General features: G+C 36.4%; 5 protein-coding genes across 12 annotated transcripts; 3 read left to right on the forward strand and 2 right to left on the reverse strand.

Moving 5' to 3' along the window:
- Positions 1-110,130: 110,130 nt before the first annotated feature.
- runx2a (RUNX family transcription factor 2a) lies at positions 110,131-203,634 on the reverse strand. Of its 2 annotated transcripts, XM_088935065.1 has the most exons (7): positions 203,577-203,634; positions 164,101-164,363; positions 159,942-160,098; positions 141,941-142,045; positions 120,468-120,638; positions 117,589-117,750; positions 110,131-111,042 (listed from the first exon to the last, which is right to left on the reverse strand). In XM_088935065.1, exons 1-7 carry the CDS (start codon positions 203,632-203,634, stop codon positions 110,549-110,551), a joined length of 1,410 nt encoding a protein of 469 aa, XP_088791191.1. In that variant the 3' UTR covers positions 110,131-110,548. The 2 variants fall into 2 exon arrangements, with proteins under 2 accessions (XP_088791191.1, XP_088791199.1); XM_088935073.1 differs by lacking the exon at positions 120,468-120,638.
- Positions 164,271-398,956, forward strand: supt3h (SPT3 homolog, SAGA and STAGA complex component). Of its 5 annotated transcripts, XM_088935094.1 has the most exons (13): positions 167,173-167,216; positions 168,493-168,528; positions 180,288-180,391; positions 277,045-277,129; positions 313,098-313,184; positions 314,310-314,403; positions 322,325-322,461; positions 350,632-350,707; positions 352,956-353,068; positions 353,659-353,769; positions 356,348-356,536; positions 362,767-362,877; positions 398,480-398,956. In XM_088935094.1, the coding sequence occupies exons 2-13, from the start codon at positions 168,502-168,504 to the stop codon at positions 398,519-398,521; spliced, it is 1,176 nt and encodes a 391-aa protein (XP_088791220.1). In that variant the 5' UTR covers positions 167,173-167,216; positions 168,493-168,501; the 3' UTR covers positions 398,522-398,956. The 5 variants fall into 5 exon arrangements, with proteins under 5 accessions (XP_088791236.1, XP_088791211.1, XP_088791228.1 ...); XM_088935110.1 differs by lacking the exons at positions 167,173-167,216; positions 168,493-168,528 and adding an exon at positions 164,271-164,402; XM_088935085.1 differs by lacking the exons at positions 167,173-167,216; positions 168,493-168,528 and adding an exon at positions 165,493-165,551.
- An 81,696-nt stretch (positions 398,957-480,652) lies between these two features.
- On the reverse strand, positions 480,653-499,387 carry cdc5l (cell division cycle 5 like). Its single transcript, XM_088931853.1, has 16 exons — positions 499,171-499,387; positions 498,320-498,423; positions 495,647-495,808; positions 494,716-494,843; positions 494,525-494,624; positions 492,670-492,888; positions 492,358-492,502; positions 492,046-492,234; positions 491,551-491,699; positions 490,838-491,000; positions 490,353-490,517; positions 489,222-489,302; positions 488,481-488,723; positions 487,695-487,892; positions 482,606-482,818; positions 480,653-481,151 (listed from the first exon to the last, which is right to left on the reverse strand). The coding sequence occupies exons 1-16, from the start codon at positions 499,213-499,215 to the stop codon at positions 481,044-481,046; spliced, it is 2,412 nt and encodes an 803-aa protein (XP_088787979.1). The 5' UTR covers positions 499,216-499,387; the 3' UTR covers positions 480,653-481,043.
- A 2,889-nt stretch (positions 499,388-502,276) lies between these two features.
- LOC148839460 (uncharacterized) lies at positions 502,277-514,821 on the forward strand. Of its 3 annotated transcripts, XM_088926920.1 has the most exons (6): positions 502,324-502,522; positions 502,793-502,865; positions 503,608-503,719; positions 505,882-506,001; positions 506,544-506,759; positions 508,695-512,634. In XM_088926920.1, the coding sequence occupies exons 3-6, from the start codon at positions 503,680-503,682 to the stop codon at positions 508,862-508,864; spliced, it is 546 nt and encodes a 181-aa protein (XP_088783046.1). In that variant the 5' UTR covers positions 502,324-502,522; positions 502,793-502,865; positions 503,608-503,679; the 3' UTR covers positions 508,865-512,634. The 3 variants fall into 3 exon arrangements, with proteins under 3 accessions (XP_088783027.1, XP_088783036.1, XP_088783046.1); XM_088926901.1 differs by lacking the exons at positions 502,793-502,865; positions 508,695-512,634 and adding an exon at positions 513,317-514,821 and having other exon boundaries at positions 502,277-502,522; XM_088926910.1 differs by lacking the exon at positions 502,793-502,865 and having other exon boundaries at positions 502,277-502,522.
- A 26,494-nt stretch (positions 514,822-541,315) lies between these two features.
- On the forward strand, positions 541,316-567,549 carry opn8a (opsin 8, group member a). The gene is made up of 4 exons (XM_088909394.1): positions 541,316-541,403; positions 560,370-560,663; positions 561,968-562,299; positions 567,217-567,549. The coding sequence occupies exons 1-4, from the start codon at positions 541,316-541,318 to the stop codon at positions 567,547-567,549; spliced, it is 1,047 nt and encodes a 348-aa protein (XP_088765520.1).
- Positions 567,550-576,716: the final 9,167 nt, after the last annotated feature.

Below are 576,716 nucleotides of genomic sequence, written 5' to 3' on the forward strand. Positions count from 1 at the left end.
CAATGTGACTTGCAATATCGAGAGAGACGTTGGTGCAACTTCATTTTGTCCTTGAGGGCAGCTTTGACCCAATCCAAAGTAAAGTTGGCAGGCTCGAAGCTGGAATTCCAGCACTGGCTCAAGGCTGGAATAAACTGTTTGCCAGTGTTGGGTCAGAGTTGGCCAAGTGAACTGAATTCCATTGGGCTAACATCTCTCCACGGCCTTGGGTAAATACTGAGCCAAGTATGTATGGTATCAGGAAAAAGGGAAAGTAATCTTTAAACAGCCTAGAGAAGTGGCTCTTATCCGTGGTTCTGGTTTCTTCTGGTTTTCATTTCACTTGGGCTCTTATTTACCTAATTGTAAACTCAACATTTTCCAGCTGTTTTAAGAGCTGGAAAAGGTCTAATTAAGCACTGTATTAGTTCTACCAAGTGTACAGCAGGGAGCTCAGATGCTGCAAACAGAATGCATAGGGGTAACCCAAGACCAGGGCAGAGTCACGAACAGAATTAGATCGAGTTCTAGTATTATGAAACATATGGCAAATGTGAAGAACATAATAGCGCTGAATGCCTTTAGCCTAGAAAAAGTTAGAATTTAATCAAGACATTCATAATCCTATCGGGGACTGGCCCAAACAAACTGTTTTATCTCAAAATGCAAGGGAAGATCATAAGTGGAAATTAAGTGCTTGTACAGCAGATTAAGGGTTCAGTTTGGAAGGTAATTCTTGTACACATGGGATTGCTGTTTTAGGCACCAGTCTACCAGATTTCAGAAGCTTAGTAGGGTGGTGTCCTGTCAGTTATAACATGGCTACAGTTTACTTTAGTAGGCACTCTTTTAGAACTATAGGTGTGCAACTCCATTGCCTGAGAACACGAATTCAGCAGAATACTAGATCTTTTTAAATCCCAATTAAATAAATACTGTTGAAAAGTGTTAGACTGGGCCAAATAACCAACTGGTTAGCTCGATTAGATCATTAAGTGTAGTGATGGAAGGACAAACCATACTGTACAGTAGGTGCGGTAGTCCTGAAGGACTGGAACTGTGCACCATTGGACTAGACTTTTCATTCTGTATATCTGTGTAGAGTACATTGAACATCCCTCACCCGTATTTAAAACTGGAGGGATGCTAATTAGAGTGCCCTGGCTAAATTTCAAAACAGGCTCCCTCAGTCTAACTTAAATTTCCCCTTCTAATTTAATTGACTAATTCATCCTTTTTTGATATTATGTGTTGTGTGGTGAGCTGTGGGCTCACAAACTGTTGGCAAGGGCTGTTCCATAGGTTCTGAATTTACTGAAGTGAGTCCCCTCTTGTAATGTGCCTTGGGATCCTTTGGAATGAAAAGAACTATACATATGAAATGTAATACAGACCAAGCGGCCTCATGTTGTATGTTACTGCTTAGGAAGCTATGATGGCACTACTTTAATCCAAGCCATTAGCAGGCCTGGATCAAATGAAAACTTTTATTCGCCAGCCAATTGTAAATTAAAAGCCCACTATCTGATGATGGGTTTCCTTTGTGCAGTTAGAAATCCACAAAAACAGCATCGAGTATAAGCCTTGAAATTTTTGACTGGCAGATAGTTTGGAGTTTAGATTTACTCTGTGTTAGAGATTCTAAGTTGATAGTATCTGTAGAGCTATGAAGTATTTGAGAGGTGTACGCAGTATTCTCGACTTCTCTTTCTCAGAACTCTTGAAAATGAGAGAATTATTATTGGTAATTTTAAATGATCCATTTTCGCCAAGTGATTATTTAAACTTTCAATTTTAAATCTGTGATGACTCCTGAAGTAAAATGGCATAATCCCAGTTAATTTGAATTTTTTAAAATAATATTCAAAAACTACAAAACTTCAGTCTATAGAGTATAAAGTGAAAATGAACATATATAGAATTATTTCATATATATCTATATATATATTGAATATTAAGAGCTGATACAACTTAAGGCATCGTTTGTCTTGACTACGATATTGTGATATTTCATAACATGCTTATAATATTGTGAATCCTTATTACCTTCTCTCTTTATGTAATGTGTATTTGATACAGTGATTAATTATTTTCATTTCACATTTATTTCTTATTATTTCTCTACACTTGGGTTATTCCAGTCTTTACAAAAGGCATACATGTATTATGATTGGGCTACCTTGTAAACCTTCTAGGCAAGAAAAGTTTTGCATGTTTCAAATTGTCTTTCTCCAGTGCCCCAGACCTTTTCAAATGGCTCTAATGTACATAGTGCTGTGGTACTGCTGTCCACCAAATCCATGATGATGGTTTTATAAGCTGTTTACAATAATCAATGGCAAAATCCTTAGAAACAAGTGTATGTAATTATTTTAATTTAGTAGCTGCAAGACTGACTTCATCCTCCCTGGTTGAGACCTGCTTTTCCCTTGCTGTCGACTGCTGCATTTGAAGTTAAAAACAAATCAGATCTCAAAAATAAGGAATACAAATTTCGGTTTCATTAAAACTTGCCTCTTGAGGACCACTGTATTCCTTTTTGCCAATTTGTAATACTTTTAATGGCATTATGGCTATTTTATATATAAAGGTATTACAAAAAATAGTATGCAAAGGAACAAGTAATAGGTTTATTCCATGCTGAGAAGAGAAGAAAGAAACACGATGTTTCAGCTGTGGAACCTTCTTCGGGTGTAAAAATAGTATCACAACATTTTTTGCTCGGTTTTACAAAGTATTTGTAAACTTACTCAATATCCTGTGGAAAGAAACAGCTTTCTAGCTGTATAATACAGAAGAATGGGTGAATGTCTTCTTTAACAGTAAAACTTTTTCAGCAGTGACAATTCTTCTGGCCTTGAAACACAAAGCCATCTCCCTGCTTACATCAGACCTTTAGCTTCTAAAGAAAGTCACAGCCTTTGACATACAGTAATTTAACAGTGCCTACGTAACCAGAGATCAAAGCTATCCTTACTTTCTTTCTTGAAAAAGAAAAATCTATTTTGGGTCATTTGATCTCCTATTTGAAAACTGCTTTTCTAGCATCTTGCTGAAACACTAAAGGATCTCTCTGTGTATGATTTATCCCTCGGCGACTTATAGTTATTGAATGATTTTGCTGCCAGAAATAACAGCTTAAAAAAATAATTTGAAACTGCTATTCTTTTCCACATGGGTATGTGAACACAGAACGTATGTGAAGTATGGAGTTGTGCCTTGCCAACTTTTAATTAGTGTCAAAACATTACCACCCCCTGTCCTTGGATTCCTCCTCTAAATCTTACTCCTTCAAAGCTGTGTAATATATAATGACGCATTAATGTCAAACATGTCTCATAACAGACTCTGACACAATTTTCTAAACTACTCTTACAAAAACCAGTAAATCTGTGTGCATTCAGTCCAATCCATTGTGATGCAGACAGTAAATAAAAGCTGATTATCAGTCTTTGATCCTGTATCTCCCAGATTCCTCATCTCCCTGTTATTATTATTATTATTATTATTTATCACTGGGTATTTTAAGTAGCTTGTATAGAACATGATGTAAAGGCTACTAGCTGAGTTAACGAGCTGCTTAATGTCAGGTTTACTAGCTCTGCATCACCAAATGCACTGTGGAACTGTCCACTGTGCAATGTGAAAGAACAGCAGGACAGGTCAGTTTTTTCACTGTTACATTTTATGGAGTTTTGCCACTTAAATCTGGCACTTAAAGTTTTTTTCACTGTACATTTACATGCTACAAACACAAACCTTCTGCAACACTTATGTCAATATCTGGCACGATGTAGTGGACAAGTCTAAATTTACAGACACAGGTCTAACACTGTGTGTGTTTCATTAGGTGTCGCAGTTATTTTATCACAGTCTCGTTATCTCTTGGCTTTATGTTATTATGGCATGGATCTGTCCATATCACTTAGGGATACTGCAGAACCATCCATCTATCCATTGACAGAAAGTTCTTTAGTCATTGCGATGGTCACACTAACCCAGAGCTTATACTGGAAGAATCGGACACAAGATAGGACTACAGACTATTGGAGGTGTAAGGAAACTGGAGCACCCAGAAAAAAACTGAGAACTTTCAGACAACGTGCAAGCTTCACACACAAAGCACGTCAAACACTACTGTACTGCCTATTAGCATATTACAGAACCACATTCTCGATTTATCTTTTTGCAACCTTTGTCTTTGTAGGGCGGTGATTGAGTGCAGTCGAGTCGGTATCGTTCCCCCATCACTATCCATAAAGTTTTCATGGCAGGATACAGAAGTAGATTGCCAGGCCTTTCTATCTTTCGATAGTGCGAGTGTTGTTGCCGTTGTCACAGATATGTGACCCTCAGAGCCCCATACTGCTGCTGCCCAGTTAGGGTTATTAGAGAACCTTGCACCCAATGTGGGACACAAGCCCACTACCCTGAGATTATGAGTCTCGTGCTCTACTAACTGAGCTAGTCAGGGCATCTTTGTTGGGTAGAGAATCATAAAGTTGTAAATTATGACACTATACTGTATATATAGTTCTGATATGCATACCAAATATGTACTGTATATACTGCTTCACCAAAATATTACCTCTACAACAGTGCATCTCCAGAGGCAATTACAGGTGTGACACATTATGGCATATTTCAGGAAAATATTAACATACAGTACTGTATGTCCATGAAGATACTGTATGACCACACTGTTATCACAACTGTAGTTTGTCTCTGTGAGTCAGTGCCTTCTTTCACCCTGAATAGACTATCTTGTTTTTTTTAATCCACTTACCTGTGTAGCTCTACTCACAAATGGTATAACCCAGGTCTGCTTTTGCCTGCATTAATGCACCAGAGGCAAGTGCACGGACACTTGTGACTCTTGTGTATTCCTTCGCATAAAACATCAGATTGTGGAAAAGGTCTGGTCTGCCAGTGCTTTACAGTATTCAGGAATAACTCTATGTTCCCCACTTTATGTTTTAAAATGAGTAATTCCACAAGACAAATGAGGGTTCAATAACTTTAAAAGAGATAGAAGAGATACCATTGTCAAATAAATACAGTTAGAGATAAATATTTATTGAACTAATAATTAGTCAATCACTTTGCTGTAAATGAAACTAAATATTTATATAAATGTGATTTGTCTTGGAAGTTATAAAAAGAGCTTGGTACATGAACCAGCTGTTTTAGATATTTAAAATGAAATTAATGAAGAAAACCCAATGTCAACATAAATGACCTTTTCAATTACCCTCAAATAAAATACAGGTGTAGCTCACATGTTTAAATAAATAGTCTACCTAACATAAGTGCCCGTAATAATGGCTGTCATAGAAGTATTTCTCAGCAGCTGTTTTGTATTTGACAAAGAAACCCATGTTAAAACACATAACACACTGTCCAGCAGTCCTTTTTATTTCCCTACGGTGTCTGGCCTGTGGATAAAAAAAAATATTTCAAGAAACTCATGTTCGTGTTCATCTATGATTCATACCAGGGGAGGACTAATATACAGAAAAAAATTGTTCATCGTACTTTGTGAGAAATCCTCCATGAAGAAACTGAATAACCAAGGTCAAAGAGTAAATAGGGAGTTAGTGAAATGTACCATATTAGACAACACATCAGGATCTATGTGGTTATTAACATAGGTTGTGATCTGTCCATTTATTTCTCAATGAAAGTCTAAACAAGTAAACTAAACAACATCACCCATCACTTAAAAACTGGAATTTGGATTGGACTGCCCTGTTTTCTGGAGGTTTTTTTTGGCAGTTCTGTTTCATTTACATTTGTGGGTTCATTCAATACCTTAAAAGGGATAAGAAAAGATCAATGATTAAAAAGAAGTATATAGCAAAAGAAAACCGCTATGATGCTCAGGAAAATAAGAATGCAAATTTAAGAATTCTCCAGTCAGATCTGATTATACAGAAAACACACCTAAAGCCAAAAATGCCAAGCAGCTAGATTTCAAAGTACTGTATATGCATTTCAATGCTTTTTTTTCTCACATTTGAAGCGTAGGCAAAAGTTGGCTCCTTCTTCATCCATGCAATCTGCGTCTACAAGAAAAAAATCACACACCACTCTGAATTTAATTAAAGTATTATTTATTTAGGACATTACAAATAAGAGAAAGTGGCAATCCAGCTTGTCAAAGCATATTGGTGAACCACAACATGTTAATGACCACTCAGGAGTGCAATCAAAAGAGCAGTTGTGGTTGTTTTCGTTTCTCCAGTGTAAAATTGGCAAATCGTGGTTCGCATCTGTTGGTTAAGCAAGTGCAGGCGATGGATGAGGAAAAAAAATTAACATGGCAGGATTTTGGATGTCAAAGGAAAATAAGAAAAATGAAGATGAACAGCAATTCACAAAAAAGGTTTGGGAAATTTCAAACTGAATTACTATCTTTGAGTGAATAGGAGGCAATTAGTACAGTAGGTATTTACTCTGCTCTTTAATCATTATCTGTGTAAGCAGCTGGATGTTTCAGCAACAATGAAAAGTGAAGTGGTAAGTCTGTACTTTACTGAGTATAAAATTGTGGGCTCTGAGGCACGTTATGGATCGCAACAGTGGCTATGATTCATGCGGTGTTAAAAGTACAAGTTTGTCTGAGCGAAATATATACTTTATTCTTAAGTCCAAGAAATATGGGATTTTATGATGAAATGCATTTTGGCAGAGGAATAGGCTAACATCACAGCCATGAATATTAAATGGAACTGGGAAAAATCTCTGCCTGTCAAAAAAAGTGGGGTGCTTCTGTCAAGATAGCTAACTAGGGGAAAAAAAGCAATTTGGAGAGGCAGATTTATTGGCTTAATTCACTTAATTTTACCTGTTCTTATTATTATAAAATTAAAACTAATCAGTATATAAATAAATGGTTAGTCAAACACCTGTCCTTTTACACATATGTTTTTAACTATGATATGCAGTGAATTTTGTAAGACTGGTCATTAATTGTTTTTCTAACTCACCTTCTGATAACAGGGCACCAAGCAGAATGTAACATAGGTAATATATATAATAAAGATAAATGCATACTAAAAATAATAAATGCCTTTCATCTGGGTTAATGTGTTTGCACAAAGAAGCTGAGCCAACATTATACTCTTCTAGTTACTGATAGACTCTTAACACAACAAAGGGAGGTTAATAATAATAATAATAATAATTTCAATAATTGCTTACACTTATATAGTGCTTTTCTGGACACTCTACTCAAAGCGCTTTACAGGTAATGGGGACTCCCCTCCACCACCACAAATGTGCAGCATCCACCTGGATGATGCGACAGCAGCCATAGTGCACCAGAAAGCTCACCACACATCAGCTATTAGTGGGGAGGAGAGCAGAGTAACGAAGCAAATTCATGGATGGGGATTATTAGGAGGCCGTGATTGGTAAGGGCCAATGGGAAATTTGGCCAGGACGCCGGGGTTACACCCCTACTCTTTTCGAGAAACGCCCTGGGATTTTTAAGGACCACTGAGAGTCAGGACCTCAGTTTTACATCTCATCCGAAGGATGGCGCCTGTTTACAGTAAAGTGTTCCCGTCACTATACTGGGGCATTAGGACCCACATAGACCATAGGGTGAGCGCCCCCTGCTGGCCCCACTAACACCTCTTCCAGCAGCAACCTTAGTTTTTCCCAGGAGGTCTCCCATCGAGGTACTGACCAGGCTCACACCTGCTTAGTTTCAGTGGGTTGCCAGTTGTGAGTTGCAGGGTGATATGGCTATGATATGGCAGGTTAAGAGTGATTCTACTGAGAAGTATCACTACACAGACAGTCAGGCATTGTTGTGGCCTCATAGGAGCATAAAGAAATACTGGCACAAACTATAAAATCAATACAGTGCCTAAAAAACTCTACGACTGCTTGATCTTTTTTCATGCCTTATTCTGTCTGTGTCTCAGAATTTCATGTATTTAAATAAGGAATTTTTTCCTCTTATCTACATACCATACTCCACTGTTTAAAGGGGAAAAGTGTTTTTACTGGGGAAAAAAAATAAACATTAAAAATACAAAACTGAAATATCATAACTGGATAGCTCTCCACCACCTGAGTTAACTCTTGGTGAAGCACCTTTGCCAGTAATTACGGCTGTGAGTCTGTTTTGACAGGGCTCTACTTACTTTGCACACCTACATTTTGTAATACTTGACCATTCATCTTTACAAAACCACTCAAGCTTTGTCAGTTTCTTTGGGGTGCGCTGTCATGCCACAGATTTTCATTTGGATTTAGGTCAGGGTTCTAACTGGGCCCCTCAAGGACATTTACCTCTTTGTTCTTTTGCCACACCATTTAGCTTGGGCTGTGAGCTTCAGGTCAATTAGAAAACTGAACTTCTGGCCTCGTTTGAGCTTCTTTCAGAAGGTAGTGGATTTTCCTCCATGCCTTTTCTGTACTTTGCTCCATTCATTTTCCCTTCTTTCCTGACGTATGAATTCCAACTCCTACCAAGGAGAAGACATCCCTGTTGCATCCTAGTGCCACCACCATGATTCACAGTAGGGGTGGCGTGTTTTGTTGCTTTACATTTAGGCCAAAACGTTCTGTTTTACAGGAAGTGCTAAATTTAGCTAGATTCAGTTAATTTGGTGTGTGATTTTGAAGGTGATCCGTTACACATGAGCTAATTTAGGATTGCTATTACTACAGGGGTGAACACTTGTATGACCAAACTATTTAAGTTTTTTTATTTTCAATCAATTTTTGAAACATTTCGAGGAACGTTTTTTCCTGAGGAGGTTGTAGGATAGGATGTGTAGATAAATGTATTTTACTTCCAGGCTAAAAAGCAACAAAAGGTGAAAATTTTGAAAGGGGGTTTAGAATTTCTGTATAAGCTGTATAAGCACAACTACAATATTTACAAAAATAATGATAAATGTGTTAGCCCGAATGTGTTAAATTCAGCATCTTAGTCAGCCAACTAATTTAAAATCTCAAAGACGTGGTTCCCTCTTTATTCCTAAAACCCCACCAGCTGGTAGTGCCCCCCTTGGCAGACTACATATACTTTCAATGTAAATGAGCACTTACATTGTAAATGAACACTTACATTGTAAATGAAATGTTCAATTCCAAGCCAAGCCATTCGTTAAACAGCACTTGTCTGGATATGGCCTGAGACACAAAGCATGTCAGTCAATATAACAGTGAAAAAAAGGAATTCCCCTGTCCTTAAGTCTAACCTGACCACTACCCAGCCAAGCTGAAGCAAATTCACACTGGCAGCTGAAATGACAGCATTTAATGTTTTCAGCGTGGCACGGATAGACGAGGGGATTCTATAAAGCGAACGCTGGTGTTCCGTGAACATTAAAAGACATAAACTCAGCCTTTACCATCCTGCCATGGTGCTGTGTTATATACTGTAATTAGGTTTGACATCAGTGCGAAGCTGCCAGAAATCTTCAGTGTAATTTCCACAGTTAGCAGGAAGTCTCAATCAAGCCTGGAAACACTTAGAAAGAAAAAGGAGAGAAATGAGAAGTCAGAAGGAAACTGAATGGTGACAGTCACCCTGATTAGACATACTATCAAATGAATGTCACTGGAACATATAAAAGGGTCTGTTCCGTTTGTTGCACAGTTTGAGTGGCGTGTGGTGAAACTTTATGGGGATTACCAGTCTGGCTGGTCCACTTCTGTGGTTTGAATGAAAACTGACAACACAACACCATTTGTAAGTATCATTCACAGAGACCGCTTTGCTGCATATTTATTATAAATATATGGCAAAAGACAGGACCCCAAGGAAATGTCTGTTCACTAGACTGGAGACTATTGTTCATTCTAATCATGCAAGCAATTCAGCAGAACAAATAAATCTCCCTGTTTTAACATGATCCTGGACCGTTATATTTAAATAAACAATCAAAGTTACACCCTTTTTGTCACTTGATTGTATTTGTAAACCTACACTAAAAGAAAAACCATAAGAGGGAGGAATTAAACAGTAGTTTGTTCCTTTTATGACAGTAAGGAGAGAGAAAAGTTGAAAAAACACCTTCGCCGTGATGTAAATTGACTCTGAATTCAGTTAATCTTTATTTTAAAAGGAGGAAATTGCAGCAACAGACACCTTTTATTATATTAAGGTAGAGATTTATTGCCCTAATATCACACACATACAAGTGATTATGTACTGTATCTCTTTAACAATGTGTATGAACAATTACTCCTAATTAAACTAAAAATATAATTATTTATGTTAAAAATGAATAAAACCAAAGCATTGAGTACTAAAAAGAATTTCCCAGGTATGCCTTCCCTGTGCAGCCCTGACAGGCTTCTGTCCACTGATTTATGAACCTGAATCAGCCGTTTCAAGGCTTTCTTGTCTTATCCTGTACTCTTGTTGGAGGCTTTTACTAGGCCATGTTATGTGAACCTTCAAAGCACATTTCTAAAGGGGCCAAGTCCCCTTTGGAATGAATTAAACAAAATTAATTCTGATTTTTTTTTCAGAAAGTGTAGACTTCTTACATTGTGTGAAGCTGGCTTCTGTGACTAGTTATTCATTAGAATGGAGTATTACCATTGGCACAATGTTATAATTACATTAGTTGGCCTTTTAGCCTTTTGGGTACACCTCATAAATCATTCAGCTGCCACTCCTCCTATCAAAAAAAAATAAACTGGGGAGGTGGAGCTGGTTTAGTTGCACTGCTTATCCAAAGATACAAGAAACTTTCTTCCCTTCCACTCATCGGTTTTTGATCATGTACTGTATGTGTTGATGTTTGAAGTAATTTGTTAAATGGTCCAGAACTGGGTATAGAAAACCATTGCCCAAGACATTGTTCCACTATTACTATTGCAAAAGTAATAGTAAATTAATCTGTGAAAAATAACTAAATTAGAAGAGAACTTAGAAAACAATAGCATCTTGGTAGATAGCAACATGGCTTTAGGAAGGGAAGGTCTTGTTTACTTAACTAATTTTTCAAACAAGCCACAGGGACATTCAATGACATTATATAAAAGTATATGACATGGTATATTTGCACTTCCATAAAACCTTTGATAAGATCCCCCAAAAAAAGATTGTTTCTCAGAATTAAAAGCCACAGTAATCTAAATTCAAAGTGTAAAGTATGCACAATGATCAAGAACTGGTTAACGAGGTGAAACAGCTCATCGCCTTAAGGGGCACAACATTCAACAGCCTTTCAATGCCTTTAACATTTCTGTATCTATATCTAAGATTTTGATTATCACACAATTACAAAATCGCTAAATATATAGATGATAGAAAAAACAGCAAGGAATGTTCACAGCATCATGGAGTGTCCAGACATATTGCAAATCAAGTTTGACATTAGATAAATGCGATGTAATCCATACTGGTACTGTACTAAGGATATACGTATTACATCAGTGACTAGTAGGGGTGCTGAGCTCACTATGGTGCAGTTCAGCCAGGTGACACCCGGGGCAGTGGCGTAATAGATAATGCACCCGAGTTTGGATCAGACGATTGTAGGTCTGACTCCTGCCTGGCTCATGATGCTTTTAAACCTGTCATGCTCCTCAGTAAGAGATGTCCCTTATGCAAATGAACTGTAGCTGAAAGCTATAGAAAAACACATTGGGTAAATTGCAACTAACCTTCGACATTAGCGCAAGGCTGAGGACTAGTTAACATGATACTATCAGGAGATCATCTGCAGCTCTGAGCTCAAATGCAAATGTGTGGATCAAAACTGGAGTGCAGCTGAACTTGTGCTCAGTATGGTGCTGAGAGCTCAGCATTGTTGTTGTTCTAATTAGTCTGATCAGTGTATTAGAATTTTATTTTGTCTGTCTCTTGTTTGTATATCCCTGAATGTCCCTGACTGTTTAATGCTATAATTTTTTATAATATAGTTTTTAAGAACGACATATGTGCTAATACTGTATATACTATATGACGAACAAGTAACAGTTTATTCAATGCTGAAAAGAAAAGAGAACAGACACAATGTTTCAGCATGGAATAAACCTTTACTTATTCCTTTGCAGCCTACGCATACTAAGAATATACATATAACATTGGTGATACTGAGCAATAGAAAGCTATACATGAAACTTAGTCTAAATTCTTCTACTGTACTTCATATCCACTTCAAGACACTGTGAGGAAGAAATAAATAAGTAAATGGAAGGCTTATATAGCAAAACCAGGTATTACAAAAATAAGACCTCATTATTTGATCACCTCACCAAAAAAGGATATCGTACCCTTAATGACAGTCCAAAGCAAAACAACAAAACAGGTTCTGGTACTAAAGGACAGGTTAAGAGAGATAAATCTTTCCAGTCTAAAATCAAAGGGGCAGAAGGGTAAAAGCACACTCGATAGTGATTTGCATTATGAATACGTGGTGTCATGGTCCTTATGGCTCTTGGGGTTTTAAGTGTGAAGCATAGGAAAAGTTACCACAAGGATAGCTGGCTTGTGGCAGGCAAGCGTTCAAAGGGATGCTGCTTTTTTGAACAACACAGAATTCACCAAGCATTAGATTGTTCACCCATTAATAGGGAACACGAACTGCATTTAGACTGTCATGAGACAAGTTAGTTTTATCCTGCTGATAATGTGTTGCTGCAATGGTAATCCAGCTCAGTACAAAAGCAACCGCAGGTTCAGACATTTGGTGTTTGTGCTTGGCTCGGAAAATGAAGAGAAACTACCATCTGTGGGAATATAACTGAATGTCGCAAAGTCAATTCAAAATCCCCTCTAAAGAAGATTGATACTTTATTCAAGCGAGTTAAATTTATAAGAGGTATAGATAAAGGGTCTAACCAGAGAACTGTTTTCTACTTATAACAGAGAATAGGAAAGACTTCTTAACACAAAGAGTAAACAAGCTTCCCTGTTCCAAACTCTGACCTCTTTCAAGAAATTACTGAATGATGCCTAGTGGTGGCAAGTTAATTCTCATCCAAGAACAAAGCATGCATGTGCTCTCATACCACCTTTTATATAACTTTGCAGCTTTTAGTTAGGCTGAAGTTCAAGTTCAAGTTTATTTGTCATTCCAGCCATATACAAGTATACAGAGGAGCGAGACATCGTTCTCCAGGTCTACGGTGTGAATACAGACAAGACATTGACAAGACAATGCTATAGACAATGTAGACATAGACATTTCTGACAGGGTACAGAGTACATAAAGTGCAATGTATATAGTGCAATTTACTTTAAAGGATTGTGCAAAGAATTGTGCAAAGAATACATCAGACAGTATGACTGACATTAGGCAGAAAGGAACTAAGTTACCAGATTTGGAGTAGGTGCAGTAGGTACCAGGGTGTTGAGGACAGCCTGACAGCCTGTGGAAAAAAGCTGTTATGGAATCTGGTGGAGCTGGCCTGTATACTGCGATACCTTTTACCAGATGGTAGGAGGGCAAAGAGGTTGCAGGAGGGGTGGGAGGGATCGTCCACAATACTGGAGGCTTTGTGTGTGCAGCGTTTGTGGCAGATGTCCTGAATGGATGGAAGGAAGGCTCCAATGATGTTTCCTGCCATATTGACAATTCGTTGCAGGGACCTGCGGTCTGAGACCTTACAATTCCCAAACCAAACAATGATGCAGTTTGTCAAGATGCTCTCGATGGTACCTCTATAGAATGTGGATAGTATTGGGGGGGGGGGGGAAGGTTTGCCCTTCTCAGTTGTGGCAGGAAGTGGAGACGTTGTTGTGCTTTTTTAGCTAGGGAGGTGATGTTGATAGTCCAAGTGAGGTCATCTGTGATATGCACACCAAGAAACTTAGTACTTCTAGCTGTCTCCACAGGGGAGCCGTTGATGCGCAGTGGGGAGTTATCAGCGCAGGGCCTCCTGAAGTCAATTATCATCTTTTTTGTCTTATCTACATTCAGAGACAGATTGTTGTTTAAGCACCAGTCCTCTAGTTGCTCCACCTCCTCTCTGTATGGTGTCTCATCGTTGTTACTGATGAGGCCCACCACTGTCGTGTCATCAGCAAACATGATGATGTCATTTGCACTGTGCTTAGCAGTGCAGTCATCAGTCATCAGCTTGAGCAGGAGTGGGCTGAGTACACAGCCCTGGGGGGTTCCAATGTTCAGTATGGTGAATATACTGTATCTTTGTACTATGTGCATGTTTTTGTCTACACGCTATGAATGAAAAAGAAACATCGACCTTACATCATAAATTAGGCTCTTTCTTACAAGAATTCCAGTCAGGGAGGGGTTCTTTTCAGAAGAGCTCTATTGATTACAGACGGAGATCCAGGCTACTGTTTTGACCCTGGTTGCTATTATTCATGAAGAATATGAAAACGTATTGACATACAGTATAGGCTTTCCTTAGTTGGAAGATGATAGCCACATTCCTGAGTAATAATTGCTCTTTCAGAAAAATTTTTTTTTCAACTTTACGATTTTATTTATTTCTTGGGAGAGAGCTCCCACTTTCTTTTTGATGTTTTCGGGCATTAGGTTACTCTATTCATTCTTAAGTTTGGAGGATATATCGCACTAACCTTTTTTTCAGGACTAGTTCAGGACTTCTTTAAAAATAAGTTTTCTGACGTCTTGTCAGTGTCAGTCACGAAGAAATGATGGTTTGATTGCATTGGTTACGGCAGACATAAAGCAGCCTTAAACCCATTAGAGCTTACTATTTTACAGACAGCTTAACGAAAGGGATTGTGCTGAAAACTATCCAGAGAAACTTGCTATAAAGAGAGTGTTTCCAGCCTGTAGAAAATGAGGCAGACATAAAGGCAGGAAGGTAATGGGTTTGTATTTGTGGTAGGCTTAGCTCAGTCTAATTGCTTTTTGCAACAAGCAAAATAGATGCAGTGCTGCTGTTTTCTCCTTGGAAACCATAGTTTCCTAAAGGCTGGAAAAGTGACAAATCACAGCCTGCCCCCTAGTAAAACAGTGGTAGGTTATTTTTTTCAATTTCTTTCTACTGCATCCATTTGTATTATATATTTCATTTTGTGGCTTGTATTGTTAAAACATTTCAAAGTCTAAAATAAGAGTTAATCAAACTTGGGAACAGAATTGCATCTTGATATTGTCTCGTTAGGGTTTTCTGTTTTCTAGAATGGAAAAGCCCTCGATAGTCTTATGTCCCATAGATGATCAACCACAAACCTCTGTGTCTCATGCCCCAGCAACTAAAATGAAACTTAACATAATGAAGTAATACATTAACAAAGCTTAATTGCAGAATACCATCAAAGTACAGTAATTTGTGAATTTTAGGTTGGCTGAAAGTTGTGGTCATCACTAGACTTTTTATAATTAATCAGCAAATAATAAAATGATCGCTTTACCTGTATATACAGTAGCTAATTTCAATCAGAGTGTAATGTGGATGGCATGTTAGTTAATTTAACTCCTACTTTATTTCCTGTTTGGGGTTCCTGTCAGTGTGAAGTGTGCATTGTCTCTCTTGACTTTATCAGGTGCTCTGGTTTTATGCTAGTTAAATCTGATTGTCTACTATAATTGGTCTCTTCCTGAGTGTTTGCTTCATGATGATTTCCTACTTGGGGATCCCAATGGAATCTGTAAGGACTGAGTTACAGAGAAGTACAAACAAATAAGCCTGATTGGCTGAATAAACTTTCATTTGTACCCTTTCTGTGGAATCAGATTTCAGCTTTCAGAATGAAGTACAGGATATATTGGTTAGATTGTCATGATCCACTTGTTAGTTTCCCAGGACCCTGGCTATAACTAATTCCTAGTTATAACACTCATGTTTGCCCTTCAAAATTATTGTTTGAGCCTTTTGCAAGCAATGGGGAAGTCACAACCGAAAAATGAAACTCATTAATAGAATATGAAGTAAAAGCAAAAAAACCTCAGAATGACAATGAGTGAGAGGAGGCCATTCAACTATTAAGCACTTCTGGTCCTCTTTTTTCCCACATTCTTCAAAATGTGAAAATCTGGAGTGGCCTCTATCTAATCAAAAATCCAACCAAGGAAGGGGAAAACAAACATGAGAACCACAAAGACAAGAAACCATTGGCTGCTATTGAACCAGGACCCCAGATAACAGTACCCCTGTCCAACGACTTTGCATCCAATGTTATTCACAAAGAGTGTAGAAATTCCCCACTGATGATAAAGGGAGCCTCAGTAAAATATGGGTATATCAAAGTCATGAGTGAACATACAACAAAAACAAACACAATTGTAACAGTTTTGATATTTGGGGGTACACAAAAAAACTAATACTTTTAGAAGAACTGAAACATACAAATCCCTCTACCATTCCTGGCATGTCTAATATTGCTTTCAGACATTAAAAAAAGAAAAAGACCAGTATTTAAGTATGTCACTTAAGATACAGAGATACTGTGAGAGTATTCTCCAGTCTTCAGACTGAGCTGTTTTGAGAATCTGTGGATGCTATATATTTAAGGACTCAAAATAAAAAGGCTGCTTTGGTTTATAATTAGCAACAACGGAGATGGGGTATATTATGGTAAGCTCAGTATTATTGCAAATAATAATCCTTTACAGCTCCCTGTGACTTTAATATAATTTTTTTAAGGGCCTCAATTTTACTTACTACTTTTTAATATATCAGTTATTTTTTTAAGTTGACACATTAAGAAGAGTAAAACAAAAAACATACGCTAACTAAATTCCCCAAAGACACATTGAGTTTCGCACTGCACATGGGAAACTACTTTTTCTATCCCAGTAAGGCAAAGACACAGGCGAGAAATAATTTTAGTCACTCACCAATTGAAAAGAGAAACAAAATGTTAAAATATATTGTTCAAAGCCTACAACTTAAGTCAATACTGAAATTATACAACGCATTGGTATGATCTCTTTAAAATGTTGTGCATGTTGGTTTTTTCCTGACATGTTAAAGACATTGCAACTCTGGAGTCAATTCAAATAAGGATAACAAATTGAACTGACAGGTTAAAGAACTGAAATGTTTTTTACTTAAATAGAAGATATAACTCCTCTTACTTGTAACATTTCTATGTTCTGATGTCCTTCTGATTCATCCTCCAGGTCTCACAATATACAATTGCAGACGTGTACAGCAGTAGCATAGTGTTTCAGCCCATTACATGGTGCTCTTGTACAATGTCATTTTACAGACACAATGAAAGCTTAAGTTATTTTTGTTATCTTCCGCCTGGCAGCTGTGCTATGGGCTGAACCAGATGTGTTTCATCAGTCGGTAATGTCAGCACTTCCCAGCACGCCCCTCTAGCCTGGTTGCGGTGTTTGTCTATCCGTCTATCTGTCTGTCCCAGTCTAGTTTGCTCTCTTTCAGATCCCTGACAGCCTAGGATGGATTCCTGTCAGCCTGGGGTGCTCTCTAGGGTTTTCGTCAGCCTACATCTCTCTTATCCCCTGTGGTTTGTACTTCCCTATGTCTGCCAAGCTCGGAACTTGGATGGATCATTTGATTTTGAACTCTAGATATTGCCTCTCAGTGGTTCTTTGGCTGGCTGTGGTGCTGTGTATGTCTGTGTGTGGCTAGATGGCCTGCCTATCGCATTGCCTGTTCTGTCTGTCTGTCCCGCTCTAAGACTCTGGAAATTTGGCCCTCGCCAGTACAACCACCCCCCCCCATCAGGCTGCTGGCCTGCTATTCTTTCTGCTTGTTTAGTCTGTCCTCGGTCTCTATTTCAGTCTCCGCTGGCACAGGCCTGATCCTCGGCCCCCATCAGGGCTGGTGGGCCAGGTGGTTATGTGTTCAGACGTGTGTGATTCAGATCTGCCACCAGTACTGCTGCTGAACCTGCTGACAGACACAATGACTGCATCAGTGACAGGACAGTGAGGCTCCATGCTGCTGGCCTTAGAGCAAGGAGACCTGTCAGAGGCCCTGTGCTCACACCTCCTAGATGCCACACCTGGACTGGCTTGGGCCAAACAGAGGCTGTAAAGGACTCATTAGCAGTGGCAACAGGTCCTCTTTACAGATGAGCCACTCTTCAGCCTGTTCCATGCAGACGGGAGGGCGAGTGTGGAGGAGGAGGTGTTGCGTTTCTTTTTTCCATCAGTATATTACCAAGCAAACCTGTGCGTACAGTATGAGCACTAATTAAGGTAATTTAGCCGTCAGTGTATTTACTGTATACACTTCTTCTGTGGAGGGAATTTATCTACATGTCATCATTTTTAAAATTTAGCACAGCTTTTAGAATAAAGATACTGCCTGTTCATCATCACTGATCTGATACAGCATGACAATTTCATACAAAACATCTGAATTCAACCTCATAAGATTATGATGACCTCACTTTTTATGTCTTTGCTCAACAGTAGTTTAGATAACCACTAAAGTGTTTGATTAAGTTTGAGAATCAACAGACGGAATGGTCAATTCAAATATTTACATTAAAAGTACTTATTTATGTTTTAATTGATCATCCTGCATTTTGATTACAATACATTTCCAGTGTACAACACACAAACACCCACATATCTGTACTGCATGGCACAGAATGTCACCTTCACACAAAAACTTACCAGGCAACCTGGTTTGTACAAAGCAAAACCCCTCATCCATTACTGGTTTGGAATTTGGTTCATGACTTCATGCTGACTTTAATCTCAGAACAACGGGTTGACTAATGTTCATAGTTAATTACCTCAACAAATGACACATTCTTACAAACATTCCCAGGTGTATATCCATACAATACAAATACCATTTTTAAAGCTCATTAACACCTTAGAAAACATGTAAAATTAATAAGTAAGTTTTTATACTTTTCCACTAAATTCATTTTCCAGTATGAAGGGCCTTTCCATTCTGAGCTGACAGCTGACAACGGCAATATTGCCATCTGCTGGATTGCCCGAAATGGAACTTATTACAGTAATGATTTTGAGACTTAATAATAATTTTAAAAATACACTTCAATACACTCAAAAATACTGTAACTAACAAATAAGTATAAAGCAGTACAATTACAAGCAAAATTCCCTCATTCGTGTCAGCCACCTTTTGTTTTTCTAAAGTCAATGCAAAGTGTCTGCCAGAAATATAGCAGAGGTCTTGGTTTGTTGACTCTATCCAAGTTAGAGAGACCCCTACCATTTCAATCACAATGCAATTGTCAGTCCTTAAATGCAAAAATGCTGCTTTCAGAACCAATAAGGAAATGTATGTTTATCATTCTATTATTTGACTCTGGGTTAAATGTTTTTCCAGATCAGTAAATACCTTAGGTCCTACATCAGGTTGAACTTTTCTTTAAATGGCTTTATTTCCTAAAAGAGATGCTAGCAAAAGCAAGCACACACAAATACCTACATGATTACCCAAGAGATATGAATGAGCCTATTTAGCAGGGTCTTACTTAGAAATGTGGTCATTAGGCATGTTATTTGGTACCTATTTGCTCTCCTGCAATATGGCTTAAACACTGTTCATATTTCAGAGTTCTCTGTCCACCTGTAATCACTTAGGTCTTGCTCTGCACAACAGCACTTTAATCACAGTCTTCCTAATTCACTTTGTCACTTTTAGTTGTATAAGTAAAAGGAAATTGCTGAAATCAATCTTTTTCTCGTCTGCATGGGGCTGGTGTGTCACTAACTGCTTTTATCTTCCAACAGCCACTAAATCTAATTGTGTATGGTAACGGATTAACCTCTGGGGTCAACAGTAGCATTAATACAGTGTTCAAAGAGAACTATGCACTTGAATTTTGTCAGGATATGCTAGGATCTGTTTTCAAAGCTTAGAGTGGTGCCTCAGATTCCCTAGTTGTATGCTGGCACATAGTGTGTCCTCATTAATTCATATATCAAACAGGTATGCTCATTGATAACTCGCAGGCTAGCTTTGTTGCCATGCTGTCTCTCACATCTAGGATCACAAATGATTATTCTCCTCTGCAGTTGTATTTAACAACCATCTTTCACTATTAACTAAAAAGGCATGAGTGTGATTTGCTGAGCATATATATATTCTCTGTAAGAGTAAATGGTTCAGGCTCTGCCATGCAGAAATGTCTTGCCAAGCTTCACTAAAGACTCATTAAAGCAGGCACCTGGATCATGAATGGAGAACCTGCAAATCTGCGTGACTGTATTACATTGTCACAAGAGAACAATACATGTCTTTATGAAATCGACATTATGTGCAAAAACATATGGTGTTGCACTATATCCCACATCCTTATGATCCCTGAATTATTTCTTTTGGCAGTCCATGACTTTTTTGGACTATGTTAATACACGTCAGTTTTTTTGAAAGACTGAGATATTTCTTAAAGTTCTAAGATCAGCATTTAAAATATTTAATAAAGATATTCTGTTGTGATACTGTGGGGTAACATCTGGTAACAATGACAATACATTAACAAATGGTTGGGAGTTTATGCAGCCATGCTGTCAGCCTAATGTGAGTCTTATAAATAATATTTGGAATTAAACCTCAGAAATACAAAGAATTTTTATTGGTAGATTTTTATCTTTAATATAGTATGGTACAGTGAGCCTTGGGTAAATTGTCAGACTAGGCTTACATCTCTTTGCTTGAAGTTAGAGAAGCTGCTTACAAAAACATAAATGGAAATTTTTATTGTAGACGAGTTGAATTTAAGTGCTCTTTCGACTAAAGTAAAAGTAGTTTGAGGGCCTCTTGTGATAAAAATAATCTCCTAACCTTTAAAATATCCAGTTAAATGAGAAATTATGTCATTGAAGCATTTATTAATACTATACCAAAAAAGGAACAGTAGAATGCACATAATGTACATAGAAAAGTAGTGGTTTATTTTGCAAGTATGCAATATGTAACATGTGACCCACATGTGGAACGTACTGTCAAAACACCTTTCTACCACCTAAGAAATATTGCCAGATTACGTTTTATGCTGTTGCTAACTGTTGCTGAAAAGCTGGTTTCTTCTTTTGTCGCATTGACTACTGAAATGCTCTACCTGCTGGGGTATCTAAATACAGTATGTCCTGAACTCGTCTTCCAGAATCCTGACCAGGTCTAGTGCAAGTGATCACATTACTCCTGTCCTGCAGTCATTGCACTGGCTTCCTGTCGACATCAAAATCTTCATGGCCACTTATAAGGCTCTACATGGCTTATCAACTCGGTACCTGTGTGAGCTGCTACTCCTCATCTCGCAGCCTTCATTCCTCAAATTCTGTTCTCCTATCTGTCCCCATAGTCCATCTACACTCTGGGCAGGAGGCCTTCTCCTGCTATGCCCAAAGCTCTGAAACTTAATCCCCAAGGATATCAAAGAGTCACCTTCCCTGAGCTGTTTCAAATCAAGATTCATTGTTTTAGAAGGGCTTTTACTTAACTGGTTCTGTGTGCCCCTTTGCTCCTATTGTATTCTGTGTGTCACGCCCTCTGCAGCCAGAGGGCGCTCCTTCTCTGTCCTGTCCCTGGTTTCCAGTCTGCTGTCCTTCCGGTCCCTTTCTTTCCCTTGGGCTATATATTTCCGGGTCTTGCACTCTGTCCTCGCTCAGCATTGACGTTCGGATGTCCTGAGACCCGCCTAGCACCAGGGCGCCCCACGTCCGCTCCCTGAGGGCATATGTTTCTATACGGCATTCCTGAACTCTTTACACTAATGAGCCCGGGCCTTTTTCCCGTCTCGCCGCTACGCAGATGGGTCTTTTTCCGCTCTCCTGCTCCCCACGGTTAGTCCCTTTGGACGTCCGTGACAGAATGCTGAGCCACTTACTGACCCTGCGAGCGGCGCTTTTTGTCTTGCCGCAGTTTTTTCTTGTTCTCTGGGCTGTTTTTTTTTTTTCAGTTCCTCTATTCTAATCACTCCGATCTTCCGTGCCTGTGAGCGGGTCCTGCACCTGGCTTTCCTCGGGTAGATCACTCCGATATCAGTGATTGAATGTTGAGCTGGCTTTCCTATTCTTATTACTGGATATCACTCCGAGCTTCTGTGTCTGGAGCGGGTTTTCGTGCCTGGCTCTTCCTGGTCTTGCTCTCTCTGATATCAGTGATAGAATGGTAAGCTTTCTGCCGTTCCTCCATTCTTTTCGCTGGATATCACTCCGGGCATCTGTGTCTGTGAGCGGACTTCGGTCTGGCTTTCCTCAGGTTGTCCACTCCGATATCGGCATTAGAATGTGAACGTGCCCATTGCCCAGTCTGCGGTATTTTTCCCCGGGGTTTTTGTAGTTTTTTTTTCTTGTTTTTTGCCTTTTGTTTTGATTTTTTTTCTTCCTGCTTTCCCCTCCTTTTTGGTCCCCCCTGCTCTGTGTCTTTTTTGGTTCCTATCTGTTTTGTGTGGTTTGTCTCCCTGGTCTTTCCTAGGTTTTTGTCTGTTGTGTTTGTGCTTGTATACTTTTTTGTTTTAAGTCTCCAGAGCTCTACTCGACCCCCCCTTCCTCCACCCAATAAAGGTTTTTACCCCGGAGGAGGGGGTAGCTCTCAGCCGTGGACTCCCGGAGGTTTCCTTTCAGTTAAATGAGGTTTTTCCTCCCCCCAGTGCTGGGCAGCTCATTTAATTGTATGGGCGTCAGGAGCCGCCCATGAAGGGGGGGGTACTGTCACGCCCTCTGCAGCCAGAGGGCGCTCCTTCTCTGTCCTGTCCCTGGTTTCCAGTCTGCTGTCCTTCCGGTCCCTCTCTTTCCCTTGGGCTATATATTTCCGGGTCTTGCACTCTGTCCTCGCTCAGCATTGACGTTCGGATGTCCTGAGACCCGCCTAGCACCAGGGCGCCCCACGTCCGCTCCCTGAGGGCATAGGTTTCTATACGGCATTCCTGAACTCTTTGCACTAATGAGCCCGGGCCTTTTTCCCGTTTCGCCGCTACGCAGATGGGTCTTTTTCCACTCTCCTGCTCCTCACGGTTAGTCCCTTTTGGACGTCCTTGACACTGTGCCCACCTTTTACTACCTACTCTCATTTTTATATTCATTGAGTATACTGTATTTCATGTATTTTTCATTTGTTTCTTGTTGCACTGTAAAGTGCTATGTGACGCTACTTTTAAAGGCGTCTGTATAAAAATAGAGTTTATCTATTGTTTATTATGTAAAAAGTTCTATTGCTTCATAAAGGAATTTAAAAGTTGTTGATTCATGGGAAAGACCAAATCACTGACCTCACTCAGAGCTGTTAGAACAAATTTGAACGTACTGTACATGCTCACTTTCGTTCATGTTAAGGCTTAGTGTAATGTTGTTCTTTAATGCCAATTTGTCCTTTTCCTTATAAACATCTTTGCTTTGCATCATTATGGATTGTGACTGGATCATTGCTAAGCTTACTGCAGTCAATACACAGAGATGGACTTTTCACCCTCTCACCCTCTCACTTGACCTTCTATAAATGTGTGTCCTGCAGGGCCAGGCACCCAGGCTGCAACCCTCATGACCACTGTCTTAAATGTTTAGGTCCTGAATATGTACACAGCACATTGTAGCATAGCTTATTGTGTGTGTTTGTATGGACTTCACCACTTCAGTGCTGCAGTAGAGGATTTTGAGGTTGTACAGTACATTGCCAGTGTTTCATTAACGTGTCATCCACATCAGCCCTTTCCTCCTCAGCTGATTATGGGACCCCACTCCCCAGACACTGTGCCACTCAATTTTCATGGTCCTATAACTTAGCACCCCTGGTGCTTAGATGCAAGATGGCAGGTTTGGCCTTTTAGCAGAAAGCTGTGAGGAACGTCCTACCCCTGCTCAGACACCAGACCAATTTGAGGAAAGACAATTGGTCATGGGATGCTTTGAAAACTAGGAAGGTGAGGCCTCCAAGAGGTAAAAAAGGAGAGAACTGAAAGAGAGAACAAAGAATCCCATGTAGGAAAATGGCCAATTAAAAATGAAAGTTTTCATTTTGAGAGATTGATTTTAGAGGCAGCTAAGCAACTTAGTTGTCCGACTATGGTTAAGAGAAGGAAAGAAGAAGTGAATTTGATGTTCAGAGGAGAGCTAAGGCTTTCAGTGATTTGCTTTTATTTTCTCACATTGCAAGTAAAAAGCTTGGGTTTTGCACCACATGGTTGTGCTTGTGTCTGTTTTCCCTAGACTTACAGTGCCTTGCGAAAGTATTCGGCCCCCTTGAACTTTTCAACCTTTTGCCACATTTCAGGCTTCAAACATAAAGATATAAATTTTTTATTTTATGTGAAGAATCACCAACAAGTGGGACACAATTGTGAAGTGGAACGAAATCTATTGGATTTTTGAAACTTTTTTAACTAATAAAAAAATGAAAAGTGGGGCGTGCAAAATTATTCGGCCCCTTTACTTTCAGTGCAGCAAACTCACTCCAGAAGTTCAGCGAGGATCTCTGAATGATCCAATGTTGTCCTAAATGACTGATGGTGATAAATAGAATCCACCTGTGTGTAATCAAGTCTCTGTATAAATGCACCTGCTCTGTGATAGTCTCAAGGTTCTGTTGAAAGCGCAGAGAGCATCATGAAGACCAAGGAACACACCAGGCAGGTCCGTAATACTGTTGTGGAGAAGTTTAAAGCCGGATTTGGATACAAAAAGATTTCCCAAGCTTCAAACATCCCAAGGAGCACTGTGCAAGCGATCATCTTGAAATGGAAGGAGTATCAGACCACTGCAAATCTACCAAGACCTGGCCGTCCCTCTAAACTTTCAGCTCAGACAAGGAGAAGACTGATCAGAGATGCAGCCAAGAGGCCCATGATCACTCTGGATGAACTGCAGAGAACTACAGCTGAGGTGGGAGAGTCTGTCCATAGGACAACAATCAGTCTTACACTGCACAAATCTGGCCTTTATAGAAGAGTGGCAAGAAGAAAGCCATTTCTCAAAGATATCCATAAAAAGTCTCGTCTAAAGTTTGCCACAAGCCACCTGGGAGACACCCCAAACATGTGGAAGAAGGTGCTCTGGTCAGATGAAACCAAAATCGAACTTTTTGGCCACAATGCAAAACGATATGTTTGGCGTAAAAGCAACACAGCTCATCACCTCAACACACCATCCCCACTGTCAAACATGGTGGTGGCAGCATCATGGTTTGGGCCTGCTTTTCTTCAGCAGGGACAGGGAAGATGGTTAAAATTGAGGGGAAGATGGATGCAGCCAAATACAGGACCATTCTGGATGAAAACCTGTTGGAGTCTGCAAAAGACCTGAAACTGGGACGGAGATTTATCTTCCAACAAGACAATGATCCCAAACATACAGCAAAATCTACAAAGGAATGGTTCACAAATAAACGTATCCAGGTGTTTGAATGGCCAAGTCAAAGTCCAGACCTGAATCCAATCGAGAATCTGTGGAAAGAGCTGAAAACTGCTGTTCACAAACGCTCTCCATCCAACGTCACTGAGCTCGAGCTGTTTTGCAAGGATGAATGGGCAAGAATTTCAGTCTCTCGATGTGCAAAACTGATAGAGACATACCCCAAGCGACTTGCAGCTGTAATCGCAGCAAAAGGTGGCTCTACAAAGTATTAATGCAAGGGGGCCGAATAATTTTGCACGCCCCACTTTTCATTTTTTTATTAGTTAAAAAAGTTTCAAAAATCCAATAGATTTCGTTCCACTTCACAATTGTGTCCCACTTGTTGGTGATTCTTCACATAAAATAAAAAATTTATATCTTTATGTTTGAAGCCTGAAATGTGGCAAAAGGTTGAAAAGTTCAAGGGGGCCGAATACTTTCGCAAGGCACTGTATCTATAAAAAGATAGCTTGCTAAGACACTCCGTCCCCTAGATGTGAAACAACCTATTGTATAAATATATTAGTTAAGGGGGTTGACTTAGACCCTGTCACCATTAAAGCTGGTAAAATATATATATATATAGTTGGAGTAGAAATTTTGTAAATATGTTGAGAAACCTTTAAAGATCATGGTGCACCGACAACTTTCTGCTTAAAATTCTTGAGTTCAGAACTATTTTTACTTGGCATAGGGCCCTACATAGCCAAGAGCCATATGCCACAAGTAATTTCACAAATCTGTAATCAGTAGTATGTCAATCAGCACAGAAGAGAGAAAAACAAAAAACTCCTTAAGAAGAAAATAAGTCTTGGGTCTCAAAGCCTGATGGTTTACCTCCTTTCCTTATTTCAAACTTTATTGATATCAGTAAATATCAGTCACCTGATCTTAAAGCATATGATTTGTACTTCAGGGGAGAGACCTATTCCAAGTTAAGGCACAGATCACCAATTGAATACTGCAATTTGACAAGAAGTTATCACTCAATATTCTTTAATATGTTTAAATAATTTTACTATAGACCTGAGTGTAGAGGAGAAAATACTGGATCTGTTGTAGAAGAACATATTGCATTTCCAGTATTCAACGACAATTTAAATATGAATTAAATGTACCATTAAATATTACAACCATATGCAGAGCTGAGATGAAAAAAGTCTTGCTTTTATTTCATTTGACCATTAAAGCAAATGGAGTTTAACTTTTTTATAATAATTGGTTTCTGTCTCTGTCACCTCAGTCTTCACTGGCACCACACCATCCATAGGCATTGATGCCTCTGCAGCATTTTGTGAACTGTGCTTTATCATCATCACCACTCTTCTTTGAGGTTAAACTTTGATCCATAATACATCCTCATCCTCTCATTTATATATCTGTAGGACACATTTTAATAAGTGCGCTTTTAATCCCGGTATCATTAAGCTTCCCAAAAATGTCACAAATGACCAAATTCTTGTGTGTGATTGAGTGTTAATATGTGCCACTCATATTCCCAGTTAGCCAAACAAGGTTCTTTTAGAAATTTAGGACCTCAGCTCTATTTCAGAAATCACATGCCACTGCATGAACCTTCTCACATTCATTACTGTAAATCAGTCTGCACTCTGCCCTTTGGAACCTCCCTTTTTCTACTACTTATAATGACCATCTCATCCAAACCACTGCTCATCAACAAAATCATGTGTTACAGACTTGTTGTCATGGATGTTGGAAGGGACGAACCGTGGAGAGGTAGGAGAGTGGAAAAAGACCCTATGTGTAGTGGCGGGATGGGGGTTAGCCCGGGCTCAGCAGTTCAGGAGTTTTATAGAAACCAATGCCCTTAGGCAGCGGACGTGGGGCGATCTGGTGCTAGGTGGGTCTCAGGACATCCAAACGTCAATGCTGAGCCCAGTGGAATGAGTGACCCGGAAATATATAGCCCCAGAGAGAGAGACACCAGAAGGACAGCAAAGGAGAGGAAGCTAGGGACAGGACAGAGTGGGAGCGCCCTCTGGCTGCAGAGGGTGTGACACTTGTTGTTGCTGGTTCTTTATTTATTGAGGAATCACAGTTGAGTCATGAAATCCCCTGGGCACTAGCTTGCTGAAGTTCATCGAGCTGACATCAGATCTGACCTTATCCACTTTAATCACACTCACCATTTTCTGCAATTAAGAATTCTGCATTGGTGTTTCTCGTTTGTTCTCCTTTTCACACTTTCAATACCACTCCATATGTTCAATTTGCTAATCATATCAACATTTAGATTCAGTGTTTAGGTTTTATAAGCTAACAGTTCTGCATAAGCATTATAAGGTCACTATCTATTTTTTGGGGAGTTCCAACATCCTTGTCCACAATAAAGGATGCCAATTGGACAGTCTTTTCCTTACAGACAGGTTGTCATTTTCCTAAACCAGGCATCATGCATATACAGTAGCTGAATGAACTGAATCATTCCTCTTCTCTGTCTTAATTAGGGTTTACCTGAACTACCGAATGTACTAGATTGTTTGAGATGGAACGAAATCTAAAATCAGTGTGTTTTTCAGTACGTTTCAAAATAAACTTTCAGCAAACTACAAATACTTCAGGGTTGCCAACTTGCAGTTTTAATATCATTTATTGAATTTATGATATAATGAGTCTCTAGACATTGAAAATAAAATGAATGCACTAAATGAGTAGTTCATTCACGTGTCCACTAAGGATGAAGTCAACAACATGCCTCAGAAGGACAACTTGAATAATATTAGGACATAAGAGGTATTAGGAGGACATAAGAGGACATAAGTGCATTTGGAACTAAAAACACTCAACATTAATACTGTAAATCTTCAGAGACCAAAAGTAATCTACCAAGCGTACTTGTGGAAGCAATAAATATTAATTCATACTTCTGTTAATAATGAAAATATGTTATTCATTGACAAGGCATTGACAGAACTGATCAAGACAAAAGTGGTAGCCCTGGAATGTAGTATTGCTAATGTAAAAGCTATCCATAAAAAGGGTGATAAAACTGAACTAAGTAATCAGAGCCCAAAACGTCTGACTTCTGTTACATGCAAGGTAATGGAAATATTAATTAGAATTAAACAAGAGAATCAATAAGTTTCTAGGCTATAGTCAGCTATGGTTTAGAAACGATACGTCTTGGTTAGCTAAGTTGGTAGAGTTGTTTGAACAAGCAACAACAATTATTTAAACTGGCAACTTTAGCAATAAGCAAGAAAATCTTTAAAAAATTTTAACTTGACAAAACCATTTGACAGCTTTGCTCCTAGTGAGCAACTGAACTGAACCATTTAAACAGGTAAGTAGACAAAATACTTTGTAAGTAAATGATTGTTGAGGCACAGTGTTGAAATAAAATGGAAATCACAAAACATACTTACATATTTTTTTCTGGTAGCCTCATAATGCAGCCAAAACATTGCGGATATTGTACTGAAGCATAAATAATTGTTAATTTTCATGGATTAGTTTTTCCTAACAGGGGACAGGGTTCACCAGATTGTCAAACTGCAAATTATCAGTGGAGGAGAGAACAAGTTTATGGAAGTGAAATGGTTTTTGTGTAACTGCGGTTTCCAGCAAACAAACAAACATAGACAGCAGCCATATTTTCTCTGGGAGTTGTACTTTTTAAATTTAAAGAAAGGCAGAAATACCTGGAGGGGAAAAAGGGAACTGAAAAAATTCTGATTATTTATCCATGGTAAAACCTGTTTTTTTATGTATTTATTGCTCGGAAAGACTTGCTGGAATGACTGTGGAGGACTATTTAATGGTGTATTCTAGAACTTACAGTAAGTGGAGCACAACCAGAATTGATTGGAACAAAATGAATATCCAAAATAACAACATTACTGTTTTTTTATTTTTTTGACGTCTTAAAGGATTTCTTCCTGGTGATAAATAAATAAACAAGTATATGAGGAACACTTTGTGAAAACTATCCCTGGCTCTGGGGTGAAAGAGAAACCCAATGCAGATTGAGCTCAATGAAAAGTTTTATCTGATTGATACTTGGCAAATGCTACTAATTCAAGACAAGCCTTTCATAAACTTGCCTGACTCCAATTTGAGTATTATTTCATCCAGCAAAGAGTAATGATTGTATCTTGAATGAATAGTGTGGTCTGTTTCAAAGTAAACATACCACTCATGTAAAAATCCAGCAGACTGTAGGTGTTCTGTTGTGGAAATCACAGACTAGGGAGTAATATTCTCCCAGAGACAGAAAACCTATAACACAACCATTAGCCAACTGAAAACAGCAAAGCTCAGAGAACATGCAGTGAAGTACTATATACAAATACAGTACTTCACTGCAAATACAGTCTCCAAATGCAGTAAGTATCCACAGAGCACTGTTTTCAACATGTCTTTTTCTTTTCTGAGAGATATTTGTTCTTGGCCACATATTCTTTTTATCTTCTAAAATAGCATCACTAATAAAAATATTGAACCTACAACATTGTATAATCGTGGCAGGTCTCCCTCCCAACAGGGGGCTTGTGAGGCCTGAGCACATGGGAATCACGATAGACAACAAATTGTGTGTAAATAAAGGAGATTTTATTTAACAGAAACATTCTGTTTATACAAAGACTTTCTCAAAAGTAACCTAACACCCACTAACTCCATGAGTCTTTTTGTATACCAACCTAGTCTGAATTAACCCCATGTATGAACATGGCTTATACTGTAGCCCTTCACCAATTATCTAAGAAAATCAATGCACCAGATGTGAACCAATAAACAAACAACAGAAGCCTTAACAACCTCTAGTGGCAGGTCAACTGAAACAACTATCTTCATTACCAACATCTTCATGCTGGTCTGCCACAAATATTAACATTGCAAAGGAGATTTCAAGATGGCTGGTAGTACAAATCTGGTGAAAAAACAACATTTGGAAATGCTACACCACTTAAGGATTCATAGACACCTACAATATCTATATAATATTGATTAATTCCACACCTTGGAACTGGACTGTTGGTGCTGTTACTCTGACAACTCCCCCATCTCCAGTCCCTGCGGGTGTTCCCCCACATGTTCTTCTCCTATAAAAATGGGAGTTCAGTTGCATCTCATGTGCTGGCGAATGCTACACCCCTGAATACACTCAGTGTGATTAGCACTTTCCTCTAGGAATTAAGGACAATACTGTAAATCTCTGGTTATGCTGCCACCATCCTTAGGAAAAAGGAGATCAGTTTAGTAGAATTGTCCCAGCATATGACTGCATGTGACTGAGGTGATGGCATGGAGGAGGAGAGAAAGACAGATGAACTTCTGTCTTGAAGGTTTGTGGTGTTAAGAGCTTGACTGTAAAAGCAATTTGCACCCTCCAATGTGCCGCTGTGAGCCAGGACAGCAAGCTTCCTCCACTCATTGGTACTTTTGGATTAGAAGCTGCATTGTTGTTTTTTTAAGCATAAAGCCAGTCTGAGCAAATGAATTCATGCAGGAGAAATACAACAGCTGTTCAGATCATTTTGATATAGAACGTTTGTAAAGCTCAGGTGCCTGCTTACATCTGAGCGATATTTTACACACTATGGTGACGGTGGGCACACCAACGACAACAAATTCCTGTTTTGGCCTGTCAAGGCCTAAGAGTCAGACCCAAAGCCAGGGATATTTAGTGGTACATAATGAAGCTATGCAGTTCTAAACTAGGCACTACTTCACTGGGCACGGCCCCTAGGAGGCCACTAGGACCAAACCTGAACTCTCTGCATGCATAAATTGTTAGTTATAAGAGGATAGACCAGTAAAACAGCTAACTATGAGTGAGGAAGAAGAGGCTTAGTGTGTGCTGCTAGATCTGAAGTACTGGATGATTACCTATACATAATGGCAGTCATTGACTGCCACTTTGGCATCACAGAGACAACTCTGATGGTGCTAGAGCAACTTGAGTGCCATTTCTGGCTTCTGAACCAAAGGCTTAGGGTTTTTGCAGCAAACCTCTGCTAGCACCTACACATGGCCAAATCCCAGTTCCAGGCAAAGGAGCTCCTAAAGGGAGGCAGGTATCTGGAGCACTAAGCAAGCAGGTCTGTGCTGTGGGTATAGGGGTGGCTGAAGCCTCAGGTGGAAAATATTGGGGGAGCAAGTAAGGGGTGAACACTTCACCTGATAGAACTGCAACAGGGAATGTGGGGACCCATTGTTACTGATAACTGGGCTGTCACCAGCAAACCCAGAGGACTGTCAATGAGTAACCTGGACCTGATGTGAACCGAAGCTGTGAGATGGTAGGGGGGGAAGGACAAGCATCGGTGGCTGGGTGGATGAGGACAAGATAAGGAAAAGAGCCGACCAGGCAGGAACTGCAAGAGAAAAAGGATGGACATGGAGAGGGGTAGTTGTACTGGAGGGGTCATGTCGACAGAAAGATATCATGGCATTCCTGACAAGCAGATTGTTTTCCATGGAGTGTGGAGGGATGGAGACCAAAAAGAGCTGCTTTATGGAGATGAAGCAAGAAAAGTTGTTTCCACAGGGTCCACTGTCCAGTCTCAGATAACTAGTGAATGGAAGTTGCAGGTGGAGGACCATGATAACTGGTAACAAATATTAACACATATATAATTGAGACTAGGAAGAGATGATAGGGAAGATTACATTATCAGGAAACATGGTTAGGAAGAAATTAAGGGGAAATCAAATTTATGGCGGAAATCCATGAATTGGGCTGGACAACTGCGGCATGACTGATGGATGGAAGCAACTTCAATTTTATGTAGGTCAAAGAAGTGAGTGATGCAGTGCAAAGTAGTGCAAGGTAGGTCGTTCTTCTTGTTTAGCTGAACACATCCTAAAAACACAAGAAACAAGCAGTGGGTGAGTTTAGGGGTTGGCATCATCTTAAACTTTCATTTAACACTTCATAAATAACAACCACAATATTTTCAAAATATTTTCTCCAAAGTGAGATCAGTGACATCTGCTCACTTTCAGCACAAAAAGGCAACCACTAGGATTCACGGTATATACAGTACTGTATATACTTTTAGTATAGAAAAATTCTATAAGTCGCATTAGGAGAAAATGATACACCCATACCTCTCTTTAAATGTTCTTTTTATGAAATTTCGCAACTATAAGGCTGTAGAATTGCTCCCCTCATTTCGAAAAATGAAGCCAACTTCAAAACTATGAAGAAGCAGTACAGAGAAAAAATGTAAAACCTCTGCCAAATGTAGAGAGTGAAGGTGTCATACAACTCGTTTCATATTGAGTGTTCGAATCACATTCCACTAGTTTGGGTGAGAGCTAGCACAGAGCCTACGGAATGGCAAGAGAGACATATGTAATAGCTCTTCCATTGTCTGCTATTGTGTAAGCCCTTTTTGTGTTAGACAATTTGTGGTTTAGACTTTATCATGGAACCTAAAGGTATTAAGAAAATGAAAATTGTGAGTGTGTGCAATTGCACAAAAAGCAAATAATCATACTTATGTGTGATTAATGCTGTCTAACTAGATAACAAGTGTTTGTTTTATTACTAAAAATACAAACCACAGCATGAATGCTAGTTATAATTGTTTCTTTTGTAATGTTTTGATGAAAAAAAAATCTGGAAAAAAAATTGGGGTCTGGAACAGATTGTAATTTTTCTCCATAAAAAAATAATGGAAATAGGGTTTTCTATTTACAAATTTTCACAATATGAACAGGTTTCTGGGAATGAATTGCAGTAGTAAAAAGAGGTGCAGGAGTATTTTAAATGGTTTCTACCCTTTGACAGCAAGTGAAATGTATGTCTAATGTACTATTTGGCTAGGTACCCTTTTGAAATACTTACTATAACTGTTGCACTCTCCATTGCATGTCAGTCAAAAGCTGTGTCTTTGTATACTGTACATGGGAGAATATTACTTTAATTCTCAAAGATAAAAAAGGAATTTTAATCTGTGGATTGAATGAAATAGTGCGAGAGTGTGAGTACAGCCATAAAATAAAGTGCATTGAGGTTACTTAATGAACTCATAAAATACCACAAGTTTGGCTTGGCATTGTAATTGAATATAAAATACTCTCCTAAGAGTGAAGCTGGTGTTAAACACACACACACTTTACCCTTAGAAAAGATCTGCAACTGTCACCATGTAGGGGCATGAATATCCTTCCATCCCCCATCGGCTGTAAGTACCTATTGGCAAAGATGTTAAAATAACATGAATTATGAGTGACTGACATGTGTGAATTACTGTTTGAAATTTACATAGCATACTGTAGCTGCACTCTTGAGCTTTATTTAGGATATATATCAAAAACCAAACTAAAATAACTGACGAAAAATAGCAAAGAAAATGGTCTTACAAGATCTTTTGTGTGTTGTATTGTTTTAAAACTGAGAAGCTGAAATTGTTTTTGGAACAGTCACCAACCTGCTCCAAGAAATCCTCATGCAGGGACAGCATTGAAGATAATTCATTTTCCTGAAAGAGCAACCATAATGTCCAATGATAATCCAATGCAATCCATGCACCATTGACATGGAACCAAATTCCAATTTCCACAAACTCTGCTGCAGTATTTGTAATGAAAAATTGAAAGGCATCAAATTCACCGGGACCTTTATTTGAAATTATTTAGCATTAAAATGTTTTATTTTATTTAACATGAGACAGGAATTGTTTTAAAGAATTTCATAAGAAAGAACTATAACATGAATGGCTTCTCAATTAATCTAATTGACGGTCCATGTGGATCGCATACTATAATTTCAAGAAAAAAGCAAGGAAATTGACATTGACAACATGGTTGTTAGCTTACGCACCTTATAGATTTTAGACTCTCCAACATCTGTTTGTGTTAAATAGGACCCTATGTTCTCCACATAAAGTGATCCTCCCATTAATTATCATTTGTGTCCTCTGTTTCGTGTTTCACTGTTGTTTCAGAAATAATTATCAATAACTTTGGAAATTTTGCCTACATGAATTAGGTCCCCCTGAGTGTTCTCTGTTCAGGGTTAAAATGTTTTAGTTCTTTTAGCCTGCTATTGTAGGACAATTCCCTGGGCCTGGGAATGTAACTGATTGTTCTTCCCTTCTTCATAGATAGCTTCTTCTTCGAAGTCAGTGTTTCTCATTTGTTGTCATAGTTGTGCTATGTTTTTGTTACCTGCATGTAACACTTTGCTCACTGTCATCTGTCAGGTGTAAGACAGCCTCATATTTTGCTCAAATCTTTTTGATCTTCCTTTGCAGCTTCTGCACTCTTTGCTAATCCTCTGATTTTGCTATCATCTGTGAATGTAATAAGTTTACTAACTGTCCGAATCTAGATCATTCATATGTATTAAGAAAAGCAGTGGTCCTAATACAGAATCCTGTAATGCTCTGCTACAGTAAGTACAGTACATCACGGCAATATGGGCCTTCACTCTTAATCTGTACCCTTTGTAATAAAGACCCTTTTTCCTCTCATTCCATAACATTCCTACAAGGGGTGGGGGTCCGAAAGCATACTGTGCAGTGCTGCCATTACCTAGATCAATTTCCTCACATTGATGACAACTCTTCAATAAGGTGTCTGCATATTTCGGATGGGAAGTGTGTAGCAGGTTTCATAGTTTATTCTCTTTTTTAGCATTGCCTATGGGTAACTATGCAGTATTTATATTGTTCAATGTTTCATTTGTTTTGATTATGCATTTGAAATAAAATGAAGACCACAAATGTCTACAAATAATTGTAGACGTGTAGCAGCAAGGCATATTATTACAATTAGAATTAAGTGTTATGACGAGGGAGCTTTGGCTTTTATATAATTGCATAATGGGGGTCCAGAGAGGTGGGGAGTCTGCACTTAATGTGGCCCATGACTAGCCTTTCGAGGCACTTCATGATAATTGGTGTGAGTGCCACGGAGCAATTGAGACAGGACACAGTAGTCTTCTTCGGCACTGGTATAATCATGGTGGTCTTGAAACATACAGGGATGACTGCCTGGCACAGGGAAATATTAAAAATGTCTGTAAAAACATCAGCTAACTGTGCTGCACATTCCTTGAGCACGCGACCAGGTATATTGTCAGGTCCAGCAGCCTTACGTGGGTTAACTTTTGCTAGTGTGTTCATTACATCAGCTGATATAAGGAAGCACCTGATAATTGGGAGGAGGTATGGTCTTTCTAGCAGCCACTGTATTTAGTGTTTCAAATCGTGCATAGAAGTAAATTCAGCGCATCCGGAAGTGAGGCATCTCTGTCACTGGCGCATGGAGTAGTCCTGTAGTCAGTTCAATCTGTAATAAGTTCAATCTGACTTTAGATTTAGCTAAAGAAATATCATTGCATTATTGTCTGTTAACACAGCATGGAGATGGATGACATTTGTCTTCAATGTTTTGTTTTTGTTTTTCGATATCTGTGCTTCCATTCTGGCTCTTTGTAAAGAACAAATTTTGACACAAAATGTCAGCAACATCAGAATGTAATCAATGACTTTTTAAGTAATAGTTTTTAAAGCTGTAGGAGCATTCAATAAAGGCAAGCAACTGTTCATTAAATCACGGTGACTTTGCCTTTGAAAATATATGGTCTGCTTTCTTTTTTCCCATAGGCTTTCTGGCACACTCAGTCTATCACTTCTTTTAGCAATCCAAAGTGCTTGTCAAAAATAAAATGAAATCAAATGTGACATAGAATTTTTAATCAGATGCTAGTTTTCCACATATGATTTATCCATATAATGTTCATTAAAAGGGAGAATAATATTTCTGCAATATTATCCCTGTTAAGAGATGGAGATCAGATTGGCAGAGCTGTAAGAGAAACATGACCCACTCAGTGCAGACTGTAAGCTCTGGGCTTCATATAGCCTCTTGGGTTTTAATTACTGAAGTTCCTGTGAAGGAAGCTTTTTTCACCAAGTCACTCACTTCCAACACATTTCTTTCACTTGAAATTCAAACCATCTGCATTTAGGTCTGCGATCTTTATACTGAGGAGCCTGTCAAACTTACACTTGGCTCCCGTTTGACTATTTAAGTAAGATTGTACCATTTAGAATGCTAAAATGTCAAGGCTTTAATATAACTGGGGCTTTTCAAGTTACCAGCACCCCACACATCATGACTGGTGTCATACCTAAGGACCATAACAATACAAAAATAAATGTTTTGTTTAAGAAAAAATATGTTATAATATAGGCTGAATTTCATATTTTGATATTATTATTATATTAATATGAATTTAATATTTTGAGGAACATGAAAAAATCTTAATAAATAATTAACTAAAAACACATTCAAAGAAAACAGAGTAAAAAGATCTAAGAAAGTCAGAGGCATAGGTCAACACAAGGGAGGTTCAATTTATTGTGATGATAACTGAATATTACATGAAGCACTGCAGAGGCAAACATTGCACAACCCGGTACCTTTGCTGACTGTGTTTTGTTTGATGGAACCAATACAAAAGGAAACAGCTATATAGAAATACAGCTCTACTTTTCCTAGCACTATCATGTTGCTTGTAATGTTTCTAGTAAAGAAATAAAACAAATATTACTAAAAAGCCAACAACAACAGAAAAGGAAGACTGGAAAAAATACTGACCGGCTGGTCAAGTATTAGTTCAAACATACTGTATAGGGTGTCTTTTATGATCTTTGTTTCTATTTTCTTCATTGTTTTAATGAAGCACCACAGAATACACACCCGAATTCCAGAACAATAGCAAATATTAAATATAACAGGAATATAGAGAATCAGAAAATCTATGAGATAAATTTTTCCCATTTCTCTTTCATCTGGTAATGCAAAATCAGCCACCCCACTGGTAATAACCAACAAGTTTTAATAAAAAGATCACATAGTGGCTAATTCCACACTAAAAAGTAGAAAGAACTTCACCTGATGAAGGCTCCACAGGCAAAATTTAGTTTTTTCTTTCTAACTTTCAGCATTAAACGCTACTTGTTCCTTTGCAGTTCATACACTGACGCTGCCCCTTGCTTGAACCTCTTATAAAAAGATTCTTTGTTCATGTCACTAGCTATGTTTTCAATCAATCTTAATTAAATTGTTATAAATATTTAGATTTGTCCTTTAGTGTTACAGAAATACGTAATTTGTGCATAATTTCCAACTAAAATGAGCCATAAAGGATTTATCTTTTCAATTTAATATGAGCTTTTTAAAATACATTTCTATATCCAAATATCACTTATTAAAACCTTAATATTGTATTTATGATGTGGCCACAGAGCATATGATTCCATCCTTTTCAGAAAGGAACAGATCTCTTTTTCAAATTATGGCGTTCAAGCAAAATTCTTAGTAAACATACAAGTATGGAGCAGTAAAGCCACATCTAAAGAGTATCCAGGTATGGTTGTCATGAGCACAGTCATGGCAAGTGACTCTTAATGGGCTAAATAAAGTGTACAATGGATAATATATCCTTGGAATTGACAATTTAATCTTGAGGTTTTGAAGGGCAACATTTTTTATATAACTAAATTGCGAATTTACCTCTTAACAGAAGAAAGGAACATGAGGTTAATGGGTATCTTCCTCAGGTACCAAGTGTTCCCAGTGCAGTCATCCTTTTTAGGATGTTTCTGAGACTAGCCAGGTAATAGCCATGCAGAGACCTCAGTCAACAAATAATCCTTCTAACAAACAGTATAAATTCAAGTAGACCAAGTAACAGCACAGAAAAGACAAAAACAATATCTACTTGGCACTGTCATTTGCCCACCTGAGAACAGCAACAGAAAGCAACCAAGAATCCATTGTTATCCATAAGTAAATAATGAAGCTGGTAATTGGATTAGCTGTATGAAAATTCAAGTGATTTACTGTTGGTGTTAAAGTGAAAAATTACTGAGAAATCAGTGTGCGTGTGTTAATAGCAATAATGTAAAGGTGTAATGATGAGGGTTTTTTTCATTTTTCAAATATTCATGTAATTAAAACTTAGCTACCAAGGTTGAACAAATAAAAGTACCTACACTAAACATAATATTTAATGTACCTAAATTTGAAGGTGAGGTCTTTGGGTGTTAAATAGTGTACAACTGCAAAGATTTAAAAAGACTGGAATTTGTTCTAATCTATGTTGCTCCTGGAGAGGTCAATACAAGGTCACTCAGCATGTGATATGATTTAGAGGGCATGCATATGCTGTTTGGAAATAAAGCTGCTTAGAAGTGCTAAGTGGATGAAGGGCAAGAGTTGTAAGAATCTTTGTTATCTACCAGTCCAGAAGTTGTTAATAGAAAAAACATAAACATATATTGAACATACAGGAAAATCTTTTATTTTTTAAGCAAAATTAAGTTTACACCATGAAACTTCTATTGGATGCATCATGCTTTACTACCAATATGGACAAATAACATCAAGTTTTCTCTTTTCTCCTTCTCACAACTTCATACTTTGAGGCGGTTCTCATTTTTTGCTGGCTTCAAGCTGGCATTGTTTATTCAGTACTCAGATTGGCAATGAAAAGAAGACATTATAAATCCCTCTCCCAGCATTCATGAACCTCCCTTGAAAAGGCAGAAATAGTTTTTTTATTATTCAGTTAAACTTGTAACTGAGCACCAGCTGGCTCAACGAGTACAAATACCCCTTAGCCAATCAAGATAATGCAATGGAAGATATTTGCCAGAGGCTGCCTGGAAATTATATCAATTGCCGAATAAATGGTTCGAACCTCTGGGAGGGTTTTAAGTTTAGCCTCCTATTAGGCCATTTTTCTACCGATTTCTAACATGCCTTCACATAACAGATGGGCACGTAAGTTCCCATGCAAAATCAAAAACATTGCTTTGTTTTGTTTTTTATTATACAGAATTTTCTTTCAATCACGTTATACACAACTATTTTTTTAAGGAAAGGGATATTTATTGAATCTTAAATGTATATTGATGTTTTCAGGTTGTAATGTATATCGACAATCGTGAACCAAGATTTGGGACAAGCACACTAACAAGCCTTGCTAAAGCCCCTGCATTGTTCATTAGCCCCAGGAAAAAAAAAAGAAAATTATAAACAGATGACATTTAAACATTTAAAAAATTGTATTTTTGTTCCTTTATACTATAAGTATTATATATCAACTGAAAAGACACAAAAAGTTGGTCCCTGAAAGATATTCATTTAATACAAAGAGTTAAATTAATGTATCTCTTCCTTTAGTTGTAGGAGAGTTTTATAATAATAATAATAATCCTTACACTTACTGTATATATGCAGTACTTACAGTTTTCTGGACACGCCACTCAAGTGCTTTTTCTTTTTTGAACAGCACTTGAACTAGCAAAATGCAACCCAACTATATTTCTTTTCATAAGCACAATTTCTGTAAGTAATGGCGACCAAGTGCAATTGAAGATATTTTTGTCTCAAACATAAATGTATTTTGGCTGCAGTCCAATTCACCAGCAAAAGATGCCTTTTATGCATAACAGCTTTAGAATCTTCATTGAATAAGTGCTTAGTAGCAGAATTTCACCAGTTCCTTCTGAAAGCATGTTATCCATGCTAAAAGTGCTCTATCACAGTTTTTATCTGAAACCACCAGACTAGTTCAAATTAAAAGAACAGGGGTGCAGAACAGGGGGTAAAATTGATTATAAGAAATGTGAAGAATGATGATAACATGGTATTTCCCCAATGGTAGTAAATTATATTACAGGTAATATATAGCCCAGTCCCCTCTCAAATGCCTTCTCCTCCACAGACTGTGCTGTTGTTTTTGGACTAATATGGGTTTTTATTTAATTTATGGTAATTTCTGAATAGTTGTATCCATTTATGCACCCCTATATGCTTTTAGGTATTTCTGAAATAACACTCTCTCACACCATTGGGAGAGTCTTAATATCACTTATATAATTTATATCATGTGGGACCTTGAAATCAATACCTCAGCTTTGTGAACCATGGAAACTCTACAAACTCTCATCATATCCAAACAAACAATAAAATGTATCCTAAAATATGTATTTATATTTATAATAAGATTTCAGCATTGTAACTAAAGTCTTTTCTGGCTTTCAGTATAAGATCTTGAAGAGCCAAAGTCTTTAATCAACAGTGCATATAGAACAATGTGTATTAGTGCCCATCCTACAAAACACTTTACTATGCGCCCAACCAAGGAACCCAGAGGCGCATTGTGAATCCCATCCTCACTTAGCAGATGTTCTAGCCTTTTCCCATTTTGGCAACTGAGAAATATCTCAACTACAAACTGCGTGAGCTAATATCATACTGTATTACATCTTGTTAATGTCCAGTATGAAAAATGTAATAGATATTTTGATTGTATCTAAGCCATTTACTAAATTGGTGGCATACTTTCAGCTGGTTCACAAGATGTCAAATATCTAAAGGCCTTCTGGAGTTCTAGTTTCACATTCAATATGGTTCAGTTCACTTAGAGAACAGGAAATGAATTACATGATAAACTCATAACAAAGAGTTTTCTAGTATAATGCATTACGTAGCAATGTTCAGGGGAAGAAACTAATTGGGAGAGGAGACAAAAGCACTTTTCAATATATGGATTAACAGAAAAAATTGACATGGAACTTGATAAAGCACATGCAGTAATAGTCAAACATGTTATATGTGTTTTCTATCAGAGAATGAAGGAGAAAGGGTATAGCTAGAAGATGTGAGTGATGCAGACTCAGAGCAAAAAAAAGGCATCAAATGTATTTCATCACAAGGTAAAGCTCTGAAAGGTTGAAAATGGGGTGGAGGAGCGGGTCTGAAAAAGATGTTCTAAAGGAGGCAGAGGAAGTAGGACAAGGTTAAAATGTTTGACTTCACCCTGAACTTCTGTTCAAAAACTCCCTTTCAGTTCTAATTAACTAACGCAAATTACTGCAACAAGGTAACAACATTTCTAAGGATAGTGTATTTAAAGATTATTTGACGTAACTCATCTGGTTGAGAAAATGGCAATCTGACCTCAAAAGTGATCAAAGGAACCCCTTAACACTAGTGCAGAGCTCTTCAGTTACAATGCCTATGATCAATCAGGTTGGTTCTGATATACTGTACATGAGGTAAGCTTTGGAGGAATGCCTGCCTAGGGTTTTATTGGCAAAGACTGGGATTCCATGATGAGCTGATGGAAGGAGTAACCTGAAAGCCATAGGCAGCTATAGTTGAGATCAGCTTTTGGTTAGCCTGACATAGGCAGTGTATGAACCAGTAGTGAGTAATCACTTTTTGATACTTGTTGATATACATATAGAATGGCTGACTGAGAAAAATGACTGGAGTAATAAGAATAAAAAGTTGCATATGGTTAATGGATTCCAGATAAAGTCTCCAAGAAATTTCTTTAAGGGCAAGTAGGAGACTGGAATGCTGGTATGGAGTCAATGGCCAACACCACACTCATGAGTGTTGATGGTAGGGTTGGGGAAAGGGGAGATAACCCATTGCCTCCACTTCCTGTGGCATAACAGGGGCAGCAAGAACTGTGAAAAAGGAGATGGAAGCAGTGCACTAAGGCCTACTGGGTGGAGTGAGCATCAACAACCTGGAGAGCTCCTACAGGAACTGTGAGAAAAGAAGGATTGGGAAAGAGGAAGAAATGAAACACTGTGTTTACTGTGAGAGTGAAGAAGTGAAGATCAAAGAGCTGCTTGTTTGGGGTGTAGTGAAAAGTAACGCTAAGTATGAGAAAGATGTACAAAAGAATGATCAGGAAGCAAGATGTTGATGCACAGGAAGGCAGAAGTGGGTGAGATTAAAGTTATGCCTCCTCTGAAATGTCTGTATAAAATGTCTATTCAACATCCATGTGTTTCCGTGTGTTGTGCTACCATCTGAAGAGATGTCTCACACTGTTGTTGTCTGCTAACACAAAGTATTTAATTGAACGCTAATTATAATAATTACCACTATGCTTTGGCAGCAATTTGTACAATAGTCATACTGTAGTTTATATCAAAATAAATCCTGAAAATCAAATCATTACAATTACAATCAATTAAATTGATTTTTATATTTTGTAATAAAAATCATTTGAAATGCCATTATGTTCCATTATATAATTAAAAATATGCTTATCACATGTATTAATATCACATGTACGGTGTTAGTAAAATTCACATCCCTGGATTACGTCTATTCTAATTGGAATAAACTATTTGCAAACAATTTGTATTACAGCAAAAAATATATGAAAGTGAAAAAGATGAGGATCACACATCAACAGTGAAAAGCAAATGTGAATACACTAGGAGTGGAAACACAGCTTTTATGAACTTAAGGAACATAACAAATGGAAATATAATGTATGTACATAAACTAGATTTCGATCATTCACCAGTGAGGAGTACTGGAGTAGTGAAGCCGTCCAAATTAATTCAGCTCCTTAAATAGAAAACTAGAGATTACAAAGTAGAATGTATTTTCTAAGCAGAGGTCTTAGAAGAAAACATGAAGAATTAAAAGGATAACAGCAGTAGAGTAACATATAGGCCTATTTTAAAAACAATAAAATGTAGTAGTCAACTTTACTATGAATAATAATAATAGTTACCTATTAGTATTAGCTACCTACTTGAACTACATCATAATATTCTTCATCCAATTATTTTCAAGAAATACATTTTACACTACACTGAACATTAACTGTTGAGTAATGTAGAATATAACTGCTACAAATGCACAGAATTATTATTGGGAACACAATCCTTTTATGAACAGGTACACTGATATTCTATTGAATAAATGTCACATATACAAATTTATTATGCTGAAAAACATTTGCCATCAACAAGGGGTCACTGGCTGGCAAAAATCTATTGCCACCATGGGAAGACTTGTGTTTAATGGGACACAAGTCTGGTGAGTAAGGCATCTGTCAGTCATATGTCACATGAAAGTTGTTACAGGAGCAGTAAATGGAATATTGTGAGGTCCTAGGATCAGTTTAGTTATTTGAAACCAGGTTGCCATCCATCTCTACAATACTTACTGTGATACTCCTGCCCAGACCCTTGAACCTCCCCATGGAGAGATCTTGTGTATATAACAGCATATTTTGGGGCATTTCCACACTACACTCATTGTTGTTTTCAGAGAGGTCTATTCAACACCTTTATCATTAAATATGACTTGTTTGTGAATCCATCTCCTTCTGTTGTGGCAATAAAGAATGGCTGTTTAGCTGACACCTCAAAGTTGAACTGTCGATGCATGAATTGTTGCAACACAGTTTTTCTGATTCAGTGAAGCAGACACTGCACAACTGATCACAGAGATGGAGCATGATGATGTGTTGATCTTGGTGAGGTGTCTGACTTGTGGTGTCTGAGATCATGGTCTGTTAATAATGGACTGGCTGTTTCATGTTTTACTTGATCATGTGCACCTGCCTCCAATCCAGCCCCTCCTTAAAAGCCAGACGCTCACTCTGTTCTGGGCTCTGCATTGGAAGACGGACACCCGGAGGCCCGCCAATCACCAAGTCGCCCTACGCCCGCGGCTTGAGGGCATAGGCCTCCTATCAGCTCCTACCCTGACCCAGCTGAGTCTGGGGCACAGAGCGTCTGGTCTCGTTATCCCCATTTTTATTCCCCCTCCCTGCACCGGATCCAGTTTTTAACTTTCTCTCGTTGTCGTGTTTTCTGGATTTCACGGTTTTTGGATGATTGGACTTCGCCCCGGTTTTCCCCCCTGGACTCCCTCGGACTTGTTCGCCTGGACCACGCCCCCCCAAGCACCAGTGCACCATCGTCACGCTCCCCAATTCATCAACCTGCCCTGTTCCTCGCCATCTCCTCCCCATGTTTGTTGCACTCCCTTCCGGATTCTATAGTCTGCATAGGGTCCTGAAAAAACCTTCGTAACAAGCACAGTATTTGAACATGCCAGTTAGGCTGATAGCCTACACTTAGATCTTCAAATCTATTTGCTCTTTTTGAGTCGTATGAGTGAAAAGAAACAAAAGACCTTCATAGTTTTTAATAACAAGTTTATGCATGCAGCATTATGTTGTTAGGTGATTTGCCGTTGGGACTAAAATCTAAGAAACCATTTAATCCAAGGCATAGGATTCAACAATGAAGTCAGTAATTTCTTCAATTTAGTATTTTATAAAAGCACCTGGCAATAATGTAAATGGTTTACAATAATGTGTTCACTTCATTATTTAATTATATTTGATTACATTTGGTGAAGCAAAAGAACTCGAATGCAGCCTTCTTCAAGATACTGTAGTGATTTGTGATTATAGTGACTAAACCTTTACATGAAAAAACACTTTAGCATGCTATTTCTTCAAAATATGTCTTGAACTGTGTTGAAGTAGGTGAGCAGATCAATATAATAAGAACACAGGATCACAGATTTCAGGAAGGAGAATCTTTATTCTAGCATTCAACATTTTCTTTGTAGACAGTATTAACTTGATATGATTGGAATTACAATTAATTATGATTATGATTGGAATTACGATTGGAAAATACAAATGAACTCTCTTTAAACAACTGTTTAGGTATTACACTCTGCATAATATAATCTGTAGATATATGTAGACTCTGCATAATATATATATGATATATATAGAGAGAAATGCAGGTTTATGAGTTTATGTGCTTGTGTCCAAGGTGTGGTTAGAGCAAAGATTTAATATGAGCTTCCAGTGCTCTTTCAAGATCTGAATCTACATCTCCACATCGAGCATCAAACCTGCTGAGCCAAAAGACCACTCAGGTGGCTCAAGAGTTACAGTAGGAGTGACATTCAAACATTTTTGAAAATGACTTTTTTATCTGCAACCAACACATGTACCAAATTAGCCCTGTATAGGAGAATTATTGGGGTGAAGTCAAAATAAACCCCTCAGTATATGGGTCCCCCTTTTGACATGAAAGGTCAATTTCTCCTCTCTAGTTTCAAAAGATTGGAGAGAGGCCTAAGCCAGAATGAATACAATTTTATTGTAATTTTAAAAATGAATTCTTCACAGAAAATATTAAACTAATTACATATAGTGTTGCCTAAAGGAGGGGTTTTTACATATAGAGCAGGACAGGTGTTCATCAAGTCAACCTCAAGACTCTGCAAACAGTGCCCCCTGGCTGTTGTCTTGTCTTTTTTCTTCTTTTCTCTTCTTTGCACAGGTGGGCTTATACTGTATACCTCAAATGATGTTAACCTAGTTCATAAATAAGCAAAATAAAAAAGTCAAACAAACACAAATCTACTATAACTTTCTTTTGGAAGTGCAATGGAGGCCTCCAAAGTTTTCCTTGTTTTCCGTGAGGTAAAGGGTAATACACAGAAAACATTCAGCAGTAACACACCTCATTACGCTTAAGGTCCAAGAGCTCTCTTATGACTGCAGGCAAATGGTCTTTGAGCTCCTCAGGTAGAGGTGTGACTGTCTAGTGTCCATTTTAAGAAATTCAAGGCTACTCATATAGTGGCAATCCTATTCTTTATGATATAAATGTTTCTTGGCACTACAGGTTGTGTTCTGGAATAGCCGTATCAAATTCCAGGCAGCAAACCAGTTGAATATTTGTGATTCTAACTCACACTAACGGAAACCAAAGGGTTTGAAGGGCCTAAAAGGACTGCTACGTGGCCCCTATAAAGTGGCAGAACATTCTAACAACATGCATAACATGTCTAGTCAGTGCAATGTCTGCCAGCAGATGATTTAAAAAATACTAATTACAGGAGTGTGAATAATTATCACCCTTGTTTTTTCTGAATTTAAATTAATTATGACTAATATGACTTTGCTGTGGCTGGCGTGATGGTGTATTGGTTATCATTGCTGCCTCAAAGCACTGGGGGCCTGGGTTAAATTCCGGACCTGGGGTGCTTACTGTGTGGCAGTGGTATGTGTGCATGAGTTTCCTCCAGATGCTCTGGTTTCCTCCCAAAGTTCAAAAATATACTGGTAGGTATATTAGCTTTGGAGAAAATTTGTTCTGGTTTGAGTGTGTTTGTGTCTGTGTGTGCCTGTCACGATCGTCATCCCTCCTCTTTCGTATTTTAGTTTATTACGTGCACCAGTTGCCCTTTTCCAGTTACTTCCAGATTATACCGTCTGCATACAGTAGGGTCCTAAACTATGCACTTCACGGGAGCCTGGACTGGCACCTGTGACAGTGCCCTGTGATGGACTGGCTTCTGCAACAGTGCATGGGCTTATGCTGCACTTTTCACAAGCTTCAAGTCTAATATCTTGGACCGTGACAGAGAGCCAGCTCAGTAATAGGCTTTTTCAAAACATTTATGTCGAGCGTTACAGCTCTGTAAAGATTCAATTTCTCTAGTATAGAGAAAGAGGTGCACCTGAGCTGGGGACTTGTGGCGTGGTTCTGGCACAAACGCATGAACCTTTAATATAGTCCTCTCAATTAAAGTAGCGGGTGTTAATTATGAGAGATATTCACATAGCTGTCAGGGGAAAAAAGAGATAGAGAGCTAGTTATCTTGTCTCTGGGGCCCTCTAGTGGCAACTAGCAGACTTGGGGGGGGGGGGGGGCTTTTTCTCTGCTATGTCACACTTCCTGTCCAGTGTGTATCCACGTCTTGCACCTGGTGCATGCTGGGATAGGCTCCGACTCCCCTCCAACCTTGAATTGGATGAAGTGGTCAGAAAATGGATGGAAAGATGACTTTACTGTGCGCAGTGGCATTAATTAAGTGGTACTGTATTAAGACTGTATACTAGTTTTATACTGTTCAAGCTAGAAAGATTATCCAACTTGTACATTTTTCTGTAATATGATGTTTACCATTCGTATTTCATCACAGACGTGTTTCCCTTTTGTTGTGTCATATTAGGTATTGAAATGGAAAGTCTGGAAAGGTTAGTGCCAAAATAAAGTAACAACTTATATCTCTGTTAGTAGAGTACTCTGTATTATTCATAATTATCTTTGTCTTTATCATGCTCCTTGTATGTAAAAACAGCCTAGCATGTGAAATCTGTTTTGAAAATCCTATGTCTATGTGAAGTAGTATACTGTGCAAATAGAAAAGAAAATGGCTTATAATGAGTAACTTCAAATTTGGCATTCAAAAGTCAACGATATTGACAAACGATAATGTGGGGCTGAGCAAAAGATTCCAGTTGGAACCTGTATCAGAGTTTAGAAAGATTCATGTAAGAAGTACAGTATAATAAAATGCAACACTGTCTTCCTTTAGATTTGGTAGAATCATTCAATGTGTTTAATGGACTTCTAATGAGGTATTCTAGTTTGTTCCAGACTAGATCATGAGTCAACTTCACAAGTACAGTAATTGCTTTTGTTCTCTTGTTGGCTTCTTGGTTTAAAAGAGTCTAACACTGCACTCTATTTCTCTACTATTATATTCTGCTAGAGACTGATGCAGCTGGGTTCCAGAAAAGCAGGAGTCATACCCTACTGTGCTTTGTAGGCCTGTGGTTTGTAAACATTTCAAATATTTGTTAGGGTGCTTTTTCTGTTTTCTTTCCATGATTTATATCTATAACCATCTTTAAAATCTAAGAAAAAAAATGAAAAACTATATAAATACTTTAGTTATATGAATAGCTTTTCAGTGCAATGTTCCATAGAGGAAACACACAGTGGCATCGGTTTTGCTGAGTTTCATATTTTCTTTAAATTATCTATGATTCTATCTGCAAGCACACCATTTGCAGTGACATTTTCGATTAAGGCTTGTGTACTATACTTTCTGTTCATTTTTATATTTGATAGAAAATGAAAACTGAGCAATAAAAAAGTTAGCTGTTGTCAAATCTTGCATTAATTAACAGAACCACATGTTTCACACACTGTTTTTTGGCTTATTTTTGCAAATGCTTCAAGTGGAAAACTTTGGAGTTTGTGTGTACTGGACTCAACAGCTATCAACAAGGTTAAAAGCCAAACAATCAGAAAGCTACCAGACATGTTTAAAATATTTTTTCAGGATTTGGACAATTATAGTTGTTCATTGAGCCCACTTACTGATGCAGATCAAAACTGAGATGCTGTAACATCAGACCGACTCACAAAGAGACTATTTCATGATGAAATATCTATTCAGGAATGAAGACACCCTCAGCATGTGAATACAGATCTTATTGAAATTGTGTATTATATTTAATTAGTAGAAAAGTAATCAGCCATTCTTTAACTGATTAAATACTTTTAAGAAACAGTCATCAGCTAATTCAAAACATTATTGACGAATTCAATGTATCTGTACATTAGCTGTTGTACAGAAATTTGCAAAATAATGTAGTATTATCAAAGCTATTATTCTTACTATTATTATTTACAATTATTTACAAGAACTGTGTCCCTGCACCCAGACAGATTTTAACCATGCAAACTAGGCAGAGTATAAGGGGAAATTGTTTCATATACAGTATAAATAAATGATGATACTTATCTGTAACCAAAAAGGAACCTTTCTCTGTATATGAAATAGTGCATCAAAATCTAAAATTGGTTTATTGTGTCTAGTGGATACTATGAAAAGGAAATATAGTACATGTTCTTAAAACTATAAGACAACATTCCCTTTTGTTAATCTTAAAATGTGTCTCTTCAGTTCAGAGATTACTTGGGTGATTTCTGTAGTCTGGTCTGCCAAAGTGGCACCCCACTCACAGTAACGTTTGTTTGCTTAAAGGTCTCTTCTTTCCCCTGTGGGGGGTCTTATTTATACTTTGTTGGGGCCTACTTTTTTATTCTACTATTTCCAAAATGGGAGAGTTGCCTTACTGCTCCCAAGAATTGTTTGGTCATTTTTTAAACTTGCCTAGCCCTAGTGACTGCCTCAGTTGCTAAGATAAGGCACAGATGTGGTTCTCTAATCAGTCTGACTCCCACACTTCAAATAATTCACATTGTCTTGCCTAAAAAGTAAGATATGCAATGAAGTGCAGTTAATCTCTTGATACAGCATCACACACAATAGCAACACCAAACTTAGGTATCAATTGGAAAAGCATATCTTAGTGCTTTACACTAAAAGCAAGTTGTATTTGTAAAATAAATGTTATTTTATTAATTTATAGTTCTGCAGAGTGTTAAGAGTTCTATGATTTTATTGCATATGATATTTCAAAAAAGGAGATGAAAAGCGATCGAAAACAATGGTGATCATGCCTTGACCAAGGGCTACCAATGGTTTCTGGATTGTTTAATAAGATAGAATTTAATAATTTAGCTTAATTTCTAAGATAAATAGTCGGAAAAGGCAGATATGTAACTTGAACTTACATTATAAAAGGCTTATACAATGCTTGACAGTGAAAAAGCCTTATACACTAATCAAGCAGGAGTTCCAGTATAGTTTGTTATTAGCATCAACAATGTACTCAAAGCCACCAGTTGTGTATTCATCTGTTACATATTTTTTGCTTTTATGCATGCAGCTTACTTTAGATGAGAGGTTGTACTTGAACTTGAACTTTATTGCCATATGTAACCCGTACATGTACTGGTACAATGGAATTCTTACTTACAGAAAGTCTCTCGATTGTTAAAAAAAAGTGTAAAACACTAAGTGCAGACAGTGCATCAAGGCGATAAACAAACAAACAGTAGACAATATACAAATAAACAAGTAAACAGGTCGAATGTAAACAATGCAGACATGTAAACAATGACTTGAATAAATAAAATTACAATGAGGTAACATAACATAACATCATAGCATAGCATAACATAACATAACATCACATCATAAGGCAGATGGTATAGGTGTGGTCCGAGGGGCATGTCCAAATGTATTCGCCAATCGCACTGCTTGTGGGTAGAAGCTATTGAAGAATCTGGTGGTACAGTAAGTGTCCGTATGCTCTTGTATCTCCTGCCTGAGGGCAGTGGGGTGAAGAGCTCATGCCCGGGGTGGTGACTGTCCTCCGTGATGGCCAGAATTCTACCATGGCAGAATTCTATCCTCATAGAGCTGTTTAATCTCTGTGAGACCACAGCTGATGATCTTCTGGGCCACATTCACCATTCTCTGCAGTGCCTTTCTCTCGAGAGAAGAGGTGTTGCCGTACCACATGGTGATCCCGTTGGTGAGGACATTCTCGATGGAGCAGCGGTAGAAGTTCACCAACACAGGTACTGGCATCCCCCATCGCTTGAGGCACCTCAGGAAATAGAGGCGCTGCTGAACCTTCTTCAAGATAATGTCTGTGTTCACAGTCCATGGTACGATTTCATCCCTGTAAGTGGACTCGTCATCATCGCTGATCAGGCCTATTATAGTGGTGTCATCCGCAGATGTAATGATGCAGTTGTTGCTGTGTCTTGCTTTGCAGTCGTGAGTGAATAGGGAGTACAATCTTGGACTCAGACAGCAGCCTTGTGTCAGTGCTCAGGGTGAGTGGTTTTGATGTTTAATTACCTATCCGCACCACCTGTGGTCTCTCGATTAGGATGTCCAGCAGCCAGTTGCAGACAGAATTGCACAGTCCTAATCCCTTGAGCTTTGTCACCAGTTGACTGGGTATGACTGAATTGAATGCTGAACTGTAGTCCACAAACAGCATTCTCACATATGAGTTCTTAGTGTCCAGGTGTTCCAAGGCTGTATGCAGAGCTAGGGAGACAGCATCTTCCACTGATCTGTTGTTTTGGCAGGCGAACTTCAAGGGGTGATGGAGGAGTTGATGTGTGACAACACCAGCTTCCCCAGGCATTTCATCCAACACAGTTGTTAATGCTACTGGGCGGTAAATGTTCAGGCATGTCACTTTTGCCTTTTTGGGGAGTGGAACAATGGTGGTTTTTTTTAAGCAGGTGGTTATAATGGACTCTGACAGGAAGGAGTTAAAGATGTCTGTAAACACTGTGGTCAGCTGGGATGCACATATCCTGAGGACGCTGGATGGTATCCCATCAGGACCTGCAGCCTTACAGATTTTCACCCTACTCAGAGTTTTCTGCACATCCTTTTCTGAGTTTCAGAACAAGCTCACCTTGTTCACCTGGGGCATTCTCAGCAGTGTTCGTGTTCAGAGCATCAAAGCGGGCATAGAAAGGGTTTAGCCCATCAGGCAGTGATGTGTTGTTCATGATTTAGCTATCTTAAATTATTTATTTAAATTAAATTATTAAAAACCAGATTACAACAACAGTAAACTGTAAAAGACCAACGAATACAAAGCCAAACAACTCATTGTCATTCATTTCTCCTCATTAGTATAATTTCTGTCTCCCTGTATTAAAAAGTACAGATTTCAGAGAATTCATTTTTAGCTTAAAGTAATGTAGCAAGTAATGTGGCAAAATTTCTTTCAATGATTGCCTTTTAACTCTGGGCCTGCATAAAGTGACTTAATTTGTTGTTTTCAAACTATGATACTGGACTAAATGTTAAAAATTGTGCTGTGTTAAAACTAACAACAAAATCAAGTTTCATCTCCAGCTTCATCTACTGATAACTGCCAAAATGGCCATGACATTTGCTCTTCCATTATTATTTTTACTTAGAGGAGTGAATATCAAAATAACCACTCAAGTTGTTATTAAAAGGAATATGAGCTTTAACGTTTAGCCAATGTAACTGTACCAAGATTTGCAACACAAATCTATTTGCATCAGCCCATTCGTACAGCCCTTATTCAGTGAGCTCGACAGCTTGTTCATATGGCCTGGTGTCACACATTCAGCCAAGCAAGATTAAGCCAAAGAAACTATTACACTTATTTCACACAGGACATGTCTGCACAACTGAAATATAATTCTATTATACCAGTCTCAAAAATGAAAGAATTTGTAAGGAAATCCTTGCTTTACCTTTTCAGGAGGTGGAAACTTGAAATACATGTTCCAACTCTTACAAGCAATTTCCATAAACAGAATTCTTTCTAATCCTTACGAAGATATCAGTGACATTGACAAGTTTCCCTGTATTTGTGCCAGAATCAGTAATAATGAATGACTAAGAATTTAAGATTTAAGGCTTAGATTAACCATTTGTCTGTCTTCTGGTTCAGAAGGTTTCTCCACAGGGTGTAATTTTTTTCAGGAAAAATATGCTTTTTCAGGTTTAGCTGAAGGAGCCTGCAACAAGTGAATTTTTACAAGTGACAGCTGAAGGGATAACATATGAACCCCACCCATCATTTGTAAAAACACATCAGAATTTGGGACTGTTGCAAAAAAAAAAAACTACCATCGAGTACTGGGTTTGGTATGATCTGGAAAGACATGAGATTATGTACTTTGTATATTTGTAATGCCAATTATTTGTAAAAACAAATGAGTTCTGGCATGTGTCCTTTTGTCATGTGAAAAGATGATGTCACATTCCTACATAGACACAAAACTATGCTTACTGTATGTACTGTATCTGTGGACATGTTTGGAGAAAATTCCCAGAGAGCCCCACATGTCAACCAAAAATGTCACAGCAGTGATACATTCCTATAATTGATTTTGGAAATTAGAATTGAAGAGGGAATCAAGAAGTTTTTTTTTCAGTCCAATATGGCCAATTTGACTCAAATTATTGTACCACTTTGTGATGATGTCCTACACCACAGTATCAGCATGGCTTCAGACTAACATCAGCACATCTGTTGATTACAAAGTGCACATGCTCAGGATCTTTCACTGGAAATGTTCCCTGCTACTTTGTACTTGCTCTGATCTGATTAAATGTAGCAGTCTTGAAACAGGAGATTGAATCCAATTGCAGGTTCAGCTGTTGAGTAGGCTGTATGCAGGCAGGTGAAAGTGAGACCAAAATACAGTCCAAAATCTGGGTTCCAAGCTGAGGAAACTCAGAAACTCAGCTGTAGCTAAGTGAGCGAGGGTTCAAGTTGTGCAATCACAGAGTGAAAGTACTGATGGTGATGCATAAGAGAAGTCTGATGTGAAGGTAGCCAAGTAGAAACACAAGACAGTCCAGAGCATAGTCAAACAAGTCAGGTCAAACATGAGAAAGCAAATTTGAAGCACGGGGAGAAATTCAGAGACACAGTCAAAACCAACAAGTCACAGGGTAGAGAAAACTAAACAGAGAAGACAGAGCTACAGTATGTGAAGCCAGAACAAGAGAATTACTTTTAAGACTTGAGTGGAGAGCTCAGTCGCTGTCCCGCTGTTTACCAATTCCATCAGAGAACAAGGTAAGTAGACGGTAACTGAACACATGTGGAATAGATCTTCATCCCGATCTAGTTGTCACAGTAACCAATGAGTTAACAGGCCAAGTGGATGCTTCTGGTACTTTGGTTGCACAAACCGTTGTTTCTGTTAGAGCGGGATGAACACACATTTGGTATAAAGAAGGTGCTATTCCAATTACCAACTTGCAAAACTGACTTATCATAATGACAAATTAAGTCCATTAGAAATAAATCAGTCAACAAACTAAAGAACAGTTGCACATATGTAAACAGGTATGGTGGACTGCACTATCTTTCTGTTCCCATTACAGCCTTGCTAACAACTTCTGTTATCTGGAAGTCAAAAGATGCCATTTCTGATGTACCCAGCAACAACTTAATGTTTCAATAACCTTCAGTGCTACTTCAGTTCTCCTTGAAAACTACTTAAAAAATGAAAATTCTTATTCCTTCACAGAATGTAAACTCTTCCCCATCTTCTCATCCCTTCTGAAAGTCTGTTCCTCCTTCTCCTATCTCTTTCTCAGCTGATGACGTTGCTTCCTTCTTCTCCAAAGTGACAACCACACGTTCTTCACCACTATCTCCATCCTCACCCTACACTACCCATTCTCTCCACAGTTCTCCACAGACCATCCCTCTTTCTCTACCTCCTGCTCCTTGTTTAAATCCCTTCTTGTTTCTCTGCCATTACTATATGCCCTGTCCAGCTTGTTCAGAATTACATGGTCTATTTTCTAGCTTATTTCTCATATGCCATTAACATATGACATTAACCTGTCCATTTTTAGTTGCACTCATGCATTTCAGAACAATTGTTCTTGCCTACCACTGTCTTATTCACTTTGCTTTGACATCTTAGTCAGTCTAAATACAGTCCCACATCTCTCCCTATACCCTCTCCCAACCTCTCTACACCACTAGGCTGTCTGGTCTTTCTCTCTGCACCCTCATCTTCAGATCCCACACATTGTGATCTCTGTACCACAGAGCAGGAATGCAATTCCAATTCTATCAGTGATATCACAAGTGTTTAGTCAATGACCACCTTTAACTATCTCCTCTGTTTAGAAAGCATATGTGATATCTCTCACTCTGCCATAAACGTTCATAAAAAATGATACTGCATTCTGCTTAATGGCATTCCTTCTACTGTAATCAATTATTCATTATCTTATGTGATTTACCTCTCAGTGGACCTCTCATTTTCTCTCTGCTTCGCACTGCATTGCACTTTAGCATGTGCCTATGTCACAGTATTGTTTTCTCATTTGTATTTTTACTTATTTTTTAATTTGTGTCCTGTGTTTTATTTTTTTATTTAGTAAAATTGTGTTTTTTGTAACTCAACCTGCATAGTGTAACTCAACCTGCGGAGAAAGACAGCACGGCAGCGCCTGTTCTTTCTCCGCAGGCTAAAGAAGTTCGGCATGCCATCACATATCTAGGCCAACTTCTACAGGTGCACTATTGAGAGCATCCTGACTGGTTGCATCACTGCCTGGTATGGGAGCTGCTCCGCACAGGATCGCAAAGTATTGCAGAGGGTGGAGAAGTCAGCGCAGCTTATAACCAGCTGTGAGCTACCAAGCATCCAAGAGATCTACTCAGCTAGATGTCTGAAGAAGGCCAGGTCCATTCTCAAGGACCCCAGTCATCCCAGTCACAAACTGTTTTCCCTCCTACCGTCCGGTAAATGGTACCAAAGCATTCGGTCCAAGTCCAACAGACTACGGAACAGCTTCTACCTCCAGGCAATAAGACTGCTAAATAGCCAACCTGTAGCTCCTTAGCAAATCACCTGTAATGGCTACATGGACACACAATTCTCACTATATTCAGCATAACTGCACTACATGTATATATTGCATACACCATGGTCATATAACAGCTCTACTCACATTTTACTCACATTTTTATGAAATTGAGTTTTATTCAATTTCAAAAATGTAACCTGAATTTTGTGATTTTTGTGTTTTTGTGATTTTTGTGATTCTTGTAATTTTTGTGAGCTCGCAGAAAAAGACATTTCATTGCCAGCAACTACTGCTGCACGCCATATTGTTGTGCATTTGATAAATAAACTTTGATTTGATTTTGATAAGGGTTTGTGCTGAGCAAAGCAATAAAAAGAAAAATAAAGAATGATCTCAATTCTCTAGAAAAGGTTTCTACTTTCATAATACTCTTCAATATAGCAAGAGAACATTTTACTGTACATACTGTATTTGTTAACAGTCATGTTATTCTTTTCACACATTTTCTCTCCTAAAATTCATTTGCAGTTGTTTCATTTTGTTCTTGCAGTATATAATGTACACGTTTTAAAGCTTGAGTATAAAAAAAATAGTCTGAAAACTTTATTCTGCTAAGCTGGTGGGGGCACACAAGGATTTGTATCATTAAAAACATTGAACATATTTTTCATGTGCTTTCATGTTTAGAATTAGTTACTTGTCTGGTTTTAATTTTTATTTTTTCAAATAAAAATCCATGGTTCTAATTGAGTTTTTATTATTTGAGCTAAAATATTTTTACAGGCCAATCACTGTTTGGCGTTTCAATTTGAGCATTCAGTGAATATTTAAAATATTAGATGGTAGAAACTATGGTTCACAGTGAATCAACAGAAGTTTAGAAGAATAGAAGTTGGCTAGGTTGTATTGTCTTTCAGTATGATGAGCAACACATAATTAATTACTAGAGATGTTTTTCTGTCTTCTGTAAGTATGGTGAGACGTTTATGTCTCTCCATATTTATTTAAATATTATTTAATTAAAAAATAAAGTTGCCTTTTGAAAAAATATAAATTACCTAGCTACAATTTAAGTCTCAATTTTCAGTTATTATAATCCGCTCAAGATTTAGAACTCGCTATATCTGTCACATTCATTTATTTTAGTAATCCATATTATAAATTATCAAATGCTTCCAAGAACTCTAAGCCATTTTATTTTCCATTTGTAAACCATCAAATCTGTCACACGTGTCATAAATTTAATAATTGTCATGAGGTGCATAAACACAGCACATCAGACTAAATCAAAATCAGACTCCATCAGCCCAAAATTGCTCTACCCTTTGAAATAGGCCTCACAGCTTATTTATAATTTTAATATTAATTCCAAAGTAAACAACGTTTGTATGGCACTACAGACTTATATGTCACATTTCCAAAAAAAAAAACTCGGACTGTATCATATGATGGCAGCACACATAGCTAATCCATCAGTTCTCAATTAACGCTCTATCAACAGAGCTTATACAACTGTTTTCATGCAAAAAAAAAATGCATTTAAGTTAACTACGGTTGGCTTCACTCAAGACAAAATTTCTGCCCAAATTTTTGAAATGTTATTGCCTGAAGCAAACTCGTGGAAAAGGCATGTTTCTGTATGGGTCTTTGGCACTGCTCTCAGTCCTGTCCCTGCTTTAAATTAAACAGCATGTGGATTGGGTTTAGCACTATCATGAAAATGAAATTGCCACTTTAGAAAAAGTCAAGTCGTAGCTGGAAGTGAAAACTGCAGGTCAGAGCCCTATGAAATATCCCAGCCAGACAAGGTGGTTGTAAAATTGTAGTCAGCTTTAAGAGATCTACCTATTGTGGTGGAGTTGAAAACAGCAAAAACTTTGAATTTCTACGGTGAAATTGCTTCATAAACAATTCAAGCTTGTAAAGGGAAAATGGTTCAGTTATACTTATGAACAAATGCTGTTTAATTTATTTGTAAATACAAACTCATTAATACCATTAACCTTATGGTTCAATGTGGTTTCTATTCACAGGAATGCAAGTACCAATTATCTTAGATCTGCCGGGAGTATATAGCATAATTTCAAGGCATGCATAAAAGTATAGAATTTTTAGTTGTGTATGTTTGGTGCTTGACTGAAGTCTCTATGTAGATTAGGATACAGGATGCCAGAGGTATGACTACACCTGTAAATGTGTCTGTATAGTTACAGACAAACACAATGGCAATTTGTATCATATATGAATCAATTTTTCTCAATAGTTTATAACTTTTATGTACAGTATATCTTTTACTGACTCCCTGTTTGGTCAGTATGCAAGCCTATGGATGAATTGCTTCTTGTAACCACTTTATTACCAAACCAGGTACTGAAACTTTACTCTCAAATATAGAATATTCTTCTCAGCAATCTGTAACCTTCTTCTCTGGCATTCAAGTTGCAGAATAACCTGCAGTTCTACATCCACTGCAAAGTCTTACAATCTTATCACATTAACTGGTTTAATCCCAACCGCATTTAACTTATTATGCACCCCCACTTGGGAAATCCCAGTCACAGTCAGCTAGTTACTTATCGGATCAAACTCAAGACACAGTGTCTTTGCCTCAGAACTTAGCCTACACTTAAAGTGCTTTACCTGTTGAGCCACTAGGAATCCCGCATCAAGCCATTTCTTGAAGGATCCCATGAAAATGAAATTTGTCAGACTCTTAGTTATCTCCTAGTCAGTAGGAGATACTCCATTCCACCAATAGATGTTGACCCTCCTGTCAAGATCAATGGACTTGCAAAGTGTTAAATGACTCTACAAGTGCACGTGTCAAAGTAGCAAATCATCTTGTTCTATTTTCTTCTAAGTGGATATGGGAGTCTTAGAACAAATGGCAAATCCCAAACTGGATGGGTATATCATAAAAAACAATAGCAATTCTAATTTAAAACAAAAAAATAAAATTCTTTACCCACTCTTAATATCTTGATCAAATTTAGTCAGATAATTTCTAATTTATTTTGTGTTATAGGATTTTAGTTTTGTATTCTACGTGTTTCAATTCTTGGCATATCTGTGCCGTTATGAACACTTTCTTGAATACAAAAGACATTTTTAGAAAGTAAAAACAAAGCAAAACAATAAATAGTCCTGTAAAAAGTCTTACAAATTTTGTCTTCTCTTGCTTTTGATTAAAATTGGGGTGGAGTGATGGCTCTGTGGCTAAGGATCTGTACCTGTGGCTGGAAGGTTACCAGTTCAAATTCCATGGCTGCTAGAGGTACCCCAGCTGCTCCAGGGGTGCTGTACAATGGCTAACACTGTGCTCTGACCCCTAGCTTCTCTCCCTGTCTGTGTGTCTCATGAAGAGCAAGCCAAGGTATGCAAAAAGGCCCATTCCTAATGCACGAAATTGTATAATGGCTAATAAAGTGATCTAAACAAATGTTTTCACTATGTTCAATTTTTTTTTGCTTTTTTTCTGTTGTTACAGTAGGTTATAATAAACACCTTATACTGAATTAGGTTCATCTACCATCACCAGTAGGAAGCTTTGTGAAAATAATAAATTTTAGTTTCATTAATTACAGAACATCTCTCCCATGGTGGTGATTAGAATAACATTGATTTACCATTGTTATACATAGAACAGTCTTCCCAAAGCATTGTGATATATCCTGGGCTATAAATCACATAAAGTGTGGAAACAAAATTGTTGATCTCATCCAATGAGTTTTAGGAATAATAATAGCAAACATGAGGATTGCATAATATATCTGAGAATGTTCAAACCGTCCACATACTCAACAATGCTGTAGGTTTTCTATTCTCACCATTACAGATAAAAAAAGTCACAAGACAGTGGGCTCTGTTTTTCTTACAGCAGTGACCAATAACCAAACTTCACATTGCCCTCTGAGTCAATACTCCAATATCAATATCTAAACCTGAGAGGTCATAGCCCATGACAGAAGCATATTGAGGAAGAATGTGTCAGACTGACCCCAGGACTTTAAAACCCAAAGATCTCAGATGAAACATGCAAAGATGGAACGCTGAAGACATTTCATCATGACCAGACAGCTTAGTACATGAACCATGTAAAAGAGTGTACAGGCCCCATACTGTTGTTTCTTTTCAGTCGCCTTTGTGTTGATGGTAGACAATCATTCTTGTCTGTGAATGAACTACTCAAGTACATTACAATGCATTATGACACACAATAAAGCTATTAACATAATTTCAATAGTTTTATTCAGCAGTTTGGTTAGATCCTAATAAATGAGAGACAGAAAAAATACAGTATGCAGAGTATAGATATCTATTAGCGTAGCTTGCCTGATTGAGGGAATTGACAATCTCGCTCTCCAGGGGCCAAACCTCCTCTCTGTACTGTGAAGATTCAGCCAAGAAGTTGCTGCAGGGGATCTAGATGGAGTGGAGGGGTACAAGAGAGATTCACTACAGGAAGTCCTGGGTGCGAGACTTATTTACTCAGGCGAGAGGAAGTGTACAAGATTAGGATCTACCCTTGCTCCCAAATTTCTATTACAACTTTGTAATTATTCCATTTATCAATATAAGATTCCTATTTTAATTATCAACATAGGATTCTTCTTATTTATTTTTTTAATAATCTAAACATTAGCAGCATTAGGTGAGTCAAGCAAAGGCACTCTACCACCTAATCTAAATACCTGACAACGTTTTAGGATATTTATTGAATTCATCAGGGGAAAGAGTATGAAAATGAGACTGAGGCAAGGAAGACATGAAGCCGTTGATTGTATTGGAGCTGAAATGGGAAGATAGAGATAGTAGGTTAGAAGTACTAATAGACAGTCATGTAATGAGTTACAGAGATGTTTTTGCTGCTATTGAGTCATCTGGATGTCACTGGTTAAAGGCTGACTACCCTCCTACCTGGGAAAAACCACTTCAAGGAGTTGTGCACACAGGTTACCTCTCCCTAGCTTTATGTAAAGCCATTTAATCAAAGGAAAACAACACAATGATTTCAAGTGTTCAAAATGCATCTTTTGTAAATAGAAAATTACTGTTCTCTGTTACTATTACTGACCAAGTTTGTGGTTAATAATGTTTTTCTGACTATGCTTGGTTTGTGGTTCAAAGATGCAGTGTGTGTGATTAGAGTGAGCTGACTTTCTGACAATTCATATGTGTGCATTTACATTGCGCTGTTTACCTCCTGGAGGTATTTTCTCAGAACCCAAAACTGTTTCTATGTAACAGTTTGTATGTAGGTATTAAAAACTTTATCATACAGTAGACTAAATTGCTTTATAGAGTAGGTGATTCAAAGAGACCTTTCTTTTTATAACTGCAGTTTTTCTAATATTGTTCTCTCTATTTGATAGGCCAGGTGTGATGGTAAAACAAAAAATATATACTGAGAGGCATTAAAAATGCAATGAATGCGATCAATGTTACTAAGTATTGTATTTTCAATTCCTGTCCTTATATTTTAAAACAAAAACTTCATAACAGAAAATATACAGAATATACTGTACTGTACTGTATACAGCAACCTCCCTTCCTACTTATCAGATCAATAATAATGGTGAACATTTTCCTATATTTCACAAGCCCATATTATGTTTTTGCAGGCTAAAGCAATGTAGTGAAATAATAATGATACTGACATTTCATTAAATTAAGATAATCAGTGACCAAGATCACTCAGCACTGATTGCTTATTATAAAGGATTCATAAATGTACCAGGCTTGTTAATTAACTTTTGTACAAGCTAGATAACAAGATGATGGCGTACAGCTACATATTGAATCTACAGTAATACTGAAATATGGCAAAAAGTCACTAGTGGTATCCTATGCGTGGGTTCTACTCATGTCAATGTTAACACATCCAAAATAATTTAAATACAGCATGAAGATAGGTATTATTGCCAAGGGTCTTATCATCTGCACAGCAAGAATTGCTCAATATCTTGCATAGGAGCAGTGGTTAGAGAAAGAAGAAACTCTTATTGAATAAATTTCAAAAAAAATTTCAAAAGTATGCTGTATTCCTCCAGTTTGATATTATATTGTAGTTGCAATGTTACAGCAGAAATTACTTAGTCATCATTTCCTGATTGATTTTAAATCCAAAGAGTGTGAATTATAATATTCTTATAATATATAATAATATTGAACAATAATAATATTAGGCATTGTATTTTGGGAATATATACAGTACATACAGTAGTTCAGGTGGGTAGCTGCGTCAGCATGTGTAGGCTGCAAAGGAAAAAGTAATAGGTTTATTCCATGCTGAAAAAAAGAAGAAAGAAAACACAACCTTCTTCAGCCTTCTTCAGGTGTGAGAGAGACAAGGCAGTAGGCAAAGGTAATGTAGTGGGAGAATAAAGGCTGGGAGGGAGGAGGGGTTAGAGGCGGGAGCAGGGGACAGAAAGAGAGGACAATCAAGATGTGTGAAGTCAGAATAGGTGTCGAGAGGTGTGAAACGAAACTTCCAATGAATGGAGAAAATTTAGTAGAATAGTAGTCTGTCGTTAAGAGAAGGGGGAAGGTGTGATCCTAGCTGCAGGATAAGTTTGGTTTCGATAGTCTTTCTGATGTATAAGTTCAGAAAACCATCTTTGAGAACACAGACGGAGAGATTAGAGTGGTCATGGCCGTCAGAGGTGAAATGAGAAACAATGGGCTTGGAGAGATCTTTAATCTTCACAGCCCTGACGTGTTCTCTGAAGCGGTCTCCAAGTCTCCTTCCTGTTTCTCCAATGTAGAGAGAAACTGGGCATTTACTGCAACAGATACAGTAAATAAGGTTGCTGGCGGCACCGACGCAGTCATCAATATATCGCTTGTAGAGGTCAGGGACATAGCCAGTGTAGGAAGCGTTCTTCTACCCAGCCAACAAAGATATTGGCATAGCTGGGTCCTGTTCTGGTGCCCATGGCAACTCCACTCACCTGTTGGTAAAAAAGATTATTGAAGGAGAATGCATTCAGTGTGAGAACCAATTCTGCAAGGCGTACCAGGGTGTGGGTGGGTGGATCAAGCACTGTGCGTTTGTCCAGCGTGTGCTTGAGGGCTGTAAGGCTGTCATTAAGGGGAATGACGGTGTAAAGAGATGTGATGTCCATGGTAAAAATGTAGCATTCGGTGCCCTGAAATTGGAAATCATTAAGAAGTTGGAGCACGTGGTTGGTGTCTTTGATGTATGAGGGAAGACCTTCAACCAGCGGTCTCATGAGGCTGTCGAGAAAGGCTGAGATGTAAGTGGTGGGACAGTTACATGCTGATACGATGGGGCGTCCAGGGGTGTCCGGTTTGTGGATTTGGGGAGGAGGTAAAATTGAGATACCTGCAGATGTTCAATGATGAGCCGGTTCGCCTCCTGGGGGAGCTCATTACTGCTGATAAGAAGGGAAATGGTGGATACCACTTCCTTTTGGTAGTCAGTGGTAGGGTCCTGTTGGAGAGGGAGGTAGGCAGAAGTGTCAGTTAGTTATCTAGAGGCTTCAGAGATGTATAGATCCTTACGCCACACCACAACAGCGCCTCCTTTGTCCGCTGGTTTGATGACGATATCATCCCTGTTGCGGAGAGACTGGAGTGCCTGATTTTCTCCTTGGGTGAGGTTGGACCTGTGTTTACTGGGTATAGAGAGTGCCTTGGGAGTTGATTGGTGCATTGGTTAATGAAATAATTGACTGGTGGAAAACGGCCAGAGGAGGGAGTCCAACAGCTCTGTTTGGGATTAATGTTGTTAATGACATCAATAACCGGGTTGTTATCAGCTGCCTGTGAAGAGGAATCGTCAGCAAAATGTGCTCTGAGACGGATCCTACGGTAAAAGCGGTTAAGGTCTGGGGGATGTCCAGCTTCCTGGGAACTGGTACAAAACTGAGGCCTTTGCTGAGGAGGGATCGCTCATCCTGTGAAAGGGAAAGGTCAGAAGGTACAGTATAGTGACAACAAGGTTAGGACTGGTGAAGGTGTTTGGGGGTGTTGATGGTTTTCTTCTGTAGAAGATGACTGAGTTTTTTGTCCTTCTCTGTAGTGAGAAACTGGTAGAGTTTAGAGTTGAGAGATCTAATGAGGTTAGTTATAAAGGGAAGATGATGTGGAGCTGTCAGCCATAGAAATTCCTTAGCCTCTTTGATGTTGTTGCTGGAAAGGATAATCTGTTTTTTGAGGGAGGTACAGTACATACAGTACTACAGTACAAACTGCAGGTTTTTTTATAATGGTCCTTGAGTATTCTATAACACTTTAAATGAGAAAATACATTTTCAAGAAACTACTATAAGGAATAATTCCATTTTGAAAGAACATTTATTTTCGAAAAAATAAATACCAAATAATTTCTGGATAAATATTCTTAAATTACACTTTTTAACCAATATAAAAATACTCTGTTCATAGTTGACAAAAAGATCAGTTTACATTTTCTATTTTTTTTGTATGGACATTTTCCTTTTCAAATAAAATTATTGGATGTTGTGGGATATCATGTAACAAACAATAATTTCATATTTACACTGAATATACACTGCTGTGCAGAAGTCTTCGATGTTACCTGGATTTACAGTACAATATGTGTGCATTTATCAACAATTAAGCTACACAATCCACAGTGTTTTCTACCATTATAATAACTTTGACTAATATTGTTTTCTACACATCTATAAAAACAAAAGGCTACTTTTTGGACTACAGAATACAAAACCATTTAGAATTAATGGTTACCTTAAAACACAGGAGCTTAACTTTTAATAGAAGGTCACCACTACATTTGTTTTTTATGTAAAGAAGAGAACAAACTAAGTAAAAATTAGCAGAACAATACAAATTGTCTAGTATTTTTTCACAGGAATGTATAGTACAGTATCTTCAAATTAACAGCTTCAGACATCTTATTTTGAAGCTAACTGGTAAGAGAATGCTGTGTTCCTGTATTTTCTGCATTTACTGTATTTAATAATGTGATTGTGCACTATTAGAACCCTAAGTTTGGTGATGTTATGATGTTGCCATGGATTCCTCAAGGAAGATTATTGAACAGTAGCGCACAGGAGACGCTATTAATTTAATTTGGGATCAGTACCAGGACTAAATTACAACACATAGTATTAACATACAAAAAATGAGCCACAATTCCCATTTTTAAAATGAACCCATAATTACTTGCTGGCATTTCCAAAATAATGAGTTTATTTTGAAATACAAAACATTTTGCAAAACGTTAATTTAGCTCTGTGGCTGGTTTCATCAGATTTAAGGTTTTATAAATAGAAGAACATTCAAAATGTGTTAATTATGTTAAAATTTAAATATGTCAAAATTTTGGGGTTATTTAATTTTCTTTTACAATTAATCCGATTGGCTACCCCTGTTTATGTCTGAAAGTTACTGTTCCTGTATTTAACAACAGTTAGAGTATGTGGTATACCATATGTCATGCAACAACTTAGAGATAGTTTTCACTTTATTAGGCAAATAGACCTGGGAAGAAAACACGTGAAACAGACATAATACAGACGCTGTGTAATCATCAGCACAGTCTAAAACAGAGATATAGTGCAAAACCTGTAATAAAGAAAAATAGCATTGCAGGGGGCAACCAAAAAATACACACCACTGCACAGTCCAGTGGGTTCTTATGTGACTTTGACACCCTGGTAAAGGATTTCATACAAACAAACCTCCATACTCGATCTTGAGCCATCATATTGCAGGATTCAACAGCAGAGATTTGCCATGCAGCCAGTTCACATAGTAGCTAGTTGGTAGGTTGTACCATGTGTCTTTTCATCTGATGCCAAAGATACTTATTTGAGTTGAGGTTTGGGTGATACACTGCTTAGTCAAATTGAAGTACTTTTCCTGTCCAGAGACAGTCCAAGATCTTTGTTTGATGAGGTCTGGTTTTGTCTTCTGCAAAGATCCTCCTTACTGACGATCATTTTTTTCCCCCATACAGTATAGTTTTATTCCAATTGTTTTACTGTAGCAGTCAAGTATTTATCCCTCTGAGCCTACAATTTAGTTTAATTAATTAATCAATTATTATGAGCAGCACATTATTGACCCCATTTTATTTTATAATCCTAAAGTCCTTCAGTAGAAAGTGCTATAAACATTCACATATCATATGCCATATGCCATAAACATATGCATTCTTATGTTAAGCTTTTAACATAATACTTTTAGTCAGTCTTCAAGGTCAATTTAAATAACCAAAGTCTGGTCTGATTATTTTATCTGTTTTATCATCCAGGGCTGCATTGCTAAGTATTCACACCTTAAAATGTATCTGATGTAACATGAAAACAGATCATGCTACTCTGGGTAGTTTCCTAACACCATAAAAATGGTCTCATTTTACACCACATGGCAAATGGCAGATTACTGAATCTGCAGCATTCATTGAATTGGCACTAAAATTTAAGTTTATATTTTCCCCACAGCTTCTAATAGACAGTTTTGATACAATTCTGAAAAATGTTTCTAATCATCAGATTAGATTATAGTGTAAATATACAGTAGAACTGTTTTTAACTGTTTTTATCCATTTAAGAGGAAACTAGTACCTACGGTTACTGGAGGGTACTGTGTGTTTGTCTGTTTATTATGATGAACAACAGTACTTGTGTTTGTTCTGACCCACAAATTTACTATTTAAACACTGCTGCCTTGTGTGAGATTGATATTCAAAGCAACATTTGTGAACATTTATGTACCTCCTATCTTCTGTATAAATGTTAATCCTTACATCCATAGTAAGGTTAGTATTTAACCATAAATCATTAACCAAAAGTACTGTCAGAATTAATCAATCTGTGACTATGGACAGAGTTATTGTCCTTATGAATACTGTGTAATTACTAAAGGAAATGACCACTGACTGAGACACTAGGAGAGTAAAATAACAAATATTAATGTGTTAGTTTTGGCAGTTTGTTTTATACCAATATTTAAGGAAAAGGGCATGTGTAATGTAAAACTTGAATATTTGATTCAGACTTAATACCTTAAATATCTAGGATATTTAACTTTAAATACCTAAGGGGCACTTATGCTTTCAAAGCACACAGTACCTTTTCTGGCTGTTTTGCAAATTTACTCTTAAGAATTGGTCTTCAATATTTTGAGTTACATTTTACAAATAGTAAACGTTTTGTTTGTCTAAAGGCTATGAACAGTTACAATTATCATTTATATGATTTTTCATATGTTGTGAAAGGTATTGGTATGGTATAAGGAGTTTTAATTCACAGATTACAAAGCTAAAACCACTTAGCTTGGCTTTTGACTCCCCTTGCTGTTGCTGTACAATACAAAACATTTTTCATACCTAAGAGACATTATTCACAATATGTATCAACATATAAATGTGGCAGGACATGAGAGGGAATCGAGCAAGAGCTGAGGAAATGTTACATAACTACAGGTTTTCAGAAGCTGTGGACCTATACTACATGTATACACAGTATATTAGATTGGAAAACAGAAAAACTCATATACCCACTGTCATCTCTATTGTACTCACAGTAGAGATGAGAGTGAGGAGCTGCTTCAGTGCAATCTCCAAAGGAACAAATAGTGGTTAAATCCACAATAAAAAGTAAAAAATACAACATTTCATCTGTAGAGCCTTCTTCAAGTGAGGGACAGTAATTGAGTAATTGTTCCCAAAGAAAAGGTAGTGGGTAGTGCACCAAAAAGAGCCCTGAGTTGCTTAAACTTCATATTGAGTAGAATATCCATCTACTGGATATTCTTTAGTATCCATCAGTAGAGATTGAGTATCCATCTCTTTACACCGTCATTCCCCATAATGACGGCCTTACAGCCCTCAAGCACACGCTGGACAAACGCACAGTGCTTGATCCACCCACCCACACCCTGGTACGCCTTGCAGAATTGGTTCTCACAGTGAACACATTCTCCTTCAATAATCTTTTTTACCAACAGGTGAGTGGAGTTGCCATGGGCACCAGAATGGGACCCAGCTATGCCAATATCTTTGTTGGCTGGGTAGAAGAATGCTTCTTCGCTTCCTACACTGGCTATGTCCCTGACCTCTACAAGCGATATATTGATGACTGTGTCGGTGCCGCCACATGCTCCAATGATCAGCTTGAGTGCTTCCTGCACCATTTCACCAACTTCCACCCGTCCCTCAAATATACGGTTAACATATCTTCCACTACTCTTCCGTTTCTAGACATCAACTTCTCCATCAACTACCCCCGACTCTCCACTTCTGTTTATTACAAACCCAAACATACTAAAAACTCTTTTTCACAGTTCCTTTGGCTACGACGACTATGCAGGGATGACATCGACTTCGAGAACCAAGCCCTCAAAATGTACTCCTTTTTCATCAACAGATGATACCCCAGCAGTGTTATTGACAGGGCCCTTGCCCGAGCCAAAAACACCCCTCGGACCATCAACCCAATCAGGAACTCCCGCCGTAACAACCGCATTCCTTTGGTGCTTCCCTACCACCCTAACACACTTCCTATCCCCAGGACTATTAACGACAACTTTTCCATCCTACAGGATGATCCCTCCATTGGGGCCCTCTTTTCTGACCGCCCCATCATCTCATATCGCCGATCACCTAATCTGCGCAACCTTCTTGTTCACAGCTCCCTTGACCGCCCTCAGCAACCATCCACACCAGGTACTTTCCCTTGCAACAGAGCTCGCTGTATCACCTGCAAGTACACATCCAACACCACACTCATTCAAGGCCCCTCAGGACAATTCCGGATCACCCAGATGGCATCTTGTACCTCCAGCAACCTTATTTACTGTATCTCTTGCAGTGAATGCCCAGTTTCTCTCTACATTGGAGAAACAGGAAGGAGACTTGGAGACCGCTTCAGAGAACACGTCAGGGCTGTGAAGATTAAAGATCTCTCCAAGCCCATTGTTTCTCATTTCACCTCTGATGGCCACGACCACTCTAATCTCTCCATCTGTGTTCTCAAAGAAGGTTTTCCGAACTCATACATCAGAAAGACTACCGAAACCAAACTTATCCTGCAGCTAGGATCACACCTTCCCCCTTCTCTTAACGACAGACTACTATTCTACTAAATTTTCTCCATTCATTGGAAGTTTCATTTCACACCTCTCGACACCTATTCTGACTTCACACATCTTGATTGGCCTCTCTTTCTGTCCCCTGCTCCCACCTCTAACCCCTCCTCCCTCCCAGCCTTTATTCTCCCACTACATTACCTTTGCCTACTGCCTTGTCTCTCTCACACCTGAAGAAGGCTCCACGGCCGAAACGTTGTTTTTTCTTCTTTTTTTCAGCATGGAATAAACCTATTACTTGTTCCTTTGCAGCCTACGCATGCTGAAGCAGCTACCCACCTGAACTACATATTGAGTAGAATATCAATTAGAGTACATATATTAAATATTACTGTAGAATATAATTTGATTTTTTCCTTCTTGGTTTTAATATTTACTGAAGCAAATAAAAGTTTTGAAAATATATCTAATGACCCTTAATTACCTTTAATTATAACCATAACAATGTCTGAAATAACATATTTCAGAGCTCTACAAGAGCACACATGGTATCTTTTTGGCTTTGCAAGTTTATTAATCAAATAAAAGACCCTTTGTATTCAAGTAGACTGCATTATTAAGTTTAAAACCCTCCTTGCTTGCTAGGTTCTTTTAGCATTCTGAAAGTCTTACACATATTTGTAATAAATTTAATTGTAGCATTATTGCTACCTCTGTAGATTAAAGATAAGACCATAAGAACATTTACAAATGAGGGGAGGCCATTCAGCTCCTAAAGTTCAATTGGTTGCCGGTAGCTGTACGATCTATGAGCTTTTTCTACTTTTTAATAATTAGCATAAATCTGAAAGGATCCCACAGAGCCAGCATCAACCAAGTGTTTAAGGACCTTGATCCAGACTCTCACGATCATCTTTGTGAAGAAGCATCTCCTATTTTCTGACCTGAGTGCTCCTAATCTTAACTTTTGCTTGTGCCTTAAAGTATTTAGGTTGCTACAGACCATGATGAAGTTCTGTGAATTGCCATAGCCAATAATAATAATACCAATAAAAACAATAATAATACCAATTATAATGTGCAGCACCCACCTGGATGAAGAGACGGCAGCCAAAGAGAACCAGTACACTCATCACACACCAGCAATCAGTGGGGAGGAGAACAGAGTAATGAAGCGAATTCATAGTTGGGATTTTTAAGAGGCCATGATTGGTAACGGCCAGGGAGTAGATTTGGCCAGGACACAGGGGAAAAACAACTACTCTTTTTGAAAAACAACCTGGGATTTTTAATTACGATGGGGAGTCAGGACCTTGGTTTTGCATCTCAGTTCAAAGATGGTGTCCACATCACTATACTAGGGCATTAGGACTCATACAGACCGCAGGGTGAGTACTTCATATTGGTCCAACTAACATCTTCCAGCAGCAACATTAGTTTTCCCAGGAGGTCTCCCATCCAGGCTCACACCTGCTGTGATTCAGTGAGTCGCCAGTTGTGAGTTGCAGGGTGATATAGCTGCTGGCTAGTGGTGAAGTATGGTGCTTGAACAGGAAGGGGAATGGCTTACTGGACCAGTTCTGACAGGAAATGTAAGTTGCTGGAGCGATTGCCTGGCAAGATATTCTTCTCATACAGATGAGAGAGCTCAGAATCCAGACATCACAGAGTAAAGCATAATAAAGCATGAAACACTGTTTTATGATAGCTGCGGGTAGACAGGCAGCATGAGGGGAGTAGTGTATTACAGAAAAAAAGAGATGAGAGAGTGTTTAAAAATCTCAAGAACAAGAGTGTAGGGAGGAATTTGAGAGACTTAAACTGCTATTGAATTGAAAGAGAGAGCTGGGGGCTATGGAGTCAAATTGAAAATTCCCACGCCTAGTAAAGAGAAAGTAGACTATGAGAAAGAGTTTGTGCTGTGTAATGAATCATGAGGAATATTTGGTTCATAAACTAAGAGAAGAGAAAAGAAAAAAGAAAAACCCTAAAGAAGATAGGAATCCAATCAGTTTTCCTCTTAATGAGGTTAACAAGAGAGCTACGATGCCAAGTGGGGTTAAGTCATACAGTACAACCTATGACGATCTAAGGCCATGAAAATGAAACAAAAGTTACATTGCTATTGTGAGTCACTTCAAGTAAGATCATAATACTGGGGCCTACTTATGTAAGATTCTGAATAGTTGAATCAGGGCCTTGTGTAATCCCCTCCATTCTACACTGAAAAGATTCAGTTATTCTCAGTATGATGCTCACTTTAGATGAGGAATAAGTTTGACGGTTCTCTTTTGTACTGTCTCTATATTAGCACTATTTTTCCTGTAGTGTGATGATCAAACATGAACGCAATATTCCAAGTAAGGTCTAACTATGTGTTAAATATCTTCTGACTTCCCTTGATTTAAATTCTATATATGCAAAGATATATTCAAGCATTTTTTTAGCCATTCCTATTTCATCCTCACACTGTGCTATTAAAGAAACCATTGAGTAAATATAAAAAAGATTCTCCATCCATCCCTTTTCTAACTGCTTCGTCCATCTCAGGGGCACAAGCCGGGGGATACACCTTGGATGGGAAGCCAGTCCATCACTGGGCAGACACAGACACGTACATTCACACCAGGGCAAATTAACCTATCATTATATTTTTGGACTGTGGGAGGAAACTGGAGCACCTAGAGAAAACCCACACAAATACAGGAACATTCTGTATAAATTAAATCTATGCACATAGCACCCCAGGTCCAGAACTGCAGTCAGGGCCCCAGAGCTGCAAGGCAGCAATGCTGACCACCACAGTGCTGCCAAAAAAACCTCTCATATATTACTGTTATATTGATGTTGCTATTTCACACCACCCATTTAATAGTCTAAATACAGGTCTGTGCTTCTTGTATGTAATATGTTGCACTTATCCACATAAAATGTCATTTCACAACTGCCCACCCAATCCTGGATTTTGTACTCCTGTATTGCTTGTGCTGCTGCTAGATCACTTGCAGATCTAAATCTTAAAAGTTCACAAGTTTGACCAGAGTCTAGATCATTGATCTAGATTATAAAGCAGCAGTCTTAAAATTCTGCCTGTCTGATACAAGCCTTAGTGAACTCCCCTCGTCAGTGCCCACTATTTTCTGATTTTTAAAACAATTCTTTATCTACATGCACCTTGGATACCCATATTTGTATGTTTAGTGATCATGGTTTCTTATGGGAAAGCTTTCGAAAATGTATCTACTGAAATGGGTACTTCCTTGAAGACCTATAAATAACATATTTCATTTAGATACTCTTTTGTACTACTAATGAAAAAGTAAACACTTTTTACTTTAAGGGGATTAAAGTAAAAGTGGGATTTTACAGCCAAGTGTCAGCACTGTTCCATTGCTTTCTTGTGCAAATATGCTGTCCATCTTAATAGTCTCTTTTAACTTTAAATATAATTGATAAAAGTATAATATTTGTGTCCAGGCACACATCCTGCCATCAGAATCAATTGAAATATCTTAGTGATTCTATCTTCTTGCCTACTTGAGTTCTAAGACTATGTTATGGAAGGTTATGCACTAAAAACATATTAATCTTAACAATATTAATTCACCAGGAAGTCTGAAAATGCATGGACTATACCACTGATACCATTAAATAAAGTACAACAGGAGATGATGTACAGTGGGACAAGAGCGAGAAAAGTACTTTTAATGCTTCATATTTCAAATCCTTTCATTGCTGATAAAATTGCAACTGTGAACAGTACCTTCTCCTCTAAAAATGTATAGTATGAATTAGTCAAGGCAGTCAAATCATTCAGGCTTTGTGGAAGGTGTCTCCACTTTTCATTGGGAAGGTTCTACATCTGTGAAGAACGTCAGTGCTGGCTGTGAAATCAGACAAGAGACTTTTTCTATTAAACAAGCTGGTTTCAATCACCACAGAATCTCTTTCTTCCAATTATCACACAGACATGAAGTGCAGTCCTCAAAATTTAAGCAGCAGCTTTTTGCTGCCAATGCTGTACAACTCAGTGGAACATTTGTTCTCTATTTCACCCCCAAAATTGTGTTTCCTGCCAAAAAATATGCTTCCATAAGCACTGGAATAATGTCTACATTTTTTGTACATTTGCATTTGCCAAAATCATTTTTGACAGTAAAATATAATATATAGTTTCATTGTAGTATGTAGTGCTATTGTTTTAGTGCAAAAAATACTGTATTTTGGCTTTTTGTAACATTCAGGAGATATATTGCTCAAAGAAATACTTCAGTACTTGAAATAGAATATTTTCTGTTTGTTCTGAATGATCAATATATTTATTATATTTTTCAGGTAACCAATGGTCTCTCCCTAGGTGTACTGCTTTTAAACTGGAATGTCATCACACTGATAGTGTCAGACAGCTTCGTCATTTTTGTTTGAAGTCTGAAGGCTGAAGAGGTGATGATAATATTGTCATGGATTCAAATACAGTCACCCAGACATTACAGTGAAGAACAAGAAACACTGATTCTATTCTCCCCTTGCCTTTCTGCACCTTTTGTTGTTACCAGCCCTATGAATGGTACCATACATTTCCTGCATATTGATTTAAGTGTTCTCAATCCTGCAAACTAAGTAATCTTGTCATTCTAATTCTGAACCTCGCCCACACTTTTGATAATAATAACTGCGGGAGAAACTAGGAAATTTAAATGGATCCTGTTGAGTGAAGGTCAATCAGATAAAATTACATAATGCACAAAATACATAATGAGAACTGGTTTAGTAAAACAAAAATGTAGCATAAGGAGAAGTGCAAAGATTTTGGCACACAGAGTTCAATGAGTTCCAGGCACCTTGTTTCCCTTAACCCTGAGTATCTACAGTACTGTATGTGCAAGCAGTGGGAACTCTGAAACAGCAACTGTTGTCATTTGCAAGTGAAATGAGCATTACAACATTAAACAGATGAAGTCAACTTAGTAACCACAACATTACTGAATAATTACAGGAGCAAGTATGCTTTGCTTGAATATCCAGCAGTTTGGCAATATTATTATGCATGTAATATTTAATCAAGCCTAGTGCTGCACAACAATGTGCTGATGCACAGGTGATTTTGTCAGGCCCTAAATATTGTTATTCTTGGCTCTGACAATGAACAGAGTTTTGGCTCTCTCCCTCATTTTCCCTCTTGGTTATAACAGGTCTTCTTTTTTCTTCTTCTTCATTTTACACCCAAGCAGAATGTAGGCATGATGTTTTGCACATCTGTTCCATTGCTTTCTAGTGCAAATATGCTGTTCATCTTAATAGTCCTGAATTTACTTTTTCCTGTTAAAGTTTTCAAGAATGGTGGATGGTGATCATCTTAAGCATGTTGTCTATAAGAACAAGTGGAAACTACTGTACATTTAGCCAGCAGCCATATCACCCTGCAACTCACAACTGGCAACCCACTGAAACTAAGCAGGTGTGAGCCTGGTCAGTACCTGGATGGGAGACCTCCTGGGAAAAACTAAGGTTGCTGCTGGAAGAGGTGCTAGTGGGGCCAGCAGGGGGCGCTCACCCTGCAGTCCATGTGTGTCCTAATGCCTAGTGACGGGGACACTATACTGTAAACAGGTGCTGTCCTTCAGATGAGATGTAAAACCGAGGTCCTGACTCTCTGTGGTCATTAGAAGTCCCAGGGCGTTTCTCGAAAAGAGTAGGGGTATAACCCTGGTGTACCAATCATGGTCTCCTAATAATCCCCATCTATCAATTGGCTTCATTACTCTGCTCTCCTCCCCACTGAGAGCTGGTTCTGCCGCACTATGGCTGCTGTCGCATCATCCAGGTGGATGCTGTACATTGGTGGTGGTGGAGGGGAGTCCCCATTACCTGTAAAGTGCTTTGAGCAGAGTGTCCAGAAAAGTGCTATATAAGTGTAAGCAATTATTATTGAAATACACTTAACACCGAACATGAGGCCTTTTTTTGCAAAGGGTTGTGTTTATATGGATCAAGCTTGTAGAAACCTCTTTCAAGAAATGGCTGCTTGCGATTTAGCTACTAAGTGTCTCATGGGCCAGATGAATACATTTTTCATTTGTATTTAATATACTGTACTGTAATGTAATTTTCCCAATAACCTGAATTTATTTCACTATTCAAAGTATTTTTTATGCCCAGCAGGACGGAGACATTCATAACAACCCTTAACCCTTCTCTTTTTTTATCTGAGATGGTTCTTGCTTATTGTCATCTTATTTTGCTTTTGGTTATCTTTCCAGATGTGTCACTGGAAAGATAATGACAGGACCTTATTTTGAGTGGTAATGAGTACTTCACTAAATTCTGGAAACATTGCAGTCTTGGCCTTGATGTGAACCCCCTCTTATGGTTTCAGAATTACTAACAAAAGTATATACCGTGCATAAAATGTGACATTTGTTTCACAACCTCTTCAAGTTACTAAGGGAGTCAAAGTTTTGTCCTAGGCTCTACCTTTTTCAATACCAGTATATTAGCAATATTGCTCAGTTAATTGGCATCTCTTGTACAGTACCTGGGATTAACTTCAGGTGCTAGCCTATCATCAGATCTCAACCCAAATAAGAGAGTGTAAGATGTGTTGGTCGAATGTGTATGTCAACATCAACCATCAGATAACAGTCCTGGCAGTGAGTTTGCATATTGAATATTTTTGTGTTTCAAGTGTAATTCTTACAGTCAATCCCACACAAAATTGGATGGTCAACACATCAAGTATTGATAATTTGTAGCTTTACCTACAAAGTCCTCATTACAACTTAAATTTTTCCTGTATGTTTCGCTAAAATATAGGACTGGATTTGATACTGTACATGTAACATCACAGCTGTTGAGCTGTATGGTTTGCAAAGGTTCTGCTTTACCTGAAGATGTAAAAGGATACAGACCTTTCTGTCAACACAATCACACATTTGAATAATTTAATGTTGTTTCATCATTTGTATTATTATGAGTAGAAAAATAACATTTCTGGCCAAAGCCATTCATGTATCAGAACAAAGGGCATGTAGACTAAGTCTTTATTTTTTCTGCTTGGAGATTATGTTGTCCTTTTTCACAAAGAGAAGCCCAACCACAAAGCCCAGTCAGCACCAGGTGGAGGGTGGATATTATTCTCACTGGTAATACTGCAAGCTATTCTACAAACTCATAGGCACACACAGGGGCTGTCGCTGCTGGGCAAGGATAATCTGAAGGGCTCAAGCTCACCCAGCTTCAGCAGTGCTTGGGCAATCATATGTTGCTGCTTGGTGAATCTTCATTATAGCCCAGTGTTACAAGCTAGAGAAAGTGCACTTTGTTTTAAATGAAAACCAGTTCTGCAGTGCTCTTTAATTGTAGGTTTCACAAATATCAAAGTCTTGTTATGTCTCTCTCCAAGAGCCTAGCTGCATAGCATCTTTGCCTTTTCCCAGCTACCTCATACACACCTGCTGATGGAAGCATACAGTATGTTTTTATAGAGAGGAACACAGCTGTCAGATATCAACGACCATAACCATGGACAGCTGCATCCTCTTGGTAATTAGCTGACTGCATGTTATGAAAGTACACAGGTTTGCAAGTTGTGGATTATAGAGCTATACCTGTATTTTGAGCCAACACTGGAATTGCAAACAAGACTGAAGATGCAATAATCCACAATCTTAAATGTATTCTCCATTATTCCAACAGGGAAGGTATAGTCAGTCCAGACAAAATGGCCGCATTGTCCAGTCAACATTCCCAAGAAAACGCTGGCGAATGAGCAGCTGCTGTTGCCCTCAATCATCTGATCAGTCTGAGAAATGGGACTGGTCATGTGATCTTTTAAAAAGCAGGAAACTAAGGTTTCCTGGGTTGGTCAGTCAGTCAGTGCAGGCAGCCAAGTGAGTGTGAGAAAATCCAAAATTTCAGAGGGTTGATGTTTTGTGTGAGGGTTTGGAAGGCAGGACTGACCAAGGACTTGGAACTCAAGAACTGAGGAGAAACTGTGAATATTTTACTTTAGTGTGACTGTGCGACTCCAAAGCTTTATTTATGTTTAAGTTGGTAAGCAGCTAGTTGCCCGGTTCAGCGAGGACCTCAAGGAGCTAAGCCTTTTTTAGTTAATTTTTTGGGGGGTTTTGATGGTGATTGTGTAATCCCCAGTTATAAATAAAGAGCACTGGGACTGCAAACAACAATGAAGATGCAAAATTCCACATTTGACTTGTGTTTGGGGTGTGTCTTTTGGCCAGGGACCTGCCTAAATGATTGTTCTGTATTTATTAATAATAAAATCATGAATGAGCAAAAAAATGGCAGCTAATATGGTGGTAATAACACAGTGGGGATCAGATATGCTCTAAAACATTATCTGCTCATACTAGAAACGATAAGAAGTTCCTCCTTAAACAGAATACATTTTCTTTGAACTGATCCATTAAATGGAAATGGGAGGGAAATTGTGTTTCCCAACATGATTTAGAGGCTGCAGAAGATGTGTTTCCTAGCTTAGCAGAGTCTATTGAGAAGGCTTGAACAGAGAGGACTACTTGAACAAGTGGACCTGATATAAGTACAGTATTCACATTTCTTAAAGGCACTGACAAATCAACCCAGTGTCTTCAGAATCAACAGTGAAACACAAACCAGAGGACACAAGTAAAAACCACCTGTATTTAAAACCAAGACCAAGAGGCACTTCTTTATACAAAAGGGTTGATGGTGTAGGGAACAAGGTATCCAGTTACATTTTGGCTTCTTTCAGGAAACCTTTTAAGTGGGATGAGATTCTTGCTTCAATTAGTTACTAACCACCAAATGGACTAGATGGACAAAATGGCCTCGCATTTGTAACCTTTTTTATGACTGACTTTTGACATTGGTAGGTGACATTATAGTGCTGTTGTGGTTCTTACTGTTGTCATATAAAACTTAATACATTCTGAGCTGTCCAGAGACTTTTAAATGTTTTTGCACTGGGTATTTAGTGTATAATTCTGTACTGATATTTTTACTACGAGTGTATAGCAAACCCCTTTCAATCTTCTTTTGGCAAATCCCAGTATGTCTACTTTACATTTCCTTTGCCTTTAAGCAAATTTGGTAGACATTGTAACTTTTAATTTTGTAGCTCTTGTTAACAGGCATCCCAAAGTGTTTGTAAAATAGAGAAAGAAAAGAAAATTAAGCTTAAATTCCTGATTTAAATATCTTCTTTTTATTTTCATGTGGATTTGATATTTCGGACAGTTTGTTTTATATTATGTAAATGATCAGCAGTGAGGTAGCTAGGTGGTACAGCATCTGCATGCCACAGAAACAGCTATGCTTTCCTCATTCTGCTTATCATCACAATGATGGTCAAATTTAAAGCACTGGACCCTGATGGGTAAAAAAAAAACATTTCCATTATGAGTTTTGTGATAGTAACTCCATAATAAAGTGGATCATCATAACACTGTACAGACCTTACAAATTCTGTTGTTTAACTTAGAGGTTTTGTGCTTCTCTGACATCAAGCCCCTGTCTCCTTTCTTCTGAATTCAAATTTCACTTTCCAAATTTGAGAGTGAAAATTTTTGAAAACGTGAGCAAAATTACAAAATCTTAAAACACCTTCAAGCCATGATATTTATTTATTTTTTAGTGATTCTGGAAGTCCTTAAATGCATTAGGGTTAAGAGAAACCTAAAGTCTAACATGAAGGTTGCACATGTCTTTTAGCCTCTGACTTGTTCTGGCATCCTAAAGCCTTGTCGTCCAAATGTATTTTAAGGCTCTGACCACGATGTGGAAAATAGTATGTGCAAGGATATGTAAAATCCCTTCCTCATCACAGCTCTATCACATTACAGATTTCATGGCAGAGCTCAGAGATTGCTGAAGTCGGCATATGATTTATGCCTTCTAGGCCTCGGTGCCAACACCCAGGCAGGATGAAAGCGGTCTGAGGAGTTCCTGCTTGTCAGTTTTTCCTTTCCCTTAGGGGGAAGATGCTGCAGCAGGACAGCCCCTGCAACTCTGGGGATGATTAAGCAAAACCTCTATTTAGATACAGACATCTCTGCTGAAATCTCAACGTGCTGTGCTGCTGTGGCTCTCCGGTTTATCACCCTCTTTGAACAATTTTCCCTTTTTTTCCTGCTACTTTTCCAAAGCCTGTTCTGTTCTTTTCACCTTATGGGGTGAGGTTTAGAACGTGACATACATGTACAACAGAAGCATGTTTTGAAACACAGCTTGCTTAAAAACTCTTAAAAACTTGCCAGGGCTAGCTGAATACACACACCATCTGTTCTTAAGGCTGAAGTATTAAGGTTTAGGCTAGGATCAGTGTTAAGTGTAGAAAGAGTAACAATTTGGATTATGGTTAGTTTAGATATCGATAGCTTTATAGAAAAAAAAATAAGTCAGAAAAGGTGAATCTGAACCAAATTTTTTATTGTTGCTCCATAGGAAATAGTAATAAAATGCAAATTTGGGTTGGATTGGAATGCTTGTTTCTTGCTTTGCTCTTCAGAATCGGTGCGTTTTAGGTGTTGAGATAAACATCAGGCTTTTATAAACGAATAGTTTTTTTTCTAATACAAAACATATCACCTTTAATGAAAAAATGGGCAGAAAAACACAAACACACAACTCATTAAAAGAATAAAAGTGATGGTATATAAAGATGATTCCAACTATTAAGATCCTGTGCAATACCTTATTCACGGTCAAATGTCAGGGGAAGTACTAATAATTTCATGAAACGTGTTTGTAGCGCTGCCATCTTGCTTCTTTCAGATATCAGTAATCCAAAGCATTAACAATGTGCCAGCTGTTAAATTTTAAACAGAGGAAAAGAGATGGAATATGTCGCAAAGACAGTCCCAGTGCCACAGCAGTAACACAATGAGCTCTTACAAAAATCACACATCACATCATACTTTCCAAAGAGAAAAATAAAAAAAAGTCTTGTTTTCCGTGAAACAAGATATTCGTAAACAATCTCACATTTCATAAAAGCAAATATAGAATGTCATTTTAAATCTGTTTCGAAGCCTTTCATTGTTTTTCTTTCTCTGTGGTATTTGATTCCAAATATATGTGTCTGTGAAACTTTAAAAGAATCTCTCCAAATCTATTTTTGTCCATAGCACCTTGGCATGATACTGCACGTAATATATTTTCGACTCCGGACACGGTCCTGGAAAGTCCCATTCTTTTGGGTTTTGGAGGATCTTCAACCAGTTGAAAAATAACATTTTAATTTTTACAAATCAAGTTAATAATAGGGTAGAATGACAGTGAATTCTGTTGGAATTAAATCAAGACTCCACAAACAGCTTCGGAGACCGCTGATTAAGTGTGAGCTGCTGTCCTCAAATTAGACTTTTTATCATAATTTTAATTAATTTTACTCACAGACTCTAGAAGTATATTAAAGGAACCCTGACCAATATTTTTTTTCTGCGCCGTTATTGAAGTGATGTCCGCATACTTTATGTATATGCGCGCGGGTTTATTACGGCAATGCTCCTGGAGTTCTGATGAGCTTTCAGCACAGGAACGGACCTGATGTTGTTGAATCAGCAAGAAATTAAGTGAGAAATTTATTATTAATTAATTCATTATTAAATTTTGATTAACTGACTCAGCTTAAAGAGCTAGGATTGTATAGTGCCACTTATTGAACACTTGCTACTGGTTAACTTAGTCTACATTTACGTTTTAATTTTAAGCAGGGCCACTTTAAAGTTTAATGCAAATTTGTGTCCGTATTTTGTGTTCTCTTCGCATGCGTTAACTGCTATCGAGTGTGACCAAATTGAAGGTATTTTCTTTAATTAACTTTTATCCTCCTTAAGTTACGAATCTGTCAATTAAACAATTAAATGGTTTGCTATTACCAATTTTAGGACTGTTTTAGGGGCGACATTAAATACCATTTGTGTTCCCAGCTGCAGTTGGAAAACAGCGCTTTTGTCATGCTTGATTATATAATTATACAACATATATTATATAAAATGTAATTGTTTGATATACTGTACAGTATAGCCAGCAGTCTAAAGATGGTCAGGTCCTGTTATTTTCAGCTCCGTCCTTATTTGCATAAACGTATTGCATTAGTTTTGTTTTTGTTATTTTGAAGAAGAAGGAAGACTTGACCGATTTCAAGTCAATTGCTTTGTCAAATTTCTAGACAATAAAGCAGCGATTTTTTTATGAAATAAGGTCAATTATTTCAGGCAGGCAGAATCCACGATACCAAATCCACCTCACTGGCCACCTACTGTACTCTGTAGAAGACGTGTACTTTCCTAAGTTTCGCAAGAGGGCGCCATATCACAGTCATGAACTACGGCGGGGCTGTGTGGCTCAAACATTATTCTCTAAATCACAAATAGCAAAAAGATTATTATTTTAAGGGTATTTTATGCCCCAATGTAGTCAAAGTTTGGTTTCTCAGTTGCTGGCAGGTGTCTTGCTGCTGTTTCATGTTTTCCATAAAGGATGCTGGACAGTGTGGCTTTCATGGTTACTGCATTTAACCTAAGGCTGTTCATAGTTCCAGTGTGACAGTGGAGATTTGTGATGTGGTCCAACGTCAACAGTCCAGACTGAAAAATGTGAATAATTTCTGATCCACATCAAGCTAGCTCAGGGTTTTCTCTGGGGCTGACCCTTATTAAAAACAAATGTCTGTTGCATCAATTAGGGTATTTTTGACTTTGCCTGTAATAGACATTTCCAGAAACGTAATGCATTGTTGGCATTGTATTGCAGTATTCAATAATAGAGCTGTCTATATTTTTCATGTAATACACATATGAAATTGCCTTTATTCCACTATTCAAAAACAATATAATACAAAATTAAGTTAAAGCTGGATGGTAGTGTAATCTTTGGAGTTACAGTAGCTGTGAATAGTGAAGAGCCCATTCTGTAGATTCTTAAATCCTTCAAACCAGTGAAGGTACAGAGTAAAGATCAGTAGTGAGGCAGGACAGCAAAAGAAGAAATCTGAATTTCGTAAAAGGTAACACATAACTAGGATTTGAAAAAAGTCAAAACCAATCTAATACTGAAGAAGAAGGTCATGGCAATAAAGAATAGACCACTGACAAGTATTCGTTTGATAATTATTTGATAATGATTTGACCCAAACATAGAACTGTGATGTATTTAAGTAAATTGAAGTCTTCTTTTTCCTTTTGTACTTACTGTATAGTAAGATAATTTCTTAGTTTGTCCATTACACATCTACAACTTAAGTTTGCATTACCATAAAATGCCAGCAGCCATATCACCCTGCAACTCACAACTGGCAACCCACTGAAACTAAGAATGCGTGAGCCTGGTTAATACCTGGATGGGAGACCTCCTGGGAAAAACTATGGTTGCTGCTGGAAGAGGTGTTAGTAGGGCCAGCAGGGGGGCGCTCACCCTGCAATCCATGTGGGTCCTAATGCCCCAGTATAGTGCAAAACAGCCCGCAGCTATATCACCCTGCAGCTCACAACTGATAACCCACTGCAGCTAAGCAGGTGTGAGTCTGGCTAGTACCTGCTGTTATTGGGGCCAGTATGGGGCGCTCACCCTGCAGTCTGTGTAGGTCCTAATGCCCCAGTACAGTGACGGGGACACTATACTGTAAAGAGGTGTCATCCTTCGGATGAGACGTAAAACCGAGGTCCTGACTCTCTGTGGTCATTAAAAATTCCCGGGTGTTTCTCTAAAAGAGTAGGGGTGGGACCCTGGCATCCTGGCCAAATTTTCCACTGGCCTCTATCACTCATGGCCTCCAGATAATCCCCCTCTCTGAACTGGCTTGATCACTCTGTTCTCCACACTGATAGCTGGTGTCTGATGAACATACTGGCACACTATAGCTGCCGTCGCATCATCCAGGTGGATGCTGCACATTGGCGGTGGTGGAGTGGAGTCCCCACTACCTGTAAAGTGCTTTAAGTGGAGTGTCCAGAAAAGTCCATTGTGTAAGGAATTAGTATTATTGTTGTTATTATTGTAAATTAAACAGAAGTGTAGAAATGCAGCAAACTATTTTTTTCCTTAAACGTAAGCATTTTCCTTGGAAATAGGGAAGTGGAATTAAATTTAAAGTTTTAAACATATCAAATCTCTCCCACTTCCACTGTCCTGCGTATGAATGTCATGAGTCCAGTGGACCCAATCACCCATCTTCTCTCTCGCCTGTCCCTCCATTCCATCAGCGTCCTCATATCAGCTCCCTGACTTTACAAAACCAGTTGTCAGCTTGGTCCTTACAGTATAATCAGGTTCTCTCATCCAGGTGATACTTTTTTCAGATTAGACAAACAAATAAAAATTTGGTTGCAGGCATTTAGTTAAACTATGATATAACAAGATCTGTGGATTTTGCATGCATTCTTAGTACCACTACAGTACTTGGAGTTGTTACATTTCAATTGCGGCATATTGGTGTAATTAGAGAGTGTGAGCATTATTGGTGGTTCATTACTCATTAGATCCTGCGGTACTGCAGCGTACAAGCCTCCTCTTTATGTTGGTTTCCTGGTGGTTGCAGTCTGAGTGAGATTCAAACTACTGCTGCTAGAAAAAAGACTTGCGTGCGTGTGTGTTTATTTTCAAGTAATAACTCCGTATAAACGGGTCCCAAAACATTTCCATCTCCAGCTGATTTCTTATATTATGAATAAATGGAAACACCTGTTCTGGAAAAAAAGGACACGCGGGTGACCTCTTTTAGCAGTTTTGGACCAGGGTCTGCTCAGAATTGAATTACTTTAACACACATTTTTATGACTTTTAATCACTGACTTTATACTCAAAGAAATACTTTCACTCATATTATAACAGGGCATCAATAACACAGCAAGGAAAGGAGCCAGACAGTTATGTGGGATGACATGTAAAATTTAAATTCTTTCTGATTTCATCCATGGTCTTTTCTCCACCCTGAATGATAGAAGCGAATGATCTATATTTATGCACTTGTTATGGTAGGTATATCACTTAAAATAAGTAGTTGGATTTAAAATTTAACATTTCTTTACTATTATTTTCAGTTAGTTTTAACAGAATGTGAATAACATATTAATGATATTCCCTTGTATTAATGAATAACTTGTAATTAAAAAGTTTTAGATTTAGATACTGTGTAAATGTTTTATAATGCAGAATGTTTTGGTATTCGTTTGATTCTGAATGTATTAGTTTGATTCTGAAACCAAGAAACACAGATCCATGTAGATGGCTTTTTCTGAGCAATAGTTTGTAGCTGTAGTTTGGAGACCTCAACTTCATAGATGATGTATGCCCGACAAATGGTTTTGTGATATTAGATACATAATATAGTCCTTTCTAAAATGCTTGCTTAAGATCTTTGGAATATTTTGTCTTTCTCATTAATATCTTAATTATAATCAATTTTCTTTTTAGAGATTCCATGAAGAAATAAAAGACCGTTTAGGTTGCTTTCTTTAACACTTTTTATCAGGTGAATAAGTTTAAAATAACATTGTATTCAATACTGCATTGCTACACACCCTGAAAAATGCTACAATATGTTTACCCACAAGCTAAAATAGCTGAGAAATATGACCCATTGAAATTCCTTTTGATCAGTCCTAATAGTGATCATAAAAGTAATATTGAAATTTTAAAGATTTTTTTCAAGACACAGAACATAAAGTATTAAGAAAACTTAAAATGTACAAAATGTCAAAACATGTTAACAGTTCACGCCAAACATTGTCATACCAGATACTGTCAATGTATATTTCGTAATCATTTTTGTTATATTTAATTAATGGATTGTTAACATGCATGGTAATGCTAAGGTAATTCCTGGTAATAAGGTGCAGTTTATGACTTTCTGTAATTTGTGCTGACAAAGTTAAAAAACACGTCAGACAACTACAGCATGAACAGATTATTTTATGTCTGAATGACCAATCACTACAATACAAATGCACATTCTATGTAATGTACTTGATATAAAATCGAAAAGGAGAGTTTTCCTAGTTGGGGTGAGCATAGATTGACTGTGCTTTTCTGTTCATATTAAATCAGTATGTACACTACAGGAAGCTTGAGCATGCTTTTATAAATAGACCTCTAACAAAACCTACTCAAATAAATGTTGCCAAAAAAGCTGCACTGTTTGACAGAAGTCTAATAATACTTATACAGACTTAGCCAGAAACATTTGTTTGCTGTAAAATTACTTTTGGCTAAAGCTAGAGCTGGTTGTAACCTTGTATGCAATTACAGTAGTTGACTCTGTTATGTAGAGTAATACAGGAACTGCTGGCCTCAGGTGCTTGTGATTAATGCCGATTAATGCTATTGTACATTTAGATAGAGCATTTAAGGAGCATTCAATATCTTACAGATACATGCTATGAGAAGAGTGTCCAGTCTTGGTCAGAGGGCCAGTGTGTCCTCAAGTTTTCATTCTATCTTAGCTGTTAATGGGCTAAACCAGCTTATATCTGCCCAGACGTGGACACCTCTATTATAGGGTATATCTAAAGATTAAACCCCCTGCCCTGTGATTTACAGTATAAGGCAGCAAGAGGCAATTTGGAACAAATCTTAGTAAGAAAACTCAAAGGGCTGACCTATGCCTGGCCTTGAGGTCAAGGCTAATAGAATCATCCCCTTCCCTTACTACAAGTAGATGGACTGAGCCCAGAAATATTGCAAATCAAAGAGAAGTGAGGGATGTGAGCCAATGAATGCTGGGATAGGTAAGCAATAACCTGTATGTATAAGTAATCACATGAGACCTGTCTTCTGTCTTCAAATATGTGTATAAAACTGAGTATGAAAATACAGTCGAATTTTAAATTAAAGTATTGCTATTATATTAATAAACTTTATCTGTGGTATCCGGTCCAGGGTGCATCCCACTTTGGGCCTATTGTTTGCTGGGATAGGGTCTGGTTCCCCCATGACTCTGAATTGGATGACGTAGCTAGAAAATGGATTGATGGATAAATATTATACAGTATACAGAGGAAAACCCTGTTCCTTTGAGCTCCTGTGGAGGACTGGATTACCACGATTTTAGAGCCAGGACACGGAAAAAGGCATGGACTACAGCAAGTGGTAGGGCTTGGAGAAACTCCTTTTGTCACGATCGTAAACCCTCGTCTTAAGTGCGCTCCGGCCCTTTCGTATTTTAATTGATTATGTGCACCAGCCAGGTGCTCTTGCTATTCCTGGCACAGCATTGGGAGATGGACTCCCAGAAGCCCGCCTACCAGCGGGTGCAGGAGAGACCCAACGGCATAGGCTTCATTACGGCGTCCTGACCATCTGAGTCTGGGGCTCGGAGCGCCTGGCCTTGTTATCCTGGTTTTATTCCCTGACCCTGTTCCGGATCCCGTTCCGGATTTTAACTGTGTTTGTCTTGTCTTGGATGGGTCACCCGGTTTTGGACTTTGGAATCCATTTGGACTGTCGGGATCTGTTTGCCCTTGCCATGCCCCCCAAGCACCAGATCACCATTGCCACGCCTCCCTGTCTGTCTGCCCGTCCTAACCTGCTGTGCCTTCCCCTAATGTCCTTCTCCACTTACTTCCGGATTATACCGTCTTCATAGGGTCCTGAACTACGCTTCGTGGGAACCTGGACCGGCTCACTTTACACCTTTATTGTGCAAATCCATCCCCACCGTCCACGTGCAAAGATTGAAAAGGACAGTCACCTTTTAAGAACATTTTGTAATATAGTGGAGATTGCATGGTTTGGTTAGAGTGTGTACTGAATGTAAGATGTCTATTGTGAAATCAAGTTGATTTTGCTTTAAAAAATACAGGTACTGTAGTTCCTTTTTAAAGCAACCATTTCAAAGTACTTTCTTATACTTAAAAAATGTCTATCACAACAGAATAAAATAAAATTGCAAAGCTGCATATGAAAACAAAGTAAACAGTTCATAAAACAAGAGCAAACAAGTTGTTCTCAAAAATTAAGTTTTCAGGAAATTTAGAAACAAAATCTGACTGTGTCCCTGACTTTTTTCATAAAGGTCTTCAACAGTTTACAGACATCACATCAGAAGACTCTGTCACATACAGAGCATAAATGAACAGTGAGTTAATGTAGTAAATCAGAATCATGTTAGTGAATCTCGTGGAAGGGAGTAAATACAGTAGATAACATACAGTATCAGCTAGATACTGTGGCATATATTACATATATAGAATATAGGAACAAGTAATAGGTTTATTCCATACTGAAAAAAAGAAGAAAGAAAACACAACTTTTCGGCTGTGGAGCCTTCTACGTTGTGTTTTCTTTCTTCTTTTTTTCAGCATGGAATAAACCTATTACTTGTGCCTGACGCAGCTACCCACCTGAACATATATAGAATATACAGTACTGTATGTAATATCCTTACAATATTCCACACTTTAGGTTTAAAGTCAACATTATTGATGTCTTTTCAGGACTTTAAATACTTGAATATGGTCCCATTGTAGTCTTCTCTGTTCAGCACTTAAAAAAGGCTCAATCATTTCACACTGTTGGCGTGGGACATTATTTTAAAACCAGAAATATATGACATTTTCTTCTTTGAACTGATTCCAGAGCAGCAAAGTTTTTTTTGTATGTTGACAAAATTTAAGTTTGCCTTTTTAATCACTGCTCCACATTATCTAGAAGATGCAAATGACGTGTCAACATAACAACTATTATTCAATAAATGATTTAGTTTCCCATATAACATTTACATACCGTATAACATATAACATGTAGTTTTCCACTAGCATCAGCCCAATCTGAATATTAAACCCTCATCTGTACCTTGTGTTTCCTGTCCATTTACCAATTTTTCAATCTACGTACATTAATTAACTTTTATTAAAAGTTAAGAAGGTACTTTTTCTACATCCATGTGGACTATCCTTAGAATCTGGCAATAGTTCTAATTGTTGCCTCCATAATCTTGCATGTAACAGATGTAAGACTTATTGATTGGTTCATAATTACGTGGTTCTAGTTTTTCACCTTTTTCTCACTGTTTTGTTTCTGCTTTATGAATGATAGCTACATTTGCAATTTTCTACTCAATGTGCAGTACCTCTGTCTTCTAATGAAGTTGTATATGTACTGTATAGGAAGACTGTATGAAAACCTGCTCCTCTCAATGAAGGTCTGCGTTAACGATTTGGGTGAAAATATTTAGTCCTATTATTTATTTTCTCCCAGATCCTTATGTAATAATCCTCTGGTGGAACTAAATGTAGATGGGTTGATTTGGATGGAGACATCCAGAAACCAAAACAAGCTTGAGTCTATGCTCTCTTTTTCAAGACAAGATTGTTTTTTTTAAATGTCCCAAGTATCTTCTAAATCAGAATTTTAGACAAGTACTGTCGTAATGAACATGTTTTCCTTGGAATTAAGCTGAAAATTGGGAACAGGAAGCATTCACAGTATAACGTGTATATAACAAACGTAGGAAGGAAAAAAATTCTTAGAAAACAGTGACTGAGCATGATTCTAGTTTCTAATATTATGTTGTTCATGTTTAGCACAGGATAATATGGGTCTATAATGAAGATTAAAGTATAATGAAGCTTTGGAAAGTTAGTGAATATGCAATAAAAATTTAACCTTATTAATTTACTTATTTAATTTGCTTGCAGTTGTGGTCAAGTAGTTAAGGCAATGAAATCCATTGGGGTTTCCCCGCGCAGGTTCATATCCTGTCGACTAGGCAGAGCATTACCCCCAGTACCCCCAAATGGTGCTTTTTTTTTTTCGCCAGCAGCCATATCACCCTGCAACTCACAACTAGCAACCCACTGAAGCTAAGCAGGTGTGAGCCTGGTCAGTACCTGGATGGGAGACCTCCTGGGAAAAACTAAGGTTGCTGCTGCAAGAGGTGTTAGTTGGTCCAGCAGGGGGTGCACACACTGTTGTCTTGGCTCCTAATGCCCCCGTATAATGACGGGGACACTATACTGTAAAAAGATGCTGTCCTTCGGATGAGACGTCCTGACTCTCTGTGGTCATTAAAAATCCCAGTGTGTTTCTCGAAAAGAGTAGGGGTATAACCCCAGCATCCTAGCCAAATTTCCAATTGGCCCTTACCAATCATGACCTCCTAATAATCCCAAACTATGGATTGGCTTCATTACTCTGCTCTCCTCCCCTGCTGATAGCTGATGTGTGGTGAGCTTTCTGGTGCACTATGGCTGCCGTCACATCATCCAGGTGGATGCTGCACATTGGTGGTGGTGGAGGGGACTCCCCATTACCTGTAATGTGCTTTGAGTGGAGTGTCCAGAAAAGCACTATATAAGTGTAAGCAATTATTATTATAATAGTAGTAGTCTTTAAAATTTAATTCTGATTCAAGGGTAGAAAGGGTGTTTTTTTTCCACACACCACATTTAATAACTCCTACTCCAATGGGACTTTTTCTGAATCAACAGTGAAATATAAACCAGAGGATGCATGTGTACAAACTGTGGGGAAGGGCATTTATAACTGAGAACAAGAGGCACTTCTACAAGTTTCTTTGCAATTATTTACAGTCATGCTGTTGAAGAGGAAACTTTCTTCACAAAATGCCTAGGAAAACCAATTGAGCTAGATGGGTAGTCAGACGGCCCCCTATTTGTAACTATTAATTATTCTTAGGTCCCCTATTTTTGTTTTTGGTTTGTTTAAATTAGCTGTGTTTACAGCTCATGAATCTATACAGTACCAGAATCTCAGTCCACATTTAATCCCTCAAAAGAATTCAGGAAATATAGATGTATAACATTTTTACTATCTCCTAGGTAATAATGTGTTGTTATAGTGTCTGTTAATAAGTAGTTTAGTATTTTGAAAAAAATGATCAAATATGTTTTGACATAATATGAGTCCACCCACTCACATAAATCACACACATTTAAAAACAGTTCTGTGTAGATATTACTGCCTTCAAAGTCAATATTATTACTGGTGCTTATTTCTGATTATTGTCTCCAGTTTCCTTCCACATAAATTCAAAGAGCTCAAGATACAGTAATTAGTAAAATTAGTGTCATATTAGTCCTAGGCTCTTGAAACATTTAAATGAATGTCACATTATTTCATTCATTTTCAGCAACTGCTTAGGCCAGTACAGGGTCTCATGGAAGTTGGAGCCTAACCTGGCAGACAGTTGGCACAAGACCAATCCCATCCATCACAGAGCACGTACAGTACTGTACACACACAGACATATCCACTCACACACCCATGGAGGTGTCGTGTAAAATTAACCAATTAACCTAGACAGCATGACTTCTGAGAGATTTTAGCACTTGGAAAAAACCCACTCATCCATTCAAGCTCCACCAGGCCTCAGGAGATTAGACAGCAGCACTAACTTCCACGGGACCACTCGAAATGCCACATATTGATGTTAAAGAATGGCAAAAATGAAAAGACCAATAATAATTTTGCATTTTAATACAATGAAAGAAAAAATATTAAACTACTAATACAGGAAAAGATGCACATACAGATGTGAACATACAGAGGGTACTTTACAGTAAATAATCATCTAATTCTTGTCTTGGAGGGCCTGTGTGTCTGTGGCTTTTCATTCAACTCAGCCCTTAACAAATTAAATGATCTGGTTACTGGCTTAACTGGACCAATTTAGTACATTCTCCCAGCTCTTCATTGTGCTGCTGCTTCAAAGAGACCTTGAAAGATCACAGACACACCAGGTATCCAGGACCATGATTGAACACCTTGGGTGTAAATCGATAACACAAGCTGTCAGAAGTCTGGACAATATTAGGTGTTTGACTCTATGTCTTGCATGACAATATGAGATTCTAGTTATTTCCTCAATACAGAGATCTGTGTAACACTTCAGTCACTCCCAATTTAAAAGAAAAGTGAAAAATTAAGAAAATGTATTTTGTATTATCTTTAGAAGAAAAGTGAATATTACTTGATTATCCAATAACATGAAAGTAGGGAGTAGTCTTTTAATGCTAAAGCTGGAAAACCTTATTTTATCAAATAAGATCTAAGAATCAAAGTAATAAATGCAAAGGTACACTTGGATTTTGCCATCTATACAGTACCTCATTGTCTCTCAATATATTTGAACAGATTTTGTTTATTGTGTAAAAAAGTGAAAACCCATCTGTACACCAGTATACTCATATAAAGATAACTTTGGTATGAGTTGTTAGAAAAAGAAAAAAGGAAATGCAGTGCATAGGAAAATGATGTAATTCAATAAAAGGCGCAAGGAAAACCTATGAAAACTCTCTTAAATTCTTAGGAAGATCTCTGCTCTGAAGACAGGATACATATGTGAAAGTTCATAACCAAAGAATTAATTTTGAGGCCTTCAAGAACATCATCATTAAGCTTTTAAAAACAAATGTTTAAAAGGGGAGTTCTTTTACTCTCAGTTCCCTCTAGCTCAGCTCTTGAGTGATTACATACTTACTCATTCGGTACTTGAATGACCGGTATGAATCAGCAGTTAAAATGTGGGTTGACAGCTCGTTCTTTACTCCCACTGACCTTCTCATTACTGAAGTGTATCGTAAATTCATTTTCCAAATACGTCAACTGGTTTTGATCTCCGGTATGCTTGTAGAAGTTTCTTTTGCTATTGTGTCCTGAGAAAGAGATCAGGTTTCCCAAATTGTCTCTGCAAGTGTAACCTGCATCTATCAAACCATGGATGACTCACTCCTTTTTGTGGTGATTATCTTTTTTTGTGGGTTAAAATCACTTTAATAACTTTCTAATAAATATTTTGAGAATTTTTTTCTTATACTGATAAAATCTGAAAACCACCACCTGTTCTAATTGTATTGCTCTGTCAGTGGCCAACACACCCTCCTCCCATCCAGTTTGTAACACACATCTAAACCAACAGAACTGAGTTCTTTTAGTAGTGCATGATATTCAAGTCTGTAAGATAACAAATCCCTTCATACAACAGGAACACAACTGGTTCTGTTCTGGAACCTCTCACAGGTAATTTAATGTGTAACAATTCAACCAGTCTCAGGACTGGTTTCGAGGCCTAAAAAGGAAAATACTAAAAGGTAATAATCAACACTGAATTGTGAAATAAGGTTTATGAAAGGGCTTTAAAATATTTTTCATCTATCTGACACATGGGCTTTATAAAAATGTAGTTTAATAAGTTTGCGGCAATCTATTGTTTACAGTTTAATATAATGCATTAACATAAATATTTCAGGTTTATTAAGTTCATGTTTTACAACTCTTAAGCCATACTCTAAGAAAGTAAGTTCAACAAGTTATGTGTCTGACTTTCCCCATTTTATTAGAGACCTCTTACGATCATGACCTTTTTTTATGAACTCGCCATTATGCAAATGCATCTATTTTCGGACATCCCTTTTAACAAGTTGCAAACTAAAGATAGCTTGAGTAATTATGTGTCACTTCCCACTTCAGTCTAAAACTGGACAATAATGTACTGATGGATGGGGGAGGTGATACATATTCAGAAATGTCTTACAGACAAAAATAAAAATGTGCATTTCTGCAAATTTTAAAACCCTTATCGTATCATTTACAGATGTATATGTAAGTACACACGGATACTGTCCTTTTTGTGGCTGCAAAATCTTAATTCATGCAACCCAGTGTTACGGACAGGGTCTGCAGTCCGTGTCAGGTTTTGTAGTACACCCTATGCAATGCGGTAAGAGCTGGTGGAAACAGGAGGCGTGGTATGAGAATACAAACAGGGGTTTAATGGTGCACAAAATAACAGTGACAGTCCATGAGACAGTGAGTGGGGGAGACAAAGAATGGCGTCCAAATCCGAGCAGGTCCAAAGGAGGGTCAGGGAACAGTCCAAGAGTTCATTAGCAAAAGATCCATCCATAGACTTGACAAGGTTAAAATCCCCGGGAATGGGGAAAACACGAACAGCCAACCAACATGGAGATCCTGGGATAACGGGGCGAGGTCCTCCAGATTCCGGGCTCAGAACATGGAAGGTGTCGGGGATGAGGCCTATGCCCTCAGGAGACGGACATCCTGGTGCTAGGCAGGCCTCGCGACATCCGTACCCTAATGTTGAGCCCTGAGCCCTGGAGGAGCTAAGAAAAAAGGCACATCTGGAACACATATAAATGATCACAGGGAACTATTGACAGGAGTAAAATGGAGCGCCCTCTAGGGGAGGGATGTCAACCGTAACACCCAGTAGGCAGGTTTATGGGTCATCCTGTACAGAAGTCATCCCTCAGCTAACCCTTCCAATCTGATGATCGTTTTGTTGGATTATGGCATACAGTTAGAGATACATCTGAGATGATCTAAGGTGCTTCTTTTCAGTGTAATAATACCACAGTAGCACTGCTGGTGTCTAGTAATGGTGGATAATAATAACAATAATTCCTTTATTGATACTCCACTCAAAGCACCACAGGTAGTGGGGACTCCCTTCCACCACCACCACTAATGTTTACCATAGCATTGGTGCACCAGTACACTGACCACACATCACCTATCAGTGGGGAAAAGATGAGAGTAATGAAGCCAATTCATTCATTCATATTAAGAAGCCATGACTGGTAAAGGCTAGGGGGAAATTTGTCCAGGACACTGGGGTTAACACCCCTACTCTTTTCAAAAAACACCCTGGGATTTGACCACAGAGGGTCAGAATTTTAGTTTTACATCTCATCTGAAGGATGGCGCCGTTTTTACCATATAGTACCCCATCTCTATACTGGGGCATTAGGACCCACACAGACCACAGAGTAAGCGCCCCATACTAGTCCCAATAACACCTCTTCCATAATCACCCTTGATTTTTCCAGGGGGGTCTGCCATGGCTTACATCTTTGGTGGGTGAGTTGCAGGGTGGACTCTCACTGCAATGGCAACTTCATTCTGCCAAAGACTTTCCAACAGCATGTTTCCTGTTGTTCACAAAGACATGACATTGCTGCACTGTGATTAGAACCAGTGAAACTTGTTGCCTTATACTGTATATACATATGCCAACATAATCTTTACATGTGCAATACAAAAAAAATGCATAATTTCCTGCATAATTTGATACCACAAATGAGTGAAAATTGTAACATTTTCTGAAGACATATTAAGTCTATCTTAATATCACAGTCATATAGGTTATTTAGTTAGATATGGATGATTGATGACACATACCTGTACTGTGGGTATGATGTGTTCCAGTATTTACAGTATATAGACATTAAGCAGTTCAGGTGGGTAGCTGCGTCAGCATGCGTAGGCTGCAAAGGAACAAGTAATAGGTTTATTCCATGCTGAAAAAAAGAAGAAAGAAAACACAAAGGTTCTGCATTTATAACTTTATGGTTGTAGGTTAAAATTCCAACATACCTGAAGAAGGCTCCAAAGCCGAAACATTGTGTTTTCTTTCTGCTTTTTTTCAGCATGGAACAAACCTATTACTTGTTCCTATATAGACACTAATACACACACAATAAATGTAGTGTTGTATACTGATTGAGGGGCTCTTACTGTATATGAGTGGAGATATAGTATATGAGTATATATGAGTGGTATATAGTATGACACAAGTAAGAATGCTTTCATCTGTCTTGGATTTCACTTTCTTGTGAACCTGTATCATGGTCTCTCACAGTGGAGGAGAATTGGGCTCTAATACCTGGCATGAACATTTTGCATTGGTTAGCAGGCAACCTGTCTTAACATATAGTGCCTAATTGATACTTTGATTATAACACATACATATAAAGAGAGGGTGGCACAGTGGTTAGCATTGCTGCTAACTTATAGGTGTGAGCCTGGCCAATACCTGGATGGGAGACCTCCTGGGAAAACCTAAGGTTACTGCTTCTGTTAGTGGGACCAGTAGGGGGCGCTCACCCTACTGTCTGTGTGGGTCCTAATGCCCCAGTATAGCGAAGGGATACTTCACTGTAAAAAGGCACCATCCTTTGGGTGAGACGTAAAATCGAGGTCCTGACTCTCTATGGTCAATAAAAATCCCAGGGTGTTTCTCGAAAAGAGTAGGGGTGGTACCCTGGCATTCTGGCCAAATTTCCCCTTGACCTTTTCCAATCATGACCTCCTAATAATCCACATCTATGAATTGACTTGATCACTCTAATCTCCTACCCTGCTGATGGCAGGTGTGTGGTGAGCGTACTGGTGCGCTATGGCTGCTATCACTCATTCAGGTGGGGCTACACATTGGTGGTGGTGGAGGGGAGACCCCATTACCTGTAATGCTCTTTGAGTGTCCAGAAAAGCTGTATATAAGTGTAAGCAATTATGATAATAATTATAGATCTGGTTCCCCTGTGAATGTGTATTGGAATAAAGCAATGGATGTACAAAGAGATTCATTTACTTACATATAACAGCTTTTATCTTTGCAAACAAGTACTGCCAAAGAAACAATGACAGTATTACAGCAAAAGGACAGTTGTGTGGTGCAGTAGTTAAGGTTTTGCATTTATAACTTTAAGGTTGTAGGTTGAAATTCCAAGAAAGACACAGCTGTTGTCTGTGAGCAAGGTAATATAAGAAACAATTAGAACATAAACTGTTCCACTTGTACAATATTGTGTGATACACTGTAAATGGATACAAATGTAAGATGCTTTAATATATCACGAGCCAAATAACTACATGTGTCCATATAACATGAAAGAGGAATCTGATAAGATACGTTTGTATTATTTATGGAACAACTCTCAGGCAATTGCATTTACCAGAAGATTACTTTCAAATCTTGGTGGTGAATAACCTAATTTTTGACTGAAGATCAAATTCAACTTTATTATTATTTCAAGTCCTTGACTATATCTTATTTCTTTAGATCATACAGCACAAAGAGAACAGTGAACATCACTTGAAATTAGTGATAGTGCCAACTGTAGGGCAGCTGCAGTAAATGAATAAAGAAGCCACAATATTCTGGTTTAAATTCATCATTCAGCCACAAAGTTCTGAATCTGTGGCCGAGCTGGAATTGTAGAGCAAGATGTGCTGGCTCCTCTTCAATGGTTATTACACAAAGCAAGGGCCACCTCAAGTTTTGAGAAGGACCCCCATTCCTGCCTCTGCCCAGGTTGGTTGTAATGGACAAAAAAAAAGAAAGAATTGGGTGAGAATTTGAGCTCCATTCCAATGTGGCTCATGTTAAAAAAATTAATGATTAACCTCAACTATACTGAAAAGAAATCAACTTCCCAGGTCCGCCAATGTATGGAAGTACTTGGGGGGACTGTCAGCTTGATCTGAGCCTGTATTACATGAGGTCTCCCATATTCCTTTGAGGTCAGGCCTTTTCAGACCACAGCTCAGCTCCCTGCCAACATGCTGTAAGTGTTTAGTGACTGCAGAGCTGCTGCCTGCACTCTCCTCGGAGCTTCACACTTCATTTGTCCAGATCCCTCCGAGCAGCAGCAAATATTTCACCAGGAATGGCTGCTGGGACTCGGCAATAAATCAGGAACTGGAGCCCTCGGCGAAAACACTCAGTCTACCGGGGAGCACCAAGGGCTCTGTTTTCAAATCGGAGTCGGTGGCAAATGAGCGGCTGTATTTTTCTATCCTAAACCCGTAAAGGGAGTCTGAAGATTGTCCTTGGCTGTGTGCCAGGAGTGGATGGTACAATACAGAATGCAGCCAGTTGTGAAACACTTGAAAAGGGCTTAAGTATGAAAAATGGCCATCTCGAAGAGTTTTCAGTGAAACCCTAGACCGTTCTCATATTTCTGAAATGATTCTGGAAATGATGCGTAAATCAGTGTTCCTAAAAGAAACAGTGAAAGGTGGACGAAAAATATACAGGCTTCTTGTTAGGTAGCGCATGAAAGCCTGGGCCCCGGCTTATTATAGATGCGTTAAAGAGCTAGCTGGGGTCAGGTAAACAGTTTGGTTTGGACCTGGCTGTATTAAGGTGCTGCTAGGATTGATGGCCATGCACGACTCACACTCCCTGTGGTATGTTTATTTATGCTTTACAGATGGAGTTATGAGGAACTTGTTGACAAGATTGTCAGGCTTTTTGAGTCTAGAGACTGGATTCTGTTTCAAAGAAGGTCTTGTTACCTGAGTTACCTTTCATGTTCTACACAGTATAAGGCATATGAGCCAACCAGTTCTAAGCACAAATAATAAAAACAGCTCTACAGCGAGGGGTAATATTGGTTTGTCCATTTGTAAAGAATTTCTGTAATCAGCTTCTTTTCAATTTTCTTCATAAAGCATATTTATATAGCAAATGAGAGTTATGACAGGGAGAGTAAGATCATCCTCTGGCAAAAACAACTTTCATTTGAAAACTAATATTGAAAAGCCTAATCTATTTCATCACTAAGAATACCAGGAACGTGATGAGCATACTGTACAGTAAGTGTTTACAGGAGATGGCAAAAACTGAGAATGTTCTAGCTAAATTTACATACACAATGATGAAAAACATTGCAGTTTAATTCAGCTGCATACTATTTTAAGGTGTAATGCATTCAGTTAGCTTATAAACCATTGTCTGTCAGTGCCTGAGTTTTAATCAATGAAGACACATTTATAAATGTTGTTATTTAACTTAATGAGGTGATTGAATACATTTATGAAAACAAGAAGGTGTCTCTGCAAACCAGTACATTGAATTATTAAAAAAGTATTATTGTATGCTTAAGTTATCATATGTTATATTCCTTGTCTAACTTATATTAAGGTCAGTATTTTACAGATACATTTCATCAACTGTAGTGCTTCAGCCATGTATCATATACTGTATTCTGTGAGCTCTCTGAAATAATGTTGTTTTGGGACCATTGCCTGTCCATTAACAGACCGCCTCAGGTGTCTTCATTCTGAGGTTTGTCAGAGAAATGAGAACAAAAACTCAACTTTTTGAGTTTTTTCAAAAATGCAATTTTTCCCAAAATCAACAAATAATTTGCTATTGAAGATGGTTACACCAATTAAATATTGTTAATAATTAAATCAGAAGGAGGTTAAGAACTAACATTTATCAAATATTTCATTAAGAATACATAGTAAGAAATCTCTTTAGAGAAAAGTAGCAAAGTTCTTGCAATCTGATTTCAGGACTAAAAATCCTTGGCCATTGTTTTGTCTCAGAGTTTAATTCATTTACATATCATTTTACAATTCAAAACAGAGAAATATTCCAGAGCAACAGAAGTTTCCAGTTTTACAACATTTCCGGTCCAGTATTCCTGGTTTATAAGTAATGTTCACAGCAGCAAAGAAGAGTTAGTCTGGAGACATACTTCTTGTATCACTCAAACTGGGTGCTTTCTTTTTACTCTTAACCAAATCATCATACAGTATGTTTGAATAAACCAACTAATATATTTATATTAAATGTATTAAGAGAAAAAAAATAAAGGGCAAGAGAAAGCATGTATCGCTAGCTTAACAAAAAATAATCAAATGTATTGTACCACTACTGCTTCAACTGCTGAAAATAAAATAAAAAATGAAATCAAATTAAATTAAATCAAAATTAAAAGCCCAGACAAAGACAAGGTTTGTTGTATAATCCTATAATGGGATGAGACCAAAGGAAAGGTTCCTTTTGAGAGAAGGCTGTGTAGTCTATCTCCTTCCAAATAACGTTCTGGCTAATTGATTAATCCCATCCTATTGCTTCCTGATATAAATCAGGGCGTCAGCTTCAACAGCATGTCTGAGTAGCACGTTTTGGACTTGATCACAAATGAAAATGATAGGAAGTGCTGTGTAGAGATGGAGGCGCCATTTCTAATAGCACATCTGTCCAGGAATTCTCCACCAGGGCTTTATTCATATTGATGTTTGCCTTTGTAAAAGGCAGTTTTCTTTTGGATGTGGAACTTAAAGAAATATATTGCAAGGTCTCTCAGGAAGGGGCTGTGCTTTGGTAATGGGTTTAAGATGTAGAGTAGCTTACTTGTTGTTGTGTAATGAATGAACACTTTCTTTAAAAAGTAATCGTTTTCCGGTGCTCATCGTATCTGATGTATCACATAAAACACTTCCATACTACCCCTGTTTTTTATTAAAGTGGAAGTGACTTCATGCTGAACCTTTATGTTGCTTTCCTATTGTGAAACAATGTCTAGAACAATGAATTCTAACTATTTAATCTACTCCTATCTAAATGAAATGTTATTTAAATGTAGACATGTCATAAATGATTTCAGAATTGCTTGCTTTTGGAAGTACTTATTTTATGCTCGTACGAGTACACCTATTTTTCAGAAACTGCAACATCACTGTTGTATTGGATGAACAGATAATTAATTCATACTGTGACACACCTAGGGGCTTGGGATGCTTAATGTGATCTTTTAAAAGGAGGTCTTAGGAAAACAAACAAAAAAGTCAGCATACAGAGGTCATTATAAAGGTACAAAAACAGTGCTTCTGTTATTTACAGCATGAGAAAGTACTGAAAATTACAACAAACCAAAAGCCTATACTCATTTTTGAGTTACTTGCTAACTTTTTTTGTTTCCACATGTTACACTTCAGGCAGCTAAGCTGGCTTCCACAGTAAGGTTTCTCTTTGAGGCTCTTCTCAAAACCAAGACTCTCTCTGAAAATTAACACAAACCTCTTCCAAAATAAAATCTCACAGGTTTACTGGTTCCTGGTCAGTTGCTTTATTTTCCCACTGCTGAGATCACATAACAGAAGATCTGCCCTCTGCCTCTAGATAGCAGATCAAACCGATCTTGGAAGGCTCTGCTTCTTTTTTCAATTGGTCAGATGACTGAGCACTCTGGGTTAAAGTCCTTTTACAATACCTATAATTCACTGATACAGTAGGAATCTTTTTGGGCTGCTTGCACTTTAATATAATGCAGGTCGATTTGAGCAAGCTAAAGGAAATACACTTGTGTGTTTTAGATGGATGTGTTGGCTTAAAAAATATGATAAAAGTAACAGGAAAATGAGTACATGAGTAAAATTAAAATATCTTAAAAAGAATTATTTTATCTGCTTTTATCAGCCAACTCATCCCCACTCTCTTTTTTTTCACATCCTCAACAAATAAGCATAAAATCATGACTTTCTCCAGCCTCTCCCAGAAATACATCAGATAGAAAATGTCTATGGACAGGTCTAGATTCTTTATGATGTCTTGAAATAATGTAAAACAGGCAGCAGCTCCTTGATTGGGGTTTGCAGTGAACACTATTAGTGAGGGAAAAAAATGTCAGTAGCACAAAATAGCTCTATTGAGTGGTTTCCTGCCCAGAATGATCCAAACCAAACGTTGATCCAAGCTGAACTTTTGGATGTTTACATTCCTCATTGATATTGCTGTAATAAGGCTTTGGTTCAAATCCGAGTGACCAGGTTGCAATACGCCAGTGGACTGTAGCATTAATAAGCCTGCTTTTTCCTACAAATCAGCTTTCATTAATCATTACCTGACATCTAAAGAAAGCCTTATACATTTTTCAGGCTTACTATGGAAAAACATTTTTTCATGTACTTGTGCAAAGGAAATCTCCAAAAAACAGACATGTGGCACACGCAATTGAGTTAAGCCCACACAGTGAATGAAAAGAGATACATTTATGCTGCACATTATTTCACTGAAGGGCCGCACAGTTGTGCATTTGTTATCATTTCTACCTTGCAGCACTGGGGCCATGGGTTCAATTCCTGGGTGCTATCTGCATGGAATTTGATTGTTCTCCCTGTGTTTGTGTGGGTTTCCTCTGGGTGCCCTAGTCCAGAGAAATACTTGTGTTTTAATTAGCTTTTGGGAAATTTGGCCCTGGTGTGAGTGTGAGCATGTTTGTATCTATGTGTGCCCTGTGATGGACTGCCACCCTATTAACGGTGTATCCTGCCTTGCTTCCATTGCTTGCTGGGATAGGCTCTGTCTCACTCAGAACCCTTTTCCATGAAAGTTGGATAAACTGGTCAGCAAATAGATGGATAGATGGATTATTCCATTGAAGAGGGCAATCTAGCAAACACATAACATCAACAAAATCTCATCAACCAGAATTTGCAAGAAGAAGCATGTTTTATCAAAGTCTATTTGGAATGATCTCCTCTTATAAGCATTCTTATGTGAAGCCAATGCATAGCTCATCCTGGCTGCTTCAGGTATTAACTTTTTGTCTATCTTTAACAGTACAGTAATATCTATATTTTCAATTTTTCCATTGACAAGTCAATGAAACCCGTGACTGTTTTAACTCTCTAGTTTCTCCAAAGCATAGCTTAATTTGTCACTAGGACTTTATTTGTTTCTTATTTATAATCATAGAGAAATAAATTATATTCATGCTTGTATATATCTATTGTGATTTAGTAGAGTTTTACAGTACTTATTCAGCAAGTGCTTTATAAATCCTGTACAGAAATATAATACCACTCTGGCAAACTATTCAGTCACACCTTGACAAAGCTGTCATTGTCAGACCTCTGTGTGTTCACTGCAATGATGATGGTATTAAAAATAAAAACTACAAAACTGAAATTGAGATTTTATGAAGGGCCCCAAAATCTTATATTAAGAAGGTACAGTAAAAAAGAAGTGTGATCCACAGAGGTAAAATTTATTCTAACTTTTGGTCTCACTGTCTGTTTATATTTTGGGAGTATTGCTAAGGATAAAAATCATCTTGGCTTCTCACTTTTCTCTCCCCTGCCCTGAGCGTAAAGGCACATACTGTACCTGCAGGATCAGAGACAACTTCTTCTTGCAAACTGTCCGATTATTGAATTCTACTTCTACCACTGATTCACACTGCTTGTGCTGAGTATATGTACGGTGAGTGGTATTTAACTTGCTGTGGGTGTGTGTTTAAGATGGTGTTTCCTTAATATCTTTGCATTGGAGCAATGATTTTAAGATATTTGTGCATATGATAAATAAACTGAACTCTGAACTCTATATTTTGTGCAATTCCTGCTGTTCCATCTTTAGGCAGCATAAAAGGTATCACAATGGGTTTTTTTTTTCAAATACAAGGATGAAGAGATACAGAAAAGAGACTCCACTCATACTTTAATAGTGATTCTCTGTAAAAGTGCCCTTTCTTATTATGTTTAGAATAAAGGTAGGAAAACTTATGTACTGTATTGTGTTTTTTTACCTTGTCCCTAGCTGATCCTAGCGCATTTACAGTAGTACAAACCACCATGACAGTGAGGTAGCTCTGTGGAGCTTTAGAGGTGCTGCAGACCAGCCAGCTGAATCACCTGACTAGATTTATCACTGGATTTGTTTGCTTGCCTGTTCATACTATACAGCCTTGGAGCGCTGGAAAAGTCTAGAGAGAAGGTGGCTTGAATCCTAAAGTGGGATGAGCTGCACATGTGGCACTCCTTATAAGAGAAAGAAGGCCCTTAACGTCATACTTTAATCCTTAGAGAAACGTGTTATCTCTTTGCAGTCAAGCTTTGCTGATGTGCCAAGCAAGAGCTCAATTAGGGAGTGTCTCATAAAGTCTAGGCCTTTCACCATAACATTCTAGGCCTCTTCTATAATTACATATCATTACACTTGAGTGCTAACTGTTCTGCCCAGTGACTTTAATTATCTTTTATTCATTTTTATTTACCTTGGCTACATTGCAATAAACACTGACACAAATGTACAGAGAAAAAAAATGGAATAGAAGAAGCTAATTAATGCAATAGATGCCCAGGCACGCCCTGCAGGCCTGTGGGGATTTCTGGTTTAATGTAATCTGAAATCTCTGGGTACAAGATCAGGTTCAACACTATTGATGAATCACCCAATCTATAACTACATTTCTGATAAGAAAAACCTTCAACTCTCACCTTTCTTCCCATACACAAGGAGAAAACAATCACTGTACCCAACTGAGTTGTAAAAACATCCTATCATATTAGCATCCAGAATATGGTCTGGGAATGTATTTCTTGCATAGATAATTCCCTATAAAAACTACTTTCCTTTACCAGTTGAAAATCAGTTGCAGGTGTAAAATGTTATGGCCATTGCTTAAATTAGTTAAGACGGCCAAATGGGGTAAATTTTAATTAAACTGAATAGATTTAAATTCAGGTTTTGGCATTGAGTCACTTTAGAGTATAAGTGTCCTTTCATAAATACAAGCCAATGTACTTTGGTTGTTTTGAATTATCCTAAGAACACTGGCAGTTAGAAAAAAAAAATATTGGAATGACTGTAGACCAGATTCCAATCTGTAATACTGTACCTAAGAGTAAAAAGTGGTACAAATTCACTATGTGTTTCATAATTGTATAAAGCATTGACTTTCAAAACTCAACTCATGTTAATATTTGTGTCAATGCAATTTAATATAACCCATTTGTGATCGGTATCAGAAATCTGGCTGCGAGAGTTAGCCTGGGGCAGCTGCATGAGCTGTAATTCCAAACCAAGGCATCAAGCTTCTACGCATAGATCCCTGGGCACTATGAAATACCATTACCAGCAGTATCACTTAGTTCACTCATACCAGCATCGAGATGAAAGCTGTCATTGTGCTACATAAAACTTGCTTAGACTCCTAGGAATGCACCAAGACAGAATTTATTTTGGAGGGTTCAATTTGTAACATTCAAAGAGCAGAAATATCAAAGATTAATTTGTATATTTTGTTTTATTTGTGCTTAGTAATTAAAACTGTTTATATATATTTGAATAATGAAGACTAATTTCTAGGTAATAGAATTGACTGTGTTGACATGTATTGTATTGACCCAGGGCCCAGCGCCATGATGTAATTATAAATATAAAATAGAAAGTAAAGTATTCAGCCGCCTTGAGTACTGAGGCCCTGAGGTTTGTATTTTCTTCCCTTGCTTGTGTTGGTTTCCTCTGGGTGCTCCAGTTTCCCCCTCAAAACAAATACTCTTGGTTAATTGGCTTCTGGTAAAATTGGCCCTAGGTGTGAGTTTGTGTGTTTGTGCGCAGTGATGGACTGGCATCCTTTACAGGATGTATCCCACTCTATTCCCGTTGCTTGCTGGAATAGGCCCTGGTTCCATTATTATTATTGAGATAAATAATTAATATTATACAATTGAGATTTTTTAAAGTTATGAAGTACCTCACACTTACTGGACAGATTATTGTTTATTTTCTTTTTGTACTTCTTTATTTTATTGATTTCAATGACACCTTTGTCTAAGGCAAGTATGATGAGGTAAATACAATCACCTTAATACACAATTGAAAATGAGATATACAGTTACTGTATAATAGGAGTAGTAGGATGTATAAAAAAATAAATTGTTTTAGTAACAGTAGACAGATTCAAATAATAATAAACCTGATTCAAACATTCAAAATCTTCAGAAGCAAAAGTGGAACAAGAACCAGAGGAAACAAGTGGAAATTACAGTTTAAAGCTGAGAACAAAAACACTTTTTACACAAAAGCTTGTGAGAGTCTGGAAGAAGCTATTCTGCCATGTTGCTGAATTTGATAACCTGGCTTCTTTCAGGAAACACCTGGATTATGTTTTAGAATCATGCAGCTATGACAAAACCAAATGGGTCCAAATAATACCAGAAAACAAGAAACTAACATTATAGATCCAATGTTTTTTTTTTAGTTTTAAGGTTTTAAATATTTTTATATAATAAGTGCAGGCCACAGTAACTGAGACTAAAATATCATTTTACTTTTAATTGTTTGGCACCAGATTTAGTCTCGAGGGCCTTTCTAATTCTATGATGGTTATTCTTTCACATATGGAATTATGTTGTTAGTCATTTTCATGAATTTAAATTCTTGCTTAAAGTATCTACTGTAGCTATCCAGAAACAAGAGACAAGGCCTAATATCAGTAAAGACAAGATTGAATGTATACATGGAAAAGTACACTTCAGTGATATTAAAAATAACAATGACTTGCAAAAAAAAACAATAGGTTTCTGAACTAGGTATTAATAGTAGCATTATTTAACCTTTTCCTTGATTTGATTACCTGACGTTCTTCTGTTTGATTAGAGTGTATATAAAAAGAACACTCAGTACGTGGCACCTTCTGTGTTCTGATTACATTATGTCTATATTGAATACGCACAGCATTTAGTGCCAAGAGTTTGTAGAAAGATCATTTTTGAATGTCATGAATGTAAAAATGATGATGGTATTTTATATGGATTGGCCCAACTTTAAAGAAAACAGCACATAAAAGAGAAGGTAGATACAGACAGCTACTGTGGCATGTGTCAAACCACCAGCTAAAAAACCTGTTGCAAAGCTTTAATATTGAATGATTTAGAAGAACATCACAGATTATTGCATTGCATTATTGCCAGCAGCCATATCACTCTGCAACTCACAACCTCCAACCCACTGAAGCTAAGATGGTGTGAGCCTGGTCAGTACCTGGATGGGAGACCTCTTGGGAAAAACTACGGTTGCTGCTGGGAGAGGTGTTAGTGGGGCCAGCAGGGGGCGCTCACCCTGCGGTCCATGTGGGTCCTAATGCCCCAGTATAGTGACGGGGACACTATAGTGTAAACAGGCGCCGTCCTTCGGATGAGATGTAAAACCGAGGTCCTGACTCTCTGTGGTCATTAAAAATCCCAGGGAGTTTCTCAAAAAGAGTTGGGGTGTAACCCCGGCGTCCTGGCCAAATTTCCCATTGGCTCTTACCAATCATGGCCTCCTAATAATCCCCATCTATGAATTGACTTCATTACTCTGCTTTCCTTCCCCACTGATAGCTGATGTGTGGTGAGCGTTCTGGCGCACTACGGCTGCCGTCGCATCATCCAGGTGGTGGAGGGGAGTCCCCATTACCTGTAAAGTGCTTTGAGTGGAGTGTCCAGAAAAGCACTATATAAGTGTAAGCAATTATTGTTATTTAACTCAGCACTCAAACCAGTAAAAGTAGAATGCTAGATGATAGACATTGTTCATATATGAATACATCATGGAAAATTTTGACTAATTCTGTGTTTGAAATGGAAAGCCAACTGACAAGCAAACAGAAACTAGAAGGAGATACCACACATTTGAACATTAATCAGAAAGGGCAGTTCTGAAATAGGCCAACCATTGATAACAATTCTCTGTTTTAAAGTCCTTTCTTCAATACAGGATCAACACGCTTTGACATTACTAACATAGTTATGATCCCTTATATCAGTCCTAGTGATCCACTGCATTATGATATGCCAAAATATTTAAAACTAATCAATGAACTCACTGTATGGCATATTCTTTAAATTTCCTTAAAAATCTTTCTTTTTTAAGTGCATTGAAATATTTTCATTAGCTTACAATATGTTGTTATATTTGCAGTAATGTACTTTTAATTCTGAAGATAAAGACAAAATTCCAGGTATTACTGTATATATTATACCAAAGGCTTATAACACAATGAACAAAAAAGAAACTAAAAGTAGATCTATTGTTTTACAAACACTGATTTTATTATATAGTTCACATTTCTTAGGAAGCACCTGTTCGGTAGATATTTATAACATGGGCTGCTTAAATAGCAGTCTTTTTCAGCCCAAAATAGAAAAGATATTTTTGAATCCATATGGCCCATTACAATTTCCTATAAAGGAACCATACAATTTTATATTCAGACATCATTATCGTAAAACTTTAGTAGCTGTTTGAAATAAATATTAGCTAATGAAGTTATTAAAGTAGGATATAAAACACTTAATCTGAGGAAGTAATGCTTACAACAGCAGGAATTCACAACGAAATGAAAAAAGGCACTTACACACTCACTGAAGCCATTGCATCTTAACAAAAAAAGCAACTTTTATTCTCAAAAACAAACATGTTACAATCATGAGAAAATACCAGACAATCTCACTAGCTGTTATTAGTCCCTTATGATGTGGAAAAAAAAACTTGTTCACAATCAATGGAGTCTGTAGAAAAAACATAAAACACTGCATCTGTACAGTATGTGCTTGGAAAGCAAATGATTGACAACAATAAAAAAGCTTAGTTTTATACATGCTACAAAATACGTACTCTTTATTTTTTGCAGTTGTATGCCAGAAGGTTAAGCATTACTAAAGAACAAGCCCAAACAGGAAAAATGTAATTAAAAGTATTACGTAAAAGTATGTTTGCTGAGTAATACGTACGTGCATATATATAAATTTGAATACAGTATAACAATGGAAAGTTAGAGTTGCTGTTATTCGTTTACAGTTTTGTAAACATTTTGTAAACAATGCTCAGCCCTTCTCACAGCCAAAAGAAACGTTAAATGGTGAAATCTGAGATGGTTGTAAAAACGCAAAGCTGAGTTCAAGGTTTCATAGAGCCCAGAATAAATACCCTACTGTGTTCGAAGGGTCTTTCTGCATGTAAACACTTAGGCAGTCTTACTGTGTCAGGGATTAATATGTGTCCTGTTCATGCAAGACTAGCTGGTTTCTTTTGTGCTTGTTTATGACTTTCATTTTTATATTGGTATTGAAGCAGCACAGAGAAAGTATGCCTGAGGACATATTTTCTTACTCTTCAGAAATATTTACTGACAGTATAAAATAAATGAACATTTTGCCCAAAACTGAATGCCTCCCTAGAGCTTTTACTGAAACATTATTAATGATCTGACCCATTCATCAGTTGAATTGAAAAACTCTGGGGCATTGTGTGAATGGATGTTGGGAGACCAGTAGGTAGCACTCTTAATTATTGGCTACAAACAAACCATTTCCATAGTATGATCATAAGAAGCATTGCACAGTAGGTTTCCATCTTTCTATTGACATTTAGTATAACATTTTTTGGAGTGACAGAAAAAACACTAAATGCTTTACTTGTTATTGATTAGATTATTAATATGATTATTCTGGGCAGATTCTAACCAACTCCTTCGGTGATTCCCATTGCCAGACTATTTTTAAATATGTTCTGCTAAATGAAAGGCATAAATGTAATAAAATCAAGGGTGGTGTTTTAAAGCACAATGAGACCCTTAAAAGCTGTGAATGGTTCTATATACATTTAAAATGAATTGGTTGGTTTCTTAGGGATATCATAGACATTTCATAGAGGTCCTGCTTAAGGACTGCTTACTCATATGTATTGCTAATAATGACATTAGCTGATAGTTATCAGTTACCAAAACCTTGAATCACAATAGTTTGCAGTATGACGTGTTATTTTTCATCTGAGCCACTTGTTCCAAAAATTAATCAGGCTGTTGATTAAAACACAAAAACAGAACTGAAGTGCTTCACTGTACAAACATACAAAAGAATTCTTACATTGGTTTCCCAGGTTGCTGCCTGCAGCCTTATTAAATTACATTATACAGAACTTTTAAAAAATTACTTTTTATATGTATACAAAAACATATTAATATCTTCAAAAGCCCTTCTCAGCAACAATAATTAAAAAAAAAATAATGATTACAAATATAGTACCTTTTTTTCTTAAATAGGTAACAGTTCACCTTGGCAGTATTCTTTTCATTAGACGTGTAACCAGACACTTGGTTTTAAGTGCTGATGAAAATGAATACCAAAAATCATGAATGGTACACTTCTACCTATCACATCAAATAAATAAATTTAAAATACATTATGAAATAGCAATTACTCGTGTAAAATAGGCCAGGCCACGATGCAATGCTGAAATGGAACATAACTGTCATCCAATATGATTATTTTTTGGTATGACAAAGCAAAATGCTTCTTAAAATGGCTTGGGGTGGTTGTGGAAATTTTGCAATAAATAATACATTATATATTTAACATTTTTTTTATTTTATACACACTTATGGATTGCCATCAAAACCAGACCCAAAGCATTTTCAATAAAATTATAAATGTACCCGTTATTCAGAATTAAAGCCAATAGGCAAACAAGTTTAGGTCTCAATAAACTGTGATAAGGTCAGTGGGTAAAAGAACTGAAGAAAAACAGGCCAGCACACAATTCATAAACACAATAGACTGTATCTGGATTCCATTGCTTGTAAACCTATGTAAATCATCAAGTGTATTTCAATGCCTGTAGTTTTAACAGTTGCCATTTCGTGTTTTTGTGCACGAAGTCAAAGTTGTATTAGTTAGGTAGCTAATATGATTAGCGAGGTAAAATGAATACCCATAATGCTGTTCTTATCTCACATCCCAAAATGGAAGGGTGTTCATTCAGAAACATATACTGTATGACTGTATCACTGGTCAGCCCTAGCTATGTCACACTGACGTGCCCCAGGAAGAGTGGAATAGCTGTCTGTGGCCTGTAACTTTAATCTATATGTGCAAATAAACTACATGTAAAGTTGCAAAGCAGTTCCGTCTTCTCTAGGGTTATGAATGGATGAAGAGCCAACTAATATTCATATCCATAATTCACTGCATGTTCTTCTCTTATTTTCCACCCTAACCTGGAATGGTGCGCCTTCTAATAGCTACACTGTAGTTTGCCTAATTTAATTTATGTATAGAATTATATGTGAGTTATCATCAAACCTTTCTGTAATTTGATTAGTTTTCCACACATACAATTGAATGTAAATGAATCAAAAGTGGATATCAGTATAAGCATAATGATAGTATAAGCATAATCATGGTTCAGCCACAATACAAAATTTGGAATGCATAACTGATAATAGAGACAGAATAATTAAAAATCAAGTGCAGCTCACACAGAAATAAATTGTACCCAAGATCTTGTTTAATGGGTAATGTAAACATTCATTACTGGATGTCATCAATATACCGTATAACACTTGTAAGATTAAAAAGAAATTGAGGGGATATTAAAATATAGGCCAATTCGGTAAGGGTTAGGTAAGGAGAAGTTTCTTTGAAGTCCCAATTAAAATTGACAACTGCAGGGCTTTGAGGACCACTCGATAGGTCCACAGAAACAAGCACAAAAAGAAAACATAATTTTTTTTACTATAAAAGGATCGCAGCATTTACACAAGTAGTGAAGCTTTTTTCAGCACAGCCTGCGATTCTGACTTTCAGAATTGATCATGCTTACAATTATGCTCTCATACATAATTATCACAGTTATTTGATAATTATCAGTGTATAATTAAAATGTTTAAACTGAAGATGTATTTACATCTGATTATTTTCTCACCTGTATGGTTGCATTTACCCTTGTAGTTAGTTTTTTAACTTTTTTTTTATTCCTATCAGATTGGGAACTGCCAATTATTTGTTTCGTGTCTTGGCTCATAACTAGTGACATGACGCTGACACTTGTGATTGTAACGATAACCTGCACTTGGGTTACTGCCTTTACCAGTTACCAGTAAAAACAAATCTGCAGACTCCCTAAGTTTCACACGGTAAACATGTCTACACTGCCTGATTGTACAGTCAGAGAAAGGGTTAAGGCCACAGTGATACTCTACTGTAATTCTTAAGTACAAATTCAAATGTTTCTCTCATAGAAATAATATGCATAATCATGATTCAAAGCCAATGTTTTTGGTTTAGAGATTAGACAACAGTTAGGACCAGGGATGAAACTTTATCACAGTACAATTTGTGAGACCTGTTTCAGTGCTACTGTAAATTTACCCTCCCTTTCTGTTATTTTACAGCAATCCAGATTTTAACCAAAGTTCATATGAGTGGAGAGACAAAATTAAATGTTTACTCAGATATCTTCAGGCTTTTATTTTAGAAATTTTACCTTGAAGTACTGGCCTTCTTTCCTAATTCTTTCTACTAACACTTAATTAAAAAATACACATTGGACAGAAAAAATGATTCATTTCTTTGGGTTCTCAAATATATTTTTACATTACCTAAAAAATAAGTTTTTAAATTAAAGATGCTTCAAAATATTATTCAAACTTCCAAATCTTAATTACCAAATAGATACTATGGCATCTGTAAGACATAGCCTTTCTTTCAGCTTTTTACAATTTAAATTAAGAGACAAATAAAGAACACACACACAAGGGAAATGTATAACTGGTACCATTAAAAGTAACTGAATTTCTGTTAAATATATATAAAAAAGCAAAGACTGGCATTCAGTGCTAAATTTGCAGCATCAAAATTTAGTTAGTATAAAAAAACAAAATGCTCAACTAAACAGCCTTGAAAAAAAAATAACACAATCTATATACCGGTATTGTACAAAACCAATGCAAAGCATGAGGAAGCTCTTTTTTCATGACCTATTTAAATCAGTAATGTCCACTGTTTTGACACAGATTTTGCAGTGGAATGACAAAAATATTTGGATAATGTCTTATTCTTCCAAAAATTGTTATCCTCTTCACTTCATCCTTATTGCTTTGAGAACGCTGAGAAATCTAGTACCATTTTGGATAAATATTAAAAGGTCTGTGTACCATGTTTATTCCACTTTTAGGTTCAATTAGAAATGTAAAAAATCCTTCCTGAATAAAGGATATAATATTCCTGTGACGATTTGTGCTTTATAACCATAGATTTAAATTAAGACACTCATATTAACTGCTCTTGATTGGAGTCTTACTGTTTTTCTAAAAAGGCCCCGTGTTGATTCTTTAAAAAGTCCCGGTGTTTCAATATGGCCGCCACACTGACTCGTCCATTCTTCCGCTTGAGTTTAGCACAGTGGGTGAGCTGCTGTGACTTCCATCAGCATCAACCCCATCATTTTGATTTGGAAGGTTGGGGTTGATTAGAGAGCTGCCAGTGGAAGCACTAGTGCAAGGTGGGAGCATCCTGGAAGGTGAGCGATCTCCCCCTGGCACCATGGAGAATTGGTAGGACCCAGAGGATGCTCCATAGTAGAGATAGGGTGTGCTGCTGGTCTGGAAGGGTCCACTTTGGTTCTGGGTAGAGCCAGGGTAAGGCGGAGGCAGGTAGGTGTGGTAGTGGGTGGTTGTGGACATGCCCAGTGACATGCCTGACGTGACCGGTGTGGGCGTGTAGGTGAATGTGGCGGGGTAGTGCATTCTGGGACTGGAAAATCGGCTCTCGGTGAGGGAGGAGAGGCCAGCGAACTGGCGCTCAAACTGTCGAGGGTCTGAAAATGGGCTCAGATCTGAAGCACCTGCTGGGAGCAAATGGAATAAAAATCAGTGCAGTTCAATAGGTGCTACTCTATACAAGAAAAAGTACTGGAGTAAGCTGTTAGACTTCCATTTTTTAAATAATAAGGTGATGGGAGAAATTGAGGATTTCTTCAAAAGAATGTTTTGGGTGTCAAAGTTGGCACAGAAACATACATAATTTATTGGTCTTCTTTTTAAAATTTAACTATTGTTTAAACCATGAAGAACAAATGGTCTAAATTTTAGAATGTAACATTTAGAGAAAGTGATGCTGAGGCATACTGTACAGTATGTATACAAAAATGGCATTTTCACTTTGTCTGTTGCTGTATAACCCCAGACACATTATTTCTAGACAAGCATCTAATTAATTTCTTAATACTTTGTGGAGCATTTCAATTTTTAATATAAGTAGAGGTTTAGGTTAATTCCTTATGTGGACTTAAGTTAATTCTTTATGTGTCTAGAAGGGAGACTTTGAGTTACAGGCGATTAAAATCCATTTAGCTGAGTCATGTTCATCATGCTGTGACTACCTGTTTGATTTCTATTATAGTCTCCCTGCATCATTCTCCCAGATTGATGAGGGATCTATAACTAATATTGATTGATGACAGAATATGTCAGATTATTCCTTCTTATTGAAAATACTATTAATAAAAAATGACATCTCACTTTTCCATGAAGAAGCATTATGAAAGTAGTCATTTAAAGTTGCAAATCCATCACACAAAGGGTTATAATTCACTTGCATACAGTAGGTACCATAGCCTAAAATGAAAACTGATATGGAACTACCAAAGAGTACAGTTTTAAAACCTGCTACAATAGGTCAACATTATTGAAGTAACGACTTGAATTGCACTTTGGGTACAAAACCAACTGCAAATAAAGATATATACTCTTCACAGATACAGTTTATACCATTTTCACTATATTTTCAAAGCCTTGTTGACAAACCACTCTTCTTATAGGAGATATTTGTCATATGAGTGACTGAACGAAGCACAAACAGCAGCACTGAATCTTACAAGATGTGTCACAGAAAGTTGCAAAACAGGTTAGAAAACACATATGAAAGGCCTTTTGATCTTTATTAGAGTGATCCAGTAAGGTGTTATAATACTGCAGGCACTGATTCTGAATGAAAAAAGACTTTAAGAAACATCAAAAGAATATAAAAGCAAGCACAAACATACAATACTATGGAACAGGATGGTATGCTAGTCTTTAACTAAGAAGAGAACCCCAGTTTAAGAGAAGAAGATAACCCCTGTCTTTGAATGCAGAGACACTTGTTACCATGATGAACATGCAAATAAAGATCATTTTAAAAGTGAGTAGAAAAATGAAAAGAAGCCAGTTTGTACCAGTTTCATTCGTCTTCCTCATCAACTTTGCATTTCCATCTTAATTGTAAGCTCAAAATACTACTTTTCAAAAGTACAGTTTAAGATATAAAATTACAATATTTGCAGCAGTATCATTCAAGTTCTCAACTCCCATATCTGGAAGGACTTAAGAATCAATATTGCATTGATTAAGCTTCTTTTTTTTTAAGTGGCTCTTTGAAACCAGATATGTAACAGGACGAGATCCAAGTATCAAGGCGCGGTATCTTTAAAAGAGGCCACACAAGTGGCCCTGTGATCACATGATTCTCCTGTCACATCTCCGAACTAGCTCCAATCAGCGTGTGTGGATGTGTGTGCGTCTGTACACACACTGACAAAAGTTGGGATAAATCGGGAGTGCACATATGGAAACGCTTTTAGGAAAAACAATTTCCATGAAATGCATAATGAGCCAAGTGCACCCTCAGATGTGGTTGCGTGCCTCCGTTTAGCCAAAGAAAAAGGGCAGATCTGCTCTTTCAGCCCTTCTGTTGGTTTTCTAAAAATTAAAAACCACTAATAGGTTGTGGCTACCAAAACACTGAAAAAAAGCCTCCCTTCCTAAAAACAGTGGCCTTGAATGGAGTTTTCTAATCATAAATCACAAGGCGTCTTCCCTGTCACAATGTCTGCTTTCCAGAGGCAGAGTGTTATGTTTGAAGTGCTGCAAAAGTCAGATCAACGTTTGTTCAATAACATGTGTGGTGAATTAGAAATGTTCACTTTTCTGAATTATCAGATCTTTGCCATTCAAAAAGAGGAAACAGTCGTCAAGGAATGGGCAGCTATCTTTGAAAAGGAACAGGGCAACTTGTCTTTAGCTCAAATTCAGCTTTTAATAGTAAGCACCAGAGGATTTTCTTTCTGCTTGTCAGAATCTTCTTCCCTGCAAAGCAGGAGAAGAATTGTGCAGATAACACCACGTGCATTCACTTTTGTAAGACAAAGGCTATTATGGCACATGTTTTTCACATTATTTAATTAACACTGCCCTTACTGAAAATACTATTTAACATTTTGAATACTGTTTTCAATGAATGAACAGAAAAATAATAAAATGGCCTTCCTAAACCACAATATATGATATGTCAGCTACACTTACTTATAGAGTCCTTGTAGTTAAAGTGGAGGTATAAGGCTGTAAGGAAGATTTTCCATATGCTCTGTTCTACAGTATAAGAGACTCTACTCTACCTACTCCCATTCCCCTGCTCCACACAGTACATGTTTAGTTAAACTAAGCTTTAGTTTAACAGTCAAAACAGATTATCAGTTGTGTTATGAATGCTTTTCATCTATAGTCCCAATTTACTATTGAGTGAAAATTCAGTCAGTAAAATCTGGTAAAAGTCAGTTTTCAATGAAAGTTAATCACAGAATTAATAAATTGGGCTAATTACTGAAACTGGAAATTGCTTGTGTTACAGCCGGTCAAAGGAGGTTGTGAAAGCTGTTTGTGTTGGCAGAATTAATAAGCGTGGTGATTGATAATGCCTGTTGACTCATGTGCAATTAGCTGCTAATTCCACTTAACAGGGAATAATAAAAACTACAGAGCAGACCTCTGGAGCTTTTCAGTTAGTCAGCAGCTGGAGAGCTGTTCACTCAAGTGCTTAATTCGGATACTGTTGTATTATCTCATGTTAATCACATTTGCTAAGCTTAATCACATTTATCAGCAGTTCTCGCTACTACAAAACAATCTTTCCAATAGAATTCTCATGGTAGTATAGCAGGAATGGTGGATGTCAATGTGCAACCTCATTTCTTTCTAATGTATAGTGCCCTTTGGATTTGGCACTGTTAACATTTTTGCTGCCTGTTGTGCTGAGCACTGTTAACTGCAGTGCTCCCCAGTGCCTCATCAGTCATCTTCCAACAGCCAGCAACTTGTGTGCAATCAGGAAGCAGGAAGTACAAATGACAACACACACACAAAAAGATAAGAAAAAAATAATGCTGCCTAAGCATCGGTTGCCACTTTACCAAATGGGCTTGAAGAAACGTGTCTGCTCTACTCTATCAAGTATGGTCTTTGCTGGCCTTGGAGAGCAACAGCCCACCAGGTTTTATCACCCTTAATCATCACTTAATTAGTATTCATGATGCACATATATTTTAATGAATTCAGCAAATAATTGGTCCAATTAATTCAAGAGTGTACAAGTTTAGTCCAGACATGCTGTGAGGTATTCAGGTTTTATTTCTAAGGATCCTGAAATTAGTTCATTAGACAGATCAGTACATTAGACTTAATTAAGTGTTAAGTTGTTCCACTGATATTCAAGGTCAATCTATAAATGCTGCAATATTCCGTGCCAGTACAATCCATCTCTTAAATTGAGGGAGTTGCAAAAAAAACTGCAGTATTGCCACCAGAATTACCAAAAAGATTTATTTCCCTATGGAAAAAGATATGGATTTGCCAACAAATTCTCATGAATGCTGACTATGAAAACTCCATAAAGTCTAGCATTTTCCTCCACTAAAATCAGGAATAAGAACGAAAACCATAAAAAGTGTGCCTGTGATTAATATATGTAATATTACACAACTGTAAATTTCACTGAACTGACACAAGCAAAGGACAGCATGATTTTTGGCCTAGCAGGCTAAGGAAAATTATAACATAAATACAAATTTACAATTTTAATAAAGTATCTTTGTGTTGCAGAAAAATGATGGAAATCTTACTTTCTTGATTTCTGTAGCTTAAATCTGTGCTCAGCTGATTGGGTAATGTAAAATGTTAAAAGACGCAACTTCCAACACTTCACACCAGTTAATCACTGAAATTTATTTTAATGAAAACTCTATAACATTATAACATAAAAGTCTATATATAAATATTAAGTATTCAAAATTCTGAAAGCATTTACTATTAAAACTTAGAAAACACAACCCCAGACTTTATTGTACTTGATCATTATTGTACTTGATGAAGCTGAATTTGGTGATGACATTGCTTGCAAACAAATTCTCATGAGTATTTTTCTGAAATACTCATGAACCTTGCTGCTTCATTTACAGTTTGTTGGGCATTGCTGATGAGTTTGTCCCTGTTCTTGAGCATTCACTTGAAGAACTCCAATAGCAAATGTAAATACAGTTACAGTACATTTACACTTTAAGTTTTGCACTTTAAATTTAGTGGGAGAGAGGAAAAGGTAGAAGAAGCTAGGTATCACATAGATGAATTAATCAATAAAGATGACAGCTGTGATAAAGTACTGGCATGAAAAAGGACTGGGAAGTCTGCAGAGTAAGGAGCTGCCATACAGGATACAGTATGGTGAATTCCAGCTGAAGGTTTCTGAAGGTACTGAATGTATTTTGTGTATTTCCAATGATAGGATGAACATCAGGACCGAGAGGCATGTGTGTCTTTATGAAAAGAACAAAGCTCCTCTTTTTAAAGATGAAAGAGGGCACAAATCTAAACTAATCAAATTAAATGATGCAGTTGGCTGGGGTTCAAAGTGCCATTGAACCAGAGTAGTGAGAGTAATCTAGATTTCAGCATTGGCTCTAGGCTTAGTGGAAGGAAAAAAATAGAAAATCCTTAGGAAAATCACCTGGCAGTTTGTCAAACAGGTGCATGGAGGAAAATTTGCAGGCTTTAAAAATGTAAAAGAATGGTCATGTAGAGGAACACATATTACTCTACATATGCATTAAAGTAATATGGAGTTAAAACCATTGCATGCAGAGTCCTCAAATTACCTTGAGTAATGTCTCTCAACTGTCGCTTCCAATAATGGAAATCAGACACTCGCTTGGTCCTCAACAGCCCTGTTATTACCCATTTCCATGAAACTTCCTCAGAAGCTCAAAGCAATTGTAATATACTGTAAAACTGCAGGAGCAACAGTCTCTTTCCACAAAGCCTGCACTACAGACAACTGTTCTGAAAAACATATTTTATGAGCCACTCTAGATTTAAAGAATTGTAGATTTATATAGATTCTATACCACCTTCAAAAAGTGCTTGTAAAAGAGGGATAACAATTAATTTAACTCACTGTTGACAGAAGCTAATGATAAAAAAATCCTAAATAATGGATAAGTAAAACATCTGACATAGAAAATAATGTTTTCAGAAAATGTTACTGTAGTCTGAAAACTGGATTTTGTTCCATTATGATCTGTAGCAGTAGTTAATGTATTTACCAAACCTGTGTATGGTTTGTGACCACCTGACCAATGGTGGTCATATTATTAACAATTCAACATGTGAACATATGACATAATGAATGAGCAGCCTTTTTAGAATCTTTGCCAGTTTTGAAATGGCAAGTTGTTGGGTTTTTTTGTAAGAGGAAAACAAGCGTTTGGAATGCTTCTTCAGAGATTTAGCATACTGAATGTTCAGGTAAGGCACTCATTTATTCCAACTGGCAACACAAAACACTCTATGCCAGAGTACGTCACTTCTCTTACTTGATATGTCACAAGTCCCAGCATAAGTAATCAGCACCTTTTTGTTTTTTTTTCTTTACTCTTCACAGTGTAACTTGACAATTGAAATTGACAAGGTGCCTCATAATTGATGTATTACTTCAATTACATTAATTTGCACAAACAATACAACTAATGCCTAGTTCAAATTTTCACTAGGCAAATCTACATTATTAAATTACGTTAAGACTTAACATGGCAGACTTTCAATTTTAAATGGTAAACGGCAAAGTAATAAAAGTACAAAAATTAGGGTTTTTTATATAATACTATTATATTGCCATATTCACCTCTTAATAATTAAGCACTGGTACTCGATCCAATAGCCAAGAAATTAATGTCAGTTTTAACATATCTAATAGTGTCCCGGAATGTCAGAAGCAGGTGGTAAACCCTAGAGGCAAAAAATGAGTGAGCTATGGGTGAAAGGAGGGAAAACAATACTGAGAAATGTGCTCACTTTATTCAAATGAGATTGAAATAGCACGTACAGCAAACAGTCACACCTCCCCCAAACACACCAAGAAAGACACACCTTAGCCCATGGTGTTCCTCATCTGAAGTGGTCAATCCTCCTGATGTTCCAAAAAAATGTTTGATTTAGATTAAATATAGTAACCCCCTTAGCTGTCAGTCCTCCGCAGCTCAGAACTGCTGGCACATCCGTACTTGCAGGAGGGAACGGTTGCTCACCTGAGAGGCGTCTTGGCACATCGCTGATAGCAGGAAGCCCTGTGGCTCGGGTGGAGGAGAGAGGGGTTGTGGAGTGGATGGAGGGTGATGTCATTTGGCTCAGATAGGGAGTATACGGTTGGTCGTAGGACCAAGGAGGAGAAGACTGGGACTGCCTGGGGTCTGTCAAGACAAATGAACACAGAGGCCATGAAGTCTTTGCATCACCATTTCTCAGTTTACTTTTTTAGATGTGCATAGCTTTCTGGACCTGTTAAAAATCCGTCCCATAATTTCTGGAAAAAAGCAACCAGCACTGCTCTGAAATGAAACAGACATGTTTCAAAGATTTTTACTCTTTAAAAGTAAAAACTCCTTTTTTTTAGGAGGGTCATGATTGCAGTTTACAATTATTAGCTGTAAAGTGGATCAATACAATTCACATTTCTAGTAAGGAAAACAAATATTTTTTCCTCCAAAAGGGCTGGTGTACTGTCTTGGGCGCAGTCACATCTTGTGTCTGAATGCTTCTACTGTAGGTTGCAGTGACCCTTACCAGAAATGAGCAGATTTCTAAAAAAAGAATGGAATAAATTTCACCTTTCCAACGACAATTAGAATGCAGTCATAGGTAAGAGCAGCCAATATCCAGTTGTGGTGAACAGATTTGTTTTTTATTTAACTGATGTGTTATGAAATGTTTCTATCAAAAGACCAAGGACTTCCTGTGAACTGAAAACACCCTTTTTAGCATTAATTTAGCAATAAAATAGTAAGTAGTGGTTGTCTGTAAAAATATAGTGGCACACATTGCCCTGTGTATTTAACGTTACTGTGGTCATTTTCTTGATGTATGTGGAGATACAGTATATGGCCTTGAGGCTGTTGCGTGTCTGGGGTTGACCGCAGGTGCTAGAGAAACAGCCCTGCTTCTTCTATCCATTCATTATCAGATAGCCACTTTTTATTGCTAATGTTTATGACAGCCCAGCACCTATCCTTGAAGCAGAGGATATAAGCCAAGACTAAACCCTGGATGGGATAGTCCACTGGACGACACACACACAATAAATTAACATAGCCAACTTTGGAAACTAGGAGGGAACAGAAGTAGAGAAAAACCCACAAGAGAACAGAATGAGAGGTTGTGAACTGCTCACAGAAGGCTGTCCAGCCTGGAATCAAATCCATCATCCAAGAGCTGTACAGCAGCAATGTTAAGTGCCTTGTTACTGAATAGTGCATCTTGAAAATGACTGCACTGGACTATAATTTACTTTTACAGCAGTAGAAGCAAGTGTAAGATCTACAGTTTAACACCAAGGTTTTTTAATCTTGCAAATTTGTTCATTAATGCTTCTGTACATATTCAACTGACAAATATACATACTGTACAGTATAAATCATGAAAAACAAACTATGACTGGAAGCCTGAGTTTCTTCAAAGTTTTTACAATAAGTGTTGTCACTTATTAAAAGGTGTATTCCATCAGGGTGAAAACTAATACTGAAAAGAGGGTTTGACAGTGGAATATGATATTACTGAACTCTACAGCACATACAGTAAAGCAATTAGCCCACCCAACAAAAACCAACATTACATAACAAAACAAATCAGGTTATTCTAATAAGAAAATCCTCCTTTAGCAAACAATTCTACTTGGGTGTGTGACTGTGGGTGTAATGCAAAACAGTGCTTTCAGTAACAAAGCTTTATAGATCAGTCTTGTGTAAGGGTTCTCTGTGCTGAGATCAGCTTAAATCACATTGCATGGGTGTGTGTAGTGTGATATGCAAATGCAGCATTTAAACAAGTTTACAGAAATGTGCATCTTCCCGTTTTGCATGGTAAATGCTTCTCATAAACAAAGTGTGGAAACAAAACAGATTGAATTTCTATGGGAGTCTGCCATACTATCAGTCACATTTCTTTTTAAACAGATATGATATACAGTACTTATCTGCTTTCACTGTAGCTGCATAGAGCTGATTCTGATTGTGTAGTTTTGTTTTCCATAGATTTGGATTTTCTATTTGGATTAGAAATACCTCTCAACATGAACATTTTTGTCTCCTGTAAAAACATTGCAGCTTGGCTACATATTTATAAAGAAAGCAGTACTGCCACTAGAATAGGCTATGCCCACTAATTGGAGGAAAGGCTCCATTTGACCTGTTTCACTTAAAATAGGTTATAATATCATACATCCTAAACATCTGCCTGCTACACGATGCATATCTTATCATCCTTGCAAAATGAATACCATCAACCTGCACTTCATGTCATGCTCACAGTGTAACCAACAAAAAAAGACATGCACAAACAGATAATCTTTTTCAGAAAAAGTGTTTCTTCAGATCAGGTATATTTCCGAAAGAAGTAGAAATTGTTGGTTTTCTGGGATGCTTTGAGAAGCATCTGGAGATGCCTCTGGGATCAATTAGTAACTAAATAAGCAAGATGGATGCAATATCTGATAAATGAATAAAGATAAAGTTAATGTTCCCAATAACCCCTGTTAAGGAATTAGACTTTCTTGTCTATAAGCACCAATGGGGGGCTACAGTACAGGATGACTGAACTGTTGAAGGTACTTACTCCAAGAATGCAGTTGATTTCTATTATCCAGACATCTCATGCTAGAGCTTAGGTTGTGACACTAGTGAACTGAGACTGTTTTTGTGACAGATGTGGTGTGGGTTTATTGGCAACCCACACCAACTCACTGCTGTCACAGGTGAAGCTGACCTTAGCCAGGGATCTCTCAGCTCCCAGCAACCCCTGCGAGGTACAGGGAACCATGAACTCTACTTCATGGGCTATGTGATTGTAGTGCCTGTTTGGTTCTCCAGGAGAGTGGAACTGGGCAGGCTTTAAGGTTCTCTTCCCATTCCCTTACCTGAGATCTGCGTTTGACCCTGTGGATTAAAGGAGGCTGGTGCAGGATTGAGGGATGGCCGGGGGTTCTGTGTGGGGACTCTCATTGTGGACTGACGAAGGCGTTCTAGCTCGCTCAGTCGTTCTGAAAATAAACCAGGCTTCGGTGGGTCTTCCAGTTTTTGTCTGTGTCCTGCAACCATAGAGAAAGATTTTCCTTCAACTAAAGCTGCCTTCAAAAATATGGATTCACCGCACAAGAACTGTGAGGAATAATGCTTTGTTGAAAATCCCATTTGAGATTTTGTAGTGATAAACCTAACGGATTACAAAGTAAAGTGGAAACATCCATAATATTTTTGTGATTGCAGCAGGGGTTGTTTTTCATTCCAATAAAGATTTTAGTTAGTTGATGTTTTGAAAACATTTCCCCTTTTTTCTGCACTTGCTGTACAGTATGTATTTGTAAAATCATAACACAAGGACTGCAGAAGAGGATAAAGACTAGGGGATCATCAAATTGACCTTTTCTCTTGGAGTCTTTCTTGAAAATCTCAGTTGAATCAGCCAAATAGTTTACATTAGCAAAAAAAAAAGATTTTTAAAGGAGTCTCCTGGCAATACAGTGCTGAATTTGTCTACAATGCATTCACAGTCCTTCTCTACTTATAAAATTCTGCCAACTATGCACGGTAGAAACTGTCAAGAGGAAAAAAATGTGCCCTCTTGTGGCTGACAATGTCACGGCAAGAAAAGAAAAATAAAAAATGTCAGAATTTCTTCAAATGTTATTGGGTTTTTTAAATCCCCCTGAAAAAAGTTAATTCTACTTATCGCTGCTTAAATCTACAGGATATTTTTTTAAACATGAAACCACAGGATTACAACAAATGTGTGTGTCAGTATTACAACCCGAAGCTTGCAGTATTGCTCTGGCCATGCATACAGCTAACTACACACTTAGAAAACAAACTCCACCTCTGCTAGACTAAAGAGATATTTTAGTCTGGAACAATTTCAGGCATTGAGCCCTCCACTGATATAAGACATCCCTGGTTCACACAACTTGCAAAGGCAGCTCATCACAAGTAAACAGACCTAGTCACGCAACACCCACCCCCTTCTTCACTCCTCTAGTCATTCTGCAACAATCCCTGGGTGAATCTATCATTAGAATAAGAGGCAGTGCAAACAGTGACAGTGCAGTAAATAATAAAAAGAGGGCTACAGGTGCAGATACTGTGTGCTGGCAAAGTTTTGTGTCAATATAGCCAAAGAATAGTAAAGGCATATTCCTGTTCAGCTTTTTCTAAAGAGTGGGCCTGTCTGGCTCCCCTGAATGGTTGTAAAGTAAATATCAAACAGAAGAAAGAGAAACTCCTGCTGAACCTGGCTCAGCTCCAGCTGGCATGGGATGCTTGCTACCTCCAATCTTGCAAAACCTGATTGCATTAAGGAGCTAAGCTGAAAAAATGTAAAATGTAAAAGGAAAAGACTTAAAGGTGCACACGTACTGTATATCACGCGCCTTGTGAGTACTCGTTTACTGTTTAAAGTATGTATAAAGAATGAGTATACATGCATTTAGGAATTGTTCGCATATGTACCGGTACTGCAATCCCATACTGTGTCAAAAGACTCCAGACGTTAGCGAGTCAGTCCTCTTGTGTGGATATGTGCCTTTGTTTAATCTGATTTAATTTAATTTACTCAGGTAGTTCTCTGGAATCTGGAAATTAACAGAACAATTGGCTCTAATGGTTTCAAAAACAGGTCATGTTAGGTTATGTGAAGATGTCCTCAAAGTCTATGCAGCAAGTACAGTGATTTACATACATACAAGGATGTTCTGAACATAATAGTCCAGAAAGTGGGTGGCCACATACAAAGTGTTCGGCTATTTTTATGTTTTGACGACAAAAATATTAAAAGGACGTATTCGATGTATTGCGCGAAGGCTTAATTGTATGGAAGTTAATCGTTTTATGTTAACCACACAAGCCTTTCAGACTACTTTAATTACTACTGCTATAATGCAGAATTGTGGTTTTCTATTTCCAAAAACTTTTCAATATTGACAAAATGGGGAAAATGTGGGGGAGAAAAGTGTCATTTATCTTCAATTGTTCTCAATAAAGTCTTTAACATTAGAACTTAGATTACAACCAGATACTTCATGCAGGTTTTGAGAGAAGCAGATTTACATAGTTCACATAATTCATATCTTACATGATTAAACAAGAATAATGAGATTTTTTTTATGCTGAAAAACAGGAAGCAAGACCTGGCACATGTTCCCACAGGGAACACTAGTTGTTTTACATACTGATGCCTGATTTCCCTTGGGAAAAATAAAATACATATATATGTATAAATGAGAACAGACCTAAAACAGAAATATTGTAGAGACATAAAGAGTAGTATAAACAAGTAGGACAACTTTACGTAAACAACAGTAAACACAGTCAGAACCTCTTTTGAAGCTTTCTGCGTTTCCTTTATGACTCCACATAAAGACCAGATAGTTTCTGAAAACTATTAGGAGGCAAAAAAAGTTCACAAGGTTCATCTCTCATTTTGAAATTGAATCTTGCTTGTCACCTTGAAACATCCATGAATATATCCAGGGAAGGGGTGAGAAAAACTTTGAAAATTACCATGTCAGCTTAAACCATTACAAACTCAAAATTTATTTTTTTTATTTTAAAAGGAGCACTACGGCAGTGTTACCTTTTTAATGTACCCTTATAATATACTGATGAATCTATGCTCACTTTTCATTTAAAAAATGGACCTGACATTATATATAACATGTAGGAGACAGTCTGCCAGGAGAAGCCTGTACACCTGAGTCTAGAGACATTAGGCCTTGTCAGGTTGCATGGGTGCTACATACAGTATACAACCCAGGTGGCATGAAGGTGTTGCTTATAAAAACTGCAGCTTTTTCCTAGGTGGCAGGGATATTTGGTATCCGGCTCTTGCCAGAAACAGTCCTCACATCATCTTTCTCTACCCCCATTCTCACTCAGAAGTTCTATATAAGAGAGTCGAAGTATGACATTGTTGACTTGTCAATCAATTGTTGAAGTAGGAGATTTTCCAAAGTGACTTTCATCACCAGTCCGCCTCTGTTTGATCACCTCTCAATGGTATTACTGTAGGTTATTTTCTCTTCTTCACATTAAACCAAGGGGTGCTGTGTAAATGAATCGTCATGGCAACTTATTAAAACCAAGCCCTACATCTTCTTGCAGATCAAGGTCTTACTGGCTAAAGTTGGTAGAAGTTGGTCCTACCACATTTACTATGTTAAACTCACCCTACCTCTATTGCTAGAAAGCAAACATAAGTGGAAGCAGCCAGGCTAGTAAGTCTGCAATGGGTAATAGCCCCATCAGACACATTTTCATTTTTGGATTGCTGATTGCATGAGCAACAGACTTCATGCTACATTATGACTGGATTGAAATAGATTTAAAAAAGATGAAAAGGTGATTCTTCTGCTATTTTCTTTATTCATAATTTGTGGGACTGTGGAAGCAAATCTAACCAATTTAGGTGGTTCCTAACCAAAGTTAACCATGATTCCGTAATTGCAAAATTTAGATTTAATTTTACAGACACATTAAATCCCCTGCAAGTACTGGATATCTACCAATCGTTCAAGCAGGTTCCTGTACTCTGAGCAGATATACTGTATTTTTAAACGGAAACAATTAATTTCATGAAATGTTGCTCAAAAAGAGGCTGTTTAAGGATCGGTGTTTTGTATGTTACAGTAGCTATGCCCTTTCTAAGGAAGAAATAGTTTACAGTATTTAATATCCATCCATTTTATAACCGCATCTTCCAATTCAGGGTCGCAGGGGAGCCAAAGCTTGTTCTGGCAAGTAATGGGCACAAAGCAGGGTACACCCTGGATGGGACATCAGTCCACCACAGGGCAGAGAGATACAAACACAGACACACACATACTGTACTCACACCAGGGCCAATTTTCCCAGAAGCAAATTTACCTCCTGTACCTGTATGTTTTTGGACTAACAAGTACTCATTTAGTTATTATGGACCTTCTAGAATAAATATCATTAGAGGTAAATGGTAACTAAAATATATGAGGACAAAATAACATATCCAAAACATACCAATTATTAATTACAGTTAACAGTCTGTAAAATGCACAATAAACACAAGAAAAACTGGATTTCTTCAGGGATTCATGGTAACGGATTCATGATTAAGAAAACAGGTTGGTTTCTTTGGTGAGGCTTTATTATTAGTGAGAATTTAACTTCTCAGTGCCCATATATTGGTGCTTGCAGTCTCCTGCTGTTTCATCACAGATATGACAGAAAGTTATACAGTATGCTTGCTATAGATAAAGATGTAGAATTTACAACAAAAGGAAAGTTTTGTTACAATGCACCAGTGAGACCCCATCTACAATACTGTGTACAATGTTGGTGACCACATTTCCAGAACAGACAGTGATGTTCCGGAATCTGTCTACAGAAGACAGACTAGATACTGTACATTCTTGGGCTTAACGTAATGTCTTTCTCCAACAATCAACACTGAAACACAAACCAGAAGATAATGTGGAAACTAGAGTGTATTTATGACAGAGAACAGGAAACTCTTTTCTACACAGAGGATTGTGAGAGTTTGGAACAAGCTGCCCACCAAGCTGTTAATACCCTCTAATACTCTGGTTTCTTTCAACAAATGGCTGGATGAAATCCTGTGATTTCTTAGCTACAAGCAATAAAATGAGATCGATGCTCCAAACAGCCTCTTCTCATTTGCAGCCCTATGTTCTTAAATATTGTTTAACAACTTGAACTGTAGGATGTAATCAGTCGTTCAATCATTCACAATGCATTAGTCATGTAAGACCAACCCCAAGCTATCCTGTTCTGGTCTGGAAAAAAGTGGATAGCCATTACATTACAGTATAACCCTGAACTTAAAGCGATATTTTTTTTCACTTACTGTATGTTATGAGCTAACTGTGTTATACTGAAAGTTAAGTTAAAATTGACCTAATTTGAAACCCTTTTTTCTTTTTAATATGAGTACACAATGACTAAAATACACAAACTATTAAAAGTGCATATTCCCCGAAATTTTTTTAATCCTACTGAATTTTCTGTAATCTAGTTCATGTAATGTACTGTTACTTACATTTTATATGTCCCTTATGAAACAGTCAATACACTTTATGTTGCTGGAACTGATGATAGTGTTTTCTCAATACAAAATTCTTAATACTGGTCAGAGACAATGAAGCTGTGTAATATCAGTCTGATGTTCTAACTACATCATCACTTCATTAATGCTTTCAACTACATGTACCCTTTTCAGTTGTATTACTACTGCCTTACAGGAATCACCACCACCACCACTTGCTTCATGTCCATTGTTTGTTTTTTCACTTTTCACTGAGATCGCAATTTCTTATTCGCTCACATAAAGCACAGCCAGAGTTCTCACATCTGCCTCAACCCACAATATTTACTCTTTTCATCGTTCCGCATATCATGCCTTCTGTATTTCAAAGGACTGGGAATAAACTGGATTTTGATTTTGCCATTCTTAAGTCTTTCAATACTCTTAAATTGCATATTTTATTCACCGGTCAATAGCTCTGCTAACATACTAATGAACTTACTAATGCTGTACTGGTCAGCTCTGAGTATAATCTAGTAGGTATTCCTATCCCTGTGACTTTTCTTTTCAATTCAGAGTGGCACTATCGTTCACAAACATTTCTGAAGCATCAGATATTTGACATGTACAAGGACAGGCATGGCAACAAGACATTATCTCTCTGTATTCCTGTTGTGTCAACTAAAAACTGTGTTGAGTTAGAAACTGCTTCTGTGTAAAGTGCCACCATTCAATAGAGGAGTTCAAAGAAACCCCTGACAAAGCCAGAGAACACAGAATAAAGACTGTAGCCTCACTATTGCAATTAAATAAAATCTATCCCTCTTAGGGCACATAAACAGTATATCCAAAACTGAGGTGAGTGGCCTAGAAATGATGTATTTTTTAACTGGATCAAGTTGCTGACAAAATCATTTTTCTGTTTTTAGAAAAAAAAGGAGAAGCGAAGCAGGTTCTTCCTGATTACCTCTCCTATAAATTTGAAATAACACCGTCTCTTAACATAGTATTCAGATACAGTCAGATACAAACTTGTATCCAAATGGGACTGAATAAGGGTGAACAACTGTATTGGAATTTATATGGAGAAACCAGGGCAAACATAAAGGGACCAGGAACAATAGTGCCATAAATCTAGGTAATTCCATTATTTATGAAGGAAAGTCCCTAAATTCCCAGCTTCCAGAAGCAACATAGAAAAAGTGCAACAATTTAACGCACATAGTAAATGGTCATTTGAAGGGTGGGAGAGAAGCTACTGTAGGTGCCAATAAATGTTATTCTCACTTGCTAGTTAAAAAACTTTAAGGGCTAAGTTTATAAACCAGTGAAAAAAGCAAACATCATCTTTCATTAACATGAATTCTCCTTAAGGAAAAGTATTTTATCTGGAAAATTGGTTACTCACTTCAAACAAAGTCAACCACATTTCAGTGGTTGCAGTGTAAGACCAGAGTATTAAGCTTGTGGACTTATAAATGACAGAACACAACATTTTCATTGTATGTGGAGGGGAACTGTGGAATTGATAATAGCAATTAAAGGAATTTAAAAAACACACAAATTTGAACTAAAATCAATAAAGTCAAAAGTTGATTGTTTTACTTACCCATTGCTAAATCAATCAATCATTCTCATAGAGAAATCACCTGTGTAACAGGTTAAGTTTTCAACACAAACGCTAGAGATACCAGAAACAAAAGGAATGGGAAGTTAAAAAAAAATGCCAGGGAAAAAGCTGTCCCTCTCAGTAGTTCAAAACCTCACCCTCTCATCCACTCTCACAAAAGCTGTCCCTCTCAGTAGTTCAAAACCTCACCCTCTCATCCACTCTCACTTTCTCTTACTTGCTTTTTCTTTCTGTCTTTTATTCCGTAATTCTAATGCACTTGGAGGGCTGACGTTTTACTAAGGAAACAATGGATTGTTTCATCCAGCAGTTCAGAGCTGGCAGTATGTGAAAAAAAAAGGGTCAAGGCTAGACGCCCAACCAGCATAGGGGTCTGAAGAAGCCGAGAGTGACGGAACAAGCCAGGCAGCCATGGATTGGTGCCAGGAATATGTGTGGTCCATGCGTTCCAGGCTGCAGGAAGTAAACCAGGCCAAGAAAGGGCACACACGCTACAAGAGCTTTATAAACTGATTGGTTGTCTGCAGACTTCAGACATACTCTGGGATCACAATGGACATGTTAAAACACTTCCCAGGGACTTGTGAATCTCTGTTAGTTGCAGTACAGAAAAAAAAAATAAAACAAAAATAAATAAACACTTGATTTATTGTTTGATGTAGGAAGACCACATTTTTTCTAGTCTTTCATTTCTTCATTTCGATTCACTCTTTATATCCCCTCATTGATTTTATTTGAAAGGGGGTCCTGGCAGCATAACAAAAACAGTCTTTTAATAGTGCTGGCACCTTTCAGTGAAATCGAATAAGAAACTCGTCTGACTGCTTTAGGATTAGCCTATGTATTTTCTATCATTCTTTTCCCATGCTGGTGTTTAAGCAAGCTTTATTTGCTCTGCTCCTTTGTAAGTTGACTCATAAAAGATGCTGTATCTTAGCCAAATTGTCTAATCTGTAGAGGACTAAAAAAACGGTCTTAAACAGACTGCTTTATTGGCCTGTTCGTGTATTTTGATGTTCTACCTCAACATTAAAAGTGCACACTGTACATGAATCCCAAAGCTGCATAATCGATCAATATTAAAATTGTGAGTAATCGTCATCAAATAGGGAATTAAACAAAGCCCCAACACACCCCCTAACTGCAAAATTCCACTAGTGACTTGATGACAGCTTTCTGTGGGCTTCATCAATCTATCTATTGGAAAGTTGCCATGAACTTTTTGACAAGAAGCTTGAATTGGCAGGTGGTTTGGAGTTTTTTTCATTTAAACCAGGTCTTAATCAATACTAACTAAAAAATTGTCAAAAGCTAAAGAGGGTTTGACTTACAGTAGATAACCTCAGCCAGAAATCAATGGGTTTCATTCAAAGTTTTCTGCTGAGGCAGGAAGAGCTCAATTAATCTCCAATGCAAACAACTTTAATACGACACTCCCTAATATTGTCTCCCAACATCAACAACCCAGCATATTCTGTTATTTAAGCCTATTTGGAAATGCAATCAATTTTACAATTGGGGGATATCAGATCAAAAAGAATCCCGTGCATGGAGCATACATCTGTGAAAACACTTTCTGAAGAACTATATTTTATTTTATGTGAAACTTGTGCAGTAGTTTCACTAGAATTGAGGTTAAACTGGCTTTGATGCTTTGACACAGCAGCAATTCTACATGATTCATGGGTCCCAGTTAATGAGGTAAGGTCATACTAGATCTAGATAAACCATAAGTATTTTAGGTACTTCACATGGCATGGCTTAATCATCCTGATACAACAATATACTCAATTGCTATTCATGGCATATTGTATGTCTAATTGACATGATTATCTAATTTGAGAATTTTGGCACCTAAGGTAGTATATGGTGAAAGGTGTGGTGTCTGCACATCCAAGCTGTATTATTGAAGGATCGCCAAAATGAAACTGACAGAAAGTAAAAATACAATACGAATTGTAAGGAAGAGAGTTTGGTATCTGAGAGAAAGAGGTGGATATGTATAGGAAAACAAGCACAGTGATGTCATTTACAACACTCTCTAAATTGACAAACATTGAGGTGAGGCTTTAAAGACTGTCTGGCTACTGCACTCAAGAATCTTTACAGGAATCATGTAATAGACAATACAAGTTTTCCAGCCCACCACACAGCTTATAAAATACCCTAAAGTATGTGCTTGTAAAATAAGATAATTGTCCTAATTAAAAAGAGACAGCAGGCTGTTAGATATTGCATGCAGAGTTATGCAGCATTTTAATGTTTATACATTTTTTATGTTAGATTAAGCATTTGCTGTTTATAAATATGTTTATTTACCATCAGGAGATAGACACTTGATCCCTGATAACCAGCAAGTATTAGATCAGTGCTGGTGCAACTAAAACATCATTTTGAATTGTTGAATTAACATGAAACAATAGGATAATAGGCTTTCAGTGTGACAAAAAAATGGCAGTACATGTTTTTGAACAATACAGGCCAATTTGCCCTGTCAGTCCAAGAGTTGCCATCAATTAATTAAGATCACTTTATTGGCCATAAACAATTTCTTGTATTAGGAATTTGTCTTTTCACATAACCCCAACTTGCTCTCCATGAGACACACAGACAGGAAGAGTAGCTTAGAGTGAGAGCGCAGGGTCATCCATTTATACAGCGCCCCTGGAGCAGTTGGGGTTAAGGGCCTTGCTCAGGGGCCCAACAGAGTAGGATTCCACTTCTGGCCACGGGATACAAACCAGCAACCTTCCAGCCACGGGCACTGGGCCTTAGACACAGTGCCACCCCTTGTAAGTCACTCTTTCTTAACTGACAATATCAAATTTAGTATAATTAACTTGAAAGACCACTAGAAAAACGTTTATACTGTTTGTTATTTTCTTCTTTTTACTTTGCCTCCACATCTTTCCCTTAAAAATTACTTTCTGATACAGATAATGTACTGTCCTGACATGGACATTTGCCTCATTTGAACCCCACTGACATTCTTACTGCCATGAGGCTGTGTGTTGCAGTATACAGAGTGCAAGGCAAAATGTTCCTTAATAATATTGTCTTTTCTTTGATTACTTTTTTTTAAGTATGGAAGTAACTTTCCATAATTGAAGTTAAGGTATTTTTTTATAATTTGAAGTAGCGAATCGCTACATTGGTGCCTTATTGCAAAAAATCTATTCTGTTATAAAACAAATGCAGACTGCTTTTGTTTTAGCTTAAATATCACAATGTGGATTGGTGCAACAAAATCAGATTCAAGATGGTGTTAGTTGTCCTTATTCTTCTGCAAAAACACACAACAACCATGCATCTTCATCCTTATCAGGGCTCATCAGCCATACGTTGGCCAATGAAATGGAATTGATATGATTTTCATAAGAAACACTCTTCACTTGTTCTCCTTGCTTTAAAAACACTATACTCCTGAAGGGCATTTCGTGAAATTCAGATTATATTTACTGCCATTTGTATATGTACAGTAAACATACTTCACAAAGACATCATCAGAAAGTGCAATCTTTTCTCCACACCAAGTGGACTGCAGCTTGAATGTGGTTGTCAATATGGATGTCCATCAGTCTGAGCATGTGCTGCCCTAGTGCACAGGAATCTCATCATGTCCCAGATCACTGTAATAACAGCGCTATTTCCAGAGTACATCAAGACTGTAGAACAATGGACATTCAAGTGAATACGCTTTCAAATCTAAACTGAACACAAATAAATCTCTTCAAACGACATCCCTCTCCATATTTCCTAAAAGAGACAGGTAAACCTAAACTCTGTAATTAATATGAGTAATTGTGTTTTAAAGAAATATATAGCAATATATTTGTGATAATTAAAGGCTATGGTCCTGTCTGATCAGGGTTCCCTTTTCACAGCTGGCACAACTCTGTACCTGTTTCACCTGCTTATACAACACCATCATAGCCCTGTCATCACCAGCTAACCTAATTCACATTCATCTTGTCATGTACTGTAAAAAAAACCTCAGGGGCTTTCTAATTTTCTGTAATCTTCTTTTGTTAAGTAAGAAGCCAAAAAGGAGCTTGTTGTGTTCCATTCTTCCAGCAGGGAAAGAAAGCATTTATGCTTGGGGAATCAACATTCAACTCACTAACATATAAAGTCTTTTAAAACCAAGCAGTCCTAACTTGAATTAAAAAACAACAAAATCTCCACCAGAAAAAAATACTCATAACACTCAGTACTTCCAATGACTGCTGCAGACTAAAACCTGGGGAGGATTCAGGCTGATTTTGTTCACAGATGCCTTGAAAAAATCAAATTGTCTAAAATATCTTTTTAAAAAATACTTCTATCAATATCCCAGGCCTTACACTAATTTGCTTTAAAAAAACATTTAAAAATGTTTAATTGCATCGATGTCACAGTAAAGCTTTAAAGATCAGAAGTACTTTAATGTTTTGCAATTCTTGAAGACGTTAAGGAAAGTGACTTTGGAAAAACAGCTAAATAATTACAAAAACATCTAGTTCATTTGTTTCACTGTTTACCATTACAGTTGTAATTACCTTTTTAAATAAACAAAAATTGTATTGACCAGTCAACCAATATTAAAGTAGCAATTGGTCTTTACTGCTAGGATCCTTGCACAAACAGGGAAACATGCACTAGTTTGTAATTTTTCACATGCTTAGTGCCTACAGCAGACTTAGCATCGACTAGAGGACTGAACACAAATTCTGATAACAGCACAGCTGCCCAGCAAGACAGAAAAGTTCTGGTGGCATGTCAAGAGAAGAATACCCAAGTCTATCCACCCAGGTGTCACTTGGTGAATACCATCGCTTGTTGGGACCAATTACCCTAAGCTAATGAATTTACAGTAAGCTAAAGTAATTACAAATTTGAGCTTTACACTCACTTACAGGACAACACTTCACTAGTATTACAGGACTCAACCTGTGTTAAGAGGCAGTATCTTCACTATTTAAGCCACTACGGAGCTACATTTATAATTTTCATAACAATACATACAAAAATATGTACTTTTTAATGTAACCTTTTTAAGTCTGTATATCTATGTTCAGCTATAAAATTACAGCTAGTTTGCGAAACGTATTTTAAAACAAACATCATACATTGATATTTCCTTCAAACTAATATGTAAAGACTCAAATTAACTTATAAAGTTGCCTCCCAAACTGTTTCTTTCCTCTGCTTGCACAATAACATATGTGGCATAACAATGTGCTCAACTTAGTTTATATACATGTAATGTAATGACAAAGAACTGCCTATAAATGTCTATTGGTTTAAATTACCCCTCCCACACTATTAGTCAAAATTACTTTTAATAACCACCATTAAGTCTCCTCCAAGCCAGCCCTCAACCTAATGACATCAATAACAAATACAAATATTTTGAAGTCTGGCGTTGTGTGCAGTGGCGTACCGCAGAAAAAGCCAAAAGCTGTCATCTCATTAAGCACAATGGAAATACCACAGAAGCCAAACGCTTGATCATAATAAAACAGTGGCGAGTGAAACCTGCGAGGCCTGTCTTTGAACACCACTTTTAAACATGCAAATTAGCCACGAGCTGCAAGTGCATTTGGTCTTCAACAGCGCAGGCTACAATATTTCATCCCTCACTGGTCTCCAGATCATGGTCATAAAGGAGTGCATTATATTCCAAACATGCTAATAAAATCTTGTTTCTCATGTATCTCGGTTCTTTTAATTTCTGGATTGAAGGCCCACTTTTGCAAAACAGCACGTGCTCGAGGAAAACAAAAGCCAACAAAACTTAAATGTAGCTCAGTTTGATTGTTTTTACATGTATTCTTTAAATATCCCTTCAAGCTTCGTTGAGCTTAACTACAACGCACAGTACAGTCATTGCATTTCTGCTACAATGTTAACAAACTAGTCCTTACAACCAGATATTTTATCTCCCCTTTAAAATTCAGAATGTTTACAATTGTAAAGTGGAATTTAATTAGTAAATACTGTATGCTGTGGTTATCAAAGATATTTTGCAAATAAAAATCTTCTAGCAACATATATTCATTGAAGTTTATAGTTAAAAGGCAAGTTCAAGATTATAAAAATAAAATACCCAAATAATAATTAAAGGTAGGATTAAAAAAAAACTCAGTACACAATTTCAGTATCCCTTAGACCTATTAGGAATGATGACTAAGCAGACTGTGTTTTTCAAAAATCAAAGCACATTTAAAAACATCTCAGTGCAGTTCCTCTTATGTGTTTTGGTCTAATCAGAGTAAGATAATAATGTTGGAGGAAGGGACATCTTTTTGTATTGATTCGATTTCATTAATTGAGGAGCTGACAAACTTTCTGCTGTGAGAAGCAGTACTTGGCAGGTTTGGTCTACCTGTCAAGGTGAACAAATAAAGAAATTTTATTCCAAAACAGCAGGTGGAAGAAATGTACTTCCCAACATACAGGAGTTCAAACAAGTGTTTTCCCAGAGGTTATAGAAATCTGAGTCAAACTGGCAGACACAGGGCACTGTGGCTTCAACAAGGATTCAGTCCACCACAGGTCACACGTACACTGTGACAACACAACACAAAATATAGCCCACCCTGGAATTGGGTCCAGGACATTGGAAAAATACAGCGTCTGCAAAAATATTTTCAAGGTATGCCCAAAGATGCCCTGTTTTATAGAATTACAAAACTGAAAACTTGATTGCACAAAATTACTTTGACAAGACACACAGTTAGTTGAATTGCCCCTGTGTCCAATAACAGTGGTTCAAAATAAAAACACCTGTCTCTGTAAAGTGCAATGCATTGTACATTATCTATTTAAACAATGACCAAAATACAGGAGGGTACTCTGTCCAAAGAAATCTTGTATACATAGAATGCCTGATAGAATAATTCATTCAGGTTAAGCAGCATTACAAAACCTTAAAATATGACATTATTACTAATTTATTTTCATGTATACATTTAATTTCCATGCAGATATTATTTATAAATCAGTGAAATAGTGTGCTATGTTTTGGCACATGCAGTGCAGAAAAAAACCACTTCTAGTTTGGTAGTGTGTCCTGTCTTTTTAAGAAGGACAGTACTGTGCTCAATTCTTTTTCTGCCTTCAGATTTCCTCTTTCTTTTTCCTCTTTGGTGAGAGAAAAAATGTCTTTGGGCCTCCTAATTGCTTGCACACTTTCAATGTGAAACTGAAGTATAGCTGCATACAGAACCCTGCTTTGTAAATGAAGGCCCTTCAAGACAAATACATGGTGTAGCACATTGGTACAAGGAATCCACACTGCTGAGCCACTGATGCTAACCTAGGAGGAATCCTTCAGCTTTGCTCACGCCTTTGACCCAAAACTGTAAAATCCGAGCCATTCAGGTACTTTAGTCTGTCTTTAGTACACCTAAAACAATTTACTTCCTTCTCCAAGTCAACATACTGTATACCATATATATATATTTACGTGCAGTGTTTTTTGTATTTGTTTTTGTTCATATAAAAATACATACAGCAAAAATTGTCATTTAAAGTATTCTGTTTTGGGCAGTGTGCGGTGAAATATTCAAGTCCTTAAAACTGTCCTTTTCAGCCTTCAGAACAAACTTGACTCTGGCTCCCTGTGCGTGCTCCTTGTTCCGGAACAAAAACTGCATAAACAGGCAGCCGTGTCTTACATCAGACTAACAGGAGGTTGCACAACACAGATGCCTCTCCATGTGTCATTTCCTGTTTGGCCACCTGCCTGGCTTCTACCAGCCCAACTCAACAACTAAGAAAACTGGCGTCTGAGCTGCTGTCATGAGGGACTTAAGTGGAGGTGTTAAAAAAATCCAGGGCAGCTATTTTCCAACCTGGTATTCTGCAACTAAGAAAAGAAAACATGGCTGAAGAAAGCTCTATAGTTTGGGGACCCATTGCAGACCAGATTTCCCTATTTCATGTACTTACTCATAAGAAGATGATAGATTCTTATAATTACCATTAGTTTATAGAGGAGGCACAGCCGTGTAGCAATTAGCACTGCTGCTAAACTATTCTTGGATTCCATGTTTGATTCTAGTCTGCGTGCCTTCTGTGTGGTGCCATAAGACAGCTGCCTAGGTTAATTAACATCTGTACCTTTTCCCCACATATGTGCGCAAGTGAATGTATGTGTTTGTGCCCTGCAATGAACTGGACCCCTGTCCCATCCTGCCTTGCAGCACTGTCTGCCAGTATAGCCAGCTCGCTGCAACTTTGTACTGGGCTGCATGTTATTCAAAATGGATAGATGGATAAATGTCGATAGCGGTGTTCATCCCAAAGCACTTCACACTCAGGAGGAGACCAACTTCATCTGGCAGCCATTAAGAGCTAGCAGCCCATGACACAACAAATTTGATGGAGAAGGGAAAAGTGTTTCACCAATTGTAATAAGAAGTAAAATTAGGGATGTCAACTGTGTAAATCCAGAATGGAAATTAGCCGGGACAGCGGGGTAAACACTTCTTTACAATCAGTGCCATAGGATCTTTCATGACCTTTAATGGCCAAGTAGATGGGACCTTGGTTTAATGGCTCATTCAGAAGATGGTACTTCCTAAAGCACTGCAGAAGAAAGAGTAAAAGATACTTCTACACCAACGGCACTTACAGCAGCACACTGCTGCAGCAATGATAAGTACTCTCCACTAGTAGTGAATAGTTAGGGTTGCTTTTCCTCTAATAAATCTATTAATTCCAATTTAGTCAATCTACTGTAGATTTGGCTCCATCATGCATTTTCTGATTAGGGGTACCTATAATGGTGATAAAGGTTCCTTTAGGTTCCATTAAAAGACCTACATGTATATGTGCTATCATCAAATTTGCATTTAATTTTGCTCTTATTAACACTGACTTCATAACAGGTTATTATGTACCTATAATTTAAATGTAATTACACATAATAACATCCATACATCTATTTCCAAACTGTTTTATCCAATATAGGATGCAGAAGAGTCACAACCTATCCCAGCAAGCAATGTGTGCAAGGCAGGATACATTCTGTAGGAATGCAAATCTATCACAGGGCACACATACAGGCAAACACAAAAACACATACTGTACACACCCTCGGAGGCCAATTTTCCAAGAAAACAAGTTAACCGGCCAGAGAAACCAGAGCACCCACAGGAAAACCATGTGAACACAGGGTGAACATACAAACTCCACACAGATAACACCCTAGGTCCGGAACTAAACCCAGGCCCCAGCACTGTGAAACAACAATCCCAACCACTGTGAAACTTTGCCGCCCACACATTAACAATTTCTTCAATTTATGTAGTGTTTTTTATCCAGAAGCACAACGTGCGGAAGTGGAGCACACACCTGTGTGACACAACACGTCATAACATATTATTTCCTACCAAATTCATACCCATTGTACATAAGGGAAACACATTCTCATGATCCTATCAATGACATTTTCCTATTAATGTCTTTGTTGTGTACCTCTTATCGTTAGGTGTTGCCAGCAGTGCCCTACTGTTTTTCTGTTTTCAGAAGGTCCTAGAAACATTAATAGCTCCCATATTGCACTCACAACAGCTCTGGACAATGTAAATACCTATTAATTAGAAAGGGGTCCCATTCTCTAGACACACACATTGGTGATGCATAGTTTAACATCTGGAACACAGTCTTGTTCCAGGTTCAAAATTTCCTGTTGCTCATGATTCTGATGTTGTGACAGTCTGCTGTATCCAATCATTTTCAGGAAGTAAATAATCCAAATGGCATTTTTTTTGTTTCATTCCACAAATGAAAACATAAAAGAGTGTTACAATCTAATCTCAGTATTGAGAGCAGCATTCGAGCAATGTAAAACCGACTATTTTTACATTAGTGATCTCTACAAATGCATATATACCAAAAATAACGCTTTACTTGTTTAATTGTAAACCATTCTAATTTGCCCTGGAAAAGTTTTTTCTGCTTTGGTAATAACTTTTTAACAACAACACTGACAATGGGTGTTTACAGGGTTTGCATGTTTTTGTAATATATTTTTAAGTATACTAATCCTCACAGGTTTCAATGTATTTATACTGCATATGATAAGTGTTCAGTAGTTCTTCTAATAGTGTTGAGTTTATTTATCACAGCAGTCCAACTGAGCTAAGCACAAGAGAAAAATCCATTCAGCACGATCAGAGGAATTTTTAGAATTATGATCCATGGAAACAAATTCCTATTATACGGTCATTGACAAATGGCATGAAGGAAATGGCCTACAAAAACTAAATTTAGACCCCCCAGGTATGCAGAACCTAGGAAGAAGCAATTAACTTACCTAAGTTTTAAGATGAACTGGTGCAATGCATGGTTTTCTTTATAAGTATAATACAACTATAACATCAGCCATGTGAGATGATTTGTGTCCGTGTAGGCTTTCAGAAGTCAGTCACTGTACACGTTTTGGAGGAAACAAGTATAATGGCTTTTAAAAACTGCCCAGATGATACAAGTTATTAATCTAGACTAGGCTAGTGTACTACCTGCCCTTCTACTCATTTGCAGGGTTTGGCCTCAGACAACTTGATAATTATTTGATAGCTTCATATGTTTTATAATTAGGGAACTAAATTTACCAGAGCTACAGCTGTGGACAGAAATTGAAAAGGCCCGATTTGAATACCCCTGGCGAGGACATACACAGTAACTTGTGGTTTCTTGAGGCACTGCTGTTGAGAAACATTATTTTCATCATTTGGCCATGTGCCATGTTTCTCAAATGGTGACACTGGATCTTAATGGTATTTCTTTTTAATGAGCCAGTAAAAGCAGAGACCACACTACACACTTAAACGTGTGAAGAGTTAAAAAGTGTTGGTTTTACAAGAGTTCTATGGGGCAGGCACTCAAAGTTAGAGCAGACAGATAAAAGGAGTCCTGGTACAAAAATAGGAGTGGGTTACAGTTGTTTTGGAATATGATGACACATTCATGAGGAGTCTCCACCTCGTTTCCGCTTTTCAGTCGGCACAGGCAGAGAATGTTTTGTTGTTTTTTTTCCAAATTGTTTGGCTTTTTTCCCCTCTCCATGTTTACGCTGCTCAATAATCTAGCGTTTGGAAGTCATCTGCCGCCATCCTTTTAAAAGAAGGTTTAAAAACAAGGCAGATGAATAAGAAGTGAGTGAGATCAAAGACAGGCACATCAATGATGCCACGGGGTACTTTTAATCTGGTAATGAATGATGATCATGTGCTGTTATGAAGTGGCTCCAACTGCCAGTGCCAGATGTGTTTATTGAGAAAAGAAAAAGTTGTTTGTGATGTGATAGCATTGATTTTAGAGCCAAAATGGAAAGACAAAAATATTTTTTATGAATAAAAAGCATCTGGGAACAGCTGCGCACCAGACTGGTTGGCATTGATGGACATCATAAACTTTTTTATATATATGTATGCATGCCCCATTAAAATGATCTGATGCTAGCTTTACTGCCCTGTATAACTTTAGAACAGAAATCCACAGGTCATTTTTTGTAAAGGCATTTACAGTACTTATTGCTTCTGTGAAGGGAAAAAAACAAATAACACTTATATTAAACACGATTCTCAAGAATGCCTGTTTGTTTTGATATGCCTATTTCTACAAAGGTTTAACAAACACCATGGCATAGTCACAAAGACATAACTGTAGCATCTCTCCCATACAGTATGTACTTCAACTTATTGTTCAAAAACACTTTCAGTTTCTTGAAAAGCACTTCTAAAAAAATTGTCCAGACCTCTTTCCAATCATACCCAACCGATCTATTGAAATTAACTTCTAGTTGAGGTTTTCTTAAATCTAATCTATGTGCTTCACTCCTAATTAATCTAGGAGTTAAGTAGCTCAGTTAAATTCTAATTGTGACAAGACAAAAGGGTGAATATAAAAGGATATCACACTTAAATACTTTAGTGTTTTGTGTTACCTCTCCTGGCTGAGGAAATAACAGCCCTGGCTGTAAGGACAGGACTGCTAAACCCCCCCTCACATGAGAGAAGTTAACCAGGGAGGCTGCTGCTAGGGTGAAGATAAGGTAGAGGGAGCAGTGTTCACAAAGCCATGCACAGCAAGCGAATATACGTAAGAGAACAGAAGTACTCGATTACCGTTTGACCTCTTCCCAAACTGTTTAGCATATCCACATTTAATATCTCATCCTTCATTTCATACTGTATAATATTCCATGAATTTCTAATATTATTTGGAATACTTCTCACGCAGCCCAGTAAAGGAGCACACCTCCTCTTTACTTCAACACTACCATTTATCAAAGATGGGCTGAATACATCACCCATACATACAAATCATTAAAGATTCTGTTTATCCCCAATATTTGTTTTACTCCACAATTAGACATTAGAAATTAAAGTCTTATTCTTTCTTCACTCCAAAGTAAAAAAAAAACACATCAACAAATTAGTACAGGGCTAAAACCATGAACTGAAACCTCTGAAATTTAGAATATTCAATACAATTTTGGTCAGTGTGTTACAAATAAAACAAAATTACACAATTGCTGATTTGGAATCAAAACAGACAAACGCAAACATACTGACAGACTCAATAACTGAATTATTTTAGCCTTAAGTAAATAAGACTGTAAATTCAAGACTTGATTCAACTATTACAAATCCTGTAGGCACTGACAAAGTCAACACAAAAAACATCTTCAGATTCAACAGTGAAATACAAACCATAACATCCAAGTGAAAACTATGGGGAAGGACATTTACTTTACTACAGGGTTTATGGGAGACTAGAGCAAATTATGCAGCCGTGTTCTTGAAGCTATTAACCTTGCTTCTCTCAAGAAATGGCTGAATCAGATCCTTGGATAAATTAGTTCCTAACAACCAAACAAGGTAGAGGAGCTGAATGACCTCTTCTCTTTTGTAACCTTTATTATTTTCTTATTCTGTTGACAGTAGTTCCTTTTGTATTTTTATTTCTGTTCTGAAATACATTTGAGTGTGACTTCATAAAACACAAATCTTAAATCACATTAACTAAAATGAACCTGTTGCTGTGCTGTCAACCTGTTCTTAGCTTATCATTTGAAACGTATGATCATACAATAACACTTTGCTATGGTACAGCCAATATCTTTTTGACATACAGTACATAAAAGCTATGAAGATCCATATATTTCCAACTTCATGTCCCCTTATCAAGAATCTGAACCCTCACAAAAACTCATCTGCTCCTCCTGTGTTCATGTGCAGTGGCAATTCAGTTTTGTAAAACAGCCATAAAAATCTGGGAGTGGTGGCTATAGTCAGCTGTATACAAGGCCCAAGTACACCATCTGCAGATGATATCTTCTGACGTTCTTTCTTTCTGTGGTACACCAGTTTGGGTTGGATAATTTTCTCCAGAGTATGACGTTTGTTTTTTAATTGGACCAATTTACAGCTCAAAAATATTTTATGAGCTTTTAGAACAGCAGGCTTTCACAGTGCAAGAAAATGAACTGTGAAGTCCTTTTTCACTTCACACAAAAAACAGTCTTGCCATATTTCTAAATAGACCATTAAGATAGTGTTAATAATTTCTTTCTAACACAACACTTCCTGTATTCTGAAGTCAAACTCTTAAAGATAACAATACATTTCATTAATGCATAGGAACAAAAAGCTATCCTATAATCAAAAACAGAGCAATGATGAATGCATTTTAACTCAATGTGAAATTTGTTCAAATTGTTCTAACTACAAATAAACTTAAACTACGGTCCACTTAAAATCCAAACCTTGACACACCTGCCAATTTCAAATGAATAATCCAATATTGAATAAGAGAAAGAAGCAACCAGCCATCCAGTATTGCATTTGCAATTGCATTCTGTGGTTAAAATGAAATTGAGCTTAATCTGGGCCTTATTTTCCAAAACTAGGCCTATGTAAAATGAATATTATGTTTCTTCTTTCTATATCTATGTTATCTTATGCCAAATTTTGACCCATAAACATTTTTACAATTACTTTCAGAAAAACAAGATGAAAGCAAATATTCCTCTGGAAGAAAAAGCATTGAAATTCACTGTTTTGGGAACCTATCATTTAAGAGATTATTGTTTCAGTTTTCAAATATAAAAATAAAAGTATGTTTATTCCAGATTTTTAAAAAAAGGCTCTCGGTAACAATTTAGCAAAAATTCACACAAGGAACAAATTGGTGAGGTCCAGAGTCCTTTCAGCATTATTTTCAAAGGTGGTTTTTAACTCTAAAAACGGGAGAGATTCGAAAAACACTACAGTAAAAGTTTGGAGAAAGTTGGCTATTGTATGCTTTCAGTTTTCTCTGTCATCTCCGTCTGCAGCCCTGGTGCAAAGAAAGGAAGACCCGCCGGGAGGTGGGCACATCTCAGCACGTGTGGAAGAGGCCACGGCGGTAAATATTTTTTTAAGCCAACCAGCTTAAAAATGCCTGTTTATGTTTGCCCCTTGCTCTGCACAGTGTCACAAGACACAGGCAGCTTTGTGTTTTGTTTTCTATTTTTATTAATGCAGTAGAAAAGACCCCCTGAATCTAGCCACGTCTTGCAGCTAGATTAGATACAAGGCACTCTGCCAGCAGTGCTGTAGATGCTAATACACTCCAGCCTGAACTACAGCCAGCATACCACATTGACCTTGCTAATTATTATTGTACAATGCAATGATAAATACTGGGGTACTCACTTCTTGGTTCCCGCGGGCCATCGACAGTGACCTTTATGGCTCTGTGGTAAGTTGCCACTTGGGGTGGGTTTGTGAATACTGTGATTGTCAAAGTGAAGCTCTTGCCTGCAAAACACAAAAAAGTTAAAGCCCCATTACTGTAGTGTACAATGTGCTGCATTCAGCACTCTTAGCTCATTTGCATTTTCTTCTGCTGGTGATGATGATGGCAGTGGGTTTTCTGTCAAAAAAAAATGTATTAAAAAGACCAAAGAACAATAGACAATAAAAAAAAATCCATAGCATTTCTGTAACAATGGCTTCTATATAGTTAATATTTCATTATACCACCTAAAATATTCTCTGTTATACTTCTGGTATTGAATGAATCTGGTTTAACCCGTACTGTTGTGCTTTCTTCCATGTGCTAAATTAAGCATTACATACAGGATCTTAATCACCCTGACAGTTAGGTTTTTGATCAAAGATGATTTTTGCACTAGATTAAAGGCCCAAACTCATTCCAAGAAGCTTTTGGCTTGCAAGAGTGGGTGACCTGCTCTCTGTGAGAAATGTGAACTTCCTTTCCTTCCTCTGTTCTGTGAATTAATCACACAGTAAAGGGAAGCTCTATTGCCTGCTGTGTGAAACATTTATAATAATAAGTCACAATAAGAGATTTCCTATTTTACTCCAGGGAGCACATGGGCTTATCCCTGGAACTGCAGTAGATTATCTCCTTTCCAATGTTTAATAATCTTCAAGTCAACACTTGATTTTGGTGTTTGTTTTGCACAGTGGTTGATTACTGTGAATCTACCCTATACTTGTATTGGTTAATAAAAACTGATTGCTATTAAGAGTCTTATTTTTTATTTCAGCAAATTGGAGAAAATGTGTATTTTCAGCAAATTGGAGAAAATACCATAAACAGTATTACATATCAAATTATTCACTCTACAGAACATGAGTAAATATTCAATTAAAATGAGTCAATCTGCACTACAGATGACCTTACACAGGAAACCAGGGGTGTACAGATAGCGAAAGCAAGCACTTGTGTTTTAAAACTTGGCTTCTCCAGCTTCTTACCTACTCCTTGAGAGATAAATGACTTTTGTGCAATCATGCTGAGTAGAGAATCCTGCCCAGTACACCAGTTATTTTCATAAGGAAGATTTACAAACAAGATGAAGTCATTCCGGTGGCACAGTGGTGCAGTGGTTAGCATTGCTGCCTCACAGCACTAAGGCCTACTAAGGATTCAGTTCCTAGGGCACTGTCTGTGTTCCCTCTATGTTTGTGAGGACTTCCTCCAGGCGCTCTGTTCCTCCCACAACACAAAAACATACTGACAGGTTAAATAGCTGCTGTAAAACTGCTTCCCGGTGTGAATCTGTACGTGTTTTTGTCTTTGTGATCCCTGTGATGGACTGGCATCCCAGCCCCGGTGTGTCCATCCTTGCACCCATGCTTTGCCGGGTTAGACTTCAGCTCCACCCTGCAACCCTGTACTGGATAAGTGGATTAGTAAAAATGGATGGATGACATCACTCAGTCCATTTAGCTGGTAAGGCTGATAGAAGCTAAGTGATCTGGGGATTTCATCTAGCTACAAAGTAGCTGGATAAGCTTTTTCCAGACACCCACCTATCGTATGTATACAGTACATACAATAAGTGCTTATTATCCTAAGTTCTAAGTACACATCCCAATAGTTTCCACCTGTGTCCTTTGGTTTGTGAATCTATTGTTTGAATACAGTATGTAAAGTACGTTGAACTGACCTGGTCATTGAGAATTTTTAATACTTGAATTAATACTCTCCCAGTAGTTTTCTCTGTTCAGGACTAAAGAACAGCTCTTTTAAGCTGTCAGAAAAGGACACATCCCCATAGTTTCCACCTGTTTATGTTAACAAATGTATCTGGTTGCTGTTGTCTGGACTGATTCCAGATCACCACTATATTTTTTGTGTAACAAGGAGCCCAAAATTGTATGCAACATTTTAAATGAGGTCTTAGTAGCGCATTTTAACATAACATTCCATAATTTGAGTTCTGCCTTTTCATCTATATACAGTACTGTATCTTTTTGTTCTGTGAAACTTTTTTTCTATTTCTTTCACACATTGTCTAAAGGGGTAAAATGAAGTTTTAACATGAATACCTAAAACTTTTCATCGATTAATAAACTTTATGACTGAGACTTTCATCCAAAGTGATTTACATTTGTACAAATTTATACAGCTGGGAATTTTACTGAAGTATTTGAAGAAAAGGACCTTTCTTTAGAGTACATCATGTGTCCCACCTGTGATTCTGACCCATAGCTTTCTTGTTACAAGTTTAAAGCCCCTAAACAATGCTCAGGCTCATGTTTCCCATCTTACATCTAAGTTAAAAATACAGAACTGCCAGATTTATATGACTAAAAATAAATGAACATGAATACTAAAGTGCATTTCTTAAAAGTAAATCATTTGCAGCTCTGGTAACTACCTGGATTTCAATGTTTTTAATTAAAATATGGACCTTTTATATTAAAATACATATATACAGTATATAATTTGAATCCTGGTATCAAAGAACTGCAGGGGAATCTGATTTTAATTCTAACCGGGCCTTTATTTACTCAACAGCTGGTTTAATCTTCCAAGATTAATCTTTACTTGATGATTGAAAACACTCTTTTAACCTGAAGAACCGTAGTTCTCAGGTTACGTAAAAGTGGGCCTTGCTTTGGTTGTTTGTTCACTTCTGGCATTTTTGTTTGTTCAAAGTGAATAAATAAAAACAAATCCAGAAAGAAAAAGAATTAGGAAAGAACAGAAAAGAATGGCTGCCAAGGAATAGGGTTGGAGTCAATCGTTCTTGACAATCCTTACTTTTCCAACAACAATTGGATTAACACTTTTAAACATCCGCTGCTTATTCAAATTTAACTCTAAGTGAACAGGACAGGAACAATACAATCTGAGAATGTTACACAATTCTTCTAAATCACATAATACTTGATTTCAGATTTAGTCCAGTTCATACATTTTCCTTTGACATAAAGACATAAAGATTACATAAACGAGAATGAATTACACAAGATATTTAAGTGTTATTCCTGTGCTGTTCACCTGGAATTCATTGTGGATTTGTGGCAATTTGTTTTAAAAAGTTACCCAAAATATACTGTCAAATTATTTAAAAAGCAATTCATTTCTTTTTAAAAACTAAATGAATGTTAGTCACGTTAATTAACTATAAGACAATATACAAATCTTTAAATAGAAACAGAAAATTGAAACAAAATACTCAACCAATACCCTTAATTGATTGTGAACTCACAACGTACATGGGTGAAAGAGTAAGGATCTTAAACACCAAATGCTGTATGCTGATGCTCTGCTAGAGAATATGCACACTACTGTTATACTTTCAGGAAGTGCACATATATAGATTGTTCTGTTTGCTTTCTAAAACAAAAGGAAGTGTTTAGTTTGGCATTTCATGAGACTTTGGCTGGTATTGCTTAGAAAGATAAAATGCTGCTTGAGATAGAGAATATGATTTTTTCTCTGGCAGTACATGGGATTGCAGAGTTGCTTTGTGAAGCAGCAGACTCATCAACAAATGTAATCAGTAAAGTATGCAACAGTTAGTCATGTCAGATACTAAAAGCTGCAATATGTTATTGAGACAGGAAAAGGTGGGCGTAACGCTTGTGATTCAGTAAAACAGTCAGCAATCCACATCTGAGCCAGTGTGTCAGAATGAACTACTCAGAACTTTCTTTGCTTGTGCTGGTGAAGGCATCTTTTTCATCTGTTTGCTTCTCTTACACATACAGTGCAGTATAATCATAAATATGCTGCCGTATAAGAGAGCTCTAAGGAAAGCTGATGTCTCAGCTTTCTATAAGTCCTTAATCTTTTCCAATGAAGCTGTCTTGCATTTGTTGGATGTCTTTATACTTCTCCCTTAATCAGTCCTGCTTTGGCCTTTTCATCCCATCTCTTAGACTTTTTTCCTGTGACTCTTTCATTCAGTGGTCATCAGGAAAATCCACATACATTGCCACTGAGATTACTATTTTCTCTGGTGCAGCACTTAAGCAGGACCACAAGCACATTTACAGAAAATTGTGGGAAAAGTAATCTGTAACTCTCATGCACATTTCAGTGCTGCAAAATATCTCAAATTCCTTTCACATTCCTTCAATGGAAGTTTTATAGGTCTCTGTATTTACAACACATTTACAACCTAATTGTCATCCTATTTCTTGTTCAAGCTTTCTATTTTAAACTTCAAAGGCTTTGTTAAGTCTTTGGACTGCTCTTATTAACTCTCAGATTTGTCCAAGCACCAACTGCCGTAAGTGCTGTGGGCATGAAAAGGGGGTCTTTACTTTCTCTTACTACATCCTGTGGAAAACTGTCAGCTAAAAGTAAAACGATTAGAAGGGTAATCAGTCCACAGCGTACCCAAATGAAAAACTGTGCACAAAAGTTTCTTTCTAATTACATACATCATATATAGTGCTATGTATAAATATCTTATAATAACATGGAAAAGCCTTCAGATTTACCCTGATATGAGAAAGCTTTGTATCTGATATATGTGTATACTGTATGTACTGTAACTGAGGTGAGAAAGAAAACCTTACTTCCAAATTAAGTGGTGAGATTGTCAGAGCACAATGGAGGCTGAAGCGGTTAATTAGTGTTGTTATATCTTTATTTTTCTTCCATTTCTCTTTTGGCTTTTTTGTAAAAAAACAGCAGGTAATTATATTCCACAGCTCTACCTCCCAACATGTAATATCATTTCCGTAACACACTTCTTAATCTTCTGGTATCTTGTTTGTTGTTTCCCTCAGACCTCGTGTCACAGCCCTTGCCATCAGATATAAGAAACACAAGAGCTCCACACAATCAGGCTGTGTGCTCTTTACTGACAGCTCTAAAGAGATATCAAAAGGTGCTGAACAGCCATCTTCTGCCTGTAATGTGCTGTCTCTTTTACAGGGAAAAACTTTAGCTGCCTGTTAATAATGCCTAGTATGAGTGGTAAACACACAAAATGCCCATGCTGCATAAACATGGCAAACATTTCCTGGCTGACCAAAAACATGACATTTTTGAAAGGCCACACTTCAAAAGTTTAAAGGAGTTATATTTCATTAGATATTTGGGTGGGTAGCTGTGTTAGCAACTACTTTTTCTATTGCAGTCATTCTTATTAAATACCTTCAGTCAAACAGCTGAATCTGCTTTGCAGGTACACTAAAACAATTATTAACAGCAAGGTAAAGAAGGTAGAAAAAGGGCTAAGTATGTTTTTGGTGCATTTATTCAAACCTGTTTATTATCAGCTGAGAAGTAAACAATAAAAACAAAGCACAAACCATACTTGTGTGAAGTGCCCTGGGCATACCATTCCTGTGTTAGTGGAGCCATATTTTTATTAGCTTTTGTCTGGCTTCCATTAGGTATTTACTAACTACAGCAATGTAAATGAACTGGGCAAAGATTCAATGGACCAACAACACAGACTGGCAGAAAACACAGCAAGAGCTTTCCTCGTTCAAGTGCAGAATTGTGAGCTTCTGAAATGGCAAGGTTTCAGTGTTTATACAACCTTATGTAAAACATTATCGCTATACTGATTCAGCTGTCTTGTAAGAATGGTTGTAAGTCTTGAGGCTGACAGATAGGAGTATGTTTTATCATACATTAATTCAGTAGCAAAGCAAAAACACAACAAGCGAGGAAGTAATACAACATAAGGTGTGATTAATACACAAATATGGTGTGACTCACAAGGGGGTGTGATCTGCCATCTATGTGCAGTTTTATATGTTCTCCCCATATTTGCATGGCTTTCCTGCAGCTGCTCAGTGCAAAAAAATACTGGTAGGTTAGTTGGATTCAGTAAAAAGTTTCTTTGGCATGAGTGTGTTTGTCTGTGTTTGTGTTTGTCTACACTGCAGCAGACTGGAGGCTCATATAGGATGTACCCTGCCTTTTACCCATTGCTTGCTGGGATAGGCTCCGGATCCCCAGTGACCCTGAATTGGAAGAAGCAATTAGAAAATGGATGGTTGCAAACTCAAAAGTTTAGGCTATATCTAAATTATCACATGTTTAAGGTTCTCTATATACTGTACACCACAGAATTTATTTTGGCTATGTACCTTGTTGTTTTTACAACAGACTTTGCATCACATTTCATTGATGGTAATAGGTGCATTTATTCAAGAGCTGCATACTGTACAATGAAATTACTAAGGTACTGTAGCTGTAGGTGGCTGAGGTACTGAGGAGTTTAAGCAGTAGAAATTGAAAGCGAAAGAAAAGCCGAATTAATTTTGACTGATGAAACCTTTGTGGGGAGAAATACAATTGTCTTATAGTGCTATTCTTGCAAGACATTTCAGAGTGCCTTCTAAAATTAAAAATGAGACAAAGCTCATGACCAAAATACATTCCGCTTACACTTAAAGCACAATCAAAAAGTAAGCATGCACATTTGTTTAGAAGCATATCTTATCTCTGTATACGTAATATTGACGCATTTCGAAAGGCAGAGAGCACCATGAGCAGGGAGGCCTACAGCTGAAGGTTTTAGCTCAGGTTTACAAAAGCCAATACCTTCTATAGAAAACAACAATCTACAAATCTTCATTTTCACATCCTTGGAAAAGACTTTAAAAATATGCAGTATGAAACATCCAATGATAAAAATGCCATATTCTAGTAAGTGAATAATAAGAAGTAAATTTGAAATTTGATGATGATGAAAATAACAATTCATCAAGTCATTTTCTAACTGTTAAAACCAATTCTAGGTCGCAGGGCAGTTGGAACCTATTCCCGCAGGTTACAGGCGCAAGGTGGGATGTCCATTGCAGGACAAACACATAGTCACAAACACAAACATGTACACACTGACACTAGGGCCAATTTTTCCAGAAGATGATTAACCAACCAGTATGTCTTTTGACTGTCCAAGGAAACCCACATGAACACGGAAAACACGGAGAGATACAAACTTCAGGCAATTAGGACACCGGGTGAAGAAGAAGAATTCCTTGCGTTCACATAGTATGTTTCATCCCAAATGGTCATGTTTCATCCCAAAATGGTTTACAAATACATGTGGAATCCCCCTCATCCAGCCTGGTTTTGTGGCACCAACCAGGGAGACTAGCAGCAAATCGCAAAGCCAAGTGAGAAAGCCACTACAGAAAGTTACTTTAGTACAGGCCAAAAGAGCTGTTTTAATTTTAATTTATGGCCTAACATGACTGTATTCCCATTCATTACTGTGTGAAATCAATTAATTAAATGATTTTGCCAGCAATGAAAAGGATGCATAAGTTTGTGTGTTATTATGGGAAAGTGAAAATGATGCTTGCTTATAGCACAAGAGTACAATCAATGGTAAAGGACCCAAAACAAAGCCCTGGAGAGCACTCAGTATCCAGTCCAGCTTTCTATTTTTGGAAGGAGACATACTGAAAGCAGTCATATAGACAGCAAGCATGGCGCTCTATAGCCTTTCCAGAGTTACCAGGATGAGTTTAAAAAATGTCCTAAGATGTCATGACTTGTTGTATCAAAGCCTGTACAGGCACATTTATCAAACCAACAATATCTTTCAATTTGGTCATAAACATTGTGGTCAATAAGTGTTTTTTTTTTAAATACATTGTCCAGAAATGTAAAAATGGAAATAGGTCTATAGCTTGTAGACATATAAATTATGTAATATATATAATTAGATATTAAATACATAATATTTATATACAGTAGGAGCTCATTTTACTCATGTTTTAAGAATGGTCTTAACAAGTTTATCTACAGTACACGTGCCTGCTGTTAAGGTGACATTCAGTATATTAGTCTAAACAGAACCGATGAAGTTCATGTGCTGCTACTTTAAAGTGACCAGGTAAACCTTGAGGCACATAAGTGCTCTAAATATGACATTTTATATACCACAAATACTGATGATAAATTCAAAACCATTGACTGATAATGAGACTGAAGAGAACAATAGTTTTGGTTTCTTGCATAAGTCTCTAATATTTAGTGTGTTATAAGTGCATTTCTTTGGGTATTTCCAAATGCAAAAGATTTTATCTGAACCTTTTCGAAGGTAATTTGCTCAGTATTTTTCGCTATGAACACTCTATTGTCAGAATGTTGTAATTTTAGATAAAATACTAATTTAAATGCTATGTTGAGTGTAAAAACTTTCACTTCTAATTTTCTTTTAACTTTCAGTTCATTTGAGGAGAAGGCTTAGTCATTGGTTCTGTTTAGACTAATTAAGAGATTGGAGAGGATGTTAAATTGGTGTCATCAGTAATTATCTGGTTGAACTTGTTAAGCATTGAGCTGGAATGAAAACCTACAGTACCAGAACTGGACTTCCCTGTGTCGTCTACAGCAAATGGCCTTAAGTTTTGATCCTGCCTCCCTAGCGTTTTCATACATGAAATGTGACATACAGTATGGGGTCCTTGTCTTGCCTGGATTTTCTTAATAAGACCATACAGTAAATAGTATATTATGATTTTGACTACATCTCTAACTTTTACCTTTAATAAAATACTCATGAACATTGTCAAAAAATAAAACTCTATCTTCTAGACGATTTTAATGTCTCTGCTACTCAGTTTCTTATTTGCATCCAAAATATTACAGGATTTTGTCCGTGAATCATGCAGGGTTTGTTTGTGGTATTGGTGAAGGTATTAGACTTGTGAGACACAGGCATCAGCAGATAATGCCTCAAAATTTGTCTTTTGACAGCTGTAGATCCTCATCATACAGTATGATGTCACAATCCATCTCTAACAGGTCTTCACAGGTTTTTTGCAGTTTAATTGGGATTAACAGCAAACTAGGATTTTTAACAGTAATACGAACAGAAAGAACAAGCAGGACACAGATTATACAGTAGGTTGCTGCTCAACAAGATCAGAAGGAGATGTGGACAACACCAAGTGAGTTTTAATGAGTTCACGTTGGTGCATTTAGCAGGCTGCTGCTGCTTCCTCGCTCTGTAATTGTGCAATATACTGTAAAAGCCCATCCTCCAGATCTCAGTGAGTCTGGAAGACAAGTCTGGACTACACTCCCCACTCCTTCCTGCCTCTGGCATCAGACTGCAGAGCCTCTGATCCTTTCCCAAGCCTGCCTGCTTCAAAGGCCCAGGGCCGGTTTCTTCCGTCAAGATCATAAGTGGTGGGAGGGGGGGAGGCTATGAGAGGTGGGGGTCACAACTGTTTGGACATAATTACACTCCATCAAAAGAAGCTTTATTCATCTTCCATGCGTGAAAAGCCTGCAAGCGTTTAAGTCTGCTTTTTTATATATCTTTATACATATAAAAATGCAGTTTGGGAAACCTGCCAACAAGAAAAGGCAAAATTGTAAAACTGTGAACACACCCTTTGCATTGCAGCTTCGAAGGGGGGAAATGGGCGGACTTCAGTTTGTAAAATGATTTTTTCGATATTCAATGGATTATTTATTTTGAAATATTTTTGTTTTTCTGTTTGTGAGGGTCATCATTAAAATGACTTGGGGTTTCAAGCCGCAGCCTGAGTTCTATTAGCCGAAGGGCAGGCTTCCCATTGTTAACACTGATTGAGTCAACAGAAGCTTCTGCTGGACCAGGCCTATAAAAAGGCTGTAGCTGAGCAACTCTAGTCTGGTCAACGGTCTGCTCATTTGTTCCAGTCTAACACAGTTAAATGAAACACTAACCTTAAGACAGAAGTGATACCTAAAGCAGTGGTTGTAATGATTAAGGACGCAGTCTAATTTCATTATAACTCAGTGCTGTAATGTGTATGAGACATACCTTTCTGACTAATTTGCACTTATGAGGCCTTATTCCAGTTCTTGCTTTGTGTTGTGAAGAGTTAGTTCAGCTTCATACCACAGAAATTACATTAGCCTTAAAAAAATAAAATCTTGAAATAAAAAAAAAACATTGGCTTATTCCAAGGAATGCCTTAACTGAATTATTTAGAATGCACACTGGCAGCATCATGACCAAAGTAAAAGCTGTTGAAATGACTAAATTGACTTCCATCTCAGACATTTTTGTAATATTACCATATTTTCATTGTGTACTTACTGGAAATAAAGTGTAAAACTTAAGTGAAAGAAACAGAATTTGGTGCTAGCTCATGAAGATTAAATTAAGCTAAAGGGTAGTTGAAAAACAATCATTCCAAGTGATTTAAGGCTGTTCAATGTGGACAGCCTTAAATAAACATTTATTTAAAATGAACATGTGCATCTACATAAACAAAAGGGATACTGCAGTGCCAGTGATAAGATACAGCTGTATTCCTAGTTCCCTAAGTTTTGATAAAGAATTAACAGACTTCTTCATAGGTCATGACAATCTTTATATTCCCTTGCTGAGTTATGAGTTAAAAATACAGTACCTGGGATTATTTATTCTAAAAGAAAACTAACCATAATATTGATAGATCATTCTAACATGGACACATCTTAAAATACTGTTCGATTAACCTACACAATAATAATTAAACAAATGCAGCTATACATAATTATATTTTAGTTAATCTATGCCTGCTCTTTTTCACATTAATGTGAAATGTCATACTACTGCTGTAAAAAGGAAACCTTTCAAATTACATAGCAAGGATGGAACAATTCCATTTTGACCTTTTAATTATGTAATTTGTCCAATGATATAATGAAAGCACGAACACCCAGTTTCCTTCCAGGCCCTTCATTGTTTCTGTTAATGTTTTCCTGCAAATTTGATTTCACATGTATTTTAATTCTTCATAAATTGATATTTGAGTGGCCTATAAAACCTCATTGTCATTAACTGTCCAGGAAAAAGAAAAAGACCATACACTTGATACCATTTTTTTAAACATCTAGAAAATGATCAGTTACATTTTATGTTTATAAAAATGTGGAGCTCAAACAGGTACCAATCGTATTTTTTCACATTTCTGTTTGTTACATGAAGCAAATGTTTTGATTATGTTATATACAGTACATAGCATACACTATTCCATTCTGTGTGTTTTCATTTCAGAAAAGAAGTGGACAAGAGGTAGCCACTGGGTTAGATTGTATTTTCTGTCTTTTTAAAATTATTGTTGAGAGTGGATCAGACTAAGTACTACAATCAGACATTGTTGCAGCAGATTCCACTACAGCTTTTCATAGAGACTTGAAAGCACACCTGCTCTTTGTCTGAACACTCCCTCATACATGCTCTTCAGTAAACAATAAGTAAACAACATTAACCTAGGTTTCTAGATAGTGATCTTCAGTATGTCAACACAAAGTATTGGTTTCACTAATGCCCATTCAAACAATTATATCTCCTCATCCTGATTTCTCAGTACATGAAAGCTATGTAGATCATTTTATTGTATTTTAGATTTAGTCTGTTTTGGATTTAAGCCTATTCAGGTCATGATTACAAATTAATGCATATCTGTTCTTTGTTATTAGCTTCCTTCTCTCAGCCAGGATAAGTGTTTTACTAGCTAATGTGTTCAGTCCAGTATCTAAAATGTAGTGGATTTATACAAACGGAGGATGCGTTTGTTTGTCTGTCAGCAGGTAAAGAAGTTGCATGAGGCTTACAATGTATTATTATACAGTATTATACAGTTTCCGAGCTGCCTTATAAAATACCTGAAAACTGTATTTGTAGTTCTGGAATATACACAGGCCCTTGCTTTGCATACTTTATGAAGCGATACAGTGTCATTGAACTGGCATTACTGGCAAACCACAGAACATCAGGGGTATTACACGTTTTCATTTCATTTTCATTTCTTAATTAAATTTTTTCCAATTTTCTTACATGCAGGTTGATAGAATTTTCATTAATGTTTTGCCAAAGAACTTCTCGACATAGTGCATCATGAATTGACTTTGTCCCCCCCCCCCCCAACACACACACGGTCTTACTTGCATTGACTGGCTAAGTAACAATGTAAGATAAATATATCAATATCAATGAAATTAAAAACAATTTCCACAATAGTGGGCAAAAGAAAGTGCCCAAGGAAGAAATCGGAAAATGAGAATGATAGAAATGACTGATTTATATATGCATGTTGTAGATATAGTGTATGCTGTTTATATCATGTTAATAAATATCCTTTCAGCATATTAAACCAGAAAGGATCTGATAAAGAAACTAGTCACTAGAAACACATAATTATTGGAAATTCCCTGCTTACAGGAATGTTACATTAATAATAAAGTATCAGAAATTCCACATGACTGGACAACATCTAATTTAATAACTTTTTTCCGCTGAATTCACAATGTCTTACATATGCTTGCATAAAGCTTTTGCTTTGTCTACCCAAGAAAGCACACACATAAAAATGGTTTGAACAAAGGATATTGAACACAAATCCAATGACTAGTGCAGGACTTAACAAAGCGCTCAACAACATTGCTTGTTTAATCCTTATTCGCTTTTATGGTAGCATTGCGGTCACACACAAAGAAAACAGGAGAACTGATATATAGCACTGTTTAAATAAATGCCTCTTTCTTCAAATGCAGCAGAGGAGTGACATCCTCTCCAGTAAAAGCATATGCCCTCTCATGCCTTATCTAGCATGTGGTTCGTTATGGAGACAACAATAGAAAAAGAGAGGTGAGAAATGAGTTACGCTGTGTGAGAGCTTTTATGTTCAGTGGTCAGTGGATGAGTTTATATACTCTCCCAGTGACACAAATCTCCCTTTCTTGTGAAAAGTAAGAATAATCCTATTTCTGCTTAAATTAAAATGCTAGTTTAAAATCAGTCTGTTTTAAGAAGCTAGATGTGAACGAAATTAGGTGAGAGCTTAGCTTTGTCAGAGCAGAAGTGGAGTGAGAGTAACTGTGCAAAACAACCTGGCCTAAAGAGGCGTTTCTCTGAGCCTTTCTCTTTAGGCTTTTTATAATGGCAATACACAAAGGCAATAAAATATACAATGTACTTGATGGTAAAACATACCAAAACATGTGTCTCTTTGTTTCAGCCAAGAAGCTAAGAGAGGAATGGTTGGGAGGGGGGAAAGATGGACCAGAGACTCTAAGGCAGGGCACCAAATGTCAGCACTGGAAGAACAGCACTCCAATGCTGTACACAAGATATACTGAGAGTTTGAAGAGAAGAGCATTTTTAAAACAGATGAATCTATTTTGAGTTCCACAGAGTGAATCACACAAAGGCAATAAAAAATAAGATGTAAATTATGGTAAAACATACCTTTAAATTCATTGTCTTTTTAATATCCTAGGCATTTGGTGTTTAATGTAAAAAGATCATCACAGCAAACACAAGAAAGGTTACAACAAGCAGAAGCCACTTGGCCCATCTAATTTGCCTTGTTGCTAGTAGCTAATTGACACAAGTATCTCATTCGAGTGGTCCTTAAAAGAAGCCAGGGTACCAGCTTCAACAAGATGGATGAGTAGCTTGTTCCATACTCCCACAACCCTTTGTGTAAAAAAAACGTCCTTATGTTTTTTTTTTAAATGTACTTCCATGAAGTTTTTTTTCACTTGTTTTCCTTGTTAATGTTAAGTGTTGATTCTGAAAATGACTTTTTCAATGCCTTGAAGATTTCACTGTTCAAGACTAAAAATGTTCAGTTCATTTAGACTGTCGGTGTAGGACATTCCTTAAACATGGTAATGTATTTGGTCATTCTTCTCTGGACTGATTCCAGAGATGCAATATATGTTTTATACTGTGGTGACCAAAAGATCCTCTGAATTTTCTTCACAACATATTTTGGTGTAGAGTTTAATTTAGTCCAAAACAAACGCTCAAAAAAAAATCATTCAGAATGTATGCCACTGTGAAAATTACAGGTCCTATCTTAGAGTTCCCACAGGAAATCACTGCTATTGTTCCTGATACATAAATGTTGCAATTGCAATACTTCAGGCTCCTGACTGTGGGAAACTGTCAGTTTAATGAGTGGATCACTGAGAATCTTATAATTTTAGCAGTGTTTGTAAACATGTTTGTGCACTCAGATGAAAACTGCCGTAGCATTGGATACAAATTATGCAGTCTAAATTTCACTTCTCAAAATTTACAGTGGTAAAGGGAAAAATACTATTTAAAAAGAACACTGTAATTATGAAATACTGTAGGTCCAAAGAAATGTTTCTTCCTTTTCTTCAGCAGCTTTAAATAAGAAGTCTGTTATGACTATAGTTATATACCATGCATGCAATGATCTAAATATTTTAAGCTGAATATTTGTTTGATTACAAATCCTTTATTTATAATTTTAACTTTTAAAATGTTATAATTATGGGTTATTAAGTTTTATGCCTATGTTTTCATCTTTTTAGAAATTTGTCATCGTGTAGTAAAAGAAATATTAGAAATTATACGGGAATACAAATAGTATACATACATGTATACATTATAAATGTATAATCTTCTGCATTATTTTAAAAAGAAGACGTACATTATTCATATACGTTATTCTTTTATATTAGTAAATAGACTATTAACATAACTTTCAGCAATGCAATATAACACGTTATACAATATATTTTCAATGCTACATTCCCAACACTCAGCAGCTACTCCATTGACTTTGATAGATGTTCCAGAATTTTTTGAATCTTTGAACAAGCTGTAAGCATTTGTGTTGAGAATTCTTCGCTGCAATTTTTGAGGCAAGCGATTTTTCTTTTATTTAAGTCAAAGGTCAAGGGCTGAAGCATTTGAATGGTTCACTCACAGCTATGGTTTCCTGGCCACAGACATAATTTCAATTGGATTTAAGTAACGGCCATTCCGACACTTTGATTCTTATTCGCTTTAGAAATTAAGCTCTTGACTTGGCCGTATTCTTGAAATCATAGTTCAGCTAAAATATGAAGCCATTGTACGTCTGAGAAAACCACAAATAGTATGTGTCATTTCAGTCAGTAGTACGTCTTGTTATGCTTGGCCTGTATTGAGCTGTTCTTTTATGGACTAAACTACCAAATTTTTCCAAGTCATTCTTTACATCCTTTACCATCATTCTGATTTCACAACTTCTCAAAGAATCAGTCTTCCTGTTTTTGCAGATATTTTATTTAATCTCTCTGGTTTTGTTGTCTGTCTTGGTTGTACTTTTCAGTTTAAAAGGCTATGCTGAATACAGCTGTTTCTCAATAGCTTCCTTCACTTAGGTTTCTTGACTGACATGTCTCAATTCAGAGAGGGTTAAACAGTTAATTGCGTGTTAAATTAAGTACTGCTATGTCTATCATCTCCCAGTTGCATGCAATTCAAAGCAAGAGAAAGTATTTTAAATTGCCCTATGTTAACAAGGAGTATTAAACTTCAATCTGATTTCATGAGGCTTTCAAATCCTAACAAAAGTTAATGGATCATAACAGTCATCTATGAGAATTGGGAGGAGAGCTTTACTAATTAAATATTTGTGTAATGTCAGTAGCAGACAGAGGAATAATCTGTTACAAACATTTTGTTTTCGTAGTTAAAAGGCATGCACTAATCTGCCAGCAACATCAAAAAATGTTTAAATTGTATCATGCTTTTTAATTTTAAGATTTGTGCAAAGTAATACAGTAGCCTATTTTAGATGGAATCTTTTTGGCATTTACTTGAACTGTACGATAGTTTACCACTACTTACAGTATGTGGAAATTCATACGTTTGTTTCAATGTTTTAGTAGCAGTTTCTAGACCTAATGTAGACCATATTAACATTCATTATTTGCCTATGCAATATCAGTTTTTGTACTGCACTCAAAGAATATAATTGCAGTGTTTCTTTGTTATCTTGCTGCATTGTTCTTCAAAAGCAATGTGAAATTGTGTATGTGACCTTCTATAAAACCTATCTATTCCTATCTATTCCTTATCTGGCAGGAATAGATCTTATCTGGCAAACAAACTCACAACCAAAAAAACACTTTAAGGTGAAAAACAAAAGGATGCCAGGCATCCCATCTGCCAGTGACTAATGAAAATCTAACAGAAATTAAATTTGATATGATCAAATGCATAGGTCTGTAAAAAATAAACTTGGGATTAGGGGTAGCAGGGTGCATGTGTGCCTTTGAATTGTAGCATATCTCACAAAAACATTTACTCGTTCTCTACTGAGTATTGAGGGATAAAGGAGGTCTATGTGCAACAGCTCAAATTTAAAATAACTCTTGCAGTCTGTCTCTTATATTTAGCTATATTAGAATTATAATGACAGGCCTCAGAGTCCAAGTTGCTTGAAATATGCTGGCTTCGTCTTGGGCTAGTAACACAGGAAAGAAGTCGATAGCACTGTTTAACCAAGCACATGGTACGGATTGTTTGATACAGACTGGAGAAAGTAATTTTTCATACCATTATGTACAAGCAAATACATTTGCACTGTTTGTGTTTGTTTTTTTTTACATTATATTACTTCCACAGTCGGTGATTCACTGCTCCGTGAAGTTTGTGCACAGTATCCCAACTAACTTTCCCAAGAAAAAAAACATCTGATTGAAAGGCATTCCTAAGCTGTTGAGGTAGAAATTCAAAGGAAAAGCAGAGCACAAGCAAGCTCTATGGGCAAAGGAGGCCTACAGTACATCATGTCCCCTTTATCATTTCTCCTCACCTGGGAAATTATTTCCGGATGTAATTATTTCTGGACTGTGAAACCATCAAGGCATTTGCCCAGATCTTAATCTGAGTGGAAGTAACTACTTCAATTCAACTATCTTGCTTTACAATTGCTGCCAGTCTAAAATAATGCTTTTTCAGAATGACTGTTAAGTTTTGGTATGGCTGGTAAGACAGGGAGATGACAATTTAAGGGGAGTTCTGCATAATTCCCTTTGTGAATGTATTTTAGACTGTTAGATTCACCTTTCAATGGGAAGTAACAAGCTACAAACGTGATAAGGGGAAGACCTTTAAATTACATTTAGTTGATGCATCTGAGGAAATGCCATTAAGAAAATCTTCCTATGTGAGTTACTAACAATTACTTATAGCTTGGACAGGCCTTTTATAAGAAGCTTTTTAGTTTTGTAATACTCTGTTGACAATGAACCTTTTTATTTATTTTAAAATGGGACAATAGACTTGATTTAAAGATAAAAACCTTGCAGAAGGTAAGAGTGGTACAAAGACCAGACAGTAGTGAGAGTCCAGGCTCAGCCACTCAGAAATGACAGTCTGGAGTTCCCAGAGGGAGCTCTGAGTTTGGAATAGGACTTTTAGGGAATTAGAAAACTTATAATTAGCTGAGATTTTCTCAGCTAGCAGAAATACAGTGACCCCTTTTGTGGGATAGAGTAGCATCCTTTGGTTGCTGTTTTCTATTCTAAAGTTATTTTTACATTTTGACCATAAATCTCTGTTTCTCAAGGATTGTCCAGGAGTCAGCTTTGCATGGATCCTTGTTACCAGCTGTTTCAGGATTAAGACAACACGTGATGCTGTGCATAATGAAAGACAATAAACTTATCAAAGGATGAGGCCAAAATATGAGTAGTAGTAAATTCAAACACTTAGGAACAGACAATCAGAGGAAGATAACTCTCCAAATCTGCAAATGCTCAGATTTAATATACACTACATCTCTTTGGGACTAAAAGAAAAAGAATAACTTGGAATTACCAAAATGTTATATAAAACTTGCTGGAATTCCTAAAATACAGTCTGTCTGCAGCCTGGCAGTTCTCTTTAATACAGCAAACCCCCATGTCTCATTCTACTTCCCTTTATGTTGTTTTTGGTTGGCCTACTCTGATTCCTATTCACTCAATTTTTTTTTTGCTGTTTCACGTATTGATGCATGCCGATCCATTCTGTCTCTTCTTTTCCGGTCAATGATTGCATTATGAAGTGTTACTGGTATCATCAGAGTCTTTCATTTAAGTGGCAGTTTGGATATAGTGTGTAAGCGTAAAGAGAAAGGGAGATAAAAATAGGAAGGAAAAACAAACAAACACAATAAAACATCAACATACCTCTTCCACTCCTGCCCACAAACCTCAGGTCATTAAATCTTGCCACCTGGTTCTTCATGACAGCAGAAGCATTTCTCAGTTCTGCTGAGTAGTTCTCATCATTTCCTGCCATCACTGTGACAACTGTCCCATCAGGTACCTCCCCTAGTGCAACCACCTGTCAAGAATGGACCCATAGACATACATAACCATTACCTTTTCAAGCTACGACATGTGCTATACAGTACCACAGTGGACAATGGTAAACATGGCTCACCAAATTATACGATACAAACATTCATAATACACTCAGTGATGATAAACAGTGTTGTGAAGCACACATTTTCTCAAAAATATCTTCAATGTATTCATACCTTAGGTAAAGGTCGGGTTCATATTTCATATCCATAAAACAATTAAATTTCACTGTGCCACACTTTGAGTTAATCTTCCCACTGCAACTAGTAAGCAATGGCCGCATTACTTCTGTGTTAAAACTCATTACACACTGGTTTGTCTTCCTAAAGCCCTTGCTTATTGTTTGCTAACTGAAGCACTTCAGTTGCCTTAAATTTTTGTCTTCACTAGCTCCACCACTGGTACAAGTAGGTAGTGTCCCTAATGCTCACCCATTAGTGACATTGCCTGCAAAAGCAAGGGTTATGTAAAATAATTACTTCATGTTTTTCTTTCAAGTTTGAAACCACAGCCCTGGACAACTAAACCCACCAAAACCTGGGGATACTTGACAAACAGTATAGCGTCACTTAGATACAAAGATATAAACTCTGGATTCAGACTAATGCTGTCTGAAACGTATGACCCAACCGGTGCTCCAAATGAACACTTTTAATGTCTGATCCACAAAGGAGCCCCATTGATCACTTATGTTAAATACAAAAAATCATAATTGATAAATAAAACAAATGTAATTAGTTTTACAGTTGATTAAAAATAGAAATTTCTCATTTTAATTATATTTTTAATTTCTTTTTTCTATTTTTATTGTCAAGAAAATAACACCATAGGCAGGGTATGCAGAAATCATCAAATTGTCTGATAGGCATAGTGTGTCTGCTGGTTCTTCTTTTAGTGGGACTGTAACCATATCATTTTTGCAATGTTACTAGAAGCAGGATATGTGGCATTAACAATGTCAGGGCAAGGTTTTATCCAAAGTCCTATTATTGATTGCCGAAAGTCTAACATACTTTGATTCAAGCTTGTAAAATCCAAGAATCCTAGTTCATTACTACAGTATATATTTACTTATGTTACAAGAACTATATTTTTATTTAATTAACCTAGGGATTATTTGATAGCTAAAAGCAGCTTCCACTTTAAAAAGAAACTGAGAATGTATATTGGGTAATGTACAGTAAATGTAGAAAAATGATTATGTAATCCTACCAAAAAAAGTAATCTTCAGTTAGAAGGCTCCACCATTGGTCTTGTAAATATGATGTGCAATATCCTTTGTGTTCTAATTTTAGAAGATGAAGTAACACTCATGTTTTTTAACAGAAGAGATGTTTAGGATGGGATATGGCACATCGAATAACTGTAAAATGCAGGGATAACTTGTGGAAAGCAGGAACACACCATCAGCGATGCATAAATAAAATAGATTTTAAACATTTAAATAAATTACAACAAATAGTGTTGTATAGACAACTGTTTGGAGAAACGATTTTAATGAAATATTACCTTACACTTTAGTCAGATTTAGCGAGACGTGATAAAAATTAGGAGGAATGATCATTTCTTTCACAGAAATGCTCAGAAATGCATTTAGAAAATCTATACAGTTCTTTAACCATTTCAGGTTAAAGCACTTCACAATGTTTATCTTCCAGATTTCAAATATTTGTAATACCCTAGGACTCATTTTAGAGTCAATATTATAAACTATTTTACAATGTTTGAATTTTTCCATAAAACTCTTCTCCTATAAAGAAAATACAATGAAATTATATTTTATATGGCAGGCACAAACATAAAACTTGTCACAAATGACAAATTATTAATTTACAAATAAGACCATATAAGTATGTATGCATTCATCATAGCCGTTTTTATTTCGTAAATTTATTTTTTATTAATATCTATACAAACCTGACACAACTATGAACTATGTTACAGTTTTATGGCATTGCTTGACTTCTACAGCAAACAAAAAAACATAATATTTTGCCACTTCACCAACGTTTTTCCAAGTTTAGAAAATCTATTGCACACACCCCAAAGTAGAACTTTAGTAGAAAAAAAATCTTAACACGTTCATGTTAACAGGTATTCAAAAAATAAGTCCCTCTTTATTGTTTTGTGACAACTCTATAAAATTGAATTTATTGGTAAATAGCGATTAATGGAAGATAAGTATAGTCTTGACAAAACAATAACTTTAAACTGGTAGAATTGCCTGCTGCAGTTTAACGTGCCATACAAATGCATGACATCCTTGTGTGGATGCCATGCCTTGTACATTGAACTGATAGTCAGTTTTTATAATTTGAAGGGTACAATGTTTGTGCAGTAGATGTATCTTAAAATTAACAGTAAACAATAAACTGTTTTGTAGCATTTTCAGGATAATTTGATTACATTTAAAAGCTGTCTTTCAATTGTCGCTCTTCGACAAGCCTGATACGGACTGTATGCTACAACTTTGAAAATGTGTATTAGCTTTCTTGGTTTCATCGTAGAGTCCTATCAGTTTTGTGTGCTTTTCTATTGCTTCTAAAAATCCATTTGCTGAAATCATAACAGTTGATCGTTACAGTGAGCAGTAAGAATATATCAATCATGAACAATATATTATCCGTATTTGCCAAAAGCATTTTTCCAACAGACAATACAATACAGACAATACATACTGTAAATGACACTTAAATAAATATATATATCCACAAAATGATAAAATCCCGAACAAAGTAAAAGTTTTGAATAGCATAAGATAAGTGGTGCAGTTAGACGTTAGTCCTTTTACCGGTCCATTCCATAGGAATAATCTTCCTGCTGAGTAATTTGCCGTCTTCACAACCTCAAAACCCCCCCAGCCACATTACAGCGCATCACTCCAAACCAGTGAACCAGCATTTAGCATTATTTTATTTTATCAGCATTTAACTTACGACTCCGGAAGCTGTGTTTCAGTTTCCAACATTGACAAGTTAGCCTTATGTACACGATCCGCAGTAGCAGAACTGGCCTGAACAGAAGCCGTTGGGTTCAGTTCATTAATTACACCAATATATACGTCTATATACTGTATCTATACCAGTAGCGAGTATCTTGAAAAAGTGATATTTAATCATGTAATAAATATGTCACCCTGTGATCATTCTATCAGATTAAAAAATCGTTCGAGCTTTTATCAAGTTGTACTTGAGTATCCGTCTACTTTAAAACTTTAAAAAGTGAATTAACCATAAGCAATAAGTACAATAAGTAATGCAAAACCCTAACACAGGCTTTCTACCATTGTCACGGAGGTAACTATTACTATTGCGTAAACGAGCCATTGTGCCCAATACACTTCTTTCAACCTACAGTAAATGCAGTTACGGAACTGCTCATTTTTTGAGCAAAGGAGACCTTTAAAAACATAGAACCATGGCTGTAAACTTAGTAAAGAGGTGAATAAATTATTAAAGGTACATACGATTAATGCTAAAAATAGCTTCTGTATCTCAAATTTCAGCTGTCTGCAACACTAAAGTAGATTAACCTTGTGCAACGACATTTCTGTTTTGTGTAGTATTCCTATACAAACATTAAAGTTTATTGTTTATCTTGTCTACCGCAGCGCAACAAATGTGGTGAGTTGGGCTACAAACTATAGGTGATAGAAATGCTAGCTGAAAAAAACCATGTTAACATAGTAGATTCTTAGTTTAGCAGATTCTTAATCTCCAAAGAAATTGCAATTCACTGAAATATGACTACATATTTTTTTAAAAAGCCGTCGGCATGATTTGTGATCAAAGTAGCACCCGTTTTATACAGAACAAACCATACCCAGTTATGCGGTTTTAAAGAGAAAATACACGTCTTATTTGTCACTTGCCAGTGGCACTAGATTTATCGCTTTGATATTCTTGCATGTAACTTAAACTACAAGTAGAATGAAATAACAACTGAGGCAAAAACATATGAGGCTACATAGACATTGTCTTACCTTGAATGCTACAGGTAAGGTTTTGTTACACCTCCAATGTGACGGCAGGACAGAGCAAAGGAAATTCGGGCTGTCAGTCCGGACTAATTCCGCAGGGTGATCAGCGATGATTTCGACCATGGTGCGGTTATCATGTGGCCGAAGTCTAGGCACAGCTGGAGCCGCCTCTTGCTGTCCTGTCGCTGTGCTCACATCGCTCATTTTCCCGGTGACCGGTTGTAGGCTGTTGGACGGGGGACTGAACCTCCGGCTGGTGCTGGGATCTACAGGAATGCGCATCACAACACCCAATATTAGCAAAGGTAAGGCGGCTGAAAAATGGTTCTAAAAAGTGACTGTGTTACAAAACTTCTAGCAACAGGAGGCTACACGGGTCTTTGAGATAATACAAAATCTCTTTCCGGATCTGCCCTCAGCATTAAAAAACGCGAAAAGAAAAACTTTGTCAGAGGCTATGTGGTCCTGAAACGCAACACGCAGACAATGTTCTCCCGGGTAGATGTACAGGGAAGAGCGAATGGAATACTGCAGTCAGTCCCAAAAGCAAACTCAGAAACGCTTTAAAAGTTCTCTTCAGTTTAGAATGGATTTCGCCTATTTTAACTTGTATTTTCCCTTCGCAGAGCTTAAATAGTACGTTATACATATAGCAAGAAGTCAGCCTTTGTCTTTCTCGTGGACGTTTTTAAAAAAATGACAAAGATTTCAGCCTCTGCGAATTTAAACGCTTCCTCATCCAAAAAAGAAATCCGCCTGCGGAGTTATTAACGTCTGGTGCGTGTAAAACTGCTGAAGCAATCCATTCAAATTTCTTAAAAGAAAAAGAAAAAAAAACCCTGAAAGTCTTTATGAAGTCAATATGGACAAACCGAATCCCACACACCAAGTGCTTCATAAAAAATCTTAATAAATTAATATGCGAACTGCCAGAAGAAAATCATAAACAGTTGTTAAAACCAACGTGCTCTCAAAATGCGCGATATTGTTCCTTAAAAAAGACACCAACGATTGTATTGTCAAAAAATACGTTTTTTAAACTGTTGTTTTTTTTCATGGATCATTATAAATTCAGCATCTTGTAGTCACCCTGTTCTTTGAAAGTTATCCCCGATATAATGTCCTGGTCTCAATGATTTTTTTAGTATAGGGTTAAAAGGTTCGTTGATCCCAAAAAAGTTGCGGTCGATAGGATGAAGGAGCCGAAAAAAGCCAGTTTTTTGTCCCAAAATGTGGTTTGTCTTTGGAGGCAGGGATTTCTAATGCTCAGGTTTTTGTGGTTTATATATACAGTACTAGGCGATCATTATGCTGATGAGACTCAAGCACGTGGTGTCTGAAGCCAGTCATCACACTGCATTCAAAATAAATAACTGAATACTTCTGTCTGTCCTGAAATGAAGACTTTTAAAATCTCTGTTCAGCTCACTCACGTCAACAGCAGCGCAAATCCTGTACGTATGCTCGATTTCTTTGTCACGTTTAAAGTAATGAAAAAAACACTCACCAGTAATCTGTTAATGTAAAAAAAAAATCACAATCCTATCGTTTAAATGCATTTCCTTGAATGAATGAAAAGTAATAAACGTCCCCCCATCCGATTATTAAGATGTAGTTGGGGAAAAATTCCATTTAAAAATGTACATACCCAGTCATAAAAAGGGAAACAAACTCGGTTTTATGAAAACTTAAAGAATCCTCTCCTCAGAGATCTTAAGTCTATGTTTGAAAGTGTACATGTTTCAAGTAAAAGCGCTTCCACTTTCTGTAGCTCGGTCTTTCCGTGCGCGTTATGTTTGACTTAAAGGGAGTGACATACTGTAGTGTAGTGAACCAGGAAAAAATAGCTGACTGCAATCACTGTGAACTGCGTTATTTTTATCATTACTATTTAGACTCGTGAAATAGCACAGGCACAGAACGAATCGGTACCATCTGAGAAAAGAAAATACCGACTTTGTACAAATTCTTTGCTCCAAAATGTCTTCCTTGTTACTAGAACTAACAGAAACTTAAAACGAACAAACTGGCAGTTCGAGCAGCAATGACTCACTTCCCCTTGACTAGTCTGACTCAAGGCTTAGATGAGAAAAAGACATTCAAGGAAGTTTTTTTTTCGAAAGCTCGGTCGCAGGGGAGAGCTGTAGTACAAGAACAGCGTTATTATATCAGAAATGACCATAACTGAACAACTTAGTATGGTGCGTTTATTTCGTTGATAAGTATTGTGGTGAAAATTCCGTCGTTTCCAGAATATATTTTACCTTACCTTTGTAATTGGCAAAATACTGGAGTGTAGCAGCTAAAGAGCTAAGACTAAGTGATACTTTATCTCGAGAGCAATTCACAATTGTACAAAAACGTGACTCGTTATGCTTTTCTTCTTCGAAAGTATACGTTTTGTAACAAAAATAGGCATGTTGCTTATTGAGCCACTGATTAAAAATTAAACCATTTCCCTATATTTATGTATCCTGATTTTATTTCAAATGTTGTTATCAAGCATTATGTTTTAAATTATACATTGGTCATTTTCCCATAGAGACAAATATCATTTTATCTACCATAGTTATTATTTTTATAATCTTATTAAAGTATCTTAACAACAGAGCTCATCAGCAGAACTAGTGATTTTAACACCTGCTGTGATCCAAACACATGTAAAAACCATCTATCTGTCTGGACTTTACAGACGGCGCCTGGGGCACTAAGTTTGGTCATATTTAATTAATGCTATTTTGAATTTGTGGTTACTGGCCGTTCAAACAGTCTAACGTAACCTTAGACAAGACAGACCTTTAGATAACCCTACTACAATCGCTAGAGATCAACAAGGCGGCACATATATTAGGCATTTTGCTGCACAATACTACAAGAACTACAAGTCCGCAAGTACTGTGCGAAAAGTCAGCGGACGTCTCGGGATATTGCGTATATTTTCTGGCGACGGAAAGATCCAACTTTGTTGTAGTTTCAGGCAGTAAGCAAACGATTATGTAACAGATGCGAACTACAACACCCAGAACACGTTAGAAAGGTGACTCAATGACGTCAATGGCAAGTTCTTGTGTTCTGTATGGCAGGACTTATGCACGAGGTCGGAACTGAAGTAAATAAAGGTAAGTAACCTGCAAGGTAAAGTTACATTTCAAGGAAGCGGACTTCCAGCAGTTGAAAGTAACAGTTGTTTATCGTCTAGACTAGAGCTAGAACAGCTTAACGAAGAAATAAAGCCAAAGACAAAAACAGTGCATTAATAAAATGTTTGCTTTTATGGGTTAAACCAGCAGACAGAAGAGAGGTAGTGCATCAACTTATTTAGTGCTTATGATAAATAGTTGATGCACAGAGTGAAAATAATTTTCACCAGGCTCTTTTATTTTTCCCTGATAGGGTTGAATTCCTTTAATCTGTTTTAGTCTCAATACCGGCGTTCAGTGAGTGTTTGTGCAGTTTACCAGAAAATGTAACCTTCCCTGTCAGATTGATTTCAGCGACACAGATAAAACACAACACGTTTTTTATAGAAAGTATCATGACACAATATAAATGAAGTGTTCAATGTAATCTTGTTATACCCTTTATTGCAGGTATTTAAAATGCTCGGCTTTATGTCAGTTCTGTACGTTTTGCTACATTTCATATTAACAAATAGCACGTGCTTCAAAATCTTAAGGGGTGCTCACTGCCGGATAAAATGAAAACATTATCCCCGCCACCATTAAGCTGTGTTTTCTAGGAGATATTAGCTGCGTGGTTTGTTTCGAGTTAGCATAATTGTAACTAGTTCAGAGTGCACTACCTCAGTGGTCCTTACCTCAGACATTCCAGCAATTTCATACGTGCCAAATTGTATTTTTAAGTTACAATTGGTGTTCATGAAAGACAATGCGATGTGCTTTTATTTAGATAGAAACAACATTCATTTATTGTGGAATTTAATGTTCGCATCAAATCCGGAGGAAACGCAACGTGGCATATGTAGTTGTTTAACAAGCAAAGGCAATTGTACTTTCTCATAATTAAGCTGAAATGTTTATAATTTGTGCATACCTTTATGCTTTTTACAGATAATTCAATAGGAAATGGAAAATATATTTTTGTAGTAGATCAGGTGGGTAGGTGCGTCAGCATGCGTAGGCTGCAAAGGAACAAGTAATAGGTTTATTCCATGTTGAAAAGAGAAGAAAGAAAACACAAAGTTTCAGCCATGGAGCCTTCTTCAGGTGTGAGAAAGACGGCAGTAAGCAAAGGTAATCTAGCATAGCACAACTAAAGCTCGGAGAGAGGAGGAGCAGGGGACAGACAGAGTGGCCAATCAGGTAGTGTGAAGTGAGTTCTGTTGTAACATTGAAATGTTTACTATAGTCCTCTACAATGTTTTTTTTTGTTTAGGTGGGTACAATGCATATGGACATATACACAAAATATGTAAGTTCTGTGGTATTTTGTTACTGGGTATTTAAGTCTAAAGCATTGAGTCACTATTTCATATACTGTCACGGGCATTAAAGAGTCATTAGGTGGTGTACATCCAACATTCCTCCATTTTTTCTTTCCTTGTCAACTCCATCTCATGCAATAACATGTAAGACTGTAATGACATGTCATTACAGTCTTACAGAGTTTATGCCATTTGACAGCTCCTTTCTGTGATAGGAATACCAACAAATTATTCACCCAGGCTCGTTGTAATAACCGAGCCCTATCCACATTTATTCAAATGTGTCAAAACATACTCAGAGCGATGTATTACCAATTGAGCCAATATATGTGTGGATGTTATTGAGATGGTTGTCTTTTCTTTTTCTGCTAGAGGGCTATTTTATTGATTACATTATTTTCTTCCATAATTTTAATATTATGTATTACAGTTATAGAAGTATAAGAAAATTAGGGATAGTTGTGTGTTTGATTGAGAGTCTAAATCTGGAAGTATCAAAACAGTGTGAAGATGATACTTTTAGTGCAAGATGTTTCCTTTTGCTTTTAATGAATATGACTTTAGTTGTGAAATATACTTTGCTATAGTATCTTGCAGTACCATTCCACGCCCTAAAAATACATCAGGAGTATACACAGTAGACATAGCTAATCAACTTTCCATTAAAGAGTCCAAATAACACAAATGGCACAAGATATATTTGGATTATTAAATTAACAAAATGATCCAACAATAAATATCCTAGTGTGAATGTCTGTGAGCACTGGGATTGTGTAAAATTATGTAAGTACAGTCTGAAAACTTTAGGGAAGGTGGATCTTAGAAAGCAACTCTTTAAACACCAAAGACTTCTGTTAGATATTTCCTGTAACTGTTTATCAGTCTTTCTCATCTTTTATGTTTTTTTTCCAATTATTACTGACAGAACTGCTTCATGTTGGTGGCATTTCATGGTTTTCTTGGAGGAATAGCTCTCTTCAGGTCCTTTCATAACATTTCAGTAGGAATTAGGTCTGGATAGATAGATACTTTATTGATCCCATGAGGGAAATTGCAGAAATATTGCCTTGACCAATCCAAAATGTGGAATTTGCTCTTCAGCCTTCCTGATGTAGATTTGCTTGTGTGTTGAGTATCATTGTTTTGCTGTGTGACCGGCTTTCAGCTCATCTTCAGCTGACGAATAGGTAGCCTGACATTCTCCTCCAGAATTTGCCGATACAACTCCAATTTCACGGTTCTTGTCAATGATGACAAGCTGTCCAGGTTCTGAGGCTGTGTACCAAACCGTGATACTCCCACTACCGTGCTTAATGGTTGGGATGACGTTTTTCTGTTAGAAGGCAGTATTTGGCTTTTGTCACACAAAATGTGTCTTATTTTTGCCAAAAAAATCTCTAGTCTTGTGGATTGTCAGGGTGCGCTTTGGCGAACTTGAGACAGGCAGTAATGTTTTATTAGAGAGAAATTGTTTCTTCTGGGTTATGAAAACATTCAGTTCTTTTCTGATAAGTGAAACATGGACACTTTCATTAGCTGCAGTGAGAGACACCTGCAGATCTTTTGTTTGTGATTGCTGGGTGATTTAATTAATTTCCTTTGGGCAGCTTGGCAGGATGACTGTTTCTAGGTAGAGTTGCAATGGTCTTAGATATTTTCCCTTTGTTAACTGTCTCTTTTAGTGGTTGGATGGAGCCAAAGATGTTTAGAAATGTTCCTGGGACCTACTCCAGACTTATGAGTATATAAGTATTGTTGAGGTCCTCTGAAATCTCTTTTGTTCTTGGCATGACATGTTTTCAATAACCTCTATGGTAAAGACCAAGCTCACAAAGTGTCTGACTCTTATGTAGGATAGGGCTACCCAAACGCAGTCCTTGTTTACTTGTTATCCAACGATTTAATTACCTGATTCTAAATACCACGTTAATTGTGCTAAGTAAACTAGGAGTTCCCTTGTTTCACACACTTAATTATTATTCATTTTTGCTACTTCATACTCGGATAACATTGAATAGGTAAATATTACTCTTTCAGCTGTTTAAGAAAACACCAGTTTTGATTAAGCAAGAGTATATATATAGTATATATAAAACAAACGTTTTTTTTTCACACTGTATATTTTAATTTAAGAGTGAACAGTGTAAGATGAACATTTAAGTTCAAAGCCTATATCTCAAAATTGATATAATTTATATTAAGGTGTATATTTTATTTGTAGAGACTTTCTCTGTTTTAATTTGTGTCATCTTTTTTTAAAATTTAAGTTTAAATGGGAATGTTCACAAGAGTCTTGTGAAAGGCTCTTATCACGAGAGTCTGAATGACAATCCTAATTTATTTTGAGGGTAAAAAAGCAAACTATGAGTGAGGCACACTGATTAGTGATTGTACAAAGCAAGACATATCAAGATAACAGTTGAACTGTTCTAAAAATGATCACTTAACTTTTCAAGATTTAATCATTATTAAACGCAGGATTTTAATTTTGCCTTGTTTGAATGCTTTAGAAATTTTTAAGGTTGAACAACATTTTGCTTTATTTGTCCTATAATTAGTTCAATATTTACTGAAGATGAGCAGCAAATAGATTGTAACTATGAAGTGATAACTGACCATGGAGTTGAGATATTTAAAAAAAAAACATAGATAAAATTATCTCACATCTGCAACCAACTTAAATTTACAGTACATGTTTGGATTGTTTGCTGGTGAGAAACAAAAAGAAGCTTTGCTTGGGAATTTAGTTACAGACTACTTCCTCTGTTAAACAGCATTTTCAGCAAGGAGTTTCCCCATCAGGACACGCTGGTTTAATCTGTATGGCCAGACTGAAAAAAATTCCACATCACTGTCTGAATTTAGACTGAGTCAGAAAGAAATATATTGAGAGCTTTCCAGGGGGCTAGACATTAAGACAAAATGTCTGATCAAGAGAGATTTCTGGATTTGTTTAGTGAATTGTGAGATGCATTTAATCAACTTTAAAATTGTATTAAATTGTGGATTTTCAAAGCAATGTTACATTAATTTGCTTTTTCCCAGAATGTTTTTGTTTATGGAATGTATTTTATGTTCATATAAACAAGAAAATCACACTCGTGCTTTGCAATTGAATTAACGAAGAATTCTGTATTGTGATTTAAGAAATCCAACAAGTTAATTTACTTGAACCAATTAACATGTAAAGTTGATGGTAAAATGCATGCACAAACAATGGAAGATGTTGATCTCCAGCTTGTGGTTTTATATGATGGTTAGATTTAAAAAAATAAACATGTCAGTTAACCATGTGTCTGGAGGTATTGCAATTGTATCTTAAAAAGCAAATTATCTTTTTGTTGGCATATCAATAAAAAAGACTGACTTTTTTTCTGCCAAATCTAATAAAGCAACATGCAATCGATGAGGAAAACCTGAATGGGGTTAAGGACAGTTAGGCATAGCAGTTTGGGTTATCCTGTGGTGGTGAATATAAATCTTCAAGCACATCATTGTTTTTCCATTGATTTAATTTATATATGCTCCTTATACTTGCGTGTCTAATTTAAATTATTAGTGAATCTCAGAAGAAAGTCTAAGAATGGATTTAGTATTTGACAGGATGCATAGGCCTTTAGGTTTATGATGGTGCATTAGTAAAAGATTACTGACATTTTGCAAACAGTGATTAAAATCCTAGACACTTACAAAAAGATAGTTTGGAAAACATTATGAAAAGTCAGAATAATAGAAATGAGATTTAATGTATCGTATTTGCTGTTTTAAATATGAGCACTGCCATTGAGGAGACAAAACAAGGTAATCTTGTGCAAAAGGTCTTTGCTTTGGTCATGCTAAATACCTTCCCCCATCATTGTTTCGAGAAGATAAAGATTTGTTTGACATGTTTCATCCAGTATTAAAGACGATAAAAGGATAGAAGGGTCATTTTAATATGCGTTTCCTCTGTTTCATTTTAAAGCACCCTGCCTCCTTTCTCTTTTGTTTGTGTTCCGAAGCAATTCGTCAACATTTCTGACTGCAGGAAAAAAAAGATTTTGCATGATTTCATATCATATGCAAAGAACAAGGTGGGGAAATGAAGTGTGAGCCATGCGCCATGCTTGACCTGAGGATGTGGAATTGAAACAAAATTTCTACAAGGCAATGACTCGTATTTGCCACTTCATTATAGGAATGAAAAAGAAGGGAGATTGGGTTACATGTCATTTTGTGCCTCTCTGAACACCAGTATGTTTTTGATTTCCTTAAAAATTCTGAAGATCGACTGTAAAATTATGGGGCTGATAGATTGGAATAATTGTAATTAACACTGTAAATAAATCCATATTGAAACAGCATGTCACATCGCTGTAAAAACTGTGGCTTTTTATGTGTGTGGAGCTAGAATGAAATGTTTTCCATATTAAGAATGTTTATCTCAGTTGTTAATTTTTTTTTATTTTGTGTAATTTCCAGAGCACTAGAGATTCTGTATCTATCCTGGAAGGTTCTTTGTCTGCTCAATGTGAAAGGCCTTCATTTGAGCATATGTTGACCTTTTTAATATTTCCATATAGTTTTAAGTCACAAGGAATGCAGACTTTTTAAAATATAGTTTAAGATTAGATAAACAAACATGCTAAGTGGTTCAACTCCTGCTTCCTAGGTTTCTTGGCCAAGACTAAATTTGTAAAATTGACTAGGCGTCTGTAGAAAGAAAAAAAATCAGAAGTAAGGCAACATAAAAGTCAATTTAATTATAGAAAAACTGCAATAAATGGAAAGAGCTGCCTTATTCTGCACATTCAAGCAAAGTACTGTATTAAACCTTTGCATGTTGAAGTAATCTGGAGCCATTCTGCACATCTGAATTCATTTTACCAAGTATGGCGACCATCTGCATTGCAATTCAAAGCAAAACTGCAGCACGTTAACCCATGGGGGAAGATTACAGTAGGATTTGAATTTTATGTTAACTGTATTTATTGGAGAAAATTGACTGGAGAGTGCTTCTGCTTTTGAAACCCTTTTTTTTGTTTTGTTTAATGTCCGGAAGAAAGGAAATAGAACGTTCACATGGCTCTACTTTGATCTATTAAAGAAGTTAATTATTAAACCATCAAAAAAAATGTGGGCTGGGGAAGTAATTATTGAAAAGAGCCTTCTGAATTATTGTCTCCTCATTTCAAGAAAAATTGCTGGGCACCTGTGTGATTTGATAGATAGTTTGGTTTGCTCTATCAAGATAGTGGTTTAAGTATTAGGTAAAAGTGAGCCTGCTGCTGGGAAACAGGTAGCACTGTTTACACGTGACCAGCAGGGGATGGAAATGTCAATAGATTATATTTTCAACTGTAAATTTTTCTACATTGCTCAAAGAATGTGTAAAATTTGAATGTCTCTCGGTATAAATGACAGCGTACATGTCCTCACTGTTAAAACAAGTTGTTTACATGAAACACCTTACTTGGACAGTTAGAAAAACCTGAGAAGCACTAAACAAAGATATAATTGAAACCAAAAGTATTTTTAAGTTATCGGGTAGCCTTTTGTACTCCCAGATAAACTGATGGGGTCAAAAAATACCATATTTTGGGAAGTTTTATTTCTAGCAAGTTCATGTGAGGGAAACTGATTTTTAGTTATTCACCTGTAATGCTTTTGTGTCTCAACAAGAGATAGAAATAAGAAAATGGCATTATTCTAAGATCAAATGATGGTTCTTATCTTATTAGCTTTAAAGAAGTAGCTTATGTTGTCTTCTTTTTTGTCATCTATTGTCCTACTTGTTTTCATATAGAGTATACAGTATGTAAATATATTTCAGATACTGTACATGTGAGGTCAAAGCCTCTGCTTTTGTGCTAAAAGCCTTCAACAATATTTTACTTCCTCATCACAGATCACTTTTGTGAGAGCTGAAAAGATATTCTGTGAAAGAATAATTTATTATGGTATATAGTAGTCAGAGCTGAAAAAGAAAAAAAATTAGCATAGAACACATAAAATATATTATCCCTGTGAGAAGTAAAGCCGTTTGAAGGTTATCAATGAAGTGCAGTTTTATGGTAACCATTCAAATGCAGACACATGGAATGAAAACACATGTCATGGCTCTCAAAGTAATTTGGATCAATAGTTGAAACGTAGGATCCGGTAGGCTTCATTAAAAATACTCAATAAAAGGTAGGCATAAAAAACAAAAGACAAAACCGAAACTTTCATTAATATGCAATACAATGAAAAATAGCTAAAATTGCCAAGTTAAAATAAAAGCACCTACATTTTTAGAAATAATAGTAATAATAATACCTTAAATTGGCAAAACAAATAAAATAGAACTTAAGATTGAAATGCTTCCGAGATGCTAACTTTACAGTTCTTTAATAAAAGAGGTTCAAAAGAGAGTTTATTTTTCTGGTTTCCTCTTATATATTGATCTAACACTTGGTAATTCGATAATTCTTCCCATTTAGAACTCTGAATGTAGTAAAATCAGAATCAGACCTGTGGCAACATTATTATTTGTATAATAAACTGTGACATACCAAAAAAAAAACAACAATAAAAACTATCCAGACAAAATCTCATTTACAGTTACTGGGCTGGATATTTGATCAGGTGTGCATGTTTTGTTTTATAGTAAAAAACATTTTGAAGTAATTATACTTTATAGGGTGATACAATTTGGTTGAATTGCAATGTTTTAAATAACTTCTATTTAATAGCAGTTAGGCATACATAGTATAAAGATTTACAGAAAGCATTTTAATTTGAAAAATTAAATTGAATTTACTTCTCTCTTATCCAATACTTAACAATGTCAGTGGCACGCAGCCACATAAAAGCACATATGATTTTCTGAAAAACTGGTTTCCAGTGCTATACATTTCTTAATTTTTGTGATACTTAGTATTCCATATTTACTAAATAGCAAAATAAAGCACGAGATTCATTAAACTGATTTGAAATTAAATAGAGTTAATGTAAATAATGAAGAGTAATTTCAGGACTGACCAGGCAGCATATATGTGATATAGAGTGTCTGGCAAAAGTATTGAGACCCTTCCTATGATGTTTCCATCCATCTACATTCTAACTGCCTCTTCTAATTCAAAGTTGCGCTTGGAGAGCAACGAGCACAAGGCAGGGTACACCTAGGACGGCACACCAGTCCATCGCAGGGAAGAAACACAGACACACTTACACCTAGGGCCAGTTTTCACAGAAGCCTAACAGTATGTTTCTGGACTGTGGGAGGAAACCCACACAAACACAGGGAGGACATACAAACTCCACACAGATAGCACTCCAGACCTGGAATTGAACCAACTATAGCATCACCATATCACCCCTGTTGTGTCTTATTTTGTGAAATTACAAAATTATATAGACAGATTTTAAGAACTTTAAATTGTATTCAAAACCTGAATGCTCTATCTGCACAATCTGAAGATTTCTAAGGGTAAGAGAAGTAAATGTCAGCATAATCTAAAGCAAAAAAAAGCAACAAATGTGTTGATTGCTTAAATATTCAGAACTGTGAACTTAATATTTGGTGGAAGCACCTTTAGCACCAAGCAGGTTATTTTAGGTCAGTCTCTACGAACTTTGTACACAGGCTTGGCAAAATTTTTGTTCATTCTTCTTGGCAGATTTGCTCAAACTCTCTCAGGTTGCTTGAGAATAATCTGTGGACAGCAGTTTTTGAGTCTTTCCAAAGATTCGCAATAGGGTTCAAGTTAGGACTTTGAAAGGTCACTCAAGCACATTTACTTCTTTAGGTACCTACTTTCTTAGTGTACCTTTGCATTTGTGCTTTGGATCGTTATCCTACTGAAGGTGATTTTTTGTCACAACATTAAGTTTCCTCAAGTATTTGCCTGTATGTTTCTTAATCCTAACAAGTTTTCAGTTCCCTGCTGTGGAGAAGCACGCACATATCATGATTATCCCACAGCTTTGCTTGACAAGTTGAGGTGGTGTTGACTAGGATATGTGCTGTGTTGGGTTTGCACCGAAAGTTAAATGTGGCATTTAGACCAAAACATTCCACGTTTATCTGTCCATAGCACACTTTTAGCAGGATCATTCAGGTGCCAAACTTCATGCTATACAGACTAGTTTTGTGAAGTACTCTGGAAGGTATTGACTGATGGCAGATTTTCTCTCTTCTCAGCCATTGAACGCTATAGCTCTATGAAAGTTGTCTTTGGCCTCACAGTGATATCCCTCACCATTTCCCTCCTTGCCCAGCTGCTCAGTTTGGAGGAGCAGCCTGATCTAGACAGTGTCTGGGTACGTTTTCAACTACTTGATGATTGAGTAGACTGTACTCATAGGGATGTTCAGAGACTTAAATAGTTTTTTGTACCCTTCTCCTGATCTGTGATTTTCTCTTTTTGACTTTGTGTCTGACTTTGTCACAGCAAAGGGTTTTTTCTTTGATATTATGTTTTTTCTTGTATTTTTTTTTCTTTCAATGTATAGCATGTAGTAGCTTGTGTATACAACATTGTTACTTCAGTGTCATAACTGCAAGCTTTAAAGCAACACAATCTGGAAACTGTGAAAGGGTCTGAATACTTTTGTAAGTCATGGTACATTCATGTTAATAACATATACTTTTAAGAATTTCTGAGAATAAAATAAGACAGAAGTAAAAATAGAATAACCCTGGGCAGGACCACTTTTATGCACTTACATTCATTGTTAGAGACTCTTACTTATTATGACTTAAGCAATTTTCAAATGCTTCCCAAATGTCTAGAGAAATTAGAGTTAGTCAGGTATTTCAAAGAAAGGACTGTGTGCTTTCTCTTCTGGTAAAGTAATAACCTGAGGTGCAACTGAGGAGAAGTTACTGACTTCTCTGTTTGGCGAGAACTGTATAACTGTTTTCCCTGAGCTGCAGTGGTGGTGGTAAGATACTGTACTGTGGTCTTCTCAGGCAATGAAGATTTTAAGATCAAATAACATTTACTCCTGTGACAACTGAATTATGGAGTTTAAAATATTCATTCATTAAAGTAAAATGAAACATTTTCTAAAAAATCCAATGTGTAAAAACTGAAATCTAAAAATATTGGGCATCTCTCAATTTATGCTTTTTAAAAAAAGGCTAATTTTGTAATTTGTGATTTGATGTACTTTTCACTGTTGAATCTTTAATTAGGCAATTATTGATCTTATATAATTGTGATTGGTCTGAGTAACCTGTATTGAAAAAGATTAGTATGCTGTTACTGTTACTGCGGCAAGAAAGAATATTTTTCTGGTTCACTGATACACTATAATATAGTAATTGTATGATGCACATTCAATACTATTATTTTTCATCATTCATGTCAATTTTTTTTTATTTACCTGCCAAAAACAAAACAAAACCTAGGAGAACTACAAAAGTAGTAACTAAAAGTAGCTATTGATAGCTAAAAGCCACCTAGCACATGGCAAAGGAACAGATGGAAAAGATAATTTCTGAGTTCTCTGTGTACCAGGAGACACTGCGTTTAGTTGTTCTTCTGCTCTTTAACTGTTGGTTGGAATAACCTGAATAAGTCTTGATGTTTGCCAGAGCCCCAAAAGCTATATTTATAGATATACTTTTAAATAGATTTTTCTCACAATTAAGAAATATATTTTATCAATACAGAAAGAAAGTAAATCGGTTTGTCTAAGAACATTTAAACTTTTCATACAACATTGTGCTTCTTGATCTCCAAAGTAGAAAGGCTCAATAAATACTTAAGATAATGTTTAATATGTTCTTGTATTTTCCAGTGTAAGTTTAAAGTAAAAGTAAAGATGCAGATCCCATTATACAAAAGATAATTTTGATCTATAAATTTTAATACTCGGAGTATTGTCGTCTGAATGTAGACCCAGTCAGTGGTCGTGACTAATAATATATCTTGAATGAGGATTTGAGGCAAGTAAAGGAGAATTAAATGCTTTGAGTACAGTAATTATTACAGGAGTTTATTACTTTATTACATACTGTACATTTATAAAGTTCATAAAATGTTAAAAAGGCAAAACCAAATGAGGAATCTGACAGTCTTTTACTTCAACAAGTCATTTAGATTAGCCTGTTTTTAAATTATGGAAGGCTGTGTTTGTAAGCTATCATTTCTCAGAATTTATTGAGACATTTTGGTAAGATTACTTAGTGAATAGGAAAGTGATGATTTCCAATGTACTTGTCATAGAAGAAAATACCTGTGTTACATTTGGTCAAAAAAAGATAATAACTTTCTATTTGCAGTACTATAGTTTTTAGATAGTTTCTATTCATTTCCTTTATTAATACTTAGTGTTTTTGTTACACTTGATTTTCTTTTTTCTAGTAAGGGGTTGCAGAAATATGCCAGCTGGCGTCATTAGGAACGAGGAATTTACAGACTTGTACATATTAATTTGCTGAAATTTAAGAATTGTTTGAGTGTTACAACAGCAAATTCGTTGATCACACTTTGGGGAAAAAAAAAGGTTTCCTCCTCGAGTATGAAAGCTTGCTCTTTTAAACATCCAATACTGCTTACAGTTTTCCACTAAGTCAAGGTACGTAATCTTCAACATGTAAATATATCATTGTATAAAACAACTGAACGTAGTGTATGACTGAATGCACATCTGATAGAAGTCTGAATCGGACTTATGTCTCCTTACACTCATTACTTTAGGTAAGCCAATAAATTAATGACCATTCATTCTGTTTCTTCACTGCACTGGCCCTAAGATAGAAGCTTTCATTATCAACAAGTTAATTTCAATTTAGCTTATTTATTTCATCATGCATATATTCTGCTTTGCTAGGATATCCTAAATGTTGGTTTATAATCATATTATGTCAACATTCTAATAAGTCATAAGAATTATGGGAAAGCTGAATAATAAACCAGAACGGTCCGCTTTCACAGTACAATCTTCATATGCAGAAAATAAGTGGCTTATTACTGTACATATCTTTTTATTTTGGAAGGAGACTTTCTCTTTCTCTTAGGGGCCTGAATATTAAATACCTAGAGACCTGATCAGAAAAAAATCCAATACAATTTCATCCTCAAATTAAAAAAGAATCACTCCAAATCAATATCAAGAGACTATGGAGATTAAAAAAGCCATGTATTGTTTCAGGGCTGCATTCATTTCACAAGTGAACTGGGTGGATTGATGGAAATTTTGTAATTCTGTCTCTATTTTTGGGATAGAGATGAAAGGCAGATCCCAGCATTGTGTGCCAAGAGTGAGCAAAAGAGACTTGATGCAGTGGTTTACCTAAATAACAAGTTCAGTAAGCATTGGAAAAAAATGCTCCTTATTTTTCTTTGGGAACAAGTAGTTCACAAATCTCAGATTTTGCAAGGAAATGTTGGAAATTGCCTTCTTCACAACTAAAAAGTTATTTTCCCTGCTCTTTTATTGGTCTTGTACGTACTAGTACAAGTATAATTTTACATGTACAGAAAAGAGAAGTTGTAAATAGTTTTCATTATAAGGTATATAGTTTATTGTTAAACCTTAGTGCAATATAGAATACACCACCTTCTTGGTCTTCTATCACTGACACTTGATAAATTCTGAAGTGGTAGATCATTTTTCCGGTGTGATCTGTTTTTGGTATCATTCATCATTTCAAGAAACGCTGCATGTGAAAACCACATTTTCCTTGTGAAGTGGTTCTCCTAATTACGGTTGTTTAGATAGATGCACTTCTTTCCAGTTGAGCCACATTTGATCATTGCAACTTTTCTAACAGATGAGCAGCAGTGCACCCAGCCCCATGTCAGGCAGTGCTTCTTCAAATGCCGGAAGAGGATCTGGAAAATCGACCAGCTTTGTTCCCGAATTGCAAAGCATGATGTAAGTAACAGTTTTAATGCTTATGTTTTCTGTGAAGGATTTAAGAATTAAAAACCTTAAAAAACACTGACATTTTTCTGACGCCTGATGCTACCGATGCGGCAGGAGTCAAGGACAGGAAAATCTCCTGGATTTCTCCACTCGGCTATTGCTCGTTAGTGTTTACGCTCGTGTCAGCAGCGATTGTCAGTGATCAGATGTGCAAAGCTGGTGGTCTTCTTTCCAACAGGAGGCAACATTCTGGCCACATCAGAAGGGAAAAGTTCACACACAATCCCACGTGCCATATGCTGTCAGTATATTTAAAACTCACTGCTGGTTCAAAGATATGAAACCACTGATCTGAATTCTGGGCCGTGTGTTGAGCCAGTGGGAGAGCAAACACCAGGCTTTATGAATGAAAGCTGTATAAAACTGTTGTGCCTTTTCATTCTACAGTGCAACCCTTAAGGCGTTTTGGTGCTCTGTGCACAAATCAGTGGCGGAACCATTTAAGCACAGACATAACCCTCTGTAGAACATTTTTTTCAAATGAGTTATGGGCAATAGAGATTTTTGTTTATTTTAGTCTCTTGCCACACGCTGGATAACAAAAAAACCAGAATGACTTGGTTTTATGCAATTATGAAAACTTAAACCTCACTTGTTGGCGTACGCTGAAAAACCAGGTTCAACCATGTAAATTTATCACAGCTGCAATTATTTAGGGAATTTCGATTTGATCAATAGCTTGTAAGGAACAGATATAGTTCCGTTTCTATTCACCATATTTGTGTACAGGAAAATTTAAGTCCTTAGCAATGAATGATCTCATCTAAGATCAAATCTGATACTGTGAAAGACAGTTTTGATATATTTAGAAACAGATTGATACGGAGGTGTTTAAATTTGCCATCCTTGCCCGCTATAAAGTATCTTAGGCATAGTATACTATATCCTATAATACATGCCTATAGTATTCATTCATAGTGATCGGCGTGGTACTGTGTATGTTTATGATCGGCATGTTGAACTCTTGAAGGGTTGAAGGGTAGAAAATATTTTGGCTGGCCTTTCAGTTTAAAGCTGTATCTTACACCTGTGAGTCAGATAATATAAAATGCCAGGCCTGTGAATGTGCAGTGACTGTGTTTTCAACATGAGCTGATATAGTCCACTGCAGTTACATCATCTTGTAAGGGAAAAAAACGTGGTGTCTGTAAATGTCAGCATTGCTTCTGGAAACCCAGACAGTGACTTACAGCAATCTGCTATATTGCATTGTCAAGCAATTTTCAAGCAGCACCGCTTGCCTTGATTAATTACACACTTCTCTATGGAAAAGAAAGTAGTAACAAAATAACTTCACCATTTCCAGCATATGTATTGTAAAATTCTAAAAAAACATTTAGCTTTATATTATTGAGGTAATCTTAAAAATATTTTTTTGAGCAAATCCTGTTATATTTTAATGGTAACCTGTTACAAAAACCCATGATGCACAAATGTTTTTCTTGCACAACATGATTAATTTGAGCTGTATGCTTTTTTAAAGAAGGGATTATGTAATTTGTTGCTGCCCAAACACTTTTGCTACAAAGTTACAGATTTTCCTTTGCTGAAGAGAAAACTGCATAAACTTAAGACTCTGGCTAGGACTCAGTTTCATAGTCCTATATTTTGCAAGGCACTTAATTATAGCTTTATGTTAGGAACGTTTTGATGGAGTCTAAGAGCAGTCCAATTTAAAAGATTAGTTTCCACCCTTGGCAAGCTACATCTAGTTCAAAATGATGATACAAAGAAATCATATTCCTTACTTCATCCAAAAGGCTCTTAGCATCTCTGAGACTCCAAATCTACTAAGGATTTGATCTAAGCACATAATTATTGTTTTTCATTAACTTGTTCGTGACATCAGTAGTGACAGGAATGGCGCCTTTATCTATTTGTGCCAAGGTAGCAGTAATTGGAATAAAGACCTGGCAAAACCATTTCCTAGCAAATGGCTAACATCTGATATCAATGATACGGACAGTACAGCTACAGCTTGGTTATGAAAGAGACAAGAATGGGGGTGACAACAATTAAAGTACAGCAGATACCCGTTTCTTTGAAAAATACAAATGCAACAGTAAAATTGGTAGAACGCATGCTATTGATGAATTCCACTTTTTTGCATGACAGATCTGACTGGGAACTGAAGGAAAATGTAAAAATAATTTCCTCTCTTTTCTTACTGCCATGACTGTCTGCCGCCTTCTGCCTTCATGGAGGTCCCTAATTGAGATCACTTGTACTTATAAATGGCAGGAAGTTCTGTGGCTCATGGGAGGAAAAAATAGAACAGTAATATATGCCTAAAATGAAAAAGGCTACTGTTTGACTTCAAAAAAGTTGCCAAGAGTTTTTTTTCATGCACTTCATTCCTATTGTTTATCAATTTTGGCAAATGTTACCTGTTGTCACAGTAGGACACCTATATCTTCAGACTTTTATGAAGATATGATTCTGTAGAATATATTCATAGAAGCGCTCAACAAAATGGTCCTCAGGGTTTCACACTGAATCCTTTGTGTGCTAATTATTCTGCATTTTAACTGTGAGTGCAGTAATGTAGACAAGGTTGGTTTTTTAAAGCCTTGATTCAGCATCATTACTCCTAGTGTTGAGCAAAGAAGATGATCTGCAGCTCTAGGATATTTATAAAGACTTTTTGCACTCCTGTATCACTGAATCTGACAGCATTAATACAATCTCAGAATCTAGATTATAAAATGTATGTGAATAATTCCCTAATCCTTTAAACACACAGCATTTTTCAGAAGACACATACCCTGGTTGTTGTGCAAAGAGGTTACATCTCAATAGTCATTTTCATATGAGCAGATAGTATCAAAAAAGCAATAGGTTGATCTCCCTTTTTATTTTTTTTTATCTGACACAAAATATTACGGAAACAGAATTTTACAGAGCTTTTTCCTAATAGACCAGGCTCTGAACATTATCCTTTTTTTAATCTGTTTACACACCTAGAGGGCTGTGCGGCACCAGTACAGAACGTCTTAGGTGGTAGTGTGTGGCAAAACTAAAAAATGGAGGTGGAATTTCTGCAAAGGTATATCTGTCTATGGCAAACTGACTGCAGTTCTGTATCATATTTGTAGTTCGCCCGCTCCTGACTCTGAAGATTAATTAAGGAAAACTGAGACAAAAGCTATTCAAGTACAGAGAAGGGTTATTGATTGCCAGTGTCATCTTCGGAGTGAAATCATCGAAAAGTTGGCAGGCTTCTGCAGGCCACACACAATCGCACATGGCAAAAAAAACACAGTGAAGTGTAACTGGTGTGTGACAGCCAGGGTCGGTTTTCAATCTGAAAACATCTACAAAGGCTGGTCATTTAATACAGTGTACATTTACAAATGCAGAGGAAAAAAAAAGAGAGCAGCTTTTGAATGTGTTCCCAAAACTCCTGATATGTAATATTCAAGTATGCACTGAAAAGTGCTTATGTTGGAAGGAGGTCTCGGCAGAAACACTCCACTCCACACACAAGGTGCTAAAGATAATACAGACACTTTGACACGTCCAACATTCCACTTTACACTTTTCCTTCCTCAGTGTATTTGACTAGCCTACATCCTTTTTCAAAACTGCTTGTCCAACTGAAAAATATTTATAGTACATCTGTCAGACAAGCGGCTCTCTTGTAGAGAAGACCGTATGGGAGTTATTTATGATGTGAGTTAAACTAATATCAGATTTATTGAGGCAGAAATTTGCCAGTTTCATTTTTTATATGTTAGATAGTTTTATAGCTGATACTATATGTGTAGTATAACCTCAGCAGGCAGGTACCACATAACTCATGAGAAGGTTACAAAATTCTTTGTTTCTACTGTATAAACCCTTTGCATGGTTTGAATAAAATTTATTGGGGTGAAAAATATCAAACCTCAAACGCATTATTTCTTGCACTAAATGTCAGTACATATGCACAAGTTAATTAGAGTTTGCACAAAATAGGATAGTCAGTGGAATTTACAGTATTCTGTATATTTGTTGCATTATTGGGCAATAGAGCCTTCTGAATTCCCAGTTTATTGAGCTTGAATCGTAACTATGATGTATTTTTCTCAAACTTGTGTACCTCCTGTATTAGATAATAGCACTGAACAATATAAAGCACGTGTCAGTTTCACCATTTCTTGAGCCTACAAGCAGGTGCTTATGGAGAGTTCAGTTTTTCATTAGTTTGTCGTCAGTATATTATTGGTTCAGATATGAGTTAGCTGTCGGAAGAGTAGAGCCATTCTACAGATCTAATGTGGAGAGACCTAAATGGTACAGTTCGGTGAAGAGACAGTAGAAGGAAATTGAGTCAGAACAGCAGAAATCTAAAGTAATCTAGGCTCTTAAAGATTGTACAGTACATGTGTAATCACAAGGAATGGAAAAAAAAACTGTTTTAAAAAGGGCTGTTTTTATCTTTCATTTCATCCAATCCAGGAAAAATCCTGCAACATTTAAAAAAATATTTTTTTATCATTTTACATGGCCTTATTATAATAGTAGTGAAGTGGGATCATTCATTGGCATTTAACTCCCTGCAGTTTAGACTGATCTAACTAAACAGCAGCCTTTATTACAATGGTGGAATTTCAAGAGTAATTATTGCAACTTCGAAAACTGATGTGGTAAACTGACTTATTTTTATTTTCTCATTTTGATTGTAGGTATGTTCACTCTTTTGGAAATACAATAATAATTAGTATTTCTAATCAGTCACATTCACATTGGTAATATTGTCACATTAGTGTGTCAATATTTTTTTTTTCAAAAGTGTATTCTGGAAATGAAATTAGTGGTCTCTTATAATTAAATTAACTGATTCCCATTATTAAAATACATAATTATTTCTTTTTTTCCAGCATGCAGTTTTTGGCACAAAAGTTATTTTTTAATATGAGCTTTGGCAATATTTATTTGTGGCTGGCTGTTAATGCTATGGAATGAGTATGTCCAGGCATAGCTCACACAAGCATGTTTGTGGGTAAAAATTAACCACATTTCTTTTTTTTTTCTTTTTTGTACCTCTCCTCCAAGAAATACATGTTAAATCCAAGGCCTTTGTGGAATTTAAGTCATTCAAAGCATGCTTTACACTTAAAGAATTCAAGCCACAATTACATGAATAATCAAACCTTTCAGCAAATGATTCAGTATTAATCCTTTTCATGTTAAGATTTACTTATTAATATGGACTTGCTTTTTACTTTTTGGCTTAAAAGCCCCAGCGGTGCATATATTTCTCATACAGAAAACAAACATAATTAAAGGGATTGTTTTGATTCACATGGGTCTTTTATGTTTTTGGCACCAAGAATGTAAATCCTGCCTATGTATCAAAAGCTTTATCAAATAAATACCCCTACAAGGAAAAACACTTAACATTTTCTGTATATACACGCCACAAATTTAAAAACCTTCATTGAAAAACATTTCAGATTCTCTTATTTTAAATCTAATCAGTGTCAATCTGAGTCTGCAACATCAGATTTTCTTCTGTAATATCCTCAGGCTTCTTATACAATTTGTCTTTCATACATTCAGTGACGTGACCATTTTCTTGAAAGCAAATGTTTGGGAGATGGCTATCTGCATATAACATTTTTTAAATAAAATGGTTTTATTCTTGAAACAATTAAGATGTGTTTAAAGAGACAATGAAACTTCACCCTCAGTTTTTCAGCATAAATTCATTTATTAGTGCTCTGTGCATGTAACTATGTGACTTAACATTTCTCTGCAAAGTGAGATAAGCCCTTTGGCAGTTTTTATTAAGTCGGCAAGCTTGTTGAGTACACATGGTGGAAACAGGTTTGTTCTACATTACATATAATACATATAATACATATTACATATTATATATATTCAATATAATATTCTATATTATATTAAAATAAAGTTGTACTTAGGAGTTCACAAATAATTCACTTATTCACTAATATCACAAAAATCACACATTTTCACTTATGTCAATAAATGTGTTTTGTGCTCCTCTGTGAATGTGCTGCAGAATAATCAGAAATGAATAATTGATTTTAGCTGTAGAGCCCTTAATGAAATGAAGTGAAATCAGTGTAGTTTGTTTTTGTTGTGCTTTATAAATATTTAAAACATATTAGGAGTTTGGTATACATTAAAAAATGTTTATGGTATGCTTTTAACTTTGATCCTTTTGTATCATCTTTAAAATGCCTCATTTGTGTACTTCATTTTTAATTTCTGCTGCATGATGTTTAAATGTTAAATATCAGTAATATTGTGCAGTAATATTTACCATACCTATTTAGTGTTAAGACTTGGAACTTCATTTCTTTGGCTTTTTTCCATCGAATGATATGCAACCAAAAGACAAAGTCATATGCCGAGAGCAGTTTTATCACCTCTGTTTTAGTCTATATGTTATGATGTCTGCTTTCTGCATTACATAGTTCTTTCTTCTCTTTGTATTAAAGGAAGTACAGTCTGAGTCTGAGTGATTTTAATACTGTGTGAGGAAAACAACTTGACAGCTAAAGGTGAAAAGTGCTATGTCTGCTTCAGAATAGAGTATGTGTACTGTGCAATATGTTTGAGAAACCAGTTATAAGCTGGGGATTTTGGCAGTAATAAGTACGGTCTTTTGATCTTCCAAAAGCTGTGGTCATTAATTTGATTTGTTTATTTCTGTGGACCTCCCATAAATCAAGTACATGCCCATCAATGCTTTCAACAATCAGCAGAATGCTTCAGCAAACTAGGCCTCCAATCTGTGTGTGACAAAGGATCTTACAGCACAATCTTTATTTTTTTGAAAATGACATGGTTTCTAAGCCTGTGTGAAGTATACAGAGGTGTAGAATGAAATGTGATGAATGCAAGGCATTTTTACTCATGGGTGTTATTAGCTCAACTTTTTGCAGAAGAAGGCTACTCTATATCAGAGTTCTTCACCTTCAAAGAGCAGTGGGTTAATGTTCTGGACTCCAGACTAGAGGGTTGTGGGTTCAAATCCAAGATAATGCTATTGCTGTACCCCTTCACTGAAGGTACTTCACTGAAATGGCTCCAGTTAAAACCCCACTGTATAAATGGGAGCTCTCCAGTTCGATGCAAACAAATTTGTTCTCGGTTGACTTGACTGGTTAAAAAAAAGGATTAAATCAAAATAAGGTATTTGAGGTTAAATTAAAAAATGGTGGTGAAAAAGCACGATTTATAGTTTTTAATCCTGTGCAAAGAAAGTCTTAAGGTTCTCAGTTGTATTTGGTAAAAATCACCTTGCTGTTACAGTAGTTGTGCTTCATTTACCTACACTTGCAGCCCGATATTCAGCAAGGACTTTTACCAGCTGCTTTGGTTTCTTAAGCTTATAGATCTGTAAATGTTTGTAAAGTAACCAAACATGTTTTTGTATATCCAGCCTTCTTACATTAAACTGTATTGGCTTCTTACTTAAATTAAACTCTTATTAAAAGCCTTGATAATGGCCTTTTTACTTCTAGAAATGAGAATTTTCAGTGGAAAAAAATTAAAATGTTGAAAAGACCGTAAAAGAGAACTGAAAGTAAAACAGCAAGGTGCTAAAACATTCTAAAAAGTAACTATAGATATTCCATATAAAATGCAAATGTATTCTCAAAAGCACAATCTTTTCAAACCTTCAGACTCTATTCTTGGGAAATTCTGCACAACCAAAATTCATGTCACCTTAGTTGACAAAAACCAACATGAACAGGTGGTTGTACTGTTCTATCTTTGTGTTTGATATGAGGAGCCCTATAAATCACAGTATACAAAAGGCAGAGTAGTCAGCGGTAGTGAAAATAAATTGATAAGTGAAAGTTATTCACAACGATGATCTAACTCAGTCAGAGGACCAGCAGTGATGTGTGCTTTTGTATATTTTTGCAAAGTGATTATAAATTCTTAGAGTAGTGGTAGTGATGGAAGGGCTGATGTAAGTTTCCCATCACTTGGCATTAGAGTATCTGGTTTTCCTTTGTTTGAAGGGAATGCCAAAAAACTCTCAGTAAATAGCCTTCTGCTTCAGTTCAGCTTTATTTAGACACCTACTCATTCACAGACACTTCATGTTCCACGCAATGGATATGAGCTGTATTACAAAGCAGATGACAGTGCTGGGATGTAGAATATGTATTTGTCTGCCTTCTTTTAATACAGATGACATGCAATTGGTCCAAAGCATGATATAAATGTAGTTAATTCAAAGAACTAATTTATTTTTTTTACACTGGAAACAGTCCTGTGACTGCCGAGGGAATGTTTTACTATAACGGACCTTTTTTCTCAGTTTTGGCATTGGGAAAACTCTGGTTTCAAATCCCTTTCTTAAAACTGTTAGTCATATTTTTATGATTAAAAGTAAAAGCTAGTAAGAAATCAGCATATATCAGAAGTACTGATCTGTCATTCCTTACATATACTGTAAATTGAAGTTTTTTTAATATTTTTTTCTCTCTCCAGCAAAGATATTTCTTTAAGATTTCATTGGTATTTCATATGTCATTAGGAAAAAAAAGTTTTTTTTCTTTACATATTAAATAAACAGTATTAAATTTCAAACCTGTTGACACATAACTAAATGCATTAAGCATTTTTAAAACCAAGCCAGACTATCGCTTAAATATAGCACAGATATATTTGCTTTTGTGGTCTGCGAGTAGTGTGACCAGTTGTGCTAATAGGGGCCTGACAGGATGTACAGTAGGGTAGAGCCAGCTCTTCCATTTTAGAGTAATAGTTATATATACCTTTATTTAATGCAGGACAGAGAAATTTATACATCTTCAGGTAGCCTGTTCTAGTTTCATTTCAGGCTTAAGTAAGGGTGCCCGGTAGATAATGATGATAAGTCCACGTTGGGTACCACAGTGTTGAACATGTTGATGTCTGAAGACGCAGAATAAGGCAGGTGCTGGGGCAAATTCAACAGTAACATCTTTCTCGTTGTTAAATTGATGGCACTTGTGGAGCTCAATTTCTGCATTAACTGTGCAGAGTATACAGTAGGTTGGCCATAGCAGCAACTTGTTTTCAATGGGAAGGGTGCAATGTAAGGAAATCACGCCATTCAATGTGTGTGGTGAACCCATGCACTATGTGACTGTCTCTTCGGTAAGAGTGTTCTTGACAATATTCCCAAAGCAACAAGTTTTATAGAAATATCGAGTTTGAGCATTGAAAGTATGAAGAGTCCTGCAAAAAACCCAGTCTTTGTTCATTGCCAGACCTTCTTGAGGTCCTTCTTTTATTAAACAGCATTCTCTGTCACAGTTGTCTTTGCTTATTTCATAGTATCCTGCCAGATGTTTTCATAATGTGAACAGTCTTGAGTGATGTTCATACATGGGCTGTTTGATTTTCCCACTGTTTTGGCACTGTGACCCCAGAACTTCTGTAAATTTCATTAATTTTATGGAAATATGCTGCAGAAATTAGTATTTTGAGCTGGTGTTAGGATGCTTCTGGCATACTAGTGTTTAGTCTGTGTATGCTTTATCGTGCACCTGGCAGCATTGTCATGGAGGCTTCTGTTAACACATTGGCATTCCTTACATAGAGGTATTGGGGATACATTTTTATTGTAGTGTACTTTGTTTACAAACCACATCTTTCCTTTTTTTAATTTGTTTGGTACATTTTTAAAGATTTGATACCCTAAAATAGTTGTTTTTTGTGTCCACTGATTTATGTTTTCATTTTTTAGATTGTGTATGTGCCTTGTGCGGTTTATTTTGCTCCCTGAACCTCAGCCTGAATTAACCGTGACTATGCAAAATGTCTCAAGCAGTGCTTTGGCAGTATAGTTACTCTCAGATGAAGTGACAAGTGTGACGGAAATTTCCCTGTCACCCAACAAGCATATGAAACATCCTGGATAGTGCATGAAAATTAAAGCCTGTATTCAATATAAATCTAATGTACAGAACTTCCTTCCTTCCACGCTGCATTTTTTTTAACTTAAATTCATTTTTTTTTAAATTCTTCTTTAGTTGGTGTATATACTTGAGGTTAAATATCAAGAAATATTGGAATAAGATTATTCTGTTTTTAATCAACATGCATGGTCTTTTTAAAACAATTTTATATTAGTTCATTTCATCGCTCACTCCTGAAAAATACTTGTTTCAGCTTCTGGTGTTAATTTTTGGCAACTCTCTTCTCCTTTCCTGTAGAATTTAAGTCTAATCCTCTAACTCATCCTTTGACGCTACGTGCTGTAACAGTGAACAGCAGACCTGTTCTTGTAAAATTGTCTTTTTTTAGTTTAGAAAATGAAATGAAAGAAAAAGCACCTTTCAGTTCTCCAAAACATCACGTTTAGTAAGACACACAGGCTGTTTACAGATAAGGGTGAACACATAACATTCGATGAAAGCAACCTATTTTGACACTGGCGCTTTCACTTTAAGGGTTTAAAAATAATAATTATACAAATGAAAAACACACAAAGTGTAGTTACGTAAATGCAACTAAATATAATGTCAATTCTAGGTGTAAATGAATTATTAAAGTTTCTGTGGTTGGGAAAGAAGAAGAAACATACATTTGCATAACACTTAATGCTCATGACATCACATTTGCTAAACTCATTAAGAGTAATTATCAGAGTTCAATACTTGCAGAGGAATTTGCTATGTCTTGATTCCATGCCCCTTGGGTATGTTTTGCTTCTGAGTAATTTCAGCTACTGTCTTTATGGCCTAGACTTTTTTTTTTTTATTTTAAGGGCCCCCTGATTGTTTTTTGGAGAGTTCAGTTAGGACAAGTCACATTGGAAACAAACAGGAATAATGATCTGGCTCATGGACTTTCTGGTTAACCAAACTGTAATTTGGGGACTGAAAAGAGCCTCTCAGCGCTATCGAGTATTTGTTTACCAGAGATTTGAACTGAAACATTTTTTGCTGAGACTGCATGGCCCATAGCATACCCCAGTTAACCCTTACAAGCTCTTTTAATGCTTTAATGCTTCAAGGAACTGTTTTAGCATAGGCTTGAAAGTGACTAATTAGTGTTTTTGTGTTTGTTTTGACAAGACCCCCCTCTTCTTTTTCAGGTCTAAAATACAGAATAGTTTTATTCATGTTATAATTCTTTTTTTAATATTAATCTCTTAGTTACTCAATAAATCTTGTTCTGGATCACAGGATCTACTCAGTCACTGAATCATTAATTCAAGCTTATTTGGCTGCACAAAGGAAGCTGATGCTCTGATGTCTTAGAGTTAAAATGTTGACTATATGTTTGGAATTCAATTTTAAAATGCTATGTGGAAAACTTCATGTTATACCAAAGTGGGTGAATGAAAATCTTAAAAATATGTTGAATGTGTAAGTTTGTGTGGAACACTTTTCAAACAATAATACAAGATGTGTCTTAACAGGAAAACATAGTGTCGGCAGATAAAGCTGCTTAAGATTTAGCATAATTATATGCCTTTATAGTCCGAAACTACACTTTCTCTGATGTAACACGGAAACAGTGAAGCAAAGCAATAAAGTTTGCGTAATTGGGATTGGATGCTGAGTGTCTGATCTGATTAAAAGTAATAGAATTACCGTTTTGTAAAAGTTCTTAAGCTTTCACAAAAACCTTTTTTGCCGGTCAGTATAGGTATATGTGATAGACAAAAACCAGTGTGGCATAATTATTGAGGAACAGTCTGTTTAATGATTAATGAAAATTTAAATCATTTAAATTTGAGAGATTGTAATAGTTTAAAATAAAGTTAAGAAAATCAGATTAGTTACAAAATCGGTTATACATTCAACTACAGGGTATACTGTATTTGCAGCAATGCTTTCATTAATGTATTTAGACATTGCATGACTTGTGTGTATTACTAGCATGTATACTAGAACTGATCTTTCTGAAAGTTGTAAAAGTGGTGAAACTAAGCTGATTTTATATTTAAAGGAAAAATGTTGTTTTATCAGTAGAAATGGTTTTATAATGAACCATTCTGTAGCATCCTTTCTCAGTCCCTGTGCAAGATTAGATGTTACAGAAGAATGTAAATTATTTCTTTAAATTATTTTTTAACATATATTATTTCTGTAAAGTGATGTGACTTGTGTTGTTGTTTGTAGTATCAAATAATCCTAGAATGATCATAACTGATCAACAACTATTTTACTTTGATAAATATTAAATTAACATTAACAGGGAATTTGATATGAAAGCCCCTTCATTCCCTTAGAAGTCTTTATTATTTTGAATTCTAAGATGCAGTTTAAAGAGAAGTGACATTTATTCATAAGGATTTTTGTTTTTTATTTGTTGCCGTCTGATATTAAAGAGTTAAGAAAAGCCATGAATGTTGCAGGCTTTGTTAACGTCTGTTCTTGTATGCAGCATTTGTCAGCAAAATGATAGCTACATGTGCTTAAAAACCAGTAGTCAAAAACAAAGCCTTTATTGTCTGTTTTGTTTTTGTCTACGTTGTTTTTCACCCATTAAAGTTCAGCAGTTTATGAAGCTTTGTACAAACTTAGAAATAACGACTGGTGAATCATTGCCTTCACTTTGTTTTAACAAAAGCTTTTTAAGAGTCTTTCCTGGGTTTAGAAAACCTTACCATAATGAGAAAAGATTTAGCAGATAGTACCCATTTCCTTGGGGATGACCGCGTTATTAATTCAGAATCAGTTATTCAGTGTTTTCAAAGTTTTTGAATTGCAATGAACGGCTGTCCTATTTCCGTGAGAATGATTCAGAATCAATTCCAGTTAAAAACAATGAGAGATCTGAAAGTCTTTTATTCGCACTTTAAAGACTCCACATTGAAATGAGATGCTGATTGCTAAACAGTAACTATAGCACCTTCATGCGTCCTGTGAGTCAACACCATTGTTTGTCAAGAAGAACAAAGCCTTTGAAGACAGATATTTAGTTTAGTATTTTTGTTTTGGAATTGGAATTATGCCTTTTTAATACAGCAAATCCCAGAAGAAAGAACTAAAATGCATGTCAGCATGTCTCTGCTTTCCCATGACTTTCTTCAGAAAACAATACAAAGCTACTACCCCCTAAAATAAGGATTTACTTGAGTTTAAAAAAAAAAACTCGACAAGTCTCAAGCTTCCGTTATAAAGTTTTAATTTTTTCCAGCTAACCTTTATTTAAAAACTGAAAAAGCTTGATAACAACCATAGATTTATTTATTTTTTGTTGTTTTGCATTAATTGTTCTCAGGTATTGGGACTTGTGCTGTCTACCACACTTAACGAGCATTTTGATGTGCCACAGACAGATTACATACCAGAGGGTAACACCTAACTCTTTATGCTATTGTACAGTGAAATACTTAACACTCAACCAACACAAAGGTACCAAGGTTATTTATTACAAATGCTTAACATTCTTTTGGTTGTAACTTTCTTCGACATTGACAGAGTGGTGCAAAGTTAGCATATCCCAACAATTCTACAAACTAAAGGTAGGATAGGGGTGCTGCTGTGGTTTTCTCCTGCATCCCAAATTATGCTATTGTCACTATAATGTTGTTAGAGCTAAGTGAGTAGCACAGAAGGAATTCTGTCTACTGGAGGAGCAGCTTTATGACTCTGGGTGATAACAAGACACAAAGATTACTCACTCTGCATTCCCCCGAAGACATTTAATGAGAACAGACAAAATATACCAATCCACTTCAAAGCTTAAGCCTCATAGTAATGCCAGTACACACTCTTGCTCTCTTTCTTACCTATTTTATTTCACCCTTTTTTGTCTTGAAAGCTTTTGTATTTATGAGCTTCACACAGGTGCTGGTCTCTGATTCAGCACTGTGTAATGACGAAGAAATGTTATCACGTCTGTTACTTGCCTTTTGTTTAAAGCAAAGTGTAAAAGAATAGTATATAACCGCCTACACACTACCAGATGGATGCTGCCTGCATTACTCTGGTGCTCTGGGGGTTCTCATGTGTTGCACGTATATGTGGCTTAGTAGTGCAAACTGATCTGCTGTGCACACACTCATCAGTGTGGTCAAATTACTTTGAAAGGGTTACATGAAGTTTTGTCTTTAATGCCTGCTCATTCTCTAAGGTGAGCATTTGATATGTTGTATTGTAGTCCCTTATCTTGCAAATTCTATGCTTTGTGATTCATACTGTTTTTTCATTAAGGCTAGATAATCACATTCAGAGGACCAGAATAGGAGGTGATTCAAATGCCTTTTTACACTCTCCTTTGCTTGGTTTCTTGCACCGACTGCAGCGCTCATGCTTTTGTTTTTTGTACGTGCGTAAACCCAGTTATGGGGAAAAGATCACTAGGTGATGCTTCGTGTGCAGAGTATAGCACACGAGAATGAACTCATCATGCTTCACGGTGCACTTTAGTCTATAGCCCTTCTAGAAGAAAACAAGTTGTTGAGGCTTTTTCAATGGCTGTACTGTATGTAACGTTAATGGGAAAATAGAACACTTGATGTAACATGACAATTTAACTGTTGTTCAAGTGGAAGAAGTAGTGTTTTCATGTTTGGGTTTTAATGACTTTAAGTGTTCCCTTGGTAATGAAAACGTAAGTTGCAGTGCTGTAGTTTTCTGCCCATAATGTGCCACAAATTGTAGAAGATCGATATTTCTTATAAATATTAGTGAAGGGACTCATATATTTATGTATGTGAGTGTGTTTCTGATATGATTTAACCTTTGCCCGAGAGTTTATGTTACGCTATAACAAAATAATCACTGTGTTCAGTTTAATTAGATGTTTGGTGTGTTGGCAAAGTGTGCTGTGTGCTAAAATTATACACTTGGATTCTTGAAAACTGACCCATAGCTGTAAAACAGAATTTTCCAATGTCCTGCAAAGACTGCACTTGCTGTTTTCTTTTTGAAGGGCTTCGCTTTAGTAAGTAAGACAGACACACTGTTCTTTACATTTCCCTGGTGGTACAGTATCTGGGCAAGATTTTTGCGCTGATCCAGATTCACTGCTATTTTGATCATTTAAGAGACATTGTGTTGAAAGATCACTTTTGTTAATTTTGTTAAATATACTTTTTGGCACTGATAAGTGTGCCAGTAGCAAAAATAGCTCTCTTTGTGATTTTTTTTTACCTTATTTATTAATAAGAATTTAATTTATAATTAATATAGTATTCACTTGAAATATAAGAGTAACAGACATAATGGTGAGTATATGTAAATGTATTTGAAAAAGCACTATACATGCTGGGGAGAGAAAAAATATTTATCAAGAGCCAAGTGGCATTAAGGATTGCTCAGAGAAATTAAATTGAACTTTTAGAGCATTTTGTTCTGGAGGAAACTTCTTTCTTCACTCATCCAAAAGTTTCAAATGTTATGAATATTTTCACAGAAGCAGTGTTTTAGGAAATTCATTTTTTGGAGTCTGAAAAGGTTAACAATAGACTCATCTGAGTAGGGAACTGCCATTGGAGCTGTATTTAACAGATTGCAGTCATCTTACTGGTACAGTAAATTCTTTAACCTGGAATTGTGTTCCTTTAACCACAATTTCTTAATACTTGTCAAAATCTGAAATCGAACTGTGTCTGCATGCGTTTCACATCTTTAAAGAAGGAAGAATTCATCCTTGCACTGTTAAAATGATGTTCTGAAATGATTTGCACGTGCTCTGTAAATTAAATGTGTGTGTATAAAGGCGCTCACATATGTATATAAAAAGCATGTTTCAAATGTGTATCTGATAAATGTCCCATTTGATATACTGTATAAAACCCCATCTCAGCATGCACAATTTGGTTTAAAAATACAGAACTTTATTTTGCCTTCTTCTTACCTGATGACACAAGAATAATTCTTATGAATAAAACCATTTCATATGCTAGTTGTACCATTTTTATACACTCGTTACTGAACTGTAACTGGAAAGACCTTTGGACCTTATATTGACAAATTGTAGTGCAGTAAACAGGCATTGTTGGGAGCAATAGACTCTTCTCATTCCTTATTTTTTTTTCTTATAACCCTTGTGTATATCATATTATAAATATTTTAAAGTAATGCCTCAGTCTAAGAATATTCAACATTCCTGAAAAGGTTAAATCAATAAGGGAAAAAGATTTGGCTCTTTTCCTATGCTGCACCAGAACAGGTAGTGCCTTGTTTAGGGTACCCCTCAGTTTCTGGATCAGTTCATTATGGTAGAATCAAAACAGCTAACAGGAGTCATAGCCCTTGCACTTCCACATAAAATATTTCTTCTAGAAAATGCTATTAGCCTGCAGAGCTTCACGCTAGAATTTCCTGAGATCCAAAACGTGACTAGGAGAGATTTTTGACAACCTATTCTCAGTATAACCACTGGTGGTTGTATGACTTTCTTCCAGATTTTGTTTCAATAAGACCTGTTTGTTGCCTTCCAAAAGAAACAGCAAAAGAAAATAAAAAATGAACAAGGTAGGTTACTGTACTAAGATGTTGTAGTACAGGTTAAAATATATGTGCTTATTCTAACATACTCAAACCGTTTAAAATCTTTTCAGAAGTAAGTCATACATATCATTTTTTATACTTAGACTGGGGGTGGATTCATTTTTCAACAGTAGAGCTTCTTATGCAATGTTATGAAATAATTATGTGAAAGCCTGTTAGACAAAGAAGACTTCATTGTGTCTTAAATAAGCTTCATTCTTTCATGTCTGGAACAAAAGATTGTAAAATTTCAAAGGTATGGGATATTATATCCTTAGGTTGACTGTTTTAGTTTTTCTTACACTGTTTTAATATTTTCATTTCACTTGTGTGGGGATCTTGAAATGACTGAAAAAATAGTATAAAAACTATGTCAATACCAATTTTTGCTTGGCATTTTCAGAGCAGTGATATGTAAAGAGAGAGGGAAAGGAAAGATTTTTAGTTTATGTATTTTCTTTTTTCTGTGATAAGTTATTGAAATGGATACCAAAAGCAAATACACAGCAAGGATTACTGGTCCCTGCTTTTCTTTTACTGCGTTCGGTGTTTAATTAAGAAGGAAAGTGGTTTAGACTCTACAGCCTGTTGAAACTGAAGACAAAACATTAATTTACAGATAGATTGTATGCTGCCCTTATTATGCTGTGATTGCTTGATGTATCCTTTACGTGAAGTGGAGAGCAAATAAACTGTGGTTAGACTGATACACGTGTCTGCATATGTAAAATGAAAGCAGTCATCACAATACAAATGAGCTTGGATGGGTTTTAAACTGAAGAACAGCAGGCTTTGACTTAAGCAAGCTCCCTCCAGGAACAGCAGTTGGCAGTTAGCCTTTAATCATCATAATTTATTATTAATTGTTTATGTTGCTCAGTGATTTCTTTATTTTTTTTCAATAACATTTTTCTTTGAAAAGTCTGAATCACAAAAACATCATTTCAACAACTTTTTCTGGTAGTATCTTTATAATATCGATATTCAAGATTTTCTTTTAAAAAAACTCCAAAAGATTTATCACAATTACTCCTATTAAATAATCCGGAAAGTTTCCAGCAGTCTTTGTCTGAGTGACAGAAGCAGTACATGTTTCTCTGCAATGGCAAGATGAGAGTTCCTGCCGTTTTACTATAGTAGCGGTGTGCCTTTGTCTTAAACTTTTTCATGAATTCCTTATTTGCAATGTTTTGTATACTTTTGCAGGGTATACTGTAGGTTCATAGTAAATTAATAATCAGCGACTTTTAGATTTTTAGAAATATACAGGTACCTGATTTTAATTTTAATGGCCCCCAAAAATGATTCTTCAATGATTTTCTTTTTATTCCAGATTGAAGGGAATATGCTAGGAGACAGTTATATTTTAAAATTGTTGGTGTATTCAGTGTTGTCTAATCTATAATAATTAAATTTCATTAACAAAAAAGTTTCTAAAACATAGTATACATTTATCTGTAAAAAATGATATTATTGTTTTGCAATATGGGGTATAGTATAACTTTAATTCACTAATGTTCATTATGGTTACAGTTTTCTATTTGACCGTCGTGTTTTTTTTTTCTTGTAGACGCAAATAAATGTAGCAAAAGCAGTTGTTTGGCCTAGCTTTGAACAGTGTTTGATAATCCTGAAGCACTTTGTAATAAGTACAAAATCTAAATATATAATAAAGTTGGTAAATAAAATTAAGTTGATTAAAATGACAATTTTGACATGCTTTGGAATTCAAGGTGGTCAAGAACTTTTCTTCTTATAGGTTTTGTGATGAAGACAGACCCAGAGAAATGTACTCTGCACTCAAGGAATGTTGGAAAAATGCATTTGAATGGCAACATAGACTGTCGCTGAAGAAAAATTGCAAATGTTTCCATTATATAAAATTACTGTATTTCTTTTCCATGTTTTTACCTACGTGTCCTAAAGTGGCATAATTAAATAAATTTGCCATGAGCACCCCAGAATATTTTTGATAGCAGCTGATTTTTGGTCTAGAAATAAATTGTATTTAGAATTTTTGAGTCCTCATAAATATTTTTTAGATAATATTGCAGTTATATAAAATTATGTTTTGTACTAAAAGATGGGCAATATGAAGTTGATTATAATTAAAGCTGATGGTGGCATTGTTCAGTGTACGCTTAAAAGACATCTGTTGCAGTGTTTAAATGCTATACAATAAAAAAAAATGCAAGTTTATGCAAGTTTTATGTTGTGGTATTGCAGAGTCCAGCATAATGTTTTTAATCTTTAAACAAACAACACCACAAACATGTAAGTTGTGTTTTTAGGACGATGTTGAGTATGGTATATGGTGTGTACGTATATATAATATATGGTTATAATATACAGTGTATGGTATTTGTCTTTTAGCATTGACATAAGCAGGAGTAAGGAGTTTTATGATCTGCAAAGGATGTTCTTAGATAGGAACAGCTATTTACATTTAAGAAATTTAAAAGACAGCTGCAAACATTTAACTGTGTGCATGTATGTACTTATTAAATTTACATTGTGCATTTTCAACAATACAAAGATCAGCAGAGTTGACAAAGAATTGCTACACCAATTGTATTAAGAGTAACGATAATAAAGTGAATGTAAAATATAGTGGTTCAGGCAGCTTAACATTAAAAAAAACATTCTTTGTATAGTACAATTTGCACAGGCAGTCTTTAACTTAAAGCACGTTTAAGGGCTGTCTACACGGTAGCTGTTACAGTTATGAGATTTCATCTGAATTTCAGATTACCTATTGATTACTGTCGTTCCTTGTTGGGGTTGTGCGATGGAAAGAGGGGTGTCTGGTTTTCTTTTAAGATGTCTACTCATGACTGAAGATGAAGACCTGTGGTCAGAACTAAGTCATGGTTTTATGCAATGGAGTCTTTCTTCGAAGTATGTATTGGGTTACTAGCAAATGATTTTTGGTTTTCTACTAATTTTCCTAAAAGCTTCCAAATTTGCCCAATAATCCAAGTTGCTTTAATCATTTTTTTCCATATGTGCATGTTCTGTTTTTGTCTTCATCCCTAAATGATATCGCTGACTTGGCTTAATTGTTAATAGGTGATTATAATAGCAAGAAAAAAATTAACGTTTGCCGTCTAGTGGCAAAACCAGCTTGAGAAAAATGTATGTGATCGGCTGTATCGGCTACATTTCAGACGATGAATGCCACACATGGTGAAGATTATTATGAGTCCTCTGCTGCCAATATGTGAAGTTATAAAAATTTATCCAGGCAATTGCTTTTCTTGATGTTAAAGCCAAGTTAAATTGAATACGATTTAGTGTTTGTCCACACAAGCTAAAATGGACTCTTGTCTTGTTGATATACAGTAAACTGCTGGAGAGAAGACTTGATGGATATATTTAAAAAAATTTAAAACTTAAGGTTTTTGGTAATAATGGATTTTCAGTATTGCATTAAGTGTAAGAGGAAAAAAGGTGACGTGCTTGCCTTTTGGAAATAATAGTTTGTGGAATCAGCTTTTCAGCATACACTATAAAAACCGCCTTAGTGGGAGAACACAGATGAGGATTATGTATTTTAGACTAAGAATGAGCAAGTTACAGCAGGTGTGCACACAAATTTAAAATGACCTAAGTTAATTTAGGTAATTAAAATATCCATGAGTTAAGCTCTTTGTATTGTCTAGAGGTTGCATGTTTAATGTTACAATACAGCATTGCTCCAGTAACTGCTGCTGCCTACCAACAAAGCCAAGTAAAGATGCTATGAGCCTTAAAAAATTCAGTTCTGAACTTCCTTTGTTTTCTTTGGCTGAACAGGAATTTGGTGAACTTGGGTTTTGTGATGTACTTCACACTTCTTTCCCCCTTGTTTCATTAACCTTTAACCTTACTGTTAATAATGGAGACTGAAACTTTGCATTTCTTGTTCTTATTAAACCTTAGGAGCGTAGGTCACATTTCTCTTACTCCTTGCTTTTGTTTTCCCAAGTAAAGTTGTGATAGCAAATTAAATGAATTAACCCACAGTATTCAGAGATTTAGACCACCACAGTTATAAATTAAAAGCACATGGACCTCAGAGCTCTTGAACATGTTTGTAATTGATTAGCAATGGTTAAAAATACCGGAGAGACCTTGAATAACATCTGTACTGCCCTTTTGTTAATACAGTGTAATCTCAATTCCCAAAGGCTAAAATTGACCTCACAAGACTCATCTTTTCTGTTCTGTGCAAATTGTTTACCTTCACCAGAACTTTTTCTTCTGTTTTTCCGCCAGTATAAAATGCAGTTACTTTTTTGTTTTTTGTTGTATTATTTTTATAGTGAAATTGATTTGCCAGTAGGGATTTGTCCTTATAGCATAATGGGATTGTAAATGTAAAGCACGTATGAAATTGTCCGCACTGAGTCCTTCTGAATGGCAAAATGTTTTAAGTTCTTACTGTGCTCTTTTAAAACACTAAATAAAATGCAGCTTTTTATTAACCCAGAAAGAAAAATATTTGAATTGTACATGAATACCTTTTTAACTGAAGGAAAAAATGAAAATTATGTGATCAAAGAAGCAGTCTTAGCAAGCCCAGTGATTGGAGTTTATCCTTAGTTTTGGTACTGTTGTACCAGATTTCTCCAAAGAGTCTACAGTCTTTGAAGAGCATTTTGCAAAACTTTGTACATGTTATTATGAATTCAAAGTTTTGTAATTAAAGAAAGCTCTTTCTGTTCTTCGGTGATACTGACTGCTTAATAAAATGCTTCCGCTATCCTTTTTTACATTCCAGCAAAGGAGGAGAGTGGTGAGCCTTTATTTTTATTAATTGGATTAAATCGGAACTCGTTGCCTTTGAGTTTTGTTAACTGAAAACATTTGCTAAAGTAATTTTTGTCTGAATCTATTCTTATATATCAGTATTTTATCATTTGCATTTCGGGTTGTAGTAGTTACATTTGCATTACGGTTGCATTTTTATATATCTCTCAAAGCAATATAAGGAATCTATATTACTTTATGTACAATTTATTTTGACATCATTGAATTATAATAGTAGGTTACACCATGTTAAAAAATATGTTCTCAGTCCTTGCCTTTAACTTTTATTTTACGCCTACTAGAAGATCTTTCTTCTGGGCACCTAGTGAGATTTTGTGAATTGTTGCCCTTGGAACTACAATAGCTACTTTTTTGCCACTTGACCAGTATGGGCTATTACATAGTCTGCATTTTTACTTATTGATTGCAATTAAAGCTACATACAAGTCATTGTATGTTCTTTGATTCTAATATAATGTTGTAAGTTATTCCTCTTCAATTGGCTGTTTGGGTACATTTGTTTTTTTTTTTGTTTTGTATTAATCTTAAATCAGTGCCCGATGACAAAACTAACCAGCAAAGTCTAGCCAATTAAAAAGTGTGAAGGAGGTGGGGAAAGGATGTTTTAACCACAGAGACTTGCTTACAGCTTATACTTAATTTCCTGGCTGTACAGTCTGTGACTATAGAAATGTAAAACTTTTATATATTTAACATGATGGACGTCATTGAAAAAATACTGTAAGTGCAAAACTGCGGTTCGGGCTTTGCTGCTTTGTATTTTGTTTTTCAAAGAAGAACTGATGCAGAAATCCTAGCCTTTTAGAATTACTTTGAATGGTTTTAGAAGGTTTTTGATTTTTATGTGATGCAAAATGTCATGCTTACAATGTAATATTACAGGTGTCTCAATATGAAGGATTACTCAACCTTACTCATCAAATGTACTAATTTAGTGTATGAGGTTTGGAATAGTTACTTTGATTGACGTTGTTTCAGTCTTGTTCAGGTTTCTTTAAATGTAAAATTGAGGCAATTAATATTTAGAACATAGATGATCATTGCATTTTCACAGCTGTGTACTGTACAACATAAAATTACATATTGTAATTATACAGTACATTGTTCAACACCAGAACAGATATTAGCTTTTGACACTTAGTAAAACGGTATGCAATTTATGAACGTTTTTCCCATAAATTTAACGCATAGTTAACTATTTTCTCTTTGATTTTAGTAAGTGCTGGTGAGAAATGTATATTTTTTACTTCTATTGCTTCTTTCCTAGTCTTATTTATAAAAGCGGCAACCAAATACAGTTGGTTATACTTTTGTAACAGGCTCCCTGTTTTTAAAAGTGCAATGCAATGTGCGTGAAAGATGTTGCTAGGTTAAATATTTAGGTAATTTCCTTCACATAGTAGAAACTGTGTAAGTGGTCAGATAGAAGAGTGACACAGCTGCTATGAGTTGGTCAGAGCAATACCTCTTAGACTGTACCGGGGTCTAACCACATGCCCACAAATCCAACTTAAAATATCAAACAATTCCTGCATTCCTTTTATACAGAAATATTCAACATCTTGTTTTAATGTTAGTCTGTAAATTGCTGTAGAGTGGATGTTTATACTTGTTCGAAATCTCGCTATTGCATATTTTTCATCATTCCATGAATGTAGTTCTAAGTTGTACAAACACGTCAGCTTTTGAGTATGTTTGCAAACATATACATGATAAACTTGACATTTTTTTTTTGAAGTAGCTTTTATTTTAATGCACCACATTATTTAAAGATGTGATCAAAGCTCTGTAATTTAAACTTGCTACAGGTCTGAGTTATTTCCCTGCCTTGCAGTTAGGCTGTCATGAATGACCAGAAAAATTGAAACATTTCACAATTAAAACAAAAACATTGGAAGGAGACTTACCCCAGAAAAAGTTTTGCTGACATGGTGTTACCGAGCTGAATAGACTATTGGATGCCATAGCCCCTCTTGATTATTTTCTGAAAGATTCTTGTCCTATTGTGGTTTCAATGACCCTCGAAGTCCTAAACTGAAAACACAGACTGTATCAGAGAAAATCAGCCTTTATCCACAAGACGCAGGTATGCCGTTTGCTGTCAACAGTTTGTATAGCCACAAATAACAGGCAGCATGCAAAAAAAGAATAAGAAAAGTAAGAACAAATATTTGATGGAGCAGCATTTACTGCATAGGCTGTGTGGTTAGAGTACTTACTGACTTGGTCGGTCTCTGTGACTGGAAGTGACCTGCGGAGATTAACCATTTACACACCGGGGGCTTCTTTCTGCCGTCCTGGAGAAAATTTGCACCGCACTTGTGGTTCTGTGGTTGTTTGTGAGGCGAATGAAGCATTCACACAATCCAAAAAGGCATAAGCTTTAAAACTCTCTTTTTTTCCTTCATGTGCTGTTACTGGAGAGGCTGGGTCATGTGGTTGTGACATCAGAGCACAAAGTTAAGTGGGACAGCCTACCGTTGTGGCTGTTCTTTTTTTGACAAAAGGCCCGTGGTACAGCTCTTCCTGACATCCAGAGGGATGCAACTTTTTTTAATTTACATGAGTCATGAGGATTTGGAGGGAGTACAAATGCTAAAAATTCTCAATCCCATTCGCAGATGAAGCATATGGGTAGCAGGGCTTGAAAGTGCTCTCTTGCAGTGTAGCCTTCCACTGTTATCATATCATTGGAAGAGTGGCTGGCACCGGTGCTGTGTAAAATTCTGAACAACAGTGATGATTTACAGTAAATTACATCTCTGGACTGCACCGCAATCTGGGGTCTGCTTCGTATTTGCTGGGTGGATGGTTTCCTTCTGTGTTCTCTTCTCTCTCTCTTTTTCTCCCCCAGCTCACTCTCTCTGCTTCTGTTATTCATTGCAGAGCGCTTCACTTTGTGTGCTGATTGCCGGCTGCTTGCTGCCTGAGTGGTGTGCTCTGTGCTGTAATTGGCTCTTGCCGAAGTGACAGCCTGGGGATTCCTGTATGCAACCTTAAATCATGTCTGTCTAGCAAACTACCTTCAGGAAGGGCTGGCAGTGTTGAATAATGAAAATTAAGAGCCGTGATTCATCAGTCTGTTTCACATGCCACAAAGAGACTCTTATTTGGCAGCACATTAGTAGGTCTGTGATCACTGACTTTAGATGTTTGTGTAAGCAGGTAAAAAAAATGCAGGTATTAGGACACCGTAGAAGGTATTGCAGCTTGTTTTTATCCCTTCTGTTTATTGTGCTTTATGACTTCGGTTTTTGCTTTTACTTGCCAAAAGTGCTTAAATTGTTTTTAGACTTGAAACAAAATGCACCACTATGTTAACCCTTTCAGGACAGGTTTGTAAGTTCAGTCACAATTAAGTTTTGAGGTATGCAGCCTCTGGAATTATATTTTATGTACTGTAGTGCGGTGTGGTATGTACTGTACTGTACTTACTCTTTTTTCATGTTCATGGTTAACAGAAAAGGGTTGTTGTTAAGATCATATACAGTATTCCTGCTTGATTACTCATTCTTCAAAAGTCAATATAAATAAATAACATTTAAAACCTGTTAAGTATTTTACAGTGTTTATAGTTCAGCTTGTTTTAGATTTTTTTTATTAGTAATAGCAGTGATTCCATTTCAAGCCCCATCTTGTGCACACAATATAATGCAAACCATTGCAGAGCACGTTAAGAAAGCCTAAGCCCTTACCACAAAACCTTCCAATAATTATAGTTTAATTTTGTATGGTTTAGACTTTTCATTGAAGGCTCAACTGAATATAAACGCCCCTCATCAGTAGTTTAGAACCCAGATTTTGGGTGTCGTCAATTATATCTGATAAGTGAATCCATATGTGTACGATGATATAGTTCAATGAGTACAGCAGTGTAATAGATACATTTAGATCTATATTTTATATACAGTATATATTCTATATCTTCCTATCTACTGTATCTTTAGAAATATGGATCTATATTTGTAAGTCTAGATCTACTTATACAGTATGGATCTGAAGTACTTTATGGGTTTTGTATGGTATTCTCTATACACGTGAGAATAAATAACTTAAAAGAATCTTGCACCTAATGCACTTCACAACTGGGTAAGACCTTTTTTTCTAGACCCTTTAACGGTTTATAGTTTTTTCAGTATTGTTCTGCCCCAGTTTCACAAGGTTATTGATGCCCTTTAGAATAAAATAATGTTGGCTATTTTTGACATTGTGTTCATAACTGAAGTACACACCTCTGAGAGCTTCATTGAACCAAACAGGTGAAAATCCAATAGTGCAAAATCATTGCTATAATAGCAGGTCATTCTGCAATGTATCTATTTGCCTGTATGTGCACTGAGGGCTACAGTGCAGTGCACTGAGGAGCTCAGTTTTGAACTGATTGTTAATCTGTGTATATACAGTAGTAACAATTCATGTCTTATGTAGCAAAGAATGGATGATGAATTATGTCTTGAAAAGCAGATATTCAAGTTGGTTTAAGGAATAAAAGTTTGCATTATAAAATATTTTAAGACTGGGAATTGTGACTTATAGAGTGTGACTCTAAATTGTCTGTAGTGATTTACATTCATAATGCACTTACACCTTTTTGTGTAATTCTCAGCAAAATGACTCTCTAGTCCTTTCTGAAAGGTTCCCAGAGAACGTGGTTGACCACCTGTTCTGAGTTCATGTGGTTTGTTTTTACCTACAGGCTGCCTGAATAATTAGCAGGGTAAACCATGGATGGTTGACTATAAAGCAGCAATTGAGCAGGTATATAGCTTGCTTCCAAATGTATTTCTACCCTTAAGATTAAATTAAATTTGTCTTTCTAAATATCACTTGGAGCTGACTTACTACCAGTTTTATATTAAAATAATACAATATAAGTGTATGTTGTCAGATATTCATGGCTATACAACATTTGAAAATCATGATTTAACATAATTTCAGGTGATTTGTTCATAATCCCAAACTGCACTCAAAATAAAGCTAATATTTTTTTTTTGTCATCAGCTATTTTTGTGACAGAGCAAGTATGTATGTGCAAGTGGGCTCCTGCTTGAGTTTAAAGTTTATTTCAAAGACCATGAATAACAATATTAACAATCACTGATGACCAAGGATTCTCATTAGCCTTTAAATCTTGATTCATCAAAAAAAAGGCCATGATCCAATTGAGTCTGATTGCTGTTAATGTTTTGTTTTGCCTATTGAAGTGGAATCTTGATGTGTAGGGTCTTGAGCAAGAAGCAAACAGGTCAAGGAGTATTGGATTTTCAGTGAGTATTTACTGCTCACTGTGCACAATTGAGAAGATGCGTTGTTGTGGATTATTAATTTTTCTTTGCTTCTGAAAACTGTAGCACCGTAAATGACACAACAAAGCACTATATACTGTTTTCATTTATATATGTATTTATGAGATACTATAATATATACATGTATACACACTAGACATCTTATCACAGATGTTAATCTCAAAGATGTATGCAATCTCAACTGATTAAAGAGCAAACACATGGAATGCACATTAAATTTAACCAAGTGATTTGTAATCTGTGAAAAAATGCTTTTCATTTGATCACAAAATTTCACAAAAGTCATTTGTTGACATACAGTTGGAGAGTTTCCATGTATGATTGTTTTACGTGAAGTAAAAATGTGTGTGCACATTTGGTAGAAACATTTAAGAGAATTAGGTTTTTGGCAAAAAAACTCAGTTTAGAGATGAGTGGTAAAAACAGACAGTTCAATCCCATTTCCACATCGAAACCTAGACTTCATATGAAAATGTCAATAAATTTGTTTTCTGACAATCATGTCATCATGAATAAAAGGTGTCTGGCACAAATCTGCTAGATTACCCAGTTTTCTGCCATTATGATGTGTAGTACCTAGGTTGGACTACTAATTTTTACTAAACCAATATATCGAATACTAACTTTAAATTTCTAAAACTACTAAACCACTGATTTTACTACTACAACAATTTGTAACTACTAAATTTAATTGGAATTTAGAATTAATACTATTCAGTATAAATCACAGATTGCCCTATAAATTTTGAAACCATGTTTTATGGGTCTTTTCATTTTTTTAATTAAACAACTAGGTATGAGGCATTACAAATATTGGCTTTGTTGGCTTTGTTAAATATGGAGATTTACGCAGGTTAATACTGTCGTCAAAATATTTTTTCAGAAACAAAATATCACCCACTGATTTTGCTGTGAAATTCGCTTTTGCAAATTGTCTCTGTGCAGTGAAGTTGGATTTCCTGGTCTTCTGGGGGGAAAAAAAAGAGAAGTCTATGTACTGTATAGGTAATTTGCATATCAGTCTCTGCTTTTGCCTTTATTTGCATGACATCAGATTAGCAATGGATTTTTTGAATAAAATAATCTGTGCCAATGGAAACGTGGACAAACAGTGGGGTCTTTTTTTCTTTCAGGTCACACAAAATGCCTTGCGTAAAATTAGACCACACAATAAAAGTCCTCCGGAATGTATTGAATTTGCAGTATATTGTTTTAAGTATACATATGTGTATCTTCCTACATGGTACTTTTGTTGGAGAAAATCTCACTCCTGCCATCAGCATCAGCAACCTTCCTTATACAATGCCCGAGGAAGAGCTCATCAAGACGGTGCCAATGAAAACACAGACAACAGGGCCATTTTTCAGTGTTGTAATCCTCAGCAGCCTTTCTCAACCTCTTCTGTTCCTGATTTGCTGCATCATCCTGTCTTCTTGTGATACTCATTTTTGTTGTTACTTGTTTCTGCTCCTTAAGGTAGTTTTTACTTTTGAATGCTTATTCTGAAAAAAAAGCCTGTGGAGTTAGAAAAATTAGTATTCATACCTTTAATAAAATTGGTTATGAGAAAGCCTAACCCTCCCGTTGTGTTTTCTGAAAACTTAAGAAGATATAAAATTGTCAAGAAGTGTAGTTGAAGAAATAGTGTCTCAGATATAAATTACTCTATACCATTGTTGGGAAGTGCCACTGCTGGAGTCTGTGACTTTGTATGGGCACATAAACATCAATGAATCAAACTTTTTTATATGTAAAAATGTGCATTTAAATAGGAAACTTTGTATAATTAATCTATTCTCCACTTTTTTGTGTGTTATAAAAGCACGAATGAAGACAGATTCAGGAAATTTCTTGAAGTCTTACAGAAGTCAGCATGAATTCCCAATAGGAAACAAGTGGCTGAAACGTGGTGGTAAAGTTGTGGCATGTATAATCACACAGAACATACTGTTATAAGTATGTAATTATTTTTCATGCTTCATGGATAAGTGAGCTTTGATGTTAGTAGCTGTGAACTTCGATGCTTTTGAGACTTTTTTCTTCACATTTTATGTGGATAAAAGTGCTACAGATTAATAGTGAGTATAGCAAATATTTTCTTTATGTTTTAAAACTACAGCTGAAAAAACAGCTCTATGAAAACTGACTTTATAATGCTGAGGGAGTAGGATAGCATGAAAGAATTACTTAGAATTTTAATATATAACTCCTGTTTCTTAAAATGATGCATTAACATTTAGGATTTATATTTCCATGTAAGGAATGACTTCAATATTTCATATTCATTCATATGCATTACACAAATGTTTGTAATTATTATATATTGATTTAATTTACTTTTATTTGTTTGCAAGCAAATCTGGGTTTGTTGATCTGGCTAATTTTATTTTTTGAAAGCACATTTCTTGAACACTCCTTTTTGTAACAAAACAGGAAATGGAGACAATTCTTATTTTTAAGCAAAATGGAGAAAATGCAGATGTTTTCATTTGACATAGTTTCAGAGCACCGCAGAATACTTGCTGTAAAAATAAAATGAGAGACCTTTCACAGTTTCCTTAAGTTTTTTTCCCATTTTTGTCTTATTTTGAAAGAGATGGATATAAAAATCACGGAAAACTCAGCTCAAATGACAGTGGAGGATGTGGCCAGTCTAAAACAGGAAACTTCACACCCACAATGCAATGCTCAGTTAACTACCACTTAATAAACTGTATTGTAAACATGCAACTGAAAAAACAAACAGCAGAAAGTGCATTTGCTCCATATGTTAGATAATGTACTCTATATAGACATATATTTACATATGCACAATTTACATATACATTCGACCTACTTTGTTGCCAAGGCCATGCTGGTAGGTGATTTTAGTTTGTCTTGGAAAAACAATCTTAAACAATTTTAACATGCATGTCTAATTAAAGAGGGAACCCCTTTCCTAAAATGTCTGGATTTCCACTTCTGTTATTGCTGATCCCATGTCCTTTTGTTGTATTACCAAGATTACCAAGAAAAGATCTTTTTCTCTTACTGTTGGCTCCTGGAGAGATTCTAATTTTTTTCTTACTTTTATCCCCTGAAAAAAATGAGTCTAAACTATTTTATCTACAGTGGTGGTCAATAAGCTTTAAATTGTAATAATGTGGATACTATTTTTTTCCTGTAAGAGAAAAGCAGAAGCATTGTTCTTAGTATTTTGTTGTCTTCTTTCAGTTTGCAGTTTCTAAAAAAATAGCTCTTTATAACTATGGTTCTAATGTGTTCTGGGGTAATGCTAGTGGTGATATTAATAAGAACATGTAAACTAATACTAAAAAATATAATAAAGATCTTTTCACCTTTCCATAAGAAACCCCAGCCAGAAAAGAGAGGTTTTTCTATGAAATGTGACTTTTAGTTTTTCTGCATGGACTAGATTATTATAAATGTTCATGGATACACAATTCGCAGCCGTGAGTAAAAAAAAATATCTCTTAAGAATCTTAAAACTAAGACACCAGATATCTTTGAGGTCTGTTAATACGGTGGCATGAGAGAAAGAAGAGTTGTCTTATTTCTGAGATCGGTACTTCGGGCTTATCGACGAGCTCGCTCTTTTCTCCGTGGTGGAAAAAGAGTCCCCAAGTGCAGCTTCAGTGGGACTGCAGCCAGTGTCAAGAGCTTGTCAATGAGCGCGGTGGTCCAGAAAAAAAAAGCCTTGGAGTCTGACAGGTGAGACAGAAGCGCACCCTTGCCATTGGTTGGGCCTGTGGTTTGAGAAAGTGCGCCCTGCCAATTATACATGAGGCTCGGACCACACAGACATTAAAAAATAAAGAGGTTTAAGTCGTTATTACTGGCTTTTAAAAAATGCAATTTAATACCTAGTAAGGGTGAACTGATTTCTAATCGGCTTTAACAGTAGAGTCCAGTAAAATTATATTTCAGAACAAGGTAAGACTGGTTTCATATTCACCCAAAAATACAGGACATCGCTGATGTGCAGTGCAGTGTCAGACCAAACTTTGTTTTAATTTAATTAAATTTTTAATTTGAAGATTGTTTGTGCGTGCTGGTGTGAACGATCTGTTTATCACAGAATTGTATTGTGGCTTGAATAAAAAATCACACCTCACAATGTAACCATGTAGGTCAACACTAGTTTAAAATGTCAACCGCAAATTAAATGCATCTCAGAAAGCCGGTTTACGATTTCACTGCATGATGAGTGAAGTGGTCTTAAGCAAGGGCCAGGTGAGCCTGCATTGCAAATGTACTGCATCTGGATTTGCCAGGGGTGCTCAGACACACACGTACAGAAGCTGGCAAAACATTTTGATTCATGATTCAGTGTAAAAAATACGAATTAGAATAATAGAACTATTTTCTCGAAGTTTTTAGATTTTTATATATGCAGTGTTCTGCTGAGAAAAACATTAAAATTTGATAACAAAACACTTGTAACTCATAGCTTTTTAAAAACAGCTGCATAACCTCTAATGTCTGGCAGGTTTTTTTAAAAGCTTTCTTTCTGCAGAAAAGATAATTGTATTCATAAAGCTAGTCATAATGTCAGTTTATACTGTGACTTTTTTGAAGTTAGGGAATTTTCTTGCCTCTCCTAAATGTGTAACACGTCTACTGTACTTGTAATGAGCTTCTTTGGCTGCTTCATGTAGATGTACATAGGTTTTTGTAAATACTTTTTAAAATTAAACTGGGTATATTATGAAGAGAAACTTAATATGAGTGCAGCTGAGAGGAAGCTGATGTTGTAGGTGTACAGATTGTTTTCTATGGCATAATTTTAATGAAAATAAATCAGTAGTTTTCCTGTTACAATCATGCAGTAAATCTACATCTTTTGTTTCTTTTCTTTTCTTTTTTCCCCCTCAGGAGTGACTTCCAGTTCCTTTCTTGTGGGGTTGAAACAGACTTTGCAGCTTATTTTGGAAATGCAGTTTTTGAGGAAAAATAATACCAATCTTTTAAAGAACAAGGGAAATATCTCATACTATGTGGCATCCTTACAACCTAAACAGAAATTAAAAATAGCTCTTAAAAGCTGAGATTACAACAAATTGCAAAATTGGGCTAGTGGGATTGTTGGATATAACTACAATGACATTATTTTGTTAAAGAAGATATTTTGGTTTGGTGGCTGACCATTGAAAATTAAAGTGATTTCTTTTTTCCTTCCTTTTAATCAAGGATCACGTCCAGTGTAAACAAGCCTCTACCTACACTGAAGTTCAAACACCAGGGGCTATGAGACTCGGGCGATGATTTTCAAGGTTTGGGTTGGGAGTTTGTTTAATTTGCTACTTAGAAACTTAGAAAAAAAGCCACCTATGCGAATCTGTTTGCTCTACATATAATTCTGTGTTCGGCCGCCCCACATTATTTCAATGTGTGGCTTTGGCCAGCGATTAAAAGACTCTTAGGTTTCTCCAAACAGTTTTCTTGTATTTTAACACCCACCCTTGGGTTGATTTCGGTAATGTAGAAACCCTGTGTTGGCAAAGGTGAAGACAAGTTGAGCTGTAGGTATGATTTTGATTAGATACTTGAACATGCATCATGTCATAAACTTGTTGAATATATCCACAGTCTTCTTGATCTGATACCTTGTCGCACATGTATACTCAATAGCTTGATTATGCCTGGTGTTTTGGCCAATGCTAGCTGGTTTTCTTGCGGCAGTGCATATTTTCAAATAGCAATTAACGCCGAACAGCCTGTCATTGTGGCAACAGTTATCACAAGCTGGACCAAAATGCCTCTGGTCAGAAGTCTTCAGAGTTCAAAATGATTATTTAAAAATGAAAATCAGTTTCATAAGTGGTGAGATCAGCCTGAATTAATATGTGTAATGTTAAGTGGTGAAAAAATCACCAACAATCATTTAATTTCACCAGTTTAAGTACAGATATAATAGCATAAAAAAAATTCCACTTTCTCAGCTGTTGAAATTGACAGTCATCAAACTGAGTGACCCAAAGTAACTCTTCCTCAAATAGCGTATGGAAGATAAGAACACTAGCTGCCTCTATAATTTCTTTCTTAATCACAGCCAGAAGGGCCAGAAGGGATTAAATAAGTAATTACAACCTGAGCATACTTGCGCACAGTCTCGCCTTTATTGCGCCTGTTAATGTAGTATATTCTTTAAAGAATACAAAAGCTTTGAAGAGAGCTAACAGTTCTCTTGAAAAACAAGCCATTAAAAACTGAGATCAACATTTTGCTGTTAACAATGGAATAACAACTGAGACTTTGTCAGCCTGAGTTTGTGGTTTTCATGGATGGCTTTTATGTCGGTTCGTTGGCACACTTACATGACTTGACAATAGGCTTTGGGTCACTTGTCTTTCAGAAATTGGTTATACAATAAGGCTTTTGGGGAGCAAAATATGAAACTTTAACATTGTTTAAAGCTTTTTTTGTATTTCGTTTCAGTGTCTAATTTTAGAATATGTGTATAGCATATATGGACAAAACAGCTCTCTTGCACTATTAAAGTACAATGGGTTTTCTGTTATTTTCTTCTCCTCTCAAAGAACTTGCATCATGCCATGGTCCTAATTTAAAACCTCAGAAATACTCTTTAGCTCATTTTAGAGTTGCTCAGTTCAAGTGGCGTTTAGTCATCGCACTTTTAGAACATTGTGTTGGACTTTACAAATACAGGCATTTCAAGCCATTCTTGTAACACTATTATTTCTCATTTATGCATGTGTCAAATCTGTAAAAAGATAATGTATTTGTTCTTTTTTGTCTTTTTTAAAATACTGTAGAATAAAATAGTTTAAGATTCAGTCAGTAAAAGGGTGGCAACCAAATAAATCTGAACTCTTACCATCAACAACAATGTAATTTTTTTTAGTTTGGAGCAGCAAGTTCTTTTTCATATTTAAAGTGTAGCCCATGAAAGTCATGCAATAGGAGGTTTGTGGTAATAATGCATTCTGTTGAGGCAGTGGGAGCATTTAAAAACAGTTTCTGTCTAGTATGTTAAACATGCTTAAACCCAAAGAGCATTGGAACGTTGTCAGTGAGACTGTTTTTAAAACTATAGCCATGAATTGGCTTGTCAGCTAAAATATAATGGCTTTAAGTGGGCTGAAATTACTACTTTCCTAGGAAACTCCGTGTCTAAGATCTGTGACTTGATCAGAATGGCGACCTGTCAAGCCATCATGGATTTGGTTAACATAGGAGATATTTGCTTTCCTGTTCCTTTGTTGCTGGAAACATTATGATTTCATTCCTTGTCTGATTATTGATTTAGTATGGGGGGAAGTAAAAAGTCAGTTTAGGTTTAATGCACAAATTAAAAAAAAAATCCCCTTTCATTTAGCATAAAAAATACTGTGCAGTCATACATGGAGTGTTACAATGCCATTTTACAATATAAATCAGAGCACTGTGAATCATTTAAGCAAGGAAAGACCAAATTAAATGATAAAGTAGTCTAGTTGCTTAAAACAGATTTTTTGGACATTGAAGAAAGCAAAAATTCAGTAAGATGGAGACAGCAGCTCACACAAGGGCATTGATTTGGTTTGATTAGGAATCATTTTTCATAAAGATCTTTGTTTTAGTCTATTTAGAAGTTAATGTAACAGATTTCTTTTTCTGGTTTCTGGCAAAGGTCAGAAAATTGTTCGATCTCAAAATCCAGAATAGCGTAATGTCATCATGAGACATACTGTGTGCGGTTCCACATCCTCTTGTCAGGAAGACGATTAAATCGAGGTTTAAAAGAAATTAAGCATGGGAGCAAGTAGTATGGTCTTTGATTCCTGTACATGTGCAATCTGGCATTGTCTGTTACATTAAAGTTTGAAAATAAAATCTTCTGTTGACAGATGGTGTGATAATAGTTGTCCGGAGGTTGCTTTCATTGTTGATCATTTAATAGTTTTAAAAATGCATCTGCAAAATGGATGGAGAAATGTATGTTTAGGTGGTTTGTAAATTTTATTCTGTAATAGCTGTGGAAAATGCTAAATTTTAGTATGCAAGTCACACAGCTAAAGCTGACAAAATCTTGTATTTGAAGTTTTAATGTGTTGCCCCTCTGATCTTTTCTCAGCTTAGTTGTGGTTGTGGACATTATCAAAATAAAAAGGCATGATGTAAATTACATCAAACTGTAAAATGTTTAAGAAAGGAATACCGTATTTATTTCTGTTTTAAATTAATTCAATCATTGGTGTATATAATTAAATACATTTTATAAGACTATGGTTATAGGCCTTAGTCATTGAGTCACAAAGTTTTCCAGTCAGTGGGCAGGATATGGACAACAGTTGCTAAAGGAAGGTTCTGATGGGAATGCAGTATTATTGCTTAATATTTCTTTAAAATCCTATTTTCATAAAAAACAACTATTTTTTGAGGGCTCAGAGAAAGGAAAACCTGTGCATTTAAGTTAGAGACAGAAATTTAAAAGGCTTCTATACAAAAGGATTGTTTTTGTCTTAAGGATAAGAACATAGGCAGTCACTGCTTTCATGTGTAATTATGATTGTCTCCAACAAAGGCACACATATAAAACACAAAACATTGCTATAATTATGAATATTTAGACTAAAATGATTGAACTCTGCATTGGTTTGCCATTGCAGAAAATCTGATCTAATGCAAAATGTGAATTTTCTGACTTTGGGTTAATAAGATAATCTGATGTAAGGATTGTGAAGGATCTGATGAAGACATGATGCAATAATTTCCCACAAACTTAGGAACACTCAGCACCTAGGGGAGAAAGGGTACTACTGTACTTACTGTGATATCTTAATCAACCGAATTGTGCAGTTTGAGCCAGCTACAGTACTCAGACAGTGAAGTGCTGTGAGGCTGAAATAAAGTGGATTATAGTGAGTGCCACAGCAGTCTCACAGAAACATGTTCTAGCTGGCATGTTATATTGTAGAAGGGTGTCAATATTGGGCACCCTGCTGGGGAATAAGTTTGACATAGAATAGATTGTAACTACTTAAAATGTGTGTACCCAATGTGATGTGTAACATTTTTTAGACAAACTTTTGTTAATAAAACAAATATTAGAAAGGTAAACTCACAATGAGCTAATTTAGTAAAACTACAGTGGAGTCTCACTAACAGCAGTAACATTTTTTTAAGGCTGATTAGTGTTAACCTTTTCCTCTCAGCCCCATGTCACTACTTTGCTTTGGCTTTGATCCCTTTGTCCCATATTTATCTTTTTTTAAACCTATAATAAGGACTTTTTATAAACCACACTTACATGGTTTATTTCTTGAAATGTTTATTTTGCTGTGAAATATTTAATTTTAATTTTGAAACCATGCTTATTTCTAAGGCATGTGGAGTATTTTTCAAACAGGTCATAGTTTAAGCAGTATTGTACTATTTCGCCACAATATTGTTTGTTTCTCTACTGGCAAAAATAGATCATAAAGTCATTGAAACTGAGTATTTAAAGGTTTTATGGCAAATCAACGAGAGCCGAAACGAAGTCAGTTTTTTTCTACTGCTGTATTATAATAAAATTTAGTGTACTTTTTTCCCCAAAGTGTAAACAGGGCCAAAACACGTTCAGTTTTAAAACATACTTAGTTTAAGAACATGTTGTCTTTCCAAGTATTTCTGCTAAGAATTGTGGAGAAGTCTGTGACAAAGTAAATTTGTTCTAGTTGCATGCGCTGTCAAAATAAAAGGATGCTTAAAAAGAAAGTATGTACTGTAGCTTGATTTTTGTAAGCACTGGTTCAGAATACATATCTGTAAAAGTAAGCTATCACTACCTAGTTTACCAGTGTAGACAATGTTTAATGAGACATAAAACACTTAGACACTTACACTTGGACAAATCTGGGACATGAGCTCAATAAGATAACAGTTTCTTGGCACAAAGTAGGCCAGAGAATTTTGTATTGTGCCAAAGATTCATTCCATTAAACATTGTCCTTACCTTGACTCACAATAAATAATATAATGCAAGAAAAACATAAATTTTAAACATAAATAATAGGATAACATTTAAAACAGAGTTTGAAGTTTAATAATCTAATTTTCTTTCATGTGTGAACTTTACAAATGCTGCATAAACTTCCAGGACATGGTAGCACCTGTAAAACAAATTCAAGTTTTTCTGTTGTTTAAATTTTAAATTTTAATTTTTGTAATAAAAATTACACTCTCATGTTACTGTGACTACAGTAAAAAGGTGACTTTTTGAAGTGTGACTACAGTAAAAAGGATTGGATGATTTGCTCGGTCATATGAAAGCTCAGTATTAAGCTCCACAAATTACAGAAGTTACAACACAGGGCATTGCTACACTGTAGCAAACTAGACAGTCACAAGGATGGGTGTGTCCGTTTGATTAATTCAGTTAAGCTATTCCATTCAAATGTTTAAATGTTGGATAATAAATGCAGCATTTTTAATTTTCACATTTAAATAAATCATTTGTTTATTGTTGTGGTACTGATGCATATCTGTGACTAGTTAGGTCCTGTATGTACTTACTTGCCTTTCATTTGACGTATGTTAGTTTTTCCTAATTGTTTCTTACTAAACGACATTTTTTAAAAACTTTTTAAACTTTGACATGCGTATGTCACAACAGAAGTTGACAAGAGAATCATTGGTCTTTGAGTGCCAGGCATTCTGTGATGTAGTGATAGGCTGAAGACTGCAAATGAGAGACGTTAAGCTGGCTCCTACAGAATAGTTATTTCTGTCTTGTTTTAATTTTTAGTAGCTGTTCAATTTACCTTGTCACCACATGCTTTGTGCAACTTTCCTAGCCCACAAATAAAGCAGTATGGTGTTCACTACAACACCTTTTATGGAGTAAGTGATATTTTTACTAGTTTATGTACTGTTTTATCTTAATTTTGATGGTTACCTTTCATGCTTTTCACTTGTTAAAATATGCAACGCACAGCTGAGTTTAGAGCTCAAATTCCTTGTATAACCCTTACTTGTAATATCTCTATTAATATAAATTACACATTCATCAAACATATTACATTAGCTGAATTGTCAGAATCATGTAATCGCCTTAAAAATATGAATATCTGTGATACAAAGACACAATAATCTTCTGCTATGGGGTGTTAGAAGTGTGAGCTTGTAGTGAAACACAGAAATTTCTCTTATTTCTCCTAACTGCTCAGATTTGTGTTGACAGGGAGGACCCAGGTGCTGATAGGCCCTGAAAATATTTCACTTGTGTTATTGACTATGCAGTGAATGATAGTGAATGGAAAACAGAATTACAGGTTACATTCAATAGGAAGCCAGTGCTGCATTTGGTATAACTTTTTTTTTTGCTCAGAACCACAAGACACTATGGCTCCATTGCTTGTCAGATGTTGTGTAGCTTGACAGATTAGGTAATAAAGTCAAACTCACAATTTTATATTGCATTGCTTTATCCTTTGATGAAAGAGAGAATTGTTGGAGAGTGGTTTAATGGAAACGATCTTTCATGAACTGAGAAAAATATATATGAAGCTCAGTATTGTTTCATTGCCTATGGTGATTCATCGTGAGGCAGAGTATAGAGTGTTGCTATAAAGCATTGCACCTGTAAGGATACACATGTATAACAGGCAGTAAACTTATTATAGCCTGGCAATAACAAACTGTAAGTTGTCTATCATGAAAATGCTCAAAGCATCAGTCTCTGTTTTGTTTTATGTATACAAGAGACAGACACATTAATATGGATATGCTTAGACAGCACTTCATGTATAAGGTGTGGGTGGATGAAGGTATCAGCTCTGTTAAAGCAGAATTTTTTCATCTTAGTGCCAAAGTTCTTAAATTCCTGAGGAGGCAGTGTGGGTTAAAATCTAGTTTGCATCCTTTTTTCAGGCAAAGAATATAGATATTCTTTTGAGAAAAGAAATGTGTGCAGTGTGTGCTGTAAAAATAAATATCATTAAAGAAATTTATTGCATGGTCCTGAGCACACAAGCCCAATTATTTCTGAAATTGAATAGTTTATTATTGTGTTTTTGCTGAAAGCCTGCTTTAAGTTATATAATCGAAGTTGCCCAGTTCAATGTCTTTTGCCAAACTGAATTCTTTCTGTTTCATATATTTTTTTCTAAAATGTGTTGACTAGCTTACATCTCGAAATCATCTTCATATGCATAAAAACATAATTACATATGATTTTAATAATAATAATAATGACAATAACTACTTACGCTTTCTGGACACTCCATTCAAAGTGCTTTATAGGTAATGGGGATCCCCTCCACCACCACCAATGTGCAGCATCCACCTGGATGATGCAAAGGCAGACGTAGTGCACCAGAACGCTCACCACACACCAGCTATCAGCAGGGGAAGGAGAACAGAGTAATGAAGCCAATTCATAGATACATGCCTAATTGATAATACATACCTAAAACCTTTAATTTGTTACATTTTTCTTGAAGCATGAATGACACATAGTACTTTATAGTACTCAGGAGAATTAAAGCTTTGCAACTCATAAATTGTTTGGTATAAAGAAAGAAAAAAATACATCCCTTCAAAATGTAAAATTGTATGTATTAGCTTATTAATCTAATTTTCAATTTAACCTGCTGCAGCATTTATTTAACTAGTCTAAGAAACAAAAATTGCATTTTATCTTTGTTCATATATACTGTATATATTATGGATATATTAATAGCTAAAAATATGTATTTCAAATTATACAAATACTATTGCTGTTATGGTATGTATTAAGTGATTTTATTACTGACAAGAATGTTATGTGTAAGGTTTCACCTTTGGGATACTACGAAAACAAAATCCGGTCGGATTGACCGGAAGAAGAGACTGAAGAGAAGAGAAAGTTTTATGAGTGACAGTCCTTTAGCACAATGATGTTATAATTTATTTTATAGCAATAGAAGTTTGGACTTTTTGAGCTTTGTAAGCACCATTTCAGAAGCCTTTTTTCTAGAATTTCTGGAGCACATCTTGTTATATGTGACCACCGATCCACTCTAATATTATTTGCTAAATGTACTTAGTATTGTAATTCAGGTATTACATCTGCAGTTTGTTGTAAAAAATAGGAATAATTTTATATTTTGAAAAAACAAACTTTTGTTTACAATGGCAAGCGAAGAGGTGTGAGGAGAGATTCAGGTCCTTTAGTCCTCTCTCAAAGCTCCCTGTATACCTTTATACTACACATCAATATTTTAGCAGCATAATTATGGGTCCATTTGCCATATTCCACATCAAACAGTCTTTTATTTTTGTTTATTTATTTTTCTTATAGTTAGTTTCATGCATTTTAACACTCTTGTACAATTTCCAGTGCAGTTTCCTGTGCTGTGAACAAAAGCCTCTAACTTCTGTAAATTGGTAAAATTTTAATACACTTTGTGACACATTAGTGTGTGGTTTGTTGAAAGAAAAATAAATAATGCCAAAGATAAGAAAAGCCTTCCTTTCCTAGACTTCTATTTATTATTCTTTAATACATCTATTTATATGTTATTACAATATTTACACATGTCCCTGGTGTTTGCAAGAGGGAGCTATTTTTATCTTCACAGCCAGTGTGTTGTGTCTCTTAGAAAACCCATTAATGGCATTTACAGACTCAAGGGCCGGTATAGTACATTACGCGGTGCATGTTTCCACAGTTTGAGCAAGAGCTCTTTATGTTACAACTGCCCCAGCAAGATGAAATTTATTAGTGCAGACATTTGAATCTTTATTAATCAGTGAGATTGTATACATAAAAACTCAATTAAACAAGGAACAGTATCCTTAGAAACTAAGAGGTACTGCAGAATTATTTTATTTGCTGTAAACTGAAGTGTTTTATTTTAGTTGCCTTATCTTTACTTTACTGGGAGACTTGGTACAAGAGTGCTACTGTATTTTGATAGCCTTTATTGACGTTTCTCTAGAGAGGAGAACACCAAAGATGTGGGGAATAATCTTGTCGAAAGTCTGCTGTTGTTTTTTCCAATCTGCATGTCCTAGTATCACCGATGTGTTTGGCATAAGGTTGATTATGGTAGTACAGTTCAAAAGAGCATAATATCTGCAGTCCACTGCCTTTTCTCAATGAAAGTGTTCATGCTTTTGCAGGAAGAAATTTTGGGTGAGAGACACTAAACATTTTCTCCAGGTTTCAGTGTGAATTTTGAACCTGTAATGTAGATAGTGGACAACTTTGTCAAGTTTTGTTATTCATTATAGTATTTGTTAAATTAGCTAATAAATGGTATTCTCTAAAAACCTCTGACATTAACAGCTTATTTGTGCATGTTCTAAGGTGACAAAGAAAATATTTCTTTCTCATCTTTTGAGTTGCAATTTAATTTTGCAATTCACTGAACTCACAGTAATAATTTGTTGCTAAAAAGGTGTTGATTTGCTCTTAACACTTTAATTCCTGTTGTAGGTTATAAAAGACATGGGCTCTTCTGATCTGAATTTTGAAATGGATGTTGTTACTTTTTACAGATTTAAAAAACAGAAAATCTAGAGAGCTCTTTTACATACCGATTTAGTGTCATACCAATAGACTACATTAACATGCTGGTAAATAAGGAATTAAAGGAGGCTTTAAATAAAAGGAACCATTAAGCTGTTCAATTTAATTAAAAAGTATGTAGCAAGTAAGGGGATGTTTTCTCAACTATTCATAAAAGTTTATATTCAGTACAAATTTATCTCTAAAACAGTTAACCTGGAAAAAGTTTTTTTTGCAGTGTTGTTTTTCCTGGGTGTTTCTCACTGATGAATTGGATGAAATCATTTTGGTTACTGTGCATAGTCTGGAGTGGAAATTAGAACACTGTGAGGTTCAGGCTATTTATTTAGCATACATAATTTATTTAATATTTCCTTGCATACTTGATGAAAACTGATACTTTACCTGTGGAACTGCTGAACTGTTAATTTTTCAATAAATAATCTGCAATTTCTCTGAGCTTCTCTGCCGCTTATGATGGACTGAATTCTCTCTTTGTAAGGTGTTAATAGTGGCACTTTATAAGCTCCCACCAGTTACTTTCCTGCTTTTAGAAAATGTTCATGATCTGTGTTTTTTCTTAAAAAGTAAGCCTATCAATTCTCTGTCAGGCTTGTTTTTATGCCAGGAATATATTTGTAACACATAGATAATCAACAGCAGAGAAGATTCAGCAAGTTTTAATAATTACTGTGTTGCTACAGTACATCCCTCTATTTTAAATACTTTTTTAGTGTGACAATAAAATGAATGGTAATACTTAAAAGATATCTTAAAATCAGTAGCCTGTAATTAGCACTTGGCATAAATAGGATGGGTGAATTTCACCCTACAGTATGTTACTTTGTTTTTAATTTAGGAAATACAGTTCTTATTCAGAATGATGTAGTGGATCCATCTATGCATACAGTACTTCAGGTATATGATGGTGTACATTTAGGTGTCATTTAGAATATTGTGTACAATTGTACACCATATTATAGAAAAGATATTACTGCTCTAGAGTCCATCTGGAGAAGAGCAACTGAATAAATTTAATCATTTAAGGTAAAATCCTATACTCATAGGCTGGAAGGAACTGAACCTTTTTAGTCTTAAACAGCAAAAACTATAAGGGGACCTGATACAAGTATTCTGAATCCTCAAAGGAACTGGCAGAGTCAGTCCAATGGACATCTTCAAACTAAACAGTGAAACACACCACACAATCCAGATGACGCCAGTGGAAACTATGTAGAAGTACATTTAAAACGGAGAACAGCAGGCACTTCTTTACCTAAGGGGTTCTGGGAATAAGGAACAGACACTTTGTTGAAGTGCATACCCTGGGTGAGCCACTAACTGATACTAACCAATTAACTTCTAACTACCAGACTAGATAGTTACATAGAGCTAGATGAGTAGATGGCCTGCTCCTGTTTGTATCCTTTTTTAGGTTCTTTACCATTTTTGGATGGTGGTTGTTTTTTGATCTCTCATGGTAACCTTATATAGGTTGTAAAGTGTTATATGATGTTCATCATGACCAGGGGCTCACCAAAGAATTACTGCATCACCCAGTAGGAAGGTGTGGTAGTATTATGATTGATTTAATATATATATATAATGTATGCCTCTACCGTGTAGGAAATCCAGATCTTTTTAGCTTGGTAATATTTGTATTTTGTATTTTTTTTCTGTCCTTTATCAATGTGTTTGTGCATGTATTGGTAGTTTGTTACTGTTTTATGCTGTCATCCTACAGATTTTTTTTTAAAGTCTTAAAGCTGTTAAACTCCAAATTGTAAGGGCTGTTTTAGTTTCACAAGCCTGGGGATATCCTGCCCATATAATTACAGGTTCAGCCTACAAATATGTAGACGTGATTATTAGCAATAGTATGAATAATTGCACCAGCCGGCTGGTCTGTGGTCAGGCACTGTCTAGTAACTGGATGCGGAAATGTTGAAACAAAACATCACAGGAGGTACTCCAAGGTGTTTCTCACAGTGAAAGTCAAATTTTATTTCAGGGTGAAAAACATCTTTCTTTAACTTGTATATAGACACCTATTTCTGCAGCTAGCAGCTTTTGAATATGGGTTACTGTACTGGTGGTAGTGGCAATAGAATTTGAACTCTCATCACGTGTCGATTAAAAAGTAATGAGCTTTTAGAATGAATGTTTTCGCTGGCCCCAGTCACATTTTCTGTATCTTTTACCTTCAACTAACATTGCTGCTATCACAGATACTTTATCCTGCTTCTTCGTTGATTTTGAGGCTGATGTGCCATTAGGAGATAGACACTATGAAAGTATCCCTGTTATTTTCTGCTTGGTAGTTTTAAATTTTCCCACGTTTGTGCTTTCTGTTTATTTTATTTTACTTTCATTAGCATGAATCTTTGTGCTTTTTGAGTTTTACCATGCTTTCATCATAGATTACTGCACTTAGCTTTGTTTTTACTAGGTTATTATATAGTAAACTTGTATAGTTCTAATTTATGGCTAAAGTTTGGATTATGTATTGTTTACCCTATCTTCTGGGATAGAGGAAAACAACATTGTGGGTGACTATTCATAATAACATTATAAAGGAAAACTAAATTGTTTTGTAATAAAAAGTCAATTTTCTGTTGTTTTATGTTTATATGTTTTGCCCCTGCTCAAGCTTGGTAACAGCAAGCACTGGAAAATATTGAAACTTGCTTTAATTGAGAAAGGCACAGCCTGCAGTTACATATGATTCCTTCTAATCAAATGATGTTTTTGTTACAGTTTGTTACAGAAGAGAGGAAGATCCTAATTGCTTTCCATTTTAATAGCAATACTTACAGCATACAGTCAACAAACCCATTTTGAAGTCTGATGAATAGAAAAATGTTTAACGAAGCAACAGTTTAAAAATAAACAACCTCCCACAACACAATCAAGACCAAGCCTACTTCCCTAAAAAACAGAATTGCTAATGAACATGTGGTAAGTAACAAAGAAAACATAAGCATACACACATACAACGTACAGACCTCCTTCAGACAAACAATATATGTAATAACATAAAGGTTTTTTTTTTAATTAAAGATCGGCTGCCATGTCACTGTGAAGATTAAATACATTATCAGGGTTACCTACAGAGATGTGTATTTTTAAAATGATATTCATAAAACCGATGAGAAGTCTGAATAACCAATGTGTACATTTGCTGCAGAAGATAATGCTGCAGTTAAGGAGTGAGAAGAGGCCTGGAGCAAGATGCATGGCTGTGAATGTTTTGTACTGTTTCAGCTATATAGCTTAGCTGTGCTAAAGAGTTCAGTAACTGAACTATATTACATATTATCTGTGTGGGAATTATGTGTTGCTTTACAACTATTAACTGATGTTCTAGGTAAATTTGTTAACATACAGTCCATGATTAAATAGCTGGCCAGCTTGTTTCAAAGTCACAACTGTCTGAGCACCAAAGTGTCTCCTGTTTCCATATCATTTTCACTTGCATTCCACTTGTTGTGTTTCATTTGTTGTGATGCTGAAGAGGTCTATCGTATTGACTTTATCATTACCTTCCAGAATTTTAAATATTTTTAGAAATGTTTTTCATAATCTGATGTACAACCACAACACTGTATTCTAAGTGAAGTCGTGCTAAAGCATAGTAAATGTTAACATCTCTTGATTTAAATTCTACAGTTATAACTATATGCTTACATTTGGTATATTATTTAATTGCTTCCCTTGTCTGAAAGACCTCCTTAGAGATTCAATTAACAGCGGCCCAAAATAGTTGAATACATCACTGTTTGCTGCAAAAACACTTGTCCATTTTTTATCAAAGCACCTGCTTTTTATCTTAGAGGCTGCAGTTTGCATCAAGTGAACAGAAGCCTCATGCAGACATTCCTGGTGAACTGAATGGAAGCATGACGTATATGAACTAATAGTACTGGACTTTGCATGGTAAAAGTTCAAAAAGTATCAGCAGTGAAAATAGAAATGTACAAATGTTTCTTAAACCATTACTTCATTATAGTAGTTTGTGAAGTCATGTTTCTTTGGCACATTGCTACTTTCTCTTTTATATTGATGGTTCATAATTTCATCTTAGACTAGGGTTCAAAGGCTGTGAATGTAGGAAAAAGCAATATCATAACAGCAGATAAATATGTTGGGAAACCTGATAAAATATCAAAGTACAGTAATCTGATTTATTTTCTGTATTGTATATTTTTGTATTATTTTATGTACGTGCTTGTACCTTAGTGAACAATACAGATTCGTATGTGATGTATACTCCTGTATGAACCTCATTTTAAAGACGGATAGTAATATTGATTTGTCCAGTCTTTTCGGGTTTTCTGTATGTTAATATGGGAATTTATGAGGTTTGGGGGTCCATGAATAGGATTTCTCGAATGAACATCGTCATATCTTGGTTCTTGTTGAAGCCATTGCATGTAGATATTTTGAGTTACACAAATGGCACTCACTAATTTGATACCAAGGCCTCTGTTTTCATGTGGTGACATTCTGAAGGACCACACTCAGATATAATTCAGGTCTTTCTCCCTCCTTTCAGCAGAGTCTGGCAATGCTTGTAGGTTTTGGCAGGTCTCACAGTGTTTTAAGAAGCCCAGTGTTCTGGCAGACCCAGCTAATGCAATGGGCCAAAAGAATTTGCTTGCTGTTAATGAAAGCCAATAGTGTCCTTCAAAATGTTGAATGACTCTAAAATACCAGGTAGAAGATTAAATGGATAGGACACCAAAAGTATCACTCTAGTAACTTGGAAATCTATGTTTTTATACCTTGTAAAGTTAGGTGTCTACACCAGTTAAAGAAATACATGTATTATCAATGTGCTGTTTTACAAAAGAAAATATGTTTTGTTTACTTGTTGTAAATGTGAAAAGTACATTATTACTTATCCATAATGATGTCTTCTCTAGTTTGAAAGAACATTGACAATTTTTGCTGTGGCATTTTCCCCCTTTTTCTTGTCAAATCTGTGTTTTGAATAAACTGTAATTACAGCAACATTTCCCATCGATAAATAAGAACTATTTCTTTCTGAATTCACCTCAACATTACTTCTAAATTAATGAACATTGTAATTTGTCTTCTGAGATGCATCTTTATTTTGCTTATTGGAAAAACAATGTTTGCATGTATTTTTTAATTCAAATAAATTTAGTTTTTTATAGAAAAAGCAATTTTCAAATAGTTTTTTTTTTTGCACGTAAAGAGAACTCTTAATTCTTAATTTACTACCAGCAGTGCTTGATTAAATTTCAACTCCTTGTGTTTATATGCTTTTATTTGGTATCTGGCAGAGAGAGAGGTGCGTTTGAATACCACAGCTTGGTTTAAATATTGTATAGTGTTAACCACAAAGGAAGAAAAGAAAAAAAAAATCACCCAAAGGCTTAGAATTCATTTGCGCTTATAGAACGTTATATAAGATGTTTTTCTTATCACATGTCCTTTCTCATATTTGGTCAGAAGCCTAACACACACACTGGTGAGGATCATTGATTGAGGTTAGCCAGCTGTGGGATGTCTTTTGGTTCTTATGGTTTCCCCAAGAGAAAGGGCAACCAAACAGGTTTCATACAAACAGAAGGACAACCTTCAGTGAAATCAGGAAACAAATAGGGACCATCATATAAACCAAGATGATGATGATATGCAAAGGTTACAGTTGTAATAATAAGTGGCTTATGAATGGCCCTCTATGAGACTGTGGTTAGTAATAGGATTTTTGGCTAACTACCAGCTCTGTACCTACAGATTACTCAAATATTTACCTTGTTCAAAAAAAGTGTGGTGCTGTATTGGGATTGGAATAATTTAAGATGTTTTAGTGGATGTGGCATAGTGCCAGTTGTGGAGTTCTTGTGCCTAATACTTCAAATCTGGTGGTCCATTAAAAAGAATAAAGAATAGAACCTTAGGGATTGTTTTAAAGCATTGGCAGTAGAAAAACTCATAACTCAAATGTCTGTATACTTTCCAATAAAATGAAATTAATCGCATAAGAAACTGTTTAAGTTGAAAGAGAGCAGTAGTACAGGGGCAGCGAGAAATACTGTAATGATAGTTTTAATATGAAGTGATTTAAATTCAGATGATTTACAAGCATACATCCATCGATGTCAGTTATACCCATACCCGCAGAGAATGCATAGAGGTGGCACCTAACAGGGAAGCCTGTTGCTCTGTACCGAATGGATGAAAATGTTCAAACAGTCTCTATGACTCTCTATAACAATCGTAGGTATTTCTGTAAACTGCCTGAGTTTCTATAAAATCTCTGAAGAACCCTAAAGCATTGTGACATTGTTTTGTGAAAACGGTGTACATATTTACACTACAGAACAAAGGATGTCTGTCAGATAAGTGATTCTGTTCAAAGGTATTTCTATACTAACCACATCTGCCAATGTCAATTAAACAACTCAGTTTATATCAAATAGATTTTTAATCACAGCTAGGTTTTTTGGTACACTCGTTTGAATGTCAGGTAGGAGGGCTGTCTTAAGTATTTCAGCATGCAGTGTTTGTGGCACAGTCAGAAGATCTCTTCTGTGGCACTAGCTTGGGGAAAGTTGGTCCATGTTTAGTTTAAAATAGGTATAAATACTTTAAAATTCAAAAAGTGCTGGAAGACGTTTCTGAAATAAAAGGCAATTTAATTATTTTCTTTTGTCATTATAGTCTATATTCAATTTTGTGCACTGTGATTCTCAAGAGGCTATGGCATAAACAGCATTGTTTATTCTTCATAGAATCACTAGTGCAGTATATTTGCAACCCTAAATACACAGTTGTCTTTTATAATACTTTATGATTTCACACTTTATGATATACAAAATGGATTAAAGAAAATGCCCAGCAAATCGTAAATAAGCTGTAGAACTGGAGTGTGTGTTCCATAATAAATCAGTTCAGGGTACTTGCAAGTCAGATATGTTAGTTTCTCTCAGCAGTTCCTTTCTTCTTCTAATTATTGTAATCACATTGTATATTGCTCTTGCCCAGCCACTACATGGCGTTTCCAAAATTTGAACAATCCTATATTTTCTGACGTTCTTTTTAGTGTTTTTATGTTTATAATAAGATCAGTTTCTTTTTAAGACATAATTCAGTGCTCTTAAGGCGTGTATGCAAATCAAGAGGCCAGTTAGGCTTGGAAACTAGATTTGCTCAATAAATCCACTTACCAAAGAGGCCAGAGATTTTAGCCTGTATGTGAATCCCACTTTCACAAACAGGCACAGAACTATGAATGAGAAGTTAAAACTCATGTCTGCCGTGATTATTACTGTTAAAGTTTCAAAAGTAGGAGAAATGTATACAGCTTTTAATGAACTAAGTCTGGTAATATTTATTTGCAGTATTGTACAAGAGGCTAAATGAAGGATGTGGTCAGAAGGATAAAACGTGCAAGTTGTTTTGAATAGGTTTCATCAATGTAACTAAATAACTTAATGAGCAGTTTTGTGCTTTGTAACTATGTAATTACCTGTGTCATTGATAACATTATTTTTCATAGGAAACCTTCTCATTCCCAAGTGAACTTAACCTCTGCCCCAGTGTCAAAATTAAAATGTTTTTTTTTGCTGCTTTGGTCTGTATAAAATTAAAGGAAGGAGCTTGAAGGAAACGGTACATTTAGTTTTCACTGATCAGCCGAAAATTGGTTTTTGGGCTTTTCAACAACAACAACAGTTGTTATTAACATTTATAAACAATGTGTAAAAGCCTGTTTTTTTATGCCACTTGATTGCATCCGTGTACCAAAAGAAAGCAATAAAATCTAGCTTGCATTACTTTCTGGTAACAAAAAGTTATCTTAAATGATTTGTCTTAATGACCTATATGCATATGAAAATTATTTAATTTTCTGTATTTTTGATTGATTTTTTTGTTGTTATCCTATGTAATCTGAAATCAGAATTGATCTGAAAATGATGTGCATTTAACATAATGTAATTTCAGTGATCCTTAGAAATTTATTTTGCTTCAGTGGTTGAACTTATAAATTATAAATTAATATTCTCAACACATTGAGGCAGGCTCTTCTGTTTAGGTCTGTCATTTAACATATTAATGAGCCGAATATTATTGGAAATAATTGGAACGTTTTGGTGTTAAAATAAATCTGCAATGAGGTGATAAGAAATAATAAGAAAGTGTAAAAACTTGTTTTTATGCAGTAGTGGTAAGATAAACTTTTTAAATTTTTTTTTATTCTTTAATAGAGAATATTCTTCAGTTGTACAAATGTGTTTAATGAAGGACATGTTAGAGTTTGTAATTGAATAACTTGCTTGAGTTACACTGATAGCTCTTAACATGGCTATCCAACATATATATTTACCATACTAAAAATAGGTTCTCATCAACCAAGATCAGCCAACACAGACCTGCCTGACCATGTGTGAGACATAAAACAGCCACAAGGGTATTTTTTCTATCTTTTTTATAGACCCTGAGGTTAATTTGGAAGTTGCAGTATATTAATACATCGTGTTCATATCCAAACACCATTGCAGATTGTGACTTAATGTGTGTCTCTTTATTCCTTAATGTCTAGTGAATTGACCATCTCTAAAAATAATGTGGGGTGTTTTGTGGGATTAATTTGTAATTATATCTCCAGTTGTACTAAAATGAATAGAAAAGTAAAATTCACATTTCTTGAATTAATATTATAATAATAATTTGGGGGAACACATATTATTGAAAAATATACAGAAATACATAAAAAGAAGCAAAAAGTATTATTTTATCATATTATTATTATTAAATAAAGATTGTTGTGATTTCAGGTGTATTACTCTGTCTTATTCGTATGCTGAATAAATCGGAGACTAAAATCAAAATGCATTTATTCTAATGATTGCTGTTTCCCTGAAGACTATGCATTAAGCTAATGTTAGGCATATATTTACAAAGAGAGTCAATAACTGTCTCTTGAAATCCATATTGCAGGTTTCTCCTGATAAGTATAATCAGTGTTGTTTAGCCTGAGTATAATTTCTGTTTGCTATAATGGTTACTTAAAGTATTGTGTACAAAAAATTACCTACAAACTTAATATCAGTAGCTTTAAGGCAAGAAGCGCATGGAAGTTTCACTTCAGGTAGAGGCCATGGCTCACTGCTTCATGGTTTACGCTTGGCTTTACTGATGACCCTCTTGGCATTTAAGAACTTTTCAGGATATTGTTAAAATCTTTCAAAAGGTTAAATTATGCTGTGAATTCACGCTTCCTATAAATATATTTAGTTTAATTTAATTTAAAAAAACTTCATTTAATCGAAGTATGATGCAATGCAATTGGATAGCTGAGACAGTAATTTTTAAAACGTGCTATTTTTATGCTTGCTGTTTGAACAGTTTAAGAGCACACAAATACAGATTCCATGAGTGTTTTTTTATTCAGAGATGATGAAGGGTGACCTCAGAGGTCTAAATCTGGTTCCCTTCATGCAGTCCCTATATTTGTTACTACCAGGTACCCAGAGAGACCTGATGGTGACAAGACAAACAACACAGTTAATATACTGTACATACTAGCTGGAAAAAAACAGCAAGCAATTCAGAAATGAAGGTTTGAGTTGTGCTCACAACCGTTTGAAATGGGCCATTATTTCATCAATCCGGGAAAAGAAATTTGCACTATAAAGAAGACTTCTGTTTTGTATAAATTTAAAGGTACTGTGAAAATACACCCTGCATATAACTGGTAGATATCAATGTCAAACTAGTGGAAATGATGCAAATCTTCCCTTTTTCTGTTTTTCTGTATGTCTTTGAGTACACATCAGTTAAGTCTTAAAAATATATTTTTAAATACATTTCTAATACATTCTCATCTGACTCTCACAATATTCAAAAAGCTTTTCATGTAAATGTTTCAACAGCTTTCAAAGCAAAGTTTCTGAAACTTTTTTTTTCCCCCCGTATAACAGTTCTGTTCATTAGATTGGTATCCAGAAATCTATTACAGGCTTAATTTGAAAAACAATATCCTCATACTGATCGACTATATCTACTAATCATGTTTATTTTGCTAAAATGTCACAAATTCTACTTTCTATTTTCATTAATTTTCGTTTTTAATTATAACTATTTTACAGTGAAAAACTATACATTTGTTTAGCATGTTTACTGTTATTTTCCTTTACAAAACTTTAATAGATCTGTGACTTCATTTGTTTCTTGCTTGCATTGCTGTGCTGTATATTCAATTCAACAGAAAATTCTTCTCAGAAACATTTGGTACTTCTAGAACATCTCACTGAGTCAAAGTAAGTGTAAACATATGGCAATACATGCTCTGTAGAGGTTAAATAATATAGTTGTTTTAACATTTCACTAGCTTAGAGTGAATTAAAATTTTATTTTTTGTAGAGGAAGTTTTGAGGGAGACAGAATATGTACTTTCCTTGCAGAAAAAGTGTTAGAAATTCTGGATTTCTGCCCTCACAACTCAAAAGGCAGACCTTGTAGTGTTGAAAAGTCAAGAAATGGCAAGTTTTCAAAACAGAATTATTTATATGTGTCTAGTGAAAATGTTGGTTTATTTCCTTTAATATTTCCTTTTTTGCTGTTTGGCCTGTGTGTGGTCAAGGAGTGAAGTTCCTGCCATTGTAGGGTAAAGAGATCTCTAAATGCAGTTTAATACAGTGCAGCACTTGGGTGGTCAATGCTTAGTGCAGTAACTGTGAGGAGTACTTTCCCATTCATAGAAAGGTTTAATACGTACAGTAAAATTACTTCCTGAAGTTAGTTATTCTCATTAGATTTTTTTAGATAAACATTTTAATACAAGTTAGCAGGCCCCTTTAAAAGCTTGTTTTAAATATTGATATCGTTTCTGGAAAAGACTGAACTTAATCCCAATCTTTGTGTCTTACCACACGGCTATTCTTTTCTTCATTTGCATTATTTTGTCTCAGGTCTAATTGTACAAATGCGCTGTGGATTGTTACAGTGCAATGTGTGCGCGAATCATAGTGTGCCTTAGATTAATAAAATATTGAAAGGATTTAGGAAATCAAGGCTGAAATAGGTAATTAAGTCATAATAATTTGACTTTCTCAGTTGCATTTAATTAAAAGTAATGAATCAGGGAATAAATTACATGAAGTGGGTGGCTTTTCAACTATTCAACTTTCTGCATGTAGTTGGTTTTTTTTTCCAGAGAATGGTTTCTAATGTGGCTAACAGTAAAAATGGCACTTAACATTCAGAAGGGGAGCGCTCTTGAAGTATTTGTGAATTCCACATAATGACTTATGATCGACTAGGAATTTAACCAAATTCACCGTAAACAACTATACCAGCCTTGACCGTAAAAAAAAACATGCAGAATTTCTCCAGCCAGGAGGACAAACTTATGCTAAATGATACTGGTTTGTGGCCTAAGGGGCCTTTTTTAAAGGTTTAACTGTTTAAATAAGTTTCCACTCTTAGGTTTATATCAACTGAACTTTAATACCGAAGGAGTAAAAAAAATGCTCACAATTAAACAATGTTTTTGCTTACTTTGTCTGTGACAAAGGAACGCCTTTCATAAATCTTCATTATTCACAATCGTCTTAAACATTTATAACAATTGTCTTGAATATGTAACATTTGTAGAATTTATTGTAAAGATGTGCAGCTCTTTGTAACACATTGAAAGGTAGGTTTAGGTCCTTTAGAGGAACATAACTTTGATTCAGACGTCTGAATTGACAGCTGATGTCATCAGACACCTTGATCTGTCTATTGCTGTTCATTAGGGAGTGCTGGATTTGTAATGCTAGTGTGTAGTATGCTCCTTAAATAAGCATAGACAGCGAATGGGTAAAATCATAATGTTGAAAATATTAAAAGCTAAGCATATTATTCTTGTTAATTCAGTAAATGCTATTGTAATCATAACAGTCAGGCACCATGACATAATTTTCCCAGTAGGACAACTTACAGTTATAACAGATGACCTGTCTGAAGACAGTGGTCGGTGCACCATGTCAGCAGTAATTCTAAAATAAACTCAGTCTGGTTTCGAATGTTTGAATGTCTGTCTCTATCAGTGTTAAGGAAAGTGAGGAATTGTGAGACTACTCCTGTACGTATGGAATATAGTTTCATACGCTGCTGTATGCACACTGAAAACATGTTTCATTTAACTTCAAAGTGGCTGAATGTAAATAATGACTGAAGTGGCATGGTCTTTGGCTAGGGCAAATTCAGAGTTACTTTCTATGATCAACAAAGTCTTGTAAAAGTATTCAGACCTTTGCACAATTATCACATTTTGTTGCTTTAAACCTTGCAGTCATGATACATATATAGGTGTTATATGTACAACCTGTTCCACTGTTTTAAGCTAAAAATAAAAATGAAAAAGTAAATAGAATGGGAAAGAAAAAAGAAAAGGACATCTTTTGCTGTGGAAAGCCCAAATTAATTTGGGTGCTTTTTCAACTTTGTCATTATACTTACACTGGTGCATAGTATAATGAAAAGTGTTTCTCATTAGTCTCTCAAGTGCAGTATATATATAGAACTGCAGAAAATACAATAGACAAAAAGTACAATAACAATAACAGTGTAAACAACAGTATGGTACCAGTGCGACGGTACTCATATCTGTTAAATACTGTGCAAAAGTACACAAACAGAGCAAAACAGTGCAAAATAATACGACGATTATCAAGCAGTCATTATCTAGTCAGATAGTCAGATTATCAAGTTTGACTTACATTCAGTTGTCTGAGGTATGGTGTATGTAGTGGTGTAGTAGTACAGTCGTTGTGGGTACAGGAAGAAGTGAGGAGAGATCATAGTTTGGTGGGTGAGAGTGGGAGGGTCACCAGCTGGTCAGTATGCTCTACACCGTACATCTGTAGAAGCTGGTGAGGAACCATGGATGCAGGCGTATTTTCTTCAGCCTTCTCAGGAAGAACAGCCGCTGTTGTGTCTTCTTGATGGGACTGTTGAGTGCCCATGTGAGGTCCTCAGAGATGTGAACACCTAGGAATTTAAAGTTGTTCACCATCTCCATTTATTTGAATAGCCGATGCCTATGTGCAGTAAATGTGTTGCTCAGAATTTCAAAATAAAAACACCTGTACCTGGAGGGTCCTTGGTCAGGTAGTGAATTTTAATCAATGGGATTAAAATTCTCAACCCTGAAGACGAAGGAAATTTCAAAATAAGCACTCATCACGAGAAAGAGTACAAAAATAACAAAGTGTCCCAATATCCCTGTAACACAGTCTACTCAAACATAAAGAAATTGAAGGTGTAGCGTACCACACAGACAAATCAGACCGTCCCGCCAGATTGAGCAGTAGATTTCAGTGGCTGAGATGGGAGAAAATGTGTTGTGCGTGAACAATATCTTAAGCTTGTGTGACAGAGTGGGGAAACTCATCTCAGATTGATATTGCAAATGGTATAAACATGATTGTGGTCAGATGAGACCAAATTTACTCCAAAAAAGTTGCAATGCAAAGTGTTGCGTCTGGCACAAACTCAACGCAGTGCACCAGCCATTAAACAGTCAAGCTTGGTGGTGGGGGCATCATGTGCTTTTGGGATACTTCTTCTCAGCTGGAAAGCTTGTTAGGATTGCAGGGACACAGCAAACAGTAGAGAAAAACCTATTTCAATTTGTTGAAGACTTGCAACTGTGATGAAAATTCATCTTTCTGGAAATCAACAATTCAAAGCAGAAGACCAAAGTTACACTGGAATGGCTTGAGAATAAGAAAGTGGATGTTCTTGTGTAGCCTGGTCAAAGTTCTGACTTGAATCCTGTGGAAAAAAAAATGAACACTGCTGTTTATGAGCCATCACCAAGCACTTGTCCAAATTTGCCAAGCGGAATGGGCAAAAATTTCACCAAGCGGGTTAGTGTGACTATATTTGCTGCCAAAGGTGCTTCAACTTTCAAATATTGAGTTCACTGACCTGAACATTCATCCAATCAAAATGTTTATTTTTTTCTCTTACGTTTTTGCTGACATTTACTCTATCTTACCCTTAGAAGTCTTCAGTTTGAGCAATAAAATATTATTGCTCAATTATATATTTTTAATCAAATATTAAAAAATGTCCTGTATGCATAATTTTGTATTTCCACATAGCTGCACAGTATAGGAAGGCTCTGAATACTTTGGCAAGGCACAGTATGTGAACAAAAATAATTGTAATATACTTATAACACGTTCTGCCACCTCTTCAATGATGTACTATAGGAGGTACAAATCTAATTTGTTTACTTGAATTTATTTTAAATACTACAGAATTCTGGCATGCAATTAAATTTTGATTCAGTTCAAAATCAAAGTCCATCGAAAAGTAATGTGTGATTTTGGAAAGGCACATGTATGTGACATGGTAAATATTTTAGTGAGACTTTTAATATTTCACTTCATTTGAGGTGTCTCCACAGGGATATTCGGCTATTTGTTCATTTGAAGGGGCATTACTGTTTGGACTTTTAATCACATAGTGTGTCATGAGAATGACTAAAACCCCATGGTGACTCTGCAACTGGTCAGTTGTTTGAGAAAGAAGAGCACAATTTAGTTTACCTGTTTGTGTCTCATTTTGTCCTTTTAGTTTCTGTTAGCTGATTATGAAGGAAATAAAATCTTAGATGTGTTAACTTCAAAGTTCAAAATATAATCTCTCTTAATATTATAATAAGTAAGGACATTAAAATAAAAAAAATAAATGCAGTGCAATTTTCTGAAGGTTCTGTTTGATACAAACTTAATGTTATAATGAGCTTTAACAGAGTACTGTAGGTAAATGTTCAGCAATCCGGTTAGGTTCATTTCTCCCTGACAATATAATTCGAAGTCTCAGGTCAAAATAAAATTTGGTTAAATGCCGCAGACAGTGCTTCATCTTGAAAACTGTAGTATGTAATGGCTGTAAACAGCAATCACCAAGCCCTGTATGTAACTGTTTGTTTCTTAACACATGCATAATAAGTTTGTATGCTTTTATCCTTTTGATTATCTGTTGTAAAACACTTTAAAATAAGTACTGTCTCTTTTCTTTCTTTGTGACGGCATATTCGGCGGTGATTCAAACAGTGTATTCTGAGCAAACACCCTAGGCCTTATTCAGCATCCCTGGTTTTCATTAAAACTAAGCTGAAATGATTTGTTGTGCAGTTGTGTGGCTGATACTATAGTCTTTTTTTAATTCAAATTCACTACAAGAGAAGAGCACTGCTTTCAATGCAATATACTAGCATTCATCAAGGAACTGTGCTGAAATCATGCTGTATTTCTATTTGACTTGGAAAACACATAAAGGAGCCAAGATAAAAAATCATGTACTTACCATATTAATATTTTAAGACTTAGCAGAAGTTCATTAACATTGCGCAAGTATGGAGTGGTATTTAATTACCTTTGGAGCCAAGACAGAGGCTTTCAGATTGCATTTAAATAAAATGAAAACCTCATGGAGTCCTCATTGGAAAAATATACATGAGCATTAGGTACTTCCTCCTTGAACAGCGTTTACTGCTTTAACCCAGTTAGGCATGGGATCAACACATTTTTGAAATACAGCCTCATGTTGTTTTTTCTATAGCTATGTGAGTGTTTCATTCAGGGTGGCCATATTAATGGAATGTAATTCATGTTAATTGCAGCTGCTGGTCGAGGTGTTCCTGTACGAGTTCTCTAGCATTCACTTCTCTGCTCTGAGGCACCAGTGAAGCCTGTTGAAAATACCCTTTTTTCAATTTTGGGTTCAATATATCTTTGGTTAATCAAGATTGCATGCAAGTTATAAAACATAGAATCACCTTATTTTTGTTTAAACAAATTTCAGTTTGCTCCTGACAGAAACCTCATACAGTATCAGCACAGGTGAACATCTTACATGAATCAGTCAGAAGGTGCAGTCAATCTGTGCACTACTTTCCACGCTGCAAGCCTACAGATCTACCAGCATGACAACACCATTCTCAGCAAGAGAAGTAAATGCTGACGGGCCATGAGCCAGGCACAGCAGTTACTACACTGCAAAATCCAGGCCAATTGAATACTCACCTGATACCAGCAGCACTCAGGTGGGTAGCTGCGTAACACAGGTGTTTTCTCTCTTCTCTTTTCAGCATGGAATAAGCCTATTACTTGTTCCTTTAGGTACTTAGCCTTGGAATCGAGGTTTATTTTCGGAGAGGTGGATAATGCTGGTTTGAAGTCATTGTTTCAACAGTATGCCAGACAGCCATTTGAAACCTCATATCGCTACACAAAAGCACATCCATGTGCGCCAAGGAGCAAGTCAGAAAATCAATGCAAATCACACAGTTTTGCAGAATTGGAAGAGCTGGGAGAAGCCTAGGGACAGCTGTCTGCAATACAGTCTAACTGCGGTTGCTGCCGAGGACATTTCCTATCAAGTAATCTTAAATGGATCGCAATGAAAAAAATAATCTTGTGCCTGTCAACAGCAGTTGTACCAATGACAGTGGTTTGGTGTGTGTGCTGCCTCTGTGAGTGTGTTAGTCACAGCATTGACCATATCGTAAGATGCATGTTATGTAAGGAAAAAAATCCAAATTTTCAGTTATGCTTTATTTCATGGTTAATGTACGGTCATGGTTGCTTTTGCAACACAAAATCTTCAAATCATCAACTGAGTGAGACACTATGCATCTCATACCTGGATTCTATACTGTATTGTCAGGTAATGTTGTCCTGGTACTGTATTATTAATCTGTGTTGTTTTGCAGATTGTCCACAGTGTCTGTACTTTTCTGTCAGCATTTGGAGATATACTGTATTCCAGTGAAACACTGATGCCCTGTAATGTGATTAGACTATGGAGTGTTATTCTTTTGGCATAATTGCCCACCTCCTTTTGGAGCTTGGCCAGTTCTTCTGTCAGTTTGTGATCCCCATCACAGCTCCTCATTTGTTATCTACAGGTGGTTTTAAGTGGCCTTTGTCCTGCCTGATTGTGGGGACAAAGTAGGAGAACTCTTAATTTACTTAACTCCTACTTCCATTAACCGCTGCACATGTGTTTTCAAGTATATGTGATGACTAGCTGCTCCACTCAGAGATTCTGGCTAGACTTTCAGTTGATGAAAAGGAACAGGATCACTGTAAACTCCTAAAGTCATTGGATAATCTTAGTAATAGGACCCAGGCTGGGGAACCATTACAGTGTTGAGAAATCCATGCATTTCAAGCTAGTTTTGTGGGCCTTGCGGTTTCTATGATCATCCGTAGGGCATCTTTATAACTTTCAGGAGATTGTGATAGTCACTAAAATCTGATGTGATTTCCATCTTTTTCCAGTTGTTAATTGTTCTCTGTTCACTTTCATTGCTTGGTCTTTCCTTATTGACTGAGGATACTCTATATTTATATAGACACTCTGTGTACTATGCTGTAATAACCTGAGGCACAGAGTTGTGTGTTATGAGTGTTTTAAAAAGATTGTGAGAAATTGATTTTGCAGAATCATACCTGAAGTCTTCTCTAAGTGTTTAACTGTGCTTCATGTGAAAAGTGTAATGCCGAACATGATGTGACTGTCCAGTCACTTGGTTGCGTAGTTTGCCTGGCTTTGTGTAATTGCAAACTGCTAGAGGTATAATCACTAGACTTGTCTGTTGTTCATGGCTAGGATATCTTGTCTATTAAGCAAACTGGTTCGCTGTAAGGGTGGCCTCTCTTCCTCTTTTATCTTTGAGTGATTGTTTCCCTGAATTAATGAAGTACATCATAGTAAATCTTTGTGTTTTCATTCTTTGTAAAAACCATCAGCTGCTTCACTATTTCTGCAGTTGTGTAGCTTTCATCTCCAAATTCCTAGATTACTCCATGTTGTGAAATTTGTTAAACTCCTTTTTCAGTACCACTTGAAATACTTTCGGTTTTCATGCTCATTAACTCTAAACTGAGTTGTTTTTAACCTGTGCCTAAATACAAAACATTTAAATAATCGTGAATTACAAATGACAAAACCAGGTCTTGCTGTTGTTTTTATTTTTTTTATCAGATACTTCTGATATATACCTGAAAGAAAGCTATACAGAAGAACTGTGTTTTGAAATTCTCGATTGCCAGCTGAATCAAAATTTTAATTTAGTCTGAGCTTTACTCTGAGTACAAAGGAACAAGTTCCTCACTTAAATATAATTGATTTATATCATATTAAATGCATTTCAATTACACAGAATACTGTTATCCTTCAAAATAAAAAATACAAAGTACTGCTCATTGTTTTATATACCATCTGTATGTATCGACATATACAGAGTAAATATGATGCTGTGCAAAATTCGGTTATTTTGAATTGTTAATACTGAGCAAGCAAGAGTGGTGTTTTTAACAGTATCCCCAGACAATGCAGTCCAGTTGTCCTGCAGCACTTTCACACCTGTCGCCCTTCTGCATGTGCGTCTGCATTTGGCTCCTTGTGTGAAGCATGAGCTCAGGCTGTGTGAGATAACGCTGCAGCAGGTGTGGCTACAGATGCTGTAGTGTGGATGACAGATTAAGGCTCTGGACTCTTGGCTGGAGGGCTGTGGCTTCAAATCCCAGGTGGCGACACTGCAGGTGGACATGTGATGACACATGACTTTACCTCAGTTGTCCCAGCAAATCCCAACTGTCCCAAAACATGGATGGAAAAAGAAAAAGTCACTTTGGATCAAAAGTATCAGCCAAGTACTATAATAATAAGACAAATGCATGGAAAAGGCTACTGTATATATGTGATTTTAAAAGTGGTTTATTTTTAAATAATTAATCAAGATCACTCTCTCCTGAGGAAAAATGGTTATTAATACTATATTGTTCTAATATTAGTATGTATTGTTTGGGTTGGGTCTGTCTTTACCAGGATTCATTGCTTTTTTAATGATTTTTTAAAAAGGGGGGGATGTTTAATTTGACTGAAAGCCATTCCGTATAGTTTTAAAACTAAGGAGGGTCATATATATACATTTTTGACATGCATTACATTTTTGTTGCCAATTTCCATATCCTTTTAAAAGTGCTGAAGCGTGCATTTGCTATTTATGTTTGCAGTATACAGAGTACACTTTTACTATTTGTGGTTTCAAAAATTGGAAACAACCAAACATCGTTGCTATGGTCTAAAAAATAAATGTCAAACAGCTGTGCTGTGCTCTTGTATTTTTAGATTTGCTGCTCGGCATAAAGAGACAGTATTTTGTCTACTCAAACTCAGTGCAGCACTTAAGTACCATTCAGAAAATGTAACACTATTTTGTGAAACTACATTTTTCTGCTACATTATTAATATCTAATGGCATAAAGTAGAGAATTGTTTGTAACATCTGTTCTTATGCTTTAGTGTGCTGGATATTATCATTTGAATATCTGCACATCAACCCACAAGAACTTCCTTTCAAAATATTTATAAATAAAAATGTTCAATCCAGTGGCCCACCTTTGACAACAGAACAGATCTTTGAAGTTCTAACATTTGTCATGTACTACAAATGTGCAAAAAATAGAATTCAAAATTTTGATTTGTTCGTCCCTCAAATTTAGATGTTATTGGCACACGCCTCCATTTAACCTTATGTCCATCTTCAGCTACACAGTACATCAAGTGATGACAACAAAAAAAAAGTAATGTAATGTAATGAACATGCTGAAAATTCTGCTGATGTCCTCATGAGATAATCTTCAGTTTGCTTAAAATCTATCTTATACCATTAGTTGAGTTACCTATCAGTGTATATGCAAACACAAAATTAATTATTCTCTTTTAATGTAATGCCTGTATTTTCCATGTCCACAAAATTACAACAAAAGAGAAAATGTTGTTTCAAAGATATCAGGATATGCTGCATAAGAATCTGTTCTTTCCTGAAGTGTGCATGACCTCCAGTTACTCTTGGCTATCAAACAGATGATTGAGAGATTGAGAGGGTTAATCAGTCCAGTTTTTGCATTAGCCCATATTATCTTGGGTTGGAGGATGAAATTGGGATTTCCCTTTGTGTGTGCTGATAGGTGTACTGTACTGTATATGTTTTCATTAAAGGAAAAATGATTAATAAAAAACATATTACATTATGTGAATTCGGTCTTTGCATAATTCAATAACAAAATAATTTACCTCCTGCACAACCTATACAAAAGTGGGAGTATGTGTAATAGAATTTAAAATTGTTTTAATAATGTAACATTATAATAACATTTATACTGTTCGTGGGTGGTTTGCATAGTAAATGGAGTAAGACAGATACTTTTGTCTTTTTCTGTGTAGAATCTAAACATACTGTATATTATGACATATATGGGCTACCCATTTCTAAAATGCCAAGATGTTTAGGTATAGTCAGATGTAACGGATCTCTCAAGCTGAAACATGATAGAACTAGTGAAGCACATTTGAAGGGGTGCTTCTTCCAGCACTTTTTTGAAGGACTGGATAAGTATAAGTTGTATAAATGTGTTTTACATTTTCTTCAGCTAAAGATGAAATGATTTTTCATGTGACTTTAGACTCCACCTAATATGATCACAGGAGTAACCAGATGTTTGTTAATGTAATTTTAGAAGGGGGTGGGAAGCAGTCATGGAATTGTCTCAAAATGAAGGGAACCTTCAGATAAATATAGGGTAAATGGAGGGGGCAGGAGGGGGGGGGGTTCTCCATGTTGAAATTGGCTTGCACATAAAGAAAATGAAGCAGGATTCACTACACTGAGAAATAAAACCATTCTGTGAGAGCTATTAATCCTGGGTTTAAGAGACGTACGTTGCATGTCCTATATGAAAAACAGAATGACATGAGTTTTTTTATTTCTATTCGTTGTCCTAGTTCTTTTCTAGCTAGTGTATGTAACTGTTGCTATGCCTGCAACTTGGAGACATTTCATAGTGACCTGCATGTCTGGCTTCTTTGTATTTAACGGAAGAGCGAGGGTTTCTCTGGGGTATATTTAAAATGATGTGTCATGGCAGACATTACTGTCAGTCTAGTGACACCAGCAATTGACACAGCAGATTAACCTAGCTCAAACAAATGAATAAGTGGACATAATCATTTAAAGCAAAGTAATGTTTTACTACCATAAGCAGAATATAAAAAGAAACTTAGAAGATGTACATTATATTTTTTTAGAATTCAAAGAGTTGTTGTTGCCCGTTAACTCGAGCAAAATGAAAACAGTGGCAGGAAATGTATTATTATTTTTATTGTTTTGTGTTAATAGCACATGCCAGATGTAGCTGTAAACTGCACAATTATTTAAAATTTATATTTATTCTGGCTGTTCTGGGGGTGGAATTTAAAAGGTGTTTTTGTAGAGGAATTAGTATTTTTATCACAGTTTAGATTGCATCTGCAGCCATTATAGTACAGCGTTGTTGACAATTGAATCTAAGCAGGAAAGCTTTTTAATTTTAAATACATCTACGTATACATCTACATCTACATTGATTTTTATATACATTTTAGTGTTGATTTAAAACATTTGATCGTAAGTAGAGAAAAATAGAGATGCAGTTATTGCTTTGTAAAATATAAAGACAGTGATTCTGTTTAAACTCACAATCAAGTGTAATTACAGTAGATGTTCTGCCTAGTTCTTTGTATTCACATCCCGTTGTGCTCCAACTGGTAGGGTTGTAATGTGGTCTAGTGTTGTCTGAAGCTTTTCTCCAACTACCAGCTACATTGTAGCTGTGACCTAAAGCAGAGACTTTCGTCAGAGAAGAAGATGGCTTGGAAGCTGAACACATTGTACTCCTGCACTGCACAAATTTAAGACACATTAAAACGTACACTTTCTACTATTGTCTATAAATTATATATCACTAGGTGGCTTTTTCAGATGTCTTTTTAATGAAAACGGCAGGTTCTGCATACGAAAGACCAAGGGGTTTCTCAGAGAGAGAACAATGCGTGCACCACAGGTTGTTCCATGCCCTCATTGTGATACCTGTTTGAGGCTTACATACTCTGCTTGCATCATTGATGTCTCACTAATAGGATACAGTCCCACTAATAGCAGACAAGTTCCACTAATGGTATACTCCTCCATGTGGTGTGGGTTGAGTATTTTAACAAATAATACATGATCTGATATTGGGGATAAAATTCCATACAGTACTTTTCCCAACATGCAATTCAGGAACATATAAAATAAGAAGAGAAGAGAAACCAAAGAGAAATCAAAAAGAAATCTACACGGGGAGCGAAGACCAAGAGAGAACTAAAGGGAAAACCAAAACCAAATGATCAGGTAACGACAAGGGTATACCTAAATGCTAGAAGTATTAGCAACAAATTAAATGAGATAAATGTATTATATTAACTGGCAATAATGTTATTGGGATGACCAAAATGTGGCTGACTGAAAATATGTATTATGAATGTAATATTAGTGGATAGACACTGTTACGGAGAGACAAAAGATTGAAGAGTATTCAGGTTTAGGAAATAAAACAAGTGGAATCAAGAGTCTCAGATTTTATATGGCTCAGACTAATTAAAAATCACAGAGGTTTAGTGTGTAGAGGTATCCTGTAGACCAGCAAATGCAAATGTTAATTATAATTCAACTTTGTATAAATAAATTAAGAAATAATGTACAAATATTTTCCCTCCATAGACTGGCACAGACCTATAGGAATATTACAGCACAAACTGAAATGGTACACATGGTTAATGACTGTTTTCTTGTCCAGTTTGTCAGTGTTCCTACTAGAGAAAATGGTTGTATAGATTTTGTTTTTAAAAAATAGAAAGGAAAACAAAACAGAGATGAGAGATCAACTTGGAAACTGTAATCATAATGTGGTGTACTTTGGCGTATACAGGTTGAGTCCAAAACAAAAGTTTATAATTTCCAAAAAGTTGTCTTTGCACGAAATATATGGAAGATAAAAATTAAAGTATCACCTATATGGGTATAATATAGGGAATAGTCAATATGGGTTTAGAAAAGGTCTTCCGTGTCAGAGTTCTTAGAACTAGCAACAACAGTAATGTACAGTATATACAGAGCATTTGATATAGTGTAGATTTTCACTAGTCTATTAATAATGTTTTTCATATAAGATTAATTGTCAATTTAAAGAATTTTAAGTGTTTCTATAAAGAACTGGTTAATAAATAGAATAAAGAATACTAATACTAGGTTGAAGCAATTAATGAAGTACCAAAATGATGGTATATCAAATCTTAGATTCTTAGAAATTCTAGATGCTCTTAGATTTTTGTATATCAAATATTCAGGTGAAACCAAAATTTGGAATAGCAAACACTGTAGAACCAGCCAATGAAGTGCAAATACTTTGACATATAGTTAAAAGTGCAGAATTTAAATCAAGGTATGTTATTTTAAAAAATTCTTTATTGCACTTATAAGGCCTCAGTTAGAATATTGTGCACAATTTTGGTCACCACATTATAGAAAACATATTACTGCTCTTGAATCTGTCCCAATAAGATCAATCACATATATTCCGGGGCTTAAGGGAATGTCTTACACTGACAAACTGAAGGAACTGAACCCATTTAGTCTTGAACAGGGAAGATTACGAGCGAACTTGATATACTGTAAATATTCAAAGGCGTTGACAAAGCCAACATGTACTTTTCTGAATAAGCAGTGAAACATGAACTAGAGTACACAAGTGGAAACAACGTGAAAGTACCACATAAAACCAAGAACAGGAGGCACTCCTTAAAATTTTAAGCTGTTTTCATTTTGTTATTCACTATTAAGAAAAAATAGCTAGCCTTTAGAACAGTCTTTAGCATTTTGGCAGGAATTAGTCTCCACAACTGAGGCTAGCATTTCAGTGTGACAATAAATATGTGGTTAATTCCCGAACCATTGGTGTTTGATTAGTTAGTAGCAGAGTATATAAATTTATTGCCTGCTAATGTGTTAGTAGATCTCAGTTCCTCCAGGGCAAGTGCTGGAAGAGATCATGCCATCATTGTCTAATTACATATTTTCTTCACTTTTCATGTCTTGTCTTGACATGAAGGAACTGAGTTTTGCCAGCTTTTCTTCATGTGTGTTGAACTACATAAATTTTCTCAGACTTCAAAGCAATTTTTCCAATTTCAGTTTTCAATTCCAGCTTGTTCCTATCAAATTTATGAGCAAAATATATTGGCCTTGCATAGATGTTTTGCAGAATATTTTCATCAGTCATTAAAAGAGTGATTATCTTTGTCAGTTGTATTTGAGCAGTAGTCTTGGATACAGTATATTATGTTATAAACAGTAGTGCAAACAGTGTGTTTAGTGTTTCATAATTATTGTAGTTGTTAATAATTATTAGTGGCTTTCTTAATTTTTTAGGTAAATGTACTGTGATTATTCTTTTCATTCAAGGTTTAAGTCAATTCCATCCCATTTTCTCAGTGTCTTTTTCATGGTTGTTTCTGCATGAAGGGTGTGGTATGCAAGTTTGTGGTTTGCCCTTTGACCCCTTAGAGAAACACAATTTAAATAAAAAATGGTTTGGCCTGTTCCCTGTACCATCACAGGCTATTAAATTATGTGATACCACTTCAGGGATGTGGGCAATTATAATCACCCAAGTCAGTTGTGTTTTTTCAGTTGTCATTATTCTGGAGGGGATCAAAGTTCACACCAGGGCTGCCTGCCATACCACTACCAGTGGAAGAGGGATGCCATCTTGAAATTGCAGATATTACCTATGTAAAAACAGCTGCTTTGTGATACTGAAGCAGCTGAAGTAAAATACCTTGTATTATCCAGATCTGCACAACTTATACTTTGTCATTGTGATTTAGAGAAATGAGATTGCTTCTTGATAACTGAAATTGACCATTCCTTGAAGAACCTTGATTTATTGTTATAGTTAAAATTACGCACTTATCTCTTTCAAAGAAATATATAGTGTGCACTCAGGGCAGAAAAAAGGATATCTGTCTTCATCTGTTAGATAATTGTTTTAATTTAGGGTATGGCATTTGTGAATGAATTGTACTGAACCCACTTTTTGAGTACAGTGAATACAGTACATTATTTCTTTTAAAGAAACTTGCACTCTGAATTGCTTCATCATGTAATTTAGTTTCCTCACTGACCAACACATGCCTGTCCAATGCAGTTGGCTGGGTAATGAGAAGCTTGCAGCAATATGCTGGATGTGTGATGTGTTGGTGGTTACAGCGAGGGCAACTGCAGGATCTTCACGCATACTGATTGGAATGAGTCATGGAAGTCAGTCATTGAGGGCTGCAAACATATGGAATCACTCAAGAGGTACAGAAGCAGAAGCTCGTAGGTTAAAACATTAATGGTTGTATTGTCAACGAGGGGAAAGAGGGAGCAGGGTGTCAGTTTTCTGTTGCCGGAGCTTGGTTATGATTTTTATGTGCTGAGTACTATAATTTAGAATGAGATTTTGTAATATTTGCCACCTGACAAAGATTTATTTCCCCAACAGCAGTTGTATTATGTTAAAGGTTTTTGCCATTGTTCTGTAGAGAACTGCAAAACGATATGTTCCAAACCTCTTAAAAAAAAATTACCTAGATTTCTTCAGGAGAAACCTTGTATCAACTTTGTCTTCATAAGCAGATATAGCACAAACAGCAAAGTGGGAAATTTGCAGAGAAATCATTCTTAATGGTGCTATGGCCTAGTGACTATTACCATGCACTGCCTTTAGCAGTTTCTATTCAGTACTGAAGAACTGTGGAGTAGCAGTCTATGACACAGAACATAAAAATACATTCAGCTCCACATGCAGATTGTTTCACTAACGCCTGGAAAAGATGCTTGCTTCCAGATGCTTTCTGACGGTTTAAGTTAATTGAATATGTAGGTACTAAATATGTGGACATCAAGATGCAATAAAATATACATTTAAATAATGTACTGTATTAAAATGATTTAAAGAAAATTGGATTTCACAGAATGCATGCAGTATATATTAATCTTTTGCAACTGAAATCCAGTTATTGGTAAATAAAACTTTTACTCACTGACTTGTCAGCAGTTCATACGAAATAATGAACACAGTAGATAGCTGGTATGAAAGCAAAGCTGCTTAAATATTTCTCAAAGACTTCAAACCACCTTCAGATTGAGAAGGCACTGATGGCTTCGTATTCGCTTTACCCCCAACAACCTTGTAATGAGCAAGAAGAGGAACTGAGCTGTAGTTCTTAGTTCCTTAGTTCTTTGACAGGCGTTTGGTCTCATTTAGTGATGGTCTCTAAGGAATCGTTTGGGTTATGTTCAACCTGAGTTTGTAGTTACACAAACCAATTATTTGCTGAGTTTACATTTAACTTTTTCTCTGTGTATTAAGTCCATGGGGAGGTGATTTAGAGACCCGAAAAATCTGCAACACTACAGCCCCTTGGTTAGGCTTCCTATGACTTATATCAACAAAACTGCAATAAACACATTACATGTCTATTTCCCTAAAGTAGTTGAAAAGTTTATTTTATATTTAATCTTTATTTTTGTAGAAAAAGTGGAAACTCCCAGGGCTCTTGAGGTAGTCACTCTGAGTACAGGTGAACTCTGTAACCCAGAGGTTACATGTTTGAACCTGGGTCATGTTACTGTCTAAATGGGACTGGGATTCTCCAAGCACTGGACCACAACTGGTAGAGCACTGGGTAAGGCTGGGATGAGGACACCCTGCTCCTTCAGTTGGCACCAGGTACTACTGAGCTTGTCTACTCACAGGAGGAATGGCTGAATGAAACATGGTTGGAGATATCAATTGCATGGGTAAAAGAAAATGAGAAAAGATATACACAAACAGTTATTTAATACAAGTGAAAGTGCCCATTCACTTTGTGAAAAAAGCCAACTTTCCAACTTTGTGGAAAAACACACCCTTCTCTGAAGTTTGGTTTATTGATAGCTACAGTATTCATTTGATAGCCTTTTATTACTAGTGAATCACATGCAAAATCACATTTCACTGCAGCTTGCTCTCTTTCTCCTTGTGGTTTACTTGCACTGTTGCAGAAGGGGATGCACAAGGTTTTGTTAGTTAAAATACTATATCCAAATAATAAAGGATGCTTCTCAACATGAGTGAATTGAAATTGCCTCATCTCATTTTGTTGTAAGTGTGCACCAGGTGCTTGCAGTCTGTGGCTTAGGATGTGGCTTTCTACAAGCCTGTTGGTTCCAGACAAGGGGAAGCAAGTTGAGTATGCAAAACAAGAGAGTCGTTCTCAGCCTTTCTCAGCTATGGTGTAAGCTCACGTCTGTTCCAGTCACATGGTTTGCTTTTGGTTGCGTTTTCGTGACAAAGCAGCGACAACTTTTTCTGTGGAGCTGTGGTTAACTAAAGATGACCCATGCTGATTTTTTTTAACATAGATAAAGAGGTGTTTGATATTCATTTTTAGAACACTGAATGTCACATGAAAACTTAACTTGCATGCTAAACATGTGTATTAAGATTGAACTTAAAATATTACTTAAATGTTTCTGTAATTATTTTCATTGTGACAGTAGGATATCACTGAAAACTCTTCACCATAGTGAAGAAAAAGGTTAATAATTGAAGACTGTTTATAGTTGTAAGTTGAAAAATCCAGGCTTATTGTCTTTGTGTGTCAGGCACAACTTAACAGAAACATTTCTAGGTGTATAACTTTGAAATTTTGTAGTTCTTCAAATTATTCATCCTAGCTCTTCATAAAAACATTTATTTCTAATATCGATTCATAAAATCACTTGTTCTCAATCTTAGCTAAATGTATTTTGAAATAATACATAGCGTAAAACTAAAACTTGGTATCCCAAAAATAGTATATCCTAATATGCACAGTATACTGGTTTGAATATAATTATAACTTTACTGACATTAATCAAAATAATAACAATGTCCTAAAATGACTAAAAATAAGCACATACATTTCGTCAGTCAACAAAGCAGTATAAAAAATATCACTTGTTAGTTATATTTACAGCTTGAGGCTTATTCCTAGAAAATCACAGCAAACAATGAAAAACCTTTTTACAAGCACTGTGGTATTCATTACTGAAACCTTGTGCTGACATTTCTAGTAACGGTATTTCTAGGATGGTAGCATTGTATCATTTAAGAATTCAGTTAAAGATTCTTGATTCATCAGATGTTTTTAATGATATAGTAAGAGAAAGTTATAAGTTCCTTTTTCTGTCTGTACTAGTTTTATAGGAAGCAGGTTTAAAGAGACTTTTTGTATTTACTTCATGGAATAAGTTAAAAACATGAGTGCAAGACTCAGGCTTATTGCATTTAATGATTGTTAACTATGGCTCCGCTCCACCCTTAACTTCTAATCATGCATAATTGTATGTGTAATCAATTTGCCTTCTGTTAAAGATATGAAAATTGAATTTAATTTACAATGCTGTCTGACGCAATGCATTCTATACTGGCTTTTGCTTTATCAACAAAATTAAACCAGAGGTTTATTTTTTAGATAGTAAAATACCAAAGAGTACAATGCTATTCAAACGTCTGTTTCACATTATAGTGAGTACTGGCATTTTTGTTATTCAGATGGTCTCAAAATACAAGGATTAGCAAAAATTGTAGGAGCTGGAAAGGAAATGAATAAAGTTCCAAAAGTTTAAAGACTGGACAAACACTCCTTAGATGTTATTTAATGGTGACAGGTACAGAATATTCTATACAGTGTAAGAAGCAAAAGTATACATGATAGATTAGGTGGGCAACACTGTACTTGAAGAGGCTATCAATGAAAAAAGATTTAATAATGTTGATACCACTTTTGGAGATGTAATTAAAAGGCACACAATGTTCGATGTATAGCTGAAAGTGTAGAATTTAAATAAAGGAATATGATGTCAAAATTGCTCAGTTCTATAGTAATACCTCACTTTTAATACTAAGTACAATTTTGGTCACCACATTATAATATAATTATTTATATTGGAATATTTCCAGTGAAGAGGCCACCAGATAAATTCTGGGACTATGAAGTGTTTTACTTTCCCTAATGAGTCTTTTTTATTCCAACAGTGAACAGGGAACCTGGTTCAAGCATTTGAGAATCGTTTGTGAGATTAACAAAGTCAGTGCATTGACCTTTTTCTGAGCAAAACAAAAATAAAATATGAACCAAAGACAATGAAACAAACAGTGCTATATAGGTATAGATTGTATTTTTCTTTTTTGATTATCTATTACTCTTGAGGCACAATTCACTGTAACATCACCAGGATAACTTGTAAAGTACCAGTAGGTTAAATCAGGACTTCAAATGCAACAAATCACATCCAAGAACTATTACGAACCATGTATGGTATTACCAAATATGAGGTATTCTAGTACTACTTACTGTATTTTGAAAACAATTCTGCAGCTTTGTGATCTGTAAATTATGTTGCCTCACATACAGAATCCCATGTAATGGGATGTCTCTTCTGAAAGCATCACAGCAGCCCCTGATTGTTAAAAAATTGAGTTGATCTCTTAAGTCCATGTTCCATCTCTATGCAGGAGTCCCTCATCCCCAAGTCTAAATAAGTGGTTTCCAACCCTGTTACTCTAAACCCCTGTGCTTGCTGGTGTTTGTTCCAATTTAGCTATTGATCACTGTTTCTCACTGATGACTTTAATTGACCTCCTTGATTGGTTTAAAAAAAAACCCTGTGTTTTTTTCCAGCAGCTTCAGCATACAGAAAGTTTTCGATTCTCTCGTGAACTTCTTGATAGCAATTGCAAATGTCATTTAGCTTTTTAGAAACGAAAGCAAATTTAAACATGTGCCTCAAAGAGAAAAGGAATGGACAGGAATAAAAACAAGAAGTCACAGATGGTTCTCTAGGACCAACTGTATTTAAAGTAATGTTTTTTTCAACTTGAGTAGCTCTCTTTAGATCTCATTCTCATCAGGGGAATATTTTATTTTAGTTTTTCAACCTTTTTCAGCAACATTCTGCAAACACGTATATCTGTTGCAAACTTGTCTTTTCTGGTGTTAACTTTTTTTATTAATTTTGCCTCATCAAAATTCATTTTAACAGAGCTTTTTCTTTGCTCTCTGTCCTGTGTCTTTTGTGTATCTGGAATGTCCTTTCAAATCACAGTACATCATTTGAAAATGGGAACCATGACATTACTGATTCACCATTACGAAGGCTCGTGCTATAAGGGGGTAGCACTGTACTCCAAAAGAACATTGGCATTAACAGAAAAGAAGACCAACAATCCTAAAAATGTGTTTAATAGTTTAATTTAATACTAGTTTATGATGATAGACTCGATTCTTATTTCACTACAGGTGAAAAGCAAAATATTCACTTTGATCCAACAGATGTGCATTTTCATAGCTTACATACTATAGTTCTTTGATGTGGCCATATTAATGAATCAGACACTGATATTTCTAAAAAAGCCAGATCAGTTCTGACCTAGGTAGTCTTTGATTTTAGCACGCTTAAAAAGTTTTCTGCATTTAAAAATCTGCAGAGCCTTTGTGTTTTGCAGGAAAGGTGCAGCTGTAGTTTTCAGCTACGGAATCTTCACTAACGTTTTCACATACGTTTTGTTATAAGAATGTAGTGCCTTAATTAGGTTAGAAACATTATTAATGGATTTTTTAACTTGCTAAATATCATAACATATTTAAATATGTTAAATCTTCATTAATGTATTACTGGTCGTGTACTTATAACATAACCTCACTGCTCTTTCGTTTTTTCTAGGCAATATTAGTACATTGAAACAATCAAATTGGTATTTGTAGAGAGGCTCCTCATTATCTGAAGGAAGCAGAATTCTTACAGTAGTTCACATTAGACACACCGTTAGGAAACCATTATTCCTCTAAAATAATGTTTGCACCTGTTAAATATGAAATGTAAAATGGAAATGTAAGCATTATTCTTATAAATATTGTTAGGAAAAAAATATTCTGATATTTATAATCTCAAGAAAAAGGTATCACTGCTTTATCAAATTATTACCCACTTCAGAACATGGAAGAAATTATGGACCAACTGCCATAAATCAGAAAAGTTGTCTGCATGTAATAGTGTAATAGATATGGACGTAATCTGTTCACATTCATGTGTTTGTATAAATGTGCTGTATATAGAAATATATATTGTGATGTGTGTATATATACAGTGCCTCACTAGCAAGTTAGTTTTTCAGATATTTTAAACGAACATAGAGTTAAATTCTCACCACCAGCTAACATAGTACCAGTAATTTGTTTGGATTTCTCTGTTCTAAAGGATACATGGGGTGCTTGGTGCTGCATAGCTCAACTTCATAAGAAGAAGTATTTTACAAATACTGCATATGCATGTACTATAATTTTACATAGGTTTCATAAATTATCTTCCCGAAATGTGAATTCATAGAACTTTGTTGACAAAGAATTCAGTGTTCTGTGAACTTCCCTTAAACACTTTCCAAAATTTAAAAGACCTTCATGGTTAGATCAGTTTACCATTTGTAATGTGAACTTTGTATATGATAATGCATGAACTTTGTAAATAATGCATTTACAAACCAGAGCAAATCATATTACACAGAAAAATCAAACTCTCAAACGTAGTTTTTTTTTCATTCATAGTAAAAAGATATATTACATACTTTGCTGACATTGATGGCCAGTTTTTCAGCTATTTTTCATCAGGTCCTTTTAAAAATATTCCCTTTTTCCTTTGTTTTTTTTAAGATGTATTGGTGTGTGGTGTGTCTCATTATATTTTCACACACATCTTGTGATCCTGTCTAAAGATTCTTACTTACGTCATTTGTACATCATACTCTTAAAACAATATTTTCCAGTAAGTCAACTAATCCCTCTAGATAATGCACATCAAAGTAAAAACAAGCCCTGAAGATGTAATAATTAGTAGTGCTTAAGTTTGCTATAGTAGGTAATAAATACAGAAGCAGATTGTGAAGTTCATAACTGATTAATAAGAGCTTTGTACTTTGATCTTTTTAAAAGAAATTATATATTTTTCCCTTTACATATGTAGTGCCTTATTAAAATGAGCAGTGTTAGAATTAAACAAACTGAACAAATCAGGTATCATGCAGAGCTGAGTCTGTATTTAGACATTTATAACACTGGAAAACAGTATAATAATAATATAATATTATTCCTTACACTTATGAATAGTTTTGCACTTTTCTGGACACTCCACACAAAGCGCTTTATAGGTAATAGGGACTCCCCTCCACCATCAATAATATGCAGCCCCACCTACTGTAAATAATGCAACGGCAGCCATAGTGCACCAGTATGCTCACCATACATCAGCTGTCTGTGGGGAGGAGAACAGAGGGATGAAGCTACTGTAATTATCAGGATTATCAGGAGACCATGATTGGTAAAGGCCAATGGGGTAACGCCGGGGTAACACTCCTACTCTTTTTGAGAATTTTGGGATTGTTAATGACTACAGAGAATCAGAACCTGGATATTACCTTTCATCCAAAGGATGGAGCGTCACTATACTGGGACATTAGGACCTTAGTTTTTCCCAGGAGGTTTCCCATCCAGGTACTGCCCAGGCTCACACCTGCCTAGCCTCAGTGGATTGTCAGTTGTGAGTTACATGTAGTTTACCTCTGAATTGTTCCCTTTTCTGACTAATGAGATATACTGTAGGTATAGCTAGTCATATAGAATGGGATATATAACTCATGCAAAGCAGCTTTCCATTCTGTTTATATGATGTAGGAGGGAGGAGGGAATACAATAGATTAAAAAGTGGTGTGTTGAAGATGAGACCTCCAACATAAACCTATCATTCAGTATGTGAAAAGAAGGTTCAGTCATCCTATCTCCTCTCATTCAGGTCTGCTGTACCTCTTGGTCAGTTTACTGTGTCAAAATCAAAAATAGTACTTACAAAGCTCATTTTGGCAGACATCTTAATGATTTTATAAACTTGTCAGTTTTTCTCTAGCCCTTCTATTCTGGATAGAGAGATTCAGTTTTGTTTTTGTAACTTGTCAATATTTGTTTTTATCCCGCAGTTTATTAGGCATTTCCGTTCACATGAGGGAAAAACAGGAATTATACAAGTGTACCAAAATCTGGAGAATTTGATGGAACAACGCAAAACTATTAGCAGTATAAAGCACATGAAAAACTTTAGTGTAATTTTGAAATATGTTGTAGGTGGTATGCATCAGTTTTGAGTTTTTTGCAAAATGTAAGACTCATAAAAGTGATTCAGTTTACTGCAGAAATGAATGTAAAGCTAAAAAATATGCTTTACATTCAGTTACTCTACATTTATGCAGCACTCCATATATACTTGTACTATACTTATTCTTCACAAATTTAGAATGACCAATTAATGTTATTATACCTGTGCAATATGTGATAGCCAGTTATGAGTTGTTTCACATCTTGTCTCATAGCTATGAACCCTGCAGCTGCACACAGGGGAGAGTGACAAAGTGTAGTGTAGACTCCCCTGACCTACCCTTATTTTTGGCCATTCATTTTTTAACACATCACATTAAGCAAGATGGTGGTTCAGCAGTGATTGGAGGAGTAGCATGTCCTTCATCAGCAGCACCACGTGTGTGCAGTTGCCAGGGACACACAGGTTACTGTGTAACTAAGAGCCAAAAGAATCCCCTGGGTCGTTGACCCTGCCCTACCCGCAATTGATGGGTTTAACCTGAAAGTATCTCTTTTGCTGTAGCCTAGTGCCCATTAAAGTAGAACTGAACCAGAACTTGGTCAAACGCTTTTAGCAGTTGAGCTGTTTGGGAGGCTTGTCCACTCATGAAGTGCACCACCACAATACTTTGCAGCAGGTGAAAATAGGCTTCACCAAAGTATTAACAAGTCTTCTGTTTTGCAGGTGCTCTACAGTAGAGTCTTGACATTTGCAAGGGTTTGGTGAAGAGAACTCTCTTGGAAGGCCATATTCACATATAACCAAGTCCATCCCTATGCCGTTGCATAATGTACTACAGTAAATAGTATGCATGGTTCAAAGACTTAAGTAACTCTCCCTTGTTTGATAATCAAAGTACTGATGCATTGGCTTTAGGTTATTTAAAATAATACTGATCAACTAAAACAAATAGCAATAATCACAAACATATATTAATTAGTTAAAATTAACAGTATGAATCCCTCGTCTGCGTCCACCGGCTGCACTCTCTCCTTCTTCCTCTGATATTAGCACTCCCCACTGTAATGAATTGGGCAATAAAACTGACAGAGAGCCAGTACAGTTGTCTTCAGCCTGTCATTCCACATGCTGCAGACTCAAACCGGGAGTGTATGTTACATTACAAGAACAAGACCGTATTGAGATGCGGATGCTGGGGAGTGGGTGCTTAGGCCCGGGGCAGGGAGAGGCTAGATTCATCTCACAATCCTGGTCTGCTATACTAGTAATGTGTAAGTTGTGCTTAACAACCTTTAGCTCAGTTTCATTCTGCTCTTCTTTTCTTACATCCAAGATCCCATCAGCTAGACCTGATTGCAAATAGGCAAATTTGCAAATGTTACACTTGCAGGTGACAAGACCCTACTATATATGGTCCCAAAACAAGCAGGCGCTCCTTCGGAATTTGAGGTCTGTTCTGAATTCCTGTGTCTTTTCTACAGTATGTACTATGGCTACAATTAGTTTGTTTCTGTCTAATTTAGAAATGCTTAGTTGGAGTTACTCTGTTGTGTATCTTTTCTAGGAAGAGGAAGTAAATCTTGTTATTCATGTGTTCACACCTCTTCATATGGGTTGAACTCCTTGCCAAGGTTAAATTTGTGACCAGAAGATAGTGTTCTCCTGGGTGAGAGGATTTAGTTTAGGGTCTGTAGGGTTAGTTAGAGGTTTACACTATACTAGTTTCCCCTTTGGGCACCGTGTTTTTCGTACTCTGACACCTTAATCTAAAGTTAGTTTAGACTGCAATAATAAAAGTCTAGGGCAGTGTAAAGAGGTTCAAGTAGAGAGCTGTGTCATTGTGCAGTCTGAAAAGCAACACGTTTTGATTCCACACCTAAAAGTGGAAATAAAGAAAAGCGGTATGTTTCAAACCAATGCAATGTCCCAGTGCATTAAAAATCAAATTTAAAAACAACATGAAAAGGCTGTCACTCAGAGCACAGCCTGAACTCCATAACCCAGATGACTGTGCCAGAATTCTCCAAGCAGCAGGGTGCAGCTGACAGAGCATCACTGAGATTGGGTATTGGTTTACCAGAGTCCTCTTGAGAAAACAGGGACTTCTTCAACTTGCTAGTTGCCTATAGGCTTGTGGCAGCATCAGCTTGAGACGTGCTGCTCCTCTGATCAGTCGGAAACCTTAGAGCTTGATACATGTCAAATGATGAACGGTTCTGCAGGTGGGAATATTGGAAGAGAGTGTCTCAATGTCTTGATCCCTCCTGACTTGTTACACACATCATTGCCAGTGAGCTGAGTCTTTAAAACAACTGGGATTCCAAATTGAAAAATAATTAATCACATTTTAAAAAAGAAAAATCAAATATCAAAATTATCACATGTAATGGGGTGTAGTAATTCACACCACACAACAGTACCAAACATGGATTTGAGAATCATTACATATAAGAAGAGACCATTCATCCCATCTAGATGACTTGGTACCGTGGTTATTAGTTAGTTGATCTTAGGAGTTCATCCAGTCTAGAAAGAAGTCAGGGTATTGGCTTAAACAGTGATGTGTCGTCAAAAAGTGATAGAATATAGTAAAATAGTAGTAACAGTGTTTTATTATAGGAAACATCATGGGTAGTTTGGTTTGAAATAAAAAAACACTTTAATCCTATAGCTAAGAAGAACTAATTCATTAAAATAAAGATATTTTCTGGGTTAAGAGGGCTGTTTTAGGAAGAGAACTTTATTATGAGAAAAAAATAAAATGCAAAAGGAAAAAAAAGAAAAGTGAAATCCCAGGAACTGGGCGTCTAAACCACTCTTGAAAATGTTTTACAAACAGAAGCTGTGGTTTATTTTAAACGCTGTTTGTGCGTATTTTCAAAATTACCAATACTAACCATTTCCTGTTATTCAAGGAATGGTATCTTTATTGCTTTGTGACTGAAGACAGTGTAATCCATTTAAATTTCTTAGTGTTCCTGATGTCTAACCTTTACAGAGTGTAGACTTTTTGGAAATATTTACAATCAAATTGTATGTTGGGTCTTATGCACTACTGCACTATCTGATAGTAGTGGTATTTTATTCTCGACACAGTGGTCTAATAGGTTTGGAATAGGAAAGATGCATGGTAATTGTGTCATTTAGTGTGGTCTCTTATTGGTTTAATAATGCTGTTTTATAGGCTTGGAATTTACGATACAATCTTTAGCAAGCCAAATTTTTCTGGGTTTGTTAACCATTTTTTTTCTTCAAAAGACCCCTGTTCACATTATTTGCTATTGGCTTTAAATTCACGTATAATTCACAGTTAATGCAGTTAATGTACTGCCTAATGGGCAATGATAAAACAGTCGGCTTTAAGTAATACTTAATAGTAAGTAATAGCTTTGTTTGTCCCAGATGCAGTTACCTCCTATCCAGCCGTTCAGAGCTTAGAGAGAAGAACATGAGAAAGGCTGCAAACAAGACGAGGTCATTCAGCCCATCTAGCCCATTTGGTGATTAGTACTGTAGCTAATTGGTGTGAGGATCTCGTCCAGCCATTTGTTGAATGAAATCAGGGTATTGGCTTGAAGAACATGGCTCCATAACTTGTTCCACACTCCCACAACTATTTGGGTAAATAAGCGCCTCTTAAACTTAGTTTTAAATCCACTTCCAAAAAGGTTCCAATTGTGTCATCTGGTTTGTGTTTCTTGTAAGCAGTGAAAGAGAAGTGTGTTAGCAATTTGATTTAAATCTGATGATAATGTCGCTCTTACAGACTCCCTGACATCATTACTCTTATTCCAAAGCCTGGTTGGGATTATTGCGTCCTTGGGAATATTTTAACATGCTTGGCAAATTGAGAGCTTTGATAGTTGACAAGTAAACAGACTCATGTGTTGGTTATTAATTAGTTGTCAGCAACCAAACCCATTTAAAAACATTAAAATAATTCCCAAGAAATCAAGATTTAGGCAGTTAAGGCTTGTGACTTTATTATGTGTTAATCAGCTGTACCATTACAAAGAGAAAATTACTGGTCTTTTAAATACATACAGTATCTATATTCCATTATTTCCTTCTTTTCGAATTCAGTTGTTTCAAAAGAACCTACTGTACATCTGCATCTAGGTTCTCTGAGAAACAATTCTCACAAAATTAGTAGTTTGTGAGAAGTGTTTTTTCATAATGTAAACCTTTCTTGTACATACAGTATATTACAAAACAGTGAAATAGGACATGGTTTTTATTAGTCTCTATGCTGCCGTTAATAAAGCCATTATACTGCAAGGTTATCTTTTCAGTTTAGCTTCATGTTCCATGTTCTCTCTCTCCTCTACTAAATCTCTTTTTGTTAATGTTTAATTCAGGCCCATTTCACTTCATTGTGTTGAACTGAATTTTAAGAAATTAGCACATTGTGGTTTACCTTTCCTTTAAACGTCCTTTAAACACATTTAAATGTTTTACAAGTCCCTTGTAATTCACAAGTGTAATTAATCATTACTGTGTATTTAATTATTGCTGTTACTGGAATTACTATTGATGATGCTAATAATCAGTTATGATCACATTAAACAGCCCACAAGGTGAGATATCCTCTTTATGTAGGGTTGTGTGCCCCAGCACCCCCTTTCCTCCACGCACACAGTAACTTTGATAAACTGCATGTCAGGAAAATCACAATGTAAGCAAGCTGGCTTCTTTACAAATCATAGTGAAATTTATTGGAACTTACTATAGTTTGCCCTTAGACTACTGAAGGCGTGTTTCACATCACAAAATTAACCAAGCACTGCAAGACACATCTATACATTGCCTCAACCCGAAGGATAAATGGTCTGTGAAACTTTTGCAGAAAGCTCAATCAGTTTCCCAGTGTGAAACACATGTGCTCCTCCTGTGCTCCCATCCGTTCGCAAAGCTAACAGAGCCGGATGGATAAACCTCTACATCTTCTGGGGGATTCCATATATCCCTTCTGCAAGGTTCGAGTGTTTGATTTCTGTTTCTCTAAAAATATGATGAGATTTAACGCGATTAAGAAGAAAAATATATATGAATAACCATCTACTTATCCGTATTGTATTTGGTTGCCAAAGAAACACTTGCAATTTAAAGGTAACACATGTTTATAGTAAAGTAATCTTCAAGGGATTTGGGTGAGTTGAATAGCTGTAGGTGGTGGAAAATCGGTGAACATCTAGCTTTCTTCTGACTGGTGAGACACCGCATCATATTTTGTTGACATAAAGGCTTTAGCTTTTCCACAGCATTATGGACTCTCAGACTGTTTCTGGAGGGTCTAGTGTTCACTTTTTTCAACCTGACCTCTTGGTTACATAGCTGGTCTAAATATTTTATTAACTATAAGTTTCAATATAGTACTTGGCACCAGATCCCTAGGTGTTTTATAGGTGACTACCTTTAAAAAAGCATGTGTTGTGAGTAATGCACTTTAAAAGACCTTGAAAACTCCTGTATATGTCTAAGAGAATATTTGGCTATTTGCTTCATTGACTTTTCAGGCTTCAGACATACGATGTTAGAAATTGAAATCGAGACCTCTGCTCTACATGTTCATGAGACAACAAGTGAGTGCAGTGTGAAGCAAACCTACAGTAATAGCAAGATTGTCATACAGTACTTTAACTGTAGAAACAGTGTAACTTTTCTGTTCATGTTGAAGTTTCCCCACACCGAAAGCTTTTATATACAGTGATAATGCTGTTATAAATTGTTAAGATGAAATAAAAAAACAACAACAACAAACAAGCACATTTTAAGGTGTTAATTCAAATATACTCCATAGAATTAAGTCTCAGACTTTTTTTGCATTTATTTACATTTTGCAACTTTTCCTTTAATCCAATATGCTTTTTCCTGATGTGATTCTTCCCTTGTTTTGCTTCATTTCTAAGCACCATGTCAAAGAGAGTAATTTGTCATTTGACATTTGTTCTATTCAAAATTAAATTCCCGTTCATTTTCTTATCTACTCAATTTATATTAAATAACGACTGATAAAGCATTTCTCTGTGTAGAACATGTCTATTCCTAAAAGGGTATATGTCTATATACCCTTTTAGGACTTTTGTATTATGGTTTTCTAAATTGTAACGTATATTTTTCATTTACCAAATCTTCTGCAGAAGGCTTTTCAGCTCTTTAATTTGCACGTGATGTGTTTAGAATAGTCATCCATCATTTTGTGTGTTTTCCAGCATCTTACAAAATAAAGCAAATACACATCACAAAGAAAACTTATTGAAAGAACAAGCTCTGGTAAGTAATTAAAATTCCATGTTAATAAGGAGTTTTGCATGTGTTTTTTAAGTCTACTAGATCTTACTCACCTGTTTACTGTAAAACAGGTGTATTTACTTTGGAGTTTCAATTCATACACACTACTGTTTTCCCATAATGAGTCAGTTTCACCATATCCGGGTTGAAATGTGAATTCAAAGTGTATTCAAATAAGCTATGTTCTCTAATGGGGCATGTTCTGTCATCTGAACAAAATGTCTTTCCAAATTTAAATACTTCCAGAATGTATTATTTCTGATTTGCTAATCAGAATGTACAATTCTAAAAGTACAATTGACAAGAAAAGAAGGATTAAAACATGTTGCACAGGCATATTAGCAATGAAATAGTGGAACAGATCATAGTACAGATATAGAGAGAATACAACAGAATACAAGCTGAATTGCAAACCTGGTTGAAATGTATGTCTTTTACATTTTGAATCATCATTGTAACCAAAAGGGCGAACGTTAATTTAGCAATTTAAATTTATAAATCAAATTTATCATTTAACACACTTAAGAGTCATCCGTCATATCATAAAAAAGCATATCCTATAATAATGATATTAACTATCACATATTAATATATTCATTCACACTTGTGTTCTAATATGAAATTGATTTTGTTCTGCTCTGTTGATGGATGTCTTAAGAACTCAAGAAGTAAGCCACCAGTATCAAATATAATCACAAGTGTCATTATTTAAGACTAGTTTGTAAGAATGTAGGATGATAAGCAATATGAATTGAATTTGAATTGTGCACTTGGGTATAGGTCTTTTAGCCAAACATGATTTACAACTTCACCTCATAAAGTACTGTATATTCACAGTCTGGTGGGAAAGCAGAACTTTTAAAATAGGAGACATTTTCACTTTCACTTGCCAGAGAATGAAGACTGAGCAATCACCAGATACAGTCATGTTAACAAGATGAAAAAATATTAGATACCACAAGAGTGTGGGAGACCCAGCCTGTAAAGTTAATAATTAATCTCTGTGATTCATATAAAAGTGAAACAACAGAAATGAGAGCCTTAAGAAAGGACATGAGCTAAACTGCAGATAGATAAAATAAAGGAGATAAGCAAAGAAGATGAACATTAAGAAATATATGAACTATAATGTGCAGAAAAGGCAGAAATATGGATAAAACAATGCTCTTATAAAGATGATTTACAGTATAAGTTTGGTTCAGTGTTTGATCTGAGAATATTGAATTGTGCCAAAACATTGTATGGATAGCTGCCAAATACTAGCTACCAAACTAGCTAGACTGGCCAAATGACAACCCTTTTGCTTCCAATTAAGCATGCTCTTACAAAAGTAATGTACATATAGAGTATATATACATGTACTGTAAGCTATATATACAGAAGCTGCAGTAGTGTGAGATTTAAAATGTCTGCAGTTGTGAGTCTTCCCATGATAGATTGAGAAATTTTGTTATTCTTCTTAGAGCTGATCTGCGAAGGAATATAAAAATATCACCAGTTTGAAGCCAAAGGCATATAGGAATTTTTATCAACAGGGTAAGCTCCTGAAAAAGTTAAAACATTCCTCCAAGAAGATGAAGCATGCTGAAATACATCCAGAAACACTTAATCATGGAAAGAAGATCAAGGAAATAATTAGCATATGTTGCTCTCAGCCTGAGAATACATTTGAAAAATAATCTTCCATATGACTTTTGTAAAGGCATTCAGCTCGGTGCACAGGGTACTGCAGCACTTATCATTGCAAAGCATCCATTAAGATACCATGTATCAAAAGTTAATTAATAATGCTTGGATTTAATTTGCTTAGTAGCTTTTACTGGTTAGCCCCAGGCTGTGTTCGAACTGGAAATATTGAATGAATATTTTTATATTTCATAATATCCATAAATATGAATTTCATAGTTCATAAATATCCCTCCATCTATTTTCTAATTACTTTATTTAATACCAGCTCGAGGATGAGCAAGAGCCCAACCTGGCCTGCAACAGGCCCAAGGCATGGTACACCCTGTATGGGACAGCAGTCGATCGCAGGGCACATACTAGCACCAAGGGCCAATTTTCCCACCAGCATGTGTTTTTGGACTGTGGGAGGTAACAGGAACACCTGGAGGAAACCCACATGAACACACTGAGAACATACAAACTTAACGCAGATAGAATCCCAGGTGTGGGATTGAACCCAGGGCCCCAGTACTTTGAGGCACAAATCCTAACCACTAAGTAACCGTGCTATCCTAATAAATAACCGGCTGTGCAAATGTATTTCAAGAATTACAATTAGTAGTTGTTAAATTGCTCTGAGATGTCAGTATAACACCATGAAACACTAATGCTACATTCTGCATTGACAGTGAGAAAAAATAGTTCTACAGAAATGTGGAAGTTTGAGCACAGTGATGTGAATTATTCTCAAAACGTGTATTCCACATACAGTACAGTATATGAGCTAATGCTGTGATCCTACTTCCCTTTTGAGGTACTATTTCAGCCAGTCTGCTAGCATCCATCCAACTGTGTTTGAGGCTGGAGTATTATAAATGAAATGCAGCAGTCACCTTTCCCTCAGTGTAAAATTGTTGTCTTGATCACCAGAGCCCATTTCACTTAGCGAAGAAGAACCTGTGGTTGTTCAGTCTCTTTTTTCATATTGTAATGAAAAGAAACTCTGTAGCCCTAAACCCGCTCTGTATAAATCCTTGCTTCTGCAACTTCTTTGCTAGGAATTCTTTGCTATATCTGCTATATCTCTGTAAGTGTTTATAGTCCTGTTATTCTAATGCTGGCTGCAAAAGGCACATAAACCTAATCTTTGATTTAAATTAAAAAAAGTGAAAAGCTGTTTATGCAGTAAAATGCATTCACTTCTCAGTCTGCAGATTTACATGGCGAATGTTAAATTCAGCTTGAATGAAAATTGGAGAAAAGTCTTTTTAAATGACTTTTTTCTTCAAAAGAATGGTGTAAATAAAAGGTGTGTGATTCCTGTGATTGTCTGTAATCACATTTTTCTCACACCAAGTTAGAAAATCAAATGTACTGGAATGAAAAATGGTGTTTTAAGACAGTGTGGTGCAATATTTGGAAATGTGATTAATGGTCCATAAGCATTTTGTTTCTAACGTCTTTTGGTTGCATATATCACATAGTGTAAGATACCTACTGTATATGTACCTGTACATTTAAATTTCCATAACACAGAGACATTCTGTGCATACAGTACTTAAAATAAACAAAAACCAGGAGTTGTACATCAGAATTTTTATGTAACAAACACATTGTCTTTATTTTGCATTCCTTTTATTAAAGCTATCACGGCCTATTGATTCAAACAATGGATTACGTGGTGGGGTTGAGATATATCTAAATAGGAGAAGTTAAATATTTAAGGTTTTGCCATTTACTAGAACTGTTCATTGCGTGTTGATATTCTTGGAACTGTAACACATATGATAGTAGAATAAAATATTTACAACAGTCTTTTGTGGCATTGAAAAAATATATCTAACTCGTACGTGCAAAATATGGGCTAGAGCTTTGCCTTTTTTCAATATAAATGTCAAGCAATGCCAAGGAGTAATGTAAAACATACCAAAGTGGCATCACATTTAATATCCGGATAGCACTTCTCTAGACATCTGTGAAGTATTTGTAATATTAGGTTTTCATTAATATATGAGTAGAAAGTCATTAACAACATTTTTGGTTAATGTTTACAGTGTTCTGTATTGGAAACAAATAAATCAGTCCTGCCTGGTTATTACATCAAGTGTATGTTGAGAAAAGTTTAAATTCACAAAAACAGTTAACTGTGCAAACAAATTTTGTGTACTATTGTTCTATGTGAATTATCCTAAGTTTCTATGTAAAAAGAAACCCCCAAAAAATCAGAATACCTGTAGTGACTTGGCCAACTTTCAGCAGACTTGAATCAAATGTCCTCCAAAGGGTTTATTAACTATAATGAGGTCTTCTGGCACCTTTTAAAGTCTGATGTCACTGAAGAGTGCACACAGCATAAAGTATCCTATTGTAGAGGAATGGGTAGTACATTGAAGGTGGTCTTTCCTTGACCTTAACTTGTCAGTAGGTGTTTGTTGTTTTTCACAACGAGCAACCCATTCAGCTTACTTCTCACTTGATTACTGCCTGCAAGGTGACGTTTGTTAAATTAAATACCAAGAGCTGCATGGGAAGCCCTTCATGGCATTTTCCTATTGCAGCCAAGTGAATTCCCTTGTGTAAAATGCCCTAGAACGTTGTGCTGCAGTTTGCTAATCCTACCTGCTTCTTTAGTTTATTTGGTGCCAGATACAGAACACTGCTCTTCACAGTAGCCTTCTCTTACGTCTGCCAGTAGAATAAATAGGTCCAGTGTTTTGTTAGACCCTAGCTGGCATTTGCTAGTGTAGGTTTAGAGTTGGCAAAGTGGGTGAGTCAGTTTGGTCAGGGCAACAGTGGTGTTAAATTCAGATCCTGTCAGCTTGCAACATTTGATGATAAAATAGGTCACAACTTCCACGACAATCACCCCCAACTGGCCCCATGAACTCCTACAATTAAAACGAAGCAGTAATAAGTAGAGACTGCACATTAGAAGGAATATGATGCTTTTAGTGATTTATTGCAATTATCTGAGTATTCAGGCATGTACTATGCCTAAATTGCAGTGTGTAATTTTTTAAAACATACTTTTAAAAATGTGTTTTTTAACATACACTACCAGTCAAAAGTGAGTACACTTGCTGGAAACTACAGTAGGTTTATTTAATAATTGACAATAATGCTAATAAATACATTTATTAGCATTCCTTTGCTTGTTGTCCCTGGCAGTTGTGCTGTTTAGTGTAGAGGTATGAAGCCAGACCAAATAATTATATAATACTAATGAGCACTGGATTATATCCAGTATTGCAAAACACATACGAAATCTGTATGTACAGGTGCTCCCATAAAGGAAAGGTGGAAAAAAATACATTCTTATAATTCTTATAATTCACCTGTTTTCCGGAATTGCAAGGTTTTAGAATCATTGATGAAAAATGTGTGCAGTTCTGGAACAGACTGAATGTCTTTTTTATGTTTGAAGATTCCACTCATTGGTACAGAATGAATTAAATGATATCCCATACTGTTGTTATAATTTGTTATCCACTCCAACTTATAAAATCAGTGTAGTTATTATTATTGTTGACAATGCTAGACTTTTATTGCAAAAGCCTAATTTATAATTGAAAATGTTCCTAGGTAGTTCACACCTCAGATAACTTGTTTTTTGTATTTTAAAAATGCTAGCTTATTGTATTCAGTATTTAGTAGTACAGTATGCACCAATGAAGTATTCTTTAGCTGAATTAATCGAGAACAGCCCAAAAAAAGTTGCAGCATATAGTGAACCGCATTGTATCAAGGTTTTGATGACAATGTCTTTAAGCTGCCTGAGAGACGGTCCTTTAGAATTTAGAAAAAAAACTGTTGTAAGGCTGGATTTTTTGGCATTTGTGAGCTGTGGTTACAAAATATTTTTCTGCTGTCTTTACAATGAGAATTTACAGCAATGGCTTGAGTTATTGTCCTTTCCCAAATCTATTCATCCACCATCACCGCTGCCATTGAGGGGATTCGTTGTCCGTAGTCTTCACATCCTGCACTATCCACAGGTATTCTCGGCTGACTGTGACTTGACCAGAACTGAATTTTTGTGGTCTAATTTTTGTGGGGTGTCCAAAGTCTAGTCCTCAAGGGCCTTAATGCTTCTAGCTTTTATTTTATCCCGGCTTCTGAACTTAAATGCTTAATTTAACTAATTATTGACTTAATCTGTCAAAAATTACCAAACTTCTTAGGTCACTTGACCTGAGAGGGATGGACTTTGGGATTCTGTGCTTGGAAATGAAGAAGCTACTGGAACTTTGTTAATTATAAAGAGGGATTCATGTTCCTTTAAACCTAATTGTTTAGTGATTTTAGTGATTTCAAATTGAGTCCAGTTTGTTCTTTTTACTGTTATTAACCTATGTCACCCATAAATCATGCTAGATGTGAATCAAAAATCCTGGAAAAGAAAAAAAGATTGCATCACCAGATCCTGTCCTTGCCTGGGAAAGGCTACCAAGAGCAGAATTTACTTCTGAATTGGTTAAAAAATCTTTTTTTTGTGTGCTTAGTTTGACTTAAACTTGTAGTTTGACAGCAGTTCAGCCCTCCAGTACACCACACATCCAAACACAAATGCAGTTAAGTATTTGTAGGCTTAATACTTCAGTTTTAAACGTAGCGTTGAAAATCAGACGGAAGATGTGGGACTATATAGCTATTTCTGTGGTACAAATATATTAAACTGGCAGATATAACTGTCACATAGTTATGTCATCTAATTCTGTCCATTTCTGGGGAGTGGTGGTGGGAAGGTTGGGTTGGCAGTAGTTTGTAGATTTCCATCACTCTGGATTCAGTTATGACAGTCAAACTGGGAGAATATGCTCAGTCTACATGTAAGAGCAGTCAATACAGTACAGTATATCACTACAATGCTGTGTGTGAGATGGAATTTGGTGTTAATTAAAGTTATATTTTTTAAAATCATGCAGTAATTAACATCACCATACAATAAGTAGAGCTAAATACTATTATTTTCCTTTTATAAACTGTTGCTAAACTCATGTAATGAAAAGGGATGTGGTGAATTTACAGAAAAACCAACTTTTTCCCCTCCCCTGGCAGACATGTAAATGGCTATTTCAGATGAAAGCTAGTTCTGCTAATAAGTGTTGTTTCATCATTGTCATTCTTTGTGCCTTATGTAGAGACATGCAGTGATCACCATATGTGTCTGATTTACACATAGCAACAAAACCTTTTTAATCACGCACTTTTCCTGCTTTTAAAGCTATCAGTCCCCTCTCCCCAAGGAAAGAATTAAAATGTATTCACTGTCAATAAACAAAATCACAGTAACCTGTACTTTATAAAACTCTAAATACTCTAAATCTCTACTCTAAATATGTGTACTTATGCCAGTAAATACATGACATACATTTTAGCATAGAAAAATTCACTTACTGTAAGCTTCATACATACTTGGACTGTTTAAACAGCTGCAAATATAAATGTCTCATAACGGAAAGATATTATAGTAAGATATTTTTTGCTATCATCGCAAACAAAAAATCTAAAACATATATCACTTTATTAACAAGAAACAGTGCTACAATATTAAAACACAAATCTAGCATTGTTGCAATGCCCAGACATTAGTCTTGATGGACTAGCACTGCTGTTTTTAGCCTAGCTCTAGCCTGCGACAGACATGGGCACTGTAGTAATAAAAATCTGTTTTTGGGTGTACTTTCATTGAAACAAACTTTTTTTTTTCCGACAAGAAACGTACAATAAATATTCATGAAATAAGGTCACTACATACAGAAAAAATGGACTTAACCAGGGCTGTTGAATCCTTATGCCCACTTGCGGGGGAAAAAAAATCTTGAGCTGAAAATGAAGTCCCCCCCCCAATCCAATAAAATTGGGAAAAATAAAAAAACAGATCTCTGATTTATATGTGCGTGTTTCCATATGCACCTATTATGAGTTATATTCACATATAATGAGCATTTGTATGGATGTATTCTACAGTATGCATACGCACTGTACATTTCGACCCTCAACATTTCAACATTATTGACAGTTTCCAGAAGGAAAGGGACTGTGACAGATTGAAGATTGTGCAGCCCTGGTCGAAATTAGCACTGTGGTAAAGATTTTATTCTTCCAGCCCCTGGTGTTTTAACTGTCTGCAGAATTACAGTAACCATAAGCCAGCGTGTCCAGAGCTTAAGGAGCAAGAGGAGGGATTTTGAAAATTATAATAGCATTATGTGTCTGTTTTGATTCTTGTTCCTCTAACAAATCTGTTATTTCTGTGGATTCCTAATTTGTATAAAGAGTGCCATTTTGGTATAAATTTATAATTCTTTCAGTTGTGTCTTTGCCAGTTCTGAAGTTCTGCATGTGTCAGGTAGGAGCCAATTTAAAAGCTGCACAGGACTGTAGTAGAAGTGAAAATAATTGTAGATTTACATTTGAAATTCTAAATAACATTAAAAAGTTGCTTTATTGAAAGATGGTGCTTGGCTATTGTGTTCATGCATTTAGACAAGTGTAACAGAAATAGTGATTGTCTGAGATACCAAACTCCTGTTAAGAAGCACGTTGCACATACTACTGCAGTATGAGATTTGCAGGAGTTCTGCCATTGGTGGTTATACTGTATGTGATCATACTGTACATGATCTGCTATTATTATAATGTCCTAACTTGTTTTTTAACCCTTTTATGGAGTCTAGCAAAAAGTCCCACTAATGTACTCTAAGAGCTAATAACACATACTGTAATGGTAGAAATCCAAATATGTGAGCACTGTTCTTGAGAGATCCAATTTTTAGATCATTGAATATATCTTTGTTCCAAAAATAAGAACATTATTTTGCATATTTTTTGATCGTTACTGACATATCCATAAGTCACTATTTGCCATGTGCAAGAGTATCATTCTTTCAGCAGGCGCCTTTCCTATGGGGTGGTGCAGGGCTCTGCAGTATTAACCATATTAAGAGAGACAGATGTAGAGAACACTGCTCCACCACAAACAAATATACACTACCAGGCACTGAAGAATTTATACTGTACACAAAAAGATTTTTAAGTGTGTGGTTCATCACACTGTATAAATCCACTTAGATGGGCTCAATTCAGCAGCTTCAGCTAACATTAACACAAATTGTGTTGCTTTAAAAATAAATACACGTGTGAATGGAAAGGAACGGAGTCATGGGCTGCGCTCACTCAAACGGAAGGGCTGGGTCTGCAGTACACTACGTGAAGCACTTATGAATAAAGCTGTATCATATGGAATGTAGAAATAAGGAAAAGACTAAATGTTAAAGGCACTTGTTTAGAGCAGGCCGTATGTTCACAATTATAGGCATGTTTATTGCACTATGTATTTGATACATTTTATGTTTTTCTTTCCATTCCCCCTAATTGCTTTTATCAAAGTCTTTTGATGGGGCTCTGAAACTGAATTTCCTCCAGCCCTATAAACTGCACTTTATTTTGGAGGCGTTGTTGAGACTACAGAAAAACTTTTTCCTCATTTTGCTGAGGGAGAAATGATTGATCAGTGTCCAGTCTGCAAGCACTAGAAAGACAGTTGTCTCGATAGTTTCCTGGTCAAAACTGAAGCCCTTTGTGACTAAACAAATGGAATAAATTATGCAACTGGAGTAAATTATAGATTTTCCTTTGGCAGTCATCAGGATTTGTTACATTAAAAATGTATTTATGTGAAGAAAAGAAATGAAACAGGGATGTAGTAAAAGTTAATTGACAGGGGCTATGGTAGAGATCTGCTCCAAGGAGGCGTTTTTTTAACTCCAAGAGGTCAGTGATTAGAGTTGTAGTAATCTCCAGATGCTATAATTGTACAGCATGTTAGGAACTTTTACCAGCATTAGAAAGCGTGGACAGACAAAGTCATTTAACTGTTACTGTTACTCAGACTGCCCTTTGATAAAGTGAAAATCTGTCCAATTTTGCATATGTACTGTATGTACGTAGTAGATCACAAGAAAATCTGTTTAGGCAACTAGGAAAAGAAACATGAAAATGTGAACATCATCTAGAAAATAGTGTTAAGAGTATATACTGTATTAGCCTTTCTGTGGATTAAAGGTATCTTCTTGTCTTAGTCAGTCCTTAAAGGGGCAGGTGGGCTGAATGGCCTCCTCTCGTTTTCCACCTTTCTTATGTTATCATGTTCTTTAATCACTTAACACGTACTGTCGATCATTAACTGTGCTTCCCTGCCAGTGATCCTGTAGTATCTGAAAACAGTGAATCACCCTCACACACATACCTTTAAGACATAAAAACTGAGTACAGATCTTTGGATAACAAAGGGAAACTGTACTCCTGTTGTTAATCAACATATCAAAATACTTGGCTTCCAAAATAGTTTACTTTAAGGAATTACTTTTTTTTTTGCGAGAACTCTTATTGTTTTTTTTAATTTATTTATGTAGACTTTTGTCAGAATGCAGTGCCTTAACAGTTCTTTGTTTTATAACGTGTAAAAAGAGGAAATTTTCATTAAATGAAAAAAATATATATTCAAATCTGAAAACTTCTGAAGAATCCTTTTGGTTCTTTTTTACTAAATAAGCCCTTTCTAAAAAAAACATTTGTTTGGTTTTATAACTTAGTGTAGGGTAGTCCATCTGTCATGCATATTTTTTTAAAAATCAGTTTCCTCCTACACACAGTTCTTTGTTTCATCAAGAGTGGATGGAGGCAGATCAGATTTCCTGTGTTTAGGTGTGCTTGGAGCTCAACATGCTCAAAATGTTTTTAGACCACCTGCGATGATCGCCTTGGTCTTAGCATCGACTGTGGTTTAATAATATTTGAAATTGTGAACAGTGCCAAGTACAGTGTAAAATGCAATTCCTGGATGGATTTCTTTTATTTTAGTCATTAATTTCTTATTTAAGATGTTTTGCATTTTATACTTTTGTTTCATGAAGGGATGTTTTTAACTGTTTTGTTTTTAACATTTTGAATCATTTAAGATTTTTAGTTCGTGGCAATAAGACACCAGGCCTCAGACTCTAAATGTACTGATGAATTTTCTGAGGAATTAAAGGCAGAGCTGTTTGTGCTTCATTTCCTAGTTCTTATCTGATTTAAAAGAATAAATGTGAAACTGCTGAATTTAAAGCTCTTAGAATAGAAATGGAAGTTTAATTTCTACATACTGTAAGGGGTTTCCTGAGTTCAGGTTTTCTAGAAATGGACAGACTGATGCATAGAAGGACGGCTTCTGCTGTAAGGCATGAAAATACTATGCAAGCTACAAGACATTTCTTGCAGTATTTAAAATAAATTTGGAATTAGAAATCCAAAGTTATTTCTGTTTAACAAAAAAGTTTCTTACCCTGGCTATTTTTTAGCAGCATTTTTTTAGTAACCTTGAAATACTGCATTACTCTGTGAGTAAAGAGTAAAAGGAAGTGTCTGTGGCCAGTGCCGTGGTCTTTTGATCTTTCTGAAGAAACCACTGTGCTGATATCGAGCTCTCTGAATGTGGGAAAGTGTTTGGCAGAGGTGGTGTGGGAAAAAAAAAACAGCGAATAGAAAGTTAAGGAACTGTAAACAACATTCTGTGACTGCAAATTGGTAAGTGATAAGACACATTTACAGCAGAAGAGATGTGTAATATCTGATTACTGTGACAACAGATGAGGGAATCCTCTGCTAGGCCTAGAAATTCAATTTTTCTGGTAGTTTTTAAGATATAAATATAATGTCTGATACCGCATTGCATTGCAGTCGAATGGGCAATATAAGCAAGTTATACAGCTTAAGACATATATGATATGATTCCTCATTACTTAACAGCTCCTAGGAGCTATACATAAATGTATTTGATGACATGAATTCGTAAATACTGACGTCAGCTTCTTGGAAAGACAGTATTTGGCATTTATTTGTTAATTCACACACTCATTCACAGACCCATTCCACGTACTCAAAACATAAACATTACAGGAATATGAAATTTAAAAGACAAGGAATTCTCAATAACGTAACAGTGCAGATCTAGTTTTACTGTTGCAGTCCATACTGTATTTGTCAGTTTTTCAGCTTCTACTTTTTCATGTCCAACTTTTCAGCTGACATTTCATTAATGATTAGGAATTATAGGCGTTTCTTCTTAATTTTTCACTTCCAGTACTATGTGAGCTCACTCCACTGTTTGGTAGAAAAAATCTGGAACGTAACTCCCACATAACTATTTAATGTTAAAATGTCTGTGATGGTAATCATTTGGTCACAAGCAGCTGTTTTTTAATTCTTTGCTTTGCTGCTTGTTTGCTGTTCAAGCGCATTGTGTACTAGTCCTGTAATTCACTGTGTCTTTCACTGTATTTTTACTTCAAGATGTAACTTAATAACATGTACACTCCAGTTTACAGAACATTTTTTGAAATTTCGATGCATTTTATAGGTTATTAATATATACTGTAATACAGTTTAGCCACACAGTGAGATGATTACTATTACCATCACTAACAATGTGATTGCTGCTAATAACGAATTAGAATTTTAGTTTAACAAATTTGTTAAGAAAATTATGACATTTCTAATAGAGTTTGTAGAATTAAACTTTCTAGAGTATATTTAAAAAATATATTTTTGTTATAAATTCCTTGGTAAATGTGGCCTATGCCATGTTTCTTTCCATAAACCTCTTAAGGAAGGTCTTTCCTATTTTTATCATTCATAACCACTTCCTTTTTGTTCAGTCTTTTTGTTCATAGGACATCCTAGTTTGAACACATGTCTACAAACATTTATGGAGCCTGAATTCTAAAGTCATTTTGAAGCATCTTACCTGGTGTTTGCATGCACAGCCTGCTGTATACAGTACATAGCTAGCCTACTGTATGCATATGCATTTTAATTCACATGATGATACTCATAGCATTGCTGAGTACGTGCAGGTGCTTATGATGCTTTTTTATCAGTTTCTTTCCTCAGAAGTTAATGAATGTTACCTACAAATTTTTTACCCAACAAGAAGAACAAAGAAAGACACCCCTTTTATGTGATAAAATGAGAGAAAAAATAAAAAGGCTGGAAAGCGACTTTGATGAATATGGGCTGAGTTGTGGCTGCTCCACATCCTGTCAGGTTTCACTGTTGTTGTGTAAAAGCATATGTAAAACATTTTTTGTTTATGAATGGCTGATAAATGCTGCAATAAAATGACCACCCTTTCATGACTCGATCTAATTTTTTTTAACAGCCTTGAAAATCTTTTTGACTTCTTAGCTTTGTTTTTTCACTCATTTAAAACTCTCTTTTATGCTTTTATTGACTTGTTTTAAAATTAAGTCTTTGATGTACCACATGCTTGAACAGTAGCATAGTTACAGTTATCCATTTTGAGAATATAATACGAATACCTCTTGTGTGCACTGAGGGTATGTCTGTGAATTTGTGATTATCAGCAGGTACATTCTCATTATTTATTATTTCATAGTTACTGAAATTGCAGATTTTAATTAAAAAAACTGAACATTCAGTTCGCCCTTTGACTGGTTGCTTTCATTTTGGTGCGAAACAGGCAAAGAGATAATATGTTTATCATTTTCAGATTAGCTTGGGAATAAAACAACATTTTTGTATCATATTGGTGTCAATAAATTACACTTCTAAAATGTCAGTCATCCCCAAACAAATGTGGTTGACAGATTAATTTTGTGATCCTGTCTTACAGATAAACAAATCTTTCAAAAAAATCTTTCAGGTTCTGTGGAACTCCTGAAGGATTGTTTTCAAGACAGTCTGATTAATGATAGTTACATTTCATTGCTTTTTGGTGTAAAAACTGTCTATATAAAAAGGCAGCATAAAAGGCACTTTACATTTGTTATGGAGCTTTTAAAAATGCAAATATACATTTCACACTGCTTTTCATTTCTTGCTGACACATATCTTCAGACTAAATCCTTTCTAAGGAGTGCCAAAAATGGTTATGAAATACACAGAAACGTTTATGAGGAAAATACCAAAATTAGGAAAAGGAAAACTTGAGTATGCAGCAGTGTGGAATAAAAGTTAGGGATCTGAACTGGGTTCAGATCAATCCCAGATAGGGCATAGCTGGTTGTACCCTTGAGCAAGGTACTTCAATCAGGCTGTTGCAATAAAACACTCAACTGTACAAATGGCCACAAATTTTAAGTTACTTTGCATTAAAGCATATTTGTAATGCACTACATTATCAAATTGAATTTGTTTTGAAATGTATTTTCACTTCCCTATTATGGTGGTTGAAAAGTGCTTGAGTTACAACTGAATAAATAGCTTTCATGATTTAAAAAAAACTGTTTTCTTTGTGAAATTATTGACATAAGTGTTCTGCCAGTTGCCCCCATATATTGTACTAAACATACATTGTTCAATACCATTCACAATTTCACAGGTAAGTTGTCCAGAATTAAATTATGCAGATGCCTCTAAAGTGTCTCTCATAGTGTTACTTTCAGTATACATGGTAGCAGTGATTGTTCACAGTCTAAATACTCCATTGCTTATTTTAGCACATTTGTCTTGAGATTGAGGCACAATAAATTTCACATTTACATAACTAAACTGTATGATAGCTTGCTGCCTTCATTCATAGTAAACGTGATCAGATTAATTGTGCCTATTTATGACATTACAAAAGATGGTGCGGCTGTATGTAATGTGTATGGTCCCTTTGAGAGCTAATGTATAATAATTTAAAAAGTTTTAGTCATAATAATCCTTTCTTTAACCAGGCAGAAGAAAAGTCAGGATATTGAGACGTTTTGCACCAAAATGACACAGAATAAGAAGCAAAAGAACAAAAAAGTGAAAGTGCAGATTTAGTCACACAATTGTAAACACTTCAGGAGACAAAGGTGGATAGTTTTAGCTTCCTCCGGAGATTTGCTTCACCTAGTGACCAGAGGCCAAAGTAGGAAGTTTCTCTTGGAAGAGCACTAAATAAACAGCACTTCATGTGGGAGAACATTTTATCTGGTTAAATATTTAAAAATGTATCCCTTCTCAACATTCAGCTGAAACAGGAAACTTGCAGGATTCTGGACCTTAGAGACCAGAATTAGGAACCCCTGGTCTAGTATGCATAAGAAAAATAATCAGTCAAAGAATAAAGGTCACACTGAATAGTATAATAGGAGACAGAAGTGATCAATCTTATCAGAAGAGACCATTCTTAAAGGCATATTGTCATAGTCCAACATGGGGAGTATGGACACCTGGACTAGTGATTGTGTACATCATTCATTTCCATATTCAAGCTACTGTATGAAGGTTCATGGTTCATGGTGCCAAAGCTTATCCTGGTTTCCATGGTGTTAAAGAGAACAGACAGCACATAACTGCCCCCCAGATAGGATGCCAGTTTATCTCAGCCAATTGCATACAAATGGGTAGACAGGTACACATACAGTAGGGTTAATTAGGGTACCTTGCTCAAAGTACCAGAGCACTGAGTCAGGAGACTAACCACTACAGTATGCTGCCCAGTGAATGGGTAGAGGGATATCGAAAAGAACATGTGTGATAAAGTTAACAAAGGAACACGCAAAGGTTTATTTCATGCTGAAAATAGAAGAAAAGAAACACAAAGTTTCAGCTGTGGAGCCTTTTGTTCAGTGTGAAAAAGTGGGGGGAATCGACGCCAGTCCATGAAAGGGCAGACGCAGACACACACACAGAAACCATTTAACCTACCAGTATGTCTTTGGACTAGAAGAAACCAGAACACCCTGAGGAAACTCAAGCGAACATGTGGACAACATACAAACTCCACGCAGGTAGCCCCCGAGGTCTGGAGTTGAATCAGTGAAACAGAACCTGTAGTCAAACATATTAACCTTTCATATGTCATTTATTCAGCATAGAGTCAAACGGGGACAGACAGGACTTCATTCAAAATGTCATAAGACAAAGTGGTGAGTAAGCCACATTTAAATGTGAGCCCTGTCAAAGCAAGTAAATGAAAGAGTATGATTTTAAATAGGTTTAGAACTACATGAAGTACAGTGTTAAACAATTACAAGGAATGAGATATCCACCTTGTTTTTAGTTCTGCTCAGGTATTATCGCCTCTTCTCATCACATCATTTATTCCCATTTCATATGTCTCTTTGTACATGGTATTTTATCTCCTGAAAGGCGTTTTGATTAAATTTTAGCCAATTAGATCACAATTTTGGGTATACTAGGTGGTCTTCAATCTGGAGTATGAATGGGGTGCAAAAAAAAATCTTTAGAAGAAATCTCTATCTGGGTGATGCCTTCACATGCAGGAAGAGACCTTCAATTTGACAATATAAATATATAGTACATCAAAAACACAAACTACTTACAAAGAGCTTTGTTACTTGGTTTGTCTAACCTTTTCACGAGAGTGTACACATGTAAAAGTTTTACTAACAACTCTAGGCAAGGCAAAAATCTTTATTGGTTCAAAACTTTCTACCCACAACTAGTTATTTGTCTCTTGATCAGTCTGCACTGTTTGGAGCTCATGGTGTTAAACACATTCTCTGTTTCAGGTTTGCACTCGGGGATGCCCGCCGGCCTCTTCATGAGACAGCAGCCTTGGTAGAAGACATTGTACACACCCAGCTCATTAATTTGGTAAGGCGGCTTCTTTTCCCTTTTTTACCCAACACTGTTTCTTAACAATATACATGTTTAAACTGTTTATTTTGTAAAGCTTTGAATGTTATCCAGCTGAATGTACACAGGGTGTTCTTAATAATCTGTGGGTTGCATTCCTAATTGTTATTGCTTGTCGAATTAACATTGCATTCCTGTAAATGACTCTGCATACTTTTTCACTGATGCAGAATCACCTGATTTCACAGAACCGGATTTGCATAAATATTGGACATCTTTTGGCTTTAGAGTATCTGGCCGAATAACTTGAATCCAGTACAGACACACCTTTATGTTTTAAGGTGTTTATGTATATATGTGTATGTCTAGTTCCCTATGTATTCCGTAATAAATTAGTAAATAAATTAGACGAGTCTTTTTAATGGTCTACCTCCAACAGTGATTATAGCTGTAAGATGTTGCATTATTAGTTGCTCTAGATGTTCACAAATGTGTGGAGATTTGGAATTACTCAGCCAACAACAAAGGATGCAACTCTGTATGAAAATTATACAGCATTTCAGTAACCTTTTGCTATTTCAATTACACTTTGTGTTAGTGTTTTATTTTCTTCACCCACTCTCGGGTTTGTCTGGATTGACAACTTAGCCAGGTCTGCTATTGCCTTCATCACAGGACCTGAGGCAGATATAATGTATCAACGATCATGCCTCTTATGAGGTTCCTTACATCAGCCTTCTTTCCACAGTCATGCCATACTGAGGAAAATATATGCGCTGAAACTACTTCACAGTAGTAAAGTGTTGATCCACATACTGGACTTCTTTGTTACTTTGGACAGAAAGGTTTGGTTACTCCTATTTAGCATATAATTATGTTATTAAACGCCTTACCCTTTTGTAACTACCTCAAGATTCTACCATGTGAACCACCTCCACATCTATATATATTGTACAGTACCTTTGAGACTGTGATGCTGATATCACCAATAAACAAAAATAATCAAAAGGTCCTTCTCAACCTGGCTTAAAAATGCTGCAATTGGGAAGTAAAAAAAAACACATGATAAACTTTGCTGAGCTGATTAACTTGCATTAAACAAAAACAAAACAAAAACAAGCATGAGTGCATTTTTACAGTAATACATCAGATACAGGAAACAGAACAAAAACAAATGGAAAAGAAATAACACAAGAAAATGAAAACAACAACATATAATTTGAGGTGGAAGTTTGCCTGAAGGACAATTCCTCACGAAGCATTCACTCCATCAAATGTATTTTGAATATTGGTAATTTAGTACAGGAATGAACATGTTTAATTCTTAATAGACATATCACTTCATAGGCTAGACACAACATTGTGGTAGTATTAATGTTATGAAGGAAACTTTACCTTATTATTTTTTATAACATATGCTTAAAAACCTGGAAAGATATAAGAAAGAAAACATTCTTTGAATTGGTTGCCATGGGAGTGTTATAAAAGGAAGTGAATACAGTTGAAGGCACAGACATTTTTTGTCAATTATCAGAGGTAATTTTGGAATACAGTGTAAAAAAACAGGGAAGTCAATATTTCTCTTTTTTTTGTTTTGTCTGTCATAAGGGTGCTGCTGAAGAATAGCAATGGAATATCTGCATTTTGATGGATGAGAAACTATAGAGTAAATGAGGCGGTAATCTTCAGCAGCTAATATACTGCATGTTCTTTAACTCAATACTTTGGCAGTGGCCCTGACCCAGGATTGACCTTTTAAAACTTTGCTCAAGAGCAGACTTATCTGAGTTAGAGCAGCAGTTCAGCCATTCAGACCTTGCTTGTTTAACCTTTCACCTAATTGCACAGAGCAACTCTTTACCAGTTCACAAGTAAAGGAAGTGAAAGTGTCTCTTCCAGTTCATTGTTTTGACCTCTGACATATGTAGGATGGAACTCTTCAGTGTTTAATGGCCATACTCAGACAAAGGGCCAAGGAATATTGTGTTCTGTGTTACTTAATTCTGAGTGCTTTTCTCTTTAGCAAGCCCAGAATTATGTGTAGTTCTCCTGTACTTTTCCATGGACCCACAAGCTACAAAAGATGAAAGCTTCAATTGTATCTTGTTTGTCAAGTGTTTCTTTTTCTTTTCCATCTGTTTCATCTGGGTTTATTCTTTCAGACAGTTTAAATTGTTGTGTTATTGTACAATTGTTCTATTTTCTATATTCCCAGAATTAACAAAGATTGTTTTTAAAATATGATTAGATGATTCTTGAGTTAATCAGTGCTAATACAAACTGATAAATGTGATGTTTTTAATTTTCTTAAATTTTGCGCAGAAGCTTATTAGATAATTATTAGACAATTTATTTTGAAATGTGAAATACTTAAAAACAGCTATTTGAAAGAACAGTTTGTGAATCTCCTTTTGAATTTCTCATAAAGCTTCACACAGAACTGAGCCTTTATTGATAACCTTTAGCCTCAGTTTGCATAGTTGGACTTTTTAATTGGAGAATAGTATTTTGAGAAATCTAGGCTTTACTTGTACAAATCTGCAGTCTCATGCTGTTTTGATGTATTTTGCTAAAGTCATAAAGTTAATTTTTTTCACCTGCAAATAAGGAATGCCTTTCTTTCTACAAAGTACCTAGGGGCATTTTATCACATTATTCATCAGTTTTATATTTTCAACTAACAAGACTGCCGGTGGGCTGTCTTAAAGTTTCATTGTATTGCCTGACCTTGTATATGTGTTGTTACTGAGATCCCATACAAAATTGTGAAATACAAATTACTTAAATGTTCTCTTTGCTGTGTAGAAAAGGTCACATTTAATGACAAAACCCTTAACTGTGCCCTGAACAGAATAGCTATAGAAATTGTGGACAGCAGGTGTATTTTTTTCATTGTGCCTTTTTATCTTTAACAAACCACATCAGTGTTATTAAGCTGCAGGACTCCCCCTTTTGTCAAATTAAATCCCTAAGAGATCCATGAAGTCATCTCAGTAGATGATACCTCAAGTCAGGATCAGCAGTTTAGCAGAGGCAGCTCTCAAATTGGCAATGTGTTGAAGACCCCACACTGTGCCTTTTAAAAGCCGAATGTGTTACAGATTAAACCTCAGTTGAGATACCTAGGTCACGGCTGAAATAAGCTTTGGTGATGTCAGACGTTAGTCCAGATCACATCATCACACTGACACAGTTGCACTAACCAAATAAGCCATCAGCATTTCCTCTTGGAATGCCAAAGTTTTTCAAGGAGAAACCTCAGTCTTGCTGAATTTGCACCCTTCTGTGAGAGCCTTAGGACAGAGCTGAGACAAGAAGGGATCATAGAGGCGTTTTTGCCCTATTTATAAATATGGATACTGCACTTATTTGTTTGAAAGCACTACAGTAAATACATGGCTATAAATTATCCATGTATACAGAAGTAAACCAACCACAGAGGAATCACAGTGGTGATTCCTTCATCTTTTTAGTAGCTTCCTAACTAAAAAAGTTGTCAAGACATTTAACAACTGCATAGTCCTTTCTCCTGAACTGAAGCTCATCCATGCAGTACACCCATGTCTTTACTCTTCGCTTTTTTCACTTAATCTTCATTGAACTGGAAGCTCCAGTTATTGTTAAAGATAAGCAATACTGTATTAAATGCTTGTTTGACCTAAACAGCAGAACACACCCTTAAATAGGGTTAGATGTTAACGTTAATCAGTTCTAAGAATTAGAACAAATATACATGAGAACATAAGGTTGCTAATGAGAGGAGACCTATCTAGATTGTTTGGATGATAATACAGTAGTTATGAAATTTAAGGTTACCATCTTTCTTGAAAAAGTCAGTGTATCAGCTCTGAGAACATGTCTGCATAGTTTGATGCATGGTATATACTGTATATGGTAATATATGGTAATTGTTTTAAATACATGTTCTAAATGTACTTGTTTACATTTGTATTCCAGAACAACAGAAGAAGCTAAGATGCATTAAGCACAAAATACAGAATTTCTATAGAGAATCTCAGTAACTCTCAGGAGTGGATAAAACAAAATGGTTTTCTTAATGGCTGTACTGTCGACACAATTTGAATATTGCCTCTGTCAAAATAATAACATTATTGTTATTATTGCCATTACGTATTTCTTTAACCATGTTATGAATGTTCCTGAGCTGGTCTTTCTGAATGTATTTTATAGTCCACTAAAACCTGCTCTCTATTGGCATAAAAGCGTTTTTAAGGCTGACAGCCTCGTCCATTTCCCAATATTACAGGCATTAAGTAGAGCTTTCTACGCCAAGACAGGAAAGTTGCCTTTTCTTACCTCATATCCGGAAGTGAAGTTTCTTGTCTTGTTCATTTAGTGTGCTTATGTTAGCCGTCATCTGCTCTTCCTATATATTCTGACAGCAGGGGCCAGTTTGAGACAGATTTATTGTGCAGTGACTTCCAGTCGTATGTGAAAAGGAGACTGCCTATTATAAATTCTAATATTATAAGCCATAGTGGAGTCAACATGCCAATCTTAAAAGTCTGGGCAGACTAAAGTAATTTGCAGACCATTCCCAGAGGATATATTACTCTGTTCTGTAGGTCTGAACCAGCATATTGTACAATATGCCCAATAATAAGCACAATAAGACTATAATCCGCTATGTAAATGTTATTTTTCTTAAACCATTTAGAATTATTGTCTTTGACATAGTACTGCAAAAGGTTTCAGTGTGGGAGATGACGATTAGATAAGTGTCATAGTTATTCACTTGCACAACTACTTGTTTTGTCCCATAATGTTCAATGAAAGCCATAGTGATGTTGGTTTTACATAGTATGAGAGGTAAAGCATGCTCATCTTCTGTTTCGTGTGTTTTTTCAAGGAATAAGAGGATGCTGTTCAGTTTATAGCCTGCTGATTACTCACTCTCTCCCTTTCAGAAGAAAAAATAAACTTGTTTTTCTCAGATAGTGTGTATGAAGTTATACTAAGGCCTGGCCTGGTCCAGCAGTATTTTAAGATGATGATGCTGTATGTCTGTTATTGTGAATAATAACAGTCTATGATTCATCTCCAGTACTTGTAGCCGTGGCTTCTTGTGTGACTATGAAGTCCGGTTTCAGCAAGGAATGCTTTCCTGCACTCAGGACATTGTATGGTGGTTTAAGCTATGGATTTTTCTTTAGTCAATTTCCTTTTGGTTTTCTTCTGACTAGTTTGATCATCCTTTGCCACTTCTAGTCATGAACATCTTCCTCCCATGTGTTATTGCTTTAAGCTTATCTTTAGGCAGTCCTTGTATCTCCCACAATAGCATTTACCAATTTCAGCTGAATGTAGAATGCCATCTTGGGTGTTCTCATACTGTATCATGCATTTGGCCCAAATGACCAGCCCATCTAAGTTATACCCTTTCTGTCATTGCTACTGTGCCTGGCATATTAGCTCTTTTGAGGATAATAGCATCTGGAATCTAGCCTTACCATCAAATGGTTCATGACCTTTTCTTTGGGTACGTAGGTGTAATTGATTTTGTTCTCTGATGTGACAGCTGCAAGTGTTCAGCATTTTGCAAGCACACATAGAGTAATTGTTGCCTTCCAGTTCGAAGCTTTATTGCTGGTTTTATGTCCTTTTCTTCTGGCAGCTTGACTCGTAGCCTTTGGACTTTAGACAGTGTGTGATTTTACATGATCTCTTTATCAATTTTGCATCATGTGATGCATCCATCCATCCATTTTCTAACCCCTTCAGGGTTGTGAGAGACCTGGGGCCTATCCTGGCAAGCAACTGGTGTGAGGTAGGGCACACCCTGGATGAGACACCAGTGCATCACAGGATACATACAGACAAAAACACTCACTGACACTTGCCAGTATGTCTTTGGACTATGAGGTGCACCCAGTGGAAACCCACACAAACATGGGGAGAACATCTGTACTCCAAACAGATAGCGCCCCAGGTCCGGTATTTAACCCAGGGCCCTAGTTTTGCGAAGCAGCAATGCTAAGGCCTTCCTTCCTCCTTGGATGAAACTACTCATCACAGAGAGTGTGATGTTCATAGATTATGATCTCCATTAAAAGATATCAGTTTCAAGGGCAAGGCAGTGGCATGAATGTCAGTCTTCTCCAGACTAATGATGCCATTTTCTATATGTCTCTGAGAAACAGATCATGATGATTTGAAAAAAGAAAAAATTAAAGAAAGAACAAGACAGCCAATAAAACCAAACTAGTGCAAGTATTGGGCAGGAAAGATATAATCATACAACTGAATACACCCTCAGATTTGACGATTTGAAGCAGAGTGAGCTGAAACGTCCAGTCATTGACAGTGGCAACTTGAAATTACCAGCACCTAAAGTAAATCATTTAATCATTGAATTGTCTTCCCAGTTAATGATCTGTTCATTAAATTTATTTTAAGTGAATGAAGCAGTCTTCTACAACACAGTGAGGGTTAGTCTATAAAAGTGTAAAGATTATAATGATGAATATTATAGGAGATGCCAGTGTAATGTCTTAAGGTAGAATTGTATAAGGCATTTTCCCAAGAGTAGTTTTAGAGTCAATTACATAAACCACATCCCTGTAGTTCAAGATGGGATGGACTCTTCAACAACTTCCTTAATGAATACCTAGAGGAATGTGTAAAACAAGACATGGAATAAAGGAAGCTTCAGCTTGTCAATGTACCTTATTTTTCAATAGGTTATTTAAAAGTTACATTCCAGGTAGATGCCTAGATAATTGTAAATCATTACTTCTTTTATCTTTGTTTTGTTTACAGTACAAATGTGTGATTATTATTACGAAAGCAGGTTTAATTCTTTTATTACAAAGCATACGTTTTTGAGTTTAGCAGATAGTGCAGTGCAGATAAAGCCTGCCAAATATTATTGAAACTTAGCTACAAGCTGGTCATTGCAGAGGAAGAGTAGTAAAATTTAATGATACACTTTAGTGGCACATCAGGTCTCACTACAAAAACACACTAAAGAGAAGCTGTTGCATTTTGGCTGTTTAAAAGGGAAATTGAACAGTTACAGTACCAAAAATATTTAAACTAACTGCGAATTATTTATGAATACTGGATGCTGAGAAAGTACTGAGACAGAGAAGAAAAAGACCAAAGTCACTGCTATGACAGGATGATGCAATCCACCTTTAATGGTCTTGTCAAATATACAGAGAGGTTTGAATAGAACTGAGCCACTTTAAAGAAAAAAAAACCAAGTTGAGATGTGATTTTCCTGATAATGTGTACTTTTCTTTTGGTCATGGATATTGGAACAAAGAATTTGGAAGTCTGTTTTTCCCCAAAGATATACCATGAAAATCTGGAATGAGAAGTGAGCCCCACCCTCAAAATCACTGGACCGTATCCTATCTTTGCCATTTTGCAGTCTAGGACTCTTACAACCAGCAGTAGAAATCCCTGGCTCACTTCACAGCACTGATGCCAGCACCGGCCTGGGGGGTGGGCCAAAGCACTATTTTTCAGTATGAAGACCTTCTTTCCTATAACTGGTAGAATAAAGAACAACTGTAGAACCAGACTTTCTACAGTAGAACCATACTTTAAAAAAAGTCCAAAGCTGCTGCTAGAATTGTAATTTTTTCATTAGATTTTCACAGTGGTTCTGTTACTGGCTTTGTTTGCAGTACAAGCATGCATGTCATGCCCCTTGGCTATGCTATGATTTTTAAAAAGTAGATGAGTAATGTAAAAGGTGTCCCTTGGTTTTTCGGTTTGCGGTGACATCAGTTTAGCATTGCTATCCTTACAAATGTAGGGGATATTGGCAATAAATCAACACAACAATTGGTAGCTAGCTGATGTTCCTGTGTGTGTGAAGTACGTGTTTATACTTTCTGAATGGGATATGCCTTTTTACTGAAGTGTAGAGGCCATTAGGGAGGACATGCCAACCATGGTGCGGAGCAGGTGAAATGGAAATCTGAAGAGATGGGAATCTAGTTGATTAATTCAATTTTAAATGTATTAGAGAGACAATACAGTATGTACATGATTGGAGAGTTTAGAAAGATATTAGGTTCATTGACTACTGATGGAAAATAAGAAACAATTTAAATTTGATTTTGACTTCTGGTAGTTTGTGGCAACTAGCTAGTTAACGCTGGAGTCTGGAAACAAGGCATGTTTAGCAATGGTTTATGCTTCTGTTCTAAAGTGCACATGGAGAAAAAATATTTTGGGATTCTATTTTTAGTTGAAAAAAACAAGAATGAACTGGTACTATGTCAGCAAAGATAAATGGAATAGAAAAGAGAGGGAAAACTGCTATTCTCGTGAAGTACTGTACATCAACTGAGATGCAAGTCATACCCACTTAAAACAAACATTGTCATGGGAAATAAGGCTTGGGGCTAGTACTACAACAATGTACTGTGAAGCGCTAAAACCAAAAGGCAATTTTTACAGTTTTTTTTAAGTTATGGTTAATAGTCCAGGAAAGAAAAACAGCAGTTTCCTGAGAGTTTGTGAATGATCTTGTCAAATACAGTGACCTTTTTCTCAAATTGGCCTTGGGCTATTTTGCCACACATCCATACGTTGAATTCAGATTTCCAGATTATTGAAAAGACTGCAATTGGTTGCAACTGGTGATCACACAAAGTACATTACACAGTCGGCGAATCTAAATGGCTGATTCTGTTATACTGTACCAATCCAACTGTAAGTTGTCCTGGGTCTACCTTCCCCAGTGTCCTGACACACATGCAAGTGAGAATGCATTGTACCCCTTGAGGGCCTGAGGTTCACAGAAAGTCAACTAAGCTCTGCTGACTGAGTGGGCTGCTTCACTGGGGAGACAATTTTTGTCAGCACTTATCTCAAGCGCTGGTTTCCTTTTCTAGCTAATCACACATGACACAGTTTACTACTACAGCTAGGTTATGCAACAAATATTTGTTTGTTTGTTTGTTTGTTTGTTTTTGTGCAGTACATGGAAGTACAAGGTGAAGCTGTTAAAAACAACTACATGTTAAGAAATAAAATAACTGTGTCTCAGAGCGAGGGGCAAGGGTGATAACCATTTCTTTGAAGGCTTTGATGGATTTTGAAAAGAACTGGATTAGTTCATATAAAATGTACAAGGGCACATACCTTCTAGAATTACAAAATATGTTTGTTAACCTGACAGATTTGTGGTTTTTCCACTAAAATCTATTCTGATACATTAAACCTCTGCTTTGTTACTTTATACATTAAATCCCCAATTCTGTTATGTACACATGTATTGTAGATGATTACTTACTCACTCCTCAAGTGTCTACTTTTAACTGGCATAATGTATATTACTTAAATCAGGCTTCAAAAGGACTCTAAATTGGATTTACCATTTTTCTTTATTTAGAGATGGATTATTATTTAAGCTTGGGATCCTAATACTAATACAGTAATAAAGTAATACAAAGTAACACAAATTGGCTTCCACTATGGTTTAATGTTTAAAATTCCCAAATAGTTTTAAACTTAAAATAAATGAAATGCTTCTTTAAATAATTTTCTATTTGGTTTGAAAATGAAAAGTATTTTTTTTTAAATGTTGCATTGTGGAAACAAAAATGCTTTTACACTTTTTACACCCACTAATTTTTAATATATCCTGGTATTAGTATGAAAAGTCTCGCTGACTAAACAGAAAGCATGAAACTGCTTATGGTGGTGATAACCCGAAATGAATTCACTGCTTCCTTTCCATAAGTTTATTATTCTTAGCAGTGGCCAGGTGTAGTCTTGCCGAGTGGACTGTAATTGTGTGCATGCCACTTAGGCCAGACCACAGTAGTAATAGACCGAATTACACAATAAATTTTTCCCAGATGGTCTGTGAACATTCTCTGTCCTGTTCGTGTATACACAGCATGTGTTCCGCTTTGCTGAGCTGTATATACACCCAGTGACTTAGCACAACGTTCTAATGTTTGGGTTAGCCAAAAGATTGTTTCCATCCTGCGATTCATTAGATCCCCATGGTACCTCCACTTCCTTTCCTCTAATACAATTACAAACTATATTAGTTTGCAGTATTTTGATAACCTCTTAATTGATGTCCAGCTCAGGAAGTTGTTCGGTGGCCCTTAAAAACAATGATTCTTTTTAATACTTAAATGACATAGAGTGCTGGATGTCTAGAAATCAATATGATTTTGAAGAAATATTCTATGATTCATTAGCGTGTACATAGTCATATACAGTATAGTCATAGCTCTGCATGCTCTATTTCAAGTTAAGCTTAACATTGTTTCAGGTCAGTGGCAGTTATACAGTTTGCTGTATATTTCTACAAATGCTAGGTAAATGACTGTGAAATGCAATTGGGGGGGGGGGGGGGGGGCGGGAGTTTGGAGGATTTACTGCCTCCGGACATTACATGAAGACTCCAATGGCTTCTTACATTTTAGTATAATTCACCTGTTTTTTTTTAAGGTCTTGATTTATGGAAAGGCAGGTTTGCCACTTTATCTCCTTTTTTTGATCTACTTACATTTCAGTGGACTCCTTATGATGTAATTGAGAACACAAGGTTACAAAATGTGACAGGGAATATTAATCCACCATTTTTGATTGAAAGACATTTTTTCTGAGGTCACCAACAAACAGTCCTGTTTTGTTGTGAATTGAGTGAATTTATAAACACTACACTAAAAATGTACCGTAAATATTATTTTACCTTGTCTCACTTCAATTGGTGTGACTCCAAAGAGCATGTCCATTCATCTTAACTACCACTTGCTAGGATAATTTTTTGTTTAATAACATTTAAAGAGATAACCTTGATAAATTAGGGTATTTTATAATTATTGTGCTTATTACATTTTTCAAGATGAGGAGAAAATTTTAATGTCTATGACTGTATTTGATTGATAAATGTTGGACAATTGTACTAACAGTACCAGACACCATTAAAAGAGTTTTAAAAATTGGTCATGATTCTTGATATATCTGACTTAGCTATAGTGAAAGACTGCATTGAATCTTAACTTCATCTTCAGAGAACAAAACCAAGCTGTATTTGAATAAACAAGAACGCTCTTTTGCCTTGAGTACATCATGGCTCTTTTTTGATAATTACCTCTGTCAGCAGTGATTCAGCCCCACGCTTTGGAATGTATCTCAGACTCAGTGGACTTATCACAAAAGCATATTCAAACAACTTTTGGTTTTCTATAAGGAAATCTGAAATTTTGGACTCCTCAGCAGTTTGGTAAGATATTAAAAGTAGCTTTGATGGGATTTCTGCAATTCGTGGCGATGATTGTATGGTGGCAATGATGTTTTTACAGCACATTTGTCACCCATCTGGTTTAGGAGACATCTAGTAAAATAATCACTGAATGCCAGAACCAATGATTATAATATTCTGTACTTGTAGCTCCTGCTGCATCAAATAATTGGAGAGCATAGAAAATGTGTCCAAGAGAATTAAAGTAAATTATGTACAGTTGTGTGTGTGTATAAATATCGACAAAGTCTGCTATTATAGAAATGTATATTCACAAAAGTACAAAACTAATAATATAAACAGAAAGAATTCAGTGGTAAAGTCCAAGGACATATATGAAGTCTCGAATGACTATTTTAACTTGCCAAAGCTTCATTAAGTCAATTCCTCTGAGTCTCCTATGTGTGCCTTATACTGTATGTGACTGGAAATTCTTTAAAGCGAATTTCCAGAATTCTGATGTGAACCTGAAGACTCCATGTTACATTATTGAATAATATCTCTAAGAGTCTTTTTCCATCTTGTGTAATATTTCAGCATATTATGTCATAATGACTATTTTTGTGATCATTAGGTATTTTTTGTAGCTGTATCATGTATTAAATTAAACATTTGGTTAATTTTAAATGTAACTATGAAAAGAGTACTGTCTGCCAATATAAAACTAGTAGAAGCTTTGTTTGGTCTAATGGAGTATCTAATGCAATGGTATAACCATTCTCTGAAGTACTATTGCGTGATTGAATTTACTTCTTAAAATGTACAGTATTTTTCATTCTGTAATTAGAACACAGAATCCCTGTTAATCGCTGTGCTTTGTGATTGCCAGTATGATTTCACTTGAACAAGCGTCCCAAATAAATAAAGTTATTAAAATAATTTCACAGGTTGAAAAAAACAGACTTCAATAGGATTATTACACTGACACCTAGTGTTCACTAATGCCATTCCATCAGTGACAGTGACAGATCTATGAAACGTACTGTAGTTTTATGTTGTACCTGTAGTTTCAGTCTACCTCAGATTCCTCACTACACATACAGTACTGTAGTACACATGCTCTGAGGTCACAGGGACATACTGTAGCTCTCAGTGCTGTTTTTCTCTGTAAAGTGAAACTAGCCTCTACCAATACTCCTTGAGAGTTTTATGTTACCATGGAATTAGTATACCCAAAGTGCAAGAACCAATGTGGTTTAGTCTTTTTTGATAATAACTGTTGTAACACAAGCTCAGAGTAGAATGCATTTTACTTCTGCTGAAATTTGCTGAATTGGCATCAACACATTTGGATGAGTTGTTCTATATTGTAACTGGAACCTCTAGTACTGTTCTCATTAGCCAAAATTATAAAAAGGCTGATAATCAGTGAACTGTTCATTTTATATGGATCCTCTCCTCTTATTAAAGAATCACTTTTTATAGGCTTAATGTTTTTGAACGTTGTCATTTTGAAATTCGTGTTGTTCCAGAAAATAATTTGAAAAGAACTGACAAGCTGGATGTAATTAATAGAAGAAATTTAAAAAATATATTTGTAAACAAATTTTTAACTACATTTGTACTGCTAATGTCTTTTTCTTTTATGATTTGGCCTTTTCTGTTAAATGTTTTATTAGTACAGTCATATTTCCTAGACTTAGACTTTAGCCCCTTGTATTTTTGTTCTCTATTTCAGTCGTGAACATGTCACATGTGCATCGATGTAACTTTTATGTTCCACTAGAAACCAAAATAATGTTAATAATAATATTAATAATGTACGTATGTATTATTATGTGTATGGTTATTTCTTGTATAATTATAAAATAATTAAATAAAAACATATATAATATATAAAATACTACTTTTTTTTTCTTTGTAATATCAACAATATAAAAGTATTAATGCCCTGATATTTGTTTAAATACAGGGTACCATGTGCTTTTTTTCAGTTTTTTTTAGGAAATTTTGAGATATTTTGCATATTTAGTTATGAAATACTTAATATGTACCCACTGTATTTGCAGTGAGTACATATGTAGCCATAACTGAAATTATCTTTGAATAGCTTGTAAAAGACAGTTAAACTTTTTCAGTTTATTCAGCAGTCAGCATTCTAAAATTACTAAACAGGTGAAAGAAATATCTGCAACAGAGAGTATTAAGGTGATTGGAAAATGACCTAGAAATCCTGCGATTTTAATTGAGGTCTTTACATTTCCAGTAGTTTGATTGACTGTTAGTGTGGCCTACTTGTAGATGTCTGCTCCACTTAGAAACCCAAACATTACTGTAAAAAGACATCACACGGGGCTGACACAGTACAAGTGAATCAGAGTTCACTTGGCTGTTCTGTTAACACCAGGTGCAAAAGTTGGCCGAGATACTCTAGTAAGCAGTTATTCTAAGGTTCTTTCTTAAGCCAATGTTTTTATCAAGCCCACGAGTGCTGTTTTCTGCGACTCACTGCAGTCTCTCACAGAATTCTTTAAAGGTGGTGTATGACTATAAATTAAAGTAGTAGGCAAAAAAGCTCCCTGGTTTCTCTGTGCCTAAGTGATATATTTATGGTGTTGGGGTAAAATATTCACTCTATAGATCTACTGTATTTAGTTATGGTATCCTTTTTTGTGCTTTTGTTACATTTTATATCACTGTATGTTTTTGGTTTAAAAGCATTATTTATTTAATTAATAAATTATATATATACCATATGTTATGAACAACAACTGGAGCATGATAGTTCACATTACATTCTTTTTTTACAAAGACATATATAAGGCCCATTATCACTTAGTAAATGTTATGTGGGAACAAAATGGTTCACCTTTTCCTCTTTTGTCTTCAATCCCTCATCAAGAGTAGGTAAATTGTTGAAGCTCATGACCGCAAAGTAATCTGACTCGTTGACCTGTTGACTGTTAAGGTTTAAGTTAAACAGAAACAACCTTATATGTTGGACCATTTACTTCTGATTGTAGGATGCTGAATCATGCTGTTAAGGCTTCCCTGTTGTGTTTTGTAAATGCAATGCACTCTGCTTCTGTATTTTAGTTTGTCGTGTCTAGGCAAGGTGCTCCAGAACTAATCTCAAGAGTACAGTAAAACACATCAGTAAATATAGTATACAGACTAGTATCGATGTTGGCATTTTGGTTTTGGTTGAATTGTTTTTGCATTTTGTTTCTTTGTAGTTTAAGTGCTACGTTTCTAGTTTGCAGTTGTAGAGTGGGTTTTGTTCTTGGTTTAATCCAGATTAAATTCTAAATTAGAATTGCCAGTTTTTGTTCAACGCAAGTCTTATATAAGTCACACCAAACCAAAGTCTAGGTCATAACAGAGTAAGTATTCTGAGCTCTAGCTCCATGTGCACTAATTTTATGTGTATATATATACAGTATCATATATATATTTGATGTTTGGTTGTTTTTTTGGCCTCTGCACCTAGCCTTGTACTTTCATCCTCTAGCTACGAGCTGGGTGGTCGTTATTACTGCCAGTGATGCTCCAGGTATGTTTAATTTTAAGATTTATTTATTTGCAATCAGGATAAATATGCAATATGGAAAGACCATCTCCTTTACAGTTTTTTCGTTGTAAGAGGCTATTCATCTTCAGAAGTGCAGGGTACAGCGTTGCTCGACTGTGGTCACTTAGCTTGGCAAGGCCTTCAAAATAGCGAAAGGAATTGGCAAAGTTAACCCCGTCTGCTTCTTACTTGGTACGGAGACAAGGAACTGTGGGCATAAATGGTGGAGATAATTTTCCAACTGAAATTTGGAGGCATTTCTCTATATAGAAAGTGGTGGTTAAACTGCCAACACAAAATCCCAGTCATCTTGCATGTCATTGTTCACCAAAGCCTCAAGGTACAGCTTGTCAGTTCTTGAATCAATTACCTGTGAAAAACCAATGGAGTGTGATGGGCCACATGGATTCACTTTTTTTCAGCTTTTTAATTTTCATTCTGTATTATACGAGCCTCCACTGGGAGTAATGCTCCTGGAGTCCAAGGCATATATGGAACATAATATATTTGTGCTGTTATTTCTGATTTTGTTAGCTGATTGACAGTGACATGAAAAAATATATTTTTGCACATTACTCTTCATTTCTTCTTCATAGTGGCTGAGCCCCCAAAAAATTACTTACCAGAACCATTGCAGGTATTCCAATAAAATATCTCAAGTTTGGCTATAAATTACAACTTCTGCAGTGAAGTTGAATCGATTATTCAGTTTATAATTGTTTTCAATCTTTCTGCTTTGCTTTAAAAGGCATCTTTTTTTAAAATTCCCTGGAGAAATATTAATAGTGACAATTGTCTTAAAGTGAAATGTCTTTAATCAAATAAATTTTTGTTACTGTTCGATTGCATGAGGCATTTTACAGTATGTTTTGATTTTTCTTTTTTAGTAACAAACAAGGTATTGGGAAAAGGTATGTGGTGGTGCCTTATATATACCTTTTTTCAAATAATGTGTTTCAAATAATCTTAAATGTCTAAACCAACTTCATTTTCTTTTGATCTTTTATAAAGCAAACCCCCCTCCCCCCCAGCAAATGTGCCACCAGAGCATGCATTGTGTGTTATTTAATTGCAATCCAGATATGTATCCGTACAGGATCATTTCCACTGTAGTACAGCTTTATATGTGTGAGAATTGCTAAATTGTTATTTCCTGCTCATTCTGGTGATAGCTCCTAAAACAACTTACTGAGCCTTCTAACACAGCCTTCTAGTGAAAACATTATCTATTGTGTTTATCACACATACTGTATTTGGTGGCTAGAAATTAGAATTTGTTTTGTCTGTTTCATTTTTATTTCTTGTTTTTTTTTAATAATCAGTGCTTTGTTGAGACATCAAATATTATTTCATAGGGATCTAAAGAACAGAAATTTCTCTTTCATATTCAGCTGCACAACTTAAGTCAGAATAATTAGTACAACATTATATTACACTACATAATGGCACAGCTGTGCTGTTTATGTAGATATATATATCACTGCAATAGTTTTGCACCTTGGTTTTCAGATTCACAGATTTGCACAATTATGTTCCTACTGCTTGATTATGGCTTTCATCATACTGTCAGCTTTAGTAAAGAATTCCCTTCAATCCTGAAGCGGTCCTGTGTTATTCTGCACAATGTCAAGTGATCTGCACATAGAACATTTCATCTGGATGCCATTACCTGTAGGATGTGCAAACATGTTCTTGTCTAGTGAAGGTTGATACCCAGTGTTAAACAAACTGAGTTGATAAGAACCATCTGGAAATAGCCTTCAAAGATCACATTTAATATATAGTGTATGTCAGAGCATTATGTAACCTTTCACATGCTTTCAGACAGAGCTAAATTTAAGTTTACTGGAGGTACATTGTAACCCAGTCATACCAATCCACCTCTTTAAATACCTGTTGTAAAATTAAACAGACAATAATTTAAAGTGACATATAAATGGATAAAGATGTTTAAATACACATTTCTCTCTGTATCTGCACATTCTGACAAGTTATTCCCTATGAGGCTATTTAATCAGTCACTTTAATAAATTCATGAAAGACCTATGATTTAAGATCTTTCTATATTTAGCCAATTTCACCAAGGTGGTTATGGGGCGTGCTGAACTACAGTAAGTTGAGAGAACTGTGTTTACACAAAAAGTTAATCAAAGAGGCTCTTGTCTTTCAGTACCAAAAAGTCGACTACCCCATAACAGCCACAGTACTTAGTAAATTATGTTCATGTATATTTTGAAACGTTTTTGTATTTTTGTTGTACATCTAGTCAATTAAAAAATGTGAGTTGTGTCTTTATGTCTTGGCTGGTAATAGCATCTCCTGTACTGTACAGGTTGAGTGAGGAAGGGCAAACACAGTGCCAAACAGTAGAATTAGTGCCTACTGGAGGTCGAATTTATCCCTCCCTCACATCACTGCAAACCTGCGGACCCCCGGGACGTTACGGGATTTGCCATTTCAGTGAAAGCCAACAGAGACCTGACCAAATATTCCCAATACTAAGCCCTGACAGTTGGGGTCACTGTCAGATAGTGACATGCCACAGATTCAAATTAATGACTCCTGGATTGTAGAGCTCTCCCACACTAGAGTCCCGTGCTAGCATATACTGTACAGTATATCTAACAGGTTTGTGAGTCTGTAGAAACAACTCAATACAGGACTTTTCACACATTAGTGTAGCTTACATCTTACATTAAAAGTAGAGTAGTTTTAAACTACTTTAAAACCAAAGGGTCTCATATTTTACTTCACGAAGAGGACAAGCCAAGTCATATATAAAATATTGAATCATTTTAATTACAGGGGAAGAGATTAAACAAGTAGTGCTCAATTCCATACTTTTATTTTCCATTTCTTACCATTTGGGAAAACATCCTAAGCAGTGTCTTTCAAAAAGTGCCTAAAATCTTGGATGTCTCAATAATGTATTTATACCTCTATACTGTATTTTGGAAGGAGGATCCTGCATTTCTTTTCACTTACCTGCTGGTGCAATAATTTCAGTGGTGCTGTTCAACACCTGAGGATATAAGAACAGAACATGCTTCATAATTGGCCACAAGTAATTATGTGTAGACGTCATGGTCATAAGGTGGATAGGTCAGGACAGATCCTGAAGCTTTCTTGAAAAACAGACATATCTTTTAGATGCCAGCATGACCATAGATGGAAACTTATTGCATGTGACAACACTTCTCTGGCTGTGTCATTAGATTTCTTTCTCCCTAATTATGCTGATCCCATGCCATCACTGTCTGTCTGCACAGGGTGTTTGTTTCAAGGTCCTTTTAGACAACTGAGTTTTTTTTCATTTTTAGTGTGTTCTCATGGGCAGAATCGCATTTCCCTGCTAGTTAAAAATGGGTGAATACTTTAGAAAAGTAATTAAGTATCTTATAGGGGCAAATGGATGGCAAGGTTGAGTATCATTAAAGCATGATCACATTAATCAAACTAAGGGTTTCATAGTGAAGTGGTTTATTTAATCCTATAGAACGTCTTTTGAAGGAGGCAGTTGTAAGCATCGCTGCTTCTCAGAACTGAGGCCCTGGGTTCAGTTCCTGTGGTGCTGCCTACATGGAGTTTGTACGTTCTCCCCTTTTGGCGTAGGTTTCCTCCGGTTGCTCTGGTTTGGTCCCACAGTCTGTAAACATACTGGAAGGCTTCTGGGAATCTGGGCCCTGGTGCATGTTTGTGCCCTGTGATGGACCGGCGGTCATTGTTTGCAGGGATGGGCTCCGGCCCCCCGTCACCCTGAATTGCATGATGCAGTTTGAAAATGGATAAATGGATGAATGAATGTCCTTTGAACTCATTCTCGAAGAAAGAATATTAAAATGATTATTTTTTTGTCTAGCACTCATCATTTATTAGCATAATTTTACATTTGAACTTAAAGTGGGTCTTTATGAATGATTGGAGAAACTAGTGGGTGTTTTCATTCTCTAGCGTGTCATTTTTTTGGTTGTTGGATTTTGCAACATAACCCCTATTAAGAATCATAGTGAAGCCCTGCTGGAATGCCACCATGTTCTGGCATTCCAAGGGTACAATAATATTGTTCTTCTACCATGCTATTAGTTCTCTAATTTTAGAATGATATTAAAACAAACGAGAAGGCACTTGCCGACTTTACACAACAGGATAGAGCTCAGGGTCTCTGTGTTTTTAAAAACATTGATAATGCTCTTTGCCAAACATTCCTAAAAAAGATCAACACAAAAACATGTTATGTTTTCAAAAGTATTTTAAGAAAATGTTTTTGCTCAGTTAAAGATATGTTTACAAGCTGACAATCTCTTAAATGGAGCAAAGTCTGCCTCAACTGGCACTTTTAGCACTAAACACATTGTGATTGGAATGCAATTGTTCCTGATAATTTCCATTTTAGGTACATTTCATTCCTGCAATGTTAGACAAATACCTTATAATAAAATTGAATACCCAACTTTCATTTCACGTCAGCTTTCACTTAACATGGGTTTTTATTTTTTTAATGATAAATTCTGTATTTTCAATAATTAAGCTTAATATTCAGAATATGTATTGCTTATATTGTGATGCAGGTCAGGTGATCACGGATCATTTCTGTAATTTCTGATTTACAGAACCAATACGTCAATCATTTAATTCAACCAAGAATATATTTTGATCCAAAATATTTAAAAGGAAAAGAAAAACATTGTAAAACTGCAAAAGCTTTTTTGGAAAAGTAAAAACAAGATCACTCGAGAGACAATAACATAATATGCTTTTAATCTGAACTTCTAAACCTGTAGAGAAGTTATGGAAAAACTCCTTTGTTCTGTGTAAGATAACTTCTATTCTATTCTATTTAATGTGTCTAAGTTCAAGAAGGTAGCTGCATCAGCATGCATAGGCTGCAAAGGAACAGGTAAAGGTTTATTTTTCTTTCAGTGTGGAATAAACCTTTACCTGTTCCTTGAATGTTTCTAGCTTATTTTGTCAGGAAGTTTGTTTAATATAAAGCCCAGTGTAATTACGCCTTCAGTCTAATCACCTTCAACACAGCCCATCATCTATAGTTGTCATATTTGCAGTGAAGTAAATCTGCACATTTCTGTATTGAAAATGTATTTGTTTTTTTCAAATATTTTCTTAATGATCTTGAAGAAACTCTAGTTGAATAAATTACATAACTTACGTTTTCTTTTAAAAAACAACTAATTAAACAATATCGATAGGTGGAAGTTGTGTTTCATTATATTTTCACCTTCTCTTGATTTTAATCAGAATTTAATAATCCCAGTGATAAATAATGTACTCAATTAATTATGGAATTATATATTATAGAAATATAAATATCGGTATCTGTATATGCTCAATCGCTGCAGTCTTTTTTATGAATTAATTAGTGACCTACAACAGGTTTGTGACTCGATGATTTCTGTGTATCAGACATCTGTATGATGTATGATGTTGTATTTTTACTACATCCTAAAACAATTTAGGAAGGGCATTTTTCAATCAAATCATGCTTCAAATTTTGTATTTGATGGAAATAATGTTCTTAATGTTGTTATTATTTGAGTTAGTAAAAAATAATAGTTGGTGTTCATCTCAGTGTATTTCCCCTGAAGTTATTTATTTCACAGAAATTACCATTAATTTTATGTTGATTGCATATGCATTTAGACCTGTGAGAAAAGCACCTTTGGCAGCTATTACACCAACTTCACACGCTGACCTGGTGCAATTTGCTCAGGCTCTCTCAATTTGCTTGGGGATTTTCATTTCCACTGATCCCCAAATGAATACAAGTCTGGACTTTGACTGGGCCAAGTCAAGGACACTCACTTTCTTACACTTTCTTATTCTTAAGACCCTCCAGTGTGGCTTTGGCTTTGTGCTTTTTATCATTGTCCTCTTAAAAGTGAATTTTTGCCAGTTTCTGGACTGATGAACAATATTGACTTCGCACCCGTTGCAAAGTTAACACTTTGCATCTTGACCAAAAAGTTCCAATTTTGTCTAGTCTGACCACAAAACCCTTTGCCACATGTTTGCAGTATTACTTAGGTGCAGTGATGCAAACACCATTCTTGATTAAAGATGTGTTTTTTTTTTTCAATTGATAGAAGCCCCCTTGATGGAGTGACTGGGATATGGTTCACCCATGGACATTTTCTCCCACTTCAGACACTGAGCTCTGTGGCCTCATGTTTCCTACTTGCCTGGCTGCTCAGTTTGGATGAACAGCCTGATCTAGGCTGTGTCTGACTGCCTTTCACTTCTTAATGATTGACTTTGCCATAGTCAAAGAGTTGTTAAGGGTCTTTGAAATATTTTAGATTTCTCCTGATCCATACCTTTATACAGTTCTGTCCCTGAGATGTTTTGAGAGCCTAGGTCTTCATGGTTTAATGTTTGATTAAAATTCAAAACTCTCTCTCTGAGAAACCTTACACAGACAGTTACAGTATATCCTTTTTACAAATATTGTGCGGCTCTTTTATGTCATTGTGTGCACCTAAATTACTCTAGGATCGCCACGCTAAAAGGGTTTAAATACTTATTCAATCACAACTTTTCCATTTTTCTTTCATATTAATTATCCGTTCATTTCTTTGTTTTATACTTTGTGTGGAGTAGTTTCTGTATATAACATTATTTTCTGCTCCAAAGTGTCATAACTGTAGTCCTCAAATCAAATCAAATCAATCAAATCTGATAATTGCATAAGGGTATGAATACTTTTAGAAGGCATTGATGTTTCTCTTGACAGACCTGAATGTTAAAAAGAACATAAATGGACCACAGAAAAGCACATGGTAAAATACATTAGACCTTTAAGAAATTGAACTTTGACAAAATGGATGGAATCAAGGATCAGCAAAAGCATTGTCATTTTTTAGACCATACAAGATGGACAGAACTATTTCAAGAGACGTTTGTATTTCATGTTTATACTGAACATGTTTTCCAAAGAGACTAAATTTGGAATTTATATGTATGTGTTCGCGCACCTGGCAAAACATGATAAACCTTAGGTTGAAACAATACTTCTACACAATATTATTTGCAATAGAGTGTTTCAACAGGCACTAGTGTTTGCATGTATGGTATAGAAAAATAATTTATTTTTTTTCTTACGTTTCCTTAAAGTGTAGATTAACTGGCCCCTGATTATTTAACTGAAATGCTTATCATATACAGCATCAGCCTGAACACGCACAAAGATCAGCTAATGCAAGCTAGCTGTTTATTCCAATGTTGATACACAGAAAGACTTTTATTGCACTGCCCTGAGACTGTGCAATTCTTTACTTCCTTTCATCTGAGATTTACAAGCACATAGAACAAATAGACTTTTTATTGAATTAATTTTGTCAAATGATTAAAATTTTTAATTGTATTTTTATTGCTTTCTTATTTTTATGCTTTTTGCAGTCTAGTTTACGTGTTTTTTATTTTTATTTTAATTTATGCCTAGTGCTTGCGTTGACATTAAAGGCAATGTACGAAGATCGTGATGATTATTATTTGTAGTAATACATTATAATTATGCTGTGAATAAGTGTTGCCAGTCAAAGAACACTAACCGTATCTTCAGGATTTCACTGCCTAAAAGATTTCATTGCCCACTCTCCTATAATGTATGCAGTTTATAACAGCATGTTATAATGAAGAAAGATATTTGAGCATTATACATGAACTTTATATTGTTTTTGCTCTTTTTTAATCACAGCTTACTATCTTAGTGGTGTCATTGGATTCCCATGTAGCATCTCCTTTGATGTTTTAGGTGACCGCACATTAGACTTGTATCTACAGCTCTGGGGACCTCAATAGTTCACCAGGAGGCAGTGAAACCGAACCTCATTGTCCCACCTTAGTGTGATATAGATACATTATTAACTCACCTCCAGAGCTGGATGCCTTACCTTTTGTTCATTTTCTCTCCACCGGTTACGCTTCCTCTATCCAGCTCTCTTCTAACCTCCTCAGAGGTCACAGGTCTGCCTCTTATTCCTTTTTGAGGACTAGCGGATCTAAAGGAATCACACACGTGCTTCAATCCTTTCCAGTGTGGAACTCATACTATCCCTTGTCAACTCTAATGGGTTGCTGTCTCCCAGACAGCCTTTCTTTAAGCAAACCACCTCGTATCACCTAGCTGACAGTAGATATTTCTTTTCACTTATGGATCCCTATTCTTGTATTAGTTCTTCCTTCCAAGGGATTCTCCCACTTTTCGATCTCTCTGAAATGGAGAAAGCAGTATTGCCCTCTTCCCTAACCGAGGCCTGGCCATGTAATGAAATCACCTCTTTGTTGCCTCTGTCTAACCTTGGGGTCACCACCATTGCTCTTTTCTTGCGCTCTCTTTCACCATTTGCTCTTTTCTTGTATCTTACACCATCTCTTAGTTTGCAGGTGCTCCCCAGGACTGTTAGCCTGCCAACAAAATACTCCACTGGTACTTTACTTGGTTGTCACCTCTTTTTCTGGGTTGGTAGATGTTGCTGGTGTCAGCCTTGTTTTCTCTCTAGAAGGATCGCTCTAGGGGAACCACACATTCTGTGTCTTGGCCTTACACTCATAACCTAACTGAGCCTTAATTTCCCATCCCTGTTTGGGCAGAGACAGTATGCTGTGTACGAGAATTGACCTAAAGTCTTGACAGTTTCCAGCTTTTCGCTGAGCTCCTTGAAGCTGGCCACCCTACATACAGCACAAACAATGAAACCCACCACATTTGTTTGTTCTGGTTTGTGCCTTGGAAAGTAGCATCTGTGCTGCTTTCGTTCCCGAGATATCCCGAGTGCCTTCTTCTCTGGGACACTCTCGTGACTCAGTCTCCAAGAACCTTTGAAGTTAAATTGAAATAGACGACAAGGATTATTTTTAGCTATACATTAGTAATAGACACTGGACAGTTATTGTACTTAATAGTTTACTTCGTTAAAGTGAGGAGGCTTGGTACTGGTCCACTTTTATACAGTATATCTTGTGCACACAAATTATTGTAACTAAGCATTGACATTGAAAGGGAATTGCAGACTCATGTATAATAGTTCACTATAAAGAATAGCTCAAGTGTTAGCACTTTTTTCTGAAGATACTTCTCCTTCTCTAACTGAGTGTTGGCAAATACTGCAGTTCATCTTCTGAGGTAATCCTTTATGTTCTTAGAAATGAGTCACTTTGTCAATGTGACGGGTGTATCCACTTGTGGTACTCGTCTGTTAAATAAATATCTGGTGCCTAACTGTACAAAAGGTGTTGGCTCTCTTATGGCCTTTTTTAGTGCTTCCTTGCTACTTATTATATTTAGTGTCATTGATACATGAGCTCTCATATGCAGTAGTGTAAATGGTGGTGATCACAACATGTTATCAAAAACTAGTCCAGATTTTTTTTGGCAGTAAAAATGTTTATTTTATTTCGGCAGAGAATGAAATAAAATAATGCATGTCATTCAAGTTTTATTTTTCTATTATGATGAGATTTCAGTATCAAATTTTAATATTACAGCATTTATTGTGTTTACATGGTTGGGACAGACATAGGACAATATGACATTGAGGGCTGAATAAAAGTAGCAAAGCTCAGAAGATCTAATTTTAGCTTTTGACAATTTTTCTTAAGCTGGATTACTATATTGAAAGCTTGGCAGCACTCAACCATCATATTTACATACACAAACCTACAGTATGGAAATAAAATAGTGTATATTCTGGGAATAATACTTTTCAAATGTTAGTACTTCTTCACTGCTGCTTTATTTGTAAAACAAAGTGCAATAAAATGTTTTTTTATTTTAATTTTTCACTTTGATAGTCATTCAGATAAAGTTGTTTGTTTCCTCCCACAGTGCCTTGTGAATATTCTCTTATATTTTCACATCCTGTTAGTATTTAAAATTGTTTTGAGGTTTTAAAACCTTGAAGTATGGGAACGTCAAGTATGGGAAGTTGTAGAACTCTTAATATAAACTGCGCTTATGAAAGTATCCCGACCTGTATAAAAATATATTGTTGCTTCAACATTGAATTTAAAAAAAAATAGAAAGGATTTGTGAAGGCAAGTTTATTTTATTAAAAGATCGTTTGCTCTGAGTTTTAATCGAGTCGATTAAAGCATACGCTCCTCCAAAAGCTGGATCTTATATTAAGCATCAGAAAGGCAATGGTAATATAAAATAAACATCTCTGTTGAAAATACCAGAATAGAATAGGAATAGGTGGCCAATTTAAAAAACCCATCAGAATAAGCAGTCTTTTTTTTTTACTTGAATGCTCTACTGAATGTTAGGTCAGCCTTTTCCCTGTTCGTTTGGTGGCCAAAAAGACTCACTGTTGCACTGTCTAGAGGACCCTGCCTGACTAATCCCAACCCTACCCCTGACAGTGCTCTGTCGATTGTGTGCTGCTGCTTGGAGAACTCCAGTGATCAGCTAATAACAGCACCCACATGATTCAGTGACAGCTACAGCGCTTTACTAGTTGAGTCACTAAAGAGTATTCCATGACTTAAGATAGTGGGCCAGTGTATCTGGAGCCTATAATAAGACTATTTCAGAGGGAGCTGTGCTGGTCAACAATAATTAAGCCAAACTATTAAGAATTGTGTATAATGATCTTTAAAAAAGTAGCGTAAGACATGACAGATAAAGGGGACAATAGGAATAAGTGAACAATAGCAATGGGCTTTAAAACAAAAGTTCACTGGCTAACTGAGCACTCGGAATATTCAGGTCTATTTATACATGATTTTTTTTTTCCTTCCAAAGGAAGTCATGTAATTGATCTTTACAGGGAGGTTGTGACTGGAACACTCCCTTGTCTTCCTGTTGCCTTCTCCAGTGTAATTAAATAATGGATTTTATTTCATAACTTTGCAGTAGCAATAAGGAGGAAATTATGTTCAGCAGGCTTGTTTATTTTTCTTCACTGCCCTTATTTTGCTTGAAAGCAATCTTTTCTACATGTACTAATGTGAAGCGAAACAGCCCACTGAAATGGAGGTCATTGGGAAATGCTTTGTAATTAAAAATTACACATTAATTGGGATCAAGGGCTGGTGCTCTTCCTTCAATATAGACATCTGTCTGTTTCTTATGTCATGTTGTTATACTGTATTAATGGTCTGTGCCTCTAGTAGCAGAAAACTGGAATTTTTTGTGAAGCACTGATTATATTGTTGTGGTTTTCAAATTACAGCTCTAACAAAACACCGTGTTCCTTCATTTTGTCTCAACACAGGATACAGTTGGCAGGTGCTTGTTTGTTATTAAGGCTTTTCTTGTTGACAGGATTTATTTTAAACACATTTCAGTGTTAAACTAAAAATGAGCAGTATAATACTGTTTATTGGTAGAAACCTGTCATATTTGACAGACTATTTCACATAATGTCCTTTCCCACCAGCTCAATCTCTGGGGTTTCAGTGTACAATAAATCCTTTTTTGCTAGGTTTGTAGGTCTTATCCCTACAGAGGATATTGATCACAAAGAGATTCATTACAATGATATTGACTTAATTGCAAAATTTTAATCAGCGGCTAATGAATTTAAGTTTTCATGGTAATAGCTAGCAATGGTTCACCATTTTACATCCAGAGAAAATAATATTTCTGACATTTTTGTTTATGTTTGTTCCTCATTTCATTCTTTTAAACATAAAGATTATACCATTTCTGGTTTTGTCACAAACAGTGTAAAATTTCTCTATTTTTGAACTTAGCAGACATTTAGAACTGATCTGCTGCTTATCCTGTAGTGCAGGCTTTGTGTTACAGTATATGCAGAAAGCAACTGACTGCATAAATTGGAGCAAATATGCTGTTAGAATGGGAGGTTTGTTATCAATGTAGAAAGAAAATGTGCAGATTATATGTTCTATAATTTGTTTTTCTATAAAATTACAAAAGACTGTCTTCCTTTATAAAAATGCACCTATATTACTTTCTTGATCAGGCTTATGTCTTTTTTTTATTGTAAAAATTTACACAACATAAATTGTAAATGATTTTAAATAAAATAATTTACAATTTGCTGTATGTTGTAAGAAGAGAGGAGTCCTTAGCTCCTTAGAATCTTGTATGTCTACCTGTGTCTCTGGCTATTTATTACAAAATGTGTTGCAACATCCATGATATAAATACACAAATAATGTACTGTGTTTTTCCTGAGAGATCTGAATATCTTGAAATATTTTCCTGGTAAAACTTTTCCAATTCCTGGTATGCATCAAATCTTTATTATATTTAAACGTTTAAAGTAGATCAGTTGGTGCTGTGTACTGCCAGAATGACACAAGGCTAAGCATTGTTAATATGACCTAATTATTAGTAACTAAGAGTTGTCTCCTTATTTCTGTGACATTTCATGACCCCACATGGCTGTGAATAATTGCCTCCATTTACTTTCTGTGGTTGTCCATCGGCAGTAACCATAATCTTCCAGTAATACACTGTTGGTAAACAGAAAAGTGCTTGAGAATGCAAAAAAAAAAGACGGGGGGTAAGGGAAGAGAAAAGTTAAGACCACAAACGTGGCTTTTGCCTGAAAAGAAGACACCCAGAACATGAATGGTCATAATGACTTTGGTCTCAAGTCTGCGGGATTTTGAAACCACGGGCCTGCTGGTGTGTGCCCCATTCCTCCCACTGTCTGCACTCACTGTCACAGTCTGTTTTGTACACTGAACTGACAACTTCAAAATGTAGGAGCTTTCATAAAATACACAGTTGCCAAAGTAGCCTAAAGCTCGATAGCTAAGGCATCCCAGAATTGGAAAACAGTCCTTCATGCAGAAGCAACAGACAGTCAACAGACTCCTGCTACTGGAAACAGCCCACACTGATTTCACTGTTCTCAGCGGATGGGCCAGTCACATACGGAAAAAAAGGAAAACTTGAGTAACATTCTCCAGTTTTGGATAATTTTAGATTACTTCAATTCTCGTGGCACATTAGTGCAATTATTTAAATTATTATGATATAAAACAGATCTAAAATCAAGTAAAGTCACTTTATGGTGGAATTAAAGCGATACCTTGTTATATTTCAGCAGAATGGTGTAGATTAAGGAGTTTCATTAATTGGAACCATATTTTCCACAGGTTATTTTAGTTTTTATGTATTTTTTATGTTTATTTAGTCATTCTAATAAAATCCTCATAACTGAATCAGAAATATCTCTCCACCTTTCTTGTTTTTTTTCCCCGAATAAGAAAAAACAGAACTTTTCCTTTTGATAACATACTGTATTTTGCTGGTATTTCACAGCTGATTCTGTGACCATGGTGTTTCTAAATCAGAAATCTTTGATCTGAAAATCAGATTTTCAGATTTCATTTTATTTTCTGCCTTCCCCTGACTGCTTTTAAATGGCAAATTTGTCACATGCTGAATATTGTTAAAAATCTGTTTTGGCTTTAGTAGCATTTCCTTTGGTACAGTATGTTCAAACAACTTGCACTGTTAACTATTCTTCACTGTTTTAAGTATTGGCGTTTTGTATACAACACTCAGACATGATTTTTCACTAAAATTCATTTTTTTTTAATTGGCTTAGTTTTAGAGATTTAGGCACTGCAGCAAAAAAAAATGCAAAAAGCAAAATAAAATAACGACATGACAGCTATAAAAGGCCATGCTGAAGAGTACATTTGCTTTAATGCAGTCATCTCTGAGTACACTGCAAGTTTGATCCATACATTTATGGGATGTCCAAAAATGGCTGAAAAATATTTTGCAAAGGAACAAGTAATAGGTTTATTCCATGCTGAAAAGAGAAGAAAGAAAACTTTCCTATTGTTCCTTTGCAGCCTACGCATGCTGACGCAGCTGCCCACCTGAAAAATATTTTGTTAGGCATCTAAAGATGTGGATATACATAGTCTTGTCATATTATGACAGCTATTTTATCCATCCATTTTGTAACCACCTGATCCAGTTCAGGGTTGTAAGGGAGCTGGAGCCTATCCCTGCAACCAACGGGCACAAGGCAGGGTACATCCTGGATGGGACACCCGTCCATTTCATAGGCACAAACACAAACATGCACACACTCACAACTGCAAAAGCCAATTCACCTACCAGTACGTCTTTGGAGTGTAGGAGAAAACTGCAGCACCTTGAGGAAACTCACGCCAACACGGGGCAAACATCCAAACTCCACATAAATAGCATCTAAGGAATTAAACCCAGGGCCCCATTACTGCTATTGCCATTACTGCTAACCACTGACCAACCATGCCATCAACAGCTATTATATATTAATTTTAAATATATGTAATAATCTTACTGATGTAGCCGTGTTTCATACTTTCTGAAATCACTCTCAATTCTATCTTTATGGCTTCATCAATTCTAATTAGATTTGACCTATGATATCTAACCACATTGTCATGCTGTCCTTCCACAGGGCATCAGCAAATTCAGTTTTGAATAAACTATGTGGATTTTCTTTCTTTGCTTATTTGCTTTTTATCTATAAGCGGTGTATAATGTGAAACGATAGCAAAAGACTCACAGATTATCAGGTTTTTTCTGAAGCCCAAGTGAGAGACCACACACTCTTTATGATTGTTATTAAATGGCCATAAAGTCCCTGGTTAACTTGCCTTTTCTGCTTACCTATCTTAAACAGCAGCATGATTGGGCTTCAAGGCTTTTCTCTTTTGTGAAGAATTTACATTTTTGTCTTCTCACTAAACGATAGGCAGACAATGTACTGTAATAGAACTGAAAGATGGGACTCAGTGTACAGTATTTGAGTTAGTAGCTTAAAGCGTAGTGGAGCCAAGAGTGTGTGAGGGACAGAGACAGTAAGCCTGCTTTCTCTGGGTCCTGTCAGTTTTCATCACAGCCAACCCAAAGAGAACACCCACACTGTAGCCGGTGAGTCTTCTCCATCCTCTGCTGGTATGTCTCACAGATGAGTGAGCTGAATTACAGCCAAAGTGCTGAAAGGACTGCTTTTTTTTCTTTCATTTTTTCCCCTCAACATATTTTTGAGTCAGCCCACATGGAGGAGAGCTATATTTTTAAAACATGCTTTGATTTTTTTTTTAAATATAGATGATAAATATTAGAAAATACTTTTGAAATTATACATTAAAAAATGTAAATATTTGAAATGGACAGTTTCTAAAATACTTTGAGTTAATATGGAAACGCCTTCTGGAAAGAAATACATGATAGTTAAATGGAAAAAGAAATATACAATAAATTAAATATACACTATTCTGAAATTTAGTAATGCTCCTTCATGTATGGGACTGCAAGGGAGTATTTAATACCCTGAATAGCTGTGCTTGGAAGATTACCATAGCATAGATTCAATAGACTATACTCAAAAATGATAAAAGGTTAAAGGTTTTCAAATATTTCTTTCTGACTTGCATAATACTAAATCAAATAGCCCTTCATAAAAAAAATGTGAACAGGGAAAAATGTTAGCTCAACATTGAATCATGAGTGTTGCAAAATGCACACTGTCTTAGAGTTAATCTTTTTTTTTGCTATTAGAGATACTGGCTGAGATTTCTGTACCTTATGTTGGGTGGTTCCACTTACAGTTAACATTAACATATTTTTGTCATATGTGCTGTGTGTTGGAGGTACTTTGAGAGGTATATTTCCTGCATGTTCCTAAACGTTACACAGCTAATGAAATGTAACAGACTTTTGGCACATTACATTTGTCATGCAATTTATTTCACGGTTTGCAGGCTAACATCAAAATGGTTTATGCTCGTTAGTTTAATCAGGAAGATCTTGTGTCATAAATGATGTGAGAGGCAGATAAAAGTCACAGCCAAGACTTAAAGCTTCCGGGATTGAAAGCATTCCAGCACTCAATGTGCTTTTATTAAATACAGGATTTCTTATTAAACACTTGCTACAGTACATGCCTTGCTCTGCACCACTGTAATTCCATACAAAAATACACCTACTGCATGGCAGACTCACCACATAAATATAGGCATTTGAATTGTTACTCATAATTACAGTGTCTCCATATTGTAAAGATTTATCAGAAAAAAATCCAGATACATAAATATACTCAAAGAAAACAGAAAAGTATGCAACCTGGGGTACTGAGCATCTCATCCAAGAAAGATTATTGCCATGTCATAGTGATTGCTGGCTTGCATCTAGATAGAAGATGCACTTTTTTTAAAACAAATGGAACACAACTATTATCTATTTCATACCAACCCAGACAAAAATCACCATTTGTTACAAATCTATTTTAACTCCTGAAACAAAAGAGAACCTGTGACCACACTCTGCCTGCTTCAGCCATTCATCTTTCTGACACCTTGAGTTCAAAAGTGGCATACAGGAGAGTTAGTGCTGTCTGGACTCCCTGATGTCAGTGAAAGCTCCTGGACCCAGGAGCTGCAGAAGAATCAAAAGACCAAAAGATAACTCTGGTTGACTACAGCCACTCAACGGCACACTTGGGCACTGTGTCTTGAAGCAGACATTTCTGGAAAGTCCATGACACACTAGAAGTTACTTACTACAAATACATTTACTGTGACACTCTAGAAGTACACTTGTATTTCAGAATTATTCCACTAGAATGCTGGCACATTCACTTCTGGAAAGCTTTTTAAAATGGATACATTGAAGCCAACAACTTGACTTCCTTCAAGAAATGGATGGATGAGATACTTCACTTCACTTAGCTACAGTATTAACTGCCCAATCAGCAAGATGGACTAAATGGCCTCTTCTGATTTGTATGTTCTCTGGTATATGTATCCAACACTGGAAAAAAGGAGGGGAGGAATGAGAATAATGCAACAAATAAATGATCAGATGTCTGACTTTATTTTCTGTGATTTCATTTTTTTAAGGAAATCTGTGAAGATTACCATTTAAAACATCTTTAAAAAAACAGCTAGACTGGTCTTCCTAAGTAGTAGAGCTAGTGATGCTTTTCAATTAGAGAATTTTCACTTCCACTTCCCCTGCTAAAAAGATTGGTACTGGAGACAATGTAGTCTGTTTGGGGGGTTACATCACTGGTAGCTGAAGGAGATCTCAAACGTACTATAATGTAATTATTATTATGTGGTACTTTTTTGGTACTCGTTCCATGCTCTGACATCAAGAGTAGAATGTTATAGGTTCATACCTCTGGTGGGACAGTGTTGTTCTGTTGTTATTAATGTATTTAGCTGACTCGTTTATCCAAAATGGCTTACATTTTTTTTTCATTTATGAAGGTTGGAAGTCTACTTAAAATTCTTGAGCAATCTGAGTGAAGTACTTTGCTCAAGGTACATTTGACAACAGCATCTGTGCTGATATGTGTAACAACCGTTTCCCATCAGGGATTTCAATCCACAACCTTCCAGTTACAAGCCACTACTTGCCACACTACTGCCACATACAGTACCTTGGAGCAAGATACTGCACTAAGATATACAGAACTTCTAGCTGTACAAATGGGTACAAATCTAAATTGCTCTGGATGAAGGCATCATGCCAAATAAATTAATAATAGAATAATGCTCCATGCCTAATGCGAGCAGGGTCTAGTTTACAAGAAACCACATTAAACTTTCTAACTGGCGTCCCCCAGTCTTCTGACTTATGTCCAAATGAACATTTATGGATAATTTGAATTTAAAGTCATCTTTGTAACTACAAACTAAATTGACTCATGACCTGAGTAGGATTAGAAGTGCAACATGTTGACAGTATCCCCTGAAGGAAATCAAATTTTTATTTTTATTTTTTTACATTAAAAAACTTTTAATGTAAACATTTGTTTACATTTAATATAAGTCAAAAATAGTTCTCTTGAAGGCAATGAATATTATTTCCTTGTTCTCCTAAAACATAAGGGTTGTCTAATACGTTATACAAGGTGTGGTATGTGATCCATCAATAGATAAAGTGTAACAAAAGGTGGTTGTATGTATTAATAATGAAAATATAAGCAGGATATGTTCGCTGAGTAAGAAACAATAGGAGACGTATTTCTTACTTTCTCAAGACATGCAGCTTGCAAGGTTTTTACTCATAAACCCATTTTCTGTGCTTTAGTGTGCATTAAAATAGACAAGAAAGTACAAGAGGAAACCACTGAAATATATAAATATCACCTTTCCTTACCATTGTAAACATTATGGGAAGCTTACTAGGAACACAGAGGATAGGAAAGTTAAACTTTCTCAGTCTGTCTCTTCCCACAACCATCTCCTTCAGAGCAGTAAAAAAATAAAATTTATGAAGCATAAAAAGTGTATATTTAAAGTTTTCTGAAATAATGTTTTATCAAATAAGAGATTAATTACCTTTTAAACGGTGTGCTAAACACTGCTGAAGTACGTCCACATTGGGAAATGGCCAAGCCCAAAAGATGATGTATTTATGTTTTAGAGGAAGCTGTGGCAACATATCAATGGGAAAACTGTAGTCCTTAACTTTTACACAGCTACACCTGTGTCTTCTTCCCTGAGAAGGAACCTGTTTGTGTGTCTTTCTGTGAATAGCTGAAAAATATGAGGGATATGTAGGAAGGACTGACAATTAGGGTGTATGAATATTTATCTCTGTTGGCTCTTTTTGTAAAACAGTTTTTATTTTTAAATCAATTTTATGGCTGTATTCGCACTAAAAACCGAAAAAAAAAGTTCTTAAAACTACACAGTGTTTAAAAAAAAAAATAATGGCATAGAACTCATATTGCTATCAGTCTGGTCAAACAAATAAATACAATTTCAAAGAAAAACACTGATTAGTGAAATACCTGTATTTTTCCACTGCCAGTCTAAGGTCTATTTCTAGCCTGCTTTTCCCGCTAGGCTATTTCTTTTTTTTCAATTCATAAGGGCCTTGTCACCCACTCTGCAGATGTTGTTTTGAAAAGTCAGAAGTCTTCTTTTAAATGTTTTTTTTTGTATATTTAATGTTCCAAATGTCTTAGTCTGCTTCAACTCACCCTTTGTGTCTCTTTCCATCCCTGTCTCCCTCTCTTCTATCATTCATTCACACATATTCACTCTTTCTCCTTGTCTTTGTCATATAGGCTGTGTTTTGGTTCCTGCCACAGAGCTTTGAATGGCTAACTACCCTAACTGATACACTTTCTTCTGGGAAATACAGTTTTTAAAGTGAATTATACTCAACCTCAAACTAAATAAAGCAGTATTGTTTGAGTATTTGGTATACGGTACGTAAAGCTGGAAAATGTTTTGTTGGTGATGCATGATCTTCAGTTCTTTGGTAATTTTTATGTTTATTTGAACAATTACCCATTTTAAACTTTAAACCCTTATTAAAGTAAACCATAATAATACAGTCTCCTAATGTATTCATTTTAAAGCTACCTGATTATTGAGGCTAATGAACAAGATTCAGAATTGCTTTCTCATTTGTGAAAACCTTTCTTTTGCTGTACACAACAAAGATAATTGATTGCAGTGTATACAGTACCTCTGTGTGTACTCATTTCTTTTTCAAATTGGTATCTTAAACAGGAATTTAAAAAAACATTACCAAACATTACATCTAACATTACCAAATTCCTAAGATCACAATATACTGGGATTTCAGCCGGTTAAAACCTTGTTTTCTAAGAGTGGATGAAGTTTTTAGAATTAGAAGAGAAAATTCATTTGTCCTCAGATACACCTTCTTCATTTTTTTTCTTGGTTTTACTCCAGTAACAGTAATTCTTTGTTACTGGGAGAGCAGTTTTGTACTACAGCAGACGTCTCTACATTTTTTAAACTATTTTTGGTTCAGCTGCCAGTTATGTCCAAATAAAAAATACATTTGTTTTTTCTAGAAGCCAGTCAGTTAAAAATATCAGTTGAAACTGCAAAACGTTTCATGGAGAGAGGCTTGCTTAATTCTTCGGCATACGTTTTCTTTACTGATTTACATGTGGACAGCTATCATTTTGTGAGAAAGGTGACATTGATTAATGAGGTGTTTTGGCTCTTAAGCAATAAAAAGAAATTACAGCGCTTAACTTAAAGGGCATTCTTCATGTAGGTTTTTTTTCCTCTCTTTACTGGAGGTTTCAAAGATTGTTTCCATATGATTGCAACATCCTCCTTTTTCTGCAGTAACATAATCCAAAATTAAGAGATGAATTAAGTCATTTTTATTTAATGAAATGCAAATAGCAATCCTGGAGTTAAGTCTGCTGTGTAATGACAGTGTGGTCTCCTCCCCTCACAGTAGAAAAATGGATTCCATGACCTAGACATTGACAAGGAATCTTTGTGATAGTCTAGATCTGGCTATCATAAACACAGATTCACTTACTCAGCTCCTTCCTTGTACTCAGTCAGTCATCACCAACATCTGTAATTCACACTGCATGTTTGAAGCACTCAATAATTTTGCTTTTATCCATGATCTGAGTACTGTAGTGCTATGCTGCATTATCAGAAACAGTTAATAGTTCTTGGGTGTGTGCAGTCAGCATGGAAAAAATATGACTCTAGTCCAATATAATGATTTATGGACTAGATCTCATGCCCACTGAGCAGTAGCCAAGAAGAAAAGTCAAACTCTTTTTCTTTGGGATATTAAAACCAGCTACTGTTGTTGTTGATAAAAAAAAATAAAAAAAATCTGAATAGAACTAGTTCATGTTGTACCAGCATGGGAGCTAAAATTAATAGTATGGTTATTCATCTAGTGATACTGAGCGAAACCAAGGTTCTTATTAGTATTACATATTGAATTTCATTAAATGATTTTCAGGTGCCTTTTTGTGTTTCTAAATGTTTAGGCACAATTTTCTAAATTCCCGTGCAAAAAGAAAGCATACAGTATTATTGTATTTGCAGTCTATGAAGTGGTCAATCATCAATCTTAATTGATGTGTGTTTTTAGTATAAATTCTGTTCAAAGTGCAAGCTACAGTACATTGTGTCGGTCATTACACTCTCCTCACACAAAAAAGTATCCTGCGCATAAAAGGAAAGGGACAAAATAGAAACTTATCTAATGACATTACAAATAATTTTTAACATTCAATTTGTTCATATCAAAATGAAGATATGTTTTTGATATTTTGGTGTTGCTATCATACAAGCAAACCACTTGAAAACAGATGAAAAAACTGTGTGGCCTGTAATATTGTAATGATAGAAATATTTTTGAGACTATATTTTTAAGTTAGAATGATGTCTATAGTTTTTTTAATGTAGAAAAAAATTAAATATAAGGTCATTTGGAAAAAGCCCGACCTGATTTTTTTTTGCTCTTCCAGCTACAGCAGGCAGCTGAGGTGTCGTTTCTGAGAGGGGCGAGAGTCATATCAGCTGAAGACATCCTGTTTCTTATGAGGAAAGACAAGGTAGAAAACCACCTACACAATCTCATGTTTTATGCTTTCTAAATTGGGCATGAGAACCAAAAAGCGAAAACACTGAAACTAGTTAGAAAGCGGGTAGTTTCTGTCTTACGATGGTTTCAACTGCATCAACACTTATATTTAAAGGTTATTTATTTTTAACCAAGGAATCCGATATCACACACTGTATTTTACAGGGTCTCGGAAAAATCCAGTAACATTAAAATGTGGATATATGAATGGGTTTATGTTTATATGCCATTAATATTAAAAATAATGAATAACACAAGAAAATACTCTTTTGAAAATTTACTTCTCTAATTTTTCTAGACAGTCATATACTGTACATTTCTAGTAATTAGACTTTTGTTTTAATTATTTGTTGGTAAGTTTGCAAAACTTTATATAACCCTATGTTATTTTATTATATTAGCTAAAAGCATTCTTAAGGCTAGAACAAAATAGACTTATCAGTTTTGTCTGAAGGTAAGTAGTTGGTATCTTTTATTTTTTTTCCAAACAGTTATATTTTAGTCAGTGACACCATACGTTTATTTATCCTTTTCTCACTTCATATTCTTTAGATAATGACATGTTTTGATTTTTTTTACTTTAATCTTTTTTTAAAGCTGCAGTAGTCAGTCTTATTTAAAAAATGTAACAGGAAATTTATTTTAAGCAAAATAAAAAGAGGCTGCCTCAAATTTAAAAAATCAGTACTACCATAAAAGTGCTGAATTTCCTGCACTACAGTATAATTAGGAATATATCAAATGTTTTAAATCAAAATTATGGTTTCAAATAACCAATGCAAGTTTAAGATTGAAATAAATTACTTTTTCATTAATGTTCTTTTAATTCAGAATTATTATTACAAATGTTAGTTTGAGCACTATAAATTAGATTAAAAATAGTCAAATTTTACCCTTGTGGGTTTCCACATCTCCATCTTTTTTCCTTAGAGTGCTCATGCTTACCAGTGCTCTGCTTTTTCAACTAAAGCATGCAAAAGGTTTCCTTTTTGGTTTAATGCAAGAGTTAAAAAGAACAATAATTTCACTCACTTCGGTTGCACTCAGCAGTGCAGGATTGCTGATGTATTAGTTAGAATCATGCTTTCTTTCACAGAAAAAAATCCGGAGGTTGCTGAAATACATGATTTTCCGAGACTACAAATCCAAAATTGTTAAATCTGTTGATGACGAAGACCTACTTGAAGCAGGTATTTCGATGTACTGTATGTTGTATTTTCGAATATTTTTGTTTATTATATAGCCATATGAATATAGTTTGTGGTGGACGTGGCAGCTTTAATTTGACTTACCTTAATAAAAGCTGTTGTAATTCTAAGCACCTTTACTCTATTCTGTGTGAACCTTTCACTGCATATGAGAAAGGTTGTTTTTACATGAAGTGTTAAAGGACCCTCAAGAAGAAGGTAAAATGTATAAGTAAAATTTACAAAATTATACTTAACTGCACCATAAATATTTCAGCCCAGTAGAAGGTTCCCTGATTGACCAGCATCAGTTTTTTATTTAAATACAGTACCACATCCTTAATTAACCTCTTGCATCTAATATTTTGGCCTGTGCTGAATCTTCATTCAATAACCCAGGTAATGGGCTTCACAGTAGTTAACCAAATTCAGACCTTCTTCACTTAGTATGTTTAAAAACCATAGGTATTTTCAGCCGAAGAACAGGTTGCAACTGTTCTTTCCATTTTGTTAGTGCTCCCTTTTTTCTTTTTTTGCAGAAAATGAAAGTATTCCTGCATGTGCACTTGAGTCATTTGTGTTCTGCCTTATCATAATAATGTTTATCTGATCTGTTGCTGTTTAACACTAATTCATCATCAGTCATTCAGTAGTAAAGATACAGCAAATTACAAAGCAGATTTTGAATGACCAAATGCACATTATGTATACACCATTAACAGTAAGGCAGTTGTAGGATACTAATACTCATTTATGGGATTATATGTGTATTTATTTAAAATAGGTAATGTATCCAATCCAAATTCTTGATCTGTTATTGTTATAGATACTTTTGTGTAAGCATTTATTTGCGTACTCTGTTTTTCTTGTGAATTACTGTACATTTCACCATTTAGTCAATCTTTTGAATGATGTAGGCAAAATAATGAATTTGGAACCAGCCAAGGTAATTTTATGTGCCACAATCAATCAGTACAGTCAGCACACAGGACATCAGTGTGATTCATGCAGAAGCTTTGGCAAAGAATCACTCCTAAGTTTAACAGGGCATATTATTTGCCCACAATAAAAATGTTGTTCATCAATACCTTGAAAAAATAGAGAATTCAGCCCTATTCATTCCATGATGAATCTCATTTGTGTATTTTCTCCAGTCCCTCATGTAACTTGAGCAATGGAATGATTTTAAATGCAGTATTTAGAAAGCAACGTCTGACAGTCTATCACAAAGGAGCCCGCATGTCTGTGCATAACTTTTTTTTTGCTAAGTAGGATGGTACATATTGAGATTTACTGCAAACCATTTGGTGCATTGCTTAAATTAGGTCTGGAATCAGATACTAAAAAGAATAAACTTTTCTTGAGTTGATTATTGTAAGTCTTTCCAAGATTATACTTTAAAAAAGAAAGGAACTTTAGAAGTTAATTACTCCATGGCTGAATTACACATTTGCATTGTGTTCAGGTTCAGCAAGTTTAGAGCTTGCTCAAATCTGAGTTCGTTCTTCCATATTTTAATGTATTCGTTGCATAGGATTGCCAGTTGTATCTCAAACCCATTAATTAAAACCATATGATACAATATAATACTCTGGACTATTTCACTTTTTTAATGCTTATGATAATAGTAATGAATATTTTCAAATTATTATTTGTATTATTATTTAATGTTATTATTTTGTTCTTAATAATGGATCTTACTTGTGCTGAATGATTAAGTTTAATGCTTGATCCTTAATAAGGCTTTGCATTAGTATTGTTGACTGGGTTTACTGTATCACTATCACTCACAGTGTTTTTTTCTTTATTTCAAATATCTTAGGAGTCTGTGTCAGCCTTTTTTTCCATTTATAATTAGGGGAAGACAACATAAATAGAGCAAAATGGTTAGATGCATTCCATTATTTACTTCTCGGATCTTGTGGCCGAAAATTACATTATTTTCCCCAGAGTTCTGCAAATAAAATGAACTTGGAATGAGCTGAAAGTACACTTTTCGTCATTTGTTCCCAGGTTCATGTTTCAGATGCTAAGGACTAAATGGACCTACTACTGTATGTAGATGTGTCCTGTTTAAGAAGACAACTCAGCTGTATATTACATCTGAACTCACTTTCTTGTTTCAGATCTGCTCATATTTCTCCAAAAATAAAAAAGTGTATGAAGGAAATACTAGTAGATCTTTGATCAGCACAGGCATGATATTAAAATGCCCAGCTTTATAAATGAGTACATAAAAGTGTCAACCAAATAAAAACATAATACGTATTTATAGTCATTTACTACTCTCACTACACTTAAGATCTTAATATTTTTCTACAATATTCCCATGTATTTCATATAGTTTCTATATAATATTGAATTTATTGTAATAGTAATGGTGTAAATAATGGCAGTGAAAGTAGCAATATAGTGAATTCATCATTGCCCTAGTTATTGTTCACTGCAAGCATGTGTGTGCAAATCCTGTCATTATGTTTCTTATTAGAGGTAGCTGATTTGTGGTTCAGTGTGAAATGAGATGAATGATTTGGGTAATCATGTTGCTTGCACACTGTCCCAGAATAATTATGCAATTGGTTAGCAAGGAAATCACTGTAAGTACCACAGGGTCAGATCCATGTGTTGTGGTATTTCTGGTACCATCTTTATTCTGCATACCCTCAAAACCGTAGTAGTGAAACCATTTAAATCCAGCTGAGACAACAAGCCCCAGGCTACAACAAAAAATACTTTGGTGCAGGTGAGTCGGTTGTAAATTTAGTTGAAACTACTTAGATGCTGCTTATTAAGAATGTGTTTTCTGAGCTTGTTCATGTTGTTGAAAACAGCTTCATATGTGGAACAGTATAGTAATTTGAACATACTGTAGAACAAAACTGTATCTGGAGTGCAATTACGTAATACACAAAAGTCAAGGAATTAAAGTATTTTCCTTTTTTAAATGGATCTCCACTTGGAAGTTGAAATTCCCTACGAATTTTTCACACTTCATTGTGTAAAGGAAAAGACAGCTTTTATTACAGTATTATACTGCCTCTGTTATATCAAATTATTCCATATTTGAGTTAAGAAGCTGAACAACCCAATTACAAAACTGCCTAATGAATCTCCTGCCATTTCTTTCTCAGTTTTATAATAAAAATTTTTACTTGATTTGCAACTATTGATTTTTATAGATCTTCATTCACCTGTAAAATCATAAACATGAGAGATTATATGTTACATAAACAAATGTTGAATGGTTAGATGTCACCATCAAAGCCATCATGCACCATGACACATCATGTTAGTTTTTAGAAAACAGATGAGTTACCTTGAACTGGTAATTATTTGGCATTGCTGATGGGGTCTGCCACAGTATGCTCTGTCTCACACTTTGGTTATCGACAAAATCTTTTCAGATTCTTTTTTCTGGTGCTTTACCCTAGCCTCCCAACCACAGAAACCATTATCTTCCATGAAAAATGTTTGAAAAAAATACATCTTACATATATTTATAACTTTAATTGAGTTTATGAATTTCATGTGTGACAAGCAGTTTATTGAACCCATTTTCCTTTAAATGAAAAAAGTGAGTGTATCGTATGACTTTTTTAATAAAAACAAATGTGACACTGCACTAGCTTATAAATCTGAAAATTAAAGTCATGATACACACAAACGTCAAAAACATTATTATACTTAAGGCGCTTAAAATTGTTCTTGCCTCCAGAATGAGACAGTGACGCAGTTTCTTATGAAGGAGTGTTATTAAGAAGTACTAAAGTTGGCTTACCCTGATAATACAGATTGATATAATGACACCATATAACTAGAAGCAGTCATGCAACACTGTCTACTCTGAACATTACATGATGACTGGAAAAAAAAATTTGGGGAACAAAGCAATTCAGGATAAAATTAATTTCTTTTAAAACAAGACTTGCATAAAACGTGCATATGCCGGTGTTTGACTATTGAAATGTTTTTGTCTGTTGAAATGTTTTTGTCTTAGCTGTTGGGTGTAGCAGTTATTTATCATCTACGGTACATCCAAAATTTAACAACTTAATCAAATGACGCTGCCTATTTATTTTTAAAGGGTTACTAATTGTAATATCATAAACCTACAGTAAATATTAACACTAACCATACCATTTATGAATTAGTATTGACAGTATTAGCATTTCTAAACAAATACTTACGAATGAATGGAAACCAATTCTGTCCCTTTTCTAAACAAAGGCATCACTAAAAATAGGCAACTTGTTTTTTGCCTGGGAATTCCACAATAAGGAAAGGCTCAGCATTCAGATTGCCTGTACAGAATCTGGTTTCAAGTCTGATTTGGAAAGAGGCACCCTCTTAATGGCACAGGCACCATCCCCTTTTAATGAAGAGAAGGAGGATGATGAGGATGATGATGATGATGATGATGATGATGATGTCTGTTCCTCTTCCTCATGTTCTTTTTTTTCCTTTCTTCTGTATATCTTCTTCTGTTTTTATATTATGGTTCATCCTATTGAGGATGGCTTAAAGTCCTCACTAGAAATGGCCCAGTCACTGTTGAATATGGATGTCTTAATGATTTAACAGTGATGTTACTTAACCTGACTAAATTGTTGGGACTACTTATTTGATCATCTGTAGCTCGACAAATGAAGCTGTGTAAATACAGCAGAACAATTTATCTCAAGCCTTCGGAATAAAGTAACTTTGCTGAAAACTAAAATAATGCTACTGTAACCTTGCTGAAACCCAGCTACCATCCCCAAGCCACAACAATATTTGAAACATGGATATGTAAATACATTCAATTTCATGTTTTTTTAATTGTAAAAAAACCCTATTTGAAATCAATATTGGCTGCCAATCTCCAAGCGGTCTTAAAACACCATACGTTTCGTACGTACGTATGTCATCACTCATTTTCTTAAGAAAGGTTGAAACGTTAAATAGATGACAGCAGCAGGCTTGTGTTCTCAATGAGCCGCAGTTAATACCTGCTGTAAGCTTTCATGTTAAGCCTAATCCTTTTATTTGTTGCTGGTGCATCCTGCAATCAAAGCAAAAAGAGGGACACAATGGCACTGGATATTGCCAGCATTGCTGTCATACCGCAGCAAATGAAATCAGCTGGAAAATGTTTTAAATTATTACAACTAGGGTTAAATTTCAGAAGTGCTGAAAATAACATGAAAAAGGTGAAATAACATGAAAAATCTAAAATATGTTGATTACATATGCATTCATTCAGTTTGCTGTGACACACATAAATTAGTTCAGCTGCACAAAACTACTTTTACAACTCGTACAATTAATTGGGAAGACCTCTGTCTGTGTGCAATAATAGTGGTTCACTTGATTTCACAATAAAAACATCCTCTGTATCTCTGTAAGGTCCCTCAGCCAGGTAGTGAATTTCAAGCAAAAATTCAACCATGAAGATTTCAAAACAAATAAGGGATAAATCTGTACAAAGGCACAAATCAGAAGAGAGGTATACAAATTAGAAATATTTAGAGAGAAAGATCACTTTATTGGCCATATACAGTTTTCTTTTATTAGGAATTTATCTTTTCACATACCCCAACTTGCTCTCCATGAGACACATAGACAGGGAGAGAAGCTTGGGGTCAGAGCGCAGGGTCAGCCATTTATATGATGCCCCTGGAGCAGTTGGGGTTAAGGGCCTTGCTCAGGGGTCCAATGGAGTAGGATTCCTCTGCTGGCCACAGGATTCAAACCGGCACCCTTCCAGCCACAGATCCTTAGCCACAGAGCCACAGCACCACCCTAATTAATTAAAGGCACAGAATATCACTTTGAACATGTTGAAGTTGACCATTAAGAAGTGGATAGTGTATTTTACCACTCAGAAACTGCCTAGATCAGGCTGTCCCTCCAAACTGAGTGGCTGGGCGAACATGAAGTGTTTAAGGATGTCACCGTTAGGACAACAGCAACTTTGACATTGTTCATGAGTCAACAATATCCTGGACATTCCCTAAAGCTGGCATAGCTAAAAATAAACCATCGCAAATCCCACATGGAGCTTGCAACAAATCATTTTAGTGATACAGCAAACATGTGACAAAGGCTTTAGGGGTTGGAGGTTTTTGGTCTTCATTTTTTTGGCTAAACATTTAATTTGGTGCAAACCCAACAAAGTCCTTTAACCATTTAAAACAACCCCTACTGTCAATCATTGTAGTGAAAGCATTCTAACTTATGGGACTACTGCACATCAGCAGGGATTTAGTAGCTTGTAAAGACTGAAAAGGAAAAGGAATGGAGGCAAATCTTAGACAAATCAAAGGGAAGGAAACTCGCCTTTTAGCAAGACAGTGACCCAGTGCTTAAGGCCAAAGCCAGACCTGAATGGCTCAACAAGGCAAAAGTGAATGTCTTTGAGTGGCCCAGTCAAACTCCTGGCATTTCTGTTTGATAGCCTATGGCAGGATTTGAAAATTGTTGTTCATCGGTAATCCTCAACCAACCTGACAGGGCTGAAATTGCAGCATTATGGTGTATAATGTTGATAGACACTGATCCAGAAAGACCTGCAACTGCCAGTTAGCAGTTGTAAATGTTGCCAAAGGTGCTTCCATCAAGTATATACAGTACTTAAGCAGCCAAATTTATACTTATGAAATTAACATTTCATTTTTTTATTTTTCTTTTCAGACATAAAAATGTACAGTTTAAGCAACTTAAGATTAAAAATACTCATAAATGTATATATGTGCATAAAACTTATAAATGTATATTAATGTTTAATTCAACAAAAAGCTATATAATTAGAAGGGAATGAATACTTTTGCAAGGCACTGAATGTGTAACTGAAGTACAGTATACATTTTATTATAAATGTAATATTTTTTAAGTAGCAAAACAATGTATAACAAGAAAATTAGAAGTATTTAAATAAGAAAGAAAGAAAAAATAAGGAACATACATTTACAGTAGTGGCACGCAATTTCATGCTATAGATTCAGGCATATATAGAAAAATGTACAAAATGAGAATAATATTGAAAGAAAAATACTGCTATTAATCATCTTGAAAATGAAGTCGATTTTATCTACCTATTATTCTGCAACCCTTATTTAAATTTGAAAATCTAATTATCGATCAGACATTGGTGTTTAAGTTTATATTTATGATTACTCAGTGAGAATTGCCTTTTGTAATTTTTCCTTTTTCTAACATTCCCACTCTCTAAAGCTGTACATGGGTGTGTTTTTTTAATTTATTGATGATAAGAAGGTGTTCATTCAGAAGTCTATCATTTTTTTTATTCAACTTGTTTTTAATTGCAAAATAATATATTAGAAGTTCAGCTCATGTTAGGATAAAGTATATGAAAGAGGTTGTTGGGCTTGGACTACTTCTGCTGCAGTTTTCAGGAATATACATCTTGTTTGCAGCTATGTTTTATAGGCTTAAAAAGTTGCTTGTTCTTTGTGCCCACATACCATAATCCATAATTAAACACATGGGTCTTTATTTTCCAGGATAGGCAAAATGCCTGCATTGGAAAAGCAGACCCATAGTGTTATACTATTAATTTAAAGACGAGTTTGAGGTCTGAATGTGTTGGATAGATATGTAGCCCATAATTTAAACTAAAAATGGTAAGTATAAGACATTTGAATCTGAACTGTTTTTGAAACAACACAAACAAAAACTAGAGTTTTTTTTGTATCTGTCTTAATTGTATCAACTATATTTTGTGAAATTAAACTGGTGTCTGTTGAAGTCAGAGAGTCTATAACAGGGTGATTTTCTTGTTTTGACTGGAGTTCAGACTCGGCACCTCAAGTGCCTCACGTGACATTGAGGTGTGTGTCAGGTGTAAACTGCCACATCTGTGCTGCAGATGTGCAGAAATTAAAGTTAGTAATTGTTTTTCCTTCCTCTTTGCACCCACATGTAGACAAATTCAGCAGCAGCAGTGTAAACAAACGGCAGAAGCTGGCTCACGACTTTCTCAGCTCCATTGACCAGACAGGGGATTTCTTGGCCCTGTTAGAAGACGATGACGTTGATGAAGTCAAACAGGAGAGACTAGAGGTGAGCGGGAGTCAAAATGCTGACTGTCTGAAATAAAATACGTCAATGTACCAGAAAGAAAAAATAAGTGGACACTGCATAAAAAAGGAGCTCTCAAATGTTGTGGTATTGTGGTTACCGACTGAATGATTCACAGTTTTCCTCAGTGACTTCAGAAGCTGGAAACATTAGTCTTAAATGGGCTGTTTAAACAAGTTAAGTTTAATGTATTTGGTAACCCCAAGAGCACCTGATACTTTAAGCCTAGATTGAACAAATTAATTTATAGACTGTAGGTCAGCAAAATAATGAGCACCTTCCATTTGAGTACCTCTTTAAGGGCTGCGTGTGTCTGTGTTAATGAGAAATGAAAAATTAACAAAGTAAGATTAGAATTCTTTAACATAATAAAGAACTAGGCCTCAGTTTTTGTCTCTCTTCTAGCCTTTCCTTATTTTTTCATATAGGACAGGGCTGATATCAATTCTATAACCACAGAACAGTTTTTCATTATTTTAACACTGGCGCTCCATAATCAAACAAGTACATATGAACATCAAAGGATAAAGTCTGATCGTATAAATCAGAGAAGAGAACAAATCAAAAGAGCAGCTTGCTGGTTTACCCATCTTTAAAAGCAGATGCTGTAATAACGGAAGTTAAGAAATTGCCTTAGGCGGAATCAAATCTACATCTGCTAGAAATACAAGTGCAAGAAGTTCATGCAATGCTTGTACAGTACGTTGGATAGAGGCTGAATAGTTCTGAGCCAGTGTGAAGCATCAGAAAGATGTATTCAGAATAGTCTTAATTGGAAGCAAATATTGAAGAACACCTTATAAAAGGAATACTGTGTTTTTTTAGTATAGTTGAATTAATTAGAATTAACATTTTCTTGTATTTGCAGACACTTATGTCAGAATAACTCCACATCATACAGTCTGCTAACCCCACAATATTCTGATACTGAGAGCAGCTGAAAGGATATAAGAATAAAGAAATAATGCCTTAGGTTCTTCTGATATCCTCTGTTGTCTTTATTCCTTTCATGAAATGGTAGTGCATTACTGAAAGGAAGGTATTATTTCTAATTTAGTTGCATATTCTCTAAATCCAGCATACAGTAAAAAAATACTGGAAATAATGGAACAGCTTGGTACAGTATGACTTATCTGAATGAAACTGTGTACCATCATTTAAATACATTTTGGCTTTAAAGAGCCTCAAAACTTCACTGGTTTCTAAGCAATTCTGTAACGTTTACATCATAGTAAACGTTCTCCTTAGGTATAAACATTTATTGGAAGCAATAAAACAGTGGGAGATGATTTTAAATCCCTTAATATAAACAGACATTTTTCATATTTTCCACGCTTTTTCTTCCTGTGTCTTAAAGAAAACGAAGAAGAGGAAAAACCAAATCTGTCTTTGTTCGGAAAAGGCCAATTAAAATGCATAACCTTCCGGTCGGAAGATGTGATTAGAGCTGTCAGACAAGAGTCACGGCCTTGCCAGAATAAAAAAAAAAGAGACATAACTTTGGATATTGCCGTGAGACTTCATACGTCTCGTTTCAATTAAAATAAAGCCCTAGCCATTTTGGATGTGTCCCAGAGTGGCTGTGGTTTTTCGAGCTTTGTTCCCTTTTGAACATTCTAGTGGGCATGTTATAGCTATCAGAGCAATCTTTAGGACTGTGCCACCAAATCCTTCTGGGCCTCCCACTTTGTTCAGCTCGTGCTGCCTTCTGCTTAAAATTTACAACCCACCCACTAAAGACTGGATACATTCAGAAATGTCTTTCTATTCCCATGAATGAACTTAACCTTCACTTCCACCAAAAAACCTGACTCTCTCTCCATATGCTATGATTGCTCTTGTGTTATGCTTAAGAACAGTAGGTAAAACATATATCCCAATCCCCCATTCCTTTGTAATTAACTAATCTTCATGACCAAATTCTAAAATACCACAGGGCTTTATCTAGAATTATAAATTCAATTGGATTTTTCAAGCGTTCCTTAAAAAAAAAGTGTGATGCTTGACCATTTTAGGTCCACACCCAAGTCTGTGTCATTAGCAATGGGTGGGTACAGACTAGTCAGGTTACACAGGAAGAGTACTTTGCACAAAGATTGAAACAATAAATGGCAAAAATGATTGCTCTTTGAAAATATTCCTAATAAAGCAGTTCTTGCTCAAATGATAATAGAGCTTGTGTTTTATTACAGATATATCTGCAACAAGCTCTATTATCTGCAGGCTCTGCCCTTCCCATTGCTTATGCCATAGTAGTTTATTTTTTTTTTATTTTCCTTCAGTTTCATGAAACCATAAGTAGTAAATGGGGGCTCCCAATTAGTTCATGCAGTTAAAACTCCCACGTGGTGAGTACACTGAGACTTGTGCTCCTGACATCGCCAGTGCAAACCTGTGTGAGTATCCGTACACTGCTGTTGGGCGTGGGTGAATTTAGAATGACAAGTTTCCTCAGCATGCCACACATCATCAGCACCCGCTGTGACTTAGCAGTGCGCCTGTGTGCTCGCAATGTTATCAGCATATGGTATTCATTGCTCTCCCAGTAAAGAGAAACTCTCCTGTGAGGCACTGTGGAGCTTGCAGCGTCAAAATGTAATTCGCTCTGTAGTGCGAAAGTGTCCTCAATCAGAGCCATATTGACACTTGAGTTTCATCAACAGTTTGTTATTGGGCTGATATGAATATTAAAATAATTTACTTTTTGATTTTCTTCCTTCATTTTCTTTTGTTTCTTATAAATGTGAAAAGATAGTCAACAAAGAAAACAGAAATGTGTGGACACCAGCACATTGCACAGCAACAAAAAATAATAAATAAAAAATAAATAAACACTGAATACACTTGTGTTTGAGTTATTTTGTAATCAGTGCATAATTATATTTCACCAATCTGTATTCGTATTGGCATCCAATTACAACAGAAGTCTTTCACACAGATGAAAAGATAGGTCCATCTGTTCAAAGGGAACAGCATATTCTGTGAAAGGGGAAATTAAAGTAAAATTTTATTTACACTGGAGATGAGAGATTCACTGGCATTTCATACTAGATCTTGGTTGTTATTGGCAAATGCAAACTATATTATAAAATGTGCCCTGCTTGAACTTTCACTCCCCTTATTTGGAATACTATACATACTGTACTGTATGCTGCTGCCACAACCTGTAACTTCAGTATTCATTTGTTGGACAAGATTTAACTGTGCTTTAGAACATTGTGGGCATCTCATTTAAGGTAGGAAAGGTGATATAGACTACGTTTATAAATAGTGTAAGTGATGTTTTAAGATGGCAAAAAAATATTGTAATATCACGCCTTATGTAACGGGTGGATTGTGGATTGTCGACTTTTTAAAAACATTTTATTGGGACCTTTTACTAGACTATTACTGCAGCATTTCAAGCGCTGCACTAATTTCCAGTTATCAAAAATGATTACAAAAGAATGGGCAAAACAAAAAATATTGTGTCATTGCATCGCATTCAGTAACAAATTTATACCAAAGAATGTCGATTATTCAAGTGCTTAAGAAAAGATTGTATTTTATAATATTTTAATAGGTGATATCCTTTGAACTTGCAAACAGACTTTATTTTTCAACCAAGTAATTGGTTTTTATTCTCTTTCTTAATTCTATCCATTCATGAGCAAATTCACATACTGTAATAGTGGATAAAAGATTAAAATTCAGACACAAGTTCTTGAAGATGATTCTTTATCATTACCCTATTTAGATAGTAGTAGACTATCACAGAACTCCTCATTGCTATTGAAACCATGCATGTAGGTCAATGCAAGCAGTTATTAAGATACTGTCTATTACTTCTGATCAGACAGCACCAGTTCTTTTTGTCAGCAGCATGGCTTTTATTTCCTTAGGCAAGCCATCAATCATCTCAAGGGCTCTGTCAGATCTCCTGACAAAACTATGATTTTCTCTGACTTTCTACACCACGTTCAGATGGTAATATTTAAAAGTCTCTTTGTCAACTTGTGTGGGATCTGTATTGTTTCTCTGCAATGCCATGATGACAGCGAGATTGTTAAGGGTGCTATTCTGGGACTTTTGGGATATACATTCTGTTAGTGCCTACAAATACAGCACTTCTGTGGCAAGAACTTCAGCTTTTTTCCCCCTAAATCACTGGATTGAGTGGTTAAATGGGAGTAGGCCTTTTCAATCTCCCCCTGAGCTGTCTGCATCTGTAAGATATGGACTGTACTTACAAAGCACGAGTATCTGGTTATAGAAAAATAGAGGCTTGGGCAGATCATGCTTGCCAAAGTTTAAATACTTTTTTATGGCATACCCATTCAGTCAAACTGCCAGTTTTTCAAACCAGGGTCACTGCGTCTGTTTTTTTTCTTGTTTTTTATAGCTTCACAAGAGGTTTAAAAGCCTGATACGAGAGCAAAAATAAAAACAAGTAATGTTTAATATATTTTTCTTTAGGATTGCTTAAAGCTGTAACATCACAGATCTGTGATATCTTATTTTTAACTGTGGAAATTAAGGACATATTTTGTTTGAAGTGCAGTATGCGTTTATTGTTTTTTTATTAGCATTGGTGCATGAAATTTGTGACAGTGTGCATTGTGTCATCACACTGAAAAGGTTTGAATGGGGAGCTGTGTCAGCTTGCTGTCTGGAATTGACCCAGTAGAGAGAGGTTAATTTTATGTTGAAAAATAGAAAAAAACAATGTTTCTGCTGTTGAGACCTTTTCAGGTGTGAAACAGAGAGAGAGGGAGCAGGGATATGAAGCAAAGGAGATAAAAAACATGTCAGAATTGGGCATGCAGGTGAAAAAGAGTGTTCAAATGAGTCAAAATCCAGGGGAGGCATGAGAAGCTGAGATCTGTAAATGAAGAGAGTTTAACAATGAGAGCTGAGGAAGGTGTGATCTTAGTGTACGGACAATCTTGGATTCTGATGTCTTTCTGTCTTTCAAGCCCTGAAAGCCCTGTTAAAGGACACAGATAGAAATGTCAGAATAATCATGGCCAGGAGAGGTAAAATAGGGAACTGGGGTCCTGTAACAGTTTAAAGTCATCTTTGATCCTCCCTGCTCTGGTGTGTTATCTAAAATCGCCAACCAGTCTTCTTCCCCTTTCGGCAATGTAAATAACACTTTCTGCAAAGATGCAATAAATGAGTCTGCTGAAAAAGTATGATGCTCTCTGGGTGATTTTAAAACATTAGAGGGGCTGTGCTGCCTTGTTGGAGTTAATTAGCTAAAATTATGAATGTGAATTCGGCAAGGAGTACCAAAGCACACCATATGACAGTTAAACTGTAATGACTGTAAATGTCAGTAACTCATGTTAAAGTCTTCCTTTTTGTCTGACTTGAATGTTGTTTTAACATGCTTTTTAATCCTTGTTCTTGTAGAATATGCTAATTCTCTATCAATATACAGTACTCTCAGAAAGATATCTGCACATTCCCATGCTTGCGATTTGTATTTTAAAGCCAAATACTACACTCACCAAGCATGTAATACATTACTCTTTTTTTTCTGTAGGAAGTCTATTAGTTAGGTTAGTTGAGTTGAGTTGTACCTTAAAATAGCGACTGCTTGTGCTGATTACAAAATATGACATTGTTTCTTAATTTTATTGATACTTTAATGAATCTAAAATGTTTTTGTTGAAAATGTACTTATGTCATTTGTCAATTTCTTCAGTTCAACAGTAAAGTAACACTTACGTACTAAACGTAAGGTTTTTAATTAAATGGACATTGGATCACATAGCTGTGTTTCTTATTGAATTTTGAAAGCAGTGTTGTTTCTATGGCTGTAAGACAGTGTTAAAAGCTCTAGAAATAAGGGTGTTGTCCTACAGACATCGTGACTGCAGTATGAGACTAAACAGTATGAGTTTTTTTTTTTATTGCACCAGTGCTTCATCCAGTACATGTTCACTCACTGTACATAATTTACAGGTTCAGTTACTGTGGTGGCCATTAAATGTATTTAGAATACAATTATCTACTGTAGTTATGTAAAACAGAAGTGGTTAGTCCTCTAGTTGTTAATACAACAATTGTATTATATTCTCTAAATTCAAATGGTCCTCGGAATTGAAAAAAGCACCTCAGTGACATTCAGAAAAGGTGTAAGTCCATGTAATTAAATAATAAATTATCAGCCATTGAACAACAGTAACTATGGCAGCTTTGTGGAGGAGTGGTTAAGGCCCTGGGCTTGAAACTGGAAGGTTGTGGGTTTCAATGCTGGGAGAGGCTAAAGAAATCGGTAATAATCTGTAGTCAAATAGTGGGACTGTATGAAGAAAATCTTCCCTACATCTAAGGTGTGAAAAAAATCATAGTATTTCTAGTATTGTATGTAAAAGGTCAAATTAAGGCCACAATAAAAAACAAAATTTCAAACCACCTACCACAGTTTCTAAAAACTGCACAAATAGCAGTTGGTGGGTAAAACCCAGACCTTAAAAGACCTTGGGCAAAAAGAAGCTCACCATCTAATAACACAGTTCATCTAATTAAGAGGAATGTTGTGTGTAAAACATGCAGTATCATTCTGTACGTTGCTGTTTTATCATGTGAGGCTCATCAGTGGATTCTGTCTGAACATTGGAACATATTTGAATGTAAATTACTGTGTGCCTTGTTCTATGAGTGTGAAAGTGGTTACAGAAAAAAGGGAAAGGAGAAGCACCAGTTGAAGATAGCACCTTGTATGAAATTGAACACCAATAGCTTTTGGAACATACTGGCCATCTAATTTACAGCAGAGAATGTAGAGTACACTTTCTGTATATTGCATTGGTAAGATGTGTAGTTTAGCTTTTCAAACTATAAATATTTACAGTATGTAAGGGCTTTTTTTTAGATGTTTTGTAATGGCTTTTAATGGTTGAATAGGAATCTTCTGAATAATCCCTAGATCAGTGATGTTTAGTTTGAATTTTAAGCCTCCAGATGACAGATAATGCCAATTATGACAGATAAAGAATAAAAACAATCCTGTTAAACTGGTATGATGTCAAGATTCAATGCCAGATTTGCTGTAGCCCCAGGTCTTTGACAGAAAATTGTTTTCTGTTTACGATAAAATGTTCAAAAGAAAACCAATGTGCAAAACACATCTTTCCAAAATTCAATAAACAGCCCTTTTAGAGCTGACCATCTGAGGTTTTTGTGGGTGAAAAAACACAATATAATGTTTATCATACGGTATCAGACATTATGGTCTTATCAGTCTTAAACAATTCTGTCACACATCAGTAGTTTCTCCTGATGACATTTTGGCGTTCTCTGTTCACAATTTGACTGTACTACTAGAAAACACTAGCTCACATCATGCTAACAGCTTTTGTTTCGCACAGGTGATTTCCTTCATTGTAGTGCTGTTATTGTACAGTGTGGTTGTGGAAAAAGTCAGGGGACAAGGCATGCCTATCGTTTGCTTCTGCAGCAGTGACTTTCAGTTCATCCTGGTCATTTAATCACCTGGGGGGTTGATGATTCGTGTTAAATGTCTCCCATTCTGATTGCACAAGTTCAACATTTGGTTTAAGTATGGGGAATGTGGTGATTGTATATAGAGATGATCCATTTTTTTACATGCCGAAACCTTGTGTGATAATACATAAAAAGGAAATATAGATTATAGCTTGTATGCCGGGCTTAACGCTATCGTGAAAATTGTTGTTTGTGAAGGGCACAATTTAATGCAGTTGGATATTCCTCCCCATGAGAATGTATAAATGCAGAATCTGTTTAGCTGGTATACTAAAAAATATCTACCAAGTAGAACAAAAACATACTTTGTATTCAAACTAGTGATTACAAGTGACCATAAATATTGGGACACATTCATTTTGTGTAATCTTTGAGGCAATAACTGCATGAAGTCTGCAACCCATTAAGTTCACCAAACTCTCTGTAATAATTTAAGAGCTTATTCTTGTCTATTTTAGGGGTTTTCTGACTTTCTTCAGCCCGTAAAATGCATGCTCAATTAAGTTTAAACCTGGAGACTGACTTGGCCATTCTGGAATTTTCCACTTTTTTCTCTTTGATTGCATTCACTGTATACAGTATTTTGAATTTTTGTTCTGCCACCTAACAGATATGGAAGTATTTTATTTAGCATAAACAGATAACAGATTTGTCTGATTTCATCCCCTTGCTGCCATTATTGGTTATGTCATCAATAAGATGACTGAGCCAGTTCCACAGGTGGCCATTCTTACCCAGGCCAAGTCATTACTTCCATCATGCTTCACACATTAGCTGGTGTTCTTTGGAGCAACTACATTTTTCCACCTTTTTACCTTTTTCCATCAGTTTTGTAAAGGTTTATCTTGGTCATACAGTATCTATCCATTCAGTGTAATTCTCAAAAATCTCCTAGGAAATATTTCAGAATAAATTATAATCTGTCTTTTCTGCTCTTAGTGCGGATGAGAGGTTTACATCTTGTGGTGTAGCCTTTGTAATTCAGCTTTCCCAGTCTTCTTCATACTGTGGATTTTGATACCTTCACCCCTGCACTCTGGAAGTTGTTGGTGATTTCACGGACAGTTGTTTTAGGGTTTTCTTTGACAGCTCCGATAATTTTTCTGTCATCGACAGCAGATGTTTTTCTTGGGCAATCCAGTCCTGTCTGATTGGTAATTATACCTGTGGTTTCTTTCTTCTTTACTATATTCCAAATTGTTGATCTTGGTATAGCCAATTTCTGTCCTATGGTTCCGATTGACTTTTTCTTTACTTTCAGCTTCAGAATTGCCTGTTTTCCTTTCACAGAAAGGTGGTGAAATTGGTATTAAAATGTTGGTGTTCATTTTCATTTTACTTTAAACCATAGTCTCCAAATACTGAAGTTTAAGAAGTAAAAACTGTTTCTGGGATGTTTACAGCACTTTGATGAGTGAGCCTAATTACGAACAATAAACACCTTAGCAGCAATAGGCACCTGTCAGCCAATTGTCCCAATACATTTCCTTCTAAACAGATTTGACACTTTCAGTTTAATTGACCCAAGAGGGTAGAACTTAGCTGACTTTTGTTAAAAATAAAATCTTAGGATTTGTACTTTCCTGGCATATATTTTCATGGGAATTTTTTTTTTCATTTTGAAAAACCCTGTCACAGTATGTTTTCCAGTGTACAGTATGTTTGTGCTCCCTTTCAGCATACAAATCCTTGATGCCTGCATTATACTGTACAAAAGGTTGTACTCATATAGAAACTGAATTTTATCACTCTGTTTCATATGTTTGTAAGAACATTCTAATGCCATTGTTGAAGGACTGTGAAAAGGTTAAAGCTGTGGTCAGAGTCAGTTACAGTGTGTGTACATGGCAGCAAGATATGAGAGACATCCTAAGGATAAGATACAAAAGTTAAAAAATTCCTTACATGTCTGTTTATAATGCTGCCAGTTTAGCTCAGCAATACAGCTAGCTCAGCAACTATTTACATTTAATGACTAAATATTCAGTCATTAAATTTAATTCATGTTCTCACCCTATGGAACAACACAGTTGCACAATCAATACTTCCCTTATTTGTTTTTTTTTTATTATTTAATACACAAAACATAAGTTAAAACTACACAAAGGACATTGTCAACAAACTACATATAAAAAACATACTGTGCAAATCATACAGTGACAACAGAACAAGCTAGAATAAACATGGTCTACAATAACATAAGGAAAAAAGTAAAACAAAAATAAGGGAAATTGAATAAAAAAGAATAGGGGAGACAATCTATTCATAATCTGAAAAAAATAATTAAAACACATAATAGTAATAAATGGTGTGGAAAGCAGCACTTAAAATTATTAAAAATATTAAAATAATTAATGAATGGAAACCAAATATCCTGAAAGGTAGACATTTGATTTTTTTATAGACATCATAGATTTCTTAAGTAAAAGATTTTTAAATATCTTTGATGTCCATTGTGAAAGAGAAATCTTTTTTTAATTCATTCAGTTTAATAATATATACAGTGGATATCAAAAATCTACACACCCTTATTTAAATGTCTGCTTTTGTTGATGTAAAGGCTGAAATCAAGACAAATCATGTCAGACCTTTTTTCACCTTTAATAAGATGTTGTTAAAGATTTATGAAATCCACTTTTATTAACCAACAATCTTTAAGTGAAAACAAATGGATAATTTTTAGGAAAAATAAATAAAACTTTCAATGCCTTGGTTACATAAGTGTGCAAACCCTTTATAAAGGAAGTTGTAGCTGAGTTCAGATTTATTTAATTTAAAGATTTCAATAAAGGTGTGTATCCACTGTACTTTTTATCTATGGTACATGACAGGAGTAAAAATCTGGATGCACAGAGACTTTGAGCTTCCTGAGGTCCCCAGTAAGGTATAACACATGCATTGGCCAAGAATGCCAGACAGGGTAGATGTAATTTGACACCAGAATTGAAAAACAGGATTGCATTTCCAGAAAGGATGTAGTTGATTGTCAGGTACTAATTCACTGCAGTGTTGACATATTTCAGTGTCGAGAAGACCCATAACAAAAAGCTTCCTTTGAGTGAAATGTATACAGTGTAAAACCTTATATTGAATGAGCTGTATTTTTGAGTTAATCAAGGATTTCAATCTATTAAAACAAATTGAAGTCCAGAATTCTAAGGGCGCATCTAAGATAAAATTAAAGTATTTCCCTTATTTGCAATTTAACCCTTTACACCTAAAAACTCATATATATAGTACAGTATATACTCATATATATATATACAGATGCAGCCATTCAAAATGCGCGGGCGATACCGCATTATTTTGCGGTACGCTGTACGCAGTCTACCGCAAGCTACCGGTAAATACCGCGAGTTACCGTAAATTCTCCTATAATACGACAAGCAAAATAATAGTATCCGGAATTTCCGCAAGGTGGAGCTAATAAAGCTCAACCTCTCATGTTTGAGCTGTGGCCATCAAAGTCTTTAACGAAGATATTACTAATAGTATTAATAATGAATGACCTTGGACAAGCTGTAAGTGTAAACTCAAAGTATTGCCCTGGTCAACATTCTTTTTTTCATTGACCGTCTTTGTAAAAGTAACACCACAGCATTTCGCAATCACGCATTTGTTTCCAATCATGCAAAGTACAGTGATTCACCATGCCTTTCACATGCTTATAAAAGAGATTGATTTAGGAACATAAACATATTACCGTATGCAAAATGTACTGTATACAGTATGTATATGTATATTTAATGTCTTAACTGTGCCCGTTTAAGTATTGAATATTCATATCTAATTTTACCACTGAAGGGAAATCTTAGTAGCTGAGCATAAAAAGAATAGGAGCATACTGCAACGCGTGTGAAGGCCATAAACGATATTAATTTTGGAACATAAACATACAGTATATGGCTGGTCTCGGTACTTTAAAGAAAACATACACGAAACATGGTTTCATTATGACCAGAATCGGTCTTGAGATATTTTTAACTTGATTTGCAGTATTTGAGAGGTATGTCTTAACACCGATACTACAGTGCTTAAGTACTGCTCACGTATATGTTTCTAGGTTAATATTATGCATTTCATACGGTCAAATTACTTTTGAGCAACTAATAAGAAGCGCGAAACGGTATGCGTTTTAGTTTCGTTTTGTGCTGGGACCCGTGGATTGATTAGAGATATCAAGTACATACAAGTCATTTTTTAAATGTTGTAGTTCGTCTTGAAAAAATGTTACGAGTACATCATCTATCAACAATTACACAGGTTCTGTTTCCATATTGCGGATTTTGGTTACGTAATATTATTTTCTAGATTTCACGTTGTGAATATATGATTTGGGCAAACAGAGCCGCAAAGAAGTACATTATGGGTTGTGGGTTTTATGGGTTTATCTAGAACAAGCGATGCTTAAACCTTTGTCTGATTCTTGTGAAACTATCCACACGACAGTTACAGTACCTAGGAGTTGACTTCAGTGATGTCACTGATGGGATGTTTCTAAAAATCCATCCTCTGTAAAACGTCTTCTCTAGTTGTCCTGCATATGTATTCGCTAATGAAGCTGTGTGTTCTGAGCCTGGATCTCTACATTTCTGTATGAACCAGCTTAGAGGGCTAAAGACAGCTTGTGTTTAAATTGAGTGTAAGGCAATTTATGCTTCTAAAGTCATGGTCAGCATTTATTATTGTACTGTGCTGTAAACTTGTTCTGTGCCAAGTCACATTATTTTATAGCGTTTTTATAGCGTTATCAAATCCGGTGGCGCTGTGTGTTAGTTTCCTGACTCCCATGTCACATGGTCTGTGATTGAAACCTGTAATACCGGTTTAATTCGTCACAGCCAGCACTCCGGTTGTAAAGTAGAAGCAGGCGAGATTTCCAGCGAAAAACACCTCCCCCTTCTTCAGGTGTGAGGGTCTTCTGCTCAGAATGAAACGCTAAAATGTAATGTAGGCTCTGAATGGGTTCAATTATGATTTGGGCTTGATTAAGGTTGCTGCCTTTCATCTAAAACCCTACTTGAATCCTTCTAAACTAAAAATCAGTGTTAGTGAGTTCTAAATAAAGAGGTATCCAGGTAACAGTGAAACGGGCGGACAGTCTGGGGAGATCGCCCGTTTTCCATGTAAATAGTTCCCTGGTTCCGCACCCCTTGGTGTTTCTCTCGCTCTCTCTCGGGTCACCTGATCATTAGCTCGAAAGATTTGAGTGCTTTGTGTATATTCTAATGGTAGTGGGGGCAGGGTGTGTGGGAACAGGTTTGGTTGAAATTGCATTGGAGATCTATGTTCTTCACACCTGAAACATTTTCTCTGAAAGCATTTTCTTCGCAGTTTAACCGATCTTGTTACAGCATGTTACAGTTTACTATTATTAACCATATTAATTTTAAGTGCTTAATGTAAAATCTTGTAAAAATATATTTTCATTGTTCAAATATACATTAAGTCTGACTGTCATATAATAAGTTAAATACAAAACTAAAGAAAAAATAGGGTTAAATATAATTCAAAATATTTTGCTAACAATGTTAACTGTTTATGAATAATAAAATGTATTAACTAAGGAGTAGGATGGCACAGTTGTTAGTATGTTTTTTGTTTTGTTTCTTTTTCATAAATACAACAGTAGTACCTGATGTCTCAGTGGCTTTCAAAATTAAATTATGCATGCAAACCTGTGAACTAGAAAGATAACTAAGATATCCATCCATTTATAATGGTGGCAAAGTGGTTAGCATTGCTATCTTGCAGCACTGGGGTCCTAGGTTCAATTCCTGCCATCCTGTGTGTGTGGGGTTTACATGTTCTCTCTGGGTTACATGGTTTTTCTCCATATGTGTGATATGACTCCCTCTCGCACTCCAAAACATACTGGTAAGTTAATTGGTTTATGGGAAAACTGGCCCTGGTGTGTGTGTGTGTTTGTGTCTGTCTGTCCTGTGATGGACTGGCGCTATGTCCAGGGTGTATTCTGCCTTGTGTCCGTTGCTTACTGGGATAGGCTCCAAATCCTCTGTACTGGATAAAGAGATTAGAAATGGAAGTAAAGGCACTGTGTGGATGGAACTATACACAGTGTTAGAAACCCACTATGAAATGGCAGCATCTCACTGAGAATAAAATATTTTATAGTGCTGGCTTAAGGAAACAGCCTTTCCACCTCTCTTGCACATCAGTATCCATACCTAGTTATTTAAACAAATTGCCTCTAATTATAAACATCTTAATATGCTGGCTCTGTGGATCCGCATCAGCTATGTTTGCCCATTCCTTCAATTCATGTGCATCCAACACACAGTTCAATGCCAGCAACTACACATAATCTAAAATACAATCCTTATTTCAGTATCTATGTAAACATATAGTCTGTTAACTTCATCATCTTCATCAAAAGTATGCCTAACCCCATTAGGAAGTGTTCTTGTTATAAGTGTATTCCTCAGCTTTCCCCAAATTATCTTCTTCTTGCCAACATCTCTAGTCTTTTATCCTGCAATAACTCAGCCAACACTTAAATCTCCAAAAGCTGCTTGTGTTAATTTCTTTAAATCACAAATATCATGTGTAAATACTGGCCATGTAATACTCTGCATTGTGGAATAATAGTTTATTTTAAAGGGAACTAGAGAAACTAAGAACTAGAGAAATCAAGAAAGGCTTTTTTTCTAGAATTAATAAATGCACATCCTGTTCACTGGGGAAATTAAATCCACACTGAGCAATCTTCAATATGTTCAGAATATGACAGCAAGAATCCTATCAGGGATGCATTACACCTGTTTTCAAGTCCTTGCACTGGTTACCTATCAGATTTCGAGTCAACTTCAAAATCCTTATCCTCCTTATATACTGTCCTACAACTGTTATTATTGATCTCCGAATTATTGTACTTGACATGACTTCATTCAGCCTTTCCTGAACGTCTATGACAGGCAGAGAGAGTGCTGTTTTTGGTGCGATCTTTTGCAGCTGACATTTCACTGTTTTAAACGAACAAGAAATTAGATTGCTCATAAATCACTTATTCTATATAAACACAGCGTAATTGCCCTCCGAAAATCTTCTTTTTCTTGTTCGTTTTAGAGACCTTGATCGAAACTGATTTTAGATGTCAGAAAGGATTTATTTTCTCTGTATTTCCTACATTGCTTTGTCGAGATTTTAACTTTATATCTAACTTTATATCTAGGCTCAGATTTCAACTATAAATCGTACAGTAATTAATAGCAGTAAATACTGACGTTTATACATAAAAAAGTCATGCCTTGGAGTATAGACCCCCAAAGGAATGCCATAGACTCAAACTGCAAAATAAACACATACAGAAAGAAAGTATTTGTATTGTAATTGCAAATCCTGGTACTGTATGAGTGATTGGTATGACTTTCCTCATTACAAATCTCTTATTAGAATTTAAATTTCTCTGTAACTCCAGGTCAGAACAGAGAAAATGTAACTGCCTTAAGGAGTTTACGATTGTGAAAAATAGAAGGATAAGCATGATACGTATGTCTTCTGTCATTTTCTAAGTCATGTTACTGAGCACAAAATCTTATTGAGAATATGAATCCATTTAAGGTTTATACCATTAAAGTAACGGTTTATTCCATGCTGAAAATGTTTGTACCAGACTTTTTTGGGGCCCGTTTAATTGTGTCTGAAGTCTGATGTTGTAAATTTTATTGTTAAAAAGATCCATGAAAATGTCACTACTAAAGTTAGCTGGTACTGTTGGTACTGTAAGTGGCAAGTAGAGCTCATATTTTAGATTTTGTGTAGTTGCTAGCGTTGAACTGTGTGTTGGATGCACATGAATTGAAGGAATGGGCAAACATAGCTGATGCGGATCCACAGAGCCAGCATATTAAGATGTTTATAATTAGAGGCAATTTGTTTAAATAACTAGGTATGGATACTGATGTGCAAGAGAGGTGGAAAGGCTGTTTCCTTAAGCCAGCACTATAAAATGTTTTATTCTCAGTGAGATGCTGCCATTTCATAGTGGTTTTCTAACACTGTGTATAGTTCCATCCACACAGTGCCTTTACTTCCATCCATTTCTAATCTCTTTATCCAGTACAGAGGATTTGGAGCCTATCCCAGTAAGCGACGGACACAAGGCAGAATACACCCTGGACATAGCGCCAGTCCATCACAGGACAGACAGACACAAACACACACACCAGGGCCAGTTTAAATCTAACCTCAGAACCTTTCTTTTCAGAAGACTTAGTGTCTGTATCTGCTTCATTTTCTAATTTTGGTAGCACCTCTAACTGCTTGTCTTTCTTATATGCATTTACTTTGTAATCTGTGGTCCTTTTATCTGTTTTTACATCTACTGTATTGCTTTGAGATGCCACCTTTAATGGTGATATATCAAATAAAGTTTTTTATTATTGTTATAGGGAAACATGATCAGATTTTCCCTGGTTCAGAAAAAGAGATCTAAAGTATACTAGTTTGTCACTCTTCTCATTCCCTTTGCTAAATGACTTTTCATACTAATCTGATCAATCTAACTGCCAGTTTTCTGTGCTTTCTCTATCCTGCTAGATTTGCAATTATTCTGAAAATTTTCATCTTGAAATAACTCATTTCTAAATACCTTTTTCACTGTTAACATCTTGCAGCAACTCTGCGACAAAATATACACTCTGACAGTTCATCCTGCTACCAACATTAAATAAAACAAATCTTAAGATTTCTATATTTATGTCTTTATTTAGTGGTTTCATTAGTGACAAAGGCTAAACTTTCTTGGAAAAATGTCTTTTATGTGTTGCGGAAAAAACTGACTTGCTTTAACAAAATATGTTTACAAATCCTTTCACCTGGCATTTTCGTAGTTAGAAATTATGGAACGCTCTGTTAAAAGCAAGGGAGTTTTTATGTCCGTTGCAGTTCTTTTGCAACATGAATATAATTATATCGTTATTAATTTCTTGAGATACGCGATTCCATATTATATTCCCTTTTAATCAAATTCTAAAAGTATGCTTGTTGACTCCGGTATCGCGTTAGTTAAAGACTTCGATGCTTAAAATGTTTAGGGAGAAATGGAATACTGGTGTGTATGTTTTCTTTAAAGTACCGAGACCAGCCATATACTATATGTTTAAGTTCCAAAATTAATATAGTTTATGGACTTCACACGCGTTGCAGTATGCTCCTATTCTTTTTATGCTCAGGCACTAAGTAAAAGGAGATGCTTCATATTGCTTGACTAATTTTAAAAACTAAGTTAGAAATGCAGACGCTCCCTCGGTGCGCTGCTCTGGTGCGCCGGCTCTTACACAGTGCCTGTCTGCCGTAAGCGTTACAATATACATACCCAACACTGCTTGTACCCATCTGTCATGCAAATAAAACACCTTGAATTGAATTGAATTGAGGGGAGAGGGGGGGAATACTAAAGCCAATACTGGCTCAATACCCTCGATGGGCTTTGACGTGCTAATGCGTTGGTTTAACAGTCCGGGTGTGGCAGGCTTCCAATGTCAACTCGACTCGATTGGAAGACAATGAACGTATTTTGTGATATTTAGAAATATAAATTTGTTTGGTGCGAGTAAGGTTTTATTTAATCTCTGACCAAGGGAAACGTTTCATTTTTTCAAAGAAATGTTTGTTAAAAAATAAAGTCATAGTTCTATGGGATTCAATCACAGACCATGTGACATGGGAGTCAGGAAACTAACACACAGCGCCACCGGATTTAATAACGCAATAAAAACGCTATAAAATAATGTGACTAGGCACAGAAAAAGTTTACAGCACAGTACAATAATAAATGCTGACCATGACTTTAGAAGCATAAATTACCTTACACTCAATTTAAACACAAGCTGTCTTTCTGTATGAACCTCTAAGCTGGTTCATACAGAAAATGTAGAAATGCATTAGCCTGATTATGATTAAAAAACACATAATTAAACACGCGTTTGCGATTTAAATCAGAACACGATTTAAATCAATATAAATGTTTATATTGTAACGCATACTGTCCAGCCTCCATTTCTCTATAAAAATTTACTCTGTTGCACACACACACACACTAGAAGCAGGAACCGCTGTCAGAAGGGAAGATATGTTCAAAATATCACAAATATCGATCATGTTGCGATATTTTGAAATATAAAAGTCAATTGATTGTCCATAATATCGCTATTCTATTTTTTCGAAGAAATGTTTGTTAAAAGAAAAGTCCAGCACCAGCTGGATTTGAACACACAAGCTGCCAGGTGGTAGTCACGCACCTAGACCAGTAGGCTACAAGACAGCTCGCATGAACAGGCAGGTGAAACAGCCCTACACAGCCCTGTCGCAGTACACGGATATAATCATACCGTTATTAAATTCTTTAGATACGCGATTCCATATTATATTCCCTTTTAATCAAATTCTAAAAGTATGCTTGTTGACTCCGGTATCACGTTAGTTAAAGACTTCGAAGCTTAAAATGTTTAGGGAGAAATGGAATACTGGTGTGTATTTTTTTCTTTAAAGTACCAAGACCAGCTATATACTGTTCAGGTGGGTAGCTGCGTCAGCATGCGTAGGCTGCAAAGGAACAAGTAATAGGTTTATTCCATGCTGAAAAAAAGAAGAAAGAGAACACAACGTTTCGGCCGTGGAGCCTTCTTCAGGTGACATTCCTCTGGTGCTTCCTTACCACCCTAACACACTTCCTATCCCCAGGACCATTAACCACAACTTTTCCATCCTACAGGATGATCCCTCCATTGGGGCCCTCTTTTCTGATCGCCCTATTATCTCATATCGCCGACCACCTAATCTGCGTAACCTCCTTGTTCACAGCTCCCTTGACCGCCCTCAACAACCATCCACACCAGGCACTTTCCCTTGCAACAGAGCTCGCTGTATCACCTGCAAATACACAGCCACCACCACACTCATTCAAGGCCCCTCAGGACAATTCCGGATCACCCAGACAGCATCTTGTACCTCCAGCAACCTTGTTTACTGTATCTCTTGCAGTAAATGCCCAGCCATCTACATTGGAGAAACAGGAAGGAGACTCGGAGACCGTTTCAGAGAACACGTCAGGGCTGTAAAGATTAAAGATCTCTCCAAGCCCATTGTTTCTCATTTCACCTCTGACGGCCACGACCACTCTAATCTCTCCGTCTGTGTTCTCAAAGACGGTTTTCCAAACTCATACATCAGAAAGACCACCGAAACTAAAATTATTCTGCAGCTAGGATCACACCTTCTCCCTTCCCTTAACGACAGACTACTGTTCTTTTAAATTTTCTCCATTCATTGGAAGTTTCATTTCACACCTCTCTGCACCCATTCTGACACCTGAAGAAGGCTCCACGGCCGAAACGTTGTGTTCTCTTTCTTCTTTTTTTCAGCATGGAATAAACCTATTACTTGTTCCTTTGCAGCTATATACTGTATGTTTATGTTCCAAAATTAATATCGTTTATGACCTTCAGATGCGTTATGCTCCTCTTCTTTTTATGCTCAGCTACTAAAATTTCCCTTTAGTGGTAAAATTCCATATAAATATTCAAAACTAAGCGGATTGAAATGTGCACAGTAAAGACATTGAATGATTAAATCTTTTCACTACCAACCAATGCACCACGAGTGCCCCTGTCGGTCATTTTGGCCAGCCAATCACTTACCGCGGTGCCCTGCGGGTTGGTTACTGCACCGCGGGTTTTTACCGCTCATTTTGAATGGCTGCATCTGTATTCAAATATTGCAGTCAGGGAATATTTAATTATTCCTCTTTTTCAGGCTACTGTATGTTTGTAAAAACTGCTAGAAAAACCCTACTAGAATGAAAAATTGTCTTCACATAGCTAATAGATTGATATTTGCATTGGATGCTACTTCAGAACTACCTGCCAATTTTTCTGTACTATTGCTGGTGTAGAAAAGGGATGAGCCTGATAGTCAGAGTAATGCCAACAGAGACTTGAAGGCCTTATAAATGTGCTTTACAAACTCGAAATCTCCACAATTCATGATCCACAATACACTAAATAACACATAATACTTAATAGTTGCATCTACTATTAACACTATTAGGGTTTAATTACGGTGAAGGTTTCAATTAGGCTTTAGGTTAGTATTGCAGTTTGAGTCTGGGTCAGCTGTAGGACTGAAGCTGAGTTTCTGGGTGTGATTAAGTGTCAGGATTTACTCAAGTAGCTTAGACTGGTAGCCTTTCTCAGTTGCATTAGATGGAACTTTGGTCTTGATGCACTTCACAAATTAGAGCTATTAAAAACAGGCAGCTTAAAAGATCTGAAAAAGTAAGTCATAAACCTTATAACAGGCTTTACGACATGCATTAAAGTGTGACTAGTGAATTTACAGCATGCTGTAATTTTCCTTAGGAATCAAAGTGGTCCAAGACTCAGGAAATGTTTAATTACAGGTGCTAGCCTAGGAGTTAACACCAATGGTAATAAATTCAGACAGAGTTTTGAAAAGAAGGCTGAATTAATTCTAGCTGACAGTCTGTGCAAGATTCCATAACCTCTGGTGGACCTGAGGGAAGGGTGATCTCTGAAAAAGGTGAACAGAATGAAGGTCAAACTCTATTTTGCCAACTACAAAGTATGTTCATAATACTTCCATGTGACTATGTAATTGTAGTGTAGATGTCATTAAAAACCGTGGGTTCACGGTTCTCTTTCAAGAAAGTGTACTTTTTGTGTTTGTAGTCATTTGACATCCGCTTCACTTAGGGTTACTTAGGGTTAGGGTTAAACTAAAATACTATTTGGTTTTTTAAAACCAGTCAAGCAAACAAGTTCTGGATATTTATGGAGATACAAGAAAATTAACAAAAAGCATGTGTTGGCTTATTTATAAGAGTCCCTGAAGTTTAATTACATTACAAGATTCTACACCTTAAATTCACTATATCACTATACTAAGGAATAAATGGCAATATGTAAGCCGTTCTCCAAAAAAAAACATAGTTGTTCCTGATTTAAACCACGATCTCTGAAATGAAGGAAATTAACCAATCGGTTTTATGCCTAGAAATTGTATCAGTAGAAATAGATAGAAATTGTAGCATATTTGAGGAATCTGGTTAGTTTGTTCATTCACTCACTTGTTTGCTCTTTCCCACCTGGAAAACTAAATAGAAAAAGCTAGAAGATTCACTACAGGCATCATTAGTGCCTATACAGATGCAAGCAATCAGAACACACGGTATTTCTGCTAAATACTGTATGTTACCTGTATCACGGCACATTACATTATGTAATTCACCAAAGACAATCAATGGGTGGCCCTTGTGGTGTATTAGATGTTAGTGAAATGATTGCTTCATTTAATCTGTTTCTCTACTGTGCATGTTTAAATCTGCTTAATATGGAATTTTATAACTAAAGGGAAATGTTGGTATCTAAAAATAAAAAAACAGAAATATAACATAATATATACCTAACGTAATGCAAATTTTAGCACAACGTAATCAGGAAACAATTTAAAGTTAAATTTTAATTAAGAAAAATTTCACATATTTCACACATACTGTACTGTAGTGGCTTTAAAGCCATACAATCTCATACTGTATGTAATATATACCTAACGCACTGTACATACAGTAGATGGTAGTGGTACTGTAGCTAAATATAAAAAACAGTAAACAACAGTATCCCACCTTCTTGATAAACATTTTATGCATCAAAGTCTTTAACTTGGTAATTTACAGTGGTTATTTTGGAAAAGTTTTGATGTGTTTGTTCTAACTACTGTATATACAGTAAGGTTTATATACTTCATAAAACGCTATAATGTTTTTATAAGAACACCTTACTTGCTGTAATTATTGAACAAATGTTTGAAATACTGATTAAATACTACTTGATAAGGAATATTAATATTGAATCATGTAAAGAAATTTTGGCAGCTAAAATATCACTTGTGTATATTTTGGAAACATTTTTCCATTCATTTTTAACGACTTTTATTGTCCTTATAGTGATAATGGACAATGATACGCTCATAGACTGTAAGGTAGTTTAGACGTTTAGACAGTAACCTGCAACTCAGAAGGTGAGCAGTTCAAATCCCATGCAGACCATTGCTTTGTTTGTTTTTTTTACATAGCAGGATATATAAAAAATTGTTTATTATTATAGCTTGTTGTGAACACGATGTGCCTCTTTCAGGTTTACATCTGCATTGAGAAAATGTATATTTTGGCTTAATGCAAATTTCAGCAACAAGTACTCAGGAAATAATTAACTTTAAATTTTGATTATGAAAAATATATTTCACCCATACTTTACTGTAGTGGCTTTAAAATTTTATGGTATCATACTGTATATACAGTATACTTATAAGGTCACACTGCAAGTTCAAGTTCATTGTTCAAGTTCATTGACGTATGCGCTACTCTTTGGTATATCTGTGGATATGACTTCACGTGATTCGCGTGTGTGTACCATCAGGACACAATACCCAGCAGGTGTTTTGTTTTGATTGTACTATGAATATGTCCTTGAGGCAAACCGTTTCAGAATTATACAGTATAATACAGTAATAAACTATTTTTTATATATCCAATGGAGTAATTTTGTTTTTGTAAAATAGCCTTATTTTCTTTTTTTTATTAATTTGATATTTAACATATTGTAATACAGTTTAAAATTAATAAAAGTCTAAACAGTACACAAGGATTGTTTCAAGGGGCTCAGAATTGACTGGGATTCAAAACCAGGCTTTTCTGGAGTTAGCCCAAATGCTTCCACACCATACATTAAGCATTCTCTGCTCCTTCTGGTTTTACAAAGTAGTGCAGTCCCACAACAATAAGTTTAATGTCAGTGTGCTGCAGTGTCTTGAGGTGTGCATGGTGCAATGTGCTGCATTATCCAGCTTACATTCTGAATGGTTGGATCTTTATATGGGTGCTCAGTAAGGAGAAGTAAAGAAGTAACTCCTTAAGTAACATAGCTAGCAGTGTAAGTACTGCAGTGTGCAGTAAAAAGACAAAAACAATTGTGTTAAGTGATTTGAATAAGGAAGAGCACCCCCTAATGCATGTATCCATTCCCTTATTTTTAATATTTTTATTAATGTTGTTAATTAATTAAGTGATGTTCCTGTTTAAACCTTAAAATGTACAGTATGATCAATCAATTAAACTTTAGCATTTGGCCTGCAGTCTCCAATTTTAAAGTATGTATTCTGAGAGTACAGTATGTCTTTGTCTTTTTCACTGTTGCATGCTTTTCAGTGATATTCATTTACTGCATTCATGCTAATAAACAAGCTAAATCAACTGTGGGGTATTGTGATTTTCTGCTATTTCTTATTTAAGGCTTTTGACTTATTTAATGCCCCAGTAGTCTTGTGCTGTTCATTTGATTCTTGTTTTTTAGTCTTCTATGAGTGTTGGAGAGTGCACTCTACTTTTATACATACAGTATGCCTAAGGATTTCCTACTTTCTTGTTAAAGTGAGTTCTGCATTAAGACTTCCTCTAAACCAGTGATTTACATGTGACTTCTGTTTTTTGTGTCAACTGATCTTTTAATTTCCGAGACTAACTGATCTTTTAATTTCCGAGACTAACTGATCTTTTAATTAAAATAGTTTTCTGTACCTAAAATGGTTTTAGAAAAACTACTTCTACAATACATGCATAGTTGCCATGAATTTTTGCAAACAGAATTCCGTTTACTCCACTTGTGCAATAATTTTTTTCTTTCCTATAGGCAGTTAATCCATCCATCCATCCATCCATCCATTCATTTTCTAACCACATTATCCAATACATTATCCCAGGATTGCGGGGAAGCTGTAGACTATGCTGGAAAGCAGTGGGCATAAGGCAGAATACAGCCTGGACAGGATGGCTGTCAATCGCAGGGCAGACACACCTGAGACAAACACACATTCACACCAGGTTCAATTTTCCAAGAGGCCAATTAGCCTATTAGTATATCTTTGGATTGTGGGAGGAAACTGGAATACCTGGCAAAAACCCACTTGAATACAAGGAGAACATACAGACTCCACACAGATAGCACATCAGGTCTTGAATTGAACCCAGGGCCCCAGTGCTACGAGGCAGTGCTATCCACTGTACTGCCCTAGGCGGCTAACAGTTTACTGAATTAGGCATCCACTGTACAAATTATTCATACTTAGAACTACAAATGCTCATAATAAGAATGTTCTCACTTAAGCATGTTGTATTGTTGCTTCCATCCCATAATTCTAATAGGATGATGTTGGTTATGATGATAATCCCTGAAAATTTAATTTTCATCCCATAGAATTCCAATGCACTCTGCATATACTGTAGGAGAGGGACCCACCGCTGCCGAGTAGCACCCACATGGGTGATACATGACAATCTTTTTATGTTGGTAGCCACATTACACAACAGATAAGGTGCAAAAACAGAAATTGCTTCATCATGTGATTTAAAGGGTGGAATTTAGGATGAAACTACTAGTAGTCAGGACCGGAGTTTAACGCCTCTTCCAAAGATCTGTATATCCTACAGAAGGTGTCCTTGGTCATGATACTGGGGCGTTAATTTGGAAATTCTGGTCCAGAGGGATCTAACTTTCCACCAACAATTAACCAACCTTATAGCATTAACCTGGTTTTCTTTGAGATCTTCCATCTTCCAACTCCTTCTCTCACAAACAGGAACATCAAAATGACTGCTGCAGTTTGAGTGTTTTCCCTTGATTTTCTGAGGTTGTACAGTATATTCCTTAGTAGAGAAACAATGTAAGAAAAGTAGAAATTAAATATCAGTCAGAGAATTTAAGCGTTTTCAGAAAAGAGTATTTTGCTTTTTGTGCAGTTCAGTGTTTCAGTGTTTGTTTTTGTGGGGAAGCAAATATATATTTTATTAGAGTGGGATGAGCTGCAGTGTACAAATAAAACACAGAAAAGAACATTTTACTGTATATTCTACAAAGGGTTTAAAAATGATAAAAATGGTTCAGGACTTTTCTGGACAGAAGCACTTCTTCAGCAGAAAGAATGTAACCAACTACATTTTTATATTTAAGATATGTTAATACAGAAAATATTTAAAGCATTTGTGTATCCTTTTCTTTTTCAGCCCTATATTTAGAAACAGGCATCTTTATTAATTCTTGTCCCAAACCATGATATTGTTTTTGATGTGTGGACTTTGATTATTGTGTCATTGTATTCTGTAGATGTTCTGTCAAGAATTGAAACAGAAAGCATCTAAGTGGAACATGTTTTAAAGACTGTATATTTTTTGCATGTATCTTTATACTGTATGTGTCTTTGGAGCTGTAGAAACTATAGCTAAACAAAATATTACTCCATTAATAAAATTTATAAATGATATTGTTAGAGATATACTGTAGATTGCCAATACTTACTGTATGCCTGTGACAGTTTAAGTTCTGCATGTTCAGTAGGGTACCCTTAAGCATGGTACTTAACCCAGCTTGCTCAGCAAATCTAGCTGTCCAAGTTAGTACAAACATATGTATGTAAAAAATGAAATCTCTGTAATTTATTCTGTGTAAAAAACCCACCCAGATAAATAATGAATACGCACTGTACATTTAATTAAAAAGCTATGCAAATAACTGGTTTTTTATTACAAATCTAGATACCGATTTTAATCAATCTAACAATTAAAGTTGATAAAGTGCCCTTAATCATCAGGAATGATTCATGTGGCTGCATAGTTCCTTGGTTTCTAGCACAACGTAATGGCAAAGTAATTAGCAGGTGACTAATATAAGATATGATAAGATAAGGTACAGTATGATTCCTTTGGCCAAAATGGAGGTGGAGATCATTCATGATTCTCTGATTTCTGCATTTCTGGAGAGGAAATGTCAGGTTGACACCCTCCCTTATGAACAGATCTCCCAGGCTATCCCAAATTCCAGTTTGGCCTTAGACACTCACTGTAGATTTCTGTACAGTTTGGACTTGGACTGGTGTTAATACAGCTCATTATGGATGAGAAGAAATCCCATTTGTCATTCAGATGTTTATGTGACAATCCTTATCACAACAATGCCAAATAATATATACATGAATGGCCAAAATGAAGCATTGTACTACAAAATAGCGATCTATCAGGATTAGTGTATAATGAAAATTTTCAATAAAAAAATTAGTGGAAAATTATTTCTACATAAAGGAAAACCATTGATCAAAAAGTATAGAACAATGCAAAATGTCTAAATATTTTACCCCATAGTGTATGTGAGCACATAAGCAACATTAATAATGCATTGATATATAGATTACGTACTGTAGGACTTCTCAAAATAAAAAATAAACTTCAACATACAGGGTTGTATCTACTTCTTACCTCACCCTATCCTATTTCTCATTAGTTGTGAATTTGCCAGTTTCTGATCCAGACGGTTCTTAAAGAATCCTAAGGATTTAGCTTCATTTCAGTCATCTGTTCCTTTTGTAAAGAACCATATCCAAATTGCAAGTCCTGAATGCACTAGAAGTAGTTCATTGTGTTGAATTTGTCCATGTCTTTCATGACTGTACTTATATGTTTGAATCTGCTGGTGTACAGGATCCATAGCTCACCATCACAAAGGATACATTAGTAAGATTGTCTTAGAAACCTGCTGAAAAGATTTTCAGCTCTCAGTGAATACTGAATAGACTCCTCAAAACATTAAAGGTTTTCTTAATGATCAGGGCACTGTGGGAATAGACACAACTCTATGTTGGCAGTGGTGAACAGTTGCTTTTCAACTTCGAATAGCGGTACTTGCTAGCATGCAAAAATGCAGTCGAGTGTGCTAAGAAAAATAAGTCAATCTTGCTTTGCCATCAAAAGGTTTTGTTGATTCATTTTTACTGCCTTTCTGATGACTCAGCTATTTTATAATATGAGCCCTATTATTTTTCTGTAATTATAAAAAGCCTAGGTACTTAAATGCCATAGAAAAGTATTATTTGTCATGTGAAGAAGTCATTAATAACACTAAGGCCTGGGGTGCTTTGAGTACAATGCATGCTTATTATCTAATAAATTGAACACATTTACTGTAAATGTTTTTATACAAAGTGCCAAAGGACTTAGCAAAAAGCCTTTAAGGAGTGAAACAAATGTTTAGGAAGCTTTGATATGGATAATGGTATTCCCGCAGCATGCACCTGATTAAAGCGGAGATGGTCTAAACGATAACACAGGGCTGGTGCTGCCTGTAAACAGTAGGAACATTCCTTTCATTGGCCCAGGTGCATGGAAAAGCTGTGCAGAGTAATCAGTGTGGATTGCTTTTCAGCAATGTGTCAGCCTGATGTTACTCACACAGACACATGCACACACACACACAAAGAGCAAAGTTCAGTCCAGGTTAAATAGTACATCTTAAAAGAACAAAAAAAATGGCATGCCTGCTTATTTTGTTCTAAAACTGATTTTATACACTGCAATTCAAATAAGGGGATCACTTCAAGGCAGAGCTTCCATAAAGCCAGTAGACAAATAAGCAGGAAATTATAAGATCGGAATGTGTTTTTAAAAAAATGCATGGATAGGTTGCACTCTAGATAATCTAGATTTTTTTTGGTTATGTCAAAAAGATGTATTATGTTTGGACTTCACTGCATACCATAACATTCTACTAGAGGAGGATACAACTTATTTTCCTTTGATTAAGATGTGTTTTACCATCAAAAACCATGTTTCACCATTTAAACACATTGGCATTCTCCAAAAAATATTTCACATCACACTTACAGTTGCACCTCAAACTCACCTCATTGATTGGAACTCCTGACTCCAAATACACCTTTTAATAGAGGTTATTATCCTAGAGGTTCACCTACTTTTTCCAGCATAGACAGTGAATGCTTAAACAATGTGTTCAATATAGACTTGGTAAAGTGCAATTGTTTGTGTCTGTTATGGTTTAGATGAAGAGCAGATCAGACTTTAGGTGCAATTAATGCAGAAATACAGAAAATTCACAAACTTTTTCTCTCAACTGTAGGAAAGGAACACTGGAAATGGACAGTATGTTACAATATATCTGTAATTTTTTACCTATTAAAAGATGTACTTATCCCACAGTAAAGAAAAACATTATTGTACATTTTTTACAAATATTAAATAATGAGAGTCAGCACAATATTTTGTGTTCTGAAAGATGAACTAACGATGAACGATGTATTTTAATAATATTTTTTATTTAGTCTATATTATATTTATATTAAAATAGTCTGCATAATTTCAAGAAAACACAATGTTCAATTATGTGTACCACTTATTTGATGTTGTGGTTTGAATAAAATATTTTCCCAAATTATAATGCTGCTGATGTATTATTTTGTATATTTGGTGTATATACTGTAGCAAAACTAAATCAGTTTTGACATGGTTGTGACTTATAAATTTACAAGCACAGCTTGTTAAGTTAAAGTCAACAGTGACTAGAAAGACGGAGTTATGAGAAGACTGTCTTTGAGATAACATAAAAACCAAGAAAGCTGAGGAAAAGAAATGTCACTTGAACAATAAGAGCAGTGGGCACTCTTAAAGCAAAGTTTGCTAGTTTGTTCAGTATTATAATGTGTTATAGACATTGTAGTTCTGCATTTGTAAACACCTGTAATTTAGGTAAAATTTGTAATGATTTTAACTTTTGTTTTCTTTAGAGGGCTGACAAACAGACTAGAATGATGGACCCTGCTCAGTACAGTGAATTCTGTGAAAGTCGACAGCTGAGCTTTTGTAAGTATTGTACAAGTGTCTCACAAAGCTACACTTTAACAAAAAATGTACAATGTCCCATAAAAGTTGATGAAGCATAAGTAATACCTTAGTTTAAATTAAATATTGACACTGAAAAGGAAGCCAGGGTTGCTAGATTTTTGAGGTTTTTGGTGATCCACTTAAATATTGAAAAAGCTTTTTAACGTAAGAAACTTTAATTTAGCAATCTGTTGAAAAAATGCCCCTTTTGCATTAAAGCTCTGAGAGCAGCTATGTCACTCCTCATGTCTTCAGACTCCCAGCGGGAAGGGGCATGTATTTTGACTTAGTGGGTTTGATGCTTGCCTGGGCTGTGCAGATAGGTTGCTGCTCTCTCACCATCAGCTTCAGACATCCTGGTGTGTTATTCCCCAGGATCCTGATGTCTGGACCCTTACTTACAGCTCCAGAGGTGTCCTCTGTTTTGCAGTGTGGTCCTCATCATTTTAGTTTCTTTTATGAAATGCTTTTCTACAACATAGAGAATGTTTTCTATTAGATATGTATGCAAACAATAACAATATAAAAAATAAGTCTGTATACTGTTTCCTATTTGGTTTCCAGTCATGTGAATTTATAGCAAAATAGTATTTTAAAGCACTGTGCCTGATGTTCAGTAGAAAAATAAAAATGCTTTAGCTGAAATTTAGTGGTTCTGGATTTGACTCTAGAAGACCAAAAAGCTAGATTGTAAAGTAATTTGTTAATTAGAAAGCTGTTCTTTACAATGATGTCTATTGGACAAAAGGGTCAATTTTATCCCTATAAAAGAAGGAAGTGATTTGGTCCATGTAGCCTGTTTGGTAGTGTAACAGACAGTATGTATATATACCTTGCTGTAATTTAACATTTAAAAAATACTTAAACTAGCTTTTAGAAGGTGTCAGTATTTTAATTTTTGTTTACTTGTAATAATAAATATCATTTATCACCTTAAAATATAATTGTATTTAATTTTAATTGGTCATTCATGTTTGAAAAGTGCAGGGATAAAGGCTGGATGTTGAAGCTGTATTGTTTCATGTAATCTGAAAACCACTATAGATCTGCTAATATTTTGGCCCATTTATCAGCTTTGTAAAAAAACCACATGGATTTAGGGTCTAAATTTAGGTCTGAAAGGCAAGTGTTTCTCAAAGGCTCTTGTCACAGAAGTCTCTGCGCTCCTGCTGTGGGATCTTTTCAGAAAACACCAAGAATGGGCAGCGCACTGCATTCCTGCACTAATAACATGCTGACAGAATTAAAGCCTTACAAACACACAAACCTACTTACTGGAAGTGTTTGCAGCCCGTGACAATAACAGCCTGTAAATCAACAAGCTTGATCCTGCAATCGGACTCTACTCCAGATGCCGATGAGTGGTGACTAAGATTCAAGGCCAAAGGTTGGAGATTGAAGAGGCTATTAAAAACGTTACTAGTGAGTACATGACAACTGAACAAAAGGATAACCGAGTCACCCAACACGCACAGGATCAAAATACTGGAGTTATTGTTTCAAGTGTCTGATGAATTGACTATTGCGCAGAGTAATCACATGATTAGTTTATAAATAGCTCATCTTTGTCAGACATTGAGTTGATGAATCCAGATATATTTGGAATACACGTGTTTAAGAATACTTGTTTTAATTATTTTATTAAGCCTTAATGTGACATTGAGGGTAATAAATCACAACAGGCAATGTCTCAGTTTTTAACATCTGTATTCTTTTTTTTTATCTCTGATGTCTCCAAACAATTGACGACCATTCAGGACTCTCTTTGGTGTTCATCGTGGGGGATGTGGTGTTTTTATTGACATAATTTGTATAATTTGGACACTGTAATATACAGCATAGGTTTTTTTCTCTGCTGTTCACTGGGAAGTGAAAGATCACCGTTTCTTAATAAACCATTTTTATGTAACAGGACAGGAGTTTGCACATTCTACAAAACTAAATTGCACATTTTCAGTCCAATATTCTTGTGTTACATCACTCCCCCAGTTCTCAGTAAGAATCTTGAATTCTTAATCTCTTACTGTACATCTTACCAGATTCCCAAACTGTCTCCTTAAGATTATTTTCTGCATTAAAAATGATAAAAACTTGGCATTGAATATTAGTACTTTTTTAGTCTATACATAATATTTTGGAGCTCTGCACTGTCAGCCCCTTTACCACTATAGTTTCGCTGGTATTTTTAGTTTTACATTCAAAATGCTGTGTTTGTTGTCTTTTTCAGCCAAAAAGGCATCTAAGTTTCGGGAATGGTTGGACTGCAGCAGTATGGAAGTGAAGCCTAATGCAGTAGCCATGGAAATACTGTCTTACTTGGCATATGAGACTGTAGCTCAGGTATGCTATCGTCTGAAAGAGCCTCAAGCTGGTGTGCATGGTTTGTATGCTTTTAGTGTACAATTATTTTAGGTTGTGAAGGCTTGATACCCCTGCAAGAGACATACTGTACAGTAAGTAACAGAAGATGAAATAATTTCCTGGAAGCAGTTGTTCACATTTGCATAACTTCTGCCTGTTTTCCCCACTAACTTGCACTTAGATTTTAAAATAAACAAATAACAAGACCCCATAATATTGTGTAGCTCAGTGCAAATTTATTTCAGTAAGCTAGACTTAAAAAGATACCTTTAGGATTTTCCAAATGAAATGTTACTTCAATGATATACAGTACATACTGTATGGTATGTTTAGCCTAATTGTATTTCCCTGCAGTAACAAATTTAAAGGTTTATACACAACAGACATATTTATAGAATTGCAAAGTGTGTAATAATGGTATCACTCTACACAAATTATAAATCTTTGTAACTTTAAGATAAATGTAGTGTTTATACAGTAGGTATACATTAAGTTAATCAGACATTTGTATCCTCAATATAAAGTCACTGTAACATTTTATAATTATTTCTTTTTGTCCATGTTTTTAGTTAGTGGACCTTGCTCTTTTGGTAAAACAAGACATGACACCGAAAGCTGGAGATCCCTTTAGCCATGCAATATCAGCAACTTTCATTCAATATCACAGTTCAACAGCTGAGGTAATATCTTAAGTTCTGTTATTTTGTAATTTACTGTAGTATGAATTATTGTGATTTTAACAGTAGGCAGCAAAGGGGGAATTTAGAGTCTGTGCTTGTAGTTACCAAGAAAGGCTTTCTACCAAAACTCTCCAAGTCTCCAAGTTCATGCTAATCCTATCTTAAACTACCCCCTACTATTAAGTACAAAGCCTTTGCCAAGTGAGGCTGCCAAATTGTGAGGTGGTTTTGTGCTGTGGGAGTTTACTCCTTGAGAGGGGGTTTCACTGAAACCAGAAGCTCACTGCACTTTTCACAGATTCAAGCTGAGTCAAGGCAGGGGCTTTCCTGTGTCTCCTCCAGTAAAAGCATCCATCTGAAGAGATGATGCGATCTGTGGCCTGGACAGCACAGGTCCTGATCCGGGCTGTGTCAGTTACTGGCCACAGTGTGGAGACCCTGGTAATGAGACACAATCAGCCGAGTGCTGCCAAGCCTGTATACTGCACAAGCACCAGCAATTCTCCATCTATGTACTCTGCACAGGCCTTGCAATTATACTTGTGCTGTTTTAAAATGCTTGTATGAGCTTAATTGAATTAAATTTTAAAAATCATGTGAGTGCAAAAAAAATGATAAGGCTAATAAACCTAAAGAAGGTTCTATGATGGCATGTGCAGTGTTTCAACATTTTTCCTAAATGTCTGTCATTTTTCTTAGTTTTTTAATTAAATTTCAGTATCTTTGAATTGTTTAAACAATAGTTATCTATCTGTTGAAATGTCATTCAATAAGTAAGTGTCATTTTCCCTTGAAACTGGTTTTATGATTCAGTCAGGGGGCCAGATGTCATTGTCTAAACTAACAGCCAGGGTTGTCTTGTGGCAGCTTTTCGGAATGTCACTGTTGATCTGACAGCAGGATTAGGAGTCCCAGTTCACTGACCCCTTCTGCTGTCATCACTTGGACTGTAGATCTATGTAGCTTTGTTGTTTGCATGGTGATTTTTTTTATGAAGGAAAAGTAAGTGGCTTGGCAGTAAACCTCGCTTGAAGCTATGTCTTTTTCTATACAACAATTCAGTGGGAAATCTGGTTAAATAGCCTATGGCAATTATAAAGTGTCTTTTAAAGGGAGGAAGGAGTTGGAATCCAGTACTTCTGATAAAGAATGAGAGGTGGAAAAAAGAATTTAGAGTTATACATTTTGCTATTAACCTCCTGTGTTCACATTCCAATAGCAAGCTACTGTACGTAATATGGACCACTACAAAAAAAACAGGTTTACTGCGTCACATGGAATCTGAACAAAAGGCCCCATAACGCTGCTTTAGAGATGATATTGTCCTTCTTCCTAATTAACTCTTTTTGGAAAATTGATGACTGCATCCTAATCTAGAACATCATTTTCTTTTAAAATCTGTCTTTTTTATTCTTTCCAGTTAGTTCCACTCTTTTGGTTTATAGTATTCTGAGCAATTTTATGTTTCAAGATTTAAGATTCTACCCTATGTGAAGAAGTTGTAACCTAAAATGTGAGCAGTACGGTTGATCTTCCTTAATTGCGTGAAGATGGACTGGGGTTCCTTTGCCTGTCAAAAGAGTTGTAGAATTAAATTAGTTTTCATTGGCTCATGAGAGCTTCATCTAGTCAGACTTTTTTGTCCATAGTTCATTAATTCTGCAACCAGGTAACTGTAATGTAAAAGCCAGCTTTTATGTGATGTGACCTGGATTTAGCTAGGATTGGCTTGGCATTTGTAGACTTGATTGTGGTCACCACTCTGAAACCATGAAAACTGTGGGAAAGCCAGCCTCAGTATTTCTTTTATTCTGGTTTCACATGAGAAAAATTAAGCAATGTATTTCACAGAACCTGTTATAGGAGACAAGTGTTTATATTTACATTGCAGTGCAATGGTGCAGTCACATCTCATATTGAATTGCATGTGAAAACTGCAAAACTGGGCAATTAACAGGAAAATAATTATTGTTGTTTTTCTTGAGCCAGCAGCCATATCACCCTGCAACTCATAACTAACGACCCACTGAAGCTAAGCAGGTGTGAGCCTGGTCAGTAACTGGATGGGAGCCCTCCTGGGAAAAACTAAGGTTGCTGCTGGAAGAGGTGTTAATGGGGCCAGCAGGGGGAGCTCACCTTGCTGTCTACGTGGGTCCTCATGCCCCAGTATAGTGATGGGGACACTGTACCGTAAACAGGCGCCGTCCTTCGGCTGAGATTTAAAACCGAGGTCCTGACTCTCTGTGGTCATTAAAAATCCCAGGGCGTTTCTCGAAAAGAACCCCAGCGTCCTGTCCAAATTTCCCATTGGCCCTTACCAATCATGGCCTCCTAATAATCCCCATCTGTGAATTGTCTTCATTACTCTGCTCTCCTCCACTGATACCTGATGTGTGGTGAGCGTTCTGGCGCATTATGGCTGCTGTCGCATCATCCAGATGGATGCTGCACATTAGTGGTGGTGGGGGGGAGTCCCCATTACCTGTAAAGCGCTTTGAGTGGAGTGTACAGAAAAGCGCTATATAAGTGTAAGCAATTATTATTATTATTATTATGATTGTAAATATTGCTTTTGTAGGTATACCTGCAAGGGCAGTCTGCAGCAGTCAAGAGCAATCCTGATTCTCCAGAGAACACCCCTCCTTCTACACCCACTCCACCAGTGACCAGCTCTCAGCATTCAGGCAAGACCCACTCAGGATCCTTGGGGAACGGAGGCATGAGCCAGGACACCAGCAGCAAGGTGAAACAAAGGAAAAGAAAAAAGGTTAGTAGAAAAATAACGCTCGTTTCTTGCCAGGATAGGCTCCGGCTCCATCACAACCATGAATTGGAAGAGGCGCTAAAAAAAGAGGATAGATGGAAAATCATCTACCATTATAGGAAATGTGTCATTTTTCTTTGCAGGTGAGTGCAAGGTTCAGTATGATAAATGAAACAGCTGCACATGCCGATAACAGTAGCGTTGCCTTCCACTACTGTTTGTCAGATACCATCTGTAAAATCTGCAGGTAATCACCATATGTGTAGATCATTATCATCACAACACTTACCTGTGTCACATATGAACATTTAACATGTGACCTGTGTTACTTGTGTCACAGGTGGGTATGTTGACTGAATTAGTTCATTTTTGCACGTGAACACACTAATATGCTCATGCTTTGTGAAAGCATGTTTGAAAATTTTTCCTACTCCATGACCTCCATCCTCTATTCAAGTGTCAATTGTTATCTGACATGTTGACACAAGAATAATGTCAAACTAGTGTTGCCAAGAGCAGAGAAGTTTGATGTAAGCTTCATTTACTGGTAGATGTGTTGCCATGACAGTGTTGCCATACTAAAAATTATAGGCTTTTTAAATGGTGGTATATTCAGTCTGACATCCTACACAAGCATGAAATCAAGTTATCTGAAAAGGGCAGAAATACTTTATGTTTTTCTAATGCTGCTGCTTCCTGATAGATAACTGATTAACGTATTGTTTTAATACTGTATAAGTTGACAATGTGAAAAAGCCTATGAAATTACATTTTTGCCAATCTTTGAAATAAAGAAAATATACAGTACCAGCAACTATGGAAAAGCACAGCAAATGACCCACTTGAAAGAGTATTGATTTTGGAGTTGTCTGAAAAGTCTGGAGTTTATTTAGCAAAATATGTAAGAAAGACAGACTGTTTATACCATAATATTATTCTACTGAGCTGTATCTTGTAATTTTCTTTTTTGTACTGCAAGCATTTGACTAAAATTAAATACCCAGAGAATGTTTGTTTTTATGTTATCCAGACAAGGATAGCAGTTTGCTTGAAGCTTTTTTCCCTCACTTCTACTGTTTTAAATTAAGTAAAAGGGTAGAATTTTATTTAGTAAGATTATAATTTTTAATAATTGACATAGGGTCTCAAAGCTTTACGTACAGGAGGAACTCACCTCATTCAGTACACAGCAGATCCAGAGAGGAAATTTCCTTTGCTAAATTAAGTAAGATCTAGTATGTAACTTAGATTGGGTACCTCTGTACTACACTACAGCATAGTGTCCTTGGACATTATACTGAGGCATTGTTTTTTTGGTTTTGTAGCATAAAATATAATAAACAACATATACTGAGTGTCATAAGAAACCCATTACTCAATTTATGTATTTTTCAAATAAAGCATTCAGATTTTGGTTTTTGATTAGATATGTTTGGTGTTAATTTGATTAATCGTTCGTGCCCAACTCTAGTAAACCTCAATAGTGAGAAATAAAATTGGTCACAGATGATTTTTAACAATATTTTGTTAAATATTTAGCAGTATTTTTAACAATATTGTAAAAAACAATATTTTAACCCATTAAATATCAATATGTTGAAAATAAAAAAAAATGAAAAAAAAACAAGAATCTAGTATGCCACCGTCATCAAAAAGAAAGGTTCTTTTATGATTGGTATGTTGGAGCATCACCTTAAGTGGACTTGTCAGTAGTGGAGCCAAGGTTATGTTTAGTGATGAAGCAAGATTTTGCATAGACCACCCTGATGAAGTTTAGCACATTTGGCATCGGTAAGGAAGTCAAAATGTGATGGTCTTGGTAGACCATGTAGACCTTGTAGCAATTAATGGCGACTTGACTGACCAACATTACAGTATGTGGATTTTTGGAAGTTCTGGAACTTCAACTGCTGCTCTTTCTTTGGACACAACACATGTCACCGAATCCTCATGCTGCTACTGTAACAACAGCTTTCTTGCAAGATGTGAATGTGACAGTTATGCCATAGATGCCCTACTTGCCAGGCCTGAATGCCACTTGTGGGATGAGATAGGATGATGTGTGTCACCTAGGGTTCAGAGACCAGTGATCAAGGATATGCTTGTCCAGGCTTTAGGAGAGAAATGCGACAGACTGCTGTGATAAGACTGATTACATTATGATGCAAACCATGAATTGCAAATTTGCAACTTATAGTGCTTCTAATGGTCCACACAAATACTTACCTGTGAATTTCCTATTAGACCCAGAGTAAACATAGTATATTAGACAGCAGAGATTGTTGAAAAATAAGACTCAGCATGACTATACCTTTTTCATGACTGTTCAATAAAATGTCATTGCAATTACCACAAGAAAGATTAATTTCTTCAAGAGTCATTTTCCTGATGATGTTGCTACCATGAGATACTGTATGACACAATACTGTATAACAATTATAATTTTTTAATTACATACAGTATACAGTATTATTGGAGCCGTGGTAGCTCAGACGGCAATGGCGTCTAGCTCCTGACTGGAAGGTCCCGGGTTCAATCCCAGGTAGGGGCAAGTGATGTAGCTTGCTCTAATTCCTTCCAGATGGCACCCAGGTCCACTCAGCCTGCTTTCCAAATGAGTAAATAATCCTTCCGGGGGTAATAGGCTGGCCGGAGAGTGATGCTGACCACATTACCTCCACTTCCAGTGCTGGATGGTCAAGAAAAATGGTGGCCCTTGCCTCCCATTCCCCAAATAGGCCTTTATAGCCTGAAAAGGGACCTAATAAAATACAGAATTATTCATTATTGTGTGTAAATTGTGATTAGAAAACAGATCAGTTTATTTTAGATTTTAATTCTAAAAAATATATTATACATAGTGGTTTTAAAAACCTTATATTTAAAAACAAATAAATACATAAAAAACAAAAAAGAGGTCAAATTAAAATTAGTTTTGAATGGTAATTTGAATATTGCATACTGTAAGTTGCATTGTGGCTGGTACAAGTCTGCACTATATTTAGATCTATATATTTAAATTGTTAATATTGCAATTTGCCATTGAGGTACAAAACCCTCTACAGTTCACTGATAATTTTTGTTTGGAAGATACATTTTCAACATATAGGGTATACTTTACATTCACAATCTCTTAAACCCATACATTGTTAATACTGTTTATCATAGCTCAGCATTAAAAGAAACACGAACTCTTCTGTGGTTTCTCTTCTCTGGTGCTCATTGAATCTGTATGAGCCTGCCTAAATCCCAGAATGACACAACGCAGATAATGACTGAACAGAATTTAGTATTTTCTTGAACTAGTCTATTATTACACATTTCTGTAGTGTTTGCTTAAACAATAACAAAACTTCTAGGGGAAAGAAATCAACACATTTTTCACTTATAAGATTTCCTTCCAGCTATTTTCCCAGATGTGAATTTTATTCTTTTTTAATTTCTTTTATCTGTTTCTACATAAAAATGTAGATTTTCAGGATCATTAGTTTGTTAATCATCCTGAATTGGTATTCCTTCGAGCATAACTAGTTTACTAGCTTTCATTTACTTTTGAATTTCAGAAAGATAAGCAATGTTTACCTTTTTTAAGAACCCTCTGTTTGTAGAGGGCATTTAGGTTTATTTGATTTGCTGTTGTCCTGTTGTCCATTGACATAAAAAAACAATAGTAGGATTTACATGATAAAGTCAGGCATCTCTAATGAAGCTCTATTCAGAGATGCAGGGGTCGTTGGGGTTGGAGTCACTAGGAGATAGCAGAGGCCAGTAGTGATATCATATGAGAAAGAAAACGAACAGTTAAACAGGAAAACTGTGCTCCTATTCTATGAGGTCAAAATACACTACAACAGATATTAGCATTTGTAAATTGCATTTCCATTTTCCCTTTCTCTTGTTTTGTGTTCTTTATCACACAGAAAGGAATAAAGAATAACTAGATGACCATGGTTCAGTACTATTTCATTCTTAAAAATGCATGAAATAGAAATGATATTATTTGTGATAACACAGACAATAGCTATTGTTGTCACACATTAAATAATGTATTTGCTAGTGCTTTAAGGGGACTTAGAAAATCTGCCACAATGTCAGTCGTGCAGGACTAGGACTGAGGAACTAGATTGCTAGACTTCAAAAGAGGAATCCAAAGCACTTGAACAAGAACAAGAATGCATACTCACTGAGCTCATGTGGGCATTTCTCAACCAGCTCCTGTGAAGGCACACTTCAGTAAATGCAGTTACTGGAACTGCGTCACATACTGTAGAGTCTGTGTCAGTAAAGCACTGCAGTCTCTCAGTGCTGGGTTGCAGATCACTGCCGCACATTTGCATGATTCAGAAGGCAGCACCACTGCCATGTAAACCTATTTTTAAATGACAAAACCCAATTTTTAAACCTTTTGCAAAATTGTGTAAAAACAAGCTAAAAAAACTCAATTAAAACTCAGTTTTAACTGTTGTTAAACTGTTGTTTAACTGTTGTTATTGAAATTGTTCTTAGTTGTGTAGATTTTACACAGACTGTATACCAAGATATGCAGTATAAAAGAAACAAGAAAACACAGGTTAAATACGTTTTTAGAAAACCCATTTAAAGTTCAGAAAACATTTAGAATATAAGCCTATTTCTTAGCATTTTATTTGTTAATTTTATCTTCATAAGGAAAACTCTGTCTCTGCACTTTATATCATGAGATATAATACTAAAAAAAGTACCACTGCATCATGTGCAATTTGATTTATTGAGCAGCTAGTTCCTGTAGATAATAAACTAGAAGTGCATTTCTTTGATTTGTTTGTAATCTGCATAGTTTAGTAAATCCTGCTTTCGTTTTAGTGAAGTCTGTGTTTAATATGGAGATAGGCACATCCGGTGGAGGGATCTCAGCCATCTCATAAATTTCTCTGCTGTATTTTATGAAATAATTCCAAGCAGGAGTGAGACATTAAGATGTAGGGGATATCTAAACAGACCACATTGGTTGAAGACAGATTAAAGTGGATTAACCAGGATTCATGACACAGCACTGTAAAAGCACATTTTTTTTGTCTGGCGGCAAATTCTTGTAAGAATCTAAATATTTCAGTGAAAAAAACTTTAATGAATGAAACAATAAGTGTAGAAAGTAAAAGTTATGTAGAGAGTATAATTAATGTAATCAATGTAATCCATGTACTGTATTTGATCTGTCCGTTGCTAAAATATACAATGCAGCTACGTTTTTGGCAAGCACAATATATTTTGTCAGATTATTTGTCTTGTTAACCTTCTTGGAGCCTCTTTTAAGAAAATGGCAAAATGTTTTTTTTTCCTCATTTTCCAGCGGCAAATATTTTGTAATGTGTTGGATGGCGCAGGGTGGCGCAGTAGTTAACATTGCCGCCTCAAAGCCCTTGATCCCTGCGTTCAGTTCCTGGGGTGCTAGCCGTATGGAGTTTGTATGTTCTCCCTGTGTTCACAAGGGTTTTCTCTGGTTGCTCCTGTTTCATCCCATAGTCCAAAGATGACTGGTAGGTTAATTGGCTTCTGGGAACACTGGCCCTGGTGTGAGTGTGTGTCTGTCTGTGTGCCCTGTGACGGACTGAAGTCCTGTCTGCGGTATATCCCCTCCTTACGCCTGCTGCTCGCCAGGATTGACGCTGGTTATCCCGTGACCCTGAATTGGATGAAGCAGTTAGACAATAGATGGATGTAATAATTTGTCAACTACTGTATCAACTGGTAGTTTCTGAGACAGCTCATTGATTGCAGGTAAATAACAGTATAAATGTATATAAAATATATATTTTTATTTGAAGGTTTCCTTTATTATATGAAAGTGTTTATTATAATTAGGTTGATATTTTGAAAAATAGCCTGTCTTTTAGTAGGCATTGATTTGTTGTTGAAAAGCAGCACCATAAAGAGGTTTTATTGCTGAATAACCCTATGAACCTTTTAAACATTAGTGGTACATCTTTAAGAAGACGGAAAAGAACAACAGAAAAACAGGCATCTCCGTTTCTGTTTTTTATTATGCAAGACTCAAAAGTCTTTGAACGGTCATGCATCTCCCTTCAAAATTCTGCGGACTTAATGAAATTTGTCACAAAATGTATTTTCTGTGTTCTTTTGGAGGTCTCGGCATTCTGAGTTTTTTTCTTTGTGTACTGTTGCTCTGTTGTACAGAGAAGCGTGGAAAGCAGTGTTTTTGATTTAGCAACAATTTATGTGTTTTTCTGTTGCAGAGCGCTGCAGCCTGTGGTCTGGAGGCTCAAAGCAATGCCATCCAGCCCTCCCACATCAGAGAAGCGATCCGGCGCTACAGCCACAAGATTGGCCCACTCTCCCCATTCACAGTACGTAATAACAGAGCTATAAAAAAGTTATATTTATAATCTCAGAAAAGTCTGATTTTAAAGTGGTCAAGCTAAGAAGTATTGGAATTGTTGTGAGCAATTTGCGGTTAGTGTAATTTTCTTTATAAAAGTGGCATAATTCTACTGAGGAATAAAATGCTGTAATTTTTGTCCATTTTGGAAATACAAAAGAAGTCTTTTTTATATCATTTTAATCTATTTGCACTTGAAAAATGATATGAATGCCTGGACATTTTTATGAAAGAAAATATTTGTTCAACTATTAAATATGTAAGTTGTTAGAAAATGTTGGAGACTGGCGGCTGTCAGAAAAGTTAAATTATACATTTTTCCTTTTGTTAGTAGATTGTGGGCATCAAAACTGCTTACTTTTGTTTTTAAATATTGCTTCATGTTCAAAGTATTCCTGGCTGTAGTTGACTGTGCCAGTACCTGAGCATTGCATAATGTACTGAGAATGTTGTTATGCTGCCAAGATCTCTAATAATAATTGGGACATGGAACTTACTGTTGCCCAATTTAGATAACCTTAGTGCAAGGGCATTATGTGACATCATTGGCTTCATGCTGAAGGGAGTGGCTTGTACCAAGAGAGAGGTTTTAGACAAGTGTAGCACCCAGCACAAACAAAATATGGGGAAATTAGCTTGCTTAACACCCTTACTACTACTGGCTAGTTGTGAATTACACTGGTATCTTTTAAAAGGATTTAGTGTTGATCTGTTAGGAACAAAAAGAAAAAAACAGCTCCTAAACATCAAAATAAAGTGAAAACATCAATGTCTATATCATTATTATTAAACACCAACCAGAATTGGTGCATGTAACACTAGTGTGTAATAACAATTTTACTGCATGCATAAACATCATAACAGGTTCACTTGCTTTTTACAAATAATCATTAGTACAGGCAAATTTGGTGACCACACCACTAGCAATATCTCCCTGCTGAGCTGTTCATTCCTAAACATTAGTCAAATATGAATTCAGATACTATTAGGTAACTGTTTTGTTGCAGCATTTGAAGAGTAGTCATTTCAATTCCTTTATTTGTATATACACATTATTAAATGAATTTTTTTTAAAAATTTAAGTGTTCTGTTGCACACAAAATCATTAATGAGTTAAAAAAATAATTTAGACTATTTTTCTGGGTTGACTGGAAAAGGCTGTAGTTAATACAAGTTCTTTTCTATTTTTGGTTAAATCTTACATAAGTGGCTGTAAGGAAAAAATGGGCAATGTTCAATACCAAAAAAATAGTTGCATTGGGTGTACCACAAAGGTCAGTTCTAGGAACTTTTTTTGTTTACTCCTTGTCTTGCTTGAGTGATGTTAAAAATCGGATACACCAGCATTTCCTTTATTTGAACCATGAAAAGACCACAGTGAGCCAGGATCATTCTTTCGTCAATATGAAAATCTTAAGGTGGTTATTGGTGGGTTTGAATTTTAGCCGTGCTTATCTGTAAAAACGTTAAGTAGTGTTATTTTTATAAACTTGGCTTACGAAGGAATATTCATAATATTATTTAAGTACCTTTTTATTCTACCTACATAATTTTGTTTATACCTCTCCTCACTCCTGCCATAAAAAGCCAGATACCGAGAGGGTCATGCATGCTTTTTTTCTCATATTGAATCAGTAATGCAATGCTCAATCATAACAAATTGCCATATGTCCAGACCTCAGCACAAATTCTAATTAAACTTAATCTTATGCTCATGTCACTTCAGCATGAGCTTTTTACTGAATCCTTGTTTTTTAAGGTTCAGCTTGGTTTAGCACCTTACAACTTCGGCATATGCTCCATATGCAGCTTGCAGTCTTTTGGCTGTTTGCTACTTAAACCAAAAGTAGTGTTCTTTGAGCCATTGAACATTTTCCTGGCTAGCACCTAAACTGTATAATTACAAGGATACCATTAGCCATTTTAAATATAAATTGAAAAGATATTTCTACTGTAAACCTGAGCTGTTATTCTCTGATCTTCTTTTGCTGTATTTTTTACATTTTCATCATCTTTGCTTTTGTCATTGTTGTCTCAACTTTTTGAATTGTTACTCTAGCATTAGAAAAAAAGAAAAACATTATTATTAATAATATTGAAAAACATTTTCTGTTACTTTATTTAATAAGATTTTAGAAGTAGTAGATTTAGTGTGACATACTGTATGTACAATGTGGTTTTCCCATGTCTCCTATCTGCCAGTGGTACAAAGGCAACTTACAGTACATATTCAGTGTCTGTATTAAGAAAAATATACAGACTCAGAAACATGAATATGATATTCTTCCTTTCTTTTCTTTTGCTACATGGGAATTTTCTCTTTTAACAATAAGATTATATTTTCTATTTATGTAAATATATACAGTAGACTGTATATACTGTATGTAGCACCTTGTTAGAAGGTGTGAGAGACACTCTAATGCAAAGTAAACTATATGTCTATTTATTTCCAATCAGGTACTATTAAACTCTGTACAACTTTTTTTAGAGATACAGTACAAATACATACATAATTTATACTTAATGTTTTGTTAATACTCTACTCTCTATTTATGTGTGTTTTCTCATTTGCTTCTTCTGCTTTCGGTTTTGAACATTTCAGTTACTGCTCAACAGCCCTTATTTATAGTCTGTTATCCTAATTCCTGTTTATCCCAGAGGTTTGCACTGAAAAGTCTTCCTGGGATGGCTCTTTTAAAATGCAAATTCAAAGACTCTAACTCACTTTACACCATCATTGCTTCACAAGCCAGCGTTAATGAGACCACACTCCAGAAGGTCGACAGGCCACAGTCACTAACGCCACTGTGGAAAGAGAGTGTGGTTAAAAAGTAGCATGCAGTGCAGCTGACACTTTGCCCCAACTTTGAGCTAGTTAATCTGGTTCTTTGCTTTTTGTTTTCAGTAGTGCTTTGCTCTGTGATCAAAATCTGGCCCATTAAATTTAATTTCCTAATTTAAAACTGAAGTATGAGAGTTCCAGTATCACAGTCAGTTTGGATTTTTGCATTCTTATTGTCTGTGCCATGTAAAGTGATACAGTACAAACAGTTGAATTAAGCAGTTGCACTTGCAAACTGCAAGTGATTAATGTCTTGAAATACAGCTGTGGAGTATTTATAAAGTAGAACTAACATTTAAGAAACCCTTTAGTAATGGTAAAAATGATATTAATTCAAATGTACTACATATGTGTACTACTATACTCTACACCAGAAATGTAATTTGCATGAGAGGATTATTGTTAGAAATGATTACAGATGAAAGTTTACTTTAGGTGTTATTACTTGTGGCTAACATTTGGTTTCTCTTAAAATCATTTTTTGTTTAGTATTTTATTAAATACAGATACACATTTGCATCTCGTGGACTTATAAAAAATATATTGCATTTAATTTCAGATACTGTGGCAATCAATGCTTTAAGGTGAAATAATATTCAAATAGGGTCAAATGTCTATATCATGTTTTGAATTGTGTAAATTATTAAAATATAAAAGCAGATTTTTCCATTCACCTTTTCCTCTAAGTTCTGCATTATGCATATATACACAAATAATATACATTTACATTTAATAAAATGTTTGTTTTAACCATTTTAACTATTTTCAACAGAGACGGAATGATTTATTAATAATTTTCAAAAATAAGACTTTATATAGGGTATTCATGAAAGGATATACTAATAGTATTATGTACCCTTTGCGTTTTCATTACTTTACTGTAAATATTTTCTTGAATTTTTAATATGTGTAAAATCTGGAGTGTTTTTAATAAAAAAAACATTTTCCTTATGTGCACTATTCATATCCAGAGCTTGCACCAAGTTTGATTTTGAAGGCCGTAATCCATTTACTGAATTCAGTGGAATTTAGTTGAGATATTCTAGCAAAGAGCAAACCATGAGGATAACTGAGACAAGTTTCAGTGAAGCTGCAATACATTTCATGGAATGTCTGTGCAAGAGCGGTATCAGTAAGACGTCAGGCAATGAATGAAGTTGTTTTTGTGTTTCTTTGTTGATTCTTACAGCTTCTTTATAATTTATAATGGCGTCAATAAAACCCTGTGTCTTGTACCAGTAAAATAAAATAAGGTAAATCAAAATTTAGCCTTCAGGAATGAAAGAATTTCTGACTGTTAATGTTATATTAATCATAAAATGAAACTGTAGTCCTCTTTCTCTTCGCACCACTGAAATGGTAAACAGTTTGAAAGCGTATCGGAGTCATGAGACTTAAATGGAATTATGTGTCTAAGGAATTGCTGATGTTGGATGGAAATTTATAATAATGATAGTATAGTAATAATGAGACATTTATTCAACCCACATATCTAGAACATCAGAGACAAGGGGTTTCTAAGTCACTTGCTTTGCTTAACTTCCTCTAGTTGACACGCCATTTTTTTTCCTGAGAATACCAAGCTTGAACTTGTTGGAATCAGGAGGTCCATTCTGTGCATCACGCTGTGATCTAGTCCGTGCAATAGGACAGGCTGTGCTTAGCTTCCTTCTCCTGAACTCACCAACAGGACAACCAGTGATGATTAGGACCATATGCGAAAAAGACGCTCTGGCTAGACAGGGAGATTGGAAGACACTTATCCATCATCTATCCTCCCCAAGCTGCAGTGCTGAGGTCTAAATTTGATCAGGCAAATAAAAAAACAGTTAAAAAATAGCCATGCTTATATTTTCTGAACAATTCAGGAAATATAGCTACCCTTAACTGCTCCCTGGCATCTGCATTTAAATGGACTATATTTAGCAACGCTGGGAAGATTGTTTTTTCTATTCAGCATCGTACAATATTTTTCATAGATGCATAGTAAACGGATGTTAAAAAGTATCATATTTTTGTATTTTTATAATGTTTGTCGTGTGTTTGGGTCCATTTGATATTTGCAAATATCAATATTAAAGTTGTACTACAACTAAAAGTTTTAAAACTTTTAGTATATGAAGGGAAGCAGTTGTTGCATTTAGAGGAGGAGTATTACTTTAAAAGTTGAGTATGAAAGCATTGGTATTTGGAAAAGATCATATGGTTTATATAGCCAAACAGCGATTCAGTGACATAATTTTTCGTAGCCATTGGCATTTACTGTTGATACTTTGTTTTAGATGGCTGACCAGGAATTGTTCAGAGATAATTAAATGGATTCTGTCATGTAATTGGTTTAGTTTATTGCAACTGGAGCCAGTTTTAAACCATGATTAATTACACCAGTGAGCAATCTGACTTGAGCTGAATCTTGTACCATGTGGTATGACCAAAAAACTCCAGAGCATGAATAAAAAGCGTGTTTGGTGGCCTGACAGTGTAAATTTTAAGATCAGCACCCAGGAAGAAAATTAATATTTGTATAGCCCTATCCATACAAAGCAGCTGATGTCCTATCAAAGGCCCATAGGTACAGTACTGTAGATACTGTATGTACCAGAAAACAATATTGAGGTTCGTAATACAGAATTGTTAACTATCACTTAGAAGGTACCATTCAACCAGTTGCATATCAAATTAATTGGGACTTCATGACTTGTCAGTTTAGCAATGATGAAAATATTTTTATAGTCGAGTGACATCTATAAGCGTCAGCTGAGTGGTGGTGGGGAACCATGTTCCTCTAATAAAGATAATAGCCGTGAGATACACATTCAGGCCCCAGGCACATCAGCCACATCTGGAATGTACTGTTGCTTGGTTTGACACTACCTGCTGCTTTCCTCGATTTTCTTCATTTCAAACCCTATGAAACATTCATTAGAATACTTAGGAAAAGGGAGTGCCTGAAAAATTTCTGTGTGCGCGCTTTGGAGGTTTTTGAGCTATGCAGTGTTTAAGGATTTATACTCACTTGACTGTCACTGAAGTTCAGCTATCAAAGCATTGTGCTTCTGCTGACAGTCAGCCATTTAAAAAAATGATCTTCACTGAGATATCAGTGCAAGTAGCTGACCTCATTCCAGTGATATTTTGAGGGCTGTTGCATTGCATCACATAGCTATACCACAGAGGTCTGTGCAGAACCTGTGGAGTGGTCTTGATTTATTTGTTTTACCTGTGCCTTGTTAGGTACCTATTGTACTGTACATAGTTCTAACTCCTGAAATCTTTTCAGTCTTAGCAAATATAAAATAAACTAAAAGTGTTTTCATTGTATGTCATCATTAATGTCTTTGTTGGACAGTACAGTTTGGGTAAAAGCTGGTTTCTGGATAAATTGCATGCATCGTCCAACAGTGAACAACCATAAGCAGAAAAATCAGGGTTACATATACAGGTACAGTATGGTACATACTGTAGTATACGTATTTAATATTTTTCGTAAAGATCATGGCCATGGCATACACAAAAGAAACACATTGCTACAAAGTGTTTTTTTAATATGTATGTAGATATTTACTGTATGTGATGTTTAAAAAAACACTTGACAGTCTGCTTCTATGACATACACACTGCACTGAAAACAAGTTACTCTGCATATGGGGTAGGCCCACTTCATCCACAACTGCATTAAAGCAGTTATTATACATTAGTAGCCCCATGTTATAGGCAAGACAGAGCAGCACTCTTTAATTCTTCTTTTTAAAAAAGTCAAGAGGAAAACAAAAACTCTTCTGTACTTTTTTGTCTTCACAGACTTTCTTTTCCCAGTAGCCTGCCTGCTGCAGTCAGGCTTCTTCGTCTGGTTCTGACTTTTCTCTCTTTCTGAGTGCCTTGGCTGTTATCAAGGCTGGAAAGCCCTGGAGTGCAGCTAACTTCCACCTTCTTCTTCTGTCACACACCTTCTAAGAGAGCTCAGTTTATATAGAGAGGACCGCAGCTGTCGTCGATCGAGACAGTAACTACAGTACCAGCAGCTGTGGCCTCTCAGAGGAGCATTAGCTGCCAGCCTGTATCACCACATTACACTTGTAAAACGGTGAGAAATTGATTGACTAATTGATTTTAAGGGCAGCTTTAGGAAAGCCAGATTGCATAAACCCAGGTTAGAGTTTAGCCAGATCACTGGGGTTAACACGCATACTTTTGCTAACACTGTCATGAGCTCTTTAATGGATAAGTAATCGGGTCTTCAGTTTAACATTTCATCTTATGAATCTGGGCATACGTGGGCACTGGTTCTAGAGATTCTGCTCCAGAGGGAAAAATGCCATGTTCTGGTCCACCGATGTCACGTTCAGCAGCAGCCTGTTTTTCTTTCTTCCATTCAAGTATTTTCCTGTCCCAGCCTCACTTGCCTTCTCAGGTTAAATGAGACTAGGCTACAAGTGGTAGCAAGTTACTGTAGACATTTTGTCCCTTATTTTTTTTAATTTTTCAGAATTAATTAAATGTATATGAAAATACAAATGAAAATTTCTGGTTTTACTGTAACTACAAATGCTTTCTAAGTGTGTTTCAGAATGCTTCTCACAGGTAATAGAGACATCTGTTTTATATGATCACTTTAGCAGAACATTCAGCTTGACACACCAGCTTAGACACTGGTCTATCCAAACATCCCTAAACACATCCAAACCCTACCCATGAAGTTCAGGAGTGTCAGATGCATTTCCTGGTATGTGTATTGTCTTTTGGTTTTTCTTCCATCCAAGCTGTTAGTAACATATCAGATCTATTTTTTTTTTCAATTAAATGTACAACCATAATACTTACTGTATTACTTGGCTCTGAAGACTTTAATAATTACCCAATATATGTGTATGAACATTCATTTGAATAATTCTGTAAGGGCTTCTCAGATTGAAAGATCCTGCAGGAATTCAATTTGATATCCCTGACCACAGTGAGAAGCTCAGGCACAGTTTTTGAGTAGAGTGTTGAACAGCTGGCTGCAGTGCCCATCTTAGCAATTTGAACTCATACGTATAGGATTATACTCAAAGTGTTTTTCTTCAGAATAAATTGTTTTTCTTAAGGTAATTCCAAAATTTGCTGAGTAATAAGTACTGTAAAATCTTGAAAAGACAAATCAAATGAATATATATTTTCTTAGTAGAATTTGACAATTTTATGACTTCCTTAATCATCTGTTGCTTCAAACTCAAACGTGACTTCAAAGTACGAAAAGGGTTGTGGAAGTGTGGGACAGTGCCAATGCCCTTGGTTTTTGAATAAAGGGTTAGAGATCCTTAGATCAATTAGCTATTTACCAAATGGGCTACAAAGGCTTAATGGTTTCTAACCTCTCCTACTGTATGTAACCTTTCTTATGTTCTTATATAAACTCTGGAAATCACTTAAGAAAAGCAAATGAACCCAAGATGTATGTAGTTATTTTGGTCAGTACGAGACTTGTTTTTTTCTTATTCATGTTTCACTTTTGGAAGTAGAATATCTTTACAGACCTTATCAGTTTTATACAGCTTTACCAGCCCTAATCACTGTGGAGTTATTGACTTTCAGATCTGATTAAGGCAGTAGGGCAGTAAGAGGCTCAGATCATTTCAAACACAACCTTTTAAGATTCCAAGCAAAGAGCCCTAATGACTCATGAGCAGTTGACACAAAAGTTGCTTCACAGCACTTCGGCAAGCTAAATGTCAAATGTTACACAAAATAAATGATATCATATGTAAATTTGTTCTGAATGAACAGATTTTTTTATACATGTATAAAATATCTGGTGACCTTTACTATGTGTGACTGTATCCTTTGAATAAAAACATAAAAACAGCTGTCATGTGCAACTAAAGCTGAAAAATAGTTTTGCTCTATGTTGAGCATAATGTGTTATGGAAAATAAAGGCTTTCTTGTGAGGTCAATCAATATTCATCCTTCATTACCATCATACTTAGAGAGCAGTTAGTTTCTGCCTGCTAGGATGAAGTATTACCATTTAACTAACTTAAAATCTTAAGTAATGTAAAAGATTTATCATTGAAAACATAGTGTAATTAACGCACTACTGATACTTATTAACTGCAGAATTATGTTGTTACATACAGGGTGCCAGCACATAAGTTTGTAGCTATATAAACTTGGGTTTTAGAAAACATTACTAATGTTAAAAAGTGATTTGATAGTTATGGAAAGCAGAATTTATCCATGACAATTATCTTCAATACATGTTGTAAGGCAGTAAAATGTGATAAAAAAAAGACCAGAACAAATTCTTAAACATTAAACAGCATTTACAGTAAGTGCACAATTGTACATTTATTCAACCTTAAGAATAACACACTTTGAGTCATAGCATATTGTAAAGCTAAATCCACTAGTACAGTGGTAATAGTATAAAGTACCATTGATATTTTTATTGACTCTTGATCTTTGGAATATAAGAAATGTTATACAATAAACAGAAAAATCTGTTGACCTACAAATATGGTCACTAGTATGTTATACAAAAAAACTTGTAGATCCACCTATTAAAGAATACTGTATCTCAGACCCGTAATGCAAATAAAAAGTACTTCCTGTTCTAGATCCAGAATCTGTACCTCATTGTATTTTTGTTTCTCTGTCACTGTTCTGTGCTGTTGTCATAATTTATTTACTTTTGCAGTTTCTTTCAGGATTATGAACTAAAAGACAGTTGGGTAGAGCTAGTTCTTCTTTCAGTAAAAGCAGAAGTGATTGAGTCCTTTCCACTTGTCATTATGTGACGTACTGTACCTATCAGTCCTCAGATCATTTTAATTGGTTTCAGTCTGAATTAGAAGAAACCCTTTAGGAACCAGATTAACAGAATGATGCACTGTTCTTTTTCAGTTTTTTTCATTCCCTACGTTTTTATTAAATATTTCTCCATTTCAGTAAATAGCCCAGCTTCCAGCTGACTTTCCCATTGCTTTTCAAATGGACTTGATGCTAGCATTGACCAAGGTCATTTTCTTCTGATTGCTTGTTTTAGATCTGTGCTACATTTGTAATGTATTGTATATACACATTACCCCTGCTTTTAACTGTGGTACAATGTACATAGCCAGCAGCCATATCACCCTGCAACTCACAACTGGCAGCCCACTGAAGCTAAACAGGGTTGAGCCTGGTCAGTACCTGGATGGGAGACCACCTGCTGGAGGTGGTGTTACTGGGACCAGATGGGGGTGCCCACCCTGCAGTCTGTGTGGGTCCTAATGCCCCGGTATAGTGGCGGGGACACTATACTGTAGTGGGCGCCGTATTTCGGGTGAGATGTTAAACCGAGGTCCTGACTCTCAGTGGTCATTAAAGATCCCTGGGCATTTCTCGATAAGAGTAGGGAATTTTCCCGGTGTCCGGGCCAAATTTCTCCCCTCGGCCTTTACCGAGGCCTCCATGTATGATTGGCTTTCACTTGCCCTGCGATGGACTGGCGCCCCATCCAGAGTGTACCCTGCCTTGTGCTCATTGCTTGCTTGGGTAGGCTTGGGTAGGCTCCTGCTTCCCGTGACACTGTATGGTATAATGCGGTCTGGTAAATGACATGACATGACACAATGCACATAATTTTAGATTTGACAACAAACTTTTTTTCTGATCAAAAGGGAAACATCTTAGTAAATGGAATGACTGTATTACTAATCTGTACTGAAATAATTGGAAATGTTCACAATGTTCACATACTGTAGCTGTGTCAGGGAGTGATGGGCTCATGGAGTTACTCACGGCTACATAAGACACACCTATCTACTAACTACTGACTGATGCCTTTGTTTTTTTCTTTGCAAAATATGCGTTATTCTTCAATACCTTCAAGGGCATGTTTTTTTACACAATGAAGCTGACTCCAAGGCAAATTTATCAGTTATAGATATGGACACATCTGCCTACTTCTATGAAAAAGTTAACTCCCTTTTTTAAAAAATACAACGCTGTATTAAACAAGAAGAGAACAAACTGATTAAGAGTAATTCCAGCAAACTAATTAAACAGATTCATTATTCACAGAAAAATTGTTTTTGTACTCCTAATGTTCTTCTCATGCCTGTTAATATTAGTCGCTCTTCTTATATGCTTTTTCAAATTGTGCCAAGACATAATCACAGTACTATTGGCATATATATATATATTTTTAGAAAACTCTTCAGTGCTTGGAGAAGAATTTACTGAAGTGCGAGAAACTCTGGCAGGGTTTGCAAAATAAAATAAAAAGATCAATGTGAAAAAAAATTACTTTGCCCTTAGTGGCTTTTCAGTCGGAAGGTTATTATTAATTTCAGATGTGCAACATGTGCATTTTAAATGAGTTCTTATTTAAGATTTAATAAAAGTAATCAGACTCTGCTTGGATTAAACTCCCTGTATAAGGAGTATTACCAGGTTTATTATTGTACTTCTTGAACTGAAGCTTTGATATTCTATATTAATGCAAACATAATAGTTAAACTGCTGGAAACCATACTTAAATTTCAAAGGATTCTTTCCCGGTTAAGTATTTAATAAATTGATAGAATACATTTAATGTTTCCAGTTCTACTAATTTAATTTTAGTACTTGTTTTACTTAATTCTAATAAAAACAATAATAGCAGTTGTTATTGTTCTGATGATTAACAATTTGCTGCACATTTTATACATCTGTCAGCTTTTCCTGTGCTTTTCTAACAGAATGTTATATAGTACAATTCAGAACAATGAAGAATAATGGATGATATAATGTAGTTATAATCACTAGGAGTATAAAAAAGTTTTGGCACAGAGTCAGAAAGATTCATGTCTTTCACACTGTAGATACCTTGCACTGTATTTCTAAAAAGATGAACAAACTTTTTATCACATCCAGTAGAAACTGTTAATCATTTAGTATTATGTTTCTGTTTAGCAGGGCTGTTTGAACTGTTGAACTGTTTAAGTAGAGTTGAGTGAACAGAAGATGGAAAGCAAAGTGCTAGCTGTTGGACATGCCTGACTAATAAAAATCTGGGTTAAATGTTAAATCAGTATCTCAGATTGCTCACCAAATAAACCAACAACACTATTAGGCCGAAGCAATTAACATAGATATTTTTTTCTGTTTTTGATTTAATGTGTAGCTTTTCAAACCCCATAAAGCAGTATGTATTAATGTGTGTTATTTTATATATTACTTTGGATAATTTAGTAGAATATTAGAAAGTTACACCTATTTGTTAGATGGAAAAGATGTGCTTTACACCTGAAGAAGGGTCCACAGCTGAAACATTGTGTTTCCTTTCTCCTCTTTTCAGCTTGGAATAAACCTTTACTGGTTCCTATCTTCAGGTATGGGTTGTTTTGCCTCAGTGAGTTGCCATGTACCCACTCTACTGAATTATTTAACATTGTGCTTTACAAGTGCACATAACATTTCTTTTGTGGGAGAGGAAAACAGAAAGGTTTTTTTTCATTTCCCATTTAAAAATATTTTTACCTTCAGAAAACATGACAGTCATGTTACCTGAAGCTGAAGATTTCGAGATTTCTCCCATTGCAGCACACAAACAGTACAGTACATTCTTCTGAAGTTAAATGTATGTCTGGGCATGTTTGTTGTAGACTAATGGATACCTTATTTACTTACTCCAGAGTGTATGAAGCAGTGTATATAGTATCTTCTGACTAATTAAAATAAATGCATGTCCATATATTTGGAGCTTATATTTAAATCCCACATTTCACAAACAAAGTGTAGAATGTGAATATTTCACTTTCGGAATTTTATTGCTCTGTAATTACACTGATAGCCTGCTGAGTATATTTTGAAATAAGGCCTTTAATTTGACATATCTGCTTACTGTACTATGTTTGTAAAGTGATTTTTTTTCCTGAGAAAATAAATTTAAAGCAGCTCTGTTTTAGTTTTTAATTGAGCTCAATTCAGAAAGAATGAGAAAAAGAGACCCCACTGAACAGACATCAGTGCAGTTTGTTTGCTGATTACGAGTGAAATGGGCTAGAATGAAAGCAGCCAACTGTAGTTTGTTTAGGAGCCAAATTGGTTTAGTTAGTTTGGAAAGAATCCAAAGTTCTTAGGCTTTAAAGTGCTCTTTTCTTACTGAAATTGATACATTTATGTACTGATATGGCAAAAAGTACACTAGAGTAATGGAAACATGTTTTCACTCCCCAACAACTGTTAAGTATGTTAAGCCTTCATATTGACATTTAATTAGCACATTTGAGATGCACATCCATAAGATACAGTACATGAAAGATGGTATTGGGAAAATTTATGTAAATACAGGTAATGCCAGAACAGCCTTTTCTGTAATTTGACAGTTTCTACACTTTCTGTTCTTCTAAAAAGTATTCCTAAAAGCAGCTGAATCCAAAATTCCAACAACATATACTGTAGAACTATGAGTAAATAAACTGTTCTTTCATACCATGTATATTTTAGGACTTTGAGATCTTCAATTTAAAGAATACAATAAAGCCAAAGACTACAAGCAAAACTAATGATTGGATTTGCTGTTTTATATTTTGATTTTAAATTCTCATTATTGTAGATAGTTATGGTAAATGAAAAATTCCAGTTGCTATTTCATCTATGCTGCATTCCTATCAACATTTCCTTAATGACAATAATATCAGTCTGACTTACATTACTCTTTAGCCTATTGTCCATTATTGTGTCAGTCAGAATTCATCCATAACCATCTTCACTTACAGGTCAAAGCAGCCATTCATCACTGATGATGTGAAAAAAGTCTGAATGGCTGGTACACTCTGTGTAGATATATACTCCTTTTCCATCTATCCGTTTTCTAACAGATTTATCTAATACAGGGTAGCAGGGAAGCCAGAGCCTATTCCAGCAAGCAAAAGGCTCAAGGCAGGATGGTATGAGTGGTGTCTATGTGCCATGCAGTGGACTGGGCCACACTCACAACAGTGTGGGAGAAAACCCATAGAAACATGGGGAGAACATACAAACTCAACGCAGATAGCACCCTAGGAACAAGGATTTGAGGCAGCTGTGCTAACCGTGGCACCACTGTGCTGCTCTCCTCCTTTTCCATTTAAAGTAATATCCAGAACAATACTGTTGTTGCTGTGCTGTGATGGTGTACTGTGTGCCATAATGTACAATGTTGTATTCTTTTTGTAGTTTAGACAGTATGTCAAAAACAGCCAACATCATGTGTGATATCAGACAAGATGTTTTAAAGCCATGGGTAGTTATGCAAAGAACAACTCCTATGCTATATAATCTCTGCTGACTTTCCTGTCTATCTCACACCCGAAGAAGGCCCCAAAGCCGAAACGTTGTGTTTCCTTTCTTCTCTTTTCAGCATAAAATAAACCTTTAACTTGTTCCTTTGCAGCCTACGTATGTTGACGCAGCTACCTACTTGAACTACATGGGTAGTTATTACAATTATACAGAAATACAATATGCATAGTAACTGTAGAACCTATTAATGTATTGTATTGCTTAATTTTAACTTTCAAATTTTAATTCTAGAGTTAACTGAATTAGTTGTGCTGAGCATATTACCAGAATTAGCTGCTTCTGCTTTTGGGACAAACACTATGTGGTTTAATATTTGAAAGTTATTCTTGTGTAGGGACATCTACAGAGCTGTCAGATATTTCAGTTTTCCTGTAGGGGTGCCTTTAAATAGAGATTTTGTCCTTAAGCACACACTGTAGCAGTTGTGAAATTGTTCTCACTCTGTGAATGAAGTGGCGGCCTCTGGTGGCAAAATCCACAGAATTCTGTGACTACTTATAGCCTACAGTTGCTTTATGTGTATTTATGTTGTGAAGTTCTATAAGCTATGCATTACATATGAATTATTATGTTATAGTGACCGCACATGTAAATATATAATTATTCTGTAAAAGCATGACAATGCAGAGCTCAGAAACTAGCTGCAGAAAAATTATATTAACCTGCTGGATGTAAAAATGCAGGAGAATTTTAGGAAAACCAGATTAGAGAGAACATAAATTATTTTGATAACAGAAGAGTAAAGTGGTCATTACAGATGTACTGTATATGCTATTCTATAAACAATATCAACGATTAAATTTAAGAGTATTTCCCAGCATTTCCCATTTTTTTAAGGAGTGCTGTTCCTACCAGGAATTTTTAACAAGTGTGTGTAGATCATCATCCAAGTGGGTGCTGCACTTCAGTGGTGGATGATGTAAGATGTTTTGGGATGAAAAGTGATATAAAAAGTTTTTTTGGAGCAATGGATGGATGGAGTTGCCATAGATTGGCAACATTATCACATTTGTTTCACACTGTATTCCAGTCCATCTTATTAAAGCAGTGTTTATAATATGCTTTTCAAGCTAATGCAAATGGGGCATACCATTATAATGAAAGTTCCAAAGTACATTTACAGTACATCATTTAGTTTTAGTGAAGATATTCCTATTTTACAGAACAATTGTGCTGCGTGGGAAATGTACCTACTGTACTTAATGTGACATATTATGATTATTTTATTATCAGTGATAATAGGAGTGGTGATATGCCACCACAAATTACCATTCTGTGCAAAATGTATTTCTATAATAATATATTCTACAGTATAATGCTAGAAGTTAGTGTTGGGAGCTGTACCATCATATGAGCTGTATAGCGACAAGCAGAGGTTAATTCTACAGTAAACAGAAAATAGTCATAAAAGGAAAATAACACACAGTCAAAAAATAGTTTTTTATTTGTCTTTTCAGCATGGAAATAGCCTATGCTTTCTCTTCTCAAAGGGACCATTTCGTCTATGTTGAGTGTGTTTACAGAATAGGCTTTTAAAAGAACATCCATTTTAGAATTTATACAAGAAATAAAATTGGACTAATTTCAATGGGATTTATTAGAACTTTTGTGTGTTTTCAATTACCTTTCTCCTTGCCATCTCTTTTGACCTCTTTACAGTTGTGTTACTTTAAAGGGGATCTTTAATGGGCGGGTTATTTTACAGATGAGCTCTACTTAACATGGTCTCCCCTCTTGAATATATTGTTTCCTTTATTGTGGAGCCAACTCTTACAGATGGGCACTGGCCTTTCATTTTGAACATATTTCTTTTTCTCTATTAGATAATGAACCCCTAATCTTTCATATTAAAGGGTTATGTATCAGATGTCATCTATGAAACCATCAGTGTGTGTTCTGGATAGTTTTTTTGGTTAATTTGCATACGATTCATTCATGTATCCAAATGTTTCCATACTGGAAACATTTCTTTTAAATAAAAAAAATATTTAATGAATTATTAAAAACTCCCTGACAACACTTTCAATAATCCAATCCACCTTTTGTCCCAGAATAACTCATCAGTTTATTATAAAAATAGAGGCATCGATTATCACCATGTTAAAGAAAGGAGTACTACAAGTAATAGGATACTATAAAATTATACTGACCATTGATTTATAAGTTTCTTTTAAAAACAGATTGTGTTTGTTTGACTGTCTTACCCTACAACCCTATGGATGCAACAGGTTTCTAAACAATTGCCTAAAACACAGAAATTAGCTTGTTAATTGAGCATTTAAACTTTCCTAAACTATAGCTTAATCAGCATTCCAATATAAATACTGTTAACAGTTTTACTGTCTTAATTTTAATATGTTTATAATCTGATGATTTATTTATATTTGTTGGCAGCTATGTTAATAAATGATAATAAATGTATTACTGTCATTTCTATACACCCAATAAACTGAAAGAGACTGGTAATTGGTCTTACTGCCAGTTAATTTAGGGCCTATTAATCAGTTAGCATATGATAGCCTTTTAGCTTTCTCTAAATATCCTTGGCTGGTTATGTGTTATCTTCATTTTTAAATTTTCTTGAAATGTAAATTTGTGGGCCTGTATTTGAAAATGGCAGAAGTGTTGAGGCAAAATAGGACATGCTTATGTCATTAGCCCCTGTTCTAGATTTGCCACCCATAGAGGTATTTATGATATGTGCTCTGTGGTATAGTACCTAGTCTTGTGCTGTCATGTTGACAGTTTTGTTCTTTTCAGCTCGTATCTCCTCCGACACTTTACACATTTTGGGCAGTAAATGAAGGCTGGGTGCTCTGTGCAAACTGTTTATTTGCTCAACTTTCCAATGAATAGATTTACATTAAATGTTTCACAGTCTTACCCATATCTTGCCCATATCTGTAACAGGTGTGCTTGTGGGTATACATTTCTGTTTAATTGTTTCATGCTATTTGGTCTTTGTGATCTGATACCTTTAATCTCTAGCACCTTACAAAAGTATCCACCCTCTACAATAAAGATCAAACACATTTCTAATGAACAATTTTGTTCACGACATTATCACCAAAACCTACAAAGAAAATGTACAAATTGAAATTTACTGATTGCATCTATCTTATATATCTTATCCCCTAATTTAGTATTTGGTGGAAACACCATTGGTAGCAATTACTGCTGTGAATCTTAATGAATCTATTTTGGTCTCTACCAGCTTTTTGTAGTGGGACAATGTCATCTTTAACTGTTTTTCTTGGTAAAACTTGTCTCACAATTTAAAAAAAATGATTTCAATCTTCAGCTTGGATTTTCCCTCAGCATAAATTTTATTTTGGAATCAAATCATGTACTGTATTTGACTGAGCCACCCAAGAATATTCACTCTCTTCTTTATGATCTACCAAAAAGTTCATTTTTTGTTTTGACCTTAAAACCTTCTACCACATGTCAGCAGTATATCTCTCATGAGATTTAAGATATGAGGGTTTTTCAGTAAAGACTTCTTTCTCACCGCTAACTTATACAGGCTGGTATTGTGTAGGGACTGGGTTCACTCTGGTATGACACATGTTCCATTCCTTAATGATCATCAACGACTTTCTTGTTAAAGTCTCTTGTAACCTTCTCCTGATCTGTGCTTCTCTTCCACTTAACTTCGTCCTTGACTCCTTGGTCTTAATGGTGAGTCTGTTGCACTGTATTAGTTGCCATTATTTGAGTTGTGGAATGAAATTCAATGTCTGAGGGAACTTACAGAGGAAGATGAGACAGAAATGTAGTCTAGTTAAACCACATTGATTGGACCCAGACAGATATCTTTAAATAATTTTGCGACCTTTTAATCTCTTTCACAACAATTGATATGCCAACGTAAAAGGGTTGAATACTTAAGCAGCTGAGAATCACCTCATTTTCTTTCAAAATCAAAATATTTTCTAACTTTATCATCTAAGTTTGGATTAGATATGTACTGTACGTTCTAAATATAAGGTCCAATTTGAAAGTGTCATGGCTGCAAGCTTAGACAGCAACAAAAATTGGAAATCTTGCAATGGATGAATACATTTGCAAGGGTCTTCATGTCCTGATTCTTGATTTTGAGGTTTCTTTTAATTCTTCTTAGCAACTAAAATGATGTGTGTGAAAAGATTATATGACCAATTACAGCGTATTTGCACTTGTATCTAAATTATACTGTATTTTCAATATGATATTCAAGGGTTAGCGTGTACGTATGGTACTTACCCTTCACTTAGGCTTCCGTGGCAATGTTTCTAAGTTGTACAATGTTTTTTTATTGAGAAAAAAACCCATACTACTAAAAACTTAGTGGCTCATTGATGTGGGATCTTAGTGTAAGAGTAATCTGAACTTCAGCATTTGTGTGTTTTTTATTCAAAGTTGTAAAATATGTGGAAAACTTGTCTTGGGTTTAAGGCATTTGTTTTAATTTTTTTGAGCTCCAAGTGGTTTTAACTTAAGGCCAAGGAAAATGTAATGTAGATAGAGATAAGACATAGTCTTATGGGATAGGGCACCATTTTATCATTCTGTGTTCCAAAGTGGAGTCTATGGTAAATGCTGTGGTATTGTAAAGAGGCTGATTTTTAATGTAAGGCGAAATACCAGAACCAGAATGTTGTTTTAGGAAGAAATGCAATTTATAGTTAAGTGTAGCTCCTACATACTGCATTAACTGTAGTCATTGCAATTAAGTTTAATATACAGTTATGAAATTAATATTTTAATAAAATACAAGTGACAAAGCATTATCTGTCTCAAACTAGACAGGATTCTTGCATTTGCAGGCCAAAAACAATGGCCAAGATAGAAATATCATTTCTTATTTGTTAAAGCATAAATATGTTTCATTACAAAAAAATTAGAAAGAAATATTATGCCATAAAAAATAAAAATGGGGGAAGCCAAGACTAAGCTTGAAGAAAAAAAAAGGCTTCTTGACTCCCATTTTTAGATTTATGAAACCAATCTTTTTCTAGTGTAAATGTTTTTTAGTATGGCCGCATCTGGAAGTGTTTATTTCAGTGGCGTGTAATCTATCTGTGGATTTAGTTAGCAGCAGGCAGCGGGAGCCCTCTTTTTTGTATACTTCTCATCTCAAAATTTTATAAATGGTTTGGTTGAACTTGTTCCAGTTTGCATATTGCTGAACTGATTGCTGCCGATATCCCTTACCTGTTTGATTTACTGTTAGTATTCCCTCATGGCATCTACCCAGTCCTTCTACACCTGGAGTTGGTGTACAGCCAATTAAATCAGCGAATTGGTGGAAGCTGTTCTGTGTTTAGCCTAAATGGATCTTGCTGTGCTCCTGATGGAACCTGTATGTCTGAAGAGAAGAACCTCTTAATTCTTTGCCCAGAAATCTCAGAGGTGCTGTATCACTGTAAATCTTGAAGCTTTCCAGTTCTTCCACAGCTGTGGCTCAGAAGAATCCACTGACAGCTTTTGAATTCAGGATATGAGCAGTGAGAAAAGTTGTACAGTAAATGGTATCTTGTCTGATTGCATTCAAAGTAATCCTCTCACCATCCTTCATAAATTGTCTGTTCATTTCTCTCCTCCTATTTTTATATTTTTATATTTTTTTATGTACTGGGCAAAAAAAAAATGTTGGTCGTCTTTTTTCTAACCGTTGTCTCTGTTTGCTCATACTGAGCTGTTAGGCTTTGCTACCAAATTGTTTTTCTCCTCAGCTGACATGAAGTCTAATTGTCTTTTTCATGGTATGTGGAGACTTTGCATGCCTGCTGATTTTCAGCTCGTCCTGAATGTTTATATTGGTGTTAACCTCCAGTGCTGGATAAACACATGGACCAATTACTCTTGTACTAATCCAGAACCTAATACACAATTTTGTTTTTTTCCAAGGTAGCCTGCTCTTTTCTGTATTCTGTAAGTGTATACACATGATACTGTACCTCTTCCATAACTCACTTGTCTGATACAGAGCTCCTGTGAAGGGTGGGGATCACGCAGAGTGTTGTATTACAACTCAGTCATTGATATCTACACTGTATAAAATACACGTGGTTTCTATATTTAGCTGTTTTAAAAAACATTTAAAAAGTTTCATGAAGCACTGTATGTGAACCGACATACACAGTACAGACCAGTCATATGACACCTGTATGGATATGGCTTCCCTCCAGAGTGAAATGAAAAATTTGGACACAGCCAAATTATTGTGCTTTTTTGTGACACTTTTCCATGTGTTTACATGCTCTCCCCAGTATTGTCAAGGTTTTTCATTGTGTACTCCAGTTTACACACCAAAACCAGTTAGGCTAATTGGTGAGTCTAAATTTTCTGTATATGTCACACACACACTCCATGTGATGAACAGGTGACCCATCGAGGGTGTAGTCCCTCCTTAATACCTGTGCTTCTGGAATAGAATCCAGGTTGCCTCAACTCTAACCAAGAGTAAGCATTCTTTTTTAATGGATGGATGGATGTTCTTCAGCTGTTAATGATCAGCCTTCAGTCACAGAATTACAGAAGAGCAACATCAATATGAACACAAAGCATCTAAGATACTACAATTATGCCTTTTGCCTTCCTAATGAGAACAGTTTCAGAATTTTGAAGATGAAACTAAAAACACATGAAAAAACATCCATACATCCAATTTCTAGCTGCTTCAGCCAATTCAGGGTTGTGGGGGAGCCAGAGCCTATCTCGGCAAGCCATGGGCACAAGACAGGATACACCCTGAATGGGAGCTAGACCGTTGCAGGGCACACACACTCACCAGGGCCAAGTATTCCAGAAAACAATTTACCTAATGTGGGAGGAAACAGGAGAACTCAAAGGAAATCCACTTGAACTCGGGTAGAACATACAAACTCCACACAGTTAGTACCCCAGGTCCAGAATTGAACCCAGGGCCCCGGTGCTGCAAAGCAATGATGCTAACCACTGTGCCACCATACTGCCTGTATAAAATGCCCTAAAATATAAAAATTAATTTGTACTTAAAGTACTTGTACCTGAAAAATACTGTACATTTAAGCAGTAGGAGGCTCTATTTGAACCAAATTACCAAATTTGGGCAGAATTCTGCAATTAATGCAGTTATTCATTATTCAGAATTTCCCATTGAGACTTTTATTGTTGGAATTTCAAAGTCATTATCTTTTTTTCTCTGCTGACGGGTTGCTGAACATTAGCTTTGGTGTGCTGTTTGAAACCCCCTGCTTCATTTTTGACAATCACATGCTTGCTGCTGAACTTTACTCGGTTTACCCCAACGGCATAGAGCAAAATTTCCTTGATGACAGCAGGCAGTTCAAATTGTTTGTACAGGAAGAGCTTGACAAATCTCCAGACAAACTGCTAATGGTCTTCAGTAAACATTTACTTTTGTGTACATTTATACAACATTTCTTAGAATCAAGAAAATTCTGAGAAAAAATGACACATTTTCCTGTTCCTACCATTTACAAATTGTAAAGAAAAATATGTATTTTCAAAGGATAGGAAATGCATTGAATCAACACCGTATCAGAGGCATCTGAATACATTTTTCTGCTGGCAGATGAATCAGAACTAGTGCACCACATTGAGTTTAAACTTAATTTCTTTGTGTTTGGCATAGTTTATTGGGAATGTATGGTTTGATTTATCATTAATACTATGTTAAACATGGAATGGAGTCTATCAGAATCTGGGAAATCAATTCAGGTTCAACTGTAATGTGTTTAGGTAGAGATGAAAGTCTAAGGATAGGCGAAGTCAAACTTTTTGTCCTTTTAATGTAAATTTGTCTTATCATGTTTATTAAAACAATTATAATTCATATTTATATATACATATTGAGATGTGCACTCTGCGCCGTTTTCAATAAAAAAGAGCAGAAGTTCCAGTAGACAAACTAATATGAGCGAGACGTTGCAGCTGTGGTTCCTCGAGGCACTGCCACACCTGTTTGTCATTGCTTTCTGTTCAAATCATTGCACATAACGCAATGTTTGTGTTCATGTATTTCTGTTTGCATGCATGTGGGTTGGTGACTGTGTGCATGGGAGTTTGTATGTATATAAATCCTCTTTTGTATCTAAACGAGTGCTTTTTTCTTTCTTAAATAACTCAGCAGTAAGAAAACACAGCTGATTTGGTTTAGTTGTCATAATCTGAAAGAGCTCATATCATAGGTTTTAATCTGCACAATTCGTGATGTTAGGTTTATGAAGCTGTAATTTCATGTGCTAGAATCAAGGTGATTCATGAGTGTTTCATTCCTTGGTCTGGGTTCAATAAAATGGATAGAAGATAAAGGTAGTAGTATTATTTTTAGACAAACCTTCTGCTAAGAGACTGTTTTTTCTAGTGTAATTACAGCACATTTTACTGCTTCTGGGCAAAAGTATTATTATCTATTTTAGCTGAGCCTTACGTATATCATTACAAGCACATCTCATGAATTAATAAAGTGTGAACTTTTTTTTAAAGAGCATTGCATGGAATTCCACACAGACCTGGAAGTAAAGCTGTTCAGTTTTTTAGGGGGGGGTTCTGAGTTTGAACACTTTAAAAAGAGGTTCTAGTAATCATTGTGACCTCTGAAACGATCAGAATCATTTACATTTTGTGTGTTTTTTTTAAATGCAGCATTGATGTAAAGATGTACAGTTATTCATTTAATAGAATCAGTTTTTTATTTTCATAATGGTTTACTCCTGTAGTTGCATTATATATTACTGATACTTCCATAAGATTGTTTCAAAATTTTCTGAGTTATGTACAGTATTTTTTTTTCTGACATTAGAAAGGTGCAGTCATCAGGTATTCTTCCTTTTTATGCCCCATCTTATTACCCTTCAGTAGCTTCCTAATGGGTTAACTGAAAAAAGGCCTGTGTTCAGAATTAGGGCAGGTTGGGCCCTTAGCTGTGGAGATTACTGGTTTTATCTGAGCTCTGTCATTATCCGTTGGTATCTGATATTTCCCAAGGGGCAGCACAACCCCGCAGTTAGCTGTGCGCTGCTAGGGTTAGACTGGTTTAAAGTTGACAAGGATTTTCTTACTCTGACACATCAGCGACTTCCTTGGCTTTGCTGGGGGCCTGTGTGATTGCAGCATTATCTCTGAGCCTTTTTTCCATACACCATTCAACATCTTAGCAGAGCTTTTTGTACTTCGTTTTGGAATTCTACATTTTAAAAAAGAAGAGGGGGGAATTATTCTTTGTCCCAAGTGATCACTGTTTCAACATAATGTATGAGGCGAATGGAAAGAACATAAATGTGATGTCTTGTTTTTGCTACTGCAAAATAGCAGCTTGTGTGCCAGGTTGAGGACAGACACAGCTGCACCAGCTGTGCACTTTTGTGCAGATGTGCACTTTCTATAGTGCAACAAGTCAAGGGTCATCTATGAAACTCAGCCCCTTAAAACTATAGGCCATTGCTGTTATATGGCACATTCCGTTCTATCGGCATCATCTCTCTGTCTGGACAGAGGATTTAACCAAATAACCTACTCATATTCAACTTAACTTAATGTAGATCAATTTTGAAACCCTTGACAATATTATTTCGAAAACTATTCAATTTTAGGGAACAAAACAATAGAAAGTGGTCCAATTTACTTTATCCTACCCAGTGGAGAACAGCATAGCCTGTATGATACATAACTGGGGTAAAACTGGCATTAACAGAAGTTCTTGTATTCCTTCTGATTAGTGTAATGTGGCGGTATTTAGAAGAATTATACTCAGCAGCTAGTGAAGGGCCAGGCTAAGACATACTGTAACTATAAATCTTCACAAACTTTCCATTTTGACGAGCAAGAGTTGTAACTATCCAGAATGTGACATTCTTATTTATTAATAAATTGATTATTCCAAACTCACTTTAAAAAATGTTCATCTAAGCATCTGTTTTTTATGTAGCAGTTATTTTAAAAACATACAAATAGAACTATAACACTAAAATGATCAATACATTGGAGTACATTAAATATACCAAATAGCATTTATTATTCCATTATGTTAATGTAACTCTTACAGTATATCAAAGATAACTCATTCTTGTTTAAGTGCTAAATGAAATGCATGAATTCTTTTTTTATAGATAATATAGATTTTATAGATTATATCAATTCTACTGTAGATGTCAGTACTTAAGGTATAATTGCGCTGTTTTGAGTAGTGTGACTCCTACACGCAGATGTTTTGCCATGGTACATCCAGTTACATTTGAAACAAATCCTGAAGTCTGGTCATGAATATGTAAAGGGTACAGCCATGTTTATTTCAGCATTTCAATATGGCTGTGGAAGTGATCCTCCAAGCCAATTTCCACAATCCTGTCTCTATTTTGTCTCTGGACAAGTTACTAAAATATTTCCAGGGTGTTTTATTCTCTTTCAAGTTTTTTTTTTTTAGACAGACTTATGTCTTTGTACATGTATGCCATATTTCCATTTCTAATCTGTTTCTTTATACATTAACGCACTGTTTCAATTTGCCTTTGAGACTGACGGGCAATTCCAGAAAAGTGGAAGCTGTGGAGCTAATTAGCTCATCATGGGTTTCACCATTAATTTTGACAAGAAAAATTTTGCACAGAAGCGTAATTTTTAATTTATGTATTTTGAAGCTTATACTGCTAAGCCCTATTTACTCTCTGGCACTTCTTTTCTCAGTGTTGATGAAGCGGGTACTAAATTGTGACCCTTAAACCAAGCTTATAGTATCAAGGTCCCAACTCTAAAACTGTTCTTTCAGTCATGTCTGGTGACTTTTCAACTTTTGCTTTCAAGCATATTCAATAGTTATGTTATCTTCAGGTGTGCCCACATTGTAGTTTATTATTGGTTCTACTGTACTTTGTGACCTGCTTTCAACTTTCTACTGAGCTGGAGTTGGAATCTGCAATGAAATGCCAAAATAAGTATCAAATTGAAGTGATGGCATGCAAAAATGTCACTTTTGTTTGAATTATGGCTGCAAAAATAATCAATTTTACATAAATTGAAGGTGCTAAGAGGCAGATATTCTCCTGTATTTTAAAACATTTAAGACTATTTTTGTCAGATTCCGTGTTCTTTGCACTACATGGCAAGATAAAGAAAAGGAAAGAGGGACAAAGAAACTCTCAAAGTAGCTATTTGAATTGCTTGATATATAATAACAGCATTCTGGGTAATTGAATTTATTTTTACATCAGTGTAAAGTATTGCTGTATTCATAATCTATGTGATCAGCATGAGTTTAACTTTAATCTTTATGTAGCTGTGTTTGCTTTGGACATATGCAATCATCTAGTATTTATTACTTAAAATGAAAGTAGATTTCAATATTTAATGTGCAAACAGGAGCACCTTATCTTCTGTCTTTATTGCTTGCCAGATTTCAGTGACCTGTGTTCTCTTCCATTTCTAATAGTAGCCGCCAACTAATGGGATATTACCACCCCAAAGATGAATGACTGAGCTTTGATACCAATGGCGCCAATAAGCCAGTCAGGAGAGGGACACCCTAACTTCTGCCTCTTTCCTGAGGGAATGTAAGGGCATTCCACTCCTTACACTTACTTTTTCACTGATGAAGAAACATTGACAAGCCTGCCAAGCAACTTAGTAAGTTTGGCTGCTACTCTTCTCCTGTCTCAAGGTGTAGCCTAATGAGAGAAATTGAACTATTGGGAGCATTGATGTTCAGTCAACTGCTCATGGGACAGTGATATCCCACTGTTTGTTGGCTGTTCGTCTCTTTCGGGGAACCAAGGTTAAAGGACTGGAAAGTGGGCTAACTAGTTTCAGCTAAACCTTAGCTGTAACTCTTTTATGTAAGCCTGGTCCAACACATAGGCAATGAGCCTAATCAGTCACCCTCTTCTGTGCACTAAAAGTATCCTAACTTAGCTTTGTCTCACCACTAGAATAGACTTTTACTCCTCAAGCTTGTCTTGCCACAAGACGTTACCAGTCTATTCTTATTCTCAAAACTAGAAAACCTCTTCTTATGCAAACCATTTGATTCATCTTATCAATTCGTGCTAATGCACTCATTTTGTTTTTCTCTGGAGAGTCCTTATGCCACCCTCTATTGATTTAACCCAACAGTGGCACTTGCAGAACCAGGACTTCAGTCTGTCAGGAAAGAACATAAAATCCGGTTGACAGGTTAAACACTCACTAAACATCAATTTGCACAAACTTGGACATAAATCTGCACTGAGCTGCATATGTAGCATTCTGAGAGGGGCCCTGCTGCACATAGTCTGTCAAGAGTTGGGTTAGGTCCAGCATTCATATTGGCACCAATAATTAAACAAAGAGTCTGGACAACAAAGTAAAGAAAATGTGGTCAAAACTTTGAAATAAAAGCAATTTTTTACCCACTTAACATGTTTTCTAAAAAGCAACCCTCTCTTCTCTGTCATCCCTCATGCCCAGAATTGTAAAAATATGTGGTATGATAAAATCAAATAACTTTTTTTTATTGTTAGTAGAAGAGGTAATATTAACATATTGTTTTTTTTACCTAATCTAGGAACATCACACTTTTTTTGGGTAAGACTACTATATTATGGCCACATCTGTCAAAATCCAGGCAATTAACATACTTACAGTATTAGAACAATTTAAACTCTGTCTGTTCCAGAAGAGTAAAATAAAAAATAGTCATAAATAACAAAGATAACTTCAAATGTCAAAGAACAATATGCAAAATAATTCAAATCTAATGTAAGTTGGTATACAGTATGCTGTATCAAAACAGTTGGAAGACTGGATATTATCCCAATACAATGGTCCCAACTTGAAAAGAGTCTGTCTAAAGCAAAGACTATCACAGGAAGTTGGATTCTCATCTAAAGAAGTCAGACTGCAAAATATTCAAACCGTAATGGCAAGCTGGAGTTGCTGTCAAGGTTGTACAGTATAATATTGATTTTGGTGTGAATCATTATGTTTGTGGCACATTTACATATGGTAACTTTGTGGCAATAACCACTAAAATAAAAAATGGCAATAAAAAGGTGTTAAACTGGAAGGTTTTAATGTTTCTCAAGCAAACCTGGTGAGGGATTTCTTCTTAACCCAAATTGAATAATAAGGAATTTGGTCATCTTTTTTTTATATGAACTATTAGATATCAACAAGTTCAGATTAGGGAGCAGTCTACCCGGGGCTGTTTTTTGTGAAACATAGAGAGGAGGAGGAAGAGCCAGAGGTCAGAGGCAGGTCGTCACCTACCAGCAAAGAGTAAGTAAAACAAAACAGGGTTCCAGTTCTGGTAGACAAGGGGAAAAGGAACAGGAACAGGAACCCTTAATCTACGTAAAATAGCTTTTTTTTAATCAAATACAGTAAGTAGTTTCTTTATTTTAGATATGCGATGTAATGGACGCACTCTGAAAGACTATCAACAAAAGAGAATGGTGTTTCTTCACAACAAACGTTTTTTGGAATACAGTATGTGTTACCAAGGGCATAAGACCAATGACAACACCCTGGGAGGAATGAGCATTGGTTCTCTTGCCTTTTTGAATGAAATCTTTTTTTTTTTCATTTGCACCTGGAAAAGGAGAAAGTTAAAGAAACAGCTGTACCTTTGGTTTTATTCATGGACAATTTGTTTTATTATTACAAGGAATCTGATAGTGGAAATTGATTATATATATGGTATATGTTTTTGGAGGAGAATATAGAAATATGTAACTTTATTTCATAATATGAGGTGAAAATAAATTATCTGTTCACCAGAAAATGTCTATTTATCTTTCTATCAAGTTGGCAAACTCAAGGAAGTAATTCAGGATCCCACTTTATCCAAAACCCTTATTTGCTGTAAGCTGACTTGGACAGTAGTTACCTGGTCAGATAGTTAGAGCTTAATATTGATAAGGAGGGCTGTATGGGAACCCTGGGTCATTATGGCTCACCTCCCTGATTAAATAAATCCCTGTCATTTAAATTAAGTGAAAATGAGCCAGGGGAAAGGATGGGAACTGACAGGAAGAGGTAGGCAATGTGTGGAAAGTGCTTGGGCTGAACCTGAAAAGTGGAGATACTGTATCAATCAGAGAACCCTAAATCAGAGAAGGCTGATAATCTTAGGACTGCGTCTGGCAAGCAGTCTACACTGCTTTCGGCCCACATGGTTGACCACAACTGCTGTAGACTAGGTGGGGTAAAAAATTTTCAAATTTCATCTTGTGAAAAATAAGGCATGGATATCAGTTTGAAGCTGCTTTTCTTCTCCAAAATGGTAATTTACTTTTTAATCAATAGCTTGATAAGTCAGCAATTAAGTGTACAGTATGTAACACAATGTGAGAGCACGCATGTTTTATTCTTAATCTTTTAACTGATTTTAATGTTTATTCTGTATGCTGGATTACAGGGGTGAGTGGCTTTCTTAGAAGAAATGTGCAATGTAATATCAATGGACTGTTCAATTTGTGCCTTTTGTGAACTATTTATATAGTCATTTCCAAATGCAAAAAAAAGAACTTAAAAAGAAGGAAGCATCCTGCCTTTTGAAATCTGAGAAGAGCTAAAAAATAAAAAAAGATCAACCCCACAACCCAAGGAACTGTGGTCACCATGAGCACAAAAATACCTGAAACTATTTATTTTCACATTTGGCTTGTTGCACTGAAGAAACCATGTCTAATGGCCTTCACTGTAGTAGGAGTTAAAAAAAGAAGATATTTTACATAATAGCTTGCATGTGTGAGTTCCCTCTGGCAGGAGTGTCATAATTGGAGTATCGTCTCTCTAGGAGAAGAGACTATCTGTCTTTCAGATGCACTAAATGTCTTGGCTTCCATGGCTAAACAGAGGACATCATGGTTCTGTTCAAAGATAAACATCTTTCTTTCTCAGTTATTCATCTTTCTCCCCTTCCTGCTAACTTGGCAGAGCTGTAGAAGGAGAAGCAGGGAGCAGCCGAGTGCAAACAATTTTCTTCCTTCCTTGCTCGACAAAGCCTGGAGAGGGTTCCTGGCTTCCTGACATGATCAACTTTCTTTTCACTCAGCCTGGGACACTAGTTAAAAAATAATAATAATAACAATAAAAGGAGCCACTTGAGGAGTTTTTACTTCCTCTCTTACTAATAAAGCAGCTAATTCAACTAAGTCCCACTTTCCTTTGAGATCAATGTTGTTCCACCCTAGAGATTTGAGGATATAGACTATTATTTCCCTAAGCTGTCATTATGAACATTGTTTGTTTTGGTTTTTAACTATTTTTTTTCCTTTTTATGAAAATGCCACACCGAAAATGGTACGAACAGACCAATATAATATCCCTGTAGATCCGTAACCAGCACTCAGAATATATTGATTTAGGAGTTTTATGATTGACAAATAGGGGTGATTTAAAGAGGTGTGCTGCCAATGGCTTAAAACAGTAAAAAATGCATTTTACTATATAATTTAGTTCAGAGATGTATACATTTCACCTGAGAAAGTGCAAAACATCTGTTTTTCTTAGATTTTACAACTAATTATTCAATTTAGTGCTTTCTCTTAATACAAGAACTACTGAATTTAAATACGTGCACTTATGTTTAAGATTTTAAGTATATAGTAATTACACTCAAATGCATAGTGTAAGTAACTTCTACTTTAAACTAAACTTTTCAGCTTACTATATGTATTATTGAGTTTAATGAATACTGGAAGTCCTAAGAAAACTGACAAATTCACATTTCCATCACACATTGACTAGCTGTAGGATGATACACTCTATATAAAATAAAATATCATTGTCATGGTTAGACAGGTTTTTGCCTCACCATGTTCTTTGTGGCTTGTTCTGGGTCAGTGCAATATTTCCGCAGTCTATAGTATATCAACTAGATAACCAATAGCATGTGTAAATGTGCAACAATGAGCCACTGGAGTGTATTAAACTTGACTTGGTAATAACATTCCTAAGCGTTGCTTTTTCTGTGTGTAGACTGTAACATTGACCAGTTACAGATTTGATATATCTCCTCTGCATAGCTGCTGAGTGTCTTCAGAGCTTTTAATATATGGCAAATAAAATCAGCAAAGGTCACTTACTGGGCTGAAGGAATGTACTTCAGCTGTATGCTTTGTGCTTTTCTGTGTGAGGTTCTGTAACCACGCTGCCTCTTCCTTCTTGTCCTGTCAGCAGGCAGTATTTTAGCTATGATATATAATACATCCCACCCTTCCAAAAAACCAGGCCTCCCTGTATCAGAGTGTTTCAGGTTATTCTTGGACTTCACCAGCACAACCTGCAGCTACAGACTTGGCATAGCTGTGGGCAGCAAAGACGAGCCACCCACAGTTGAGACCAGTGTCCGAGAACCAGGACATGTCTATGACAAGTCTTCAGATTCAAAGACCTCCTCTGAATGCCTGTAAAACAGCAGACTTTAAGGGTGCATTGCAGGGTTCCCAAAATATATAGTGGTATACATCACTTTTACTACACCTGTTGTGAAGTACTGTGTCTGCAGTTTTTCTTTCATTGGTCACATTTGGACCTTTTTTAAAACTTCCACTGTGTTCACACTGACTTCAAACATCAGCTTGTTTTCCACATAGTATATTGTCTTTGTTTTTAAAAAAATAAAAAAGCAACTTTTATTCGACTTTATAAGCCAAATGGCCTTCTCTTATAGCTCTACTATGAAGAGTATGCGGTCATCAACCTGACAATAAAAGGACACGTTCAGAAAATTGTGCTTTGTGTTATGGCTTACGTACTGTAGTAGTACTGTAGTACTGTAGTAGAGCCATGTATTAAGTAGAGAAAGACACAAAACAAAAATTGCTGCAATTTTAATTAAAGTATTACAAATTGTGCTTTAACTACTTTAATCTACAAAAAAGTAGATTCCTATTTTGACTTTTTAACCCTTTTGTAATTCTGTGTAATTGTGAAAGTAAAACAATGTACTACAGAGACCCTGTATCTCCAGGGATGGTTTTGTGAATATTCTTATAATACTCCCTCAGATTCAACCACTTTAAAGTACTGTCTTTATCAACAGATGTGTGATGTATTTTTGAAGAATGTATTGGTAGATACTTTTCACTTCCTTAGAGGAAGGGAGAAACATATGTGAATAATTTGTTGTTTTGTTTTTTTCTTTTCCAGTCTCAAAGTATAAATAGTTAATTCTGTGAAGAAAAAAGGCTTCTTTTAAATCCTTTCCAGTCCCAGAACTGTTAATGTGACTAGAGTCTAAATTAAAACACATTCTGAGCAGGAAGGAACTGTTCCCTGAGATATTACTCTATTACTTCCCTTCTGACATCCGCATATTATAAACTTATCAAGGCAAATTTGGACTGCAACCCATTTCCAATTAAAGAGTCTGTCTTTTCGTTTGTGTCTTGCATCTAATAGGAAACTACTCAGCTCTTCGAAAGTGTTTATGTTGTGTGCTCAAGTGGATTTCCTTTCAATCCTGAGTGGGTTAGATTGAAGATAAATGGTGCTTCTGGTCTTCCTAAAATTAAACTTACAGTAGTTTTGAAACACCAAGGGTAATATTTTCTTCATTTGTCTTACCACCTTTATCAAACATTTATTTTTAATTTATTGGTTATCTACTGTAGTTTGCCTTCTAAAAAGCCTAAAATTCGTGCAGCCTTGTTTACCAGTATTTAAATTCCTTGCTGCAAATCTGACTGTTGGCGAAGTAGCAGATAATTTTCTGACTACCTGTCATTTTAATGCAACTGGGCGCCAAACATTTGACTTTCAGCTAATTGATGTGGTGACAGAATGCTCAGCATTATCATAAATAAACTTTTTCTACAGGTGAGGCCAGTAGGACTTGTTTTTCTTGGTTCTTAAATGTATATTTAGGTATTTATAGCACACAGATCTGTTTAAGATGCATGAAAAAACAGTGAAGATGTGTTCAAACATCTACAGTTTATTTTTCACATTTGGATTTAATAAATTATGCAAGGCTAACCTAATTGATTTATCACTTTCTTTAGTACAGCTATAGTTTATTTTAAGTACAATTAATTTTACTGTACCTACCCTGTGATGCATTTTTTCCCAGCTTGGTGGCCTCTATGAAAAAAAGTATTAAAAAAATCATTTTCTTTAAATTATTTTTAATAAAATTAATAATGGATTTTAAATTGTACATTATTTTCAACACAGGTACGATATAGTCAAATCGCATTAACAATTCTCTTTTATTCAATTATGACTAATTATCATTAGATCACATTACTGAAGTGATAGTATTCTTCCATGTGTATACAGAAGAAGAGAGAAGAGCATGGTTTAAGTCACAGACTGAAATGAAAATTAGATCAGATAAGATGTGGTCATATACTGTACTATACTAGTGGTGGTCATGTATTGTTGTGTGTGACCACCTCGATCATTCATATTATGGTTTCAATGAAGGTATAAAGGAGATCCCTGTCATTGTAGGAGTAGGCAGCAAAAACCTAACAACCTCAGGGAAGGATACTTACTGTAGATTGAGGAATTATTTAGGTGGAAAGAAGTAATACGTATAAGCACTCATTTACCCATTGGAGAGTTTTGACCACATGTATCTAACTAAAACATTTAGAACATTTTATATGATTCTGGACATGACTGTCATACTGACCAGAAGTTCTACCCTCAAGGACCACAGAGAGCAATTTAAAATGTCTTCAGCGATTAGTTTTAATACAAGCATGAGGTTTCCATGAGCTCTGTGAAAAAGTACAATGCAGGCCTTTAGATAAAGTTAACTGTTATGTGCAACACCTAATGATATCTTCAGTTAGAGAAAAAAAAATAAATGTTAAGATCCAAGAATGACATTTGGTATATTTGTATTATTTTTTCTTTGCAGACTATTAGAAATATCAATGGTTTTCCATTAATTTTAGAGGAGTGGAAATACTGTACAGTACGTATGAAAAATAATAGAATTAAATTAATAACGCACATGGAAGCATTTATTCTAAACCTTTTTCAAAAATTATTTTTTTGTTTTTATTTTTCAGAATAAGATGTGCATATGCAGCATAAATATTGATTTTTTTTAAAAAAAATCTCAGATAATGTGAGTGAGAAACAGTAGCTGTAAAGAAAAAGGAGACAAGTCTTGATGGTTGAAATTAGGGAATCTTTTGTATTTTATAGGTTCCAGGTTAGCTGGAATGGAATGAAAGTCAACGTTATATCCTGTCTCTCCCTCTCTTTCTTTTTCCGACTTGCCCAGCCAGTGAGTGTTCCAGGGCTGTATCTTGTTTAAAGGGCTGGGTTTCTTTCTCTGTTCTTAAATAAATCCTTCCACTGTCTGGGTCTTGTCTCTGAGCTAGATTTATATTTTCAATGTTAGAGAATCTGGAGATGGGGGAGGGGTAATACAAAGAAATGAAAAAAGCAACAAAACAAATTATTTCACATTGCAAATTAGCCAACAATGGAACATCTGGTTCAGTTTTAGATGTTTTTTTTAAGTAGGAAGTAAAAGAACAAAAACAACATCAACAAAAAACACTTAGGAAATAAGTGAAATAAATGAAAGTCACATTCGAAGTCTATCACACTGAACAGACTGGAATCCCCTGTTGTACTTTGTCACTGTGTAAAACAATACATGCTATACGCTGTTGGAGCTGAAGTCACAATTTCAGAGCCTGGCCCAGAGATGATTCTCATAGAGTTACTAAGTTCACAATTATTAGCTTAACCTCATATTTTTATGGAGTTTTGTGTAGAAACTGCATACTGAACTTATAATGTATTTTATTTTAAATGATATAGTGTAGAATAGATCATTTCTCACATCATAACTACTAAATTACCATAGATACTCCAAAACTATGAGGGCCAGAGAAAGTAAAGTATTTATAAGAGCCAATAGAGGAAAAGATCTAGCTTCTTTCTGGTGAACGAGTGCCAGTAGTTACTTATTACTGCATATTCATATAGAATTTATAAAAAATTTAGAAAATAAGCCACTGTCGGGTTGTGAAAAATGTTTGTTTCTTCTGCCTTAAAGGTTTAAACATCGATGACAGCAGTCATACGGTACATGCATTTCTTGATGATTGCAGTGCTGTGACGCAGCCCCAAATATGACAAATATGCCAATGCAAGCAGAAAAAATTGCATTTTCTTTCCAAGTAGCACAGCAGTCATGTCTGTTTATATTTTAGACAGACTGCTTTCTTCTCAGTAAAATCTCTAAAGACCTTTAAGAGCTAATTTCAGTGCAGTTCATCACTGTGTGGTCTTGGGTTTTTTGGTAGTATCTATGAATGTACACATACTACTAAGAGTTACAGGTGGTGCTGTGGAACTTCAAAGAGGAGAGTTTGAACCTCAGGGCTGTTCCATGGGAAATGTACTTTATATGGAAATACTCATTAGGGGTCTCACAGTTGTGTTCCTACTATCTAGCTTGAATCTGAATAGGTCCATCTGTTTATGGATTTGCCAACCAAAAAAAGAAGCTCATTGACATGTTTGTGTACTGATGAGAACTTACAATATCAATTTTGTATTAGAAAGCTATACCTTGTTTTTTGGAAGAATCAAATGTTGTTATTTGAATGTGTGTTCACTATTGATATTCACTATTCACATGTTGAGTTTTTATTGTGCATATCCTTACAGTGTCATGTCAGTTATTATTCCTTGTCAGTATTAAGATTAATGGTTTCTGCAGATAGACTGAAAAATGTATGAGAGGAAAAGAAACACAGTATTTTGGCTGTGAAGCCTTCTTCGTGTCTCTTTTCAGCATGGAATAAACCTTTACTTGTTCCTTTACAGCCTATGAATGCTAACACAGCTACCTACTTAAAAAAAATATGATCTTACAGAAGATGAAAAGCTTTGATTTAATTATTGTTTTGTTCTTGCTATTATCATTAAGTTAATATATTAACTATTTTATCATGCGTGATAAGTCACAGTCCGTACATAAACTATAAGCTGGGGAACCTGTGATTTATTTCTTTTATTATTATATTTATTATTGGATTGTAAAATAATCCATAGAATAGCATGTGCTCAACAGGCCTGTTTGAAATAGTGGTTTGCAACTTTGAAAAGTGATATTACTACTTTAGAGGCAATGGCCATTAAAAGTGACCTCTTGAGTGTACAGATTCTAGCAGATAGCAGTACCCCCCACCCTCTTCCTTCTTCCTCAAATAAACAATGCAGCTAATTAAAGTATTGAAACGCCATATATCCAAGTGTCTACTGTTTTCCTTAAATAGTAATGCAAACCACTTGTTAACCACATTGAAGAGGTTTTTAATAGACAAAGTGGTTGCTTATAACTCTACCACCAGAAATGTTCAGATTAAACAAAAATATTACATTCCAGCCAGTGTTGTCTACAAAACCGGAAAAATGGCCTGCCTCTGTGGAGCAGAAGTGATAATTCATTGCAGATTTTCCTCCCTCTCTCCCCCTCCCACCTCTTCTCTTTGACAGAGTGTCTACCGCAGAAGCGGGATGACATTCCTAGCCTGCTGATTGGAAGAGGCAGGAGCAAGGAAGGAGTGCCATTGTCTGGAGGTGACTGTTTCCCTGCGCAGAAAGGCATCTGTTCATATCCTCGCACTCAACGTGCCAGTCCTGGAATTTTTTTATTGTGAGCAGTTCTACAGCCCCCGTGCTTTTTTCTGTTTCTTCATCCCTTGTTTACTAGCCTGGCTAATTAACATCAGGATGTTTTTGGATCTTCTGTAGGTGGACAAGAATGCAGATTGCATGCTTTTTAAATCTGATCTAACTTTTTCTATGGTTGGCAAGTGTTTGCTTAAGTTAGAAGGACTATTTAGAAATGGGTTTGGATGACAGGTTTTGTTTTCAGATGGATTTTTATTTTGTAGATTCATTGAAAAAGTGGTCTTTGTTTCATTTGCTTGTCAATGCTTTTTCCTAATAAACATCTATGCATTCCACAAATACTGCTGCTCTTTAGTGAGGTGGTATTTGAGTTGCTTTTCCTAGTCTGATTTTTACTTATTACAGCAGGAGAAAAATTTGCCTTTTAGACTGAGTGATGCTTTTTAATCCGCTTAGACTTCAACTATTTATTGACCAGTGTAAAAGGAATAGCAACAGCTGACATTAAGGATTCTTATACCAGTCATAATGCAAATAAGAACTTTTCAAAGAAACTAAACTAAGAATCCTTACAAAAATATAACAGGTCTTTATATTTTCAAAAGTAAAAGGCCACCTAGGTCTCAGAATTTCACAAAGAAACATTTGTAACTAATGAGAAAATGTAGTGCATGTGGTAATCAGTTAACTAATTGAGAGCAAATATAAAAAACGTTTAGTAAAATTAAAGTCCACAAAAGTTCTTATTCATATTATTTGATAAACCCATGCAAAACCATTATATCCTTTGACAATGGGGGGTGCTGGCATGCAATGTTTGTGATACATGTGCATTACTATTGTTTAAAACTGCAAATTGCACCAAGTGTATCACACACACAGGAAAATGGTCAGAACAGTTTAAAAATGCCCATTTATTGTTAAGATCTGAACTGCCCCTGAAGGTCCAACCAGAATTCAGGTAGGTACAGTATATATCATGAAAAGACAATTTCATGTCTGAATGTGAGGATGAGAGCTGAATATGTGCTTAATGTAGTTACTGGTTCATTCACCTAATAACAGTAACAACATACATAACACTACAAAACGTTCTGGGTGGAAAATGAATAAGACAACTCCCCCAAAAAATGCATAGTTTTACAACCTGGTGGTCTCACCCACATTGCATGTCTGGGACACGTTTTGGAAAATATGTTTTCTCCTGGAACCATTTCAAAACTGGTTACTACCCTGAGAGAAGACCTGAGAAGAATTACAGTACATTTTATCTCTACAGAAGGGTGCAGCACAATAAATAAATAATTAATAATAATCAATAATTACACTGTATCTTTTTGTGTTTGTGTAAAATCAAAGTAATTGCTCTGGGGTTCTCTGTATAACAGAGGTACAGAATTTATTGTACCATCAGCGTTAGGGGATACTGTAGATGTGCATCTATGATGCTTGCAAAATAAGCAACAATTTTAAAAAATGAAAAAAAATGTACTTATACTTTATGTATTTACGTATTATCCATTTAGCAAAAACATGTTATACTATTGCTGAATATAGAAATAATCGTATTGTTAAGAAATTTCTTTGTTAATTGTTTCTCCAACCAGTGACTAAGCTCCAGGTAATCCACAGGAACTCTGAAATTTTAGTAAAGCTGTGTAAACCCATTTCTACACAATAATGAATTGTGTTACTGGTTTATTGCTGACCAACACAACGAACAGTTTCACTCATATTTACTTACATTTACATTGCTAAACTCCAGACAGTATGGTGGTTCCTGCCAAGATTACTTGTACAATATGACTGTCAGGTATTTTCTTTATTCTTAACAAACCACCATAGAAATCACTATAGAATTTATTTTGAATAATTTTTAACTTTTTTGCCAAGTATTCATCAAAACAAAAATTCATTTGCACTGAGGTTTTCAATTAATAACTTTTAAGCATTAAGCTAATTTCATTATTTAAGGCTTACCTTTTCTTTTAAGAAAAACCATTGAAATCGGTGAATGTGGTGCTTTGCCATTGAGGTATTTTAAAAACACACTGAGCAATTATCAGAATTTAAAGCTGTGACATATAAAAAAAGTGACTAAATGAATGGGAATGAAAAAGGACTAAATACCAAACAAAATGGACAAAGAAGCTTGAAGTAAATCTACGTAAGTAGTGAATTATTATTTAAAATCATTTTTGTATATATTTTATACACCATCTCATGCTTATTGTAATTTGTATACTGAATGCTACCAGTGACACATTGTACACAGTCTATATTATTATTTTCTATAGTATATATCATAGTATTATTTTACAGTAAGAAAGAGCAGCAGTTTAGTGCTTAAGGCAAAATGCCTGTATTATGAAGCACTAATCTCATAAGAGTGACATCTTTAGACCTTCCACAGGGTAACAGCACAACACTAACAAAAAGCATAGTTGAAAAGAAACACATGCATTGATTATCTTTAAATGGGAGTTGCTGCTCTCTTGGTTTCCCTAACTTTGAACAATGGTGCGTCTTCAGCCAGGATTTCACAAAAAGACCAGAACTCTCTGGAGTGAGAAATTTAATTTCCACAAAGACTAGTGGAGCCAGACTTTGTATTTAAATTTGGTTGCATGACTTATTGTCAGTGTTATTTAGCTGTGAAGCCATGTTTGTGTTACGCATAAGTAACAAGGTAAGTTTTGCTTGTACTGTAACTGTAAGTTGACAGAGACTTTTTTAGCCTGTCTTCACCAAGTTCCAGACATTAAATTCCTTAATATCAGCTTAGGTTTTCCAGGCAGTTTTTGCCTTCCCCTCTGGCATATTTTGGTTGGAAATATGTATCCAGTGGTTTCAACAGTTGTAAAGTTGTGAAACCTGCAGGCATTTATATTGTCAATTATTGCTCGGTAGAATTGTCATCTGTTGATCTGTTCTCTGGTGTTGTTTAAAGTAACCATCAAATCAACTCAATCTAACTTGTACCGTTCAACTTTTTTGTGGGTCATTCTTTATACATTCAATACTTCTGTCATCTGTAGAAGGGCTCAATGTGGAAGGATGTGTTCCAATTCCAAAGTTAGAAGGAAAGACTTACAAAGAACTTCTTTCATGTAGCCAAATCTACAGCAAAAGTTTTCTGTACTCTCCACTGTACTTTTCAATTGGTGTCCAGAGCACGATCAATTCTGACTAACACTTTTTAAATACAGGTCTTATCCTGAAAAAATTATTTCAGGATCTTTCACCATATTAAAGCAGCTATATAATCACAGCTAAATTATGAAACTTTGTCTCATATGCAAAACATTTTAATTTTGCATTCTTTCAGGACTGTTGGTACAGAGCACAGAGTTCCAAAATACAGCCTATTAGTTGAGGATTCAAACCATTTTCTTTATAAATTATTACCTAAATCTTTTTTGTGGCAATACTAATTATTTCAAATTTTCATCATCCAAACCTTGCTGAACGGAAATGTAGTTCAGAACACTGCAGTTGTCTCGTGTAAGAAAGACATTTATTCCAAAGTGATATTTGGACGCGCATTTTTTTCCATGAGGCTGTAATTGTGGACTGACGTTTGACAGGCATCACTGGCTTTGTGCTTGTACATTTTATCAAGCAGTTTTTCAGGATCAGAGGAGCTTAATGTGCCACTTAAGCAATCCTCTAACATCAAGCTCCTTTTTTAAAGATAAGTTTTGTTTTTTTTTGTAGTTCTCCTTTTTTTGCACATACAGTATAATAATAATTCCTTACACATATACTGTATAGAGCTTTTCATCCCAAAGAATCTAAAATCGCTTAGCTGAAGCCACTGAAGTGCAGCAGCCTCGTGCATAAGTAATTACACTCCAGAAGCACCACTAGAATGGGAAATAGGTTTGAAAATACTGGTTGAGAGGAAACAGTGTCATCTACTGGTCCACCAACACCACTATGACAACAGAATCACAGAGACATTACAGAAAGAACTTGCAAAAGCATTACAGGTACTGTATATGGATAAATCAGGAGAGGCAAGATTTGCAGCTGACATGATAACATTTTATATGAAAACAAATCCCCAGCCATTGTCAATATTTCAATGGTCCATTTAAAGGGTGCAATTGTCATGATGTGTTGTCTAACCTAATCTGATCAGGAGACTTTGTGTTTTTGGCATTATAGACCTCCTTTTGTTTCAGGTTTAAAAAGGAACTGCAGATTAGTAAATAGTAAAGAGTAGATTAACTGATTGCCTGGTTTAAGTGAAATTCTGTGCCTTAAATAAGTGGAGTAGGTTGCATGTATAATAAATATGTAGCATATCGCAACTTGAAATTGAAATGACTGTAAGCAACAAAATGTTCAAGGGTCTAAATACTTTTGCAAGACACTGTATCTGTAAAGTCACATGCCGTTTTATAAAGCTAGGAATCATGTTACTTAGTAAACTGATGTGTCTAATGGAAACAGTTTTACAGTCAGCTTTTTCAACTTCCTCTGAGCCATGATGGGAAATACACTCTTGCTATCTAGAAAGGTTTCCCAAATGACACATTTTCCATGAATAATAATAACCTTAAATTTCTGTTAATCTGAAACAGTGACTTTTCATGGAAAGTTCTGACTATAGGATTCTTCAAGATAAAGGGGGGGCATCTGTTGCAGAAAATTGACATTTTGTGCATGTAAAACTAATGTGAGTACCCCTGCTGCTTACGTTTGTTTGAATAAGTTCTTTCACATTCTGAATACTTGCAATGGACAAATGTTCTTGTTAATCTATTAAAATATCTTGCCACTTCTGGAGTCTTGCCTTACACTTATAAAATGTTGGTTTTGTTTATCCAGCCAAGCAATAAATGATCAACCCTAATTTATGCACTAATCAATTCCAGATCTCTGCAGATTTACATTTTCAGATGAAATGTGAACAATTAAAAAAATGAATAAATCACCTCTTTGAATTGTATTTACAGAGTTGCTAAGCAATATTTAAGGCTTACATTTACACTGATTGCAGAGCTATTCTGTCTCTCCATGTTGTTGTACTCAGGCATAATATATACATATATATTGCAGAAAGCAGAATTGTGTAACTGTGTTTGCCTGACAGACCTTATTTTACTTACTTTGTTATGCTGTCTCTGGCTGGCTCGAAGCTGAGCTTGCAATATTGTTCAGGCAGGTGCTAACCCCAGACTGTCAGTCCTAATTATTGCAGTCCCAGCAGTTACTGCTCTTAGAATGATGATAACTTGTTGTTGTAACATATATTTACTTGTTCCTATTTACAGTAAATGTGCACCCTGTGAGTATTGGAGGATTTTCATCTAAAGATTTTTAGGAGACAGATCAGAGTCTTTGTCAGCTACAATATAAAGCGTTATTTTACCTTGATCATTTGCCACCTGCTTCCATCATCTTGGCTGTAGACAGCTGTATGTTTAGACACATTGAACCTGTAGTGGGGGGATTGAGCACTTTGGTTTTCCAACAGTATAGGAGATACAGATTCTGATATGCAGTGTGGTAATATTGCAGAAATAAAAATATTTAACCTTTTCTTAAATTCCCCAGACACAACTTAGAAGCTCCAAAACTCAAAGACATACCTAAAATAAAATAATAATATTGTTACATTTGTTTGTCCCACAAATCCATATGTAAGATGTCACCTATAGAACAAACTTGACAATACAGTATGTTCCCATTGCAGAGGAAGGGTTCCACTAGGTTTAACACTGTAATTAGAAATAAGATGTCAATTTGCTGATAAACATGAAGTCTGACACAAATAATTAAACAGCTGTTTTCTGTGTTACATTTTAGGAATATAGGAACATATATATACTTTGAATAACTACTTTCTATGATAAAGTAAATGGTTTTATTGCCATTGTTTTTCTCATATTTAAAACAAAACAAGGAACATAACGAAAGCAAAATGTCTAGGAGCACATTACTAATTTTCTCTCTCACTAAGTCTCTTTTCCCATCATAAAATGGTGACCTTGCCTTTATTTAACTTTCCTACCTTATTCACAGTGGATTTCAAAAGTATTACATAAACACTTTGAAAAGTTATTTGAAAAGAAATGTTTTCTGATGCTACTCAGAGTCTAAAATGAGAATACAAAGCATATTATGTTACCATGTGCACAGTGTAAGTATTAAAAGGGTGTGATACACTTACTGTACTTTTGTGTGTGCTTCTACTAAAGGGGAAAAAATGTAGGAAAAAAATAATTTACATTTTACCACAACTTAGTGGTACTAAAGCCAGCTGTGAGCCTTACAAACCACTCCAAAAGGTATTGAAACTTTTATGATTGTGTAGTTGGTATTAGCACACAAAGGAATTTGAAAGATATCCATAGGTATTTGGAATTAACATTACGTTTTTTACCTAGGACAATAAAATATTGATGCCGATTAGACTGAAGATCAGTTTAAAATGTCTTTATGCAGAAGATTATATAGAAATAATTCAGTTTAGATACCCTGGCCACTAGTCTTTAAAAAACTGAACTTGCTCTGCTAGAATTACGAAATGTATTGTATCCTCTGTGTGTGCTTGAAATTTGTACAAAATCACTGGAATAAAGCAACAGCCTGCCACCACCGGTCAAGAAAAGCATCTTTAAAAATAAAAAGCAAGAGTAACATGACCTGGGACTGAACAACAATTTAGGTTACAAATCAGTGTTTGCACGTAAGGAAACCTAGACGTAATTAGTGTCTAACTGTTAACAACATTATGCAAAATAGTCACTGCTGTTTTTTATAATTAGAGCTAGAATTGTAAAAGAGTGTGTTTGTTGTCACTTGTCACATTAAGACCTATCAAAATATATATCTCCTGACCTGAGGAGATTGTGTTTGAAATGCCTGTTTATTTTCGATGCTTCAAGTGCTGTCTTGAGTTTCTTCGAGACTCTCACAAGGTTGGATCACTGTGCCCTCAGGAGGATTTCCCACGCCGTACCTTCAGATGTGGAATTTTATTTCCAACTTCAAATATCAGGAGGATTTTTTGATCACGTCTCTTTCAGGAAAGAATAGTCTTGTTTGTCCTTCAGGAAATCCAACACAACAGAGACATGTAAAGTAGCTTAAGTATTCTGGAGGCAGCCACTCTAGTGCAAAGTAAAGCCAATAATATATGTAAGCTAGCAGACTAAGAAAAAACACATTTTTCAGTGACAGAAACTGAACTCCATGACAGATATATTCTGTTATTTTATTTTTTAGTCATCAGGCTTCCCCAGGGTCTCCATATATCCAACTCATCAAATCCATCTTTCTTCCCCTAACTTTATCCCCATATTTTATCTTCCCGACTTCTTTGTAACCTCCCTGTTGTTCTGTTCTTTCATCCTGGGATCCAATACCTTTGCTCTGGTGTTGATGCATTTTTCCTAAGCGTGAATTCATTGTTATTCTTCTTCACTTATCTAATATGGTTTGCTGTGTGATATTTTAATCAGAAAAGTTATTCTATTTAGTACATAAATTAGCCCCCTGCAGCAAAAACTCACAAATCAGTGAAAATATACAGGACACAAAAGAATAAAATTACATAGACACAGATGTCCAACAGATTAATCAATTGCTACTACTAATTTACAAATGTACATTAAATGTACAATTACTGTAATACCCATTAACATTAAACACTAATCCTCCATCACAATTAAACACAAATATATAGACATTTTTTGTTTAGATTCTCTAAGTTTTGATTTTGCTTAAACTGTACCAGTTTGATATACTGTATCTGTTATGTTAAATAAAACATAAATCTCTTTAAATAGTTAATTGCATAAAACAGTATCTCCATAGGTTTCTTCTTCAGATGTTATGAGAATAATGTTTCATTTCACTTTAATTGTTTGGGCTAGGACTTTTTTTTTCACTTTTTTGTGATTTTGTTTTACTTTGATTGTTGAAGGGGATTGTTGAAAGCTTAGATTCATAAGGTCATAATGCAAGAGGAGGCCACTCAGCCCACCTGACACATTTAATTGTTCTTCTTCTTCTTCGCATTTTCCCACTTATGTGGGGTCTGCTTGTTTGCACCGATTTTTCCACTTCGTACGGTCTGCGGCATCTCGGCGGGTAACTTTTACAAGGCGCATGTCGTCTTTCAGCTGATCCAGCCAGCGCGTAAATGGTCGTCCACGGGGCCGGCGGCCTTCCACATTCAATTCGAGGGCAGTCTTTGACATTGATGTGTCATTGCTGCGGAGCACGTGTCCATACCATCCCTCATTTTCTCAGTGATTGGGGCGACTCTGAGTGTTTTTCGCACCCCTTCATTCATGACATGGTCTAGTCTTGTCAAGCCGAGGGTCCATCGCAGCATCTTCATTTCCATCGTATGGAGTGCCTGTTCATGTTTCTTTGTCGTTGGCCAGCATTCAGTTCCGTATAGGGCCGCTGGTCTGACCACTGAGCGGTAGACTTTGGGTTTTAGGCGTAAAGGGATCTTCTTGTCGTATAGTACTCCAGTGACCTGCCGCCATTTCATCCAAGCGGCGCTGACTCGCATCTTGGCGTCTTGGAGGGTAGTGCAGTCGGAGTTGACACATGAGCCTAGGTACTTGAACTGTGTCACTTTGTTCAGTTGGACCCCATCAGCTTGCAATCTCTGTTGCAAGGGAAAGTGCCTGGTGTGGATGGTTGCTGAGAGCAGTCAAGGGAGCTGTGAACAAGAAGGTTACGCAGATTAGGTGGTCGGCGATATGAGATGATGGGGCGGTCAGAAAAGAGGGCCCCAATGGAGGGATCATCCTGTAGGATGGAAAAGTTGTCATCAATAGTCCTGGGGATAGGAAGTGTGTTGGGGTGGTAGGGAAGCACCAAAGGAATGTGGTTGTTACGGCTGGAGTTCCTGATTGAGTTGATGGTCCGAGGGGTGATTTTGGCTCGGGCAAGGGCCCTGTCAATAACACTGCTGAGGTATCCTCTGTTGATGAAAAAGGAGTACATTTTGAGGGCTTGGTTCTGGAAGTCGATGTCGTCACTGCATAATCGTCGTAGCCAAAGGAACTGTGAAAAAGGGAGATAGTTTTTAGTGTGTTTGGGGTGAAAAGAGCTATACAGGAGATAGCTGTGTGAATCCGTGGGTTTGTAATAGACCAAAGTGGAGAGTCGGGGGTACTTGATGGAGAAGTTGATGTCTAGAAACGGAAGAGTAGTGGAAGTGTTAACTATGATATGTTAACTGTATATTTGAGGGACGGGTGGAAGTTGGTGAAATGATGCAGAAAGCGCTCAAGCTGGTCGTTAGAGCATGTGGCGGCACCGACACAGTCATCAATGTATCGCTTGTAGAGGTCAGGGACATAGCCAGTGTTGGAAACTAAGAAGCGTTCTTCTACCCAGCTGACAAAAATATTGGCATAGCTGGGTCCCATTCTGGTGCCCATGGCAACTCCACTCACCTGTTGGTAAAAAAGGTTATTGAATGAGAATGCATTCAGTGTGAGAACCAATTCTGCAAGGCGTACCAGGGTGTGGGTGGGTGGATCAAGCACTGTGCATTTGTCCAGTGTGTGCTTGAGGGCTGTAAGGCCATCATTATGGGGAACGACGGTGTAAAGAGGTGTGATGTCCATGGTAAAAATGTGGCATTCGGGGCCCTGAAATTGGAAATCATTAAAAAGTTGGAGCGCATGGTTGGTGTCCTTGATGTATGAGGGAAGACCTTCAACCAGCAGTCTCATGAGGCTGTCGAGAAAGGCTGAGATGTAAGTAGTCAGACAGTTGCATGCTGATACGATGGGGCGTCCGGGGGTGTCCAGTTTGTGGATTTTGGGGAGGAGGTAAAATTGAGATACCTGCGGATGTTCTATGATGAGCCGGTTCACCTCCTGGGGGAGCTCCTTACTGCTGATAAGAAGGGAGATGGTGGATACCACTTCCTTTTGGTAGTGGTAGGGTCCTGTTGGAGAGGGAGGTAGGCAGAAGTGTTAGTTAGTTGTCTAGAGGCTTCAAGGATGTATAGGTCCTTACGCCACACCACAACAGCACCTCCTTTGTTCACTGGTTTGATGTGGGCTCAGTTGCCCTTTGACTCCCTGGTTTGTTTTGTTTTTCTGTTGATTCTGAAGAAGTGCATTAGGTAAGCTTTTGTCTTTAGTCTTCTCTTTTCAAGACTAAAAAGATTCAGTTCGTTTACTCAGAGTAAGACATTTGCTTGAGCCAAGTTCTAAAGTACCAAGATGTTTTTTGTAATGTGCTGACCAAAATTAAATGCAATCATACAAATGAAATCTTACTAGTTCTTTGTACTAAGTAAAACATCCCTTGTTTTTAATTCTGTGCTTTTAACTCTACATCACTAACATTTTGTTTGACCTTTTTATTACTCCCCACATTGTCTAGAAGATGAAAATCATGCATCAATGTAAAAACCAAAGTCTTTTACATAGGTAGAATTCCTTAGATATCCACAAATTTAGTTTGTGACTAAATTAGCTTTCAAAGAAACAGAGTAATTGTTTCAAAGGTGTTGGGTCTTGAATTTGTTACATAAGGAAAGAGTATCTTTTATGCCAGTTTTGCTATTCCTTACTTGAACAACAATTGGGTCTTCCCCTCTGTTTGCTAGGAGCCTGTCTAGTCTTTGGACAGTATTAGCCTCAGCTCAAGGGACACTGCATATGGTTGTTGACCCAGGGTGCTTAATGTGTATCTCACTCAAAGTGCTCTGAGAATAGAGTCTCCAAACCAACAGCTCTCTCTGGCATGATTTGAAGCTGTTTACACTGGTCTTAACCTCTGGATCTGTTGTACTTCTGTCCAAGGAGTTGCTGCCTTAAGCATCCAAGTCTTGGTTGTCAAATTTGTTTGGTTATGTAATGCTACATTGGCTTGTTAGAATAGGTTGCTGCATTGTATTTATTTTGACTTGCTGGGGCCAGCCAGCTCCTCTGTTATTCTGACAATCTATGGTGTGTTTCATTATGTGGGTTTTGGCAGTTCCTCCATCTCCATCACACTCAGGTGACATACTTACAGCATAAATAAATGGATAGATGGATGCACACTAAATATAAGCACAAGCTGAAAACTCGAGATTCTGTGCCACTAATAGAAAAATGATGAGTCTGAATGTGACCATTGTCATAGAAAAAGGCATTTACAGAAAATTCAGAGGTAAGCAAAACAGGCATAATTCTAATTTGTTGTCAGTTTTGTTCTTTGTCATGACTTATTGCTATTTTGTCATGATGTTTACACATCCTTATGCATTGTAAATAGATTCAGTGTTCATGAGAAAAGTATTTTTTTACATATGCCCATTTAAACACCATATTTCAGGAAATTATTTTAATTTAAATTGGAAGTCTAAAAAGCTTTATTATTATTTCAGTAGTTCAACTAAATGACAACCTGTCTTTGAGGGCAAGGATATCAAATCACCCGAAAGAAGTGAGTCCCCAAAACGCCAGTACAGAATTCTAAATTTGCAGAGTTTAAAATCCAATATGAACAAGGATACACTCACAGTAGTAGTGCAAACAAATACTGTAAACTGCATTGCTTTTAGAGTTTGGATCTATGTAGAGACACTACTGTACAGGTACATTAAACATCAATAAAGAACCTAAAGTGTCATAAAGGGGATTAGAGACATTTTGCAAAGCACAGGGGCTGAAAACCATTTTGTATACAGGTAATCCAGGCTGCGAGACAGGGCATGAGTAGGATAGGTTTTGGCAAGACTGCGCCACATAGGATACCAGCAGGTAAGGGAGGGCAACCCAGCACCCATATCACTCTGCAACTCACAACTGGCAACCCACTGAAGCTAAGCAGGTGTGAGCCTGGTCAATACCTGGACGGGAGACCTCCTGGGAAAAACTAAGGTTGCTGGAAAAGGTGTTAAGTGGGGCCAGCAGGGGGTACTCACCCTGCGGTCCATGTATGTCCTAATGCCCCAGTATAGTGGCGGGGACACTATACTGTAAACAGGCGCCATCCTTGGGATGAGATGTAAAACCGAGGTCCTGACTCTCTGTGGTTATTAAAAATCCCAGGGTGTTTCTTGAAAAGTGTAGGGGTGTAACCCCAGTGTCCTGGCCAAATTTCCCATTGGCCCTTACCATGCATGGCATCCTAATAATCCCCATCTATGAATTGGCTTCATTACTCTGCTCTCCTCTCCACTGATAGCTGATGTGTGGTGAGCATTCTGGTGCACTATGGCTGCTGTCGCATCATCCAGGTGGAGGGGAGTCCCCATTACCTGTAAAGCGCTTTGAGTGGAGTGTCCAGGAAAGTGCTATATAAGTGTAAGCAATTAATTAATTAATTAATTAATCAATCCGTCACCATGCAAAGAAATAAAAAAAGAAGAAAGTTCAACTGGACGTCTTACTAACTTTTCTGAGTTTCCAAGTTAGCCACCCAGCAAGAGTGGCTGGTGCTCTGAAGCATATTGTTTTAACCAAGTGTGATCAAGTTATCACTGGAATATAACTTCTGAAAGAGTGGGATTCGGCATCATCTGCATGGCCAGGACACTCCAAGGAGCCATAATCACAGTGCAAGCAAACAGCAGCTGCCAGGGGTCTACACTGAAAAATGTCTTCCCCACCACTTGTTAACTTGCATATTATATATTAATAATTTAAATATACTATTTAATTGTCTTTTCACCAGTTTTTAAAAAAAAAATGTTTTAAACATACTGCACACTTTTTATCTATGCTTTCTTTTAGGTTAAAGGAATTGGATTCAAAGAGCAGTTTGTACTTTCTGAGCTACTTGTATTGGCCTAAGCTCTGAAATGTTCCATCCAATTATCCTTGAGAAAATAAACACATTTGCGAAGCAGAAGTCGCTCTTTCAGAAACATCTTTCCAGTTAGCTTAGGGGAAATAAAATGGATGAGGCTACCATGATTGTGTGAAAAAAATATTATTTTCCTGGTAGCATTAATTCAGTCACAGAAAGACAATTACAACGAGTTATTACATAACAAGTAGGCTAAGCAGTCTGGATTCTTCTTTTTATCAATATAACTTAATATAGGATGTGTGTTTTCAATACTTATTCAATTCATTTTTCAGAATATGAACATAGATGCAAAGAGATCCTTAATACACTTAAATCTTAGCATGAAAGTTACTTATCTTATGTAAGTAACAATTCTTAAAAAGCAATTTTTCCCCCAGATATCACAATATAATCTAGAGAAAAGTGTCCTCAATTTATAATGAAGAAATACTATTCTTGGGTTGTATGTCCATAAATTAAGCAAGAGGAACCTTTGTGTTTTTTTCAGAGGGGAGGAACTGTATGATTTATGAGTGGATTTTTAGCTGGCAGTCTATCTTTTATATCCTTCTATTGCCCCCTGTTTAGTGTCCATAGGATCAATTCCCTACCTGCTGCAGCATCTGGTTACTGATTTAACATTCATTGGCCAAGGTGAGCAGGAAAAGATGCTCTCTGAGTGAAGGGTAGTAGGATGTGACATCATTTATGGGTGACTTGGGCCATATGTCAGCACTATTATATATAACACTTAAGCTTAAAAACATCTTTGCACAAGAAGAATGGGTCCAATACACAGCTAAAGAAAACATAAACATTTTTCTTCCTTTTACAAGTAACAGTTCCCATGTGATTCTCCATGCTGAGCAGGCATGTCTCATAGTGTAAACTGGAAAACGTGGGTAGTGGACATTCCCGGCTCATAAGGGGTTTTGCACCACTTCATGGTGACTCGTGTGTCTCTCTGGCTTTCTATTGAAGTTCAAGAGTAGATTCAACATTCTGGGTTGCTGTTGGTCAATATTAGCACTGTTTGAAGACACACCTTGTTTTTCAGGCCTTTTACTGCATGTTATGCATTAATATAATACAGTAATTGTTCCAAAATTGCTAGTCAAACTGGGAAAATAATTGCGCTGGATTAAAAAGGGTACCTGCTAAGCACGACAAAGTGGCTGGAACCCCTTAATTTTTATTTAGATTTCTTTTTTCCTCCTGTTATTATTTCAAATGTCAATAATGTCCTACCCCTGGAAGAAAATTAATTAAATTTGCCAGGACTGTACTTTTAATCATGTGAAGTTTTACAAAAGTGAAAGTTACTTGGTAGATCACATGATTTGACCTTCTAATTGGATTTTTGACATCATGTGAGGATCTTTTGTCTCATTGGATCATTGCTCTCTGAAACACAGACATGTTATGCCATGTCTGTAATATTTTTATTGATGACAAGGTGATTGATCATATGTTTTAGCCACCATCTTGGAAAATCACACCAAGAACATCACTGAAGGAACAGTGATGCCGAATAAAACAGAACATAGCAGACTGTACATAAAGCAGATTTGCTGTCCATCAAGAGTTTTCATGACAAGTTGCTAACATCGCTGCCAAGTCTGGACGTCTGGATTGTACATATTAGACTATACTGCATGTTGGTGGTAATGTGTGACAAACTCAGGAAACTTCATGTAGTTCCAGAGCTCACATATATCTTCAGTAAGTATGGAAATTAAGTTGATCTTGTCACATGGTATAATTTTCCTATGATCTTGAGTTTCTTAGACTTTTTAGACATTGTTTTCTTTGAAAACAAAAAACATACACCTGAATATTGTTGCACAATATTACCTAATGGCCAAGATATAGGCTTGCTCAGGACAAGTAGATTGGCTAGTGTTTTCTGTGAGTGCGCTTGGCTGATTGGAACTGTTCCCTTGCAACAGAGCTCGCTGTATCACCTGCAAATACACAGCCACCACCACACTCATTCAAGGCCCCTCAGGACAATTCCGGATCACCCAGACAGCATCTTGTACCTCCAGCAACCTTGTTTACTGTATCTCTTGCAGTAAATGCCCAGCCATCTACATTGGAGAAACAGGAAGGAGACTCGGAGACCGTTTCAGAGAACACGTCAGGGCTGTAAAGATTAAAGATCTCTCCAAGCCCATTGTTTCTCATTTCACCTCTGACGGCCACGACCACTCTAATCTCTCCGTCTGTGTTCTCAAAGACGGTTTTCCAAACTCATACATCAGAAAGACCACCGAAACTAAAATTATTCTGCAGCTAGGATCACACCTTCTCCCTTCCCTTAACGACAGACTACTGTTCTTTTAAATTTTCTCCATTCATTGGAAGTTTCATTTCACACCTCTCTGCACCCATTCTGACTTCACACCTCTTGATTGGCCTCTCTTTCTGTCCCCTGCTCCCGCCTCTCACTCCTCCTCCCTCCCAACCTTTGTTCTCCCGCTACTTTACCTTTGCCTACTGCCCTGTCTCTCTCACACCTGAAGAAGGCTCCACGGCCGAAACGTTGTGTTCTCTTTCTTCTTTTTTTCAGCATGGAATAAACCTATTACTTGTTCCTGATTGGAACTAAGTCTGGTTTATATACGTAGACTAGGACAGGATCCCTCCAATGTTCCAAATACTGTAAGCTCATAAAGTATATTAAAAATATGACAATCATGTCAATGAGTCAGTCAGTTTCAGGTGTGCATAGTATCATATGGGAATTATAGTCCACCAGTGAATAAAGATAATTGGTTACATGGCCATAAAAGATCTTTGACCTGTCCTTCTGTTCAAATGAAAAATGAGCTTGTATCTCAGTAATGAGTGCAGATGGGGTTATGTTTACGATGGAAACTTTGCTCTAGCAAAAAATTACTTTGCTGATGAATTCTAACCCTTCTTAAATGTCAAATGTAAAATATTCTTATAGTATAACTCCTTACAGGGTGCAGATGGGGCCATGGTTATAACAGAGCATGCAAGTGTTATTAATTGTGACTTTTAACCTCTCTTCAATGTCCAAGACAAAACTTTATTATAATTCCACTGAGTGGGGCTATCCAATCCTGGGAAGGGAAGGACAGTGTGTAACCTGAAGAGCTGAGGGAAGCTCTTAAATTGGTCCAGTTTTGGCAATAACTAGTTGATTTTACCAATTAAAAGCTGAATTGGAATAAAAACCTGTAGACACATTGGCCCTCCGGGACCAGGACTGGACAGTTATGCTATTATGCAGATGATGGCACTGTTAATTTGAAAAACAAATCATATTTGTTGTAACCTTCCACTTCTCCTAATGTTCAAATGCAAAACTGTGTTATAACAAGAAAAGTGATATGTCAGCTTGGCCACAGATGATCTCTGCCTGCAGATTTCTTTTCGTTTGTTTTTGTCTTGAAATTGAGTCAATTCTGAGAATGCTTAGCACTCTGTTAGTTATATGCTAGTTACTAACATTTGTATGTGAATTCTGTCAGGAATTAAAATACACATAAGTGAGAGAACTGTCAAACAAAAATTTGATTCTGTTCCAAAGAATTTCAAAAATAAGACATGTTGACAAGCAAAAGACTTTCACAGTAGTGGCTGCAGTTTTTAACTTTTTCTTGGGTTTGTTAATGAAATATTGGTCTGTTTTCCTATTCAAAGTTAGGGCACTATTTAAAAACATTTAAAATTGCTTAATTTAAATGAGCTGTATTATTTTTCTTCAGATCCAAACTTTATGTTTTTCCCCATCCAGGAAAATGTCTCCACTAGTATATGAAATGTGAAACATTCAAGAATCCACCACAGTTTAATTTGGGTAATATCCTTTGTTTAGACTCAATGTAGCACAGCACTCATAGCTTATTTTTACTTTTAGTGTATTTACAATGTGGTGTGAATTAAACAACTGTTTATTATCATTCCCTTTTTTCTTTTTACTGAGCGATGGATTATTTTTCCTGGATTCAAATCTATACAGTGCTGATCACAAGGACCAGTTGAGGCGCTTACTATTTTAACGTAATGATCTGAAATACACATTGTTCCAGATTTACACAAGTAGACTGGTATTAAAATGACAGCAAATTTTTGTTTGGAGCTCTCGCCAGAAACACAGCATAGACAACCTTTGTTTTCTAAGAATATCCTCTGTGTTTTTTTCTTAATGTCTGATTTCCTGCCTTAGCCAACGTTAATGATAGACTTGGACGTGTTTTTTAGTATAATTTACTCTGGGTAGGAATGATTCCTAAAGCACTTAATACAATTTGACAGCTGTGAGCAAGACCTAAAGAATAAAGTGTTGCACAGGGCCCCTAAGAATACATATATGAAACTAAAGATATATTACTGAAGCACTGGCACTTTTCCTGAGCCTCAGGTAAACCTGAGAACTATAATCCTGTTAAGGCATTCCTGGATTATGCTGAAATAAACTTGCTTTTGTTCTTGATATGAAGTGTACTGTATCTAATTTTTTAGAAAGCTCCACTCATTTGACTCATTTTAACCTACAGTATACTTAACAGTGGAAGCTGCCTTTTAAGTTGGCAGAAATGTTTCTAGTAATTTAGTTTCACAAGGTTCTGGTTTTCAATAGTTCTTCGGAGAGGTTAATCATTCGGTAAGAAATCAATAAAACTAATTGGATCAGTAAAGAATCACCTATATTTCAGGTCTTCATTGGCCTCTACTTGAGAAATGTAGGCCCTTACTATGTGATCTCACCCATCCCTGATCTATAGCAAATGCATAGACAAACAAGAAGTCTTGTTAGGAATGTTTGCAAAGGTGAGAAGACAATTGGCTCATCTAACCTGTTTGGTACAGTAGTTACTAGTTAACTGATGCTAGTAGTACACAATGTAAGTATGGTATAAAAAGTGCAAATGCAAACATGTAACAAGGTCACAGTTCCCATTTTGCCAGAAGATCTACAGATGGCTTGTCAGGAAACTAGTTTTCATTCTCTTTGTCTCATTTAAAATATTGCAATTATTGTCTCATTTAAAATATTGCAAAATATTTTTGATAGTGTGCCTTAAATCCAACTTGGGACTAATTTCTTGTATCAGTGTAAATAGCAAGCTGTGAACAAAGAGCTCTATTTGCAGAGATGGCAATTAAAACAGAGACAGTGGGAGTAATAAAATTGGAGACAGATTCAGCCTTTTGGGACAAAATGAGGCACAAACAGAGTATTGAGTTATTTCCTAACATATTGAGTAGAGCGAGATTCTTTGGCAGCAATGAACTGTGCAATTTGCAAATCATGCAGAATATTCGAGTACTGTCAGGATGTCAGTACTATATATAAATAGATTAGGCCTATATGTTTCAAATTAAATGTTCACTTACTTGAAACTTAAATAATAGTAAAAGACTCACAAAGTGTACGTCTGGCTTATCTACAAGCTAATTTTACAGATTTGTAATCCTCTGTATGGAATATTTAACACTACCGACATGGTGACACCTTGTGTTTCTGCTAGAGTGAATCAGTAATGTCTCTGGTTACTTATTGGTGGAATATTCTTTATGTCTTTATGTCAATATCCTCACCTTGATTAATTGTATTCTTGTCCACTCACGATACAGTGAATGTATGGTAAGTTCGATTTGAAGAGCTTTTTGCCATCAGAGACGTTGCCCAGAGGTCACTACGAGGAAGTTGCTCTTCTTGACCCCCAAAAAGTACATACAGTATATGCAGACGACATTGCTATTATGCATTGCTCCACAGACCTAAAAGCAATAGAAACTACACTATCGAATGACCTGAACAAGCTGAACTGCTACTTCAAAGACTGGAGGTTAAAACTTAGCATCACCAAGACAGTGAGCAGCATTTTCCACCTCGCCAATCGCCTTGCTAACATAACAATCAACGTCAAGTGCGAAGACAAAACTATTCCATTTGAGAAAAGCCCAAAATATCTAGGAGTTGTCCTTGACCACTCACTGACCTTCAAACAACATCTCGAACAAACAGCAGCAAAAATCCAAGCAAGGAACAACCTCCTGCGAAGACAAGCTGGGGTGCAAATTTCATCGTCTTACGCACCTCTGTGCTTTCTCTAGCCTTCTCCTTAGCTGAGTACTGCTCTCCTGCCTGGCACAACAGCAGCCACACGAAGAAGGTAGATACAGCCCTGAACAACAGCATGCGCATTATAACTGGATGCATTAGATCTACGCCCACTGAATTGCTACCAATTCTCAGCGGCATCTCTCCACCTAACCTTCGCAGAGAAGCAAGTTGCATCAACCTTGCACTGAAAGCCTCGGATGACTCCAACCACCTGCTGCACGATGCCATCTGCAACCGGAACACCACGATCCTCCGATTAGAAAACCGGAACTCACCTTCTAACACAATGAGGTGCCTTATGAAAGAAGCAAACAACGACAATGGCACTAATTGAGCTAACAAAAAGTGGCAAGACACGTGGAATAATAACAACCACAGACTGAAACAATTTATTGACAAAGTATCCAACAAACCCGCTGGAAATGACCTACCCAGACAAGCCTGGGTCAAGCTGAACTGACTAAGAACCGGACATGGCCGTTTCCGGGCCACCCTACACAAGTGGGGTCTCACTGATGACCCAACTTGCGAATGCGACGATGGCAAGGAGCAGACGGCCGACCACATCCTGACTGTGACAATATAACTATGTAACCTCTGCATGTTAAGCTCGTACGAATATATATACAGTGAATGTGAGTTTGGCTTTGATCCTCTCTCAAATATAGAATCTGATTAATATGTTTGATTTTTAGATCACACTGGGTTAGCTTTGTTCTGGTATGAGAAAGGAATATGGGCTTAAATGAGGGATCCTGTCTACAAGGAAGCTAATAAACCCAGTGAGTAATGAGTTGAGGTTTTCCTGTTAAGAACTTTATTAGGTTCTCTACAACTATGCAAAGCCTCACCAATACATTTGTAAGGGGAGGGAAAAGGTTTTGCAAACTGAACAGCCTTAATGATGAATAAACTGCTTCTGTTGCATTCGATCATCAAAGAAATGTGGGAAGAAAGTGTGAATACATTACACAAGTACAATAAATCTCCAGAAGTATAATCAGACTTAAAGATTAATTCCCATAGACAATACTGTTTCGCATCTATGCCCTTGAACGTGAAGGAACAATTTTTATTTTTGTGACTGACTTTTATGTTTGTGGACAGTATGTATAAATACTGTATGTTCACTGGAATAATTTATAATAAATATATAATAATCTTTATAAATTGCTTTATATAGTATGAAAGACTACGCTATTTAAAATGGCCTGATCAGGTTCATGGGTGAAGCCTACCTGCACCTGGTTAGTATTATTGTTGTTGAACTGGCCCTTTATTAGTCATGAACATGTGGGGATGAAAATAACATTCTCAATAAGAGAAGAGAGCTGATATTTGGGGAAGAAGCCAAAAATACCTCTGGTTCATCTCCAGCACTAGTACCAGTACTGGTCACGAAACTTCCTTCCCATCTTCCACTGAGATTTGCATCCCTCTTGCATGTCAATCCCTGTTCTTGTGAGAGTCCTTTGTTTTTCTCTACCTGCTAGGGGGACATCCAGCTACATCCTCATCATGTCAGAATTTTACCCTTTACCTAAGCAGGTTTGTGCTGAATACTCCTATAACCCCTTCCACAGCCATACAAAACGGTTGAAATGTGGAATGTTATCTGTATCCCCCAAACATATTATGATTCCTGAGGAGGAGAGTTTACAGACTGCATGCTGTACACGAAGGCCTTGAGTCTTGAATGTGTTCTGGTTTCAGGAAGTATACATTAAGTGGAACATTGGCCATCAGGCACAAATGAATAAGACTTTTGTGTCACAATAATGATTCTATATTTTAACTTCAGCCTTTACCTGTGTATTTCTTCCGTTTTCAAATCTTATTCTGCACTACAGCTTATCTTTTGAAATTCCTTAACAACGTGTATAAATTGTTTTAGTCCAGGGATGTATAAAGTGCTCAGTTTTCAAATACATCTCTATACAGTAAATTATAGTACAATAGTATAGTATAGTATAGTATAGTAATAATTTAAGTACAGGGTTAGTCAAAATGCTGTCGACAACTTTGACAGTTTATTACAAATTCATTATTTGCGGGGACTCTCGAGATAGGTCTGGCGCACACGTTCCGCAGTCACTTCGTCTGTTTTTGGACTACCTGTGCTTTTACCCTCGCAGATGCATCCACGTTCCACTAACTGCCGGTACCACTTAAGGATGGAGTCTCGCTGTGTAGGTGTAGAGGGCACTGCTCTTCTGTCCTGTTCCTAGTTCCCTGTGATTATTCATGTCTTTCCGGTGTGTCTTGTTGTGTTGCCTATTTACTTGCTGTGTCTGCTCTGCTCCTGGTTCAGCATTGAGGGTACGGATGTCGTGAGACATGCCTATTACCAAGTCGCCCCATGTCTGTGGCCTGAGGGCATAAGTTTCTATACCGACATCGTCCGACCCCCTAAGCCTGGGCTAATCTCCGTGTTGCCCCTTTTGCTGCTACGCATAGGGTCGCTACTGCTCTCCTGGTCATTCCACAGCATGCCCTTCCAACATCCATGACACTTGTGTTGGTGGATGTTTGTGAAATTTAGTTTGGAGCACTTGATTTTGTTTCATGATAACAGAGAACACAAAATGATTTCTCCACATGTGACGCCATTGTGGATACTGTGAGACTGCAGCGCCATCCACGGGGGAGAAAACAAAACTTTAGTCAAATAATTGGCATTTATGCTTGTCGACAACATTTTGACTAACCCTGCATTAAGTATGGACACTTTTTAACTTAACCTTTGCACTTGGCCTCTGTGTGAAGCGTCTTTGTGCAAAACATTTAAAGTCAATGAACATACAGTATACAGTAAGGGAGTTACTGTATGATGGGAACCTGACCTGCTGACCTAGAGAATGTTGCCTCTGTGTCTGTGAAGGCAAGCTGACAGGTGAGAGCTGAGGATACACTGGGCTGACAGAAGAGGGACCCCATCCACAGTCTCATTGCAATGATGGGGATCCTGACCTGGCCATCAGGTTCTGTTTTTGACTCAGAATTGAGGAGTCAGACGGATTCAAGTGGAGCTTAGGATGTGTAACAGGCAGGCTGGTTCATGCAAGGAGCACTTCTGAACTCTAGTCGGAAGCTGAATGAAAGAAAGTCTGACTGTGGGCAGGGAGTGATTAAGTGTCTAACGCTGACGAGGTAATTATCTGTTAAGTGAGGGGAGCTGGCATAGACAGCCACCCTGATCATGTTCCCACGGCACCAGGAAGTGTTTGACTCTGTGTGTGAATGTAGCTGGTTGTCATGGAGACTTGGGCTGTGAGCTCTGGCTCGCCCAGGTGTAACAAAGAGAATTAAAGAGAAATTTAATACAATTTATGCAACAGACCCCTGGACATTAGGAAGATTTTTCTTCTGAATTTTCACTTTCTTTATAAAATCCTTCACACAACAAATGTTTTTAATTGTGTGTAGCTATACCACAGTTGCAGTCTTTCACAGTGCAATTATAGAGTTATCTAATGAAACGACTTAATTCAGTGAACAGTTACATTCAGCTACTGAGAGCAGAGCAATAAGGGAAAACAGCAATCATTGGGGTCCCTCTGAATTTTTGGCAGGTGGAATTTCAATTTAGTTGATGGCAAGGATGTCAATAGGTAGCATGTTTCTGCCTGCCAGAGACTTCCTGTATCTTACAATGAAAACCTGTCTTCAAGCAGGATGTTTGGAACTGGCAGTTGGCAGGTGAGTAAAAGATTTGATTTGATCCAGAACTATTGAGCAAATGATTTCAATAGTATTCATGGGTATATTAAAGTCTATATGATTGTTAGAGTTCCCCTTTCGTTTTACAGATTCTCTAGTCCTGTAAGTCCCAGCTCTGTCATATAAATATTTACAATGTTCAGAGACGATACCGTAAATACTAAAATCTTTAAATAATCCTCATTTTCGAATAAGACCTTCTAGTTGATAATCCCACAAGAGTTATACCACATCTTAAAATATACAGGGTAATATTCCTGCAGGGTATTATTATTTTTGCATTATTTGCATAGACTATGAGAGCCAAGCCATTTAAAAAAGTAGGAAAACTGGCGCATTACAAATTCTGAGAAAAATAGTTTGCTAAAGAGGCAGAAAGGAAGGAAGTGGATCTGGATGCTATGTTTTGCCATAACAGGGAAAAACTGAATGCAAAACTGTTTTTGTAATGCTGCACCACTAAAAAAACTAACAATTTGCTGAAATGGGTTCCTATGATATTGAAGAAAAATACATTACTGAATATCAAAATTGATTCCTGAAGCAATTAATCCTCAAAGCTTAGACTTAAAAGCTTAAAAAATAATTTTGGATAGGCACCAGAGGTTTTAATTGGATATGTGAAAAAATAAACATAAATTATTCATCCAGCCAAATTTTCTAACCAATTTATCCAACACAGGGTCACGGAGGAGCTGTCGCCTATCCTGGTAAGCACAGGCCTGGATACACACACCCTGGATGGGATGCCAGCCCATCACAGGGTACATACACTTTCACCTGGATCAATTGTCCTGGAAGCAAATTAACCTACCAGAAAGTCTTTGGACTGTTGACGGAACACCTGGAGGAAGCCCATGCAAGCACAGGTAGAACTGGCCAAATTTTTCCATTGGCCCTTACCAATCATGGCCTCCTAATAATAATCCCCATCTATAAATTAGCTTCATCACTCTGTTCTCCTCCCCACTAATAGCTGGTGTGTGGTGAGAGTACTGGCGTACTATGGCTGCTGTCGCATCATCCAGGTGGGGCTGCACAGTGGTGGTGGAGGGGAGTCCCCATTACCTGTAAAGCGCTTTGAGTGGAGTGTCCAGAAAAGCGCTATATAAGTGTAAGCAATTATTAATTATTATTATTAACTTACAAACTCCACGCAAATACCATCCCAGGAATCAAACTGTTGAGTGCTACGCACTGTGCACCCATTCCACCCCTACATAAATTATTCTAATCTCAAATGATGTTTTACAGTTCCTGATACTCTTTCCTTGCCTAGCATGTCACATAATTTATATCTGCTTCATTTGTATAATATAGCCAAGTAGAGGGTGTGGGGCTTCATGTGGTGAGTTACATGATAATAAGGACTGATCGCTTATTGGAGTAAGTACAGTGAAACTGATGGGTTGAAACTTGCTCTTTGCCAAATTCCCTATCAGTTAAGACACTTCCCTTGTTCCGGCTGAGCTCCACACCAGATCTCTGCTGATTAACTGGGCACGAAACAATCATGCGTCTTCTGGTAATCACGGGGGAGTTGAGGTACCACTGTTGGGATTAATCATCAACAATTATGTTCACAAGAAAGCTTTATTTATTTGTCTAACACACATTAATCAAATCAAATCTTTATTTGGCTGTTTGAGTACACCTGTTATTTAACTGGGTTCAGTTATCATTATGTCATCTCCACTTTGAAAAGCTACCAAATCAAAAGCAGGCTTCCAAAATGTCAAGTTAAAAAATAACTGGGGGAAGAAAAGCAGCTGCAGAGGCACCAGTTATGAGGCTATAAAATATCTGACTGTTGAAATGCAGGTGGTTCTGCCTAATGCTGTCCTAATTTGGACTGCCGATGGGGTTGCTGGGATTTATTGTTGACTGCCAGTTGCTTTCCCAATGTGGGTGCAACTTCCCAAAACTGAGTCACTGAAAAGAACATAGCAACCAGAATCCTGGAAATGACTTGTTCTCTTCACACTTCAATGACTAAATAAACTACCGTCTGCAACTGGCAGAATTAACACTGGAATTTCGCAGCCTTTGGGTTTAGAGGCAGGTGTTCGAGCTGAGCTTGTTTCACTGTCACGCCAAAACAGGTTCTGAAGTGTGTGGGTAATGCAGTACCCACAATGCAGTAACCAGCCAGATGCATCAAATAAATTTCAGTAATTCAAATCATAACAACTACTGTACAAGTGTTTGCTTTTTTATTTAAGACCATTGCCTCCAAAACTCCTAAATAATTAAGGATATAATCTGTTTTATGCTTAATACAATATAGGCAATACAATGAAAAAAATAATTGTAATACATTATCATCTTTATTGCATTCACTTGGCTGTGAGGTTTTCCTTGTGGTTATATGGGGTTTTGTTCTAAAAAAATACACTTAGATGCTTTGTAAACTGTGGTTTTGTAATTTTTCTCAGGCCAAAGGTTAAGCTAATTATTTTATCTTCAAGCTTTACCAATTACACTTTTTTTCTGATTACGCAATAAAGCTGGTCCAGTATTTCCTGTAATGTTCCAAAGGACTTAGTAGTAAATGGATTTCTTTATTATTCCCTTGTTATTTAAAATATAAAATTGTGCAAGATGTCAAAAGGTATTGCTGGCAAGAGAAAAGATTTATAAAGAAGTAAAAATCACTCTTCAAACCCTAAAACTGTAGTCCTCAATATCTTGGGTGGCCAGTTGGGTGATCTGCAGGTTTTCAATCCAGCTAGACATAATGACCTAGACCAGTTTAGAAATTTCTCTGAGAGGAAAAACTGCACACACACTTCAAGCAGTTATCTTGTGGGAACTGGCCTCCAGAACCTCCAGAAACAAGACTGGGGACCCCTGCCCAACATCTTGAATGTCATAGAAACAGTCAGATACCAAATTACTCTGTAAATTTATCATAGTAAGCAATTATGAAGGATTTGCTGTGATTGTTAAAATAAAAATAAATTGATAGCTTTAAATGAGACACGTATATTCTTTTGTACACCCAAAGTTTCTTTCTTATTTCTTCCCAAGAAAAACACAAAACTAAACAATATCCAGTTCAGAATGGTAACAAGGGTTCTCCTTTATTCAATACCTTGTTGTGTACCTCTTTTAAAATGTTGGTTTTCATCTTATTTCCATCTCAAGAAAAAGTTTGGAAGTATTGCAAAGAAAAATGTTATTGAATTATGATCAAACACAGAGCAAAGCTTTTTATGGAGCTCATATGTTTGACATAATTTTAGATGGAGCTGAACTTTAAAAGGGTTCCCACAAGATAACTGCTTGATATCACTGGACACGGCATCTTTAGAGTGAGAGAGAGGAAAAAATGTTTTCTCAAGGGTGTGCTGTGTGGTGCAATCAGACTCAAACATAGTCAAATTTGTGCTGAAGTCTAAATTACCTTTTTATCCATTGACCTGAATGGGTTTCAGCTGATGTGAGTGGAGTTTTAATGCTTTTTAGGTGATCCTGTTGATATACTAGAGCGCAAGCAAAGGTTATTGAATAATGCAGGCTTTCATAGACAAGAGATTCCAATCGATAAGGTTACAGACTGCATCTGTCAGAAAAGTGGATAAATTTGTGTTTTTGAATCATATCCAATGGTAAGTGAAGGACATTCATGTTTTTACTTTCAGGACCCATTTCAGAATGTAAAATTGATGAGGACTAAAAGATTTAAGTAGCTATTTCTCAGATGCTGGTAAGATATATTTTTTTAAATGATAAAATATAAAAATATAAAATATTTATTTTACATATTTTTAGATGACTTGTTTGATATTCTTTAAATTATTTATATTTATTCAATATTTAAATAAATATTAAATTTTTATTGGTCCCAACTGCATAGTAACAAGTTATGTGTTGAACCTGCTAAAAAATTAAAGAGTAAAGATTAGTAAAGTAAAATACAGTACTAGTAACATTCCTACCTACTAATTCAGGACACCAATAACTTCAGTCCTATAGGTCAGGGTTAAAATGCATAACATACTACGTATTAAATCACTAAAAGGGAGATAATGCACAGCTGAAAACACTGAGCCATTTTTAAAGCTGTAATATTCATCATACATTAAGTATCATGTTAAGTTATGACCTGTTTTTTTAATAAGAATTTAGTACATTTCACATCGGTCTCTAAGGGTGCTAATTATAGAATACTTATGTGTAGTTTAAATATTCCCTTATTATTATCTAAACGGTATGTTTACAAATGTTTTGCAAAATTGCATCATGAACATATTCAAATCTATATGAAACAGACATGAAAAGAGCTAATGTATGACTGAATTAATTATTCAGGAATAACAAATTACATTTTGTCTGTGCGTTGTGTCTTGAGCAGTGAATACTAGAGTGTCAGTCACACAGCACAATCGTAGGTAATATAAAGATGTAGATTAGATTTGCTGGAAGCTATACTGTACATCACATTTTTAAGTTTAAAAAAGTTATTTTGTTATTTCTGAGCATGGGCATCCATATCACGTATTCAGTCTGCAAGGTTGGTTGGACCTGTTCAGTAACAGTAAATTTAGACAAAAAGAGTATACTGTTCATATTAGGACTATAGCAACAGGCCTGTTATGTAAGGAGAAGGCAAGTAATTGCAGGTCTAATTCAAGTGCAGAGCTTAATGATACGATACCTTTGCTGATATTCTAAAAAAAGGAATCTTAGAAGACTTTTTCGACATAATTTCTCTCTCTTTTCAGCCCTCTTCGCAAGAAGGAAGCAACATTTCAGTATATCTCAAAACAGAAAATATTACAATGTGCTCATCTGCACTGGATTTTAATGGATAGATGTGGTGATGAGTTTTAAAAGCTTAGCACATCTGTTTCAGATTTCAAAGCCATAAAACCCAAGAATAGACCCACAGTGAGCACAGGGAAGTGCATACAGTACAAAGTGTGCTGCTGTACAGAATGCAACATGTCTCTCTTTTGGCATTTCTAAGTTGATGCTGTTTATACTCTTGAAAACATGCATCAACAGTTAATTTTAAACAGGATTCATTCTTTTTACTCCCTGATTAGAAAGCCATAATTTTATTGGTTGTTTGATTATTTCCTCAAGAACCGTCTCGTACGAGGAGTGGATTACCTAGAAATTTGGACATAATGTCCCACATTAGTTAGACTTATACCAGTTCCACATATTTCTTTTATGTGATATTATTTAGCCTCTTTTCAAGTTCTGCATCAGCCCAGGAAGAAGTTGGGTGGTTTGTTGCTAGGAGAAATGGCTTATTTCTATATCAAGACCCAACTCTGACCCTTATTCTGTGTGTTACACTCAGCGAATCATAGAATTTTCTAGTGCTCCATCTGTTTGTCACGTCCAGTACACCTAGAGGGTGCTCTACTTCTCTCCTGTTCCTAGTTCCCTGTGATTATTCATGTCTTTCTAGTGTGTCTTGTTGTGTAGCCTATTTACTTTCTGCTTCTGCTCTGCTCCTCGCTCAGCATCGAGGTTTGGATGTCCTGAAACCCACCTAGCACCAGGTCTCCCCACGTCTGCTACCTGAGAGCATAGGTTTCTATACGGCATTTCCTGAATAGCTGAGCCCAGGCTAACCCCTGTCTCACCGCTACACATAGGGTCTTTTTCACTCTCCTGTCATTCCAAGGTTCGTCACTTCCGACATCCGTGACAGAATGCTAAGCCCACTCTAGACCCCGCGGGCATTTTTTTAAAATTATTTTTGTTTCCTGGCTTTTGGTTTTTTATTTTTCCTTACTCCTGGTTCTGGACTTCCGTGCCCCCTGCCCTCCCTCTCTGTTGTGGGTTCTTTCTTTTACATGTTGTTTGTTCCCCTGCTCCGTCAGGGTTTATTTTAGTTGTTCATGACTTTTTGCTTGTTTGGTCTGTTTTTTTTTGTCTTGTTCCTCTTGAGCCCAGTCCTCCACCCCCCCTTCCTCTACTTAATAAAGGTTTTTTACCCCAGAGGAGGAGGTAGCTCTCAGCTGTGGACTCTCGGAGGTTTCCTTTCAGTTAAATAGTTAAATGAGGTTTTTTCTCCCCCCAGTACTGTGCAGCTCTTTTTTTTGGGTGTCAGGAGCCACCCTTAAAGGGGGGGGAACTGTCACGCCCAGTACACCAAGAGGGCACTCTACTTCTCTCCTGTTCCTAGTTCCCTGTGATTATTCATGTCTTTCTGGTGTGTCTTGTTGTGTAGCCTATTTACTCCCTGCTTCTGCTCGTCGCTCAGCATCGAGGTTCAGATGTCCTGAAACCTGCCTAGCACCAGGTCACCCCACGTCCGCTACCTGAGGGCATAGGTTTCTATATGGCATTTCCTGAATAGCTGAGCCCGGGCTAACCCCTGTCTCGCCACTACGCATAGGGTCTTTTTCGCTCTCCTGCCATTCCATGGTCCGTCGCTGGTCCATGGTCCATGGTAAGTAGCTATGCTGGAACATTGAAATTATGCAGTGTTTCCAGTCTGAGGGTGACAGGTTAGACCAGGTGTTTCATTTTAAACAAAAAGTGAGTAGTGACTATTTCTGAATTTTTGTTTTATAGTGATGTTTTTATATAGTGACTTGTAAGAACGTTCATGAATGATGGTGTGATATACAGTGACTAGAATATAGTATATAGTCACTATATGGAGAGCAAGCTGGGGTATGCGAAAAGACAAATTCCTAATGCAAGAAATTGTATAGGGCTAATAAGGTGATGTTATGTTATGTTATGTTATGGTGGAGTCATTTCCTATTTAATGCACAATTTAGACATGCTGTTGGAGTTACAAGAATTTCAGAGCACAACATCGAAGCTCCGGTGTGGAAGCACTGAAGGCAGCAGGTCAGAATGATACTCAGGACTGTTGCGGAGTCTTGGTACATTCAAAGAGTTCTGTCTGAAAACGATATGGACAGCCCTAGAAAATCCACCAGCTCCACTTACTGCAGCAACCTGGTTTTCTTTGAAGGTCCACCACCCCAGTACAGACCTGAGCAAGTCTTCCTTAGCTTCTGAGACCTGGATTGAAGACTGGAACGCTCCTGCATAAAAATGACTTAAAAGCATTTTAATGGGAATACAAATTTCATTCTCCATTATTTCAAAGTGTATCTTTTAGTTTCCATGTTTGTCCTGCTCTCTTGTGCTAAAGCCATACAATTCCTTTTCCCAAATATTAATTTATGAAATCTGATTTCTTTCAGAAAAAAATGTAAGATTATGGTGTAGTCCAAAACTCAGTTTATCAGCATATAACCTTGTTTTCATCAATGATAAAAGACATAAGAGGGGTAGAGTGGCCACGGAGGCACGGTGGTTAGCATTCTGTGGTTTGTGGCTAGGTTCAACTAGGTTCAATTCCAGATCTGGGGGTGCTGTCTTCATAGAAATTTCTATGTTGTCCCTGTGTTCACATGGGTTTCCTCCAGGTTACCTGCCACAGTCTAAAGACATACTGGAAGATTTGGCTTTTGGGGAGACGGGCCTTTCTGTGAGTGTGTGTGTTTGTGTGTGTGCCCAGTGATAGACTGGCTGGTGTATCCTGCCTTGCTCCAATTGCGTGCCAGAATAGGCTCTGCATTGGATAAAGTGGTTAGAAAATGGATGGATGGAACAGGGGTAATATGTCTTCTATTCATCCATCCATTATCAGAAAGTTAGCCTATCCCAGATGCACAGGACAGGACTGCACTGCCAGAGACAATTTAGAGATACCAATTAATATAGCCAGCATGCCTGTAGAAGGTAGTAGGAAACTAGAGCACCTGGTGAAAACAAATGTAAATTTATGAAATATAAATTTCCAAATAAATGATATGGTCTTCAGGCACATGTGGTAACATTTTAGCTCCAGATTCTAAACTTAAAATAACTCAAATGAAACTTCTATAGTAAAATTATTTCCATCCAGTTCAAACTTTTAACACCTGTGGTATTTAAGTCAGTCCCCATATTTTCCTTGGTGATCTCAATTTTTTCTGCAAGGGAAGTACAGTATTTTCCCAGTACTACATTATGTGCTGAGTACATGCAATATGCTGTATGTACAGATATGTACTATATGTACTGTGTAGCAACCCTTCTTTATTAATAGTTATGTTATACAGAGAAGAAAACAGGAAGTATATACAAACTCCATCCAGAATGTGCCCCAGTCTGGAATAAAACACATTACTCAAGAGCACTGAGGTAGCAGCCCAATTGCCACATCACTGTGTCACCCATGTCTTTCCACTTCAGGAAAATCTTTCCATGACTGAAATATGAAAAATGCTTACAAATTTGGGATTTTCCAAATGTCTTCCCATTTAAAATGTAGTAGTTTTTATTTGCTGATCATTGTTTAATTAGTTTTTTGTGAGCAAACCAATTCCTTTTATTGTTTTTAAAACAAGATTGGGAAAGTACTTGAAAAACCATAAACACAATATTAACAAAAAGTCCAGTGTCATACAGTATGTAACGTGAAAAAAGTACACAAAGTTATGCTCTGCATTAGATTGTTACATAAACATATTGCTGCTACATAAACACTTAAAAATATTAAATTTAATTTTTTTTTAATTGTCAAACACCAATTTAATCATCGTGACTGTCACATTTTAAGATCTGATGAATGATCTGCTGCTCAGGTATTGCAAACATAGGGATCGTACAATCATTTCTAGTGTAGGAGTGTTGACACAAGGTCCATAATTATCTAATTGAACCCAATAATGAGTGTTTAAATAATGCAGCAGCTGTCTGGATTGAAGTCTCCTTCCAGGAATGGAACTATTGAGATTATATTTCAAACTCATTTCTTTTTCAGATGGGAAGACAAAGATTTAACACACTTTTTTATTCAGTAATTGTCTGTATTCTGAATTAAATTATAGTCATATATTGTACAACCTATGTTTCACCTTAAAGGGAAGGTTGAGTAAGGTCACAGAGGTAATAAATCTACCCTCCTTGTTCTACGGCAAGTGTACTCAGTCACATTCCATCAATGCAAGGAATACATACTCCTGCCAAAAGTCCCCCAAGCATGCAAGACAGCCCTACCTGTTTTTATACACTGCCTTGCTAATTATTTTAAAATAACAGCCAAGTTGAAACAACACCGTTTTTCTTCTTAGGGAAAAAACTATTTTTTTGCTTAGTTTGGCATTTGGAACAGGTTCTCGATATTTGACACCTCTTGAAAGCAGAGTCTGGCAAACAGAAATCGAATCAGGGTCCAAGCCTGGGAGCACAGGAGCTGCTATGAGAGCACCTGGGTGTCTCACTGCTTGACAAGAAACAGGCAACGATTGACAAAGGAAAATGCTGCACTGTTTCTTTAAACAGGTGGTCCAAGAGTGAACAATGTTTATCTTGTTGGTGAGAAGCCTCAACCCTTAGATTTGCTTTTTACAAATCAACAGTCTGGGCCAAAGTCGAGATTGTGATTTAATTAATACGGCATCATAATTAAGAGACCTTGAATGTAATCCCAAATCTCAGTCTTTGCTTCCTGAAGGTTGGTGTGCAGTATCTATAAATATTCAGTGCATTCTACACTGAAGATACAGTACTTAGCATAACTGCATTTAATTTTCCTATATATTTGTATTATAGAAATGTGGAATGGATTTTTAAGTGTGCTTACATAGCTGCAATTTGTTTATATAACAGTGTAATGTAGAGCATTACTTTGTGTTCTTTTTTCACATTACATATGACAACAGATTCTTTTTTTCTAAACAGTACCAGAAGGGATTTAAATATTATATACATATGGTTTGGGGTTTTTTTAAGAAAACTTTTGCTGACCTGCCACCAACTTGAATAAATGAAATTAAAGTAAAATGAAATAATACTCTTTCATGAAAAACACATGACTTGGTGAATGGTTGAGGGAAGCAAATATGATAATATAAAATGATCGTTTTTTACCCCTTCATTTATTGATTGATTTTTTGAGTAGCAGGAACTTTATCGTAATTTCTATGGTATACTTGTAGGAATTACAAGAAATGTGTTTATCCCATGTGCCTAAAGCATTGAAATAGGGAAAACAAGTGGTTTTAAATTCAAGTTAAATTAAGATAAGTAACTGATCTCCACAGCTGATCCTAAGCTTGGCTTTTTTTTCTTTTTTAAAGCCTTATTGGTTATATTGAAATTAATATTTTTTACCCTTGCCTGCATAAAGTTTCCTATAATGTAATTAATTTGGCTTTTCTGTTGCCTGCTTATCTTAAAAAACCACAGTGGTGAGGAAATCAAGTCAGGCTTCTAGAGAGCTGGGATCCCAGCTGACAAGAATACAGTACTGTATACACACACTGTGTAAGGTCTATCGTTGCTGCAAAGTGCTGGCTGTGGCTGAGAATAGAAATGCCTGCACGCTTGGGAGCATTAATATTATGCCATGATTATGGACTTACTTTGCCCTCATCCAAAGAGACTAAGAAAATGTACATGCGAGGAACATTTAAGCAGAAACAATACAGTAAATAATGCATTTAATTAATAAAATCCCAATGAAGCTAGCATAAACTGAAAGAACATTACAAGTGGTGTGCAAATGAAACAGTAAGAAAACAGTGCACCACATGAATCCGGAGCAGTAATGTTAACTCCCTGTTGGTTTTGTATTTATGCTATGTTTGCAGTGAATAAATGCCTGTAGCAAGTTACATTAATGTTGTAAGAATGAAAAATTAGAGCAGTACCACGTAACAGTTTTTGTAGTTGAGAGCTTAGAGATCACAGGTCCAGCCTCAGCAGATGGATCTTGAGCAGGGCCTGAGCGGTTCTGATTTCGAGGAGTAGTTCATTGCACCACTGAGGAGCATGGGCAGAGAATGACCAGACCCTGGAACCGCACACAGGGGATACAGAAAGACATATGGAAGATGAGACTCAGAGATGGTGAGATTGGGCATGAAGAGAGACTGAAGCAGAGTGGTTGAGACAGAGGTACATAAGAGTGTGGTTTTGAATCAAAGGCAGCAATGGAGAATAAGTGGATGGACTGGAATAATGGTGTAGCAATGTAAAAAGACAGAAAGAAAAGTGTTCTGGATTTTTTGGAGTGGCAAAATGTTGTTGTCTGGTAGGGTAGCCAAGGAGAAGTTACAATTATTGAATATAGTACCATAGCCAGGATATTGAATGTTGCACAATAGAAAGTAGCAGGAATGTTCTAGTGAGGAAATGTGTTGACAGTAGGAGATGAGAGGGGTCAAGTGACACCAAAGTTATTGGCAGAGGATGGTGGGATAGAAGAAAACAGGTCTCCAAAAGGGGAAGAAGAAAGAAAAGAGGAGGTCAGACTATGAGTTTAAGATGATAATGTGGTATCCAGGATGAGATGGCTAATAGGCAGAGACAGGGGAGGATACGAATACTAATGGATGGGAAAGATTTGAGCATCACCATGAATTGCATCTCTCAACACAAAGAATGTTTCAGCAGGGATTAAAGTTATTATTACAGAGTATCATGCTACAACCCTTGGAGATAAACCAAGAAAGTAGGTATCACATGTGTGCCATACATGTGTGGTATTGTATGCAGAACAGGGCTGTACTCATACTTGGAAGGTTGTGGGTTCAAATACTAGGAGTTGCACTGCTCCTGCATCTTTGAGTGAGGTCTTTCACTAAGATGTCTTTGGTAAATTGCCCAGCTGTATTCACAAGTATAAATATAAGTCATTATTAAAGCATCAGCCAAACTAATAATAAATAATCCTAAAAATGGGACTGATGCCTAATTTATGTTGATACTGAAACTGTACAAAAATATCAAATTAAAATATTTAAAATCCTGCAGAGTGAGGAAACCAAGTTTAACTTCTCAGCTAACAAACAATACAAATTCAGCACGGTAATAAACACATTGAGTATTGATTGATTTGAGAAAAAAGATTGCATTTGGATGCACTTTAATAAAGAAACTAATGGTTGGAGTGTTATTTTACTTGTGGGTTTTTTCTAAATGAAAATAGATACAATACTTTTTTTTGTAAATTGCAACATGTGGCACGGTTTGAGATAGAAATTAATGCATAAGGGTGTAATCTGTGTTTTTAAATAATTGAAGAGACTGTATAACACACTGAAAAAACAGTGCATTTGGTAAAGCATGTCTATAAAAACTATGGGATAGGGCGATAACAGTGAAACGTATTTTCCACTGCAACTTCTTTTTATGTTTCTCATTTATTGAACAATCAGTCCCCTCCAGCTGTCCTAACTCTTTTGAAATCCATAATTAATTGTAGCTAGACACAATTGGCTTTTTACTCTTCATTGAACACTTTCATAATAAACATTCATACTTTATGAGTCTGTTCCTGAACTATCATTCCCCTAGTCATTAAATCAATACCTGAAATAGGAGAGTTATAACACTCAGTGTGTGTTGTTCATTTTCTTTTTTAAACCAAGTCTAACTTTTTATAACTGAATAAAAGATTAAAAAACATTATTAAGCAATTTGATTATTTCAAGGCTCGAAATTGAAAGAATTCAGTTGGTAGGAAAAGAGTCATCTTTCCATACTGGTGTATGGGAGACTGCAGGAAAGTGGTACGAAAGCCAAGTGAACAAGGGATGAGAAAACACCTGAGTCCAGAAATAACCCAGGGCCCAGAGTGTTGAAGAAGCAATGCTGACCACTATGCTGCTATACCGCCCACCTAAAATGCAATAACCTATAATTTTCAAAGGTTTTTCCTACAGCAAGGTTAGGCTGTTTGTCTCAGCTGGTTAGTCAAGTGAAAGCTATCTTACAAACCATCAAGACAGCCTAGTGGGAAATAGAAGGACTGATGGCAGAAACTGAAACGTTGCTTTTTAATTGAGCATTCAAGCACTGTATATAAATAGCTCTTTTTCCTTTAAATATAGCTCTGGTTATTTAAAGGCTATGTCTATGCGAAAGAGAGAGATTGTCATTCAGTCATATTGTTTCTTTCATCTGTTGTTTTTCCCTGTGGCTTTTAATGCAAGGTTCTTATTTGAAAACACACAAATTTCAAACTCATTTGGTCTCTACCCCTCAGTGGTCTGGGGATTAAAGGGATGCGTGTTCTGTTGCTAGTGAGTAGCTCTGATTTATGCAACCCTACATTATCTCAATTAGGGGTTGAGCTGAAACGGATTTTCCGACTGAGTAAAATGGGCGCAACTATTTGTCTAAACTTCATTGTCTAAACAGCCCATCTTGATGAATCATTGGCCTGATACAAACTGCTGATGGTGAGAGCACAAAGGCCTTTACCACAGGACTCAGATCATGGAGGGTGGGGGGGTAGCAGCCAAACAACACAATTAAAGACAGTGACACACTGACAAAATCACAACACGTCCTATAGACTTGAGGGCTCCACAAATCACATGAACTGTGACAAATAGCTTTGCAGGCTAATTTCTAGGAGGACTTCTTGTTATTTGAAGTCTCAAGACCACAGGAATATTACGTTCAGTTGTTAAAAAGCAGCAAAAACGATAAAAAGTTACTAAATCAAAGCATTTTGGGGAAACATGATGGTGGAGGCAACACTGTACTAATCTCTTACAATTAGTTGCCAGAGTCTTGACCATATCCAGAGTGATTCTAAAGATGCAAAGTGAAGACCATGTGAAGAACCTGGTGTTTCAGAGAAAGGAGCTCTTTATTAATATGATACTGCAATCCCTCTGTACATTAATGGCACTAATGGCACGGCTTATGTTTAAAATACAAAAGCAAAATATTTATGATAATTATAGTAGCCAATAGTTTCAATTGCTTGCGTTGAAGTGTCAAAGCAAAGACAATGTCCATACCAAAACAGTGGCTTATCAGGACAGAGCTGCTTCTGGTTCCTGTAATATTAAGCAGACTGGGAGCAAATGGCCGCTCTTCCCCGCCAGATGAGATGCCAGTCTGTCACAATTAAATAGTAAGCATCCCTATTTTTTCATAATGGACTTGTCTCTGTTGTTGTTAGCATTAATAATGAGGAGCAGACATCTTGGAAAACAAATATGCTTTGTGTTTCTTTTAATTGTGGTGGCTAGAATTCAGGCGTCATGTCAGATATACTATATAACTGTTTTTTTTGTTGTTGGATGCCATTTCAGGAGTCTTGTAAACCTCTAGTCTGGCTTGGTAATTGGAGTCATGTTCTTTTTTAAAAAAAGGTTTTATTTTCAAAATGCTGCAATGTCTTTTCTGAGATCTATTGTCACTTTGGCGTTTTCACTGCCAAGTGCCTCCAGCCAGATAAGCAACATGAGCGTTTGCCCAGTCTTTGATGCTCCAGTATGAAGTTCCCTTCCTAGATATATAAAGGAGATGGTTCCAGTTCTTATTCAGCAAATATTCTGAAATCAATCCTGGTGAATAGAGCTTCTTGGTCTTTCATCTCTAGAATTGTGACTCATCAAGAAAAGAGAAGAGACAATTCTCTGCCTACCCACTGTACTATAATTCTTATTACCCTCATTCCACTTAACCACATTGTTTATAGCTTCTGTCTTTTCTTAGCTGTCATGTTTTTGGTTTCCTGTAGCTATTGTTCAGATTCTGAGCCAATCACTCTAATTCACCTGCCAAGGTTCTAAACTCTTGCAGGTGGGGACTGGTCAGAATTGTATTATACAGTACTTACCTATGGTGTCCTGTTGTTAATTCTCAGAGCTGGCAGAAAAGGGCTCTAAAGAATTTCTTTTTGAATTGGAATAAATAACCATCAGTTTACAGAAAGGTAAAACTTGTATTTATGTCTTGATTGAGGTATCTCATACAGGCAGAGAACCACTTTACAGCTTGACTGAATGTTGTTTGTCTATAACCCTTGAGTCAAGTGCAGCATAACCACTGCATGCAGAGTGTGGTTTCCTTGGGGGATGTCAAGTTAGGCCTCGACCAGGTTCAAGAGTGTGTAGTTTCTCAGAAGCCAAGCTATGTGGTGGATCCCATAACTTCAAATTAAGGAAATAATCATTATACCTTTTTGAAAAGTATTTCAAGTGAGCAGTCATAGTAGTTTTTTTGTGGTAAAGACAAGTTAATAGGTGCTAAGTACGTCAGAGTTTGTAAAAAAGACTGACAGCTAATTCACTCTCCTGGAGTGCTACAGAAAACAAACACTGGCATACAGTGAGCCAGATTATTGCGGGCCTCTGTTCTTAACCACTTCAGAATGAATATACTCCTGAAACGTTGGTGCTTTCAGTGGCCTGCCAAGAGGAGCTGCTGAAACTGTTTGGCATCGCACAATGTTACTGTGCAATATTACTGCTGCAAATAACAACACTACTCTTCTATAAATGCTGGCAACAAGGAGTAGGAATCACCTACCTTTTCTGAAACAGAACATTTTAAAATTGGAAATCTTCTGGATCTGTCTACCCATCTGTCTAAGAACCTGATTTCCTTTCTTTTCGGAAGCATGCGTTACCCTACATAAACTATTCTGTTTATGTGTGCCTAAAATGTTTATGAGATGTTTAAAATGTATGAAGTATCTATTTGGCACTTTAAGCATACTACTAGTAAGAAACTGAAGACTTACCTAACGTTCATATTAGCCTTTCCAATGGAAGTGTCATTTTCAGATTCAAAATAGGGATATCCAAGAAAGGGAAATAGATTAAAGTTAGAATGGTCTATTAAATATAGATCCAAGTCTTTATCATAGGATTTCGCTTTTAGTACTATTTGATCATACAGTTTTAAGACACTATTTCATATTCATCTTCATCTAAAGCTAAAAATCTAAATGGAAATCCCCCAAGATAAATAAACAAAAATGTCACTTAAAATGAAAGAAAATATTTATCAACAAATGGTAACGATTGTGCATTGTTTTAAGCATGACTAGGAAATACAGTAGTGATCACTGCTCTCACTGGCTCATTTCTTTATAAATAAAAAACTTTTTAACTAAACAAACAGTAAGAAAAAGATTACAAAAACATAAAAATGACTGAGTTGCATTGCTTTTTGTTTATGTGAGGACTTCTGTGGGAAACTAGTATAAAACAAAAACCACTTGGTTTCACCTTCTAAAAATAATCGGAAAGGAGCAGAGAATGAGACAGGCCAGCCAGCACAGCTTTAAAGCCACAGCGCCATCTCCTGGAGTGATACCACAAATCAAGCAGGGCAAGAGGTATCTCTAATTTTGACTAAACATTTATTTTTGCAAACACTACTAAAATGTCTTAAATTAAGACACTCCCTTTGTAGTAGTTAGAATCCCTTTTGAGAAGCATCAAACACGTTTGTAATTTGGGGGAAAAAGTGCACACATTAGCCAATTCACATAGATGGTGGTAGAACAGACATTGTTTAGCTGTGTCTGTTAAGAATGTGAAACAATACAGCAGCTTATGGGTTGAGAACGTTTTTTTGGTTACATTTAGTGTGTTAATTGATAGTCATGTTTTAAGATACATTCTTCAAATCTTTAAGATCAACAAGAAGTAAGGAAGCATTGTTGTTATTCGTCTTTTTTAATTCTTTGAACAGCTGGCATGGTGCTAGAGGCAACAACAGGCTAGATGGAGTAAGGTAAGACCAACAGCATTGGAGTCCATCCACCAGCCACAGTGGAGGACTGGGATTTCCTGAGTTCTGCTGTGCCAGTCAGCCTCCAGATTGACCCAGTGTTGCTCCTATTGAGGGTTTTGGGAGGGAGGCTAGTCAAATTGCCTGCTGAGCCATGTTGAAAAATGGCTGTAATACGTTCTTCGGAATGAAATTGTGTTCTAATGTAAGTTTTCAAACATTTATGTGCCACAAAATCGGTAGGCAAATGAACGACAAAACACTCTATGCATTGTTAAGTACTCAAATAAGTATTTTTATAATTTGGTAACAAGGAGCAAAGAAAGGATTTTGCTAGAATCTTATTGCTAATATCTTGTTGGCAATCCTGGTTGTGCTCATGAAAGTCATAGTCTTTCCCAGCCAGTCTTCACATTCACAGTGTTTGTTGGTAAAACCAAGTTAGGAACAGATGGGCGAACTCTTGTGGAAGTTTCTGATTTTTTAATACTAAAGCTGTTCTCCACAGTACAGTGCCTGATTTGCAGCAACATTTTAAAAATGAGGGCTTTGCTCCCATTAATATTATTAAAAAGGCTTAATGACATATCAAACCAGTTGTAGCTTAGCCATATACAGTATCATTTGCCTCTGAAGCAGAGGTCTGCTTTTTTCTTACAGCTTTCACCTCTGTAAATATAAAGCTGGCATCATTTGAAGATCAGGCTGTTGCGTAAGATCCCCTAGGAAATTTCCATGATTCCTCCTCCAGACAGTGAGAACAGCTAACAGTTCAATTCATGACAAAACAGAAAGACGAAATCTTTAATGTGGCCTCTAGATATGACTAAACTTTATGGAAAAATGTCTTGTGAAAAAAAACAAGAATATCAAAAACCATTTTTCCTCCCACAGTGCATATTTTATACTATGTGTTTAAAAAATTAGTGAATGTTGGTGTGTATAGTATGTTCGTTCAAATATCTTTACAGTAAATACATCCTGTATAAAGTAGTTACCTTCAAGTCAGTTTAGATAAAAAAATGTGATGTTTTTGCTATTCTTCTATAATTTGAAAAAATATTTCGAGCATACAAAAACAGAAACGTAGACAAACACTAGCACTGTATATATTGTAGCAGAATTGCTAATTAAATGGCAGCAAAAGCAGTAGTAGTTTATGCAAAAGAAAGCTATATTTAAAAGAGACAGGGGCATTTGCCAAAAAGAAGAAGAGACTCATTATTTTACTAATCACCAACAAAATAAAATCTGGGCCTTTATTTACACAGTTACATAAGGGTTGAACTAGCCAAGTTTGTTACATTCATCCAAATAAATTAAAAAAGTTACCAATTAAGTATACTGTAGCAATAGCAGTTACTAGGCTTTCCCTATCCCCAAACCATAAAACAATAATACTGTAAGTAAGTCATTTGAAATTACTACATTAAAGTGAAAAGTTCCTTTTCCTTTGGTCAAATCTAGCAATTAACAGGTGTAAAAGCTATCTTAAAGGCAATAATGCACTTGTATGTTTTGCTATCGTAGGTTGTGACCTTGTAAAAAAATTAAATGGCTCTTAGTCCGATCACAACTGTTTTTTACCACAAATTGTTTTTTAGGCCACTGCTATCCTTCAATCAGATCAGCCTTTGATCTTCCAGTCAACCAAGGTCCTAGTCCCTGAATTAATCTAGGTCACACTAGATAGCCGCCACCAGGGGCGGTGCGGTGGCTCTGTGGCTAAGGATCTACGGCTGTGGCTGGAAGGTTGCTGGTTCATATCCTGTGGCCAGCAGAGGAATCCTACTCCTTTGGGCCCCTGAGCAAGGCCCTTAACCCCAATTTCTCCAGGGGTGCTATATAAATGGCTGACCCTGTGCTCTGACCCAAAGCTTCTCTCTGTGTCTCATGGAGAGCAAGGTGGGGTATGTGAAAAGACAAATTCCTAGTACAAGAAATTGTATATGGCCAATAAAGTGAACATATACTTATTATATCTTATACTTTAGGGAATGTGCAGACAATATATCTGTATGTATATACAATACATCATAAGAACATATTTCAAATTTGTTGTAATTATTTTATCATTTTTGTTGATTGTGTTCTGTCTTTGCTGTAGTATTTCTCTCAACTTTTTTATGTTCTAGCTCTTTGCCATAGGCATGTAACCTTTTGGTCACAGCTGTGTTACAGATCATCTATATGGAAATAGCTTGGATGTAGTTATAGCTGAGGGGACACAAGGAAACCGAATTACAATGTTACTTTTCTTAACAAAAGAAAAAGTCTTTCCTTTGAAGAACCTCTGTGTCTCTAGCAATGTTGGAAACTGTCTGTAGCACATAATCTGCATAATAACAGTTACTTTTGTTGGTCCCTTTAGGCTTTTCTTAAAGTATTTCCCTGTGTTTCTCATTAGCTCATGACCATGAACTAACTTGATAGCTCCAACAAATGTGTTCTCAAGGTGTTACTCAGAGTCCCCCAGATGACTTCTTTTTTATTGTGATGAAATGATTTCTCATAAAAAGCTGACACCAGCTAGTACTCACTCTTTACACTGTACAGTGGTACATACAGGATATCCAGGACATTGCCACTGGCATTTTTTTTACATAGAGTTGTGGAAGTGTGGAACAAGCTATCCAGCCATGTTGTTAAAGGGGATATCCTGGCTTTTTCAAGAAATGGTTAATGTGATCCTTGGATCAATAAGCTACTAGCTACCAAGTGCAATATACGGGTTCAATGGCCCCCTTTTTATTTGTAACCATTCTTATGTTCTTCTTGTGTTATTATGATCTTAGACCTCCTTTCACATCCCACTGACCCATTTTTTCTTTATGACATACAAAGAATTGCTTGGACAACTGAGGACTAAAAATGAGCTGCTTTTGTCACAGTCTTATAAAATTGTGCAATGATCTTTGAAAGGGCACCTTGGGGCTTTAAAAGAAATTAGTCATATTTAATTAAGATGATTTATGTTTGTTAGAGATAGTGGCCCATACAGTGCCTTCCTTTTTCTTACCTAAGAATGAAAGCAAAGGGCTTCTCTTTTAACACAGCAGTTGATCAAGCATTTCAGGACAATCTGTAATATCTCTGGTGTTTTAAATTCTTCAAATACGCTTTTCTTGTTAAATTGCCAGTGGTTATCTGCTTAAAATAGGCCTAAACCTGAATGTTCTGGTACTGTAAATCATATTTTCCACTAGATGTTTTTTTTAGATGTTTTACATTTTCCAATAAAAACTGCTCTTGAAAGCTGTTCTGAAAGTGTGGAACTTCTTTCTTGACTAAATTGTAAAAATATTTAATCTCCTGTCATTGAATTTGTAAAATAGTATGTCAAAACCTTTACAAAGAGATGATTCCTTGTGTCTCTCAGGAACATTCAAGCTCCTTGCAATGTAGTATGCTGTGTTTGCATTGGTTGTGCGGACAGGGCATTCAGAGATGTGAATCTAGAGTTTGGTCACGCAAACGATGTTGACTGACTTAAATTTATTAGGTTTGCGATTATCTAACTAAAATGAGTTTAGACAGACTATAATTGGTTTCATTGCGTAAAATGAGCGATAGAGTTATGTCACTCTCAGAGGACTATCAAAAACAGTGACATTTAGGTTTCTTCCGCTAAGATCTAGAACTGTGCAGACTGGACAAGTGTAGCTGTGACAGAGGTCCAAACTATACCTACACATAAATCACCATGTCACTCTGCAGCTCACAACTGGCAACCCACTGAAGCTAAGCAGGTGTGAGCCTCGTCAGTACCTGGATGGGAGACCTCCTGGGAAAAACTAAGGTTGCTGCTGGAAGAGGTGTTAGTGGGGCCAGCAGGGAGCGCTCACCCTGCGGTCCATGTGGGTCCTAATGCCCCAGTATAGTGACGGGGACACTATACTGTAAACAGGCGCCGTCCTTCGGATTAGACGTAAAACTTAGGTCCTGACTCTCTGTGGTCATAAAAAATCCCAGGGCATTTCTCGAAAAGAGTAGGGGTGTTACCCCGCTGTCCTGGCCAAATTTCCCATTGGCCCTTACCAATCATGGCCTCCTAATAATCCCCATCTATGAATTGGCTTCATTACTCTGCTCTCCTCCTCACTGATAGCTGGTGTGTGGTGAGCGTTCTGGCGCACTATGGCTGCCGTTGCATTATCCAGGTGGATGCTGCACATTGGTGGTGGTGGAGGGGAGTCCCCATTACCTGTAAAGCGCTTTGAGTGGAGTGTCCAGAAAAGCGCTATATACTGTAAGTGTAAGCAATTATTGTTATTATAAAGACCAACCCCTCCGTTAGTTGATGGATTGGATACACAGTCCATTTGAACACTGTTACAGTACCACTCAAATATAGCAAACATGAGTGCATGACAGCTCCATTTATCGGTGACTCATGGTGCCCCATGTCAGCCATTGCTTTAACAAATCTGTGAAACAGATTCCCAATAGAGTGTCAAGTGACTATTTGTGGCTGTGCTTCAGAGCCATCACCAACATTTGCTTGAGAACCACTGCATGATTCAGACTAACATCATTCTCACTGTCTTGTTTGAGAACTTTGTACTATGTGTTGAATTTACCTTACTTACTCCCAACTTTCGAAACTGAATCAGAATCAGACGGTGACATTTTAAGCAAAAGAGGTCCAGACTTTCAGAAACTCCTCTTATGGTGATGAAGCCAAACAGTAAGTTACTGAACGATATCACTCACAGTCTGTTTTCGATATTGAAACAAAAGTTCCACTGTTATTTTCTTTTATCAATAGCAATAGCAATGACTACACTGTAGGGCTGGCAAATTCTATTTATTTCTTCTTCATACCAAGTCATATCAAAAGATCAGCAATTGCTTATTAAATGCTTACCTCTACTAATGATTGATTATGTTTATTAATGAAAGTCAGATTTTGAAAGAGGGCAGAGAAAGCTTTACAGGACCAGTATCCAATTCCACTGGAATTTTTTTAATGTCTCCTATACATAAAGTTACTTTTATGTTGAGTATGTGAAATTCTATATCTTTTGTTTCAGATGCACAAAATGCCAGGAATCCTTATTTTGCAAACTACAGCTTAATTTTGAACCACTTAAAATCAAAGACGCTGGAAGATTAGTGGAAGTCAGTGATGGGAGCCAGAATAAATGCTATTTTAAAATACAGCAAAACTGAAATTGGAACATTTAGCAGATCAAATCTACAGTATGGCAAACTGGAGTGTTGAAATCCAACAGAAATCAACATTTTCTCCATAAAACACAAAATAAGTCAATTAGGACAGTTAAGCAGCATTTCATAAGTATTGGAGAGTATTAAGCCCCAAGATGTGTGCATACAGAAATGTTTCTGCCCATATGTAGGCAAGCTGTATGTCCTTGGCCTGCCTGCAACCTACTAGTTGAACTATATTTAACCTTAGTCGAAATGTATCCAGTTAAAATTTTTTATAAAGTAGAATTTTAACTGTTCAAAGAATATTTAAACAAAGGAGGTTAAGAGGTCTCCTGTAATTTTGTTTTTTATTTTTGTGGGATGCCCGCAAAGAACAAATGTGGTGAACAAAATAGCAGGAAATGTTATAACTAAATTATCTGCATCGTATTTCATTTAACTTGCCTCAATTTTTCTTTATTTTGATTCTCCTTTTTTTCCCTATTTGTGATGGAATATTACATATATACAGTGTTCCAAGCCCCTTTGCTTTCATTCTTTTCCTGTGTTCATTGGAGGATGTAAAATAGTAACACTTGGATCCATTTTTAAGGTGACCATGGTGTGCTGTGTGGTAGTGATCTCTGCGGCATATTTGTAAGCTTTCGACATTTTACGTGAAAGTTGTCAGGTGCTCTGTCCGGAACCTTAGTCCCTCTATTATCATTGCGGGTTGTAAATGGGAAAAGAACAAAAAGGCTTTCATACCATGATACTGAATTTCTCTATATTGCCTTCTCCTGTGGTAATAATAAGAAAAATAATAATTTCTTCAATTTAAATAGCACTCTTCTGGACACTCCTCTCAAAGTGCTTTACAGGTAATGTACTACCATGCAACAGCCCACGTAGATGATGCAACAGCAGCCAAAGTGCGCCTGTATCTTCATCACACATCAGCTATCCGTGGGGAGGAGAACAGAGTGATGAAGCCAATTCATAGATGGGGATTATTAGGAAGCCACGATTGGTAAAGGCCAGGATACCAGAATACACCCCTATTCTTTTCAAGAAAAGCCCTAGGATTTTTACTAACCATACAGAGTAAGGACCTCCATTTTACGTCTCATCTGAAGGATGGAGCCTTTTTTACAGTGTAATGTCCCCATCACTATGCAGGGGAATTAGGACCCACATAGACCACAATGTGAGCACTCCCGCCTGGATCCACTAAAATACTCCTGTGGTTGTAGGAGATGCAGAGAGTTACAATGATTGATGACAGGTGATCCTAATCTGGGGTATGAAAAGAAAAAGAGGGGCTCACACTTCAGCTGAATGTTATTGAAACTATATCAGTTACACCATGAAGGTCACAGCAGAATCTGACCTTCTGTTACCTGTAAAACACAAATTCCTTGCAGTAATATAGACATTAGACCGGTCAGTCACAGGTTCGACTGCTGAACCATGGGACATTTGTTTAACTGTAACATGTACTCATCTTTCTCCTGTCACTATCTAGGCCAGCCCTGTCACTGAGAACTCAGAGGAGCCAAGACTGGTGTCTGATCTTCAGACTAGCACTGATATTACATTTTATTCATCATAAAGGAGACTCAAGAATGGAGAGCCTAAAAGCTTAAAAGTTAAAAATCTGATACAATGTTAGCATATGTTGGAATGTTTAATATTGATTTGATTTTACAATTTAGTGTGGTTCAATGTAATCTTTTTTCACAAATTTCTGCTACAGAGGGGTTCAGCCATATAAATAGCAAGGAAATTGTAAACAGTGAACCAATTCCTCAGGTAGCAAGGCCAGGCCATGAGGTGGTACTCTCTGGAATATCTGCAATTCCTGTTTTCTCCATCCTTTTAACCTTTCCATCACTTAATGGAAGGCAGCAGCAGAGTAAAATCTGAAGTTCATATTTTGTCTAATTTTATAGGAGAAAATGCTGCCATATCTATTATATGGTGGTTCACCATGCAGTATGACATTGGCCCTAAACACAGAGTCAGTGTAATTAAGGGAGTTCCTCAGGAGATGAAAAAGTGGAAAATCTTAGACTAGCCAAGTCTCCAGGTTTAATCCAACGGAGCAAGCATTTTACATGCTAAATAAAGAATTGAAGTCAGAGCACCCAAAGAATAGGCAAGAACTGAAAACTTGCTGCAGCAAACCATTTCAAACGATACACAAAGAGTATGGTAAGCTCATTGAGTAACAGACTTCATGAAGATTTTGACTTAAGAATATGACCCTTTAAATTGTGTACTTCCAGCCATTTGAAATCATTGGCTTCACCACAAAGTATTTGCATGTATGTTTACAAGTGTCTAACATGATCAAATATGTGCATGGAGTTACCTAAAATAAAACTTATATTCTATTGCATTCATTATTTTATAAATCTCAGGATCACAGTTACCAGTTGCTTGATTGTAATGCAGAAATAACTTTACAGTTTTGATTTTGCTATTCCAATATTTTGGGGGGTATTGTAGGCAGTTCATTCAAATGAATAATATTTTTCTTCAACAAATTTGACCATGAGGTAGTTTCCTGTAAACGTCTCAGGCTAATACAGTAGTAGTCACCGTTGGAAGCAATACTGGCTGTTCATGAATGATGCATGCTTTTTACCAGGTTACAAATGCTATTTTGTGGGATTGTGTTTAATTTTATGTACTGAAGTGTAAAATTCTGTTTTACTAAAGTTCTGAATGCTTCGTTGTCTATTCAGTGTTATTCCCTAAACCTTATCCTAATATTCAGGGTGATCTTGCAGGAAAGGCTTTTAAGATTTGATCAATGTGGCAACATGCAGTCAGGTAGCCATCAATCACTGCAAGTAGAGTTCTGCAGCTAAAAGTCACTCTATACTATCATACCTACTGTAGGACTCCCTAGTGATTGTTTTGTTTTGCACAACAGACAAGAAGGGCACATAGTTTCTTTTCTGTTTTTTTCATTCTTAATTTTCAGCATATTAAGCATTAAACGTGTTAAATCCTTTCATCCTCACCTCACCTGTGTCCAATCTACTTTCTCACTAATGAATTGACTTAGTGCTTATGCAACAGTCACTCAAGTTATCACTCTTAGTCAAGAATTATCAATTAATTAAAATAATACCAAAAACGTTGATTCAATTCAATGTCCTAATGCTTTATTTTTCTAAAAACATACACGCGTCAATAGTGTGATAGGTTCAGTTTGATGCTCAGTATATATAACCATTCGAACATTCCTGTCTTATTCATGTTAATACACTGAATTATCTTTGCACTGCACTGAAAATGGATACATATTGTTATGGCAATATGTAAAGAAAGACATTGTGTGTATCAATGTAGTTACTGTATCTCTCTATCTACCATCCTCAATAGAATGTAAAAATTCAGTGAAGCTGTGTTTTAACAGATAACATCAGCAAAGTTTCTCATTCATAACTGGGCTGCATGTCATAATATATGGTGTTGTGTTCTGGCAGGCTCATATGATAATGCCAGAGTAATGTATGGTTATCTGCCTGATATCTGCTCTAACACACGGAATCCTGCTGATCTACACTTTTCAACTTAAGAGTCTGATCTTCATTTAACTTTTGTCAGTGGGCCATTGTAATTGATGTGCAAAGCTAAAGGCATGAAAAATACCAATTGCAGATCTTGCAAAAAAGAAAGAAAGTTGTGCGTATGGGCTGTATTGACTTGGATGGTTTGGAAGAACATGACACTCCATGTCACATCGTGCACTTCATTTTATAAGACGGTAAGGCTATTGCATGATACAGAATCTACAAGGAACAATGGAATTTTTGAAAGGTGATGATGTTTTTTTCAATATTACTTCATAAATCCTATGTTTGTTTATCCATCCCTGTATTTTCAATAGTTGCTTAGTCCTATATCCTAGTGCAGCAGACAGTGGGCCCAAGCCAGGATTAATAGGGACACCAGTACATCACAAGCCACATTCAATTCCTGGACCCCTAGAGGGTTTTTTTTCTCCTTACTAAGGAGTTTTTGGTTCCTCTCTGCCGTTGTCTTTTCTGTTCTGTATTCACAACACATATGGTCACTTGAAATAGTTCAGGTGGGTAGCTGCGTCAGCATGCATAGTCTGCAAAGGAACAAGTAATAGGTTTATTCCATGCTGAAAAGAGAAGAGAGAAAACACAACGTTTGCACATCAATGTATGGTCACTTGCTTTGTTAAGCGCCTTGGGGCAACCTTGTTGTGAAAGGCGCTATATAAAAATAAATTGAATTGAATTGAAGTGAACACAATTAAGAGAATGTGTTCACACCTGAAGAAGGCTCCACGGCTGAAACGTTTTGTTTTCTTTCTTCTTTTTTTCAGCATGGAATAAACCTATTACTTGTTCCTTTGCAGTCTACGCATGCTGACGTAGCTACCCACCTGAACTACAATTAAGAGATGTCAGTTAACCTAAATCACATGTCTCCAGCAAGATGCAGCACCTGGGGGAAAACCCATGTGGCCACAGGGAGGACATTCAAACACCACACAAGGGCACCCAAGGACAGAATTGAACCCAGGACCCAAGATCTATGAGGCAGCACCACCAATCACTATGACATTGAAGCACCAATGGGTATATATACAATACTGAATATATATCGTGGCATGCAAAATTATTCAGACTCTTCCTATGCTGTCCCCATCCTGCCCTCCATTTCCTAACCACTTCATCCTGTTCAGGGCTGTGGGGAACCTGGACCCTATCCCTGCAAGCAATGGGTGCAAGGTGGGAGACTTCCCTGTATGGGACGCCAATGCATCTCAGGGTGACTACAGACTTGCAAACAGTCACACTGGGGCCAATATTCCCAGATGCCAATTAACCAACCAGTATGTTTCGGGACTGTGGGAGGAAACCCACATGAACACAGGGACTATTGAACCCAGGGTCTGAGCACTGCAAGACAGCATAACCAATTTGCCACCCAATTCCATGCCCACCCTCCTGTGGTCTCCCATTTAGTGAAATTACAATATAATGCATGCACTTTTATATGTTTTATTCAAATTCTGAACATAGAAGACTTTTAAGGGTAATGAAAGTTAAAGTAAACATCATGTAAAAGAAAAACCTGCATAAGTATTCAAACACGTGAACTGAATATTTAGTGGAAGCATCTTTGGCAGCAAAGCTTTTTTTTATCAAGTATCAACTTTGAGCACCAGTTTAGTGTAATTAGTGCCCAGCCTTCTTGGCAGATTTGCTCAAGCTCTCTGAACTTGCTTTGGGATCACTTATACACAGCAGCGTAAGTCTTTCCACAGATTCTCAATAGGATTCAAGTCAGGACTTCAACTGGGCCACTCAAAGACATTCACTTTCCTATTCTTAGGTCACTCCATTGCAACTTTGGCTATGTGCTATGAGTCATCGTGCTGCTGAAATGTCAATTTTTGTACCAGTTTTATGTCTGAAGCAGGTTTTCCTCTAAGATTGCCAGTACTTTGCTCCATCTATGTTCCTCATCACTCTTAACAATCTTCACAGTCCCTGCTGATGAGAAGCAGAACTGTAAAATAATGCCGCCACCACCATGCTTGACAGGAGGGATGGTGTTGACTGTGTGATACACTATATTGGGTGTGCATCAAATGTAACACTTTGCATGTAAACCAAAAAGTTCCTATTTTGTCTCATCCCATCACAAAACCCTTTGCCACGTGTTTGCAGTATTGCTTAAAGGTTATATTGCAAACTCCATGTGGGATTTGAGATGGGTTTTGGGTTTTACACATTTTCTCCCATCTCAGTGAGTGAGATGTGACTCTTTTAAAGTCCCTGTTGGCCTAATAGTGGTATTCCTAACCAGTTTGCTTCTAGTCTTGTCTGCTCAGTGTGGAGGGACAGCTGGATCTAGGCAGTGTCTGAGTGCCTTCCACTTCCTGACAATCAGCTTCATCTTGCTCAAGCACGTTCTCCTGATCTGTGCGTTTACACTTTATTACTGAGTTATTCTGAATGCTTCTTAGTCTTTATGTTTGATACTTGAGAAATTCACTACCTGACCAATGAGGAACCTTGCACAGAAAGATGCATATATTCTAAAAATCATGTGAAGCACTATTGCTGCACACAGACAGAGGTCACCCAACTAATTGTGTGGGTGGAGCAATGGCTCTGTGGCTAAGGATCTGCGCCTGTGGCTGGAAGGTTGCCGGTTTGTATCCTGTGGCCAGCAGAGGAATCCTACTCCGTTGAGCCCCTGAGCAAGGCCCTTAACCCCAGCTGCTCCAGGGGCGCCGTATAAATAGCTGACCCTGTGCTCTGACCCAAAGTTTCTCTCCCTGTTTGTGCGTCTCATGGAGAGCAAATTGGGGTATGCGAAAAGACAAATTCCTAATAAAATAAATTGTATATGGCCAATAAAGTGGTCTTATCTAAATATAATTTTGTGCACCCAAATTAGGTCTGCCACAGCAAAGGGTATGAATACATACTGTATGCAATCATGACATTTTTTCATGTTGTCTATTTTCTTGTTTTGCTTTTAATGTGTGCTATAGGTTGTGTGACAAATATGAATTGCTACTTCAAAGTAGTAACAATATTTAAAGCAGCCAAATGTGAAAAATATTCAATGGTCTGAATACTTTTGCAAAGCACTTTATATGTTTTGTGCAAAGGTCTTAGAAATCTTGAACACAATCAGAAATTACAATATATGTATGGTATGTTCTTTGTACACCCATAAACTAAAAGGTTAGTTGTTGGGGTTTTTTTGCTGTAAAAACTAGATCTATTTGAATTAACTGTTAATCAGGAGAACAGTTAATATAGTACAGTAGATCTAGCCGATGTGCTCACAATCAGACCATTGAGTGGGCCATTATCAGTGTGAGGTTGTATGATTAAAATGGGCCTCCTGCTGCACGTCCCAGGTGATTGAATGGTTCAGTAGGTACCATCCAGCAGGTAGCACCCACCCATTCATTCCGTAGTCTGATCATAAACAGATATGCTGCTGGATCTTCAAAAACTGAATCAACGAAACCCTGGGTGACAATAATTGAAAAATGCAAAATACAGTACCTGAGGATTATGGACAGCAGTACATGGGTGTAGAGAAAATAACAATAAGAACAATAAAAAAACTTCCTTCAACATTGTATTTGAAGATTTAGTTAACCAGACCAAGCTCTTCAAAGTTTATCTAATATATACACTTCTTCCTTTTCTAGGTCACATGGGAGCTGGAGCCTATCCCAGCAAGCAACAGACACAAGTCAGGATACACACAGGGATGTGATGCCAGTCCATCACAGGGCACACACAAACACAGACATGTACACACTCACATCAGGGCCAATTTTCCCAGAAGCCAATTACCCTTACATGTATGTTTTGGACTGTGGGAGGAAACCAGAGTACCTAGAGGAACACAGAATTAAAAACAGGACCCCAGCGCTATGAGGCAGCAATGCTAACTACTATGCCACTGTTCTGTTCACTGTATGTACATACTGTATATATAAATATTATACTGTATATATGTATATTGCAAGTAACATGACATTTGGAGTTATACATATACTGTGCAGTACAGTATATCATTTCATCGTACATAACACTCACTATGTTCATGATTCCATTTGAAATTCAATGCTCAGAAAGCAAAATCTGTAACAGATCAAGTGAATCTTTTTTTTAATACAATAGCGATTCAGACATTAATCTACGAAAGCATGGAAGATAAAAACAAATATCTACAGATTTTGAAAGTAATTTGGACCAGACTCACTGGGTTTTGAACCAAGAGGAGCTGTTCCACTTTTTCCTCTGTGCAGAATTAAAATCTGATGATTTGTGACAATGCTGAACCATGTTTTGTGTCTGTGATGTACAGTGACAATTTAAAGGGCTCATCTTTTTGCTAGTGAACTCTGCATTCCTCTGCCCCAAGTGAAGGTTGCAGTTTGTGGGTCTTTGGGCTACTTTGATTTCCCCATGGCTATTTAAAGACTGACTATATTGATGTTTCTAAAAAATAATTATAATCTTGTTTCTGTTTCCTGGCTTATTCTAAAACATATTGTAACATACTGTAATTATGTCTTGTTTGTTTTGTATATAAACATGTTACACATTCTCCACTTGGCCCCACACAATAAACCTAGGCCTTTACTGTTTTAATGTTTCAACTATGTGCTACTGTATAACTTAATTCATTTTTGTGTAAAGTACAGCTACATAACAACATTTATATTTCAAGACTTTGTAATGATTGTTTGCACCAATTTAATTTCTACAAGGTTAAGCTTGAAAGAAAAGACTAATGGAAACAAAAACAAATGCACCTGTCATTTACTTTCAAGCACAATAATGAAACAGAAACCCCACATGTATTTTCTCCTCTTTTCGTGTGTGTAGATACTGATGTTAATTTTTTTAATCTTCTGAGGTACATCTACAGTACAGTATAACTGTATTGTTTAGTAAAGAAAACTGTTTAAAAAAACATATTTGGAGTGGCACGCTGGCGCACTGCAGTGCTATGAAGTGCTGGGGCCCACGGTTTAATTCCTGGAGTGTCATCCATGTGGAGTTCTTCCTGTGTTTGCTTGGGTTACCTCCAGGTGCTTCAGATTCTTCCCACTGTCAAAATATATCATGGTAATTTAATTGGATTCAGGGAGAAGCCTAGTGTGAGTGTGCATGTTCGTGTCTGCCCTGTGATGGACTGGCATCCCGTCCAGGGTGTGTCCTGCCTTCTGCCTGTTGCTTTCAGGGCTAGGCTCCAGCTCCCCTGTAATCCTGTACTAGATAATGGATTGCAACAATGCTAACTGCTGCGCTACCATGCTATGCCAAAAATACAGTACAGGAGCCATTAGAAATGTAGAATTGTAGAATTGTCACATAAATTGTTTCATAAAGGTTTTCCCTTTTCCACATCACCTCACATACACTTTAAAAAAAACAACCTATAATCTACGCTTTGGGTGTTTGAACAGTAACAGCTAGTGACATGTTCAACAAGCCTTCAGATCTGTGAAATTTTTTGTTTGCATGTATTAAAATGGATTTTGAGAAGAAACAACATAAGTCAGATCTTTCAATTGTCTTGTCTCTGTCACTGAGGCAGGATGAGGCAGCTTCTGGTAATCTGTTATAATAAAACATTATACAAGAAGACTAATTGAAGCTTTGGTTGTTGAGGTTTGAGGGTAGCTAATATTGTCAGTTAAGGCTGGGAGAAAAGAAACAGAAAATCTGAATAAATGTCAAGGAGAAAAGACTTTTCTGTTGTTTACAATGACAAGTGTGATGTTTTCAGTATTTCTCGAATGATGCTGCCTATTTAGACCTGATGACAGAACTAGGATGGCCAAAAAAAATCCTAAGGGCTTATTCTAAAAACTATATTCAGTTACATAAAGTCATCTATTTTTACTGTATGTCCCTTCACTGAATGATTACAGGCTTTTTACACGTTTCTTGTCCTGCTACAATGAGATATTCATGAAAAGATACCTAGATTCATGATTAGTTAATTCTTTTTGGACAGCAATATGTAATGCAAAAACAAAAAAGATGAGGATTTTTTTTGCCTTTCCTAGCCTTGACATGATGTACTGCATTTAGAGCTTTTTGAGTATCCTAAGATAAGTGTGACAGAGTGCTTATTTTTTCTTTCTTTTGATGAATATGAAATACAATATTTCCCTCTAACCTTCTGGTACGTTTGTGACTGTGTATGTGATGCAAATGAAGTGTCACCTTTCCTGTTTATAGTATCTCACAATGCTCCCACAAATGATCTTAAAGGGAAAGGTTACTGGTGAGCTATCTATAAATAACATATGTAAGGTTTTTTGTTTTGTTTAAGTGGATATATAACTGTTGCATGACTCTGTTAAAATGTATAAGTTTTTATGGATGGTTAAATACTTTATTTTGATCAAACTGGCCATCTCTGTTAAATGTCTGTTAAAAAACGTGAGTGAGTCCCTTTAAGAGGATGGTCCTTGGAGAGGAGGGGCTATAAAAGGGACTGGGAGAGCTCAGTATAGAGGGGGATGCCTTGGAGGGAAGGTGTGCAGAGAGTACTCCTGTGAGGGTTTTTTTTTTGTTATCCCTATTTTGATGGCAATAAATCCAGTTTTGTTTGCATTTGAAAACTGCTGTTTGGGAGTTTCTTTTCTTTTGAGCCATACCTGGTGGCTTGGCAGGTGACAATAAGATAAGATCTTAAGATTAAACATCTGTGTTTTCGGAAGTGTCCTTGAAATCATTAAACATAGAAACCGTATATGGTTTTACAGGATTGATTTTTCTGTAAGAGCTGTCCTCACACACTGAACACGTTTTTCATTCCTCTTCTACCACAATGGTCTAGTTCCTACGGTACATTGGGGACTTTGTCCTGGAGGCTCTTCTATTGTCATTTTGGTGAGAGTTTTTTGATTACCCAGGATATATATAGTACTGAGTAAAGGAATGGGTTCTTAAGAAGTCATACCCATCTAGAAACCTGGCAACAATCCTTTGGTCCAAAATAGTCCAAAAACTAATTGTAAACATCTTTATTGTGGTGGTCCATTTGCATGTTGTTGTAGAAGCCGTTACCATTAAAATACTGGGAAATTAGAGCCAATTGAGACAACTGTGTCAAAATGTTTTGACATCACCCAAGTAATGTAATAAGTATGGAGTAACACACAGTATACATGACAATAAATCACATTTGTTCTAAATGAAATTAACATATATAAAACCATAAAATCCAGTGACTGGTCAGTCAAATACCATAGACATTAAGTAAATTTGTTACTTTTCTCAGTTTTGCATTTTCCAGTTTCACAATTATGCTACAGGTGTTTAAAATGCAGCATTTTAGAACATTGTAGGGATATGTACTGTACATTTTTTTCAGCATTTCTTTGCTAGTAATGAGTAAAATTTACATTACTGGTATGCTTCTACTTCTATATGAACACAGAATGAAGTACATTCAAATGTCAAGTACGTATAGCATTTGGATTTGATAAACCATTTTGCCTTTGGGCCATCTTAACTTGGCAAAAGAAAGGAGTTGGCAGTTGTAACTCCCTTGTTATTGCCAACAGAGAAAAGCTTAGTTCTCCTTCAGCTGTGGCATATTTGGAAGCTTGGAAGCAAAGCAGCAAAAAAAAAAAAGACCTTTAAATCTGTTCCACTTTCTCCTGTAAATTACAACCCTGCATTTTTAATTTCCTCTCCACATACAATGTTATTCATTGGCGTCCAAACCAAACACAGGGCCCAGAGACCGAACAGCTTGGGAGAACAAACTGTCCTCTTTTCACAGCCTTTACCTGTCAAGAACTTGATTAAACACACACACATTCCTAATGTCAAACATAGAAGTACGGTGGCCTGTAAGGTGCAGCAGAACAAAAGATGAAAACTGGTATACACAAATTGGATGTTTGTGTTCGCCCAGTTCAGTTTGATCTTAAAATACTTTCATTTGAAATCTTTTCTCAGAAAAAAAGGAACTTAAAGGAGCATCCTCTAATTGTGACAGTTATGCTTTGTATAGGCAGATCTCCCTTCTAGGTGATTTGTCCTTTGAAATAGTTTTAATTCCATTCTGACATAATGAAGACGTTCTCTCTGACCTCTCTAAGAGCAGTCTTTAGTATCCTCCTAGTGAATTAACTCTTAACCGGAATTAACTTACATTATGCTGTCTTCATCTCTCAGCATGCTACAGTAAATGGCAATGTGAGGCAATACCTAATGGAAATCTCTTCAAATTATTTAAAGTCTTTCTAGCGAAAAGACTTTCGCCAGGTGCAAGATACATTTTTTTCAAATCTTTTTTTTAGTATTTCAGATTAAATAAAAAGATCTGATTTTGTTTATCAATATTTAAGATGAATTGTTTAACATATGCAAAAATATGGAACCAATATTCATCCCAGGTTGGATCCGTCTTTTTTTAATTTAACATGTATTGTAAGACACTGGCTTGTTTCTAGTAACCTCCATCCATCCATTTACTAACCGATGTATGCCAATATAAGGTCACAGAGGAGCCGAAGCCCATCCTGGCAAGCAGCAAACACAAGGCAAGATGCTCCCTGGACAGGATGCCAGAAGGAAACAAGCACACATTCACCCCAGGGCCAATTTTCCCATAAGCCAATTAACCAAAGTTTGTCTTTGGACTGTGGGAGGAAACTAGATCACCTTAAAGAAATCCACACAAACATGGGGAGAACATACAAACTCCATGTGGATATCACCCTAGGAACTGAACCCAGGGTCTAGCACTGCAACGCAACAACGCTAACCACTGTGCCAACTGTGCCAACTACCCTTTTCATAACCTGTATGAAAGTATTAAATGTAAAATGATTAAGGTTATCATACATATCAATTTAAAACATTCGACTATCAATGGAATGATAAAGCTTCATCACATAAACTCTTTACAAACAATATAGGAGTGAACTGCTTATAAAGATTGCAGTTACAGTTCTTGAATATTTGAACAAAAGGTTTTATTGAGGGTGGTTTGAACCTTCAACAAGAAGATATTTTTTTGTTTACAGCTAAGTATGTCTTGGCATGGTGTCTTCATCCCATTTCATCTGATGTCACTTAATGGTCACTCTTGCATTAAAAAGAAAATTGGTTGAAAACAGATCCAAACTTTTTCTTACAAAAGGCTTTAGCTTGTCTTAAGTAATCAGGGATGGTTATGTGAGTAGAAAATAAAATGTCACACATTCTGGGGACTGCATGAATGCTTTCTTTTTCTGTTTCTTCCATGGGACTGAAAGTATTGGTGTAATAAAATGTTACATGAGCCGATTGTCAATTGGAGTTTGGCACATTATCATTTTTTGGCACGCCAATTACTTAGGATTTTGCAGAGAGAAAACAGTATATTGGTTAAAGCGGTTATAAATAGTGTAACTAATTTATTTCCAGAAACAAACCAAAAAAGCTTGTTAAGATTTCATATCTAAAACCCAGTAGCCTATTCTTTATTATTTGAAGCTTGGTAACATTTTAATTGGTGACTAACCAGAAACACTAAAGATTTAACTTTACCTTTACCACTTTCTTTAACTTTTACAAAGTAATATTGGTGTTACTGTGCTGTTTTCCTATTAGAAACTATTAAAAGAGCTCATTTAAAGACAGAGAACACCTTATTACGGCAGCACTTTTGAACAAATACTAATGCAGTGCCTATTTTATTATTGACATGTGTGTACTGTTAATGCACCAATGCTCCTGAGCATTTCTGGATTTCCAATCTTCCTGGTATGTACGCTCTGTCAAATCCTCTATAAACCAAGGGCTAGCTCTGTAATTTACTTTGGATCTGCATGTTTAATAAATCCAAATGTGCCAGCATCAGCAAACCATTGTATCTTTTCCACAATCTGCATTTACAGTATGCAGTTTTACCACTTTACTGCAGGTACAATGGAATCACAGCAAAACCCTTTTCACAGAACTACTGAAATCAGAATTTAAAATGAGCACACTATTCAGTTTTCAACATCTTATTGCAAACACAATAGTGCAGTAGATTCTTATGCATGTCCATAGCTCCCAATTTCCTGGAGTTTGTTAACTTCTGATACATTCTGCTAAGAATGTATCAGGATCAAGGGTTACTTTTAAACAGATCATGTACTCTTTGGATTGACTCCAGACTTTTTTAATCATAAGCATTCAGGTGCCATCAGGGTCCCAGGGTAAAAAATGATTAAAGCTGTAAATGATGTTTAGATGAGAGTTTAATATATTAAGTGCACTAAAACATAGCAGAGTTCAGCAAATGTTATCTAAAGATACACTGTCCATTATATGAGTGTATCTCTCCTAGCCAGGTGCCGTAGGGCTCTTGTGTCTGCAGGTTTCCCATATCACCTGAAAAGTGTGGGACTGCTGTTGAAATATGCTTGGGTCTATATTGTTCAAAGCAAATTAGGACAGTAATAGCTGATTTTAGTCAGTAATATCTGAACTTGAATGAAATCTCGCAGACACATCAGCATTTGGAACCAAGCAAGATTGGTGATCTCTGAACTATGTCCTTGGCCATTGTTACGGTCCTCAGCTGGAGAGATATTTTTTTCCCCCTAATTCTTTTCTCCTTTTTCTCAAGGTGCTGCCATATAATATATTAAGCAAATGAGGCAGAAACATTTAAAAGGGGAAAATGAGACTGCAAAACACTGTGACCTGTGTGTGAACACTGAGAGATCTGAGATGGTGAATGAGGTTAGTTGAGTGGTGTGTTATAGGGAAAGACATGTTGTGTGCTTTTCTTTTTTTGCTTTTGGTTTGGGTAGTTACTGTAGATATTGGTAGGACACGGAAGACTTTTTTTTGGTACGGCCGCATTGTCAGTCAAGACCATCTTTTTTTTCGGTTCTAGCTTATCTAGTTGTTGTTGTTTTAGTCAGTTAGTTTGTTGGGGGTTTTGTTTTTCTTTTGGTATTTCCCCTCCCAGTTGGAATACAAATGTGCATCTCTGCCTCCCTGGGTTTTTTTTGGTATAATAAAGTTGATTTGTTTTCTTGGGGAAGTCTGATCTCTCTGGCTTTCTTTGTGGGACCCTAGATGTAATTTTAAGGTCGTAACAGGCATCAACATTCAGGACATTATCATATATTTGGAGATTAGACAAAATTCAACTATAATCCATTAGAATGATTTGCAGTTAATAATAATATTTTTTAGAAACTCCTGCTGGTTCATATAATGGTAAAACCTTGCACAAACCCATTGAGAAAACTCATTTGAGATCAGTAGCTAAATGTTTAGTTATTTTACAAAAAACACACTTTGCAGTCAAAAATCGACTCTGAACAAGGCCCATCTTAATGTCAAGTCATTGTATCATAATTAGAAGCTATGAGAGAAAAAGAAAGGATGTCAATGGATTACACTAATTTTGTAACTTCTAAATGTGTGGAGGACCTTCCTACTCCACAGTAAATTAGTTAGATGGGCTACTAGACCAAAACAGGAAATTAGTTTGCAAATGTATTTATTATATTAAGAATGATTTTATACATCAGTAGTGTGTTTCTTTAAAAATATCCACACTTGCCCAAGTGCAAAAACATCTGGGACAAAACAGTATATTAATGTGCTTGAACTTCAGATAAAATATGGCAAACAAGAATGTTTTCTTGTGACATGAAATCTGAACGTTTTAGCAAACTGCATTTGCAAACCTCCCAAATAACCATCATGACCACATACTGTAGACACAACTCAGGTACAAACACTTAAAATATCCTAAACATGTGACACAATTCCAACAACTAATACAGTAGTCATATTCAATGTTTCTCGCTCCCTCACTAAACTATGCCCTGGCTTACACTCTTCTCTTTTGCCATTCTCTTTTCCCAACCTCTCAGAGAATAATCTTCTTTTAGAAGCCTGATAAAAGCACAAAATAAATCCTTTGGACATTCTCATGTCAACCAAGAAACCTGTAATATACCAATACAGTCACAGCCACATATTGCCTTTTGTTGTTATGGAAACACCCAAAGAATAGGCCTAGTTTCACCTTTTAACTTAATTGCATTGGTGTATTAATGGCAAAAAATAGAAACAGCAGTGCCCTGAATGGATAAAAATATTTAACGGAGCGAATGTTAGAATGTTAGAGAAGAGTTCTCTGTCTTCATTTCTAAGGATTGTCTCTAATGACTTAGCTTTTTACTGGACAGGAACTTCTTCAAGTTATATTAAGGCACTAAACAGTATGTAAAAAACTGCATTGCCACTGCGGTCAAAAATGTACCAAGAAAAAAAAACTGTTTTGACCCTTAGCAAATCGTGTTGCCAAGTAGACATTCACCCTTAAGAAGTGACATCTGTTTACAATTTTAAGCATGGACTGACTGTCAGAACCAACTTTGTATACAGCAAAAAAATTTTAATGAGGAACGTGTCCCTAAAATACCTTGACCTTCCCTGAAACAAATTAAAAATGTGAACACAAGTTAATTCCTGGGTTTTTTTATGAAGAACTGCCAGTTTATCTTGAAATAAGCAGCACCAAATGAAAGTTTAATTTTGAAGCTCTTACAGCCAGGCATGCTAGGGTTTACAATACTTGTAGCACATTTTTAAGAAAATACTGTTTTTTAGAGCAAGGTGTAAAAATCAATTCAAGTAATTTTCCTTTAAAAGTAAAATAAAAAAATCAAGGCTTTGTAATCTTTCACCATAATGATTAAATGGTAAATATCTTCAAATTCAAGAAATTAATTCTGGCAGCCTGTGTAGGAACTCTTGGGATTATACGCCTGACACAGCAGGTATTAAACCATTCTCTGCAAGCTGTTCTGCAAAATGACAGTATAAGCATAAGATTTACAGTACTTCACAGGACTGCTAGTTACATCATATCCACTAGCTAACGGGTGTTTATTACAGTACTGCTTTAAATATTTGGAAATTATTTTTGTCAAAAACTTAACTAGTCTTTCACAGTCTAAGGACTGTGAAACTAAATGAAATAATCCTGTTTAACCATTTTATTTTTTATGAGCAATTTTAAAATATTGCTGTTAGATGATCAATAACATTGTTTATGTTAATAGAAATCAGTCATGCTGTGGCTGAAGGAAATATCTCTTTAATTTCACCTTTGAAACAGTTTGGAAAAATGGATAGCTAATTAAATAGGTGGCTGGGGCATGCTGACTTTTGTTTAATTAGAATCCAATTTCATATCTATTTTCAAGGTGTGTGTGTTGTCTTAATCAGTCCTGAGCAAGGATGGGAGTTGTAGTCTTATGGAATAAAAATAGGTTATTTTAAATTGAGGGGGGTATAAAAAGTGAAAAGGGAGAATGATTAAAAACATGTAATGTTTCTGATTGTATTACTGTGTTTGTTGGAGGTAATTTTTCTCAGTGATTTGGAGATTATCAGTGCATACAGTAAGTTCAAAGACATTAATTTTAGTGCAATTAGTTTCTTGAGAAGCTTGTTTATAATCACAAAAAAGTATTTTAGATTACGATTAGACCGTGATAGGTAGCAATTCAATTTTCTTGAAGGCAACTGTTTTTTTCATTGGAAAACTACCAGGGAAGTTACACAGGTAAATGTAATGACTGTTAAAAAGATCCAACCAAGTGTAAGTCCGATTTACACTGAACATTCTATGTTAAGGCCTCTAAGCATTACGGAGACATGGAAATATTTTTTAATTGATTTCCTTTCTACTATCATTAAATGTATCTGACAGATCAGTATGAAATGGAATGTTTCATATAATACTCTGGAATTACTTTCTGTTTTCAGAATTTGTCTGAGATTCATGCTTGTGTGAATTCCAAACTCGAGGTCAAACAGTTAATGAAGCATCAATCATATAAAAGGGATCTTGTCAAGTTCAAGTTCCTTTGTTCTTTTTCAAAATTGCAATAAGGAGATCAAATGTTTCCCAGTATGTTTTCATCAAGTTTTTTTTCAGTCAGAATTACTTGCTTTATGTTAATGTGAATAGTTACATTTATTCATAGTGATCCACGTGTTTATTTCATAATATACCCTAGGAGAATGTAAAACCTAGCACTGCAAGGTTAACATTGGGTGAATTAAAAATTAGAATCAATAAAGGCATTTTAAATAAATCATTCTGACTCCAGTTTGCAATTTCAAAATATGCCTCAGATTTAATTCCAAAAAAACAGTTTCAAATTATTTCATTTGATAAAAGATTTCTATCCTGTCTTACTTACCAGCACATGGAATGAGCCCAGAACAGTACATTTGATTTGTAACAGAATCTTATTTTCCCCAAGGGGTTTCCAGCTTGTTTGTAATAATATACCAACTCACACCAGAGAATTCATTGTGTTCCATGGCTTTTTGATCTTCAGAGAAGAATTTACAATGGGATAAACAGGTCACCAGCAAAGTTAAACTGTAAAACACACAGTCTCTGAATTGGCCCACTGACAAAATAAAGAAAACGCCTTTGATATAAAATTCCAAGCAGGGGTTTGGGTGGACGGGATATTTTATGTTTGTTGCAGTGGCGACTTTTCACAGTGTCACCGTGTGAATTCTGTTTAGTGTTATGTAGAGAGACGACTTAGATCATATACAGTAAATACCATTAACAGAAACCATATTGGTATATTGTTTTAACATCCGAAGAGGTTTCATACTTACAGTAGTTTCTGAGAACTTGTCTGTTCCTTGGTCTGAAGCCAGCTTTTCTGAACAAAGTACAAGTGCCTTCCCTTCTGCACAAGCCGGCCTTGGCTATAAGACAAACATCGGTTTAACAAACCTGTTGCGTTTATTTATAATTTGATTTTTGTGTCTTTTGTGTGTTTGAGCTTTTGTATTCCCTACATCCCTCAAATACAGATTCCTAGTAAAGGTAATTTTCCAGTTTTGTTTTGGGATTTCACATACAGTATTATCCTCTCATGGACGTTTCATGTTTAATGACTTTACATTAAGCCTGCTCTTCTTCTTTAAGTTTGCAGTGCCTTTATCAAAGCTAGAAAGTACATAAACATACATGTATACAGAATCTTTGGTGAATGGTAATGTTGTGACTATGACCAAGGCTAATTGCTTTGTAAAGTTTAGGGGTCACACCTCTAGCCTCAGGGAATGAAAGCTCACTGAAAAAAAATTGAAACGGTTCTCATGAGGTTTAATCCCTAACATGAAATTATAATGAAATGTCTTGAAATAGAGAGCCATAGGCAACATTTTATTTAAAAAAGCTTGATTGTTTTTGCAACCATGGTGTTATGACATCAGGATATTTGCTCTATTTTTTTGTGCATCAAAAACACAGTCTTGAGAATTAACCTCTTATACAGTCTTGTTTTAGGAGAGCATGTCCCATTTTAACATTTGCCCCTTTTTTCTAGATTTCATGTCAAATTTATCAAATACAAAAATAATTGCTACAGTAGGTCTATCATAAAAACTGCAAAATTCTGCAGTTGTAATACAACAAGCCCCAATGAACAAAGGTCCTTTTAAAATTGTCCATAATTGACCCCCCCACCCTTTACTTGCTTAATTGCTCAAAACTTTAAAGAGAATGACATATGCAGAGTTAAGGACACGAGACTCGATTCATCATCATTCTGATGACTTTTTCAAAGAGAGTCCATGAGAGACAGCCCTGGGAACTTTGTGATCAGCTGACCATTCATCAGGTTACTCATATCCTGCTTCAGTTCTTCGTTTTCATGCTGTTTATTTGTTCTCGTGTGTATTACAGGGGTGAAGGAAGCACAGTGCAGATAATTCCGTCGATAAGCCTTCAAATACTGTCTGCCAATGAATTGCTTCCTTCCTGCAAAGCTTAATGTAGGATGATGTAACATAAGTGAACTTCTAATGGCATGCTGTTTCCAGGCATTCCCAGTCCCCTTGGGTCCATGGGTAATTTTTATTGTAAAAGAAAAAAGAAGACCTCAATTAAAGTGTTATGTTGAGAAATGACTGACAGAATAATCACTTGGAATAACAGGTTATGGAACACAACCATTAAAAAAGTTGAATGGAAATATTGTTTCCTGGTTATTTTAACACATTTAGGTGATTACAGGTTACCACCCTTGACTTCACTTTTATTGAGTATGCTACAGGAAGGTGTGTGATGTGTTTCTAGACCTGTATTAATTTTCACTCATGTTCTGGAACGTGTTTGCTATTCCCTCTATAATGCAATCAACGTTTATCTAGCCATTTTGAATGAATCAGCTTCACCAGCCTGATCCAGGCACCCATAGTACTTTGTGTAAAGATGTACTTTCTATTCATGGTACTAAATGCACTACTTTAGTTAATTACTTTACGGTATGTGTCCTCAGGTCTTCCGATCATTATTGATCCTAAAGTAAATTTAAGGAAGAGGACCAAGCCTCAGGTCCTGTTATACTGTTCTGCTTCTAATGCATAACCCTTCCTGAGATGAAAGAACCTTTCACAACATTCTGATGAAGGAAATGAAACAGGGGTTTTCTTGTGAAAACCCTTCACAACCCTTCACCTTTAACCTCAAGTATCTGGCACAACCCTTCACCTTTAAACTGAATCTTCACCTGAAGAACTGCTGTTTATTCTAAAAACAATAATAACACTCCCTGTTAGCACTGTCAAAGCAGACCCACTGTGTAAGTGTGCTGATTTCAGTTGCTTTATTTCAGGAGAATTCCAGTACTGTTTCTGAAGACATCCATGGGTTCCTGGACCCCTAATTGAAAACTGGAAAGTTGTGCATGTGTGTTTTTATATTATTCCATCATGCACAAATAATACACTTGTAATGGGTTGGATTTCTACTGGGTTTTTTCATATCGTACATGCTTTTTGCTTGGCTTTGTTCTTATGTTTTAGTAGTTGAAGGCCACACAGCTATTTGTGGAGAGATGTGCATGAGATACTTTTCATTTTGCTAAATGGGCAATTGTTGCCTTGTTAGTGGGTATGAAATGTGTAATGCCTGTGGTATGCTGTTTTAAGTATTTCAAGGAGAGTATAAGGGCAGAGGTTTTAGGGAAAGGTTATAGAGAATGTCTTTCTAATTTATGCAGTGGCTAGTTGTCATATTCACTAGGACTGAAGGTCATGTGATATGCCTTTTCATTGGGGAAGGGGTTAGTGGCATTTAGCACAAGCAGCACTTTGTGGAAACAATGTGCAGTGGATTAAAAACGAAAGCACACTAGCTTCCACAACTCATGGAATAATGCAGTCTTAAATGCTAGTTGCATCTGATCTCCACGTGCCATTTCTATTTTGATTACCATGCAATGATGCTCTCAGTGTGATACTTTAATCATTTTTTGTTATTGCAAATTTTATTGCTTTTAATTAAAGTAACTTGCATTTGGTCCATTTAACTGAAGCAATCTTAGTGAAACTCTTACTCACAGGTAAGACAACAGTACCCTACCACAGATTTGAACTCACCACTCATATTTGGAGTACAGAGCCTTGACCACTTGTCCACACTGCTGTCTGTATAAGAATGCACATTTGCCAAAAACACACATTGTTTTGCATTTCATCTTATTTCCACTGCCTGAAAAGCAAAGAACAAAAGGGGGAGGTGGAGCATATTTATGAAATGAAATTGCTTGTTTCTCCGTATTTGATTTCAAAGATACAAGTTTTCATTTCACGAACATGTGTGTATAACTACAACTGACTTTTGGAAATCTTTGGCATTGTCAACCATATTGTCTTGGTCAAAAGGATATTATTTTACTTTATGTAAAAAGTATATCTATAGTTATCTCTTTTTTCTGTTACCCCAATACAAGAGTTATATTTCATGTCAGCTTGTGTTTGTCATCACTTTAAAATTTTGTAATTTGGGGTAAAAGCTGTGTCAGTAAACCAGAAATAAAACTAAATGTGGACAAACCAGCTAAGGATAATGCACTTTTTGTTCATTCTGGTTGTTACTTAAATATAAGCTACAGTATATCAAATGGAACACTTCATTTCATTCGGCCATATCATAATATTATTATCTTACCAGCAGCCATATCATCCTGCAACTTGCAACTGGTAGCCCACTGAAGCTCAGCAGGTGTGAGCTAGGCCAGTACCTGAATGGGAGACCTGGGAAATCTAAGGTGGGGCCTTAGTGGGGCCAGCAGGAGTTGCTCACCCTGCAGTCTATGTGGGTCTTAATGCCCCAGTATAGTGACGGGGACACTATAAAGTAAACAGGCGCCGTCCTTCGGATAAGACGTAAAACCGAGGTCCTGACTCTCTGTGGTCATTAAAAATCCCAGGCGTTTCTCGAAAAGAGTAGGGGTGTAACCCCGGTGTTCCGGCCAAATTTCCCATTGGCCCTTACCAATCATGGCCTCCTAATAATCCCTATCTGTGAACTGGCTTCATCACTCTGCTCTACTCCCCACTGATAGCTGATGTGTGGTGAGCGTTCTGGTGCACTATGGCTGCTGTTGCATCATCCAGGTGGATGCTGCCCATTGGTGGTGGAGGGGAGTCCCCATTACCTGTAAAGCGCTTTCAGTGGAGTGTCCAGAAAAGCGATATATAAGTGTAAGCAATTAGTATTATTATTATTATTATTATTATTATTATCTTAAATAGAGAGTTGGTCCACTTCCTGCAGTGACCTCAGCAGTAATGCATTGCACCATCTCTTTCACAAGATGCTCACAGATGTGGAACAATTCTGTGCTCTACCTGTCCCGTTTAACAGCTTATCACAAACTAAAGATGGTTTCCTGTTTTTTTTGTAGTCTGCCAGCCACCGTCTGTAAACTGTCTGACTCGATCATGCATGCATCAAGAGTGCCTCTCCTGAGCTCACTTACAGTACATCAGCCTTTGCTCCATAGCACAGCACGGTGAGGAAGAAGCCTGGTCTGATACTACTTTATAGTCTTCTAGAATCACAGGATATATCACATGCTGGGACATTCCTACCTCTCTTTATTTTTTTGGTAGGGTGATTTAATTTTTTTAAAATTATTTGATTGTGCATTACATTTAAGCACACAACATAAATAATGTTTAAAAATGGTACAAAAAATGTTCTGCACTGAAAGTCATAAAATCCAGTCAAGGTAGCCAAAACCCAGTGTGAAGTTTAAACTTATGTTTTGCATGAGTGAACATTACATTTAGTATATTAACCTGTAACGGGGATGCTGTGCTAACAAATTGGTTGCAAATTAACTGGAATTCTGGCATTACAGTATTGACCACAGCAATGAACTGAGTAAGCCAATAGCATTTAAATGGCACAGTAAAGAGTTTCCTTCTAGTTTTATAGAGGTATGTATGAAGAAATTGTATAGCATGGAAAGGGAAACTTTCACAGGATGAAAGTCGGCAGTCTTTCACCCCGTAAGTTTAGGACTTTGAATGAGTTATAGAGCAAAATGATTGATCATAGCAGGAGTCACCCTAATGGGATGAAACAGCCAACCTCAGGTTAGGGGAGATCTTACAGGAGGTACTGTATATATACAGTATATGTTTTCTGGATTTCACAAAAATTCAACCAAATTAAATAAAGTAAAAGTGGTTCTTCTGATTCAAGGGTATCAGAATCCAACGGAATTCTCTGGCTTCTCATTCTAATTTAGCTTTGACTCACTACATGTGAAATGAATATTTGATTGACCAGAAACATTTCACAATTTATGGAGCCCTGAAAAAGGTCTATAGCTACAGTACCTTGAATCAACTACATCAATCTTCAAAGGCACTGAAACCATATCTGAATCAATTAAGTTCATTATTGAGAACTTCAGTACAACAAAAACTACAGTATGAGAGCCCATGCTGCCTCCAGGAATCTAAATATGATAACCATCTTCTACATTTAAGCAATATATATATGAATATACTATAAGCAATAGCTTCTCAGAGTGAATGGTTACAACAGCCATTTCTGAACATTTAATGAAAAAATAATAAATAACTGATGGTAGTGTGGCAATGACTGCCCTGCATCCGAGTTTATTGTATGAAAGGTTGTGAAAATCAACATCAACATTAAGATGTTTTTTTGCAATTACAGAGTTCCTGTACTATGTCCTGGGTTGAAAGTATGCATCTCCTTTCAGATACTGGAGCTTTGTACTAATTCCCCTGCATTTCAATTGTTTTTTTTCTAATATCTTCCTGAAAATCCATACTAGAGAATCATTATACATCATAACTTACAGTACCTCTGCTTCATTAAATATATACAATATATGATAATAGGGTATTTCTCTTTATGACAATGATTTTTCTCATTTAGAAGCAAGTGTCATTCTAAAGAAGAGGAAAAAACTGCCCCTAAACTCTCTCAATATGTATTCCACAATGTGTTTTATCTAAACAAATGTCAGCATGTAGCCTTCAAGAAATTTTAAATTTATTAATGGGTAGACAGGTTGAGAAGGATTACTTTTATAGGTAAGCATTCTTTAGTCAGCTTAGCACCATCTCCCTAAAGTATACTATGTTTATTTTGATAAATGTCATTATGTTTTGTGCATTTGCTTGTGCAGATGTTTGGACAGTTATCCTGATACCTTATGCAGTAAATGTCCAATGTGTGAACACAGCTGCAGGAATAATAGAAGAAAATCTCAATAAATAGTGTTATCATATTTATCACATATTGTCAATTTTAAAGGAATATAACTTAATAATATTAATATATTAACACATTTTAGTTTTGACAAAAAATTAAATGCAAATAAAAACATACAAAATTATTAAGATATAAATAATCAATGTTTTACATTTCCTTAAATATCACACCTTGGCCTTAGTTATCTTTACGGCAGCAAACTTCAGTTATTTCAGTTTTGCAGATATCCTTTTGGTAGATTCAATTCCTGTAATGTTTCACTTGCCATTCTAAGTGTAAAGAGGAGCACTGTCTACGACCTCTGTATCCAACATCTCCTTCCAGCCTCCCACACCTACATAATCTTGACTTCTGTTCCTGCAATATGCTTTTACATTAAACATTTTCACAACAGTTTCTTTCAGAATAGACGTTTGCAACTAGCAACTTCATTGAAATGTCTTTTAAAATCTCACGGGGCTCTGAACTGTTGGATGAATTGGTCTTATTCTGCTAAAATAGTGGAAATATATCATGTTCAGTCTCTAATAAATGGAGATTCCATATTGCTACACCGTACTGTACAAAGACCAATAAGATGTATTGCCCAAGAGTTTCCAGCCTTGTCAATTTATATTTTGTCTGTTGTTAAATTCATACTCCCAGTATTTAAATCCTAGATTCAGGTGAAAGGCATTTGGCTTCAAATTCCACTCCACTGAGAGTCCTACCACAAGTTCAGATTCTAATTATAAACCTGAAGCATAAAATCTGAATTCCCCCACATTTCTCTGTTCAAAGGTGTGCATTAAGTCTGGAATGTCCTCTTACACAGTTTGAGCTGAAGGCTCACTGTGGCCACTGAAATAAGCCAGCTGCTGGTTCACATTTCCCATGCATGGCCATGGTAAAGTCTTCAGCCTTGTCCTCCATGTCCCAGTATCAATATAACAGAACTGGTCAGGCTCCAAAACCACAGCAGGCATACAATGTATGGTGGTTATGCAGGGATCTGATAAGTATTGTGGTTTTCCAATGTGGTTAAACCTGTTGTTAATCTTTGGTCACATCTTTGCTGCCTTAAAATGCATACTTTTTGAAGGGGTTTTGCTCTGTTAGACCTTTTTTTTAGTTCTTATATAGGAGAGAGTAAGTGAGGTTGCTTTGTAAAAGTGAGCAGCTAATTGAACGCAGATGGAATGAGACAGTACAATACAGTTTAGTTAAAAAAGTAATGAATACATGAACAACATCATTTCTACTGAAAGGAATATCAAGATAACAGATGACTAAGGATTACTCCTAATTTATGTGACTGACTTTTTTATCCAAAGTGACTTACTGTACATTTATACCCATTTACACTGCTGAGTACCACTTAAACTTTATTTTACTGGAACAATCTTAATGAAGTACAGTACCTGCTCAAAGATACAGCAATCATGCCCTCGCAGGACTTAAACCCCCAATCTTCCACCTACAGTTCTGGAGCTCCTAGCCACTGCTCTACACTGTTGCTTTTTGCACTGTGGAGGCAATTGTAACCAGTTTATGCGAATGCTCTGTACAACACAATGTAATATATATTAGACATTGTGCCCTTTTTACTTACAGCTTTCTATAATATAGAAATACAGAATTTAGGAATCCAGACCTAAAGTCCTAAAGCTGTACACATATCTGAAACTTAGAGAAGATGTTTGAATATTTGGAATGAGCATCTTCTGGGAGAAGGATGTCCCCAGCCCATGAAGGGATTTGAAGGTTATTATAACTATATTAAAACTGGCAATTTGTGCCCAAATATTGGAATGCATTATGACAGATGCAATGAATGCAAGGAATAAGAGAAATCTAGACATTTCCTATGTGTAATTTATTAAGTCTTTAATGGATTTTCCTTCTCATGGAGAATTAAGTCTAATACCTCAGTAATACTAAGAGTCATTAGAGGCCATTTGGATGTTTTGACTTGCCATTTTCAGATCAAAAGGGCATTGTTCATTGTGTGGGTGTGCTGTTCAGGGTGTCATTCATTTTCACGAGAAAGCCTTAAATAACAACTTCTTTTTTCTCTCAGAAAATTCCCCGAATTGGGGAAGAATTTGATGATAAAAATGTTTAGGAGTCTGGTAACAAAAGTAAAAGACTAACACAGGGGATAGACAGCTCCCTTAAAACATGCAACATGCTTTCTTTTTCATGCAAAATGCTAATCACAGACACTTACAAAACAGCAAACAAAAGCTGAGCTCTGTTTCAGCTAAAAAGGAGCTAGTGTTAAACAGTCTATCACAGACATATGAGGACCAAATAGTGAAAGCTGCATGGCACAAAAACATCCCTTATACAGTACAACCGTAATAGACACAACACATTCAGGAGAAGGATACAAAGATACATACACTGTAGAAGACATAAATATTGCTACAATTTTACACATTTATTGATGTTTATTAACAATATTTTATCACTCACTACACATAAAACCCTTAAATGACAGCTACCACCTGGGAAAGTTTTGCCTTTACATTCCAATTCTACAGTACTGCACTAGAGTAGCTGCAGTCATTTGTAGCACCAATTTAGTCAAATAGAGGTAAGCGGGCAAGTAAAAACATGTACAAACTTTTAAAAATGTTTCATAGATGTCACTGTCCATTAGAGATCTGCGCATAAACAGTAAAAGAACTATTTTTAGACGGCATGGAGCATACTCATTAAAAAAGTTTTCATACCTGATTTAAAAGACAGCCATCCTTTCTGACTAGGTGATCAATGGCCCCACTGAAAGGGAGATCAAATTAGAAGTCAAGCTTTCATTAATGATGGTGGTGCAGTCAAGACCTGTGAGAAGTCTAAAAAGAGGCAGAATGAGCAAAACTGTAACTGTCAGACTCCATATTAACCTGCATGGTTGTAAGTACATAATTTTGGTTCAGGAGAGCTTAAGAGGAAATAAATTGCATCCAAACCTACAGGAAACCACAAAGGGCTGGGAAACACCTCCTTTCTTACTCACAATAACCTCTCTGGCTGTAAAGAAGTAACAAAAAAACTCTACCTCTAAAACCACATTGTTTACTATGGTGGTTCGTATCAACTAATGCCTGAGGGTTAAAAAGAATCCCTCTCAGAAACTTAAAGAACACTAACAATCTGGCTGTGGTTTCTGAAGTGCTAGTTCCTTCATACCTGTGGTTAGTTTCACTTTTAGTTTTGCTTTTTTCTTCATGATATCTGGCAACTTCAATAGTGCTTAACTGTTAATTATTATGCACCTTCTCTTTGATTTAACTGTACCAATTGTCACTTTATTATTCACTGGACAGACATCTGTTTATGTCTTGAAAAGGAAAATGTTACTAAATGTAGAGCTTTGCCTGTCCAATGTATATCCATGTCATATATGTATGTCTATGCAGAATACGTGAATAGTATGTAAATTTCAAGAGCTGTTCTGCAAAGTACACTTCATCATTATTGATGAAGGTGATGAGAGTAATCTTTGTACAAGTAAGGGAACATTCATAAAATTAAACATTATTTTACATATACATGTATGGATAAAGATACATGACCTATGAGTATAATATTATTATTATGGAAAAGTTTCTGACAGCAATGAATTCAGGAAAAACGTCTTGAGTTGTGTCAAGGCATTCTTAGAAAAGTCATAACAAACAAAATTTTTTTTTCAAAATGCAATAAATTGCCTTATTTTCCATTGAATAGCTGAATGAAAACATTAAATTAATAAAACAAAAGACAATGACTTTACAATGCTCAGACGTGATATCAGTCTCTACCATCCTGTTTAGAAATAAGCAATACATGAAAAATGTGCACTATAATGTAATATAAAGTTCATAAGCATACCGAAAAACTTTGGATGCCAAAATATTGGCTTTCGGAAGTAGCTGAAAAACAAACATCCAGGATGCAAAACAAAATCGGAAAAAGTTAAATTAAATTTGTTATGGAAATAAATATTCATTTAGAATTGGACTATACACTATCTTTCCATTGCAAGGACTTTTATCTGTTTAGATGGGGCCTTGCACATTACAAACCAGAAATCTGAGTTTGCAACAGTACTTAAAAATAAACCATTATTTATTCCTGGATTTAATCTGCAATTTTGAGCCAATTACTAAATATTTAAATCATCACTGGAAGGTGGAAAGGAAGGTTGCAAGTACTTAATCTGTGACTTGGGATTGCCAGTCTGAGTTTAATATCGATTTAATGTAGACCTAAGTCTGATACTGAAATCCTTTTTAACCATCACATAGCATACAGTGTACAAACCAGGACCAGAAACAGTATTACTATGTATCCCTCAGATCTGCTGTTAATTGTCCAGTGAAACAAAAGCAGTTCTTTGAATAGCTTTGCAGTTGGAAAATTTGGTTTTATTTTTCCATCCTGGCAAATTCCCTCACTTGTGATTAGTTGAAAAAAATGTCTGAGTTTATTTTTAAAACATTTCATGCAACCTTTAATTATACTTTTGGTCTTTGTTTTTTTTTTTGTTGTTGTTTTGGTCGCAGTATATTGTGACTTTCTTCTTGGCCAAGCATGTATTCCATTTTTATTGAATCTAAAAAAAGGAGTTTAAGTATGAGTGATATTGGATCGTAATTACGGCACTCTCCTGTGCATAATATTGGTACTGCTCACTTAGGTGAGAGAAAATCGCAGATGTTAGCTTTTGTGTTGCTTGTTTCACCTCAGTTGTACTCAAGGACATGGTCTGGATTTGGAATTTTTGATTACAGTCATGACGTGAGACAGCCCAATTTGAAATGAGATTTGAACTCTTAAATGAGAGGTTTAATAGGAGTTTTCACACAGTAAAATAGAGGGTTTTCTTTATAACTCGTTTGGATATAAAGCCAAGTAACAGATGTTTGAGCTCAGTGTCACATTTGTTTAGCTTTAAAGGAGACTCACTACTGGATTGGCTTAGAAGTGTTGGCAGGAGAGCATGGCTGCAGCACCGTTGGCTCATGCTTATTTCATTCTTTACCTTGACCAGGTTAGTGACTTATTCTGATAATGAGGCTGCACAAGGTTCAGTGGGTTTAGCAGCAAAATGCATAATTTTTCGTGTTTCCTTTTTCAAAGTATGTAGAGCTTGAAAATACATCTCACACATTTTATTCTGATTGTAATAGAAGGGAATGTGTGGAATTGTTTTAGAGTCTGAACTCTCCACAGCACAGCCGTCTGAGATATTGCACCTGGTTATCCATTTTAGGGAATTTAGATATAATTTGTTACATACCACCTTCCTTGTATGTTGTTTCAGCCCATGTTGTTTTTCTAAAGCATTGGTTGTATATGAAGCATATTAATGAATAAAATGTGTTTTTCTTTCTGTCCCTATATAAACTAAAGAGGTTTTTACATATTACTTTAAGGATGTAAAGGATCACAATTTTACCAATTAATGATTAAGTAAGCTGTGACTTGATAATACATTTAAAGTATTGCAAATTGGTGTCAATGATTAATATCTTAAATAACCCTAGCAAACATTAGCATAAATCAATATGCAGTCCAAGTGAAAGATTCTCCATATGCAGGGTCCTGTTACACACTGTTAATGTTACTGTCACAGCAATGTGGTATGTAATTGATTCTCTGAATTTTTATAAAAAGAGTGGTGATGCCTGTTTAATAAATCAACTGCACTGCCCTTTTTTAAGTTATCATCTTTACTAACTGCAACGTTCACTTTCTCGTGCTAGGATATAGCCATTGCTCATTGTGACATTAAGCTTCTGCTATTGTGTCGCTGTTCCCCTCACCCATGTGCTAGGAACCTGTGCAAGTGAATTGCAGAAGATCATGAGGTGACATACAGGAGAGTGACAATGTAAACTGAGGACTGAGCAGCTGGAATCACACACAAAGCTTCCATTTTCAGCCCTCTTCCCATGCAGACTGCCTGACATCTGCTTCTGATTAAGCTGTCTCATTGCACCTTTATTGTGCTGGCTTTTGTACTGCTGCTATGTTGTGCAGGTTTTTTTATTTCTTAAATGTGAAAATTTTAAGGAGGCTGCCCATCACACTAAACAGGGAACCGAGCACAAATCCCATTACTCGCAAAATAAGAATTACGTCTTGCATTTATGCAGAGCTTTTCATCCTGGAGAATCACAAAGCGCTTTATATACGGAAGAGATCCCAATTCATCCACTACTGAAATGCATCACCCATCTGGTTGATGCTTGGCAATCATCACAAGTACTGTATGTGCCCAAATACCTACCACTCAGGTGATGTGCTGAGAAACTATTTCACTAATCACAATAAAGTTGGTGCACACTAAGGGGGAACTATATAGGCCAAGTTATGTTAGATCATAGTGGAATTCAGATAGGACCCTGGGATTAACACTCTTTCACCAAGTGCCCTGAGATCAGATATGATCAAGCTATCCATCTTATCTCATACTTTGTACCCACAGTACAGTTTCGCTGGTCAGCATGCAAGGTCATTAGTTTGGAAACCATGCGTCAGACTACAATGGGATGACACCACTGTCACACAATGCAGATGTTCTTATATATGCTTTTTGGTATAGACACTTCATATTTAATATTTAAACGCCTCCTAGCCAAATGTTTAATGATCTGAACTATTTTTTGAGAAATGGAATTCCGTCATGATTTTCATCACATTTAAAAAAATGAATGTCTATATTTGAGTAGCAAGGATGGTTAATTTTTTTTCCTCTTTGTTAAGCATTGCTAACATTCGATTATTCTTTTAAATGTTGTATTGATTATTCATTAAAAAATAATAGTTACTTAATTTTGCTGACTGACTCCACTTTATGATGTGATGATCATTTTTATTTAATTTATTCTAACAGTGAAAAAATATGCAGTTCATCATGGTGTATCCTGAAGATCACAAGTTTTTGAATATTGCATTAGCCGAAATGATGGCGCCATCTAGTGCTTTATGTACTAATAAACAGCATTTTGTCAAACGGAATGAAGATCATTTTTCCCTACTAAGCCTAGAAGACACACACAACACATTTAAAGGTATAAATGTGAGCAGGATAGAGTTAAAGGGATTTGTGTTTTATTTTCACCACAAAGAGGTACTGCACTTTCTAATTTCAGCAGAATCTGCATTGAGAAACGGCTCATTAATCTCTGGCATGAACTTTAGAGGTTTCTTTAAACTTAAAAGGTCAAATGGGACAATACAATGAGGTGAACTTTATATCTGACAAGCACATCTAAATGAAAAAGCCAATGGGAATTGAATCAGTTCATAAAAACATGAAACAGCTCATACCGTCAGCTTAAATGTCATATATGACTTGCTGATTTATGAACTTGGATTCAGCTTAATCAACAATAGTGATTTCTTCTTGTTCTACAGATTCAAATAGAAACATCCCCAGCTCAAAGATGTCATCCTGTGTGATGTATGTGAGATTTAGTGTAGTCAGTTGGAGTCAAACTGTTGTAGTGTTGATTGTCCTATGTGGTTAAACCATTGGTCCAACAGACCACTGTTACCACATTCGTAGGACTTCCATGGCCTTACGTAGTACTTCAAAAGCATTCCAGAAAAAGAAAATGTCTGTAGCATAATAATACTATTATGTGAAATAATGTGGATTGTAAAATACAAAGTTAATAATTTCTAAGAATTTGTTTTGAGCGTCTGGACTATTATGCCTCTAATGTCTTGTTTACCAGAAAAGTAAATAAACATGTACTGTACACAGACAAAAAAACAAGATGGCAATTTTAAGGTTTTCTAAGGTCCTTGATCACAACGTTTAGGCATAAAGGAAGTAGTGTGTAATAAAAGGATATGGAAAGGGCTTTTGGCTAGCAAGCTAATATCGCTCTTTAGTCAGGCTTGCATAAACGGATTTATAAATTCTCTCTTCTTCTTTTTTAGCAGACAGACAAGTGACGCCATGCAGCCACATTTAATTCAGACGTCAAGAAAAAATGTTTAATGGTGTTATGGCCAATGTGTAAGGAAAACCTTTAATGGCTTTGACAACCAGAGACTAACAGTCTTGTTGACCACTACCGTGCACCGATATCTTTCAAACCTCAGGGCTGATTGGTTTTCCAGCAATGTAAAACATGCAAAGTGTGACCACTATTTAAAATTAAGTGACAATTTTTAATGGCATTTATGCCCTCAGCAGTTAAAACCTCCTGCCAAACCCAATGGTCCCCCTCCAAATCTTTCTATAACATAAAGGAAGTGAAAAGAAATTATTTCATTTAATAGAGCCAGCCAGAGAATGTGCATGCTGCAATGTTCTTGTTAAAAGTAGTAAATGTATTTTGTGATGGTCTCAAATTGTGAATGAAACTGCCTCGTATTTAATGGGTCCATCATCTATGTATACACACAACCTTTGTCAAACTTTGTATTGAAGCTAAAATCATTATGTTCATAACGTTTTATTTCTTTTAGCATCTTAATCCACTTTTTCTTTACATATTTGCAAATGTCTTAGCTTTGTCTATGGTTGCATTAGAATTTTTACAGATTGTAAAATGGAACTTAGTTCTGTTCACCAACAGAAAGGAACTGTCCTGTAATCCCAAAGGTTATATAAAGCTTGTCTTATTTTTTCCTCTAGGTGTTAGAACGTTTTTGCCTTTAAAAACTGCAGCTGGTCTATAACAACATAATAACAGAAAATGTCTTTGGTGAACACCTGGAATTCTAAACAAATCTTAAAAACGTTTCACAAAAAAATTATTTTCTGAGTTGCAGATGATTACTTTTTATCAAGAATTGTGAGACGTCACGACAAAGGAAAAACATTCAAATAATTCACATTTGTTGCAGACTGGAAAAAAAAACAAAACAATGACTCAAAATCCCTTGGATGATATCTTTTTAGACTCATAAGCTTTACTTGCAGCAACAAATGATGAATATATATATATACTTTCTTCTTCGAATAATTTTAAAAGCAATATTGAACAAATACTTTGAAACTTGGAGTTTGGTTACATCAAAGCAGGAGCACATAAAACATTTAAAATTGCAAGCCATTATGAAAGTGAATTAAACTAGGAGTACAGTATAAGGATATTGGTAAAATGTTATTTTTACTTCATAGTAAAACGACACAAATAACACCCATGTTAAGTAAATAAAATCTTCATGAACCATTATGCGGAACTATGGGTTGTTCTGGAAACATTCAGTTCAGTCTCGTGGTGTGCTTTTATGGCACAAATTATGAAAATGTTTGTCTTGAGATAGTACTGATATAAAAAAAACATTCCTAAAGTCATTAAGTGATATGTCTTATGGGAAGGGATATACATTTGTGAGGGTTAAAATACTTTAAAATTTAAGGAGGTCGGCGAGAAGGAGATGGGACTGAGCATTTAATAGGTGATATCTTGTCTAGTTGGTCTCCCTGGTAATTCTTACCTCGTGCTTCACTAGGCATTTTGTTGTAGGGAGAGGAGGAGTGTTTTTTTTGTTAATCTAAGAATGTATCCACAGAAAGCTGAGGATGGCGATTTTATGGTGAAATTTTCCTGCTTTTCTGGTTTGTTATTCAAGAACTGAAGAAATGGCAGGGACCTTCATGTTCACTTATAAAAATATTTTTTTTCTTCTGTAGATATTGACAAATTCATCATCAGAAAGGTGTTTATCCTAGTAAGGGTCACAGGATACTGGTACATATTTACTTTTATGTCAGTTCTGGCAGGAACACTTGATTGTAAAACTGTAATACTTCCCCTAACTACTGTCTTCCACTGTGAATGTTTCAGATAAGGCCAAGTTTTTCTTTTTCGTTTCTAAGGATAAATATTTGCTTATAGTCATGACAGTGCCTCTTCAACATGAACTGGGATGGAGATAATGGTTTTGACCAGACTTCTGTGCTACCTGAACACTAAATGACACAAAATGAACACAAATTTTTTTTAATTATGTCAACTCTCAGGAAGGAACGGGAAATGCAATTAACATTCATCTGACAATCATTCCCATTAATAGGAATCATTTTCTGGCACTCTCAGAAAGTCAACAAAGTTTAAATGACTATAATGAGTACCTTAATGTTTTGACACATTGAGGAGTGCCTCTGTGTGGTATTTGGCTTGGAAATTTGACCTATATAATACTGTACATGTTGTTTATACTGAATACACTAGCTGCAGACATTCCCTCGTCTCGAGATTTCTGAGGCACCAGTGTTTTGGGAGTACTGTAGCTCAGAACTATATATAAAGAGATCTAGTTACCTTTTGGTATTCTAGACGTTTGAAGGTTATTCATATTTAAAGCTAATAATGACAGAACAGGAAAACCTGTCAGAAACCTCTATTTGCACAAAAAGAAAAACATGCCACTTCATTACAATACATACCTCAAATACACATAACCTGATCGGATATTTGTGTTTTAATTAGGCAAAAATTACCTCAGAATTTTTCAGTGTGTGTCTAAGGAGTCGTTTTCTATGATACTTCAAGGAGAAATATATGGAATTGGGGGGAGGGAAAACCATCACGGAAATAATCTCAAATCACCCTCAATTGAGACAAATGACTTAACCGGAGACAAAACAGCAGTCATAAAGGCCATAGGGACGCCTACTTTCTATCAGTTACTGTTGACTAATGGAAAGTTGTTCAACCATTGTGTATAAGGAAGCCGACTCAGTTGTGCTTTGCAGACAATGAATGACTGGAAAAAGGCCAGCCCGGCTCCCAGCACAGAGGTGTACTATATCTGGTAGACGGCAGTTCTTTGGCTTCAATTTTTACTCTTTATTGTTACACAATGCATGTTCTGTCCCACTTAAACAAACACTATGCCATAGAAAACACTCTTCACATTCCATGCTCAGAGGCTCATGTTTCTGACAAATCCCAATGACCTTTCTCCTCAGCCATCCTTCGCCATGGAGGTAATGTACTTGTGGGAGGCAGAAGGCACAACGTCTTAATACTTTTCACTCCACCTCTTAAGGCCAAAGTATGAATCCCACTCAGACCACAGACTGAGCAGTTTAAATTTTAAACCCCCCCCCCCCCCGAATGTTCATTGACATCACAAAACCACAAAACTATCCAGTTCAAGTTCACAAGGTTTGTCCCAGGAGTAATTGCTGGCAAGGAGGGGGCCTTCAAAGTTAGGACTGTGAGACGCTTCTAGGAAGTACCTACAATAGAAATTAATGTGTAGAAGGCTGTGCTGTTTTTTTACCCAAGCCCCTTTAAAAAAAATGTTTGGTCTTCCTGGAGGGGGTTTGGCCATCTCCTTTCAATGAAAAAAAGGTCATAATGAATGGCTTCTCACATGTACAACTACATCTCAGCTGATTCTCAGCTCAGCTTCAGTTCTTGGAGTGGCGACACAAATCCAGAATTTTTGCTTAATCAGCAGTTTTTTTTACTTTGAAATTTGTACTGGGATTCATATATGGGTGTATAAATGATACTAAAATACAGGTATGCTTATCTGTCAGTTTCAAGATTTAAGCTTGTATTTTTTTTGTCTTAAATTAAGAACATTGACTGCCTTTTAATGTCATTGATCAGAGTTGTGAAAAATTGCATTAAAGCATACTAAGCATCAGAAGAAACATAGTATGAAGAAACATACATACACACATGTAACTAAAACAAATTCTCTCTGAAAAGATACTGATACTGATATGATAAATACCTTTACCTACAGTTTAAAACTATTAATCTTGGGAACATTTCACATTTAAGGCACCGACATCCTTTCTGCTATACTGTAATAAACTTAACCTTATCAGTTGATGATGTTTAATTTGTGATGGTGTTTTCTACCCAGTGCTCACCATTTGTATTACACATCTTTTTATTATCTTGATAATGGCACTGATTGATTCAATTTTAATTTGCACACACAATAATCCCATACAACTACAGGTGGAATGGTATTTGAATTAAAGAAAACAGTTCTTAAGCGATATTTAACGCAAACTTTATTTACTCTGAGATGTCTGGCTATATTGTATATTCTGGAAACATAGTCAAGAGACTAATCAGAAATCAAATATCTAAAGAGAAATGGCAAAAAAATCACCTGCTTATGTAACCCCAAACCAAAACTTCCCATATTAATAGATTCTGACTGAATAAGAAGTACACTAATGATCTGTAAAATATTAAATAAACTGCATCTAACCTAATGAAGTTTAAACTAAACCTACTGAGGCATGCTTCCTTGTTGTGGTTCTCCGCACAGAACACAACGGCAGACCTGGTTCCAATATCCTTATTGACATCTGGGGAATCTGAAGTTATGTTAATGAAAGCCTGTTTACTCAAAGTGAATAATGGCCTATTTAACCAGTCCAGACCACCCGAGAGGCACACTGTTGTGAGATTCATATGTTAAAGCAGAATATGCAGTGCAGGAAATGCTGAAGTCCAAAAGTAAATTTAGAACACGTCTTAAAAAAGAGGAGCAATGAATCACTCAACTCTGACAACTATCTGTTAACCTGCTGTCTTCAAAACCCCTGCAGAATAAGAGCACACATTCAGTTACGATATATAAATAAACTGTTGAATAGTGAAAAATTGCTTCCAATGAATGATGGCTTATACCATTAATTTCAAATCCTATTTAATATATACAATGGAACTGTTAAAAACACACTAAGGATTAGTTTTGTAGACCCTGATCAGCAATAGTCCTAGACCTGTGTAACTAAAATGGTTTTAGCATTAGTGATAATCAGCATCTGTTAAACCACTGTAAGATTTAGTAACACTTTCAAGAAATACTCAATGTTCATTTCTGATTGAAAAATACTAAGTCATGTTCATCTGCCAGTAAACAAAATCCACTTACTGCTTCAAAAATAAAAACAAAAACATAACCAAGAACCAACATTTTTCCTAGCTGTCTGAAGGACTATGTCCTTTTTGAATTTTCCTAAAAAACATTCAATTGCATCATGACAAGGCTAGCTGACAGATTTCTGGGAGTTTCACAATTTTGCACTTTATTTCATCTTCAAAGATAACAGCTCAAGTAAAGACTGAAGCATGTAATGTATGATGTAAATGATTAAACCAAGCAATGCTTTGTACTATACATCAATCTTAATGTACAGAAAAACTCACTTATTTAGGATCATCAACTCAAAAGAATTCCACATTAAGTCAAGAAGTGAATGTTCCATTGTGAAATATAATTCAGAATATGTCCTTCAGTAGAAAAATTTTAAGAACTGCTCCTCAGTTAGATCTTGCTTGGGGATAGTTACATTTTACAGCTTTTTACAAGTGCAGAAGATTCACCTTTAGATTCCTATTCATTAAAGAACAGCAGTGAAACACAATATAGAATAAAAAAAGAAAAACTGATAGGTGACTGACTGGACCAAAACATCACCCATTAGATTTTAGATTGGGGATTAATATAATCTTGGCATTGTATGAAAATCTCCTGTTAAACGAAAGTGAATTTTGAGACAAAGTACACTGTACACTCCAGGAATGTTCTATTCTGTTCTAAGTAATGAACCTAAGTCATGGTAAATAGTTTTCCTCATCTACCTTCAAATTCTTTACAAAGTAATATTCATTTTCAAATGATTTTCAAATAAGAATTTAATGATTTTCAAAGCAGTATTTATTACAATAAACAATGTGTTTTAACAATCACTTGTGTTGTTATTGTTGAGGTCAGTCTCCCCATCAGTTACCATAAAAATAATGGACTTTGTAAATTACTGTGAAGCTCTAAAATTACAGGTAAAAAAATGAAAACCGTCCAGTAGTTAAAGACAGTGGTCTACAGCCCACTGAAGGAATGTTGGAACAAGCAAGTCCATCAAAACAACATTACTTTTTAATCACAAATTGCAGGGAAAAACAACAACTGCCAAACTTTAGTTGTTTGGCCAGTACAAAAGATAACATTCTTGGGGTACTGAAAGCAATATGCATGCACTATTGGCTCTGTCACTTCTCACAGACGATTCTTTTAAAACTTGGAGGACGTTAAGGTCTCTTTTTCCAGAAGCAGGTCAGCATATCTCTGCTGAAGCTCCTTCTCTCGCTCCTGCTGTCGCTGGACATCTTCTCTGAGAGCCTGACATGAACAACAGGAGAAATATGTAAAACACTACTTTTATTCTGTTTCAAACATCTTTGTCTCAATGGTTAAGGCAATTTCCATAAAACCCATTTTATTTCCTTTTAGACAACACTAAAATTAGAGAATTTCATTGGCAGAACGGACATCAGCTATGTGGTTAATTCTCTGCCAACATAGCACTGCAGTGATGTGTGCGCCATCATGGCCATTGTTTCTTTGTATTCTGCTATAGAAGTAAAACATTTCTGACTGAAAAGACTTAAATAAATGGAATTCCTAAACAACTAATTGTGCCATAAGATCTCTGTCATTCAAAGAATGCATAATTCATTATAAAATATAATAATGTTCTCACTGTTCCCAAGCAGGAGAAACAATGAAGGCTGTAAATTTCAAAAAGCTGAAGAACAACTATTTAAATGAACAGTTTTAATACTTTAAATGAATGCTCTTGGTTCACAAGCACATCCGGGACTTGTACTTTATGAAGTGTATTCAAGATTAAATTAGATGTCTAGGAAGTTAATGCAAACTAAAGACAAAAGGATTTCTGAGCATACAAAGGGTTTTTGTTTTCAAAAATACTTTGCTGTACATAGTTATTTATTTTCTTTACCTTTCTCCATTACTTCTTTAGGTTTATACAAGTATATCTTCAAATGTCAAAATATTCAGGCATCACATTCTGTGTGGAGTTTGCATGTACGCCTGGGATTTCACCCACCTTCCAAAGTCATACTGCCTAGCTCAATTGAGTTGTCTAAACTGTCTCCAAATCTCTGGGGATGTTTGCAATGAACTGGTGATGTCCTATGCAGAGTAAAGCCATGCCTTGCTCCCTGCGCTTCTGTATTAGACTTTTGAGTTGCCTTCATTTTTACCAAGAATACTGTATGTGGCTCTCTGATAATGAATGGATGGAAAGTCAAACAGTTGGCTTATAACCTTCTAAACTGGAATTGCCAGTCTTCACTGAACTTTTCTTACAACTATAACCTTGTAGCACAACAGTAAAATCACGACTTGTGTACACAATCCCCCAGACATGCCCATCTGTAACCGAAATGTGTCTTTGGTGTAACAGATGGCCATGTTATGGGCAAGGTCCACTGTGCTTTACATAAGGGTCTGCACAGACTGGGGGGAGTGATGTGTCCGTCATCATCAACAATGCAGGTCTGTGGGGGCCCAGTAAGTCACAGGTGTTGCCGTTGCCTGGCAAGCTGAAGGTATCTTTAACCAACCCAACCCTGACCGTGCTTGGCCAACTGTACACTGCTACCAGAAGTCTGCACTGTAAAGCTCAATCTGTGCACCGTCAATTTGCCTTGAGAGGCAGACTAATCTGTTGTTTTTTGTTTCTATATTTGTTACATGAAACATTGTACTGTTTGTTAGAATCCCTCTTTTTTCATACAGAACAAAGTGATCAAACACAAAGTCTTAACCTCTTGTCTCCTAGGGATGGCAGTGTCCTCATGTTTCTTCAGCTCTTCAAAGGTGCACAGCTCCAGGTGGGCCTGTTCCACTTGATCCCACAGGTCATTCAGCTGTTTTATCAGCCCCATGGCTCTGGACTGGTACCCACCCAGCAGGATCTTCATCTTCTTTTCCATTTTTGCAGCCCTTTTTGCCTCCATGGTCATATGGCCTCTATTGATCTATACAAGGGAAAAGAGTTTCTTTAACGTCTCTGAAAAATCCTGTCCTTAAAAAGTAAGATGACACAGTTTACAAAAAAAATAAGTATACAAGCTGCTGACTCCATGAAAAAAAATAATGTTAGTACATCAATCCAAAAATAAAAGATCGATTTTGGACATACTTGCACTTTACGAGAAGTTCAAATAAGTGCTGTTTTCTTGGAGCGAGTTTAAAACTGAAGTGCTCAGAGACCCCGCAGATGAAATACAAAATCTAAACTGATTGGCTATTTGCTAAGATGAATAATTGTCGTTCTGAACAAGAAATATAAGATTAATGAGCACATTTTCATAAAGAATCTCCACCTGGCCATTATATAAGGCTATTCTGTCATTCTTCCTCATGTTAAACCGATTTCACATGGAAATCGGTCACCTTAACAAAAAGAAATTCCAAAAAGCTGACAAACTGAACAAGGCTCAGGGCAAAAGAACCAATCTAGCAATTTATTGTGACACTTTTATTTGCTTTGAATTATTGAATTATTTGCTGTGAATACTGAAATTTTTGATTGCCTAAAAACAACCTCATCTTTAGTATGACAGACTGGATATAGCCGCTATTCCTCCTGAACAATTATTAATCAGCATGCCAGAGAACTAGTTTTCACATTGTGAAATCTGACCTGGCAGTCTCACTGTATAGGTATTTCTGCAGTGTTTAAAATAATCTTCTAAAAAAAAACATCACAATTATTCTTTATAAAGCAAGCAAGTTCTAAAATCTTACCATTTCCAAAAACGTATGAAACCGAAAAAGTGTTAACATTTTAGATGAGGTTATATTTTAACAACCATGAATATCCAGTTTGTTCTGGATATTTCATCTTTTATTTCTTTTTTTTTTATAGCCCTAGTTTTTTCACTACCACAAAACACAGCTCCAACAGTACTACAACAATGACAGCTTCGAAATAATGTGAAAACTTTTTTTGGGGGGGATAAAACGCCACCACATTTCCCATACTGGATTAGTGTTCTTACTGGAACTATAACAAATAAGCATGAATTCCAGTAAATGATGGCTGTTTCACCAATAAAACCCTAACAGCTTGCTTAGCAAGGACTCTGTACCATTAAAATAAGGGAAAAAAAAACAAAACAATAGCCTAGACCATAAACTAAACCATTTCTGCGCTTATAAAGCTGTGTGAAGCGCCCAACCCTGCATTTTCCCCAGAGGACCTGACTCCAGTAGTTAACTCTTCTGACCCCTGGCATTGTTTATTTTCTGTGGCTGGTGTATTTCACCAGGGGTTAGCAAGCTGAGGCCTCAGCTTCCCTTTATTTCTGATTAGGCTACAGATGACAACATTGCGTTTTTGAACCAACTGCATAACAAGGTTTAACGATAAATGTGGTCTGCAGCTGCCGCTACTATAAATCGTGTTAATTCTCTGAATGAAGCAACTGCAGCCCCCTGCTCCCCCCTAGCCCCCTTCTTAGAAGTAGCTGCTATGTGAATCGATTCCAAGTCGCCACCCTCTTTTCCATGCCAAGAAATATTAAACAAACGCACCCTTTGTGAATCGCTTCCTTGATTAGCTGAAACTTAGCCATATGTGCCCTCAGTAACACATGCTTGAGGAGCACTTTCTTTGGTGCCAGTTTTCTACTTGATTTAAAAAAAAATCTGTGACAGTTTAAGATGTTTTACTTTCCCTAATGGAAGCTAAATTTATCTTTATATCATTCCCCAAGTCACAACATGTAGAAAGCTGGTTGGTATCTGCTGTGTAAGGTAACAAGTGTGATTAAAAAAAAAAACATTTATCAAATTCTGAAATCACTGAAGAAAAATATCCACAGAGCTTAGGGAACAAAGAAAAGATTCAAATGTTTAATGTATAATAGATGATCGTTCAGTCTAACAGGCAAAGAAAGCAGAAATACTAAGTACATGCTTCAGTTTATTTAGGCACGCAATGTTCTATTACACTCATTGTAAAACCGCATGGTCACATTCTTGAATTTCAAAACCTACTTAGAGAAGATTTTGGCAAAGCATTTTTAAGGTTACAATCATTTCTATCCTGAAATGATGGAAATAAAACTCAGTCAATGGTATTTTGATTTTTGTATTTTAGACGTTTTGTAGAAGAACATGGAATTTTTCCATATTCCAGTCTGGAGTTGCTATTTAACTACTCGCTGGTGGACTTTCACCATCAGGAACCCAGCTTTCAACTGTACTGTGAATTGCACTGTTGAAGAAAGGATGTCTTTAAAAAGCATGACCACATCTTCTTCCATAAGCACTTCATACTTAACATTTAACTGACTTAGCTCTGTGTGAGGCCTCCAACTGTAAGTTGAACCCAAGACTGTTGGTTGACTCATTGTTTATACTGCCCTACAACATCTTATAGTGAATGACCTATATTTCAATTAAAACATTATAATATGAATTTTATTTAGTTTCTTAAATGAATGTTTTACAGCCCTCAAGAAGAATGTTATGGAGTGAGAGGACCAAAACAACAATGTTTTGAACAACACCAAAAAAGCCTACACATCAACGCTGAGTGCTTTTCTATGAGATTTGGGTGGAAAAACTATTACACAAAGCAGTCTTACTTAAATGTGAAAGATAAAGCAGCACGTTTCTTCACAGGTCTTTCCATTCAAATTCAAGTCACTCACAGGATGAATTCTAAAAACATGGGCTATGCTGCACCCTACTGGAGAAACCATGCAAACACTCTAATATTAGGAACAAGTAGTAATAGGTTTATTTCATGCTGAAAAGAGAAGAAAACACAACGTTTTGACAGTGGAGCCTTCTTCAGGTGTGAGAAAGACAGGGCTGTAAGCAAAGGTAATGTAGCATAGGAGGACAAAAGCTGGGAGAGAGGAGGAGCAGGAGGAGGGAGCAGGGGACAGACAGAGTGGCCAATCAGGTAGTGTGAAGTCAGGATAGGTGAAGAGAAGTGTGAAATTAAACCAAAAATGAATAGAGAATTTAGAAGAAAATGAGTCTGTCGTTGAGAGACGGGGAAAGGTGTGATCTTAACTGTAGGATAATTTTAGTTTCTGTAGTCTTTCTGAAGCAGGAGTTAGGAAAACCATCTTTGAGAACGCAAGACGGAGAGATTCATGTGATCATGGCCGTCAGAGGTGAAATGAGAAACAATAGGCTTGGAGAGATCTTTAATCTTCACAGCCCTAACATGTTCTCTGAAGCGGTCTCTGAGTCTCCATCCTTCCTTTCCCCAATGTAGATGGCTGGGCATTTACTGCAAGAGATACAGTCCCTCAACTATACAGTTAACATTTACCAGTACTCTTCCGTTTCAAGACATCAACTTCTCCATTAACTACCCCCGACTCTCTACTTCGGTTTATTATAAACCCACTGATTCACACAACAATCTCCTGTATAGCTCATTTCACCCCAAACACACTACAAACTCTCTCCCTCTTTCACAGTTTCTTCAGCTATGACGACTCTGCAGCAATGACATAAATTTCCAGAACCAAGCCCTCAAAATGTACTCTATTTTCACCAACAGAGGATACCCTAGCAGTGTTATTGACAGGGCCCTTGCCCAAGCCAAAAACACCTCTCAGACCACAGACTCGAGCAGGAACTCCCGCCGTAACAACCGCATTCCTTTGGTGCTTCCCTACCACCCCAACACACTTCCTATCCCCAGGACTATTAACGACAACTTGTCCATCATACAGGATGATCCCTCCACTGGGGCCCTCTTTTCTGACCACCCCATCATCTCAAATCGCCAACCACCTAATCTGTGTAGCCTTCTTGTTCACAGTTCCCTTGACCGCCCTCAGCAACCATCAACACCAGGCACTTTCCCCTGCAACAGAGCTCGCTGTATCACCTGCAAGTACACATCTTACACCACATTCATTCAAGGCCCCTCAGGACAATTCTGGATCACCCAGATGGCACCTTGTACCTCCAGCAACCTTATTTACTGTATCTCTTGCTACATGGGGGAAACAGGAAGGAGACTCAGAGACCGCTTCAGAGAACATGTTAGGGCTGTGAAGATTAAAGATTTCTCCAAGCCTTTTGTTTTCTTATTGCAATGCTTCAGGATAATCTGGAAAGTTTTCAAGGGTGGGAGGGGCAGGCATAATGCAAGGGGGCTATGATTATTAATTGCATTCATAATCAATAATCATTGCATTAATGATTATTAATTGCATTATCTGACAGCCATGATCACACTAATCTCTCCGTCTATGTTTTCAAAGATGATTTTCCCAACTCCCACATCAGAAAGTCTACAGAAACTAAAATGATCCTGCAGCTAGGATCACACGACAGACTAATTTTCTTCTAAATTCTCTATTCATTTTTGGTTTCATTTCACACTTCTCTTCACCTATCCTGACTTCACACTACCTGATTGGCCACTCTGTCTCGCCCCTCCTCTCTCCCAGCTTGTTTCCTCCTATGCTACATTACTTTTGCTTACAGCCCTGTCTTTCTCACACCTGAAGAAGGCTCCACGGTCGAAACGTTGTGTTTTCTTTCTTCTCTTTTCAGCATGGAATAAACCTATTACTTGTTCCTTTGCGGCCTACGCATGCTGACGCAGCTACCCACCTGAACTACTTCACTCTACTATTAGTATTTGTACTAAAAAAAGTTATCACCTATGTCCTTGATTCAAATTTTAAATTATTTGAAATTAATTACTCTTTTAAGGGGTATTCTATATGTTATAAAGCTTATATGGTATAAAACACCTACTCTTCATTATTTAGATTTTTTCAATGGTTTTGAACTCTTGAATTGATACAGGAATTATGTTTGCAATAGTTACAGCTCCCACACCTCTAACAATACAGCACCACTCACCTCCAGTTTCTTCTCCAGGGATTCAATCCTGTCCTTTTTGCTAGCCAGGTTGGCACGTGTGTAACGGCCCTGCCCAGCAAGGTACAGCACTTGGCTATAGCACTCCTCCCACACCTGGTTGTAGGCTTCAATGGAGAGATCCCCATGGTTCATGCCATGTTTCACTACCTCCATCTCTTGTGCCAGCAGCTCATCAGCCTGCAAGAGCAATGCAATCATTAAGAGGAAGAGGCTACACGCCCCTTCTAAATTATTAATGCAATTAATAATCATTAATGCAATTATTAATTCTATGATTATTGATTATGAATGCAATTAATAATCATAGCCCCCTTGCATTATGCCTGCCCCTCCCACCCTTAAAAACTTTCCAGATTATCCTGAAGCATTGCAATAAGAAGACAGAGCCTTTCTCAAAATGAGAATTTGTAACAGGCTTGAGGTCAGTTTCTGCTAACCAATTCTGATTACTTTTCTACATTCACAGAATTGGAATTGAAAAGCTGGCATTGATTCCAACTTTGGTTTGCATGCATTTGATTTATTCAGCTATTCACTATCTTCTGTATAGGAGCTGTTCTCCTGTATGGTTTTTTAATTCAACTACTGATCTACTCTACACATCAAGACATTTCCAAATGCATCTGATTGGCAGGAAAAAGGGGAAAGGGAACGACTAATATCGCCTCCAATATTGTGAAACTTCTTGCATATTACCCAGCACAATTTGCAAATTAACAACCTAGTACAATTAAGTAATAGCAAGAAAACAAAGACACTGCTCACCTTCTTGAGGTCTTCTTCAGAAAACTTTTCACACACGTTGTGTTCCAGATATGCTATGTGTTCTGCATTATTTGAGCTAGATCCTGCACCTTTGCCTTTTTTGGCTAAAGTGTCTGCATAGGGATGGTGTAGGCTATCAAAGTGAAGCATTGTGATCATTTCTTTCTTTATCAGCTCTTCACCCTTCTGCAGCTCTGTTAAAGGTGGTTCCACATTCAGTGGTCTTAGAATGGTCTCGTTTACCTGCATATGTCAAGGAAATTACAATTTAGCACTACAGACTTAAAAGCAAAAGAACACATTCATAAAATGTAAAATGACAAATCAATATCCAGACATATCTTTAGATCCTCACTGTGGAGATTTTAAGAAACAGGCAGCATGAAAGTATACAAAACCTTGTAACCGAAAATGCTTAACAAACCTTTACAACTTCTATACAGACAAAAAACGTTTAATACATTTTTATATTGGAAGTACCTTTCATGTAACTTCTACAAAGAGGCAGCGACAGAAGTCTGACAGCAGGGAGACTAGTCAGAAACAAACCATTATGACTTCCTCATATTGTTTTCAGTAAATTTTAAAATTTGTAGTATCTAAACATGAAATAAGAATTACCAGATGCATCAAGCCAAATGCATACGAAAACGTTCACAACACAAAACCTTCACTGTCAATGAAATGACAGTTGCTCTGGATGGCGAACAAAAGGTAAGAAGGTGAGAAGACTGAACTCACCTCAGAGGGCCTAGGTAGGTTCCGTTGTACAGCCGTGTGCCTCTGCTTCAATTCTCTCTCGCGCTCAGCATTTCTTAGTAACTACAAATCACAAGAAAGATGTTAGTGTGTATCAAAAGATATAATTCCTATTCTCTCTATAAAACTATAAAAGTCAATTACCTCACTTGACTGCTATGACCTTTTCTCAACATAAAGGATAAAGAAATTGAGGCAAATCTTTGACTTTTCATATGACAAGCCTCAAAGTGCCTATAACCTCAAATGAAGGGAGACTGTAACTGATTGTGTTGTGCCTGTGGTACTACAAGCTGAAGACTTGACCCAAACTCAACCAACCCCAGCACCGCTCGGCAATGGGCACTGAAACCAGATTTAAACCAGACTGTCTGGAACTCAAGGCTCAATCTGTGCTCCAACTGTATGTCTTTAATTACCTGAACTATCTACATGCCCAGAGTTAAATGCTCACAGCATCAGTATTAATACTACAAAGGAATCTATCAAGGTGAAATAAGGGATTATAAACCAACTCTAGGGTTAAAACAGAATGTTACACACGTGCATACAGAAACAGCATTTTGTTACGAAATGAACATTAATGTTATGTACAAACACAAACAGCATAATTTTAAAATTATGCTAATCTCAAACAGGCATAGTCCATTTTCATTTTTTCTACTTTTGGCAAAACCTCAGTGATTTCATGAAGATTAAGCATGCCTAATCCAAAAAACATTGTATGCATACTAGAGAACTAAGCCTAAAAGGAGAAAACATACCATTACAAATTGAAATTTGTTAAAAAAAAAGAAAATTAATTTTTAGGACAAAGGAATATCTCTGAAAAAACAAAATGCTGATCTTATGATACTGCTTTCAGATAAACAGATATATCTTTGGGACAGTTTTCTCTAAAACTACACTTCCATTGTTGTTGTCTTAAAGACTGTCCAATTTTAGTGCTCATAGTCCTAAAAGAATTAGTATTTTGATATACATATATATCAATTTTGCACGGATAAATCAACTGAAGTAAATGCAACCAGGTCTAAATACCTGGTGAAATTTACTTCTGTTTAAGCAGAATGATTAGGGAAAAAGGTCTTCAGATTTAACATGGTTGCTAACCTGCTTGCGCTGTTCAATGTCTGCAGCATCCTCTACAAAAGTCTCATCAGTTTCATGTTCTTCCAGCTCCTTTTCGGCATTCTCTGGGAGGACAATCTCAAAGTCATTTTTAGGTGCTGGTAAAGACATCAAGCCCATTTTCAGCTGCTCGCGGGATTCTCTTTCCTAAGGGGGATGAAATAAATGACAATTGTGAAATAATATGCTTACTCTACGGCATACCACATAACCTAAGTGTTTCTGAGTGTTCAAGCAGTAAAAAGCCTTTTTTACTTCCCTCATGTGCAAAATATAAATGACTATAGGAATCAAGGAATACAGTCAAATGTGATCAAGACCACTCATTACTGTGCAAGTTCCACAGAAGCAGAGTGTAAATTTGCAAGTTGCACTTGTATGACTAGACTATTTAATATTAAATAAACTCAGAACCGTGACTGTTGAAATCTGTAAACCACCGGTGTCTGTGACCTATTCAGACATACCAGGTGCTTTGCGTAAGTCGGATCATTAAAATCCACCATTCCATCCTCTGCATTGATGTTGAGTTTGTCACGCAGGGGAGTTCTTCCAGGAGTGACTCCTACAGAAGCTTTGGGAGTGAGTCCACCACGGGGTGTCAGGCCTTCTGACCCATGAGAAGGCGTTCTAGAGAGAATAAACAAAGGCAGGCCGTTTAAAAAACGTCCAATCTTCATGGGAATGGGTATGTGTCACCTCAAAATCAATACGTACTTTTCACACACTACCATATTAAATCAGCTCTAGTTACCCCTGGGGTTCCACAAAATTGTTATAGATGCATTTTTTTAAAAAAACAAACAACCCCCCTTAAATTTAGCTTTAGTATTCACTGTAGATCTTTACACTATGAGGTGCCTTTAAAAACATGCACAAGGGGCCCTATAATGCTATCAAAAATAACCCTAGAAATCATTAAGCTTTGATGCATTATTTTATACACTCACCCTTAGAAAGAACAAGGGTATTTCTTGAACAGAAGATCTTGCTTACACATTAAATATTGGGGGAGTTTGATTTTCACTACAATTACATGTTGGTTCTTCAAACATATATGTTGCTCTTCAGCTAAATAATTTCACAATGCCCTGCATAATAACACATTTTATCAGAAACCCACAAGAAAGGAAGTAGCTTGCTACAAAAGGCCATGTAGAATGGGCTGATACAAACATACCTGAAGGGGGTGGCCAGCACTGTGTTAGGTGTCTGCACCACCTGTCTCTGAGGGGTGACTCCAGAAAAGTCACTTTCGTGAAGAGGGGTGTTCAAGCCTCCTTTCAAAGGGGTGTCCACATTCGTCAGGGCCATAAGGTTTTGAGCTTCCTGTCCAAGATTCAAAGTATATACTTCTCAACATGAGCGTTCTGACTGTCATCATTATTGGATGCAAAGAGTTATCTGCCCATTAGGTACAACAAGAAACTGAGCTGCATTTCTGAGGCAAGAGCTTGCACTGGTTAAATTTCTGAATGACTGCTAATTAAGCATTGCTAACAGCATTTCACATTTAGGCTTTGATCTAAAAAAAATATTCTGCTCCCTACCAGACTAAAACAGCTCCCACTAAAAACAAGAAAATCAATGAGTCAGACTGTCAACCCGCATTTCATCACAGTTTTACGCCATTTCGACACCCTCATTCCAGAGTTTGGAAGTCTGTGCTGCTTACCTGCAGAATCCTGTCCTGAGCAGCAGGGGTTTTGGGAGTGCGCAGTGCCATGGCATTATTAGTAACGTTATATTCTGACAAAAGCGCACTGGAAGCCGAATTTGTGATTCCTGACTCCTCAGCTGTCTGACGAGCGATCTCGCTGGCCTGTCCAAGTTTAACAACTTCCTCCAGTTCCGAGTCAGAAATCTGGAAGGAAAGAAGGCAACAACAAAAAATAATACAATGAAGAAAAAGACAGCACATAATGCAAATTTCCCACTAATAAGTTGTAATTTCACTCAACCACAGTACATAAATGGAGACACATACCTGGGGTGCTGGAAGGACTAACTTGCTTCTTTTCTTTGTGAACTCTGATACACCACTGGTCTGCAGAATGGCTGATGGGAGATCTGACTCCTTCTTCTTTTTTATCTTCTGCCTGTCTTTCTTACGCTCTCTATCCTCTTTTTCGCTGCCAGAAACAATATATTTAATATCACAATGAAAAGACGTTTACGGTCAATCAGTTTTATTTTTTTTTAATTTAAACTAACAAAATGTTTTCACACTGAGCACATCACTGACAGAACTACTTTTCTTTTACACACATAATCTGACAGGTAACTTATTTTTACTCACAATCTCAGATCTCCATCAAGGTGCTGCTGACGTAACCTCTTAAAGTCTGGCTCCAAGGCCTCATAGTTCTCCATGGATGTATCAAAGAATCCAGGAGCAGGTTTCTTCTCAAAAGGGATCTCAGCATTGTAATCCACCCCTCTTTTCTTCTTCCTCTTCTTCTGTATCTCAATGCCTGCAGCCCGCAGTTCCCGGCGCTTCTGAAGAGCAGCAAGACGCCTAGACATCAGAAACGGGGTGCAGAAAGACACAGGTTAAGCAACCTCCTATTAAAACTGAACCAGGATAGCTTGCTTACCTGTTTGAAATACCACCGGAATGTACTAGTGCAAATTTAATGAATGAAAGTGAATTGTGATATACAACCAAGCAATGGTGGCCATGTACCATTGTATAAGACATTGCAAAGCCTAACTGAGTAATTCTGTATTAAAATGTAACTCTATATGGCATGGAACATCATATGTCATTGGCTTTTTTCTTTATATGCTTTTATATCTATTCCAGCACAACTCTTCTAAGACATTATAGGCAAAGCCTTTCCAAAACAAATCTATGCAGTATTTTTTATTAACAATAAACTTAAAGCATTCTTACTGCTTTATGCAGTGCTGTGCTGCCATTGGACAACAGGCCTCAAGTTAAATGGCAAATGATACATGCTTTGGAAAATATGAGTCAGTGCTTCTATCAACGTTACTTTCATTGACAGTGATGATCATCACTTCAATCAACAGTTCAACAGTGCCCCAATACACAGCTCCAGTGAGACACTGGCAAAACCTTTTTCAGAATATCCTAGCATATTTAAGATATTATATACTCATTGACATGGCTATATGTCAAACTCGTGTATCCTCGTATTTCTTACTGTATACTGTTTCATTAACGAGGAATGCAATTTTGTGTATCCACATTTATATTTTAAAATTATCGGCATCTCCATTACCTCTGCACAGTCTTTGTGCTTTCACCACTGATCAGCCCACCAAGCACTCTCTCCCATGGTAACTTTTATACTACACAAACCATTACGTCATTCCGAGTTAATTCACATAAATAATGTCACATAACGTGCCACAGTATATAGCATGTATGGTTAAAAAACATAAGTAACCCTCCTCTAATATGACAATTAAAGTACATAAGTTAATTAAAATAACATCAATCAACTAAAATCCCTCCTCTGTGTCCAGTAGATGCTTGCACTTTCTCTCTGCCTTCCTAGATATTTCCCTGCTCCGTGATTAGCGAGCCCCATTGTAATGAAGAGGGTTAAAAAAGAGGGCCTGTCAGTCCCCATGTAACCAACACAGAACCAGAAGGCTCACTCACTAGGTAAATTTGTCTAACAATTGTAAACATTTGTATGGTTTATTTAGAAGTTGCATTTAACCATTTTCAAAGGGGTGTTCTTCAGCTCAGTTTCATCCTGCTCTGCTCTTCTTCCCTTCCATCCCCGTTGGCCAGACCGAATCATGAATAAGCGAAATCGCGAATGTTAAATTCGCAGACGTTGAGACTCTACTTCGCTACATATACAGCTACGCATCTAGTTGTTAAACAACCTCCCTATTTTTCAAAATGTCTTATATTTACCAAACACAGGGATCTTCAAAAGGAAACCTCAGATTTGGCAAAGGAAATTCAGTATGCTGAAATGCAAACATAATACTTTTACTGTATTATTTCAAAACTGCAAAGAAGAGCAATCTAAGCTTTTTAAGCTTTGTATAAAACCTGCCTTGCATTATTTATCTCTGTTCTGGCTTATATTTTAATAAGCACGCATCACTTGCTGATTGTCCCTTACAGATTTAAGCGCTTACCAACTGTTCCCTAGACTATTTGTTACCTTGCTTCCTCCAGTTGCTTCTCTCTTGCTTTTCTCTTGGCCTTTTTCCCTTGAGTGTTGGCTAAACGAGCTCGGGCCTCTGAAAGCATCTCAAGCTCATCTGAAAAAACACAAATGAAAGGACTTGGCTCAGATCAGGTATTGCATGTTGCAAGACATTCATACACAGGCTTGATCCATTTCCGCTTTACCTTCATCCATGTCCACAGGGTCAGGCCTAGCAGGCTTGGTCTCTGGGTTGGGGTCAATTTCTCCAGGTTTGAGTTTACGGGGGTCATCTGCAGTATCCTCTTCATTGTCCCTCTGAGCTGCTTTATCACTATATGACAAAATATGTGTAAGCCTATTTTGTTCCACTATTGTAGAATGTAGAAATAAAGCAGCTAATAAAATCTAAAAACATAATTGGGAAAGTGTGTCAAGGGATATTAAAACTATACAAGACATTCGACAGACCATATTCTGTGGCATGTTACAAACCTTTTAATTTAATATCTGTTCAAAGCCAGGCAAGAAGGTTTTTCCTCTAGCTTAAATGAATGTCTTAAATGAAGAGAAACCACTTTTTGCCCTGAAATCAGTGAACATTTATTTATGTAAAGGGCTATGAGTATCAGGAAAAACAACCAATTGTAGAAGCAGATTTTCAGGGGTACTTTAAGACCCCAAAAATAAGAATCAGCTGGCAAAATGCTTGATTCAACAATGTACAAATAAATCAAGATTAACCACAAGCCTCTTTATAAGCTACTCGACTATATTTATGAAAAGATTGTGCCCAATTATTGCAAATATCTCCTGTAAGGTGCTGCTTGTAACAAGCACAAAGCTTTTGTGAACCATTTGACATCTTTGATTTAGCCTGTATAACATGAAAGATTCAATATAATCTTAACAGCGCTTTCTGACACAAAATAGGAGTCATCTTATAAACTTACTCAATGGTGCATTTAAGAAATTAGGAGCACTTCATACTTAATCTTTACCCCTGCCTTAATAATTTCCGTTGTGATGAACTTCAATTTTTAAAAATCTGCTTCTTTCTGTTTCTGCGGCACGCATCACTGTTATCTTTGAACAACACCAGCTATTTGTTTTAAGGGAATCAGTGGGCCAACTTACAGCAAAAACTCATAGTGCTCCAGACACTGAGCAGCAGTTCTGCCAATGATAGGAGCAATGGTTCTCCACTGCGTGGGCATCAGCTTTGCCAAGTGAAGGAGCTTCTCCTCTTCCTCACGTGACCATTCTGTCTTCTTTATGCTTGGGTCAAGCCACTCGTACCTGTTTGAGACAATATAAAGGCACCACAGTATTAATGTACAGCAAAAAACAACACAACTAACCCAGCACACTTCCACTCCCTGCTGGACATTTTTTCTGTGCTAAGTTTTTTTTTTTATTTCCATAGTCATGTTTTTGTAGCTTCAGCAAATGTTGATTAAGCCTCCAAACCTGATATATTTAATGCCTAAGCAATTAATCAACAAATTCTAAACACACAGAACAATCTACTTATGATCAATTAAAAATAGGTGAGCGTATAAATTAAGCCATTAGGAGATCCTCTGAAAAAAAGTTATCAAACCCTTCAGGCCTAAAGGACCAGAGTGCCCTTAAATGAACAAATAAATTGCTTAATTAATAAACAACATCCAAGTGTTTAAAGAGCTGGGGATTTAGTGAGATCTATAACACTAAGTGGACTGGGACACTCCAAGACAAGGGCTAAAGACTCCAGCATTCAATAAAAGAAAAACAGTGCATGAAAATTAAGTTATAAGGGCATGTTTTGCTCTCTTCCAATTAATTTTGCTGTATACCCACCCAACATAGAATTGCCAATTGTGCATTTCTCAGGTCTTGGCATAGCAACTGCACACAGGGGAGAATTAGGAGTTGCAGGCAGTTTCTTCCCTACCTTAGGATCAGAGCTGACTGCATGATCTGTTAGAGACAGCCACACAAGCCTGCATGTGCCTGGAACACCACAGGGGCTACCAAAGAACTTCCAAGAGCTCTGGCCAGCTAATCCCAACCTTACGCTTACCAGCTGTGAGTCAACTGTGCTCCATCACTTGGGGAATCCTGGTCTCAGATGGCTAGTGACATGACCCTTACTCAAACCCAAGATACCTAGGTTTTAGAACTCAATCTGCACCTGCGCAAACGCCTTTACTGGTTGAGCCACTCGGGAGCACCCTTTACACTGTGCTTTCGACCATCAAAGCAAATGTGGTAATGATAACTGCCAAGTATAACACTACTGCAGCACAGAGAACGCACGTGAGTATTGTTACACAAACTAATGGACGTGATAACTGATGACAGATGTTAACAGAAGCATGAGGGATGCTCTTTTATGTATTATAGTTTTGCGTGCTTACACATTTATGAAGTTTTATCTTAAATAACAGCCATTTTCTAAGTGTTGCTTCCAATTCAGGGTTACAGGGGAGCCAGAGCCTATCCCAACAAGAAACGGGTGAAAAGGTAGGGTAAATTTTGGATGGGATTGCCAGGCCAACACAGGGCAGACAGACAAAAAAAACAGACATGTACCCATGCACGTACACCAGGACCAATATTGCTAAGTTACCTACTAGTATGTTTTTGGATTGTGGGAGCAAACTGGAGCAACTGGAGGTAACCCACGAGAACACGGAGAGAACATACAAAGCCCATGTAGATACCACTCCAGGTCTGGAATAGACCCCAGAGCCCCCAGAACTAAGAGGCAGCAATGCTAACCTCTGTGCCACGAGTGCTGTTCTATTTTAGATAACATATTTTCTAAAAACATTTAAATGATTACATGCGAACGTTTGAAAAAATATTTAAAAGCTTCGGCAGGAGGACAACCAAATTGATTAAAATGGGAGGCAGACTGGTCTCAAGACTGATCCAATTCCAGCAGAGGAGAAGATGATCAGGACACCTGGCGTCAGCGAGGTGGTGTCAGGGCTAGTGACACATTCTATGACGCACTAAAGGGCACTGTCAAATGGCTTGCTGCTGTTCATTTTTTGATCAGAACTTTAGTATTGCTATACTAGAGAAGGAAAAGCACTAGAGCTACTCCAAGTTCCTGGTCATCGTGCTACTAACTGGCATGATTAGCTCAGCACTGCCAATCGTTAGTATTTCATTGCAATGGGCATGGAAGCCAGAGTTCCCTGGAGTAAAACCATGTGAACACAGGTAGCATTAATAAATTCACATATGTGCCATAATACAAAATCCAAACCAGAACCTTAAGGGTAAGCCTCAGCGGTGCTAAGTGCTAACTGCAGTGGTAAGTTAGCTAAGCTAAGTGCTAACTGCTACACCACCCTGCCTCCAATTTGGCAGTGCTCCTCCACAGATGCAGATGTCTGCAACGACTGCAGGCCACCGAAACTGACCTTCACAACTAAACCACTAAAGGGTGCACAAGCAGAACAAGCATTTAGCTGAAATTACATAAAAATAGCTTTTTTAAAAATAATGTGCCTATAAGACCTCACACCCGCAGAAGGCTACAGAAGCTGAAACGTTGTGTTTCCTTTCTTTCTTTTCAGCATGGAATAAACCTTTAACTTGTTCCTTTAAGACCTTTTAGACGTGTTTTTTTGGAATTTTTACAAACAAAACCTACCATTGCAAGTGGGAAAAGGCTATTACAAACTACTGTACTCCTCCAGCAAAGCATTCGACATTAAAAAGCCCTGAGTGAACCGAACAAGAATACGTTACTGTAAGAATCAAAGATTTAACCCTACAGTGCTGCTCCAGCTCATGAAAGCTCGTACTCACCATCGGGCTTTGCACTGTTTTGCAGACTTTCTGTGCAACAGTGAGGCAATCCGAGACCATTGGTTTTTGCCATATTTCATAACCGCTGCTTTAAGGATTTCATCCTAAAATTAAAGGAACAGGATGCATTTTTAGGCTCATTTCTTTATGAGATAATATATGTAAGACAAATTTAAGCTTGACACTACCGGCAAATGCTATACCTGATGTGCAAAAACAAAAAGGAACTGTTAGTGTTAGCTGTTTTTTTTCTCGAAATGGTTAAACAAATTAAATGTTTTAACAAATCGGAAAAGATGAAAGTAGCTAACAGCAAACTCATGGTCAGCAGCAGATCAAACAACATTTCATCAGCACGTTTTAGTTAACTTACGTTGGTGTTACCGTACAGTACTATAAGGTGGCTAGGTCTCCGCTAGAACCAACATCATCATAGTATTTTTACTATGGTTTCCTTCATTGTTAGATGGGAAATCATTCATTTCTCAACACAATCGCAGTTTATTGGATATCCTTAAAACACACTTAATTTAAGATATAAAGAAATAAATCAAACGTTTTGGAATTCCATAACATGCCACAATTCAACGAAAAGCACAAAATAGGTAAAACTGATCTGAAGCTGACTAGTTGCACATCACTGAACTTAGGCCATGAATTTTGCGAGCAATAGGTAAGTATTGGCAGTAGCTAGATGTAACGCATGAAACATGATCAGATCACAGGCAACAGGAAAATCATTCTAACTTATGTTATCCCGATAGCAAAAATAAAAATTACACATAACTATAATCTGTACTTCAATGTTTTCATTTGCCATGCCAAGCTATAAAATAAGGCCGTTACATTACCTCGGTATTTCGCCACACACCACCTTTGATCATAATACGCGGCATGTTTAAAGTTAAATGTTAAAAATTCAATCTCCTGGAAAGAAAAAAAAATAAAATAAAACAAAAATAAAAGATTCAAAGATATACTATCCACAGAACGATCGTGCTGCACAGTTTCAATATGGCTCCTCTAGCTAATGCGCCTCACCATGGTAATCTCAAGAATAGAGTACACTAGCGATAGCTACAGCGCCCCTTCTGGACTGGATGCATTAGAACAGCCTTCTAAAGTTGCAGTGAAGAGCACACGGTAAAATTAACAGTATATATGCGGTAGGTAAGTAGTATACATTATCTTTTAATTCTGTTTTAATGTAGCTTCAGTTATGATAATTTGTGTCACACGTCTCATAAAAGTGCTGAAATTAATTCAGATGATTCGAAATGATATCATTGTGCTGACATCTCATGTAGAGGAGAAATATAAAAATGCATACCTTAACGTTATTTTTAGAGATATATGGTACAAGACGCATATTATAATATATTAGAATATGTGAGAAAATTATTTCCCGTGTATTAATTAATATTTGTACCTATTTTATAAGAGGGCAGCGTGGTGTTGTAGTGGTTAGTATTGCTGTTTTGCCGTGCTGGGCCCTGGGTTCAGTTCCAGACATGGGGTGCCATCTGCGTGACGTTTATATGTGATCCCAGTGTTTGTGCTAGTTTCTGCTAGGTGCTCCAGTTTCCTCTCACAGTTTAAAGACAAACTGGTAGGTTAATTGACCTCTGGGAAAACAGGCCCTGGTATGATAGTGTGTGTGCCCTGTGATGGACTGGCATCACATCCAGGGTGTACCCCCACCTTGCGCCCATTGCATGCTGGCATTGTCTCTGTCTCCACCACCCCCTGAGAATTAGACAAAGTAATTAGAAAATCAATGGATTGATTTTGTAAGCTGACATATTTCATGTGCACTTGAATACTTTAACACAAGTAACAGAGTTTTCCAAAATACCCGAGAGAATAAAAAGCTGGAGAAAAAGGAAACAAGTCCTCTTCCAGATGAGGTAACTGTTTAGAATAAAATGTCAAATAATCCTTCTACAAAATTGATCTAAATGAAAAAGAGAAACAGAAAGGGAAAACTATATACAGTACTAGAGTACAGTATAATGAATGCCCCTTGGAGATATAATGCCTTCTCAAAGCCTTAAGGATGAAATCTTTTCTCCCGTACCTCAATGCCAGATCAATGCCCCAGCAAGTCCAAGGTGATATCTGAAATAAAGCTAACTGCTGTTGTCACCTAACAGTAAGAAACCAAGTTTTATTATAAAATAACATATTCCATTATGGTATTTCTGCCCAATTTCCATCCAGTTTGGGCTTTGGAATGTTATTTACAATTATCTCTGAGACTATGTGCATGTTTTTCACAAATCTAATTACAGCACAAAGTTCAATGGTTCATCCATCACAAACAGGCAGTCAGATCCAGGGCATCTGATAATAAGATATAAGACATATAATAAGTGCTATAATATAAAATACATATAAAATAATTCCTGTCCAAAGCATAGTTACAGTACATGTTTAAACTATTATGTTGCAAGATTATCATGCCTTGCAGAAGTATTGATCAAGACCCTCTAACATGAAATTTTGATTAATTAAAAAGTATACAGTAGGTATGTGACTTTTTACAAATGAACTTACAGTATTTTGCAATATGATCTAAGTAGTATCTGGGTGGTATGATGCACATTATACTTCTTAATGTTGGAATTCACTGAACTTAAAGCGATAAGTAACCTTCTTCTAGTCTGTGACTCTCCATAATTTTATCTCTTTGGTCTTTTTTTCTCAATTGCTTATATCACTACGAGACACATGACATTAAATTCAATATCCACCTAAGGGGACTTGCAGAAACAAAGATATTTACTCTAAAGTCATGTTAAACCACTTTGATTATGCATAGACAGAGAATATTACACCATTTTTGAGACCTATCAAATCAATTTATTTTTACCTGAAAAATCTTCACATGAAAAAGCTTCAGCAACTTTAGAGTTGCAGTTGAAAAGAGGATGAATACTTAAGCAATTGAGAATATACTGACTGTCTTCTAAATCTACATATCATCATCATTTTTTAGATCTTTCAGTTTGGAGCAGATTATAAATATAAACTCCAATTTGAAAGTGTCATTATTGCAAGCTCAGAAAAAGTGGAAATTTTACTGAGGGTTAATTCTTTTACAAGACACTGTATAGACAGTGGGAAAGGGAAAGACCTATATGAAGTATATATAGTGAAGTAATTGTCCTTATTATGGCAGTGTGATGGTTACTGTTGTTGCTTCACTGCTCTAGGGATCCTGTCTTTAATTCAAGGCTAGGGTGTGTTCTGTGTGGAGTTTGCATGTTCTCAACCGTTTCTTGGGTCCCTTGTTTCCACCCTCTGTGGCCTGCAGACCATTTCTATGAGAGCTTTTTTTCTCGATAACTTCCAGTACTGTGCCGATCTCAATGTAGTATGGATAAGGTTCAGGTGAATTATAGTGGCAATACTTATAGCGGGGTGGAGTGGTGGCTCTGTGGCTAAGGCTCTGTTCCTGTGGCTAGAAGGTTGCCAGTTCAAATCCTGCAGCTAGCAGAGGAATCCTACTCTGTTGGGCTCCTGAGCAAGGCCCTTAACCCCAGCTGCTCCAGGGGTGCTGTACAATGGCAGACCCTGTGCTCTGACCCCAGGCTCTCTCCCTATCTGTGTGTCTCCTGGAGAGCAAGCTGGGGTATGCGAAAAGATAATTCCTAATGCAAGAAATTGTAAAGGGTTAATAAAGTAATTAACCCTTTATTATATATATACTTTGCATGAGTACATTACTGAAATATCCGTAACATACTATTTTAGTGTTCCAACCTTTTTCAGACATGAATATTTGCTTAACTTTAGAATGACTTTGCCGTATCTTGTATGTAACCCATTGGAAAAATGAATCGAAGGATATTTAGATTTCCAGACTAGGTGGCAGTAGCACGCGGAGTGAAACGCCAACCGTGGCTGGCTAAGCAGCTCTTCCGCTCTGTTAGCAGCCGCGGCAGGTATCGCGCCGATTCTGCGCAGACGTGAACTCTGAGGGACGTGAGGAAGTGTGGGTGTAGTTAGCTTTACTGCAATTTACTCCCAGTTGTATCGATTCATATTTGATATCTTCTTCTCGCAACAACTTTGAGGAATTCTGAGCAGTTAAGGCTTGTGGTAAAAAAAATACCAATAAATATGCAGCATTCGTTTTATAATTTAGCATGCCCATGTGAAGTACTGTAGGGTTGTAAGACTTTAGCCTAAATATAAAAGGTAGGTAGATAAGTCTGTGTTTCTGAAACAAATTTATTTTTTCTGTGCAACGAATCGTGTTAAAAAAGGTTTTAAAGAAAAAATAAGTTTCTCTTGTTCATTTTGTGATTTAATGTTTACTTCGTAGTTGTATTCAAATGAGTAGATCCAGTTAAAGGTGTTGAAATATTAAATACGTTAGTTTGTTTTTATCTTATCGCTACAGTATCTATATGAATTTGTAGACTACTCTGCAGTGAAAGCGAAATGAATCCGTCTTTTCTGGTACAGGAGTGGAGTGTTATGCCGGTGAACAGAGATTTGTTGTTCCTCTGGATTTCCTTCGTATCTAAAAAAAACAAAAGTAAGATGGAATAGCACAACTGTCAAGCATACAAAATATTGTATTTATTTGCGCAGACTGATGACATGCACCGTTTTTATGCACAAAAGCATCCCAATGGTATGTGTCTTACCATGCTTTGTTGCTGCTGTTATTTAATCTACTTCGTATACTCGATATTTCATTCCACTGTATACTTGTATATGGCTGGAATGACAAATAAACGTGAACTTGAACTTGATACTGTATGTAAGTGAGGGACTACGGAAGAAATCATAATAATAGATTGTGTAGTTTCATTGATAATCAATTTATACAGTTAATTTAGAGTAGAGAACATTATGAGTTTTAAGACAAATGTATTGTGTTCTATGATGCTTAATAAAAGCTCAAAATTTCTTTATATCAGCTGTGTTACTGCAGGAAAACTGTTTATACAGAATATGCATGGTTTGAAAAATATTGCCAAAGCCTCAACTAGTCATTCACTTTTAAGTGCCTACAAACTGCAAAAGAAAGCATGCAAGTACAATTCAAAATCTAAACAATGCTAGTTCACAGCGCCAGTGTTTTGTGAATAAATTATACAACCACATTAAAACATTGTCAGACAGCTATTTTACCATTTAACTACTAATTTGCATTAGATACGTTTACAAGAATATTAATTTTTAGTTACAGTATGCGTAGCTGTTTAGTATGTTTACAGCTAAATTTTAAGTTTAAACAATACACCTGATGGGAGTGTTTTGTCTTTTTTTAGGAATGTAAGACAGTGGGTGGATAAGTATGAGTGCCATTCCAGCTATACATTTCATGAAAGTTTGGAGTGAAGATGGACAGTGAACAGAAAGTCAATGTCCAGCTCTTCACTGGTAAGTCTGTAGAAGTAAAGACCTGTTATTGAGCGGTGGGGAGTGCTTGATCACATGAAACTTAGATTGAAGTGAGACAATGGTACAACACTGTGTATGCAACATACTGTCTTTTATGAATCTGTCTATATGACTTTTGTATTTCAGCCTTTGCAGTGCAGAGAGAATGTGGAGCAAGCTCTTAAGTAATTTTGCAGGATGTGGGTTATAAGAAATCACAAACGTTTAGTATTTGTTTTATCTTCATTCCCTATCATTTCATTAAGGAAGTATGGACGTAGAACCAACCGGGCATACAATCTCGGTTCTCCAAAACTGTTTATTAACACTTCTCAACATTTTAGCAAACGCAAGCTTTGATCATGACAAAAACTTTGGCTATACAAAGATCTTATATTGGCAAGAGTTCCTAAGCCACACATTCCATGTGAAAAAAGGCCCCTTTTTCTAAAAAGACAATCATGAGATAAATAGCTCAATCTGGTCATAAATACATCCAGTAATTATTTTAGGACTCGGATCCAACTAGGAGTAGAAGTTAAAATTTGAGAATTACTCAAGGCTCGTGTTGTTGAGTGCTTAGTTGTTTAGGAGAAATTTTAAACTAATAATGATGGTGGGTTTCCCAGTCAACACAGAGACATCAGAGTGGAGTTAATTGGCTTTATTACAGCACCAGGAGACAATGTTCTCCCTGTATGACGTGTTAAGAGTATTCTCAACAAAACAAAAAAATTACAAGGGAACAAGTAAACCTTGTTCCTTTGCAGCCTTCGCATGCCGACACAGCTACCTACTTGAAAGAAGGTTTTTTTAAGGACACTCTCGCAGGGGTGTGTGCAACATCATTAAGTTAGGATTGGAAGAGCTTTAATACTTATACAACATTCAGAGTGGTATCATACTCTCATGAGTAAAACAAAAATACACTGCCGAAAACAACAGGTTCCCTCTCCAAGGCCACTCTATCTCCTCCATGAACTCTGCTGCTGCCTAGGGCATTCCACGTGCCCTTGCTTAGCAACCTACTGTAGATAGTGGCCCGCTTCTTCAAACCATATCTCCCAGCACACCATGAGGAGTCTCACTCACACTCATAAACCTGTCCTTTGCTCTGAGCCTCACAAACCTTCAATTTGGTTCCAAGTCTTTTGATAGAGAAATGATGGTAATCTAATAAGCAGAGCCTTACAGCAATAAATGTGAGAGGTGACAGGTGTCAGCAGGACCTGTAAAATCTGGATTTAAACTTGCAGTATTTATGAGAAGGAAAAGATAGTGAACATTGGATGAATCCATTCTAATAAGCAGAGCCTTACTGCAATAAATGCGAGAGGTGACAGGTGTCAGCAGGACCTGTAAAATATGGATGTAAATTTGCAGTATTTATGAGAAGGTAAAGATAATGAACTTTGGATGAATCCATTCTGTAAATGGAAATAAAGGACAGTGGAAGCGAAGACTGAAAATTGGGGCAGAGACCAAGATGAAGAGCAGAAATTTGTTTTCACTTGCTAAAAATGTAATAAAACAATGTTGTCATCCTTTATTGAATTAAGCCGGTAAAGTTTCAGCGCACATGTAATTGAAGTTCTCAAGACGGCAAAATAATGTCTTGATGAGTCTAAATATAGGTCTTTTGTAGATAGATAGATACTTTATTGATCCCGTAAGGGAAATTGCAGTGCAACAGCAGCTTTACACAGACAACACAGCCACAGTGTGACGAATGATACAATAATAATAATAATAGTACAATACATACAATACAATCAGTACAGTGAGGGGTGCACTAAAAGAGTTACTCACAGTCCGGACACACAAAGAACAAACTAGAACAGAACAGTATTTCCTTAAAAACGAAATCTCTGGGGAGTACTGTTATTTTGTGATGTGCTAAAGAAGAGTTGAAACCATTGTGTTTGTAGACAAAATTCCAGAATTTCTTGAATTGTTTCTTAGCCTAAAAATGAATAGGACTGTAAGGTGAAACATCTGAATTATCAGCAAAGTGTAATGTCTGATGCTTTAACATTTCTGGTGCCCTTTGCTGTTGGAGTATGAAAAACAAGGATTTTTTTTGTTGTTGTCAAGATCTGATGCTGAAAGTGTATAATGTGGGTTGATTAGTTGATTAACATGTTTTTTTTTCTGCATCAAAGGAGAGTGCCTTTTCCTTCCAGTTACAATCTGTGTTGTAAGTGAGGATGAGGAAGATTCTTGGTCCTTCTCCGATAACAGCATAAAAGAGGGAGATTATAATTCATCTGATGTCGATGGAGGTATAAAATCAATCATGAACACCTTTTATAGTTTCTGAGAAACATTTTCATGATTTAAAAAAGGAAAATGCAATGTGCCTTTCACATTTCTATAAACTATTCAATTTGCTTTATTTTGGCATCTCCGACTACGTTTTTGTTTGATCAAGATTTTTTCAGCATGCAAATAATTACTGAAGTTTGCAAAAAAATAGGCAATGCATTAAATACTGCTTCTTTTTACATTAATTGTAAAAAGTGTCATTTCATTTCATATTTGTTGTCTTGTGTTTCTGATCATTACAATGTAAATAATATGTTGAATTCTTTAACGGATTACCTGGATATACAGTATGCTCAATCAAATTGTGTTTTAGGATATAGGACTATGATGTAAGATTTTTCATTGCTGTGCAGTATTTTCATGAATTTCTGACTACGCTTGTGCAAGTAAGGAAGTTTACTCCATTAATATCACATTTCCTGATATTTTGAAGTTGAAAAAAATTGAGTGATGATTTCCATTCCAAAATATATAACTTCTTTTTTTCATTATTTAATAGAGTTAACCAAACTAGATGCCTCTACCAGTCAAGAAAAAAGTAGAGCATCTTATTGGCTGGTGGACATGAATAAATTTCAAGATGTACAAAAGGGAGCCAGCAAAATTATGCCAGATGCAATTATACAGAAGGTAACTGGACAGAAGAAAAAGCTCTTCGAAGAAAATGATGCAAGGCTGCAGTCAAAGAAGGATTCAGACCTTAAAGTAACAAAACGTAAGTTCTCTTTTAAAAAGAAGAAAGCTGTTCAGTTTCTTCAGGCATCTATTTCCTTAGCATACAGTATGTTTATAACAAAGGTACCCACAGAGGGTGAAAAATATTGTAATTAAAATAACCGGTTGCATGTTTAAACATTAGCTTAGTTTTCGAGTTTGATACCAGAGAGATTTTGTTCTTGTTTAGCTTTCCTAATGATGTGTGAAACAGTATCTGAAGAGAAGAAAACATGCATTTACGCTTTAAAGGCAAGGAAAGCCTCAGATTTAACTCAGTGTAACTTCACAGTGCATCTTAACATTTTTTAAACATCTGAGAACAGGCTTTCAAAGAAAAGCACTATGAATGCTTTTATTTTTCTTGAATGACCCTTAGAAGTGGGGAAAATCAAAAGATCCAATGTTACAATCACGAGAGTGTATCCTGCTTTTGTAATAACATGTGCACATGTTTGGAAGGCACTGAAAGCATAAAAATGAGATGTTGGTCCATATTGGTCAAATGGAATGAAATTTGAAAGCCAGGCCAGTTGAAAGTCTTAATTTCTGTTTTGTTGTATGAAAGAATTGCTTGCATTAAAATGTGACACATTTACTCTTATTTACACACATTTAGTAAGGTTATATATAGTACATTGCTTGCATTATTCTTTAGTTTAATTTATTCATTCCATTTTCATTCCTTGTGTTCTACGTTTATTTAAAGTACTAATCAACCATTCAGCAAACGGACACACAGAATTTGAAAAGATTTAAATTGATCATTTGTATCTTAGAAAAAATAGCACCACCGTGACAGTATTTTAAATTACTTGCTGTATGACTTGACAGAGGCTGGTAACTTTGTCTGTTCATAAACCTTTATGATGGATGTGTAGTTTAGCTAGATCAGTTAAATGACATAATTTGCTTGCTCTGGGGTTGTAATTGTCTGAACCTGTTTTTGTGGTTTTTAGGAAATGAAGGGTGTGCAGAATTATTTTTTCAAGTGTGATGTTTTGCTTACTGGCATAGCTATGATCTTTTCTGCCACTTATTACTTTAAAGATTGGTATTGGTGACCATTGTTTGAGTATTCACATTTTGCATTCTTTCATACCTTGAAAGGATCATCTGATGCAAATAAAAAATCAAATGTATCATAAGATCTGGTTCAGAAGATATTAAGTCATATAATATACTATTGTCAATAATATAACACCACATGAATGAATAATTCCTGAATCATGGGCCAGAGCTGGCACACAAGAATATTTTGCTTGGTAGGACTAAAACTTTTCACAGCTTCTTAAACTGCAGCTCTTAAAACAAAATTTGGATATAATTTGGGAATGATCTTTTCCACAGATTTTCCCTTAACATAGAAAACACAAAACCAAACCGTTCATCTTATTTAAAAAATACATTTAAGTCAACATCTGTAACCAATGTAACATTTTAATAAAAATTGTACACCATGATTTTCCTATTGGAAACCCAGTTATGAGTCATTTCCTTGTTTTCATTATTGAAAATCTTTTTCAGTTCCTTCTCACTTTGATAGACTTTGTTAGCACAGAGTAATGTTAAATTAAACAATGTTTAAGCAGGTAGGCTTTGAACATAAGGAGTACTTCACTTCCATTTGCATGTTACATTTTTACGTTGTTTTTTCTTATATGTTTATTATATTTGTTCTGCTTAAATTCTCCATTAAATTAAAAATGTATTCAAGAAAAAAGTCAGATCTTTTTAGCTACTACATGAATCTTGCCGATGTTTAGCAGGACCTTATCAATTCCAAGCCTTTAGCAAAAGATATTCTCCACACATAGCACCATGCAAAATAAGTGTTCTTAAAAGTCATTCAAATGAATTTCTATAATATACACTTTACCTTCCAGCTTCAGTTCCAAACATAATGGATTTCTCCCTGTTTATATTAACTCGCCAGAATGTGACGCATCTGCACCTCGGCGTATCAAAAGCAGTGGCTTGTATTGCTACTCTGTAAACCTGGAGAAGTTTAAAGAGATACAGAACAAAGTCCTTGAGAGCTCCATGGAGTCAGAGGTCTTGAGGAAAGTAGCTGAAAAGAAGAAAAGCTCTTGCAAAGGAAAATAGTCTCTACATCTCGCAGTGAGAGTGAAGGCAAAGCAGACCAATGCAAGCATGGAAAAGAAGGGAAAGCCTTCACTGAGAATGTCTGTTTGAAGAACGCTTCACTCTCCTCTTGACTGAAACCAATGACAAATTGAAGAATCCCTCACTGGAGTGCAAATAGGAAATGCACAGACTGATGGTTCATAGCATATTTATTTCTAATTGTTTACCAGAAGCATTTCTGGTAAACTATTTTTCAGAAAAAGTCTGTATGTTTGGAATTTATGCAGGATTTAAAAGGATTTAAATCCTTTCAAAAGTCACTGCTCTCCAGGTTCATACAGTACTTCCATGAGAGAAACAAAATATATTACAGATTGGATAATGTTATTCTGTAATCATAATAGTATTGTACAGAGCAAAGTCACATGTCATAATTCATTATTTTAAACCCCTGTAGTTAATATTCTGTAAGTCCTCCACTCGTATTAAGAAGCTTGAGCTTCTTGGCCGAGTGAACCAGGTGTTTAGGCAAAATGTTCTGGTACATGTTAGATAACTCCACATTTAAAAGGCCAACCTGCCATGTCTCACACTGGGTATGAGTATTTTCTGAACACTTCTTTATACTATTGAGCTGGTCCGAAAAGTTCAATTTTCTTTTAATCTGACCATAAGACATGGTTAAATTGTCATTCATTAGTAGTTTAGCAACTCTGAGTTGCCACTTTTTGTGATTTGTCCTCAGAACAAGGTTCCTCCTTTGTTTCCTGAAGATGTCAGCTGGTGTTTGGGATCTCAAGCAGTTGCCTTTAGATCTACTGTTGCCTCCAAAGCCACTAGTCTCACAGCAAATGGTGGCCAGACACACTTGTGTCCTCTTCCTGGCAGAGGTGCCACTGTAACAGTAGCCTTAATTTTTTAAATAATAGACTACAGGTGGATTCAACTTTTTTTTTTATTCTTATGTTACCATCCTCCGACTTGTGGAGGTCAATGACCATTTACTTGCTGCCTTTAAGGTCTGTGATATGAGCTGATAATGATGCTACTACTGAGTGTTTTCTATCTCCTTTTATATCCCAGGGAAACAGGAAACCTTTAGAGACCTCTTTGTAGTTCTGGAGGCTTCAAATGCACTTCCAAAAGGCAGCATGTGATTGTAGACTTGTTTTTGTTGGATTTTATTTAAAGGAATACTGTATGCATGCAGTACTGTTATGATTGCAATATAACATTTTAGTTTTTAACAGTTCATTGTTATATGCTTTTGTTAGTATTTCATCAGGAGTATTTATAAATCTGGCTCTATGCACAATATCTTTGGTTTTGTTGGCATATACTGTAGATTGAAATATCTGTCAGAAACCTAATGGGAAAGGCAATTACTTGAACTTGCCACTATATCCTGTGATAACTAGAAACTGAAACTTCCATGCATACGTTCCATGTAGAGAGCTGTGGAAGGTTTCAAGTGTAAGAACATAATGTCTTGTTGCTCATGTAGTTTAAAGAGTCATTTTAATTTGCTTGTGATTTTCGCTGTTAACATCTAAACGGGGGTGTAAGAAACAGGTTTATCAGGGTTCGCTAATTATGCATCACAGGATGAAATATATGGACAACACACTGCAACATCTATTGAAACAGATTGGTTGTTATCAGGACAGGAGAGTTAAATTTGGAAACCTTGGATTTGGAAATATTAACCAATTTCTTGTTGTCATAACTGAAAGTATCTCTTAATGAAGTCTCATTCTGTGTTTTAGCATTATCGTCTCAATCTTTTCTGAAATTCAGCACAGACGTTTCTCCTGATTGGGGAGGGGAGGGTTCATTTAAGGAAATAGAGTATTTTGAAATATTCAAAACACAGTTCCTAAAACCTGAAATATTAGTTAGTCTTTGTACATATGTGCCCAGTGGTTTTTTGGGGGATTCCTGAGAATTGTTGCCTTTGTTGTTGGATTTCAAAATCCTTTTCATGGCAACACAAATCGTGATACTGGCATGTTCAAGTAAAAGACAAATGCACTTTGTCAAAAGCTGCTTGACCTTTGTTCAAATAAGTTTAATTGTCTTCAGTGGAGTCTGGGCAAATACAAAAATATAACCACTTAATATGACCATATTTCAAAAACTATTTGAGATGTTCATTATTTTTTTGCCTCAATTTTGCAGAAAAATGTAGGTGCCCCATTTCAGAAAATTCTGAGATGGTAATGCTAAACTGAAATCAGGTTAATTTCTCATAACATGACCCTGAATTTGTGATACATTAGAAGAATGTACATGAAGGATTTAGCAAAATGTTGCATTAGTTCATTCTCCACTGAAAATAGAATATGGGCCATAGAAATGAAGAAATTAATAGCAATATACACAATATGAACCATTTGTTGTAGAGTTAAGTGCATACATACTATTATACTATAACTGTTGTGATTCATTTCAGTCAATTATAATATTAGACAGATGTGTGGTCTTAAATTGCCTACTCATAGTATGAATTTGGCTTAATTTACTAAAATTATTTTAAAAGGAGCTACTTTGATGGGTTTGATTCCTTTGTAGTTTCCTAAAATTACAACTTCAATCTTTAAATGGAACATCAGAAGTGATTTAGTAATGTTCATAAAGTTTGTGCTTGAATCATTTCTTATTCTCTCTGTTCAAGACCATACTGTGTACCAGGAGAGTTTCAGTTTTCTGTTCTTACACCTGGACTGTGGATTGCTTTGCTTTAGGAAAAGTACATGTGTTTTTGCTCTTGGCTTTCAGTCAAGAGAAATGCATGTTGTATCCTGTACAATCTTAGTTCTTAGGATTATGTATAGTTTATCACTTATAAAGGCCATTCTCAAGTTCCTTATGCTGGCATTATGCTCTTCCCAGAAATGCGTTTAGGACTTAAATTGTTTTTTGAATTGCCCCTATCAGTGGAGGCATTGTCTAGAAAAAACAGCTCTAAAACTTTGAGTTTGGTTGAAAAGTGAATATAATGGATAACCTGCAATTACTGAAAAAACGATATTCTTGCCATTTCAATACACAGTAGACCTAACCTTCTTCTACAAATGCTACCTGGAATTTTTTTATTCTTTCTTTGGAAGATCTATTCATCCTCCAAGAAACTCTTGGGGCATTGGTTCCCCAGTGGTTTTCATTCCTAAGAGAAAGAACTGAGCTCTTTTTCATAGATGCCTTTTATTAATCTTGTATAGAATTGACCCTTTTGTGGACTAAGTGTAAAAAATACCCTACTTCTGCATACAGAACTTTACGTTCTGATCTTGAAGTCTCTCTTCAACTTAAGAGTGTGCTCCCTTAGGAAGTAGTACAGGTTTGATGCAAATTACATTTCCCTTTAATATTTTTTCAAGCTAAACGTGTACTCAAGTTCACCATATTTGCACATGGATCCCACATGCTGAAAAGGCTTTAATAAACATTACACAGTACAGTCTGAAATTACAGCAAAGCTTATTTTCCATATAAGTGTTCGAACAGAATATGCAACTATGTAACACTTTTCATTATTTATCTTATCAACCTAAAAGCTGAGTCTTTTCTTAATGATTTATATTGTTCAGTCATAAAACCAATAAGGTGAAAGTGATTTGTATTTGTAGGACCAAGTTGGTGCTATTTAAAGTATCTTTTATTTTTTAAATTATTGTGCTTTAGTATGACATTTTGTACAATTTTACTGTTCTTACTGTTTGTGCAATGTTTTTTTTATTGGATATTGTATTGAATTTATACTGTAATTTATATTGTGTGAATTAAAACCTTTGGTCTTTTATTTTTATTTTTCATGGTAAATGAAAATGTGTTACTGTAGTACCCTGAAATCATAAAAGGGTTAAAACTTAGATTGGCACAGGCCACATCTTTCATCTTTTAAAGCTTGGGAGTAGTGCTGTAGTATACCATGAAGTATTCATTTATATTCAGAATATAGTCTAGAAAAAATGTTTGTTCTACATCTGCATAATTTGTAGCGTCCAACTATTCTTATACATTGGCTTAATGATCTTCCTAGATATTCAGTCTCTAAATTAAAGTTGGTTTAAATTTCATAAACATTATGAAGTGATTTAGCATAACCATGTGACTAGACCATTTGACCATAAGAAAAATCTCTCCTTAAAAATATTCAGTATGTTTGCTCATACAGTATATTTTAATGTCCCAGGGCTTCTGACCATTCAAAGGGTGTATCTGAATATAGTGGTTGGTGGGATTTCTGGTTGATGGTAGGTGCGTATATGATATTTTACCCTGTATTATATAAGCAGGAATCCTGCATCTGTAAGAGATGACAAAGCTGAATTCATAAAAGACAGCAGTGCTTTTTAATGAGACTGTACAGTGTTTTGTCCACGTGTCCATGTTGAACCACAGAATAGGCAATATGTGTGTAATATAAAGAGAAAATGATCCACATTGAAGTTCTTTGCTTCTCTTTAGGTTCTGTTTTCGCAGCATGTAGTCGTGGTGAAATAAGGAACAAAGGCTCTCCTCAAACGTCTACTATCAAGATTGAAGGAGACGTGAAGTTAGCATCCATTATGTCACACAAGAGAAGATTAAAGAGAACAAAAGTGAATATAATGCAGTGCAGAGATTTGAGGAAATCTCAGAAGAAGCAGGGCTCTGATAAGAGACAAAAGAAGACTAAAGGAGGACAGGTAACAAAGGATGAGAAAACACTGAATAGTTCTTTAATATCAGAATCTCACTTGCCTCCTCTTGAAAGTCCAGCAGCTCAGATAAGTCATGAGGCCAAAAGGAAGAGTCATGAGTACATACACCAAAATTTAGAGGCAGAAACAAATAATTTTTACTGCAAGCTCTGCAACTTTTCCACCAATGAGACAAAGGCATTCATACAGCATATAAAAGGTCATTCAGATAACAGGGTAAGTGAACGGCCACAGAGTGACTGCACATCGATGGACAGCAAACAACCACCAAAGAAAAAGAGGAAAACAAAAATACTGGCTTGCGACAACTGTGGTTTCTCGACAAAGGAGAAATGGAACTTTGAAGCACACGCAAAAAGTCATGTTGAGAAAAATGCAATTAAGAGTGAAAAAGATTCTAAGAGCAAAGAAAGCACCCAAAACAAAAGTGAGGTACATACTGGACAGGAAGAAAAGAATATATATTCCTGTCAACTATGTCATGTGACTTTTCAGAGTGCCCTGCTTCTTGAACGCCATAAGAATGTCCACTTGATCTCTGAATCAGTGTTCTCTTGCGATCAGTGTAAATATTCTACATATAGTTCCTACAACCTGAAGTGCCACATCAGAATTCATACTGGTGAGAAACCTTTTCAGTGTAATGTCTGCCAATCTTTTTTTCGTACGCTGAGCCACCTGGTTCGACACAAACGTGTACATGTAAATTCTAAGAATGAAGATTATAATGTTAAATCCAAAGAGAGTAAGAGTTTGCTTGGCAATCAGGAGGTGGATAATGGCAGTGAAAGTCGGTCATCTCTGAGCCAGAGGCACAGCTGTGAGCATTGTCAATATTCCACTAACAACACCTACAACCTGAAGTGTCACATGAGAATTCACACAGGAGAGAAACCCTACCAGTGCAAAGAGTGTCAGTTTTCTTTTCGCACTCAGAGCCAGCTCAGTCGTCACCAACGGTTACACACATGTGTTAAGAGTGATGGAGAAACAGGGGAATCCGGGAAGGCATCTTTACCTGCTAGCCAGCAGCATAACCGGAGCCAGATAAAAAGTGAGAGCTCTTTGGGGCAGGTACACAGCTGTAATGAGTGTGACTACACGACTCACAATTCTTACAACCTCAAGGTTCATCTGAGGAAGCACACTAATGAGAGACCGTACAGGTGTTCCCAGTGTGACGCAGCATTCCGAACTCAAAGCCACCTGTACCGACACACGAGATGCCACTTACCAAAAGCTGAAGTTGAAGAAGTTAAATCAGATTGAAGTTGTATTTCTGAAATGCTGCGGTTTATTTAGACCAAGTTTGAGGTTTATTGCTAAGTCCTAAAATGTCTTGGTTTCTGTTATCATTAAAATAGTAATTTGTGGAGTAAATCTTTAGCAACATATGTGCCCTTTTGTTCAAATTGAAACAATCTTAGATGTTGTTTAGAATATTATGTACTGTATACAAGCTTACTTGTTCTAAATCCTTTTCTTTTTTCAGTGACAACTACCAAGTTTCAATTTTGTCTCATTATATCTGTCTGTAAGAAAAGTCTCAGAACAGACCTCTGGGTATTAAAAGTATTGTCTGCACCTAGTAACAAATTTATATTTTTTTACTAAGACATTGTATTTTAGAGTTTAAATATAAAAATGATAATTACAAAAATGTAGAACTATTACCAGTATTACTACTAAAACAAACAATGATAATACAGTATGTAACAATATTGCTATTTTATTACGGACAGAAACATAATTTACTTTTATTTAACTTCTCTAAAGTATGTGTTAAAGTTACCAGAAAAAAAATGAATGTCATTCAGATACTGTTCAGTGGAAGATGGGACAAAAAACAACATAGTGTAGAAAGATATTACTTTTTCTGAGCTTCAGATCTTTTTCGTTTTCAATAAAGTCCAAGCTGGACATAACAGTCATTGTTTTCAGTAATCATTTTTCATATGAAGGGGCCTAATTCTGTGCTTTCACTTTCAGAAAAAAAACTTGCATCGTCTTCTTTTTTTAACACTAAACAAAAAGCACCCAGTCATCAGTTACTTCAGTTTAAATTGCCCTTTTCACCTTTAAAACTAATTTGCATAACCCTTCATTCCATTCCATCACAGTTGGCTATAATAAGGACCTCAGTAATAGCTATCATCCAGTATTCGTTTATCGTATTTGGCAGTGAAAAGAAACTCTTTATGAAGCATTCCACTGAATCGAAAGTAGCAATCTGCAGACAGACAATTTTTATGGATTTACATGCCTTTGATACTTTTTAAAATATCAATAGCTCTGCTTACAGTTTAATTAATAAAAATTTAATTTTGAAAAATATCTAAAATTGCTAAGTTTATATGCACATCCTTGCTGAAAAATCTCTCTCTGGTATCAGAGCTGTCTGGTTTAATCAGCAAAGAAACATTGTCCCAAAATGTTTATTAATCCTGAAATATGAAAAAAATATATTTTATGCTCCATATTCAGCAACACAGATTGTGCAGTTTTGAAAGTTCTTTAATATGTTAGAAATAGTGGAAAATTTTCAATGCATCAATAAAAAATGGCAAGTTTTGCAAGAAATGCCTTCCACCTTTCAAAAAGACCCATAACAGTTTGATCTGTACCCTCCAGACAGAGGCTGAGTTTATTCATATGCATTTTGATGAATTCACAATTGATTTGTTTCACCTGTAATTCTGCTTATGATCACCAGATATTGCTAAATTCATAATAATTAATCGTCCTTACCCTTATACCCTGGCACTTTCCTAAACACTCCAGTCAAAATGATTTATAGGTAATGGGGACTCCCCTCCACCACCACCAATGTGTAGCCCCACCTGGATGAAGCAACAGCAGTCATAATGCACCAGTAAACTCACAACACACCAGTGGAGAGGAGAGCAGAGTGCTGAAGCCAATTCATAGCTTATTAGGGGATTAATAGGAGGCCATGATTGATAAAGGCCAGGGGAAAATGTACCCAGGACACCTGGCTTAATAACCCTACTCTTTTTGAGAAATGCCCTGGGACTTTTCAGGATCTCGGTTTTATGTCTCATTCAAATAACAGCACCTTTTTTACAGTGTAGTGCCATTTAGTACAGTGAATTAGGACCCACACAGGCTGTAGGGTGAGCACTCCTTACCAGTCCCACTAACACCTCTTCCAGCAGCAACTTTAGCTGTCCCAGGAGGTCTCCCAACCACATATTGGCCAAGCGCACTCTTGCTTAGCTTCAGTTGGTTGTCAGTTGTAAATTGCTAGCTAATATTGCTGCCGGAATCAAATTAACACACTAATTATTAATATTGTGGCGAATCGGTCGATTCGGAGTGAGGGTGGGAGAGAATGAGCCAACAGGTGTGTTGCAGCAGTAAGGAGAGGGATTTATCGCCCTTTTGTATTCAAAAGGTGCGCTAGTTGCTGGCAGGTGGGGGATGGAAGGAAGAGGGAGAGTGCTTCGGGGTCTCCTATTATTTAGCTCTTCTGGCAGGAAGGGGAAACAGCTGCTGGGAAGGGGTCAAAGGGCGACGGTCCAGTCCACTGCCGGGGGGGGGGAAGCGGAACACTACAATATTTATTGATAGATTATTAATATAATTATAAATATTCTATTTCTAATAATTATTAAGACCCATGCATAATTCCTTAGATATCTCAGATTCGTCACACACTGATTAGGAAAGTTCTGCTTAGTGATCTGCCTAGGTCTTCAGTCCTTTACCAAGCTATCAAGCCCCCCTTTAAAGCAAAATCTGTAAGATTACTAAATTCTATTATTAATAGAATTAATTGTGTGAGCTGGTATTTGATGTTTGATCTTCTGAAGTGTCTTGAGTTTAGGTCTATGCATGTGTACTGGATTTTGATCATCTGAAGCTTTTAAGAGTCGAGTGTTGTGACGTACTGTAGGAGCAGAGTTTGATAGCCAAGTTAATGCAGTTGCACTGAAGTGCAACACCTACCTGGGTGACACACAGTAGCCCCACTACTCAGCAGTTCAGGTGGGAAAGAGAGAAATTGCTTCACCTGTTAAAATCTAAAGGAATATTATATAAACTAGACCGTACAAAACAAAAGTTCAATTCGGGTCAGGTTCATATCCGCAAATGTTTGAAAAGTCGAAGTAATCTTTAATGACCAATCAGTCAATACTTCAGTGTCACATATTCAGAGGAAACCACCTACTGCAAAACAGTGTCTCTGGTCTCCATACTGGGGCGTCAGTTTCAGAATGTCTTACAGGGCAGAGATCTACCTACTGGTAGAGCTCTGTCATCTCAGTACTGACTACACCCAGAAAAATACAGTATTTTCTCAATTGGGTGCACTGATGCTTTCCAGCCGTTTTCTAACAGCTTTTCCAAATAAAAATTACAGGGGAGCCGGAGCTTATCCAGCAAATAATGGAAGCAAGGCAGAGTACACCCTGGATGGGACATCAGTCCACCGTAGGGCATATACAGATACAGACACAGATGTGCATACCTAGATCTAATTTTCCCAGAAGCCAATTAACCTACCAGTATGTTTTTGGACTGTGGGATGAAACTGGAGCACTCAGAGGAAACTTACGCAAATACAGGAAGAACATACAAACTCCACGCAGATAGCACTTAATATCCATAACTGAATCTAGGGCCCCAGTGCTGTGAGGCAGCAATGGTACCCACTGCACTGATACCTAGTGCAATGCTAGCCACCTGCACTGGTATTTTATTGAACAGATATGACACAAGTAACTTCATATTGATGATTAACATTTTGATCAGAAATGGGAGTTGTGAAAACCACATGCTATCAGTATGTGTATCCACCACTGGAAGCAGTACAAGTAGTACATATGAGATACATGCATCAGGTTATATGTTTTGTGGGATCCTGCCCCGTTCCTCTCAGAACTTGAATAAGCATATGCCTGTTCCCTGGTCTTTGAACCCTAGATATCACATTATGTCCTAGCCTATCCCACAGATGTCCAACAGGTCTCAAATCTGCCAAGCAGGGCATCCAAGGCATTGTGTTCACACAAAAAAGCCGTTGTTGCATGTGCAGCACGAGGACGTACATCGCCATGCTTTAATATAGTCACACCAGGATGAGCGTTCAGGGAGTGTGTCTAAGACTTTAGGACTCGATCAATGTACAGTAGCATGGAGGTGGGAAGTCCTGGTCCTGCAGGTTTTCATTCCAACCCAGCTTTTGCTTTAAAGTTCAGTCAGTCTATTTAGTGCCTTATTGTGACATTTTCTCAGCTTTTTCCACGTTCTGGTACTATTGCTTGAAGAGACCTAGAAAACCTACAGGCTCACTAGACCTCAAGGGCCAGCACTGGCCAACCCTGCTGTATTGCCATGTTCGGTAACCATTGTTGTAACAGACAAATAAGTTCTGGATCCCGAGATGAAGTTTGAACAGATGAGTTTTATTGCATGCAAGGAAAAATAAAACCGAAGTATTGTTCAAAATACCGATATAAAACGTCCCAGTTTATATAGCACTTTTCAGCCGCTTCTGACATAGCTCGTTATCATGGTAATGGGGAGAGGTCACAGTGTTTGGACAGTCCCCCAGGCTTTGACGACTCTTAATGGTCAGTTTTAGGTTTCCTTTGTTGGGGGGGGGGGGGGGTGTTCTAGCTGGCATCTGGAATCCTTATAAGTTATCCCCCTTTCCTGCCATAACTCTAAGCCTGGAATGTCTTGTGTCACAAGAAGTCCAGTCCTTGTGCAGAAAGGAATAAGTTAACCTCTTCTTCACATCTTATATCTTTCTTCACCATCAAGTGGACTACTGTAATCCCGCTCTGTCATTTCCTCAGCCTAAGTATGAAGTTATCCCATAGATTCATGTGCTTGTTTTGTTAAAATTAGAATTGACGTATCTTCTGAAAAAAAAAACATGGTGCTTCTATATATGTGCTTGTATTTACAAGTGAAAAAAACAATTCCCTTTTTTACTTTCACATAAAATATTGTCACAACACCACAGTTCCTCAAAGAAACACAAATTCTTCAGATGTTTATAGTGCAGAAACTCTAATCCGATCCTGCTCCAACCCCTCTGACAGTCTTGGCACAGACACACCCAGTACCTGCTCGGTGCCTGCTTTATTCTGCAGGGGTCACAGTAGGGACAGGCATCAGACATGTCTGGATTTAAAATGGGCATGAAGCAGTTACTGGGCAAGAATGGTGTGCAGAATACTCCACTGCAGATTCCTGGATCTTTTTGTGAGGGTGGCTCCACCAGACAGGACGAATTTCCTTCTGATTTCCAAAACAAGCTCTCCAGGGAGAGGGAGACAAACTGCTAGACCTGGTGCATAGATCGAACATACAGCCTGTACAGAGGTTTCCCCTCAGCTAAAGGCCCTAGGCCCTTCTCCCAGGTTACTGGGCTTACGTCTTGATAAGCCCATATTGATTTTCTCTGTTTTTCTCTCTTGGCTTTTGACAGGCTTGACATTCTAATTAAGACTTGACTTGTGCCTAATCAATTATCTCATTAATAAGTTGATTTAGTGCTTATGCCACAATCCAAAGTCACTTGAGTGTATCACAGTTAGTCATGAGTGATCAATTATCCAAAAAGATGCTAAAAGCATTTAATCAATATTAAAACCACGGCAATGTGTTAGAGCAGGTATACAATGATTCAAGGTTTTGTTATGTCTGTAAGGAAATTACTTGTGTTATAGTAAAGCCCGTATTTTGAAAAAAAATAAACAGCAGTTAAATATTTATGGCTGATATAGATACTTTGATATAAGACATATGAGGCCATATGATGCAAGAATTCACAGGAAAGATAAAGCCGAATTGCAAATTACAATTATCTAGCAGTGTCTACTCAGGCATGCACCTTGCTATCTATTGAAGTAAAAAGCACTTTCTGATCTTCAACCTCTTGCTGACTGGCCAAAGCATTCAGGGCCGAAGATTTTAAAAACACTATTATCAACTCCATCCTCTTGCCTTTAGAACAGGAATACCAAATCATGCATTGCAGTTTGAAAATGGAAGCTCAGTTCAATTCTAAATGTTTACTGTGGTAAATGGGAATTACAGGAACGGCATGGAAAACCACAATCCAAACCTGCAAGCCTCCCAAAGTAGAGATTTTGGAGTAAGAGAAAATCAAGAAAATATATCTGTAGCATTCTGTATCATCAGTTATGATATTAATTTTATTGAGAAGCTGAGGAAGTAACTAAAAATGAAAGACATATTCCTAAAATTCTCAAACCCAAATAATCAAAGATATATTTGCTTGCTTTATTTAGTCAGTATTTTTTCCCTAGGGATCCACATAGCAGTTTTGGTTTCTGAGCAAACCAGCATGCAATCACTAACTTTTTTAAATAATTAATTTGCTTTTTCAATGAATGAACATGTCTTACATTATAGAAGAAATTAGGAAAAGTTAGCTTAACAGTAAATGGTTAAGAAAGAAAACGCAGCGGACAGGACTGCCCTGTCTTTCTCACACCTGAAGAAGGCTCCTTGGTGGAAACATTGTGTTTTCTTTCTTCTCTTTTCAGCATGGAATAAACCTATTACTTGTTCCTTTGCAGCCTACGCATGCTGACGCAGCTACCCACCTGAACTGCAGTAAATAGTTATACACTTTTCAGGTCAAACACATGAAATGATGGGATTGAGATAGAGGCCTTCCCTCCTCTATCCTATCCCACCACTAGAGAAACATTTATTTACTTTCATCACCAGCATAAGTATACAAAGTACAGTTTTAAGTGTTCAGTTTGGAATCCAAGTGCTAGGGATCAGGGAGTTCAGGAGGCTTTGGCAGAGGTAGGAGCTTGCTGGAGACGGCCAAAGTAGCAGTATGAAATGGTTTTAAAGCTACAGCGTAGACTGGTAGTGGCAGTAACCTTCACAGCAGTGGTAGGCAGCCGAGCTGGTATAGACCAGTGTCTATGCTGTAGTAGTCTTTAGTAGCTGTAGTAGTCGGATCTGGTATTGGCCAATGCTGTTGTATCAGCAATTGTCTGTTGGCTGGCAGTGACGGTAAAAGTGGCTGCAGGAGTAGGCTGCAATCACAGCAGAGGCTTTTTGTTGGCTTGGGTGGACGAAAATAGGCTAACGCTCACAGTCTGATATTCACACCAGTTATGGGATCCGTAATCTGAAAGGCATGTGCCTGCACACCCAGAGAGGAGAATGATCATGGCAGTACTGCCCCTGAAAAATCAATGACAGAGCACTGGTTCAGTGGCATTTCAGCATTAAATCGCAGATGAATTATTTGAATGTTTGGGTGCCTAATTGGTAGGGAGAAGAGCAGACCAAAAGGAGATCCGACTGCATCCTTTGAGCCATGAGACGACCATGATTCCTTGTGGGAATGTCTTGAGCCCCTGGAACAACTGTGGACTGCGAGCCCTGCTGACCCTTTTGTAACAAGTGGTAACTGAAAATCTATCGCAGGATTGTTAAAAAAAAACGCATGTCCTCAGTCCCAGGAATGAGAGATCTTATTATAATGTAAATTGACGAACAGTCGATAATAATAATTGTTAGTGCACTATGTTAGCCATTTTATATAATGTTTGATTTTGTTAAAATTACAGATATTAAAACGTTATATGTGTGGTCACTTTAACAATATCCGGTCAATCCTGCAAACTCTGTTCTTATAATCATATTTATGCTAGACAGTCTTTTCCAGTAATCTGTCAACCTCATTTCATAAAGTTTCGATGGAGTTAAGACTGGGGGTCAGCCAGCAGCACTAAATCTTGTTCTATTAGTTTTCTTGGATAGTCTGTATGATGATCTTGTATGTGTTGATGAAGGACAGCTGTTGAGGGCTGATTTGCAAATTTATGTAGTGGTGTACAACAATGTCAGCTTTCACCACTCTGCTTCAGTCAGGGAATGGGACTTATTCCCTGCATGGCGAAGGAATCTTTATGGCCACAGGCCTCATGATCACATGTATCTACTGGATGCAATGAATGCAGGTTGTGGGGAAATAACTGCTGTAGACTGCAGGCAGCAGCATGCACGTCAGTTTTACCCTTGTTGCATTGCGAGGGAATATATAAGGTGCGACATGGATGTAAATCTGTAAATCTAACAGTGAGGAGAGACTGCATGGCCAGTGAGATGAGTAAAAGTGATGATTTTTGTCTTTTTCTTTTACACTTTTTTATGGTTTTCATTTAGTTGGACTGTTCATCTTTGTTTATTTACTTGATGTACCTGATTTATGTAGTGTAACATCCATCCACCCATCCATTTTCATTCCGGTGAGGGTCGCAGTTGCAGCAGGCCGAGTAGATCAGCCCAGACCTCCTCGTCCCCAGCAACAGATTCCTGCTCCTCCTGGGGGATCCCCAGGCGCTCCCAAGCCAGCCAAGAGATATAATCCCTCCAGCGTGTCCTCGGTCTGCCACTGGGTCTTCGCCCAGTGGGACATGCCTGGAACAGCTCCAGTGGAAGCCGACCGGGGGGGCATCCTTATGAGATGCCCACACCACCTCAACTGGCTCCTCTCGAGACAAAACTGAAACTTTTTTATCTAAATGCAAAGCATTACATCTGATACAAACCCAACATAGTGAATCACTCATCACAATCCCCATTATCAAGCATGGTGATTCTATATATGAAATACTATTCTATATATGATATTTTCTCAACAGCAGGTCTGGGAGCTTGTCAAAACTGAACATAGTACTAAAGTACTTAGAGGTTTCAGACCTTCAGCTGGAGCAAAAATTCACCAGCAGGACAATGATCCAAAGCTCAAGGTCTAAGCTACACTGGACTGGTTTAAAAATAAGAAAATTAATGTCCTTGAGTGGTCCAGTAGAAGTCCCGACTTGAATCCTATTGAGAGTCTGTGGAAATATCTGAAAACAGCTCTACATAAGCCATCACCAAGCAACATAAGAGAGTTTGAGTAAATCTACAAAGAAGAATGGGCAAAAATTACACCAAACTGGTATGCAAAGCTGGTAGAGACTGTATTCAAAAAGACTCAAATATTGAGTTAATGGGTCTTAATACTTAATACAATTGACATATTTCAGTTTTTTTCTTTTTAGGTTTTGCTGACATTTACTGTAACTTACCAGGCTTCAGTTTGAGAATTTAGTTTTTGAATAATAACTATCAAAAATAATATGTTTAAAATATTGACAGTATGCATCATTCTAACTGGACATCATTGGAAGGGTCTGAATACTTTTGCTAGGCAATACATATACCCTGGGTCAGGATAATGACCACTGTTGCATTTGATCTAAATGGTGTTTATCAATTACCCTTTCTACCAATAGTTCAGAATCACTTTCACTTGTGATTCTGTAAAAACATGCTTCATGTGTAGAGAAAAACACCAAACATGGAGGGCTGGATTATGCTAATTAATGCAAATAACAGAGCAATAAAACATTGGCTACACTTTAAACCGGTGGCCAGAGCTCCTACCATCACAAGACCCAGCTAAACCAAGAGATTATTCCAGACAATAGCTCTATCAGGCTGTTGGTCCTGTAGCTCTCTGTCATGCCCTCTGCAGCCAGAGGGCGCTCCTACCCTGTCCTGTCCCTAGTTTTCTGCCTGGCTGTCCTTCTGGTCCCTCTCTTTCCCTTGGGCTATATATTTCCGGGTCTTGCACTCTGCCCTCGCTCAGCATTGACGTTCAGATGTCCTGAAACCCCCCTAACCACCCGGGTCTCCCCACGTCTGCTGCCTGAGGGCATTGGTTTCTACCTGACTCCTGAACTGCTGAGCCCGGGCCTTTTTCTCGTTCTGCCGCTACGCATATGGGTCTTTTTCCGCTCCCCTGCTCTCCACGGTTAGTCCCTTTGGACGCCCGTGACACTCACTGCCTATACCAGCCAGCCTCAGGACAGCAGTGTCAAAGCAATACAAATCAAAGTAAAACAATTATATCATGAACCAAAAAACTGTCTCATCCATTAAGACACTAATACTAATACCAATACTTTTTGTAGACTGGTGACCAAAATCACAATATTCTAAAATAGCATTTCTCAATTCTGGTGTATAATTCTGGAATATTGATATATCCCCTGTTATATGTACTGTTTCTTATACACTTTTCATAACATGCAAAAACTCTTTGATTTGACAATGAAAGATTGTGATCCACATTTAATTTATTTATAATGAAAATGTATTTCTAAAGAAAAACTACTTTAAGGGATTTGAACTAAATATTATTCAAGGTAATAAAAGGAATCGGTAACATTTCAAATCTCCAGGGGACTGAGAAATGAATTTTTGAGAGATCTCAGAAAACATAATTCATTGCTTCATATTGCAGGAAGCTGATAAAACTCAACATACTGTATGAGAATACAGTAGGTATTTAGAAGAAATAGGATCTGCCGTGCCATGTTTTTTGTCTATTTAAATAAAATGTAATTTGCTTTTCCATCAAACTTAATAAAAATAAACCTTAGCAAGTTCAGAACCTAGTGTGCTGCTTAAAGAGTTATCAATAATACAGTAATTAGACTCATGACTTGTTCCTCCTTGATCATTGATCATTCTCTTCCATTAACTAATGCTTTAAACCAGACTAAGGCAGTTTAGCTAAGATGTTGATGAAATACCACTATTTTGTTCTTAAAAGTTTTTTCATTTATTATTTTCATTTATGTATTCTTTTCAAATTATGTCAATGTAGCATTCTTAAGTATTTAAGCTGAGAAAGACACTTCTGAAGAATGTCTTCAGTCATACAAGTTGTAAATACAGTAAGTCTGTTAGGAAAGACTAATTAATGCAATAACTTTCAGTTAAATGACTTTCAAATACTCTTTCTCCTTTAAAAACAAATAAAACAATCTACTTTTCAAAATCTAATGATAATGAAATTAAAACTAGAGACCAGACACTGGAACGCTTTTTTTAAAACGAACATAGTTTTGAGTCTTGGAATTTCTTATTATTCAATAATAGGTGACAATACCATTCAGAGACTAACTTGACCATTTATGGAAGGAAAATCAGTTGAAGCATCAGGTTTCCTTTAAAGTTAAAAATGACGCTGTATGTACTGTAGTAAGTTGATTTAGACACTGGAGGGCATACAGCTTTTGAGACTGAAAGGTGAGGAATTCTTGTTTTCAGAAAAAATACTTTGTGCCTGAAGTTTTGTGTTGATTATCCTTTACCTTTCTATATTGCCCTTTGTGGAATATGTGATGGGTGAAGAAATCTGTTTTGTAACTCATTTTAGCAATAACAGGCTCAGCAAGAGGTGTATAAAAAATATGAATACTGTACTATTGGCTTACTGTAACAGGGCAGCTGCATCTTGAGTGTCAAGAATGGGTTAAGACACCAGAGGGCGGTATAGAGACACTCCAGATCCATGGAGAGAATGTGTTATCAAATACTTACAGTACAGTACAAGGTTATTAGGGGATTGACATCAACCTTGCCCTGATTTCCCTATATAAGGGTTATAGAGTGAATTATCTTGGGAGGCTTAGGGGAATCAAACCCTTAACTCCAGATCCAGCTACCCTGTTACACTTACAGTACCTTCTCAAGACTCAACAGTGATTTAAGTGGAGAAAACAAACATCTTGAGTATTCAGACGTGAAGGTTTGGTCCAAGCTGTTACACCGTTTAAATGTTTTTGTGGTATACCATAGAAAATGTGGTTTAGTGAAGCACATGACATAATGGAGATGACCGTGACAAATCAAAGTGCATACATTTTTAAAGCATGAAAATAATCAAAATTATGTACTGTAAGTGTACCATGTTAAATTTTTATACTGCACTTTCTAAATGTGGCTTGGCCTCCAGAAGTATTGATTCTGAACTAGACCAGATGTCACTGGTACCAGATGGGGTAGAGACAGCAATCTGTCCTCCAGCCTGTGCCCAGGGCTCTGCTTATATTCAGAGTGTGATTGGCACTAGCCCAGAAATGCATGATCAGAGAAATGTGACCTTTGTGACAGAGAAAACAGCTCATACTTTCACTCTTTTAGTGTGGGTTAAGTATATATCAGTTGCAGTTCTCAATATATCTCTTTAGGAATTAAATAAACAGTGTTAAGAGAAGCTGAAGTTACCACTCACAATGCTTAATAATCCAAAGTGGACAAGCACCCATTGCACATAGACGTGGCAATATGTACTGTAGTTTGCATATTTCTGTTTCTGATATCTATCATGGCAGAGTGTAAAAACCAACTAATCCAAGGTGCATCGTGTCACATTCTTCATGGCTAAACAACCTTTGAGGGCATTCACCAGTGGAACACACGAAACACATGCCTTTTCACATCTTTAGAAACATGTCAATAAATAATTCACATGATTTAAAGTTGACTCAGGTAATGGGTGAGCGTGTGTTTAAATTCAGATGATCTCTTTTAGAAGAAAAAATCATTTAAAATCATTTTTAAGTTCATACTGTCAAGGTCATAAATTATATATCCCCAAGACATTCCAATTGTCTTTGCCTGTGTTCAGTCAGCTTACTCATATAGACTCAAAGATTTCATTTTGCTGTAAGGCAGGAGGTCTCCGTCATGGTTGTTTTTAGTCTCGTGGGTACCACTTCAGTACTTTCTTGCCCCAACAATATTTCATTCTTTTTGCTGTGTCTGGCTCATTGCCATCACTATTTTAGAGTCTTTGCATTCTTGTTTGTGCTCTTGCCCCTTTGTTTCTTTGTCTGCCTCTTCTTGTTATTCTGAGCACGCATGCCTCTCTTAGTTGTCTGGAGTTTAGTAACATTTTTGCATTCAGGGTCCATGTTTTACATCCATATGTTAGTATGAGCAGCACACTTTGGTCAAAGACTTGTCTTTTGAGACACAAAAGTAGATTCTCCTTTAGAGCTGCACTTAATCTCCCAAATGCACTTAGGTCTCTTTGGCTGTTGTTTCTATTGACAGTGTCACTCGATAGATCATAATCTTTGACTTCTCCTAGATTGACAGTATTTATCTTAATGGTCTTGGGAGGGTATATAAAGTAAATATCACTTTAGTCTTGTCCTCTTTTTTATTACAAACACTTACAGTAAGTGCTAACTTTGTGCAGTTGTTGAATTTGTATTGACAGTTCTTCTGGGGCTTACACAAATGTCCTACTACTCAGGGCTGGATTTTGGTGTTCTTAGGCCCAAGGCACTTTCACTCCAAAATGTGCAAAAAGAGGGATAAACACCAATTGAATTACATGGATTGACATGATACACTTTAAACTATTCTAATGCTGAACCACGTGATTGATTGAGGGTGTTACAGGCACACTAACAATTAACATTCCAAGCCTGTCCTGCTATTTAAACCCGCCACATTCCACACCTGTTAATTGTTAATTTACAATGTGCCGGTGTGCCTGTAACAGAGGGAGTCGAGTGACCATCACTTTGATACTTCTAGTTTCTAGAACAGCTGTGTCAGGATCAGGCTGATAGGGTGAATGGATCCTGTGCAGGACTCAGGGGAGAGAAAAAACACCAAGCCGAATCGCCCAGCAAAAACGAATACCAGGAAGCGAGCGAGTAGGTTTGTACACGGGAGAGACAACGAGGAAGCAACAATCCAAATCACTAGGCGAAGTCAAAATTTTTACTAAATTCTAACAATGTCAAAGTGAGCCACAATATTTTAAAGACAGCATGTTATGTAAATATGTCTCCATAAATTAGCCTTAGTTACTCTCGTGTCAGAGTGCTCCTAAATGATTGCAGTATTTGTGAAAAGAAAGCAGTCTCTATGAATGATGAATTAAGTCATATTTGTATGGCCTGCAATCTCCACTTTTTAAAACTAAATTAAATGTAATTCTTCTTCTCGGGTCTAAATCTTTCCATTCATGTTTCAAACAATTTCTCTATAAAATTGCTTTAAAACAACAACTGAAGTTAACATTTGTCCTTCAGTTTTTAATTTTTGTACAAAAGGAGATGCCCACTTATTCACATATTTATGTAATACCTTTCATCAATGGTATGTTTAAGACTATTATAATCTCTGCTATCTTCCCTACTACAAAATGTTTTTAGACTAGAGACCATTTGATTTACTTTGAAATGTGTTCTCAACTGGAACTAACATAATTGAGGCAAAGAGATTTTCTAGAGAGTTAGTCTTTAATGTTGTCAGTCTTGTATATTCACAGCTGCATTAAACTGTTCCAGATATAAAATATAGATTAACTGAATTCCCTTTGAATGTAAATCTCTCAAAATTTGGATTCACAAGAAATGCTGACACTTCTTTAACCCATGTTAGTTTCAGAAGCAAAAAGAATTGCTTGAATATATTAGATTTATTATTATTTATTTTTTTTCTAAGAAATATTCTGAACGTATAGATAAATGTGATCATATTTGTATTGAATACTAAAAAGGGAACTGTATAAATAAACATAAGTGATTTTCAAACAGGATTCCTACAGTATGTGACCAAATGTTGTTAGGCTCATGCAATACCACCTAACATTTTCAAGTACAAGAAACAAAGCTGAACCACAGTATTATAAGGTACTGTATAACAGTGTGTGCTACTGTATATAGAGTAACTTCTCTGTCCTGTCCTACCACTTAAGAAGAAGAAATATATAATATAAAGACTTGTAAAAGTTATTCTGGTACAGGAAGCCACAGGGAAAGATTTCAGGCAGTTAAAAGTACAAAAAACAATACCAAACATAACACGAAATAGTTGTGACATTATAGTTAGTACAGTATATTGACACAGTCCATTATTATATTTTCTATTATGTTTATTTGGTATTGCTTTTTGCCATAGAACAGGTCCAACAAAAGACTAATTGTGAATAAGATCCTTTACCACAACTCCTCATGTTCTTTATGTTCGTTTTAAAAACTCGTAAAATACAAAACGACTGTTGTTCATTTTTTTAGCTACTGGCTACCTATAAACTTTGATAGATTTTGGATTTGGAGGAATAATTTACAGTTTTCCCATGATAAACCATCACATAACATTTTTTTTGTAACCAAAGGGGCTATTTTTACACTTACATGAAACTTCTCATCATTCACTTTTCAAATTATTTTGTCCCCAAATGGCTTCAAGTTCAATCTACTGTATTTAGTTACCCATGGAAAAATACATGTATTTGATGAAGAAAGCCCCATGTTTCCACATTGTAAATATAGTTGGTTTTCCAAGGGGGAAAACAAATGATCCAGTTCATTTCCTAAAGAGTGGGAAGATTGCCCTGTTTTACCCACAGGGAGAATGAGAATCTGCGTTTTATAAATGGTACATCACTGTGTTATAAAACAAAACTTATATATTCACTATGTCCTGTGCTTGACATGTAAATGCCTGAAAGCATAACTCTGAATGCTTGGTCAAAAACAAAGTCTGAAGAAAACTAGACAGTAGATTAATTAATATGCACAAAAATAAAAATATTCAGACTCTTTCTAATACAAGAGAAAACATTACCTTGCAAAACATTCAGCCAGGCACAGTGATTAGGGAGCTATTTTAATATATCTTAACCAGTTTCAGTATACATAATTCTCATATTGTCATACATATTGACATAAATCCTTACGTCAATGCTTCTAAAGTAATTCTCATTTCAAAGAGAATAAAGTTAAAGGCCAAAATGAAATCAAAACTTCAGTCTACAAGGTAATCACAATTGTCAAGCCCAATGTTTGGATTTCTTTTCAGAAGATGCAGGAATGCTTGGCAAATAAAATACTGCCATTAGGTGATGCATGATGTTTTGGTTGATCATAGGACAGACTGAAACTTCGGTTAAATCAGGACCTTGGGTTTTATTAATGTTGGTGAGAGTTCTGGTCTCAGGACCAGTGGTATGTGGGTTCAAATCCTCAATGAGAAGTTGCTGTTGTACTTATTACTCAATCAATTGTTATAAGTATCCCGCAATATTAATGGGTATTCTCACCTGAATATAAATGGAATTTTATTTGTGCTTTGGGATTAGCTTTTCTGCTTTAACAAAGGCTTTAAAAAGTTAAGAAGAAGGAGTTTATTATCCAACCATTTATTTTCTGTTTCATCCAGTTCAAAGTCACAATGCAGCTGGAGCCTAACCTAACAAGCAACTTGATACCAGTCAACTGCACACACAGACACAAACATGCATATAAACCAGGTTCAATTTTTCCTATAGGCCAATTAACATACCAGCATTTCTTTGAACTGTAGGAGGAAACAAGAGCTCCTAGAGAAACATAGGCAGAACATAAAAACTCTGTGCAAATAGCTCCCCAGGTCCAGACTTGAACCCAGGGCTCCAGTGCTACAAGGCAGTATAATGCTACACTACACCGCACTACTGTGCCATCTGGGAGTTTGTTATGCCCGCCAATTTGATTTTAAATGATTACAGAATTGGTAGATAATGGATAGCAACTTTTTAAAGATATTCTGCTTAAAGCACTGACTCCAGGAATAAGGAAATCTAAGGCATCAGAATAAAATTATGGATAAGGAATATAAAGTATATATATCTCTAAAGGAATGTTAGAGAGAAAGTGAAATTAAGATTTTAAAGAGAGAGATGAATGGAGACAAGATGTAAATACAGACTACAGTAAGAAACAGAGAACATGCCCCAGGCAAGGAAAAACTGTTCTGTATTAAACTGTATTCGCATAGAAGAGTCAGAAGTGTCACATGTACTAGAAATACTTAGAATAAATCTCCATGATGGTATTCATAGGCTTTTGACAAAGGTCTTCCAATAGTCACTTAAGGCTGGGGTTATATCCATTGCATAAAGCCATGTAAAGTGGGATAAAACTAATATAGATAATTATACCATTACATCTTACTTCTATAACTTACAAGGATATGGAAACATTCGTTAGAACAATACCAGAAGACCATAGGAGGTAGTCAGTTTTGAATTAGAAAAGGTACTGTTACACCTAGGTGGGTCAGAGCTTCCAGTCCTTGGTTTCCAGTGGGATCAACCACATTCACATGAGAGCTCGGCTCTGCCTGGTGCCACCTGGGCTTGGTATGGCAGGCTCTCTCAGCCAGCTGCAACTAACCCTCAGCCATCAGCCAGGTATTTAACCCCAACTTGCCACAGTTTCCATGGCCAGCCACCCCTATTCATCTCACCACTGCGCTGTCACAATCGTAATCCCTCCTCTTAGGGGCGCCCCGACCCTTTCGTATTTTAGTTGATTACATGCACCTACCCCCTGTTTAGTCTGCCGATATTTAAGCCTGGCTCTCTCGCTATTCCTGGTGCAGCATTGGGAGATGGACGCCTGGAAGCCCACCTACCAGCGAGTCCAGGAGAGACCCGATGGCATATAGGCTTCATCATGGCATCCTGATCATCTGAGACCAGGGCTCGGAGTGCCTGGCCTCGTTACTCTGGTTTTAACTGTTTCTTCTTGTTCCAGATCCCATTCCGGATTTTAACCTCCATATGTCTTGGGTGGATTTCCCATTACCTGGACCCTGGACTGTGCCCGGATTCCTCCTTGGACTGTTTGGACTTGTTTGCCTGCATCACGCCCCCAGAGCACCCGATCACTGTTGTCACACCCCCTGTCAGTCAACCCGTCCTGATCCTCTATGTCTTTTCCCTGTTGTCCTTCTCCACTTACTTCCAGATTATACCATCTGCATAGGGTCCTAAACTACACTTCAAGGGAGCCTGGAGCCTGGAGCCTGTAGTCCACCAGTGTGTGGCCACCGAGCAGAGCATCTCCTCAGTCACCATACCTGTGGGTACCTGGTTCTAGCCTTTTACAGAATCAAGACATAGCCACCTAGGCATCTAGGATAGACAAACACCACCCTAATAGAAGAAAGTCATTGTTATAAAATAAAAGGGGCAAACTGCTCTCACACCAATGCCATGTAGGTGCATCTTAATCCAGAGTTTTCTATTACCTTGTTGATGCTACAAAAATATACATATTTCCACAACTATAAGAATACAGACCCCTTTTTCTAAATTTAAACATTTTTCTCTTCCGATTTCTAATAGCTCGTGAGTTTCTGTCTTTCAAGGAGAAAGTATGGAGGTCTAGCCTGTAAAATATAGAACAAACTCAAAGTGATGCTTTGTTGTCCAACATGTTGGCCAAACATTCTCTGATATACTAACCCTTGGTAAGTTCAATTCTTTATTATTTAACTTTTATAAATTTGCTTGCTAGAAAAGCTTGTGTTAAAACTTCATTTCTAACTCAGATTTATCTCAATTTAATTTATACAGTATCTCCTAATTACTGTAACTCGCATCTTAGATTAGCTAATACCATATGACTAATTTGTAACAGTATCAATGACCTAGATTTAGGCAAACTATTTAGTAAACTACTGAAGTTCGCTGATGATACCAAAATAGAAGTATTAACATTCTGCAAGTGCCAATTCAAGATTCAATTCAGATATCTGACATGAGATATTTACTATACAAAATGTAGAGTATTACAATGCAGGTAGTAAAAACAAACTATGAATATAAAATGGGATTGGAATGGGATTAAAAGGGCTGTTTATTAAAAAGATTTATGTTGCCATCTTTTTCATCATCTAGACACAGTGACAGTTGAGAAGCAATCACAGGGAATAAAAAATGTTTGGGTGTATAATTAAAAGTGTGGAATTTAAATCAAAAGATATTGTTCGTAAAGAGTACAATACTGAAAAGTCTCCTACAGAACTACTGAAAATTCATTTAGAATATTGTATAAAGTTTGGTCACAATGTCCAGAGCAACCAGACATCCTTCAGAGTTCAAAGGAATGTCCTATACAGACAGGCTAAAGGCAATGAAATACCTTAGAATGTATTCTAACACAACTAAAGTTTCTATTTAAGCACCTAATCCAGTAAATAGACGGAAGAACGATATATTAGTGTATGGCATTTTAACATAAGCTTTATCTTATCAATTTAAAAATATATTCACAATTAAAAATTGTGCTTTTATGAAACAAATTAAATCGCTTCATTGTTACATTGCAGTTAGGTGCAAAAATGATGATTGTAAAACATGCATGGTTAAAACACAAAATACATTTCTTAATATCTCACAGCAAACAAAAATAAACAGCATATGGTACAATAGATAAAGCAAGCAAGTTCTTACTGACAGAACCAAATTTTTATCTCACGTGCTATCAGAAACAAGACATCAGAATCAGCACAAGACAAACGTAATGAAACACAAGGAGGCCCAACCTCTAAGTAAGCATCAGGGCTCTTTATCAACGGTTCTTGATAGATGACCACATAAAAACACTAAGATTCAGATCACATGAGCATTAAAGATATATATTTGCATATGTTCCAAACATGAGGAACCCCGCTAGAAGGCACATGTACTGTATACAATTGTTTTATGTTTCTGAATTCCCATCTTGATTATTTGTTTTGTGTCTTGTTGGGTTGTATCAGGCCATACATTTATCTCCCAAATTAAACTGGTTGAAGACTATGAACTTGAAGTGCCTGTTAGAAAATGGAGGATGCATAACCAGTATATGTAATAAATAATGGTACATTATTTTATTTACCAACTCACCTCATAAAGTAGAGCCAAACAAAATGTTACTGTAAATAGCTTTAGAACCACAAATGAGTTAATTGACTAAATAAGTTTTGTTGTTGTTAATGTTATGACCTAGTACACCTTTAATTTATCTGGGCTTTATCTAACTGCAGCAAACAGGACATGTACACAGTGGTGACTCAATGTTTTATAACAAACTGTATCTAAATTGCAATCCAGAGTTTGGGTATTATTTTTTCCTTCGACAGGCTTAGCCTCTTATGGTATATCAGAAGAACCTGCTGCTCCAGTAAGAAAATAAATGGATATGATTCTTTATCACCATTTACAAATGTTTACACTCACTGTCCCTTTCTATAATAAACTCTATCATATACAGTGCCTATAGAAAGTCTACACTCCCCTTGAACCTTTCACATTTTATTGTGCTACAGCATGGGAAAAAGTCCAGACATTTTACTAAATTAATTAAAAATAAAAACCGAAAATAATTGAATGCATAAGTATTCACCCCCTTTCTTTGACACACCTAAATTACCTTTGAAGTAACCAACTCTCATCTCCAAGTCACATACTGTAACTACTTGACTGGAGTCCACCTGTGTGCAGTTGAGGTGTTTCACATAATTTCAGAATAAATACACCTATGCCTAGGGGCTTCCCCACTTCCCCACACACACCATGAAGACCAAGGAACATTCCAAGCAGATCTGAGACAAGGTTCTTGAAAAATACCGATCAGGGCAAGGATATAAGAAACTTTCCAAGGCATTGAATATACCTGGAAGCACAGTGAAAGATCCGGGCAAGAAGAGCCATAGTAAGGGAGGCCACCAAGAGGCATACAGCAACTCTAAAGGAGTTACAGTCCTCCATAGCAGAGATGGGAGAAACTGTGTCATGAGACAACAATAGCACACACACTTCATAAATCTGGCTTGTATTGTATGGAGGGGTGTCGAGAAGAAAGCCTTTGTTGAAAAAACTTGTATCACATCTTAGCTGGAGTTTGCCCAATGGCATGTGAGAGACTCAACAATTTGGAGGAAGATTCTATGGTCTGAAGAGACCAAAAATGAACTTTATGTTTGACACAAACATACCTTTAACAAAGCACATCAAACTGAGAACACCATCCCTACAGTGAAGCATGGTGGTGGCAGCATCATGTGCCAGGGACTGGAAAACTCATAAAGACAGAAGGAAAAATGGATGCAGCTAAGTACAGACAAATCTAAAGGAAAACATGCTGCAATCCACAAGAGCACTAGGACTTGGAAGACGATTCTTCTTCCAACAGGACAATGACCCAAAACATACAGCAAAAGCCACACTGGGGTGGCATAAAACCAAATAGATTAATGTCCTGGTGTGGCCATCAAAGCTCAGACCTCAATCCATTTGAGCATCTGTGGAATTGAAATTTTGCTGTTGAAAAATTGCTGTTCACAAATGGTCCCCATCCAACTTGATGGAGATTGAGTAATTTTGCTGAGAAGAATGGGCTCAAATTACAGTGTAAAGATGTGCTACGCATATAGAGAGACTTACCCAAAGAGACTCACAGCTGTGATTGCTGCCAAAGGTGGTCTTAACAAGTATTAACTCTGGGGGGGGTGAATACTTATGCATTCAATTATTTTCTCTTTTTTGTTTTTAATTAATTTAGTAAAATGTCTGTATTTTTTCACTGATGTTATAGAGTACTTCGTGTTGATGAGTGACAGAAATGCTCAGTTAAATACATCATGGATTCATGCTGTAACACAATAAAATGTGAAAAAGTCCAAGGGCAGTGTAGACTTTCTATAGGGACTGTACACAGCAGCCTTTTAATGATCTCAACTACTCTTCTGGCACTCAGATGGATGCTTTATTACCCTCCTGATACATAATTATAATTAATTAAATTTAATTGCATTTCTAAAGCTGTTTTTATCACAAAGGATCACATTATGATATACTGTACCTTTGAGATGCACAATAGCCCTAACACAGAGATCATATAAAAAAGTAAGAAATTGCTTCATCAATTGTATTAAGGGAGAATTTCTCAAAGCTGGATTGTACAAGACCAGAATGAAATGTATCTAAGTCAGGCAGCCCCTAAGGTCTCTTGTTCTAGGACTTCCCATAGAATATAGTTATGGAATCTTCAGTGATCGATCAGGATCTTGGTTAAATGTCTCATATTAGAGCTGTGTCCCTGGTCCACATGCTAGAGATACTGGAGAGGAGAGTGGTACCTAATGATTCACAAACATTATTTGTAACAGCAACCTTATTTTCCTTGGAAGTCTCTTTGCAGTACTGACAGCCCAGCCTTGCTTAGCTGCCGAGATCTGAGCAAATCAACCTACAAGGCAGTAATGCTAAAGTCATATTTTTGTTGTAAAATAAGTCACCATCATACAAAAGGATACAACAGGGCCTTTATTTCATTGTGTTGGGATTTGCTTTTGGCCTGTAATTGGCCAAAGCAGAGGTTTAGATATTTTCCACCCTAACATCATTTTATTAGTAAATAATACTTCCTGTTGTGATAGTATGTGTGGTAACAACTACGGTAGCAATAGAGCAACTGATGTAGGAGTAAGAACAAAGCCTTGTTTAACATTTGTTTCCCACCTGAAAACAACTGCATTAGCAGAACTTTGTGATGATAAGCATTTTTAGTCTCTTCTCGAGTTGGGGGATCTTTGAGTTCAAATTTAACCAGTCTGTGCCACCCTAGTTTAATTAAACTCATCTGAAATTATTCTTTGTTTGAAAACTCTTTTGAGCAACCATGATACTGGTCTGCCTAATGACCTGTAATCAGATGAGTGTAATCAAATTAAAAAGTGACACATACTATATTTGAGTCCCAGCATTACCGGATTATTTACAGAATATTTTCACAGCTGAAGATCTTAACCTGTGAAAGATTTACCACACTGTGGGAGATTTAGATAACACCTTCATAAATTATTCCCTTTACACGAAGATGAATGGGGGCATTGTAGAGTACGCACAGAGCACTTTGAAACTACAGCTAAATAAAACATTTACTAGCCACAGGAAGAATAAAAATCAGAATATTGCAACAGTTGGTCTTTAATGATAAAGAGGCCAACTGCTACCCTGAAATTGAGGACGAGTACTACCAAAGATCTTGTTTTTCCTTCACTGCAGTAATCCCCAATGGCTTAGCTGAAACATTGGAAAATGTGCTTGCTGCTAACTAGTCAGTTTGTGTTGTTGTATTAATTAGTCTTAAAAATGGAAGAGCACATCAAATCAAAATCAAATCAAAGTTTATTTATCAAATGCACAATACAAAGTGCAGCAGTAGTTGCTGGCAATGAAGTGTCTTTTCTGCGAGCTCACAAAAATCACAAGAATCATAGAAATCATAAAAATCACAGAAACACAAAAAACACAAAATTGAGGTTATGAAAATAAGGTTACATAATAATAGATGTAATAGAAACGGAATAAAACTCAATGTGAGTAGAGCTGCTATGTGACCATGGTGTATGCAATATATACAAGTAGTGCGGTTATCCTGAATACAGCGAAAACTGTGTGTCCATGTAGCCATTACAGGTGATTTGCTAAAGGAGCTGCAGGTTGGCTATTTAGTAGCCTTATTGCCTGGAGGTAGAAGCTGTTCCGTAGTCTCTGTTGGACTTGGACCGAATGCTTTGGTACCGTTTACCGGACGGTAGGAGGGAAAACAGTTTGTGACTGGGATGACTGGGGTTCTTGAGAATGGACCTGGCCTTCTTCAGACATCTAGCTGAGTAGATATCCTGGATGTTTGGTAGCTCACAGCCGGTAATGAGCTGCGCTGACTCCACCACCCTCTGCAGTACTTTGCGATCCCGGGCAGAGCAGTTCCTAATGTAATGTAAGCTATGTATAGGAAATGAGAGAGCTTGGAGATGCCCTTATATAGTAAATACATTTAACATGAAAATATTCAGCACGTAATGCCAGCATTTAACTGACAATTCACATAGAAAAGAAGCACATAGTGTGGTTGACAGAATACAGTTATATTATCCATCCTTACATTTTGAACCACTTTATCTCATACAGAGTTAAGGGGAAGCTACAGTAGATTCTATCAAGACAAGGCAGGATTCATCACAGGGCACACACAGACACAGACATACTCACACCAGGGCCCATTTTCCCAGCAGCCAATTAACCTACCAGTATGTCTTTGGACTGTGTGAACAAACCAGAGCAGCTGCCGGAACAGGGGAGAACATACAAACTCCACACCAATGATAACCCAGGAATAGAAATCAGGGCCCAAGTGCTACTAACCAGTGCACCACTGTGCCACCCTATAGTCGTATAAAACCTTTTTTAAAATATGTGTTCTGTATTCTAACATTTCTTCAAAATTTGAAATTTAATAGTTTTCTTGGAAAAGTGAATTTCGAAGTTTTTAATCATCATCTTCCAGGTATTGGATCTTTTTTTTCTGAAACAAGGTTTTCTGAATGGCTCTTTAACTGGATGATCATCAATAGCCATTTAAAAAATTAGATGGTGCTGCTTGTAAATCCTCCACCTCAAGGGGTTATGCATGAGATACTCTCTTTGAGCTTTGTTCCAGTCACTTCAGAACACTGCACCAATTACTACAGATGCCGTGCCATATTTCATCTCACTTCCATTAAACTGTACTTATAACAACTGTGATATCTGTTCTCACATCACTGTTTCTTTCTTGATAAGGGGTAATTTCTTGCATTACTAAGCCATCTTTTTGTAATATGCTAAACTCAGTGTTCTTTGTCCCAAGTCCTTTGTTTCTGAAACTCAATGAATACTTCATTAAACTTCACGTAAAACTAAATCTCTTCTCCTTTTCCTTTTTAATGTAGAGTAGATACTTTAATCATACAAAACAGGGATCAGTTACTGAATGCACTTGTAGCCAGTTTAAGGTTTATTTGTCTTATAAGCAAAGTCTTATTTTCTATTTCATCCATAGAGCCTTTCATATTGACTTTTTAAAGGAACAAAGTAACAAAATCATGAATTTAAATATTTAACCAGATATGTCTAAATCGAGTGGCTAAACATTAGATGAAGTGGAAGTTAAAATACAATAGACAATGGCAGCTAATGACAGTAATTCACTATTAAATCTACAGTACATTATATGTTTCTCTTGTGGTCAGAATGTCTTCACAGAACTGGATAAGACTAACGTGAACAAACAGTTTATAAAGCTAGATTTTGAAAAGAAATAGCTACAAATTATAATTACAATTGATTATTTAAACATAAAAGCGATTTTAATTTAAACTCGAATGTGGGTGTTACAGCAGCTTATCCTAGCAACATTTATAGATGTTTTGTTTACCATAAGTGCAAACAGCCAAAGCTTCATATGGCATTTGTGCTGTTAAATTTTTTAATGAGTCTACTGCCCCAGCTTTCTACCACAGTTGTTTAAAGGTGCTTTTATTATATTATTCCTTCTGCATAACATGATGTCCATTCTCAATCTTCTCAAAAGACCCTGTCTGATTCCTTTAGTTCCTAAATTAAGCAGCAGATATTTTGTACAGAGCACTTGGTACTGGAATGAATTACCATCACTTTCTTCAAAAAATGATTGGATGAGATCCAATGATCAACTACTGTAAATAATAACAACCAAACTGATTGAATTTTCTTGTATTTATCACAAACTGCAGCATTTCTGCCCTCTAGCCTGATTACATCAGATCTCAATCTATAATCTGTAATTAAACTAATGTGCCAAGACATTAACATGACGTTCTGACGGAGGGGGGGCAACATTGCGATGGTAGATGAAATTGGTTGCCTCCTATAAAATTCTTTGAGATCCTTTGGGATAAAAAGCACAACAGAAATGTATAGAAAGCAGTCGCCATACTGCAATCTTGGTATTGAAATTTTGGTACAGAGGGAAGAGTGCCCCTTAGTGGTCTACCAGCTGCAAGTACTGAGGCAACCTGATTTTCCTAAGAAGTCTCCTACCCCAGTACTGACCAAGACCAGCCTTCCTAACCTTCCTAAGCTTAGGATCAAAAGCTTTAAAGGCTTTTGATATTTACAGTAACAGATTAGAGTAGAAGGTATTGTAGCAATGCTGCTGATATAGTCAGTGACACTTTTGATGGTAATAGACTGCAAGTATTTCAGGATCTAAAGGAAACGTAATCACTTATTGGGTTTTCATATTTTATGTATCTGAAATTCCACTCAGTCATTCATGCTGACGGCGCAACATAGAACTCAGTCCTACCTTTGCACTCTGGAAGCTGACTTTTTTCTTATTAATAAGATAATATTAAGATAATAAAAGACTCCTTTTCCAATCTCTTATGTGACAGAAATTATACAATAAAATATAATATAATAAAAACATTTTTCCAGATTGCACCCTGGTTGGTAGTCTTGAATTGGCTGCAATCTGGAAATGTATTTTTATGCTTCCAAACATTTAGTAATGTATGTATGTAATATAATAACACAATAATATAATCTAATAAAATTCTATTCACAAAATATTGTCTTGCCTTATCTGTTTATGTTTCTGTGCTCTTCTGGTTTTATGGTGATATTCTGACTGAGAATAGATTGTGTCTGCACCCTTCAGAGACATGAAACGCATGTTTGATGTGTCTGAACAGCACAAAGCACCAGTAGTACTCTTGTAAGTATGCAGCATTCTGATGTGTCCTAATCATGTGGGATGAAAATCAGACACTTTTTTCTGACACCAAGCTGAAATTGCTAAAAGCTGTTATGCAAGACACAACCTCTAGATGCATTTGTCCAGCCAATATAATTACCCTGGACAGATGCTGTCAGAATGAAGCCTTCTGTGTGCACCGTAGACTACACCAAAAGCTTCCAAGTCTTTGTGTGTGCTGCAGTACTAGTGTAAGTAGTCTAACAGTGAAGAGCTGCTGCTTGTAAATAATGCACGTTCACATACAGAGTATAGAGATGTGAATCATATTACATGTTGAATGCCTGACGTACACTTCTGCTTGACTTGGTTTGTTTTGTGTATAGGAATAGCTGATCTCTTCATTTACAAGGACTTTGGGAATCTAAATGTGCAGATTTTAAGCTCAGTTAAGTTTGATTCTTTTCTATTGAAAGGATGAACTCTGTAATGTGAAAATGGATTTTTCTAAGTGGAACAGTTTTCTCCTCTAATAGAACTGCAAGTTTTCAATGTGTTCTTCTGAAATGGATGATAAATATACATCCAAGCTGTCTCCGGCTTTAGACTATGGAGCAGGAACGTTTCTGATAGTAATCGGTAAGTAAATACTTGGATTTTCTTTGGAGATCAATAAGATTGAGGTCCATAAGGCTTAAACTGAAGTATTTTAAGTCATAAAAGAATATTGTTTTAAAATAAAATATCTATTAATTGGAAAAAAAACTGTAAATCCACAATTAGTGCAATACAATACAAAAACATTACTTTATGAGAGCATTTTCTGCTTTCATTTAAAGGTAAAAGTTATTTCTATTAATGATAAGAAACAATGGTAAGAAAGCTTCATGGCTTTAAGTATTAAAATATGTTTTTATTATTGTTGTAAGTGATTGGGTCAGCTTACAGACACATTTCCATTTTCATTCTTGTAACGTAAATGCTTTTAAACATCGAACCGGACATGGACAAATATTTTATTCCTAAGTAATTTAGAGACTTAAAGAACTATTTAGGCTGTTCCTAGTGGTTGCTGCCTGTTGGAATTTTACTTCTGTGCTGTATTACTGATATTCTTTAACATTTTCTAGTGACAAAAGAGAAAAGCATGAACTTTAGTAGACTTAAATGCTTTCTCCAATGTAATGTGTTTAGGTTATTCAAACCTCTCTTTCTAGCCAGCATCAGACTTGGAAAAGTCTTGGAAAATTCAGCTCAAACATTTAAGTTCAAATATTTAAAATAAACGGTACAATATTTTGTTTAATACTGCGATTCCCCTGCGGCTGTTTGGCCAGCCTATTTTTTTTCAAATAGCTATAAAAACTGATAAAGACATCTTTCTCCTTTTTTATTTTTACAATATACTGTGCACTCTACAAGTTTGCATCGTCAGTTTTGATGATCTTTTGCCACCTGGCCACCAGCTGACACCATTTACATCTCCAAGTAAAATTGGAGCTCTAAGCATAATCTTTCTCTTCATCAAATTGTCAATATATTGTTAATTCACATGTCTGAGCCTAAAGTCTTCATAAGGGTTGCAGAAAGAAACATTGGTGATTAATGTTCTGAGATTGTCATTGGTGATTAGTGTCCCTGATGTTAGTTTTATGTTTGTTAGGTTTTTTTTCATGTTACGTACAGTATTTTGGTGTCTATAGTTTACCAGTGATGTGAAATGTGAAGTGTTTACCTGGTGTTTGTTAAAAAAAAACACATCAGATAAAAAATGTCAATGGAAGGATGAGACAGAATGGGGAATTGGTCCCATGAAGGCAAAAGTGCTGTGGAATATACAGTATGATGTCTAATTGCTCAAGAGTTTTCTTTTTACATTTTCTAGACAAATTCTACACAGTAAAAATGCTGCTGCTACATATAACTTATTTTATTACAGAGGAACAAGTAATAGGTTTATTCCATGTTGAAAAGAGAAGAGAGAAAACACAACATTTTGGCACCTGAAGAAGGCTTCACAGCCGAAACGTTGTGTTTTCTCTCTTCTTTTTTTCAGCATGGAATAAACTTATTACTTATCCCTTTGCAGACTACACATGCTGACGCAGCTACCCACCTGAATTATTTTATTACATATAACTAATTGATTTTTTGCTTTTGAATCTTGCTCAGCTTGTATAATTTACTCAGCTTTAAAGAATTATTTACTTTTTTCTGAAAGTAAACTCATATTTTATTTCCACTTTTTCCACAAAATGTTACATTCCACTTGGCATGTCTAGAAGAGGATTTACAGTAAATGGAAGTTATTATCTAAAGTTAAAGGGAGGGAAAACAACGACAAGTTAATCACACACAGTTGTTCCTAGTCACCATCATTACGAAATCAGCTATAGTCCAGTATGTATATTTTAAACATCACATTTGTCTCAAGCATTCCTCCCCCACCTCATCTCCACCTTGTTGCACCTTGGTTGGTTCCTTCTGAATGGGGTTTGAGCCTCTTTGTCCTGTGGCCAGGAGGCTAACCATTAACCAAGCAGGTTAAGCTAAATCTATCTCGGCAAGTATTCTCAACATTCATCAAGCATTCCATTCAATTCTTGGATGTTGTATTCCCTAATGAATTAAGGATTTCAATTAATTAATTTTGCATTCATTGTGCGGTTTCAGCCTCAAGAATCAAGCAGACAGGTGAAGGTTTGGAAGCTTTGTTTTTTTTTGTTCTTTTTATGAATATTTTAACCTGCAGTATCCTCGCTATCTTTTAATAGAGAATAGTGTAACATTCATGATTTAATCAGTATTTCCTAACCAGGACTTCCAGGTGTCTCAACTGGTAAGGACGTCACGGTGGAGCTGTAATTATGATCTGTACTTTCATTAGCTGAATCATGACTAGGGTATCTCAAGTGACAGTGCATGGTTTGCCAAGTGAGTTTGATTTCAGTCAACGTTTAATCAGGCTGACCATGAAGCATCACTCTCCTCTGCTCCCTTTCTCCCTGTGTGGCTGGCACTATCAGGGACAACTGGTTTAAGGAGGCTAAGTATTCATAGCAATGTCAATTTTTGATCTTTCACTGTCAGCTCTTAAAAGCTCCTATCATAGTGAAGCACTAATGAGGAACATGAGCTGGCTTTACATCATCATGAGACAGGTTAGGTTTACACTACTGATGGTGTGTTGCTGCAATAGTAATCCTGGTCAGTATGAGAGGAAGCACAGGTTTCAAACATTTGCCTCTGTTCTTGGCTGAGATGGTGTAAAGCTACCATCTGTGGGATCATGACTGAATGCCTGTAATTCTGAATTTCACTAAAAGGGTTCACCTTTGCCATCCAACTTTTCTTGCACTATGGGCTTGAATAAAAGGAAAGTGGTTTCATTAGAATAGTTTGATCTATAACTTCAGAGTCTGAACCTGAAATTCAGATCATTTACTGTAGCTCTTTCTTTCACTTCTATTGAAATTTTGTACACTCCCATCCACCCCCAGTTTTGGTCTGATAGTGATGCAAGTCTGGTAAAAGCACAGGAATGCATTAGGTTGTACGCATGGTTGCTCTAAGTAATGAAAACATCAGGTGATGGTTATTCAGAAAGTATTTTCGAATAACAAATTACAGTAATGGCCATTGCACATCTGGTGTTTTGAAAGACAAAGATTAACTACACTGTAATTCCATCAATCAGTTGCAATCTATTTTGCATTCTCTGAAATGGGATGAGGGATTCTTTCCTGTGAAAACTACAATTCAAAATGGCACTAAATATTTTTTTCCAAATTGCTTGAAGTTTCAGATCAAATCTGGTCAAATTTTAAAAGCTTACAGTAGAAAACCACTGCAAATAGCAAACAAGTAGTTTTGTCTGCAATATTAAGGGGTACATTCCTACCACAATCCATCTAGAATATATTTGCCCTGATACAGTATAGTGCTATCACATCAGCCTCTGAAAAGTCATAGGATGAACAATCTTGAGTTCCTTGATAATTTGTCCTTGTATTTGTAATTCCAATTCTCCCAATGCACACAGACAAAGCCATGATGTGCTGAATATTCAGACATACAGCAATACACACATTTCTTAAAACACCTCAAAGCTTTTTGCTGAGCTTGGTTCACAAAACAATAGTTTTTTTCTCTCAAAGCTGGATTTAATTATTATTTATGTTTTTTAGATTAAAGTACCTTTGTTCCAAAAACAGAGGACATATTTACTGTATTGCTTACAGTAAACCTAGGTCTTTGCAATATTCTCTTTTTATACCAAAGGTAGTTTAAAGACACTGAACGACAATTGATAAGTTGCGGTTCATGTAATTTTCTATTTCGGATGGAAACAGAGGGTTGAATTTGCATCACAGTTTTTTCTTTATATGTCCTAAATTATTAATTTTTTGGTCAATCCAACACAGTCAGGGGAACATTTGGATTTTCAACTATTGTTTTTGCAGCATTCATGACTGAATCAACCAAGGGTCTTTGCAAAAGGCTCACTTCCATGAATAATTTTAAATAATTAATTAAAGTGCCTTATTTCCAAAGAACAGACTACATATTTACAGTACTATATTGTTAACAGTATGTCTAGGTCTTTGCAGCAAAGGTATTTTAAAGACCCAAAACTACAATTGATGGGTTTCAGTTTTAGTAACAAACATGGCCTTGAAAAATTGTTCAGTTAAAGCTCTTTAGAACGTGGAACTTAGAACTTAGAACTGTAGAACAGATGGAATTTTCCATGGTAGAAATGTGTCAAAAGGACCTTATGGAAAAAAAACATTGTAGAGCTTATTTAGATAGACACCACATTTGTAGCTGCTTACTTGGCCTGTAATTAAAATCTTCCTTTTTTAGAACAATGTTTCCTAGGTACTGATTAATATCAAGCTGTAAAAATCTAAAACATTGACGACTATCCATCTATTCTCAATAACTGTTTAGTCCCAATACAGGATCAAAAACCAGAGCCTAATCTAGCCAACAATGGGCACAAACCAGAATACACCATAAACCGGAAGTCGATTTAAAGACACACACATACTCACAGGGGCCAGTCAATGTAAACTGTGGTCTTTGGATTATGAGATGAAACCAGCAGTCCTGGTGAAAACTCATGCAGACATACAGTAGTGAGAACACGCAAACATCATACACAGGTACCCACCTCTTCCTGGCTAGTTTTGAATCCCGGACCCAAGAGCTGTAAAGTGACACCTTTAACTACTATTACCTTCTCAAAACGGGTGCCACAAATTACTGTACATTGCACAATGCCGCACACTGCCAAATGCATTCACATTTCAGCTGTTGGTTAGACTGCAGCTGTACGAATGGTAGGGATTGCAGCAGCTACAAATCCTTACGAATAAAGTAAGGAATTGACTGGTTGCTTATGTTTTAATATAATGATCTGTAACTTAAAGAATAGAAGATGTGTCAAATTAGTATTGTGGCAGCTAAAAAGATACTATTCCTATCTGTGTGCATACAGAAGATCAGATAAAATATGCAAAACAAACTTAAGGGAAACAAAAAATAGGTGATTGTATTCAAATGCCAAAATACCTATGCACTTAAAATGCTGAAAAGCCCAACTTAGAGAATAAGATGCTTATTTAGTTTAAGTGAAAGATCTTAGTTTCAGTGTGAAAATTCATATTATGTTGAAAGGCTATATAAAAGGTTTTCAATGTACCTTAGGGCTTATGTTAATCGTAAACTCATTATTTAATTTTTCAGATCTGAAAAACAAACATCTGCTGCCAGGATGAAAAAAATCCATATTAAATTTTGAGACAGTTAGGACAATTTCATGAACATTTTATAGAACACCTGTGTGATATGATTTCTTTGATTTTAAAGGGGATGGAAAACCAATGACATTTAGAGAATCTTAAACTTGAACTGTGGATTCACAAAAGAGAACACTGCAGAAATACAGCAGAGGGCTGGGGTGTATGGTTCTTCACATAAGGAAAATGAGTACTGACCTTTAAAGTCACCTGAATAAAGTACAAAGAATACCTGGGTACTTCATTGCTTGGTTTGTGCAGTAACGTTTTCATTTGAATTGGAAGAGTGGGACCATGCATGTCATTTGTGGGTCAGTGGTCCATAGTGTGTAACTACTGATGCACATCAAGCTGACTGAGCCATTGTAAGAGGAGATTGCTGGTTGGTGTCCAGTTTCTATCAGACCGAGGAGATTGGACAGTGGACTTTGTGTCAGGATTGTAGTCCGTCCCCCTTAAGGGCGCTCCGGCTCTTTCACTTTGGACTTGATTTTGTGCACCTGCCCCCTGTTTCAGCCTCCTCCCAGCCCACCTTAAAAGCCAGACGCCCACTCAGTTCGGGGCTCTGCATTGATTCCCGTATCGTGCGAGCCCGGGACCTGGATGCGCCTGGCTTCGTTATGGTTTTATTTCCTGTTTCTGTTCCTGTTCCTGTTCCTGTTCCACGCCAGTTCCGATCCAGTTCCTGTTTATAGTCTCGGATGGACCGCCCGGCTTTGGACTTTGCCCATTTTGGATTCCCCATTTGGACTACTTCTGGATTGTTTGTCCCGGACTCACCTTCCTGGACACCTGCGCACTTTGGTCACGCCCCCCGTTTTCATTCCCGACTCCTGCATGCCTTTTTTCCCTGTGTTTTCTTCACTCCACCCCAGATCGTGTTGTCTGCATAGGGCCCTGAAAGAACTCTTTTGTTACACTTTGTGCTTCACTGGACTGTAAAAGAGAAAGCGGGATTGAGCTGGTTTACCTTGTCAAGCCTGTGATGAGACCAAGGACACAAGAGGCAAGCTAGGCACTTTCAAGCAGTTTGTAACCACTTCTTAACATTGGCCAATTAATATACTGTACGTACAACAGGAGTGGTTTTCTGATTTCTTTATTTTTGTAATATGGTGTTAATTTCTTACATTTCTAATAATCTTCTAACTTTTTTTTCTTTGGAATAACTAATTTAGAAATAATTCATCTCATAATTCAACTCTATCTTTGCTGAGGACTGAGTGACAGTGGTAAAGCTCTACCATACCTGTCCTATCAGTGCCACCCTCCCTTACTCTGCACCTGGCAGAGACTACAGTATGTGGGACTCTTTTTGTGCAGCTCACTCAACTAACTCTCTGATCCTCCTGCCATTATTTTTGATTATTGAGCTGAAAATACAGATTTTGTTTTTTTTATTTCTAGATCTTTAAATATACTGCATTGATGATTTTGTATTTTCCTTGTCAGTTGATCTAGTGCTGGTATTGGAATAAGACAGAAAAAAACCAAGTCATAATTATCTATGCGGCTACGAAGTGCAAATTATTATCGTGCAGTTCTGAAGCAATATCAGTTGTGATTTCTAACCAGGTGTCAGAAATTCTGGTTCTTGAAAAATTTCAAAATTAAAAATCAGAATGTGCAGACCACATTATGGAATCACATCATAGGTGAAAATATTGGGAAAAGCCATGACTAACTACAATGCTTTTGAATTTCAAATACTTATCTCTCTCTGTTGCTTTTTTCCAATGAGGTTGTTTATGTTTTCTGGGGTAATTGCTTAGAATCACAGTGAATGATTGACTCTCTGCTATGCATAATTGTCCATTGTATTTCTATACAGTATATACTGTACAGCAAAAAGTGGTTTAATAGCTTGAACAGACTTCAGATTTAATGGATAAAATCTTTTAAAGGGAAATGAGTGCACTAGTCAGAAATACTAGAGCTGCCTCACTAGAAAAGGAAAATGCACAAATAATAAAACAATTATAAAAGTAAAAAAAATATAAAACAAAGTAAAATGAAATACTACAAAGGTTTAAAACTCAGGAATATCAATGGTGCTCTATAGGGGCAGGTCAAAAGATGAGTGTTGTTTATGTTTCATATGTTTCATATGTCATAAGAGAATTTTATACAGTATGATAACAACTCATATAACAACCGAAAAACTGAAACTGAAAAGAGCTTGTTGTATATTTATGATAAAAAGGCACAGGACAAATTTTCAATGATCGTGATATTTGCAAGTGTTAATAAATAAGTCAGCATTTCCAGAAATCTTATATTAATTTTTTTTTCTTATATAATGAAATTTGAGGGTATAAATAAATGATAAATGATAAATAAATAAATTTATGACAGACATTTGGCAATAATGGACATGACATGACATGACACATTGACAATTAGTCCATTTAACCAAGGGTTTACTGCAGTCATAAAATCAATAGAAAAAGTAATTCAAACTACGATTTGCACCATGTATTGGTAATTGGTTATAAATATTTTTTTGTTAATTTCTGTACAACGGGAGAGTCCTGTCCCGGTCTTGGAGCTAGTGAATCTGCAGTTTTTCTGGGTCTCATTAAAGCATCAACACCTGAAGGCCTGTCAGAAGTTGTTTAATTAGTCCAATAACAAGCTGCCTTGATACCAGTAACATGATGACGTGTTAACTGTCATAAACCGACTTAAAGCTGAAAGGAAACCAGCTGATAAACTGGCTCTTCAGGATCAGGGCTGGATAACCCTGAATAACCAAATGGTTTTCTGGTATCTAATTAGACTTTATAATACTTTTGTTTTTCGTGTATTCACATGTGTTTGCATGTAGCCTAAAGTGAAGGGTTTTCAATGGATTATGTGAACAAACATTACTCACATTGAGGTGAAGTAAAAAAATAGTGTAAGCAGCTCAGAGAAACAGAGTGAAATTAATAAATAAGCTAAATATCAGAGGAAATATGAGGCATTTATCTGATCATGAGTAATCTAGAGATTGTCTGACTTTGTCAAATAAGCGTAAGAAAGAGTCTGGTTAAAAATTTTGACCTTCTACTGTGTTTTTGAATAATCGGTTTGCATGCCCTGCAGTTTTTACACTCAGAATTAAAATTCACTTTAAAATTTCTGTAGGCTGATATGTACTATAAATATGCATTACTTTGGGAAAAATGTAGTCTCTTGATACTCATAAGGTTGTTTGCAACCCATATTTACAGTATATGTGAGTTTTTATGTTTTTCTTATTTTCACAGAGAATATTTGTCTTGTAAGAAGTACCATTGCTGTTACAATCCACTGCAGCAGTTAACTGACAAATGCAGTAATATGTACAGCAGAAATCACATGCCTACCTGTTAATGTATTGCTATAAGATTCCATTCTTTAGTATTATTTACTGTACTGTATGTGTCACTCTGTCTTAGCTGCTAAACAAAGTTTGTCTCGTCATATGAATCTACTGCATTTAGTAGAAAAAATACTTCGGTAACTGAATAATACGACTATAATGAGAAGCACAGAAAATGCAATAAGCGAGTATTGAAACCAATCATAATTGTTTGTTCCGCCTAGTGAACACTATTTTAAGGCATATATATTTCTATAGAGAGTTAGTAAATCTTTTTGGTGAACATTTTTTATTAAGACATACCCACGAAGTAAAACAATAATATCTAACCATAAAATGAGTGTAAAACCCCAGATCCCAAACCCTTTCAATCCCAGTGCCACTAGGAGAGCAATGCACCTCACACATGAAATGTACTGTACCTCATCAAATGTCAGCCCAAATCAAAGACCATCATAAAAGACAACACAGAAGAGAAAAAGAAATGCCAAACGCGTCAGAGACAGACAAAAAATAGCTTTGTAATACCTGCTGTTTAGTAGTAGTCATTATCAAAATGTTGTTGTTTTTTTCGGGATATAATCTGTTATAATAATGTATGCAAAGTTTTTCAAATTAATGTTTTCCATTCAGGGCTGTAATGACCAGGCTGTATTCTGTTAAATGAAGAAGGTTGAACATCATTAAAACCTTAAAATCTGCAAAGAACATACAGTATACAAATTAAAATGTGCTGGTTGTGTAAGTATTCATTCCCCAATTACTATGGGTCCCCAATTGCTATGCACAATGGTATGGTGTCACTTTGTCCATTCTTCCTGGAAAACTTGCTCCAGTTCTAACAAGTTCGCTGGGGATCAATGATAGACTACAGTCTTCAAGTCTTGCTATAAATTTTTTATTGGATTCAAGTCAGTACTTGAAGTCAAGTCAAGCACATTCAGTCTCGACTTGTCAAACCATTCCGGTGAGGCTTTGGCCTTGTGCTTCAGGTCATTGCCCTGCTGAAATGTGAAATTTTGACTAGTTTTTATTTTCTTGGCTGGCTCAGGAAGGTTTTCCTCTATGATTCTCCTGTAATTTGTACCATCTATTTCCCCACAACACTGACATGTTTCCGACTCCCTGCTGATGAGAAGCATCCCAATAACATAATGCTGCCACCACCACACTTGACAGCTGGGATAGTTTTGACCGGGTTATGTGCTGCAGTGGGCTGTTTCTAAATGTAAGGCTCTGCATTTAAACCAGAAAGTTCAATTTTTGGTCTGTCTGACAACAAAATCTTCTGCCACATGTCCACAGTATTACTGAAATGCTTTGTCGCAAACTGTGTTTCTTGCACTCTCTTATACAGGTCAACTTTGTGTAGATGCTAGATTATTGCCAATGCCTGAACTATTTCTCTTTCTCAGAAACAAAAAAATATTTTTCAATTATTTCCCACAGTCACTCTTGGCATCGCAGGTGTATCCCAAACTTTCTTCTTGTTCTACTGCTAACTTAGTAAGGGTAGTGTGATCTAGGTAGTGTCTGAAAGGTACAATTCTAAATGATAATCTGCAATGTTTAAATTTTCATGTAATCTTCTTGTTTTGTGCTTCTCTACCATTTTAACCCCTGACTTGTTTCAAAAGCTCCTTAGTTTCTTGATTGGTTAGGTATTGTATATCACTTTGCATTACTGCTCTGTGGTTTATAGAAACAAATTAATTTACTCTGAATTCAAGTTAAGCCACCTTGATTACACACACACTGAGACCATTACATTAATTTTGTGACATTTCAAAATAATCTTTTGCACCTGATTTAAACTTGCCATACCTAAGGGCTTAAATATTTATGCAATTTAGAAACATCTTATTATCTTTAAAGTCTAAATTATTTGTAGAACATCAACATTTTTCACTCAATCAGTTTGGAATAGGTAGTTTTAATTTTGTCATTTAAAGACACTGCATTTAAGTGTGCATTATCTAATGTATGAAGGAAGTGTATAATTTAGAGGTCTGGTTAAGTTTGTGTACAGTAAAATGCTAAGATCCATAAAAGCAATATACATCTATATCTCAAAACAGACAATATATGGATTTCATTAATATCTTATTTGTAATATTATCAGCAGAGTGTTCAGTGTTTAAGACTTATAAGGAATCACTGCAAGAGTGTATCGGTATTCTTAAGGCAGTGAGTTTTAATCAATCCTGCACTGTCAGGTTCTGAGGAAGATGTGCTGTCTACACAGCTAAAAGTTCAGACCCTCTTAACCAACCAAAGCACTCAATACATTATTCACCTGCCAGAGAATTTATTATTTAATTTATCACTTTTGCATCTCACTGCAGATCTGGCCACGGCCCTCCTCTTCATAGTGGACTTTACTTAATGATAAGAGGCATGTCAAAAACACTCACTGTAAATCTGTGTTACTATAACTCTAGCAGTCTCTTGCAGTGCTTGAAGGAGAAAGTACAATATTTCAGGATCTAACAAATGTATGGATATTGAACAGACATAGCACTCTCGTACTGTGTTGTTTCTGTAGAGAATAATCTGTGAAGACCTGATTGAGAGTTATGATACATAACATGACTACTCTGACTACTCAACTACTCTGCTGTGGTAGTAAATGTGTACAGTATATGAGTATTGTTGACATTTTAAGTAGCTGTGCACTAGCACTGTCAGGATTCTCTGCTTTTAGACCATGACAAGCAATAACACAAGCCTCAGGAGATGCACAGAGAGCAATTACACAAAGATATTGATAGTACTTACACATCATAAATGCTCCTAAGCATTACATTTCTGGTCCTCAGAGTTCTGAAAGGCGCACTCAAACCTGGTGTTTATAGTGCTTTTCAAACTCGCTTGCTTAAAAAGATTCAGATTCAAACAAACACAGGGATCAAAGAGAGGGGGTAATGTTTGAAATCATCCTATCACTCGGCCACACTTGTATTGCATTTCAATGAGATCCATTGAGAATAAGGATTTTCATTTGGGACACCTTTCAATATATTTTATTACCAAACTGTGAGCAACATGAGAAACTTTGCTCCGTTGTAGATTTTGTTTCTTTGGAATGGGTACTGTAAATTATTAGGCTTATATATACAGTATCTGTTTAAAGTAAGGATCCAGACACTGTAAAGTTCAAATCTGCACCTTCTCAAGGGGAAACTCATCTGATGCAATTCCACAGAACATTACATACATGAGAATGTAACAGGAGCCGGTCCAGGCTCTTCTGAAGTGTAGTTCAGGATCCTACGCAGATTATATAATCCAGAAGTAAGTGGAGAAGAACATCAGGGAAAGCTACAGCAGGATTAGGATGGGTTGACGGTGATCCAGTGCTCAGGGGGCCGTGGCAAAGGCAAACAATCCAGGCAGTACAAAAGGGGAAACCGGGGAGCTGTCCAGAGTCCAGAAACTGGGGGATTCATCCGAGACATACAGGGTTAAAATCCAGAACGGGATCCGGAACTGGAACAAGGAGTTAAAACAGAGTAATGAGACGAGGCGCTCCGAGCCCCGGACTCAGACAATCAGGACTGCGGGGAATAAGGCCTGCCCTTGGACTACCCGTGAGCCCAGGGAATAGGCAAGCCTTGTGGCATCCATCTTCCAATGCTGAGCAAGGCATAGCGGGAGCACCCGCCTTAAATAATGATGGACAATCAGGGGGCATTGGAAGGACAAATAATTTCTGTGAACTGTAATGTTATGCCTGCATTCTAATGTTGCATATTTCATGGTTTACATGTACTGTTCAGCACTGTGAAACATCTGATATCTGCATAAGCACTGAACATAGGTATATCTAAGAAAACTGCACAAGGCAGTCCTTGATTCAGCCAAAGAACTTGTTTATTTTGTCTGTGTATTTATGGACCCGATAACGTTCTAGGTTATAGAGGAATCTGAATTATTATTATTTTATAGAATCTGTAGTCTGTAGAGTCAGGGTGTCTATGGACATATTCTATGACACGTGAATTAAATTTGTTTCAGTAGGAGTGTTCTCTTATGAAACAATCTGTGTTACTTTTTCACTGTAAGTCTGTGTTCTTACCAGACTTTTACTGCTTATGACTGTGTAAATTCTTATAAATGTGAAATGAACTAAAAGCAACTACAGGAACACTTTGAAATAATCCCCTTTCCACTTAAACATTATTTCTGTACAAACCAAAAGTGGAATTGAGCCATGACAGCTCAAAAGGTGACACCTTCAAAAAGTTCCAAAACATCTTTAATTACCAAGTAGCCAAGACCTGGGTATAACATTAAACCTGAATAGTCTGAATAGTCTTCTTCAAATTGGTTCTGAGTTTATGTGTGGCAAACGGAGGAAATTGAAGTCAGGACATATCTAATTTTGTAATAAAAGTAAGCTCAAATAGTATATTGCTAGACAAATGTTCAAGCACTTGCATAAGAGTCTAAGGAAGGCTGTATTACTTAATTCTAAATTTGATTTAGAACGACAGGGACCATTTGGTTTACTGATTATTGATTCCCTGCAATATTGGAGGCAAGCTTCAAAGACAGGTGTTCATTGTGGCTTCAGTCCCATGATTCATTTGCTTGCATATCCATTTACCATTCATATGAATACTCTAAATCAAATAATTTATTAATATTTAAAAAATGGAACAGAAAGATTTTCTTTTGCCAATTTATATACAGTACAGTATCAACTATTTTGATTATCTGTTGAAGCTCAATTCACATTCCATATAAACTGTTAATCACTCCTACGTTCTTGCCAATTGGAAGGGCTCTTCTTCCACAATTAACAAAATCACTAACATTTACTAGCTTCGTGGAAGTGTGACTTTAAAATATTTAGATATTCAAATAAAACCGTTATGCATGTAGACTGTTTTTTCCTTTGCACGTACACACAAGATGGTTTGTATCTGTGTCTCTTTAACAACAATCATTTTGCTTTCAACTATAAAAGTAAAAAACAGACAAACAAATCTGTCAAATTGAACACGCAGCAAAAAAGGATAAAATATTTGTTTTGTTCTTAAGGCTTTATTCACCTTCACTCACCAAAAACTGGACCTGAGTAGATTTTCTTATTGTAATAAAGTGCTATGTAAAGATGTAATCACTTTCATCCCCATGATGTTTATGGAAGAATTCATTTTGTAAAACATGTCCTCAAACATATAAACCATGTCACATGAAAAAATGGTTATAAAAGAAGTACAGATGATTGCCAAACTCTGCATTTTCTGTGGGTACATTTATAGTGGTATCAAGGAATACTGAAACTGGAGCTTTATTTAAAGTGATGTGTGTGACTGAGAACTTGTAAATATTCGAGAAAATGTGCTCCCAATAGAATAACCTAAATGCAAATACTTACATATGTTGTTTTCTATATTTTCTGCTATAGGTTTAATTTGTGCTCCAAGAAAAAAATTAATGTTGTCATTTCTAGTCTGAGAAAAATGAAAACACTAATGGAATGAGCTGATTGCAGATCGTCTCAAATATCTGCACTCAAGAAACCCTACATTTCTAAACATCAGGTTAACATTAAAAAATGAAACAAAACTGCACACATATTTTTTAAATCAAACCTAACAAAAATGTAAGTTATATATGTGTAGTGTGCTCTCACGAGGCACCAGTTCTGTAAGGGTTTGGGCATTTACTGGGACAATTATTAATTGTAGCAGTAAATCACAAAATTGATTCTTTTAATGGCTTTAGAATCCAACCTTGCGATATAACTCAACGCACACACACAGGTACTAATACATGAGGATACATTTATTAATACATAGAATATGCATGTAAACCTAACAGATCTTATCGAGAGGGTTATCAGAATACAAAAGGTATATATTCAATCAGTTACGAAGAGTTACATATATCAAGAGGACATACGTTCAGTATATCATTCATTTAGACTGTTTCGTAAATGAACTTGGTTATAACTTCTACATTGGATACTCAAAACAAGTACATAACTCTTAGGAATTAAATTGATATCAACTGGTTGGGATAACAATTGAATTCTCAAGCTGTAATGCATTGAAGTTGAATACTCATCCAATCTCTGGGGATTCAGATCTCCTGCGGGCCCTCTGGCTCCGTGCCAGGCTGTTCTGTGCGGCATGCGACGGTGCGCTGCTGATGCTCACTGACCGGCTAGTTAGTGTTGGCTTTAACTAGCAAAGTTTGTGCACAGGAGAAAAGATGACTGTGGGTCCCAGCAAGTCAGGAAGAGGACCGGTTCGTTCCTGATGAAGCGCTAGTTCTGAATAGTGATTCAGCTGTCCACAGTTCCGACCTGTTCACGAGGCTTGCTGCTGATGCTAACCTCAGGTGGATCCTCGGGTTACTCTCTGGCAACCTCCGTTCTAGACTCTTAGAACAGAGGAAAGTTCTGGCACTCGGACACACTGGCCGTTCCGTGGTTGTCCGGGCTGAGTCTCAGGATGGTCAGGAGGAGCACTGCGAGAATGTCCTGCCCTTGGGAGCCTTTCTGCTCCTGGGCCGTCCTGCCCTGGAATTGTTCTTCCCCTTTAGAATAGTCTTTCGAATTTCTTAGAATTTCTCCTACAGGCTCTCTGTGTTGCCTGTTTTTACCTGGAGGAACTTCAGCTCATTCATTGGCTGAAAGTTTCATGGGCATCAGAGTCCCACGTGGGTTACTCGGCCCTACCAGTCCCTGATTGGTTGATCAAGGTGAGATATGAGTCACTTACTCCTGACACTTAGGAATGCAGTCCAGGTGTCCATCTGGCACTCCCTAGACAGATAGGCGCCAATGGATGACCATTGATCATGATAGCCAGGCTTAGCTAAGTGCATCCCCATTTGGGAGCTGTCCCTTATCAAAAGAAAACATCTTTAAATCAGCCTGCATGAATAGTTTCTCTGTGGCTTCACCACAGAGATGAACAGAGAAATGGGGCCTCATTTGGAAAAGCACAGCAACACTTAATTCTGTCTTATTAACAAGCATTGCCGCTACATATGTAAGCTAATGTTTAGTGCATTATCACATGCTTGTTTGCACAAAGAACATCTTAACAAAATCACTATTACTTTAATACTCATCCATCCATGATCACAAAGCCGCTTATTCCTGCTAAAGATCTCAGCAATTCGTTTTTTTTATTTTCATAGCAATTAAGAAACAATCCTCAAAACTCTACATTTGGTTTTCTAAAATAGACATAGTGAAAGTAAGCATCATTCTACAAGCTTATGAATCATATCACAATCCACGCCCTTTTCTTTGTACATAGTATAACCTCAATCCATGAAATCTGGCGTGTAAACAATGTAATGTAGTGCAGTCTGATTTAAAATCCAAGTAACCTACTTCTACACTAACAGTCTCATTTTTTAGCTATTGGCATTTTGAACTGTATCTCTATTACTACTTGACTAAACTAAAACAGAGCCAGAGGCCATTTTGAAAGTACATACCATTCATACCATAGAGGAAACACCTCATGCTCAACCAAGACAGAATGTTCAAAGCAAACATTCTGAGGCCTGGATTAAATCAAACTCTGAACCCATTCTCCACCTGCAAACTTCAACACTACAACAGGATGATGGCTTCCCATTTGAAAAACACAAGAAGACTCTGGTAATTACGAATACCATCACATAGTAAGCTTATTTATTATAGGTGGGAGTGTTAAAATGAAACACTATGAGTGCTATTCAAATCTTTAAATCTAATGATAAGATACATATCATTAATTTAAATACATAAACATCCATCCACTTTCTAACTTCTTTATCAAGTACAGAGTCTTGGGGTGAACTGAAGCCTAACCCAGCAAGTAATAGGCACAAGGCAGCCAGGATGGGACACCAGGACATTACAGGCTACACACAGACACAAACTTACACACACTCACACCAGAAGTCAGTTTTTTTGTTTAATCTTTAATAAATCTAAAGATAAAATACACAAAAGTTTTTTTAAAGTTTTTTCAAAAGTCAATTAACCTACTGTACCAGCATGTCTTCAGACTGTGGGAGTAAAACAGACCACCAGAAAAAACCCACATAAATATGGGGAGAATATACAAACTTCACATAGATAGCAACCCAGGAGTTGAACCCTCCAGCTCTGTGAGACAGCAATGCTAACCACCATGCCACCTGTCGCCATGCATAAACATATCTAAAATAATTCCATAAACTGGGGCACTTTATCCAGTATTCAAATCAAGAAAGTACAGGTATGTTACACAGCTGGAAAAAGTCTGTTAGAATGTATATATTTATTTATACTGAGAATTAATTTGTACATTGAGATTATTTTAAAACTGGTGTATTCTAATCCTTTAATTCTTAAATTCTTTAGGTTACCTGCCAAACTATGTAGACTGGGAACAGATACCCTTAAGTCATACTAAATGGAGGGAGATTAATTTTCTTGGTTTCATGCCACATTTTAAAGACTTTTAAAGAGACAGAGATGTAGAGAAACAAAGAACCAAGTCATCCATCTCACATGAGACACAGGGCCAAACCTGAAACTCAAAACAATTTACTGGAAATGTTTATTAAAATTATCATAACATCTAGAATGTAGCTATCTATGATCTATCAATTTCCTCAAACACATGAAGCTCTACAAGACTTGCTGTGCTGTGTGACTTTCTCTCACAGCTCTATAAGACTTGCTAAACCCTTCAGATGTAGCCCAATGATATCCATCTAGCAACACAAGCAAAAGGTGCAGAAGACAAACCACACTGTATTCCAACATTTTAGGAGGATGACAGAAATTGTAACTTATATGTACCTTGCTAAATAAGCTTTATAATCCCTACCCCATTTCCTATTCTTCAGTTTGTTTCCAATATTTAAATTCCTTTGTTGTGTTGTCCTGCATACATTTTTACACTTAACTTAAACACTTGATTTGATAGCCATCGAATTTCACAGATGTCGGGAACCTGATTTGTAAACAACCCTTGGAAGAAGGAAGAGGGATTAAAAAAGAGCATTTTACACTTCTCATAAAAGCTATTTTAAAGCAGAGCTAATTTGCAAACAGCAAAGAGCCTTTCCATATAAAATCAATATTTATTTTAAATCCAGTTAAATAGAGTGGTCACCACTTGCAGCTGATCATGCCACCTAGTAATTTAAATGGTGCCAGGACTCTTAACTTCATGGTCCCCAGTAAATCAAACAGAAAGGCCCAAAGGAAAAAAAGTGGTCCTGTGGCACCACTGTCACAAATAAATCTAGTGTCCTGGGATGCCTCCTTCTACCAGACTGAAGAAAGGGACAAAAGACCTACTGTAGTAGTCCCAGACCTGACAGTCCTAATCACTACGTCACAAAATAACCCTGTGGCTAACACTTGTATAGGCCCTTCCTGACCAGTGCTGAGGTCAAAAGAGACAGGTGGGAGTGCCTCTGGTGATCACAGGGGAGTAAGCAGGCCCAACAAGTCTCCTTGTTCCTTGTCCTTCCTATCTGTCCCAGTAGTCCAGTGAAACAGTAAAATTACACTGTTCAAAAACCCGTTTTTGCTCACTATGCAGTGGTGGGGCTCAAGCCCTAAGTGTGAATTTTTTGGCACCAGCGCTCTGCTCTCTGAGCTCCAATGTTTCTACCGTAGCAGAGGTTTCCTGTGAAAGACTCTTTCCAGTGGTCTCCCTGTCCACTCCCTAAACAGAATTCAAATGGTCCAAAACTCTTTGACTTCTGACACAATTAAAGCTCTGTGACCACATCACCCCAGCTCTGACACATCTGAGTATAGCTTCCCATTACCCAGTGCATGCAGTTCAAAATTGTATTTTTAACATTTAAAGCCATTAACATTTAACATTAAAGCTTAATATTTAAATATTAAGCATCTCTCATTACTTCCTACTGTATGTACTGAGCAGAGTTTTATGCTCTGCTAAGGCATATCTTTTAATTGCACCTTCTTATAGGTACAGTACAAATGTCTTGGGGCTTGTGCTTTCAACTGCCTTCCTTCACAACTCTGAAACTCACTTACTGTCAGCTGAGAAATGTAAACACATACAGTTTTTAAATCTAGATCCAATACATTGTCTGTTTAGTCAGGTTTTTCATTGTTGTCTTTTTTCCCCTTTCTACATTGTTTATATCTATCTTTATTTCCTTATTTCTGATTAATGTTATTGATATTTTGACTTTGTTTATTTGATATTTTTGTTTTTACCCTATTAAAGTGCCCCAAACACTGTTGGTGTGCATGGGCACTGAAATAAAACCTTGTAATTCTGTGTTATTGTAATGTAGCTCATTGCAAAGCCCACTCTGTATACTGTATGTCTGTGTATTGAGAGGGAATGCATGATAAAATCCAAGGCTACCAATTTTATTCAGGGCTTACAAGAAAATAGGCAGAGACTGAAACCGGTATGAACTAGGGAGATCACCAACCCTCTTTTCTTTGCATTTCAGCTTTCCTTTCCATTCTGGGCAATGGTGCTGTCCTCGCCACTGCTGTAAAGAGGTCTTCAGTCCTGAAGGCGGCTGAACTTCTCTCTGTCAACTTGGCTTTAACAGACATTGGAATGGCTCTCAGCATGTATCCTCTGTCCATAGCCTCTGCCTTCAATCACGCATGGGTTGGCGGTGATCCGTCCTGTATCTATTATGGCTTAATGGGCTTTTTTTTCAGTGTGGCAAGCATCATGAATCTGGCAACTATGGCTGTGGTGAGATACGTTATAACCAGGACACCTCGATATTCAGGTATGTAAACTTGAAAACCAAATACAGAAAAAAAATAATTTGAAATTCCTGTTGTGTTTTGATAAATATGGTAATGAGAGCTCATGTATTTGTCCGTGTATAGCATGTATAAGCAAATAATAGCCATGGTTCACTTCACTTTTCCAGTCTCCAAATCTAAGTATGTTTTCACTGTAATGCAAATTACCTGCTGCACCTTACCATCATCGGTGGGACAGGTGCTTCTTTGAAGGAATGGAAATCCATGGGTGTGAAGCACTGAGGTGGGTAAATCACAGACGCGGCTGGCCAAGTGTAGCTTAGAATCATCATGCAGCAATAGGATGCACTGATGTAGCAACCCAGAGCCATTTTTAAATAATGGACTCCTAAGGACATGTGTCACTAGTAATGAGTGTATGATCACATTGGCAAGCTGGCAGCCACAGGTGAAAGTGTGGCATTACCACAGACAGGTGAGAAGAGTCAGAATGGAGTAGAACTTGGTGTTACAGCACTCCTTTTATTTCTTTATCATATTTAGCATTTTTAGCTCTGTTTCCTTCATTGAAATATCCTAATATTACCACTTTGAAACCACCTTAGACACAGCAAAACAGAACCTAAATCTGAGCAAAATGTTGCAGAAAAATCAAACGTTTCTTGAAAATGTGTCTATTCAGGAGTTCTCCTTCACTTTTGCTCTCTACTATGTTTCTACGGTTATAAATACCAGTAAGTCCCTTTCCTGCCTTTCATTCATCATTCTGTATCCCTCATCCATCATATTTCCAATTTTGCAGCTACCCCTTGGTTAATACCTCACCCTACTTCAGTTCCTAACTTCCTTTTCTTACAGCCAAGTGGTTGACGCTCAGCCAAGTGGGTTAAAACAAAGCTTTTTGTGCTAACTTAAAATAAGCATTCCTAAATGCATTCTACAAACATCTGCTTATTGGGTGTTGTTTTTCCCCGTGAAGCATATTTATTAACCACGAAAAGTCATAATTAATAACTCTGTTGAATAACCTCTAATTTTTTATATTGTACAAGTTCAGAGATTTGAAAGATTATGGAGCATTTTTTTAAGTGTTTTTATGAATTAATCGGAAATGAATGTGTATGAGAATCAACTGTGTTAACAGAAACTGTATAAGTATACATAAAATGTGTATAAAAAACTAAAATATTCTCCCAAAATGTTGACCTATATGCTGTTACCTGATATTCAGAGTTTAACATTGTTCTATACTAGTTCATTAAATGATTGCACTAAAACTATTGTTCTATAATTCAGAACTAAACTCCTACTGTATGTCTTTTAGGTAACAGGTTTGACAAGAAGAAGATTTACTTCATGATTCTTTTCATCTGGCTTTATGCAGCACTCTGGGCTTTGCTTCCTGTGTTAGGATGGGGACACTATGGTCCTGAACCCTTCGGCTTGTCATGTTCTGTTGACTGGGCTGGGTATCACAACTCTGTCAATGGAGCCACTTTTCTTCTGAGCATGTTTGTGCTGTGTACTGTGTTCCCCTGTCTGGCCATTGTGTTGTGCTATTCTGGGATCGCCTGGAAACTTCACAAAGCCTATCAAGCAATTCAGAACAGTGAACATCTTCCCAAGTCAAGTAACCTGGAAAAGAAATTCACACTGGTAGGTTTAACATTTATATGTGTTTTTTTGTGAAAATGCTGAGGACAATCCATAATGAGTGGAATGTATGAAGCAGGGGACATACAATAATAATAATAATAATTTGTGCTTAAATCAGAATATGCAGGCTATTTATGTTCAAGAGTGTTCTTGTTGCTATTGACGTCATTTGTATTCTCAATGCAATAACCCAAGAATTTAAAATTGTGTATAAGTTGTTAATCCAGTTAAAATATGAATAACATTTTCATGTTAACACTAATCAATCTACATTTCAATTACACTCAATCAAATCTATTCTTTTAACAGAAGATAAATGGTGAGTGAGCCTGTGAATAAAACTAATACATGGAAAGAAAATGCAAAGAGTAGACAAGCAGTTATAGAAAGTACTGGAAGAAATAGACCATATATTACAGTTGTCCAAATAAAAAGAATAGTTTAGTCAAATGATGTGTACATTCAAGTATACAGTGGTGTGAAAAAGTGTTTGCCCCCTTCCTGATTTCTAATTTTTTTGCATGTTTGTCACACTGAAATGTTTCAGATCATCAAACAAATTGAAATATTAGACAAAGATAACACAAGTAAACACAAAATGCAGTTTTTAAATGAAGGTTTTTATTATTAAGGGAAAAAATGAGTCTTTTACAGCGCTGTGGAGGAATTTTGGCCCACTCATCTTTGCAGAATTGTTGTAATTCAGCCACATTGGAGGGTTTTCGAGCCTTAACCGCTTTTTTAAGGTCATGCCACAACATCTCAATCGGATTCAGGTCAGGACTTTGACTAGGCCACTCCAAAGTCTTCATTTTGTTTTTCTTAAGCCATTCAGAGGTGGACTTGCTGGTGTGTTTTGGATCATTGTCCTGCTGCAGAACCCAAGTGCACTTCAGCTTGAGGTCATGAACAGATGGCCGGACATTCTCCTTCAGGATTTTTTGGTAGACAGCAGAATTCATGGTTCCATTTACCACAGCAAGTCTTCCAGGTCCTGAAGCAGCAAAACAGCCCCAGACCATCACACTACCACCACCATATTTTACTGTTGGTATGATGTTCCTTTTCTGAAATGCTGTGTTACTTTTACGCCAGATGTAATGGGACACACACCTTCCAAAAGTTCAACTTTTGTCTCGTCAGTCCACAGAGTATTTTCTCAAAAGTCTTGGGGATCATCAAGATGTTTTCTGGCAAAACTGAGACGAGCCTTTATGTTCTTTTTGCTCAGCAGTGGTTTTCGTCTTGTAACTCTGCCATGCAGGCCATTTTTGCCCAGTCTCTTTCTTATGGCGGAGTCATGAACACTGACCTTAACTGAGGCAAGTGAAGCCTGCAGTTCTTTGGATGTTGTTGTGGGGTTTTTTGTGACCTCTTGGATGAGTCGTCGCTGCGCTCTTGGGGTAATTTTGGTCGGCCGGCCACTCCTGGGAAGGTTCACCACTGTTTCATGTTTTCGCCATTTGTGGATAATGGCTCTCACTGTGGTTCGCTGGAGTCCCAAAGCTTTAGAAATGGCTTTATAACCTTTTCCAGACTGATAAATCTCAATTACTCTGTTTCTCATTTGTTCCTGAATTTCTTTGGATCGCAGCATGATGTCTAGCTTTTGAGGATCTTTTGGTCTACTTCACTTTGTCAGGCAGGTCCTATTTAGGTGATTTCTTGATTGAGAACAGGTGTGGCAGTAATCAGGCCTGGGTGTGGCTAGAGAAATTGAACTCAGCTTTCCAAAGATGTGATAAACCACAGTTGATTTATGTTTTAACAGGGGGGGTAATCACTTTTTCACACAGAGCCATGTAGGTTTGGATTTTTTTTCCCTTAATAATAAAAACCTTCATTTAAAAACTGCATTTTGTGTTTACTTGTGTTATCTTTGTCTAATATTTCAATTTGTTTGATGATCTGAAACATTTCAGTGTGACAAACATGCAAAAAATAAGAAATCAGGAAGGGGGAAAACACTTTTTCACACCACTGTATATATGAGGAAATAAACATAATTACAGTCAAAATATTTGATGATCCATTTTTTTTCTTTTCAGATAGGAATTTCACATTTTGGTGGATTTCAAAAGGTTTAAATGTGTCCATTTCGTGAAGGTTTGAAATAAAGATGAAATAGTTGATTTGAATGATGGCTGTGTACGTAATATTAAAACAAAGCAGAACTGATGCTTACACGTAATGATTGCAGGTTACGAAGGTTTTACATCTCCTGACGTTGTCTAAACTAAATTTAAAACATAATCACATTAAATTACATTCTGATTGGAGAAGTAGATTACTGTATATGTAAGGAAACCTTGAGTGGGAAAGGAAAAAAATATTATATAAACATATTTGCTTTCCAGACTTTCCTGATTGGATGCATGCATTATGCATGAACAACAGCATAAACAATAATCAATATAATTATATATTGTAGGAATTATCTAACCATTCGGATTTCATCTGTGTAGATTACACTGACATACATAGTATACAGCTAAGATCATTTCCATGACTTTCCATGCTGTAACAATGATGTTTAACAAGAAAGTAATGTGAATAAAAACAATTCTGTATATGATGGAGCTTCTGCATCAAGTGCAACAACTTTGCACCCAGTAATACACTCAAATCTAGTATATGCATTAAAGTGTTCCGAATTGGCACATTTCCAGGTTATTTAATCTGCAGAACTATTTAAATGCACTGGAAAAGCACCCTGCTGTCATTCAATGCACATAAACCAGCATGTAAATATATCCACAGGACGCTGCAGCATTCCTCCCTGACATTATACACATGTATTATTAAAATCACTAGATAATTAGATTGGTTGCAGTCTTGTTTCTTTTATGTTCAAGGTGCATGTAAAAGCTGAAAGCTAGAAAAAAATAGCTTTGTAGTCATTTTTGTTGTGATTACTGCTACGAATATTATTATTTTGTCAGACAAAATTTAATCATGATCACTTTACACAGCAAAGATTTACAATGTCCCAGGGCAAAAAATGGCCTGACAGATAATTCAGCTGTATTTCTTTCAGATAAAGAAGATAATGTGACGCCTGTCAGTAAAACTATTAGCTTGATTTCAAAGCTTCCCTACTATACTGTACTATGTCTTTGTAAATGGTTTGTTGCACTTATTAGAAGTACAAAACACAAGCACGGTCCAAAAGACAGGAATCCATATTCATGACTAAAAGCCAAGTGTGTGCATGATGATGAGAATACAAACTCTGCTGCCTGTGTGTACACATACTGTACAAGTAGTATACTGGAAGTCAGCCATTTGAGAATGAGGAATTTGGTAGCTAGCCATTTAAAATAAAGAATGCAAAGGAAGAGAAAAATGAAGGGAGGAATTATGAGGAATTCAACCAAACCCTGATGATCATGCTGGTCACAAAGACATTTTAGGATATCTTGCCTATCTTCTCTTTACCTGTCAAGAGGTACCACAAACCACAACAAGGCCTTTCCCTTTTAAGCTGTTATATGGTTTTCATGTGACAGCACCATGTGAGAGGAGATACTGTACTAAAGGAAACTTAATATGGCCATCATCCTGGAAAAAAAATGTGATCAATTGTATGTTTCAGTTAAGCTTTAGACTTGGCCAATTAAAATATGGAAAAGACCCACATCTCTCACAAGAGGTGGTAGATCCTTCTCCAAGAAAATACACGTATGAATCTGGAGAGTACGTGCTGCAGCTGGTATCCAAAAATGTACAGTGAAGTTTTTTTGTTGATAAGTCAGGCTATACTGACACAGCAGAGCACATTTTTATTGGAGGAATTGCAGGGCAAGCACAACGTGAAAGTTTAGCTATTTTGCAGTGAATTTTGCTGCCCAATCATTAGTATCAAAGAAAAATGGAAGTTTTCAAGAATGTGAGTGCCCTGGAAGCCTTCAAAGCATGATGACAGGTGTTACTTAAAAGTTTAGAGAAATTTAGATATTCAGGAAACATTTTATACACTTTCAGTTCACTACAATACCTTTTGTGTTATACACTGCACCCACAAATTTCCAGAGTCCAATGAATCAAGAATTGAGAGCAACAGAAGAATTTGATTCAGGTATTTGGGTGGAACATCTGGACAGTGTGAGCGAAGTGGTGACATGGAAAATTTAGTTCCAAGAAAATTTGTTTCACACCTGCACTAATAAATCATCAGACATCTTGTTCAGTGAAACCTTTTGCATCTATATCTTTACCTATTGCCCTATACCACTAACACACACGTCACTCACATGTTCACTCTGTAAAGAAGGCAAATACCATCCAATATTACAAGGTGAACACTACTAAAGTTAAGTATGTGTAAAATCTGAAATCTTTCCAGTGAACCAAATAAAAAGATAAGCATGGATTATCTACCTATCGCTTATTACCAGTTGCATACATGAAATTATACAGTATATGTTTTCTATAAAAGCTTTCCCACAAACAAAGTGTGGACAACTTACACTAAATTATTCACGTGCTTATTGTGGTTATTAGTGGGAGTGGCTTATTAATGTATCATTCATTGTTAATATAAACTCCTTATCATCGGGGATTTTTAACTGAATTGAATTTAACTGTATTTTATTATAAAATAGCTATAATAAAAGCAATAAAGGTCACAGATTGAATTTGGTATAAGTTTTCCAGTGATGAAATATTCTAATAAAGGAATTTAAGGACATCTTAAGTTCATCTTAATTAAACAGCACAGGGTTTGAATTCAAGGTATCCACTTCTTGGGTAATCCAAATAAAAACACTTTCCAGACAAAGAAATGCTAGAGATCATTAAATATATGGAGAATACACTTCACATCATGGAACACAATGCTTTATGGAACATATTTTCACTTAGAGGAAGGTTAAATTGAACGTGCGTGGTCAGTTGTTTTGTTCTTTGTGTTTTCAGATGGCTGTTCTCATCAGCACTGGATTCATTGTTTGCTGGACACCCTATGTCGTGGTCAGTTTCTTGACAATGTTTCAATCTAAAGACAGTTTGACGCCTGTGGCGAGCCTGCTGCCTTGCCTGTTTGCCAAGTCCTCTACTGCGTACAACCCTTTCATTTACTACGTCTTCAGCAGGTCCTTTAGAAGGGAACTTAGAAAGATGAAATGTTGTTGTGGCTTCCGAGTCCATCTCTCCAAGGCTGACATTTCTGCCTCGAGCCACTTCACAGTAGGCGGAAACTTGAGAGATGATGATGCCAAATCTGCATCTGCAAAAAAACAGCACCAATAAAAGAATCTCAGCTCAGCTCAACAATGAGATGACAAGTTCTTTCTAACTGCAAGAAAAAAAAGAGATTGTTAATGTACATTTCATAATGTACACTGTTAATGGGCATATTCAGTATTTATTATCATCTTTATTTACAATGGGTCACAATACATATACTGTATATATGTAAAATGAATATATAAATATGTTAAACTATAGGACACATTCAGCATACAGACAAGCTTACTGTCACGGACGTCCAAAGGGAGAAACCGTGGAGAGCAGGAGAGCAGAAAAAGACCGCGTAGCGGTGAGATGGGAAAAAGGCCCGGGCTCGTTAGTGCAAAGAGTTCAGGAGTGCCGTATAGAAACCTATGTCCTCAGGTAGCGGACGTGGGGCGACCTGGTGCTAGGCGGGTCTCAGGACATCCGAACGTCAATGCTGAGCGAGGGCAGAGTGCAAGACCCGGAAATATATAGCCCAAGGGAAAGAGAGGGACCGGAAGGACAGCAGGCAGGAAACTAGGGACAGGACAGAGAAGGAGCGCCCTCTGGCTGCAGAGGGCGTGACACTTACCTGATATGTTATGAAAGATGAAATGTGTTGATTTCCAGAAAGACCTAATTGCGTGTTCTCTGCTTGACTCAAGAAACCTGGCTGCATGCTCATGACACTTGTGTGTCTGTATATGGAATGCATTCCATAATGTTTCCTTCAGTGTTCAATACACTGAAATACAGTACCTCAGTTACCCTCAATTCTGGGCTGTAGGAAATAAGTAAAAGAAGGGTTGTAAAGGACACATTTTTTTCCTATATTATTTTTTCTTTATTATTGTCCATCAGCAAAATGTTTTTAAATACTGAAACAAATATACAATTACTATTCTCTTATGTCATCAATGTTTCCTCTTCAATGTTAGTAATTGTACTTGCATGATAAAAATGGATTGATGTCATGAACTTCTAGCTGCATGGAGACCAATTTCTATAAAAAAGTAAATAGTTTGAACAGTTCTAGGGAAAGCAGCATGTCCAAGTGAGGGTGGCTGTAAAACTGTGGGCTCTCATTTAGGTGGCTTTATACTATATACAGTACATGAGGAACAGGATAGGCAGCTGTGACAACAGCAGTATAATACAGGCCCATGAAGGTATTTCTTTTTAATTCTAAGCTTTTGATTTTAAACATTTTGTTTTGTAAAGCAATAATGTCTCAACCAGCAATTTGTATTTTTGCAAAATTGCAGTATTCTAATTTACAGTGTCAACTGGCTGTAAAAAGGGGTGAGATAAAAGCACATGCCAAAAAGTTGTTGAAATAAAACAGATTACATATATACTGCAATGCTGTAAGGGACATTGTCCTTAAGGGCGTTCTTTTTCCCCAAAGACTCTTGGAATTTTTTAAGCTTCGCCTTACCTAAAATGGCAGACTGGATGAGCAGCTCACAAGAGACTGGACATCATCTGTTACTGGAGCAGCCTTCAGCTGTGCACCATGCTCCAGGCCACATAAATAGAGCATCAAATCTGGAAGGGAGGGAGGCAAATGGGAGAAGAAGTTAGAGCAGGAGCAACACAAGACCTCTACCTGCGCAGACCGATACACTACTGAACTGGCCTCTGGGCTGAAGATTCAAGCTATACCAGCTACAATTGCAGTCTCTGGGCTAAGATCAGCTGTGCTGTTACCACACCAGTTGCATATTTACCCTGTAGGCCGCTAGCTCAGTCTTTGACTACTCTGTTACTGTGCTTGATATGAATTGGTATTGTACATAGTCCTAGTCAATAAAGTACAGATTGACTTTAAGATTTGTGTGCGGGGTGCATCTTTGTTCTGGGCCCCATCTAGAACCTATGTTCCTACTGTGAGCTGCCCCACACGGCATCACAATACATTCATATTTTCTTACTCACACTCCTGTATGAGCATTAATGAGTGTATGCCCATATACTGTATGTGAATGCTGTACATAGCAAGATCCTATATTTTTCTTTTCATTACAATAAATTCAGTCAAGTAAGTTGTAATGAGTTTTATGTAAAGGAACAAGTAATAGGTTTATTCCATGCTGAAAAAAAGAAGAAAGAGAACACAACGTTTCGGCCGTGGAGCCTTCTTCAGGTCACACCTGAAGAAGGCTCCACGGCCGAAACGTTGTGTTCTCTTTCTTCTTTTTTTCAGCATGGAATAAACCTATTACTTGTTCCTTTGCAGCCTACGCATGCTGACGCAGCTACCCACATGAGTTTTATGTGTCAATGTTAAGTATTTCCACTAGGGAAAAAAGACATGTAATGCAAAGAATAAGTCTCAAATTATACAAGTGGAATTTACAAAAACAAGAATGTGAAATTTTTAATATTTTAATCTATGCTGGAATGGGGCTCAAAGGTTCAGGTAGTAGAAGAAAATTATCAGGAGATAGGAAAGGAGATCATATCTTAGGAATTATGATTAATTAATAAGTCATCATTAACCATCTCTGGCTGAAATAACTCATGTAAATATCAGAAAAGACCTAGGAATGTTTCCATTTTGCTGTTAGTGCGACCGTTGCGGATCCAAGTGGTGTCGCCCCACCGCAGAACCTGGGGCGTGAACCCAGGTCTCCGGCGTAACGCAACAGGGAACCAGCCGCATGAGCTAAAGGAAACCTCCCTCAGCCCAGGCAGCTGAGGTCCCTGCTACGCACAGGGAGGGTGCTGACGTCACGGTATCCGAACTAGCTCTGCTACACTAGCATGCAGTCACGGCACTTTGAAGTCCACACATTCAAAGCTAAAATAAAAGCAAATAGGGAAGAAAAGGAAAAAACTGGAGAAGAAGAAACAAAGAAGGAAGACTTCCTGTTTCTCCAAAACTATATTGTGGGAGACCTCCATTTTCCAATAAGACCTGAAACTGATTAATGTAGTTTATAATAATCTGAGTGCTATATAGTGTACCTGACTCTGAGTATTATTACAAGAGAATGTACTGTTTTGGGTTTTTTAAAGAAATTCTTATTTCCTTCTGTCACAAAGTAAAAAAATGGGTGTGAGAGAATCTGGTGTCAAGGACTGTTTTGATCTTAAATGGGCATTGAATGGCTGGTTTCGCTGTAAGGGTGGTGTATTTGTATTTCCTTGTTCTTACAGTGTTTCCCATTGATTGAAGGTTCTTGCTCAGACACTTGTTAATTATCACAAGGTCAGAAGTGACATGAGGTATTACGCGGCAGGTCTGACCGGGCCTCAGATTGAGAAAGGGGGCTCTGGAACATAATGCATCGTTATGCCTGGCCATTGGGCTATACCCAGTTTCTCAATGAGCGCTGAGCACATAGCTCTGCCCACCCCCAGGACATCAAAGGAACACTCTATCTCCATAAGAACGTGTCAAGGGGGCTTCAAAAAGCCCCAGTCAGGTGAACTCAGGGAATTCTTTAAAGAGGGAAGAAAGCGGATAGAGAGTCACAGATTACAGAGTTGGACCCAAGAGAGGACTCAGACACCAGGGACTCTATGGAGAGCAGCTAAGGAAGATTCTGGCATCATCTTCCTTCCTATCTTCTGGATGTTGAACTCAGAAAAGGTGAGGGGGAGTATCCTTCTTCAGGATGCCCAGGACTAAGGACTAAGGAGGATGCATGAAGCTTCTGGAAGTTAAAAAGTATCTTTTGTGAGGGAAAAAGGGTCCTAGCATCCTTTATAATTTCTAGTTGGCATAGTCAGCTACAAAGCAAGAGCAGTTCCTGCAGTTAGGGGTCACATAGCCATGACACAACATTGTGGAATCCTTAGGCTCAAAACATCCCTCCAATTTTAGCATGCATTGTTAGAAACAGGAAATTAGTTTCCATTTGCTTGTTGGCACCCAGGTTTTAACCACTCAGATTTACTCTAGTCCTGGGTAGGATCCATTTTTATTAGGATAAAAATGTTGTCGCTCTAAGTCCTGTTAAGGTGTTTTGTTATGTATTTGTTTTCCAGGGGAGGGTTTCTGAATTTTCTGTATCTAAAGTAAGTAGGGTTCTGAAACCCACTGAATTTAATTGTCTGTGTATAGTGTAACTGTGGTATAGTTGTCTAAGTTGAACAGTTGTCTAAGCTGGGGGCTTGTTATTACTCCATCATCAGAGGAGTGCCATAGAATAAAAGAACATGCTTGCTTCATAACGCAATCTCTGACTCTAGGGGGTGAAATTAATATAATTAATCAGAATCTTTGTTGTTAAACATTGATTGAACTCCCAATTTGATATTTGCAAAAACCCTATTATAGTAAAAATCCAAAAGAAAAATGGTGATTGCATTAGCATACAACCCCTAGCTGCAGCAAATCTAAATTAATTTTTTAACCATTGCATGTCAAACAATTAGCTTAGTGGCCTTTGTAGGTAGACAATAATGTGGTTATCATTACCTACCATTATTAGGTAATAATAGTGGCTCATGTGTTATCAGAACATAAATGCATCTGTCTCTGTAATGTCCCTCAGTCAGGTAGTAAATTTCAAGCAAAGGTTCAACCATAAAGTTTAAGGGCATTGTAAACAGCTCAGGGATAATTTATATAAATGCACAGATCAAGAGAAGGATAAAAAAAATAACATTTCAAAGACCCTTTATATATCTTTGAATATGGTGAAGTTGATCTTTAAAAAATGAAAGGTGCCCAGATGCTGCCTACTGTAAATGCTATCCAAAATTCCAAACTGAGCAGCTGGGTTAGAAGAAAACTGGACGTCACTGTGTAACCAATAGCAATTTTAAAAGAGTTACCGGGTAAATTCCACATGGTGTTTGCAACAAAACACTAAGTGATACTGCTAACCTGTGGTAAAAATGTTGTGTAGTCAATCAAAGAAAATAGGAACTTTTTGGTCTAAATGCAAATCATTACATCATTACATTACCTGATGTAAACCCAACATACTGTAGCACATCACTCAGTCAGGCAGGTAGTTGGTTGGCTCCATGAAGTTGAAGATCTAACAAAGGCAGTCATATCTGTGTCTTCAGAGGTCAAGGTGTGCCCTCACGCTGTATTCTACACCGAGGACTGACCTGGAACACAAATATAAAAGGACTGTGAGCTGATTGTTTCATGTTTGCGCATAAGACCCCTGTAAGTACAAACATGAATAATGTCAGTTTTTCAAAGAACCTAGATATATGTTCAATTCTGTTCTGTGAAAATAAAATAAAAAATGCCAATATTGCTGCGGTGTGCATTTGTGAGATGGTAGACTCTTGTTTCTCAGATGTGTTATGAACTGTGTAAACTTTGTACATAGTGCCCCTTTAAAAAAATGTCCTGAAGTCCTGGTTCCTTTTCAAGTTGGCGAATATGCTTTGCATAAAAAACAGCAACAATGGTTCAGAAAGTTGCAAATTCAAGTATTTTTAAATACGTGGCTCGACAGATAGGTCGAATTTTCACATGTCCCTTGATGCCTATGTTTATTTAAGAAGGAGACAATGCGAAACTTTTTACTTCTTCAGATTTTTTTTAAAAAAGGAAACCGCTACGAGGTATTAAGACGTGTTCGTTAAAGCCTCTTTGTAAGAACATACTGTAGCGCCCTCGCCTGGTGGTGAAGAAGAAGCGCACCTAAGCACTCATGGTACCCCGAAGCAGGCCGGGAGTTGTAGGCGGGGGCGAGGAGTCTGAGGGTCAGCACGATGACCAGCAGCTGACCCTGCATATGTAAATAGTGTTATAGTAGTTTTAGTGTCCTGTGTAGCTTTGTAAGTGTATAGTCTTTTGTTAACGAGTTACCACCCTAGCGTGTGTACGTGTTCCGTCGGTGTCCTTATGTGTGCGTAAATCCTGTCTTTCTTTTTGTGGTTTCAATAGAAGAATAAAAGTTACTTTCAACGGCACAAACCGGCATAAAGGTAGCACTAACGAATGAGACTGGTCCGGTTCCCCTACGACGTTGTAGGGGGGCTGAGTGACGTCACGACCCTGAAAAAACAAGGCGCTATATCTCGGAAACGAAAGAAGCTTGGAAGTAACTTTCAACGGCACAAACCCAGCACTAATGAATGAGTTGGGTTTCATCATTTGTGCTGTCTGTAGGTGGGCCAACTTCACGGAGCTTAGTTGGCTTTGTGTTTTTCTTTCACTATGCTTGGCATTAAACATGTTAAAACACCTCATCACCTCTGCCAAATAAGCTCTCTCACTCATGAGGTAATTTAGTGCTTCTGTAACAAAGTTACTTGAGTCTGTTGTGGTTAGTGATATACAGTGGTGTGAAAAAGTGTTTGCCCCCTTCCTGATTTCTTATTTTTTTGCATGTTTGTCACACTAAAATGTTTAAGATCATCAAACAAATTGAAATATTAGACAAAGATAACACAAGTAAACACAAAATGCAGTTTTTAAATGAAGGTTTTGATTATTAATGGAAAAAAAAATCCAAACCTACATGGCCCTGTGTGAAAAAGTGATTGCCCCCTAAACCTAATAACTGGTTGGGCCACCCTTAGCAGCAACAACTGCAATCAAGCGTTTGTGATAACTGGCAATGAGTCTTTTACAGCACTGTGAAGGAATTTTGGCCCACTCATCTTTGCAGAATTGTTGTAATTCAGTCACATTGGAGGGTTTTCGAGCCTTAACCGCTTTTTTAAGGTCATGCCACAACATCTCAATCGGATTTAGGTCAGGACTTTGACTAGGCCACTCCAAAGTCTTCATTTTGTTTTTCTTAAGCCATTCAGAGGTGAACTTGCTGGTGTGTTTTGGATCATTGTCCTGCTGCAGAACCCAAGTGCGCTTCAGCTTGAGGTCACGAACAGATGGCCGGACATTCTCCTTCAGGATTTTTTGGTAGACAGCAGAATTCATGGTTCCATTTACCACAGCAAGTCTTCCAGGTCCTGAAGCAGCAAAACAGCCCCAGACCATCACACTACCACCACCATATTTTACTGTTGGTATGATGTTCCTTTTCTGAAATGCTGTGTTACTTTTACGCCAAATGTAATGGGACACATACCTTCCAAAAAGTTCAACTTTTGTCTCGTCAGTCCACACAGTATTTTCCCAAAGGTCTTGGGGATCATCAAGATGTTTTCTGGCAAAACTGAGACGAGCCTTTATGTTCTTTTTGCTCAGCAGTGGTTTTCGTCTTGTAACTCTGCCATGCAGGCCATTTTTGCCCAGTCTCTTTCTTATGGTGGAGTCATGAACACTGACCTTAACTGAGGCAAGTGAAGCCTGCAGTTCTTTGGATGTTGTTGTGGGGTTTTTTGTAACCTCTTGGATGAGTCGTCGCTGCACTCTTGGGGTAATTGGTCGGCCGGCCACTCCTGGGAAGGTTCACCACTGTTCCATGTTTTCGCCATTTGTGGATAATGGCTCTCACTGTGGTTCGCTGGAGTCCTAAAGCTTTAGAATTGTCTTTATAACCTTTTCCAGACTGATAAATCTCAATTACTGTTTCTCATTCGTTCCTGAATTTCTTTGGATCGCAGCATGATGTCTAGCTTTTGAGGATCTTTTGGTCTACTTCACTTTGTCAGGCAGGTCCTTTTTAAGTGATTTCTTGATTGTGGCAGTAATCAGGCCTGGGTGTGGCTAGAGAAATTGAACTCAGCTTTCCAAAGATGTGATAAACCACAGTTGATTAATGTTTTAACAGGGGGGGCAATCACTTTTTCACACAGGGCCATGTAGGTTTGGATTTTTTTTTTCCCTTAATAATAAAAACCTTCATTTAAAAACTGCATTTTGTGTTTACTTGTGTTATCTTTTTCTAATATTTCAATTCGTTTGATGATCTGAAACATTTCAGTGTGACAAACATGCAAAAAAATAAGAAATCAGGAAGGGGGCAAACACTTTTTCACACCACTGTATTATGGATATTGATTAAATGTTGATCATTTTTGACCCGTCATGATACACTCGTGTGATTTTGACCACTGTGTAAGTCCTAAATCCTCTCACCAGGGAGACAGCTGATTGGGCAAAGGTGTTTAGATAATTTAACCTGTTGAATGTCAACCATTGTGAAAATAAAACAATAGAAACAAAACACAAGAAGGAATCAGTATACACCGCTCATCAAGACAACATTTAATCTGCCAACAGTATGCTAGAACAACAAATGAGGTGGACTTGCTATCATTGAGCCTAAATATCTTGATTGATGAGTCAAGGTTTTGTATAGACCATATTGATGAAGTGTGGCGCAGATGTGTATAGAACTCTGCTTGCAGCACTTGATGGCAGCCTGACTGCATGGCTCTACATTGATCAAGACCAGGAACCTCGCTCCTGCCTGTTCTCTGGGTTCATCCTGATGTGACAACATTAAAGCAGGACAAAGCATGTCCTCATGAAGCTCAAGTAGCAGCTTTCAGGTAAGGTAAGAATGTGATGGCCGTGCATTGGATGCGCTAATTGCCAGATTCGAGCCCTGTTACAAATTTGATGGCATGTGGCATCTAGTGTTCAGAGACCATCCTTGTCCAGGCTGTATGTCAGGATTGGGACAGCAGCTCACAAAACAGGACCTACAACATGGTGTAAAGCAAGTGTGATAGAAGCTTGTATGGCTTCCACATACTCCTAGCCAGTGATTTTCTAATCAGACCTCTTGTTGATTACAAAAGTTAATAATATATTATATTATTATATATAATAAACGGTATAAGAAATCTCTCAAGTCTATTAAATAAAAGGTTGGTGTACCTGCTATAAAAAGGATATTTCCTGATGATAACTTTGTGCATCTATTTCTTACACATATTGAGACTTACACTACAAATAAACACTACACTAAAAAACACAATATTATATAAAAAACATCTACCCATACATAGTATACCATTGCTAGGAACTAGGTTTATTTCCTTACAATCACCATGAGCCCCAATAATTGCACAATACCCCTTGGTTTTTGCATATAACCCCCAGTTGCACTTGCCCATAAGCCAAAACTCCTTACATGTGGACTCATTTATTGAGTGATCAGATGTGGGATAAAGGAATTCCTCATTTTGTTATGCTGCACTTGGGGACTCAGAAACATCTGTTTGAAGGTATCAGCTGGTCATATCCAAACAGAAGCTCCCAATAGAATCAGGAGAGTGCCAGTCGGGGTCCTGATCATGTACAGTAGAACTTTCTCTTGCCAGCAGAAATATACTGTACTATATGCTTGCTTATACTGTTAATA

Source organism: Atractosteus spatula, chromosome 2 (genome assembly GCF_055471065.1).
Source record: "Atractosteus spatula isolate fAtrSpa1 chromosome 2, fAtrSpa1.hap1, whole genome shotgun sequence".
Lineage (NCBI taxonomy): Eukaryota > Metazoa > Chordata > Actinopteri > Semionotiformes > Lepisosteidae > Atractosteus > Atractosteus spatula.

Coding starts and splice junctions, on each gene's coding strand:
- cdc5l (XM_088931853.1), bottom strand. CDS start 499,215: ATGCCGCGTATTATGATCAAAGGTGGTGTGTGGCGAAATACCGAG. Junction 490,518..490,837: donor CGACTTACGCAAAGCACCTG/GTATGTCTGAAT, acceptor CATCCCCCTTAG/GAAAGAGAATCCCGCGAGCA. Junction 488,724..489,221: donor ACCTACCTAGGCCCTCTGAG/GTGAGTTCAGTC, acceptor TGACATATGCAG/GTAAACGAGACCATTCTAAG.
- opn8a (XM_088909394.1), top strand. CDS start 541,316: ATGTGTTCTTCTGAAATGGATGATAAATATACATCCAAGCTGTCTCCG. Junction 541,404..560,369: donor AACGTTTCTGATAGTAATCG/GTAAGTAAATAC, acceptor TTTGCATTTCAG/CTTTCCTTTCCATTCTGGGC. Junction 562,300..567,216: donor TGGAAAAGAAATTCACACTG/GTAGGTTTAACA, acceptor TTGTGTTTTCAG/ATGGCTGTTCTCATCAGCAC.
- supt3h (XM_088935085.1), top strand. CDS start 165,495: ATGAAGACTTTTAAAATCTCTGTTCAGCTCACTCACGTCAACAGCAGC. Junction 180,392..277,044: donor CCCGAATTGCAAAGCATGAT/GTAAGTAACAGT, acceptor TCTCTGTTTCAG/GTTTGCACTCGGGGATGCCC. Junction 322,462..350,631: donor TCAAACAGGAGAGACTAGAG/GTGAGCGGGAGT, acceptor TGTTTTCTTTAG/AGGGCTGACAAACAGACTAG.
- runx2a (XM_088935065.1), bottom strand. CDS start 203,634: ATGGCATCCAATAGTCTATTCAGCTCGGTAACACCATGTCAGCAAAAC. Junction 142,046..159,941: donor TGTGGGCAGGAGTGGAAGAG/GTATGTTGATGT, acceptor TGTGTTTTGCAG/GCAAGAGCTTCACTTTGACA. Junction 120,639..141,940: donor TGGCCCGCGGGAACCAAGAA/GTGAGTACCCCA, acceptor CTATGGTTGCAG/GACACAGACAAAAACTGGAA.
- LOC148839460 (XM_088926901.1), top strand. CDS start 503,680: ATGGACAGTGAACAGAAAGTCAATGTCCAGCTCTTCACTG. Junction 506,002..506,543: donor TTCATCTGATGTCGATGGAG/GTATAAAATCAA, acceptor ATTATTTAATAG/AGTTAACCAAACTAGATGCC. Junction 506,760..513,316: donor AGACCTTAAAGTAACAAAAC/GTAAGTTCTCTT, acceptor GCTTCTCTTTAG/GTTCTGTTTTCGCAGCATGT.